This window comes from Salvelinus fontinalis, chromosome 1 (genome assembly GCF_029448725.1).
Source record: "Salvelinus fontinalis isolate EN_2023a chromosome 1, ASM2944872v1, whole genome shotgun sequence".
NCBI classification, from domain to species: Eukaryota; Metazoa; Chordata; class Actinopteri; order Salmoniformes; family Salmonidae; genus Salvelinus; species Salvelinus fontinalis.
Window position 1 is genome coordinate 25,214,783 of NC_074665.1, and position 518,130 is coordinate 25,732,912.

At 43.4% G+C, this 518,130-nt stretch overlaps 7 protein-coding genes and 1 pseudogene across 41 annotated transcripts in view; 3 read left to right on the top strand and 5 right to left on the bottom strand.

Annotated features, from left to right (window-relative positions):
* LOC129851043 (potassium voltage-gated channel subfamily KQT member 5-like) overlaps positions 1 to 3,773 on the bottom strand; it is a 163,322-nt gene extending 159,549 nt beyond the window's left edge. For both annotated transcript variants that reach the window (XM_055917225.1, XM_055917215.1), the window contains exon 1: positions 2,313 to 3,773. In XM_055917225.1, coding sequence (XP_055773200.1) covers positions 2,313 to 2,650 — 338 coding nt within the window. In that variant the 5' untranslated portion in view covers positions 2,651 to 3,773. The remainder of the gene's footprint in view (positions 1 to 2,312) is intronic.
* Positions 3,774 to 15,932: 12,159 nt separating this feature from the next.
* Positions 15,933 to 23,619, top strand: LOC129855674 (arylsulfatase I-like; annotated as a pseudogene).
* An 11,073-nt stretch (positions 23,620 to 34,692) lies between these two features.
* On the top strand, positions 34,693 to 166,774 carry LOC129851079 (calcium/calmodulin-dependent protein kinase type II subunit gamma-like). 18 transcript variants are annotated; one of them, XM_055917282.1, is made up of 23 exons: positions 34,694 to 34,913; positions 36,191 to 36,285; positions 96,653 to 96,712; positions 107,816 to 107,870; positions 111,336 to 111,401; positions 116,378 to 116,450; positions 118,817 to 118,919; positions 121,106 to 121,189; positions 121,586 to 121,680; positions 123,078 to 123,200; positions 123,386 to 123,469; positions 123,591 to 123,633; positions 124,524 to 124,583; positions 126,971 to 127,014; positions 129,912 to 129,944; positions 140,899 to 140,982; positions 142,999 to 143,043; positions 143,644 to 143,698; positions 145,812 to 145,910; positions 153,921 to 153,996; positions 157,991 to 158,085; positions 162,377 to 162,626; positions 163,686 to 166,774. In XM_055917282.1, the coding sequence occupies exons 1-22, from the start codon at positions 34,849 to 34,851 to the stop codon at positions 162,607 to 162,609; spliced, it is 1,770 nt and encodes a 589-aa protein (XP_055773257.1). In that variant the 5' UTR covers positions 34,694 to 34,848; the 3' UTR covers positions 162,610 to 162,626; positions 163,686 to 166,774. The 18 variants fall into 18 exon arrangements, with proteins under 18 accessions (XP_055773277.1, XP_055773350.1, XP_055773257.1 ...); XM_055917302.1 differs by lacking the exon at positions 142,999 to 143,043 and having other exon boundaries at positions 34,693 to 34,913; XM_055917337.1 differs by lacking the exon at positions 145,812 to 145,910.
* Positions 166,775 to 167,321: 547 nt separating this feature from the next.
* On the bottom strand, positions 167,322 to 382,553 carry LOC129851053 (bifunctional heparan sulfate N-deacetylase/N-sulfotransferase 2-like). Of its 5 annotated transcripts, none has more exons than XM_055917237.1 (17): positions 382,388 to 382,553; positions 290,466 to 290,508; positions 245,841 to 245,918; positions 199,762 to 199,813; positions 197,593 to 197,701; positions 195,962 to 197,452; positions 186,353 to 186,440; positions 186,035 to 186,189; positions 184,178 to 184,363; positions 172,572 to 172,700; positions 171,596 to 171,778; positions 171,291 to 171,387; positions 171,025 to 171,148; positions 169,495 to 169,669; positions 168,998 to 169,168; positions 168,578 to 168,790; positions 167,322 to 168,402 (listed from the first exon to the last, which is right to left on the bottom strand). In XM_055917237.1, the coding sequence occupies exons 6-17, from the start codon at positions 196,982 to 196,984 to the stop codon at positions 168,277 to 168,279; spliced, it is 2,670 nt and encodes an 889-aa protein (XP_055773212.1). In that variant the 5' UTR covers positions 196,985 to 197,452; positions 197,593 to 197,701; positions 199,762 to 199,813; positions 245,841 to 245,918; positions 290,466 to 290,508; positions 382,388 to 382,553; the 3' UTR covers positions 167,322 to 168,276. The 5 variants fall into 5 exon arrangements, with proteins under 5 accessions (XP_055773212.1, XP_055773220.1, XP_055773226.1 ...); XM_055917245.1 differs by adding an exon at positions 199,419 to 199,539 and having other exon boundaries at positions 195,962 to 197,701; XM_055917251.1 differs by lacking the exon at positions 382,388 to 382,553 and adding an exon at positions 304,800 to 304,824 and having other exon boundaries at positions 195,962 to 197,701.
* Positions 382,554 to 387,233: 4,680 nt separating this feature from the next.
* LOC129851138 (zinc finger SWIM domain-containing protein 8-like) lies at positions 387,234 to 427,021 on the bottom strand. Of its 12 annotated transcripts, none has more exons than XM_055917509.1 (23): positions 425,130 to 427,021; positions 416,097 to 416,250; positions 415,523 to 415,617; positions 412,386 to 412,558; positions 408,234 to 408,341; positions 407,607 to 407,688; positions 407,125 to 407,245; positions 406,808 to 407,009; positions 402,704 to 402,879; positions 400,358 to 402,120; positions 400,064 to 400,171; positions 399,752 to 399,876; positions 399,360 to 399,663; positions 399,029 to 399,184; positions 398,611 to 398,833; positions 398,197 to 398,486; positions 397,835 to 398,058; positions 397,150 to 397,647; positions 395,835 to 396,012; positions 395,431 to 395,634; positions 395,146 to 395,265; positions 394,487 to 394,665; positions 387,234 to 387,538 (listed from the first exon to the last, which is right to left on the bottom strand). In XM_055917509.1, the coding sequence occupies exons 1-23, from the start codon at positions 425,305 to 425,307 to the stop codon at positions 387,335 to 387,337; spliced, it is 5,865 nt and encodes a 1,954-aa protein (XP_055773484.1). In that variant the 5' UTR covers positions 425,308 to 427,021; the 3' UTR covers positions 387,234 to 387,334. The 12 variants fall into 12 exon arrangements, with proteins under 12 accessions (XP_055773484.1, XP_055773467.1, XP_055773450.1 ...); XM_055917492.1 differs by having other exon boundaries at positions 395,835 to 396,033; XM_055917475.1 differs by having other exon boundaries at positions 397,784 to 398,058.
* A 17,487-nt stretch (positions 427,022 to 444,508) lies between these two features.
* Positions 444,509 to 464,268, bottom strand: LOC129851185 (neurotrypsin-like). The gene is made up of 14 exons (XM_055917556.1): positions 463,799 to 464,268; positions 461,862 to 461,904; positions 457,914 to 458,156; positions 454,548 to 454,686; positions 454,253 to 454,431; positions 453,065 to 453,212; positions 448,719 to 448,897; positions 448,464 to 448,605; positions 448,116 to 448,330; positions 447,836 to 447,977; positions 447,349 to 447,627; positions 447,061 to 447,183; positions 446,484 to 446,764; positions 444,509 to 446,303 (listed from the first exon to the last, which is right to left on the bottom strand). Exons 1-14 carry the CDS (start codon positions 463,874 to 463,876, stop codon positions 445,984 to 445,986), a joined length of 2,511 nt encoding a protein of 836 aa, XP_055773531.1. The 5' UTR covers positions 463,877 to 464,268; the 3' UTR covers positions 444,509 to 445,983.
* A 6,108-nt stretch (positions 464,269 to 470,376) lies between these two features.
* LOC129852316 (coiled-coil-helix-coiled-coil-helix domain-containing protein 1-like) lies at positions 470,377 to 476,203 on the bottom strand. The gene is made up of 3 exons (XM_055918268.1): positions 476,067 to 476,203; positions 470,990 to 471,092; positions 470,377 to 470,469 (listed from the first exon to the last, which is right to left on the bottom strand). Exons 1-3 carry the CDS (start codon positions 476,201 to 476,203, stop codon positions 470,377 to 470,379), a joined length of 333 nt encoding a protein of 110 aa, XP_055774243.1.
* Positions 476,204 to 488,275: 12,072 nt separating this feature from the next.
* LOC129851193 (rap1 GTPase-GDP dissociation stimulator 1-like) lies at positions 488,276 to 509,135 on the top strand. 2 transcript variants are annotated; one of them, XM_055917567.1, is made up of 14 exons: positions 488,276 to 488,629; positions 490,598 to 490,702; positions 492,677 to 492,799; positions 493,893 to 494,018; positions 494,268 to 494,396; positions 494,599 to 494,724; positions 494,869 to 495,012; positions 503,270 to 503,401; positions 503,629 to 503,763; positions 504,012 to 504,137; positions 506,176 to 506,315; positions 506,438 to 506,564; positions 507,279 to 507,407; positions 507,549 to 509,135. In XM_055917567.1, exons 1-14 carry the CDS (start codon positions 488,617 to 488,619, stop codon positions 507,674 to 507,676), a joined length of 1,683 nt encoding a protein of 560 aa, XP_055773542.1. In that variant the 5' UTR covers positions 488,276 to 488,616; the 3' UTR covers positions 507,677 to 509,135. The 2 variants fall into 2 exon arrangements, with proteins under 2 accessions (XP_055773542.1, XP_055773551.1); XM_055917576.1 differs by lacking the exon at positions 492,677 to 492,799.
* Positions 509,136 to 518,130: the final 8,995 nt, after the last annotated feature.

Below are 518,130 nucleotides of genomic sequence, written 5' to 3' on the forward strand. Positions count from 1 at the left end.
TGACCTGGATTGCTGTTGAGATTACATTAAAAGTATCAATGCCGTTCGAGATTCTGCACAGATTATTACAGCAATTGTGAAGATCTCCACAGATCTGCGATGACCTATGCATGCTATCTTGAACATGCACACTTTATGTGATTACATAAAACATTTATAGTTGCAGTAACCTCAAAATGTGGCCATGGATGTGTTACTCATTCTAAGGTTGAATGTTACATTAGTTTGCGAGATAGCCTTAACTTTAGGCTATTTACTGTATTACAATAGTAATATTGAATTGTGTTTGGTTGACATTGCAACCAAATGTCAACATTTTAAGGAGATGTATCTACTGCTTCGATAGTTCCATCTGAGCCACTGGCTTAATCCCATTCTTTAACTTATATTTTTGGTTGAGTTGAAGACGTGACTCCAACATATAATTTGTGAACTTGTTCACAAGTTCATAGGCTATTTATTGTATTTCAAAAGTGATATTGAATTGTGTTTGGTTGTCAACGCAACCAAATATCAACATTTGAGGGAAATTTATCTTCTGCTTAGATAGTTGTGCCATTTAGTCTGTATTTAATTCCAGTTTGTCTACAAATCAATAATTGATACGTTGGATTCAAATCTCTATCTCAACCCCAAAAAAACTTTAAATGCACTTTAAATAAAGTTGGATATGATTTAGTCCTATTTTTGTACTTTGATTGTTGATTGAAATGGAGACGTGAATGCAACATATGGTGCTGGCACATGCGCAGATTAAATACACCACTGGAAATCTGATTAAGCCGTTTACATGTCCTAATCATTTGAAAGATTGCTCAGAAAACCAGGTGTTTCAATCGGCGTATGCTTACTTCAATTATGACTTTACGCCGATTAAGATGAGCAGAGTAAGGTGTTTACATGACTAACACCATACGTGGCCTACTACCATAATCAGTTTAATATCGAGTGATTAGTGTGCATGTAAACATACTCGTATGGCACTACTCTACAACAGCAGCATCCAACTGTTACAATGAAACAATCCAGACAAGCCACTTGGACACACACACACCAATATGATTTATATGATTCATTTGCACTGTAAAAAAAAAAAAAACACCCCGAGCGGCGCAGTGGTCTAAGGCACTGCATCTCAGTGCAAGAGGCTTCACAATAGTCCCTGGTTCGATTCCAGGCTGTATCACATCTGGCCATAATTGGGAGTCCCATAGGGCGGTCCACAATTGGCCCAGCGTCTTCTGGGGTAGGCTGTCATTGTAAATAAACTACAATTCTTAACTGACTTGCCTAGTTAAATAAAGGTTATATTTAGTTGTTTCAACTAATTATTATTAAGTAACTGGTTCCACAGCCTTTTTTTGTTTGCTAAACTTTTTGGTCCAGGTGTTAGCTGAACAAAAAAAAAATGTTTGCCTAAACTTAGCTCTGTAAATTTTAAATGATGTATTTGCTCAATTTGTCTCATACATTATGTTCATTCTACAATTAATTATTATTTGGGCATCTTAACTAAAAAAGTCTGCGCAACTGGTTACACATACAGTGCTTTTAACATAGAATTTTCCATGTATACAGGAAATTGTATTACTCACCTGGGATCTGAACTCCTTGGTTCATTCTGATCTTCCTGCTATGCCACTATGTCTGTGTCAATGATCAGATAATCTGTCTATTCCCTCATCATTGATTTGTATAGTTGTCTAATGTTTGTAGGGCATATTACTCTGTTTTAATGTTACTCCTTCATTTTCTCCTTAATTCAATTTTTCTTGAGTGTACTTTTAGCAGAGCTTAGATTTACTTTGAACTGCAAAGTGTAGCCATACAGGTGAAATCAGGTATTTACACAGTGACATAGCAGAACGATTGGAATGCTGTGAACCAATAGGTTGTGTGTTCCCAGTTGAGAACATGTTGAATAATAATTACTGTATAAATGAACATGCACAATGTAATCATGTGTGTCAAATATGTAAATTGAAAATATTCTATGTTAAAAGCACGGTATCAAACACATACTTTTAAATTGACTGAATGTTTGCCTACATTTTCTCATTTTGAAGCTAAGTTTGGCCAATTAAAAATGTTCAGTTAACACTTTGACAAAAAATTTGAATAACGATTTTTTTTTTACAGTGTGGTTCTGGTAGCCTACACTTCACCTGGACAAAACCTCTAATCATTCCCTTTCCCCTACGTAGCTTTGTGCGCTGGAAGAATTCCCAGCAACAGGTGACTGATTTAGTACCCTGCCATAAAAGTACTGTTTAAATCTGTTTAGATTACATGATAACAGCTCGTATACTCACACGAAGGCGTGGTAGATGAACGCCCATGCCCTGGGTCTCTCCAGCACATTGTAGAGGTAATTCTGCATACGCCGGTAGCGCACATTCCTGCGCCCGCTCTGCGCGCTGTAGATGAGCGGCTTCCCGAGCAAACTCATCCGGGCGCCCTTTTGCCTCTCCGCGCCGTCTGCACCTGCAGGGCCCAGTGAAAGCATCCTGTCTCCAACTCGAACCGCGTTGTTCATCATCCTCCGTCCAGACTCCACATCTTTCAACCCGTAGTCCTGAGCCCGACGCCCTGGGGAGGTTTTCATCCAGAGCCCAGTACCGGCCTCATCGCCACTGTGGTTGCGGGGCATGGCATCACCAACGCCGGTTGGGGGTGTGCAGCTAGTACCGGGGACGTGCACATAGAGTGTAGATGAGTTTGCACAAAGGTGTAGGAAAGAAAACCATACGGCTATAATCGTGAATTCATTGAAATAACTATAATTAACACTACGCTATTTTATGGTCTCATCCTCTATCTCGGTGGTCTGTCTACTGGGGTTCGGTGCGGTAAGTAGAATTCTGGGGTTTGGAGACTTCTGTGCCCACGGCGCTTTGGCCATCTGCGTGAGGCGCGAAAGAGCAGGGTTATGAAGGAGTGTCAACGACTCCCGGACAGACATTTGGCGAGGGGAGGAAATCACCCGACACTAACTCCCTCCCCCCTTCTCTTTCTCTGACTTCGATATGTAATATCCACGCGGCTCAGGATTTTCACAGACAGACAAGAAGATTTATGTTTCTTCACCAGGTGCGAGCTTGCTTTCCGAATTGTGCCACTTTGTTTGGTTCTCAATGCGCGCGTCTTCAATCATGGCACGGCGGTTGTCTAGAATGTTTAATCACTCAGAAACCAAGTATGTGGCATTAGAGAGCACCAACAAGCCCATGGCTACCAGAGAATCGATGTGAAGCTTCAGCAGAGCCGGGTGACATGCATGTGCAGTGCTGAGGAAAATCTATTCAGGATAAGTATAATAATCTGTATTCTGATTCTGTATTCTCGATATAATCACTCACTGCGACCTCACCTCTAAAATATCAACGGGCTCCTATGGAATGAGCTCCAATTAATTGGGTATAGGCTTTTGCACTTCAATTTTAAAGGCCGGTGAATAAGCGGTCATCCAAAACAAGAAACTAACTCGCGTCAAAAGCAGATATACACATCGGGTAAATCCAGTTCAACACTGTCCTCCCTCCTACTCACGATGTCCCAGGTTGTCGGACTGTAGACTCTCTTGTAGCGCTGAATATGGGCATTGACAATTACAACGAGATTCATCCGTGGCCAAAGTGTCGTCGGTCTGGTGTCCATTTTCGTTTACTTTCGTTTCAAATACGATTTTCTGTCCTCATTTTTCGTTTATGTAAATACGTTTATTTGATCTTTTTGCGCTTGTGACTCTTAGTCACACTCTTCACAGGCAACAGGGGTTCTGTCCGACCACGTGATCTCAAGTGAAACACACACACACACACACACACACATTATACATTGTAGCCTATTAGGCCTATGCAGCGGGATAAAACAAACTACCCACTGGGCAAAAACTTGTTGAATCAACGTTTTTTCCAGGTCATTTCAACAACCAAAATTCAATGTGATGACGTTGATGGAAAGTGGATTGGATTTGCAAAAAGTCATCAACCTAAGGGAATTTTGTATTTTTTCCCCACCCAACTTCTAACCTAAATCCAATGTCATGGTGGCATTTGTTGATTTCACATTGAATTGAGTGGGTATAGCCTAAACTCTCATTGAAAAACGTTTCAATTGCACATGGACTGTGTCAGGGCAGGGAAATGTTTGTGAAATAATATTCATTCTGAAAAAAAAGAAACCATAGACAGACCTAAAAAAATCTGAACGTTTCAAGGCCTATGTTATACAGTACTGCAGACAATGCAGATGCTGTATGTAAAGCAACTACAGAGCAACCCCCATTAGCTCTAAAAGGCAGTCATGTACTGAAGGCCTATATGTCATGTAGCCTATATATATAAACTATTTAACACAAATCTGTTATCTATACACAGGGTGCCTCTAGTTACATTTCTGACAGCTTGCTTATTAAGAAATTAAAACCTCACAATCAATTTATCTAATTGCTCTCTAAAAGCCTCCTTATTTTGTTAACACAGAGACTGAGAGACCTCATCTCCAATAAGATCTCGCTCTCTCTCAATTCAAAGGGATTTATTGGCATGGGAAACATTCCCAAAGCAAATGGAATAGACAATAAACAAAAGGGAAATTAACAAGGGAAACATTAGTAAACAAGCTTTAAGAGAAAATAGACATTTCAAATGTTATTTTCTTGGCTATGTACAGTGTTGTAACAATGTGCAAGTAGTTATTATTCATATTTATAAACAGATAAATATAGGTGATATTTACTATGTTTGTGCTCCACTGGTTGCCCTCTTCTCATGGCAACGGGCCACAAATCTTGCTGCTGTGACTGCACACTGTGGTATTTCGCCTAACAAATATGGGAGTTCATCAATGTTTGATTTGTTTTCAAATTCTTTATTGATCTGTGGGAAATATGTGTCTCTAATGGGGTCATACATTAGAGAGGTTAGGAAGTGTAGCTCAGTTTCCACCTAATTCTGTGGGCAGTGGGCACAGAGCATGTCATATTTCAAGAGCCAGTCTGTACATACTCACTGAGTCTGTACATAGTCAAGGATTTTCTTAATTTAGGGTCAGTCACAGTGGTCAGGTATTCTGCCACTGTGTACTATTTGTTTAGGGCCAGATAGCGTTCCAATTTACTCTGTTTTTTGGTTGATTCTATCCAGTGTGTCAAATAGTTATCTTTTTGCTTTCTCATAATTTGGTTGGGTCTAAATGTGTTACTGTCCTGGGTCTGTGGGGTCTGTTTGTGTTTGTGAACAGATCCCCAGAACCAGCTGACTGAGCGGACTCTTCTCTAGGTTCATCTCTCTGTAGGTGAGGACTTTGGGGTGGAATGTGTGGGCATCACACACACACACACACACACACACACACACACACACACACACACACACACACACACACACACACACACACACACACACACACACACACACACACACACACACACACAGACACAGACACAGACACATTATATCCAAACATTCTGTTACACCCTTACTCTTTCAAATACAGTGGAAAGAAGACAGGGAATGTGTCCCTCAAATTAATCTCTTAGACTAAGAATAGAGTTACCATTTGGCACACAGGCATCCTGATGACAGGATATCAAACACCAGATGAATAATTACAATGGATTTGAGAGGAGAATTGGCTAGAGGAGCACAGCATGTGTGTGTGTGTGTGTGTGTGTGTGTGTGTGTGTGTGTGTGTGTGTGTGTGCATGATTGTGTGTATGCATACATGCATTTGCTGTGTTTATGTTGGATGAGGGAGCTCTATGGACAGGGTGTCTACGAAGATGATGCTTTCAGGGGTTACTGATAGGCCATTACTGAGCCATATCCCCTGCCTCTCTCAGCAGGGCAGAAGTCATCCTCCTGTTCCCCAACATCAGTAAGGCCCCTATTCTGTACTTTTAGTATCTTGAATCTGCTGTATGCGTCGTAATATAAGTACCCCCTCTAGTGGTGACAGGTTGACATCACAAGCTGTCTTTTTTGGGGGGGACTCAAGTATGAAAGTCTACATTTGACTTTTGCTCTACTGTTACAATTGTCATTTAATCATGGACGCATTCAAGGGATAAGAGTGATAAAGACGTCTTTAGAAAGGTTGAATTAAGTAGGTAAATCTGCTCATTAAACTGCAATAGAGGTAATTAAACTCGCACACAATTAAAGGACTCCCTTCACAGCAGATAGTCCAAACATACAAGCATACATGAACTCAGTGGTAAGTCATAGCCTTGTGGGATCTATCAGCAACTCATCTCCTTTTATACTGCTTTAGAAAATCAATGGTTCTGCAAAAGGAATTAGCTGATCCACCATTTTGGAAAACAATGCTACTAACAGCACATATCTTTCAACCATTAGGCCTAAAACAGTATATGGGGAGTCTAACAGAGCTACAAGACTAGGCCTACACAGAGAGCGATAGAGAGGAAGAGACAGAGGGCGATGGGGGTGAAGAAAAGAGAGTGGAAAAGTGATAGAGAGCGCGAGAGAAAGAGAAAATGTGCTACAGACAGAGAGAGCGAGAACAATGAGAGGCCAGTTTGGATTATTGGATGTTTAGGCCTCTCTTCCTCCTGTGCAGTGTTTTTTTCAGAGCTGCCGGAGCATGGCACAGCTATGAGGCATAGCGTGAGGCCAGACAAACGCCCCCGTAACGCGGGCCGTAAAAATACTGAGGAGATTACATGGCTATCGGGATCAAGGCTGCGCCCCATGAGTAATGAGTCTTTAAATATAAGCAGTGGATGCTAGTGGGAGATGAGCTCCAGTCTTGACATGCTTCTTAGCATATTTGCTAGAGCCCAGGTATAAATCAGATGCCTTTTAAATAGATTGTTTTATACCACAGTGGTGGTGATTTTGATAGCGGGAATGCTGTGCCAGGCAAGGAGATTGAGCACCTTCTCACCTCCAGCTGAAATAAACTCAGGTCAAGTGAGCAACCAAATAGGGATCTCTTTCATATACTAGTTTCGATGTATGACATTGGGATTTGCTCAGAATCACTAATCGGGGAAGGACAAATCACTGTCGGAGACAGACAGGTCAAGTGGCAAATGAGGTGAGCCCCTGCCCTCATTATAAGGCGCCACTCGCCCATCCTTTGGTCATTCTCTCGTCTCTTCCTTGCGAAGAGCTCTTTTGAAGCTCTCCTCAGCACAACTTGATCCCTGTCATCCTGCTTAACTGTTCTCAGGTGAACCGCGAGGTTAATGTTGCCAAACGTAGGATTTGTCAGCTCTCGTCCAACTGACCAAAAGGAAAGATTTTGGTTATTGTAGAATTAGCATTACACGGCTAGCTACTGATACATGGCTAGCTCTCGCCGCAAGGCTTAGCTAACCTGGCTAGCTCGCCGCAAGGCCAGCTGTAGAACCAAACTAGGTTTTCTACCTGGAAATTAATAATTTACTAGCTCTCCTCTCTCGATTAGCTCAAACCATGTCCCCTTGTGCCGAGTTGACTAAACTGGCTGTCCTAGCTTCACAGCTTGTCAGTTGAGAGACACGCTTGGTTCGTCGAGAGATGAAGAAAGCATGCGCTGTTTCCGGCTAGCATTGTGCTAACTAGCGAGGTTATTTGCCCATGAGGCGAACACTAGCTAGCTTTCACTTTGCCCAAGAACTAACTGTCTCTTAGAGTCATGGAGCCGGTTGCCACTGCACAGTGAGAACCAAGCAATGCTACTTCCCAGTTTATCAAAAGTTTTGGGAAAACATGTCAATAATCAACTGACTGGCTTTCTTGATGTATATAGTATTCTCTCCGGTATACAATCTGGTTTTCGCTCAGGTTATTGACGTGTCGCTGTAACCTTAAAGGTCCTAAATTATGTCACTATTGCCCTTGATTTTAAGCAATGTTGTGCTGATATTTTTATTGACTTGGCGAAAGCTTTTGATATAGTAGACCATTCCATTCTTGTGGGTCTGCTAAGGAGTATTGACATCTCTGAGGGGTCTTTTGCCTGGTTTGCTAACTACCTTTCTCAAAGAGTGCAGTGTATAAAGCCAGAACATCTGCGGTCTCAGCCACTACCTGTCACCAAGGGAGTACCCCAAGGCTCGATCCTAAGCCCCACGCTCTTCTCAATTTACATCAACAACATAGCTCAGGCAGTAGGAAGCTCTCTCATCCATTTATATGCAGATCATACAGTTATACTCAGCTGGCCCCTGTTGTGTTATACGCTCCACAACAAAGTTTTCATGGTGTCCAACAAGCATTTTCTGCCCTTAACCTTGTTCTGAACACCTCAAAAATTAAGGTCATGGGGGCCTCCCGGGTGGCGCAGTGGTCTAGGGCACTGCATCGCAGTGCTAGCTGCGCCACCAGAGTCTCTGGGTTCGCGCCCAGGCTCTGTCGCAGCCGGCCGCGACCGGGGGGTCCGTGGGGCGACGCACAATTGGCTTAGCGTCGTCCGGGTTAGGGAGGGTTTGGCCGGTAGGGATATCCTTGTCTCATCGCGGTCCAGCGACTCCTGTGGCGGGCCGGGTGCAGTGCGGGCTAACCAAGGGGGCCAGGTGCACGGTGTTTCCTCCGACACATTGGTGCGGCTGGCTTCCGGGTTGGAGGCGCGCTGTGTTAAGAAGCAGTGCGGCTTTGTTGGGTTGTGCTTCGGAGGACGCATGGCTTTCGACCTTCGTCTCTCCCGAGCCCGTACGGGAGTTGTAGCGATGAGACAAGATAGTAATTACTAGCGATTGGATACCACGAAAATTGGGGAGAAAAGGGGATAATTTTTATTTATTTTTTTAAGAAAAAAGAAAAAAGAAAAAAGAAAGGTCATGTGGTTTGGTAAGAGCAATACCCCCCACCCCCTCCACTTGTGTGATTACTACCTCTGAGGGTTTTGAGCTTGATGTAGTCACCTCATACAAGTACTTGGGAGTTTGGCTAAACGTGACACTGTCCTTCTCTCAGCACATATCAAAGCTGCAGGCCAAAGTTAAATCTAGACTTGGTTTCCTCTATCGTAATCGCTCCTCTTTCACCCCAACTGACAAGCTAACCCTGATTCAGATGACCATCCTACCCATGCTAGATTACGAAGACATCATTTATAGATCGGCAGGTAAGGGTGCTCTCCAGCAGCTAAATGTTCTTTACCATTCGGCCATCAGATTTGCCATCAATGCTCCTTATAGGATACATCACTGCACTCTATACTTCTCTGTGAACTGGCCATCTCTGTATACCCGACGCAAGACCAACTGGTTGATGGTTATTTATAAAACCCTCTTAGGCCTCACTACACCCTATCTGAGATATCTACTGCAGCCCTCATTCTCCACAAACAACACCGGTTCTGCCAGTCACATTCTGTTGAGGGTCCCCAAAGCACACACATCACTGGGTCACTCCTCTTTTCAATTGGTTGCAGCTAGCGACTGGTACGAGCTGCAATAAACACTCAAACTGGGCCATCTCTACATTCAAAGACTCAAAGCTGAAAATGTTCCAGTTGTTCCATGGCCTGTATACTCACTAGACATGTCAACCATTGAGCATGTTTGGGATGCTCTGGATCAACGTGCACGAAAGCATGTTCCAGTTTCCGCCAATATCCAGAAACTTCGCACAGATATTGAAGAGGAGTGGGACAACATTCCACAGGCCAAAATCAACAGCCTGATCAACTCTGTGTGAAGGAGATGTGTTGCGCTGCATGAGACAAATGGTAGACACACCAGATACTGACAGATTTTTTGATCCACGCCTTTTTTTAAAGGTATCTGTATCCATAGATTCATTAATTTATTTCAATTGACTGATTTCCTTATATCTACTGTAATTTGTTACATGTTGCGTTTATATTTTTGTTTTGTATATATCAGGATAATGTGCACTTTTATGAAGAAAAATGTGGTACATTGATTGGGAATCTATTATATTGTTGTTTAATGCATGCATAGAGCATTACTATACTTTTGGAACATATACAGTATTCTATACATGGAGTATTACTATACTATTAGAAGATATACAGTATTCTATACATAGAGTATTACTATACTATTAGAACATATACAGTATTCTATATATAGAGCATTACTATAATATTTGAACATATACAGTATTATATACATAGAGTAGTACTATACTATTAGAACATATACAGTATTCTATATATAGAGTATTACTATACTATTCGAGCATATTGTATACAGTATTCTATACATAGAGTATTACTGTACTAGTATAACATATACATTATTCTATACATGGATTTGCACCCTTGATAAAGAGGAGCAAAAAAGAGAGAAAGAATTTAGAGAAAGAGACAAGTAATTTAACAAGTAAAACAAAACATCTGAAAAGGATAGGTGTCAAAATTATTGCACCCCTGTTTTCAATACTATTATTGGCATCCTCCTCCAAGGAAAACGGCTCTGAGTCTTTTTCTAAAATATTTTGTGAGATTGTAGAACACATTAGGAGGGATCTTAGACCAATCCTGCATTCAGAGTCTTTCCAGATCCTTGATATCCTACATCTACGCTTATAGATGTCCCTTCACAGTAAGGTACTTAATTGTTACCCAGAAAATATTTGTTATTGAGAAGAAAAAATAAATGCTGTATTGGGTCTTTAAGTATAGAGAATTTGAATCAATAGCTTTTATTCCTACACATAAATGTGTGACAAAATTTGAGTCATTCTCAGAATTTCTAACCCGTCGGGAGCCTCCTTATTCATACTCTGAGCTGCTTGATACATGCTTGATACATACAATGTATAATTTTTTCTTAGGGTCACCTTCCTTGAGCATGCGAGCAGGGCGCCCAGTAAGCTAGAGCAAACAAATGTAACACATATACTTCACTAACGGACAGACAGGGTAGCACACACACACACACAAACCCCCAGTAACAGACAACTTATCATGCATGACCTGCTGTGGCTCATCCAGATTTACATCTATGTCCACGACTCAACTTACTTTTTATTTAAAAGTAGGGCACGTTTTTTAATAAAAAATAAAACGAATACGAAAAAAATAGAAAGAGGAAAAATACCCTCTGCAGTACAGCAGCATCTGTCAACACATATGAAGGTGATTAATGTACAGTACATACTTGATGTATTATATGTTTAGACATGTTCAGTTTTTACAACTTCATTCTGTACTGAAACATCTGCCTGTTACTCAAGATAAAGCTCAATATAGCACCTCCACCTCTGAAGGTCTTCGTCAACCTCTGCTCAGACCTAAATATCAGGGTTACAGGGTTACAAGAACCTCCACCAGGGGGGACTGTAAGCATCCCCAAAAGGTCAACCACCTTCTCCCAATCTTGCCTTCTCATACAAAGCAATAAACATGGAATGGCCTTTCTTCCTCCCTGAAAGCTTTATGCAGCCTCCAAGCCTTCTCATCTGAGACAAAAACATGGAGCCCAATCAGGTGTGTTCACACTGATTTTAATCTAATATGCCACAATTACTTTTTAATTCAGCAGAAGACACACTAAAGCACATGTGCAATTTCAATAGGTGCAATAACTTTTCTGACTTCGGTTTTGAAATGTCTGTACTGTATGTCCTGACCTCTGTTTTTATATGTATGTTGTCTGTTCGTATATAATGTTTTCATGTTTAAATGTCCACCTGCCCGGGGACTACAGATGTGTCGCGGATCCCTCACGGAACTTTCATCACGCACACCTGTCCCCTATTCCCACTGATTAGTATTTGTATATATGTGCCCTTTGGTTTCCATGGTCTGGTCGATTATTGTTCCAATGTCCGTTGGTGCGTGTGAGTACCTGTGTTGTGTGTTTTGGACTTTCGTGCCCTTGTGGATTGCGCAGATGATTACGGGTCTCGTCCCCTGTGCTAATCATTGTGCGTTTGTGTTATGTATTTGAGGTACTCCTTGCTCTTTTGTTTGAGTTTCAACCCTGTGTTTTGTGTAGGAACAACTATGACAACATAACCAAAAAAAACGAGTCACAACTCCTGCAGTTCTGTCGCACGCTGGGTATATACAGTGCCTTTCAAAAATATTCATCCCCCTTGGCATTTTTACTATTTTGTTGCATTACATCCTGTCATTTAAATAGATTTTTGGGGGATTTCATGTAATGGACATAGACAAAATAGTGAAATCGGTGAAGTGAAATAAAAATAATTACTTGTTTCAAAAACTTAAATTAAAAAATGTGAAAAGTGGTGCGTGCATATGTTTTCACCCCCTTTGCTATGTAGCCCCTAAATAATATCTGGTGCAACCAATTAACTTCAGAAGTCAAATAATTAGTTAAATAAAGTCCACCTGTGTGCAATATAAGTGTCACATGATCTGTCACATGATCTCAGTACATAAACACCTGTTCTGACAGGCCCCAGAGTCTGCAACACCACTAAGCAAGGGGTACCACCAAGCAAGCAACACCATGAAGATCAAGGAGCTTGCTAAACCAGGTCAGGGACAAAGTTGTGAAGAAGTACAGATCAGGGTTGGGTTATAAAAAATATCTGAAATTTTGAACATCCCACGGAGCACCATTAAATCCATTATAAAAAATGGAAAGAATATGGCACTACAACAAACCTGCCAAGAGAGGGCTGCCAACCAAAACTCACAGACCAGGCAAGGAGGGCATTTATCAGAGAGGCAACAAAGAGACCAAAGATAACCCAGAAGGAGCTGCAAAGCTCCACAGCGGAGATTGGTGTATCTGTCCATAGGACCACTTTAATCCATACACTCCACAGAGCTGGGCTTTATGGAAGAGTGGCCAGAATAAAAGCCATTGCTTAAAGAAAAAAAAATAAGCAAACACGTTTGGTGTTCCCGAAAAGGCATGTGGGAGACTCCCCAAACATATGGAAGAAGGTACTCTGGTCAGATGAGACAAAAATGTTGCTTTTTGGAAAACGCTATGTCTGGCGCAAACCCAACACCTCTCGTCACCCAGAAAACACCATCCTGCCACCACCATGCTGTGGGGATGCTTTTCATCGGCAGTGACTCAGACACTGGTCAGAATTGAAGAAATGATGGATGGTGCTAAATACAGAGAAATTCTTGAGGGAAACCTGTTTCAGTCTTCCAGAGATTTGAGACTGGGACGGAGGTTCACCTTCCAGCAGGACAATGACCCTAAGCATCCTGCTAAAGCAATACTTGAGTGGTTTAAGGGGAAACATGTAAATGTCTTGGAATGGCCTAGTCAAAGCCCAGACGTCAATCCAATTGAGAATCTGTGGAATGATTTAAAGATTGCTGTACACCAGCAGAACCCATCCAACTTGAATGAGCTGGAACAGTTTTGCCTTGAATAAGAATCCCAGTGGCTAGATGTGCCAAGCTTATAGAGAAATACCCCAAGAAACTTGCAGCTATAATTGCTGCAAAAGGTGGATCTACAAAGTGTTGACTTCGAGGGGGGTGAATAGTCATGCACGCTCAAGTTTCAGTTTCTTTGTCTTATTTCTTGTTTGTTTCACAAAAAAATATGTTGCATCTTCAAAGTGGTAGACATGCTGTGTAAATCAAATGATACAAACCTCCAAAAAATAAATTTTAATTCCAGGTTGTAAGGCAACAAAATAGGAAAAATGCCAAAGGGGGTGAATACTTTCGCAAGCCACTGTATATATCAACGAATTGGTGAGGGCACTAGAACAGTCTGCAGCACCCGGCCTCACCCTACTAGAATCTGAAGTCAAATGTCTACTGTTTGCTGATGAGCTGGTGCTTCTGCACAGATTCTGCCAGACCTGGGCCCTGACAGTAAATCTCAGTAAGACAAAAATAATGGTGTCCTAAAAAAGGTCCAGTCACCAGGACCACAAATACAAATTTGCATCTAGACACCGTTACCCTAGAGCACACAAAAAACTATACATTCCTTGGCCTAAACATCAGCGCCACAGGTAACTTCCACAAAGCTGTGAACGATCTGAGACACAAGGCAAGAAGGGCATTCTATGCCTACAAAAGGAACATAATAATTCAACATACCAATTAGGATCTGGTTAAAAATACTTGAATCAGTTATAGAACCCAATGCCCTTTATGGTTGTGAGGTCTGGGGTCTGCTCACCAACCAAGAATTCACAAAATGGGGCAAATTGAGACTGCATGCAGAATTCAGCAAAAATATCCTCTGTGTACAACGTAAAACCCTAAATAATGCATGCAGAGCAGAATTAGGTCAATACCCACTAATTATCAAAATCCAGGAAAAAGCTGTTAAATTCTGCAACCACCTTAAAGGAAGCAATTCCCAAACCTTCCATAACAAAGCCATCACCTACAGAGAGATGAACCTAGAGAAGAGTCCCCTAAGCAAGCTGGCCCCGGGGCTCTGTTCACAAACACAATCAGACCCCACAAAGCCCCAGGACAGCAACACAATTAGACTCAACCAAATCATGGAACTTCTGTGAGTGTAATGTTTACTGTTCGTTAATATTGTTTATTTCACTTTTGTATATTATCTACTCCACTTGCTTTGGCAATGTTAACATAAAATCAGCAAAATAAGAAATATCCCTTTTTCAGGACCCTGTCTTTGAAAGATAATTCGCAAAAATCCATGTAACTTAATAGATCTTCATTGTAAAGGGTTTAACACTGTTTCCCATGCTTGTTCAATGAACCATAAAAAATTTATGAACATGCACCTGTGGAACGGTCATTAAGACACTAACAGCTTACAGACGGTAGGCAATTATGGTTACAGTTATGAAAACTTAGCACACTAAAGAGGCCTTTCTACTGACTCTGAAAAACACCAAAAGAAAGATTGTGAGACGCCTAAGACAGCGCTACAGGGAGACAGGACGGACAGCTGATCGTCCTCGCAGTGGTAGACCACGTGTAACAACACCTGCACAGGATCGGTACATCCGAACATCACACCTGCGGGACAGCTACAGGATGGCAACAACAACTGCCCGAGTTACACCAGGAATGCACAATCCCTCCATCAGTGCTCAAACTGTCCGCAATAGGCTGAGAGAGGCTGGACTGAGGGCTTGTAGGTGGGCACAAACCCACCGTCGCTGGACCAGACAGGACTGGCAAAAGGTGCTCTTCACTGACGAGTTGCGGTTTTGTCTCACCAGGGTGATGGTCAGATTCACGTTTATCATCGAAGGAATGAGCGTTACACCGAGGCCTGTACTCTGGAGCGGGATCGATTTGGAGGTGGAGGGTCCATCATGTTCTTGGCCGGTGTGTCACAGCATCATCGGACTGAGCTTGTTGTCATTGCAGGCAATCTCAATGCTGTGCGTTACAGGGAAGACATTCTCCTCCCTCATGTGGTACCCTTCCTGCAGGCTCATCCTGACATGACCCTCCAGCATGACAATGCCACCAGCCATACTGCTTGTTCTGTGCGTGATTTTCTGCAAGAGTGGAATGTCAGTGTTCTGCCATGGCCAGCGAAGAGCCCGGATCTCAATCCCATTGAGCACGTCTGGGACCTGTTGGATTGGAGGGTGAGGACTAGGGCCATTCCCCCCAGAAATGTCAGGGAAATTGCAGGTGCCTTGGTGGAAGAGTGGGGTAACATCTCACAGCAAGAACTGGCAAATCTGGCGCAGTCCGTGAGGAGGAGATGCACTGCAGTACTTAATGCAGCTGGTGGCCACACCAGATACTGACTGTTACTTTTGATTTTGAACCCCCCCTTTGTTCAGGAACACATTATTCAATTTCTGTTAGTTACATGTCTGTGGAACTTGTTCAGTTTATGTCTCAGTTGTTGAATCTTGTTATGTTCATACAAATATTTACACATGTTAAGTTTACTGAAAATAAACGCAGTTGACAGTGAGAGGATGTTTCTTTTTTTGCTGAGTTTATATTTCCCATGCCAATAAAGCCCCTTGAATTTAATTGAATTGAGAGCGATAGAGAGAAAAAAATGCTCTCTGTCAGGCTGAACTACTGACCTCTGCTGCATGATGGTGACTGACACTGCAGCGCTGGCCCCAAACCTCCCTGGGGTCTACCCTGGTCACTCTGCCTATCTGTGCCAGTTGCTGAGTGTCTTGGACCTGGAAGAGAGCCATGTGGCCCTCTTTGATCCATGCCTGCTGCCAACGGTGAGTCAAACACCTGTGCATGTGCACGCACACAAACACACACACCTTTCTCATGTGTCAGCTGGTTGAATGTCAGTGAAGTATACTGTAGGAATCCTCCTGTGGTTTCTCCATACATATATAGCAGGTTGAGGGAAAGCTCTTACCTTTAAGAGGAAAGACAATTTCTCAGCAGCATTGGGTTGTTTATTGGTCAAGGAACCCTTCCTCCCCCACTACCCCCTGCTACAGGAATATCCGTGCAGCAGTCTGCATGCATTTCTCTGTTAAGCTACCGGAATGAGCTGTCACCCACAGACTGACTCCAGTCCAGTGCTATAGTAGGCAGCTCTAGGGTTGTGTAAACCTCTTCATTATGGATAAGTCTAACAGAGCGCTACTCTCCTCAGGCGATAATGGGAAGGATGCAGTCACGGGCTAGCCTGTGAGGAAGGAGGAGGAGAAAGTACAGTACAACTAGTTCAGTTCTCAAAGTTTTTCATTTGATGTAATGATGGAATGGTGTTGAAAGACATTGTTTCCTTAGCTAGTTTTGGTAGTGTTGTCTTTCCTATGGAAATTGAGATTTATGGGGAAAGTATTGGGTTTCCACTGTGATAGCAAAAATTATACCCGAGTATTACTAGGACTGCATTACAAGGTCAGTGGTGGTATCATCTTCAGATATGACGCCAGGGAGACACATAAATAGTATCTCTCAATGGAGGGAGGCCTATATGTGACGTCGAGCCACCCTGTCTTCGCGTGTGTGTGTGTGTGTGTGTGTGTGTGTGTGTGTGTGTGTGTGTGTGTGTGTGTGTGTGTGTGTGTGTGTGTGTGTGTGTGTGTGTGTGTGTGTGTGTGTGTGTGTGTGTGTGTGTGTGTGTGTGTGTGTGTGTGTGTGTGTGTGTGTGTGTGTGTGTGCGTTCGTGCGTGCGTGCAGGAGTGTAAATGTGTCTGTGTGAATGATGAATTCTGTCACCAGTGGGACTGTATAGGATAAGGTGAATTCCAGAGCGGCAATTGTAAAATATCTCCTTTAGGCTGTACAGTACAGCAGGTTTTACATGATTCTCACTGACATGTCATGTTGGATGTCCTCTGTCTGTCTGTCTGTCTGTCTGTCTGTCTGTCTGTCTGTCTGTCTGTCTGTCTGTCTGTCTGTCTGTCTTTAATCTTATGTGACCTCGGCGGTTCTCACCTCCACTTAATTTCAATTGTTTCTCTCACTGATGACTGGTTACCACTATGTTTTCTCAGCCACTTGCTAACACCCACATCATTTATAACTAAGAACAAGCTAATGTCTCTGTGAGAAATCAGTGTCTTGGGAATGTATTACCACAGTTAGACATTTTTCATATTTGTTCTCTTTAGTAGGATGGGTATAAAAACCCTGCCAGTGTGGATGGATCTATTGTTCATCCCCAAACGTCTCTTTCTCTCTCCCTGAGATCCACCTGTCTGCCTGAGAGCCTGCCTACCTGAGAGCCTGACTGTCACGACTTCTACCCGAAGTCGATGCCTCTCATTGTTCGGGCGGTGCTCGGCAGTCGACGTCACCGGTCTTCTAGCCATCATTGATCCATTTTTAATTTTCCATTGGTTTTGTCTTGTCTTCCTACACACCTGGTTCCAATCCCATTCATTGCATGTTGTGTATTTAACCCTCTGTTTCCCCTCATGTCCTTGTCAGAGATTGTTTGTATGCTCGTAAATTATGGATTGGTGCGCGATGGGTTCTTGTACCCACTTTTATTTATTATGTACTTTGGTTTTTGAAGTTTTGTTAAACGCTATTAAACTACTCCATTTATTCCAAGTTTGATTCCACTGCGCCTGACTTCCCTGCCACCTACACACACGACATTACACTGCCTACCTGCCTGAGAGACTGCATGTCTACCTGCCTAAGAGCCTCAAGACGCAATGAGTCACGTAGTCTTCTCATGAATAAATCCCACCTGCCTTATATACTCTCCGCTTCTTTCTTTCCAAAACATTTCTTGGAGTTCGCTGGTGTCTCTGTCATGGAGAACACACATGCTTGCACACTAAGCAGTAGAGACAGCAGGCACCCTGATACAGTGTCAATTCACACACAGCCTAGGGTTGAATTATATACTGTGGGCTCATTTAGTCCAACCCTACTCTTTTGCCCATGGTAAGCATAAATCACCAACTGGTGTTGTCCGATATGATCCTACCACATTCAACTCTTGAAACAATATCTCCGTGAGATCTTATCACTACCGAGAGCGTGTTGTGTTTAAAAAAAATTGCAGATGTGTTTCTTCTGTTTGTTCGGTTATTTCCCATCTATGTGTGGCTCCATTTGAGGCAGAGGAATCTTATAACCTTCTCTTTCCCCCCTCCCCACCCCTTCTCCGTGGGTCAGTAAAAAAAGGTCTCGGTATAAAATAGCTGTCTGCTTTGGCCCTAATGTAGGAAATGGACTTGTTTCTTTGGCATCGATTTCCTTTCGGCCTCATGGGAAAGCAGCGTTGTGGAGGCTATCCGAAGAGCGGCAGGTCGATAGGCCTACGAAGTGGAAGGAAGCCAGGGGATGTTGTTCTCTGTACAGGCCCTAATTGAAGTGCTCTCTGTCACCTCCGGCCGCATGGCAAATGGCTCAAGACAATGCCTAAGGGTCAGTACGCTCTTCACACCTCTGAAGGGCCAAATATGTATCTCTCTCTCTATAGTATCCAGAGAACTGACTATGGAATGTGATATACGTGATACCAGACATGGATACTATAGTATTATTCTATCTGAAACTTGTTCTCTGAGTAGAACTCTGAAGCTACCTACATGGATGTATGATCTCTGTGGTCAGTTGTATCTGTACAGGGTGAACTAAATGACTCTATGCAAAGGGATTTCATTGTGTATTTACATTGGGTGATCAGGTTACTGTAAACTTGGTATCGTTTGATTGGTCAATGGTGGTTGGGTTCTGGTTTGAAAAATGTACACCTTCAGATGTTAGAAATGAAATTGAAGGTCTGTTCTCTCTCGTATCCTGTACATTGGAGGAAGGTTTTATGATATTTTCTAATTTCCCAGGCTTTTAAGCCTCTGGTCTAGTAGTCATCTCTCTGTTCATGCCTTGTCTTGTAAGTTAAGCTTAGGATATATATGCCTAGAATTATGCTTTGTTAATGTCAGTATTGCCTTGTAACTTAAGCGTTATGCCTTGTATGTGAATCCATTCACTTGACTTGAAGTTATTCAATAAAACTTGCTTTGATATTCACTTCTCATGACCATTTCTTTATCTTAGTCAGCTAAACTCATAATACTTTGATTGCACATGGTTTTACTGTAATGTTAAATGGAGTCAGATGAAGAGAAACACTTTAATAGGCTAATTACAAAATCTTATCATGGGTCGCATGTGAGGTATATATAATATACACATATCAAATACTACCCCACTACAGATGTGATGCTGCTCTACTCACTGATCACAAGATAGGGTTCACTGTGCGTTCACGTATGAATGGTTATCAGTGGTGATTTCGTTCAATTGGTATTGGGCAATGAAAGAGTAATACTTTATAGAAATATATTTTCATATTCACTTCAGATCTTGATGGTGAGTGAATGTCCTCTGAAATAGGACATAGTTGTCTGGTACTACGTTGTCTGGTACGTACTATGTTGACTTACACTAATGAAGATCTACTTGTCAAATACTTCCCTAATGTCATTCTCTGTCAGATAATGTGCTTTTAAGAATCCAGCCACAAGTGTCACATTCTGATCCAACTACAGGCTTCAGAACTGAAAAGAAATCTTCCGTCATTACTTCAATTTGAGCACTAATAAGCCTAATATCACTATTACTGTACGGAGAAAGTAATCATTGATAAAGCTTCAGTTCTGGGAATTGAATGAGAGCAAAACCGGTGCTTTCCTATGGTTACGGAAAGATAACTTAATAAATCAATATGATTCTCCATATGAGCATCAGGAGCTTAGACAGATTTATTGATGCTCTGTGTTTTCAAGGCTTATTATCTATGATTAAACTGAAACGTGAGGGACGGGAGGCATTGATTCTGCTTGTTGTTTTCCACAGCAGACCTTTCACAGGGTCTACCCTATGATCCCTCGGCACTATGTTCCCTCAGCCCTATGATCCCTCAGGACTATGTTCCCTCAGGACTATGTTCCCTCAGCCCTCGGCCCTATGTTCCCTCAGGACTATGTTCCCTCAGCCCTCGGCTCTATGTTTCCTCGGCCCTATGTTCCCTCGGCCCTATGTTCCCTCGGCCCTATGTTCCCTCGGCCCTATGTTCCCTCAGGACTATGTTTCCTCAGGACTATGTTTCCTCAGGAATATGTTCCCGCAGCCCTCGGCCCTATGTTTCCTCGGCCCTATGTTCCCTCGGCCCTATGTTTCCTCGGCCCTATGTTCCCTCGGCCCTATGTTTCCTCAGCCCTATGTTTCCTCAGGACTATGTTTCCTCAGGACTATGTTTCCTCAGCCATATGTTTCCTCAGGACTATGTTTCCTCAGCCATATGTTTCCTCAGGACTATGTTCCCTCAGCCCTCGGCCCTATGTATCCTCGGCCCTATGTTCCCTCGGCCCTATGTTCCCTCAGCCCCAGCAGCAGCGGCTGTGGCTGTAGAAGGCAATGTAGTTGTCAAAGCAGCTGGAGCTTGTAGTTGTAGGATTGTAGTTTACCTCATGGCCAGGAGGTGTCAACATTGTTTTTCACCCGATGAACTATACCTTCCACACGTGTTTTTCAATGGAGTTGCAAAACAATTGTGTGTGTATATACAGCTCTGGAAAAAATTAAGAGACCACTGCAAACTTATCAGTTTCTCCAGTTTTACTATATATAGGTACGTGTTTGGGTAAAATGAACATTTTTGTTTTATTCTATAAACTACTGACAACATTTCTCACAAATTCCAAATAAAAATATTGTCATTTAGGGCATTTATTTGCAGAAAATGACAACTGGTCAACATAACAAAAAAGATGCAGTGTTGTCAGACCTCGAATAATGCAAAGAAAATAAGTTCATATTCATTTTTAAACAACACAATACGAATGTTTTAACGTAGAATGTAACGGCAGTCTAAGTCGTCCTCCTCCTCAGACGAGGAGAGGCGAGAAGGATCTGAGGACCAATGTGCAGCGTGGTAATTTTCCATTATTTAATTAACACAAAACACTATACAAAATGACAAAACAAACTAACCGTCACAGTCCTAACTGGTGCAGACAAAACACAAAGACAGGAAACAACCACCCACAATCCCCAACACAAAACAAGCCACCTATATATGATTCTCAATCAGGGACAACGATTGACAGCTGTCTCTGATTGAGAACCATATTAGGCTGGACACAGAAACAGACTAACTAGACACACAACATAGAATTCCCACCCAGCTCACGTCCTGACCAACACTAAACAAGCAAAACACATAAGAACTCTGGTCAGGACGTTACATAGAAAGAGTTCAGAAATCAATATTTGGTGGAATAACCCAGATTTTTAATCACAGCTTTCATGCGTCTTGGCATGCTCTCCACCGTGCCTCTCCGCCTCATCTTTAATCATGGTGGATGACCAGGGCTATGGGGACGTGGACTACCATGGCTCGGAAGTCCACACTCCAGTCCTGGACCAGCTGGCTGGGGAGGTGGTGAAGCTGGAGAACTATTATGTCCAGCCAATCTGCTCGCCCTCATGCAGCCAGCTCATGACTGGACGGTGAGTAATATGTTTATTGTACTGCCTTATTATATATTATCCTGAATGGAATGATTCTTCTCAAACTCTTGTGCATTCTTATAACCTTGCTTCTAAATAAAGGAGTGATCTGTCAGAACATTGTATGTTCTTTTGAATAGGTATGTATGTGTTTAGAACAATTGTTTGAAGGTTCTAACCATGATCCCTGACAATAAATTGGTTCTGACAATCTTGCTTTAGCTCTCATCTCACCTTCCCCTCCTCTCTCCCTTTTCCCAGCATTCCATCATCCAGGCGCGCCAGTCCCTGTGCCTGCCCCCGGATGCACCCACCCTGGCTGAACGACTGCAGGAGGCAGGCTACAGCACCCAGATGGTAGGGAAGTGGCACCTGGGCTTCTGCCGGCCGGGCTACCTGCCCACGGGCCGCAGCCTCCATAGCTTCTTAGGCTCCCTGACTGGCAGCGGTGATCACTTCTCCTGTCAGAGCTGTGACCAGGCTGAGTCCTGTGGCTTTGACCTGCACGACGGGGAGAGCTGAGCAGGACCTGGAGCTGAGCAGTAACTGCTCCACAACACTCTACATAAAGAGGTGAGGCCAGCCCTTACACACATCTTTCGTGATGTTGTAATTCATGTATGAAAAGGAGCTTGTCTAGTACTAATACACCACTGTGCAAGTTGGAAATGGAATGAAGAGGTTTTTAGAGTGTTCTTGATAAAGTGATTCGCATTTGATTATAATTGGGCATTTCAAAGTCTTCGGCTATTTCAAAGATTTGGACACACCAGAGTTGATGTATTTACATAACGTCTCAGTTATATAAAGAAGTAACCCAGACCTGGCGGCCTACTCCTCTTTCCATCCAGGGTTCAGAAGATCCTGAGGGTCCATGACCCCTGGAAGCCCCTCTTCCTGTACCTGGCACTCCAGGCCATCCACACACCCTTGCAGGCACCAAACCACTTTCTGCGACGCTGCAGTAACCCGGACAACTGCCCGCGACAACACTATGCAGCTACTCTGAGCTGTGTGGACGAGAGTGTGGGGGAGCTGGTGCAGGAGCTGAGGACCAGAGGCCTCTATCAGAACTCTGTCCTGGTCTACTCCTCAGACAACGGGGGCCAGCCCTTCTCTGGGGGCTGCAACTGGACCATGCGTGGAGAGAAGGGTACCTACTGGGAAGGGGGAGTGCGAGCAGTGGGTTTCGTCCACAGCCCATTCCTGAAGCGGAAAGGGAAGGTGAGCAAAGCGCTTATCCATGTTTCTGACTGGTACCCCCTCCCCCCGTTGTCTCTGGTGTGGGGGGGCATCAGCCAGGGGCTGCCCTACCCCCGCACTGAGATCCTGTTCAATATCGACCCGGTATCTCGACGGCCCAGTGAGGCAGACTGCAGGCCCTCAACAGCTTCGGCATCTGGGACACAGCAGTGAGGGCAGCCTTACGGGCTGGGGACTGGAAGCTGCCTACTGAAAATGTGGGTGACTGTGTGCCCCCTCAGACCCTGCCCGGGGGGGCCCAGCAGTGGCAGGACATGGGGCAACGCCGGGACCCTTATGAGATGTCAAACCTGGCTGATGCACGGTCGGAGGTGGTCAAGATACTGCAGACTGGCCGAGTACAACCAGAAACCCACCTGATGACCACATGGTGGACCCCTCAGCTCCATGGGGAGGATGTGGACACCCTGGCTGGGTAAGCTGGGCAGCGAGTAGCCCGGGGGCAGCAGGGAGGGAGGGAAGTGGAATAGTAGTAAGATGAGGCACTGTAAGATGTGTAAACTGCAAGCCCTCTTTAAACATGTGGGCACCCAGATGCAGAGGTCCTCTCTGTTCTTTTAGTCCTCAGAGGGATGGTAGGAGCACGTGGACAGACAGGCAGGATGGACAGACCTACATGAGACTGGATCTTAGTCACTGGCTGTCCCCTGGCCACCAAGGAGGGTGCAACTGTAAGATTGATGTTGAGGGTGATTTTGTTGACGTCTCATCCGCCCATCAACAGGACAAAATCAGAATGACACTCAGACACCTAGAGGGATATTTTTTTTATTTTATTTGTACTTGGTGATATAATGGACCGTCCAGGCTACACGCTGCTTATGGCATACTCCTCTGTTGCCTAACCAACTCTAAACAACACCTCACTGCATCAAAATCATAAATTGGGGATTGGCCAGCATAAACTCAGTCAGAAATGCGGTGGCTGTTGTGCTCTTCAGTGTGGTTACAGTACAGTACACCCAAAACCCAAGCCACGTTCCAGACATACACTTTTAGACAAAAATATTCCAAAAGGGTTCTTCAGCTGTCCCCATAGGAGAACCCTTTTTGGTTCCAGGGAGAACCCTTTTTGGTTCCACATAGAACCCTTTTGGGTTCAATGTATTACCCTCTGTGGTAAAGGTTCTACCTGGAACCAAAAGGGTTCCACCTGGAACCAAAAGGGTTCTTCAAAGGCTTCTCCTATGGGAACAGCTGACAACCCCTTTTAGGTTCTAGATAGCTCCTTTTTATCTAAGAGTGTATGTGGCTCATACTGTAAGTGTGATATACCGGCTAGCAAATCGCGGAATGTGAAATAATGCAGATATAACTGGAGCAGACTGGATCAGGGTGGCACTTAGGGTTTGGATGTGTCACATTATAGAAGCCAGATTACATCAGATTAGATCAAATCTGAGGCTTGCATCTCCTGCCTATAAGCCATTTGTGTAGGAACTAATGTGTGATTATGCCTGTACTGTATAAACTGTAGGGAACATTCAGCAATTCTGCAGCAATCCCACACACAGAAGGGAGAAACACTGTACATTTCTTATTTCCAGCAACAAGCTGCCTACTACTTCCCTGCCTCCTCCTTTCTCCCTCCAGCCAAGTCTCACCCTTCCCTCTTGTCTGATCTCTCGCTCTTTCTCCCACTATCTCTCATTTCATCTGATTTTCTCTTGCTCTTTGCCTCTTTCCTACAGCAGTAGGAACATGTTCTTCATCCTCCTCCTCCTCCTCCCTCTTCGTCGCCTTCTTCTCATATTCTTCTTCCTCCTCACTCTTTCTCATTTCATTCGGAGATCAGGTCAGTTTTTAAGTAATAGGCAGGATGCATGTGAGTCAGAATTGAGATCTGATGTACAGAGTTACATAAACAGAAAGGAGGAGAGGAGGAGGAAGGCTTCCTAGGGGGGCAGCAAGGCCATGCTGTTTGAAGCACTCCCTGCCTTATCTGTTATCTCGCCATTTGAAAAGATGTACATATCCTAACATACCAGTAAGTGTCTATGTATAGTTTGATGCTAATGGTATACTGAAATGCATTCTGCCGTTTGCTGCTTTCCATTCATAAAGAGACTCTGACAGAATGTGTTGGTGATTTTGTCACTTGTGTTGAACATCTGTGTGTACAGTTGTGGCCAAAAGTTTTGAGAATGACACAAATATTCATTTTCACAAAGCCTGTTGCATATACTCCCAAGTGTTATGAAGAGTGATCAGATGAATTGCAATTCATTGTAAAGTCCCTCTTTGCCATGCAAATGAACTGAATCCCCAAAAAACACTTCCACTGCATTTCAGCCCTGCCACAAAAAGACCAGCTGACATCATGTCAGTGATTCTCTCGTTAACACAGGTGTGAGTGTTGACGAGGACAATGCTGGAGATCACTCTGTCATGCCGATTGAGTTCGAATAACAGACTGGAAGCTTCAAAAGGAGGGTGGTGCTTGGAATCATTGTTCTTCCTCTGTCAACCTTACCTGATAGGAAACATGTGCCGTCATCATTGTTTTGCACAAAAAAGGCATCACAGGCAAGGATATGGCTGCCAGTAAGATTGCACTGAAATCAACCATTTATCGGATCATCAAGAACTTCAAGGCGAGCACTTCAAGTGTTGTGAAGAAGGCTTCAGGGCGCCCAAGAAAGTCCAGCAAGCGCCAGGACCGTCTCCTAAAGTTGATTCAGCTGCGGGATCGGGGCATCATCAGTACAAAGCTTGCTCAGGAATGGCAGCAGGCAGGTGTGAGTGCATCTGCATGCACAGTGAGGCAAAGACTTTTGGAGGATGGCCTGGTGTAGGGCAGCAAAGAAGCCACTTCTCTACAGGAAAAACATCAGGGACAGACTGATATTCTGAAAAAGGTACAGGTATTGGACTGCTGAGGACTGGGGTAAAGTCATTTTCTCTGATGAATCCCCTTTCTGATTGTTTGGAGCATCCGTAAAAAAGCTTGTCCGGAGAAGACAAGGTGAGCGCTACCATCAGTCCTGTGTCATGCCAACAGTAAAGCATCCTGAGACCATTCATGTGTGGGGTTGCTTCTCAGCCAAGGGAGTTGGCTCACTCACAAATAATTGCCTAAGAACACAGCCATGAATAAAGAATGGTACCAACGCATCCTCCGAGAGCAACTTCTCCCAACCATCCAGGAACAGTTTGGTGACGAACAATGCCTTTTCCAGCATGATGGAGCACCTTGCCATAAGGCAAAAGTGGCTCGGGGAACAAAACATCAATATTTTGGGTCCATGGCCAGGAAACTCCCCAGACCTTAATCTCATTGGGAACTTGTGGTCAATCCCAAAGAGGAGGGTGGACAAACACAAACCCACAAATTCTGACAAAGTCCAAGCATTGATTATGCAAGAATGGGCTGCCATCAGTCAGGATGTGGCCCAGAAGTTAATTGACAGCATGCCAGGGCGGATTGCAGAGGTCTTGAAAAAGAATGGTCAACACTGCAAATATTGACTCTTTACATCAACTTCATGTAATTGTCAATAAAAGCCTTTGACACTTATGAAATGTTTGTAATTATACTTCAGTATTCCATAGTAACATCTGACAAAAATATCTAAAGACAAACTTTGTGGAAATTAATATTTGTGTCATTGTGTGTGTGTGTGTGTGTGTGTGTGTGTGTGTGTGTGTGTGTGTGTGTGTGTGTGTGTGTGTGTGTGTGTGTGTGTGTGTGTGTGTGTGTGTGTGTGTGTGTGTGTGTGTGTGTGTGTGTGCGCACATTCCATATAGATATATGCATAGTACTATCATCACAACCCAAACACTGAAACTGGAATCTGGGAATGAGATTAGTCAAGAATGCTTTGAATTAACATTGGGGCTTTCTGAAGCCAGCCACTACAGCTTTAAACTCCAATAGTCAGAGGCCCTGTAGGTCTGAGACAAAAATCATATAGAGAGCTGATTCCTGTGAAGTGACACAAGCTATAAATCACTGAGGTGACACACACAGTATGCTGTCCAGGAGGTCAGCTGGGGGGAGTGACCTTTAATGACGTCACAGCGATCCGTCACACAGCAACAACGGCAACATAAGCTGTCTGATATGTTCAGAGTCAGAAACCTCTAGCGTTTTGAGTTGAAATTAAAGAAAGGGTTGTGGCCCTGGAGTGAAGTCATGTGTAGTACACATGAACATAGCGTGGACAGTGGATACATAGTATATTATAAACACACTAAAACACAGCAGAGCTGTTAAACGGTCACCCTTTAAATCTGTGCGATGACCAAAAAATGGGCAGGTAAAGGGTTACCTATTAGCCCTTGGAATTGATCTGTCCTTTTAAATAGGTCATTAGTAGAAACCTATGGTGTTGTAATTGACAGCCTGCAGGCGTAAAACTAAACTAAAACTAAATGTATGCTTTTCAACCGATCGCTGCCTGCCCGTCCAGCATCACTACTCTGGACGGCTCTGACTTAGAATATGTGGACATCTACAAATACCTAGGTGTCTGGTTAGACTGTAAACTCTCCTTCCAGACTCACATTAAACATCCAATCCAAAATTAAATCTAGAATTGGCTTCCTATTCCGCAACAAAGCATCCTTTCACTCATGCTGCCAAACATACCCTCGAAAAGCTGACTATCCTACCGATCCTCGACTTCGGCGATGTCATTTACAAAATAGCCTCCAACACTACTCAACAAATTGGATGCAGTCTACCACAGTGCCATCCGTTTTGTCACCAAAGCCCCATATACTACCCACCACTGCGACCTGTACACTCTCGTTGGCTGGCCCTCGCTTTATACTCGTCGCCATATACACTGGCTCCAGGTCATCTACAAGTCTCTGCTAGGTAAAGCCCCGCCTTATCTCAGCTCACTGGTCACCATAGCAGCACCCACCCGTACCACGCGCTCCAGCAGATATATCTCACTGGTCACCCCCAAAGCCAATTCTTCCTTTGGCCGCCTCTCCTTCCAGTTCTCTGCTGCCAATGACTGGAACAAACTGCAAAAATCACTAAAGCTTACCTCCCTCACTAGCTTTAAGCACCAGCTGTCAGAGCAGCTCACAGATCACTGCACCTGTACATAGCTCATCTATAAACAGCCGATACAATCTACCTCATCCCCATACTGTATTTATTTATTTATCTGCTCCTTTGCACCCCAGTATCTCTACTTGCACATTCATCTCCTGCACATTCTACCATTCCAGTGTTTAATTGCTATATTGTAATTACTTCGCCACCACAGCCTGCTGTATATAGATTTTTCTACTGTATTACTGATTGTATGTTTGTTTATTCCATGTGTAACTCTGTGTTGTTGTATGTGTCGAACTGCTTTACTGTCACGATGTTCGTAGTAATGAACGGACTAAGGCACAGCGTACGTTGAGTTCCACATAATTTTAATGAAAGTGAAACTTAAGCAAATACGAAGAACTAAATAAAGAACAAACGAACCGTGATGACAATGCAGTGCTAAACAGGCAACTACACAGAAACAATATCCCATAACCCACAGGTGGAAAAAATGCTACTTAAGTATGATCCCCAATTAGAGACAACGATAGCCAGCTGCCTCTAATTGGGAATCATACCAAAAAAAAACAACATAGAAAAAAGAACCTAGAACCCCACATAGAAAATATAAACTAGACTAACCCCCCTAGTCATACCCTGACCTACTCTACCATAGAAAATAAAGGCTTTCTATGGTCAGGACGTAGCATTTGCTCTATCTTGGCCAGGTCGCAGTTGCAAATGAGAACTTGTTCTCAACTAGCCTACTTGGTTAAATAAAGGTGAAATAAATAAAATAAATAAACAGTAATGATACAGCTTTATGCAGATACCTACATGTTTTTCATTTGGGGTTTTCAACATATGATTGCCGATAATGTCTTGGCTCATCTTCCCTCTGTGCAGAAAGACATAGCGACTCAGATACCACAGGTGGCTGGTTGCACTTTAATTGGGGAGAACAGGCTCATCACAATGGATAGAAATTAATAAATAGAATGGTATCAAACACATCATTTCCATGTGGTTGATACAATTCCATTCACTCCATTGCAGCTATTATTATGAGCCGTTCTTCCCTCAGCAGCCTCCTGTTTTCAGATGCAGTATGTAGTAAACTATATGTATTCTTTTTTCCGTTTGGGTGTTTCACCGTATGATTGGGGATAACAATGTCTTGCTTATCCTTCCTCTGTGCCGATAGACAGAGAGATAACAAACAGGCATTAGGAAAGAGGTGCAGAGTTATTGAGTATAGTACTTTTTTCCTTTCCTGTGAAAGAGAGAGAGTCGATAGAGCTGGATGAGGGAGGCGATGAGGGAGGCGGTGCTCTCAGCTCTTGAATTCTTGCCCAACCTCTACTTATCAGCTGTGCTCTACACACCATGCCAAACTTCACTCCTAGTCTCTCTTCCAGTTGAAGCATGAACTTGGAAGTGAGGAAACGCTCTTGAAAGATATTTCCATCCACCAGCCAAATTGGCTTAATTCTTGTAGAGTGAGTCACTCAACCTCAATGGTACCGCTACTGTATCTCTCTCCACTGCTATGGAGTGGAGTTGTTTACTATGGAACGTGGAAGCTCTTCAGCCAGCCGTGGCTGGAGGTATCTACTATGCGTATAAATTATGCAATGTAATACAATGATGACGGAGCAAGAAAAACAGGAATAGAGGGGAGGGCTCTATTGTCTCAGTGTGTGTATGTATGTGTTTGAATTGGCTTGTGGATAATCAAGTCTTGTGTAGAATACTACCCACATGAAAAAATGCTATAGTATAATATGGTATAAATACTGTAGTATTACTATGTTTACATTCCATAGTATTCACTATAGTGTTTCTGCAGACTTTACTGTAGTATTTTTGCAGACTTTAGTACACTAGTATTTATTGTAGTGTTTTTGCAGACATGACTGTAGTACTTAATATACTGTACAGTTTTTGTTATACTATATTTTACAAATGAGTGTGGGATTTCTCTTGAGAAAACCTACTGTACAAATACTAAATGAGCAAATTTACCTTAACCTGTAGGTAGCACTGCAGTCTGAGCAGATAATTTAGAGTTTCTGCTCTTTTTTACAAACTGTAGGGAACACAATATATAGGTCTATACTTGGAATGCAGGTTTCTCACTCATGGGTGGCACACATTGGGATATGGGGGAGAGGAATAGGTGGGTATATGCAAATCAAATACTGTACACAATTCTATAGTAAGTACTACACATGATCAAGGTATAATACAGTTTGGAGTATTGTATTCTACAGCATACTATAAAATTCTATAGTAAGCACTGCACAATCGAGGAATACTACAGTGTACAGTATAGTATAGTATTCTACAGTACACATATTTAATATCTTAATTCGATCACTCTTTTGTTGCTGAGAATTTTCTTGCACGGCAGGAAATGCAAACTTCAAATCAAATCAAATTGTATTTGTCACATGCGCCGAATACAACAGGTGTAGACCTTACAGTGAAATGCTTACTTACAGCAGCGGAAAAGAGGTGTCTAGGTAGCCCTTTGATTAGCTGTTCAGGAGTCTTATGGCCTGGTGGTAGAAGCTGTTAAGAAGCATTTTGGACCTAGACTTGGCGCTCAGGTACCACTTGCCTTGTGGTAGCAGAGAGAACAGTCTATGACTAGGGTGGCTGGAGCCTTTGACAATTTTTAGGGCCTTCCTCTGACACCGTCTGGTATAGAGGTCCTGGATGGCAGGAAGCTTGGCCCCAGTGATGTACAGGGCCGTACGCACTACCCTCTGTAGTGCCATACCAGGTAGTGATGCAACCAGTCAGGATGCTCTCGATGGTGCAGCTGTAGAACCTTTTGAGGATCTGAGGACCCATGCCAAATCTTTTCAGTCTCCTGAGGTTTTTTCGTGCCCTCTTCGTGTGTTTGGACTATGATAGTTTGTTGGTTGTGTGGACACCAAGGAACTTGAAGTTCTCAACCTGCTCCACTGCAGCCCTGTCGATGAGAATGTTGGCATGCTCGGTCCTCCGGTAGTCCACAATCATCTCCTTTGTCTTGATCAAGTTGAGGGAGAGGTTGTTGTCATGGCACCACACAGCCAGGTCTCTGACCTCCTCCCGATAGGCTGTCTCATCATTGTTCGTGATCAGGCCTAGCACTGTTGTGTCGTCGTCAAACTTGTTGATGGTGTTGGAGTCGTGCTTGGACATGCAGTCATGAGTGAACAGGGAGTACAGGAGGGGACTGAGCATGCACCCCTAAGGGGCCCCCTGTGTTGAGGATCAGCGTAGCGGATGTGTTGTTAGCTTCCCTTACCACCAGGGGGCGGCCCCGTGTATTTGTAGTGTATTTGAGTTTTTAAATGGTTTCTAAAGGTTTCTAAAGTTTGTAATTTCCACTTTGAAACGTCAGACTTGATTTGCCCTAAAGAAAAATGTTTCAACCCCTACAAAAATGTCCATGAATTACAATCCAAATAATTATTTCCTGTTGCTGCAGGATTATTTTCCTGCTGTAGCAAACTGGCTCAAATTAAGATCCTACTTCTGTTTCCTGCTTCAAAATAGGTTATTATATTAATTATAAAGCAGCTGAACTAAAAAAATGACTTCTCTGGTTGAAAGCGGCCCATGTGGCATCAATATTAGTCAGAAACATTTATTCCAGTTCGAAATCTTTAAAAAAAGATAATTTTTGTCATAAAGTCAGTATTTTCCAAAACAGAGTTTTGTGAGATTTGTGTAACTGAAGTCGTCACAATTTACATGAGGGTTGGGTTTGTATTACAATCATACCCACTTGCCCACTAACACGGGATGCTAATCATGCACAGAGAAACAGGACCATTCTATGGATAATTATTTTTTTTAATCCCCCAAATCATGGTCTTTTTTTGGCCTGGCGCTTATGGAATTACTCATTTGGCCCCTAAGCCTTCATGGAGTTGCCACTTGCTGATGTGTTTAATAATGATCACTCAAGTTATCCACTGCCACTTGTCAATATTCCAAAATTCAAAAGCCATTCGTGAGCATCTTGTGTCCCGCCGCGACCTGTTTTTGTAACATGATTTGCTATGAAACACTGCCAGTCAGACGCACTCTGTGGTAATAGATAGTGAGAATGTTGTAAGAACAAAATGGCACCAAAGCACACACGTTGCCCCTCGCCAGTCACTTGATAAGCTGATTTAGCTAATGTGGTCTTCCAGCTCAAGGTGCCTGCTAGCTTCTACTATCTAGCTTCATTGACAAACACAGAGATGGAACTTAGCTAGCTAGCTAGTGATTTAGGGCACCGATAAACAGTGTGTAGCTTGTGCTTTGCAGTACACTGACTAGTTTTTCATTAAAAAAATTACTTGAGAAATACTGCACCAAACACCTTAGCTAGATGTAAAATTGCGAGACTAAGACCTTCTGGGCAAAAACAACAAAAACAAACTGTAATTCTGACTATTTTGAGGAAGTGGTAGGGGCTATATTGTTGCTACAGTGACTCAACAGGCAAAAACAACAATAACTGCCAGGGTACGATATAGTGAACATAACATACCCACATCGAACCACACCCCCAAGAGTCAAGTCTAGTTTTTTTTCTTATTGAGCAGCAGAAAAGTCCAGGCAAAATCAGTGAGTTCAGCTGTCCTTTAAATCTAGGAGACAACCACCATTGCAGCACTACACCACCAATGGAATACATCATAATCGCACGTAATATTGACAATTGGTACATTCAGGAGAGGTCAAACGGCACTGGCTTGGAAATGGATACTGTTTCCATAGGACAATGCATTCTTTCACCAATCACCCTGATACATACAGCTTTTATTTGGCAAAGAGGAAAGTGGCAACTACCTCTCCTCCTCCTCTTCCCCCTCTTCTCTTTCCTCTCTCCTCTTTCCTCTCTCCTCTTTCCTTTCTCTTCCCAGGATCTGACATCCCACTGTTACCACCCACCACTCCATCCTGCATACTGCATGCTGAAGTCTTGTCCGACATGAACATCATAGAAAATGCTGCAATTAATTTTGAGGCACCTCTGCACAGCTCTAATTAGGCTTTCATATCAGTCAGCCTACCTGTAATTTCAGCAGAAGCCCGGAGCACAGCCCCTGTGTTCACTGCAAACACTCTATAATCACTGGCACTCTCCCTCCGTAACGTTGCCTGACTGTGATGGGCTTGCCCAGTTCAGAGACAAAGTTCCGGGTCTGTGAGAGAAATACACTCAAGAACAGGCTTACGTTGACACATACTGTATCTCTCTTTCTGAATAAAAAAAACGAACACACCAACAGTCATTGTTTAAAACACACACTGACAAATACAGATATGTAATTTATCTGAACAGATATACATGAACAGAAGCACATTCTGTTTTTTACTCTCTCTATACAAACACACATGTGTGGACACAGACAGACAGACAAGGAGCGGGAGCAGTGGCAATACACTTAAACATACTGTGAACAAGTCATATTAATACTCCTCATAAAGAATTCATGAAAGCTCAGATAAACCTTTGCAGTGGCGCATGCAATTACATAAAGATGATGCTTCAACAACTTACAGTTAAATACTACTCAAAGACTAAGAAGAGACTTAACAGTAATTAGTTCAATTTTCTCAACCTATAACCCCAGAGGGACGAGACACACATTTCTCCACAGCAGCAGCTCTCTGGATTTATGAGCCCGTTATGATGGAGACATTAGTACAGATAATGAAGTAGGCAGCTCTTCCAGACTCCTGGAGAGATGGGAGTCACATCCTTCTGATGAATGTTGAAGCTGGGGGAGGCAGGGGGTTAAGAGGCAGCAGGGGGAGGTCGGGGGACAGCTGGACATGGGAAGCCTAGGGCATGATGATAGTGAAGACCATTATGTTACAAAATGGGTTCATGTCAGGCGATAGTAGAGGAGCTCCATCCAGTACAGGAGGGGCCGTCAAAGGAATATGTTGAAAGGTCATCAGTAGGAAGGAACACGTACCAAGCAGGACAGGAGGTAATCTGTGCATGGGTGTGCAGGTGACATGCAAAAGCAGCGTTGCGTTCTGAAAGGGAAGGCTGAGCCTCAGAGTGGACCGTGAATCAGAAGTGCTGAGAGACAGGTATGGATTGGCTCTGAGGGTTTGTTGCCATATGTGTTTGATCGTGATCAAATCCTATCAAATTCTATGCAGGGCAAGTCAGTGTTACACCTCATAGATCCCTTTCAACCCATATGGATATCAACCAAAATCAGTCAAGGCCTACTGGTAGACCTAGTCACTTCACACTATCATTTTTCATGAAGATTATCTTTACAGTAGGTTTATCTTTACCGTATCTTTACAGTTCAACTGTCTACACTGAGAAATTCAGAGGTGGAAATCTGCAATATTCACACTTAGATATAATTTAATGTGGTCACTTTCATTTAGGCTTGCCTATCTCTGTGCCAATGCAGCATCAGATCACGTATGCTTTCTTCTCGACTTCCCTCGTAAGCAGGATAACGCCGCCCATATAATCTGTTCTGGGGTCAGTGTTACTTTAAACAAAGATTGATAATAGGCTACCTACAGCGTTTAGGTAGAAGAGGCTGATCCTAGATCAGTGGCGCTCGATACCAGAGAGGAAATATCGCGTTACTATCCTTTTTTTCTCTACCTCAACCACCACCACTAGGGCTAAAACCACTACTATTTCTCCCCTCCGTCTCTGTCGCTCCAGTATCTCCCTTTCCCTTTGAGTTTACGAGATCTCCTCCCGAAACCTGAGCGAGGCAGTCACGGAAAAGAGAGGCGATACCCTCCTGCACAACATGGCTACAATTGTAACGTCGACCAGATTTACAGACGAATATCAGCTGTACGAAGAGCTCGGAAAGTAAGCGACATGAACATATATCAATCATCCTATTGTTCTTATACATTTTCCTGTACTGCTTTGTAGACTATTGCTGTGCGTGTCTAGTCCACTGTTGACAAGACAAGGATAGGTTGTCAAAAACAGGAAAGGCATCCCCCCCGCAACGAAGAGATGATCGCTTCTGTCCTCGTTCAGGGAGCTTTATAGTCCAGCAACATTTTATTACAATAAGGTTACATATCGAGCTAGTGTCGGAGAGCTTGAGCCTGCATGCGTGTACTGAGTTTACCATGCCTCGGTGTGCCATAGATATGGGACACCTAAACGACATCCGCTGTAGGTATAGTGTTTATTTATCTCAAGGCAACACCTTTCCCGCTATATATTTTTGAAATAATTAGTTTTACTTTTTGGGTTATTTTTCCGTATTATTTTCTAGAGAGCCACATAGGGATGAACGCTACACTGGCTACTTGTGTAACGATCTAAAATGTATCCAATGTGTTTAATTCTGTGCGTTGTAACATTGTAGCACATGAGTACTACACACTTAAACCACCAAGTAGAAAGATACTTTGTAACCCGTCTGTTTTATCTTTTGCAGTTAGCAGTAGCTAGTTATTGTGTACGTCCAACTCCACCTATAACCATACATTTTCAGTTTCAAGTATGCATGATGAAATCATAATAGACGGTAGACCTATGGTAGGCTTAATACAACACTCAGTTAGCATAGCCTACAGTAGACTTACATGTTTTGGTTTATTCTCTGGATAGTATTGTGGTGCTCAAGTTACTTCTGCACACTAGTTCCTGTGTAGGCTTAAAATGACAATTTCCTCTGAGCTGATTTCCCTCACAAGCAGCGAATGAGGAACCCAGAAGCACTGCAAGCAATTTCATCTACAGTTTTCTGGGATTCGAATCTAAAATATAAAGTTATTACATTATACATCATTTAGTTATCACATGCCAAGCGACTGGTTATTATGCACTGCTTTGTATTAACTTTTTGCACCTGTTTACCACAGTGATGGGCTATATAGCACTACCGTCGATTAGTTGTAGCTTGTTCATATTGCAACGTTTCTCATTTGACAGATGTTTGGGGAGGAGTGGGCTCAATTCTTGTAACACTATTTTTCACCTTTTTCCATTTTCTTTATTACCCAGAGATGGATTTGAACTAGACACAATACTGACTTTGGTGGGCTGTATTGTGTGTGCACTGCACTAGTGAGAGTTGTCACACGATCTCATGTTGCTGTTTTGTTTATGAATTTGTCTCATTACAGGGGTGCCTTCTCCGTTGTCCGGCGATGCGTTAAAAAGTCCAATGGCCAGGAATTTGCTGCTAAAATTATCAACACAAAAAAACTATCAGCAAGAGGTAAGACAGAGGGAAACGTTACACCACTTACTATGCCGTGTGCTTTGATGCCTGTGACATTGTTTCGACCAATCAAAATTCAATAGGAGATCGACACCGGAGAAGGTCGTCTTTTCATTGTTGGTTTATTCAATTACCCATGTGCACATGAAAGTGCTTGACCCATGTAATATCTAGTTCAAACAGCATAATACAAATACATTGTATGTTAGTGTTACATACCCGTTTCATCAACTTGTCAAAAGGTGTGCGCCAAATTGCATGGTGTAGGTAAGTGCGACATATTTGAGGAACTATGACTTCACAGAGCTCCTTGTTCAATGGGATAAACAGTAGCATTCATCTCATGATGTTCCAGTCCAGCAGGACATATTGTTACCTACCCCAGGGCCATAGCTCAGCCACTGTCTGTGTGTGTTGCATTTGTTTACTCTCTATTCCCTCAGCAACCGAGTGTGTTTGTGAATACAGATTTGCCGAAGGCCCTTTTAGAAGGATCTGGAGCGCCTTCGTGTTGTTTTGTTATAGCTGTGGTCACAATACCTCTATTTGCTGCTAGGGCTACACCAGTGTTTTGCATTTTCTCCTCTCACGCTATCTTCCCCCCTCACCTTGTGAGATCCCCTGATCAGAGACGCGGAGTCCAGACTGAAAAGCACGTCCTCTTGGCCGGAGGAGACTGTCACGCTTCAGTGTGGATATCATCTGCTCTAATTAAGCCTTGGCCAGGAGGGCTGCACGGGGATACGTGAGACATGGCCAATCTGCCACTGCTGCGGCGCCAGAGACAAAAAGGCTCCGGATCTATTTTGGGAAAGTGGACGCGGCTGATACCTGTTTGTTCAGGTATCGAGTTGGCCCGTCTCCTGTTTGCGCTTGACATCGTGATGGATATGGATATTAATGAGATTTCTTTAGGCCTCAGCACTTTCTCTCTCTGTCACTGTGTGGGCATACATTTCCATGACTGATGTCAAACGGCTACGCCATGCTTGTCACGCCGTAATTACACTGCAATTCAATGTTTGCGTCACCAATTTTTGGAAGGCATTGTTGTCGCAGCCGCTGCTTGCGTCAGTCCCGGCTGCCAATTACTCCAAGAAAAAATCTTCCGGAAGCACAATCTTAGCTGTGCTGACCGGGTATTGACCTGTTAATTCAAGCAGTCTTTTACTGCTAGTTGTAAAAAAGTACCTCTTTCCCGTGACAACACTGTTGCAGACATGGCCTCCCTGCCCGCCTTGAGAAGGCTTTAGCGATGGCCATGGAGGGGCAGTGGAGGTTGTTTGATTATTATGAGAATTACAAAGGCCAGACCTCGGTGTGAGATTGTTCCGTCCTCTGGGGATGCCAGCTGAATTACAACTTCCCCCCTCTGCCATGGTCTCAACGGAGGGGCCAGTAAACAAAGAATGTCTTTAAAAAAGCCTTAAAAAACAACAGGTAATTAGATCTGCTGTGTTTTAGCGGCGTCTGGCAGAGATCCCGTCAAGTAACCTGGCAACCGGGTTCTTGAAACTGTTCATGATGTTGGCTGGCACAGAAGGAGAGGAATGCTCCAGTCCTATTGAGCTGAGTAGAGGAGAGCCAAGCTGAGCCAGAGCCCCTTACCCCCCTCCTCATTTCCGTACTGCTCCTCATGCCCACTGCCTTTAATATGACCCGAAGGCCCTGGGCATGCCAATGTGTTTTACACAAACCGAAGCTGCAATCATCTGCCATCATGAGGCTGTATTTATGTATAAAGTTAAAGGAACTTTGGCAACTACTAAGTATTTTGTAAACCTCCCGACCTGGGCTGGATGTGTCAATGTGGTGTTCACACATGCATCATTTATGAGCAGAATTGCTGTTTTACCTCAATCAGCCACAAAATTCCTAGCTTGAAAGCAACTGTTTTTCTGGAAGCTGTGCTGCACCATTTTCCCCCACGTTGGCCAGCCCCTTAGCAATTCGTGTTATAGCCAATAAGCTTCAGCCCCTCGCCGTTTGAGTGAAAGCTAGCAAGATGTACACACAGCAGAGAGAGAGAGAGCGAGTATAGCGAGTATAGCCTGGCACGATGTGATGCGCCCCTCCTAGGGACGGCATGGGAGATTAACCATACCATCCCCCGGCACATAGACTATTCCAGCATAGATACTGGAGACTGAGACACGGGGGGTCTGGAGACACTGTGGCACTGTCCAAAGTTACACACAGACTGGGCCAACCAGGCAGGATATAACCCCACCCACTTTGCCAAAGCACAGCCCCCACACCACCAAAGGGATATCAACAGACCACTAACTTTCTACTCTGAGACACGGCTGAGTATAGCCCACGAAGGTCTCCCCCACCGCACGAGCCCGAGGGGGAGCAAGACCGGACAAGAAGATCACGTCAGTGACTCAACCCACTCAGGCCGTGGTATAGTGAATAAAGCCTGGCACGACGTGATGCACCCCTCCTAGGGACGGCATGGGAGAGCGCGAGCAAGCCAATCTCTTCAACAGGAGGAGATCTGGGGAAGACAAACAAGCCCAGTCCAAACAAGCTATTGGCAGACAGTGCTCGGCGTGTGTGTTCATTCTGTATTCCCTGTGTGATGTGTGTTTAGAGAAAGTTTTTTCTTTTTTTTTGGGGGGGGGGGGTGCGAGTCGGGAGCTTTGCAGCATTTGTGCAGATGAGCTGAGTGCATGATGTGGGTGGGATTAAATCCCAGTCTGTGTGGCTGCATGTGTGTCGTAGAGGTCAAGCCAGTTGACTGTCGGTCGGTGACTATGCCTGTGGACGGTGCGTGTGCATCAGGGCTAGCTGAGTTGCCCATGCCAGCAGGCCTGGTTGTATATTGGATGTGTTCTGTTATATTATGGCTCTTGACAGTCAGTATCAATCAATCAAATTTATTTATATAGCCCTTCTTACATCAGTCGATGTCACAAAGTGCTGTACAGAAACCCAGCCTAAAACCCCAAACAGCAAGCAATGCAGGTGTAGAAGCAGTAACATCTCCCCCCCCCCCCCCCCCCATATTACTCACCAGGTCACTCTGGACAACTTCTTCGGGGGGGCTCTGTCCAGTACTGCAGGGGTTAACCTTTTCTTGCTCCACCATGTGTGTGTGTGTCTTTGTGTGTTTGCCTGCCTGTGGGCATGTGTGCGTGCATGTGTCATTATGCCTCTCTGCATGGATGGTCTTTTTCAAATGTACCCTGTCACTCACAGAGTTTGCTGCAGGGTTAGGGTTTGCTGCTGGGGACGTGAGGGGCTGGCTGGGTAATAAGGGGGAAGGAGAGGATGCTATATGCCTGCCTGGCTGGATGGGATGGAATGTAAGCTGAGTCTGATCCTGAGCCCTACAGCCTGAGTGAGCAGCCTGAGAGGAGAGGAAAGGCAGCGAGGCCCTGGATGGTGTCGAGAGGCTGATGGAACTGTGCTGCTGAATAATTGACACTAGCACAAGGCTCTGCTGGATAGACATGGAGAAATGGAGAGAGCCTTTCTCTACCTCTTTCCATCTCTCTCTCTCTCCATCTCTCTTCTTCTCCCTCTTTCCCTAATCCCCATCATCTCTGTCTCTCTCCCTCCTCCCAATCTCTCTCTCTCCCTCCATCTCCTTGGAAGGCTTCCTCTGTGCTGCTCGTTAGAGTCCTGGTAAACGTAGCAGTACTGCCATGGTGAATCTTTAATGGAACGAATTGTGCATTTTTTATGACACCAAGCCAAGTGTGTGTATGTGTCTGTGTGTTTGAGAGAGAGCGAGGGGGTGTGTGTGTGTGTTTGTCAGAATGTGTGTGGGTGCACGTGTTTTATAGCCTACTATATCTTTGTGTGATGACAGATAATGCTATTCAAATAATGAAGTTGTCCTCCAAAATTGGAAGGGGAAAAAAATACTGATTGTTTATATAAAGATAGCTTGGAAGCTATTTTGCACAGCCAGTACTTTCCTGATTCACAGTGACCTCACAAATCAAAGGGTTTGTGTTCTGTACTGGGGACAAGGGACAACTACTAGTAGTGCTGATCGATTAGTGCTTTTTGAGGAACGTTTCGGTTCGGTTGACATTTTTTTGTAAACATTAAATGCATTATTAAATATGACGTTGAAATGATTTCAGAGCTTTTTTATTTAAATTCCAAAGCCAAATATTGAGAACATTCAATTAGGTCGTTCTACCTCAAATACACATTTCGACTCCCTCCCATCATCTCAGATTGTTCAGAAATCATTTATGAAGTTAGTAACAGTTAAGACTAGCATTCCTGAAACATTATTTTGTTGAAATATAATTTGATCTCTGAGAAATTAAGCTAATTGATTGCACCCAAATCGGCCATTTTAATAGATAAGATTCAGATAATATTCAATGAATATAGTACCCAACATCCGATTTGGACCAAACTTCTTCCTACCAATGAGTAAGGAGGACTGGCTGTATAGCAGGAACAGTCAAAACCTGTTTTTTTCTCACACTACTTTGTGGTAAATAATAATAATAACTTTTAAAGTTTCTTCAAGTGCAGTTGCAAAAACCTTCAAGCGCTATAATGAAACTGTCTCTCATGAGGACCGCCACAGGAAAGGAAGACCCGGAGTTCCCTCTGCTGCAGAGGAGAAGTTCATTAGAGTTACCAGCCTCAGATTGCAGCCCAAATAAATGCTTCACAGAGTTCAACTAACAGGCACATCTCAACATCAACTGTTTAGAGGAGACCGCGTGAATCAGGCCTTCCTGTTCGAATTGCTGCGAAGAAATCACTACTGAAGGACACCAATAATAAGAAGAGACTTTCTTGGGCCAAGAAACACGAGTAATGGACATTAGACCGGTGGAAATCTGTCCTTTGGTCTGATGAGTCCAAATCTGAGATTTTTGGTTCTTACCGCCGTGTCTTTGTGAGACACAGAGTAGGTGAACAGATGATCTCCACATTTGTTGTTCCCACCGCGAAGCATGGAGGAGGAGGTGTGATGGTGTGGGTATGCTTTGCTGGTGACACTGTCAGTGATTTCAAGGCACATTTAACCAGTATGCCTACCACAGCATTCTGCAGGAATACGTGATCCCATCTGGTTTGCGCTTAGTGGGACTATTTGTTTTCCAACAGGATAATGACCTAACACACCTCCAGGCTGTGTAAGGGCTATTTGACCATGAAGGAGAGTGATGGAGTGCTGCATCAGATGACCTGGCCTCCACAATCACCCGACCTCAACCCAATTGAGATGGATTGGGATGAGTTGGACCGCAGAGTGAAGGAAAAGCAGCCAACAAGTGCTCAAAATATGTGGGAACTCCTTCAAGACTGTTGGAAAAGCTTTCCGGGTGAACCTGGTTGAGAGAATGCCAAGAGTTTGCAAAGCTGTCATCAAGATAAAGGTTGGCTACTTTGAAGATATATAAAATATATTTTGATTTGTTTAACACTGTTTTGGTTACTACATGATTCCATATGTGTTATTTCATAGTTTTGGTGTCTTCACTATTATTCTACAAAGTAGAAAATAGTAAAAAATAAAGAAAAACCCTGGAATGAGTAGGTGTGTCCAAACTTTTGACTGGTACTGTAAGTATTCATCATTCTGGAGATGTTTGTACAACTTGATTGGAATCCACATGTGTTCAATTCAATTATTGGACATGATTTGGAAAGACACACACCTGTCTATATAAGATCCCACATTTGACAGTGCATGTCAGAGCAAGAACCACGCCATGAGTTCGAAGGAAATGTCTATAGAGCTCCGAGACAGGATTGTGTCAAGGCACAGATCTGGGCAAGGGTACCAAACATTTCTACAGCATTGAAGGTCCCCAAGAACTCTTCCTAGAGCTGACCACCCGGCCAAACGGAGTAATCGGGGGAGAAGGGCCTTGGTCAGGGAGGTGACCAAGAACCCAATGGTCACTCTGACAGAGCTCCAGAGTTCCTCTGTGGAGATGGGAGAACCTTTTTGTGACTATTATTTAATTTCTTAAAAGTCATCATCTCTTCTCTGCTCAGGCAATAGCAGCCAGACAACCATCTAACGTTATCTCTGTTCTCCCCAACGAGTCATAAAATTTTATTAGGCTAGTTAACCAGATAGTAACTGCACATGCTGCAGAGCTGTCTGACTAAATCACTATTTTAGTAGTTCTTAAGGCATACTTTCAAGACTGCTACAACTATCAATTGTGTAGATCTACCTCATGAACTGTCTGTATGCCTCTTGTCTCTGTGTTGTGTACATTCCTCTCTCATGTGGTCTGTGTGCGGAGCCGGGAAGAACAAGCGCAATGGATTCCGGTCATTGTAGTTAATTACCATGTTTTCTGCGCTGAACTAGGTTGAATATTTAATTATTGAAAACTACAATTCCCTACAGCATCCCACAGTTTGTTCTTGGTTTGATGTCTCTCGTGCGCTTGATAGAGAAACAGCACATTGAGCTCACAAAAAATATAATCATAAATGGAATTCAAGTAATTGAACCAACGTCTGTCAATTAGTTGTTTAGTAATGATAATAAAAAAACGGATATTTCAGCACTAGGGACATTAAATTACAGTTATATTACATTATACTGTATTGCATTAGACTGGGTCTGATTGATTATTTCTGTTAGAATTGTCTTTTTTGTTGTTGTTGTATTTGAGTCAAACTGTAGTCTGATTTGTGTATCCTAAACCTCAGGTTTGTATTGTGCTTCTTTCCGTTTGTCATACCTCTGCTGCTGCTGCTGCTGCTGCATATGGAATCCATCTCAGCACAGTAACGTCTGGCACGGAGTAAGAATCAAGTTGGTCTTTTCTCTCCCTTTAAAAAGTGAAATTGGGTCTCTCTCTCCACACTTCCACTTGGCTGAAACCTCCAGAAATGAAGGAACAGAGATTTGTGTGTGTGTGTGTGTGTGTGTGTGTGTGTGTGTGTGTGTGTGTGTGTGTGTGTGTGTGTGTATTTGCAATCCGAGGAGTGTCGAGTAATGACTACTCATAGATAGGGGACGTACTACCACTGTTCAGTTCAATTCACCCTGGATGTGTTGTATGATGTCACCCTGGATGTGTTGTATGATGTCACCCTGGATGTGTTGTATGATGTCACCCTGGATGTGTTGTATGATGTCACCCTGGATGTGTTGTATGATGTCACCCTGGATGTGTTGTATGATGTCACCCTGGATGTGTTGTATGATGTCACCCTGGATGTGTTGTATGATGTCACCCTGGATGTGTTGTATGATGTCACCCTGGATTAAGGCAGAATTAATAAGCACCACACACTGCAGAACTTTGTGTCCTTATCCCCGGCAGCAGTATGAAGAATGGCTGGATTTGTGTTTGCTACTTTTTGCTTCCTCTAAGACTAAGAACTCTGGCTTTGTTGTTGCCTTTGGCTTTGTTGGTCTTTTCTGGGGGGGGGGGGCGCATGTTGGAATCAAAGACAAATTGTCTTATCAGACAAAAATTGGATTCTATTGGAGCACAACCACCTCACAGAGACATATGGAGAACAAAGACAGGGAGGAAATAATGGAAGTTATCAATCTGTCAACAGGTACTGTACACAGCTCTCTGTCTTATTCTGCCCACCCACTCCATTGCATTTACTTTGAAGCAAAATGTGTGTGTGTGTGTGTGTGCACGTTTGCATGCGTGCATGCATGCGTTTGTGTGTGTGTGTGTGTGTGTGTGTATGTGTGGCAGTTTAAAGTACTGCAGTATTGTAACGTGGTTGTTAGTGACTTGAGTGTGACTCTGCCAGCTCTGTGTCAGACTACCCTGAGGAATCAAGTCCCTTCCTGAAAAGCATGCTGAATCGTTGCTCTGGGTGTGGAGGTGTGTGTGTGCGCACGTACGTGTGCACGCTCGGATCAGGGTGACAGTAATGCTCTAACCAAGCTGTCTTTATCTCTATCGCTCCCTCTCTCTCTTTCCCTCTCCCTCCCCCTGCCTCTCTCTGTGGATGGTAGTGGTTTCTATGTCAAGTGTGTGTAGTGCAGTAGTAGGTACCTGTGTTCTATAGTGAGCCCGCCAGACCAGGCAATGGCTGTGGATCTCCGAGCCTCTGAGGCATGTAACAGGATAATCCCAGCCTGATCACAGAGACATGCTGTGACACCCTCAATCAACCTGTCGTCTGGCAATGAGCAGCCCGATACAACTGCTACTGTCTCCTAGACCTAGTCTGGCCTTTATTTGATCTATCACACCAGACACTATACAGAAATCCCTAAATATATACAATCAGGTCCATAATTATTGGCCCCCTTGATAACGATGAGCAAAAGATAAATAAAACAAATACTGAGCTATATTGTATGCAATTTTTTTTTTGGGGGGGGGGTTATTTTATACTACTACAATTGCTCAGAGAAAGAGATTTTGTTTAACAAGTCATTTAAAAAAAATCGAAAAACGATAGGGGTCAAAATGATTGGCACCCCTGTTTTCAATACTCTAGCATTGCGTGTATAACAACACTGAGCCTTTTTCTAAAATGTTTTATGAGATTGGCGAACATGTTGGGAGGGTGGCCAAAGTGCTCTATTTTCTTGTCATCTGACCATAGCACTGCCTGGAGTTTGATAAACGGCCTTGGCACTTGGATTGGAACTGGTGCTACGGTCAAATGACATGAAAATAGAGCTCTTTGGCCACACACACCAGTGGCGGGTTTGTGGTGGAAAAACAGAAGCATATGCTGAAAAGTACCTCATACCTACGGTAAAATATGGTGGTGGGTGGATCTTTGATGTTATGGGGCTATTTTGCTTCCAGAACATTTTTGCCAAAAACCTGGTGGCCTCTGCCAGGAGGCTGACACTAGGCCGCAAGTGGATCTTCCAGCAAGACAATAACCCCAATCATTCATCAAAATCCACAAAGAAATTGTTAATTGACCACAAAAGCAACATTTTACAATGGCCATCTCAGTCTCTGGACTTGAACCCCATTGAAAACGTGTGGTTTGAATTGAAGAGGGAATCCATAAGCACAGACGAAGGATATCAAGGATCTGGAAAGATTCTGTATGGGTGAATGGTCTAAGATCCCTCCCAATGTGTTGTCCAATCTCATAAAACATTGTAGAAAAAGGCTCAGTGTTGTTATCCTCCTAATGGGAGGGTGCTGGAGTATTGAAAACAGAGGTGGCAATCATTTTGACCCCTTTTTTAGATTTTTTTTATTACTCGTTAAACAATTGTATTAGTATAAAATAATTAAAATATTTGAGCATACAGTATAGCTCCTGAGTGGCGCAGCGGTCTAAGGCACTGCATCTCAGTGCTTGAGGCGTCACTACAGACACCCTGGTTCGATTCCAGGCTGTATCACAACTGGCCGTGATTGGGAGTCACATAGGGCGGTGCACAATTGACCCAGTGTTGTTTGGCTGGTGTAGGCTGTCATTGTAAATAAGAATTTGTTCTTAACTGATTTGCCAAGTTAAATAAAGGTCAAACAAAAAATATATAATTTCTACAGTCTTTTTTGCTGATCTTTATCAAAAGGTGCTAATCATTTTTGGCCTGGCTGTACATGATAAACTATGACTTACTACACTACACTACACTATCTACAGTCCACACTTAGTTACCCTTGATAGTAAGTACTGTAGTATAGGCCGTGGAGAATTTTGGTGTGATTTATTTTCATTCTGGGCCCTACTTACCAAATGGTTAAATAATATGGTTTAAGTGGCTGCTGTGCTGTTTGGATGGCTCAGTTCATATGGCCATCTAACAGTGCAGAAAATTGCGTGTTTCTTGGCCTGTAGTCTGCTGTGACCTGGGCTAACCTACTTCTACTCTAAATTAGCAAGTTGTAAAATGAAAGGTCAAATACACAGCATTTAAACAGTCAGCAATAATCTAATGAATTCAATAATTATTTCATTAAAATAGCTAAACTTGCTTTTTTTTTGCAATAATCACTGATCTGGCGTTCAATCTGTCTATGAAAATGCCCTTTTTGTTACAAATGTAACTAGAACCATGCATAAGGCACATTCTCCAATAATGACTAAGTTCTTGTAGCATTAGGTTATAGAAAATGAACACAGGTCTCATCAACAATCTCTCAAGCCCACGTGCTAGTGATTAGCCAGTTAATCTTTACATTTCAACTTTAGCCATCTTGGATCTATTTGCTAGCTAACAAGGTTGAACAGTGGAATTGTTATGAACTGTCTCCAACTGTTTGAAAAGCATGTTAGCCTGGCCACTTTGTTCAGATGTTGAAATCAAGTGGCTTACCTTATTTCTGAAACCGCTTGCCAGAGAGGAAGATGCGATCTCTCAACTTTGTTGGTATGAGAGGCGGGGGGAGGGGCATGGTGTGTGTGTAAACCATTGAGTAAGAGGCGACGCGCTAATGTCTGTCCAAAAATAAGGCCAATGAGTTTCTATGGGCTTATTTTGGACCTAAGCTTGTCGCCTGCCTTCCCCCTTTGGGGCGACTCCCATTGTTAGGGTGGAGTACGTGCGTCTTGTCATTATATACAGATCTCTGGTGTAAATGGGTAGGTGCACACAGCACAGAGGAGGGAAGGAGACGAGACGAAAAATACAACATGAGAACAAGCAGAATATCGCGCAAAAACATACATTGAAATGAATTTGATATATCGCCCAGCTCTACTCTCACTGGACAGGATTACACTGGCTAGCATTGCGTGCTGCTGCTGGACAATCTGCTGGTTTATTGTAGTTTTTTCTCTCGGTTTGTCTGTGCCACCGACAAGAGCCACTAAATAGTTGAGTGAAGGACGCTCTCGTTCAGCACAATTGTTTCTCTGTGCGAGCTCATTGAGAGTTTGGGTTCGACAAAATAATACGAAGAGATAAGGCAAATGAGAAAGGGCCCTATCATATAATGTGGCGGTGCAAGGTCTCAACTCCAGTTTACATTGCTTCTCTAAATGTTTGTTTATATTCTCCTTTATAGGTCTGTTTATATCCTTGTGTGACTGTATAACACACACCCTTCACTGGAGCTCCTCTGAGTAAATGTTGATGCACCTTTAGTTGTAATTCTCTACGGGTACGCCGCGGCTCCTGTCTCTCTCACTGACAGCTGCAGTATTTCTTAAGAGGATGTCTGAGCGGCCAGCCTGCCCCTCATGTGTGCTCAAGGTAAATGTAGGCACTTTAATGTCTTGGCGAGTGACCCTAGGTACCACACATGCACAAGCACACAGAGCCTTGCCCGTGGCCCAGTGTTGGAATGGCCCTGTCCTTCCCCAAGGCTACCTCCTGTCTCTTTGCTCTGTTTATGGCAGCCGGAGAATCAACTGTGTGGTCACATACACTCAGTTAAAGTATAACATCCACAGCAAGGTCCCCTCGTCAGTGACGGACGGTTAGCCAACGCAGCTTAGTTCACCTCAGACAAAAGTCAAACATAAAACCAAACCCTTCATTTAAAAGAGGTTGATTAGATGGCGGTGAATGAGAAGTTGTTGGCTGTCAGGAACGGGTTGACCACAGGTTTGCTCTTAGCTCTGTCTGTGTGTTAGCGCTGGTGATGCTAGCCTCTCTGCTTACTGAGCATACCTACTGGGGTTTGTCCTCACATTGGCTTCTAATGTTGCTATGTGTGCAAGTGTAGTTGGAGACGATCTATTGTCAAGACTGAAAAGGCTCCTCCAGCGAGCTGTCAATCACCATCCAGCCTGACATCATACGACACATCAAACAAAGGCAGAGTAGGGTCACTCAGGGATAATGAATGGTGACGAGGTTGATCGTGACCATTATCTCAATGAGAATTAATCATGGTCTATTGGCACAAACCTGTATTGTACATATGTGTCTTGACACTACACCATAACCACGTTTGGCATGTTACCCCTAGAGGGGTTGCTACAGTACACTGTTACTGGGAACAAAATATAGGTTATTGTCAAACTATGCTGCATCTCTGTTGTGTGATAAGTCACAACCCTCTATTTCATCTGTGGGAAGAGGGTTTAATTTAGTAACCACCACGCTGGCCCTAGTCCACCTCTCCCAGTTCACCCTTGACCTCAAACTGGACTCTCCTAACTGGCTGGACGAGGCTGTGGAATACCATTCTTCTAACCCGTCACAGCAGCCTATTTACTCTGTGCTGTGTAGGATGTTTGTTTGTGTACTTACCTATCTGTGCTAGTGGCCTCATTCCGCCCCACTAATTGTGCACACCCTGTTGTGTCTCACTTGGTTGCCCGTGACGTAAGCGGTGCTGCGTACATCAAACCAGCTAGTGAGCGTAGCATAGCTGTTTCTGAAGGGAGGCTGAAAGGGAGAGGAGGTGAGGAGCGCATGCTTGACAGTGTAATCCTCCATACTAGCTTCAGCTGTCTCTCTCTCCGGTAGCAATGTTTGCCAACCATGCACACACTCACACATACAATACACACGTACGCCAACAGAGGCGCCAACACATGTACATATCTATAGTCATAATATTCAGTACATATCATATACAGGTAACTGCCAAAATAAAGGAAACACCAACATGAAGTGTCTTAATAGGGCGTTGGGCCACCACGAGCCAGAACAGCTTCAATACGCCTTGGCGTAGATTCTGCAAGTGTCTGGAACTCTGGAGTAACTATTGGAGGGATGCGAGAAATTCCGTAATTCGTTTTTCTTGTTGATGGGAGTGGAAAACGTGGCCTCAGGTGCTGCTTCAGATTCTTCCATAAGTGTTCCATTGGGTTGAGATCTGGTGACTGAGATGGCCATGGCATCGTTTTCATGCTCATCAAAGCATTCAGTGACCACTCGTGCACTGTGGATGCCCAAGCAGAAAAAAACATATTTAAATGTACATTTGAACATTTTAAAATACATTTAATGTATTTAATGTCAATTTTATTTGTATTTGATTAGTATAGTATATTAAATACATTAAAAATGATCTTAATATGTACACTTTTTTTGTACTTAATTATGATCTTAGTATATTAGATAAGGTCTATATTGGTTTTGCTCTTTAAGTACATTTTAAGTATATTTCTCATAAATAAGAAATATACCAACATTTTATTTGAATTACAATTCCTGTATTTTCTTTACAAAAAAATATTTATAGAGTGATTCAAGTATACCTTCACAAACATGCTTCTACTCATTAACCACATTAGCTATTGTAATTAGCCATGTAAAGGTCACCTTGATTGACCAAGGCATCATCTCAGCCAATGTTAACATGCTATTTACAAAGCAGTTGTGGCTAGAACAGTAATTTACAAGTAACACTTTTCAGAATTGTGCACTATTGGGATTTCACACTTCAGTTGTTTACGGTAATAAATTAACATTTCAATAAAATGTGTAATGTGTAATATGTAATCAAAAGTACAACATTATTCAGTTAAAAAATTTACATCAAAACATTTGAATAAGCTAAATATGAGGAACAATATCATATTATAAATCATAACTTCAACTGCAGAAAAGGATGCCGGGGAATATGCAAATTTTTTGCACATTCATTTTTGAAAGTATACTTTAAATATATTTTGTGGACATTTATAGTTAAATATACTTTTTTGAAAATATACTTAAGTATATTTTCTTGATATGAAAAAGTATACTCTCAGGAAGCATGTTCCTCAGCTGTGCAATAAACAATCGTTATCACTGTGAACTTCCTCTGCACTCTTCTGAAAAGGAATTCAGAAAGTACTAAACAAATTACTAGCACTAACACTACAATGCCTTGGAAACAAATTGATACCCTTTGGATTTATTCACATGTTTTTACAAAGTGGGATTAAAATGGATTTAATTATAATTTTTTGGTCAACAATCTACACAAAATACTCTAATGTCAAAGTGGAAGATAATTATTATTTCTTTTTTTTAAAGATTGATAGAAATCAAATAACTCAAATATAGTTGTTGCATAAGTATTCATCTCCCTGAGTCCATACATGCTATATACACCGTTGGCTGCGATTACAGTGGTGAATCTTCTTGGGTAAGACTCTAAGAACTTTACACACCTGGATTGTGCATGATTAGTACTTCATTCTTTTCACAATTCTTCAAGATCTTTCAAGATGTTGGTGCTCATGACTACACAGCAATTTTCAAATCTTGCCATAGATTTTCAATCAGATTGAAGTCAAAACTGCCACTCAGGAACATTTACTGTCTTCTTGGTAAGAAACTCCAGTGTTAGCAGTTGATGTTACTCTTCAATAACACAGACCCCAAGGTAAATCAGGGGGATAAAAATAGGTTTATTCAAAGAGAACAAATCATAGATGTTATGCTGAGAGGTAGAGGTTCATCTTCCCCTGTCCTCAGTGATTCTCTCCACAGAACAAAGAGACAGGATGTAGTTTTTTTACCCCCAACCCTAGCCTGTAGGTGACCAATTAGAATTCCTGGCAATAGAATTGGGCCAATGGCCAGATAACAAGTATCCCATTTCAGGCTCAACGTATAGACAATTTGGACCAATGAGAACTTGCCATGTAGCTATGAGTCCCGGAGTAAATTTGTCTCTGACCCATGAATCATTAATTCCCTATTACAGAAAAAACACTATTTCCATTGATCGTTAATTCCGTCATGACCTCTACAGTCGTGGCCAAAAGTTTTGAGAATGACACAAATATTCATTTTAAAAAGTCTGCTGCCTCAGTTTGTATGATGGCAATTTGCATATACTCCAGAATGTTATGAAGAGTGATCAGATGAACTGCAATTAATTGCAAAGTCCCTCTTTGCCATGCAAATGAACTGAATCTCACAAAATTATTTCCACTACATTTCAGCCCTGCCACAAAAGGACCAGCTGACGTCATGTCAGTGATTATCTCGTTAACACAGGTGTGAGTGTTGACGAGGACAAGGCTGGAGATCACTCTGTCACGCTGATTGAGTTCGAATAACAGACTGGAAGCTTCAAAAGGAGGGTGGTGCTTGGATTCATTGTTCTTCCTCTATCAGCCATGGTTACCTGCAAGGAAACACGTGCCGTCATCATTGCTTTGCACAAAAAGTGCTTCACAGGCAAGGATATTGCTGCCAGTAAGATTGCACTGAAATCAACCATTTATTGGATCATCAAGAACTTCAAGGAGAGCGGTTCAATTGTTGTGAAGAAGGCTTCAGAGCGCCCAAGAAAGTCCAGCAAGCGCCAGGACCGTCTCCTAAAGTTGATTCAGCTGCGGGATTGGGGCACCACCAGTACAGAGCTTGCTCAGGAATGGCAGCAGGCAGGTGTGAGTGCATCTGCACGCACAGTGAGGTGAAGACTTTTGGAGGGGGGCCTGGTGTCAAGAAGGGCAGCAAAGAAGCCACTTCTCTACAGGAAAAACATCAGGGACAGACTGATATTCTGCAAAAGGTACAGGGATTGGACTGCTGAGGACTGGGGTAAAGTCATTTTCTCTGAAGAATCCCCTTTCCGATTGTTTGGGGCATCCGGAAAAAAGCTTGTCCGGAGAAGACAAGGTGAGCGCTACCATCAGTCCTGTGTCATCCCAATAGTAAAGCATCCTGAGACCATCCAGGAACAGTTTGGTGATGAACAATGCCTTTTGCAGCATGATGGAGCACCTTGCCATAAGGCAAAAGTGATAACTAAGTGGCTCGGGGAACAAAACATCAATATTTTGGGTCCATGGCCAGGAAACTCCCCAGACCTTAATCCCATTGAGAACTTGTGGTCAATCCTAAAGATGCGGGTGGACAAACACAAACCCACAAATTCTGACAAACTCCAAGCATTGATTATGCAAGAATGGGCTGCCATCAGTCAGGATGTGGCCCAGAAGTTAATTGACAGCATGCCAGTGCGGATTGCGGAGGTCTTGAAAAAGAATGGTCAACACTGCAAATATTGACTCTTTACATCAACTTCATGTAATTGTCAATAAAAGCCTTTGACACCTATGAAATGCTTGTAATTATACATCAGTATTCCATATTAACATCTGACAAAAATATGTAAAGACACTGAAGCAGCAAACTTTGTGGGTAGTAATATTTGTGTTATTCATAAAGTGAACGTCTGCTTTTCTCAAATCTAACGTGTCTGGTAGTGACATGGGTCGACCTGTGGTGACCTCAAATGGACTCAACCCTGTGGTTTTGTTATGTTTTGCCCGTATACTAAATAATACCGTAGGCAATGCATCCTGCCATGCCATCCCTTCTTGATGCATCTTTGAAAGTCTCTCTCTCACCACGCGATTTGTGCATTCATTTTCAAAATTGCAACTTGTCCAGGTAACTGGAGAGCATTCAGTAGAGCCATCACCTCTGGCCCATTCTTCACAGGAGCTCCCAGTGATGTCATGAATCCTCTGTTTTTCCATCTTTTTCCAAAATCATGGGTAACGCCGAAAGCATACCTCGAGTCTGTGTAGATATTAGCTGTTTTTCCTTCAGCCTGTTTCCTTCAGCCACCAATTCCGCAACCTGGGCTGATGTTCCTGCAGGTAACTTGTCTGTCACTATCACATTGTCCATTGTGGTAACTGCCCAGCCTGCCTTCCTCACACCCTCCTCCACAATGCTTGAACCGTCTGTGTATAAGATAAACTCAGGGTTTTCCAACGGATGACTCTTAGTAAACCCATCAGAGAGCTGATCCAAAACCAACTCGCAACAGTCGTGTTCAAGTCATGCGGTATCTGGAGGAAGCATCGGAGTAGCGGGATTAGATGGTGTGCCACGTTGGGGGATGATGTTAGGAGCCTCCAACACAGTTGAACATTTGTTCCAACGAGCAGCTGTGACCTGTGCAGCTCGATTCATTGTCAAAAGAGTATGAACAGCATGTCGGCAGAACGTGTCTTTTTAATTATACACATGTCCCATGGATCTTTAATCACTACTTTAGTAGCGGCAATAGCTTCCTTGCTAATGGGATATTGTTTTGTTCAAGGTGGGGCAACAACTGTCAAGCACACTGGTTCCATATCCTAAGTTCCACACTCATTTTTCTTTGTAGTGCAAATAGGATGGTTCTGAACTGTAGAGCCCTGCAGTTGTCTAATTTGCCACGTCACCTTTCCTTCAGAGATGTTCAGTGTAGAGTCAAGTTGCATGATAACATCAAGGCCTAAATTAGGTTGTTCAAATGAGCCTATCCACACCCCTGCATCAATCTTCATTGGACCAATAGAGATTGATAATGGTTTGGTCTGTTTCATGTCTGTCACGCCCTGGCCTTAGTATTCTTTGTTTTCTTTATTATTTTAGTTAGGTCAGGGTGTGACATGGGGAATGTTTGTGTTTTGTTGGTTTTGGGTGTTTTTTATGGTAAAGGGGTTGTTGTATAGTATATGGGTTTGTGTGGAGTACATGTGTCTAGTGTTGTCTATGTATGTTTAGTGGTCTAGGAGAGTCTATGGTTACCTGAATGAGTTCCCAATTAGAGACAGCTGATTTCGGTTGTCTCTGATTGGGAGCCTTATTTAGGGTAGCCATAGGCTCTCATTGGTTGTGGGTAATTGTCTATGTCAGAACGTTTGTAGCCTGTGTGTGTAAGTGCACAACGTTATTTAGCTTCACGGTCGTTTGTTGTTTTGTTCGTTTTGTTAAAGTGTTTCGTGTCGTGTTTATTTTTCGTCATCTTTAAAAATAAAAGAAGATGGCTTACTTTCCAAAAGCTGCGTTTTGGTCCATCAATCCGCCACACGATCGTGACAGAATTACCCACCATCGGACCAAGCGGCATGGAAAGCGGCAACAGGACCTACCTACACAAGATTCCTGGACATGGGAGGAGATACTGGATGGTAAGGGGCCGTGGGCTCAACCGGGAGAATATCGCCTTCCTCGTGAAGAGCTGGAGGCAGCTAAAGCCGAGAGGAGGCGATATGAGGAGGCAGCACGGAGACAAGGCTGGAAACCCGTGAGTACAACCCAAAAATTTCTTGGGGGGGGCCTTAAAGGGAGTGTGGCGAAGTCAGGTAGGAAACCTGCGCCTACTCCCTGTACTTACTGTGGAGAGCGGGAGTACGGGCAGACACCGTGTTACGCAGTAGAGCGCACGGTGTCTCCTGTACGTGTGCATAGCCCGGTTCGGTACATTTCAGCTCCACGTATCGGCCGGGCTAGACTGAGCGTTGAGCCGTATGTCATGAAGCCGGCCCAACGCATCTGGTCACCAGTGCGTCTCCTCGGGCCGGCGTACATGGCACCAGCCTTACGCATGGTGTCCCCGGTTCGCCTACATAGGCCGGTGCGGGTTATTCCACCTCCCCGCACTGGTCAGGCGACGGGGAGCATACAACCAGGTAAGGTTGGGCAGGCTCGGCCTTCAAGGGAGCCAGTACGCCTGCACGGACCGGTATTTCCGGCGCCACCTCCCCGCCCCAACCCAGTACCACCAGTGCCTCCTCCACGCACTAGCTATATGGTGCGTGTCTCCAGCCCTTTACCACCAGTGTCTAAACCACGCACCAAGCCTCCTGTGTGTCCCCAGAGTCCTGTGCGTCCTGTTGCTGCTCCCCGCACTAGCCCTGAGATGCGTGTCCCCAGCCCGGTGCCACCAGTCCCGGCACCACGCACCAGGCCTACAGTGCGCCTCAGCCGGCAGGAGTCTGCCGTCTGCACAGCGATGACTGAACTGCCCGTCTGCCAAGCGCCATCTGAGCCATCCGTCTCCCCAGCGCCATCTGAGCCATCCGTCTCCCCAGCGCCATCTGAGCCATCCGTCTGCAATGAGCCTGCAAAGCCGCCCGTCTGCCATGAGCCTGCAAAGCCGCCCGTCTGCCATGAGCCCACTGAGCCGTCCGCCAGACAGGAGCCGCTAGAGCCGCCAGCCAGACAGGAGCCGCTAGAGCCGTCCGTCAGACAGGATCTGCCAGAGCCGCCAACCAGACAGGATCTGCCAGAGCCGCCAACCAGACAGGATCTGCCAGAGCCGCCAACCAGACAGGAGCAGCCAGATCAGTCAGCCAGCCATGAGCAGCCAGATCCGTCAGCCAGCCATGAGCAGCCAGATCCGTCAGCCAGCCATGAGCAGCCAGATCCGTCAGCTAGCCATGAGCAGCCAGATCCGTCAGCTAGCCATGAGCAGCCAGATCCGTCAGCTAGCCATGAGCAGCCAGATCCGTCAGCTAGCCATGAGCAGCCAGATCCGTCAGCTAGCCATGAGCAGCCAGATCCGTCAGCTAGCCATGAGCAGCCAGATCCGTCAGCTAGCCATGAGCAGCCAGATCCGTCAGCTAGCCATGAGCAGCCAGATCCGTCAGCCAGCCATGAGCAGCCAGATCCGTCAGCCAGCCATGAGCAGCCAGATCCGTCAGCCAGCCATGAGCAGCCAGATCCGTCAGCCAGCCATGAGCAGCCAGATCCGTTAGCCAGCCATGAGCAGCCAGATCTGTCAGCCAGCCATGGGCCGTCCCTCAGTCCGGAGCTGCAGTCCCTCAGTCCGGAGCTGCCATTCCTCAGTCCGGAGCTGCCCCTTACCCTGGTGCTGCCCCTTACCCTGGTGCTGCCCCTTACCCTGGTGCTGCCCCTTACCCTGGTGCTGCCCCTTACCCTGGTACTGCCCCTGACCCTGGTACTGCCCCTTACCCTGGTACTGGCCCTTAGTCCGGAGCTGTCCCTTAGTCCGGAACTGCCCCTTAATGCAATGGGGTTAATGTGGAGAGGGGTCATTTTGAAGAAGCTAAGGAGGTGGTTAGGGACTGTGGTGACGTGGGGACCACGACCAGAGCCGGAGCCGCCACCGTGGATGGAAGCCCACCCAGACCCTCCCCTAGACTGTGTAATGGTGCGCCCGGAGTTCGCACCTTAAGGGGGGGGTTATGTCACGCCCTGGCCTTAGTATTCTTTGTTTTCTTTATTATTTTAGTTAGGTCAGGGTGTGACATGGGGAATGTTTGTGTTTTGTTGGTTTTGGGTGTTTTTTATGGTAAAGGGGTTGTTGTATAGTATATGGGTTTGTGTGGAGTACATGTGTCTAGTGTTGTCTATGTATGTTTAGTGGTCTAGGAGAGTCTATGGTTACCTGAATGAGTTCCCAATTAGAGACAGCTGATTTCGGTTGTCTCTGATTGGGAGCCTTATTTAGGGTAGCCATAGGCTCTCATTGGTTGTGGGTAATTGTCTATGTCAGAACGTTTGTAGCCTGTGTGTGTAAGTGCACAACGTTATTTAGCTTCACGGTCGTTTGTTGTTTTGTTCGTTTTGTTAAAGTGTTTCGTGTCGTGTTTATTTTTCGTCATCTTTAAAAATAAAAGAAGATGGCTTACTTTCCAAAAGCTGCGTTTTGGTCCATCAATCCGCCACACGATCGTGACAATGTCTGTCTTCCCCCACACTCCTGTTGCTCTCATTTTCTTGCCCGTGTACTGAGGACATTTATGTTTTGCATAAGATATGGGCAATACAGTGACTTCAGCACCCGTATCACCTAAACAAACTACTGCAAAGTTGTAAACCATCATGTTCACATATATTCCATCTGATTTCATATGTACACCAGCTGAGATGGGACGTACGAGGGAGTCTATTAGTTTCCCTCCACAGCATCCAGCAACCTCTGCTGCTGAGCCGGAGAGAGCTTCTTACATTTCTGCATCAGAATTGTGTCGTTGGGGCTGTTGTCTTGTTTCCATTTTCTCTTAGACGGACCTTCTCCTGTTCATTCCTCATAAGGACACGTTTTCTTTTCCGACAGTCTCCTTGCCACAGTGACCAGAAATCCTGCAATAATGACACACACCAGGTTTCTCTTCTGCTGAACGAATGATGTTGTTGGTTTCACTCGGGGAAACCTGCACAACTCTGATAACAGCCGGTTTATTGTTTTGATTGATGTCTCTGTCCAGTCGTGACAGCCTGTCGATGATGTCACCGTAGTTTTGTCTCTCCCAATCAGTAGTTGTGGAAACAAACGTTTTTCACAAATCAGTGTGTATGGATTGCATCAACTGATAGGTGATGGCCCCATTTTTGGAGGAATTGAGTGTGTCTTCATCTTTCATGTCAGGTAACGCACTGTGTCGAACCACCTCCGCTCTAAACCTTTCTTCAAGTTCAACAAACGGTTATTTTGGTTTTTGAACACATTGGGTTATCTCTCCCCAAATTGGTGGTTGCATTGGTCAGGCCCTTATGGAAATGCATGTATGGCTCTCCATCCATCGGCCACATCTTGCTCTTCACCACCCACAGCTCTATAAACCTTTTCTTCGAGTACTCCATGTTCACGGTTGTTCAAAACAAAGGCTCATAACTGTAACCCACCATAAGGCTGTAGATTGTAGAGTTTCTTATAACGCATCAAATGGCCCCATGTCTTCATACCCACGTCTTGTGGATGCCCCAGAGCCTTTCACCAAGAACCCTCAAACGCTCTTTATCTCTCTGCAATGTCCTATCACGGTTATCAAGAAATAGTTTCTCCTCCCTTTTTCTGATTTCAACTAATACCGTTAAAGACCATCGTGTTTTTGTCAACGAGTTAGACATTCTCTGTATTTTTCCCCACGCTTTTTGTATATCAGACAGATTCCATATTCTACCTTTGTCAACAATGTCGGAATATTTCTTTATTATCTCTTGCCTACACTCCTCTACTTTGAAATGGTTCTTCATATCACTAGAGAGTGAATTCAAAATCTTTTTGATGTTCACATCCAGAGGAGCTGTTCTACCCTTTTCCAGAGTGGTTTTCTCGCTTAACAATGGCATCACATTAACTTCAAAAGTTGTATAATATATATCTCTATGTTTATATATTTATTTAACTCCAATATATATGCATAACCCCTTTTGAGGACTATAACCTCTATAACCTTATCTTCTAGAACACAAGTTGTTTCTGTAGGGCCGGGTTACCCATAAAACTTGTGTTCACTTCAAAACAAGAAGGTTTCACACCCTCAATCAATTATGGCTTATTTAACTGATAAGGCTTTAACAAAAAGGACTCAAAGCTTTAATAGAGGACTCGAGCCCCTATAATAGAGATTTAACAAACCTGTCACAGAACAAACAAAGGACTAAACCCTGTAACAGAACGAAGGACTCGAACCGTATACATCACAGATACGTATCACTCATTGCATGAACTAATTTTAACCTGATTTGGTTCTTTTAAATGATATCGGTCTAGACTCACCCAGCAATATGTCAGCAGTCAATCAGGAGATTAAGAGTTGACTCCCATGGGTTGCGCTCAGCCATCTCTCACTCTTTTCCCTGGATCAACACACAGTTGAGGAGTTTTTCCTTGTTGTTGTTCAAGACCAATTCATCCGGGTCACGGCACCAAGTGTTAGCAGTTGATGTTACTCTTCAATAACACAGACCCCAAGGAAAATCAGGTGGAGAAAAATAGTTTCATTAATAGAGGACAAATCATAGATGTTATGCTGAGAGGTAGATGTTCATTCCCCCCTGTCCTCAGTGATTCTCTCAATAGAACAAAGAGACAGGATGTAGTTTTTTACCCCCAACCCTAGCCTGTGGGTGACCAATTAGAATTCCTGGCAATAGAATTGGGCCAATGGCCAGATAACAAGTATCCCATTTCAGGCTCAACGTATAGACAATTTGGACCAATGAGAACATGCCATATAGCTATGAATCCCGTACTGAAATTCCTCCCGTGTCTCTGACCCATGAATCATTAATTCCCCATTACAGAAAAACACTATTTCCATTGATCGTTAATTCCCTCTTGACCTCTAGTCTGTGTTGTGTATTTATCTTCAAAATATTCTTATACCAGTGTAGATTTGGCCTTGGTTATTGTCCTGCTGAAAGGTGAATTCCTCTCCCAGTGTCTGTTGTAAAGCAGACTGAAGCAGGTTTTCCTCTAGGATTTTGCCTGTGCTTAGCTTCATCCCGTTTCTTTTTATCTGGAAAAACTCCCCAGTTAACGTAAGGCTTTGCATTTAGGCCCCTTTTTTTGCTGTATTACTTTAGTGCCTTGTTGCATACAAGATTCATGTTTTACAATATATTTATTCTGTATATTTGAATTATTATTTTCAGTCTTTCATTTAAATCATGATTGTGGAGTCACTACAATGTTGTTGATCCATCTTCAGTTTTCTCCCATCATAGACATTGAACTCACCAATGGCCTCATGGTAACATCCCTGAGCAGTTTCATTCCTGTCCTGTTCAGTTCAGAAGGCCGACTGTATCTTTGTGTCTGGGTGGTTTAATATATAATTATTAACTTGATTATTAACTTAACTTACCAATAACTGCCCTTTTATGGGGCTTTTGAAATGCTCCCTGGTCTTTGTAGTTGAATCTGTGCTTGAAATTCAATACTTGACTGAGGGACCGTACAGATATTGTATGGATGCGGAACAGGGGAATGGTTAGTCATACAAAAAGTATTATTATTTAACACATGTAACATAGTCTGTGATTTGTTAAGCCACATTTTACTTCTGACTTAATTTCAGGCTTGTCTAAACAAAGCAACTGAATACTTTTTTGAGTTCATTGTTGACAACAAATGACTATTAAATACATTTTACTCCCACTTAACATAATAAAATGTGAAGAAATCCAAGGGGTATGAATACTTTTGCAAGGCACTGTATACCCTGTTGGGGATGGGGGCGCTGTTTAGACTATTTATGCTAATTTGGCTAATTTTTTAAACGGCTTCCCACAAAATCCTTGATCGTACAATATGCATATTATTATTATTATTGGATAGAAAACAGTCTATAGTTTCTATAGGAGTTGAAATTTTGTCTCTAAGTGGAACAGAGCCCATTCTACAGCAATTTCCCTGACATGGAGTCAGATTTGAGAAATGTTGGCCACTCTTCTGAAGTCAGTTAAAAGGGCACTGTCGTTGCTATGACTATACGGACACTTCTTACGTCTTCCCCTGGATGCCTTTACGTGATGACGATTCCAACGGGGTCGATTGCGCGTTCACAGGCCCTACAAATGAAAAAACCCTGAAGCTAGTCATTCTTTGGGAGCTGCGTCATGAGCCTAGAGGACACCGGCGCGCACCTGTTCCAAGCGTTAGTTTAGCCTGTTATATTTCTCCGGTCATCTTTTCACTCGTTATAGGAGTTAAAAACATCATAAGGTAGTTAATTTAAAGCGTTTTATAGCAATTTATATCCGTTTAGTGCGATTTTGGGACATTTATTTTTGCAACGATGTGAAAAGTTGGGCACGCTTTTCAGTTCATCCCGAACGCAGTTGACATTTCCACATGGCAAGAGGACAGCTTTCCACCAAAAGACGATTTCTCCCAAGAAAGGATCCTTTGCCCAAGATACTGATGGAAGAACAGCTCAAGGTAGGACATTTTTATTATGATAAATCGTGTTTCTGTCGAAACATTTTAGTGGCTTAGGACGCCATGTTTTTTGACGTAGCTTCGCTTGGCGCAAACTGTATTGAAAAGTAAGGATAAATTAAAAAATGTAATAACGCAATTGTATTAAGAATTAAATTGTCTATCAATCCCTGTCCACCCTATATTTTTTAGTCACGTTTATGAGTATTTATGTATAAGAGTAGATCACTGTCTAAGTGGCGCAAGGACTTTTTCTTTACCAGCTTGTCTACATTTCACATTGTCTAACCATGATTTTGGTGGCTAAATATAAACATTTTCGATCAAACTGTATATGCATGTTGTAATGTGATGTTACAGGAGTGTCATCGGAAGAATTCTGAGAAGGTTAGTGAAAAAATTAATATCTTTTGGCGATGTTGACTTTTATCGCTCACTTTGGCTAGAATCAATGCTGGGCTGCTAATTGCTATGTGCTAAGCTAATATAACGATTTATTGTGTTTTCGCTGTAAGACACTTAGAAAATCTGAAATATTGTCTGTATTCACAGGATCTGTGTCTTTCGATTCGTGTATGCTGTGTATTTTTACGAAATGTTTGATGATTAGTAGTTAGGTAAACACGTTGCTCATTGTAATTATTCTAGTCCATTTGTGATGGTGGGTGCAATTGTAAACTATGCCATCTACCTGAAATATGCACTTTTTTCTAACAAAACCTATCCCATACCATAAATATGTTATCAGACTGTCATCTAATGAGTTTTTTTGTTGGTTAGGGGCTATAAATATCTTAGTTTAGCCGAATTGGTGATGGCTACTGGTGTTGGTGGACAAATAAAAGATGGTGGATTATGCTAATGTGTTTTTAGGTAATAGATGTACATCTTTACATATTGTGTCTTCCCTGTAAAACATTTTAAAAATCGGAAATGTTGACTGGATTCACAAGATCTGTGTCTTTCATTAGCTGTATTGGACTTTAATGTGTGAAAGTTAAATATTTAAAAAAAAATTTTTTTTTGAATTTCGCGGCACTGGTTTTTCAGTGGGGGGGGGGGGGGGGGGGGGGGGTGTGCCGCTAGCGCCACGCTGATCCTAGACAGGATACTTATAGTGTACTTGATCACTCACAAGCAGAGTTGCCCCCCCAAAAAATCTATGCTTAAATGTAAAAACAACTCCAAGTGTATTTTGAATTAATATAATAAATTACAATTAAAGTGTTGAAATTGAAGTACAGTTTTAATTAATGTGTTTAAGTTTAATGATAGTGAACATATAGTATACTTAAAGACTGATAAACTATTAATTTAAAGTACACTTTTAGTTAGTATATTGAAGATTGATGATAGTATATTTATAGTATACTAAAAGATTGAAAAAACAATAATTTAAAGTATACTTTTAATAAGTGTATTGAAGTGTGATGATATCATATTTATATTATACTTAAGATATACTTCAAATACGAGATGTCGTTTCAAGTATATTATTAAAAAAAATTGTATATTGAAATATTCTTAAGTATACTTGTAATATATTAGAATATGTATATATATATGTTTTGCTTGGTTGGGGGCACTGTCATCCTATGTCAGCCAAAATAATGGGAAACTGAGCCTGGCTAGCATTTTTATACATGACCCTAATCATGAAGGGATGTTAAAGGTCAACTGTCCCTTAGAACCAACTTCTCTGGTTTTAAACAGCTTATGTGGCACTGATGTGAGCCAGAAACATTAATTATATGTGTCAAAATTGGGTAAATAGGATAATTTTGGTCATAAAGTCATTCTTGTTCAAAACTGAGTTTTGTAAGTGAGTTTTTCCAGATTGAGTATGGATTGAGTATGGATTACGATCATCCCCACTTGCCTAGTTGCCACTAACATGAGAGAAGCATCTGTGCTTATTGCGCTCTATCAGCTGCACGCACTCTATCCAATCATAGCTCCCAGAACTTCTAGACAGACCTGCCCATTACACAGCGCCTCAGACTTGTTTACATAAGACAACATGTTGCCAATGTTATGTTGAACTAACCCTTGTCCCTAAGCCCCTTATGGAGTGGCCACTTGCTGATGTGTTTGGTAGTGTCACTCACTCAAGTCTGCCACTTCATTGGGCAAAATGAGAATTAAGACGATCAAAGAGCACTTGTATCCCAACTGCAACTTGTCAATATTCCAAAACCTGTTAGCAAGCATCTTGTGTCCCTCCACGACCTGTTTTGTAACATGATTCCCTATGTCGCCACTCACCAGTGACTTGGCAAGCTGATTGTGGCCTGACTTCTCAATGTGCCTGCTAGCTACTGCTAGCTTCATTGACAAACACAGAATTATAACTTAGCTAGCTAGCAAGTGATTTTGGCCACTGATAAACATCGTGTAGCTTGTGCTTTATTTACGATAGTTTGACAGCTTGCAGTTGATGAAGTTGTAGACATGTTATTGTTCTCATAAATCAGTCCTCAGCACGCAGCCAGACTTTCCCGACTTGATATACTATATGCAGTGGCCTGGCTAGTTTTTCGTGCATACAAAAAAACCTTCAGATATACTGCATATATACTTCAAACACCTTAGCTAGATGTAAAATTGCGTGACAAAGTCCTCCTCGGCAAAAACGTCTAAATTAATGACAGATTTCTTGATCAATTCTGACTATTTTAAGGAAGAAACTATTTTGAGGAAGTGGCTATGTTGTTACTACAGTGACTCAGGAGTGACAAACAGCTGTACCTGCCAGGGTACAGTATGCAAACATAACACACCCACATCAAACCACACCCCCAAGACAACTCTTGTTTGGCTTTAGTCATGGCTGCTAGCGTTTCTTAATGAGCAATCTTCAAAACGAGGCCAAATCAGAAAGCGCAGTCACCCTTCAATTGCTTAGGAATTGCTCAGGAACCACAACTGTGTGGAGGCACCTGCTTTCAACTGTGTGTGTGTGTGTGGGTGTGTGTAAAATGTATTAAATAATGTTTTCCCCTCATCAATCTACACACAGTACCCCATAATGACAAAGCTAAAACAAGTTTATAGAAATGTTTGCACATTTATTAAAAATAAAAAACAGATACCTTGCAGTACAAGTCAAAAGTTTGGACACGTACCTACTTATTTGAGATTTTTGGTTCCAACAGCGGTGTCTTTATGAAACGCAGAGTAGGGGAACGGATGATCTCCGCATGTGTGGACACGGTGACTGAGTTCATCATGAAGTGTATAGGGGATGTTGTTCCCACTGTGACTATTAAAACCTTTCCAAACCAGAAACCGTGGATAGATGGCAGCATTCTCGCTAAACTGAAAGTGTGAACCACCGCATTTAACCATGGCAAGGTGACTGGGAATATCGTTGAATACAAACAGTGTAGTTATTCCCGCCGTAAGACTTTGTTCCAAAAAAAACAATTATTTTAAAGTACACTTTTAATAAGTATATTGAAGTGGTCTGCTAAACATGTGTATGTGACCTATAAAATTGGATTTAATTTGGTTCCCACCATGAAGCATGGAGGAGGAGGTGTGATGGTGTGGGGGTGCTTTGCTGGTGACACTGTCGGTGATTTATTTATAATTCAAGGAACACTTAACCAGCATGGCTACCACAGCATTCTGCTGCGACACGCATCTGGTTTGCGCTTAATGGGACTAACATTTGTTTTTCAACAGGACAATGACCTAAAAACACACCTCCAGGCTGTGTAAGGGCTATTTTACCAAGACAGAAAGTGATGGAGCGCTGCACAAGATGACCTGGCCTCCACAATCAACCAACCTCATCCCAATTGAGATGGTTTGGGTTGAGTTGGACCGGAGAGTGAATTATAAACAGCCAACAAGTGCTCAGCATATGTGGGAACACCTTCAAGACGGTTGGAAAAGTATTCCAGGTGAAGCTGGTAGTGAGAATGCCAAAAGTGTGCAAAGCTGTCATCAAGGCATAGGGTGGCTATTTTGAAGAATCTAAAATCTAAATTTGTTAACCACTTTTTTGGTTACTACATGATTCCATATCTGCTATTTCATAGTTTTGATGTCTTCACTATTATTCTACAATGTAGAAAATAGTAAAAAATAAAGAAAAACCCTGGAATGAGTAGGTGTGCCCAAACAAGTATTCATCAACCTTGAGATGTTTCTACAACTTGATTGGAATCCACAAGTGTTCAATTCAATTAATTGGACATGATTTGGAAAGGTACACACCTGTTTATATAAGGTCCCACAGTTGACAGTGCATGTCAGAGCAAAAACCACACCATGAGGTTGAAGGAATTGTCTGTAGAGCTCTGAGACAGGATTGTATTAAGGCACAGATCTGGGCAAGGGTACCAAAACATTTCTACAGCATTGAAGGTCCCCAAAAACATAGTGGCCTCCATCATTCTTAAATGGAAGAAGTTTAGAACCACCAAGACTCTTCCTAGAGCTGGCCGCCCGTCCAAACTGAGCAATCGGGGGAGAAGGGCCTTGTCAGGGAGGTGACCAAGAACCCAAATGGTCACTCTGACAGAGCTCCAGAGTTCCTGTGTGGAGATGGGAGAACCTTCCAGAAGGACACCGATCTCTGCAGCACTCCACCAATCAAGCCTTTCTGGTAGAGTGGCCAGACGGAAGCCACCCCAAAGTAAAATGTACATGACAGCCCGCTTGGAGTTTGCCCAAAGGCACCGAAAGGACTCTCAGACCATGAGAAACAAGATTCTCTGGTCTGATAAAACCAAGATTGAACTCTTTGGCCTGAATGCCAGATGTCACGTCTGGAGGAAACCTGAGACAATCCCTATGGTGAAGCGTCATACCCAAGAAGACTTGAGACTGTAATCGCTGCCAAAGTTGCTTCAACAAGGTACAGAGTAAAGGGTCTGAATACTTATGTAAATGTGATATTTCTATTTTTATTTATGGGGTATTGTATGTAGATTGATGAGATAAGAATTTTTTTAAATTCAATTTTAGAATAAGGCTGTAACGTAACAAAATGTGGAAAAAGTCAAGGGGTCTGAATACTTTCCGAATGCACTGTATGTACTGTATATGTGTGTTTGCATGTGAGGGTAAATGAGGGTAAATGTGAGTGGAATGGAAAGGATGCATGATTCATAATTCATGCAGGTCAGGGCGAGGAGAGCAAAGGAAAGGTCTGCAGCAGGTGGTAGAGATGCAGAGAGTAGGGAGAGGGGGATCAGAGAGAGGATTTGAAAGGGATTGGGAGGGAGGGAACGAGAGAGGAGAAAGAGCGAAGAGTGCTTTCCCAGTGCCGCAGTGTGATGGCGGAGTCTGGAGGGTTGCTATGAGCTGTTGTCTTCACTACCGATGCACACTGCACTGTTGCCAGGGTGTGTGGCTGCATGCTAATGTGTGTGCGTGTGTGTTTGCCAGTGTGCGTGTGTGCCTTTGTGCAAGTGTGTGTGCTTGAGATGGGCAGAAAGAGACGAGAGATGTGACACAACAGGTTAGCGTCGTTGACAATGCATCGCAAGGCTAGGGTTGTTTACGTTGGCCTCTTTACCACCTCTGTATTATGCCATTGCAATAATGACATAACCTTGGCTAGGTAGTGAGTAACTGTTTGTGAGTAGTAAACCATATGAATTAGTATGGTGCCATGGTGGTGTACCCTGTCCGTGTAGATGTTCTCTCTGTACAAACACACATGGCACGTCTGTCAAACAACACGTCAGCCGCCCATGTGTTACAGCTCAACAGTGTGTCAGGTTGTTTCTAGTAGATTTGTGTTCTCACATGCCAGCCACACTGGACTGTGGGATTTATCTGTCTGGCTGGGCGGTGGCCGCTCTGACCTTTTCAGAGGAGTGTTTCTGTGCGCGCGCTCGTGTGTGTGCGTTCGTCCTTCCAGGCACATTTTGCACTGACTTAACTCATGAATTCAAATGATAGAACTGTAAGTGAGAGATTCACAGAGAGAGGTAGAACACGGGAAAGAGGTGGGGTGGGGGGGGGGTGAGAGGTCGAGGAAGTACGCTAGAGAGAGAGAGAGAGAGAGAGAGAGGAAATGACCTGGCAGGCAGAGAAAGGGGGGTCAGGGGAGAGGACAGAATGCCATAGTGGAGGAGGAGAGCAAGTGGCAAGGTGCGCGTAGAGGGAGGGATAGAGAGAGATGGAGGTAGAGAGAGGAGCAGGGCGCCCATCTCAGTCAGCAGTGTACGCTTTAATATAGTGTATGATCTCTCTTCTCACCCCTCCTGTGGGATCGGGTGGGGGGTTCTGGAGCTATTCCTGGGAGATGAATAGATCAGACAAACACACACACACACACACACACACACACACCACTTGATCCAGCTACCCTATAAGGGGAATGGAGAGCTGCAGGTGCCGTCATTGTAAGACATAGTGTGTCATCTGTCTTCTCTTTTCTATTCATATTTGAATCATTTACACCATAGGAGACCTCATATCAATCAAGTGATGACGTATTACGAGTATAATGGAGGCCTTTTGGGATTTCGTATCATAGACGGCTGTGTCTTCCTTCTCCCTCTGCATCCTTCCTTCCTTTCTCGTCTCCTTCTCGATCTGTCTCTCCCTCCATCTCAACGTCTGTGTCTCTCTGTGCGGGGTCCTTTGTCTCTGTAATTCAGTGTGCCCTGACAGCTGGTAAGCGGAGTGGAGGGGCTGAGGCTGAATGGATGAATAGTTGAGAGGAGCAGGCCCAGGTGGCCATGTGAGGAGAGATGGAGGTAGAGAGAGAGAGAGAGAGAGAGAGAGACCAGGGTCTGATCCAGTGGAGTGCTGGTGGTGGAACTGTCTGTCTCCTATGGAGTAAATGATTCAAATATGAATAGAAAAGAGAAGACAGATGACACACTATGTCTTACAATGACGGCACCTGCAGCTCTCCGTTCCCCTTATAGGGTAGCTGGATCAAGTGGTGTGTGTGTGTGTGTGTGTGTTTTGCCATAAAGATACTCTCCTCTTTAGGAAGTGCTTGACTTGGAGCTGTCAGGATTGCCTTACCGGTACTTCAAATGTTTTGGGAATAACGTACCAGTGCCTTTTTAAAACAAAGTTGCCTATTGCAGCCTCAGATTCACACACAAGGCCAAAAAAGTTAATCAAAGTGGAATGAAGGCCGAATTTGCATTGAATAGCAATGGAGAGTGGGCATTAATTTCCTGATTCCGCGTTGTTCAAGTTTATTTGCTGCTAGTCTGTGAATCTGTGCGTGACAGTAGGCTGTTCAAGATTGTGCAGATAGAACATTTGCCAACCTGAATGCGCATGTGGGCTTTTCCAAGTTGTCAAATAAGGGTTTGTAAGTTCATGAAAAGTCATGGGAATTAGTTATGTAATACATGAAGGCACACTTTAAAATATTATCAATCACTTAAAAATCTACATATCACCCATTACCGGAATGACCCTTCAGTGAGTGTCTGTTTGTGCTGCGTGTGAGCTAGTGCGGGTGGGCCATTGCAGGAGGAGAGAATGCGACATTCCAACATAATGACAGACATTCTAACTAGATCACCAATTCAAAACATAACTTGTAGCAGTTATCTCGATTGTTAACTATAGCTAACTAAGCATTAATGTCGTTGTCGCTAATTGACAAATTGCTTGCTGTGCATAGATCTCCCCTGAAACATTAATATTTGAGTCGTATATGTAAACATATTTAGTTCAATGTTCCCTCTAAACTGCGCATACTCACCCGGGACTGCCACACAGAATAAATATCAGCGCGCGCAGTGGAGCACGAGATTGAACTTCAACTTTCTCGAATTTTCCCCTTTAGTTAACACTATCAACGTTTCCCTTTACTGTGTGAATTGTGATCGAATCAACGCAATATTAGCCACTTTCAACTATAGAAGACTTAGTATGCAAAACCAACTACACAAGAAATGTTGTTGTAGTCAGAACGCATCGGAGTAGGATTCTATTGCATTGACAGGCGCAACTCAGGCACGTTCTCTACACAGACCGGTGCGCCATAACCAATCAGAGCAGCAGTAGGCCTATATGCCATATATGGATCTGTGCCATTCACTTTGAACTGGACTGTTTTTACAGCACCAGCGGTCCTGGGTAGATGCGTTTGTTTTGAGATCAAAGCGAGAGCTAGCAACATGTGCACATTTGTACGTGTTCATATCCTTTGCTAGTAAGTGAGTATTTAGCTCAGTTATAGATCATTTGTAGTCGGCAATAGGGGAGTGATTGATTCCTACAAGGGCACAAAACGTGTGCATTTCTAGACATCTTTGAAAAGAAAGTCAGGTAAATAGCTTTTTTTTTCTCTTAAAGAGGAAGTGCTATATTTTGAGACAGGCTTAAATAAGTGAAGGAGCCATTTTTTTTTTTTTTTGTAAAATGTAACCTTTATTTAACTAGGCAAGTCAGTTAAGAACAAATTCTTATTTACAGGGCTGGCTAACAGTGAGTAAAGGTGGATAAAACATTTGCTGTGAATTAAGTGAGGTCAGCAATGAGACAGGAGCATCTCAAGGGGAAATAAAGTTCTTCAGTCAGGCTGCCATCAAGAGAAAGGGGTAAATAATCACACTTTCATATCCCATTGCCGCCTATTACAGCATTACGCTCCAACACACATAGTATCACATAGTCAAGAAGGATCTGAACCGGGGAGGGGTGTGCGGATGCGTGCGTTAGGGCTGTGATGTCATGGACGGTAATTGGCCAGCCAAATGACCACGGTCACTGTAATACCTGTTAGAAAATAATTATTTTAAATAATCATTTCTCCTCTGCTCTGCTCCTGACCGCATGTGCAGACATAGACATATAATGAATAGAAAGGGCGTCCCCATTCAAGTCAATGATGGCATAATGGGAGGAATGGCGGCCATTGCGAGTCTACCCATATGAGCAAAGCAGGAAGTAAAATATGTGCTAAAATATATGCTGTGATTTGCTGATTCAACTCAACTGACATTACAAAATATACATTCCATTACATGAGCCAAATCAGATAACATCATTTGAATGAACATTTTACATTAACATGGTAATGATTGCATCGCAATACCAGACAGCCATAGATACTCCCAGTTGGTATTAGATAGAATGTCGCTGCCCCGCCCACCTGTGGGGAAAACAACCTGTGGTTACCTAGGTTACCCCATTGGCTCACAGCAAAAACTTGAAATTTTTCTATCGCACATTTGTTTAGTCTGCTTGCTTTAGTCAATTACAAAACTGCATTCAAGAAAAGTACATCTAAAGTACATCTAAAGATTACTTTTCAACATTGCCTGCTGTAGAGCGTTGTCACTACTTCCTTCATGCCCCTTTTCATGACAGTGCTAGCAGCCACGTGAGTGAGTGGGTGCTAGCTAGCTACCGACCGGAACATTACGCTAGCCAACACCAACACAAACAAATGGACTATACAGTCAGCTACATGCACTGAATGGAGTTACAAATGGACTATACTAAACAAGTTAAATGTCTTACCTGTGATTAAATGTCTTCCACATAGCTAGCGACGTGTAGCCTACTTGGACACCGGCTCCCCAGGGCTCTAATGACACAACAACAGCTGATGGCAGTAGCTAACTACTGTAGCTAAGTAGCCAGCTAACAAGCAACCAACACTAAAGGAATTGCAAACGACTTAGCATAACTCTAGCGAATAAAGAAAATAAAATCTAAATGTTAGCTAGCAGGCTAGCATTTATGAAGCCAGAAAACACATGTTTACATATTTCCTCCAACGTTGTAATGAAAAGGTGCCTCGGTCCCAAAATAAACGTTTTCTGGAGACTTATGGGAGGAGTGCTGATGTCGCCCACTGTATGCGCTTTCGGGTAGCCTGATTGCGTCCAGACTGTGGAGAAATCTGCACACGATGCATCCCTCACCACCAGACTGAGGTCAAACAGATCTGAACACAATCAGACCACAAAGCGACTTTTGTGCATCTGGGCCTGTCTTTTCAATGTGAGCTTCGTATTCTGATAGCAGAAGCCGCATGTCAGTGTCAAGTTTAGACAAGGGCCACAGACGCCTGCCTCATTTCAATTGGGTCGCCTGCCCAATCACTAAGCCGTGTCTTAATCACTAAGCCGTCTCTTATGGCCAGAGTGGGCTTAATCTGCCCTCCGTGCTGCCTGATACTGTAAGCAGATGATAGGTGGAAGAATCATTTCCTCTTTTCCTTCTCTTCTGTGACTTGTTTGTCCTCTGGTGATGGCCTTGGGGGCTGATATTATGCCACCCCTGGATTACCCACGATCCTCCTCTCCTCCAGGTTTGAACATGTGTGCTCTGATTTCCCACCCACGAATGTACTAAGATGAAAACAAACATGTCTTTAGCTCTCCCCCAATACTTACCTGTCTCATGATATCAGTAGATGTTTAGCTTTTGGTAATCGTTCTGAAATCCTTGACCCCAGACCCAGCGTTAGCAGTGTTTGATGGATACGGATACAGAGATTAGCTCTGAACATAGAGGAGTGAAGGACCTGATTCCAGCTGAACCTGTCTTAAACCAGAGGATAATAGAAGGGACAGGATGTCTGAGATGTTGGGAGAGCAGTCAGGGTATGTGTCTGCGTCTTCGTCTCCTCTCATGATTCTCAAAATGTCTCCTTTGATTTCAATCTGATGACTAAGCGTGAGAGCATCCAAGGGACAGCATCTAGAACAACACACAACAACAGGAAAAGTACAAAAATAGGGCTGTTTGTCGTAAATGTATTCCAAAGAGGAGTGTTTTTAGTGCGGTGGCCCCTGATGGTGCTTACATAAGGTCTGTTTGCAGTGACCCTGGGAGAGGGGACCGGGGACGACACTGCTGTCTGTGTGATGGGCCGGAAACGCACAGGATGGAGCAGCCAGAGCTGATGAGGGCAAACAAACACATCAACAAACAAACAACACACACCACCCAGAGCAGGAGCAGGGGGAAGAGCCAGCTGTTTTCTGGCCCCCTACTGCAGCTGGGATTGGTACAGGCCACCACATGCCTTGGCCCTTTCCTACTGGCATGTGGGAACAGAGTGTGAAAATTACATTACATTTACATTTAAGTCATTTAGCAGACGCTCTTATCCAGAGCGACTTACAAGTACATACATCCATACTTTTTTTTTGTACTGGCCCCCCATGGGAATCGAACCCACAACCCTGGCGTTGCAAGCGCCATGCTCTACCAACTGAGCCACACGGGGCTGTAGGGACCACATAGCAAAAGCAGGGGTCGATTGGATTGGATGGGTGTTCTAATGAATTATACTATAACGAATTATAATGCATTATTAATGGTTCAAATGTTTTTAACTGTGTCTTAGTGCATAGAGATCCGAGGTTGTTTTCGTCTCCGTCTCTCCATCCTTCTCTCTCTCCTTCTCTCCTCCTCTCTGGGTGGTGGATGTGCACCAGGCCTGTCTCTGGGGTGCCCAGCAAGCCGTGATGGTTATCTCAGGCTCGTTTGCATACTGCGGAGGTGGAAGTAGGGGGTGTGAAGCTACTGTCTCTTGCGACCAGCCAACAGAGCTCTCCCTTTTCAATGGGCTCTGCCAGGGTCTCAGGACCTCAGACTGTTCACACCATCAGGCAGTGCACACAGTCTTTGCTTATGTCACTTTACCACACTCTACCCACCCCCTCCCCACCCCCAACTCTCCCTAGCCCACCAGTATAATGAACCCCCAATCTGAGCTCTGACGATAGGGTCTCTTCTCTGTGCCTTTTAGTAACCTTGCTCTGCCCTGTTTGATTCTCTTCTTCTCTGCTCTGTCTGTATCTCTGTATCTCCCTGTGTGTCTGTTCCCTCCCCTGAGCACTAGCTGGCTGGCTGACTCACTGCCAAGCTGAGCCCTAGGATGGATCGGGGTATTTTTAGCCGTCTGGGCCACACTGACCTCTCCCTCAGCCACGCGCCTAAGTCTCCCAAAGCTCCCATCAACCGAGCTAATCTCTCCCACCACTTCTTGCTCATCTGTCACCACTGGGAGTCATTGTATACATCCCGTGAGCCGCCCCCCCACCTGGCACCCACTGGGACTCTCTGGACATTGCTCTGACCCTGACAAGGGCTCTTAAGAGTGATCGGGGACTGTCGGGGACTGTGTGAATGAATGAATGCCCTCCAGGATGCAAAGAGTGAGGGGGGGGTGTTGAGTTGGCTTCTGTCAAGGTGACCCTGTCATGTGTTTGGACAGCGCAGTATGTCGTGTTTGATATTTGAAGGCCAGTTAGGCTGCCAGTGTTGTGTGTGGGGGAGGTTGACCGTGTCACTGTATGACCGTGCTCCCATGTGTTTCTGCATGCTTCTACCCAGTTTCTGCATGCTTCTACCCAATCCTACTGCCTGAGAAGCAGAATCAGGAAGGCAACCACAACACTACTTCACCAGTGTTGTTTTGCTGTATTGCTGCTGCTGTGTCTCTCTTTGCTGGAGTCTCATAGTCTTAATGAAGGTTTGTAGCTGCACTTGATAGCTCACTTGTTTCACAGATCACAGATCCTGCTAATGAGCTCAGAGGGAATGGATTTGATCTCCTAGTCAGCAATTACTTATAGATGTTTAAGGAGCAAATAGCTCTGTCTGAGCCACAGTGTTGGAGGAAGATTAGTAAGGTGTAGTCTGGATAGGGGGTCAGCCAGGGCAGCAGGGCTAATATGATAGGGTAAACCTAGCCTTGATACGCTCCGGCTTTTGCCTCAATGGATAATATCTTTCAGAGTAGTGGAGCCACTTGGCTTGCTATATCTGAGACACTGTTTGTTTCATAATCTCTCCTAGCCAGACCGACCATGTCTGAGCACATTGAGCAGACGCCACGTTAAGGTACTATCTATAATAAATATTTGGTTTTTGGACTCCTGCCTCAGCGGTGTGGCTTATTGCAAAATAATTGTCCAGCAAGCTCACCAAATGGGGGATTTAGAAGCAAACTGGGGGGAGAGATAGTTGTGTAAAACACACCTCCAACCAGTATCCCAGCTAACCCTGACTCCATGCATACCCGCGATGTACCACTTAAACGTGGTGCTGTATGGCTCAGTTGGTAGCACATGATGCTTGCAACACAATTTCCAGGGCCAACCATACCTAAAAGGTATACATACATAACTGTCAATCGCTTTGGATTAAAGTGTCTTCTAAATGGCAGATATTATACACTGCTCAAAAAAATAAAGGGAACACTTAAACAATACAATGTAACTCCAAGTCAATCCTGCTGCTGGGTTGTTGCCCTCCTACGGCCTCCTCCACGTCTCCTGATGTACTGGCCTGTCTCCTGGTAGCGCCTCCATGCTCTGGACACTACGCTGACAGACACAGCAAACCTTTTTGCCACAGCTCGCATTGATGTGCCATCCTGGATGAACTGCACTACTTGAGCCACTTGTGTGGGTTGTAGACTCCGTCTCATGCTACCACTAGAGTGAGAGCACCGCCAGCATTCAAAAGTGACCAAAACATCAGCCAGGAAGCATAGGAACTGAGAAGTGGTCTGTGATCACCACCTGCAGAATCACTCATTTTTTGGGGGTGTCTTGCTAATTGCCTATAATTTCCACCTTCTGTCTATTCCATTTGCACAACAGCATGTGAAATTTATTGTCCATCAGTGTTGCTTCCTAAGTGGACAGTTTGATTTCACAGAAGTGTGATTGACTTGGAGTTACATTGTGTTGTTTAAGTGTTCCCTTTATTTTTTTGAGCGGTGTATAATCATATTATTATATTCAATAGGCACCCGAGAAATGATTGGTAAGATGTCCTACAGTTTGAATCCCTGTAATGGGAAGGGGACTGGAGTAAAAAGGTTTCTACTTGGCTCCCTGCTGTAGCAACACACACAAACCATGACTACTTGTTGAATTGGAGCACGGATAGATAGCTGTGTGTGTGAAGCGTACGTGCGTTCCACCGTTTGTGTTCCCGCCGCTCTGCGAGAAGCGACAGTTCTTTGATCAGAGATACAACTCGTTCTCAGGATTACAAGGTGGCAGTGAGCTCCCCATATGCCACAGATAACCCTCGCTCTACTCGCTCCTCACTACGTTCTTTTCTCCTTCTCAGACGAGTCTACTTATTAAAAGTGAAATCAACGCGTACTGTCGACATAACCACTCCTTCTTAGGGCTCGAAACGGTATGTTCTTCCTCTGTTGATGGAACATAATCACTGTAAAAAATAGCAATATATTTGTTACTTGAATCGATGGTCATAGTAGAGGGGTAATTGTGTTGTTTTTCAGCCAGAATATGATGGCAGGCAATGTCCTTGATTGCAAACCACGTTTGCCTAAACCCCCACACCCACCGTTGTCTCTTCTCCGTGACCGCTCATTGAAATATCCATCTCGTACCGACCCATTTTCCTCAAAAGAACTGATCTCAAAGCCTTTGATAGGTCAAAGTATTCTAGTGTAAATACATGTATCTCTAGGGGTGCATCTAAATAGTCTGAAGTAGCTTCCTCGCTTTGTCTCCTTCCCTTCATCTGCGTTGTTGAAGAAATGAGACGAGGAGCAGAAGCCACTGAGCAATTGAGATGCACTCTAATTATTTTACCAAGGAATGGTCATGAAACAAAGCATACGAGAAAAGTACACTATTCTGAATTATTGTCACCTGTTCTCGTCACCTTCCAAAGAGGTGACAAGAACAGCACTAAACAGTGGAGCCTATGACATCATGGCATGGATGGTCCAGTGTTAGAGAGCAGCACTTATCCCAATTGTTTTTTCAAGATGGCCGACAGTGAGGCACATTGTTTATTTATCCATCCATCTCATCTAGGAGGTCTACACAGAGAGACAGAGAGCAAGATGGATGGAGCGCCCTTCAGTCTACTCCAGTCACTAACTTATGTCTGGAAGATGAAGGGAACTGTTCTTAACTAAACTTTCTGTTAGCGGTTACGTTGGCCTCCCTCGTTACTTTAGCCTTTAGCTTAGAACTCCCACTGGTCAAGTTGAGCTGTCATAATGTATGACAGACACCTGTGAATAAAACTGACCAAGAAGTCCACGTACTGTAACATTTCCATAACTGATGTGATGTCTTTGGGGGTTTGCATGCTGCTTTCAATAGGTTATGTCGAGAAGGACTGAATGTCTCACACAGGCCAGGCTTTGTGCATACCTGTTTTCACCACCACTTTTATACTTTACACTGAAGGAACGTTTTGGGGGATTTCTTCAAGGATTGAACCAAAAGTCCCTGTATGAGAACTTGTAGAATCTGAGAGGAGAAAGAGGTTGTCCACTGCCCTTCATCCACTGATTAGCAGCAATCAAACGACCGACCTCTACTAAGCAGAACATGATGCACAATCAAGCTGCGAGTCATTGATTGCAAACTAACTGCCTTGCCGATTACTGAATTCACAAGGGCTCGCTCCACATTCAAGATCACATTTACCTAAACCCCCACACCCACCGTTGTTTTGAGAGGGTTTGAATGTGCGATGTTAGTGTGTGGGTGCGTTCGTATTAGGGCTGACCCCATTTAGTCGACTGGTCGATTGTTTGGTCCATAGGCTGTTGGTCGACCGAGATTTCTTTAGTCGAGCAGTAGCAAAAAAATACAATCATTTTATAGTACAAGACACCATCTATCCATTGTAGAGGCCGTGGGGATGGTACAGTCCATCACTAAGACATGTGCTACTGAAAATGCATATGCTTATATTACGTAAGAACACTAATAACACTAATAAAAATAACGTATTTTATAACAAATGCGCTTTCTCCCGCGTTGGATAGTGGTCGCTGTCCACGGTTCTGAAACATCAGTGCAGTGTTGAATTAGCGCGTTTTCCTAGACCATGTTGCTATGTGCAAAATAGAAAAGTTAACCAGCATATTGGTGTTGAGAACAATGCGGCGGAGTTAGGAGACGAAAAAATTTGCCTTAATTGTCTAAGAAAAATGAGGAGAGAGGTAACACCAACTTAATTAGGTCTGTAATCAATAGACTAATTGTTAAATGTACCTGGCTTTATACATCATCATATACTGTATATCTTCTGAAATAAGACAGATCCTGCTTCTTTTTGAGTGTTTGTTTAATACTGATTCCGTGAGCACCAAGCTGTCGGATGAACAGTTTCACAAATTCAGCTGTTTTTAATCTTTGCCATGATGGAATAAAGGTTTTATACTTTACTTTTCTTTTGTTAGAACAGCTTCTCTGGTATTACTTATAATTTATTCAGTGTTGTTTGCACTCTTCCAAATTGTCAGAATAATAATATTTATAATAATAATAACCCTAATTTTTCTTAATCTCCTCATTATTACTATTATTATACTAAACAAAAATATAAACGCAACATGTAAAGTGTTGGTCCCATGTTTCATGAGCTGAAATAAAAGATCCCAGAAATGTACCATACGCACACAAATCTTATTACTCAAAACTGTTGTGCACAAATTTGTTTACATCCCTGTAAATTAGCATTTCTATTTTGCAAGATAATCCATCCCCCTGACAGGTGGGGCATATCAAGAAGCTGATTAAACAGCATGATCATTACACAGGTAAAAGGCCACTCTAAAATGTGCAGTTTTGTCACACGACACAATGCCACAGATTTCTCTGACACAGTTTTGAGAGAGCGTGCAATTGACATGCTGACTGGAGAAATCTCCACCAGAGCTGTTTGCAGAGTATTGATTGTTTATTTCTCTACCATAAGCCGCCTCCAATGTCGATTTAGAGAGTTTGGCAGTACGTCCAACCGGCCTCAGAACCGCAGACCATGTGTAACCACGCCAGCCCAGGACCTCCAAATCCGGCATCTTCACCTGCGGGATTGTCTGAGACCAGCCACCCTGACAGCGGATGAAACTATGGGTTTGCACCTGTTTGGCACACAAAATATGCATGCAGCGCTTGTTCCTTAAGGTTATTTTTCTCGATCTCAAGTATTTTCCACAACTAGTCAAATTTATTCCACAATGCCTCCCGGGTAGCGCAGTGGTCTAGGGCACTGCATCGCAGCGCTAGCTGTGCCACCAGAGTCTCTGGGTTCGCGCCCAGGCTCTGTCGCAGCCGGCCGCGACCGGGAGGTCCGTGGGGCGACGCACAATTGGCCTAGCGTCGTCCGGGTTAGGGAGGGTTTGGCCGGTAGGGATATCCTTGTCTCATCGCGCTCCAGCGACTCCTGTGGCGGGCCGGGCACAGTGCGCGCTAACCAAGGGGGCCCGGTGTGCACGGTGTTTCCTCCGACACATTGGTGCGGCTGGCTTCCGGGTTGGAGACGCGCTGTGTTAAAGAAGCAGTGCGGCTTGGTTGGGTTGTGCTTCGGAGGACGCATGGCTTTCAACCTTCGTCTCTCCCGAGCCCGTACGGGAGTTGTAGCGATGAGACAAGATAGTAATTACTAGCGATTGGATACCACGAAAATTGGGGAGAAAAGGGGGGGGGGGGAAATATATTCCACACATCCGGTTTCCCCTTTACCTCCTGCACAACCAGTAAATATTCCACTGTTTCAAGTTTATTTGTCACGTCCCCTGCATCCATTTTGCTGTCACATTTGTTCAGAGTTTTTATATAACCAATTTATTGATGTGATTATGATATGCCAAAGGTAAGGCCATATTGGTTATGTGCATGCGATGCATACATGTGTCAGGTAAAGAGAGCAAGGGTTGAGGGAATAGGGAATGTTTTTCTTAAACAAATTAGGGATTTTGGTAACAACTTTTCAGTTAGAAATGCCTGTAATTTGATGGCCTCCCGAGTGGTGCAGGGGTCTAAGGCACTGCATCGCAGACCTGGGTTCAATCCCGGACTGTATCACAACCAGCAGTAATCGGGAGTCCCATAGGGCGGCGCACAATTGGCCCAACGTGGTCAGGGTTAGGGGAGAGTTTGGCCGGGGGGGCTTTACCTGGCTCGCTCTAGCAACTCCTTGTGGCCGGCTGGGCGCCTGCAGGCTGACCTTGGTCGTCAGTTGAACGGTGTTTCCTCTGACACATTGGTGCGGCTGGATTCCGGGTTTAAGCGGGTGGGTGTTAACCTGTCTAGGCTGAGGGTGCCGCTAGCGGCACTCCCCCCCCCCCCACCCCCACTGAAAAGGCAGAGCCGCGAAATTCAAAAAAAATTTTTTTTTTAAATATTTAACTTTCACACATTAAAGTCCAATACAGCTAATGAAAGACACAGATCTTGTGAATCCAGCCAACATGTCCGATTTTTAAAATGTTTTACAGGGAAGACACAATATGTAAAGATGTAAATCTATTACCTAAAAACACATTAGCATAATCCACCATCTTTTATTTGTCCACCAACACCAGTAGCTATCACCAATTCGGCTAAACTAAGATATTTATAGCCCCTAACCAAGAAAAAAACTCATCAGATGACAGTCTGATAACATATTTATGGTATGGGATAGGTTTTGTTAGAAAAATGTGCATATTTCAGGTAGATGGCATAGGTTACAATTGCACCCACCGTCACAAATGGACTAGAATAACTACATAGAGCAACGTGTTTACCTACTTACTAATCATCAAACATTTCGTAAAAATACACAGCATACACTAATCGAAAGACACAGATCCTGTGAATACAGACAATATTTCAGATTTTCTAAGTGTCTTACAGCGAAAACACAATAAATCGTTATATTAGCATAGCACATAGCACATAGCAGCCCAGCATTGATTCTAGCCAAAGTGAGCGATAACGTCAACATCGCCAAAATATATTATTTTTTTCACTAACCTTCTCAGAATTCTTCAGATGACACCCCTGTAACATCACATTACAACATACATATACAGTTTGTTCGAAAATGTGCATATTTAGCCACCAAAATCATGGTTAGACAATGTGAAATGTAGCCCAGCTGGTGAGAAAATGTCCGTGCGCCATATTAGACAGTGATCTACTCTTATACATAAATACTCATAAACGTGACTAAAAAATATAGGGTGGACATCGATTGATAGACAATTTAATTCTTAATACAATCGCGGAATTACATTTTTTAAATTATCCTTACTTTTCAATACAGTTTGCGCCAAGCGAAGCTACGTCAAAAAACATGGCGTCCTAAGCCACTAACATTTTTCGACAGAAACACGATTTATCATAATAAAAATGTCCTACTTTGAGCTGTTCTTCCATCAGTATCTTGGGCAAAGGATCCTTTCTTGGGTCTAATCGTCTTTTGGTGGAAAGCTGTCCTCTTGCCATGTGGAAATGCCAACTGCGTTCAGCATGAACTGGAAGCGTGCCCAGCGATTCACAGCGTTTCAGAAATAAATGTCCCAAAATCGCACTAAACGGATATAAATTGCTATAAAACACTTTAAATTAACTACCTTATGATGTTTTTAACTCCTATAACGAGTCTTAACATGACCGGAGAAAGATTACTCCCAACACTAATGCTTGGAACAGGTGCGGGTCGGTGTCCTCCACGCGCATAACGCAGCTCCAAAAGACTTACTAGCTACAGGGTTTTTTAATTTATAGTGCCTGTGAACGCGCAATCGACCCCATTCAAATCGTCATCACGTAAAGGCATCCAGGGGAAGACGTAAGCAGTGTCCGTATACTCATAGCAATAACTGTGGCCTTTTAACTGACTCCAGATCAGGGGCCAACATTTCTGAAATCTGACTCCATGTCAGGGAAATTGCTGTAGAATGGGTTCTGTTCCACTTAGAGACAAAATTTCAACTCCTATAGAAACTATAGACTGTTTTCTATCCAATAATAATAATAATATGCATATTGTACGATCAAGAATTTTGTGGGAAGCCGTTTCAAAAATGACACGATTAGCATAAATAGTGACAACAGCGCCCCCAGCCTCAACAGGTTAACCTCTCTGGGATCGCGGGACGCTTGCGTCCCAACAGCCTGTTAAAATGTAGAGCGCCAGATTTAAAAAAAAATCTATAAAATCAAACTTTATTAAATTACACATTTAAGATACCAAATGAAAGCTACACTCGTTGTGAATCCAGCCAACATGTCAGATTTCAAAAAGGCTTTTCGGCGAAAGCATAAGATGCTATTATCTGATGATAGTACAAAGGCTACACTCTCTTTGTTGACAATTTCAACCATGCCGGCGGTACTCAAAACGCAGAAATAAAATATAAAACATGCATTACCTTTGACGAGATTCTTTTGTTGGCACTCCAATGTGTCCCATAAACATCACAAATGGTCCTTTAGTTCGATTAATTTCGTCCATATATATCCAAATTGTCAATTTATTTGTCGCCGTTGTACCAGGAACGCCGTTGTACCACTTGCTGTCATTTAACACAGCGCAGCAAGTCTGAGCACAATCAGATCAATTGCGGTCGGACTCCAGTCATTTGTGTGTCTTAATAATTTCACCAAACAGTCTAGAGCATCAGACAAGCTCAGTGCATATAGTTGATTTGTTTAAAACACATATGACACATCTATATATGGAAAAATACATGTTTTAACATTTCGACCGGTTAACAGACCATTCTCGCTCGACGAAGATTATTTTAGTTCGTATTGTCTGAGTGTGTGTATTGGTTTATGTTCCTGTCTGGCCTCATGCATGCTGAGCAGTGTTCCTGGCACGGTGTCTGGGACAGTAACACCCACACACAAACACAGCCATGTTCTTGATTAACTGTCCTACTGGTCGTTACCTGGGCTGGCAGTGGTCGTTACCTCGGCTCGGGTGGGGGAAGGGTGTTGATATAGAGTGTCCTGTTAATGTGGTATAAAGACATCTGTGCACCGTTGTAAAGGATTCCACTGGTATGTCATAGCTTTACACACCGAATGTCACTCACATAATCCACTGTTGAATATGCGCAGTGTGTTTGCTTGCTGGGGGCTTGCTTTACATCCTGTGATAGGAATTGCACAGCGGCTCCATGTAGACTCTTTAAAGCCCTTTTTGTAAACTCAAATCAAAACATTCCTGTGAGGACGACTAAAAGTGTAGATCTCTTTCGCTTCTCATCACTCTCTAATTCAATTCAGTTTAAGGGCTTTGTTGACATGGGAAACATATGTTAACGTTGCCAAAGCAAGTGAAGTAGATTAACAAAAGTGAGGGGTAGAACGGCAGATCTTTACCTTTGCAGCGCAGGGATTCGATCTAGCAACCTTTCGGCTACTTGGCTACCTCCCGTCTCCGAATGTCATATTATGTGCAAAAAGTACAAAAGGGAAGATAAAATAAAATAAATATGGGTTGTATTTTACAATGGTGTTTGTTCTTCACTGGTTGCCCTTTTCTTGTGGCAACAGGTCACAAATATTGCTGCTGGGATTGCACACTGGGGTATTTCACCCAATAGATTTGGAGAGTTTATCAAGATTGGCCTTGTTTTCAAATTGTTTGTGGGTCTGCGTAATCTGAGGGAAATACGTGTCTCTAATATGGTTAGGAAGTGCAGCTCAGTTTCCACCTAATTTTGTGGGCAATATGCACATAGCCTGTCTTCTCTTGAGAGCCAGGTCTGCCTACGGCAGCCTTTGTCAATAGCACTGCTCACTGACTCTGTACATAGTCAAAGCTTTCCTTAAGTTTGGGTCAGTCACGGTGGTCAGGTATTCTGCCACTGTGTACTCTCTGTTTATGGCCAAATAGCATTCTAGTTTGCTCAGTTTTTTTGTTAATTATTTCCAATGTGTCAAGTAATTATCTTTTTGTTTTCTCATTATTTGGTTGCGTCTAATTGTGTTGTTGTCCTGGGGCTCTGTGGGGTATGTTTGTGTTTGTGAACAGAGCCCCAGGACCAGCTTGCTTAGGGGACTCTTCTCCAGGTATATCTTTCTCTAGGTGATGGCTTTGTTATGGAAGGTTTGGGAATCGCTTCCTTTTAGTTGGTTGTAGAATTTAACGGCTTTTTTTCGGGATTTTGATAATTAGTGGGTATCGGCCTAATTCTGCTCTGCATTTATTATTTGGGGTTTTAAGTTGTAAACAGAGGATTTTTGCATAATTCTTTATGCAGTCTCAATTTGGTGTTTGTCCCATTTTGCAAATTCTTGGTTGGTGAGCAAACCTCACAACCATAAAGGGCAATGGGTTCTATAACTGATTCAAGTATTTTTAGCCAGATCCTAATTTGGTATGTCGAATTTTACGTTCCTTTTGATGGCATAGAAGGCCCTTCTTGCCTTGTCTCTCAGATCGTTCACAGCATTGTGGAAGTTACCGCTGGCGCTGATGTTTAGGCTGAGGTATGTATAGTTTTTTGTGTGCTCTAGGGCAAAGGTGTCAAGATGGAATTTGTATTCGTGGTCCTGGCAACTGGATCTTTTTTGTGAACACTATTATTTTTGTCTTACTGATATTTATTGTCAGGGCCCAGGTCTGACTCTCTCTCAGTCTCTCTTCTCTCTCCTCTCTGTCACACACACACACACACACACACACACACACACACACACACACACACACACACACACACACACACACACACACACACAGTAGACTTAATCCTACTTGTAAACGTAGTCTGTGTGCCATGTGCTTCACACCTATAGCTCTGGTTTCGTTCTGTCTTTGATCTGTTGATTTTGAACATCCATTGGATGACTCGACATGAGTAAATAAATGAGAGAGTTCAACATTGGCCTTGTCTTTTCTTTGATCTGAAGCTAACTGTAATGGTGAATGTATTGGTAACATTTACAGTGGATGGTTCCCTATCCGTTTACCTACTTGTATTGTACCAGTATGGCATGGTCATGGCATTGTGACAGTAGGTGGTTGGGCACAGCTGGATAGGCGGCTGCTTTGATGCTGCTCCTCTCCTGAACGGTAAAGCGATAGAGAGAGAGGGGGAGAGGGAGGGAGGGGAAGCAGAAGAGAGAAAGAGGGAGTAGCAGAAGAGGGAAGAAGAGAGAAAGAGAAAAGGAGGGAAAGAGCACAGAGAGAGGGATCTGAGATGCATATTTAATGCAGTAATGAGCTGCGTTATGTCATTTCTGGAAATTAGGCCTCGGTGTCAGAAGGGATTGTACAGGAGACGTCAGATGGGGAGGGGGGAAGAGGAGTGGCAGCTGGTTGGATGCACCCACACACACACACACACTCACAAACACACAACACACACCTGTGTATACAGTATACATGTACATACATAGTACAAATATAAGCACATGTGCACCCACCCAGAGTGATGGTGATTGGCTGTAGTTCAGTGGTCCCCATGCTTGATGGGTTATGTGGATCAGGCTGGGTGTCAGGGGGTGAGGCTGGGTGTCAGGGGGTGAGGCTGGGTGTCAGGGGGTGAGGCTGGGTGTCAGGAGGTGAGGCTGGGTGTCACGGGGTGAGGCTGGGTGTCAGGGGGTGAGGCTGGGTGTCAGGGGGTGAGGCTGGGTGTCAGGGGGTGAGGCTGGGTGTCAGGAGGTGAGGCTGGGTGTCAGGGGGTGAGGCTGGGTGTCAGGGGGTGAGGCTGGGTGTCAGGGGGTGAGGCTGGGTGTCAGGAGGTGAGGCTGGGTGTCAGGGGGTGAGGCTGGGTGTCAGGGGGTGAGGCTGGGTGTCAGGGGGTGAGGCTGGGTGTCAGGGGGTGAGGCTGGGTGTCAGGAGGTGAGGCGGGGTGTCAGGAGGTGAGGCGGGGTGTCAGGGGGTGAGGCGGGGTGTCAGGGGGTGAGGCTGGGTGTCAGGAGGTGAGGCTGGGTGTCAGGGGGTGAGGCTGGGTGTCAGGAGGTGAGGCTGGGTGTCAGCTGTTGACGGTGCTGCAATTCTTTTAAAGGTCTCTCTCTCTCTCTCAAATTTAGGGGCTTTATTGGCATGAGAAACATATGTTTACATTGCCAATGCAAGTGAAATAGATAATAAACAAAAGTGAAATAAACAATAAAAAATTAACAGCAAACATCACACTCACAAAAGTTCCAAAAGAATAATGACATTTCAAATGTCATATTATGTCTATATACAGTGTTGTAATGATGTGCAAATAGTTAAAGGGAAAATAAATAAACATAAATATAGGTTGTATTTACAATGTTGTGTGTTATTCACTGGTTGCCCTTTTCTTGTGGCAACAGGTCACAAATATTGCTGCTGTGATTGCACACTGTGGTATTTCACCCAATAGATATGGGGGTTTATCAAAATTAGATTTCTTTTCAAATTCTTTGTGGGTCTGTGTAATCTGAGGGAAATATGTATCTCTATTATGGTCATACATTTGGCAGGAGGTTAGGAAGTGCAGCTCAGTTTCCACCTCATATTGTGGGCAGTGTGCACAGTGTGCTCTCTCTCTCTCTCTCTTCCTCTCTCTCGATGAGGTCTCCTACTCAGCTGAAGGAGAGGGGACTACATGAGTGAGTCATACAGGACCATCATGATAGAACTAATTTGTTAACACAGTGTTCTCCCACTGTTAGTGCTGGGCTGGAACAAAAGCATGCACGCCCAGTAGCTATCCAGCACTGAGTCTGTGTGTCTTTGTCACCCCTATCCCCTATTTCCTGTTTGTTCTCTACTCAGCATTTTCATTTGTTCTACGGTACTCATTCACACTCAGTTTCTTATGTTCACTTTCTCTAGCTCTCTGCTCTCTCCTGTCTTCCTTCTGTCTCTCCTTTCTCCTCTCCCTTCCATTCTCTCCTTTTGTTCTGGCTCTGTGACAGACCTTCCATGCTACAGTCTACCATGATCTTTTCAAGGCAACCAGCTTGTGTGTGTCCAGAGTGTGTGTGTGTGTGTGTGTGTGTGTGTTACAGGAATGTGTTTGTCAGACAGAGAGAAGGTGTGCGTGTGCACAGCATCCCCATTTGTAGAATAAAATACCTGGAGGTGTGTGTGTGTGTGTGTGTGTGTGTGTGTGTGTGTGTGTGTGTGTGTGTGTGTGTGTGTGTGTGTGTGTGTGTACGTGCATGCGTATGTTCTCGGCTGTGTAATGTACATTTGTGTGGATGTGTGTGATTTCCCAGAATGACAAGCCTTTCTGAGGCCAGGAGCTCAAGTTTCGAGAGCTGACTCCACTTCAATGACATTCTCTGAACAGGAAAGGTGTGTTTGCGTTAGTGAGCAGGGGTGTGTGCGTGCCTGTGTGTATGTGTATCGGAGTGAGGCATACCGTATGCTCTCTGCTCTCCCCTACAGCCATTCCTGTATAAACCCTTTGTTTCTACCTATCTAAAGGCTGTCACAGTCAGCCATGCTCTGTGTATGTAGCCGTGTCACATGTGACTTGGCTCCATCATTATCAGTCGCATTGACCCCGACATACATTTGGAGCTCTACGTGTATATATTATTGAAGCAAATTGGTTCCCTATTTAAAAAGAAGATGGAGGACAAGCTATGAATGAAAATACAGAAGTTTTGGTGCAGGTACAGCCAACTAGCGCAAAAATAATATTGGTAAATTTATCTTTGTCGATTCCCCCCCCCCCCCCCCCCCCCCACCCTACAACTACAAGTTTGTTGTTAGTTTTCAGCATGGCTGAAAGTGACAATGTAGAAGACATGTGTCTGTTATTTGGCATAACTGGTAGATGGCTTGCACCTCTTTTAAACAGTTTGACAAGACAATGTGCTAGCTAGCTGGTTAATTAACCCCTTGACATGTGCGAACACACGGGTGTGATCATTCTACAGTGGTCCCTGCAGCGTACGCTCAAACCGGTTTGATTAGAACACTTATTTAGAACGTCCCGTTATGATTGACGACACAATCAGCGTTTGCACAAACACAGTCTTTACAATGTTATGTCCTCAATGTTATTTGTTGGATGCAATGTTCAGACATTCACAGAAGTAGTGACAGCATAACACACTTCTCATCCAAACCAGGAGAATGTAGGCTACATTAGTCGTAGCGCTAACTGAGAGAAGAGTGACCTAAAACATGCGGTCATATTTAGCTAACTCTCGGCTGACAGGAACCATCATTTGAGTTAGCTAATAGCAATTGCTGTTTACAATTCATCACATCATGGGTAAGCTCACCAGGGATATAAATAATTAAGTAAAACACTTTCTAAAAATCGAAAGTAACCCGATGATGGGTATTTTGTGCACGCCGTCATGTTTGTTTTTTGCATCAACCAAAGATTACAAGATGTTACAAGATGTGTTGGATCTGTTTGCATTTTGCATGTTGAAGGGGGTGTGTCGTCTACCATCCTTCACTTCCATCATTCACTTCCGCAAGTTTACTTGAAAGAGGAGTTGAACCATCCCTTTCACCTCGTTTTGTTATAACATCTTAGGTCGAACAGACATTTATGTGACAACCAGAATGCATTGTATGATGTCAACAAACATGGCGCCACACATAGCTGGCAAGTAGCTTAGCATTAGCTCATCATAATCAGTACAACCTTCAAACATCCTATGTGTCCAGTACAATCTATGCTTCAAGAATCAGAATGCATTATTTGTCATCAAGACTTGAAAACGTGAAGAAAACAGTAAATACATTATGCTTCATACATACATCCGGTGTGTTACAGTACACTCTTAGAAAAAAGGGTTTTAAAAGTGTTCTTAGTCTGTCCTCATCGGAGAACCATTTTTGGGTCCATGTAGAACCCTTTGGGGTTCCATTTTTTTTCAAATTCTTTGTGGGTCTGTGTAATCTGAGGGAAATATGGATCTCTATTATGGTCATACGTTTGGCAGGAGGTTTGGAAGTGCAGCTCAGTTTCCACCTCATATTGTGGGCAGTGTGCATCCGGTGTGTTACAGTACACTCTTAGAAAAAAGGGTTTTAAAAGTGTTCTTAGTCTGTCCTCATCGGAGAACCATTTTTGGGTCCATGTAGAACCCTTTGGGGTTCCATTTAGAACCCTCTGGAACCTTTTAACTGGAACCAAAAAGGGTTGTTCAAAGTGTTCTGCTATGGGGACAGCCGAAGCACCCTTTTAGGTTCTAGATAGCACCTTTTTTTGAAGAGTGTAGAAACGATAACACGATATACAGAAACTATAATGATAACCTAATAAGGCACATACTTTGATACGAACACACACATGTCCAAAGTTATTATAAGTAAGGAAAACAACAATGAAGGCAATGCGGGCATCAGCCTGAAAATGTGCCAGGGGAAAAAGTTTATGTTCTGTTCTGACTGGAGATGCACAAATGTCTGCGTACTTGATCTGGGGAAACACTAGGGAAGTGCTTGAGCTTTTGTCGAAGAGTGAAGTTTGTCCTTCTCAGTAATGCCTCAAATGTAAATTGTCCACAACAGTGAAATGGGCTACTTCTATGTGAATTAATGATGAGGCGGAACACACCTCAATTTGAAAATAAAAAAATGAAATCGAACTTGTTAGGAAATAATTTGAAATTGACAAGTTGAAACATAGCCTATAGATAATTCTCTGTAGTGCTGTCCCCGACTAAAAAAAATCTTGGTTGCCCGAAAGTCGTCTGTTCTTTCAACCAATCGATTGGTCGAAATGTTTTACTGTGTAATTTTCCATATGTAGACACACCCTATGTGTTTTAATAACGTCAAGTATATGCATTGAGCTTCTCTGATGCTTTAAGCTTACTGTTTGATGAAACAAGACACAAATGCCGCAAGAGGGAGCCAGAGATCTATTTAACCAGAAGAACATGTAAAAAAACCTGACCTAACCATTCTCCTCCCTCTCCTGCTGGCTTTCACCGATTCTGCCATTACTCTCCTGAAGTTGCTGGTAATAGGCTACATGAGGAGTCGGTAACCTTTCTCATGTTGAATTCCAATTTATCTTACCATATCTACCGATCTGCAAGACAGACGGTTTTCATATGCACATTTTCGTGGAACAGTTTAATTTAATTTATAATAACTTCTTCATATCTCAAAATCATTGTCATGTAGTTGATCAAAACTCTATCCAAATCTAAATTAAAATGATACAAACCTAAAAAGTAACTTATTTTGCCAACTATGTAAAAATAGCCTACATAAAGCCAACAAATAGAAACATTACAGCCTGCAGGTAAAAAATATCCTGATAAGAATAAATATCCTATAAATCATATTGGCTACACATTTGTCTGCAACAAACTTGCAACATTGTATAAAATATTTTGTTCCTCAGAGTTTCCCTGGACAGTGAACTCGGAACAGACACCTGTAGGCTATTTGCGCAAGGGATAAGAAGCAGTGCTTGACTTGGGCAGTAGCTCACCAGAGCTTAGTACCAGCACCTCAAATGTTCTACTGCTTGAGCCTACTGCCTGTTCCTCTTATAGAATATTAGCTCAAAAGTATGGAGCGTCTGCACCTAAATATAAACAGTACCAGCACCCAAAACGAGTACCAGAATCTATTTCAACCCAAGTCAAGCACTGATAAGAAGTAATCAGGTAGGCCTATTTTATGACGTTTCCACTGGATTTTCCCTTTCACGCTGAGTGGTTATCGAAAAGGAGAGAGCTATAATTTTTTTTCTCCAATACATCGAAGAGCTATTGTAATTCTCAATGCATGAAAAAACAGACTTTGTTTGCTTGCTGTTTGAGGTGAAGAAAACCTTTCTTTGAGAAGCTCCACAGCGCATTAGTGGTGGTCAGATATCAGAAATACTATCAGATCCCCAAATGGGTACATTTATATGCCTACATTTGCATGCAGGCCAGGTAGCCTATAGGCCTACTTCTATGCGTGCGTGTCCTTACTCAACATTGACAGGAGCACTCCAAACAAAAGACAATGCCTAAACTGACAAAACTCGTAAATGGAAATATGATAATCACAAGTGTATTTTTGTTATTTGTTATTTTATTTGGATCCCCATTAGCTGTTGCAAAAGTAGCAACTTCTCTTCCTGGGGTCCACACAAAGCATGAAACATGACATAATACAGAACATTAATACACAAGAACAGCTCAAGAACAGAACCACTGAACTATCTGAACTATACTGAACTATAGAACTATCAATAAAAATATATTTAAAAAAAGCTCACGTAGCTACAGTTGAAGTCGGAAGTTTACATACACCTTAGCCAAATACATTTGAACTCAGTTTTTCACAATTCCTGACATTTAATCCTAGTAAATGCTTGCTTGCAATGCTTTTCTTTCATAATTAGTTTTTTTTATACATGAATACGATGGCTCACTGTTCGTTGTTGACATTTCCTGCCTACGTTTGCCCACTTTTCCAATGGAGTAATCATTAAAATAACTGGCAACATCAAATGGTTTTGAGAACCATCTGATTCGATGAAAGATGGAGTTGAATTTGTCTTTCTGCCCATCATTTCATTTAAAGTTTTTTTCCATCAATTTTTAAATGATTAATCTTGGCTTCATAATACAGTTTCTTATTATTTTTGTTGAGTTTAGTCACATAATTTCTAAATGTTCTGTAAGTCAGCCAGTCAGATGTGCAGCCAGACTTATTAGCCAATCCTTTTGACCCATCTCTTTCAACCATACAGTTTATCAATTCCTCATCAATCCATGGAGCCTTAACAGTTCTAAAAGTCAGTTTCTTAACAGGTGCATGTTTAGCAGCATACCACCCTGCATACCACTGCTGGCTTTCTTCTGAAGCTAAGCAGGGTTGGTCCTGGTCAGTCCCTGGATGGGAGACCAGATGCTGCTGGAAGTGGTGTTGGAGGGCCAGTAGGAGGCACTCTTTCCTCTGGTCTAAAAAATATCCCAATGCCCCAGGGCAGTGATTGGGGGCACTGCCCTGTGTAGGGTGCCGTCTTTCGGATGGGACGTTAAACGGGTGTCCTGACTCTCTGAGGTCATTAAAGATCCCATGCCACTTATCGTAAGAGTAGGGGTGTTAACCCCGGTGTCCTGGCTAAATTCCCAATCTGGCCCTCAAACCATCATGGTCACCTAATAATCCCCAGTTTACAATTGGCTCATTCATCCCCCTCCTCTCCCCTGTAACTATTCCCCAGGTCGTTGCTGCAAATGAGAACGTGTTCTCAGTCAACTTACCTGGTAAAATAAAATAAATAAAAAATAAAATATCAATAATTGGAAGAAACAATTTCATAAATTCATCAAGTGCAGCGTCTGGATGCTCCTCATTAATCACATCAGACCAACAAATATTTTTAACATCATCCACAGCTAAATATTTTGTATGATCTCTTTTACACTAGTTTAGACTCAGCTTTTGGAACTTTGGCTTTCCTGGATATAGTCACTATATTGTGATCACTGCATCTAATGGGTACGGATACAGCTTTAGAACAAACTTCTAGAGTATTAGTAACAATGTGATCGATACATGTGGATGATCTTGTTCCTGTTGTGTTTGTAAACACCCTGGTAGGTTGATTAATAACCTGAATCAGGTATTGGTTACAGTGAGAAGCTTCCTCTTGAGTATACAGCTTGATGAAAACCAGTCAATTATCAGGTCCCCAAGAAAGTAGACCTCTCTGTTTACATCACATACACTATCAAGCATTTCACATATATTATTTAGATACTGACTGTTAGCACTTGGTGGCCTGTAGCAACACCCCAAAAGAAAAGGCTTTTGATGTGCCAAGTGAACCTGCAACCACAACACTTCAATAACACTTGACATAAGATTTTCTCTAAGCATTAAAGGGATATATATAGCTCTGAATATATACAGCAACACCTCCACCATAAGTATTTCTGTTATATCCTTGAATTGCTACTGCTGTATCATCAAATGAATTATCTAGTTGAGTCTTAGAAATGGCTAATATAGAAATGTTATCGGATGTCAGCAATTTATTAATTTCATGAACCTTATTTCTAAGGCTACATATATTAATATGGGATATTTTCAGCCCTTTCCTGGGCAGCTTATCAGGATAGTCCTCGTTGAGGAAAATATACGTTCCTCTCAAGTTCTTGGCTCTTTCCAGAACAGCTACCTTGTCCTTGAACCTCAGGAACTAGACCACTATCGGCCTGGGCCTGTCACCTGGGCCGGTGGTGGGTTTTCCATTCCTGTGGGTGCGCTCCACCTCAATCTTTCTGTGGTCCATCTTCAATTTCTCAGAGATCATTTCCCTCACTTTGTCCTCAGACTCCGTCCAGGTCTCATGTGGAGATTCTGTAATTCCGTCCACAGCCATATTGTTCCGCCTTAGTGAACACATTGCTTGCAAAGCGTAATTCTAATAATGAGAATGGCAAGACTGGAATAATAATATTGAATGCATTAACAGAAATGACCGTAACCAAAGTAACAAACATTGTAGATTAGAAATTTTAGGAATTAACGGTTAATGTACTACTGGTGATATATGTAATGGGGAATTTATATACGCTAACAATCAAATGCAAACAATTCACACAATGAAGTTAAGAAACAATTAATGTGCACAAATTGGCAGGAGAGAGCGCATTCTGGAGAGAGAAGTGCATTGTGCATCAGGGCACATGGTCAATCCGTCACCTGCATTGGCCATGCAGCATTATGGTGATACGGCCTCAGCAGAAATAAGGGCATTCATACTTCTTGTGCTGAGCTGTTTTGAAGGAAGTTGTCAAGGAAGTGAGTTTATGTGTATACAGGATGTACCGCCCCCACCTACCACAAACCAATCATTTCAATGGGAGGCGGGATGGCGATGCGGTATGGAGCTCGATTTGGCCTCTGCATACTTCTGGAGGCTGCGCAATTGCGTCTCACCCTCCATATGGCGCCTCCGACCACGTTTTGGGATCAAGCATAAATTGTCTTTTAGTCTAGGCCTCTGCAATGGATTAGTTCACTGAGATTGGTACAAATATATATGATACATATTTGTTACTGCTCGACGAAAACAATCTTGGTCGACCAACAGCCTATCGACCAACAATCGACCAGCCAACTAATTGAGGTCAGCCCTATTTAGCAGGCAGCTTGCCTTGGTATTAGGGCAGCGTTGGTTAACTGTCCTGTTGCGTAACAATCACATTTTGGAACAGCGAGTGCATTCTGACATCACGCGCATAAACAAAACGAGCGGAAAAAATATTTGGAAATCACACTTGAAAAGGTTAATGTGTTTTAAAATGGATTTGTGGGTGTGCTTGCAAGCTAGACATATAGTTAGCTAGCTTGTCTGTTGACTGTTAGCCAGCAAATGACTCGTTTTGAGGCTTTAAATCTGAGGCTTTAAAAGTGTACTTACACCAAGATTTCAACTTTCAAATGAATTGGGTTGCCTAGAAAACATGTTATAGTGAATTCTGTTTTAATCCAAAAACAGACCGTGTCAATATATTTGACGACATTGCATTTTTATACTAATGAGCTATTGAGAGAAGCGACTGGAAATGATATGTCACATTCTATTGATGAGGTCACATTCTTTCTGTGGGCCATGTAACAAGTCAGACAGATGATTCCAGCACCTTGCAGCCTGTTGGGATGACTGGGAGGCTCCGCTTCCCAAATCCTAGACGGGGACAGGAGCGTGAGACGGGGATTAGGGAGGCTAGAGGCCTACTCCGTTCTGCATCGGCGTAGTAACAGACACATAACACACACATCTGTCCCTCTGGAGCCTAACAGCTGGTGCCAAGGTCTGGCTGAACTTGGCCCACAATCTCTCTCCTCTTCCCACTGTACCATCTCTTTATCTGTCATTCTATCCATCTATCTGTCTATCCAATCTGTCCTTGAGGGCTACAATTGAGCAGTAGATTTAAATACTGCCCACACACGAATGTTTGGATATGAACACAGACACACGAGCGTTTGCATGAGACGCACACACAGACATACACACACAGTGCCGCCTCTTACTATTAGAGTCATTAACTGGACATTGATTGTATTAGAGTCTGAGCCCAGGAGACTAATTTAACTAAGTGCAATAGGCTTGTGCTGCTGTGTGCTTCTACATCTGCATTGCTTGCTCTTTGGGGTTTTAGGCTGGGTTTCTGAATAAGCACTTTGTGACATCTGCTGATGTAAAAGGGGTTTTATAACTAAAGAATTACATTGAATTGATTGATTGTGCATTGTTATGTGTTCTAGTACACAGATGGCATATATGCAGGGAGGTGTGCCCCTTTCTGTTCAATTAGGTAATTTCAGGAAACATTTTCAGCAAGGAAAAAACATGGTCACACTTTAGAATAGGGAACACATGTTGATATTGACAGATGAGGCTGCACTGCCTGAATGACTGTATATTTATGTATATGTATCTTGTTGATGTATGCATGTATGTATGTACACTATATATAAAAAAGTATGTCAACACCCCTTAAAATTAGTGGATATAACATTGACCCCACAGCCATGCAATCTCCATAGACAAACATTGGCAGTAGAATGGCCTTACTGAAGGGCTCAGTGACTTTCAACGTGGCACCGTCATAGGATGCCACCTTTCCAACAAGTCAGTTCGTCAAATGTCTGCTCTGCTAGAGCTTCCCCGGACAACTGCAAGTGCTGTTATTGTGAAGTGGAAACGTCTAGGAGCAACAACGGCTCAGCTGCAAAGTGGAAGGCCACACAAGCTCACAGAACGGGAACACCGATTGCTGAAGCGTGTAGCCTGTAAAAATCGTCTGTCCTCGGTTGCAACACTCACTACTGAGTTTCAAACTGCCTCTGGATGCAACGTTAGCATAAGAACTGTTAGTCGGGAGCGGCATGAAATGGGTTTCCATGGCCGAGCATCCGCACACAAGCCTAAGATCACCATGCACAATGCCATGCGTCGACTGGAGTGGTGTAAAGCTTCCCACATTGGACTCTGGAGCAGTGTAAACGCGTTCTCTAGAGTGAATAATCACGCTTCACCATCTGGCTGTCTGACGGACAAATCTTTGTTTGGAGGATGCCAGGAGAACACTACCTGCCCCAATGCACAGTGCCAACTGTAAAGTTTGGTGGATGAGGAATAATGATCTGTTTTTTTTTTTCATGGTTCGGGCAAGGCCCCTTAGTTCCAGTGAAGGAAAATCTTGCACGAAGCGAAGTCCATACAGAAATGGTTTGACGAGATCGGTGTGGAAGAACTTGACTGGCCTACACCGAGCCCTGACCTCAACCCCATCAAACACCTTTGGGATGAATTTGAACGCTGACTGCGAGCCAGGCCTAAACGCCCGACCTCACTAATGCTCTTGTGGCTGGCTGGATGCAAGTCCCTGCAGCAATGTTCCAAAATCAAGTGCAAAGCATTCCCAGGAGAGTGGAGGCTGTTATAGCAGCAAAGAGGGGACCAACTCCATTTTGGAATGAGATTTTGGAAGAGATGTTGCACGAGCAGGTGTCCACATGCTTTTGGTCATGTAGTGTGTCTACCCCCAAGCCATAAGACTGCTACATAGTTAACCAAACAGCTACCCGGACTATCTGTATTGACTCTTTTGGCACTAACTCATTTTCACACTATGCACACACACTGGACCCACACATTCACACTGACACTCCAACACATACACACACATACACACACTCACACCTTCACTCACACATAACACGTCCACACTGGCACACACACACACACACACACACTTCCACACTCATCACATACGCTGCTGCTACTGTCTATTATCTACCTGTTGCCTAGTTACTTTACCCCTACCTACATGTAAATACAGTATCTACCTCAATTACCTCGTACCCCTTCACATCGACTCGGTACTGGTACCCCATGTATATAGCCAAGTTATCATTGCTCATTGTGTATTTATTCCTTGAGTTACTACTTTTTTTTTCTTCTTCTATTATTAGTAGTAGGAGTGTTTTCTAAAGTTTATTCTGTTCTGCATTGTTGGGAAGGGCCCGTAAGTAAGCATTTCGCTGTTAGTCCACACCTGTTGTTTTTTACGAACGATTGACAAATAAAATGCGATTGATTTGATGTCAGTGTTGTCATGATACCAGAATTTTGACTTCGATACCCACGAAACTCGATATCGAAACGATATTCAATACTAAAACAACACTCGATACTGAAACGATATTCAATACTAAAACAACACTCGATACTGAAACGATACCACTGCGTATTAGCTAAAGTTACAGAATAACCACTGGGCTTTATTTTTTTAAACATTGAACAATATGTTGCTAGCTGGTAGAACAACTAAAATATCAACAAGATCCTCTTCTATATTCCATTTCTTTCAAAAATAAAACAGAATATTAAGTAACAGAAGAATATCTAACATTTTCCTTATGCATAACCATATCTGAGACTCACCTAAACCGTTTTACATATCAGTGTAAAATTGTTGTTAATGTTGTTTTGCAACTAAACCTCCCTTACACTGCTTTTGTAACACCTTTTGCCTAGTCGTTTCGGTTGGTTGGCCCTCATCTGCTCTGTAAGCAAAGTATTCTGGAGCCTGTTTTGTCAGCAAGCTGCGGGCGTGGAGGAAGAAGCCATGCTGTCTGCATTTTCTCTCTCCTCTCACTTGCTTCTAAAAAGTGGCTCCCGCTGTGTCAGTCGCATGCAGTAGCTTACTACTGAGCTAGCCAGGCTGAGAAGATTCAGACAAATGACTAGACAGACTCGATCCTCATTATCCGTATATGACGCGAAAGACATTTGACAGAAGTACAGAAAGTAACAAACATTGTATTACCAAACCGTTTTTCATGTTCTAGTATCGTAAAAGTACAGAACTTTCAGTATACCGTGCAACACGTATGCATGTATATAACATACATGATGTATAGGGATGTGCCTCCCAGTCCCATTGCCCAATGGTGGTTTGTGATTTTTTTTGTATTTAATTTCTCCCCAATTCTGATCTTGTCTCATCGCTGCAACTCCGCAACGGGCTCAGGAGAGGCAAAGGTCGAGTCATGCGTCCTCCGAAACATGACCCACCAAGCCACGCTTCTTAACACCCGCTCGCTTAACCCAGAAACCAGCTGCACCAATGTGTCGGAGGAAACATCGTTCAACTGATGACTGAAGTCAGCCTGCAGGCGCCCGGCCTGCCACAAGGAATCGCTAGAATGCGACGAGCCAAGTAACGCCCCCCTGGCACAAACCCTCCCCTAACCCAGAAGACACTGGGGCAATTGTGCACCGCCCTATGGGACTCCCGGTTGGTTGTGACACAGCCTGGGATCAAACCCGGGTCCGTAGTGAAGCCTCAATCACTGTGATGCAGTGCCTTAGACCGCTGCGCCGCTCGGGAGGCCACCTTTATTACTTTTATTTAAGACCAATCCTGCAGAATATCGACTTAACAACAGAAAGGTGTGTGATTGTGTTGATGTTCTGACACGTTTCCTTTTCCTCTCCCCCTCAGATCATCAAAAACTGGAACGAGAGGCCCGCATCTGTCGCCTGCTCAAGCACCCCAACATAGGTGAGTGGCTCCTACTTAGCATAGTCGGCTAAATAAAAGTGTGCCTGTATGCTAACCCACCTGACAGGACGAAACCGAGTCGACATCGTTTTGTCTAGTTGGTGAGCTGGCTAACACGATAGCGGTTATTCATGCTCGGCTGGTTGCCTAGCAACAGGTGTCTCTTTGCTGCACATTTGACCGCTGACAAAATCTCGTTGGCTGTCCAGAGGAAAAAAATTGATTTGAGTGGTTAAATTCTGCCCAACATTTCAGCCACGTTGTTATGAAGAGCATTGAGGGTGTCTCCAGTGTCACATGGTGTCACAGAAGCACTCCATGGAAGAGAGTTAGGGTGTAGGCAAATGGAGCCAGCCAGTTAACTGATGCCCACTTGTGTGGGCTATTTGCATGGTGCGACTGGTGATGAGGAGTCAACCCACCACCGCATGCAAACTCAGGGAAATGACACAGTCTTCACCTTGCCTCACACTGCAAGCCAGCCTCTCCCTCCACTACCAGTGAATGTGTGATATGCGTGCGAGTGTGTGCAATGTGCGTGTGTGTGCGTATGTGAGATAGGTATGACAGGAATGTATATTAGTGAGATTGGTGTTAGTGGTGAGCTGTGTGGCTGAGGATGGGGGCGTGTGTGTGTGTGTGTGTGTGTGTGTGTGTGTGTGTGTGTGTGTGTGTGTGCGCACAGGTGGGTGAGAGCAGCAGCAAGCAGGCCAGGGAGATGCGTGTAATTACACTTTCAAAGCCACAGAGAGAAAGGGGTGGGTAGAGAGGGAGGGAGGAGAGAAAGGGGTGGGTAGAGAGGGAGGGAGGAGAGAAAGGGGTGGGTAGAGAGGGAGGGAGGAGAGAAGAGTACATAGCACCGCATGAATGCATCTTCTCGTACTGCCATCGATGCTCATCACCTAGTCACATCTTCAAACTAAACACACGCAGAGCACCTACTTCCCCTTTCTTTTTTCCTTCCCTCTGCATGTCCTCCTTACTTTTGCTTCTATCTTCTGCATCCACCTCTCCTCGCAATTGCTTTTCCCTTCTCTCATCCTCCTCTTACTGCTCTACCTCTCTCTGCTTCTCTCTGTTCTCCAGCGGCATCTCATTCTGGTCCACCTGCCTTCCCCATCTGTCTCTCACCTCTCCCCTTCTCTCTCTCCCTCTCTCTCTCCCTGTCCCAGATTGTTCTCTGTCCCCTGAGGCACACTCCTTCTCTCTCTCTCTCTCCCTCACCTCACCTCACCTCACCTCACCTCACCTCACCTCACCTCTCTGTCAAAGGTACAGTCAAAGGGACAGATTGTCATGTTTTCTGCTTGGACTGCAGATAAACTCCTAACAAAGGGAGTAATTGAGAGAGAAAGGAGAGAGAGGGGGAGGGAGGGAGGAATGGAGTGCACAAGGAGTGCGCTGCCGCTGGGCAGGCTAGTTCATTCCATCACACACACACACACACACACACACACACACACACACACACACACACACACACACACACACACACACACACACACACACACACACACACACACACACACACACACACACACACACACACACACACACACACACACACACACACACACACACACTCTCTCTCTTCCCCCTCACTGTAGCTCTCTTTCTGCACTCATAAACATGCAAGTGACAGACAGTGCAGGCAGTATACACACATGATTCACACACATGATTCACCTACCCTTGGCATGTACTGTTGGCCATCTTGTCACACCTCACTATACTCTCTCACACACTCTCACGCATATACAGTACAAACACACACTTACACATGCACACACATCCTGTGCCTTGAGCAATATAGATGATGTGTTGAAGCATAGGGCTCCTTAGTGGCGCAGCGGTCTACGGCACTGCATCTCAGTGCAAGAGGTGTCACTACAGTCCCTGGTTTGACTCCAGGCTGTATCACATCCGACCATGATTGGGAGTTCCATAGGGCGGCGCACAATTGGCCCAGTGTTGTCCAGGTTTTGCTGATGTAGGCCGTCATTGTAAATAAGAATTTGTTCTTAACTGACTTATCTAGTTAAATAAAGGTTAAATAAATAAAACAAATATTAATAAGTGCCTGAGCATTGGAGCAAACGGAGCAGCTGCAAAATAGGGGTGCAAATATATGTTTTTGCTCCCACGCTTTGTACCAGAAAAGTATCATACTCCATTGGGTAATTTGTCATTTTCTATGATTAGTAATGTTTTGAACTAGTCTGTATTACAATAGATATGTTTAAAACCTGTTATGGCTGCAGCCCGACACCGGTACACCTATGACAACATCCAGCTCAAAGTGCAGGGAGCGAAATTCAAAATCTATTTTTTTTTAATATTTAACTTTTTCACATTAACAAGTCCAATACAGCATATGAAAGGTACACATCTTGTGAATCAAGCCAACATGTCCGATTTTTAAAATGTTTTACAGGGAAGACAAAATATGTAAATCTATTAGCGAACCACGTTAGCAAAAGGCACCATTTTTCTTAGTCCACCATTTTTTCTCAACACCAGTAGCTATCACCAATTCGACCAAATAAAGATATTGATAGCCACTAACCAAGAAAAAACCTCATCAGATGACAGTCTGATAACATATTTATTGTATAGCATAGCTTTTTTTTTGAAAAATGTGCATATTTCAGGTATAAATTATAGTTTGCCATTGCAGCCACCATCACAAATCTCACCAAAGCGACTAGAATTACTACAGAGAGCAACGTGTATTACCAATTTACTCATCATAAAACATTTCTTAAAAATACACAGCGCATAGCAATGGAAAGACACAGATCTTGTGAATTCAGACAACATTTCAGATTTTCGAAGTGTTTTACAGCAAAAACACAATAAATCGTTATATTAGCATACCACATATGCAAACGTTACCCGAGCATTGATTCAAGCCAAAGAGAGCGATATCGTTATCATCGCCAAAATATATAAATTTTTTCACTAACCTTCTCAGAATTCTTCCGATGACACTCCTGTAACATCATATTACAACATACATATAGAGTTTGTTCGAAAATGTGCATATTTAGCCAGAAAAATCGTGGTTATACAATGAGAATAGTAGTTAAACTGGTCTGAAAATGTCGGTCGCCATCTTTGAGAGTGATCTAGTCTAATCGATAACTAATCATAAACTTGACTAAAAAATACAGGGTTGACAGGAATCGAAAGACAAATTAGTTTAATGCAATCGCTGAATTACTTTTCTAAAATTATCCTTACTGTGCAATACAGGGTTGGCCAAGTGAAGCTACAACAAAAAAAATGGCGGAATATGCGTTTAACATTTTTATACAGAACAACGATTTATCATCATAAATAGTTCTTACTATGAGCTGTTCTTCCATCAGAATCTTGGGCAATGAATCCTTTCTTGGGTCTAATCGTCTTTTGGTCGAAAGATGTCCTCTTGCCATGTGGAAATGACCACTAACGTTCGGCATGAATTGGAAACGTGCCCAGCGGTTCAAAGTGCATCAGAAAGAAATGCCTCAATCGCACTAAACGGATATAAATTGCTATAAAACGGTTTAAATTAACTACCTTATGATGTTTTTAACACCTATAACGAGTAAAAACATGACCGGAGAAATATTACTGGCTAAACAACAGCTTGGAAAGAGAGCCAGTCCGACATCCATCGTGCTTCAGGCGTAGGAAGAAAAGGAAGCTACTTCCACCTTGTGCTCTTTTATACAGGCCCTGATTGCGCAATCGACTCCATTCAAAGCGTCACCACGTAATGACATCCAGAGGAAGACGTACGGAGTGTTTGTATCCTCATAGCATTTACAGGGACTTTTAAACTCACCCCAGAACAGGGGCCAAGATTTCTGAAATCTCACACCCTGTCAGGAAAAGTGCTGTAGAAGGAGTTCTGTTTCACTCAGAGACAAAATTCCAACGGCTATAGAAACTAGAGAGTGTTTTCTATCCAATAATAATAATAATATGCATATTGTACGAGCAAGAATTGAGTACGAGGCCGTTTGAAATGGGCACGATTTAGCTGGCTACTCAGTAACGCCCCCTGCAGCCATAAGAAGTTTAAAAAAAAATCATTGTGACAGTGTTTCAAACAAAAAAAATGTAAATAGAAGGATGTGCATGAGTCTCTAACTAGAGATCATTTATTTTTCAAATACTGTATAACAATTTGGTAGAATGTACTTAGATTTTTTGTTTTATTTTGACTTGAAGACAACGTTAATTTGCTTTGACTCTAGAGTTCCAAAGACCTAAAAAGAAACCAAGCCAAACATCACTCATGCCTACAGAAATATAAAAAGTATCTAACTACAGTCCTTGCCAAATGACAACAGTTTCATCACAAATTCAAAATGGTAATAATGTGTTCCAATAACTAGTTGCAGTTTTGGAATAATTGCGTCCCGTTTATTTTCCGCTTACGCGGAACCCAAACCGGCTGCGCGCGTGCGTCATCGTGCACTATCGTGCATAAATGTATTTTGTCCCCCTACACCAAACGCGATCACGACATGCAGGTTAAAATTTCAAAACAAACTCTGAACCAATGATATTCATTTGGGGACAGGTCGAAAAGCATTAAACATGTATGGCAATTTAGCTAGTTAGCTTGCACTTGCTAGCTAATTTGTCCTATTTAGCTAGCTTGCTGTTGCTAGCTAATTTGTCCTGGGATATAAGCATTGAGTTGTTATTTTACCTGAACTGCACAAGGTCCTCTACTCCGACAAATTAATCCACACATAAAACGGCCAAACAAATCGTTTCTAGTCATCTCTCCTCCTTCCAGGCTTTTACATCGTTGAACTTATATGGTGATTGCATCTAAACTTTCATAGTATTACCACGACAACCGGCACAACAGTTTGTCTTTCAATCAGCAGGTGGGTACCTGCTTCTATAAACCAATGAGGAGATGGGAGAGTTAGGACTTTCAGCGCGATCTGCGTCAGAAATAGGAATTACTTATTTTTTAGCCCTTGGTAACGCAGACGCTCGTTGACGCAGTGCAATAATTGAATAACATGGATTTCTACATTTATTTTGTGACGCTCACGCACGCGACGTGTCCGGTCTGGTCAGCATGTTAGGCTACTTTGCGAACTGGGCTTGAAAACAGGTGGTAGGCCTATACCCTACGATCCAAAATGCAATATGGTTTGATGAGAACACTCACATTTTGCCAAAGCCGTGTGGCCGACACCAAGACACACACGGACAGCAGTGGACGCATACATTCTCTCCAAATGACAATCACCAAATGTCATTACACTTTTTGGTGATTTCTGTAACAGATGTCTCTTTCCATACGCAACTGGTTGGAGGCTGTAAATATGTTGTGGGTGGATGAATGTGCACGGGTAGCCTAGTAAAGGAGCCCTTTGAAGTGATTATTTGACAATCAGACAAAAACATCATGACTGGTTGTGTTGATGCCACAATAAAAAGGTGATCCACACATATAGCTGGATTAGGCAGCCGCCAAGAGCGACAGTTTGACGGAGAGGTCATTTTCCAAGCTAAACTGACCAAGACGTGCCTCCAACAACACATAACACCTCACATTATTCTGCTCAAAAACAATGAGAACTTCTCTCACCCAGTGGGCTGAGGGTCATTTAGGTGAGCGCTGATGCCACCCCATGATAAGCAGTGCCCACTTTGTCGAAGGCAGGGGCGCAAAATATTTAGCTCCATGCCCAGCGCGCTTCTCCAGGTTGCTGTTGGAGAGACTCGGCGCTTCGGAGCTACACCAACGCTCCATCAACTTAATTTAGCCTTACATAAAGGATGTAGCCTATGGTAGAAAGAGTAGCACCCTATGTGGATTTTCTGTAGCCCATAGACTGGAGACCATCTGTATTACAATGTCATGAGACTGACACTTTTTCAATCATTAGCTTATTAATGAGGAGAGAGAATGCAGGAGAAAGTCAACTAAAAAGGCAAGCGGGCAGACATCAGCTTTGGAGCAGCTGCGGCATAATCAAACAGAGGTGGGCAGCAAATGGTGCTGAAAGTAATTCATTTAAACAATTGTCTTCATTTTAATTTGAATTAACTAACAACGAGGGCTTTGTTGGAGCCTATTTCGTCCTATTCAAAACAAGGTGGAGGTCGGCCTACCCGTTTGACAGATGCAATTATGCTATCCATAGACTTGTCGGTTTTGTCAAATCCTCCTATACTGTCACCACGCACTCTTTAAATACCTCCGTGTCTGGGAAGGGCTTGGTGTGTTCGGTTAAAACCAGGGCTCAAACTGAGTGAGGGTATGCAGTGAGGGTATACACTTTGGTAAAGAAAATGGCAATAGGATACCTATTGGTAACTTTATAGAAAACAAAAGAATACAGATAATATATAGCGTTCTATAACAATGCATAACGCCATGATGCCTTGTGCTAGAAACAAGCTTTAAAATGCCCACAAAAGACGTGACTCTGAGGCATGTGGGGATATATTGATTTGTCTCTATGACATTCTGAAGTTGAGCTGCAGCCTTCAACATTTTTTATTTGATATTATGTCCCTATTAATTGAGCTTTTCACTTGCTGAAAAGAGAAGATGTTTAAACCCAGGCAGCCTTTAGGGAAGCAATTGGCAAACCTGTTACTGTCACTCCTAAATCCCGCTCCAGCCCTCGACGTCGCCAGGTCTACTAACCACCGGTCTGGCAACCATCATTCTCCATCACTTTGATTACTCTCCCTTTCTTTACCCCTCAGTAGCCTCAGTCATCAGTCAGTGTTGGTTTTGTCACGTTCAGTACGCTTCTCCTGTTTTGCTTATCTGCCTTTGTCTTATGATTAAACTCACCTTCTGCACCTGCTTCCTGACTCCCAGCATACAGTTGAAGTCGGAAGTTTACATACACTTATGTTGGAGTCGTTAAAACTCGTTCTTCAACCACTCCACACATTTCTTGTTAACAAACTATAGTTTTGGCAAGTCGGTTAGGACATCTACTTTGTGTATGACACAAGTCATTTTTCCAACAATTGTTTACAGACAGATTATTTCACTTATAATTCACTGTATCACAATTCCAGTGGGTCAGAAGTTTACTAAATGTCCTCTGGTCTGATAAAATAAAAATATAACTTTTTGGCCATAATGACCATCGTTATGTTTGGAGGAAAAAGGGGAGGCTTGCAAGCCGAAGAACACCATCCCAACCGTGAAGCACGGGGGTGGCAGCATCATGTTGTGGGGGTGCTTTGCTGCAGGAGGGACTGGTGCACTTTACAAAATAATAGAAATTATGTGCAATAATTGAAGCAACGTCAGTCAGGAAGTTAAAGCTTGGATGCAAATGGGTCTTCCAAATGGACAATGACCCCAAGCATTCTTCCAAAGTTGTGGCAAAATGGCTTAAGGACAACAAAGGCAAGGTATTGGACTGGCCATCGTTTTCCTGTAGAAAACGTGTGGGCAGAACTGAAAAAGCGTGTGCGAGCAAGGAGGCCTACAAACCTGACTCCGTTACACCAGCTCTGTCAGGAGGAATGGGACAAAATTCACCCAACTTATTGTGGGAAGCTTTTCGGCTACCCGAAAGGTTTGACCCAAGTTAAACAATTTAAAGGCAATGCTACCAAATACTAATTGAGTGTATGTAAACTTCTGACCCACTGGGAATGTGATGAAAGTAATAAAAGCTGAAATAAATCATTGTCTCTACTATTATTCTGACATTTCACATTCTTAAAATAAAGTGGTGATCCTAACTGACCTAAGACAGGGAATATTTACTTTGATTAGATGTCAGGAATTGTGAAAAACTGAGTTTAAATGTATTTGGCTAAGGTGTATGCAAACTTCCGACTTCAACTGTATATACGTTACATTTGCTGACACCTGCGGTACACCTGTCTAGTTTAGTGGGGATAGGAGGGGGGGGGGGGGGGATTGTTTCTTGGCTAGTGGCGGCAGAATGTCCAGGGGCGGGCCTGTCAGGTCCATAAATGTTTTTGATGCACGGGCACGCACACATAGGAGGTCCCGTACTGGGAATAAATGAAATCTATGTTCACCCCTGTAGATGATATCATGTTTTTTACTCTAAAATAGGTGTGTCTTGACTGTGATAAGGGCTCGGGAAATGTTTCTGTTCTGCTAAATTAACAAAATAAGGTTATGCCATTGCACAGCCGTAGGCTTCTACGAGCAAGTGCCACTGCTGAGGTTACTGCCTTTTTGAAGATTGTCTTCCATGATATAATATAACCAGTTGATATTACAGGTTCAATACATTCATCTTAAATGGCACTTGCTTTTTTATTGACTGGATATACAGTCGTGGCCAAAAGTTTTGAGAATGACACAAATATACATTTCCACAAAGTTTGCTGCTTCAGTGTCTTTAGATATTTTTGTCAGATGTTTCTATGGAATACTGAAGTATAATTACAAGCATTTCATAAGTGTCAAAGGCTTTCATTGACAATTACATGAAGTTGATGCAAAGAGTCAATATTTGCAGTGTTGACCCTTCTTTTTCAGTTTGTCAGAATTTGTGGGTTTTTGTTTGTCCACCCCCCTCTTGAGGATTGACCACAAGTTCTCAATGGGATTAAGGTCTGGGGAGTTTCCTGGCCATGGACCCAAAATATCGATGTTTTGTTCCCTGCGCCACTTAGTTATCACTTTTGCCTTATGGCAAGGTGCTCCATCATGCTGGAAAAGGCATTGTTCGTCACCAAACTGTTCCTGGATGGTTGGGAGAAGTTGCTCTCGGAGGATGTGTTGGTACCATTCTTTATTCATTGCTGTGTTCTTAGGCAAAATTGTGAGTGAGCCCACTCCCTTGGCTGAGAAGCAACCCCACACATAAATGGTCTCAGGATGCTGTACTGTTGGCATGACACAGGACTGATGGTAGCGCTCACTTTGTCAAGTTTTTTTCTGGATGCCCCAAACAATCGGAAAGGGGATTCATCAGAGAAAATTACTTCACCCCAGTCCTCAGCAGTCCAATCCCTGTACCTTTTGCAGAATATCAGTCTGTCCCTGATGTTTTTCCCGGAGAGAAGTGGCTTCTTTGCTGCCCTTCTTGACACCAGGCCATCCTCCAAAAGTCTTCGCCTCACTGTGCGTACAGATGCACTCACACCTGCCTGCTGCCATTCCTGAGCAAGCTCTGTACTGGTGGTGCCCCGATCCCGCAGCTGAATCAACTTTAGGAGACGGTCCTTGGGCACCCTGAAGCCTTCTTCACAACAATTGAACCGCTCTCCTTGAAGTTCTTGATGATCCGCTAAATTGTTGTTTGAGGTGCAATCTTACTGGCAGCAATATCCTTGCCTGTGAAGCCCTTTTTGTGCAAAGCAATGATGACGGTACGTGTTTCCTTGCAGGTAACCATGGTTGACAGAGGACGAACAATGATTCCAAGCACCACCCTCCTTTTGAAGCTTCCAGTCTGTTATTCGAACTCAATCAGCATGACAGAGTGACAGAGTGATCTCCAGCCTTGTCCTTGTCAACACTCACAGAGAATCACTGACATGATGTCAGCTGGTCCTTTTGTGACAGGGCTGACATGCAGTGGAAATGTTTTTTGGGGATTCAATTCATTTGCATGGCAAAGAGGGACTTTGCAATTAATTGCAATTCATTTGATCACTCTTCATAACATTCTGGAGTATATGCAAATTGCCATTATACAAACTGAGGCAGCAGACTTTGTGAAAATTAATATTTGTGTCATTCTCAAAACTTTTGGCTACGACTGTACAGTATATAGGGTAATTTTGCAATTAGGATTGGTTCTCTGTAATGGTTATGATAAATTAGGCATTATTGCGGACTGCTGGCATATAGATACCCCCCCGCCCTTCAGACAAAGTCAGGGGCCCATGTGTTGAGGGACATATCACTAAGCCCCTGTGCGTTGAGTGGAGTTAGCATTGGAAGCCTGTGTGTTCCCGGTTTAAATCCAGGTATTCCGTGGTAAGCACAGAAGCGCACTGGGAACGTCTACATTGTTGCCTAATAAACCCCCAAGCTCCCAACCAGGATGGGGGCCCTTTTGTTCCCACAGAGACAAAGCCAGGCATGGGTGTGTGTGTCGTTGGGATGGGATGTGGTGTGTGTGTTGTTGGGATGGGGTGTGTGTGTTGTTGGGATGGGGTGCGTGTGTTTTTGGGATGGGTGTGTGTGTTGTTGGGATGGGGTGTGTGTGTTGTTGGGATGGGGTGGGTGTGTTGGGATGGGGTGTGTGTGTTGTTGGGATGGGGTGTGTGTGTTGTTGGGATGGGGTGCGTGTGTTGTTGGGATGTGTGTGTGTGTGTGTTGTTGGGATGGGATGTGTGTGTGTGTGTGTGTTGTTGGGATGGGGTGCGTGTGTTGTTGGGATGTGGTGCGTATGTTGTTGGGATGGGGTGCGTGTGTTGTTGGGATGGGGTGCGTGTGTTGTTGTAATGGGGTGCGTGTGTTGTTGGGATGTGGTGCGTGTGTTGTTGGGATGGGGTGTGTGTACGATGGCCGAAGCAGCTGGATGTTCTGAGCTCATTGCTCCATACATCACTGTGAGGTGTTACACACATGAACATACTGTACACTCCCATGCAATCACACACACACACACACAGTACATTCAAACTATATCTCTTATGCCAACACATACTGTGTATTATACTGGCCACTGAAGACCGTGAACAGACATGCAACAGGACTTAAGTGGCAGTGCAATAATACTCACTAATGAATGAACCCATGGACACCTGCTGATGTCACCTGAATGAAACAGCTTAAGCTCCTACCTAGAAGGAGCTTCACTTCCACAGCCTGAGGCTACAGGTGATTGAGCAAGTGTGTGTGTGTCCACGCGAATCTCACATCTCACTTTCCACGAACTGCAGGTCACAACGTGACACAAACGAGCTCTCACTGCCCTAAGTGCGTCCCTGGGGCTCGGGGGAAGCAGAGGAGGAATTGTCGAGGCGGGAGATAAGGGGATAAGAGCTGTGTGTGTGTGTGTGTGTGTGTGTGTGTGTGTGTGTGTGTGTGTGTGTGTTGACTGTTCTTTAACTCTCGCTCTAATTCTCTGTCTGTCTGGCTGTTTGTCTGTCTGTCTGTCTGTCCCACAGTACGACTACACGAAAGTATCTCCGAGGAAGGCTTCCATTACCTCGTCTTTGACCTGTGAGTATACTGATACCTGTCAGCCAGTCCCCTGCTCTCTCTGGCCAATATACTCTCACAACTCTCATACTTAAAGGTGCTTATAACACCAGACAATAACATGTGGCTTTGATTGCTGCAGAGGCCACATGTAATGGCTATATGTAATAATTATAAGTCTGCTAAATGACCATATTATTATCATTAATACATCCAATACTCAAAACCATAAGAAATGCTTCTTTGTTTAGTTTCAGTAATAGATAACTGTGATAGTGTGTATGGTTATCAGCAGGTCAAGTGGTGTAGACTGAGAGCCCTTTTGTTACGGGTGTGTACGGGAGGCGAAGTCAGGTGCAGGAGAGCAGAGTAGAGTTAACAGGCGCACTTTTATTCCGGTCAATAAATATGCACAAAATGACATCAAAGTGCCCAAAACACGGAAGATGTACAAAGTCTAGCGCGTGAACGAACCCACATAAGAATCAACAATTACACACAAAGACATGGAGGAGAACAGAGGACTAAATACATGCAGTGTGATTAGATAATGAAAAGCAGGTGTGTATGGAAACAAGACAAAACAAATAGACATATGAAAAATGGAGCGGCGATGGCTAGAAAGCCGGTGACGTTGATCGCCGAACACCGCCCGAAAAAGGAGAGGAGCCGACTTCGGTGGAAGTCGTGACACCTTTGTAGAGCACAGTTTAGCGCAGGGGTGTCAAACAAACAGCCCGGAGGATCCAATCCTGCCTGCAAGTGGTTTACGTATAATATATATATATCTATATATAAATACAGTGCATTCAGAAACTATTCAGACCCCTTCCCATTTTGTTATGTTACATCCTTATTCTAAAATGGATTAAATACGTCTACACACAATACCCCATAATGACGAAGCGAAAACAGAAATACCTTATTTGCATAAGTATTCAGAACCATTGCTATGAGACTTGAAAATTGAGCTCAGGTGCATCCTGTTTCCATTGATCATCCTTGTGTCACTTTCGTTAGAATAACTGGACCAAAGCGCAGCGTGATCTGGGTTCCACATCTTTTTATTTCTTGGTGAAACTCAAACACAAAAACACAAAAAAACAAAAACAATACATCTCAAAACGAAACGTGAAGCTAACAATAGTGCTAACAGTCAACTATCCATAGTCAAGATCCCACAAAGTACAAAGGGGAAATGGCTGTCTAAATATGATCCCCAATCAGAGACAACGATAAACAGCTGCCTCTGATTGGGAACCATACCAGGCCAACATAGATGTATAAATCACCTAGATAACCCACCCTAGTCACACCCCGACCTAATCAACATAGAGAATAAAAAGCTCTCTATGGTCAGGGCGTGACACCTTGAGATGTTTCTACAACTTGATTGGAGTCCACCTATGGTAAATTCAATTGATTGGACATGATTTGGAAAGGCCTGTCTATATAAGGTCCCACAGTTGACAGTGCATGTCAGAGCAAAAACCAAGCCATGAGGTTGAAGGAATTTTCCGTAGAGCTCTGAGACAGCAATGTGTCAAGACACAGATCTGGGGAAGGGTACCAAAATATTTCTGAAGCATTGAAGGTCCCCAAGGTCACAGTGGCCTCCATCATTCTTAAATGGAAGAAGTTTGGAACCACCAAAACTCTTCCTCGTTCTGGCCGCCCGGCCAAACTGAGCAATCGAGGGAGAAGGACCTTGGTCAGGGAGGTGACCAAGAACCCAATGGTCACTCTGACAGAGCTCCCGAGTTCCATCTGTGGCGAAGGAAGAACCTTCCAGAAGGACAACTATCTCAGCAGCACTCCAGCAATCAGGCCTATATGGTAGAGTGGCCAGACGGAAGCCACTCCTCAGTAAAAGGCACATGACAGCCCACTTGGAGTTTGCCAAAAAGCACCGAAAGGACTCTCAGACCATGAGAAACAAGATTCTCTGATCTGATGAAACCAAGATTGAACTCTTTGGCCTGAATGATAAGCGTCACATCTGGAAGAAACCTAGCACCATCCCTACTGTGAAGCATAGTGGTGGCAGCATCATGCTGTGGGGATGTTTTTTCAGTGGCAGGGACTGGGAGACTAGTTAGAATTGAGGGAAAGATGAATGGAACAAAGTACAGAGAGATCCTTGATGAAAATCTGCTCAGGATCTCAGACTGGGGCGAACATTCACCTTCCAACAGGACAATAACCTGAGCACACAGCCAAGACAACGCAGGAGTGGCTTCGGGACAAGTCTCTGAAAGTCCTTGAGTGGCCCAACCCGAGCCTGGACTTGAACCTGATCGAATATCTCTGGAGTGACATGAAAATAGCTGTGCAGCAACTCTCCCCATCCAACCTGACAGAGCTTGAGAGGATCTGCAGAGAAGAATGGGAGAAACTCCCCAAATACAGGTGTGCCCAGCTTGTAGCGTCATACCCAAGAAGACTCGAGGCTGTAATTGCTGCCAAAGGTGCTACATCAAAGTACTGAGTAAAGGGCCTCAATACCTATGTCACGCCTGCTCCCGCTTCCCCTTTCTGGCACTCGAGGGCACCAGGCTGCCCTTCATTATGCACACCTGTCACCATCATTACGTGGATCTGTGCAATATTGGGCTCACCTGGACTGCATTACTTTGTTGATTGTCCCTCTATATCTGTCTGCTCCTCAGTTTGTTCCCCGTGTCAGCATTGATGTCATTACATTTTCCCCTGTCCAGACGCTGTCCTTGTTTGTTTCTTGTCTATTATCCATCAAATGTTCACTCCCTGTACTTGCTTCTCGTCTCCCATTTCAGTTTTACATTTTTAATACATTGGCAAAAAATGTAAAAAAAACTGTTTTTGCTTTGTCATTATGGTGTATTGTGTGTAGATTGATGAGAATAATAAGGCTGTAATGTAACAAAATGTGGGAAAAGTCAAGGGGTCTGAATATTTTCCGATGGCACTGTACAGTCAGAGAGAATAGTAAATTGAAAAAACGATGGACAGAGGATCATTTTTTTCACATTTTCATAGCGAGGAAACATATCAAATTTTCAGTGTGGCCCTCCGGACCTCGTTGAAGACCGACTGCGGCCCCCAGGGCAAAATGAGTTAGACATCCCTGGTCTAGTGGGACTGTTCTTATTGCGGAGAGGACAGGCTGACATGTCACCACTCAGACAGCACTGTGTAACTACAGGTCATTCAGGAGAGGGGACACATCTATGGTTAACACCCTAGCCCCAAGTGTAGGTAACATTCTTCCTCAACCAAAACACTTTCTTAATTGTCTTACGCTAAATTGTCTTTTGCATAAACCATGCTTTTGTGTGTGTGTTTGTGTGTTTGTTTGTGCTTGTGTGTTTTGTTTGTCCAGTGGAACATGCTCTCTCTGGGCAGTGTTCCCCGGATTCTCTGGTAGACTGGGTGTGTGCCATCATACCATCATGGTTCCAGACTGGTGTCCATGTGTTGACTAAGCTGTTGTTTCTCTCCTTCCAGTGTCACCGGTGGAGAGCTGTTTGAAGACATTGTTGCCAGAGAGTATTACAGTGAGGCTGATGCCAGGTGGAAACACACACACACACACACACACACACCCGTGCACACACACACACACACATTGATAAAACACACTCTCCCACTATACGCACACACATACAGTACAGTGCACACTGTCATTCTACATCACTATTGAGAACACACAACACTCTGTTGCCCCGCAGCCTACATTTATTTAGGCTTCACTTGGACAATTGTGTCCGTACCATGACATGTTTCTTTGGAGACCTTTAAACAATATGAACATACCAGTGGAGGCTGCTGAGGGGAGGACGGCTCATAATAATGGTTGGAACGGAGCGAATGGAATGGCGTCAAACACATAGACACCATGTATTTGATACCATTCCACTCATTCTGCACCAGCCATTACCACGAACCAGTCCTCCCCAATGAAGGTGCCACCAACCTCCTGTGGAACATAATGTTCGTTGACATTGTGTGTAACTATACAGTTCCACACTCAGGCTTTTCCTCCCTAGGCTGAGTATTGTCCTGGCATGGTGTTTGTGTGCACATGGGCTGTGTGGGAGAGAGTGTGAGACTCAGTGTGGGCCAGGGGTGAGTGTGGCTGTCAGAGGGGGAAGGAAGCTGCAGACAGTTTGTGGACAATATGGAGGCTCTGGCCCAGAGGCCTGCATGGCTCTGTTCTGGCTGGGAAGAGTTTCTCTCCAGGACAGAATCTGGGTCCGGGCTCGACCACGCCACCTGAGCTGCTCATTTAATCAAGCAAAAGGGGAAGCGAGAGAATATGATAGGGTGCAAAATGCCTCCGGGAGTATGACTTTTCACAAGTACAGGGAAAGGAGGGGGAAGAGTATGACTTTTCACAAGTACAGGGAAAGGAGGGGGGGGGGTGAAAGAGAAAGAGATGAACAGGGAGAGAGACTGGAGGGAGAGAAAAAGAGGAGAGGAGACAAGACAGGAGGATAAAGAATTTGGGGTCGAGTGAGAAAACGTGTAAGCTAGATAAGCAGCCTAATCACTAGAATTCGATTTTTGAGAAGGTCCTGAGGACGTCGATATATGCCTTCCACGGCGCTCACAAAAAAAAAAAAAGGGAAAACAATTGCCCAGAACTGGGCGCAAACCCGTTATGCTCTGTGCCGAAGCACACTGCTCAGACCACTGCGCTGCGGCTGTTCACAGAGCTCTAGCAAGCCGTGAGAATATTTGATGATTCTTGATGGTATGAGGTCGGCAGGTTTGCAGAGCCTTCCTCGAACCATAGCCCTAGCCTTAACCACTCGGAATTAATACCTAAAGTGTTAACCTTTGAGTTGTTTCTGTTTTAACGTTCATCCATAATACGTCGAATTTCGAGTGGAAACTATGAGTTCTTGTTGAGATAAGAGGGAGAGTGGAGAGTGAAGGAGAAAAATGGGTGGAAACGCGCATGTGTGTGTACACACAGGCCTCCTTGAGACAAAGAAGGAGAGAGAGAGTGAGAGAGAGAGAGAGAGAGAGAGGAAGACTTTTACTGGGAATGGCAGTGCTGGTGCCTTTGTAGAGGGATGGAATGGAATGCAGGGTACAGATTTGGCCAAATTTGGCCACAATACATGCTTTTCTCCTGATTACTCTGAACGAAAGGATATTTCATGAGTACCATGCTCCCCTAGGGCCCTGTCTCTCATAATATCATCTCTCTTCTCTCTCTCTCTCCTTCTTTTATCATTCATCCCCTTTTCTCTTGTGTTCTTCCTCCACTTTTAAATCCAGTCTGACTAGATGGAAAGGGGCTGTTGCTTTTCTTAAATGTATTTATTTATTTATTTTTATTTCAACTTTATTTAACCAGGTAGGCAAGTTGAGAACAAGTTCTCATTTACAACTGCGACCTGGCCAAGATACAGCAAAGCAGTTTGACACATATAACAGCACAGAGTTACACACGGAGTAAAACAAACATACAGTAGAAAAATAAGGCTATATACAATGTGAGCAAATGAGGTGAGATAAGGGAGGTAAAGGCAATAAATAGGCCATGGTGGCGAAGTAAATACAAATTAGCAATTAAAACACTGGAATGGTAGATTTGACAGTAGATGAGTGTGCAAAGTAGAAATACTGGGGTGCAAAGGAGCAAAATAAATAAATAAATACAGTAGGGGAAGTGGTAGTTGTTTGGGCTATTTATAGATGGGCTATGCACAGGTGCAGTGATCTGTGAGCTGCTCTGACAGCTGGTGCTTAAAGCTAGTGAGGGAAATAAGTGTTTCCAGTTTCAGAGATTTTTGTAGTTCGTTCCAGTCAATGGCAGCAGAGAACTGGAAGGAGAGGCGGCCAAAGGAGAAATTGGCTTTGGGTGTGACAAGTGAGATATATCTGCTGGAGCGCGTGCTATGGGTGGGTGCTGCTATGGTGACCAGCGAGCAGAGATAAGGTGGGACTTTACCTAGCAGGGTCTTGTAGATGACCTGGAGCCAGTGGGTTTGGCGACGAGTATGAAGCGAGGGCCAGCCAACGAGAGCGTACAGGTCGCAGTGGTGGGTAGTATATGGGGCTTTGGTGACAAAACGGATGGCACTCTGATAGACTGCATCCAATTTGTTGAGTAGAGTGTTGGAGGCTATTTTGTAAATTACATCGCCAAAGTCGAGGATCGGTAAGATGGTCAGTTTTACGAGGGTAAGTTTGGCAGCATGGGTGAAGGATGCTTTGTTGCGAAATAGGAAGCCAAGTCTAGATTTAACTTTGGATTGGAGATGTTTTATGTGAGTCTGGAAAGAGAGTTTACAGTCTAACCAGACACCTAGGTATTTGTAGTTGTTCACATATTCTAAGTCAGAGCCGTCCAGAGTAGTGATTTTAATTCCTGTTTGATGTAGCTCAGCACATAGCAGCCTCTTAGCTGTTTAAAAAAAAATAATACAATGTGTAAGAGAGTGTAAAGAGTAAAAAGAAAAGTTGAACCAACACATATGAAAAAATACTATAGTATACTATGGTATAAATACTATATTATTCACTGTACTGTTTTTGCGGACTTTACTACAGTATTTATTGTGTTGTTTTTGTGGTACAGTGAATACTGTAGTATTTGCTGTATTATACTATAGTATTCTGTAGTATTTACAGTTCACTATAGTATAAATACTGTAGTAAATAAAACTGAGTATACCAAACATTAGGAACACCTTCGTAATATTGAGTTGCAACCAGACCCCTTTTGTCCTCAGAACAGTCTCAATTCGTCGGGGCGTGGAATCTACAAGGTGTCGAAGGCATTCCACAGAGATGCTGGCCCATGTTGACTCCAATGTTTCCCACAGTTGTGTCAAGTTGGCTGGATGTCCTTTGGGTGGTGGACCAGTCTTGATCCTCACAGGAAACTGTTGAGTGTGAAAAACCCAGCGACGGTGCAGTTCTTGACACAAACCAGCGCGCCTGGCATCTACTAGAATACCCCGTTTAGAGGCATTTTCCTTGAGGAAACTAGCAAAAATAGCACATTTTCCATAATGTTTGTAGGTAGGACTCGGACTGAATGGATAGGTCAGCGCTTCTGCTTTTTTCTATAACTATATTTACTTTGTAGTATTTACTACAGTGTTTTTTTCCGATGATACTGTAGTATTCACTATTGTATTCGACAGTATACTACATTCTAAAGTAAGTACTACACATGATCGAGGGATACTACAGGGTGTAGTATAGTATTCTACAGTATACTATAGTTTACTACAGCATTCTATAGTAAGTTCTGTAGTATTCTATAGTAAACTGTAAAAAAAAAAATAATATGTGGGAAAGACTAGGAAACAGACCATGTACTATCAAACCCACGTCAACATATTCTCTTAAAACATACTGACGTCGATAATAGCTTTATTCACCATTAAGCCTAGTAGGTGTCTATTTTACCCACAGACCGTATAAAACTGCAGAGACGTTACATTGGCACTGGCAATGTGTGAAGTAGGGCCAAAAAGCACCAACTTCAGTGTGACTTAAATGTTGCCCATTTAGATGGAATATAACCATGTGTGTGTACAGCCAGATTGTTGGGAGGATATGACAGATGTGAGGTCGACAGTAGAAAATGGCGCTGAGATGACATGGTAAATAAATCTACTGTCTTGCAGGCTTTTGGTTTAATAGGAAACAGCTCCGTATGGGGAAAGGGCTGAGGCTAGCGAGGTTTCTCTGGCTCCACACAGAGTCCTCTGCACAGTTACTCTTCCCCTCTCTTTCTCTGTATCGCCCTGTCTTTCTCAGTCTCCCTATTTGCTTTCTTTCAGTCTCTCTGTGTCTCTTTTAATTGTTTTCTTTTTTTAGCCCTTTTTTGATCTTGTCTCGTCGGTGCACCTCCTCAACGGGCTCAAGAGGCGAAGGTCGAGTCATGCGTCCTCCGAAAACATGACCCGCCAAGCCGCGCTTCTTAACACCCGCCCCACCAATGTGTCGGAGGAAACACCGTTCACCTGACTTTCTAGGTCAGCCTGCAGGCGCCCGGCCTGCCACAAGGAGTCGCTAGAGCACGATGAGCCAAGTAAAGCCCCCCCGGCCAAACCCTTCCCTAACCCAGAAGATGCTGGGCCAATTGTGCACCGCCCTATGGGACTCCTGATCACGGCAGGTTGTGTGATACAGCCCGGGATCGAACCCGGGTCTGTAGTGATGCCTCTAGCACTGCGATGCAGTGCCTTAGACCGCTGCTACAGTGCCTTAGACCGCTGCTACAGTGCCTTAGACCGCTGCGCCACTCAGGAGGCCCACATTCTCAGTCTCTATCTTTCTCTGCTTCTCAGCCTGTAGTTCTAGAACACTGTTTATAATAATAACAAACAGCAATAGTCATGAATTGGACTCCTGCAAGTGCTCACAGTGCTTAAATGACAAGGGGAAACGCACCTCATCTGATCCATAAACCAGTAGTTTCCATTAGTTCCTACCCCGTACTGTGTATTGTGTGGTGGTTGTGACGTGTCTGCGCGTTGACGTGTGTGTTCTGTGTCCTGTGTCTCCTTTCTCTGCAGCCAGTGCATCAATCAGATCCTGGAGAGTGTCCACCACATGCACCAGCATGACATTGTGCACAGGGACCTCAAGGTGAGTCATCTATCACCATGGCAACGCAACACCTGGGAGGGCTGCGTCATCATGCCCCCGCCCCCAAATCCCTCCCGGTGGCAGCCCTACCGACGCATATGCACAAATGTGTGTATATGAAAGCCAATGACAAAGTACACAAAATTCCACACACACGTAAGCAAATAAAAAAAATACAATTCTTTGGACGTCAGAGAGTGGCTAATGAAAAAACAACTGACCCTTTTCCATCTAGTCAGACTGGAATTAAAAGTAGAGGCACTGAGCCAGACAGTGTGTTTCAGGTGATTATCATTCCCCAGGCTGTCTCTCTCACTCTTTTTCTCTCTCTCTCCCTCTCTCTCTCTCACCCTCTCTCTCTCTCACCCTCTCTCTCTCTCACCCTCTCTCTCTCCCCCTCGGTCTCTCCCTCTCTGACGAAAGCAGACGGAGCACCATTTGACTTCTATTTATAGCCAGGGTGACATCACGGTGAATAGACACAGTGCTGGCTGGCCTGGTGATACTTACCACCGCACTCCAGTATTAACAATAGGACACACTCCAAAGAGTTATTTTGTTTTGGTTTGAAAGGTGAAAAACAGACCCATTTAGGCATACTTAGCTTTGTCAACAGCAAACCGTTTACATGCTCTAGTCAACAAGATGTGTTGAATATCACAGTGAGCCTCTTGAACGTACAGCTCTTACAAACACGGCACTGGAAGCATTATTACCAATACTACTACAACTACATCTTGTATCACCACCGTTATTCTGTGTACGTGTACCAGTAGAACCATCCGTCATTCAGCTGGCAGGCTGGGAGGCGTTCCATAAGTCCAATGCATTGTTACTACTTTTGCCAGCAGATCCACTGCAGAGACAAGCAGTAAGTGAGGGGGAAATAATGACGTGTGTGTGTGTGTGTGTGTGTGTGTGTGTGTGTGTGTGTGTGTGTGTGTGTGTGTGTGTGTGTGTGTGTGTGTGTGTGTGTGTGTGTGTGTGTGTGTGTGTGTGTGTGTGTGTGTGTGTGTGTGTGTGTGCGTGCGCGTGCGTGCGAAGTGAGTCGGAAATAATGAAGTGTGTGTGTGTACGCATGCGTGTGTAAGACTGTTACCGTGGAGTAAGGCCTCATGCCACTCCATTATATGTTTTATGCAATGTCCTTTGGAAATGTAAAAAAGAGAGCGGGGGGGTGGTTGCAATATTCTCTAAAGAATAGAGATGAAAAGTGAGACATACAGGGAATAAGAGAGAAGCTGAGAGCTGTCCTCCCCCCATCACACAAACACAAAGACCATCACAATGGGCTGGCTGCCTGCATGGCATCTCCGGAGGCCAAATGGCTGAAGGTAAACAAGGGAAGAGCGAAGGGGACGAGAGAGATGCTGGTGGCAGCCTGGTTGCCACGGCAACCTGGGTGATGTCACGCCGGAGCGCTCCAGCGCCAGCGTAGACTGTAGGGGGACTTATTATGCCACCTCTAATTCATCACGACGGGTGTAACCTCTCTCTCTCTCTCTTTGTCTCTGTCTCTTTCTCGCTCTCCTCCATCTGTCGACACTCGCTTTCTTTGTCCTTTCTCTTTATCTCTTTTTCTCTGTTCTCCCTGTCTTTCTTGAACTCTGTCTCTCTCCCTCTTTCTCCCTCTCTCCCTCTCTCTGTCTCCCTCGCTCCTTTCCTTCTATGCTCCCTGCTCAATAGAGAGAGAGAAGAGAGACAGAGGCGCACGGAGGAGACTTAGCAAAAATGTCACGCTTCGGTCGCAGAATCAGTCAAACAAAGCCGGGGCCATGAGGGCACTCGGCACTGCACACGGCAGTCACACCACAGCCCCCCTCCACCTGTCCCTGTCCCCTCCCCTGCCCTCCTATTCTCCCCCCTCCCTCCCAACAGCCCCCCATAGGTACTGATTGAAGGTCACACCCCAGGGGTATTTACATTCACCTTCTCTGACCTTCTCTGACCCTCAGAGGCACACTACGTGTACGCCAACCCACTTCCGACACACATGACATTGAATGATTTATGCCTTTCTTCATTCTCCCCTATAGTACCAGTCAAAAGTTTGGACACACCTACTCATTCAAGGGTTTTTCTTTATTTTTACTACTTTCAACATTGTACAATAATAGTGAAGACATCAAAACTAATCATATAGTAACCAAAAAAACACTGTTAGATTCATGGATTTTCTGATCCAGATTCCTGTCATGTTTTGCAGTCAGCATTCATGGACCTCACAGTTCAGTTGAATGACTCATCTCTGTCTGTGCCTTTTATAGACTCTTGAAGGAGTTTCTTCTGCAATTAGTTTTGCCGAATTGATTGATTCTCTTTCTGTCTGTCTTGTCTCCCCTCTATGGTTTGGCTCTGGTTTGTAGCCAGAGAACCTGCTCCTGGCCAGTAAGCTGAAGGGAGCCGCGGTGAAGTTGGCTGACTTTGGGCTGGCCATCGAGGTGCAGGGAGACGAGCAGGCATGGTTTGGTAAGAGTTTGACTTTAAACATTCAAATGTACATTACATAAAAGAGTAATGCTAGCAATGACGAAGATGAAAGACGTACAATGACAGGAAGTCAGTCTTCAGACTTCCTCTCCTCTGACGTCAAAAACTACTGACCGGTATCCCATCTTTTCTTTCCAAAACACTTGAGCATGCTGTCTCTGACCAACTCTCTCGTAATTTCTCTCAGAACGATTTTCTTGTCCCTAACCAGTCTGGCTTCAAGATGGGTCACTCAACCAAAACTGCTCTCCTCTGTGTCACGGAGGCTCTCCGCACTGCCAAAGGTGTCCCTCTCTCTTCTGTTCTCATCCTCCTAGATCTATCCGCTGCCTTTGACACCGTGAACTATCAGATCCTCCTCTCCACCGTCTCAGGGCTGGGTCTCTCATGCTCTGCACACTCTTTACATCCTACCTGGCAGGCCGCTCCTACCAGGTGATGTGGAGAGGATCTGTGTCTGCACCACGTGCTCTCACTACTGGTGTTCCCCAGGGCTCAGGTCTGGGCCCTCTCCTCTTTTCTCTAAACACCAAGTAACTTGGGTCCGTCAAATCCTCCATGGTCTGTCCTATCAGTGCTATGCAGATGAAACTCAACTACTTATCTCCTTCCCCCCTTCTGATCCCCGTGCCTATCTCTGCTTGGATGTGGGGCCACCACCTCAAGCTCAACCTCGACAAGACAGAGCCGCTCTTCCTCCCTGGGAAGGCCTGCCGCGCTCCAAGACTTCTCCATCATGGTTGACAACTCTACGGTGTCCCTCTTCCAAAGTGCAAAGAACCTTTGCCTGACCCTGGACGACACCCTGAGGTTCTCTGCAAACATCAAAGCTCCTGCATGCTCTGCAACATCTGTAGAGTACGACCACAGGAAACGGCACAGGCCATAATCCAGGCACTGGTCATCTCCCGTCTGGACTACTGTAACTCACTGTAGGCTGGGCTCCCATCTTGTGCGATGCAACTAATCCAGAACACCGCAGCCTGCCTGGTGTTCAACCTTCCCAAGTTCTCCCATGTCACCCCGCTCCCCCGCACACTGTACTGGATTCCAGTCGAAGGTCGTATCCACTACAAGACCATGGTACTTACCTACTGAGCAGCAGGAGGAACTGCCCCTCCCTACCTTCAGGCTACAATCAAACCCTACACACCAACACGAGTACTCTTTTCTGGCACATCTGGTCTTTTTGCTTTTCCCTGACGTTAGCACAGTCCCTGCCCATCTTCCAAAAACATCTGAAACCCTACCTCTTTAAAGAATATATTAAATAACCTGACACTCACACTTGACTTATTTTTAAAATGTTCTTTCTTACTAGCTCTGACTTTGCTGATAGCTACTTTGTTGAGGACAAATGTACTTAGTATGACTGAGATATGTGGTTGTCTCGCCTAGCTATCTTTAAGATGCACCATCTGTAAGTCGCTAAATGTAGCATCTGCGTACCTGACTAAAATGTAAGTTAAATGTCTTCAGCGAATTAAAAAGGGTGAGCAGTACTCTTTAATGGTACCGATCTTACAACTGTAGTCCTATGGGCCAGTTCCACCACTTTACCTCCACCTCTCTCCTTCCCCGTCCCGCCATCCTCTTTCTGCATTATCATCCTGCCCTCCTCTGTACCTCTTTCATCCCACCACCCCTCTCTTCTGCTCATCCCTCCACTCCTTCCATCGCTCTGCTCTCCATCTCTTACTCACTGGCATAATGTCGCTTGGCATTTGCACATCAAGGTAGTGGGCCCAGAGGTTGTGCAGTATTGACAGTAGGGCCCCTCACCTTTAATCTGACGACTATTTGATTTGACCCCCCCCCCCTGTGTCCATCTCTCCGGACAGAGTGGTTTGAACCTGTCACTTACACCCCAGAGAGAAACAGGGGCCAGCGGGCCTTGGCTGAGTGCCCACATGCATTAATAGATGTTTATTAGATTGGTGTTGAGGAATAAGCTCCAAATTAGCAGACTTGGTCTTATCTAGCCAATGAGACAGAAGTCTGTGCACACTCTGAGTCATAGTGCTACTCATTAATATGGCTCTTCTGAATGGGGATGATAGGGGGTTTTGATGAAATGTCGTGCTGGTACACTTCTCTGACAATGTCATTACATTAGATCCTAGACTTTGGTTTTATTCTTTTTGACACGTTATTTGCTGCTGTAGGTTTTGCAGGCACTCCGGGCTACCTCTCTCCAGAGGTCTTGAGGAAGGACCCCTACGGCAAGCCAGTGGATATCTGGGCATGTGGTGAGTGACTCCTCCAATCTCTGTGTGTGTATGTGTACACATTTTACTATACTTGTGAGTACCAGAAGTCCTCATAAGAATAGTAAGCCAACTACAATTCAGAGAAGTGAGGACATTTTGCCGGTCCTCACTTGTAAGAAGGCTATTTTAGGCTGAGGGGTTAGGTTTAGGGTTAGAATTAGGGTTAGGCGTTAGTGGTTAGGGTTAGTGGTTAGGTTTAGGGGTTAAGGTTAGGGAAAGTAGGATTATTAATGGGAATCAAAAAAGTCCTCACAAGTATAGTGAGACATAGCTGTGTGTGTGTGTGTGTGTGTGTGTGTGTGTGTGTGTGTGTGTGTGTGTGTGTGTGTGTGTGTGTGTGTGTACTAACCCCCTCTGTCTGTGTTCTGTGTGCAGGTGTGGTCCTGTACATTCTCCTGGTGGGCTACCCTCCCTTCTGGGATGAGGACCAGCACAAGCTCTATCAGCAGATCAAGGCTGGGGCCTACGATGTTAGTAGTGACCATCTGCGCCTCTCTCTCTCTCTCTCTCTCTCTCTCTCTCTCTCTCTCTCTCTCTCTCTCTCTCTCTCTCTCCTCTCTCTCTCTCTCTCTCTCGTCTCTCTCTCCTCTCTCTCTCTCTCTCTCTCTCTCTCTCTCCTCTCTCTCTCTCCTCTCTCTCTCTCTCTCTCTCTCTCTCTCCTCGTCTCTCTCCTCTCTCCTCTCTCTCTCTCTCTCTCTCTCTCTCTCCTCTCTCTCTCTCTCTCTCTCTCTCTCTCTCGTCTCTCTCTCTCTCTATCTCTCTCTCTCTCTCTCTCTTCTCTCTCTCTCTCTCTCTCTCTCTCTCTCTCTCTCTCTCTCTCTCTCTCTCTCTCTCTCTCTCTCTCTCTACCATTCACCACTATGGGATGAGAACAGATTTGTGTGTGCGTGATTAACGTCAAATTCACTGAGATGCCAGTGTGTGCATTTTTGCGTTTGTGTGCCTTGTTAGTGTCCTTGACTCAGAGTAGTGAGTAATATCTTGTGTGTTTGTGTGGGTAAATCTGTCTATGTCTTTGTGTCTCTCCGTTTACTGTGTGTGTGTGTGTGTCCAACAGAGAGAGTGTGTGCCTGTCTAAGTGTTCCTCGCACGCAATCAGGAACGCACACACTCTCAGGTCCCCGCAACAACCCAAGCGACCCGGTCCAGATTTTGCTCTCCTTCATTTTGAAATTGGCTCGCGATAGAGAGCTGTGTTTCCTGCCCATTGATCATGTCAGAGCGGCCCTCTGCAGTTGTTAATCCAGGGGGAGGGGCCTAGGAGACACTACAGCAGTGTGGCGGCCAGGGCCACAGCTCAAACTAGTGCTTGAAGAATCCAAGCTAACAAGGATGCTGTGATATGTATACATGCAGCAGGACTATATTTTGTATTACGTGTGCTTTTGGTTTGGGGCAGGGGTGCCAACCCTCTCTACTGGAGAGCTACTGTACATTCTTGTAGATTTTTGCTCCAACACGAATTTAGTACACATCATTCTGCTAACTACAGATATCTGTTGACCAGATACTTACTAATTAACTTCTAATTCAGGTTCGGATGTGTTGCAACTTGGTCGGAGCAAAAGCTTGCACACCTAGTAGCTCTCCGGAAGGATTGTGAGGACCAGCCTGGGCATTAGTGTGGGGCAGCCGAACGATTGAAGCATAAAGACCCACCATGACCAGCACTACCTCCTCCTCCTCCTCCTCAGTCTCTCTACCATTGTGCTCACTATTTCAATAAATCTCCATCACAAAGAGCACCGGGCTATGGCGTGTGTTGAGTGTGTGTGTCTGTGTGTATTTGTGTCTGTCCTCGTACCGTCTTGACATAATCTGCACCTCTAACCATTTCTCGCTCCCCCCCCCTCTCTCTCCCTCCCAGTTTCCCTCCCCAGAGTGGGACACAGTGACCCCCGAAGCCAAGAACCTGATTAACCAGATGCTGACTATCAACCCTACCAAGAGGATCACTGCTGACCAGGCCCTCAAGCACCCATGGGTCTGCGTAAGTCACCCCATCACCGTCACTGACACGTCATTCACCTTGGGTTTGACTTGAGGATGGAATCGGTACTACATTCCGGTGACGTTGGCCCCATCATACCTTCGTAAACTGGTGCTGCCACGGCCTAGTCATTGATCCGTTGTTCAATCTCCGCTTTCCTGTCCTCCTCTTCTCCCCCGATCCAGCAACGCTCCACTGTGGCTTCCATGATGCATCGTCAAGAGACCGTGGAGTGCCTGCGCAAGTTCAACGCCAGGAGAAAGCTCAAGGTGTGTGCAGACACGCACGAGCGCACACACATGCACACGTATATATCCCATCTGTTGTGTTAGAGAGATTGTATACACCCCTTGTCCTTTGCACTAACCTTGTATTCTGTGTCTTCCCCAGGGAGCCATCCTCACCACCATGCTGGTGACCAGAAACTTCTCAGGTGAGGGGGGCATCTGGGGGTTCGCATTTAGAATGGCATTAGCGTCGTTCTAAGTTCTAGTAAGTCAAAATGATTCCCACGATAGACAATGATACATTCTGTTTGTTCAGAAGTGTTGAGTAATGTAAAGCGGGTTTGGTGCCCTTACCTCCGATTGAATTGCCCTTAGAGAGGAAACTTGAAGACTTAGTATAATGTCTCTGAAATCGAAATGTCCTGAGTAGATGCGTTGGAAGTTTCCCGTTGTCATACACAGACGTTAGAAATACGATCATGTCATTCGTAATAAGGAGCACTGTAAACCGCAGACGTGTAGAGTAGGTTGTTCGTCCTTGTAGGAATCCACAAGCCACCTGCGTCGCAAGAATACTGGGATACTGAGTTGTGTCCCACGGCCCAGGTTTCCTCGCAGCTCGTGAAGAGCTTGTCTCAGCCACGTCCGAAGGCCTTTCTGTAAGGACGTGGAGGACAGACATTAGTCATAGAGCTCTGTGCTCGTGAGAGAGTTAGGGTTGTGTGTACAATGTTGCTTCATAACACCGTGTAGCTGCCACTTGTCGATCTCATAGTGTTTTGTGTGGCTGTTTTTGAATAACCGGTTGTGATCGATGATGGGCCGTTGAAGGTGTTTTTGTGTTTTTGCTAACATTGAGTGTGCACACTGGGGTAAGTATCAGTATCTGGTAGGATGTACAGTTTGGAGCCCATGGATGGATGTATCCATGGACTCCAACCCCCCCCCCCCCCCCCCATGATATAAAAATGGTGGGTGAGTTGAGTGAAGCTGGGGCCAGGCACTTAAAGAAGGAAGTGACACTGTGCTCTATAGAGGCTCCCTCCGCCTATCCTCTGGTTGATCCCTCCCAACTGAATGCCTCTCTGTCCAATAGTGGGCCGACAGCACACCAGCCCCGCAGCCACCACCAGCACGGCTGCTCTGGCTTCAGAAGGTATGTCAGTCAGGGCAGGGGAGCCGCAGCAACCTGGCACTGTGCCAACACTGCCCCCTGGTCTGGTTAGCATGTGGCCCGGGGTGCCAGCCACTGACCATTGGTTGCCCCACCAGCCCGCACACTGGCACGTACTGTACTGCTCTGGAGTGGCCTTTCACACACACAACACCCACTGCCCCCCAAACCCCCTCCATCCCTCTCCACGCCCGCACTACACCCTCTGAGTGATCCATGACTATGGACCAAGGCTGGCCCTACCTAAGGCTTAGAACGCAGGACCCTAACCCGTGCTTTACAGACACCTTGTTCTATGGGCCCATGCATATGATTTTAAGACCTGTCACGGCCTTGTTATGGTGTTTTGCAGGCAGGTACCTGGTAACTGACAGTGTGACACTCAAAATGCATTATGGTTTCGTATTCATGAGCAATGGATAGATCACAATGCATTAGAACTGTGTGGTGTTCCACTGACATTAGAACTAAAGGTGATAGCCATACTTTTTATGGTCACACACAGACACACAGGCACACACACACTCTCACCAAATCAGGGAAGATGCCGGAGAGGAAATGCAGTTAGTCTGCTATATTCAGGCTGGCCTGAGGCTGTGCCTCTAACTCCTTCTGCCGTACCGCTGCTGTGTGATAGCACACAACAATCTCCTTTCCATAATATTTCCATTTGTCAGGTGCATTATCTGTTTGGCTTTACCTTATCCATGTCGTTGCCACTGACACTGGTCTTACTTTCTCTCCGTTTATTCAGACTGATTTCAGACCTCTAACATAACCTAGTTAATGCACTCTCAGTCACAACAGGACAATGTGTGAATGTGCATATGCACAATATGCGTGCCAGTCTACCTACTGACGAGTGTAAGCATGTCTCTCTTTCTTTCCACCAAATTAAGCTTTGTCAACAAACATTTGGGCTGTCTTGGCCCTAATTAATAAGGACTAAAAACAAACAATCGGTTACCCACCCTCTACCTTTGCCTCGCAAATAAGTCCAGTTAAGATCCACAGATCCTAGCCAATGCCCAGCTGATCGCCCAGTCTATCTCTGCCCATACCCCACAGCCCCACTGCATTCCTCTGCATGGCCTGGTACCTCCAGCAAGCCAGCATGTACCTGTGCCTCTGTCAGCCTGCATGGGTTACCAGATGCACCGGGGTGGTTCTGAATTCTCTCTCTCTCTTTATCTCTGGCGTCTTGCTTGCTCTGTTTGATTTCTTCCTGTCTGTACCTTCCTATGGGTGAAAGAAAGCACACTTCTGTCACTGGCCGCTTGAGTTGGCTGGTCTAAGACTTGGACCCCTGGCCCTGCCCTTTCTGTTGCTGTTTGTTTGGTGACTTGCTTCTGACCGCCTGATCACGATCGTACAACTCTCCCACAACGACGATAGATGGTATTCACTTCTTTTAATTGCAGCGGTTGAAAGAGGATATACTGCTTACGGCTTACGCCCGCAATACAGTCTTTAGATGCTTGGATTCAATCTATACCAGGCGGCAGGCAGGGTGTCTCCCTTTTTATCCCTCTGATGCACTCTTTAACTGAGCTGCACTCTGGGAGCTGTTAGTTTGCTGTGGGTAATGCATGCCGAGCTTATGATATGACCCACGAAGCACCTTAATGCATGAAGCACCTGCGAACGAGCCTGAGACCAATGTTGCCTGCAGTCGTCGTTGTCATTTTATATGAAGATCAAGATACTGAATATTGATTTTTATTTTGTGTTTTTTCCCCTTGCCCTCCTTCCTACTTGTGTCAATGGAAGCTGAGGGATTTTGAGGATCTCCGAAACCTGATTGATGATTATCATATATATGTGTGTGTGAGGGTTTTTGTCCGTCTCTGTGTGTCTCCTTCTATTTACGTGGCTCTCTCTCTCCGTCGTTTTTCTTTTTCTATGTGAGCGTTTGCTCTGTGCTGTAATGTAATGCATATACAGTGTGTGTGGCGTGGAGACAATGTACCTGTATGTGATAATATGTCTGTGGGGCATGCTAAAAAGGAAACGGTACTGTGTTGTACCACCCTGTTCTCACTGTACTCCCTACAGTATTTACTGTTCAAGTCTCGAGCATCGGATGACTCCTGAGCACTTCTTCACCTCGGTGACCACAGAGACTTGTGACATCACTGTCCTCTATTTTTCTGACCTATGTTCTCCTACAGTATTATGGTTCCAGGTTGATTGATGCGGGTCGGTAGAAACCGGGGAACATCCGGTTTTCAGGGATACAGTATCATCAACCTAGCTTCCTTTTCCCCTGGAAACCGGATGTGGGGGACCCCGCTCAGGCGTTTCCTCAACGCCTGCTACGTTAGTTTAGTCATGTCCTTACGTCTGTCCCTCTCCCTCTTCTGTTTCAGCATGCAAAAGTTTACTAAACAAAAAATCGGATGGTGGTGTGAAGGTAAGTGAGCTGTATGGAAGTTCTGTCCCTCTTCTCTTTTTCTCTGTCTTTTGAACTCTCTCTCTCTCTCTCTCTCTCTCTCTCTCTCTCTCTCTGAGAAGTGTGTTGGCGTTAGGAGACAGATTTCCTGTGTATACTGTTGGAATGGAAAGAAAAGTGTTTTGGTCTCCCCTTCCGCAAGACATCTTAAGACATCTCACAACTCAGTGTCTGTAATGTATATAAAATGACAGACAGTTGAAATAATATTATCACTTGCTAGGGGGAATGATACAAGGTTATTATAGGTAAATATTACTTCACTGTCCATCTCAGCTGTCCAGATTGTAAAGCGTATATAGTCTACACCCATAGTAAAGTTATGATTTGTGTGTATATGTGTGAGTGTGTTTGTGGATGTGTGTGACTGTGTGCAGACAGCTAGCACAGAAAGGCAAGAATGCTTTTTTTTGTCCACTAGTTCCTACCGTGGGCCCTTTTAACGGGACCAATGAGTTGTAGCTGGCAGCTGATGGACAGTTCATTTCACCTTTGAGAACGGGAGAATGGAGTTAAAAGTCGATTTTTTTCTGTGCAACTAAAGAGGAACAAAGAACCTGCGTTATGGACGGGCTTTCTAAAGAACGGACCTAGTTAAGCATGATCTCTTCCACAATTCCTGTGGTACAGCGAACCTCTCCTCTGATCCTAAGTGATCTGAGAGATCTCCATGTTCAACTATAGTTGGTTTTCAACTAGGAGTCAGTGCATGCAGTGAAGTGCCGTGATCGACAAAGGCCAAACAATACCCAGGTTTAAAGCAACACAACCCACCTTAACATGACAAAGAAAAGCCGCACCCCGTAGTAGCACCGATGCAATCACTTATTCACCAATGTTTCGACAGCTGAGCTGTCTTTATCAGGGTTTCATGTCAAACAACGCAGGTCACAAGTATTTATAAACTGGGTGGTTCGAGCCCTGAATGCTGATTGGCTGACAGCCGTGGTATATCAGACCATATATCACAGGTATGACAAAGCATTTATTTTTACTGTTCTAATTACGTTGGTAACAAGTTTATAATAGCAATAAGGCACCTCGGGGGTTTGTGGTATATGGCCAAAATACCAGTAGTAATTTTTTGGGGTATCTGTACTTTACTTTAAATATTTATATTTTTGACTACTTTTACTTTTACTTCACTACATTCCTAAAGAAAGTAATGTACTTTTTACTCCATGCAATTTCCCTTACACCCAAAAGTACTCATTCCATTTTGAAGGCTTAGCAGGACAGGAAAATGGCCCAATTCACGCACTTACCAAGAGAACATCCCTGGTCATCCCTACTGCCTCTGATCTGGTGGACTCACTAAACACACATGCTTCATTTGTAAATCATGTCTGAGTGTTGGAGTGTGCCCCTGGCTATCCGTGAATGTAAAAAAAACATTAAATGGTGCCGTCTGCTTTGCTTAATATAAGGATTTTAAAATTTCTTTATACTTTTACTTTTGATACGTAAGTATATTTAAAACCAAATACTTTTAGCTTTTTACTCAAGTAATATTTTACTGGGTGACTTTCACTTTTACTTGAGTAATTTTCTATTAAGGTATCTTTACTTTTACTCAAGTATGACAATTGGGTATTTTTTCAACCACTGCAATATCCCATGGCTAAGGGCTGTATCCAGGCACTCTGCGTTGCATCGCACATAAGAACAGCCCTTAGCCATGGTATATTGGCCATATACCACACCTATTCACTCCTTATTGGTTTAATATAGGTTTCCATTGGACACATGCAGGTGTTTGTAATCATGGCCGGCTCTGGCACGATATCGTTGGTCAATTTACAATATCAATCATATATATATATATATATATAGATAAAATAAGGCATGAATGGATATCCAACGGTCATAGATAGCATAACATCAACTAAGTACACAATTGTGACCCACCTTAAGGTTACATCACATGCACACACACACATTAAGAATTTAAGTTCCAGGAGATTTTCAAACCATTTTATTTTAGCTGGCAAAATGTGTCGAATATTAATAAGAATCTGCCCCTTTTTTCCCCAATTTTTGCTTAAAAGACATACCCAAATCTAAATGCCTGTAGGTCAGGCATTGAAGCAAGGATATGCATATTCTTGATACCATTTGAAAGGAAACACTGAAGTTTGTGAAAATGTGAAAGGAATGTAGGAGAATATAACACATTAGATCTGGTAGAAGACAATACAAAGAAAAAACCAACCGTTTTTTGTATCTTTTTTGTACCATCTTTGAAATTCAAGAGAAAGGCCATAATGTATTATTCCATCCCAGGCACAATTTAGACTTTGGCCACCAGATGGCAGCAGTGTATGTGCAACGTTTTGGAATGGAATGAACCATTGCATTACTGTTCAAAATGTTGTATCAAGACTGCCCAAATGTGCCTAATTGGTTTATTAATAACGTTTCAAGTTCATAACTGTGCACTCTCCTCAAACAATAACATGGTATCTTTCACTGCAATAGCTACTGTAAATTGAACAGTGCAGTTAGATTTACAAGAATTTAAGATTTCTGCAAATATCAGATATGTCTATGTCCTGGGAAATGTTCTTGTTCTTACAACCTCATGCTAATCGCATTAGCCTACGCTAGCTCAAACGTCCCGTGGGGGACCCACCGATCCTGAAGTTAATAGATCCATATTGCTTTACAGCTATGTAATTTTGTTTTATTGTTAGGAAGCCCTCCCTCTTATGTTTCCCATTTGTCCCTCTCAAAGCTCTTGTGGTGCTTTTTCTTTCTCTTTGGGATCTAACTGGAAGCTTTATTTGTCCTATTTTTATTGGTTCCTTTCCCCCTATGATTCCATGTTTTTCCCCTCCTCTCTGTCGCTATCTGTTCAGAAAAGGAAGTCCAGCTCCAGTGTTTGTTTAATGGTGAGATCTGCTCTGTCTTTTCACTCTCTCTCTCTTTCTCTCTCGGTTGAGGTGCTAGAGGGTCTGTGGCAGTTTGTCTTGTTGGAATTCCATTGGCTCTCTCAACTCCATCCAACATCCCCCAACATTCTCACCACCAGAACCATTTCCCTTCCGCGGAACCCATACCTACAGTACATGAGCTGAAACGCACATACACACTCTCACGTACTGTACATGTACACACACACACACACACACACACACACGCACACACACACACACACACACACACACACACACACACACACACACACACACACACACACACACACACACCATCTGCATTCCCCATCAATGCTCTCCCTAGAAACCAGCCCAAACCTACCTGCCTATGGACTAGCCCACTGTCTCCCCACAGAGTAGGTCCCCTTACCCCTCACCTCGGCTCACAGCTCCAAGGTTGCCTAGAAGGAAGCTGTACTGTAGGTCAGTGCCAAGCCAGAAACTCAAACTCCAAACCATAGCCAAGGTCTCTCTCTCACAACCCTCCAAATAGCAGGCATAGATGGAGTTCAAGTTTTTTTTTAGACGCAGGACAAAGCCTACTGGACATTCGTTCTGTATAGGAGAGAGGACATTTAAAGCAGGCTTTTCAGGATCTGTTTGAAAAGGGACACACAAGTGACTCTCTGAGGAAAAGAGTCCCAAACACATCGACACCCACCCAAACACACACACACACACACACACACACACACACACACCACACACACACACACACACACACACACACACACACTCACATCCCCTCCCTGCATCTGCATTCCCCGTCAATGCTCACCCTAGCAGCCAGACCAAGCCTACCTGCCTATGGACTAGCCTACTGTCTCCCCACAGAGTAGCACCCCTCACCCCTCACCTCGGCTCACAGCTCTAGGGTTGCCTAGAAGGAAGCTGTAGGTCAGTGCCAAGCCAGAAACTCAAACCCCAAACCATAGCCAAGGTCTCTCCCTTACAACCCTCCAAACAGCAGAAAAAATGGGCCATAAAAGAACTGCAGCGGAAAAGAAATAGGACATTTGTTCTGTATAGGAGAGAGAACATTTAAAGCAGGCTTTTCAGGATCTGTTTGAAAATGGACACACAAGTGACTCTTTCTCTCTGAGGACCCCCCCACCACACATACTTATTGCCACCACCATGGCAATGTATCCCATGGCAGCAGGCTTGGCCTAGCAACAGGGGGCATTTGTGCTGTTGTAAATATCAATATTTTTTTATTCTTTATTTCTCAGGTCTTCAAGTATTTATTGGACCCTCATGTTTTTTTTCTTCTTCAAGAGACTCTTTTTTCCAACTTTAGTTTTTTCTGTCTTGGTTGCCCGCAAAATAATCTTTAGCAGCAACAACACAGTAGAAACGAAAATGGGTGGAGACTTCACTTGTCTCCTGTGAACAATAGATATTTTGGGGACACACTGAAATGGTTATCCAATCCCAGCCTCTCTGTAGTAACCCACAGGACAGGGGTAGTCAAATCCATGGCTTGAGTGCCGCACTACCTCTGGTTTTATTTTCTTCCTGGTAGTTGATTGATTGATCAGTGTTACTGATTGACCCGAGATTCCAATCACCTGGTGTTCCAGGTCTGAATTAGTCCCTGATTAGAGGGGAAGGATAAAATCCAGCAGTGCTGCAGACCTTGAGTCCCGGAATTAGGTAAGGGTGAGGCACAGGAGATGTGGAGTGCATGCATGTGCAGTCACCTACTTACCTCACATGTCTCTGAGAATCATTAGGGTCCATCCCACAGCCGGGCCCCCCTCCTCTCTGGTCCCTCTGCACCACGCCAAACCAGCACTACCTCAAACCCCATACTTACCACCTCTGCACACTCCCCACAACACCATGCACACTCCATGAAAATATATGCAATGTAGAATAGCTGTAACTTAGGGTAGGCTATACAGTATTGGGCCAATTCCGACTCAGGAAATGTAAGCCTTTCCTATGGTCGCCTTACCGACGCACTTCTCAGTAGTTGGTATTCGGACTTACCTTATGCAGGTGCATACCGGGCTTTTCAGGCGTGGTTCAAATGCACACGCTAAATACATTTAATTCAACGATTGAAAACCCTCCCACTTGGTGGCCAACATATTTTCTTGTGGAGTTTTCATACAATGGGGTTTCAGTACATTTATCTTAAACCATCTCTTTTAATACGGTGTACCTTTAATTCAAATTTTGTCAACAGACTGACTAGAATACATGGAGAGAACGGGTTCAGAATATAGGGATCAATGAAAAGAAAGCCATCTAAATACAGTGAACTCCAAAAGTATTGGGACAGTGACTCAGTTTTTCTTGTTTTGGCTATGTACTGCCTCAGTTTGGATTTGTAACGATACAATGACTATGAGGTTAAAGTGCAGACTGTCACCTTTCATTTTAGGGTATTTACATCCATATCTGGTGAACCGTTGAACATTTTTGGGGACAAATTCACTTATATGTGTATTACAGTAGTCAAAAGTATTTGTTCCCATATTCATAGAAAGCAATGACTACATCAAGCTTGTGACGCAACACATTTGTTGGATACATTTGTTTGTTTTGGTTGTGTTTCAGATGATTTACTCTGATTTTGGAGACACGTTTTAGGGTTAGGAAAGTGTGAATGAATCATAAAAAAACAGGCTTGTAGGGTACAATAACCAGGTTTTACGCACTAAATATATTGATGAATAAAAAATAAAGTGGTTTGATTCCTCCTGAAAGTTGTCATATTTAATCCATGAAATATTGGGAGGTAGAAAATAAGGTTTGAATAATAGTCCTATAAATCCACCCTAATTCCTCACTAATCATGGAACTGTATGACAACGTTCTAGTCGTCGTGAACCATACGCCTGGCTCCAGGTTTAAACTTCTACATGTGGTCTGTGTTCCATAATGATTCAAATAGGCTAATATGATCCACAAATGATAGCGACCCTCAGGAACAACTCCACAGACGTGACAGAGGAAAGGAAGGTAAACGGAATTTATGGTATAATGCAAAATGTAAGCTACAAATTGAAGAAAACAAACACTAAAGTGACAGATATACATGTATGTGGGTATTACTGAAGGTGGCTCCCGATAGTGGCTAATATCTAACATGATAGAAATGGTCAAATAAAATTGAAAAAAGGACATACAATTAAAACATTCTAAAGCGCATACATCAACTATAAAGTTAACGTTAGCTAGCTAAACAATTAACTATAATCCCAAACCATAGAGTACTAGCAATACAAAACTGATTGTCATAGCTAGCTAAAGTTAACCAAATATAGTAGGTTCAATTTTAGCTAGACAGCCAGCCATCGAACTTCAGCTAGCTAGCTAACAGCAAGCTTTAACTTGCAATGAACAGAACTTTCTGACAAAATTAGAAATGTACAGTTGAAGTCGGAAGTTCACATACACTTAGGTTGGAGTCATTAAAACTCGTTTTTCAACCACTCCACAAATTTCTTGAAAACAAGCTATAGTTTTGGCAAGTCGGTTAGGACATCTACTTTGTGCATGACACAAGTAATTTTTCCAGCAATTGTTTACAGACAGATTATTTCACTTATAATTCACTGTATCACAATTCCTATGGGTCAGAAGTTTACATACACTAAGTTGACCGTGCCTTTTAACAGCTTGGAAAATTCCAGAAAAAGTCAATTGGAGGTGTGCCTGTGGATGTATTTCAAGGCCTACTTTCAAACTCAGTGCCTCTTTGCTTGACATCATGGGAAAATCAGCCAAGACCTCAGAATAGCCAAGACCTCAAATACTTATTTTCCACCATAATTTGCAAATAAATTCATTAAAAATCCTACAATGTGATTTTCTGGATTTTTCTTTCTCATTTTGTCTGTCATAGTTGAAGTGTATCTATGATGAAAATGACAGGCCTCTCTCATCTTTTTAAGTGGGAGAACTTGCACAATTGGTGGCTGGCTAAGTACTTTTTTGCCCCACTGTAGATATTTCTCTCTACTATTATTCTGACATTTCACATTCTTAAAATAAAGTGGTAATCCTAACCGACCTAAGACAGAGAATCTTTACTAGGATTAAATGTCAGGAATTGTGAAAAACTGAATTTAAATGTATTTAGTTAAGGTGTATGTAAACTTGTGACTTCAACTGTATAATATCTGAAACAGTAGCTAGACTCTTACCCATATGCATGGATGAAAGCTTCACGGCAGACTGCAACCCCTTTCATTAAATAAGATGTCCTGTGTCCTTTCCGTTTTGTATGTACAGCTTGCTTGGCCCATTGTTGTTTTGTCAAGTCACTCTGGTTCACACTGACCGTGTGCAATGCCATAAGAATCATCTTAAGCTTCAGCCCCCACACAAACTCTGACCATTTTACTCGCCCTAGCAGGGCTGTTTTCATGTTATCCAGGGCGTAACTGTGCTCCTGGCAACAATTTAATTACGGCCATATTCAACCGGTGTTGGAACTCATCTCTCGGCATGTCCAGCCCACTCATTATCTCAGCCAATCATGGCTAGCGGAAAGGTTGCTGCCTTTTTCTGTGGCTTAACCAACTAGGCTACTAATTTAACAATTGTATTCATATTTACAGATGGCATAAAAGTTTGTTATTAAGGCATATGACATTTCAAATATTCGAGAAGGCATTTCTGCCAAAAAACGCATTTTGATTAAAACATATTTTTTTTTACATTCAAACGGCTCTCCTGTGAAGTTGTAACTTGCGACATACGCCTAGTTTCCTGTTCAGTTTCTGGGGAATATGAGCATTGAGCACCAGTGAGCACGTCAGAGAGTGTCAAAAGGTTACACTGTCATTTAGTCACCGTTAAGTATTTCAGTACCAGCTGAAATCTGAACAGCATATTGCTGTTAACCTTTTATTGACGGAATACAGTTCTCTACACCTTTCAACACCTCTCATGAATTCCTAAAGAACCTCTCTGTTAAACGGATAGTTGCGAATTTCGTGACAGTGCCTACAGGAAGTATTAATACCCCTTGACTTATTCCACATTTTGTTGTGCTACAGACAGAATTCAAAATGGATTACATGTATTTGTTTCGCTCACCCATTTGCACACATGTACAGTACAATAACCCATAACGAAAACACAGTGAAATGTTTGCAAATGTATTGAAAATTAAATACAGAAATATCTCATTATATCAGTAAATGAGATGCCTGAAAATATGAAGAGTGGTACTCGGTTATGTGTTGTATTGGATTTGCCCCAAACAAAACACTGTATTCAGGACATAAAGTGAATTTCCTTCCCACATTTTTTGCAGTTTTACTTTAGTGCCTAAACAGGATGCATGTTTTGGAATATTTTTTATTCTGTACAGGCTTCCTTCTTTTGACTCTGTCGTTAGGTTAGTATTGTGGAGTAGCTACAATGTTGTTGATCCATCCTCAGTTTTCTCCTGTCACAGTCATTAAACTCTGTAACTGTTTTAAAGTGGCTATTGGCCTCATGGTGAAATCCCTGAGCAATTTCCTCCTCTCCGGCAACTGAGTTAGAATGGACGCCTGTATCCTTGTAGTGACTGGGTATATTGATACACCATCCAACGTGTAATTATTAACTTCACCACCCACCAAGGGACATTTAATGTCTTCTTTTTTAACCTATCTACCAATAGATGCCCTTCTTTTCGGGGCATTGAAAAGCTTCCCTGGTCTTTGTGGTTGAATCTGTGATTGTAATTCAATTGTATGTGTTTGGTACGGAGATAAGGTAGTAATTAAAAAATCATGTTAAACACTATTATTGCACACAGTGAGTCCATGCAACTTATTATGTGACTTGTTAAGCACATTTTTACTCCTGAACTTATTTAGGATCAACATAAGAAAGGAGTTGAATACTTATTGACTCAAGACAGTTCAACTTTTCATTTTTAATTCATTCGTAAAAATGTCTAAAAGCATAATTCCACTTTGACATTACGAGTTATTGTCTGTTGGCCAGTGACACAAAATATCAATTTAATCCATTTTAAATCCAGGCCTTAACACAACTAAATGTGTAAAAAGTCAAGGGGTGTGAATACTTTCCGAAGGCTTCTTTGCCTTGAAGTTATTTTCGAGTCTAGTGTTGTTTCTTTATGCAACAGTCAGGCTGTGGGGTTGTTGGCAAGAGACTTTAATCGATCCATTTCTTCTTCTCTATGCAACTTGCTCTTCATTGTCTTACTCAGGAAAACCTCCAGATCCATACATTCTCCATTTGGGAGGAACAATAACCTTCTCATCAAGGCCTTTCACTGCATGCACAGACTTGGACGCACGCCACTAGTATCTTATTCTTCATTCCTCAACCAGATTCTGTAGCTATTCGATATTGACTATCTGGTTGTCTCTTTGGAGTCCATAGACGTTAAGTGTTCATTCGGATCTGACTCCACAAGGTGGCGCAGACTATGTTCTTTGCTTTTCCTCAGGGACTGTGGTTTCTTTACCCCAGCAGGTACCGGTCAATATTGAGGTTGAAGTGCCGGATCCTGTCTGTTTCTACTCTCAAAGTCCTTAGTTATTATTACAGTGCGTGTGTTGTTATTCCTGTGTATTTAGAAATGTTAATATCCACAAAGACGGCAGACACTAATGCAGCAAGACATGACTCAAGAGGTAGACACAGACTTAAAACCACTTAAAACCACCCAGATAGAGACCTCCACACAGGCAGCCGGAATGAAAGAAAAAACGCTAACGTCATTTAGTGTCAAGAATGTTAATGTGCTCGCACGGAAGTGTCAATGTCTTCAGAGCGAGGTTTTCTAGACCTACAAATTCCTTGTGACTTTCAAGAGGCAGTCATTCGATGTATTAAAGGGAAAACACTGCTGCTGAAATTTAAAGCAGTGCGTACTGTGCAGAAGACAGTATTCAACAATTGTCCCCTGCAAAAACACCACCCAAACACACTGGTAGGCACACTGCAGGCATATATGTCAATGCAGACAACTCATATTTACAGTGGCCTGAAGAAGACATCTCTTAAATGATAGGTTATAGAAAAGATTGGAAGCGCTGAATTATCTGTTCAGACCCCAGTTCTACCTGCCAACAGGTTATGGAAAATGTGCTCTTTTTTTGTACACTACATTGCCAAAAAGTATGTGGACACATGCTTTTTGAACATCTTATTCCACAATCATGGGCATTAAGAAGGAGTTGGTCCTCCCTTTGTTGCTATAATAGATTCCACTCTTCTGGGAAGGCTTTCCACTAGATGTTGGAACATTGCTGCAGGGATTTGCTTCCATTCAGCCACAATAACATTAGTGAGGTCTGGCACTGATGTCAGGTGATTAGGCCTGGCTCGCATTTGGCTTTCCAATTCATCCCAAAGGTGTTTGATGGGGTTGAGGTCAGGGCTCTGTGCAGGCCAGTCAAGTTATTCCACATCGATCTTGGCAAACCATTTCTGTATGGACCTCGCTTTGTGCACAGGGGTGTGTCATGCTGAAACAGGAAAGGGCATTCCCCACAAAGTTGGAAGCACAGAATCATTTAAAGTGTCATTGCAGTTAAGATTTCACTGAAACTAAAGGACCTAGCCCAAACCATGAAAAACAGCCCCAGACCATTATTCCTCCTCCACCAAACTTTACAGTTGGCACTATGCATTGGGGAAGGTACTCCTGGCATCCACCAAACCCATATTCGTCCATTGGTCTGGCAGATGGTGAAGCGTGATTCATCACTCCAGAGAACGTGTTTCCACATCTCCAGAGTCCAATGGCAGCGAGCTTTACAACACTTTACAACACATTAGACGCTTCCACTTCACAATAATAGCACTTACAGTCTAGCAGGGCAGAAATTTGACAAACTGACTTGTTGGAAAGGTGGCATCCTATGACGGTGCCATGTTGAAAGTCACTGAGCTCTTCAGTAAGGCCATTCTACTGCCAATCTTTGTCTTTGGAGATTGCATGGCTGTGTGCTCATTATTATACACCTGTCAGCAACGAGTGTGGCTGAAATAGCCAAATCCACTCATTTGAAGGGATGTCCACATACTTTTCTATATAAAGTGAATTGCTCCAGTAGTTACTTCAAGGAGAAAGCTTGCACTTCTATGTCAAAGATAATAATACTAAAACACAATAGTAAATACTGCAGAATACAACAGTCTGCAAAAACACTACAGTAATTACTAAACTATACTAGAGCCCTTCAGGAGCATGAATTTTAAACCTGAGCCCTACACATGCCTGCTCTGTTCAGACCCTACCCTTCCCAGGCCCGATTACTTCTGCCAAATGTAAGGCCCGGTCCTGCCCAAAACCCCAAATAACTTTCTTCCATTAGTAAATCCATTAACTGCTCCTCTCTGTCTGTCACTCGCTCCTGCGTGCTGTTCGCTCTGCACGCCCTCTACTCATGGTGGCTCTGAGTCTGCGAGTAACCATAGCAACGGCTCCACTTGGGATGCTCTGCTCAATGACTAGACATTAGAGAGCAGTTAGCTGTTAGCTACTGTTCGTCACTCTAAACTCCGACAAAACTCAAAGAACATTATTGTTTTTGGTGAAATAATCTCTCCCTTCTTATATTTGACGAGGTTGAAGCACTTCTGACACCATGTTATGATCTTAGTCAGATACAGTTGAAGTCGGAAGTTTACATACACTTAGGTTGGAGTCATTATAACTCATGTTTCAATCACTCAAACGAATTTCTTGTTATCAAACTATAGTTTTGGCAAGTCGGTTAGGACATCTTGGGACATCTTGTGCATGACACAAGTAATTTTTCCAACAATTGTTTACAGGCAGATTATTTCACTTATAATTCACTGTATCAAAATTCCATTGGGTCAGAAGTTTACATACAGTAAGTTGACTGTGCCTTTAAACAGCTTGGAAAATTCCAGAAAAGGATGTCATGGCATTTAGAAGCTCCCGATAGGCTAATTGACATCATTTGAGTCAATTGGAGGTGTGCCTGTGGATGTATTTCAAGGCCTTCCTTCAAACTCAGTGCCTCTTTGCTTGACATCATGGGAAAATCAAAAGAAATCAGCCAAGACCTCAGAAAAATAATTGTAGTCCTCTACAAGTCTGGTTCATCTTTGGGAGCAATTTCCAAAGCCTGAAGGTACCACGTTCATCTACAAACAATAGTACGTAAGTATAAACACCATGGGACCACGCAGCCGTCATACCGCTTAGGAAGGAGATGCATTCTGTCTCCTAGAGATGAATGTACTTTGGTGCGAAAATTGCAAATCAATCCCAGAACAACAGCAAAGGACCTTATGAAGATGCTGGAGGAAACAGGTACAAAAGTATCTATATCCACAGTAAAACGAGTCCTATATTGACAAAACCTGAAAGGCCGCTCAGCAAGGAAGAAGCCACTGCTCTAAAACCGCCATAAGAAAGCCAGACTACGGTTTGCAACTGCACATGAGGACAAAGATCGTACTTTTTGTTTGAGAAATGTCCTCTGGTCTGATGAAACAAAAATAGAACTGTTTGGCCATAATGACCATCGTTATGTTTGAAGGAAAAAGGGGGCGGCTTGTAGGCCAAAGAACACCATCCCAACTGTGAAGCATGGGGGTGGCAGCATCATGTTGTGGGGGTGCTTTGCTGCAGGAGGGACTGGTGCACTTCACAAAATAGATGACATCATGAGGAGGAAAATGATGTGGATATATTGAAGCAACATCTCAAGACATCAGTCAGGAAGTTAAAGCTTGGTCGCAAATGGCTCTTCCAAATGGACAATGACCCCAAGCATTCTTCCAAGTTGTGGCAAAATGGCTTAAGGACAACATAGTCAAGGTATTGGAGTGGCCATCACAAAGCCCTGACCTCAATCCCATAGAAAATTTGTGGGCAGAACTGAAAACGTGTGTGCGAGCAAGGAGGCCTACAAACCTGACTCAGTTACTCCAGCTCTGTCAGGAGGAATGGGCCAAAATTCACCCAACTTATTGTGTGAAGCTTGTGGAAGGCTACCCGAAATGTTTGACCCAAGTTAAACAATTTAAAGGCAATGCTACCAAATACTAATTGAGTGTATGTAAACTTCTGACCCATTGGGAATGTGATGAAAGAAATTAAAGCTGAAATAAATCATTCTCTCTACTATTATTCTGACATTTCACATTCCTAAAATAAAGTGGTGATCTTAACGGACCTAAGACAGGGGATTTTTACTAGGATTAAATGTCAGAAATTGTGAAAAACTGAGTTTAAATGTATTTGGCTAAGGTGTATGCAAACTTCCTACTTCAACTGTATGTCTGTACTATGCAGCAGAGCACGAGTAAATGGCTCAGCTTAAAATTGTTAGTGATCAATTTAGTGATACCCAGGCCTTGCCCGTACCCTACTGATTGATAAAAAAACAAGCTCTACAGTGTACTACAATCCGCAAAAACCCTACATTAATTATTACTATTATAAACTGGGTGGTTTGAGCCCGGAATGCTGATTGGCTGACCGCCGTGGTATATCAGACTGTATACCACTGGTATGACAAAGCATTTCTTTTTACTGCTCTAATTACGTTGGTACCAATTTACAATAGCAATAAGGCACCTCGGGGGTTTGTGGTATATGGCCAATATACCACGGTTAAAGGCTGTATCCAGGCACTCCGTGTTGCGCCGTGGCTAAGAACAGCCGTTAGCCGTGGTATATTGGCCATATACCACACCCCCGTGGGCCTTATTGCTTAAGTATATACTACAGTTTTTTTTACCACAGTATTTATACTATAGTTAACTATAAATACTACAATATACTACAGTAAATACTACAGTGAATTCTGGAGTAAAGCCCACAAAAACACTACAGTGAATTTTATAGTATGTATACCATAGTATACTATAGTCCTTTTTTATGTGGGCACTCTGTAGAAGTCATTTTGTGTTGTTGTTTTTTTTGTTGTCCCAGCCGCAGACAAACAACAATAAAAACAGTGTAGTGAGCAGTACCAGCAGCACCAAAGACAGCAGCATATCATCTTCAGCACCAATGGTATCTCATCTATACTTGGTTTCTCTCATTGTTGCATTACTCACCCTGTTCCATTGGATTAGTCCCAACGTTTCTGTTGAGTTCTTGCTTTTTGCCATCCGTTTGTCTCATCCCCTCTTCATTGACTCTCTCTATTTTTTTCCCACCCTTTCTTCCACCCGCTCCTCTTCACCTCCATTTTGAGAAAAGTGTGATGTTAACAGTGGTTTTGATGATTTTAAACTGAACAACTGGTTTGTGCCTGTGACCCTCTCTCACTAGGCTCCTGTTTTACCCAGACTTACTCTCTTGTCTTGCACAGACATGCATGACAATGCTCAACAAGATATACACAAATAATGGTATTTTGCACATTTTAAATGTTTAAAGTAATATATTCACAATGCCACAATTGAATATTCCTAGCGGTCCCTCTTTGGCATTGGTATTTCTCCCCCCTTGATAAAGCTGATGATTTGACATACTACACAGTTACAGTAGCTGAATTGGGGGTCATATGAAAAACTATTTATGTGATACCAATTTCAAAACAATTCAAAAGCTCATTAAAACCATGGGTGAAACAGGATCCAGCAATGTCAGGAAACAGAGATAGCCCAATTGTATGGAAGATGCAGTCCCTCTATGTAAGTGTATCTCCTTGTGAAGGGCAAAAAGACAACAGGCGCCATGTCACAGAAACATATCTCATCTGAAGTAATATTGAATCTCCCTTTCCAGTGATCTCAATGGTATAGTCCTGTCAATGGTCCTTGGCCCTGTTAACAGAACGTATAGCTACAGGGGAAGCGAAGAGCTGTGGTGAGAAGCCTAGAAGCACGTATAGTGGTGTCTATCAGAAAGACTGCTGAGCTGCAGTGACCTGAGAGAGACATGAAACCTGTATGAGGGACAGAATCCTAACCTGGGTGTTTGGCAATGCAACAATGGACTGTAGCGTTGTGGAATGTCAGTCAAGAGAATCCCTTTTCTATGAAAGGCAAATCACAGGACCACCTCCATCAAACTGATGGGATCAGTTTCTTACTCTTCTCCATTAGGGCTACCTGTAAGCGACTGTGTGTGGTTGGATTACTTGGCTGTGGTCAGTGTTAAAGGATGGTTTGTCTCTCTGGGTCAGCGCACAGTTGATCTGACAGTGGTTCCAAGGCAGTGCTGCCTATCCTATATCAGTCTCCTAGCTTCTTCTAATCAGCTACAATACATCAACTTACTGAAGGGCAGAATGTCAGGCCCTGTGGTAGCATTTAAACGGATAGTGCAACATTTTGCACTTTGTTTCTCCTAACCCAGAAACGGATTAACTCATGGATACCATGTGTATGTCTCTGTGTGGCTTAATTGCCAAAATGTTGCACTATCCCTTTAAGCTAATGGCTAATGTTATCCGAAGGACTGCATCTTCATGTGTGTAGGTGGTTTTGTTGAGGTGGAGTCCGTAGACCAGTGTCCTGTGGGAGGGTCCATGTTTGTGCTACTGTTTGTAGGTGTGGGTGGGACAGTGCCTTGGGGGTGTCTGTGTCGCAGTATTTTAAGCTGCTAGGCGCTTTTGCGATGAGTGTTGCCATGGTTACCGGCTACAACAGCAGGGTCAAGGTTGGGATGAGGGAGGTGGGGGGGGGGGTTGATGGGTGGACAGCTGATCCCATCTCACAGCCAAACCCCATCATCCTCATTTCAGACACTCTGTGTGTTTTTTTTCCTCTGTTGCTTTACGTCTTAGAGGCCATCCTCTAAGTCTGATAGCTCCAATGATAAGTGACATTAGTCCATAGCTCCTTCCTCTAGTGGAATGGAGTAGCGTGGCTCTTTGTAGTGTCTTCTCATTGTCAAACCCCCATCCTGTCTCATTGCCCCCCCGTGAAAGTGCCCATCTGCTGCCTTTGTGCTGTGGCTCTTGTGCTTGGCTATGTGTGTGTGTTTACATGCATCGGGCGTGTGGACTGTGTGTATCCCACATGCTCTGGGCCTTCCCTGGTGGTCCCTGCATGTTAAACTTTCTCCTGCTTCCCCTAGGAACCACAGACCACTGTTGTGCACAACCCAGCTGACGGCACCAAGGTAAGCCGCTACTGTACCTCTTTAATCCAATAGAGTCGCTGTCGAACGCAGTTAATGCTAATGCTAATGCTAAAATACCTTACAGTGGTTAGAACTCTACTAAGGTACCTTAGAGTGGCTAGAGCTCTACTAAGATACCTTAGAGCGATGCTAACACCATGTACACTTAAACACTCCACATCTACTGACAGTCACGCTAACTTAGTCTCACTAACCCTCAAAACACTCACAAGCCACACCTGCTGCGAGAGTCCCTCACTCGCCCCAAACCACACTGGCTCAGCCACCAGAAAGCCACATACACAGTACACACAGCCTTTAACACACACCGTTTGTACCCCACATCATCAAAAGGCTGTGTTTGGTGTGGATCCTCGTGCGCTTGCCCTCCTGTCTGCCTGGCTGGTTTGTGCAGGGTTTGTGTTCCTCTGAGGGAGCGTCTGTCTGACCTTCCGTCTGTCCGTACACCTGGGGAAGGCCTCACCCAAGTCAGCTCTCACCACACAGACTAACGCTGTTTCCTGCTGCTATATCTCTTTCTCTCATTTACTCCTTCTCTCTGTCCTCCATGTTTCTGTCCATCACTCTTCTCCGCTACAGGGTTCCACAGAGAGCTGTAACACCACAGAAGAGGAGGATGTGAAAAGTAGAAAAGGTACACGTCAAACTTTCACTTACTCTGCATGTTTTCTCACTTCTTGTATCTATATATCTGTCTGCGCAGGTGTTTGTCAGAAAGACAGAGCTAGAATGCAAGATAGGACCGTTTATTAGGTACACCCATCTAGTACCGGGTCGGACTCCCCTTTGCCTCCATGACGGCCTGAATTCTCTGGGGAATGGAAACATTGCTCAATTGGTATCAAGGGACCTAACGTGTGCCAGAGAAAAATTCCCCACGCCATTAACCATCGCCACCATTCTCGGTAAACCCTAGACACTGTCGTGCGTAAAAAAGCCCAGGAGGCCGCCAGCCCGTTTCTGAGATACTGGAACCGGCACGACCGGCATCGACGATCATACCACGCTCAAAGTCTTTTAGGTCACCCGTTTTGCCCATTCTAACGTTCAGTAGAACAGCAACTGAATGCCCTGAGGCCTGTCTGCCTGCTTTATATAGCAAGCCACGGCCACGTGACTCACTGTCTGTAGGAGCGAACCATTTTTGTGAACGGGGTGGTGTACCTAAAAAAACTGCCCACTGAGTGTAGATTATACATATGTTTTAAAAAGCCATAGTTATATGAGAAATGAGGTTACAAAATGATCATTCATGTGCTCCCTTGTTGTCGATCCTTCTCCTTCATTTCTTTAGAAAGAGAATAGATCACGATCAAGGCCAGAGAAGCCTATGATGGCCTGAGTTAACTGTCAGGCTGGTGTCTGGGCCTGTGAACATCTGGGAGATGTAGACTGTAGCTGAGTATATATGTCTGGAGAGGGAATGATGAAGCACTGATATATCAGAGAACAGCTTTTGCTCTGGTCTTTATCGGCATCTACAGCTGCTGCGGAGAAGTCAAAGGAGTAGTTTAGTAGTTTGAAGGCTTGCATTCCTACGGAGTGAAAAGCAAATGTCTTGCTGAGAATGAAAAACTTGCACAGTAGTCTGTGCTTTGTAGCCTGTGAGAGACAGAGCTGAATACTGAGTGGTCTAGCTGTGGACATAGACTATGCTTTGTCTGAACAAACTAATAGACTAGCACATGAAGGCCTTATATGTCTTGGTTTTCCCCTCAAATCCCTAGTCTTTAGATAGTCTCCCCATTCTTGGTCTCACAGCTCCCCAGGGCTTAAAGAGTTGGCACTCCACCACTTAAACCTGTGTGTGTGTGTGTGTGTTTCTCGTCAAAACTACGTTGTTTAAAGTGGGGGGGGCAAGCGGAGCGCGAGCGACATGGCTACATCTGGGAAACAAGCCTGTCCACTCAGTGCAGCGCGGACGGGGCCTCACAGCGCAGCTCACCCAGGGAAAACCTGGCTTTTACCATGGCACTCTCGTGTCATGTTGTCAGGGAAACATAGCAACACTCTCTAAAATCGGCAGGCTCTCTGGCACTGACGTTACAGTGCCGACGAGCGAAAAAGGCCCCACATTCTAAGAGAGGGTGAACATTTTTCCCAATACAGAGGCCTCTGCAGGCCTTAAACACACAGATAGACGCACAAAAGCACATAGACATGGGAACCGATGGAATCGTCAACCTCATACAGTGTATTTCCAGAGACCTAGTTTATAGTATGTTGTAGTAGAGAAAAGAGAAGCATTGAAAGAAGGTTGGAGGGACAGATTGGAACCCTCGTCTCCTCCACAGTGGAGCTATATGACAGTATGGGTCTCTGTGGCAATCGGCACCGATGTAGTCTCACAAAGAGGGCTTTGACTGGGACGTGGATACTGGCCAAGTGGCTCTACAGTACGCACTCTCCTCCGTCAATTAGAGGACATCGGCATAACTGGAATGCAAAATAGGGACAAAACTAGATATTGAAAATGTAACAGTGTGTATTGTATTTTGATTGTGAGGTGTATAGTGTGGTCTCACTCCCCTGTTTCTCTGGCTAGTTGTGATGGGTTGGGATTATATTGTGTCTCGCCCCACTGTGTGTGTCTCTCTGTGTACGTTGGTGGTGGGATATATACTGTGTGGTGTTAGTGTATGGTCGGGTTGGGGGTGTAGTGTTTTGTCTTGGCAAAATAGTAGTGTGTACAGAACTGTGTCTGATCCTCCTCTCTCTCTGGCGTGTGTGTGTTGCGGTGGGGGCAGTGTCTGCGTGCGGGTCTAGCGCGGACAGCGCAATGGTCAGCCAGTGCAGTGCCAGTGAGGAACAGAGCCAGCCCCAGCCCCCTCACTGCCCACCCACCTGTAAGTCAGCAGCAGTATCACCCCTCACCTCTCCACTCTGACCTTGGTGTCCTTTCCCCCCTTTGAACTCATTTATATTGTCCCCCTAAGACTGTCCCCATGGTATTGTCGCCCTAGGGCTGTCCGTCCCCATAATACTGTACCATTTAAGATTCCCCATAATGCTGTGCAATTTAAGATGGCCCCCATAATAGTGTTCCTCCAAGACTCTTCCTGTATTACTATTCTGTATTACTGTTAGGGGCTGGATTCAATCCGTAGCGCTGAAGTTCCACGTTGTAGCCCAATTGACATTTAAAGGTGTTGGATTCTAGCTTGAAATATACTTATTCATTTTACCATACTAGAACTTATTGATTACTCACATGTATAATGATTGTATATGTTGGGGTCAATGGTCAATGGAGAATGGATAAGAACTAGGTCTATGGAAAGTTTACATTCTGTCAAAACATGCTATTGTTAAATCTCATGGCTCCTAAAGAGGGAGGCAAAGGGCAACAGTCTGGTTTCAGTCACTGATAAGGTAGGACAGTCATGGATTAGGGAGGAGCGAGGAATTTGGGCCCGAGGTCAGGTCTGATGACGTGAGAAGGAACAGTCCTATCCCACGCACATATATTTCCATGCCCACGAATGTTCTAGCAGGAGGCGGGGCCATGATTACACCAGTGAGAGGAACCAATTAAGTTCCTGACTAGCAACAGAGATGTATTGGCTATCTAGATGTGCAAGGAGTTGACTCCTCCTAGTAGGAGGGTATAAATATATGTGCTTGTGTAAACATGTCTTTGCAGCTGCAATATTCCCGCGTTAGCGGAGACGGCATTCACGGTAAACGCTGCACATGTCGGCTCAATCGGAAATGACCTTTAAATTTCACGCGTGCTAGAGAGCTAAACTTTGGCGATACAGATTTAACCCAGCCCTGTCTCGAAGGGGACTATATTGTACAACGTCCCCCTCACTATCTTCAATGGAGTTATATCAGCTGAAGAATCTTCTGTTTGTGCATATTCCTTTCACTTGTCCACATACTCAAAAAGGAACTAATTATCACAATCACTTATCATTTTGATAAAAGTATTCCAGACAAATGCATACTAAGGGGCGGCAGGTAGCCTAGTGGTTAGAGCGTTGGGCCAGTAACGAAAAGGTTGCAAGATCAAATACCCGACCTGACAAGGTGAAAATATGTCGTTCTGCCCCTGAACAAGGCAGTTAACCCGCTGTGGTTGTAAATAAGAATTTGTTCTTAACTGACTTGCCTAGTTAAATAAAGATTTAAAAAAAGACAATATAAATTTGGTACAGTCATTAGCCAATGGCCGTGTCTGAAATCTGGCTTGCCTACTATTTACTTAAACTGCATACTGTATACTAATCGTACTACATGATATTTAGGATGTACTGTTTAGTAAAAATGAATGTAGTAAGCAACAAATATCAGCATGCTAGGCTCATCCAACTGAGAATGCGTCATCTAATTCCATTTGTACATTTTGGTACAGAGCATCCCCTCAGCTTATTATCAGCTGTTATCAATCACGTCGGTCTCGAAAGACGATTCTCTTCCTCAACTGTGTGCAGCGAATTGAACTAAATAAAAATCCGAAGTGAGTATGACATTCTGTCATTTAAAGATGTCCTCCAGTGATTTTTGAACTTTTCCAGTTGCAAAGCGATATAGGAAATGTTTTGAGCTAAATAGTGTTTTTTTGAAACAACCGCAAACTTCAAGGAGTAGGAGATTCAAGGAGTTGGTCTGATGGGAAGTTGTGATGTCATCAGCCTCCATCCTTGCCTGAGGAACAATAGAGGAACATTAGAGAACAAAAGAGGAAAGGCTCACCCTCCTGTGATATGTCATGACTCACCTTGACCACCTATTGAGATGTTCCTTTTGTTAAGTAAATCAGGTGTTAAATTAAGGTGAAAGGAGGCTGGAGTGCCACTTTAAAGCATACAAAATGTTCACATACTTTAAAACGTAATTCTTTTGCATAATCAAAAAGCCTAATATTTAGAACACAGGTACGGGTATTTGGACATGACCAGTGACTTAGGGATCCAAAAAATGTAGGCGTATTTGACCATTAAAAGTGTCCAGATTGCTGCTCAGTGACAGGTGTTACTGAGTGTCGGTGAATCCCTTGCCCCTTCCAACTCGCTAGGAGGGCCCTCCATTGTCATGTGTTGCTGATGAAACTTCCGAGGGTGACTTCCAGAGAATGGTGAGGGGATCAATAAACTCTCAATACACACTCCTGACTTGAATGATGCAATTCATATTCCACTTTTAAATAAACATCAGTGACTAGATCAATAAAAAGTGGTCAGATGAAGCAGATGCTAAGCTACAGGACTGTTTGGCTAGCACAGACTGGAAAATGTTCCGGGATTCCTCCAATGGCATTGAGGAGTACACCACATCTGTCATTGGCTTCATCAATAAGTGCATCGATGATGTCATCCCCACAGTGACCATACGTACATACCCCAACCAGAAGCCATGGATTACAGGCAGCATCCGCACTGAGCTAAAGGCTAGAGCTGCCGCTTTCGAGGAGCGGGACTCTAACCCGGAAGCTTATAAGAAATCCCACTATGCCCTCCGACGAACCATCAAACAGGCAAAGTGTCAATACAGGACTAAGATCGAGTCGTACTACACCGGCTCTGATGCTCGTCGGACGTGGCAGGGCCTGCAAACCATTACAGACTACAAAGGGAAGCACAGCCGAGAGCTGCCCAGTGATACGAGCCTACCGGACGAGCTAAACTACTTCTATGGTCGCTTCGAGGCAAATAACACTGAAACATGCATGAGAGCACCAGTTGTACCGGAAGACTGTGTGATCACGCTCTCCACAGCCGATGTAAGAACTTTAGACAGGTCAACATTCACAAGGCCGCAGGGCCAGATGGATTACCAGGACGTGTACTGCGAGCATGCGCTGACCAACTAGCAAGTATCTCATTTTCAATCTCTCCCTATCCGTGTCTGTAATACCAACATGTTTTAAGCAGACCACCATAGTGCCTGTGCCCAAGAACACTAAGGTAACCTGCCTAAATGACTACCGACACAGTAGCACTCACGTCTGTAGCCATGAAGTGCTTTGAAAGGCTGGTCATGACTCACATCAACACCATCATCCCAGAAACCCTAGACCCACTCCAATTTGCATACCACCCCAACAGATCCACAGATGACGCAGTCTCTATTGCACTCTATACTGCCCTTTCCCACATGGACAAAAGGAACACCTATGTGAGAATGCTATTCATTGACTACAGCTCAGCGTTCAACACCATAGTGCCCTCAAAGCTCATCAATAAGCTAAAGACTCTGGGACTTAACACCTCACTCTGCAACTGGATCCTGGACTTCCTGATGGGCCGACACCCCCAGGTGGTAGGTAACAACACATCATCCACGCTGATCCTCAACACAGGGGCCCCTCAGGGGTGCGTGCTCAGCCCCCTCCTGTACTCCCTGTTCACTCATGACTGCACGGCCAGGCAAGACTCCAACACCATCATTCAATTTGCTGATGACAGTCTATAGGGAGGAGGTCAGAGACCTGGCCATGTGGTGCCAGGACAACAACCACTCCCTCAACGTGATCAAGACAAGGGAGATGATTGTGGACTACAGGAAAAGAGGACCGAGCACGCCCCCATTCTCATCGATGGGGCTGCAGTGGAGCAGGTTGAGAGCTTCAAGTTCCTTGGTATCCACATCACCAACAAACAAGCATAATCCAAGCACACCATGACAGTCGCGAAGCAGGCACGACAAAACCTATTCCCCTCAGGAGACTGAAAAGATTTGGCATGGGTCCTCAGATCCTCAAAAGGTTCTACAGCTGCACCAGAGAGCATCCTGACTGATTGCATCACTGCCTGGTATGGAAACTGCTCGGCCTCCGACCGCAAGGCACTACAGAGGGTAGTGCGTACGGCCCAGTACATCACTGGGGCCAAGCTTCCTTCCATCCAAGACCTCTATACCAGGCGGTGTCAGAGGAAGGCCCTAAAAATTGTCAAAGACTCCAGCCACCCTAGTCATAGACTGTTTTCTCTGCTACCACATGGCAAGCGGTACCGGAGCCCCAAGTCTAGGTCCAAGATGATTCTAAACAGCTTCTACCCCCAGCCATAAGACTCCTGAACATCTAGTCAAATGGCTACCCAGACCATTTGCATTGCCCCCCCCCCCCCACCACCACTGCCACTCTCTGTTGAAATCTATGCATAGTCAATTTAATTAACTCTACCTACATGTACGTACTACCTCAACTAACCGGTGCCCCCACACATTGACTCTGTATCGGGACCCCCCTATATATATTGTTCTTTTTTACTGCTGCTCTTTAATTACTTGTTACTTTTATCTCTTATTCTTATCCGTATTTTTTTAAACTGCACTGTTGGTTAGGGGCTTGTAAGTAAGCATTTCAATGTAAGGTCTACACCTGTTGTATTTGGCGCATGTGACTAATAAAATTTGATTTGATTTGATATAATAAAAAATCCTCCCTGTCGTTTTACAAGATTTAACCCTCAGTAACAGTTCATTTGGGAGGTATTTCATCTGTTAAGTCTTGAAATCAGACAAATGCACGTGTCGTCTAATTAGGCATGCATCTCCATTATTTTGAATGAAACTCCAAACATATCGCAGTGAATGGGATATCATTTAGCTCTGAAACCTGCAGCCTTGCTGGCTCGGTTGACGTGGTTATCTGATCGTCTAATTAGCTCCTACACCCTCCATACTTTTCACTACCTCAGCTTTGGGACACTTGTGGTGCAGGCACTCATGAATGTCATTTTAAAACGTCTCTCCTCCTTATTTCTCTGTCGGCTCATCAGACTGATGCTACTCAGCTGTCCTACACTACATATGTAAAAATATGTGGACACCCCTTCAAATGAATGGATTCGGCTATTTCAGCCACACCCGTTGCTGACAGTTGTGGGATGCCACCTTTCCAACAAGTCAGTTTGGGAAATGACAGTCCTGCTAGAGCTGCCCCGGGTCAACTGTAAGTGCTGTTATTGTGACGTGAAAATGTCTAGGAGCAAATGTCAGCTGTGAAGTGGTAGGCTGAACAAGCTCACAGAATGGGACCACCAACTGCTGAAGCACGTAGAGCATAGAAATCATCTGTCCTGTGTTGCAACACTCACTACCGAGTTCAAAACTGCCTCTGGAAGCAACATCAGCACAATAACTGTTCGTCAGGAGCTTCATGAAATGGGTTTCCATGGCTGAGCAGCCGCGCACAATCCTAAGATCACCATGCGCAATGCCAAGCGTCAGCTGGAGTGGTGTAATGCTCGCCGCCATTGGCCGAACCTGGGTTTGGCGGATGCCACGAGAACGCTACCTGCCCCAATGCATACTGGCAACTTAAAGTTTGGTGGAGGAGGAATAATGGTCTGGGGCTGTTTTTCATGGTTTGGGCTAGGCCCCTTCGTTCCAATGAAGGGAAATCTTAACGCTACAGCATACAATGATATTCTAGATGATTCTGTGCTTCCAACTTTGTGGCAACCGTTTAGGGAAGGCCCTTTCCTGTTTCAGCATGACATTGCCCCCGTGCATAAAGCGAGGTCCATACTGAAATGGTTTGTCGAGATCGGTGTGGAAGAACTTGACTGGCCTGCACAGAGCCCTGACCTCAACCCCATCGAACACCTTTGGGATGAATTGGAACGCCGGCTGCGAGCCAGACCTAATTGCCCAATATCAGTGCCCCACCTCACTAATGCTCTTGGCTGAATGGAAGCAAGTCTCCACAGCAATGTTCCAACATCTAGTGGAAGCTTTCCCAGAAGAGTGCAGGCGGTTACAGCAGCAAATTGGGGGTTAATGCCCATGATTTCGGAATGAGATGTTCGACGACCAGGTGTCCACATACTTTTGGTCATGTAGTGTATCTATCACCCAGCCTGTCCCTCTCAGACCTTGCCAAAAGCATGTCCCGTATCCGTTTTACTATGACAATAACGTTACCATGCTGTGTATAGACACTCTGTTTTGCACAGACATGTGTTCACTGTTGAAGTGCAAAACTGGACAAAATGGGACCCAGTGTCCTACATGTAGCTTCTGCCTCTCTCTCCATTCCTCTCCCTATATTTCCTCTTCCTCTCTTTCTCTTCCCGTCCACCAAGAGAACAAATTGTGCTGACCTGAGTCTCACTGCCCTTTCAATGTATTTATCCCTCCCCATGGCCCGAACACAGACACCCAGCCTGACAGCTGAGCAGACCGTAGACAGACAGCAAGCTAGGCTATACAAAGGTTGAATCTCAATAGTCCAAACAGGCTTTCTTTCCTTTCGCTCACTTGCACTATTTGATGGGACTGGACAGCTGACAGCAGCAAATCCATCATCAGGTCTCTGCCAACTTGCTTTCACCTATCCGATCTTGTCAAATCGGTGCTGAATCTGACGAAGCAGATGAGCTGAAGAGAGAAAGCCATTGTAGACTTTTGAGATCAATTGAGATTTACCCCCAAACTCTGGTCCGCTTCAGTCCCCTGCTCACTAACAGCAACCCCCTGTCCCGGAGGTGTCTCTGTCTGTCTGTACTCTCTTACTTCCCCATTCAGGCGGTATCCTCTGTGGTGGCCTGTAACTGGGTTTAGTGCTTGACTGCTACCCCCTGCTGGCTGTAAGGCCACAGTGTCTTCTCCATCTCCTGCTGTGGTGCTGTGTTCACTGGTGTCCCCTCTGTCCGTCTGTGTGACTGTCAGTTCACTGTCTGTGTCCATTGGTATATCTAAGTTGTTATTAGTGTGTGTATTTTCATCTAAGTTTGGCTTCTATGTAGCATTCCCTCTATATAACTCTGTTGCTTGTGGGCATTGTGTGCCTTTCAGAGCATTGTGAAGTTATACTGTGAAGTTATACTGTGAAGTTATACACACTATGTAACAACTGCCGTTTGAGTGGCACAGTGTTCCAGTTTGGGAAAACGGGTCTTGTGGTCCTATCAGTTGTGTTTGACATTTTGGTTTCTGATTTATTCGCTTACATGGTTGCCATTTTGTTGCTGTTGTCCTGTTGTCTTCCAGCCGCCAAACTGCATGACGATGCCAAGCACACTTTTTGCTAATTAGAACTGTTCGGGTCATAGCTCCTGTCTTAACTAAGAGCAAGCTCTGCCTGCGCCACCCTCCATGGCTCCAGGGGGCAGCAACACGCAGCTGAGTAAGTTAGACAGCCCTGAGGCAGCTACACTACGCAGACGAGTTAGTGACACGCACTGGCTTTCACTGCTAACCCTGCCTCACAGTTAGTCAGCTGACTCAGCTATCTTTATGTGAGAGTAGCATATAGGCTACGGTACAATACCAATAAAGCCACGCATGAGCTGCTTTTTGCCAGTTCATCATTCCTGTGGGAATATGAACTGAACAAACGGAGGTGTGCCTGCAGCTTGTCGTGTTGTGTGCCGCGTGGGGTTTCTCGACCTCACTGGCAGGTTGTCTGGCGTAGTGGGCTATCTGTGACTGCCACTTCCCATGTGTGTCACGCTCCCAGATGACATTTCAGTCAGCCCAGGTGGGTTGTGTGTCACTTGTCTGTGTGGTTGAGAACTGAAACTGTTCAACAACTCAAACCTTGCCAGGTGCTTTGGGTAGGGTGGACTATTGGAAGGGAAAGTGAGCTGGACTGCAGCTAAGTTGGGGCCTGTTAAGGTAGTTTTCATGGAATTGGTGGTCCCCTAAAGTCACCAGTAGTGCTGCTGTAAACTGTGTTCTTGTACAACCAAATAACAATAGGCATCGATGACATGCAATGTCTCTGCACTCAGTACCATACAGGAAAGGGCTAGTGCAACTTAAGGAAGCATGGTGAGGGAGGGGGTTTGCATGCTGGCCTTTAAGTATTTGTGACCGGAGCACTCCGAGGGTTTCTAATCGCGTCTGGCCATCTCTTTCTCTCCTGCCATTCTTTTTTCTCTCTGTCGTTCTCTGGATTTCAGCTCGCAAACAAGAGATCATCAAGATTACCGAGCAGCTGATTGAGGCCATCAACAACGGAGACTTTGAGGCTTACACGTGAGTTTATAGATTGTGTGCATACATTTAATTAGCTCCTAGTTTTTGACAAATGAATAACCCCTAGCCCTGCTGATTTCCCTCTAAATTACTAGAGTAGTATGTGGAATGTGAGAGGTTGGGAGGTGCTGATGATACAGTGCCTTCAGAAAGTATTCATACCCCTTGACTTATTCCACATGTTGTTGTGTTACAGCCTGAATTCCGAATGTATTTAATAGATTTTGTTTCTCTCACCCATCTACGCACATTTCCCCCATGATGACAGTGAAAAAAGGGTTTTAAAAACATTAGCAAATGTATCGAAAATTAAATACATTTACGTAAGTATTCACACCCCCGAGTCTATCAATACGTTAGAATCACCTTTGGCAGCGATTACAGCTGTGAGTCTTTCTGGGTAAGAGCTTTGCACACCTGGATTGTACAATATTTGCACATGATTCTTTTAAAAATTATTCAAGCTCTGCCAAGTTGGTGGTTGATCATTGCTAGACAGCCATTTTCAAGTCTTGCCATAGATTTTCAAGCCGGTTTAAGTCAAAACTGTAACTCGGCCACTCAGGAACATTCAAAGTTATCTTGGTAAGCAACTCCAGTATATATTTGGCCTTGTGTTTTAGGTTAATGTCCTGCTGAAAGGCGAATTTGTCTCCCAGTGTCTGCTGGAAAGCAGACTGACCCAGGTTTTCCTCTAGAATTTTGCCTGTGCTTAGATCTATTCCATTTATTTTTGATCCCAAAAAACTCCCCAGTCCTTGCCCATGTCAAGCATACTCATAACATGATGCAGCCACCACCATTATTGAAAATATGAAGAGTGGTACTCATTGATGTGTTGTGTTGAATTTTCCCAAAACATAACACTTTGTATTCAGGACATTAAGTTAATTTCTTTGCCACATTTTTTGCACTTTTACTTTAGTGCCTTATTGCAAACAGGATGTATGTTCACTCTGTCAGTTAGGTTAGTATTGTGGAGTAAGTACAATATTATTTATCCATCCTCAATTTCTCCTATCACAGCCATTAAACACTGTAACTGTTTTAGTCACCATTGGCATGTGTGGTTTCCTTCCTCTCCGGCAACTGAGTTAGGAAGGATGCCTGTATTTTTGTAGTGACTGGGTGTATTGATACACCATCCAAAATGTAATTAATAAACTTCAGCATGCTCAAAGGGATATTCAATGTCTGCTTTATTTAGAATTTTGAACCCATCTACCAATAGGTGCCCTTCTTTGTGAGGCATTGTAAAACCTCCCTGTTCTTTGCGGTTTAATCAGTGTTTGAAATTCACTGCTCGACTGAGGGACCTTACAGATCATTTTATGTGTGGGGTACAGAGATGAAGTAGTCATTCAAAAATCACTATTATTGCACACAGAGTGAGTCCATGCAACGTATTATGTGATTTGTGAAGCACATTTTTTATTCGTGAACTTGTTTTTCCGCTTGCCTTAACAAAGGAGTTAATTACTTATTGACTCAAGCTTTTTCTTTTTTTTTATTAATTTGTAAACATTTCTAAAAACATAATTCCACATTGACATTATGGGGTATTGTGTGTAGGCCAGTGACATAAAATCTGTAACACATCAAAATGTAACAACAAAATGTGGAAAAGTCAAGGTGTGTCAATACTGTATGAATGAATGAAAATGTTGTTTTCGTGTCAAATCGCCAGTTGGCAACCCATCCCTTATGGGGTTAATTGACACATTAACAAACATTACAATAATTCACTATGGTAATGAAATGATCATTCTTCTTCTGGCATTCTCTGCATTGAGCAAATACAATACATAATAGTCAACAAGGTTATCCAAACAATAACTACATCCCTAGAGCAGTACAATAATATAGATACATATATGCATACACACTGCATATATACAGTTGAAGTCGGAAGTTTACATACACTTAGGTTGGAGTCATTAAAACTAGTTTTTCAACCACTCCACAAATGTCTTGTCAACAAACTGTAGTTGTGAATGAAACAAGTAATTTTTCCAACAATTGTTTACAGACATTATTTCACTTATAATTCACTATCACAATTCCAGTGGGTCAGAAGTTTACATACACTAAGTTGACTGTGCCTTTTAACAGCTTGGAAAATTCCAGAAAATGATGTCATGGCTTTAGAAGCTTCTGATAGGCTAATTGACATAATTTGAGTCAATCGTAGTTGTACCTGTGGATGTATTTCAAGGCCTACCTTCAAACTCAGTGCCTCTTTGCTTGACATCATGAGAAAATCAAAAGAAATCAGCCAAGACCTCAGAAAAAAGTTGTAGACTTCCACAAGTCTGGTTCATCCTTGGGAGCAATTTCCAAATGCCTGAAAGGTACCACGTTCATCTGTACAAATAATAGTACGCAAGTATAAACACCATGGGATCACACAGCCGTCATACCGCTCAGGAAGGAGACGCATTCTGTCTCCTAGAGATGAACGTACTTTGGTGCGAAAAGTGCAAATCAATCCCAGAACAACAGCAAAGGACCTTGTGAAGATGCTGGAGGAAACAGGTACAAAAGTATCTATATCCACAGTAAAACGAGTCCTATATCGACGAGTCCTGGTCCCGTGTGGCTCAGTTGATAGAGCATGGCGCTTGCAACGCCAGGGTTGTGGGTTCATTTCCCACGAGGGGACCAGGGTTCAATTCCCACGGGGGGACCAGGATGAATATGTGTGAACTTTCCAATTTGTAAGTCGCTCTGGATAAGAGCGTCTGCTAAATGACTTAAATGTAAATGTAACCTGAAAGGCCGCTCAGCAAGGAAGAAGCCACTGCTCCAAAACTGCCATAAATAAGCCAGACTACGGTTTGCAGCTGCACATGGGGACAAAGATCGTACTTTTTGGAGAAATGTCCTCTGGTCTGATGAAACAAAAATAGAACTGTTTAACCATAATGACAATCGTTATGTTTGGAGGAAAAAGGGGGAGGCTTGCAAGCCGAAGAACACCATCCCAACCGTGAAGCACGGGGGGTGCTGTGGGGGTGCTTTGCTGCAGGAGGGCCTGGTGCACTTCACAAAATAGATGGCTTCATGAGGAAGAAAACTTATATGGATATATTGAAGCAACATCTCAAGACATCAATTAGGAAGTTAAAGCTTGATCGCAAATGGGTCTTCCAAATGGACAATGACCCCAAGCATACTTCCAAAGTTGTGGCAAAATGGCTTAAGGACAACAAAGTCAAGGTATTGGAGTGGCCATCACAAAGCTCTGACCTCAATCCTATAGAAAATGTGTGGGCAGTTCTGAAAAAGCGTGTGCGAGCAAGGAGGCCTACAAAACTGACTCAGTTACACCAGCTCTGTCAGGAGGAATGGGCCAAAATTCACCCCTTATTGTGGGAAGCTTGTGGAAGGCTACCCGAAACGTTTGACTCCAGTTAAACAATTTAAAGGCAATGCTACCAAATTCTAATTGAGTGTATGTAAACTTCTGACCCACTGGGAATGTGATGAAAGAAATTAAAGCTGAAATAAATAATTCTCTCTACTATTATTCTGACATTTCACATTCTTAAAATAAAGTGGTGATCCTAAGACAGGGAATTTTTACTAGGATTAAATGTCAGGACTTGTGAAAAACTGAGTTTAAATGTATTTGGCTAAGGTGTATGTAAACTTCCGACGTCAACTCTACACATACATACATACATACATACATACACACACACACACACACACACACACACACACACACACACACACACACACACACACACACACACACACACACATACATACATACATACATACATACATACATACATACTATAAACAGACAAATAAATACAGAAAAAAAGAAAGAAACAGAAGTCATTGAACCCAGTCTGACACAAAGAGAAGATTCATATGGTAGACAAGCCTATACACAATCTATATACACACACCATGTACCACATAGAAGATAAATATGTGTGCTATTTAATTTAATGTTTAACTGTATGTCTGATTTCCCTTCCAGGAGAATCTGTGACCCCGGGCTCACCTCGTTTGAACCCGAGGCTTTGGGAAACCTGGTGGAGGGCATGGACTTCCACAAATTCTACTTTGAGAACTGTAAGCATCTCTTATCAACAGGGAACTAAACATTGTAGTGTCATTCCACAAATAGTGCCTTTTGGGGAGTGTCCTTTGGTAAACAAAAAAAACGTTTTCATTTTAACATTGTGTCATAAAGAGCACATGTTCAACTTCATAACAAACATATATTCCCGTCTCTTACTACAAAAGTGAACATTAAATGAATAGCCCACTGGGCAAAAATGTGTTAAATCAACGTTGCTTCAACGTAAATTGGCAACATATTGTGATGTGGAATCTATGTGTAAAATACAGTGCAAAAAGTCATCACCTGTTGTTTTGAGGGTGAAATTTCAACCACAGGTTTATGTCATCATGGTAACCCATTTTCAACATAGACAAACCTTGTATAAAATATGTTGCATTTGTACCTTTTGAAACAACTTCTTCAACCTTATCTCCACTATCAGAAAATACAATAGGCTGGGCAGCACCTCCTACTGGAGAATTGATCTATCTACAGCAGGGGTATCAAACTCATTCCATTGAGGTCCTAGTGTCTGCGGGTTTTTGGTTTCAATTAAGACCTAGACAACCAGGCGAGGGGAGTTCTTTACGGATTAGTGACCTTAATTCATCAATCAAGTACATGGGAGGAGTGAAAACCCGCAGATACTCTACCCTCCGTGGAATGAGTTTGAGACGTGATCTACAGCTACCCCTTTGGTGTCCTATCCAGCGTTTTAACCAAGCCCAACCCTGCTTAGCTTTGACTATTACCAATATGCTATCGTGAGAATGACTGTTGAGAGGTCTCCACTTAAAAAAAAAATAGATTCACGATTACTGTTGAAGTTATTCCAAAGGCTAGGTTTAACAGAGCAACTAGTTCATAATATGTTGGATTCACCTCGCTATTTCAACCAAAAATTGAAGTTAAAGTATAGGACTAAATCAAATCAAACTTTATTTAAAGTGAGTTTAAAGTTTGATCTGATTTGATTTAGTCGTATTTATTTAACTTGGGGCGGCATTTATTTAACTTAGTGGTTAGAGCGTTGGACTAGTAACCGAAAGGTTGCAAGTTCATATCCCCGAGCTGACAAGGTAAAAATCTGTCATCCTGCCCCTGAACAGGCAGTTAACCCACTGTTCCTAGGCCGTCATTGAAAATAAGAATTTGTTCTTAACTGACTTGCCTAGTTAAATAAAGGTAAAAAAAATAACTTGGTTGAGATGGAGACATGAATCCAACTTACAGTATTAATTTGTAGACAAACTGAAATTAAAGCCAGACTAAGTCCGTGGCACAGATCGCACTATCCAGGGAGAAGACAATCTCCTTCAAATGTGGATATTTTGTTGCGTTGACAACCAAGCACAATTCAATATAACATTCGCAATACAGTAACTTGTCGACCAGTTAATAGATTATATGTTGGATTCATGTCTCCAACTCAACCAAAAATAAGAGTTAAAGAATAGGATTATGCCAGTGGCTCAGATGGAACTATCCAAATATCCTTTAAATGTTGATATTTGGTTGCTTTGTAAAGTTAAGACAATCTTACAAACTATTGTAACAGTAGTTATTCAACATTAAAGGGTAGGTAGCATAAACGTAACCACATGTAACATATGGATTTGCATTAGTGTGCGCATCAAAAGTCCCAATGCCAAGTTACACCTCACTCTTTTATTTTTGGAGTTATTACATAAAACCGATCAGAATCCGTGTCGGAAAATGTTTTTCCGGGGTGTGATGTAATATGGAGGACCCGGCAAGCCAGCGTATTCCACATCATGTACACTCCAAAGGAAATAACTTCAATTGTATAAATCGTTTGCACTCATGACTACTGGTTTCAATTGAATTTTCAGCAAACTTACAAGCAAATAATTTATGAATGTATTGATACAAATCAACTTGGAATGTTGCTAACCAACTACTCTGCTAACATTAGCCCTACCAGCCTGCTAACTTTAAGTTAGCACTGAATAAGTCAGCGAGTTGCTATCAACAACTAGCTTACAGCTACATTAAAGTAAAACAATGTTTTGGAAATACATAATGCCATCTAACCAGTTGTCAAAGAACGTTAGCTAAATGCAGTTATTTTAGCCAGCAAGATAGCCAGCTAGCGTTAGCTATTTAGCCAACTAGCTATTAGCCGTGACAGCCTAGCTAACCACCACAGTTATGGTCGGGAAGCTAGAGCCTAACTACTGGAGACCAGCTAGCTAGAACATAACTAACACAACACAACTAGAACATAACCTAAGATTAAAAGAAAAGAGAGAGCAGATTTACAGATTGATGGTTAGGGCCCATCCGATGGTAAAATTTATAAAATTGTTCAGCTTGAGCTAGCTACCGAGCTAGTGTAACGGATGTGAAATGGCTAGCTAGTTAGCGGGTACGCGCTAGTAGCATTTCAATCAGTTACGTCACTTGCTCTGAGACTTTAAGTAGGGTTGCCCCTTGCTCTGCAAGGGCCGCGGCTTTTGTGGAGCGATGGGTAACGACGCTTCGTGGGTTTCAGTTGTTGATGTGTGCAGAAGGTCCCTGGTTCGCGCCCGTGTCGGGGCGAGGGGACGACGTAAAGTTATACTGTTACACTAGCATATGAACTCGGTAGAACAGAGTAGATCCTCCATATGACGTTGAGAAATAGTGCATTGTGGGTAGTTTAGAAGTTATCCGGAAATAAGTTAATAAATATGTAATAACCCAAAACATAACTATGTTTGTACTTATAGGTAACCAGATCATGACTAAAACTAAGTTACTATGTCTTTGACCACACTGTGTTGTTACATTGGTGAGTAAAAACTCATGCTTCCTACCCTTTAAAATGAGTAACACATCCAGGGCAACATTTTGAGATTACTGTCTCTATAAATGTCTTCCTATGTAACAATAGAAAGCGTGCATGTTCAAGATAGCATGCAAAGGCTGCAGGTCTGTGGAGATCTTCACAATTGCTTTAATAATCTGTGCAGAATCTCGAATGACATTGATCACTTGCGCCACTATTTTTTTATGTAATCTCAACTGTAATCCAGGTCATTTGATTGTGTTATTAGATGAAGCACAGTGATAACAGATTAAGTTGTTGTATAAATAAACAAAATATCCGACATTGTATTCCTATTTGAACTTTGTTGTGCTTTTAGATGGTTGAAAGTATAGTGATAAAACACTGAGAATTCAACCAAATTTTGGCTGTATTTTTGAGTGGGTGAATATAGGTTATTATCTCATTGATCAACCCCTCAACCAAATATTACCCAATTGTCCACTTTGACATTTCGTGGTGTGCCCAGTGGGAGAGTTGACTAACAGGTTTGAATATTTAATCTTAAATCAGGCTGTACTCTCCTTGTGACACGGGGAAAGGAAGCTTGTTGTGTGCAACAGGGAGGGACAATTGAATGTAAGCTTAATAAAATATTTGAACTTGTTAAAATATTTCTAGTCTATCTCTCTATGGGTTACAGGGTTGACGTGGTATGCTCGAAATGCTCCGTTTTCCACAACAAAACACCAGAAAAAAACATCTCGCCTGCTTTTACACTAGGATATTTTTTTTATCATTTAAAAAGGGAACGTTTCACCATATTAAAACAAGAGTTCAGTTCATGTTACAGGGTTGACCTGAAACCTGACTATTGTCAATTAATCACTAATGAATAACTAGGGCTTCACAATGTTTGTGCAAACTTGGGAAAGTCTTGGGGTTAAAATCATCCTAGAAGTTGGACCTTTATCTAACTAGCCAAGTCAGTTAAGAACAAATTCTTATTTTCAATGACGTTATGGTATGAAGCCAAACCTTCATACCATAACGTGGGTTAACTGCCTTGTTCAGGGGCAGGACGACAGATTTTTACCTTGTCAGCTCGGGGATTCGATCTTGCAACCTTTCGATTACTAGTCCAACGTTCTAACCACTAGGCTACCTGCCGCCCCAAGATGATGTGAGACATGCCCCAAAAAAATGCATGAATACACACTGCTATTGGAATTTTTAACATGGTTTAGTGTAGTTAGAGCATAGATGTATGTGATCCAACTGTAAAATGTGTTTCATCAAAATGTACGCACAATGTCTGAAAGACATAAGGCACTATTCATGGCGTGACCCTATTATGTTAATTGTTGTATTTGAAGAAAAATAACATATACCAGGTAAGTCACTGAGCACACTATTTCAGGCTAAAGGCCTGGTAACCATCTTTCTCTATTGTAATCTAATCAAGGAAGAAGTGCATGAAGCCAACACATGTAAGTAGATGACTGAGTGTGTCCGTGTCTCCTATGTAGTGTTGAGTAAGAACAGTAAGCCGGTCCACACCACCATCCTGAATCCTCATGTGCACCTGATCGGGGAAGACGCGGCCTGCATCGCCTACATCCGCCTTACGCAGTACATCGACAGCCAGGGGCGGCCGCGCTCCTGCCAGTCAGAGGAGACCCGTGTGTGGCACCGCCGCGACGCCAAGTGGCTCAACGTGCATTTTCACTGTTCAGGAGCGCCTGCCGCACCTCTCCAGTGACCCTTTACCAGACACAGGTACTGACTGCAGAGAGCTTTATTCGAGGTTCTGTCTACATGTGTCCCTCAAACTCACATACATGTGCTGATACATACTGTATCTTTTTGTTTATGTAAAATAAAGTCCTCAAGCCAAACCTTCATACCATAACGGTACACAGCCTACATCTTGTCGCCATATTAACGTTATAGTCAACAAACAAGAACTAATGCGTTAGTAAACCCACAATCAAATCCATGTGTACAATCATGCAGTACAGGGTACAGCTAGCAGTTTAGCAGTTACACAGGCGGGTCCCGGTGGCAATAAATTAATAAAACCGAAACCTTGGAAGAATTGCATTTTTGGATAGCCTTAGCCAGCTAGCTAACATACATAGCATTCCTCTCTGTGTGAGTTAGGTTGTTGAGTAGGCTAAATTAGCTGCATTAGCTATAAAAAGAAATACAATGAAATACAGCTAGCTCTCTCTATCTTTGTTGCTCTCCTTAGATTTTGAAGAAATTAATTTGGTCAAAACAGTTCAACTATTGTCTTTCTCTTTGAGTCTACAACTCACCGCACTTTATGCACTGCAGTGCTAGCTAGCTGTAGCTTATGCTTTCAGTACTAGATTAATTTTATGATCCTTTGATTGGATGGACAACATGTCCGTTCGGACGTCCTCCGAAAATCGTCATAATTACTGTGTAAGTCTATGGAAGGGGGTGTGAACCATGAGCCTCCTAGGTTTTGTACAGAAGTCAATGTAGCCAGAAGAGGGGGGAAAATAGCTGTCCTTCGGCTACACCATAGTGCTACCCTAGAGAGGGCTGTTGATGCTACTGTAGACCATTGCAAAACAGTGATTTGGTGACATTTATCTAAAAAGGATAACTTTTTTAATGTTTCAATATATATATAAAAAAAAAAGAAGGAAATTTACTGAGTAGGATGGTTCTTCGCTTCCTCCTCTGAGGAGCCTCCTCTGCTGTATATAAACCTATTATAGTGTTGTAAACTCAGGAGTAGTTTGGAGAGGCTGCCCTGTGCACTCCCCACCACTCTCTCTCTCTCTCTCTCTCTCATTTCCTCAGCTTTGCCTGAATTCTGAAGCCGATTGGAACATTTCCTCTCAGTGGTTGGATTGGCGCCTGGAGCCCAGCCGGAAGAGACCGCTTGAAGTTTACAGTCCTTGGGGGGAAAAAATTAAAATAAATTATATTTAAAAGCCAACCGACAACACCACCATAACCAATCCAGTCCAACCCTAGCTAGATGTTGGGGGCCGGCTGGGGCCGAGGCCCTCCCCTCTGGACAGTGCATGCTTCTGACGCCCATAGGGGTGTGCGCGGTCTTGTTCTTTTTCAATGGATCCATATTTTTTGCCCTTTGTTTGGAAAGGTGTTTAAAGTATTAACATATGTACAAAAAATATGAAATTATTGAAAAAAATGTCACATTAATCAACAACAATGATTAAATATGAATTTTCTATATAAAAAAGGAGCACACACCCTAATATTAGTGGTGGTTGTTTTTTTGTTTTGTTTCACAATGAATCTAGTTGTTTTCTTTCTTTTTTTGGATGCAAACAAATGCTAGGAGGGAAAATGTAAGAAAAAAATAAATGATGATACTTAGTATTAGAATTAAGAACACCAAAGTGTAGACTTTAGGCATTTAAATATATTGTTTTAATGTAATGTATGTTTTTATGGGTTAGGTGGGTTTCAGAAGGGACAGTGTTTTAGTATTCATATGTGTTATTGTGGAACTCTTAATTTTTATCCCCTGAATGATGCTTTATTTGAAAGTATTTTGTGTTTGAAGATCATTTTTAAATGGGGACTTTATTTAATATAGTAATGTATACATAGATATTTATAAGGAGAAAGGGAAAATACTCTTTACTTTCAGTTTGGAGAATGGATGTGTGTGTGAGAGTGAATGTGTGTTCTCCTGTCCCTATTCAGGCTCTTGTGCAGTTTGAGATCCCCTGTGTACATACACACACTCACACAAGGCCCAAACCCCAGGCCCCTGTGCTGTGCCCCTTGGGTCTATAAACCAGCCTGCTCCTCCAGCTTCAGCCACAATCTCCTGACCAGCACAACCTGAAGTTGCAGAACACTACCATCGGTTTTCAGTGCTGAGTTTGCCATCTTCCTTTTGGCCTCTAGAGGGCACATGACACAATCAGTCAAGCCAACTGATACTATTCTGGCAGAGGCCCCCACCCACAAACTCTGAAAGCTCGGATACCTCGCCCTTGTATCGTTTCCTACTATGATTTTAGCATGTTTGATCAATTGGGGGGGGGGGGGGGGGTCTAAAATGGCCTGTACTGTTTTGCACATAAATTTGAGACTCAATGCTGTTCTGTTCACTCCCCAGGTGAACTTTTCTGCAACTTCAGGTTAAGCTCACTCACTCCTGGGGTCTCCACCTGTGTTTCTATAGCGAGCGACCCTGCTAATCAGCTGTGTAGCTTTTAGTGCCATTCAGTGTGACGATGTCACCCTTTGCCTGTCTCTTGTTTTGGTCCCCGTCCTGTTCTCTAACGTACATTGTCTTTCTTTGCTTGCCGTACCTCTCTTTAAAAGCATGTGAAAATGAGAATGCATTAAAGTGGGGTGCTGAGGTTGACCCGTGGCATGTCAGACCTCTGGCTGGGCATAAGATTGGATGGGACGGTGGAGGCTGGGTGCTTGGGAGCCACGGTGAAAGCAATCAATGGATTGGTCCCTTTGTCACGGTTTCTGTTGTAACGGTTCTAGATGTTAGTGTTCTTACTGGTGGTATTATTATGAGTGATCTGACTTTTCTTTTGAGATTGGAGCTGAAATATGGGGAGGCCGTTGAGGTGAGGGATGGGGCTCAGGCTGCTAGCAAATCACACTGTCCAACCCCCCACACACATGCAGACAATGCCACAATACACATGGAATCAACACACGCTCACACGGTGTACTCCCAATGCAAAATATATTTGAATATATATGGACAGACACAGAAAATAAACACACTCGAAACAGTCTCACTTTAAAAAACATATCTTTGTGTTGATGGTAAAACATTGGAACACTGTTTTTCACCGTGTTGTAGAAACTTGTGTGACTTTGTACCGCCAGTGGGGTGAAGCTTGCCGTTTACCCCTTCACTTCTGTGCTAAGCAGCTCCATAGTACTCGTGTTCCATTGAACCTGTCGAAGGTACCAAAAAGCTGAAAAAATAACCTACCGATGATATCAAAAATTATATCAAAACATGTTGAAGGAAACATGTTAAAACAAAACTTGTGCTCTGTTTTTATCACGAGTCACGTGTGGCCCCGCCAACCCTATTGCTTGTGCTGCTGGGTGTTGTGACATATCTGCCATGAGACTGTATTCCCCTTTACACCATGACGTGATGTATACAGTACTGAACTGTGATGTTGTTTTGGATCCGAGTAGTTTTCCTGACTTTGCGCTGTGGGCATTCACCTCTCTCCCCCACTGGGCCTGATGCTTCCATTCATTGTGTGTTCACACAGCCATGGGAATGTTCATGTGAAAGAGTATAACCATCCAGTTGATTTCAATTCTTAAAAAGAATTCAAAAGGGAAGGAGAGAAATAGTAGTTCCTGAGGGTAGGACAATTAACCTTTGATTATACTATACCTTACTGGCCAGCAGGATAGGGAGAGAGACTTGATATACAAAAAAAAAGAAAGAATAATGAAAAATAAATATTAAAAGCCAGACTTTAATAACAAAAATATATATGCAGTTTTACAAGAGGAAAAATATGCATGTCTTCTTTCTGGTAATATTTTTTACTGTCTGTGTTTACTTAAGAAATGGAAATCTATATATGTTACTTGCACCTTCAAGGTCAATGAAAATGGCTCTGTCTCAAATATTGAAATGAAGTGATGTATCACGTAAAAAAAAAAGTACAAAAAAAAGCCTTAGCTTGGTATGCTTCCCTTGATTTGTAAATGTACTGCATTGTAACCATATAGTGAGGGGATGCATATGACTATACTCTGAGTTGTCATTTGGATGCTGGATTTTTGCATGACCATACAATAAAGAAAATCATTACTTTAAAACTATCAAGTGTTTGTTTGAATGTTAGTAGATCATATCTTTGTTATTTAAACAAGAAACATTGAATAAAAATAACATTTCAACATAAGTTGTGTCCGGTTTGTGTGTGCTAGTCCATCCTTCCAGGATCTAAACGTTGCATCTTGTGTGTGTCAATAAATCACAAGAATATTACAGTTGAGGACATTACTTATTTCATTTTTCTGCTTGTTCATTATAGCCCGTCTGACTAATCCCTGGGAGTCTATCCAGCAAAGGGACATCAGAGATTGAGGTCAAGTCCCTTGTTAACACTAGACTGATTAATGAACATGATCTGCCCATTTAACAGGTTTCCACCGATTCGTCGTGCTAGTGAGAGGATGATTAGATAGGAGGTATTTCACGTGATACACAAGTCTAATAAAGGAGACTCAGTCGAATTATCCATTGAAAATATGCCTTCCCGAAAACTATGATTACTACTGTACTACAGACTATAATATGTACCTCTACTCTCCTCTCTGTTAAACTACATAGGCACTGCCGTTTCCATTCCAGTCTTCTGTAGACAGCATCAGACACAGGTAAATGACAGTGGCTCCTGCATTGACAGGCATGCAAAAGCTGTGGGTAAAAAAGAGACAAATGAACAATTCATTCCAACCTCTGAGTTTATTAGAGATGATACAGCGTTGGTCTTTGTTTTGTAGTATTGGCAAAATAAACAGAAAACAAGACAGCAGCTCCTGTTACGACAGACACTCACAAGCAGAGAGACCTAGAACCTCTCTAGCTCTAAACTGACTGGGTACCTACGTGAGAGTGAGGGAGAATGTGCATGGTTAAAGTGTGTGGGTCCTATTAGACCGTTTGTTTATCAGAATGTACTCCAAAGGCCTCAGCTTTGGGGTAGTGGAATGCAGTCTGTAGGAGCCGTGGCCTGTGATGCACTACATCCATCCTACGGCACACGTCTTTGTCCATAGCACTAGAGTTTGCTGTCTTGTTTAGTTCATGTCTATTCTGTCACATTTCCCACCCATCCCCCACCAACAATATACAACAGCTTTAAAATTTACAACATTTTACATTCATTCTTCTGAAGAAATGAGAAGTGTGTGTGTGAGCTTGTGACCACACGCATGTTGCCGGGTTTATTCATGCACTCCAGGGCCACAAGATATCAGTTCCTGTTAAAAAGGGGGTAACATGACATTAGACCCCCCCCACCCCCTCTCAGTCTGCCAGACCCTGGCGTCAGTCAGTCCAACTGGCTGCAAGCTGAGACAAGTCCTCTACTTTCTGGATGAAGATGTGTGCGACTGCGAGGGGAAAGAGGGAGGGTTGTTTCAGCAGTCCAACTCATTAACTCCCTTATCAGAGGCCATTATTCCCCTCCCGTGAGGATTGGGTTCTACAGTGGCATTTCAGGGTGGAGGAGTCCATTGTCCTGATAGGGGGCTGTCCTCCCGCCTTCTCTCCTCTTCCACTCTCTGTAGTGACTGGTGTTGGGTGTGGGTAAACAGTGCCCTCTTACCCCGGGCTAGGCCAGGCAGGGCAGTGCTCCAGTCCCAGGCTGTGGCTGTGGTTCCGTAGGGAGGTCCAGTCTCAGCTCCAGCTGGAGCTCTGCAGCTCCTCTCTCAGCCAGGCGGGCAGGGGCTGGCCCAGCCGGTTCAGCAGCCTCAGCAGCTCCATGTTGTGCTCCCGGTAATGCTCCGTCAGGAAGGCACGCGACTGTAATACACACAACAGAGAACAGTCAGCGAAGGACTGTATGAGGCACTTGTTAAGACATATCTACATGTTAGGCAGAAGTGAAAATACAACATGGCCACTCGGAGAAACAAGCTGACAAGATGGGATAATGTGCAGTGTCTGACGTTTTCCTTGAAAGATGGAGTAACTGTACCTCAGGAGTCATGTCAGAGTATTTCCTGCCTTTACTCTTGCCCAAACACTTGGGTCGTGCTCCTTCCACCCTCTGGCACCAGAACCCTTTACTTTCATCATACGTCAGAGCCTGGGTGTAGTTGAAGATGGGTGTGACCCCCAGGAACCTCTGGATGCCCTCCATGACCAGGGCAGGGTTGGATCGCAGTTGGGACCCATCCACTATGTGGACCTGGAAACAGGAATCACACCTCTCACATACTGGACTCCACACAGGTAGTACTGCCATGATCAATGATGGAAAATACTGTGAAGCCATGTTTCTGAAAGGATGCATTGGATGCATTTGAATTGTTCACGGGGGTATCTCCTGTAGTTTTCAGTATCTAGCTGTGCACGTTTAGTATGTTTGTGTGTATTTCCAGTAATGTAATGTTACCTGGTTGGGCTGGTAGTGGTGTAACCAGCGCTCCAGGTGTGTGGCGTAGGCCCCAGGTTTAAGGCAGCGCCTCTGCAGGATGAGCAGCTCTCGGGGGGAGGCAGGCCCCGCTGTCACCACCTCCTGGAACGTGTGGTTAACGGCCATCGGGTCCTGGTGAGCCCGCTGGTGCTGCAGGGTCACACACAGGGGAAAGGTTAAAGTTCAGACATCTTGAGTCAAAGGTTATCAGAAGTCAGATTCAGAAGAATCCCATATCAAGATAACTTTTGACAGACTTTGTACCTTTGGCCTCTTGACAATAAATACATGCAAATAAACAGGTGAAGCTCAAATAAAAACAGATGGCATTTATTTTCTCTGGAGTGAGGCAGCCAGGAGTATCCTTTCCATGTGGTCACTTAACGGTCTTGACAAATGGTCTGGAAACAGTTTATATTTCATGACCCTGATGGTTCATATTATGGCTGAGGAAGTTAAGAGTGTGACAGACCCACCTGGTACCAGGAGTAGGCGCGGTCCGCTGGGTTGATGAGCACAGCAAGGATCTTGGCCCGGGACAGCAGGGCGGCCGCTCTCTTAGGGGCTACCTCCGTGTCAAAGTAGTTGGCACTTTTCTCAAACATGAAGTCTGTACTGACATTCGATGGGAAGGGGAAGAAGTCCATGTACCTGAAGAGAGGACGGGGGAGAGCAGTTACGGTTAGCGAGGGGCCATAGGAGAGCTTATGTCATTTGAATGTCTTCCTGCATCATGTCCCTTTCCACCTAATGGACCATACTGTTATACATTCTCACTGATATGAAAGAAATAGATACGTGAGAGCAATAGGGAGGAAGACTACACTACAAGTAAGCTTGAAGGAACCACAGTGCCTTTGGAAAGTATTCAGACATATTGACATTTTCCACATTTTGCAACGTTATGGCCTTATTCTAAAATCAGCAATCTAAACACAATACCCCATAATGACAAAGCGAAAACAGCTTTTAGAAAATGTATAAAAAAATATTTTAAAAACAGCTTATTTACATAATTATTCAGACCCTTTGCTATGAGACTCGAAATTGAGCTCAGGTGCATCCTGTTTCCATTGATCATCCTTGAAATGTTTCTACAACTTCCTTGGAGTCCACCTGTGGTAAATTCAATTGATTGGACATGATTTGGAAAGGCACACACCTGTCTATATAAGATCCCACAGTTGACAGTACATGTCAGAGCAAAAACCAAGCCATGAGGTCGAAGGAATTGTCCATAGACGGTGGTGGCAACATTATGCTGTAGGGATGTTTTTCAGTGGCAGGGACTGGGAGACTAGTCAGGATCGAGGCAAAGATGAACGGAGCAAAGTACAGAGATATCCTTGACTAAAACCTGGCCCAGAGCGCTCAGGACCTCAGACTGGGGCGAAGGTCACCTTCCAACAGGACAACGACCCTAAGCACATAGCCAAGACAATGCATGAGTGGCTTCGGGACAAGTCTCAATGTCCTTGAGTGGCCCAGCCAGAGCCCGGACTTGAACCCGATCTAACATCTCCGGAGTGACCTGAAAATAGCTGTTCAACGACGCTCACCATTCAACCTGACAGAGCTTGGGAGGATCTGCAGAGAACAATGGGAGAAACACCGCAAATACAGGTGTACCAAGCTTATAGCGTCATACCCAAGAAGACTTGATGCTGTAATTATTGCCAAAGGCGCGTCAACAAAGTACTGAGTGAAGGGTCTGAATACATATGTAAATGTGATATCTATTTAATACATTTGCTAAAATTTCAAAAAAACTATTTTGGTTTGTCATTATCAGGTATTGGGTGTAGATTGATGAGGGGAAAAAAAGCTATTTAATACATTTTAAAATAAGGCTGTAACCTAACAAAATGTGGAAAAAGTCAAGGGGTCTGAATACTTTCCGAAGGTGCTACCATATGGATATCATATAGGCTCTTAGATCAGTTCAGACAAAATAAGGCTACAGGCTTCATTAGAGTGTTTAAATCCTCCAAGTAAAGTCGTCTTACCAGTCAATGCCATTGTTGTAGTTGGGGCCGCTAAAGAACTGGATCTCCTCAAAGGTGACAAGACTGGGGAAGCTACTGGTGATGGCAGGGTGGAGGCTCAGGAACGAGTGCAAGGCTGTGGTGCCTGAAAGAACACACATGAATATACACTTTGACTGAAACTCGCCACCACAAACGCCATCACGCAACCCATTTTGGCCAAGAGAGTATGTGGCGAGTGAGAGAGTGTAGGTGTCTTAGGAAAATGCTTGGCTGCAGGGTCTTACCTGTTTTCTGTGGGCCTATGACCAGGAACCTCGGTAATCTATCACAGGTCTTTTCTTTCGACCAGATGTCTTTATGTCTCTTGTCATGACATGGGTTCTGAGGACAGACAAAGAGGGGTTACGGTCTCCAATACATTTAGCTAGCTTATCATTAAGTCATTTCATTGCAAAATAAAATGAAATTATGGGCCAAATGTAATTACAATAATCTCAATAAACAGTACATATCTAAAATAGGAAACAGTAACTAACAACTAATGGATTATCACGTCTGTAATAATAATTGATCATTGCAGTCCCCTAACCTGCCAGAGGGGGTCTCTCTCCTCAGGGAAGATCTGGAAGTATTTGTCAGCCAGCTGCATGGGGGGGAGTGTCTGCAGCCGCAAGTTGGTCCAACACTGAACAAACTTCACCAGGGACTCAAAGGTGTACAGGCCCAGCCGGTCATTTCCATAGTTAGACAGGTGGGTCATGAAGATGCTGATCTGGAGGGAGACAGAAGAGTCAGAGGACTATACCAACAGATGAGTAGGGAAGTGAGACCTTTCACTGTTTGTCTACGCATCTTAAATGCACACTAGGCAAAATCCCACTCGTGAAACTAAAATTGTAGCACAGATTGACATCAATTAATGATTTACACAAAAGTCAAAGTTACAGGTCATTTTCCCAAGCTAAGACTTTTCCAGAATTAAGTTTCTCAGGTCACATATTTATTTTATTTATTTTATTTTACCGTTATTTTACCAGGTAAGTTGACTGAGAACACGTTCTCATTTGCAGCAACGACCTGGGGAATAGTTACAGGGGAGAGGAGGGGGATGAATGAGCCAATTGTAAACTGGGGATTATTAGGTGACCATGATGGTTTGAGGGCCAGATTGGGAATTTAGCCAGGACACCGGGGTTAACACCCCTACTCTTACGATAAGTGCCATGGGATCTTTAATGACCTCAGAGAGTCAGGACACCCGTTTAACGTCCCATCCGAAAGACGGCACCCTACACAGGGCAGTGTCCCCAATCACTGCCCTGGGGCATTGGGATATTTTTTTAGACCAGAGGAAAGAGTGTCTCCTACTGGCCCTCCAACACCACTTCCAGCAGCATCTGGTCTCCCATCCAGGGACTGACCAGGACCAACCCTGCTTAGCTTCAGAAGCAAGCCAGCAGTGGTATGCTGGGTGGTATGCTGCTGGCGACATAGAGCAGCGGCCTGAAGAAAGTAGCAGCTCCAGTAAGGAGAGGCAGAGTATCTTGAGAGCGAAATAAACTTACAGGGTTGAGGAGGACAGTGAGGAACAGCTCTCCTCCCCTGATGCTCTTGTCCAGCTCTTTGGAGCCTCCTGGGTACTCGTTATAGAAGATGGTGTGAGTAAAGAGGCCACATGTCTGTCTGGGTAACACCTGCAGAAATTGTCAAAAAAAAGTGTAGGAACAGAAATAACCAACTTTCTCTTTTTTTTAACCACTTAATTAATGAATAGGGCCTTAGTACATTTGCATAAACTCTAAGCCCTTAAGAGCTCTCACTAAGCACTGAGGGAAAATCTTTACTTCTGTTTTAAGTCCCATTTTCACTTAGTTATGCATTGATGTCAATGGGGGATCAAGTAAGAGATCAAGTGAAAATTAAACTTAAAGTTTAAGACTCACCTCTGCATGATTTACTATTTTTAGCAGCAATTAAAGGAGAAGTTTATCTCAAATCCAAAAGTTCCCAAGTGATTCAATACTCTCTCTCCCTTCAGTCTAGAACGGGCAAGCTGCAAAAACAGGTCAGGTGACTCACAATGTATCTTTGTGCACTGCTAGCTCTGCTCCGTTGTCAGTCAACTAGCGATTGAGAAATCTGCGAATTGTGGACAATTTTTTTGTTTTCTTGAAAGAATATGTCCGAATGAGCTATATAAACAAATATATATCTAAAGTGCTATTAGGTTTGAGTCAGGAAACAGACTGGTTGAAAGTGTCAGTGAAAACACTTGCCAGTTGGTCCGCACATTCGCACATTGAGAACACGTACTGGTAATCCGTCTAGCGCCACGGCTTTGTGAATTTTGACCTGTTTAAAAGGTCTTGCTCACATTGGCTACAGAGAGCGTGATCACACAGTTGTCCGGAACAGCTAGTGCTCTCATGCATGCTTCAGTGTTGCTTGCCTTGAAGCGAGCATAAAAGGCATTTAGCTCGTCTGGTAGGCTTCTGTCAATGGGCAGCTCGCGGCTGGATTTCCATTTGTAGTCCGTAATAGTTTGCAACCCCTGCCACATCCGACGAGCGTCAGAGCCGGTGTAGTAGGATTCAATCTTAGCATTGAAGCTTTGCCTGTTTGTTGGTTCGTTTTTACATAGCGGGATTTCTTATAAGCGTCTGGATTAGTGTCCGGCTCCTTGAAAATCAGCAGCTTTAGCTTGGTGCGTATGTTGCCTGTAATCTATGGCTTCTGGTTGGGATATGTGTCGTCTCTGTGGGGACGATGTCGTTGATGCAGTTATTTATGAAGCCGATGACTGAGGTGGTATAGTCCTCAATGCCATTGAATGAATCCCCGAACATATTCCAGTCTGTGTTAGCAAAACAGTCCTGTAGCGTAGCATCTGCGTCATCTGACCATTTCCGTATTGAGCGAGTCACTGGTACTTCCTGCAATAGTTTTTGCTTGTAAGCAGGAATCAGGAGGATATAATTATGGTCAGATTTGACAAATGGAGAGCGAGGGAGAGCTTTGTATGCATCTCTGTGTGTGGAGTAAAGGTGGTCTAGAGTTTTTCCCCCTCATCATTTCTACCAGCATGTGACATGCTGGCTACTAAGAGCGCTGCTTCTGGATGAGCATTTTCTTGTTTGCTTATGGCCTTATACAGCTCGTTGAGTGCGGTCTTAGTGCCAGCATCAGTTTGCGGTGGTAAATGGACGGCTACGAATAATATAGATGAAAACTCTCTTGGTAGATAGTGTGGTCTACAGCTTATCATGAGGTACTCTACCTCTGGCGAAAATATTAGACATCATCTACCCTGTGTTAGGTAATCTAATGTGTTGGAGATAACAGCTCATCTACACTGTGTTAGGTAATCTAATGTGTTGGAGATAACGGCTCATCTACACTGTGTTAGGTAATCTAATGTGTTGGAGATAACAGCTCATCTACACTGTGTTAGGTAATCTAATGTGTTGGAGATAACAGCTCATCTACACTGTGTTAGGTAATCTAATGTGTTGGAGATAACAGCTCATCATCTACACTGTGTTAGGTAATCTAATGTGTTGGAGATAACAGCTCATCATCTACACTGTGTTAGGTAATCTAATGTGTTGGAGATAACAGCTCATCTACACTGTGTTAGGTAATCTAATGTGTTGGAGATAACGGCTCATCTACACTGTGTTAGGTAATCTAATGTGTTGGAGATAACAGCTCATCTACACTGTGTTAGATATTAGACAATTAATAATTATTGACAAATAGACCCACACCCCCGCCCCTCATTTTACCAGACATTGCTGCTCTGTCCTGCCGATGCACGGAAAACCCAGCCAGCTCTATATTATCCGTGTTGTCGTTCAGCAACGACTCAGTGAAACATAAGACATTACAGTTTTGAATGTCCCGTTGGTAGAAAAGTCTTAAATCGTAGATCATCCAGTTTATGTTCCAATGTGCAGATTGGCCAATAATCTGGATGGTAGTGGTGGTTTACCAGCTCGCCTATGAACTCTCACTAGGCGCCCGTCCTCCTACCCCTTTTTCTCCATCGTTTCTTCATGCGAATGACGGGGATTTGGGCCTGGTCTCGAGAAAGCAGTATATCCTTCGCGTCGGACTCGTTAAAGACATTTTGTCAGGTTCGAGGTGAGTAATCGCTGTTCTTATGTCCAGAAGCCCGTTTCAGGCATAAGAGACGGTAGCAGCAACATTATGTGCCAAATAAGTTACAAACAATGCGAAAAAACAAACAAAATAGCACAGTTGGTTAGGAGCCCGTTAAACGGCAGCCATCCCCTCCGGTTTGAGTCAAGAACTGAAACACTGCTGAGTTGTTCATGCTCAACAGTTTCCCGTGTGTATCAAGAATAGTGCACTGCCCAAAGGACATCCATCCAACTTGACAACTGTGGGAAGTATTGAGTCAACATTGGCCAGCATCCCTGTGGAGTAGAGTCCATGCCTTGACGAATTGAGGCTGTTCAGAGGGCAAAAGGTAGGTGCAACTCAATATTAATGTTTGGTATAATGCATTCGGAAAGTAATCAGACCCCTTGACATTTTCCACATTTTGTTACGTTATTCTAAAATTGACTAAATCGTTTTCCCCCCTCATCAATCTACACACAATACCCCATAATGACAAAGCAAAAAAAACAAAACTTAACTGACATTTACATAAGTATTCAGACCCTTTACTCAGTACTTTGTTGAAGCACCTTTGGCAGCGATTACAGCTTCGTGTCTTCTTGGGTATGACGCTACAAGCTTGGCACACCTGTATTTTGGGAGTTTCTCCCGTTCTTCTCTGCAGATCCTCTCAAGCTCAGTCCGGTTGGATTGGGAGCGTTGTTGCACAGCTATTTTCAGGTCTCTCCAGAGATATTCGATCGGGTTCAAGTCAGGATTCTGGATGGACCATTTAAGGATATTCGGAGACTTATCTCGAAGTCACTCCTGCATTGTCTTGGCTGTGTGCTTAGGGTCGTCTGAGGTCCTCTGTACTTCGCTCCGTTCATCTTTCCCTCGATCCTGACTAGTCTCCCAGTCCCTGTCGCCGAAAAACATCCCCACAGCATGATTCTGCCACCACCATGCTTCACCGTAGGGATGGTGCCTCTAAGCGGGCTGTCATGTGCACTTTACTGAGGAGTGGCTTCCGTCTGGCCACTACCATAAAAGCCTGATTGGTGAAGAGCTGCAGAGATGGTTGTCCTTCTGGAAGGTTCTCCCATCACCACAGAACAACTCTGGAGCTCTGTCAGAGTGACCACCGGGTTCTTGGATCACCTCCCTTGACCAAGGCCCTTCTCCCCCGATTGCTCAGTTTGTCCCGGGCAGCCAGCTCTAGGAAGAGTCTTGGTGGTTCCAAACTTTGTCCATTTAAGAATGATGGAGGCCACTGTGTTCTTGGGGCCCTTCAATGCTGCAGACTTTTTTTGGCACACTTCCCCAGATCTGTGTCTCGATACAATCCTGTCTCTGAGCTCTACGGACAATTCCTTCGACCTCATGGCTTGGCTTTTGCTCTGAAATGCACCTTCAACTGTGGGACCTTATATAGAAAGGTTTGGTTTGTGTCTTTCCAAATCATGTCCAATCAATTGAATTTACCACAGGTGGACTCCAATCAAGTTGTAGAAACATCTCAAGGATGATCAATGGAAACAGGATGCACCTGAGCTCAATTTTGAGTCTCAAAGCAAAAGGTCTGAATACTTATGTAAATAAGGTATCTGTTTTTTATGTTTAATACATTTGATTTTTTTCCCTAAAAACCAGTTTTCGCTTTGTCATTATGGGGTATTGTGTGTAGATTGATGAGGGAAAAAAAGTCTAAAACATTTTAGAATAAGGCTGTGACATAACAAAATGTGGAAAACGGGAAGGGGTCTGAATACTTTTTGAATGCACTGTACTCAGTGTATGTATGTTTACAATTTTGATTTCTTAAAAAAAAAAAAATTGTTGGAGTTCAGGTGTTTGATGATTGATTGGTGACTAGGTGCATTCTAATTTTTGTATTTTACCCTCTTTTCTCCCCAATTTTGATCTTGTCTCATTGCTGCAAATGCTGCAAAGGTCAAGTCATGTGTCCTCCGAAACATGACACGCCAAACCACTCTTCTTAACACCCGCCCGCTTAAAATGGAAGCCAGACGCACCAATACGTCGGAGGAAACACTGTTCAACTGACGACCGCAGTCAGCCTGCAGGCGCCTGGCCCGCCACAAGGAGTCGCTAGAGCGCGATGAGCCTTGTAAAGCCCCCACGGCCAAATTGTGCACCGCCCTATGGTACTCCCGATCAAGGCCGGTTGTGATACAAACCGGGATCAACACGGGTCTGTAGTGATGCCTCTAGCACTGCGCCACTCGGGAGGCCCGCCTGTACTTCTCGTTCACCGTTTCTAATAATAACAGACAGCAATAGTCATGAATTGGATTGATTTTGCACTCCTGCAAGTGCTCAAAGTTCTTAAATGACAAGGGGGAACACACCTCATCTAATCCATTAACCAGTAGCCTCCATTAGTTCTTACCCCATACTGTGTATTGTGTTGTGGTGTGTCTGTGCATTGACGTGTATGTTCTGTGTCCTGTGCCTCCTTTCTCTGCAGCCAGTGCATCAATCAGATCCTGGAGTGTGTCCACCACATGCACCAGCATAACATTGTGTACAGAGACCTCAGGGTGAGTCATCTATCACCATGGCAACGCAACACCTGGGGAGGCTGAGTCATCATGCCCCCGCCCCCAAATCCCTCCCGCTGGAAACCCTACCGATGTGTGTATATGAAAGCCAATGAAAACGTAAACAAAATTCCACACACACGTAAGCAAATAAAAACATTTAATTCTTTGGACGTCAGAGAGTGGCTGATGAAAAAAAACAACAGACCCTTTCCATCTAGTCAGACTGGAATTAAAAGTAGAGGCACTGAGCCAGTCCGTATTAATAATTTCTAATTCCTTATATTAAGCAAACCATACAGCCTAATCATTTTATTTTTTATATTTATGGATAGCCATACTCAGACATTAACTTACAAACAAAGCATTTCTGTTTAGTGAGTCCACCAGATCAGAGGCAGTAGAGATGACCAGGGATGTTCTCTTGATAAGTGTGTGAATTTGACAATTTTCCTGTTCTGCTAAGCATTCAAAATGTAACTAGTACTTTTGGGTGTCAGGGAAAATGTATGGAGTAAAAAGTACATTATTTTCTTTAGGAATGTGGTGAAGTAAAAGTAGTCAGAAATAGAATTAGTCAAGTACAGATAGCAAAAAAACTACTTAAATAGTACTTTAAAGTATTTTTACTTAAGTCTTTTACACCACTAGTCTTGCATGATGTCTAATTTGATGCTAATTAGCATTTTCGAATCTGAGAGTAAATAGTGACGAATATATTGATCAAAGTCACCTTGTCCAAGAGAGATTTACACGGTTATCAAAACGTCACACCAGGGAAAGCCAACATGAAACAGAGACCTTTTTTTGAAGGGGTTCTAAAATCCCATATGGGAAAAATTACTGGTGAAAAAACGATTGGAAATATTTTCGTGTTTGACCGCTAGGTTTTATGGGTATTATGACGCCTACACTGTGGGGCTCTATAGGCTACATATCTTATTGTTGATGTTTGATGGCAGACTGATACCCATGGAACAGTGGCGGTCGATGCCATTTAAGATGAGGGAGAACAATGATTTATTTATGAGCATGGCTTATTTCTATTACAGTATATTGGATGACTCATTCATTTTCCATTCACCCAGTTAAATGTAACATCGATAGGTTTAGGCTACTCACTACATGACACTCAAATTTTCCCGATACCCATCATGTGATTGCTACAACCTAGCCTATGAATGAAAGTTTCCAACATAGGTGCACACCGCCCTGCACAATCTTGCCTGTTCCTGTAGGTTCATGCTCTACAACATTCGCAGAGTACGACCCTGCCTCACACAGGAAGCGGCGCAGGTCCTAATCCAGGCACTTGTCATCTCCCGTCTGGATTACTGCAACTCGCTGTTGGCTGGGCTCCCTGCCTGTGCCATTAAACCCCTACAACTCATCCAGAACGCCGCAGCCCGTCTGGTGTTCAACCTTCCCAAGTTCTCTCACGTCACCCCGCTCCTCCGCTCTCTCCACTGGCTTCCAGTTGAAGCTCGCATCCGCTACAAGACCATGGTGCTTGCCTACGGAGCTGTGAGGGGAACGGCACCTCCGTACCTTCAGGCTCTGATCAGGCCCTACACCCAAACAAGGGCACTGCGCTCATCCACCTCTGGCCTGCTCGCCTCCCTACCTCTGAGGAAGTACAGTTCCCGCTCAGCCCAGTCAAAACTGTTCGCTGCTCTGGCACCCCAATGGTGGAACAAAATCCCTCACGACGCCAGGTCAGCGGAGTCAATCACCACCTTCCGGAGACACCTGAAACCCCACCTCTTTAAGGAATACCTAGGATAGGATAAAGTAATCCTTCTAACCCCCCCCCCTTAAAAGATTTAGATGCACTATTGTAAAGTGGCTGTTCCACTGGATATAAGGTGAATGCACCAATTTGTAAGTCGCTCTGGATAAGAGCGTCTGCTAAATGACTTAAATGTGAATGTAAATGTAAATCTAGCTGATCTAAGGTGTAATCATTAGTCCAACAGTTGCAAACAGTATGATTATCCCTGTTTCGTTCCTTTTGAATCTCCATATCATAACCGCTACACACAGCCTATATTTGTCACCATATTAGCTAACGTCAAGTCAACAACATAGCCACTAGAACTAATGCGTAAGTAAACCCACTAAAATCATGCAGTACAGTGTACAGTTAGCAAGCAGTTTAGTAGTTACACTGGCGGGCCCTGGTGGCAATAAATGAATAAAACCAAAAGCTTACCTTGACTTGGAAGAGTTCCAGTGTTGGATAGCCATAGCCAGCTAGTCAACATAGCATCCCTTTCTGTTTGAACGGGGGGGTTTGTGTATTCTAAACTATCTAGCTGCATTCAGTAGCTAAGTAAAATTAATAAATATAGCTAGCTAGCTCTCCCTCTCTAGCTCTCTTACTTAATTTTAGAATAAATACATTTTGGGGAGACAGAAGTCTAGCGTTAGAGATTAGTTATATGAAGTAAACATCAACCTACAAACAAGTCTGATGACTAAACACTTGCGAGTGATGAAGAAAACTACCGCAGGGGCGCCGATGGTGTCGCCAAACCATATTTATTTGAGCCTGAGTACTATGATGAAGAAATCAGGCAAATTGAGCTTCAGATGGCTGGCCTGGTTGTAGCCACAGAGGCAGCATCAGGACCACAGCTCCAGCCCATCCCTAGGATGAACGCAGATTGGTGGTGTAGTTGTGGTAACTGTGCGCCAATGCAGACTCATGAAGAATGCTTATGCTGCAGAGAATTTGATTAAATTACCAACTTATTGATGATGAAGAGCAGCTAGTTTCCTTTCGCGACAAATGGGATTTTGCTGCTCACATCAACACGGGTGTCCTGGAATTTTTTTCCATATCCCAAAAAGAAATTGGAGACACAACCCAGTTCCAGTTGGGTCAACTGGACAGTTTTGTTTCCTGTTTTCATATTGTCAAAAAGTTTTATGTTATAAGTGCATGGCTGCTGCTCCAGATTCTCGAATCCACTTTGCCCTTCAATCTATAATTGTAATTCGATACAGTTCAGACTGGTCTCATACAAATTTGTTTCTGAGTGGGTCCTCTGCGATGAGACACTGGGTCCAGAAGTCCGGATTCCTCTCCCATGCTGTGTGGTAAATGCCATTGGAGTTAAATATCCTTGTGAATTGTCAAAGTTACAGGTATGTACTGCTCTCAGCCTGTGATGTGTGTTTTGTGCCAGGTTAGGTACTGTGAACTGCATAAATAAAGAATATCCATGCAAATGGACCAATAAAGCAAGTATTGTTGTTTTTATAATATATTTGTCACAAAAAATGTAATACCAAACATTCAAGCATGGTTTGTTCCAAATCAACCCCCCTAGCAATACTTTATATTATGCTAGACATCATTTATTCAAAAGTGTGATGTACGTGTGTGATACATTTTATAATAAAAATACATAGTCAATTGGGTTTATCCATTCATTCAAGTTATTGTGCCAGTTGTTTAGAAAGTATTCAGACCCCTTCCCTTTTTCCACATTTTGTTACATTAGTCTTATTCTAAAATTGATTAAATATGTTTTTCCCTCGTCAATGTACACACAATACCCAATAATGACAAAGCGAAAACATGTTTAGACATTTTTGCTAATAAAAAAAAAAAGTTTATTTGATTTTATTCTGACCCTTTGCTATGAGACTCGAAATTGAGCTCAAGTGCATCCTGTACCCATTGATCGTCCTTGAGATGTTTCTACAACTTGATTGGAGTCCACCTGTGGTAAACTCAAATGCTTGGACATCATTTGGAAAGGCACACACCTGTCTATATAAAGGTCCCACAGTTGACAAGTGCATGTCAGAACAAAAGCCAAGCCATGAGGTCGAAGGAATTGTCCGTAGAGCTCAGAGACAAGATTGTGTTGAGGCACAGATCTAGGGAAGGGTACCAAAAAAATGTCTGCAGCATTGAAGGTCCCCAAGAACACAGTGGCCCCCATCATTCTTAAACGGAAGAAGTTTGGAACAACCAAGACTCTTCCTAGAGCTGGCCACCTGGCCAAACTGAGCAATCGGGGGAGAAGTTCCTTGGTCAGGGAGGTGACCAAGAACCCGATGGTCACTCTGACAGAGCTCCAGAATTCCTCTGTGGAGAAGGTAGAACCTTTCCAGAAGGACAACCATCTCTGCTGCACTCCATCAATCATGTTTTTATGGTAGAGTGGCCAGAGAAGCCACTCCTCAGTAAAAGGCACATGACAGCCCGCTTGGAGATTGCCAGAAGGCACCTAAAGGATTGTCAGATCTTGAGAAACAAGATTCTCTGATCTGATTAAACTAATACTGAATTCTTTGGCCTGAATGCCATGTCATATCTGGAGGAAACTTGGCACCATCCCTACGGTGAAGCATGATGGTGGCAGCATCATGGCTGTGGGGATGTTTTTCAGCAGCAGGGACTGGGAGACCAGTCACGATCGAGGGAAAGATGAACAGAGCAAAGTACAGAAAGATCCTTGATGAAAACCTGCTCCAGAGTGCTCAGGATCTCAGACTGGGGCGAAGGTTCACCTTTCAAACACTGCACACAGCCAAGACAACGCACGAGTAGCTTCGGGACAAGTCTCTGAATGTCTGAATGTCCTTGAGTGGCCCAACCAGAGCCCAGACTTGAACCCGATCGAACATCTCTGGAGAAAACTGAAAATAGCTGTGCAGTGACGCTCACCATCTAGCCTGACAGATCTTGAGAAGATCTGCAGAGAAGAATGGGAGAAACTCCCCAAAATACAGGTGTGCCAAGCTTGTAGCGTCATCAAGAAGAAGACTCAAGGCCGTAATTGCTGCCAAAGGTGCTTCAACAAAGTACTGAGTAAAGGGTCTGAATACTTATGTTAATGTGATATTTCCATTTTTTAAATGTATTTGCAAAAATGTCTAAAAAACATTATTTTGCTTTGTCATTATGGGGTATTGTGTGTAGATTGATGAAGGATGTTTTTTGTTTGTTGCCATTTTAGAATAAGGCTGTAACGTAACAAAATGTGTAAGAAGTCAAGGGGTCTGAATACGTTCCGAATGCACTCTATGACAAATTATTATTGTTATGTGTATTGACAAAGAAAAACGTCCACACTAACACACAAGTCAAGTGATACCATGTTACCAACCTGTGTACCTTTGTTATTGTTTTGATACTCATGACCCCTATCGATTGGGGGGGTTACAAATAAGTGATAGACCTCACTATGGGTAATCCTATACCCCAGGTGGTTCCTGGAGCCAGGTATTCCACACAAGGCTATACAGTTGCCTGACATTTTGTCATGCAAATAAGCCATGGCTAGCCAACAACATCAGACATTGGGAAAATGTGTGAAAGTATCCAGTAGGCCAGCATCCCGGAGTCGCCTCTTCACTGTTGACGTTGAGACTGGCGTTTTGTGGGTACTATTTAATGAAGCTGCCAGTTGAGGACTTGTGAGGCATCTGTTTCTCAAACTAGACACTCTAATGTACTTGTCCTCTTGCTCAGTTGTGCACTGGGGCCTCCCACTCCTCTTTCTATTGTGATTAAAGCCATTTTGCGCTGTTCTGTGAAAGAGTAGTACATAGTGTGGTACGAGATCTTCAGTTTCTTGGTAATTTCACGCATGGAATAGCCTTCATTCCTCAGAACAAGAATAGACTGATGAGTTTCTGAAGAAGGTTACTTGTTTCTAGCCATTTTGAGCCTGTAATCGAACCCACGAATGCTGATGCTCCAGATACTCAAATAATCTAAAGGCCAGTTTTATTGCTTCTTTAAACAGTTTTCAGCTGTGCTAACATAATTGCAAAAGGGTTTTCTAATGATCAATTAGCCTTTTAAAATGATAAACTTGGATTAGTTAACACAACGTGCTATTGGAACACAGGAGTGATGGTTGCTGAAAATGGGCCTCTGTACGCCTATGTAGATATTCCATAAAAAAAATCTGCCATTTCCAGCTACAATACTCATTTACAACATTAACAATGTCTACACTGTATTTCTGATCAATTTTATGTTATTTTAATGGACAAAAAAAAAGGACATTTCTAAGTGACCCCAAACTTTTGAACGGTACTGTATATGTCACAGAGTTTGCCCCATGAGAGTGCACATGGGCAGTTGTTGTCCATCTCCGCTGTTGTTTCAGTCGGCCACATAAAATAATTATCTAAAATAATCTCAATCATTTTAGGTGGAAAAGTACAAATTTCCTGTCTCAAAACCAATGGTACTTTTGCTAAAAAAATAGCTAATTCGGTCATACGCTTTCAATAAAACAAAGAATTTTCTCAATGGCTTGTTGACTGACAACATAGCAGAGTTAGCAGTGCACAAAGATACACCACGAGACTCATTCCAGTTCTAGACTGCAGGGAGAGAGAGGGAGAAGGCAAACTCAACCAAACTAATTTCAAGGTATGGAATAATTTGGGAAATGTGTGATTTTTGGTAAACTTCTCCTTCAATAAACCGATTGACTGCCGTGACTGACCTGGATGCCATTGTGGATGAAGCCCCTGCGGTAGCGGGCTGGTCTGAGGTGAGGATACTCCTCTGTGCTGGTCACCTTGATGCCCCACACTGACTTCCAGGCCTCGTACAGCTGGCTGTGGACAGGGTAGACCCCCGAGTGGTGGGGGGCCACAGCATAGCCCATGTCTGTAGGAATCCCATGCTCCTGGAGGGGAAGAGGGGGGTGGGGATAGATATAAGACACAGAGAGATGGATGTCAGAAGTGTCTAGGGACAGGAGGGACACCCAGAACAAATTGCAAAAACAAACGTGATGATATTGCCATTTTAATGATCAATGAATGAGTCACCGTCTGCTTCAAAACGAACACGCAGCAGAAAAATGATGTGCAACTTCTCCACTGGAGGGCAACATAACCCTGCTTGGTCTACAAATCACTACACTGTAAAAAAGGCAACAGTAAGGAAGCTCAGCAGGAGCTTAAATCCTTTAGAGCAGGGCTCTCCAACCATGTTCCTGGAGAGCTACCGTCCTGTAGGTTTTCATTCCAACCCTAATCTAGCACACCTGATTCTAATAATTAGCTGGTTGATGAGATTAAATCAGGTTATATACAACTGGGGTTGGAGCGAAAACCTACAGGAGGGAAGCTCTCCAGGAACAAAGTTTGAGAGCCCAGCTTTATAGACTAACACACATGCATCAAACTGAATGTATAGTGTGGTACCATGGCACTGTGCCCCTCGCTAGCAGAACACAGAGTGCTGGGAATGCTTAAAGCTAGAATCCGCAGTTGCTACATACATTTGTTTGACTTATAAATGAATGATACCCATTGATTTTTGAAGAATATAACTTATAAAAGCCTCATGAGCTTAGTTCAACTGTTGTACCCCTACAGAACCCAGAATATATACTTGTCTGACACAACATTAATGTATACAAACACTGTACAATTTGGTTTGACATTCGATATCGCAATGGGACTTAAACTCAAAACAACTATAAATTGTAGAAATTCCTACACAAATATTTAAAGCATTTAATGAAACAATTAAAATATGTAAAAAACATGAAATTATTGTCCCATTTACATTGTGTAATTTATTTACGGTCCCTAACTAGCCCCACAGAGTATACAAAGTCAAACCAACTTTGCCACCGTCGCACACCGCCCAGGTGAAGTTAATTGGCGAAAAAAGTTGGCTAGCTAGCTCATTGAGGATAATTAAGCCGTGATGAAGGACCCACTACCCTCTCTCTCCCCCCTGACCACTCAGAGACACGGTCCATCACTGTCCGTTAGAAGGGCAGCTGTATGGCAGCAGGGATTACTGAGAGGGGACGCTGCTGCTGGTTAGTATTCACCTCACACACACACACCAGCTGACACCGTCTGCTCCCTGGGCCCAGGCCCCTGACTCTCAATGCCACTCACTACATCAACACGCACAGCTGCCTTGGGGGCAGCATGCTTCTCACTACATCAACAAGGCAGCCTTGGGGGCATCTTTTGCACCAATGTCGGCGCGCCATGTTACTGTACATTAAGAAAGGGCCTCATTTGACTTTTATTTGGCATATGGCCAAGTCCCCAGACTCTAACATACAATCTGAAGCACAAGGATATTGGATGGTAGATATTATATATATATATATATATATTCATTCATTGTGCATATGAAATGACAGGTAATTGCTCACAAGGAAAAATCCACAACGGCCAGCATCCAGGAATTCAATTACCACTCACCATTTGGATCAACAAGGCCATAATTACGATGCGTTGAGGATAAGCATACTATATACACGTCATCTTACCAGAGAGAGCTATAGTATGATTAGGATGCTTGGTATCCACGGACGCCCACTCACCTGGGCAAACAGCATGTTGAGCCTCATTTGCTCAGCCAACACACTGACGTTGTGGAACAGGTGGGGCTGCATGTGACTCCACATGTGGGGGAACCACCAGAACTCCTTCCTGTGTCTTAGCAGCATGTCATCTCCCCGGTCCTCTTCATCTGTGCCTGGAGGGGTAGGGATGAGAAAGGGAGCAGAGAGGGAGGGAGGAGGGGGAGGGAAGGAAATATTGTGTACAGAGTTTCTCAATGACACCATCCAACTCAGAATCTACAGTGACACTGTCTAGTACAGGGTATGTTTTGTTTTTTCACTTCGAGATGCCCTCACCTGTGTGATAGAACTTTCCAGAGAAGCCAAGGTTGAAGGTAAAATTGGGGACCAGCATTCGCAGCTTGTTTTGCGTTTTGAGCAAGGCCTGTAAACGAGGACATGACAGAGGAATAGGATTTATTTTCACAATTGCAGTTATTAGCTTTAAAAACAATCACATTGCTAACAAACTTAAAGGCCCAGAGCAGTCAAAAACATTATTTTCCTGTGTTTCATATATGTTGCCACACAATGTCGGAACAATACTTTGAAATTGTGAAAATGATAATACCTAGGGCTATTTCGGTGACCGTATTACCGCCACACCAGCGGTCACGAGTCATGAAGGCAGTCAAATTCCACATGACCGTTTAGTCAATTAGGATTCTCCAAGCTCTGATGCTGCTGATGCTAAAGCGTGGTGCTAAAGCTTAAAAGGGTGTGAACGATGCTAAATGGGTGTAGACAAAGAAGAGCTCTCCAGTAGGTGTACCAAAAATATTCAAGGGCAATTTTCTCAAAAGTGAGGTTACAAATGTATCAACTTTCAAAGCAGAATTACTTTCCCATTGTTCATCAACTGTAGTGTAAGATAAACAATTTTCTCAGAGTTTTTACTTTTATCCAATGGAAAAAACACAATTTCAATTGTTGCTACATAAGACCGAATCGAGCCGGTCGGTCACAGATTAAATCAAGAATAGCCTGATGGGTGACAATATTAGCCTATCACTTATATATCACCTGTGAATGATGCCCAGCGTAAAACAAGAAACAATGCCATTGCAACTTTTTTTAATCCTAGTCGCACACACCTCATGTAGTCTAGCCCATAGGCCTATATGTTCTGATAACTTCTTAAAATTAAGCACATTAATCCACTTTAAAAAGTGGTGTAAAGTCTAACTGGCATACATAAACAGCGGGTGAGTTTCAAGTTTGGAGAGGTAAATTTTCACCATAAAAAATCACCTTTATAATAAAAGCATTACATGCATAATCGCATTTGCGTCACCTTTGATAATGGTGTTTTCCCACTAATGGAACATTCATGGTTATAGCCTACTGCCGTGTGCACATTGCTGTGCTTATATTGTTAAGAAATAGCCTCATAGTTTATCAACATTTTAAGCTAAACGTTCAGAGCTGTTGAGTCAGCCATATTACGTAAAAAGTTTTTTTTTTATGCTAGTGGTTGTATTAATTTGAGATCTATCATATCCCACAACTGTCCCAGACTATGTTTGGAATATTTATTTATAGCACAGAATAGGTCAACTTTTGTACAATGGGGGATAGTAGATTGACATAGGCTTGTGCTTTTGCTGTTCATTAGGCTTACTCATCTTGTTGGCTGACGAAAAGTAAATGTGGACCGTTCTTCCAATATCTTCAATATGCACCTCGGAATTGGATAAGAACGCAGTTGCATCGCTGTCTGTCTTCACTTGTAGCCTCTGAGAATGACCTGATCAGGTGCTGGAGAGCCATGTGCGTGAGAGGTGCTTCGGAGTACGCAGCACTCCGGGAGAAGGGCACAATGCAGCACTCCGGGCCAAGGGCACAACGGCCACTGGTCGCAAAAAACAGGGATGCCGCCGGGAAGTTGAGACATTAGGTATGCCGCCGGGAAGTTGAGGCATTATCAAGTGCTTGTCAGATTGTGAATGAGAGACTGATGAAGTGTGTATAGCCTGCGCAAAAACAAAGCAGAGCTCATGCCTTTCAAGCAACTTTTATCAAATCATCATTAGTCGCATCACACAGCCTAACAATGTATTAAAAATCAAAACATATCGCCCAACGTTTGTAGGAACAACTAAAGTTACATTAATAACTCTAAATTAAGCAGATAGGAGTACATATTTATTTGTTAACGGCTCAACACAGAATAGCCGCAAGTGCGCAGTCCCTCAAATCATTTGGAGAAAATATCCTTTCCTTTCAATTCAGCTGTAATATAAAATAATGCCACAGAATTAGGAAATCTTGTCTGCTAAATGAACTACTGTAGACCATAGCCATTTGGCATAACGAGATCAGGACATAACATACGGTGCATTCGGAAAGTATTCAAACCCCTTGACTTTTTCCACATTGTTACATTACAGCCTTATTCTAAAATTGATTAAATAAAAAATGTCCCTCATCAATCTACATACAATATCCCATAACGATGAAGCAAAGGTTTGTATAAATGTTTGTCAATTCATAAAAAAACTAAAACAGAAATACCTTATTTACATAAGTATTCAGAACTTCTGCTGTGAGACTCGAAATTGAGCTCAGGTGCATCCTGTTTCCATTGATCATCCTTGAGATGTTTCTACAAATTGATTGAAGTCCACCTGTGGTAAATTCAATTGATTGGACATGATTTGGAAAGGCACACACCTGTCTATATAAGGCAAAACCAAGCCATGAGGTCAAAGGAATTGTCCGTAGAGCTCAGAGACAGGATTGTGTCGAGACACAGATCTGGGGAAGGGTACCAAAAAATTTCTGCAGCATTGAAGGTCCCCAAGAACACAGTGGATTCCATCATTCTTAAATGGAAGAAGTTCAGAACCACCAAGACTCCTCCTGGAGCTGGCCGCCCCACCAAACTGAGCAATCGGGGGAGAAGGGCCCGCAAAATACATAGAGATCATTGATGAAAAAGCTCCAGAGCTCTCAGGACCTCAGACTGGGGAGAAGGTTCACCTTCCAAAAGGACAACGACCCTAAGCACACAGCCAAGACAATGCAGGAGTGGCTTCGTGACAAGTCTCTGATTGTCCTTGAGTGGCCAACCCGAGTACGGACTTGAACCCGATCGAACATCTCTGGAGAGATCTGAAAAAAGTGACTCTCCCCATCCAACCTGACAGAGTTTGAGAGGATCTGCAGAGAAGAAAGGGAGAAACTTGCCAAATACAGGTGTGTCTAGCTTGTAGCGTCATACCCAAGAAAAATCGAGGCTGTTATTGCTGCCAAAGGTGCTTCAACAAAGTACTGAGTAAAGGGTCTGGATACTAATGTAAATGTGATATCATTTTTTTATACATTTGACACATTCTAAAAATCTGTTTTTGCTTTGTCATCATGGGGTATTGTGTGTGGATTGATGAGGGGGAAAAACTATTGAATCAATTTCAGAACAAGGCTGTAACGTAACAAAATGCGGAAAAAGTGACGGGGTATGAATACTTTCCAAATGCACTTTAAGGACAACTAAGAGTATGCTATTCTGTTCTTCTGAAATATATTACATTTTCTTCATATCATGTTTCTTTAAATAATGGATTTATTGTGAAGGTGTAGGCCATATTACATGGATTTATTAGACTTAAAAAATGTAGACGTTCCAAAGGTTTGCATCAGTGGCTTGTAGGCTACGTGCGGAAGCCAGGAGAAGCAAAATGTGTTTATATTAATTAAGGGTCAATTACCGTGAGACAGACAGTTATTTAAAATCAAATCAAATTTTATTTGACACATGCGTCGAACTCAACGGGTGTAGAAATGACCGTGAAATGCTTACTTAAAAGCCCTTTAAGAAAATAGAGTTAAATAAACTAAAGTTCAAAAATATTGTGACAATGAACTATCAATAACGAGGCTATATACTGGGGGTACCGGTACCGAGTCAATATGCAGGGGTACAGGTTAGTCGACTAGGCATAGATAACAAACAGCGAGCAATGTAAAAAGAAGGGGGGGGGGGGGGTTATTGTCCTGGTACCACACTGCCAGCTTGTTGACCTCCTCCCTATAGGCTGTCTCATCATTGTCGGTGATCAGGCCTACCACAGTTGTGTCATCAGCAAACTTAAGGATAGTTTTGGAGTCGTGCTTGGCCACACAGTCATGGGTGAACAGGGAGTACAGGAGGGGACTAAGTACACACCTCTGAGGGGCCCCAGTGTTGAGGATCAGCGTGGCAGATGTTGTTGCCTACCCTTACCACCTGGGGGCGGCCCGTCAGGAAGTCCAGGATCCAGTTGCAGAGGGAGGTGTTTAGTCCCAGGGTCCTTAGCTTAGTGATGAGCTTTGAGGGCACTATGGTGTTGAACGCTGAGCTGTAGTCAATGAACAGCATTCTAACATAGGTGTTCCTTTTGTCCAGGTGGGAAAGTGCAGTGTGGCGTGCGATTGGGATTGCGTCATTTGTGGATCTGTTGGGGCAGTATGTGAATTGGACTGGGTCTAGGCTAGGGTTTCCGGGACGATGGTGTTGATGTGAGCCATGACCAGCCTTTCAAAGCACTTCATGGCTACCGACGTGAGTGCTACAATGTGGTAGTCATTTTGGCAGTTTACCTTCACTTTCTTGGGCACAGGGACTATAGTGGTCTGCTTGAAACATGTAGGTATTACAGACTCGGCCAGGGAGAGGTTGAAAATGTCAGTGAAGACACTTGCCAGTTGGTCCGCGCATGCTTTGAGTACACATCCTGGTAATCTGTCTGAATGTTGACCTGTTTAAAGGTCTTGCTCACATCGGCTACAGAGAGCGTGATCACACAGTCGTCCGGAACAGCTGGTCTTCTCATGCATGCTTCAGTGTTGCTTAGCCTCGACGCGAGTATAAAAGGCATTTAGCCTGTCTGGTAGGCTCAAGTCACTGGGAAGCTCGCAGCTGAATTTCCCTTTGTAGTCCATAATAGTTTGCAAGCCCTGCCACATCTGACGAGCATCAGAGCCGGTGTAGTATTAATCAATCTTAGTCCTGTATTGACGCTTTGCCTGTTTGATGGTTCGTTTGAGGGCATAGCTGGATTTCTTATAAGCATCCAGATTAGTGTCCCTCTCCTTGAAAGCGGCAGATCTAGCCTTTAGCTCAGTGCGGATGTTGCCTGTAATCCATGGCTTCTGGTTGGGATATGTAAGTACGGTCACTGCTTGACAATCACCAGCTAACAACATTTTGTAACCGCCACAGCCCTAATAATACCCTTTTAGTGTAAGAGCTGTTTGAAAAGACTGCATGACATTGCAGCCTGTTTTGGCGGGATGATGCTTTGGCCTGCCTGGTGAGACCAAAAAGAAAGAGAGTTCCAAACCTCTCTGCCAATAACAGCTAGTTTTCAGTTTTCCCCTTCCCACTCAGACCACGCTCAGACAGTCCTTGCAAAATGCTTGCTTGAGAAATCGGTCTTTGCTAAGAAGCTATTTTTGTTTGTTTTTGACCACTTTAATTGAAAACAATCACAGTAGGGTCCTTAATTGTTACCAGGAAATTATTATACAAAAAACGTCTACATTGGGCCTTTAACCACTAGATTGAATACAACAAAATGCAGATGCATCATACAAGTCCGAGTGGAAAGACATGTAATAAATAAATAAAAATATCTACTGTACTCATAAAGGGTAAAAAAATGTGCACATGTTGGGGTATTGTAAAGATTTTAATGGGATTGCAAAGCAAACCCGCGGAGCCCTGGAGTCCTGTTCAACAAATTCCCCAAACCGTCACACTTTATCAGCTATATCAGATGACTACAGCAGCATCCTCACACAAATCACAGCATGGGGATAGAGATTGCTGCTCTGCCTCCACATATCAACCCAGAGCTGCAGAGCTATGCACTTTACCTCCACTGTTCAAACCTCTGGGAGAGAGATAGCAGCTGTACCTGATAAGACCCAATCGCTGACTTATTTAAAGAGGTACTGATGTCCTTGAGCATGTGTGCATTCACTGTTTGTTTTCCTTGCAGATTAGGATGAGTGTTTGTGGGGTCTGTGTGTGTGTTTGTGTGTGCATGGAAATATGATCCATGTCTCAGTATTGGCTGCCTAAGAGCACCTGAGGTTTGCTGACAGAGATATGTCTCCCCACAGACATATCAAGACATAATTCATGTCTGATGACAAGCGGCGATCAGTAACTGAACAGCAGCGTCTGATATCTTCTCTGTCTCCTCCAGCACCACAACAACTGCTCCTCTTCTTCAAAAGTCCTTCAGTGTTTCTGAGGAGGACATGCGGGACAGAGGCGCGAGACCAAACAGGGGGATGAGGTATGGGGCATTGTCCTGTCGGCACACAGACAGAACTTGGAAAATAAGAGTAGAGGTACGGAGAGCTGGGGTACGCAGAAGGGCAGATGGACAGAATGAAGTTGGGGTATAAGGGTTGGTCAGGGGGCCCTTGTCAGTCAGTCTCCACTGCAACTGATCTCCACCGTCTGTGTGCGCTTCTATTTCTTCTTCAGATCATTTACCTCAATATGCTTGAATTGTCTTGAGAAAAATCTAAAGACACGTTGAATTCCCCGGGCTGGCTAAAAACCTCACCCTGCAATGATAATCTGACTTAAGCCTCTGGGCATTGGCTGACCCTACCTTAGACTGTCAACAGGACTCCCACCTGGCCTGCATAACAGGAGGATGATGAAAGGGGACATGGCCAAGGACAAACATCAGCAGCTGCCATTTACCATATGGGCAGAGAAATATAAATGCCTATTTAAGATGCTAAGGTGAGAGAGTACCCATCCAACCGGAGTGAATATGGAAGCACTCCAAGTGCACTGTATGTAAATTCAACCATCTAAAGCAAATAGAGTATCGCTGACGTTACATTGAAGGAGTCAACCATATCAAATACACCATGGAAAAGTGAACAGGGGTATGCGTGTATGGGAAATCAGCTTTAGTGTTTAGGAGTCTGAGGCTGCACCCCCAGAGTGAGAATAGACAAGATTAGTGGTCCATTAATGCATAGGCATGCTTCAGTTCGGCTGGTGGCTAGCCGAACGAGTGATAGGCAAATCGAACGAGTGTGCTCGAGTGTGCAGTCGCGCAATTTTAAATCCAACTAAGATGTTTGGTGCAGTATTTCTAAATTTGCCTGAAAACAAAGACTTTACTGAAGAATTCCTATTGTTGACCAATCACTGACGAAGGGGCGTAGACTTCGGGTACCGACTTCAGCTTGCCTCAAGAAAAAAAATGTGACCAAACAATCCCCCCCAAAAAGTCCAAAACAAACAAAAACAAACAAAATGTCATCATAATATATGCACAAACTCTTTCAAAGTGTTTCGGCTGGGAAGCATGCGGACGCCTTTAGCCATGCCTTGTTTATGCCCTGCTACTCGCCTCACAACTGCTTGAGGTGATTAAAGCTGCTTTGTTGAACAGGAGGCCAGGTGGTAGTGCAGGAAGGCAACACAGCAGTAATTAAACTATAGTCTGCATGGCAAAGGCCACAACATTTTACACCATGTCAGGACAGGTGGAAGAAATCTGACCAAAATCTATGAGATTATCAACGCCCCTGCCCAGCTAGAGCTGTCCCGGTCAACTGTAAGTGCTGTTATTGTGAAGTGGAAACGTCTAGAAGCAACAACGGCTCAGCTGTGAAGTGGTAGGCTACACAAGCTCACAGAACAGGACTGCCAAGTTCTGTATCGGGTGAAATGTGTCTGTCCTCGGTTGCAATACACACTATGAGTTTCAAACTGCCTCTGGAAGCAATGTCAGCACAATAACTGCTCGTTAGGAGCTTCATGAAAGGGGTTTTCATGGCTGAGCAGCCGCACACAAGCATAAAATCACCATGTGCAATGCCAAGCGTCGGCTGGAGTGGTGTAAAGCTCGCAGCCATTGGACACTGGCGCAGTGGAAACGCGCCTGACGGACGAATCTGAGTTTGGTGGATGCCAGGAAAACGCTACCTGCCCCAATGCATAGCGGCAACTGTAAAGTGTTGTGGAGGAAGAATAATGGTCTAGGGCTGTTTTTCATGGTTTGGGCTAGGCCCATTAGTTCCAGTGAACGGAAATCTTAAAGCTACAGCATACAATTACATTTTAGACGATTCTGTGCTTCCAACTATGTGGCAACAGTTTGTGGAAGGTCCGTACAGAAATGAGGTCCGTACAGAAATGGTTTATCAAGATCGATGTGGAAGAACTTGACTGGCCTGCACAAGAGCCCTAATCTCAACCCCATCGAACACCTTTGGGATGAATTGGAAAGCCAAATGCGAGCCAGGCCTACTGTCCAACATCAGTGCCCGACCTCACTAATGCTCTTGTGACTGAATGGAAGCAATCCCAGCAGCAATGTTCCAACATCTAGTGGAAAGCCTTCCCAGAAGAGTGGAGGCTGTTATAGCAGCAAAGGGGTGACCAACTCCATATTAATGCTCATGATTTTGGAATGGGAAGTTCGACAAGCTGGTGTCCACATACTTTTGGTCATGTAGTATAACTGTCTGGATCAATATGCTGTGGTGAAAACGTAATTTGGAAAGACATCAAATACATTTCAGCATCTTTAACACATTAGAAAGTGGTAAGTGGTTCCATTGACTTGATGCTCGAGAGACCAAGTTGGCCAATTCCTTTCAGAGAGGACCACTTCTGTTCAGAAGATTGAGGTGAGCAAAATCAATGGGCCATTCTTCCGACTACACTACCTTGGCTGTTCTATTCTGTGCTCCACAATTAATCCATATATACACGTAATGTAATGTTGCTTTCTCCATTTAGAGAATGGCCTCAAAAGCATGTACCTGACTCGGCTGCCTGAGACGTCAATGGTCTATTAGTCATACAATTTCCACAGGAGCAATTAAGCAGAAATGTTTAACCGGTGGTGTGATAACTAAACACAGCGGAGGTGCCAACAGTACATTTCTCCTTCCATATGCCCTTATTTATGCAACTGCCTGGTACCAACCCTGTCAGGTTTAGTTGATGACAGGCTCATTAACTGACTGAACGACTCTTGGTTGCTCTGTACCTCCCCCTGCCCACCCCCCTACCACTCGTGGGGAAGGAGACACGCTCGGAGTGAGCAGGTCCCTTTTTGCTGAAGCGACAAGTTTGCCCCCTTGTACCGTCCCCCATTACTCTCTAAACTGCATCCCTGTTATCAGTGCTAAATCCTAATTAATACTCCTATTATTTCCCATTAATTGCATTAATTTAGTTTGATGCATTTGGCAGAGTGGCCCTCCAGGCAACGTGGCTCGCTTTTCTGCATTGCAAACTGCTGACGCGGGTTAAATGTGTTCAACAGCTATTTAGAGCGGCGAGAAAACCCATTAAAGAGAGCTGTGATGTACTGGAGACTCTCACACATCTGTTTTTGTCACTTCAAATAAGGTTTTGATTAAGACTGGAAAAGCCTTAACGTCGTCCAGTGGTGGTTTTCTCAAAGTGAAGAGAACACACGTAAATCTATTTGACACAGTAGCATGCTAACAACCAGATAAAAGACTTACGAGACTAATGGCAGATCCTAGAGACAGATCCTGTTGCGATTCATCCTAATAAACGCTAGCCTTTATTTGGCCTTGCCTTAGAAGCAAGTCACACCTTACGGAGAATGGCATTGGAAATCAATATGTTCAACCGTGTGTCCCATGGTGCAAGGAGTAGGAAAGACGCACTTTCTTAAAATCCTCAAAGGGTGCTTTAACAGAAGCATCTACACTTGTTAAGGTGACAGACTGAAATAATCGTCCTTTTTGGAATAGTCTGTGTTTCCTCGTGATTAATAATCTTTACACAATCTTAATTACCACTGACAGTGAACCTAGGCAAATGAATTGAGCCACACATAGAGGCCTACCATGAGACCAGAGAGGGAGAGTGTGAGAGAAAGAAAGACTGAGTGAACCCACCTCTACGTCGGTCACCTTCATGCGGGTGCCCTCCTTGCCCACGAAGATGTCGTCCACGTCCACCAGCAGGTGGCGCTCCAGCGAGAGGCAGAGCCGCTTGCCCGTCAGGTAGGCGATGGCGTCCACAAACACCAGCTTGTGCAGCCAGTAGGACAGGTTGTTTCCAAACAAGACCCTCTGGATGCTGTCGTGAAGCCCCAGGTCCTGGACCACGGTGGAGTGCATAGCCCTGAGTGGCCCCAGGTGGGCCAGGGCGTCAGAGGACTTGGTGCTGGCCAGGAGGACTGGCTCGTAGGTGGAGTGGTTGGACTGGAACACGGTCCAGTCGTCCCCGGGAAGGGGGCCCTGCTCCACCTCATTCGGTCTGGTGATGTAAAGCAGAGGGGCATTGGGGTTGATGCGGTAGTCCCTCAGGCCCAGGTGGGAGTGCAGAAAGAGAGGGAAGCCCTTGAGTTGGGCGCTGAGCAGCGAGTTCTCGTTGGCCTTGAAGAAGCCGATGATGCCTACACTGTACTCCACGCAGTACTTGTCCAGCAGGTCGCGGTTCCAGGCGTCCAGGTTGACGTACTTCAGCAAGTTCTCGTAGATAACGAGGGCGTATCGGCCGCGGTTGCGCTCAGTCAGCGTGGGCATGTCTCCCTTCCCCGGGGCGATCTCGGTGCGGTAGCGGAATCGGCTGGACTCCAGGATGGCCACGATCTCCTGGCCCAGCTGAGAGTAGATGCTCTCTACAAACACCAGCACCACCGGGTCCGTGCGAGAGTTGTCCATGGCTTTCACCTGGCGCAATCGACCCGAGCGAGGCAGGAAGAGGGGCTCCCGCTGCCCCCCTCCCACAGCCACCGGCACCCCCCCGCAGTCACTGAAGGGCAGCGGGGGTGCCTCCTTGATCTTGGGGCTGTTGCTGACGTAGTAGGCCAAAAAGGCCATGGAGAGGAGGCAGAAGACGATGAGCACCAGGATGAGGCGATGGAGCTCCAGTTGCCTGACGCCCCGCACCAGCTTCCACAGGCTGGCCACCATGGCCGCAGCACGACAGGGGCAGAGCAGAAGGCAGCGCCGGGGACAAACAGCAGCGTGGCACAGCAGCTGACAGGGACACAAGAAGAGGAGGAGGGGGAGGGTTGAGCTCCAGACACTGGCACCAAGCTGTGCTGAGGAATAGCCATTTACTCTAGGTCACCATGGCCCGCATAGCCCATGACTCTCCGTCTGGGGCCCTGCTCGTCTCTCCACCACTCTTGATGCAGGACGCGCTGCCTGCCTGGCTGGCTGCTCTGACTCAGTCTGCGCTGGACTTAGGGCTCCCTCTACCTCTGCACTCTCCTCCCTCTCTCTCTCTTTCTCCCAGGCTCGCCCGTCCGCCGCTCTGCTACCGAAGAGGATTGGGTTTCTCTCTCTGTGTGTTCCTCACACTCCTCCTCCTCCGCTCGCTCCCCTCCTCTTGGCGGATCTCTCTCCTCTCTCCGTCACGGAACACCACACCACTCCCTTGTACACATGTAAACACGGCCGTTATCAGGAGACACTGGTTGTATCTCGACCCTATCGTGGGTGTGTAGCTCCTGCTCTCAGGTTCTGTGTGTGTGTGTGTGTGTGTATGTGGCTGTACTGCTGTGCGTGTGCGTTACGTTCAGCAGCTTCTCGGCTGGGGGTCGGTGGGGCTGGAGCGCAGCCCTGAACACTGCCCCCTGTGGAGGCCCAGCCTGCTCATCTTGGGGGCGGCAGAGGGGAAAAAGCCTGAAGGAGGGGCAGAAAGAAAGAGAGAGAGAGAAAGAGAGAGAAGGAGTAGGGTTAGTGCACATCAGATCACACCATGTTCTCGTATCCAAAATGTGTCCTCAGGATAATGTCTTTCTCATGACAACGTAAAACAGAAATAGAAGGAAAAGTGGTGAAGCAGGGCCAACAAAGACAGCAATTCAAATAAAAGTACAAATACATGTTAACTTGACATTGATATACAAAAATTATTTGTTTGCACTTTCAAAAACTGCTCAGCTAACAGCATAATAAATCAAAGGCAGTTATAAAACCTTAAGGGTGTAACTTCCTGTCGGACTCAGTTGTTCCAAGTGGGTACACGTCGTCTGCTTGCTGACAGTGGCCCAAAACCCTACGTCTTCAGAGAACAAGTAGGAACATGAGGCAGGGTCAGTTGACTGATCATCTGATTTTATGATGTTTCCATATGGCCTAAAAATTGCAGCCTCGTGAATTTCCCACCAGGTCCCCTCCCCCAACTCAAAACCAGGCCATCTCCGAAGCCCTGTGTCATGAACACATTTTCTCATGGAGCCCAAAATAGCCACGCCAGAACCTGAACCAGAACCTCCTCCCGCACTCTCTTCCTCCACAAAGATAGCGTTACAGGTGTGAAAGGAAAACTCTGACCTTAAACGTGAATGATTATATGGCTGTGTGGGTGGGTGGCTGAGGGTGTTCACAATCTCAAATGTGGGCCAACGCTGCACAGCACAAGTTTTTGTTTACGATTGCAGCCGCTCGCACACAGGGTGCACAGTGGTAGCTCTGGAGGGGGGGGGGGGGGGGGGGGGGGGTCAGGGAACACAATGCCGCGAGAGCTGCTCACTGTCAGTGTGTTAGTAAACTGGGAAATATCTCCAGAACAACACCTGCCTTAAATGGGAGCCACCGGAGATTTAAGCCATTCCACCTGCAGTGGGCTGGGGTTGATTCCACTGAGACCAGGTTACGAAACTAGCTCCCGCAAATCCATACAGCAGCAGTGAAACAGTGTCGCAGTCCCTGTAGACTGGCTGGATAATTTATCACTGTGGGGGAACTGGAAGAAGCCAACATGGCGCTACAGTGCAAATACAAATATGTGGTTAACTGCAAAGAGCAAAACAAGTAGCCCATATCAGTTCGTTATTAACAAAAAAAACAGACATCGAGTCCCAAGCCAAGACAGACTCTCACAGCCCTGCATTATAAACAGGATGCTGCAATCTATCAAAGTTTCCCTGACATGATCAATGTCACCCACCATGCCCCTGGGCAAGCACTTAAAGGATCATTTTTCTCTCAGAAGTGCTAACTAAGCCTTGGCTTTGATAAAGGCACCTTGACCGAGAGAAACAAAGACGGAGTAAAACACAGAGGGAGATGAACACGCAGCCAGAGAGAGAGAGATCCAGAATGGACAATGAGGAGTGACAAAGAAAAAGGTAAGCAAGAACTTGAGGAAGGAGAGAGAAAGATCTTGACAGAGATCCCCCCCTGACTATGATGTAACAAGAGAAACCCTCATGGTGCTTCCGCTCTGAACCCCCTGCATCCCCCAACCCTCCGCCCCTGACACAGAACCTCTCAGAGACAAGGCGCTCTGGAGCGGACCTCCCTCAACACAGACCCAACCCATCAGCCTCAGTGTGAACGGGGGGGCATCCTGAAACAGGAACCTGCTCTATTCTTAGCCTGAGAACAGCCTCACCTCGTTGACCACTTCCCCTCCAACTGGCTGCAGGGAGACAAATCACAACAACACAGGGTCCTCCTCCTCCTCCCACAGGGGCACAGAGACTGGGTGAGGAGGCGGCACTGGGTTGGGCGGGCTAACGAAGGGAACGATGGGTCAGTGTCACCTTGTCCTCTGAAGTAATGTTTTGTTACTACTGCTCTCTGTAGAGAGGTGGTGGTCATACCTGGAAAAGTATGGAGGGGGGTTAATAACGACTAGGGTAAGGATCTGACTGAGACTGTGGGGTAAACAATGGTATATAAGAGGTGGTAGGTTTGAGGTGGTGTTATGACAGGAGGAAGCAGAGAGGTCTCACCTGAAAAAAGGCGTGTGTGTCTTATCTGACGAGGTCGGTCAGGCAGGAAAACCTGTGAGGGAGAGAGCAGAAAGAAAGAGAATATGAGAATGCAGTGCTGAGATTTCCCCATCTAAAGAGTAGGTGTTCAGTGTATCTTCTATCTACATAGTGCCCAGTCATCCTCCCAGCCACACAGACAAGCCTTCGGGTAAGAGAGAGAAAAACAGAAAGAGACAGAGCGTTTGACCCTGAACACAACCCCGAGTCCCACAGGGCTCCCAGTGAATCTGACAGATTTTACAGCTGACATTTAAGACAGAAACCGGCCCCAAGAGCAGGCCCAGGACTGTTAAGCCCAACGATGTGGGGGAGAGGAGAGGGAAATGAGCTGGTCACTGACCATTTCATACCAAGGCCAAACTGATTCATTGAGCTTCCTGCTCCGCTTCTCCTTATATAGTTTATAGAGACCGCTCCCTTCCAGCTGCCTCCTGTCAGTAGCAGTGGCCCTGGGGCTATCGCCCTGAGCAGCTTATAAAGCCTAAATGCTGAGGCTGCTGACGGCTGGAGGAGCAGGCTTGAACCGTATTAGGTCCTCCTCCTCACCCCGGGCTAGTCTGGCTCACACTGGGGAGGGAGGACTAAACCACAGAGAGAAGGAGAGACTCCGACTACTAATCCCACAGACCCCCACCCTGCTACAGACTGGATCAGCAGACACAAACAGGGCAGCAAGTGGGAGCTGGGGAGGTATGTGGGGGGGGGTTCTCTCTCAAAGGTGTGTGAAAGAGAGATAAAGTGCGCAAGAGAGTATATTGGGCATCAAAAACAAACTGAGCAAGCTCATCCTGAACGAGCACCGATCTGGAACATAAAGCCCACAGAGAGATTTTTCCTAGAAAGAAAGGTAAGCCTTTCTCTTTCAAAGCCTCTCCTTATTTTACTGCATCCTGACTACAGTCAGTATACAGTATACAGAAAGGCATGCAGATAAAGAGTGGAAATGAGGGGACTCTGACGACCTCTATCACAGGACCAGATGGGTTCCTGGGTTGGAAAGTCCCTGATAATACTTCAAATCACACAGACCATTACATACCAAGCTATCCATATGCCGGACAGATGCCCTGTAATTAATTATGGTAGTTTAAATTATTGATGTATTTTCTTTACACTTGGAAGAGTGCAGCCATGTGTTTTTAGATGAGGCGAGATAACACAGGGAAGCAGAGGGCAGAGGGAATGACAGATCAGACGATAACAGAGGTTATTTGATATAGAAAGGATTTAAGAATGCTGCCAGATTGTATGATAGCGAATAAGGCTTCAGTCTACGTAAGCACACACACACACACACACACACACACACACACACACACACACATTGCAGTCCTACACCTGGGTGTGCTCTTATGAGCGTCTCTATTAAGGACCAGCATGCATCCTGTCCACACCATTCGACTGACCCCTGACCTGAGGCTACGGTATACCAGAGGGCCCGGTGGGAGGCCGCTGTTTCTACTGGTGCCTCACATTCCACAGATCCATCCAGGCAAGATGATGAGGAGTTGACATAAGACACAGGTCTAGGATCAGATTACCCTACCCTAATAACTTTAACCATGGAGGGGGGACGGGGGACGGACGCAATACTTACATCATTGTCTTGTGGCAACATCTTCATCCTACCAAGTCAGTACATTCAATGCAGGAACCCACCGGTAGGGGGAGATAGACCCACAGTAACACAATGACTGGGCTCCTTTGAAGGCAACAGGAGAGAAGGGCAGGGGACGGTTATGTGGCCCCAGGGGTGTCTTATTTATTCACTCACAGGTGCGCTGCCTCATGGTCAGTCTAACCTATGACTTATCCATCCAACACTTACAAAGAGCCTAACTGGAAGCCCTGATAAATGGGGTCAAGAAAGCGAAGCCTCAAATTGCATTTTGTGAGGGCCAATGGCAAGACTGAGTGCAATAGACTTAAAATGATGCTCTTGGAGATCCAGGTTTAAACAATTAAATACTTTAAGTGGAGGTTACCATTAATATTTATCTCCTAAATAAGGCATAGGGTTCTTAGATTAGGGTACATGGCTGGCCTGAATTGAATCGGATAAATTGAGAGAAACTGTATATGTGTGTGTAATTCACCCAGCCGAAAGGATGTATCGAGAAGCCTGCTGCGTTGATCAGATGCATGTCCATCTACTGGAATATCAAGAGGGACGAGAACCACTGTGTTTGCTCTGTGAACCAAAAAGCAGACGGAACAAAGGGAAGAAAGGAAAACATGAAGTCCTCCCCCTCTTCAACCCTCCTCTGTTCGGACCCCGGGGTCATGCACCCAAAAGCCCAATCAGAGGAATGCTGACCATCAAATTCCGGGAGGCAATGCACTCCCTCCCTCTCTCCATCCATCCATCCCCCTAAGGGGTTCCAACAGAACAGCACGCCCGGTAGACTGTGAGCAGCGCTGACACCCAACATGAAACAAGCAGGCAGGAGGGTCGGTTGTATTTCTCTGCCCGTTTGTTCCTTGTTGTTGAGTGATCTTGGAATAAGGTTGTTCAGCAACGATGAGAGCGACAGATCTGCCGGATTTCCCCAGTGTTACATGAAAGCTGAACTCTGTGTGTGTTTGTTTAGCGGGTTATGAATTTGTATGAGGGTCAATAGAAGAGCTCTCTCCTCTCTCATACCGCAGGACTATAATGTAGTGTTCTGGACTCAGATAAGTCCCTCTTTTCATTTGTTTTCTCCTTAGTTGCCATGGAGTTTGTCTGGCTTCAAACACTGTGGATATCTTCTCTTTAGCTGGAGGCCAGGCAAGGAGTCTATGGTAATAGATAGATTAGAACATGCTCGCCTATATATTTTTTTATAATCATATAAACTTTGGGCATTAAAACTGGGCCGTTTTCCCAGATACAGATTAAAACTAGTCATGGACTTAAAGTCAATTACAATGTAGATTCTCCATTGAGAATGCTTTTTAGTTTGGGACTAGGCTTTATCCGTGTCTGGGAAACCAGCCCCAAGGGTGCTACAAAGCCCATGAAAGCAAAAAAAAGTGGTAATCTATAGTATTTTAAATAGTACCTATCACTTGAGAGTTGACCATAACCCTCAGCTAATGTTCAACTACAACACGTTCACAATTGAGTGCAGTAATAAAACAGCAAAGGTCAACATCTAAAGGAAATGATAGTTAATAGATGGAGCTCATAGAAAAACCACGAACAATGATCCAACCATTCTGATCATTATCTCTTCCTGACTAGCAACGCTCTATTGGAGTTATGAGTAGATCATAACACGGACTGCTATGTGAGCCGACTGTTATAAACTCAGCAAAAAAAGAAACATCCTCTCACTGTCAACTGCGTTTATTTTCAGTAAACTTAACATGTGTAAATATTTGTATGAACATAAGATTCAACAACTGAGACATAAACTGAACAAGTTCCACAGACATGTGACTAACAGAAATGGAATAATGCATCCCTGAACAAAGTGGGGGTCAAAATCAAAAGTAACAGTAAGTATTTGGTGTTGCCACCAGCTGCATTAAGTACTGCAGTGCATCTCCTCTTCATGGACTGCACCAGTTTTGCCAGTTCTTGCTGTGAGATGTTACCCCACTCTTCCACCAAGGCACCTGCAAGTTGCCCTCACCCTCTGATCCAACAGGTCCCAGACGTGCTCAATGGGATTGCGATCCGGACTCTTCGCTAGCCATGGCAGAACACGGACATTCCTGTCTAGCAGGAGGGTCAACCCTCCAGGATGAGCCTACAGGAAGGACCACATGAGGGAGGAGGATGTCTTCCTTGTAAGCACAGCATTGATATTGCCTGCAATGACAACAACCTCAGTCCGATGATGCTGTGACACACCGCCCCAGACCATGACGGACCCTCCACCTCGAAATCGATCCCGCTCCAGAGTACAGGCCCCGGTGTACGCTCATTCCTTCGACGATAAACGCGAATCTGACCATCTCCCCTGGTGAGACAAAACCACGACTCGTCAGTGAAGAGCACTTGTTGCCAGTCCTGTCTGGTCCAGCGACGGTGGGTTTGTGCCGATAGGCAACATTGTTGCCGGTGATATCTGGTGAGGACCTGCCTTACAACAGGCCTACAAGCCCTCAGTCCAGCCTCTCTCAGCCTATTGCGGACAGTCCGAGCACTGATGGAGGGATTGTGCGTTCCTGGTGTAACTCGTGCAGTTGTTGTTGTCATCCTGTACCTGTCCTGCAGGTGTGATGTTTGGATGTACTGATCCTGTGCAGGTGTTGTTACACGTGGTCTGCCGATCAGCTGTCCGTCCTGTCTCCCTGTAGCGCTGTCTTAGGCGTCTCACAGTACAGACATAGCAATTTATTTCCCTGGCCACATCTGCAGTCCTCATGCCTCCTTGCAGCATGCCTAAGGCACGTTCCCGCAGATGAGCAGGGACCCTGGGCATCTTTCTTTTGGTGTTTTTCAGAGTCAGTAAAAAGGCCTCTTTAGTGTCCTAAATTTTCATAACTGTGACCTTAATTGCCTACCGTCTGTAAGCTGTTAGTGTCTTAACGACCGTTCCGCAGGTGCATGTTGATTAATTATTTATGTTTCATTGAATAAGCATGGGAAACAGTGTTAAAACCCTTTACAATGATGATCTGTGAAGTTATACGGATTTTTACAAATTATATTTGAAAGACTGAAAAAGGGACATTGCTTTTTTTGCTGGGAGCTCTTCTCATAGACTGGAAACACGAGATAATTACTGTAAGCTTTTAGTTTAGGTCTTAACATTTATGGTAACTTAGTTCAACTTGATTACCTTTGACTAGCAAATGTATTCACAAAACTCTCCCCCTCCTGTCATTCAATAGCTTGACAGTTCATGGGAAGCAATGAACACACACAGCACTGGCAGGCATGGCTTTGTTAGCCAGATGGACGGCTAAAAATATCTATATTGAGTTTGAGACCATGGTCTTAGTTGAGAGGACAGAAGAGGACACACCAAGACCGCACGGTGCCGCTGAGAGAGAGGGGAAAAAAATGATTCCTCTCTTCATCATCAGCCTCCCAGAGAAAAACATTCAAATATAATCTCCCTCATTAAAGCAGACTAAATATTTAAAGATTAGAGATGGCACTTCATTAAGCAGGCCATCCGTCGCAGCGGAGTACTAGCGCAGGGAGAAAGGAGAGGAGGGAGAGAAAGATAAGAGAACGGGAGAGAGAGACAGACAGGGAGAGGGAGACAGACAGAGCGAGAGGGGGAGACAGACAGAGAGAGAGAGAGCGAAAGAGATAGACAGAGAGAGAGAGAGAGGGAGAGGGAGAGGGAGAGGGAGAGATGTCACAATATTTACACTGTTACCAGGTGCGTTACCGCTACGGCAAAACCACCGGGGCCCCGGTAATCTCTCCATGGAGTGTCATGCAAACACTAGGGCAGCCGGCTGGAGATAAGGAGGGAATGAGGCAACTGTGGAGGTGGAGAGAGAGGGGGAGAAAGAGAGCACAAGGGGGCTGAGGCCTCCATTACCATCTGTGTATCACGCCAGCAGAGCCATGACAAAACAGGGGAATCAGGCGTATATTTTACCAGGCAGGAGAGAGCGGTCCTGGAGTGATGGAGAGGAGATTGAAACAATACAAACCCCAGCTGAGAAAGCACCACTGACAAGAATCAGGCTCAGGGAATCCCAGCAGCAAAACACAGGAAGTATAAGTTGAGGGACTGTGTGTTGTCATTATTCTATGGGATTATGCTGTGTTCCTTCTACCTCCGCCGCGTTCCATTCCCATACGCAACATTGTTGGCGTTTACGTAATAAACCGCATGCATCTGCACGGCTGGTGGAGGAGCCACATAAGGCCACCCACCGTGTGTGTATGTGGGTATGTCAACATTTGAAAAGGAGTGGGGTATCATGAGGTCCACATTCACAGTCATAATTATGGTTAAACCCCACCTATTTCTTAAATATATCTTCTTAAAATCAGATTTTAAACCTAACCCTTTACCACACTGCTAACCTTATGCCTAACCATAATGCCTTGAATAAATAGGTAATTTTATATCCTCAACAAAAATAATGCAGTAGTAGCCAAAATAGGAATCAAGGAGGAAATAAGATACATTAACCTACGCAGGAGAATAGTCGTTAAGTCGTATGTATAGTCACTGGGGTTTGGTTGAACATAAGAGGTAAGGTTGATGTGAGCATTGCCATTGGCCTTGGCATAGGGGTGAGGTGGAAGGCCTGGTGGCTCTCTCTCTCTGTGTGTGTGTGTGTGTCGGTGTGTGTGTGTGTGTGTGTCGGTGTGTGTGTGTGTGTGTGTGTGTCGGTGTGTGTGTGTGTGTGTCGGTGTGTGTGTGTGTGTGTCGGTGTGTGTGTGTGTGTCGGTGTGTGTGTGTGTGTCGGTGTGTGTGTGTGTGTCGGTGTATGTGTGTCGGTGTATGTGTGTCGGTGTGTCGGTGTCGGTGTGTGTGTGTGTGTGTGTGTGTGTGTGTTTGTGTGTGTGTGTGTGTGTGTGTGTGTGTGTGTGTGTGTGTGTGTGTGTGTGTGTGTGTGTGTGTGTGTGTGTGTGTGTGTGTGTGTCGGTCTGGCAGCCAGTACTGAGGAGGCAGTGCGTTCTCAGAGAGCAGGCCAAGGCTATAATCCGGGCGGAAAAGCGGCACGGTCAACACTGTGTTAGTGTGTTTTGAAGTGCTCCTGTTGGGAGTGTGTGCATGCACATCCAGTATGAAAGAATTTTTGTATTTATGTTTACTGTTTATGTCCCAGGTGTGTTCTATATTTGTGTATTTCAGAGAGCAGCTATGTGCCTCTCGTTCCCACTCACTATACATTAATAGCCTGTGTGAATAAGACAGCTTCTTCCTGTCAATGCAATTAAATCTCTAAATGCCACCTTGTTTCAGGCTCCTAAGCAACTTAGCAGTACTATACTTTTTCAAATAAAATACAATTTTATTTGTCACATACACATGGTTAGCAGATGTTAATGCGAGTGTAGCGAAATGCTTGTGCTTCTAGTTCCGACAATGCAGTAATAACCAACGAGTAATCTAACCTAACAATTTCACAACAATTACCTTATACACACTAGTGTAAAGGGATGAAGATGTACATAAAAAAATATGAATGAGTGATGGTACAGAACGGCATAGGCAACATGCAATAGATGGTATAGAGTACAGTATATACATATGAGATGAGTAATGTAGGGTATGTAAACAATATATTAAGTGGATAATGGAAAAAAAAAAAATCAACATACATTTTTCCATTATTAAAGTGGCTGGAGTTGAGTCAGTATGTTGGCAGCAGCCACTCAATGTTAGTGGTGGCTGTTTAACAGTCTGATGGTCTTGAGATAGAAGCTGTTTTTCAGTCTCTCGGTCCCTGCTTTGATGCACCTGTACTGACCTCACCTTCTGGATGATAGCGGGGTGAACAGGCAGTGGCTCGGGTGGTTGTTGTTGACCTTGATGATCTTTATGGCCTTCCTGTGACATCGGGTGGTGTAGGTGTCCTGGAGGGCAGGTAGTTTGCCCCCGGTGATGCGTTGTGCAGACCTCACTACCCTCTGGAGATCCCTACGGTTGTGGGCGGAGCAGTTGCCGTACCAGGCGGTGATACAGCCCGACAGGATGCTCTCGATTGTGCATCTGTAGAAGTTTGTGAGTGCTTTTGGTGACAATCCGAATTTCTTCAGCCTCCTGAGGTTGAAGAGGCGCTGCTGCGCCTTCTTCACAACGCTGTCTGTGTGGATGGACCAATTCAGTTTGTCCGTGATGTGTACGCCGAGGAACTTAAAACATACTACCCTCTCCACTACCGTCCCGTCGATGTGGACAGTAGTTGCTTTGTTTTGTTGAAATTGAGTGTGAGGTTATTTTTCTGACACCACACTCCGAGGGCCATCACCTCCTCCCTGTAGCCCGTCTCGTCGTTGTTGGTAATCAAGCCTACCACTGTAGTGTCGTCTGCAAACTTGATGATTGAGTTGGAGGCGTGCACGGCCACGCAGTCATGGGTGAACAGGGAGTACAGGAGAGGGCTCAGAACGCACCCTTGTGAGGCCCCAGTGTTGAGGATCAGTGGGGTGGAGATGTTGTTACCTACTCTCACCACCTGGGGGCGGCCTGTCAGGAAGTCCAGTACCCAGGTGTACAGGGCGGGGTCGAGACCCAGGGTCTCGAGCTTGATGACGAGTTTGGTGGGTACTATGGTGTTAAATGCTGAGCTGTAGTCGATGAACAGCATTCTCACATAGGTATTCCTCTTGTCCAGATGGGTTAGGGCAGTGTGGTTGCGATTGCGTCGTCTGTGGACCTATTGGGGTGGTAAGCAAACTGGACTGGGTCTAGGGTGTCAGGTAGGGTGGAGGTGATATGGTCCTTGACTAGTCTCTCAAAGCACTTCATGATGACGGAAGTGAGTGCTACGGGGCGGTAGTCGTTTAGCTCAGTTACCTTAGCTTTCTTGGGAACAGGAACAATGGTGGCCCTCTTGAAGCATGTTGGAACAGCAGACTGGGATAAGGATTGATTGAATATGTCCGTAAACACACCAGCCAGCTGGTCTGCGCATGCTCTGAGGACGCGGCTGGGGATGCCGTCTGGGCCTGCAGCCTTACGAGGGTTAACACGTTTAAATGTTTTACTCACGTCGGCTGCAGTGAAGGAGAGTCCACAGGTTTTGGTAGCGGGCCGTGTCAGTGGCACTGTATTGTCCTCAAAGCGAGCAAAGTAGTTGTTTAGTCTGTCTGGGAGCAAGACATCCTGGTCTGCGACCGGGCTGGTTTTCTTTTTGTAATCCGTGATTGACTGTAGACCCTGCCACATACCTCTTGTGTCTGAGGCGTTGAATTGCGACTCTACTTTGTCTCTATACTGACGCTTAGCTTGTTTGATTGCCTTGCGGAGGGAATAGCTACACTGTTGGTATTTGGTCATGTTTCCGGTCACCTTGCCCTGGTTAAAAGCAGTGGTTCGCGCTTTCAGTTTCGTGCGAATGCTGCCATCAATAGTTGCTGTGGGTACGACATCGCCCACGCACTTGCTAATAAACTCGCTCACCGAATCAGCGTATTCGTCAATGTTGTTGTTTGACACAGTGCGGAACAAATCCCAATCCATATGATCAAAGCAATCTTGAAGCGTGGAATCAGATTGGTCGGACCAGCGTTGAACAGACCTGAGCGCGGGAGCTTCCTGTTTTAGTCTCTGTCTATAGGCTGGGAGCAACAAAATGGAGTCGTGGTCAGCTTTTCCAAAAGGAGGGCGGGGGAGGGCCTTATATGCGTCGTGGAAGTTAGAATAACAATGATCCAGGGTTTTACCAGCCCTGGTAGCACAATCGATATGCTGATAGAATTGAGGGAGTCTTGTTTTCAAATTAGCCTTGTTAAAATCCCCAGCTACAATGAATGCAGCCTCAGGATATGTGGTTTCCAGTTTACATAGAGTCAAATAAAGTTTGTTCAGGGCGGTCGATGTGTCTGCTTGGGGGGAATATATGCGGCTGTGATTATAATCGAAGAGAATTATCTTGGTAGATAATGTGGTCGACATTTGATTGTGAGGAATTCTAAGTCGGGTGAACAGAAGGACTTGAGTTCATGTATGTTGTTATGATCACACCACGTCTCGTTAATCAGAAGGCATACCCCCCGCCCCTCTTCTTACCAGAAAGATGCTTGTTTCTGTCGGCGCGATGCGTGAAGAAACCAGCTGGCTGTACCGACTCCGATAGCGTGTCACGAGTGAGCCATGTTTCCGTGAAGCAAAGAACGTTACAATCTCTTATGTCTCTCTGGAATGATACCCTTGCTCGGATTTCATCAACCTTGTTGTCAAGAGACTGGACATTGGCGAGTAGTATGCTCGGGAGCTGTGCGCGATGTGCCCGTCTCCGGAGCCTGACCAGAAGACCACTTCGTCTGCCCCTTTTACGGCGACGTTGTTTTGGTTCGCCGGCTGGTATCCGATCCATTGTCCTGGGTGGTGGGCAAAACAGAGGATCCACTTTGGGAAAGTCGTATTCCTGGTCGTAATGATGGTGAGTTGACGTTGCTCTTATATCCAGTAGTTCCTCCCGACTGTATGTAATAAAACCTAAGATTACCTGGGGTACAAATGTAAGAAATAACACGTAAAAAAACGAAATACTGCATAGTTTCCTAGGAATGCGAAGCGAGGCGGCCATCTCTGTCGGCGCCGGAAGTAATGCATTATTTCTCAAGTTACTAGCCCAGATTGCTCTTCACATTTTCAGCCGGAAATAACTTTTGGATATATGTTTCGTACCTTCCAAAGGGATTGAATTTATCCCAGAGGCTGCTCCAAGACGCCGCCGGCGGAGAAGAGGTATTCGGAGTGGACTTTTAGTACGACTCAGGAGGCGTGCACACCATCCACCGCTTCTGTCCAGCTGAGGACCTTCAAAAAGCAAAACTAAGGAAAACGCTACCGAAGATCTATCAACACATCACCTGCAGTACTAGCACTTCAAAAACTCTCGACCGTTGTTACTCTCCCGTTCCGGGACGGCTAAAAGGTCCTACCCCGACCTCCCTTCGGCAAATCAGATCACGACTCCATTTTGCTCCTCCCTTCCTACAGGCATAAACTCAAACAGGAAGTACCTGTGCTAATGTCTATTTAACACTGGTCTGACCAATCGAAATCCATGCTTCAAGACTGTTTTGATCCCGCGGACTGGGATATGTTCTGGGTTGCCTAACATTGATGTATACACTGACACGGTGACGGAGTTAATCAGGAAGTGTATAGGGGATGTTGTTCCCACTGTGACGATTAAAACCTATCAAAATCAAAAACGGTGGATAGATAGCAGCATTCACGCAAAACTGAAAGTGTGAACCACTGCATTTAACCAAGCCAAGGTGACTGGGAATATGAATGAATACAAACATTCCAGTTCTGCCCCCTGTAAGACAATTAAACAGGCAAAAATGTACAGAGACAAAGTGGAGTCGCAATTCATCGGCTCAGACACGAGACGTATGTGGGCAGGGACTCCAGACAATCACGGATTATTAAGGGAAAACCAGCCATGCCGCGGACACCGACGTCTTGCTCCTGGACAAGCTAAACACCTTGTTCGCCCGCTTTGAGGATAACACAGTGCCCGCCAACACAGGCCGCACCCAAGGACTGTGAGCTCTCATAACCCTCACAAGGTTGCCGGCCCAAATGGCATCCCAAACCGCGTCCTCAGACCATGCGCAGAACAGCTGGCTGGAGTGTTTACAGACATATTGAATCTCTCCCTATCCCAGTCTGCTGTCCCCACTTGCTTCAAGATGCCCACCATTGTTCGGGTACGCAAGAAAGCAAATGTAACTTAACTAAATTACTATCACCCCATAGCACTCACTTCTGTCATCATGAAGTGCCTTGAGTCTAGTTAAGGATCATATCACCTCCACCTTACGAAACACCCTAGACCCACTAAATTTGCATACCGCCCCAATAGATCCACAAATGAAGCAATCTCCATTGCACTTCACAATGCCCTATCCCATCTGGACAAGAGAAACACCTATGTAAGAATGCTGTTCATTGACTCCAGCTCAGCCTTCAACACCACAGTACCATCCAAGCTCATCATTAAACTGAACCCCGACCTGAGCAACTGGGCCATGGACTTCCTGAAACTTCTTGCCATACCTGTCAGGTGGATGGATTATCTTGGAAAGGAGAAATGCTCACTAATTCCAAAAATGTAATGGCATTGGGTCCCCATTGATTTTGTTATAACGTTTGAGTCACTCAGATAGCATAAGAACAGGGCATAAGCATGCAAAATGTGTAGAAATGCAGGAAATTAACAAAATAATTGCCTTTAACAGTACTGTAAGTGTGTGAACTGACGTGAAAACAGTATACATTTAGTGTGAACGTAGTCTGTATACACAGAATATGCAAAACATTAAGAACACTTGCTCTTTCCATTACAGACTTATCAGGTGAATCCAGGTGAAAGCTATGATCCCTTATTTATGTCACTAAATCCAATTCACTCACTGTAGATGAAGTGGAGGCGGCAGGTTAAAGAAGGATTTTTAAGCCTTGAGACAATTGAGACATTAATTGTGTATGTGTGCAATTCAGAGGGTGAATAGGCAAGATAAAACAATGTAAGTGCCTTTGAACAGGGTATGGTAGTAGGTTCCAGGCGCACCGGTTTGTGTGAAGAACTGCAACGCTGCTGGATTTTTTACACTCAACAGTTGTGTATCAAGAATGGTCCACCACCCAAAGGACATCCAGCCAACTTGACAACTGTGGGAAGCATTGGAGTCAACATGGCCCAGCATCCCTGTGGAAAGCTTTCGACACCTTGCATAGTCCATACACCGATGAATTGAGGCTGTTCTGAGGACAAAAGGGGGTTGCAACTCAATATTAGGAAGATGTTCCCCTCATCCGGTTTGGAGCGAGCGGTCGCATTTGCATTCGCTCCGCAGGTAGTATAACTTTTCATTACATTTCATTATAGTACAACGGTTTGATTTGTCTAACCTTAGCAATTTCTTCTTAGCTAGCTACATAGCCGTCTGTGTATCAAAGATAATTGCGTAATTATCGTATTTCGTCGTCTATCGTAGTCCACACTGCTATCTGCCCAGCAGCTAGCCAGCTAGCAAACGTCCACCGTCTACCGAATAGTAGTATAACTTTTCATTACATTTCATTATAGTACAACGGTTTGATTTTCATTTTCATTACAGTACAACGGTTTGATTTGTTTGATCTTAGCTAGCTACATAGCCGTCTTTGTATCAAACATAATTGTGTAGTTATTGAGGTTCGCTAGCCAGCTATTTTCGTCCTAATGTAACGCAACGTAGCCAACACTGCTAGCTAGCCAGCTAGCCACCGAATAGCAGCATTGTAGAAACGAGTGCATTACAACGGAACGACTTGATTAGTGTAGTGTTAGCTGGCTACACAGTTGTCTTTGCTATCTTTGATTTGTTTGATCTTAGCTAGCTACTTAGCTGGCTACATAGCCGTCTTTGTATCAAAGATAATTGTGTAGTTTTCGAGGTTCGCTGAGGTTCGCTAGCCAGGTATTCTCGTCCTAACGTAACGTAACGTAGTCAACCCTGCTAGCTAGCCAGCTAGCCACCGATTAGCAGCACTGTAGAAACGATTACATTACAACGGAACGACTTGATTTGTGTAGTGTTAGCTAGCTACATAGTTTTCTTTGCTATCGTTGTATCTAAGATAATTGTGTAGCTTTGAGTAATTATCGGTTAGCTAGCCAGCTATTTTCGCCTGCCGCGCTGCCGTCCTCCTACCTAGCCAACACTGCTAGCTAACACTGCTAGCTAGCCAACTTCTACCGAATAGCAGCACTGTAGAAACTTACATTACAACGGAACGACTTGATTAGCGTAGTGTTAGCTAGTTGTCTTTGCTGTCCTTGTATCCATGATAATTGTGTAGTTTAGAGAAATTTAGAGAAATTGTCGAGGTTACCTAGCCAGCTTCACTTTCAACAACGCAGCCACTGCTAGCCAGGCTACTTCACCAGCCAGCAGTACTATATCATTTTAGTCAATAAGATCTTTTATTTATTTTTTTTAAAAATTAATTTTTTTTTTGCAACGTAAGCTTAACTTTCTGAACATTCGAGACGTGTAGTCCACTTGTCATTCTAATCTCCTTTGCATTAGCGTAGCCTCTTCTGTAGCCTGTCAACTATGTGTCTGTCTATCCCTGTTCTCTCCTCTCTGCACAGACCATACAAACGCTTCACACCGCGTGGCCGCGCCCACCCTAACCTGGTGGTCCCAGCCCGCACGACCCACGTGGAGTTCCAGGTCTCCGGTAGCCTCTGGAACTGCCGATCTGCGGCCAACAAGGCAGAGCTCATCTCAGCCTATGCGTCCCTCCAGTCCCTCGACTTCTTGGCACTGACAGAAACATGGCTCACCACAGATAACACTGCTACTCCTACTGCTCTCTCTTCGTCTGCCCACGTGTTCTCGCACACCCCGAGAGCTTCTGGTCAGCGGGGTGGTGGCACCGGGATCCTCATCTCTCCCAAGTGGTCATTCTATCTTTCTCCCCTGACCCATCTGTCTATCGCCTCCTTTGAATTCCATGCTGTCACAGTTACCAGCCCTTTCAAGCTTAACATCCTTATCATTTATCGCCCTCCAGGTTCCCTTGGAGAGTTCAATGAGCTTGATGCCTTGATAAGCTCCTTTCCTGAGGACGGCTCACCTCTCACAGTTCTGGGTGACTTTAACCTCCCCATGTCTACCTTTGACTCATTCCTCTCTGCCTCCTTCTTTCCACTCCTCTCCTCTTTTGACCTCACCCTCTCACCTTCCCCCCCTACTCACAAGGCAGGCAATACGCTTGACCTCATCTTTACTAGATGCTGTTCTTCCACTAACCTCATTGCAACTCCCCTCCAAGTCTCCGACCACTACCTTGTATCCTTTTCCCTCTCGCTCTCATCCAACACTTCCCACACTGCCCCTACTCGGATGGTATCGCGCCGTCCCAACCTTCGCTCTCTCTCCCCCGCTACTCTCTCCTCTTCCATCCTATCATCTCTTCCCTCTGCCCAAACCTTCTCCAACCTATCTCCTGATTCTGCCTCCTCAACCCTCCTCTCCTCCCTTTCTGCATCCTTTGACTCTCTATGTCCCCTATCCTCCAGGCCGGCTCGGTCCTCCCCTCCCGCTCCGTGGCTCGACGACTCATTGCGAGCTCACAGAACAGGGCTCCGGGCAGCCGAGCGGAAATGGAGGAAAACTCGCCTCCCTGCGGACCTGGCATCCTTTCACTCCCTCCTCTCTACATTTTCCTCTTCTGTCTCTGCTGCTAAAGCCACTTTCTACCACTCTAAATTCCAAGCATCTGCCTCTAACCCTAGGAAGCTCTTTGCCACCTTCTCCTCCCTCCTGAATCCTCCTCCCCCTCCCCCCCACGCCTCCCTCTCTGCAGACGACTTCGTCAACCATTTCGAAAAGAAGGTCGACGACATCCGATCCTCGTTTGCTAAGTCAAACGACACCGCTGGTTCTGCTCACACTGCCCTACCCTGTGCTCTGACCTCTTTCTCCCCTCTCTCTCCAGATGAAATCTCGCGTCTTGTGACGGCCGGCCGCCCAACAACCTGCCCGCTTGACCCTATCCCCTCCTCTCTTCTCCAGACCATTTCCGGAGACTTTCTCCCTTACCTCACCTCGCTCATCAACTCATCCTTGACCGCTGGCTACGTCCCTTCCGTCTTCAAGAGAGCAAGAGTTGCACCCCTTCTGAAAAAACCTACACTCGATCCCTCCGATGTCAACAACTACAGACCAGTATCCCTTCTTTCTTTTCTCTCCAAAACTCTTGAACGTGCCGTCCTTGGCCAGCTCTCCTGCTATCTCTCTCAGAATGACCTTCTTGATCCAAATCAGTCAGGTTTCAAGACTAGTCACTCAACTGAGACTGCTCTTCTCTGTAACACGGAGGCGCTCCGCACTGCTAAAGCTAACTCTCTCTCCTCTGCTCTCATCCTTCTAGACCTATCGGCTGCCTTCGATACTGTGAACCATCAGATCCTCCTCTCCACCCTCTCCGAGTTGGGCATCTCCGGCGCGGCCCACGCTTGGATTGCGTCCTACCTGACAGGTCGCTCCTACCAGGTGGCGTGGCGAGAATCTGTCTCCTCACCACGCGCTCTCACCACTGGTGTCCCCCAGGGCTCTGTTCTAGGCCCTCTCCTATTCTCGCTATACACCAAGTCACTTGGCTCTGTCATAACCTCACATGGTCTCTCCTATCATTGCTATGCAGACGACACACAATTAATCTTCTCCTTTCCCCCTTCTGATGACCAGGTGGCGAATCGCATCTCTGCATGTCTGGCAGACATATCAGTGTGGATGACGGATCACCACCTCAAGCTGAAACTCGGCAAGACGGAGCTGCTCTTCCTCCCGGGGAAGGACTGCCCGTTCCATGATCTCGCCATCACGGTTGACAACTCCATTGTGTCCTCCTCCCAGAGCGCTAAGAACCTTGGCGTGATCCTGGACAACACCCTGTCGTTCTCAACTAACATCAAGGCGGTGGCCCGTTCCTGTAGGTTCATGCTCTACAACATCCGCAGAGTACGACCCTGCCTCACACAGGAAGCGGCGCAGGTCCTAATCCAGGCACTTGTCATCTCCCGTCTGGATTACTGCAACTCGCTGTTGGCTGGGCTCCCTGCCTGTGCCATTAAACCCCTACAACTCATCCAGAACGCCGCAGCCCGTCTGGTGTTCAACCTTCCCAAGTTCTCTCACGTCACCCCGCTCCTCCGCTCTCTCCACTGGCTTCCAGTTGAAGCTCGCATCCGCTACAAGACCATGGTGCTTGCCAACGGAGTTGTGAGGGGAACGGCACCTCAGTACCTTCAGGCTCTGATCAGGCCCTACACCCAAACAAGGGCACTGCGTTCATCCACCTCTGGCCTGCTCGCCTCCCTACCACTGAGGAAGTACAGTTCCCGCTCAGCCCAGTCAAAACTGTTCGCTGCTCTGGCACCCCAATGGTGGAACAAACTCCCTCACGACGCCAGGACAGCGGAGTCAATCACCACCTTCCGGAGACACCTGAAACCCCACCTCTTCAAGGAATACCTAGGATAGGATAAAGCAATCCTTCTGCCCCCCCCCCCCCTTAAAAGATTTAGATGCACTATTGTAAAGTGGCTGTTCCACTGGATGTCATAAGGTGAATGCACCAATTTGTAAGTCGCTCTGGATAAGAGCGTCTGCTAAATGACTTAAATGTAAATGTAATGTTCCTAATGTTTGGTATACTCCGTGCATACTGTGCTGTATATACTGTGGTATGTTTTGGTATGGGAGATGTTGCTCTCAGGCCATGGCAGAGTGTCTCAGATCTCACCCTGGGTTCTCACACTAGTCATGCACCGATGAGTCACACCAATTACACACATACACCCCTTCTGTCACAACAGCTCCAGCCCCCTCCTGGGGGCCAAAGTAGAGACACGACATCCTCACCTCTCCCTCAGCATCAGATTCAGCCTGCCCTCCTCAACTCCTTTATCTCATTAATCTGATTAGCAGTCTTAATCAATGGCTACAGGCTTAACAGCAGCCAGCATAGCTCTGTGACGGTTGGGACTGTCGCTGCTCTGCTCTCTCAATTGGCCAAACATCTCAGGCTGCTTCCCACGCAATCCCTCTCTGTTCACTTACTACTGTATCCTCCCCTCTGACCACTTCTCTTCGGCTGATTCCATTCACTCTGTCTGCCTCAATGTTTTATCCTGCTTTTAAAACACATGGAACAGGCCTTGGGGATGGAGGCTTGGAGATTGACTCCTGATCTAGTAAACGGCCGGAGAGTACAAGTGAGACAGCATATTACAGAACTGAGAACTCCATAACACAGACTCCGGGTAGACATTCCCCTTAGGCACACAGACCTATGATCAGTTTACCCCCCCCACACACAAAAGGCAAAGATGACCTTAGATCAGTGTCTAGGGGTCCATGGCTGCCTGTGGGAGTGTACCAGTTCATGACAGCTCATGGGCGCTGGATATACAAAAAGACAAACATATAGGCATACCCTGAGCACCATGAAACATCGGCCTTCTATAGCTTGCTAGCTACCGCTATACCGGATTACAGTACACTGCTGATTTGTGTGCGTAGGCCTGTACTGCTAGTGCTGCTATTATTGCTATTATTAAATCCAAACTTCTCAGACAACCCTGAGAAATGGCTTATCTGCAGAGATTAATCACACAGAGAATTCAGCTGATTGTTATTTGTGCAGTAATGACAGACTGCTAAATAAATTGGCAATTTAAACCAAAGCCACACAAAAAAAACAAGGCCAAATTCCTCAGGTGGAGGCGAACGACTGGGTATCTACAGACTCAGGGACAAAGTACAGGCTCGTATAGACAGAGATTGAAAAAACACATTAATAATGTCTTATGCAATCTCCTAACTACCGAAAGACACACATACAAATGGTAGTCAGAGAGCCGGAGTTTTTGTGTCTGTTGTTGACGGACACAAAAACTGTCTGAATTAGGCTTGGGCGTATACCAGGGTAGTTGCAAGTAGCCAACGGAGGGATTTTTAATACCATCAATACCGTTAAAAAAATTACTTTTAAGTTTTCAATAAATTATAATAGTATTAGTAGTAGTAGTTGATGCCAATCGCACCGGTTTGTGTCAAGAACTACAAGCTCCTGGGGTTTTCCACACTCAACAGTTTCCTGTGTATAAAGAATGGTCCACCATCCAACATGTGCCAGCATCCCTGTGGAACGCTTTCTTACCCATGTAGAGTCCATGCCCTGACAAATTAAGGCTGTCCTGAGGGCAAAAAGGGGGGTGCAACTCAATATTAGGAAGGTGTTAATGTTTTGTACACTCAGTGTACATTAGTGCCGCACATTCGGCAAAAAATTGCTTAATTTTCATCAGATGACAACAGAAGTGCAACGGAATTTGGCTGGCAGCCACACAAGTAAATTAGCTTACAATGAAAAAACAAGGTATTTTTTCCAAAAAAGATGCATGGCCTTTATATTTCTAATGTTTACCGTAGAACTAATGAGGCCAACTATATTTCTTAATGTTTACTTTAAAGTTAATCTTGCATTTTAATGGCAAAAGTAGGCTACAATGAGAAAAGTACCGGAGAAAACTAGCTACACATCAACCAGAGCGCTGTCTACTGATAGAATGCCCATTCATGAATTCTCAGAGTAGAGAAGTGCAACTGAAGCACAAAATTAGTCTGATGGCAAGCAGAAATTACAATAGGAATCATTTTAGATCTGCATTTACAAAATGCAGCAAGATATTTCTTATATCATTTTATATATTTACTTTTTGTGTGAAAAAAGCACAATTCTGCATTAACGTGATCCCTAAGTTTAACTTGGTTGTTATGCAAGTAAGTGGCTGAATTGATAAGGGGCATCATTTCGTGTTAGCTTTGCCCTAGCGACTCCAGACTCCACACAGACACAGCATGTACACATGCTGCTCCAGAGCCAGTACAGTTCTTCCTTCAGACAAGCATGAGTCAAAACTTTGCACAATGTCTCTCGTTCACTATCGCTTGTAAATGTCCAAACTCAAACATAACATTTGGTAATTCCTACCTACAGTGCATTCAGAAAGTATTCAGACCCCTTACATTATTCCACATTTTGTTAGGTCACAGCCTTATTCTAAAATTGATTTAAAAAAAAATCTCCCTCATCAATCTACACACAATAACTCATAACGACTTAGCAAATACAATTTTTTACAGAAGAATTCAGACCTTTTACTCAGTACTTTGTTGAAGCACCTTTTGCAGCGATTATAGCTTTGAGTATACTTGGGTATGACGCTACAGGCTTGGCACACCTGCATCTGGGGACTTTCTCCCATTCTTCTCTGCAGATCCTCTCAAGCTCTGTCAGGTTGGATGGGGAGCGTCGCTGCACAGCTACGTTCAGGTCTCCCCAGAGATGTTCGATCGGGTTCAAGTCCGGGCTCTGGCTGGGCCACTCAAGGACATTCAGAGACTTGTCCCGAAGCCACTCCTGCCATTGTCTTGGCTGTGTGCTTAGGGTCGTTGTCCTGTTGGAAGGTGAACCTTCACCCCAGTCGGAGGTCCTGAGCGCTCTGGAGCAGGTTTTCATCAAGGATCTCTGTACTTTGCGCGGTTCCTCTTTGCTTCGATCCTGACTAGTCTCCCAGTCCCTGGCGCTGAAAAACATCCCCACAGCATGATGCTGCCAGCACCATGCTTCACCGTAGGGATGGTGCCAGGTTTCCTCCAGACGTGACGCTTGGCATTCAGGCCAGAGAGTTGAATGTTGGTTTAATTAGACCAGAGAATATTATTTCTCACGGTCTGAGAGTCTCCAAGCGTAATGTCATCAAATCAAATCAAATTTATTTATATAGCCCTTCGTACATCAGCTGATATCTCAAAGTGCTGTACAGAAACCCAGCATAAAACCCCAAACAGCAAACAATGCAGGTGTAGAAGCACATGTCATGTGCATTTTACTGAGGAGTGGCTTCCGTCTGGCCACTCTACAATAAAGGCTTGATTGGTGGAATGCTGCAGAGATGGTTGTCCTTCGGGAAGGTTCTCCCATCTCCACATAGGAACTCTGGAGCTCTGTTATATTGACCATCGGGTTCTTGGCCACCTCCCTGACCAAGGCCCTTCTCCCCCGATTGCTCAGTTTGGCCGGGCGGCCAGCTCTAGGAAGTCTTCGTGGTTCCAAACTTCTTCCATTTAAGAATGATGGAAGCCACTGTGCTCTTGCGGACCTTCAATGTTGCAGAAACTGTTCCGTACCCTTCCCCAGATCTGTGCCTCAACACAATCCTGTCTCGGACCTCTACGGACAATTCTTTCAACCTTATGGCTTGGTTTTTGTACTGTCAACTGTGGGACCTTGTGAAGACAGGTGTGTGCCTTTTCAAATGATGTCCGATCAATTGAATTTACCACAGGTGGACTCCATTCAAGTTGTAGAAACATCTCAAGGATTATCAACAGAAACAGGATGCACCTGAGCTCAATTTCGAGTCTCATAGCAAAGGGTCTGAATACTTATGTAAATAAGGTATTTCTGTTCTAAAAAATATATACAGTGAGGGAAAAAAGTATTTGATCCCCTGCTGATTTTGAACGTTTGCCCACTGACAAAGAAATGATCAGTCTATCATTTTAATAGTAGGTTTATTTGAACAGTGAGAGACAGAATAACAACAACAAAATCCAGAACAAATACTTTTTTCCCTCACTGTACATTTGCTAAAAAGTCAAAAAACATGTTTTCTGCTTTGTCATTATTGGGTATTGTGTATAGATTGATAAATATGCTTGTCAGTATATTTAGCTACCAGCCTAAACGGAAATTCGCTATAACTTCTGGCAATAGAAGCCCAATGTTTTTTTCTTGCGTTTTTTGGGCGCCCCACGTGTGTATGAAGCCGGTAATAGCGTAAATCCTGGAATGAGAGAAGGACGGTATGACAATGTGAAAATCTGGATACCACCCAACTCTAGTTTGAATGCTTCTGAAAGACAGAAAGCGAGAAAAAGGAGAGTAGTAAGGGAAGAAGGCGCTACTGTAGAGGACAGTATCTAGGGGGGCTCTTGTGGGCTGAGATAGTCCTCGAAAACCTTAGATTGATCCCCTCTTGCTCCTGTCACTGCTCAGAGAGGTGGTTGGGAGATTTTTAATTGGCCGGCAGTCGCCCACTGCTTCCTAAAGCCCAGTGCTGTCAGAGGTGCACAAAGAAAATAGACCATCTACACCCTCTCTGTCCAGTCAAGTAGTGCTGAACGATAGTGATGCAGAGATTGACTCATAACTCGCAGTCCCCACGATTATATACGGGGTCATGAAAAATTGTGTGGATGAAGGGCGGGTGGCTGGCGGGCAGGTTGAATAAATAGAAAATGAATCAAAAAATCCAGAAATGTATAATTATTGTGGAACTAAGCTACAGTTGAAGTCGGAAGTTTACATACACTTAGGTTTGCAACTGCACATGGGGACAAAGATGATACTTTTTGGAGAAATGTCCTCTGGTCTGATTAAACAAAAATAGAACTGTTTGGCCATAATGACCCTCGTTATGTTAGGAGGAAAATGGGGGACGCTTGCAGCTGAACACCATCCCAACCGTGAAGCATGGGGGTGGCAGCATCATGTTGTGGGGGTGCTTTGTTGCAGGAGGGACTGGGGCACTTCACAAAATAGATGGCTTCATGAGGTAGGAAAATCATGTGGATATATTGAAGCAACATCTCAAGACATCAGTCTGGAAGTTAAAGCTTGGTCGCAAATGGGTCTTCCAAATGGACAATGACCCCAAGCATACTTCCAAAGTTGTGGCAAAATGGCTTAAGGACAGCAAAGTCAAGGTATTGGAGTGGCCATCACAAAGCCCTGACCTCAATCCTATAGAAAATGTGTGGGCAGAACTGAAAAAGCGTGTGCGAGCAGGCAATTTTACTCCACGTATTGTGGGAAGACTGTGGAAGGCTACCCGAAACGTTTGACCCAAGTTAAACAATTTCAAGGCAATGCTACCAACTACTAATTGAGTGTATGTAAACTTCTGACCCACTGGGAATGTGATGAAAGAAATAAAAGCTGAAATAGATATTTCTCTCTACTATTATTCATGATATTTAGGCTATCTGGCATTATAAGCTGTAAGGCCTGACTGTATGCGCACCAAATAGCCTACACGCCAATCGCCAAATGCTTTTGGGAACGGGCAGAAATAGTTCATGTCGATCCACTGAGGCAAAAGGGACAATTCAATAATAAAAAAGCTGTGAAATGGAGAGTTGAAAATAAAGAGAAAGGGGGACCAGAAAAATGATGTTTGGGAAAGATTTGGTTAAGTGGTAAAAAAGGATGATAGTTGTGCTAGCTATGTCATATGTGATGATTGTGAGGAGCTATACAAATTCAACAGTCACAAGACGGGAACTTCAAATAGGCCTATGTTACGTCAAGGGAACTGTAGCCTACGGTTCAGATGGGTTAAATGGAAACTGAAATCTGGACACTGACCATAGTCACAGGAAGTAGGGGTGCTGCAGCACACCCTGAAAAATGGGAATAAAAACAAAACAAACAACAAAAGATATATATATATATGTGCATTGGGCCTTTACTCGTATTAACGGACCGATATAGACGTCTCTAGCACGGGCAAAACATTTTTCTCAGCATCTCCGCTTTGCAAAAAAGGTAGTTATATAATTAAGAACAGTATCTTGCAGGATTCAATAGTTGCAATTGTAAGAGTTGTTGCCCTGTCCCTTTCTCTGTGATTGTCATTATAATGGAATCCAGAAAGATCAAAACCCTGTCCTCAAACATTTACATAAAAAGGTCATAAGTTATGGGCAAAGACACAAAACATCCATATCAAATTAAATATTGTTCTTGGAAAACAACCACTTTTTGTCCAGTATTAATTTACCATCCTTACAAACCACTTAATGTAAATGTACAGCACTGTATTGTACAAAGGCTGGCAATCTAGGTTTGTACCTGTAGAGTTTCCATCAACATGAAGGAAAACAATGACCAATAAAGTTATTGAGTACATTGCAATGGTGAAAGAAGTACCCAATTGTAATACTTGAGTAAAAGTAATGATAGCTTAATAGAAAATTGTTCCAGTAAAAGTCACCCAGTAAAACACTACTCGAGTAGAAGTCTAAAAGTATTTGTTTTTTTATTTTGATACTTAAGTATCAAAAGACCAGCACACAGCTCGGACACCCATGCATACCCCACAAGACATGCCACCACTATCTTCACAGTTTCCAAGTCCAGAACAGACTATGGGAGCCGCACAGTACTACATAGAGCCATGACTACCTGGAACTCTATTTCACATCAGGTAACTGATACAAGCAGTAGAATCAGATTTAAACTGATAAAAATACACCTTATGGAACAGTGGGGACTGTGAAGCAACACAAACATAGGCACAGACACATGCATACAACACACACGATAACATACGCATCATAAACACACGTACACATGGATTTTGTGCTGTAGATATGGGGTAGTGGAGTAAGGGCCTGAGGGCTGTGAAATCGGTTAATGAATGTACTGTAATGCTTTTAAAATTATATAACTGCCTTAATTTTGCCGGACCCCAGGAAGAGTAACTGCTGCCCTGGGGGGATCCTAATGGGGAGCAATAATACATACAAATACAAATGTAATAGTGAAAATATACTTAAGTATCAAAAGTACAAGTACAAATCCTTTCAAATTCCATTAAAAATGTAAACGAGTACTTTTGGGTGTCAAGGAAAAAGTATGGAGTAAAAGGTACATCATTTTCTTGAGGAATGTAGTGAAGTAAAAGTAGTCAAAAACATAAATAGTAAAGATAACCAAAAAAACTACTTAAGTAATACTTTCAAGTAAGTTTTACTTAAGTACTTTACACCACTGGTACATTGAGACGTCAAGTGATTTGTGATGTTGCTCAGTTTGTAGAGCACGGCGCTTGCAATGCTAGGGTTGTAGGTTTGATTCCCACAGGGGAAGAACGAAGAAGTATGAAAATGTATGCACTCACTACTGTAAGTTGCTCTGGATAAGAGCGTCTACTAAAATGGAAGGAATGAACAGACCATTTCCGTTTTCACAGACATAAGTAGCATTTGCAAAGTATTTCAAGAAACTGGAAAACATATCAAGCAAGTATTTTTATATTCCTCAAGTATTATCAGATTAACTGTTTTGTACATCTGTTTTGTAAAGATTATTAGACTTAAATTACAAATGCTGGTAAACACTCAAATACATTTAGTTTACATTTCGTCCCAAAAATAGGGCACTGGGCCTTTACAAGTCCTGTATTAGCGGACCGATATAAACATTTCCAGTGCAGGCATTTTTTTTCCTGCCGTGGATGGTGGCGGAGATCCAGAGGAAAAGTGAGAAGAACGAGTCGGGACGCGAGACGTGCCTTCCAGACCAGGGAAGTCCAGCTGGTGCTCATGCCGCCATTCATCCGATGTGTCCCTGCCAACAATGTCGCCAACTCGTCCATCTTCATCTTCGAGCATAAAGTACAGTTCATCTCAAGTTTTATCCACAACAGTAATGAAGTCGCATGTTTCGACTACCTTATCTGGATCCAGCCCGACAACCCGGAGTCGGAGATGGCATGCCTTGCCTTCAGGGCCAACAACCCCAACCCGGTTTGTTGTTATACATAGTGGCAGGAAGTAGGGTTGCTGAGGGTGCTGCAGCACCCCCTTATAAAACTAAAAGAAGAATTTTAACAAAATAATAATTCAGCACCCCCACTCCTAAACATTTTCCCACGTCCATGTAGGTATATAACCTGTGTATAACCTCTCACATAGCCTTCATTAAACTCATGCAAAATTAAGAATTTCTTGCAGTGAAATAACACACCAAATGTAGATTTTGATTTGGGAACAGGAGTGGAGAAATATGATTATTCTTTCTTTCACCATCTTGAGAGAATGTGAACATGCAGTTAGGGACGTCTGTAGAGGTGCTATCTTCATCAGCATCAGAAAAGCTGACAATATTTCAACCACAAAGAATATGCATCCAAGCCGAATGGAAATATTATCAGAAACAATTTTGGGTCATTTTCACAGCTTTCTATTTCCTTACAACCGGTCAAACTGATGTCATGCGGAAATTTTGCGCAGAAAATATTTCCTTCATTTATTTTGTAATTGCATTTTCTCCCCGGTGCCTAAACGTCTTTGATCCGCGAAAGAAGCAGAGATGACACTAGATTGAAGCATTCATCCTATCGATTTATGACATTCTGGTGAGCACAGGTTTATTTCAAATTCTAGGGCAGCATATAATGACAGAAGAGAAGCTGCATGAATCTAATTATAGACAGTTGACTAACAAATCGAGAGCTTGGGACTATAAAGGTTCTATCTGTAAAAAGATGAATCTGAGATAATTGGCTTTAGAGTTCCGAACCCTCATTGGTTTGAATTAGAGGTCCACTGATTAATTGGAATGGCCGAATAATTAGGCCCGATTTCAAGTTTCCATAACAATCGGTAATCGTCATTTTTGGACAACGATTATGGCCGATTACATTGCACTCCACGAGGAGACTGCGTGGCAGGCTGACTACCTGTTATGCGAGTGCAGCAAGGAGCCAAGGTAAGGTGCTAGCTAGCATTAAACTTATCTTATAAAAAACAATCAATCTTAACATAATCACTAGTTAACTACACATGGTTGATGATATTACTAGATCATCTAGCTTGTCCTGCGTTGCATATAATCGAAGCGGTGCCTGTTAATTTATCATTGAATCACAGCCTACTTCGCCAAACGGATGATTTAACAAGCGCATTCGCGAAAAAAGCACTGTCGTTGCACCAATGTGTACCTAACCATAAACATCAATGCCTTTCTTAAAATCAATACAAAAGTATATTTTTCTAAACCTGCATATTTAGTTAATATTGCTTGCTAACATGAATTTATTTTAACTAGGAAAAATGTGCTACTTCTCTTGTGTTCTGTGCAACAGAGTCAGGGTATATGCAGTGGTTTGGGAAGCCTGGCTCCTTGCAAACTGTGTGAAGACCATTTCTTCCTAACAAAGACAGCCAAATTCGCCAAACGGGAGATGATTTAACAAAAGCGCATTTGCGAAAAAAGCACAATCGTTGCACTAATGTACCTAACCATAAACATCAATGCCTTTCTTAAAATCAATACACGGAAGTATATTTACTTAAACCTGCATATTTAGTTAAAAGAAATTCATGTTAGCAGGCATTATTAACTAGGCAAAGTGTGTCACTTCTCTTGCGTTCATTGCACGCAGAGTCAGGGTATATGCAACAGTTTGGGCCGCCTGGCTCGTTGCGAACTAATTTGCCAGAATTTTACATAATTATGACATAACATTTAAGGTTGTGCAAAGTAAACGGCAATATTTAGACTTATGGATGCCACCCGTTAGATAAAATACGGAACGGTTCCGTATTTCACTGAAAGAATATAATTTAAAAAAAATAAGTTTAGTTTAAGGATTTGACCATATTAATGACCTAACGCTCGTTTTTCTGTGTGTTATTATAATTAAGTCTGATTTGATAGCACAGTCTGACTGAGCGGTGGTAGCCAGCAGCAGGCTCGTAAGAATTCATTCAAAAAGCACGTTCCTGCGTTTGCCAGCAGCTCTTCGCAATGCTTCAAGCATTGCGCTGTTTATGACTTCAAGCCTATCAACTCATGAGATTAGGCTGGCAATACTAAAGTACCTATTAGAACATCCAATAGTCAAAGGTATATGAAATACAAATGGTATAGAGAGAAATAGTCCTATAATAACTACAACCTAAAACTTCTTACCTGGGAATATTGAAGACTCATGTTAAATGGAACCACCAGCTTTCATATGTTCTCATGTTCTGAGCAAGGAACTTAACTTCTTATGGGCAGGTGGGACGGTAGCGTTCAGTCAATAATCCACCCATTTTCCCTCCATCAAAATGCATACAAAATGAATCCCAAACGTTACTAATAAACTTTTCCAAACAAGTCAAACAACGTTTATAATTAAACCTTAGGTACCCTAATACGTAAATAAACGATCAAATTTAAGACGGAGAATCGTTATTGTCTTTACCGGAGAAAAATACCAAAAGAACGCGCTCTCTTCCACGCGCTTGGAAACACTACAGCCAAAAGGTGGGAGCCACCTACAAAAACTAAAATTTCTGGCTCATTTTTCCAAAAACCAGCATGAAACTCTTTCTATAGACTGTTGACATCTAGTGGAAGCCCTAGGAACTGCAATCTGCGAGGATTTCGCCTTATAATAAAAAAGTGACAGCCATTGAAAACAGTGGGTAGGCTGAAATATTATTCTTTGGGATGGTTTGACCTCGGGGTTTCGCCTGCTATATCAGTTCTGTTATACTCAAAGACATAATGCATTATATGCATATCCTAGCTTCTGGGCCTGAGTAACAGGCAGTTTACTTTGGGCACGCTTTTCATCCGGACGTGAAAATACTGCCCCCTACCCAAGAGAGGTTAAACGTTGCCACATACATGCCACATCTTTTACTTTCTTCTCCAACACTTTGTTTTTGCATTATTGAAACCAAATTGAACATGTTTCATTATATATTTGAGACTAAATAGATTTTATTGATGTATCATATTAAGTAAAAATAAAAGTGTTCATTGTTCATTCAGTATTGTTGTAATTGTCATTATTACAAATATAAATATATATATATTTTTTAAATCGGCCGTTTAATCGGTACCAGCTTTTTTTGGTCCTCCAATAATCGGCATCGGCATTGAAAAATCATAATCGGTCGACCTCGTTTGAATAGTGCCAGCAATATTTATCTTGTATTCTTTTGAACTTACCAACATGAATTGGGGTATTGAGAGTACTATATAGAACAAGGCCATGTCAATTATAGATTTAGATCCTTATAGTCACAAACTCTCAAAATAGCCGACCAAACTATTAGAAATTATAAGCAGAAACATATCTAAAATAGGCCCCCAAAAAACCTGCATCTGTAAAAAAAAAAATGTAGCCTACAGCTCATGTCCTATATTTTTGGGTTAGAGTCGGGTGCAGGCGGGTGAACAAACAACTGAGCTGCGTGCACCACTACTGCACGATATTGGCAAAATGTCAACAACAAAAAATGTAACAAATATTTTACTTGTGATTATAGATCAAATATCATAGAAAGAGAATGATCATTCTAATTTTGTAGTTGGAATACAGTGGGCACTTGGAATACCGTTTTGTTTGACATGACAATGAATGAAAAAGTAAGAGAGGAGATGGTTGTGACACAGTAGGAACCAAAGTGTTGGTCAGTGTTTCCCAGGGGTCCTTAGATTTAAATAAATAGGTACATTCAGACAAAGATGTTTGAATATTCTTCACTTGCACTAACAATGCTGATATACTACATCACTGGCACCGGCCTGTATTAGAGCAAAAGTTTGCTAGCAAGATTTAGCTAGCGATTAGCGTTAGGGGCCAACACACATTTTATGGGCACATTCGCAGCTTGCTAAGACCAACTATCTAGCGTTTCGCAGAGAGAAAGTTCAACAAACAAATAGTATAACATAGAAAACGTGGATTTATATTAAGATGCAAAGTGGAAAGCAGCGTCGTTCTTGTTTGGAAAAATCTGTTGACTGCATGTGGCTGTTTGGTCAATGCATGCAGAGTGAATCTCAAGCATGAGGAACTGCCTGCTTGCGTGACAGGGGGAGGGGTGGGGCTTGATGTGTGTGATTGGTAAGCGGCTAAAATAAAAAGAACTCCGTCAACTCGAGCAATACAAATCTAAAGTGAAAAAACGGGCAATTCAGTAGACTAAGTGGTGTTTCAAAAAATATCGCTGCCTCTTGCAATATGGATATTGTGCATGTCAATACGCAATTTCGATTAATCGTGCAGCCCTACAGGCAAGTGTACAGTACAGTACACCCACTCTCCTCCTATGACTCGCACCTGTAGGTGTTTGAGGTGAGAAGTGCTACCATCCCCTGCTGAATCACACTTCACGACTCACAGCCCCCTCACCTCCTTATACCGGTCGCAATAATGGGCTGCTCTATTTACCTGGTTGGTGTGTGTTTGTGTGTTTAGTATAGGGCTGACCCCATTTAGTCGACTGGTCGATTGTTTGGTCGATAGGCTGTTGGTCGACAGTTTTCTTTAGCCGAGCAGTAGCAAAAATACATTTTAATTACATTTTAAATTAAAAAACATGACCCCCCCAAAAAAATGTGTGGTGTACAAGACACCTGTCTGTTTTGCGCTGAGTGGACTGATCCATTGGAGGCTGTGGGGTTGGCATAGTCTAAGACATGTGCTACTAAAATTGTATGGTTATATTAAATAAGAACAATGGCAAAACACAAATACAAATAATTTTATAACAAATGTGCTTTCTCCAGCATTGGAAATGCAGTTGCTATCCATGGTTCTGAAACATCAGTGCACTGTTGAATTGTCGCTTTTTCATAGACCATGTTTCCATGTGCATAATAGCAAAGTTAAACATCATATTGGTGTTGAGAACAACACCGCGGCGGCGTTGCCCTTGCCTTGATGTCTAAGAAAAGTGACGAGAGAGGAAACCCAAACTTAACTAGGTCTATAATCAATAGCCTAAGTGTTAAATGTGCCTGGCTTTATAAAACATCAATATATCTACAGAAATAAGACAGATCCTGCTTCTGTAGCCTGTTTAGTGTTTATTTAATAGCCTACTGATTCCGTACCAAGCCTCACGCAACATGTCAAGTAAACGATTTCACAAATTCAGCTGTTTTTTTAATCTTTGCTATGCTGTAATAAAGGCTTTACACTTTTTTTCATGAGAACAGGCTCTCTGGTATTATTCAAAATTAATTTTGTGTTTAAACTGTTCCAATTTATGTTTTACTCCTTATTGTTATTATAACTATTATTATTATAATAATAAGTCATGTCATTACCATTTTTTTTTTTTTTTTTTTTTTTCACCTTTATTTAACCAGGTAGGCTAGTTGAGAACAAGTTCTCATTTGCAACTGCGACCTGGCCAAGATAAAGCATAGCAGTGTGAACAGACAACAACACAGAGTTACACATGGAGTAAACAATAGACAAGTCAATAACATGGTAGAAAAAAGAGAATCTATATACAATGTGTGCAAAAGGCATGAGGTAGGCAATAAATCGAATAATTACAATTTAGCAGATTAACACTGGAGTGATAAATCATCAGATGATCATGTGCAAGAAGAGATACTGGTGTGCAAAAGAGCAGAAAAGTAAATAAATAAAAGCAGTATGGGGGTGAGGTAGGTAAATTGGGTGGGTAGTTTACAGATGGACTATGTACAGCTGCAGCGATCGGTTAGCTGCTCGGATAGCAGATTTTTAAAGTTGTTGAGGGAGATAAAAGTCTCCAACTTCAGAGATTTTTGCAATTCGTTCCAGTCGCAGGCAGCAGAGAACTGGAAGGAAAGGCGTCCAAATGAGGTTTTGGCTTTAGGGATGATCAGTGAGATACACCTGCTGGAGCGCGTGCTACGGGTGGGTGTAGCCATCGTGACCAGTGAACTGAGATAAGGCGGCACTTTACCTAGCATAGCCTTGTAGATGACCTGGAGCCAGTGGGTCTGACGACGAACATGTAGCGAGGGCCAGCCGACTAGGGCATACAGGTCGCAGTGGTTGGTCGTATAAGGTGCTTTAGTAACAAAACGGATGGCACTGTGATAAACTGCATCCAGTTTGCTGAGTAGAGTATTGGAAGCTATTTTGTAGATGACATCGCCGAAGTCGAGGATCGGTAGGATAGTCAGTTTTACTAGGGTAAGTTTGGCGGCGTGAGTGAAGGAGGCTTTGTTCCGGAATAGAAAGCCGACTCTAGATTTGATTTTGGATTGGAGATGTTTGATATGAGTCTGGAAGGAGAGTTTGAAGTCTAGCCACACACCTAGGTACTTATAGATGTCCACATATTCTAGGTCGGAACCGTCCAGGGTGGTGATGCTAGTCGGGCGTGCGGGTGCAGGCAGCGAGCGGTTGAAAAGCATGCATTTGGTTTTACTAGCGTTTAAGAGCAGTTGGAGGCCACGGAAGGAGTGTTGTATGGCATTGAAGCTCGTTTGGAGGTTAGATAGCACAGTGTCCAGGGAAGGGCCGGAAGTATACAGAATGGTGTCGTCTGCGTAGAGGTGGATCAGGGAATCGCCCGCAGCAAGAGCAACATCATTGATGTATACAGAGAAAAGAGTTGGCCCGAGAATTGAACCCTGTGGTACCCCCATAGAGACTGCCAGAGGACCGGACAACATGCCCTCCGATTTGACACACTGAACTCTGTCTGCAAAGTAGTTGGTGAACCAGGCAAGGCAGTCATTAGAAAAACCGAGGCTATTGAGTCTGCCGATAAGAATATGGTGATTGACAGAGTCGAAAGCCTTGGCCAGGTCGATGAAGACGGCTGCACAGTAATGTCTTTTATCGATGGCGGTTATGATATCGTTTAGTACCTTGAGCGTGGCTGAGGTGCACCCGTGACCGGCTCGGAAACCGGATTGCACAGCGGAGAAGGTACGGTGGGATTCGAGATGGTCAGTGATCTGTTTGTTGACTTGGCTTTCGAAGACCTTAGCTAGGCAGGGCAGGATGGATATAGGTCTGTAACAGTTTGGGTCCAGGGTGTCTCCCCCATTGAAGAGGGGGATGACAGCGGCAGCTTTCCAATCCTTGGGGATCTCAGATGATACGAAGGAGAGGTTGAACAGGCTGGTAATAGGGGGTGCGACAATGGCGGCGGACAGTTTCAGAAATAGGGGGTCCAGATTGTCAAGCCCAGCTGATTTGTATGGGTCCAGGTTTTCCAGCTCTTTCAGAACATCTGCTATCTGGATATGGGTAAGGAGAAGCTGGGGAGGCTTGGGCGAGTAGCAGCGGGGGGGGCGGGGCTGTTGGCCAAGGTTGGAGTCGCCAGGTGGAAGGCATGGCCAGCCATTGAGAAATGTTTGTTGAAGTTTTCGATTATCACGGACTTATCAGTGGTGACCGTGTTATCTAGCCTCAGTGCAGTGGGCAGCTGGGAGGAGGTGTTCTTGTTTTCCATGGACTTTACAGTATCCCAGAACTTTTTGGAGTTAGAGCTACAGGATGCAAATTTCTGCTTGAAAAAGCTGGCCTTTGCTTTCCTGACTGACTGCGTGTATTGGTTCCTGACTTCCCTGAACAGTTGCATATCACGGGGGCTCTTCGATGCTATTGCAGTTCGCCACAGGATGTTTTTGTGCTGGTCGAGGGCAGTCAGGTCTGGAGTGAACCAAGGGCTATATCTGTTCTTGGTTCTGCATTTTTTGAACGGAGCATGCTTGTCTAATATGGTGAGGAAGTAACTTTTAAAGAATGACCAGGCATCCTCAACTGACGGGATGAGGTCAATATCCTTCCAGGGTACCCGGGCCAGGTCGATTAGAAAGGCCTGCTCGCAGAAGTGTTTCAGGGAGCGTTTGACAGTGATGAGGGGTGTTCGTTTGACCGTGGACCCGTGGCGGATACAGGCAATGAGGCAGTGATCGCTGAGATCTTGATTGAAGACAGCAGAGGTGTATTTGGAGGGCAAGTTGGTCAGGATAATGTCTATTAGGGTGCCCATGTTTACGGATTTAGGGTTGTACCTGGTGGGTTCCTTGATGATTTGTGTGAGATTGAGGGCATCAAGCTTAGATTGTAGGACTGCCGGGGTGTTAAGCATATCCCAGTTTAGGTCACCTAACAGAACAAACTCTGAAGCTAGATGGGGAGCGATCAATTCACAGATGGTGTCCAGGGCACAGCTGGGAGCTGAGGGGGGTCGGTAGCAGGCGGCAACAGTGAGAGACTTATTTCTGGAGAGATTAATTTTTTAAATTAGAAGTTCGAACTGTTTGGGCATAGACTTGGAAAGTATGACAGAACTTTGCAGGCTATCTCTGCAGTAGATTGCAACTCCTCCCCCTTTGGCAGTTCTATCTTGACGGAAAGTGTTATAGTTGGGTATGGAAATCTCAGAGTTTTTGGTGGCCTTCCTAAGCCAGGATTCAGACACGGCAAGGACATCAGGGTTGGCAGAGTGTGCTAAAGCGGTGAATAAGGCAAACTTAGGGAGGAGGCTTCTGATGTTGACATGCATGAGGCCAAGGCTTTTTCGATCACAGAAGTCAACAAATGAGGGTGACTGGGGACATGCAGGGCCTGGGTTTACCTCCACATCACCCGAGGAACAGAGGAGTAGTAGGATGAGGGTGCGGCTAAAGGCTATCAAAACTGGTCGCCTAGAGCGTTGGGGACAAGGAATAAAAGGAGCAGATTTATGGGCGTGGTAGAATAGATTCTGGGCATAATGTGCAGACCAGGGTATGGTGGGGCACGGGTACAGCGGAGGCAAGCCCAGGCACTGGGTGATGATAAGAGAGGTTGTATCTCTGGACATGCTGGTCTCAATGGGTGAGGTCACCGCATGTGTGGGGGGTGGGACAAAGGAGGTATCAGAGGTACGGAGAGTGGAACTACGGGGTCCATTGCAAACCAAAACAATGATAACTAACCTGAACAACAGTATGCAAGGCATATTGATATTTGAGAGAGACATACAATAAGGCATAAAGTGATTGCAGGTCATGATTGGGAGAGCTAGCTAAAACAGCAGGTGAGATAACAGCAGCTAGTCAGCTAACACAGCAACAGAAGGTAAAAATGGCGACGACTGGGCAGAGAGGGTCGGATTAACTACACACAGATCCTGAGTTAAGGCACAGAGCCGACAGATAAAACACAAATAAACAGAATGGAGTACCGTGAATTAATTAGTAGGCCAAAGAGCACATCCTGTTTAGTCTTAATACAGTAACTTACTTAGGCCTAAATACCTAGACTCATATAGGCTACTATATCAATCAATCATTCACACATACGAGTCATTCATGATTTGAAATGCAATCAAGCATTTTAGTTTTAAAATAAGATTAAACGAGCCTTGATAATTAGCTGAAACAATAAATAAACCGTTCCATTTAGGAAAATTGCATTCACAAAGGAATTCTGCATCCATTTTGCTGTCACATGTGTTGCGGTGTTCAGAGTTTGTTAGAACCAATTTATTGATGCGATTATGATATGCTATAGGTCAGGCCCCATTGTGCCATATTCGGACGGGACTAGTTTTACTGGGGGAGGTCGGGGTAATGTCATTATGTGCATGACCACAAAACACCACATCTGTAATTTTAATCATGTCTGAATCTGCCATGTCAGTAATGTTTACATGGCAGGATAGTAATAATTCCAGACAGAATAACCTACTGCTTTTTGGAAAACGCCAAGATCCTCTGAAAATACTAGTCCCGTGCGGATCGACATCCCTGTGTTTTGAGAGAAATGTCTGAGTTGTACAGGTGTTGCTCGCGTTTTTTGCACAAGAAAACAATAACTGGTTTGATAAATTTAACTAAGTGTTGCACATAAGCTATATATCTATGAATGGCCTAAATGGAGCCTATCAACTTTCAACGTGTTTATATGTTTTGTGTGTATGAATTGAATATTGCCAAATGCATCTGTAAAAAATCTTGAGCTTATTTAATGCAACCCTTGCTGTTAATAGATCGCAAAGCAGCAGCATACAACTGACCTAAACGTTTGGAAATGATAAGTTAACTTACTCATCCATAGCCTTAAAATGCATCTCAAGTGCAATTGCACTGTTAAACTCACATCTGAAGGCGGGGGCATTAAGATCGCTAAAATATGACTATGATCACACTTCATCAATTCAAATACTATGGCGACACTATAGGAGAGATGGTTTGGTATGGTTTAGAAACTTGAGAACCAAGCTCGAGTTCTGTGGGGCCCTATCACCTGAAATACTATCTTCAAACCTCCAGGCTTCCGTCATAACTGTCAAATCATTTAAAAAAATTTTTTTTTTCAAGAATTACAGGAGGCAGTTTGGAAAAAACAAATCCCGTCCGAATAGGCTCCTGGAATAAGGTACATTCTGGAGTAATAATTACATAACCAACGTTCTCTAGTAATACTAGTACCGTGCGAATAAGTCTTTGGCCATGTGCATGCGATACATACATGTGTCACGTAAAGAGAGCAAGGGTTGAGGGAATAGGGAATGTTTTTCCTAAACAAATGAGGGATTTCGGTAACAGAAGTTTTCGGTCAGAAATGGCTGTAATTATGTTGCAGCTTCAGAAACACAGACAGCGCGATAAGTCACTCGCTGTCTGTTATTTTAAAATGTTTTTACACAGCGCAGCTAGTCTGAGCCTGGCACAATCAAATCAATTGCTGGTCGGACTCCCTCTAGTTACGTGTGTGTCTTCATTTTTCAAACAAACAGTGTGCTTAAAGCATCAGACTAGCTCAGTGAATATAGTTGATTTGATTAAAAACACACAGGATGTGTCAATATATGGTAAAATACACGTTTAAAAATGTCGACCAATCGATTGAGCAGACGACTCTGTCGACCAATATTTATTTTTTTTGTCGGGGACAGCCCTAGTGTATTAAATGTGTTTGTGTCTCTTGCCTTTTCTCTCCAATTTCTTCTCCTTGGCTTTGTTAAAGGCCCACCCACCCACCTCCCAAAACAAGACGGCTGCTTCTTCCCAATTAAAATTTATTTGGCACAAATTACAATTTTTCCCCGGCTATCTTTTCAGTTTCTCCCTCATCATCTTTCATTAGAGGGCCTCCCTTTCTCCTTTTTCATTCCCCAGCCTCTTGCCAGCATTCTCAATTCATTCTCATCAATTCCACAGTGCACACAAAAGTCCTGGAGGACCCCACACGCACAGACCCAGGGACAGAGACACAAAAAGACAAAAAGAGGAACCCACATGCACTAAAGATGCACACACACTCACACACAAACAGAGGCTGATTCACTATGGGGCCTTTCGTTGTAAGAGTGTTTTTGTTCATCGGTTGTATGTAGCTAAGGATGAGTGATGGTGTGAGGCTGTCTGGGCATGGTGTGTGTGTGTGTGTGTGTGGAGCCAGCCTCTCTCCTCTAGCTAAAAGCCAGTGAGCAGACATACAGGCCAGGAATGTGTGTGGAGGAACATGCTTATCCTGAGGGCTGAGCAGACAGGCCACAGGAAACATCCCTTAATTAGCGCACAGAGCTGGGGGGCTGCCAGGGTTCAGGGGGCAAGGCCTTCGTCTTGGCACACACACAGTGCTCATACACAGTGCTAACACTGTGGCAGACAAAAAATACTGTGTGCACACATAGAAACACACACACACACACACACACACACACACACACACACACACACACACACACACACAGCTTGCTGAGTGGGACCACACAGGAGAGCTGCTTTGTGCCGCTCAGGGGGCTGCTTCAAACAACACCGCAGAGAACTGAGCTTCAACTGGGAGAGAGACACAGGGAACTGAGCTTCAACTGGGAGAGGGACACAGAGAACTGAGCTTCAACTGGGAGAGAGACACAGAGAACTGAGCTTCAACTGGGAGAGCGACACAGGGAACTGAGCTTCAACTGGGAGAGAGACACAGGGAACTGAGCTTCAACTGGGAGAGAGACACAGGGAACTGAGCTTCAACTGGGAGAGAGACACAGGGAACTGAGCTTCAACTGGGAGAGAGACACAGGGAACTGAGCTTCAACTGGGAGAGAGACACAGGGAACTGAGCTTCAACTGGGAGAGGGACACAGGGAACTGAGCTTCAACTGGGAGAGGGACACAGGGAACTGAGCTTCAACTGGGAGAGGGATACAGGGAACTGAGCTTCAACTGGGAGAGAGACACAGGGAACTGAGCTTCAACTGGGAGAGAGACACAGGGAACTGAGCTTCAACTGGGAGAGGGACACAGGGAACTGAGCTTCAACTGGGAGAGGGACACAGGGAACTGAGCTTCAACTGGGAGAGGGACACAGGGAACTGAGCTTCAACTGGGAGAGAGACACAGAGAACTGAGCTTCAACTGTGAGAGAGACACAGGGAACTGAGCTTCAACTGAGAGAGAGAGACACAGGGAACTGAGCTTCAACTGGGAGAGAGACACAGGGAACTAGACACTGCTAAATTAAAACCAACCAAGCGCCCGCCTACACACACGCACGCGCAGCACGCCTAAACACCCAAACACACACGCGCCCGCCTACACACCCAAACGAGTCCATGTCCACCTACACACACACGCGTTCGCCCGCCTACACACACGCGTAAACACGCGGTCAACTCATTCAAAACGTATTTTTTGGGAAGCTAAAACCCTAATTTGATCAAACAGTATGCCTAGGGTTGCACATTTTGGGTAATAATCATAGGACGAAACTTTCCATTGGAAATTAACAGGAATATATGGGAATTAATGGAAATATATGCAAATTAATATTAATACCATTTAAATGTAGATGTTTTTTTGCATTTCATATATTCACCATATCATACGGAGACAGAAACAAACGGTTTACCTTATCATAAGTCGACATAATTGCAAATTATGAAATCCTTCCAATATAAATTTTTACAACTATTTAGTTAAGAATTGAACTTTAATTAAATGAGTTGACTGTTCACATGGGATGATTTCACTTAACAACAAAAGGGAATATTGAATGATCCATCGCATCTCCCAAAAACGTTTTCAACATACAGTACTGTGCAAAAGTTTTAGGCAGGTGTGAAAAAATGCCATAAAGTAAGAATGCTTTCAAAAATAAACATGATAATAGTTTATATTTATCAATTAACAAAATGCAAAGTGAGTGAACAGAAGAAAAAACTACATCAAATCAATATTTGGTGTGACCACCCTTTGCTTTCAAAACAGCAACAATTCTTCACTTGCACACAGTTTTTGAAGGAACTCGGCAGGTAGGTTGGCCCAAACATCTTGGAGAACTAACCACAGTTCTTCTGTGGATTTAGGCAGCCTCATGTGCTTCTCTCTCTGTAATCCCAGACAGACTCAATGATGTTGAGATCAGGGCTCTGTGGGGGCCATACCATCACTTCCAGGACTCCTTGATCTTCTTTACGCTGAAGATGGTTCTTAGTGACTTTCGCTGTATGTTTGAGGTCAATCAGATGCCTCCCTGATAGTATTGCATGGTGGATAAGTATCTGCCTGTACTTGTTAGCATTGAGGCGACCATTAATTATGACCAAATCCCCAATTCCATTTGCAGAAATGCAGCCCCAAACTTGCAAGGAACATCCACCATGCTTTACTGCTGCCTGCAGAGACTCATTCGTGTACCGCTCTCCAGCCCTTTGGCTAACAAACTGCCTTCTGCTACAGCCAAAAATGTCACATTTTGACTCATCAGTCCAGAGCACCTGCTGTCATTTTTCTGCATCCCAGTTCCTGTGTTTTCGTGCATAGTTGAGTCGCTTGGCCTTGTTTCCACATCGGAGGTATGGCTTTTTGGCCGCAAGTCTTCCATGAAGGCCACTTCTGAGCAGACAGACAGTAGACGGGTGTACCAGGGTCCCACTGTTTTCTGCCAATTCTGTGCCGATGGCACTGCTGGTCATCTTCCGATTGCGATGGGAAGTAAGCATGATGTGTCTTTCATCTGCTGCAGTAAGTTTCCTTGGCCGACCACTGCATCTATGGTTCTCAACGTTGCCCGTTTCTTTGTGCTTCTTCAAAAGAGCTTGGACAGCACATCTGAAAACCCCTGTCTGCCTTAATCTGCCTGGGAGAGACCTTGCTTATGCAGTATAACTACCTTATGTCTTGTTGCTGTGCTCATTCTTGCCATGGTGTATGATATTTGACAGTAAACTGTCTTCAGCAACCTCACCTTGTTAGCGGAGTTTGGCTGCTCCTCAACCAGTTTTATTCCTCCTACACAGCTGATTCTGTTTCAGTTAATGATTGTGTTTCAACCTACATATTGTAGTGATGATCATTAGTACTTGTTTGGTATAATTGTTTAATCATACACCTGACTTTGTGCAAGTGCATCTAGAAGTATTGATGCTGTTTTGAAGGCAAAGGGTGGTCACACCAAATATGGATTTGATTTAGATTTTTCTTCTGTTCACTCACTTTGCATTCACTTTGCATTTTCACATCTGCTTAAATATTTTGCACAGTTCATCTGTAAAATGCTAGTCTAGAAATTAAAGCTTTGGTTGTCTTCCTCTCAGGCTTCCATGTCTTCTCCCTGGACCTCCTCAATGTCCACCTCTTAAACATCAGACTCTGAGGCCTCATCTTTATTGTCATTTTCCAACCTTGTTGAGGATGGATCGTTGAAAGGCTCAAAAAGCCCAACATTTGCACAGTTGGCCACCAATTTTTAAACCCTTGTATTGGTCAGCCTGTCGCGTGATTTGGTGTGTGTGTTCCCAAACAAGGACCAGTTGCGCTCTGAGGTGGCTGATGTTGGTGGGATTTGGAGGATGATGGAGGCAACAGGGGAAAGAGCCTCAGATCCGCAAAGTCCCTTCCACCAGGTATGAGATATGTTGGCACGACTGCCATATTGCATCTCCATCCCAAAGCCCTTGCTTGGAAGTGTACTTCGCCAGACTGCCAAGAACCTTGCCCTCATCCAGGCCAAGGTGGCGAGACATGGTAGTGATGACACCATAGGCCTTGTTTATCTCTGCACCAGTCAGGATGCTCTTGTCAGTATACTTGGGGTCCAACGTGTATGGGCTTCAAGCAGAAATCTCCACGCCTTTTGATGTATTTCAGAACTGCTTCCTTTGCTTAGAGCAACAGTGAAGTTGGCAGGGCAGTACAGATTTCTTCTCTTACATCTGCAAGCAGTCTGTACATCAGACAAGATGGCATTGTCTCCCTCAATCCGTGCAATGGCTACTGCTATATGTTTCAGGAGTTTCAGGCTGCTTACCACTCTCTCCCAAAATACAACATCCTGGAGGATCCTCTTGAATAAAAGCCAGTGGCATGTCATTAGTAAAGATTGAAAAACGTAAGTGGCCTAGACACCTGCCCTGGAGAATTCCTGATGCCCTGTGGAGAGGCTTCCATTAAAGAACACCCTTTGTGTTCTATTAGAATGGTAACTCTTTATCCACAATATAGCAGGGGGTGTGAAGCCATAACACAGCAGACTATGGTCTAACAGCAGACTATGGTCGATAATGTCAAAAGCTGCACTGAAGTCTAACAAAACAGCCCCCCCCCCCCCCGCAATATTTTTATCAACTATTTATCTCAGCCATTCATCAGTAATTTGTGTAAGTGCTGTGCTTGTTGAATCTCCTTCAACACTGAAAGCATGTTAATTTGTTTACTGTAAAATAGCATTGTATCTGGTCAAACTATTTTTACCCAAAGTTTACTAAGGGTTGGTAACAGGCTGATTGGTCGCCTAATTGAGCCAGTAAAGGGGGCTTTACGATTCTTGGGTAGTGGAATTACTTTTGCTTCCCTACATGCCTGAGGGAACACACTTTCTAGTAGGCTTAGATTGAAGATATGGCATATAGGAGTGGCAATTTAGCCAATGTGCTTCAATCACTGGTTTACACATCAAAATGACTTGAATTATGCAATCCTGCTTGGACATGTTTGATGAAAAAACATATTTCTGTAATCATACCATCTCCGTATTCTATTTTTCTCAATAAAGCACTGTGAATTACTGTATAAGATAATTCATTTAATTAAATTAACTAATTTGTTCTATTGCGTGCCGCCGCAACAACATTGTGGTGCAACCAAATCATAGGCTGGTGCAACCAATTGAAAAAGCTAGTGGTAAAGAAAACATTAGTCTAGAGACCCACCGACCTAAAAATCGATACTTAGGGGTCAAAATATCGATATAATGCCGTCCAAAATAATAGAGCAATATGTAACTGTAACGATTATTTCATCCATCACTATATATTTGTCATCATGTTTGTTCTTGCTGACAGAAGTGATGAGGTGATGCCATTGCTCACACAAGGGATTTTTATCACATACACGATTGAGAGCATTGAGACTGATGTACTTCACACAATCACCTCCAAATCGGACGCTTATTTTAGTTGTTTGGAAGGCCGACCCCACAGTTTTCTTTCATTAAAAAACTATCGAAATACACATTTTTCAATCAAGAAACAATGTGTATCAATAAGGATAGAAGCACGCGGCTTCAGGAGACAACCCATTTTCAGAGACCCATTATACTGCTAAGGCAGACAACACAAGCCACGCACTCAAGCATCAAATCTCTTTGGGGGAGCTTGAGCAGAGGTGAGTATTCTTATGCACCTTATCCCTTTTCCAACAGACTGCTATTCACCAAGGTAAGCACCAGAATTACATGTTTATAGTCAACACTTGAAAATAGGAAAATAGGAAATGTGAAGTATTTACTTTTAAGGGCTGGTAAGAGCATTTCTAGGTCTACTTAGCCTAGGTCTATAGTTACAGACCCATGACGTATAGAGCCCACAACAACAAAACAACACAAACAAATAACAATTCCATATAATCTTAAACTCTATATCTTCACCTAGATATATTGGGTATTTTAGTCTCTCATGGCTACAGACCCGGTAAGTCCAGGCAGGCAGATGCAGTGTAATCAGGTAGGCAGGGAATGGGGATTAATAAAGATAGATCCAGCCGTTGCATGTTCTCTGGCTCTGGGTAGATAAAAGCAATTAGGGAGTCGGAGCACATCAAAGATGAAGGGACTGTTGTTTTTTTATCATGACAGAGGGCTGTTTATCTTCACCACAGTGGACAGCATGCTAATATCAGACTGCTGCCGACCTTGCTACAAAACGTCTGGACTCTCTGTCTCCCTCGGTCTCTCTCAAACACGCAGACACACGCAGACACACGCAGACACACACACACACACACGCAGACACACACACACACACGCAGACACACACACACACACACGCAGACACACACACGCAGACACGCAGACACACACACGCAGACACACACACGCAGACACACACACACACACACACACACACACACACACACACACACACACACACACACACACACACACACACACACACAGACCCCTTCCCGGCACCGCGGGAGAGGGGAGAGAGAGGACAGTCAGTCATGATAAAGTAGAAAAAAAGCCATCAAATCAAATGAGTGGTACCTCTTTGAATGCTACAACTACTGAGCATCTCCATAATTCTATAAGCCCTTAATGTATTTTCCCTCGCAACAGCAGGGCACTTTGACATCCAAATCACTACTAAAATGACCTAGAAAAAAAGCATGGGGAAAGTGACTCAACAAACTTAGTTGAACTGCACTTGTGCATATTCCACTCTATTCATCCTTGGGTGCAGAGGGCACTCTATTGTGTATCTGCTATGCAGTGAAACACAAGCCTTGACACAGAGGAAAAACACTACAAATAGATTTACCAGAACATTAATAGTACAAACAGTACACTGTGCAGATTAAAGGCACATTAATTAGGACCATTAAATTTAATGTTTCCCATCAATGAGTCCTAAAATTTTATTAAAGGCTAATTCAACAATAATAGGCCTACGCAGGGTGTTTGTTGTTAAATGGTGTACGGGTCAAGGAAGCTAACGACTATACTAAATCCATGAATACTAATAGCTAGCTTTAGTACAGATTAGCTGTGTAATAAAATAACGCCTTACGGAACATTGACCCTTCATAGACTTTGTGAAAACAGATTAAAAGACTAAAAACTATTTTAACGGGGACGCACACACACCTTAACTTTTTCCACTAGTGGCACTACTACTACCAACTTTTTCAGTTCATGGCACCAGCACGATTTGGTCGCACCAATTTTTCCCAAAAACGTCTTGACCCGTGTCCTTTATTAATGTACATTTATTCCATACAGAACCAGGCTAATAATGACCATCTTTTAAATTTGCCTGGCAAGGGCATGCAAATTTAAAAGACGGTCATTATTAGCCAACTAAAAGCTACCAGTGCCAACTAAAAGCTACTGGCCTGAATGAAAAGAATATTGATGATGCGCGTATCATTTAAATGTTTTCTTTCAATTGTGGGCCGAGCAAGTAGCCTATAATGACCTACCCTCCATTACATTTTACCTTGACAATATCATATTTACATTGATTGTTTGGATAAATAAAACCTTTGCGCAATCTCAAAAGATATGTTATTGTTAGGGTTTTTGAACGGTCACTCTACAGTTTGTAGGGCCCAATAAGACCAGCTTTATCTTTTGATTAATTCTGCTTTCAATGTAAAACAAATTCCAGGTTTCCGAGTTTCTTGTTTTTATCAGGTTTTCACTCTCAAAATCATACTGCTATAGAAAAAAATGAAGTCCACAACAATGCTTAAACCACATCAGGAGACCACTTTTAAAATCTGGGAGAATTATTATTATAATTTTTTTTTTTAAATTGGGGGGGGGGGGGGGGGGGTGTAGTTGCCCTTTAAAACCTCTCTTGGGTACGTGAGATGTTAGCGTCCCACATCTTCAACAGCCAGTGAAACTGCTGGGCGCCAAATTCAAATACAGACATACTCATTATAAAAATTCAGAAAACAAAACATATTTTACATAGGTTTAAAGATGAACTTCTTGTGAATCCAACCACGGTGTCAGATTTTAAAAATGCTTTACGGCGAAAGCATACCTTACGATTATTTGAGAATATAGCCCACTAGACAAATCATTACAAACAGTAACCAGCCAAGTAGAAGAGTTACACAAGTCAGAAATAGAGATAGAGATAAAATTAATCCCTTACCTTTGATGATCTGCATATGGTTGCACTCAGCAGACATTAATTTACTCAGTAAATGTTCCTTTTGTTCGGAAAAGTCTCTTTATATCCAAAAGCCTCTATTTTGTTTGCGCGTTTTCTTCAGTAATCAACAGGCTCAAACGCAGTCAAAACAGGCAAACAAAAAATCCAAATTGTATCCGTAAAATTCAATAAAACAGGTCAAATGATGTTTATATTCAATCCTCAGGTTGTTTTTAGCCTGAATAATCGATAATATTTCAACCGGACAATAACGTCGTCAATATAAAAGGTAAACAAGAAAGGCACTCTCTGGGTCGCACGCATGAAAAAGCTCTATGACACTTTAGGGTCCACTCATTCAGACTGCTCTTACTTCCTCATTTTTCAGAATACAAGCCTGAAACAATTTCTAAAGACTGTTGACATCTAGTGGAAGTCATAGGAACTGCAATTTGAATCCTAAGTCAATGAATACTGTAATGGCATTGAATAGAAAACTACAAAAACAAAAACAAAACTACTTTCCGAATGGATTTTTCTCAGGTTTTCACCTGCCAAATCAGTTATGTTATACTCACAGACACTGTTTTAACAGTTTTGTAAACGTTGGAGTGTTTTCTATCCAAATCTACCAGTTATATGCATATCATATCTTCTGGGCCCGAGAAGAAGGCAGTTTAATTTGGGCATGCGTTTCATCCAAAATTCAGAATGCTGCCCCCTACCCTAGAGAAGTTAATTCAAAAGTGCACCTAGCAAGATACCTTTGTTTGGCTAGCGATTGATAGAAATCATCATGATATTCTGCCAGGTAGGCCTACTTTGCAGTCAACATTGAATTGGGACGTTTTGGGGGGGAAAGCCTTAAAACGTCTTAAGGCGGAAACCCTAGACAACATCCCCTGAAATGGCAGAGCGCGAAAAAATAAATAAATCATATATTCACAAGTGCAATACACCAAATTAAAGCTGAACTTCTTGAGAATGCAACCGCTGTGTCAGATTTCAAAAAAGCTTTATGGAAAAAGCACACCATGCAATAATCTGAGTACAGCGCTAAGCAACAAAAACAAGCAATACAGATACCCGCCATGTTGAGGAGTCAGTAAAAGTCAGAAATAGCGTTATAAATATTCACTTACCTTTGATGATCTTCATCAGAATGCACTTCCAGAAATCCCAGTTCCACAATAAATGTTAGTTTTGTTCGATAAAGTTAATCTTTATGTCCAAATACCTTTTTGTTAGCGCGTTTAGTTCACCAATCGAAATTCACAACGCGCGGGCAAGTCCAGACGAAAGTCCAGACAAAGTCAAAAAAGTTCTATTACAGTTCGTAGAAACATGTCAAACGATGTATAGAATCAATCCTTAGGATGTTTTTATCATAAATCTTCAATAATGTTTCAACCGGACAACTCCTTTGTCTTTAGAAATGAAAAGGAACAGAGCTCGCTCTCACGCCTGACTTAGCTCATGGCATTCAGTCAGACCCCTTAGTCAAACAGCTCTTATTCGCTCCCCCTTCATAGTAGAAGCCTGAAACAAGGTTCTAAAGACTGTTGACATCTAGTGGAAGCCTTAGGAAGTGCAATATGACCCCATAGACACTGTATATTCGAAAGGCAATGACTTAAACTACAAACCTCAGATTTCCCACTTCCTGGTTGGATTTTTCTCAGGTTTTCGCCTGCCATAGGAGTTCTGTTATACTCACAGACATCATTCAAACTGTTTTAGAAACTTCAGAATGTTTTCTATCCAGATATACTAATAATATGCATATAATAGCTTCTGGGGCTGAGTAGCAGGCCGTTTACTCTGGGCACACTTTTCATCCGAGCGTGAAAATGCTGCCCCCTATCCCAAACAGGTTTTAAGAAATGTTCATTCAAACAGCACATGATAACTGAATTGCACATCACAAAGATTCAACCAAGACTTCAGTTATTTTTTTTTGAATAGCTGGTTGCCATTGCTATTATAAATAAATCTTGATTATAAAAAAAGCTACTTGTTAACCAAAAACTAGTGACCAGCTTACCTTTATTTCACTGGCACCCTAGCGACCAACTAAAAATTGGTGTCGCACAGTAAAGTTAAACGTTTGCAAATGCGAGTGTTTTGGTTGCAGTTTTGAACCCTGCACACACACACACACACACAAAACACAGTCTCTGACCTCTTCTTGCCTTGGAGATGTCCTCGTGTGCTGTCCGTGTGTCTGTCCCTCCTGTTGGTTGTGTCGGTTTCAGAAAGCCTTCAGAAAGGACAAAGAGAGGGAAACAGTTCAAGGCCAGGGAGATGACAGTTCTTCTAGGTAAGGAGAAACCACCATGGTAAATATTGGCTTTAGCCAGGCATGTATCTGGGCCATGGAGGGCTGCCTCTTAACAGAACTGGCATTCAATGCAAACAAACACACAAAAACACCCACATGGAAGTTTATGAAAGAGAGAGTCAGGGAGAGAGGGAGAGAGGAAGAGCATTGGGTTAGCATTTGTTTACCTCTAGCCCACCTAAGCCAGGAATATGACTGACTAGATCAAAGTACTGTGTACTAGGAGTGTGTTTTCTCAATCCTCTCCTTTATCTAGCACTGCACTTACACAACTGATTCAACTAATTGCCAAGGTCTAGAAACCAAATATCTACTGTCTGGTAGTCCTCAAGAAGGGAGGCTGCTATACTGCGTGCAGACACAAGGCCCACACACACAAACAGATCAGGTAAGTTAGGGGAATAAGTGGATCTCCCAAAAAGACCAACAAAGGGAAAGATGGTGAAGGGCTGAAGACTTTTGTTAAGCTACAGGAGGGAAGAGAGTGGTGTGTGTGATATTTCCCAGGTGATCATGTGAAACGTGCATTCTGTCTAGGGGATTCATCAGTGCTCTACCATGCGACTCCTCCCTTTTGTGTGTGTGTGTGTGAGTGAGAGAGAGAGCGCGAGAGAGATGGGGGAGAAAGAAAAAGAAAAAAGGGAGATGGAGAGAGAGAGAGAAAACAACAGTAAGGCAGAGTGACACGGTACAGAGGGTGGCTCCTTTGTTCTCCACCACCCAGAATCTCCTTTTAATGTTTCATGGAGCTCAGAGAGACAGCAGCCATCTCCTCTATGGAGGGGAGAACAGAGCAAAAGGACTGACACACACACACTTGTTCATCTAGAACCACAAAGGCCACACAAACAAATCTTACACTAGACCTCAGTTAACAGGAATTCATAGACAAACACACACGGTCACATGCTGAGTATGTGCGGTATGTCAGAGTCCCGCAGTAGAAGCTGTGCTCCTGCCTCCAGTGACTATCCTACTATTGATAGTGCAGCTCAAACAAACCCTGGCTATCAGAGCTGGCTGCTCACCAGGATCAATACAGAGGACTGTGGCTCTGGCCCATTCTAACTCACAGCCTCCAACAACCACTTAGAAGAAGAAAGAACAACCTCACTGGTTTCAGAGTCTGACCCTCCTCTTTCTTCCTCATGAGGCCCATTCTTCTTTCCTCCCCATCAGTCAATACTCCCCTCCCTTTTTGCTTCCCTCAACCCCTCTCACAACCCCCCACTCCTCCTCAGTCTCCTCCATGCCCCAGCAATGAGGCGAAGGAGTCTATTATCTATTCAGCCATAAGGCCACTAATTGATTGGCTAACGGGAGTTCCCTCTTCCTCTATCAGTGAGCTACAGTGTACACTGTCAGCAGCCTTTAGAGAAGCAGGCCAACTGGCTGGAAATCACATTCTGGGCCCTTAACTTGGCTGGATCAATCGCCCAACACCGCTAGTAACGCACAACTTCAGTATGCTCCGTCACACACACACACACACACACACACACACACACACACACACACACACACACACACACACACACACACACACACACACACACACACACACAAAAACACACAAAGAGCACATCCCTGCAGACAAACAGCAGGGTGCCTCACAAAGCCAGACTCAAAGAGCATGGGAAGAGTGTTTTCATCGACTTGCCAGGATCGCACCCACCCGCCCGCGCAACACCAGTGGCATTTCCGAGGGGGAATGGGAGTTGGCTGTATATCGATGGGGCCGCCTGCTTAGCGCTGCAGGAAGGCATGGAGGGACCACAGGATGCTGCCAAAGCTCAATGCAAAGCGGCAGCGGCAGAGATTAGAAAATTATAATATTTATTGGTCCTTGTTCAGAGAAAGAGCAATGTCCTTTAAAGCTGAAATATGTAACTTTTTGGGTGACCCTACCATATTCACATAGAAATGGGAGTCTAAGAAGTGGTGGATCTGTTCTAGGTGCGCAATTTCTATGCTTACATTCTTAAGTTTTGTTTCCATCTTTTACTTTCGGTTTTGTACACAAGCTTCATATTGTTGAAAATATAATCTTTTGGGTTATTGAAAATATATTTTAGCGGCTTAGTACAATTACTCCCCACACGTGCTTGTTTTGTCACAAACTGAATATAGGTGAACTATTCGAATTTTAGCAACCATGAAATGGCAGAACGATTTATACATATTGTACCTTTAAAGATGTAGCCGTCTCTTTGACATTTCATTAGCCTGAGCGCTGTTTCCAACTTTGTATACGGGCCTGTTGGTGCTGGCTCATAGGAGAGCAGGGGAGTCAACACAACAGAGATGTCAATCAAACACTGGCGCAGAGAGAGGGAGGCAGAGCGAGCGCGACACACACACAGAGACGTCTTAATTACCATCTACATGCACACACACACACCATCACACAGTAGGAGTATGACAGACAGGGAGGGGAGAGAAGTGACAGGGAGGGCGTGAGCAAGAGTCAGGAGGGGAAGGGGGTGAGCAAGAGAGAGGGGAGATCAATGCAAGATGGCGCCGACAGAGATGGTCCTCTCGCTTTTAGTCCTTAGGAAACAATGGAGTATTTTGTTTTTGATGTATTCATTTTTACATTGTTAGACCAGGAAATCTTGTCTCATTACATACAGCCCGGAAGAACCTTTGGATATAAGAGTGACGTCAACATACCAACATTATGACCAGGAATACGACCTTCCCGAAGCGGATCCTGTGTTTGGAGCACCACCCAGGACAATGGATCAAATCCCAGAAGCCGATCCAAAACAATGGCGCCGCAGAGGGGCCAGACGGAGCGGCCTTCTGGTCAGACTCCGTAGACGTGCATATCACACACCACTCCTGAGTATACTACTTCAACATCCAGTCTCTTGACAACAAGGTAGACAAAATGGTTGCCTTCCTAAGAGACTTCAGATTGTAACAGTCCGTTTCACGGAAACATGGCTCTATCGGGATATATATATATTTTTTACCTTTATTTAACTAGGCAAGTCAGTTAAGAACAAATTCTTATTTTCAATGACGGCCTAGGAACAGTGGGTTAACTGCCTTGTTCAGGGGCAGAACAACAGATCTTTACCTTGTCAGCTTGGGGATTCGGTCTTGCAACCTTTCGGTTACTAGTCCGACGCTCTAACCACTAGGCTACCCTGCCGCCCCATATGTTGTTGGAATCGGTTCAGCCACCGGGCTTCACCATGCATCGCGCCGAAAGAGATAAACACCTCTGGGAAGAGGAAGGGCGGGAAAGTATACGTCATTATTAAGGACCCATGGTGTAATCATAACAACATACAGGAACTCAAGTCCTTCTACTCACCTAGAATTCCTTACAATCAAACCTCCCAAGAGAATTCTCGTCAGTTATCGTCACAGCTATGTACATTCCCCCTCAAGCAGACACCAAGACGGTCCTCAAGGAACTTCACTGGCCTCTATGTAAACTGGAAACCATATATCCCGAGGCTGCATTTATTGTAGCTGGGGATTTTAACGACGCAAATTTGAGAACAAGGCTACCAAAATTCTATCAGCATATGGATTGCACTACGCACGGGGGTAATACACTCGATCACTGCTACTCTAACTTCCGCGATGCATACAAAGCCCTCCCCCGTCCTCCCTTCGGCAAATCCAACCATGACGCCATCTTGCTCCTACCGTCTTATAGACAGAAACTCAAACAGGATTACCAGTGACTAGAACCATTCAACGCTGGTTTGTTTTGATCACGCGGACTGGGATATGTTCCGGTCAGCCTCAGAGAACAACATCGTTCTATACGATGGCTCTGTGAGTGAGTTTATAAGGAAGTGCATTGGAGATGTTGTACCCACTGTGACTATTAAAACCTACTCTAACCAGAAACTGTGGCTGGATGAAGGCATTCACACAAAACTGAAAGTGCGAACCACCGCATTTAACCATGGAAAGAGGTCTGGGAAAATGGCAGAATATGAACAGTATAGTTATTCCCTCCACAAGGCAATCCAACAAGCAAAATACCAGTCCGGGGACAGGGTGGAGTTGCAATTCAATGGCTCAGACACGAGACTTATGTGGCAGGGTCTACAGGAAATCACGGACTACAAAAAGAAAACCAGCCACGTCATGGACACCGATGTCACACTAATACAGTGCCACCGTCACGGCCCACTAACAAGGACTGCGCCCCCCCAACCCCTCCCCATGGCCGACGTGATAAAACATTTAAACATGTTAACCCTCGCAAGCCTGCTGGCACAGATGGCATCCCTAGCCACATACTCAGAGCACGCGCAGGCAAGCTGGCTGGTGTGTTTACGGACATACTCAACCACTCCCTATCCCAGTCTGCTGTCCCCACATGCTTCAAGATGGCCACCATTGTTCATGTATCCAAGAAAGCGAAGATAACTGAACTAAATGACTACTGCCCTGTAAGCACTCACTTCTGTCATCAGGAAGTGCTTTGAAAGACTAGTCAAGGATCATATCACCTACACCTTACCGGCCACCCTAGACGCACTTCAGTCTGCATACCGCCCCAACAGGTCCACAGACGATACAATCGCCACCACACTGCACATTGCCCTATCCCATCTGGACAAGAGGAATACCTATGTAAGAATGCTGTTCATTGACTACAGCTCAGCATTCAACACCATAGTACCCTCCAAGCTCATCATCAAGCTGGAGGCCCTGGGTCTGAACCCCGCACTGTGCAATTGGGTCCTGGACTTCATGATGGGCCGTCCCCCAGGTGGTGAAGGTAGGAAACATCTCCACATCGCTGACCCTCAACACTGGGGCCCCACAAGGGTGCGTGCTCAGCCCTCTCCTGTACTCCCTGTTCACCCACGACCGCATAGCCATGCACGCCTCAAACTCAATCATCAAGTTTGCAGACGACACAACAGTAGTGGGCTTGATTACCAACAACGATGAGACAGCCTACAGGGAGGAGGTGAGGGCACTCGGAGTATGGTGTCAGGAAAATAACCTCTCACTCAATGTCAACAAAACAAAGGAGATGATCGTGGACTTCAGGAAACAGCAGAGGGAGCACCCCCTATCCACATCGAAGGAACAGCAGCGGAGAAGGTGGAAAGTTAAGTTCCTCGGCGTACACATCACATACAAACTGAATTGGTCCACCCACACATACAGTGTGGTGAAGAAGGCGCAACAGCGCCTCGTCAACCTCAGGAGGCTGAAGAAATTTTACAGATGCACAATCGAGAGCATCCGTTCAGGCTGTATCACAGCCTGGCACGGCAACTGCACCGACCTCAACCGCAAGGCTCTCCAGAGGGTTGTGCGGTCTGCACAACGCGTCACCGTGGCAAACTACCTGCCTTCCATGACACCTACAGCACCCAATGTCACAGGAAGGCAAACAAGATCATCAAGGACAACAATCACCTGAGCCACTGCCTGTTCACACCGCTACCATCCAGAAGGTGAGGTCAGTACAGGTGCATCAAAGTTGGGACCGAGAAATTGAAAAATAGCTTCTATCTCAAGGCCATCAGACTGCTAAACAGCAATCACTAACTCAGAGAGGCTGCTGCCTACATTGAGACCCAATCACTAGCCACTTTAATAAATGGATCACTAATCACATTAAACAATGGCACTTTAAATAATGCCACTTTAATAATGTTTACATCTTACATTATTCATATGTATATACTGTATTTTATACCATCTATTGCACCTTGCCTATGCCGCTCATCCATATATTTATACGTACATATTCTCATTCACCCCTTTAGATTTGTGTGTATTTGGTAGTAGCTGGGGAATTGCTAGATTACATGTTAGATATTACTGCACTGTCGGAACTAGAAGCACAAGCATTTCGCTACACTCGCATTAACATCTGCTAACCATGAGTATGTGACCAATAAAATGTGATTTGATAGCTAGAGATGAGGAAAGAAAAGAGGGAGAAAGCTATAGTAGGGGGGAAGGGAGTGAGAAAGAGATGCGAGACAGGAACAGCGGGAGAGAAGGAGGGGGCAAGAGAGAGTTCAATTCTATCCATTTTCTAAAGACTATGGGCCGACATGTCTACTGTCTGGTGTTGTTGGCTAAAAGCCCGGTATTAGTAGCCTGGTCTGGGAGGGAATAGGAGCAAAACATGTAGCACCAGTCCACAGCTCTGCCCTCTGATAGGAATCATCATGGGGATATGACGCGTGAGAAATCTGCTCACAGATCCCTTGAGATTGGAATGAATCAGCCTTTCAGAGGCACTTTATCACACACTACTATATAGAGGGGACTGGGAGGAGGAGAGGAGAGAGAGCGCTAGAACACGGACTCTTTTTAAGAGAAACCATGTTCTGATCTTAGGTTTGCATCCATAGCCACTAAGAAACCATTCAGTCAGTTCACAATGTACTGTAGATGTATAGCGCTGAAGGTGGAATAATTATCTGCAACTATGACCAATACAAGAGTCAAAAGTCCATTTGAAAAATGCTTATAATCGCTTCAGTAAAATATAGGAGTTCTGTATTTGTGTATCCATTCTATCAAATAGACGAGTTCCCCCTAAAGACCGTGCCACTAGTCCAGCTGCACTACAAATCTTCTGAGGGAGCGCTAAACCACACATCCCTGAGTAAGCACTCTACAGAAATAGTCTCTCTGTTACAAAACATCCTGTTCTACTAGCCAAGTCCAATAAGAAAATGAGTCATTTATGAAGGCTGGCAAACATGTTCTAACTACTAACTAGTACCTACTGTGCAATATCAACACTCTGCCTTCCCCGAATTCAGACTGATGAAATGATGAGGAACATCGGAGAATATAGGCCGACTAACTCCACATTTCAAAAGGGGAATTAGGCAAAGGTGAAATACTGGATGGCTGGAGCTGAATACGTGGAACGGTATCAAATACATCAAACACATGGTTTCCATGTGTTTGATGCCGTTCCAGCCGTTAATTTGAGCCGTCCTCCCGTCAGCAGCCTCAACTGGTCAAATGACGTCTTTAGGCATGTTCGCATTTGTTATTTATTGATGGTAGTTGTAAATAGAGCATCATAGGCTAGATGGAAAAATGGGGGGGGGGGGGCTCATTTAACTGTGGTGCAGCTTGTTTGGTGTTTTGTTCAGATGTTATGCCTTCGCTGAGACTTTTACATTTGTGTGAGCCTTTGACTCAAGACAGAATAGAAAGGAGGGCAGAGGGTAGAATGAGGGAGGTAGGCAATGATGACAAAGAGGGAGCATTACAAGAACAGGGCAGAAAAGAGAGAAACCCATCGGTCAAAAATGAGGAACAGGAAGAGAGGATGTGTGCTTGCCGAATTTAAGCATAAAGACAGACGTTGAAAAAAGAAACTACTTGAGTCACTTTCTTGCTAGGTTGCTCTGGAAGTGCCTCAGAGCGGTACGTTTACACATTACGCATAGCCACTTAAAACAGCTGGACACCAATTGAAACAATCTTGGTTTAAATGTCTCGGCGCTGGGGGGCGAAGCAAATGAATTCTCGCTTAACCTCCTACCTCCAGGTCACATAGGTAATTTAAAAAAACGTATGTGGTGTATCTGTATCAGATGTGCCGGAGGATAGAGTAGGATTGGTTTACATGCCGTTTTAGCTTCAGAGAGGATAGATGCCGTTTTAGCTTCAGAGAGGATAGATGCCGTTTTAGCTTCAGAGAGGATAGATGCCGTTTTAGCTTCAGAGAGGATAGATGCCGTTTTAGCTTCAGAGAGGATAGATGCCGTTTTAGCTTCAGAGAGGATAGGTGCCGTTTTAGCTTCAGAGAGGATAGGTGCCGTTTTAGCTTCAGAGAGGATAGATGCCGTTTTAGCTTCAGAGAGGATAGATGCCGTTTTAGCTTCAGAGAGGATAGGTGCCGTTTTAGCTTCAGAGAGGATAGGTGCCGTTTTAGCTTCAGAGAGGATAGATGCCGTTTTAGCTTCAGAGAGGATAGGTGCCGTTTTAGCTTCAGAGAGGATAGGTGCCGTTTTAGCTTCAGAGAGGATAGGTGCCGTTTTAGCTTCAGAGAGGATAGATGCCGTTTTAGCTTCAGAGAGGATAGATGCCGTTTTAGCTTCAGAGAGGATAGCTTGTGCTGCTGTACTGTCCCTGTGAGTGACTGAACTGTCTATAGCAGAGGCTACAGCATGATGAAGACGGGGGCTCAGGGCTTTAATGGCAGCCCCAACGCCTATGGAAGGAGCTGCCAGCCCTCAACATGTCTATTCAATTATAGAGGAGAGAGGGAGAGAACAAAGAAGGAAGAGAGAGAGACGACACAAAGGAGAGACCTAGATGTTCTGGCAGGCATCTGTAACCTCACTCGCCACAAGGATATAGAAACCCACTCCGACAGAGGCACAGACAAATATCCACAACTTACTGTATGCAGCACACACACACTTGTCCAGACTATTGCCACTCGGTTGTCTTAATATGCTCTCATCACTACACCCATCACTTCCACACCGTCACCAGACACCATCGAGCAGTTCTCTCAACAATGGACTGCACTCCTCTGAACTCCTGACCCCAGGGTCATCCTTTATTGACTGTCATCAGTCCATCCCCTCGCCCTATACAGCCCCAACGCTCCATTATCTCATGACCCCCACCCCTTCTATACAGCCCCCATGGTGCCTCTTCTTAAAGGCCAAACCTGACACCCATACAACATCCCCAATTACATCCCCTGTTCTCCCTCACACACCACTCTAGCCCTGGCCCAAAAACTAGCACACACACACACATTTATCTAAATTTATCTAAATTTCAAAGAAAATGTACTCCCATCCTCCTCGCAAGTATTTATAGCCAAATGTGGGCACATTCAATTAGGCCCAGCATTTGTGATTCTGAGTACACTTACTGAGAAAAAGACGAGCAAACCTTTGAGTCTGCTCATACAGAGGACGTGAGAGAGGAAAGGCCATGATAGCAGTAGTGGACCATGGGGTGGGGGGGAGAGAGAGAGAGAGAGATCGAGAGAGAGAGAGCAAGAAAAGAAAGAGAGACCACTAATGGCAGCTCCTTCACAGCCAGGCTCTATTCATTCACCCCCCCCCCCCCCCCCCCCCCCTCCCCCTAGAGAACGCAGCTCATCGATCAACAGGAAAGTTAGCTTTTCCTCTCTCATGACTACGTTCCATTAAACCAATTGGACTACTGGCTCCTACAGCTGAAGAAGCCCTTCAACGACCACTTCAACGCATGAACAGAGTCTGTTTAAGAGCATTCATAAGTGCCATTTTAAATGCATTCTCTTCAGTTGCTACCGACTAGGGATATCTTCATGCTCTTCTGTTTTGATGCACTCATCCACAGAGGTCCCAAGGCATTGACTGAAATCCCTTAAGAAGCAGCACTACTAATCAACGGAGTAGTGCTGAGGGGCAGGGTGCGTCTGTGGTATTTAGTGACTACAGAGGAAGGGCCGGTGTCCAGAGGAAGGTACCCTCGGGAGGCTTCCTGTGTCAACACTGAGGGGTCAGAGGGCACAGCCCTGGCCGAGAGCAAGAGAGCACATCAAAGACAGGGATAACAACCGCCCACACACAACTCACTTTGAACACGGTCAACACATTCAGGCCTAGTGTTATTTCCACCGTTCACTAAATTAGACCCTTTTGCTGATATTAGGGGGGAGAAACAAGTCAATTCAATCAATCAATCAATGATTAAAACAAGAACCCTTATTTCCTCAAGCACGCAGTAGCAGCAATAATTCTCAATGGTAAAGCAGAAGACACTAACAGTTCCGTCAAATCCTAACAAGCACCCTGGAGTGTTCTCCAAATTAACACTAATCCCAAAACCCCTTGAAACAACATGAGATAAAAAAAAATATTAAAATCCAAAACCACAGGGCATGAGTCTCATTTTCCCCTCTCACTCGGAGACAAAAGGTACTCTTGAAGCAATTCTAAAAACGAGGGCATCACTATTGTGGCGTGTGTAGCTGAATGACAATGACAACGCTGGAGGATAGAGTCGGTGAGGGGTGGAATGTCACCTCCCCTTTTGGAAACAGCGGTCTGTCTGAGGACCTGAGTACAGCTGTAGCAGAGAGACTAGTGATCTGATGAACGCGGACGTGACAGTCAGCCGCACACATCGCATGTGATTAAAGCACATCCGGTATCATTCAGACAACTTACTTGCAACACACGTAGCAAATGAGTACCGTGCAGGCCTATATCCGGCTTGTTATAGCATGAGCACGCACACATGGTTCATACATGCAATGATAACATGAGCTTGCAACTCACAAGTCCTCGGTTTTTCCTATCTCCCGGCAGAGGCTCAAGCACGCACATGCACAGCACACACTAAGCACACGCACAGAGCACAGTAAGTTAGCGGCTAGAGCCAGGTCCTCTGGCAGCAGAGGTCATTTAGAGGAAAGATGAGACAGGGATCGGAGGGAGGGATAAATAATGATGGAAGGCACATCTGTTTGGCGACAGCGACATGGCCACTCAGGTGGAGCATCCAGCAGCTCTTGAGAAACCTGCCACTTCACACAGCCTCTGGCCCAACACACAGTCACACACGGCTATAAATCTTTGATGAATGATCACACATACACACACCTCTAGATCCCAGAATAGATGCAGGCAGCCTTCACCTACCATAAACAGAAATGGGCGTGACAAAAACAACTAATTTGGAGGCTTTGATCATTAAAAAATGACTTAGTCCAAACAAAAACAGACGCCCTCTGAGGAAAATATGTTCTGTTGCTGTATTATGGAGGTTTCTATTCCACATGCAATACTGTGCAAATGTCCTACATACAACTCAATGAGACAAAGAAGGGCTGCTTTTATTTTTTATTTCACCTATATTTAACTAGGCAAGAACAAAATTGGGCCAACTGAGCGCCGCCCTATTGGACTCCCAATCACGGCCGGTTGTGACACAGCCTGGAATCGAACCAGGATCTGTAGTGACGCCTCTAGCACTGAGATGCAGTGCCTTAGACCGCTGCGCCACTCGGGAGCCCAAACCAATCCCACGTCTCTGCTGTGCTGACCTCAACTGGTCAACATTCCAATGAGAGGAAAAGACCGATGATGCTGACTGATGGCTTTTTACTATAAATTGAGCATTATTTGAGCCCTCACAGGGATGGGCTAGCTAGTCCCTTTGCAATTACCTTGACCTATTGAAAGCCTTACCCCCTTCTGCACAGTGTGGTTAATCTGAGTTTTAACTCTCTGGGATAATCTGTCCTTATATGCACTGCCCCTAGGTCAGCCCAAGGACACCAGCTCACTGGCTTAACACAGATCACAGAGAGGGGAAGTGGCTATTCTGGCTACCATCAGACACAGGCTGGAAGGACCATACGCTGATATCTAAAGCACTGGAATTATCAGTGATCGACCCTGTGGAGAGATCCACAATCAGAAATCCGCTTTATTCTTATGCTTTATTTTACCTGGTTAGTCTCACTGAGATTAAAAGTCAATTTTGCAAGCGAGACCTGGCCAATAAAGGAACACACAAAATTTCAAATAAGGCTGTGACAGGTCCTGGAACTTTTTATGACAGTAATCGGTCGGACAAATGGCCACGGTCCCCATTTCTTTGAATAGCAAAAAATATATAAACTCCTCTGCTACTGACTGCATGGAGGAGGGTGTTGCTTAGGACTTGTTTGCAACAATACCTTGCTTGTTTCAGCAAGGAGAAACCAAGTTTCACCAGTCGGTTACATGAGTATACAGTAATTGTGCCAGCCCTAGTTTCAAACCTGTACAACATAAGACTAAAAGCACTACAGTATAAAAATTAAAAATGTACAAAAAATTACAGGCAATTTTCCATCAGATTTTACCCTAGTTTTTAAATAATTCAAGGAGACCTCTTGATTTTCTTGTTTTTTGGATTATTATTGTGTACTTGTTTGAAATGTTTACTGCATTGTTTGGAGCTAGTAACGTAAAGCAATTCGCTGCACCTGCTATAACACCTGCAAAACTGTGTATAAAACCAATACACTTTGATTAGATTTGATTTCAAGTCCTTTGTAGCTCGTTCCAAGTAGAGGGGGGAGAGTAGTGGAACGTTTTTTTAACTAGCTCTGTACGGGCCTTAGGCACCGTCAAGGAGATACAGTCCTGTCCTGTGAGTGTGGGAGCATCGTGTGAGTGATTCTGAAGTGAGAGATTAGGAAGTCTCAAACAGCTTGATGTTAGCACGGGCCGTTCCCTATCACTGCCAATTTCAGACAGGCCTACAGGCACAGGACTGGCCCAGTTGTCTCTGTTAGTCTGGCACATCCTGTGTCTGCATGTGTAATGGGTTGCCTAGCTAGCCTGTGAGTGTGATGATAATCCAGTGGCATGCCAAGATTGAGGAGGGAATTAGCTGTATGGATGACATGCAAGAGACAGAAGACACAAGGAAGGCCTCCATCTCGCTCTAGTGAAGCCATTAAATGGGGGAGGATGGCAAGAAGGATATGGGGATGAAAAAAGGGGAGGATGAGGCTTGCTCTAAATCCTCCCCAGGGTTGCTTTCCCCCAGTCACTATATGTATTTAATAATGACCAAACAAGGCCTTCCCGCTTTACCAGGAAGATTAGTGATAATCTTGGTTAATGCTTTGACAGAAATAAAAAATAAAAAGAGAGCGAGAGAGAGAAGCGTTTCTCAGATCTTCAGCAGTAGTGTTCCCGCTGCAGTCATTTATGGTGCTGCACCACAGCAAAATCATCGCCACAACAGAAAAAAAATATGCAAATGATCACATATTTATGCCAAGGCGAACTTTGAAGACACTGGAACAGCACACATTTACTTTTCCTCTGTAAATAAAACGAGTAGGCCAAATTAATAGAAGAATCAGACAAACCCATAGTAAAATAGTTTATCCATTTACCTAGTGGGCCTGTTGTGTGTTCTTTGCGAGAGAAGTAATACCATAGGTAGAGAAATATTTCAATGATGATCAATGGAAACAGGAGGCACTTGAGCTCTTCGAGTCTCATAGGAAAGGGTCTGAATACTTAAGTAAATAAGGTATCTGTTTTTATTTTTTAATAAACTTGCAATTATTCCTAATAACTTGTTTCACTGTCATTATGGGGTATTGTGTGCAGATTGATGAGGAAAAACATTTATTGAATCAATTTTAAAATAACATGCTGACCAGACCGGACACGTTGCAAAATGCATTTAGAAATCCATGTTATTCAATTATTGCGCGCGCCAACGAGCATCTGCGATGCCAAGGGCTAAAATAGAACTCCTTTCAATTTCTGACACAGATCGCGCTGAAAGTCCTGCCTCTCCCATCTCCTCATTGGTGCAGGTACCCACGTGCCATCTCCTCATTGGTTATACCCACGTGGGTGACTGAAAGACGAACTGTTTTTTGCTGGTGGTTGTGGTAATACTATGAAAGTGTAGATGCCAATCACCATATAAGTTCAAAGATGAAAAGGGCTGGAAGGAGGAGAGATGACAAGAAACGATTCGGTTGGCCGTTTTATGTGTGGATTAATTGTCGGAGTAGAGGACCTTGTGCATATCAGGTAAAAATAACAACTCAATGCTTATATCCCAGGACAAATTAGCTAGCAACAGCAAGCTAGCTAAATAGGACAAATTAGCTAGCAAGTGCAAGCTAACTAGCTAAATTGCCATACATGTTTAATGCTTTTCGACCTGTCCCCAAATTAATGTCATTGGTTCAGAGTTTGTTTTGATATTTTAACCTGCGTGTCGTGATCGCGTTTGGTGTAGGGGGACAAAATAAATGTATGCATGATGGCGCATGCGTGCAGCCGGTTTGGGTTCCATGTAAGGCTGTAATGTAACAAAATGTGAAAAAGTCAAGGGGTCTGAATGCACTGTATGCAGTTCTACCACGTGATATGTATTTTTTTATTTTTTTTAAGCTGCGTTAGAAAGGATTACCTGCACATACTGAGCAGTTCATGTTAAAGACAGAAGCGTGCTACATGGAAGACCAATCCGAACACATTCCTGCCAAAAATCGCATTTTGATAAAAATTTAAAAAAGAAGTTTACATCCAAATGGTTCACCTGTGAAGTAGTGACCCACAACATACACCTAATTTCCTGAAACTACTCACTTTCAAGTTCCAAGTGCCATAGGGAATTCCCAGAATCGAATATAGGCTGCAAAAATAGACCACATTTATTTAGTAGGCTATGCAAACTTTTACCAGATGCACTGGTTTACACTTTATATGGCCTGAGTATGGTCTAATTAACGAAAGCCTGAATTAATGTAATAATTAACAGCATTACCAAAATAAATAAGCCTACCTTCTTTCACTATGTGCAGGCTGTGAATCCCTCAACCTGGTTGTTGTCCTTCTAAACTGGGGATTTCACTCGCGCAGCACACGTTTCCACAATGGTGTTGTAGCCTATTCATTTTCATAACCTCTCTTTTTATTTCTACGGTTAGGCCTACTTTAGGCATTTTCACGTGAGGTAGGCTATCCAGGGACTTGTAGGCTATCCAAGTAAACTTGGCAAAGTGTCATATTCTCACATGGAGAAAGGGAACATAAGCTCTGCGCATGGATCATGGGTTTTTAAAAAGTGTATTATCTCGATATAAAACGTTCCCGACCAGCAATGTAATTGTTCTGAATCGCAAGCCGACCTACGGGTTGAAAGAATGTTTCATTCCACCCGCCAGCTGACTTCTTTTGCGGCTTACCCGCGGGGAAGCGTGGGTATCCGACCAAATGCAAGACTCGATTAATGATTAGCCCAATAGGGTAAATGCAGATAGATAACCCCATGCTTCAACCTATTTATTTCTAGCCACTATGCTACATCAGTTTGGCTACAGCTGATAATACTTATTGCAAATAGCATACTTGATCAAATGGGCCATGCATAGGCTTTATGCAGTGTTCAATATGTAAAACATATTTTTACTATTAATTTTACCAATATGTTATTTGGCTCATTTATGGGAGGTGCAAATTATATTTTAGATGGTGTCAGCTTCGCGGACCGCCCTCCACAACCTTTTTCCCCCACAGCTACACATTTTTCCTGAGGGAACACTGTTCGGCAGCCAAACGCACGTATTGAAATGAATAACAAATGAATCTGTGTTGATTATGCAATAAAAGTCTTGTAAACCACAGCAATCAAATAGTTGTTAAAATAACCGCTTTAGAGAAAATGGGTCTGTGTGGAGCGAGGAGGGGGGGATGTTGGGAAATGGTAAATTAAGCTTTCCTTTGATGCGTTTAGCTCTCTGGAGGTGGTGGTACACGGCGGCCGCCTGCGGGGAGAGTGGGAGAGAAGATGTGATGCCTCGGTGTGAGATGCCTGCCTGTGTGTCTGTAAATTGTTTTAAAGGGGGATTCTCAATGAAACAGTACATTAAATAAATGCAATTGGAATCACAAAATGAAACCAGGTACCCAGCATTTCACTGAGAATCCCCCTTAAAAGAACATAATAGCAAAATGTGAATCTCTCACAAAAACACACCAGCAGCAGACAGGAAAGCCAAATGAGTCTCGTGATCTTTGTCCAGGTAGAGATGGGAGCAGTGGTGCAGCGATCCCTGAGCACCTGTGTCTGGCTGCTGCCCCCCCCCCCCCACCTCACACAGCAATAAGCAGACAGAGCTTTCCTCCAGCCAAGCGTGAGAGTCGGGTCAAACACACAACGCCAGTCTCCAAAAAGAGATGAGGCGGCGGCTCACCACCGAGACGGCGCTGAACTGGAGATAACATGTCAACTCATTGCTACATTAGGCATCGGGCAGGCGCACATACACAGTACACACACAGACACCTCTGAAATCAGTTCCTACTTTGGAAAACAGAGGATCAAATTGTTATTCTCCGGTCTTCCGTTCAAATTGACAAATGCATTCACTTAAACTGATGGCCTGTTATTCGGAGGGAAAGGAGCGGTCGGGGAGCAGCGAACCAGCCTTGTACAAACAAAAGAGCTCTATACTCAATACTCCTTATGCATGCGTGCTTCTTCTTCCTCCCCCTTAGTGCCTTGTGAAAAGGGCTATTTTAGCCCCATCGTATAGCTACAGTATGTACTCCAGACTATAGAAACGTGCTGGCTGGCCTTGTTCTGGGCCGTTCTCGCTCTGTCAGATCACATCAAAAGGAGAGGCGCTCCCCTTGAGGCAGAGCAGTACAGAGGACCCACCAGAGCACTCATCTCCCAGTACTAGTGAACGCTGGATCTCTGATAACACACTGACTTGACTGCCTGACCTGCTGCCGCATCACACAACCCCAGAAGGACTGATAGGAACTGGGAGGAAGACCGAATACAGTACGACTGAGTGTGGACATACATTCTCAACTCTAGCCAGGGTGCATATTTATTTATTTATTTATTTTTACCGTTATTTTACCAGGTAAGTTGACTGAGAACACGTTCTCATTTGCAGCAACGACCTGGGGAATAGTTACAGGGGAGAGGAGGGGGATGAATGAGCCAATTGTAAACTGGGGATTATTAGGTGACCATGATGGTTTGAGGGCCAGATTGGGAATTTAGCCAGGACACCGGGGTTAACACCCCTACTCTTACGATAAGTGCCATGGGATCTTTAATGACCTCAGAGAGTCAGGACACCCGTTTAACGTCCCATCCGAAAGACGGCACCCTACACAGGGCAGTGTCCCCAATCACTGCCCTGGGGCATTGGGATATTTTTTAGACCAGAGGAAAGAGTGCCTCCTACTGGCCCTCCAAAACCACTTCCAGCAGCATCTGGTCTCCCATCCAGGGACTGACCAGGACCAACCCTGCTTAGCTTCAGAAGCAAGCCTGCAGTGGTATGCAGGGTGGTATGCTGCTATAGACTGAGGGATGTAAAGGCTACCATTTGCTGTAAATTTTTCAGATAGCCTATGTGGTTATCGATAGGGCCGGGACGATAGCAGTATCGCAATATTTTTTTCCATGGCAAAAAATGAACACACGAAGCAGACCAAACGCTTTGGTCCTTTAAATACCTACTGTATGTGTGCTATAGCTTAAATAATACATGTGACTCTGGAGGACAGCATAATGATGTTTGTTTCCATTCCAACATTAGGGCCATTTTCCTTAAGAAGTTCCATCTGCTTCGTGTTTTGTTTCCTTGCCATGATACTAACGAGTATCGCTATACTGGTATAGTCCCGGCCCTAGTTATCAAAAAGTAAAATGCTGAGAGGTTGGATGTGTGCACAGTGAGAGAAGTTCTCCGAACACATTGGATAGCATGTCACATCATCTCAGAGAGACAGAGAACCTTGCCGAATCTCGTCACCCTGAGCCACCGAATTCATGGCTCTGAATGGAGAAACACAGAGACATACTGGGGCCTCGTCTCCCGTGTCTCATTAAAACGCCTTGCGTGTTCCCCAGCCAGCCGACGCATTAATACCACTTCTCTACCCCTCTCTACAGAACATCTCTCTCTCCACCCATCTCTCCCTTCTTTCGCTCACTCATCCTCTCCACACGTCAAACCTCACACAGACCAGGCATGATGCTGATTTCAGTCCTCTGAGCCCCAAGATCAAAGCAAGGTAGTCAGGAGAGGGGGGTCGTTTCAGAGAATAACATTCTCCCTGTATGAGATGGAGGAGTAGTGAGGGAGAAATTAGATTGCTGTTGTCAGTCTGGACAATAGTACCAGTTGAGAGTGGACCGAATCAAATGGATGGCAGTCCCCTGGGACAACAATTACAAATGGATATCCCAGGCCTGCACATGCTGAGGATCCTTTATTGCCTACTGTGGGAGGACATGAGACTTATTTTCCTGCCTTTATCAGTTCCTCTGGGGAACAAGGGATGAATCCTAATGACTCTGCAGATGGTTTAAATATGGAGTTTTAATTGCACGCACGCGCACACAAGTTAATAATATGATTTCAATTTCCTCTTTACAGCCACTTCTTTATCTTTCTGTGCCACTTGAGTACACTCTGATTGGAAAGCGAGCCTAGTGACAGATAAGAGCCAATCACACAGATGGAGACAGCTGGGCAGCAGCATACCGTACCAGTCTTTCACATTTTACATCCGTCACACCAATTTAGTCCTCATATTGAAACAGTGAGATGCTGTAGTTGTAGAAGGTATTTCCTATTGATGTCTACTCTACACCTGTGAGCAGTATTCATCTAGTCAAAAACAATTAGCATACACATGACGTTTCTCAAAAAGTGAGTTTCTCAGACATCTTCCCATTGCTACTTCACCCGAACATTAACAATACGCATGTCAATCTTTCCTGGCTCAAAGCAGAGGAGAGATTGACTTCATCACTACTTGTTTTTGTAAGAAGTACTGACATGTTGAATGCACCGACCTGTCTGTTTAAACTACTAGCACCCAGCTCGGACACCAATGCATACACCACAAGACATGCTAGCAGCGGTGTACCAGAACAGACTATGGGAGGTGCACAGTACTACATAGAGCCATGACTACATGGAACTCTATTCCACATCAGGTAACTAATGCAAGCAGTAGAATCATATTTAAAAAACAGGTCAAGTACACCTTATGGAACAGTGGGGACTGTGAAGAGACACAAACACAGGCACATGATAACACATGCACTCTTCATACATGGATTTTGTATTGTAGATATGTGGTAGTAGAGAAGTGGCCTGAGGGCAGAAACTTAATATGTTGTGAAAAAGTGTATGAAATGTAATGTTTATAATTGTATATAACTACCTTAATGTTGCTGGACCTCAGGAGTAGGAGTAGGGAGTAGGGATCCTTAACAAATACAAATATGTGTGCTCTTCCATTAAAAATGAATACTCAGTGCTGAACCTATTTATAAAACCTGTTCCCCGGAAGTTTGAAGAGTCTCTCTTAAGCCACTGGTGTGACTCAGAAGCTCACTCTGAATACAACCTCTGCATTTTTCATAGGGATGTGCACAGTTATTTGAATATTCAAACAGAAGTTCATATTCGAATACTTGTGAGTATTCAAAAATATATATATTTTAACCAGATTTTTACACAAAAGGCTGTTTCTAAATTAAAATATCACATTATTACATTCTTGCCTGGGCAACTGACATGTCTGACCTTTTTCAACAGTCTGACTGTGAACATCTGTACGAAAACCAGATTAAGGGAGACATTGAAATGATTAAAAAAACAACTGTTTATGCAATATGAAGAAAAAAAAATGTGTGGAGGAGATTAATCATATACCCAAATTGAGAACCTTTTGTTTGATTAAGGGCGAATTCGTGCATGAGAGATATATTATCTACCTAAAAGCAAGAGATCGCTATGTGCACAGGTAAGATCAGGGATATTGCCTCTGCGTATTGAAACAGGTAAGATGATCAGGTATATGCGTATTGAAACAGGTCGGTATTGTGGTGAAATGGAAGAGGAAAGACTATGTAACTATTGTGACCTCGAAGAAATAGAGAATTACACACATTTCATCCTCTATTGCCCTTTCTACCACGACATACACTTGCTCTTATTCCAGAAAGCACACCAGATATACCCTGGCATTATGTGGCTGAGCGATGAGGAGACAGACCACCAGATAAACCCTGGCATTATGTGACTGAGCCATGAGGAGACAGACCACCAGATATACTCTGGCATTATGTGGCTGAGGGATGAGGAGACAGACCACCAGATATACTCTGGCATTATGTGGCTGAGTGATGAGGAGACAGACCACCAGATATACCCTGACATTGATAAAAGCCTGGAATAAAAGAAAAAAGGCTACCTATCATTAAATTGTAAAAATATTTAGCTTCTATGTGGTAAATGGCATGTGTGTATATAGATTGTGTATAGGCTCGTCTCCCATATGAATCTTCTGTTTGTGCCAGACGGTTCAAGTGACTTCTGTTTTGTGCTGTATGTATATATACAGTGTGTATGTATGTATGTATATTTTTTTACTGCTCTAGGGATATAATTATTGTTTGGATAACCTTCTTTACTATTATATTTGGATTTTTACCTTTTTCTTTCACTCTTTATGCGATGCGCAATGCAGAGAACACTGTGATCATTTAATTACCATAGTGAATTTTTGTCATGTTTGTTTATTTGTCAATAAATCCCATAAGGCATGGGATGCCAATTGACGACACGACAACAAATAAAAAAAATAAATAAAAAAAAACATAAAATGTTGGGCCTCCCGGGTGGCGCAGTGGTCTAGGGCACTGCATCGCAGTGCTAACTGCGCCACCAGAGTCTCTGGGTTCGCCCCCAGGCTCTGTCGCAGCCGGCCGCGACCGGGAGGTCCGTGGGGCGACGCACAATTGGGCTAGCGTCGTCCGGGTTAGGGAGGGTTTGGCCGGTAGGGATTTCCTTGTCTCATCGCGCTCTAGCGACTCCTGTGGCGGGCTGGGCGCAGTGCGCGCTAACCAAGGGGGCCAGGTGCACGGTGTTTCCTCCGACACATTGGTGCGGCTGGCTTCCGGGTTGGAGGCGTGCTGTGTTAAAGAAGCACTTGGTTGGGTTGTGCCTCGGAGGACGCATGGCTTTCGACCTTCGTCTCTCCCGAGCCCGTACGGGAGTTGTAGCGATGAGACAAGATAGTAATTACTAGCGATTGGATACCACGAAAATTGGGGAGAAAAGGGGATAAAAAAATATAATAATAATAAAAAAAAAAAATGTTCATTCATACAAGGATATACCATGAAAAATAGAATTATTAATTGAATAAAAACACATTTTTTATGTAGTTTTTATAACGTGCACAGGGCGCCCCACGTGAGTAGCTTGTTGTTTATGTTGGCCAATCAAAGTGGCAAAGAGGCTCAATGTACAGCAAGTGGAGTGAGAGTTCACTATAGCAAGATGGAATAAAATTACGAAATTAAAAGTTAGCGAAATAAGGCTACAATGAGCAACCAACAGGTAGGATGTTGTTTAAACTGAATGAGGTTAACGTTTTTTAGCTAGGTTTTTTTAGCCCATAGATTTTGTTGTAATGTTTAAGTCACTCAAATATCACATGAATAAACGTAAGACGTGGCAAAATGTATAGAATTGCAAGAAAATTTGCAACATTTTCTCTGCATTTTCTAGGGGGGGGCGAGGGGGATGTTCCCCAATGCAGGAAGAGGCCTGAATGAAAACGTTTGGGAACCCCTGCTCTACGCTACTGCAGTCAAGAAGACAGGAACTGATATATGGGATGATAAATAACATTGTGGCTGCTACAAGTTAGCTAGTGTTGGCTGTAGCAGAGTTGCCTTGGCGTCTCTTTCCCTCCGTCTGCTTGCTACACACACACACTGCCCTCCATCGATAGAGAAGGGTCTGTATGCGGCAAAGTGTCCAGGGTGCAATCGAGCGCCAGCCTCTCTCCCTCAGGCAGCAGTGCTCTGGTTAAAACGTAGCTACATTTGAAAAACAAACATCTATTTTGAATTCAAATAGTGAAATTATTTCAAACACCCATCACTAATTTGACAAAGTGGAGATCTCAGTGCTACCCCTGCCGAGCTGCAACGCCTCTCTCACCCAGAATAAACCCTGACGGGGCTCTGAGAACATCTGTCTCTCAGTCTCTCTCTCCACAACAACTGGGATTTACGATGGCTGCTGCCAATTCCTGCCTGAACCTCTTCACAGAGGGAGGGAGAGAGGGAAAGAGTAAAAGAGAGAACAGTAAAGAGCATAAAAAGATACATAGCATATGGTAGAGAGACGGAGAGGTGTAGAGAGAGCGAGTGACGGACAGAGGGAGATGGAGAGTGTGAGAGAGACAGAGGTAGGGCGGGAAGAAGCAAGGCTTTAAATGCTGCTCATCAGGGGAATCACAGCTGGCAGGCTGACTGATTGAGCGAAGCCATATCGAGTTGGCATTTAGCTGCGTATTGATTACCACTAAAAACAATAACGACGTATCACTTACAATAATAACCTGGTAGAAATGACAATGAAGAGGATGGGAAAGTTTGGTTAATTTCTAAAGGTGAATAAATAAATAGCCGGCTTCAACAACACAGAACGATTTGCCCTTGGATAAATGGAACATGTGACGTTCCACAGCTTGATTACGAGTAGCAGCATTCAATCCGACGGCAAACAAAGATAACTGTTGTTGTTTCATTAACCTCAGGGCTGGAATAATGGCGAGGACACACTTGCAGTAAAGCAGGTTGGTTGAGGCATTGATGAAGAGATTGAGGCGGGATCTGACACTAAATTAACACTAATTGGATAAAAATTGATACCGCTGTGCACATATTTTTCCAGTTTCCGAGCTGCCATTAGTTTTCATGTGACAGGCACCGACTTGGTCCTCAGACAACGTCTATGGATCTCCTGACAGCTGCATCGCTCACTCCCCGGGAGACAGCAGGCACAAAAACATGGCCGTGTTCAGGCTCATTGTTACAGTCTTGCTTACATTAATGCCAATACAGAAGAGTCGGAATTACCAGCCTGATACATTCTAATGGGACTCAGTCCGACTCCCTCCCACAGACATGCAGCTAAACAAGCACAGACTCGACCCAGATAGACAGAGAAAGAGAGGGTGAGCTAGAGAGAGGAATGGGAGAGTGAATTAGACTGCTTGGATCCTGTATGAAACAAGGCCGTCTGTATCTGGTAGAGTAAGATGGAGGATGTCTGTAGTACACTGTAGGTCTGGGTGGAGCTGGTAAGTGGGGAGGATGGATGGTGGTGGGATGCACTCCGTCTCCTTCTCACGGTGTGAGGCTGGACGGGCACCTCTGCTGCCCAGGGTCCAGGATTAATGGGCATCACAACGTGGCACTCCATCTCTCCATCTGCTGCACCGTACCGGCCCTAGAACACCTTGGCATCAAACACATGGTCTGCTCTGCCCACCGCACACACAGTCTCTACCTCTCTCTTACACACACACATTGTGCACACACACTCTCATCAGAGCTCCCCTCACACCTCCAGTGTTCCTCACACCCCTACAGTCTGTCGGTCTGAATTACTTGCTGCACCTGTCCCTCTGCTGTGTCTGTAGTCTCCACAGTACACTCAGATATAGCCTTCCACATCAACACACAGCATCCCTCCCAGCACCCACTATTCACCACTAGACATGTGCAGATACACACATGCGCGCACACACACACACACAAGCAAGTATACACACGCGTATGGTTGACCATGCTGCTCCTCTCAGCTCACAAATCACCTCCTCCACTCTCTGAGCCCTTTGAGCTCTGCCTCTAAACGATGGCTCATCTTTCAAGCTCGGCGGAGGAGAATGGATGGCCACAATTCCACCTAAACAACCTTGAGATCCTCACAAGACTCTGAGCACAACCGTGAAAGGGAGAGAGAGAGAGCACAAGGGGGAGATGGAGAGGGGGGAGGGGGTGGAGAGACTGCATAGCAGAAAACTAAGGAAGAATGGAAAGATGGGGGTAATGGAGGGGAAAAGTGAGAGACCTGCCTGCAGAGAAACAAAATCTCTCTAGAATGGATGGCCCTTGGCTGTGCAGATATGAACGACTCACAACATCCCTGATGCTTCAGACATCAGGCTACAATTCCATGTTCAATATCATCCGTGTCCAACTCCACAACCATATCACTATCACCATGGCCCTACTAAGAAGCAGTACCAACCAGGGCAGAGGTCAATTTCATTTCAATTTGGACAATTCAGGATTACAAAATTCCACTTTTTTGCAGTGAACATTTTGTAATTGTTGAATTAGTATTACAATTAACTTACTGAATTGGCCCAGTTGAAATTAACTTGCCCCCAGCCCTAGCCCTAGAGAATTTCACTCAAAAACTCTCTCTTGGTATATGTTTCATTAGTCCACTGTTGATACAGTCCCAAAATGTCAGCAATCAAGTTTTCAAAATATAGACTATCCTACAAAATACAGAAAGTGTCACAGTATGATGCGTTTTGGGCCCAATGCAGCCGTTTTTATATCAACGTCAAATCATTTCTGGGTACCGATTAAGAACCTTACTGTCATAGTTTTCCATAAAAATCGTAAAAAAGAAACAAGAGCTTTAGCAAAAAAACTATTTCTGAAGCAGGAATTTTGCTAGGACTGTCTGGAAGTGGTCTGCGTGGGGAGGGAGAAACTGAAAAATAGCTATTATTGGCAGAGGTTTGGAACTCGTATTTGTCTATTACCTAATTTACCTCCTGGTGATGTCACCAGGCAAGCCAAAACTCCACACATGCAAAACTTGCTGGTTAGAAGGTTTGATTCTATTTTCAACCAGCAATTACAGGTAACTGCGAACATAATGGAAACACTTGAGTAAATGAGGGAAACAAAGTATACTGAACAAAAATATAAACGCAACATGGGAAATGTTGGTCCCATGTTTCATGAGCTGAAATAAAATATCCCAGAAATTCCCCATACTCACAAAAAGCATATTTCTCTCAAATTGTGTGCACAAATTTGTTTACACCCGTTAGTGAGCATTTCTCCTTTGCCAAGATAATCCATCCACCTGACATGTGGCGCATATCAAGAAGCTGATTAAACATCATAATCATTACACAGGTCCACCTTGTGCTGGGGACAATAAAAGGCCACTTAAAAATGTGCAGTTTGGTCACACAGCGCCACAGATGTCTCAAGTTGAAAGAGCGTGCAATTGGCATGCTGACTGCAGGAATGTCCACCAGAGCTGTTACCAGAGAACTGAATGTACCATAAGTCGCCTCCAACTTCATTTGAGAGAATTTGGCAGTCTGTCCAACCGGCCACACAACGAAGAACACGTGTAACCAGCCCAGGACCTCCACATCCGGCTTCTTCACCTGCAGGATTGTCTGAGACCAGCCATCCGGACAACTGATGAAACTGTGGGTCTGCACAAACTGGCAGAAACCGTCTCAGGGAAGCTCATCTGCGTGCTCGTCGTCCTCACCAAGAAAGGTCTTGACAATGACTGCAGTTTGCCATCAGTAGGCAAATGCTCACCTTTGATGGCCACTGGAGAAGTGTGCTCTTTCGCAGATGAATCCTGGTTTCAACTGTACCGGGCAGACGGCGGTTTGTGGATGTCAATGTTGTGAACAGAGTGCCCGATTGTCTTGCCATTCATCCGCTTCCATCGCCTCACGTTTCAGCATGATCATTTTATTTTATTTCACATTTATTTAAGCAGGTAGGCCAGTTGAGAACAAGTTCTTATTTACAACAGCAACCTGGCCAAGATGAAGCAAAGCAGTGCGACAAAAACAACAGAGTTACACATGAACAAATGTACAGTCAATAACACAAAAGAAAAGAAAAGCACGGCTTCATGTCACAAGGATCTGTACACAATTCCTGGAAGCTGAAAATGTCCCAGTTTTTCCATGGCCTGAATACTCACCAGACATGTCACCAATTAAGCACGCATGGGATGCTCTGGATCAACGTGTATGACAGCATGATCCAGTTCCCGCAAATATCCAGCAACTTCGCACAGCCATTGAAGAGGAGTGGGACAACATTCCACAGGTCACAATCAACATTCCGATTAACTCTTTGCGAAGGAGATGTGTCGCACTGAGGCAAATGCTGGTCACACCAAATACTGACTGGTTTTCTGATCCACGCCATTACTTCTTTTTTTTTTAAGGTATCTGTGACCAACAGGCACATATGTGTATTCCCAGTCATGTGAAATCCATAGATTCGGGCCTAATTAATTTATTTAAATTGACTGATTTCCTTATATGAACTGAACTGGTTGCATGTTGCGTTAAAATGTTGGTTCAGTGTATATTGAAAGCAGGTGCTTCCACACAGGTGTGGTTCCTGAGTTAATTAAGCAATTAACATCCCGTCATGTATAAAAAAGCTGGGCAGGCCATTATTTTGCCAGCCATGGCTATGCCCCCATAGGATGACAATGCCCCAATCCACAGGGCACTAGTGGTCACTGACTGGTTTGATGAGCATGAAAACAATGTACGCCATGGCCGTCTCAGTCACCAGATCTCAACCCAATTGAACACTTATGAGAGATTTTGGAACGGCGCCTGAGACAGCTTTTCTACCACCATCAACAAAACTAAATAATGGAATTTCTTGTGGAAGAACAGTGTCGCATCCCTCCAATAGAGTTCCAGACATTTGTAGAATCTATGCCAAGGTGTATAGAAGCTGTTCTGGAAAGTGGTGGCCCAACGCCCTATTAAGACACTACGTTGGTGTTTCCTTTATTTTGGCAGAAATAACACTGACATTTGTATTCACTCTTTTACAGTGTTTGTTTCATCAGCTGTTGTACACTATGATACAAAACACAGGAGAAATTGCAGTCAAATTTTGCGGGCACTGGGCTTTTAAGATATACAACTAATAGAGAAATGTCAGCGCTGCGCTGTTACTGGTATGGCCCAGGCTGCTAGGCCTCTCTCTGTGATAAGATCAGTAAAGATCTGGGATAGGAACAGTGCTGGAGCTGTCTCTACTAATCAGGTTAGCCCTGCAATAAATGAACTGGACAGAGAGGAGAATCAAATCACATCAGCATCACTTTTCCTCCTTCATTCTCTTACACACACACACACACACACACACACACACACACACACACACACACACACACACACACACACACACACACACACACACACACAAACACCTCAGTTCAGGGAACAAACACTGACTATACACCTGAAGCAACGTGTCAGCTGCCTGGGGAGGCAGAATACATGAAACAGCAGGATCGGCAGTCACACCAGGGACACACACACATACCCGGGAGGTACACGCACACACAAAACGCAGTGTAGAGACAGTATGGGGCCTGCCTGTCTGCCTGCCCAAAGCAGAGTAGATCCGCCTGCCATTCACACCTGACAGAGATGGGGTCTGCTATGGCAGGCAGGTACAAAGAGCTAGAGATGCTCAAGTGCTACTTTCGTCAAAACTCAGGGAGAGGAGAGAGTGAGAGACTGATCATGGAGATTTCATCAATACACTGAATGCTGACGAAATAGCCATGGATCCGTCTACCGCACCGTATGACTGAGTAGATGAGTGGTGAATACATTACTGTAGGCAGTAGCGGCAAACAAGTAAGTTTGAGTGTTTGTGCATGTTTGACAGGGTGTGTTAGATCGAACGTGCTTGTTTGTGTGCACGTGTGAACATATCCTATTGAAGGTAATAGATGTGAGATTTTTGGCTTTAAGTGTTTCTACAAATAGAGATAATGTGTGTGAGATGAACATGTAGAGGTTTGTTTGCGGGAAGGGGCCGGTATCAAACGTCTGTCCAGACAGCTACTTGGTGTGAGCTCCGGTGTACGGCGCCACAGACTAACAAACCCACAAATACAACACCCAGGGGGACAGTCTGCTCTCTCACTCCCTTCACTCCCTCCATATCCAACTCCCTCCCCTTCCCCTTTCTGTAATAGCTATAATTTTCCCGTCTCTCTCTCCCTCCACCCCCCCTCTGGGCATCTCTTTACTCGATTGCCTTCTCTTATTCTCCACTGTCTCCCTTCCTACTTTTCTCATCGGTTCATTACTCCTGCGTTCTTCCTGGTGGAAACAGATGCCCAGCATTCCAGCAGACAATTAACCCGCAGGCAGGCAGCTCCGTACAGACGGGCCTGGCCTCCTCACCAAGCCAAACTTACTGCCTAGAGCTATGGAGACAACACAGGACACACACACCGTCCTCCTGTCCCTTCCCGCCCTCCCTCCTCCACCCTGCATTCTACTACCCCTCCCACTACCTTGCCCCCTTCCCTCCCTCTCTCTCTCATTTCAGTGGGTTTGACAACACCCACTTCCTAAGGTTGATGAGAAAGAGAGTGAAAAATAGGAAGACAGCAAAAGGAAGAGTGTAGGCAGAGGACAAAGGGAGAATAGGAAGTTGTAACCAGGAGGAAGAAAATAGACCAGGGAGAAGACACTCTTCCCATTCCAAAGTACCGTAAACAGCACAGGCACCATTTTTTTCTTTAGGAACTACAATACAGAAAGAATTACTTCCCCAGGTCAGAACACCTGAGTGATGACTCCTTCCACTCCCTCCCTTCATAACAGACCATTTAATCAGCAAGTTGGGGCTGAGTGGGCCACTGTGGTGATGGAGTGGCTGCCTGCACTGTGTTTGGTGTTTCTCCTCCCAGACTGGAGCTCAGAGCCAATGTATGCATTGATCTTACCTGGAAACATGCCACGTCAGCTTTCAACAGCTTGCAATCAACACCTCATACAAAGCCCCGTGCTTCCCCACGTTTACCCACTTTCCCTCCCTCACCCAATCGGTATACAGTGTGTTTATCTGCTGGGGATAAGGCAAACCCATCTCTCACACACACACACACACACACACACACACACACACACACACACACACGATGCAAGCGCTCACCTGAATAAACTTGGTGGGTTTCCCTTGGTAACGATGCAAATCAGCACAGGAATGCATACACTCAACAACATACAACTAGACAGATGCAAACACACACAGATTCATAAAGTGACGTGGACAGATTGGCCTCCCTCCTCTCATTCCTCCCAGTGGCCGTAGCCTTCTCCCTGGCCTGCCTGCCCGTTTGCCCTGTCTAGTGACAGCTGAGGGAGAGAGTCTGGCCCACGGTGACGTTGACAAATGTCCACCCCCTTACACCGAAAAGGACCCCCGAGAGGGAGAGAAAGAGAGAGGAGGGGGGAGAGAATGAGGGGGAGAGAGAGAGAGCGAGAGAGAGAGAAAGAGAGAGAAAGAGATATAAAGGGAGGAAGAGAGGCTTTGTGAAGGCAGCCACCATGTCCTAGACAAGGGCATCGGCACTGCACCAGCCCTGAGGAGGGTGATTCATACGTCATACCCTACGATCACTCTCTCTCTCACCCTCACACTCACATTCACTCACTTCCCCCTCTCTTCCCTCCTTCGTTAGTCTTTATTCCCCAGCAAACCAATTAAAGGCTACCTCCTCACACACAATGACAGGAAGGGCTGGGGATGTGTGTCCTGTGGCGCCTACTTATACAGCAGGCCAAGGCCCCACGGCAGGCGGTGAAAGTGATATACAGTAAATGTGTTGTGAGGATGAGGTCCCTCCTCCAGACAGCTAGCTCCGGCTGTCCGTTAGGCCCAATCCATCACTGCACCGACCGATCGCCTAGTCCTCCTAGCTACACACACACACACGCCACTCTGGCTAATTACACACTGCCTGGCAGAGTCACTAACCTTGCCTACTCACTCACACACACAGACACAGACCTGCAGGGCTTCATTAGAAGTGGGGTAATGAGACAGAACCGGAGCAGGTTGGGTCAGCCGCTTATTATGAGCCGGGTCATACATGGAGGAGCTCGGGAAAATGGAGCGGCGAGAAGAGGACTCAGACAGGAGAGGACACTGGGCAGAACTAGGGGCAATTGGGACAGTATTTATAGGGGTTAGTGGAGCTAGCTGGGAGAGCAGGGAGAGACCGTGAAATACATAGGGAAAGGCTGCCAGAGACACGCAGACATGATTATACAGCAACACAGCTATTCACACAAGTATGTACATTGCATTCGGAAAGTACTCAGACCCCTTGACTTTTATAGCTTTATTCAGGAATAGATCATATTTTTATTATCCTCATCAATCTATACACAACACCTTATAATAACAAAGCAAAAACATGTTCAGAAATGTTTGCAAGTATATTAAAAAAAAGAAATATCACATTCATATAAGAATTCAGATGCTACAAGCTTGGCACACCTGTATTTGGGGAGTTCCTCCCATTCTTCTCTGCAGATCCTCTCATGCTGTCAGGTTGGATGGGGAGCGTCTATTTCAGGTCACTCCTGAGATATTCGATCGGGTTCAAGTCCGGTCCACTTAAGGACATTCATAGACTTGTCCCGAAGCCACTCCTGCATTGTCTTGGCTCTGTGCTTGGGGTCGTTGTCCTGTTGGAAGGTGAACCGTCGCCCAAGTAAGAGGTCCTGAGTACTCTGGAGCAGTTTTTCATCAAGGATCTCTCTGTACTTTGCTCTGTTTAACTTTCTCTCGATTCTGACTAGTCTCCCTTTCCCTGCCACTGAATATCATCCCTACAGCATGATGCTGCCACCACCATGCTTCACCGTAGGGATGGTGCCAGGTTTCCTCCAGACGTGATGCTTGGCATTCAAGACAAAGAGTTCAATCTTGGTTTCATCAGACCAGAGAATACATTTCCTCTTTGTCAGTGAGTCTTTAGGTGCCTTTTGGCAAACTCCAAGTGGCCTGTCATGTGCCTTTTACTGAGGAGTGACTTCAGCCTGGCCACTCTACCAGAAAGGCCTGATTGGTGGAGTGTTGCACAGATGGTTGTCCTTCTGGAAGGTTCTCCCATCTCCACAGAGGAACTCTGGAGCACTGTCACAGTTGCCGTCGGGTTCTTGGTCACCTCCCTGACCACGGCCCTCCTCCCCCGATTGCTTAGTTAGGACCGGAAGCCAAATCTAGTTAGAGTGGAACTTCTTCCATTTAAGAATGATGGAGAACACTGTGTTCTTGGGACCTTCAACGCTGCAAAAATGTTTTGGTTCCCTTACCCAGATCTATGTCTCGACACAATCCTGTCTCGGGGCTCTATGGACAATTCCTTTGACCCCATGGCTTGGTTTTTGCTCTGATATGCACGGTCAACTGTGAAACCTTATATAGACAGGTGTATGACTTCCCAAATCATGTCCAATCAATTGAATTTAACACAGGTGGACTCCAATCAAATTGCAGAAACATCTCAAGGATGATCAAAGGAAACAGGATGCACCTGAGCTTAATTCCGAGTCTAATTTACATAAGTATACAGACCCATTGCTGTAAGGCATATTTTTTTTTATACATAAAGTACAGGTCAAAAGTTTAGACACACCTACTCATTCAAGGGTTTTTTATAATTTTTACTATTTTCTACATTGTAGAATAATAGTGAAGACATCAAAACTATGAAAAAATACATTTGGATTCATGCAGTAAACAAAACAGTTTTAAACTTATCAAAATATATTTCATATTTGAAATTCTTCAAAGTAGCGACCCTTTGCCTTGATGACAGCTTTGCACTCTTGGCATTCTCTCAACCAGCTTCATGAGGTAGTCACCTGGAATGCATTTCAATTAACAGGTGTGCCTTGTTAAAAGTTAATTTGTGGAATTTCTTTACTTCTTAATGCGTTTGAGCCAATCAGTTGTGTTGTGACAAGGTAGGGCTGGTATACAGAAAAAGCCCTATTTGGTAAAAGACCAAGTCCATATTATGGCAAGAACAGCTCAAGTAAGCAAAGAAAAACGACAGACCATCATTACTTTAAGACATGAAGGTCAGTCAATCCGGAAAATTAAGAACTTTTAAAGTTTATTCAAGCGCAGTTGCTAAAACCATCAAGCGCTATGATGAAACTGGCTCTCATGAGGACCGCCACAGGAAAGGAAGACCCAGCGTTACCTCTGCTGCAGAGGATAAGTTCATTAGCGTTACCAGCCTCAGATTCTGCAGCCCAAATAAATGCTTCAGAGTTCAAGTAACAGACACATGTCAACATCAACTATTCAGAGGGGACTGCGTGAAGCGGGCCTTCATGGTCGAATTGCTGCAAAGTGGTTAGAGTGTTGGACTAGGTAACCGAAAGGTTGCAAGATCAAATCCCCGAGCTGACAAGGAAAAAATCTGTCGTTCTGCCCCTGAACAAGGCAGTTATTAACCCACTGTTCCTAGGCCGTCATTGAAAATAAGAATTTGTTCTTAACTGCCTTGCCTAGTTAAATTAAAAGGTTTTAAAAAACACTACTAACGGTCACCAATAAGAACAAGAGACTTGATTGGGCCAAGAAACACAAGCAATGGACATTAGACCGGTGGAAATCTGTCCTTTGGTCTGACAAGTCCAAATGTGAGATTTTTGGTTCCAACCGCAATGTCTTTGTGAGACTTAGAGTAAGAAAGTGAACTGATGATCTCTGCATGTGCGGTTTCCACTGTGAAACATGGAGGAGGTGGTGTGATGGTGCTTTGCTGGTGACACTGTCAGTGATTTATTTAGAATTCAAGGCACATTTACCCAGCATGGCTACCACAGCATTCTGCAGTGATATGGCATCCCATCTGGTTGTCCCTTAGTGGGACTATCATTTGTTTTCCAACAGGACAATGACCCAACACACCTCCAGGCTGTGTAAGGGCTATTTGACCAAGAAGGAGAGGGATTGAGTGCTGCATCAGATGACATGGCCTCCAAAATCAACCGACCTAAACCCAGTTGAGATGGCTTGGAATGAGTTGGACCAGAGTGAAGGAAAAGCAGCCAACAAGTGCTCAGCATATGTGGGAACTCCTTCAATACTGTTTGAAAAGCATTCCAGGTGAAGCTGGTTGAGAGAATGTCAAGAGTGTGCAAAGCTGTCATCAAGGCAAAGGGTGACCACTTTGAAGAATATAAAATAGTGATTAGTTTAACACATTTTGGGTTACTGCATGATTCCATGTGCGTTATTTCATAGTTGTGATGTCTTCATTATTATTCTACAATGTAGAAAATAGTAAAAATAAAGAAAAACCCTTGAATGAGCAGGTGTGTCCATACGTTTGACTGGTACTGTATGTATATGTAGATTGATGACGAAAACTATTACGTTTTGTGGAAGAAGTCAAGGGATTTCAATACATTCCAAATACACTGTGCATACACCATAATATACAGTACCAGTCAAAAGTTTGTACACACGTTCTCATTCAAGGGTTTTTATTACTTTTACTGTTTTCTACATTGTGTTATTTCATAGTTTTGATGTCTTCACTATTATTCTACAATGTAGAAAATAGTAAAATAAAGAAAAACCCTTGAATGAGTAGGTGTGTCCAAACGTTTGACTGGTCTACAGTTTAATGGCAGTCCTAGCTTTCCTCTATAAAGGACTGGGTGTGCACACTTCCGTCCAACACCAATTTGCTCAGGGCTGCTTCAACCAAGTCCCAGACACACATAAAACTCCAATCCCTAATCTGTCCAATGGGGCTCTAGCTATGACATCACATCTGCAGCTGCAGGCCCCATGAGGCCCCTGGGGGTGATGTCACCAACCCCGAGAGACTGTAACGGACTGTCACATTCAGCTAGTTTGGCTGTAAGTGACACTCTCGTTTCCTTTTCCCTTCTCTCTTTCTTTCCCTCGGTTTCTTTTGCTGGCACTTTGGACAGAAGACAGAAAATCCATTACACAGAACACACTTCCCAGTTAACTCCAATTAATCAATTAAGGAATGCCGGGAGATCAACTAGGCAAACACCTGCTCAGGAAGGGTGGAGGTAAATATGTTTTGTTGCAGGAGCGCTTTGTACTGGAGAAGAAGTAGTTACATTTGGATGCTGACCAAGTCTCCTTAAAAATCACACTTCATCAGCCAGAGTAGCTGAGAGAGGGGGTAAGTAGATCTGACAGACAGGGGGAAGCAGAGGAAGAGCTCTAAATAACTTAGAATGAGCTGAGACATAACGAGGACTCAGTGGAGTAGGGGTCTGCAGGGACACAGACAGTGTGGGTTGTGTAAGAGATGGTGAGACAACATTACGTTATCCATTAGCTAGGTATATTGATATCATAACATGATACATTACATGATATAAAACTGTAGACATAACACACACACAGTGCTAACAACTCAGCTTAATTCTCAAACACCAGACTGTACAAAACCCCTGACACATGCTTCCTCTCCCTTTACCTTATTTACAAACCGTCTCAGTCGTAAACAAATTCTCTCTTTCTTAATTTCTCTCACTCACCTCACCCTTCACCTCCCACCTCACCCTTCACCTCCCACCTCACCCTTCACCTCCCACCTCACCCTTCACCTCCCACCTCACCCTTCACCTCCCACCTCACCCTTCACCTCCCACCTCACCCTTCACCTCCCACCTCACCCTTCACCTCCCACCTCACCCTTCACCTCCCACCTCACCCTTCACCTCCCACCTCACCCTTCACCTCCCACCTCACCCTTCACCTCCCACCTCACCCTTCACCTCCCACCTCACCCTTCACCTCCCACCTCCCCCTTCCACAGATGTATCATCAGGTGGCCCATCTGTCCAGCAGCTGCAGCCTATCATCCCTCTTCATCACCCTGTGGACAGATTATTAGAAGAGGGCTATAGCATAGTAAGATGAAGCCTGGTCCAGACTTAGTGCTCCCCGGGTGTGAGAGATCAATGGGGATCAATGGGAGTGATGGGTGCTTAGGGCAGGCCTGGCCCTTGAGGTACTGTGATCAGGGTGCTGTCCAGGGAACGGCTAATCCCGTTAGCTAATTAGCAGCCTGGAACAGATGGACATGACCCGCTCCGCAGCCCGAGGACGACACCAGCTTAGCCACCAGGGTTATTAGCACCCAGCCATATGGATAAAATAGGAAGAAGATAAGGGGGAGAGGAGAGTGGAGGAAACAGAGAGAGAGTAGGAAGACAAAGCGAGATAGGAGAGAAGATATAGTATGTGTATGTGTGAAATAGAGGGAGTTATATGGGTTCATGCGAGTTCCCTAAGACACTGTGTATGTGCCAGATAGTGTAGATGTCAGAAGGTCTTTGTGTGCACAAAGAGTGCGTGCATGTGTGCATAAGTCAGTGTGTGTGTGTGTGTGTGTGTGTGTGTGTGTGTGTGTGTGTGTGTGTGTGTGTACGTACTAGGGCTGTCCGAAAAAATAAAATCTTTGTCGACCAAGAGATGTCTGTTCTTTCGACCAATCGATTGAACAACATTTTTAAACGTATATTTTTTCATATATTGACATCCTATGCGTTTCAATCAAATCAACTATATTCACTGAGCTTGTATGATGCTTTATGCACACTGTTTGATTAAATAATTAAGACACACAAATTACTAGAGGGAGTCCGACCAGAAATGTATTTGATTGTGCCGGGCTCAGACTTGCAGCGTTGTGTTAAAAAAAAAAGGGAAAAAAGACATCGAGTGACTGTGTGACTAGCATCCATTGTCCCTCTCTCCTCCCAGCTGCAGAGACCGCCACAGAACATCAAAGTGTTTATCGCGCTGTCCGTGTTGCTGAAGCTGCACATAAATTACAGACTTTTCTGACCGAAAAGTTCCGTTACCAAAATCCCTAATTTCTTTAGGAAAAAACATTCCCTATTCCCTTAATCCTTGCTCTCTTTACATGACACGTATATGCATCGCAAGCACGTGGTCAACGACCTATTCGCATGGGACAAGTATTACTTGAGAATGTTGATTATGTAATTATTACTCCAAAATGTCCGTTATTCCAGAGGATGATTCAGATGGAATTTGTTTTTATGTAATGATTTTTATTATTTTTTATGTTTTTTTGCCTCAATAAATTGACAGTTATGACAGAAGCATGGAGGTTTTTATTTTAGGTGTGAAGATGCACTATTTCAACAGTATTTCAACATGTCTTACATGATAGGGCCACACTGATAACTCAAGCTTGGTTCCCATGTTTCTAAACCATACCAAATTATCTTTGGTGTAGTGTTGCCATAACATTTCAATTGAGGAAGTGTGATCATAATCATTAGGATATTTTAGCGATCAGCAGTATGTCCTAAATGCCAACCAGCCTTCAGATGTGAGCTAAACAGTGCAATTGCACTTGAGATGCATGTTAAGGCTATGGATGAGTAAGTTAACTTATCATTTCCAAACGTTTAGGTCAGTTGTATGCTGCTGCTTTGCGATCTATTAACAGCAACGGTTGCATTAAATAGGCAGAATATTTTTTTTATTGATGCATAAACAAAAGCATTCACTGAAAGTTGATAAGATATATATATATATATGAATGGCCTACATGTAGCCTATGTGCAGCACTACATTTATCGAATCAGTTATTGTTTTCTTGCGCAGACAACACCTTTTGGTCAGTTGTATGCTGCTGCTTTGCGATCTATTAACAGCAAGGGTTGCATTAAATAAGCTCAAGATTTTTTTACAGAAGCATTTGGCAATATTCAATTCATACACACAAAACATATAAACAAAGGCATTCACGTTGAAAGTTGATAAGCTATATATCTATGAATGGCCTAAATGGAGCCTATGTGCAACACTTAGTTAAATTTATCGAACCAGTTATTGTTTTCTTGTGCAAAAACCACGAGCAACACCTGTACAACTCAGACATTTCTCTCAAAACACAGGGATGTCGATCCGCACGGGACTAGTATTTTCAGAGGATCTTGGTGTTTTCCAAAAAGCAGTAGGTTATTCTGTCTGGAATTATTACTCTCCTGCCATGTAAAGATGGAAAAAAATGGACATGGCAGATTCGGACAGGACTAAAATTACAGATGTGGCGTTTTGTTTTCATGCACATAATAATACCCGACCTCCCTCAGTAAAACTAACACCGTCTGAATAGGGCACAATAGGCCTGACCTATAGCATATCATAATCGCATCAATAAATTGGTTCTAACAAACTCTGAACACCGTAACACATGTGAAAATGGGTAGAGCTGCCGCTTTCAAGGAGCGGGACTCTAACCCGGAAGCTTATAAGAAATCCCACTATGCCCTCCAACGAACCATCAAACAGGTAAAACATCAATACAGGACTAAGATCGAATCGTACTACACCGGCTCCGACGCTCGTCGGATGTGGCAGAGCTTGCAAACCATTACAGACTACAAAGGGAAGCACAGCTGCCCAGTGACACAAGCCTACCAGACTAGCTAAATTACTTCCCAGCTCGCTTCGGGGCAAGTAACACTGAAACACGCATGAGAGCATCAGCTGTCCCAGACGACTGTGTGATCACGCTCTTCGTAGCCAATGTGAATAAGACCTTCACAAACAGGTCAACATTCACAAGGCCGCCAGGACGTGTACTCCGAGAACGCGCAGACCAACTGGCAAGTGTCTTCACTGACATTTTCAAATTCTCTCTGTCGGAGTCTGAAATAAAAACATGTTTCAAGCAGACCACAATAGTCCCTGTGCCGAAAAACACTAAGGTAAGCTGCCTAAATGACTACTAACCCGTAGCACTCACGTCCGTTGCCGTGAAGTGCTTTGAAAGGCTGGTCATGGCACACAACACCATTATCTCAGAAACCCTAGACCCTCTAAAATTTCCATACCGCCCAAACAGATCAACAGATGATGCGATCTCTATTGCACTACGCACAGCCCTTTCACACATGGACAAAATTAACACCTATGTTAGAACGCTCTTCATTAACTTCAGCTCAGCATTCAACATCGTAGTGCCCTCAACGCTCATCAGTATGCTAAGGACCCTGGGACTAAATACCTCCCTCTGCAACTGGATCCTGGACTTCCTGTGTGTGCTCAGTCCCCTCCTGTACTCCCTGCTCACTCATGACTGCACGGCCAGGCATCAACATCATTAAGTTTGCCGATGACACAACAATGGTAGGCCTAATCACCGACAACGACGAGACAGCCTATAGGGAGGTCAGAGACCTGACCGTGTGGTGCAAGGACAACAACCTCTCCCTCAACATGATCAAGACAAAGGAGATGATTGTGGAATACAGGAAAAGGAGGACCAAGCACGCCCCCATTCTCATCGACGGGGCTGTATTGGAGCAGGTTGAGAGCGTCAAGTTCCTTGGCGTCCACATCACCAACAAACTATCATGGTCCAAACACACACCTATTCCCCCTAAGGAGACTGAAAATATTTGGCATGGGTCCTCAGATCCTCAAAAGGTTCTGCAGCTGCATCAGAGAGCATCCTGACGGGTTGCATCACTGCCTGGTATGGCAACTGCTCAGCCTCCGACCGCAAAGCACCACAGAGGGTAGTGCGTATGGCCCAGTACATCACTGGGGCCAAGCTTCCTGCCATCCAGGACCTATATATTAGGCAGTGTCAGAGGAAGGCCCTTAAAATTGTCAAAGACTCCAGCCACCCTAGTCATAGACTGTTCTCAATGCAAGCGGTACCAGAGGGCCAAGTCTAGGTCCAAGAGGATTTCTAAACAGCTTCTACCCCCAAGCCATAAGACTACTGAACATCTAATCAAATGGCTACCCATACTTCTACCCCCACCCTCTTTTATGCTGCTGCTACTCCCTGTTATCATCTTTGCATAGTCACTTTAATAATACTACCTACATGTACATACTACCTCAATTACCTTGACTAACCGATACCCCATGTATATAACCTCGCAATTGTTATTTTATTGCTGCTCTTGAATTATTGTTACTTTTTTTAAATGTATTTTTTTTATATGTGTTGGTATTTTTCTGAAAACTGCATTGCTGGTTAAGGGCTTGTAAGTAAGAATTTCACTGTAAGGTCTACACCGGTTGTATTCAGCGCATGTGACAAATAAAATTAGAGGAAATTACAAATAAAACTCAAAATGGGTGAATGTTTACTGGTTGCTCAGGAGGTAAACCCAATCGGACATCTCTTAAGAGACCTGAAAATAGCAATGACGCTCCCCATCCAACCTGACAGAGCTTGAGAGGATCTGCAGAGAAGAACGAGAGAAACTCTCCAAATACAGGTGTGCCAAGCTTGTAGCGTCATACCCAAGAAGACCCGAGGCTGTAATCGCTGCCAAAGGTGCTTCAACAAAGTACTGATTAAAGGGTCTGAATACTTATGTAAATGTGATATTTCAGTTTTTAGTTTTGTTTTTATTTGCATTTCTAAAAACCTGTTTTTGCTTTGTCATTATGGGGTATTGTGTATTGAATTATGAGGGATTTTTTTTGTTTAAATCCATTTTAGAATAAGGCTGTAATGTAACAAAAAGTGGAAAAAGTCAAGGGGTCTGAATACTTTCCGCATGCACTGTAAGATTAGAAATGTAGGCGTTAGTAAGTTACAGTATTAAGACTAAACAGGATGTGCTCTTAGGCCTACAGCTCAATGGTGGTTAAACAAGGTAGCTATACTAAACCTACTAATGACAATGACATTACTTATGATCATCATAATAATAATAATAACAGTAATAATAACAATGAGAAGGAGATCAAGAAATAGAGTGTTATTATTATTATAAATAAAAAAATACGGAGAATTGTAACGGTCGTCCTCCTCCTCTTGAACCGAAAAGGAGGAGTAGTGATGGAACCAAGGCGCAGCGGGTTGTGAACACATAATTTATTTAAAGAAAACACGAAAACACGAACTCGACTATAAACTAACAAAACAACAAACGGTGTAGACAGACCTGGACGACGAACTCACATAAACACGAAGAACGCACGAACAGGGAAAAATAGACTACACAAAATGATGATGTACAAAACAGACCGAACAGTCCCGTATGGTGCGACAAACACTGACACAGGAGACAACCACCCACAACGAACACTGTGAAACAACCTACCTAAATATGACTCTCAATTAGAGGAACGCCAAACACCTGCCTCTAATTAAGAGCCATACCAGGCAACCCATAAACCAACATAGAAACAGAAAACATAGAATTCCCACCCAAACTCACGTCCTGACCAACTAACACATACAACAAACTAACAGAAATAGGTCAGGAACGTGACAAGAATTTGGAACAGCGTAAACTAAGTAAATTATGAATAATCCCAGAGAGAATGTTCCAACGAAAAAAATTAAAAAACAAAGTGTAAAGCTACTAAGTATTCAAAGAGACTAAGTATTCAAAGGGACTAAGTGTTCAAAGGGACTAGGTATTCAAAGGGACTAAGTATTCAAAGGGACTAAGTATTCAAAGGGACTATGTTGCTGTATTACAGCAAAGCAAGATTAAAAACAGCTGAATTTGTGAAATCGTTTACTTGACATGTTGTGTGAGGCTCGGTGCTCACGGAATCAGTAGGCTATTAAACAAACACTAAACGGGCAACAGAAGCAGGATCTGTCATCTGTGAATGTATTGATGATTTATAAAGCCAGGCACATTCAACACTTAAGCTATTGATTATAGACCTAATTAAGTTGGGGTTTCCTCTCTCCTCACTCTTAGACAATAAGGCAAGGGCAGCTCATTCTGCTGCTGCCTCTGCCGCATTGTTCTCAACACCAATATGCTGGGTAACTTTGCTATTATGCACATATCAACATGGCCGAGGAAAAGGCACCAATTTAAATGCGCACTGATGTGTTTCTGAACCATGGACAGCAACCACTATCCAATGCAGGGGAAAGCATATTTGCTCTAAAATAATATTTTTATTAGTGTTGCACAGTTGATCTTACAGTTGAAGTCGGAAGTTTACATACACCTTAGCCAAATACATTAAACTCAGTTTTTCACAATTCCTGACATTTAATCCTAGTAAAAATTCTCTGTCTTAGGTCAGTTAGGATCACCACTTTATTTTAATAATGTGAAATGTCATAATAATAGTAGAGAGAATGATTTATTTCAGCTTTTATTTATTTCATCACATTCCCAGTGGGGTCATTGTCCATTTGGAAGACCCATTTGCAACCAAGCTTTAACTTCCTTACTGAAGTCTTGAGATGTTGCTTAAATATATCCACATAATTTTCCTTCCTCCCTTCTGCAGCAAAGCACCCCCACAACATGATGCTGCCACCCCCGTGCTTCGCGGTTGGGATGGTGTTCTTCGGCTTGCAAGCATCCCCCTTTTTCCTCCAAACATAACGATGGTCATTATGTCCAAACAGTTCTATTTTGTTTCATCAGGACATTTCTCCAAAATGTTTCATCAGGACATTTCTCCAAAAAAGTACGATCTTTGTCCCCATGTGCAGTTGCAAACCGTAGTCTGGCTTTTTTATGCCGGTTTTAGAGCAGTGGCTTCTTCCTTGCTTAGCGGCCTTTCAGGTTATGTCGATATAGGACTCGTTTTGCTGTGGATATTGATACTTTTGTACCTGTTTTCTCCAGCATCTTCACAAGGTCCTTTGCTGTTGTTCTGGGATTGATTTGCACTTTTCGCACCAAAGTACGTTCATCTCTAGCAGACAGAGCGCGTATCCTTCCTGAGCAGTATGACGCTGCGTGGTCCCATGGTGTTTATACTTGCGTACAATTGCTTGTACATATGAACGTGGTACCTTCAGGCATTTGGAAATTGCTCCCAAGGATGAACCAGACTTGTGGGCTACAATTTGTTTTCTGAGGTCTTGGCGGATTTCTTTTGATTTTCCCATGAGGTCAAGCAAAGAGGCACTGAATTTGAAGGTAGGCCTTAAAATACACCCACAGGTACACCTCCAATTGACTCAAATGATGTCAATTAGCCTATCAGAAGCTTCTAAAGCCATGACATAATTTCCTGGAATTTCCCAAGCTGTTTAAAGGCACAGTCAACTTAGTGTATGTAAACTTCTGACCCACTGGAATTGTGATACAGTGAAATAATCTGTCTATAAACAATTGTTGGGAAAATGACTTGTCATGCACAAAGAATATGTCCTAACTGGCTTGCCAAAACTATAGTTTGTTAACAATACAATTGTGGACTGGTTGAAAAAACAGTTTTAATGACTCCAACCTAAGTGTATGTAAACTTCCAACTTCAACTTTATGTAATATAACCATATACAATTTCAGTAGCACATGTCTTAGACTGATGGACTGTGCCAACCCCACGGCCTTCACAATGGATCAGTCCACTCAGACATGCGTGAATCAGATAGTTGTCCTGTACACTATGATATATATTTTTTGCTACTGCTCGAACTAAAGAAATCTCAGTCGACCAACAGTCTATCGACTAAAAAAACAATCGACCAGTCGACTAAATGGGGTCAGCTTTAGTGTGTACCGTACATCTCTTTCACTAAGTTGTTCCAATTCATAATGTGGCAAGTTTGGAATGAAACAAGGCTCTGCAGATGATTGACACGTTGGCCTGCTCACTGTAACAGAATAAATATAATGAATCATCTGTTTTCCTGTTGTTCTCTCCTCACCCTCCCTTCATCCCACCGATTTCATTTATTTGTCATTGGAAAATCACTCACAGATGCATCACTGCGGGCGATCGGGCTGGGTGAACATGCCTTTCCCAAACTAACAATGAATTATAGAAACACATTAGTACACCAACGCCAGAAGGAAGGGGGGGAGAAGGAGAGGGAGAGAGAGAAAGCGACAGCACTGCCAGCCGTAGGGGGGTGGTTGATCTAAGAGGCCGAGCTTGTGGGTTGCCAGGGACAGAGAAAGGGGCCTCTTGGTTGGTTACTGTGATCTGAAGGTGGGAGAAGGAGAAGTGACCCAGGGCACCGGCGCTAGAGCAGCAGCAACTGAACTATTATCTGGAGGCTTTAAATTAATCATTCATCATTTGGGAGGAAGGAAGAAGGAATACAAGGAGAATATAGAAAAAGACAGCTGGTGAGAAACCAAAGGTAACACTGAGACATGAATGTGTGACCTTTGTATGTTATGCCACAACATCGAGCAAGGGTGTGCAAGGAGAGTCTTAAGCCCCTTGATCCTGGTCTTTCAGTACAACCGTTGATAAAATGAAAACATAGGGTTGGAAGCAAGGAGTCATCTGTTTAGGGACTGAAAAGAAAGACTCCACTGTACTGTAATTTCGTCAGGATCAGGCTCCGTACTAGTATTGTGATGAAACTAGGGTTGGGCGATGTCAACCTTTGTCCTATAATGATTATGTACCCCTAAAATATTGCGATATATGATGCTATCACCCCTATTGGACTGCCCCCCTCCCCAAAATAAAATACAATAAACTCAGCATAATCGACAGTTGGGCTATAGCTCGAAATCAAATGCAACTGGATGAATCATGCTGAAAGATGTTGTTCAAAGCCTGGGAAGAGGCTAAGTGAAGGCAATGGAAAATCTTCTCTAATATCCCTTTCTGGTGGAGGAGCAGAAGAGGTTTGTGTGCGTGTATCTGAGGGGTGTGCACATGATGGAGCAGTGACTGTCTGATGAGAAACGGGCTGTCTTACCCTAGAGAGCTAGGTTATAGGCCTAGAAGCAGAACTGGATAATAATGACTTTATCTGTCTCATAAAATGATATAAAAATAAATCATTGTTTATTTCACTCTCTCATAAAGCTGTGATTAAGAATAGCCTAGGCCTAGGTTTAGGCTACAGACTTTCATTCTTGCTCTTTTTGAAAGCCACAACAACTTTGTAAACTAGAAATAAGCTACTGTTCATCATTTTTTACTTGTCTTGAAGCTTTTATGATAGGGCTAGGAGGAGGATAGGTTATTGGCCGTTTGGTTTTCAACCTCACATGGAGGGATTACCCGACCCGCATGGATAATTTCTTTCAAAATAAGCTTCAACTTGATTAAACTTGTAATTACATTTTTTTTATAAGCTATTGAATGTTCCCTCATTATTAGTCCTCTGGCTACCTTACTTTTTTTAGGCTATTCAAATAACTTGGAGATGGAACTGTTACATTCATTGTTTGATCGGGAGAAAGCTATGCATAAAACGATGAAGCATAGCAATCAGTCATATTCATGGCCTATCAAAATGAAGAGAGAATGGAATATAGGCTTTTATAGTTGTTTTTTTTACAGCTAGACACAACATAGCTAAAATAAAATAAAAAAAGGTTTAAGAATTTTGCGCCACTTTGGTGGAATTCTCTGTTCTGTCTGGCCTACATTCCTCTCTTGCGTTCTGTAGGCTATATAACATATTTATTGAAATAGGCTATAGCAAATAGGAATAGGCAAATTACTCAAAATGGCACTTGTGTGCTGCCCTGCTGTGCGCTGCGAGACACAGCGTCAGTCATGTTCCAATAGGCTTAACCATCTCAACCGTCTGTTACATCACGATGTTGTCACCATCAACGATGGCTGTCAATCATCGGCAATTTACAATGCTATCGTACTATCGCCCAACCCTAGATGAAGCCAACCCAAAGAAATTAAAAGCTTCCGTCCTACTTGGGTTCAGGCCCATGTTCGACAAAGTTTAGCATTAGCAATGGCAGCGGGGGTCCTTTGAGTTCCATGCTGTCGTTTCCCTCCCCAACAAAGCCCCTTCACTAGGATCCAGTTGCCTTCGATATGGGTGGCTGCCCCCTTGCAAAGATCTGTTATCAAGCTCACTGCAGAGACAGGCTACAGATCTGTGCGTGTCTTTCTGCCAATGTATGTGTGTGTACATGCGTGCGCTGTTCGTCAGTTCACATTTCTGTTTTTGGTTATTCAGGTAGTCGGCGTGTCTAATCCCACTTCAGAATCCAGGTCAAAGTCTGTGTGAGAACTTTCTGTGAGACTGTGTTGCTGTTGATTCAGGTATAGTTGGTATGTGATTCAGCCAATATGAGCTATTGTAGGCCGGGGTCCACAAGTGAACCAATCATAGAACCAGCAAATGCAAAGCTCTTTGTGCTATGTTAAATTCTATCATCCTCTGACATCGACACATTCGCAAACTAACACATATGGGATGTGTGAACGTACACACACTGTATGAAATCGCATACACGCACACAAACACCCACACCCAAAAGAATATAAACACAGAACAGCACACCCAGTTGTCTTTGAAGAGCACCTTACCTCAGCATGAGCAGCAGTCTATGAGGCGAGACGAGACGAGAGCCTGCAGAGAAGAGGAGAGAAACGGGATTCATTAATGATCCAAAAATGAACCCCTGCTGTTCACACCTACATTAATATGAGCCGCCCACCTCAGCAAGCGAGCTTAAAATACACATAGGGCTGTGGGGGAGCATCTTCACAGCAGTCTCTTCCATTTAAAAAGAGGGAGAAAAGTGTTTCACGGTTGCCCAGTTTGAAAGGCAATATGTCCCTCAGTCCTCCTCACAGCTTGAAGCCCCAGGGTTGTCAAGGACGACAGAGCAAGAGAGATGAGAGACGAAGACAGACAAGCGGGCTCAATAGCATCACATGGTGGTAAGATGCTGGAGGAGAGCCCTCACCTTGACTTGACTAGACCCTGAGTCACCATATCCCTCTCTTTCTCCCAGGTGGTATTTGCTTTGTAGTGGGCAGAGCCAACTGATCCAAGGGCAGGCCAGAGAGCGAGAGAGGGCTCCCAGTACAGACCCACAGAAGCAGTCTCTAAATAGTACGTTTTAACTAGCTTCCATGGCAGGACATGATAAGAAATATGGATAAATCCTATCCAGTCCTGTCACCTATCTGTGATTATAAAGGAACTGATATTGGAGAGTTGTTCATGTTAGAGATACTGATGAGACACAGTCAAGGTTAGGGGGCTTTTTAGATCTACCTAGAGCAGGTAGATCTACCAGACACTACATGTATAATAATTGAGCCATGTTGTGAAGGAGCTGGTCCCAATGCATGAGGTTCTCTCTTTACCTTGTCAAGTCAGACAGGACAAATTAACAGCGGAGTTTACAAACTTTTTCATAAACAAAATATATTTTAGCTGCAAAAATTACACCAACAAAACACACAAAAAATGAAAAAAAATGAACATGCTTTGTAATGTTTCTAAAACAATACATCAGTTACTTCTTAATAGTAATACATGTGTTATATTGTTTTATCTAAAAAATTGGGACCCGAGTCTTTTAACCAAAATATCACAAGCCGAGACAAAAATGTTCACCTGCCCTTTAAGGGCGGGAGGTTACCGCGGTAGCGCTACTAGCCATGTTTTTGTGCCTGTGAGATTGAGTCTGACGAGTAGAAGCATTGTCTTCTCTTCCCTAGCAGTTGAAATTCAAACATAGAAAAATAACCTACCTTGTGAACAAAACAATGTAAATAGCCAACAAACACAAAGGCAAAGTCTCACTTGAGCAGACTTTCGTTTCGAGTAAATTAGACCAACTTGTATGCCTGTGCCCAGCGCTTCTAAAGCACAGCCCCCAGCCAGGCAGTGTTGCAGCACGAGGTGGAATAGGCTCAATAAGATTCGTAGTTCTTTGACTGTGTCCGATTAATTAACCAGCTATGAAACAAAATGGTGGAAATACTTTGAAAATTATAAATTATTTTACTATAAATGTGATCATACTTGTCTATTTTCATTCACAAATGCAAGTGAAATACTCTCACTGTGGAGCCCTGTGGCTGGTGAAATAGAAATCTTACCCGCCATTTGCATGTGGCGGGTGTTCATTTTAGGCCCTGCTGGAGACACAGTTAGGGGAAGGAAGGAGAGGGGAGCTCACAGTTGAAGGTAGGGTAGTGGTGGTGGAAGGGGTACAAAAGTGGTATGGAGGTAGAGGTTGTGCTGTAGCCTGCTACTCAACCTAGTGTGCTCCAGAAAACGCTCCTGCTGCATAAATGCATCACATGTCAAACACACATCGCCCCTGATGGAGCGGAATCTGCCTGGGCAGATAAATAATGCACTGCTATCTCCTGCTACTGCTATAAAAGATGAATAACACACCAGAACACAGCTTTACATACACTACATGACCAAAAGTATGTTGACACCTGCTCGTCCAACATCTCATTCCAAAATCATGGGCAATAATATGGAGTTGGTCCCCCCTTTGCTGCTATAACAGCCTCTACTCTTCAGGGAAGGCTTTCCACTAGATGTTGGAACATTGCTGCGGGGACTTGGTTACCTTCAGCCACAAGAGCATTAGTGAGGTCGGGCACCGATTTTGGACCATTAGGCCTGGCTCGAGGTTTGGCGTTCCAATTCATCCCATAGGTGTTCGATGGGGTTGAGGTCAGGGCCCTTGTGCAGGACAGTTATTCCACTCTGATTTTGTCAAACAATTTCTGTATGGACCTCGCTTTGTGCACAGGGACATTGTCATGCTGAAACAGGAAAGGACCGTCCCCAACCTGTTGCCACAAAGTTGGAAGCACAGATTAGTATAAAATGTCATTGTATGCTGTAGCATTGAGACTTCTCTTCACTGGAACTAAGGGTCCTAGCCCAAACCATGAAAAACAGCCCCAGACCATTGTTATCTTCCACCAAACTCTACAGTTGGCACTATGCATTCTCCTGGCATCCACCGGATTGCCAGACGATGAAGAGTTATTCATCACTCCAGAGAACGGTTTCCCGTGTGGCTCAGTTGGTAGAGCATGGCGCTTGCAACGCCAGGGTTGTGGGTTCAATTCCCACGGGGGGACCAGGGTTCAATTCCCATGGGGGGACCAGGATGAATATGTATGAACTTTCCAATTTGTAAGTCGCTCTGGATAAGAGCGTCTGCTAAATGACTTAGATGTAAATGTAAATGTCCTGTGCTCCAGAGTCCAATGGCGGCGAGCTTTATACCACTCCAGCCAACGCTTGGCTGCTTGGCCATGGAAACCCATTTCATGAAGCTCCCAACGAACAGTTCTTGTGCTGACGTTGCTTCCAGAGGCAGTTTGGAACTCGGTAGTGAGTGTTGCAAACCAGGACAGGTGATTTTTATGCGCTAGGCGCTTCAGCACTCAACGTACCCGTTTTGTGAGCTTGTGTGGCCTACCACTTCGCGGCTCTAGCAGTGCAGAAATTTGACAAACTGACTTGTTGGAAAGGTGGCATCCCATGACAGTACCACGTTGAAAGTCACTGAGCTCTTCAGTAAGGCCATTCTACTGCCAAATTAGCCAAATCCACTAATTTGAAGGGGTGTCCACATATTTCGGTATATATAGTGTATGTATGTATTACACATTACTGACGACAACTGTTCTCGCTAAACTGAGCGAGTGCGCAGTCGCGCACTTACCCACTAATATAATTCTACTCCTTTGCGCTCTGGCTCTGCCTACAACAAAATCAGACTCAATCTTGCAAAGTTAGATTCGTTTATGTTTGTTGCATTGAAAAGGGGCTGATATAATGTTGATTCGATCACAGAAAAACATTTGCTCTAAACTAATGGGGCGAACTCGGTGAAGTTCAATCTTGTGCGCCTCTGGGTGGCCTGCCATTTCTTCTGGGCAGAAGACGCAAGAGATTAAACTTCACCGAGTTTGCATCATAGGCTATATCATAGAAATCAAAAGCTATTTCCATGTGAAAACGTAATGAGATTGTCTCCATCGGATTTGTTGGTAGGCCACTCTGATAGACCTACATTATGCCACAATAGCCTATTGGCTACTGTCTAAAACTGTAAGGGAACAGCCTCAGTGTTAACTGTAAATACGCGGCGGAAGTTGCACAAAATTCTCACAACGTTCAAGTTTCTGCTCACTGCTCATTTGCTCAGAGCCCCAAAAAGATTTGAAGGAACATTGCTGACGACCCTCATTTACCCCTGGAACATATTTAGCCACACCCACGTCCAGCTCTCTAAAGCCACTTCTCATACAAGAAGGCACACAGGATGACATGTACACACAAACACATGCACCCACTCCCGGCACGCACACACAAACATGTACAGACACACAAACACCCCCTCTACAGAACTACAACAGACACCGACATCTCCCATCACCTTAATAAAGCAGATGAGGTATCATCTCACTGCTGTTGCACGTATCTTGCAGCAGCACCGGCTCAAACAGGGACTGTTGCCATTGTTTACCCACCAAAGTTGCTGCAAATCTTATTCATGGCTTTATGCTGCCCCCATGATATATACGCCAATTAACGGTGTAGCAGCACAAACACATTCCGCCCGGCTGGGGATGGTGCTGCTAATCCTATTGTCTGCGCCTTTCGCCTCTCCCTCGCACTCCCTCACTCCACTCTGCAGCCATACGCTCCATACAGAGGGTGGTAGAGGGGGAGAGAGACACGGGCAACAGGTAGTAGATTAGTACTGATTTAGGAGAGGGATTCTACCTGGAGCCCCAGGGACGAATTACACAGCAGCCTAATAATTGGACCACACCGCAGGCCAGGGGGATGGAGATTTAAGATTCAACACTCTTCCCTAATGGTCTGACAGCCCTCCACTACTTAGCTTGGATTGAATGGCAAACTGTTGACCGACATGGGAGAGTGAGATGTTAATATTAGCGCAATTAGTATAAGGCTAACAGTTATCTACACCTGTGAGCAGCATTAGCATAGTCATAAACTGGCCACAGCAGAGAGTGAGGGAGCTGTTTTCTATCTTTCTCTGCCCTTTGCATTCAATCAGAATCGAGAGGCAGAGGACGTAGAGAAGGTTTACGAGGTGACATCTCTGAGCTGACAGCCAGGCACTCATCCGCTCATGCTAATGCAGGCGCAGAAAACATTATGTACAGCTCCAATGAAAAGAGCCAACGTGAAAAGGTCAGTCCCAATGAGGGGAAATCCATTTGCAGAGTCCGTAAACACACACAGAGCACGCATATTGAGAGAGCAAGCAGAATGAGTTAGCCGTAAATAAACATTGAGCATCGCTATCGTTTTCGCCAAGGCAATTTCTAACAGTGAGATGAAGCACACTATAGATCAGAGTGAAATTGCAGAGCGAGATTGTCAAAGAGAGAAGGGACACAACAGCACCAAAGCCAGTTTAACGTGATACAAATAACAGTCATTGATCTACAAGTAATTTTGCATGCCGAACAACCCCCAGGGACTACTATTAGCCTAATCAAACTGCGCATTGTGCCCAGCTTTGTGTGCTGACCAACATGAGGTAGGAGGCCTGTTCCTGATCTTGCATTTAAGCATTTAAATTCTAAAATGGCTTGCGTGATATTAAGCTTTATTAGTTAAGTGACAACCTACGCAATTTGCTAGGTTATTCTTATCTATGCACTGTTTAAAATTGTGTTTTACCGGAGACGTCACTCATCTGGCTATAGCCTACCTGCTGAACGGGACTTTTATTTAAATAGTTAAGGTTCACCATCAGCAAAAGTTTTGGTAGTTTTGCTTTAAACAATCAGTGTACATAAAAAAATAGATTTGTTTTATTTCTGAGCTTTTTTGTCCACTTGTTCTCATATTGTCTTTTTGGTTTACTCTCCTTCGCCCCTTCTGTGTTGTGTGCACCTTCCCATTTACACACACACACACACCCACGGTTCGATACCGCAACCAAAACATTTGAGACCGTTTGCCTTGGCAGTGCGACACATTTCGAATTGGTTGCAAAGGTGCCAGTGTAAAAATGTACCAGGTCACGTTATTCAAATCGTAAATGTGCAAGTGAGCAAAAATAAACCAACTTTCTGAAGCGGTACCAACGGCACGGGAATGTGCCCGTCTGTGTGTGTCAGGGCTCGACATAAAATCGTCATGGCCAATTAATTAGGGATGATTTCAAGGTTTCATAACAATCGGTAAAAATGTTGGACGCCAATTATGGTCGATTACATTGCAATCCACGAGGAGACTACGTGGCAGGTTGGCCACCTGTTACGCGAGTGCAGCGTCAAAAGGACCTTGTGCCTTCAAGAAGCCAAGGTAAGTTGCTAGCAAGCATTAAACTTATCTTATACAAAAAACAATCAATCTTCACATAATCACTAGTTAACTACACATGGTTGATGACATTACTAGGTTAACTAGCTTGTCCTGCGTTGCATATAAAATGGTGCCGGGAAGAAATGGCAGCAGTTTTACGGGCACCCAACCAATTGTGCTATTATATGTTTTTTTCTGCGTTATTTGTAACTTATTTTGTATATAATGTTTCTGCAACCGTATCTTATGGCAAAAAATAGCTTGTCGATATCAGGACAGCAATCACACACCTTGGATTAGACAAAGATTTTTTCTACAACAAAGAGGTCGCACAGGACATTCTCCAAACACCCCACAGGGCCAACATCCCCGTTATTTGCAAGAGGAAGCGACAAAGGTACAGAGGACAACGAGCCGGATTCCTTAAGGCGAGTGAGAAAGCTGCAATTACCGTCAATAATACTCGCCAACGTGCAATCCTTGGACAATAAATTAGACGAGGTACGATCACGAATATCCTACCAACGGGACATCAAAAACTGTAATATCCTATGTTTCACGGAATCGTGGCTGAATGACGACATGGATATTCAGCTAGCGGGATATACGCTGCACCGGCAAGATAGAACAGCACACTCCGGTAAGACGGGGAGGGGGGGGGGGGGGGTCTGTGCATATTTGTAAACAACAGCTGGTGCACAAAATCTAAGGAAGTCTCTAGATTTTGCTCGCCTGAAGTAGAGTATATTGTGATAATTGCAGGCCACACTACTTGCCTAGAAAGTTTTCAGCTATACTTTTCGTGGCTGTTTACTTTCCACCACAGACAGATGCTGGCACTAAGACCGCAATCAGTCAGCTGTATAAGGAAATAAGCAAACAGGAAACCACTCACCCAGAGGCAGTGCTCCTAGTTGCGGGAGACTTTAATGCAGGGAAACTCAAATCAGTTCTACCAAATTTCTATCAACATGTTAAATGTGCAACCAGAGGGAAAACAAGTCTAGATCACCTGTAGTTCACACACAGAGATGCGTACAAAGCTCTCCCTCGCCCTCCATTTGGTAAATCCGACCAAGACTCTATCCTCCTGATTCCTGCTTACAAGCAAAAATTAAAGCAGGAAGCACCAGTGACTCAGTCTATAAAAAAGTGAGATGAAGCAGATGCTAAACTACAGGACTGTTTTGCTATCACAGACTGGAACATGTTCCGCGATTCTTCCGATGGCATTGAGGAGTACACCACATCAGTCACTGGCTTTATCAATAAGTGCATCGAGGACGTCGTCCCCACAGTGACTGTATGTACATACCCCAACCAGAAGCCATGGATTACAGGCAAAGCGTCAATACAGGGCCATAGATTGAATCATACTACACTGGCTCGAATGCTCGTCTTATGTGGCAGGGCTTGCAAACTATTACAGACTACAAAGGGAAGCACAGCCGAGAGCTAGCCTACCAGACGAGCTAAATCACTTCTATGCTCGCTTCGAGGCAAGCAACACTGAGGCATGCATGAGAGCATCAGCTGTTCCAGACAACTGTGTGATCACGCTCTCTGTAGCCGACGTGAGTAAGACCTTTAAACAGGTGAACATACACAAGGCTGCGGGGGCCAGACGGATTACCAGGACGTGTGCTCCGGGCATGTGCTGACCAACTGGCAGGTATCTTTACTGACATTTTCAACATGTCCATGATTGAGTCTGTAATACCAACATGTTTCAAGCAGACCACCATAGTCTCTGTGCCCAAGAACACAAAGACAACCTGGCTAAATGACTACAGACACGTAGCACTCACGTCCGTAGCCATGAAGTGCTCTGAAAGGATGTTAACCTCTCTGGGATATGTGGGACGGTAGCGTCCCACTTGGCCAAAAGCCAGAAAAAATGTAGCGCACCAAATTCAAATATATTACTATAAAAATCTATCTTTCATGAAGTCACACATGAAAGACATCAAATTAAAGCTACACATGTTGTGAATCCAGCCAACGTGTTTGATTTCAAAAAGGATTTACGGGGAAAGCTCACCAAACGATGTTAGCTCAGTACATAGCCAGTACACACTCATAGGTCATCATGTTACACAATACATTTATGTTTTGTTCGATAATGTGCATATTTATATCCACAAATCTCGGTTTACATTGGCGCCATGTTCAGAAATGCCTCCAAAATATCCGGAGATATTGCAGAGAGCCACGTCAAATAACAAAAATACTCATCATAAACTTTGATGAAAGATACATGTTTTACATATAATTAAAGATACACTTGTTCTTAATGCAACCGCTGTGTCAGATTTCAAAAAAACTTTACGTAAAAAGCACACCATGCAATAATCTGAGACGGCACTCAGATTTAACAACATTTCTCCGCCATGTTGGAGTCAACAGAAATACGAAATTACATCATAAATATTCCCTTACCTTTGATCCTCTTCATCAGAATGCAGTCCAAGGAATCCTAGTTCCACAATAAATTGTTATTTTGTTCGATAATGTCCATTACTTATGTCCAAGTAGCTACTTTTGCTAGCATGTGTAGTACACGTGTCCAAACACTCGCACAGATGCAGGCAAACGTCGCACGAAAACTTCAAAAAGTTATATTACAAGTCGAATAAACTGGTCAAAGTAAGTAGAGAATCAATCCTCAGGATGTTGTTATCATATAAATCCAATAACGTTCCAACCGGAGCATTCTTTCATGTCTGTAGAAGTTATGGAAGTCATGAGGAAAGCGCGTGACCAGGAACTGGCAATCTGCCAGACCACTGACTCATTCCCCTCCCATCCGGCCCCACAACACAGTATAAACTTTATTCAACGTTCTACCGACTGTTGACATCTAGTGGAAGGCGTAGGAAGTTGCAAACAGATTCATATATTACAGGGAATTGAATAGGCGATGAGTTTAACATTGAGCAGTCTCAGAATTCTCACTTCCTGTTTGGATTCCTACTCATGTTTTTGCCTGCCATATGAGTTCTGTTATACTCACAGACATCATTCAAACAGTTTTAGAGACTTCAGAGTGTTTTCTATCCAATAGTAATAATAATATGCATATATTAGCATCTGGGACAGAGTAGGAGGCAGTTCACTATGGGCACGCAATTCATCCAAAAGTGAAAATGCTGCCCCATATATCAAAGAAGTTAATGGCTCACATCAACACAATTATCCCAGAAACCCTAGACCCTATCCGATTTGCATACCACCCAAACAGATGATGCAATCTCTATTGCACTCCACACTGCCCTTTCCCACCTGGACAAAAGGAACATTTATGTGAGAATGGTATTCATTGACTACAGCTCAGCATTCAACACCATAGTACCCTCAAAGCTCATCACTAAGCTAAGGATCCTGGGACTAAACACCTCCCTCTGCATCTGGATCCTGGACTTCCTGACGGGCCACCCCCAGGTGGTGAGGGTAGGTAGCAACACATCTGCCAAGCTGATCCTCAACACTGGAGCTCCCCAGGGGTGCGTGCTCAGTCCCCTCTTATACTCCCTGTTCACCCACGACTGCATGGCCAGGCACGACTCCAACACAATCATTAAGTTTGCAGACGACACAACAGTGGTAGGCTTGATCACCGACAACGACGAGACAGCCTATAGGGAGGAGGTCAGAGACCTGGCCGGGTGGTGCCAGAATAACAACCTATCCCTCAACGTAACCAAGACTAAGGAGACTAAGGAGATGACCAGGACTACAGGAAAAGGAGGACCGAGCACGCCCCCGTTCTCATCAACAGGGCTATAGTGGAGCAGGTTGAGAGCTTCAAGTTCCTTGGTGTTCACATCAACAACAAACTAGAATGGTCCAAACACACCAAGACAGTTGTGAAGAGGGCACGACAAAGCCTATTCCCCCTCAGCCTATTCCCCCTCAAAGACCCCAGCTACCCCAGTTATAGACTGTTCTCTCTACTACCGCATGGCAAGCGGTACCGGAGTGCCAAGTCTAGGACAAAAAGGTTTCAACAGTTTTTACCCCCAAGCCATAAGACTCCTGGAATAGGTAATCAAATGGCTACCCGGACTATTTGCATTGTGTGCCCCCCCCCACCCTTCTTTTAATGCTGCTGCTACTCTGTGTTTATCATATATGCATAGTCACTTTAACTATACATTCATGTACATACTACCTCAATTGGGCCGACCAACCAGTGCTCCCGCACATTGGCTAACTGGGCTATCTGCATTGTGTCCCGCCACCTACCACCCGCCAACCTCTCTTTTACGCTACTGCTACTCTCTGTTCATCATATATGCATAGTCACTTTAACCATATCTACATGTACATACTACCTCAATCAGCATGACTAACCTGTGTCTGTATGTAGCCTCACGACTTTTATAGCCTTGCTACTGTATATAGCCTGTCTTTTTACTGTTGTTTAATTTTTTTACTTACCTATTGTTCACCTAATACCCTTTTTGCACTATTGGTTAAGAGCATTCACACATGTTGTCTACCTGAAATATCCCAGGAGAATTCCTACTGATTCCAGCTACCCTTGATCACATTCAGTGCCAAGAAATCCCCAGGTCTTTGTAAATTTACAAACACTTTGTTTGAAAGCCTGTAAGTAAGCATTTCACTCTAAGGTCTACACCTGCTGTATTCGGCGCACGTGACAAATAAACTTTGATTTGATCAATGTGGTGCCTGTTTATCATCGAATCACAGCCTACTTCAACTTCGCCAAACGGGTGATGATTTTAACAAAAGCGAATTCGTGAAAAAAAGCTGATTCGTTGCACGAATGTACCTAACCACAAACATCAATGACTTTCTTAAAATCAACACACAGAAGTATATCTTTCTTAAACCTGCACATTTTGTTAAAATAAATGCATGTTAGCAGACAATATTACCTATGGAAATTGTGTCCCTTCTCTTGCGTTCAGTGCGAGCAGAGTCAGGGAATATGCAACAGTTTGGGCAGCCTGGCTCGTTGACAACTGTGTGTCTTCCTAACAAAGACCGTAATTACATAATTATGACATAACATTGAAGGTTGTGCAATGTAACAGCAATATTTAGACTTAGGGTTGCGACCCGTTCGCCAAAATACGGAATGGTTCCGTATTTCACTGAAAGAATAAACGTTTTCTTTGTTTACAAAACCAACCAACGTGTTTACAAAACCATGTCCATACAGACTAGAACACTTTACGTCCGATGTCCACCAGATGCATATGCGTTTGTTGTGCCGGAAATCTAACCCGCATTTATTTACCGAACTTGATGCAAACGTGCTTCACTTTTCAACTTGCCTTCTTTTCTTGCCGTGGTATCGTGTTAGTATCGAGTATCGTGATGGTATTGAGTATTGTTTCGCTAAACCTGGTATCGGTAACACTACTTTGGTTCTTGAAAAGTCATGTTAGCCGATTTTGAAGTTCTACCGCTCCAATATAATTATTCAGCGATTTCATTTCTGATCAGTTTTTATGTAGCCGCCTTCATTTGTTTTCCGCCATTTCAATTGAAGGCTGTTGCGCTTGTTGCAGTCAAACCACATGCCGTTATAATGAGCTAGACAACATCTCAAATGGCGAGACTGACTAGCTACCACATGGACACACTCCGTTTGTGTCGGGAGCAGGCTGTTCATCTAGTCAGGCAATGCCCACATTATTCGGACATATTTTAGAATGCTCAGTTTGTCGCGCACGGCATTACGGTACCACTAGCAGCATGTTAGCCAAAGACTGTTGTACTAGCTGTCTAGTCTGTGTTTTATAAATGTGCAGTAAGTATTAAACACAGTTATATAAGGAACTGGCAACTCGTTCTCATTCTGAGAAATAAGGTAGGCCACTTGATTTCAACATCTGAACAAAGTGAACAGGCTTCCATGCTGTTTAAACAGTTGGAGATGAACAGAAGGGTGTGTTCATAACGATTCCACTGTTCTACCCTGTTAGCTAGCAAATAGATCCAAGTTGTCTAAACTTGAAATATAAAGATTAGCTGGCTAATCACTAGCACGTAGGCTTGAGAGATTGTTGATGAGACCGGTGTTCATTTTCTATAATTTCTGCTACAAGTTAGTCATTATTAGTGAATTTGCAATATGCATGGTTCTGCTTACATTTGTAACAAAACGGGGTATTTTAAAAGACAGACTTGAAATCCAGATCAGAGATTATTGCCAAAAAGCAAGCGAAACTATTTTGATAAAATTATGTCATTGTTAGTGGGTCTTATGGTTGTGGAACCGAAACGCACAGAATCGTTTAAAACTGAAATGTATCATTCCTGTATCATATCGGAGCCCTTGTATCTAGATACGCATTGAATCATCTTGAAAGGGAAAGATGCACATCCCTAGTTATCACAAGTAACCTCTCCTTACAACCCAGATTCCTAGCTCATTGCCTGAAGCATCTGTTCACACAGACACACAAAGCCAGTGTGAGGCAACGGCAATGAGCAGCTCTCACAAACCTGAACCACAACACATCACACTGTATAAAGGCTGGAGTGTAAACCCATTTCATTCAGACATGAATAGAGTAGACATGGAAGGGGCTGAGGGAGAGAGATAGAGGATTTAGAACAGGGGGTGTGGAGAGAGGCAAGGGGTGGAGGGGAGGTGGGGGTAGGCTGCTGGACGCTGGTGTTCTCTGGCCCACACTGCTGCGTCTGTGTGAGCTGAATGGCACCCAGCAGGCAGTCCTGGCCCCCTACTTCCATCTGCCCCAGTTCTCCACCCACTACCCCATCCTTTCCTCCACGACCAAGCAGGCAGGCAGAAAGAAGGCCACTAGGAGGGAGGAGAAGCAGGGAAACCCGGTTTTGCATTAAAAAGTACAAGAAAAAGTAGGATTAGTTTTGCAAACGAAGCTTGCCCAATATAAATGCTCGTCTTTGTTGACCATATCAAAACCTTTGCTCCTGTTTTTGAGTGTGAGTCAAGGCCCTGAACCGCGTAAGCCCACAACCCACACAAACACACTAGATATAGCCTAATGCCCCCAAGGGCAACAGTCCTATCAAGAAGAGGATTCGATAAAGTGTGTCAGATGACAAGAGAACATTTTCATTTCATGTGAAAAACAACCTTGCACTAGAAAGCAACTTCCCATTTGCTGCCACAATCAGCTCATTTTCACACAGTGTGCAAGTTGGTTCAGCTCTGAAAAGGCACATAAGATGTATTTCAAGCCATAAATCTGATAAGAGACCCAAATTGGATTTTGCAGCTTCTCAGTAATAACAGTGTGAGATCTTCGGGGGCGATTGCTGCAGCCCGCTTCGCAGTGTGGATTTGGGTGTCATGGCTGTGTAAACAATAACTCCATGGACTAAAAACATGGGAAGGAGAAGGGTGTCTAATGCAAGACCCCGTCCAGATCAGATATAACGCCTCAGAAATTAGCAGTGCAAGAAAAATGACTGGGATGCTTAGGTGACATCGACAATAAAACGTCATGCCTTTGCTGGGCCTCCGTGGTTTCAGTTCATTGCCTCTACTTTAACTATTGTTTAGATACACACGGCGAGGCGTGGCTTAACGTGACAACGCCCACAAGTAGGGTACAGTCGTAGGGTGCTCCCATTACTCCCATATAATTATCCTAACTTTGGCCTAATCCTAAACAAATTACTGACACTTTTGTCATCTCAATCAACTTTTTAATTAACATACTTGGCTATCACAACAACGAATGATTTGTATGATACTTATTCTGCCATTCTAATTTGTTACCCAACCTGCTAAAACTAACAATAAAGCTAGTAAAACTGTCGCATTATACTTACTTCACTGTTTGTTTACCCATAGCTTTTTCACCGGTTAGCTGACTGGCTAGCGAGAGAAGTTAATATCGATCGAATTCACTAGTCTTAGATATGTCGCGCAACTACTTCCAGTCTTTGCCTGGCCTTGAATGCTCTAGGTATTTAGAAAAACGTTTTCTTGTTGGCTTGCCTATATGTCTATTGTAAAGTGGCTGTTCCACTGGATGTCATAAGGTGAATGCACCAATTTGTAAGTCGCTCTGGATAAGAGCGTCTGCTAAATGACTTAAATGTAAATGTAAATGTCCATTCAACTTCCCAGAGAACAGCTGGTGAGACAACCCTACCAATGGCCCAAAGTAGCCTATGGTGATATCTACACCTACTTGGTGGAATTTCTAGGTTAGCATAAATATCCACATGCAGAGGAATATTATACAGTTGAAGTCGGAAGTTTACATACACTTAGGTTGGAGTCATTAAAACTCGTTTTTCAACCACTCCACAAATTTCTTGTTAACACACTATAGTTTTGACAAGTCAGTTAGGACATCTACTTTGTGCATGACACAAGTAAGTTTTCCAACAATTGGTTATAGACAGATTATTTCACTTATAATTCACTGTATCACAATTCCAGTGGGTCAGACGTTTACAAACACTAAGTTGACTGTGCCTTTAAACAGCTTGGAAAATTCCAGAAATGATGTTATGGCTTTAGAAGCTTCTGATAGGTTAATTGACATCATTTGAGTCAATTGGAAGTGTACCTGTGGATGTATTTCAAGGCCTACCTTCAAACGAAGTGCCTCTTTGCTTGACATCATGGGAAAAACCAAAGAAATCAGCCAAGACCTCAGAAAACAAATTGTAGACCTCCACAAATCTGGTTCATCCTTGGGAGCAATTTCCAAATGCCTTAAGGTGCCACGTTCATCTGTAGAAACAATAGTATGCAAGTTTAAACACCATGGGACCACACAGCCATCTTGGAACGCAGTCTCTTTCCTGAGCGGTGTCTCCTAGAGATGAACGTACTTTGGTGCAAAAAGTGCATTTCAAACCCAGAACAACAGCAAAGGACCTTGTGAAGATGCTGGAGGAAACGGGTACAAAAGTATCTATATCCACAGTAAAGCGAGTACTATATCGACATAACCTGAAAGGCCGCTAAGCAAGGAAGAAGCCACTGCTCCAAAACCGCCATAAAAAAGCCAGACTACGGTTTGCAACCGCACATGGGGAGAAAGATCGTTCTTTTCGGAGAAATGTTCTCTGGTCTGATGAAACAAAAATAGAACTGTTTGGCCATAATGACCATCATTATGTTTGGAGGAAAAAGGGGGAGGCTTGCAAGCAGCATCATGTTGTGGGGTTGCTTTGCTGCAGGAGGGACTGGTGCACTTCATAAAATATATGGCTGCATGAGGTAGGAAAATTATGTGGATATATTGAAGCAACATCTCAAGACATCAGTCAGGAAGTTAAAGCTTGGTCGGAAATGGGTCTTCCAAATGAACAATGACCCCAAGCATACTTCCAAAGTTGTGGCAAAATGGCTTAAGGCCTACAAAGTCAAGGTATTGGTGTGGCCAACACAAAGCCCTGACCTCAATCCTATAGAAAAGTTGTGGGCAGAACTGAAAAAACACGTGCGAGCAAGGATGCCTACAAACCTGACAAGTTACACCAGCTCTGTCAGGAGGAATGGGCCAAAAAAACTTATTGTGGGAGGCTTGTGGAAGGCTACCCAAAACGTTTGACCCAAGTTAAACAATTTAAAGACAATGCTACCAAATTCTAATTGAGTGTATGTATATTTCTGACAGACTAGGAATTTGATGAAAGAAATAAAAGCTGAAATAAATATTTCTCTCTATTATTCTGACATTTCACATTCTTAAAATAAAGTGGTGATCCTAACTGACCTAAGACAGGGAATTTATACTGGATTTATACAAATCCACTTTTTATAGGATTACATGTCAGGAATTGAAAAACTGAGTATAAATGTATTTGGCTAAGGTGTATGTAAACTTCCGACTTCAACTGTAGCTGTTATTTGAACAGACACACACTAGTCCTTCCTACAAGCTAACTTTTTGTGCAATACGCATAGCTAGTTAGATACAAACAAGTGTTAGCGATTTACTGGTGGTGAAGTACTTCGAACACACAAATGTATCAAGTAACCGGAGCTCACAGCTATGACTGTACCCTACTCGGGGGCGTGGTTAACCCATGTCTCGCTGTGTGTATCTATCGTTGCTTCCCCTTGTACAGTTTCTGCACATAATTCCTAAATTTGCATTGCTATCCAACACAAACGCTAGCTAGCAGGCAGCTGTTTAAGACTTCGCTGTGTCATATAGCCTGGCTGCCGACTCTCAAAATGTCAACCCCCCTCGGAGCCCATGTCTAGACTTGACAGTTCATGCAGCTTTAGTATTCTGATTATATACAATACCAGTTACAAATTTGGACACACTTACTCATTCAAGGGTTTTTCTTTATTTTCACTATTTTCTACATTGTAGAATAATAGTGAAGACATCAAAACTATGAAATAGCACATATGGAATCATATAGTAACCAAAAAAAGTGTTAAACAAATCCCTATTTTCTATTTGTGATTCTTCAAAGTAGCCACCCTATGTCTTGATGACAGCTTTGCACACTCTTGGCATTCTCTCAACCAGCGTCATGAGGTAGTCACCTGGAATGTATTTCAATTAACAGGTGTGCCTTGTTAACTTCTTGAGAATACAGGGGGTGCTGTTTCGCATTAGCATAATTGCCTCTACAGATTAAACTGCCTCTTATTCAATTATTGCTGTTACTATATGCATATAACCATATGCCATTGGATAGAAAACAAGCTATGGTTTCTAAAACCGTTCCAATTTTGTCTCTGAGTCAAACACAGGTCATTTCACAGCACTTTCCCTGAGCCTGAAGAAGATTGCAAGATGTGTATGCTCGCTTCAAAGCTCTGCCTATATATGGTCACGCGACCTATGACCCGAAACACACTTCCTTCTTCCTCTGGGTGTCTGGAAGACGTCAGAGGAGAAATTTTTTGTTTATCTTGTACTGACGTGAAATAAGACCTATTTCTTTAGCGTGACCGACAACTTCCGGTTTCTGAGATGCGCGTTTTCAGAGGTGCCATTGTCTTTTGTTATGCTGACGTTACGGATGAAAACTATCTCCGTGTCGAAGTTTGTTTGATACATGTGACCATATCACCGTAATGTATGTTTTTTCAATATAGTTTAATCAGATTATTAGAATTTTTTCGGGAGTTTTGCCGTGTTCCGTTCTTTGAGTTTTTTAACTTTGGACATGGACCGTGCCAGTCGACCAGTACCCAGGCTAAATGAAGAGGGGAGGTTGCCATTGTGAATGGATTGAACGACTCATCAGGACTAAGGACACCTTGATCAACATTCTGATGAAAGACCAGCAATAGTAAGACCCAATTTACGATGTTATTTCATATATCTGTCGTGCATGTGAACTGGTCAGGCGCGTCCAGCCGGTTCTGGCTGGCCTGGTTATGCTAATTTAGCGAAACATTTTGTTTTCGCTATAAAACATTTAAAAAATCTGAAATATTGTTTGGATTCACCAGATGTTGGGCTTTCAATGTCTGTACGCTGTGTATTTTTTCTGAAATGTTTTAAGACAAGTAATTAGTTATATAACGTTGGTCTCTGTAATTGTTCTAGCTGCATCAGCACTATATCAGATTGCAGCTGCAATGTAGAACTGTGATTTATACCTGAAAAATGCACATTTAAAAAAAAAAAACTATGCTATACCATAAATATGTTATCAGACTGTCATCTTATAAATTTGTTTGTTGGTTTGTGGCTATCAATATCTTAGTTTAGCCGAATTGGTGATAGCACCTGATGGAGTAAGAAACTGTTGGAGTAAGAAAATGGTGTCTTTTGCTAACGTGTTTAGCTAATAGATTTACATATTTTGTCTTCCCTGTAAAACATTTAAAAAATCTGAAATGGTGGTTTTATTCACAAGATCTGTGTCTTTCATTGGGTGTCTTGGACTTGTGATTTAATGATATTTAGATGCTACTATTTAATTGTGACGCTATGCTAGCGATGCTAATCAGTGTGTGGGGGGGGGGGGGGGGGGTGCTCCCGGATCCGGGTTAGGTACTCTGTAGAGGTTAACTTCTTATGGCTGCAGGGGCAGTATTGAGTAGCTTGGATGAAAGGTGCACAGAGGTGCCCAGAGTAAACGGCCTGCTCCTCAGTCATAGTTGCTAATATATGCATATTAGTATTGGATAGAAAAGAAAGAAAAGAAAAGATAGAAAAACACTCTGAAGTTTCTAAAACTGTTTGAATTATGTCTGTGAGTATAACAGAACTCATATGGCAGGCAAAAACCTGAGAAGTTCCACTTCCTGTTTGAATTTTTTCTGAGCTGGCAGATTTTCAACCAAGCTCTCATCAAAATTACAGCGAGATATTGATGAGTTTTCACTTTCTACGGCTTCCACTAGATGTCAACAGTCAATAGAACTTTGTCTGATGACTCTAATGTGAAGGGGGGCAGAAGGAGACAGGAATTAGTCACCACTGCTACGAGCTGACCATGCTTTGACCACGCGTGTTCATGTGAGAGGCAGCTCCATTTCATCGCTCAACTGAAGTCAATCTAATTGTCCGGTTGGAACGTTATTCAAGATGTATGTTAACAACATTTTAAAGATTGATTCAGTACATCGTTTGACATGTTTCTACTGACTGTTATGGAACTTTTGGACATTTCGTCACGTTATAGTGGACGCGCTTTGTGACTTTGGAATTGTTTACCAAACGCACTAACCAAAGTAGCTAAGTGGACATAAATAACGGACATTATCGAACAAATCAAGCCTTTATTGTGGACCTGGGATTCCTAGGACTGCATTCTGATGAAGTTCATCAAAAGAAACATTTATCATGTATTTTCTGGTTTCTGTTGACTCCAACATGGCGGCTAATTTGGCTATTGTTCTGAGCGCCGTCTCAGATTATTGCATGATTTGCTTTTCCGTAATTTTGTTTTGAAATCTGACACAGCGGTTGCATTAAGGAGAGGTATATCTATAATTCCATGTGTATAACTTGTATTATCATCTACATTTATGATGAGTATTTCTGTTGAAACGATGTGGCTATGCAAAATCACTTGATGTTATTGGAACTAGTGAATGTAACGCGCCAATGTAAACTGTTTTTTTTATATTAATATTAACTTTATCAAACAAAACATGCATGCATTGTGTAACCTGAAGTCCTATGAGTGTCATCTGATGAAGATCATCAAAGGTTAGTGATTAATTTTATCTCTATTTCTGGTTTTTGTGACTGCTATATTTCGCTGTAAAAATGGCTGTGCTTATTGTGGTTTGGTGGTGACCTAACATAATCGTTTGTAGTGCTTTCGCTGAAAAGCATATTTGAAATCAGACACTTTAGTGGGATTAACAACAAGATTACCTTTAAAATGATATAAGACACATGTATGTTTGAGGAATTTTAATTATGAGATTTCTGTTGTTTAAATTTGCGCTCTGCACTTTCACTGGCTGTTGTCATATTGATCCCGTTAGCGGGAAGCAGCCATAAGAAGTTAAAAGTTAATTTCTGGAATTTCAAATAAAATACAATTTAATTGGTCACATACACATATTTAGCAGATGTTATTGCGGGTGTAGCGAAATGCTTGTGTTCCTAGCTCCAACAGTGCAGTAATATGTAACAAATCACAACAATACACACAAATCTAAAAGTAATGGAATTAAGAAATATAGAAAATATTAGGAAGAGCAATGTCGGAGTGGCATTGACTACAATAAAGTAGAACAGAATACAGTATATACATATGAAATTAGTAAAGCAGTATGTAACATTATTAAAGTGACCAGTGATTCCATGTCTATAAGGCAGCAGCCTGTAAGGTGTAGGGTTGAGTAACCGGGTGGGAGCTGGCTAGTGATGGCTATTTAACAGTCTGATGGCCTTGAGAAAGAAGCTGTTTTTCAGTCTCTCGGTCCCAGCTTTGATGCACCTGTACTGACATCGCCTTCTGGATGACAGCAGGTCAGGTGAACAGGCCGTGGCTTAGGTTGTTGGTCCTTGATGATATTTTAGGCCTTCCTGTGACATCGGGTGCTGTAGGTGTCCTGGAGGGAAGGCATTGCGGGCAGTACAGTTGCCGTACCAGGTGGTGATACAGCCCGACAGTATGCTTTCAATTGTACATCTGTATAAGTTTGTGAGGTCTTAGGGGCCAAGCCAAATTTCTTCGGCCTTCTTCGGTGTCTAAACTGAGGAGAAATCCACACACAATGCTTCCCTGACCACCTCCTGAAGTGGTCAGCCAGACCTGAACACAATCAGACCACAAAGCGACTTCTGTGCATCTAGACCAGTCTTTTCAATGCAAACTTCATGAAAGCAGAAATCACATGTAACTGTCAAGTGTAGACAGTACCAGAGGAACACAGACACCAGCAAAGAGACGGCCCACAGTTGTCATGGGAACCGCAGCCAAATACACACACAAACTCTCCGAGCACATTCACACTGAACAACATGACCAGAAGAATAAATACAAAGTGTCACCCGGAAAAGTGCATAGACCTGCATTTTCTCTCAGGGATGGGACCGGCAAACAGTGTTACATTTATGATTTGTGTGAGATAAAGGGCTGATAATTCTATTCAAGGTAACAATAATTAATACATCTAGGCCATCTCCCAGGGGCTGCTGGGGACACAGCACATGGGCCATCTGAATGGGAGGGGACTGCTGGCCTGGGCTCTGTTGTGGTGAATTGAGCACAAGCTCTATGTCAACTGCAACTCCCACAGTTCTCATTGGCAGACTACTCTTCCACCCACTCACACAGACTACTAAGATCTGCTCTGCAGAGAACCACAGGTAAGGAGAGATGACATTCAGTTCCCAGAGAGAGAAAGATTAGAGAGAGAAAAAGGAATGTCAGTTCTCATAGTTATAGGCTTTCTGATTCTCCTTCTGCCCACGCTTTATTCTACAGACTGTAGCCTCACAAACAAACACATAAAACCTTTCAATGCTCGCTTTTACGGACTGCCGAGGTCCCAGTTGAGGTGAGGCATCTACAGACCCTGAGCAAAATAGATCCACACTCAGTAAACAATTTCTATAGCAACGGCACCAGTCATCTCCAAGTTGCAGGAGGTTATTTGGAGCACCTCACACACACAGGGGCTTTTCAACCTAATGATTACATTCCGATTAATTGCTGTAGGGCTGAAACAGAGAATTATAGAGAGAGAGAGCTTTTTCCCTCTGCTACACATGGATATCCATGGAAACCAACTGATTTAGGCTTGATTTATGCCTCTAACAGCTGGGGGGGAAGGACCAACAAGACTGGTCTCCCAAACCGTAGAAAACACATTATTGTACATGCCTGACTGACCACCACCAACACACACAGGAAAGCATACAGCGCAGCTTGACAATGCTCGATCAGTTGCACATTATAGAACCACTCCAGAAGAACAATGCGGTAAATACCAACGAGATGATGCTAACGCGTCTTTATTCTGCCTCTCCCATTTCAGAAACAAATATTAACTGTTGCTCCCTGGTCCTGGTCATGAACAAAACGAGAGTGGAGACAGAAGAGGAAGAGTGCAGAGGGGAGTGATAGAGGAGATGGATCTGCTTTTCTAAAAAGGAATCAGATGTAATTCAGTCCTTTCTATATATTTTGTTCTCAGACTATTCGCCAATGCACAGGCCTGTCTCTCTCCGTTATCGTTCGCCCCCCAGTGTACCCAGTCTCCCCGAGCCACATCCCACCCATTATACAGTCCTATCTGCCACAGGAAATTAAACTTCCATGTTTGGGCCTCACAAGAAAGCAGGCCTCTACTCTAGGGCCGGGATGATACTGTACAGTTAGTATCGTGCCAAGGAAACAATGAGCAGATTTAACTTATTTAAGAAAACAGCCCTAATGTTGGACATAAACATCATTGTTGTCATCCAGAGACAATGTTTTTCCCAAGCTAAAGCACACCATATTTTACAATCAGCAGGTTTGTAAAGGTCCAAAGACTTTGGTCTGCTGTGTGCTTTAAAATTTTGACATGAACAAAAAATACGGGTGGAATTAAAATACTTGAAATGGATGTCGGTCAATTAGTTGCTTGAAAACCGAAAAACAACAGACATTCCCCGTTAATCGCACAGCACTAATGGAAAAACACATGCTTAATCACACAAACAGAATTTCCACCTGCTGATAGACACACACAACTGAAAGGTTGAAAGGAATAGGAGAGTGACAGCGCAGGGACTGAACATCAGACACACAATCTGGGGAGAATGAAGCCATTTCCAAAGCAGATTGTACTTGAAGAGTTCTGAAGTAGAGAACTAGAAACTAAATGGGTTGGGGCTGTTCAAATACCCTAGAGGATGCAGGCTGCTATGGCTGTATACCGTAGCCAACAAAGCCTAGTCCGGCAGAGGGAGAGATAACGTCAGGCAGTGCCGCAGACTCCAGCCCGGCCCGCCACACAATGGGCCCTATCTTTCATGTCCTCATTAAGATAGCGCTCCAGCAATTAAACTCTCAACTTTCATGTGAGCGCCTGAGAAAGAGGGGAGGGAAAGAAGGGTGAGAAATGTGGGAGAAAATCATTTTGGTAAAGAATAGAAAATTGGGGTCGGACTGATCGAAAGCGGGATTGAAAGTTAGTTTTCCAAGTTTCGAGGGAGGTGAAAATGACTACATGGAGCAATAGAGGAGAGGGTACCAACTGGAGAGGATTGCGGAGGCAAAAATAAATATAAGAGAAATACATTTCCCACGAGTCGAAGTGTGTTGGTTCCAACTGGCATCTCGTTACTTTGCTCTCTGGGCGGCAGGGATTCTATTAACACAACAGTTGACTGAGACACAGACACAGGAGAGCAAGATTGGGAGAGAACAGCAGGGATAGGAGAGACACAGAGCATTCCAGGTTGAACAGGAGAGAGAGATGAATTGACAAGAAAAAAGAAGGGAGAGAGCAGGTTTGGGCGATATACCGTTTATACCGTATACCGGGGTACTTCGAAATACCAACGGTATGATTTTCAATATCCCCTTGCTGGGGCTGTGGGTTTGTGTGCTAAGCCACTGCTTATAAACTATAGGTTAAGTATAACTATAAGAAACCTAAGATGTGTCAAATTAATAATATCCAGCTCAGGGCTACAGATATGCATTTGGTTTGCTAACTTGCTAGCTGAGTGGCTAGATGTCAAGATCAAGCGTCTTGGTTACAGCAGAGACATTCAATATTCTCCTGGATGAAGATTCCTGTTGCCTAAACTGTTTTGTGCGTCAAACATTTTTGTAAATTATTATTATCATCATCATCTTTCGATAATACCGTTTACCCCGGGATGGTATAGAAACGGTATGAACTTATGAAAATTTGGATACAGCTCAACTCTAGGAGAGAGCTGTGCTGACTGAGCTTGAGTGGGGTTAAAAGTAAAAGAGAAAAAGGGGGCACCACACAAGCTAAAAAGCCGCACCCCTTTTCTTTGTTTAATATTATTAGCCTCCTCAGTAATCCTGGTCTATCGACATGCCTTGACACATCAATGGCTGATCAGATCACTCGCTGTCCCAATCTGGAGGAAATGGCAGTGAATCGTCCGACACGACTGGGTATTGGCAGAAGAGGAGCTCACATCACACAGAAAGGGACGGCTGAAATCAATCACACTCCCTAACCCAGTGTGTGTCTGTCTACAGCGTTAAGGAATTCAAACACCATCACAAATATGGATTCCTAATACACAAGATAAACCAAGCAGACAATCATGCAACTGTAGGCCCTTGCTCTCCAGTGTGGTTAATCTGTTTATTAGCTCCAGCAGATTAATCACAGCTGGCTGAGAGGCCCACAATGACATCATGATTTAACTCTTAGACAACAAACACATAGCTATGACATACAATGTGTTTCTCCAGGCACTGCATTGTATGTTCCTGCCTTTGAACTGGAGAAAAGCACGGTGGTGAGCATGTAGATATGTAGATTATATCTCTGGCCTATTTGAATTCTATTTTATTTCACACATGCATACAGACAGTGCATTCGGAAAGTATTCAGAACCCTTTGACTTTTTCCACATTTTGTTACGTTACAGCCTTATTCTAAAATGGATTAAATACATTTTCCCCTCATCAACCTACACACAATACCCCATAATGACAATGCAAAAACAGGTTTTTATAAATGTTTGCAAATGTATTCAAAATAAAAAACAAATACCTTATTTACATAAGTATTCAGACCCTTTGCTATGAGACTCGAAATTGAGCTCAGGTGCATCCTGTTCCCATTGATCATCGTTGAGATGTTTATACAACTTGGAGTCCATCTGTGGTAAATTCAATTAATTGGACATGATTTGGAAAGTCACACACCTGTCTATATAAAAGGTCCCACACTTGATAGTGCATGTCAGAGCAAAAACCAAGCCATGAGGTGGAAGGAATTGTCTGTAGAGCTCTGAGACAGGATTGTGTCGAGGCACAGATCTGGAAAAGGGTAACAAAACATTTCTGCAGCATTGAAGGTCCCCAAGAACACAGTGGCCTCCATCATTCTTAAATGGAAGAAGTTTGGAACAACCTAGAGCTGGCCACTCGGCCAAACTGAGCATTCGTGGGGGGACACCAAGAACCCGATGATCACTCTGATAGAGCTCCAGAGTTCCTCTGTGGAGATGGAAGAACCTTCCAGAAGGACAACCATCTCTGCAACACTCCACCAATCAGGCCTTCATGATCGAGTAGCCAGACAGAAGCCACTCCTGTGCCAAGCTTGTAGCGTCATACCCAAGACGACTCGAGGCTGTAAACGCTGCCAAAGGTGCTTCAACAAAGTACTGGGTAAAGCGTCTGAATACTTATGTAAATGTGATATTTACATTTTTCACAAATTTTAACAAACCTGTTTTTGCGTTGTCATTATGGGGTATTGTATATAGATTGAGGGAAAAAATAAGGCTATAACGTAACAAAATGTGGGGGGAAAAATCAAGGGGTCTGAATACTTTCCGAATGCACTGTGTACACTAGTGATGTGTGGGGGGGAAATAGATAGTTACACACACACACACACACACACACACACACACACACACACACGGTCTAACTGATGCTTGGACGTTGGGAGAGAGAGATAGTGCTTTTCCAACCTCCACAAAGACGGAGGCATTGGTGTGAAATCCACTCCATGAGATCTGAATTTTAATTTTAGTTTTCTTCCTGGGCTGTTCTCTTTAATGAGCAGTCAACAATAAAAAACTGACAATGAATTTTCCAACTGTGCACAGTAAGTAAAATAAAAGTCCTTAGGGAGGAGAAAAGCAGCAGAAAAAACACAGCTGAGCTTCTGCCAAGTACTCAAAATTATGTGATTTTCACAGCTGAGAGGGAGAGCGGGGAGAGATGGAGACTGGCATCAGCAGCACCAGGCCCATGAGATGCCAGCACAAACAAGTGACACACACCCAGGCTTCCCAATACTGATACACAGGCAGAGGGTTACCCAACTGGGCCTCGCATAGGCCTACAAACAAACCACAAAAATAAGTGAGACTGTGGCCTCAAGTACACCCCCTCAACACCAACCAAGCAAACAGGAGTCTCCAAAAAAAATAGATATATATTGTATATAATATACAGGCCTAGACAGCAACAGCTTACTTCTCCAACTTTTTAGTCCACCAGCCACTGTGGCAGGTAAATGAAAAAAATATATACCAGCCACTCACTTCTTAAAAAGGCTAAATATTTTCCCCTAATAATTAAAATTAAAAAATAGAAAATAATTACCATGCTTTATAATGTTTCTAGAACAAGAAATGTATTAGCAAGAAGTAATGTGGTATATTGCTAAATTTCATTTTTTTTTTTTTTTTTTGTGACCGGAGTCTAAACGAAAATATCAGTTGAGACAAAATTTCTGCGGACCCTTTAAGGGCAGAATGATACAGTGGTAACGTGGCCACTCGAGTCCTGTCATGTGTGTCTGTGAGAGATTTGGGATCTGACTAGTAGTAGACGGCGTCACTTCGCTATCAGTTGAAGCAGCAGACTAACATTGAAAAACAGTAAATAGCCCAGAAACACTTTGTCGACTTGAGTAAATTTACCCAACTTTTATGCCTGCATCCAGCACCTCCTAAAATTAATCTATCAGCACAAGGGGTGTGAACGTTTCAACTAAAATTGGGATTGTTAGCGTAAAAAAAAAACCCTAATCGAAAAACATTGGTTTAAATTTTATTCCCTAAAAATTAAAATCTAAGTGCAGTAATCACAAAACTACCACTAACAGTCCCTGATCATCCTCATCATCATAAAGGGAAAAATAACAATTCAACAAATACCTAACGTAACAATGCAGTAACGTTAGCAGGTGGGAAAAAAGGCCATTATCTCTCCAGGCCATTTATTAACCTGAGCTGTAAAAATGAGGGAAAGAGAAGCAGAACAGCAGTTCAAGCAGGCAGCGGGAGAGGGGCTATGCGGTGTGCGTCTGTGAGTGACGAGGGGAGCAGGGAGGGGGAGAGAAATAGCAACCAAGTCGACTCACACTGGTAGACTAACTTATTGCTAGTTATTTATCATCTCATCTGATTACATAGTACATGTCTTGACTGCATCAAACCGAAAGAAGCTAGTTAAGCTAGGTTTGTTCCACCTTAAAAAAGCACAAGAAATAGGATTGACACCCACCATCTCAGATTGTTCTGAAATCATCTCTATAGTTAGCTTTCCTGAAACATTTTGTTGAAATATAATTTGATCTCTGAGAAATTAAGCTAATTCATTGCACCCAAATTGGCCATTTTAATTTATAAGATTCAAATAATTCAATAAATATAGTACTCAACTTCCGATTTGGACCAAACTTCTTCCTTCCAATGAGTAAGACATGAGGAATCCCCCCCAAAAAAATGTAAACGCCACCCACGGAACCCCCGACGATCCCTCAAATGTTTTTCCGGAACTGAGCAAATTTCAGATCTGCTGAGCGCAAGATTCTGTGCAACTTCCGGTGAGCGTTTGCTGTGAACACTGAGGCTGTACCCTCTATGTTACAGTTATAACAGTGGCCAAGTAGGCTACTGTGGCTATTTGATGATAATGTAGGTCTACAGAGTGGCCTACCAACAAAAACAATGGAGAAAATGCATCCCATACCATTTTAACATGGAAATAGCTTTTCTATCATTCAGCCTACAGAAGCAGCCAATGTGTGGTGTTCAATGTAGGCCTACATTCTATTGGATTTAGGAGGGAAAAAACCATGCAGGGCTTGACATTAACCTGTTTATCCACTTGTCCTTCTGACCAGGAGGTGACTGAAAATGTTATGTTGTTTGATGCAAGAAACTACTTTACAAAATATAATTAATAAATTATTCCCATACCAATTTTGCTACCCTCTGCCTATTGGTTACTTAGCTTATTCAAGCCTGTCTCAAAATACAACACTGCCCCAAAATACACAGTGCATTTGGAAAGTATTCAGAATCCTTCACTTTTTCCACATTATTACGTTACAGCCTTATTCTAAAATTGAAAAAGATAAAAGAAATCCTCACACAATACCCCATAATGACAAAGCTAAAACAGGGTTGTAGAAATGTTTAAAAATTATTTATACAAAATCCCAAATACCTTATTTACAGAAGTATTCAGACCCTCAGATGCATACTGTTTCCATTGATCATCCTTGATGTTTCTACGACTTGGAGTCCACCTGTGGTAAATTCAATTGATTGAACATGATTTGGAAAGACCTGTCTATATAAGGTCCCACAGTTGACAATGCATGTCAGAGCAAAAACCATGAGGTCGAAGGAATTATCCGTAGAGCTCCGTGACAGGATTGTGTCGAGGCACAGATCTGGAGAAGGGTACAAAAAAATGTCTACAGCATTGAAGGTCCCCAAGAACACAGTGGCCTTAAATGGAAGACGTTTGGAACCACCAAGAGTCTTCCTAGAGCTGGCCAACGGCCAAACTGAGCAATGGGGGAAAAGGGGCTTAGTCATGGAGGTGACCAAGAACCCGATGGTCACTCGGACAGAGCTCCAGAGTTCCTCTGTGGAGTTGGGAGAACCTTCCAGAAGGAAAACTATCTCCGCAGCACTCCACCAATCAGTCCTGTATGGCAGAGTGGCCAGCCGGAAGCCACTCTTCAGTAAAAGCCACATGAAAGCCCGCTTGGAGTTTGGCAAAAGGCATCTAAAGACTCACAGCCCATGAGAAACAAGATTCTCTAGTTTGATGAAACCAAGATTGAAATCTCTGGCTTGAATGCCAAGCGTCGCGTCTGGAGGAAACCTAGCACCATCCTTACGGTGAAGCATGGTGGTGGCAGCATCATGCTGTGGGGAATGTTTTTCAGCTGCAGGGACTGGGAGACTATCCAGGATCGAGGGAAAGATGAACGGAGCAAAGTACAGAGAGAACCTTGATGAAAACCTGCTCCAGGGCGCTCAGGACCTCAGGCTGGTGTAAAGGTTCACCTTCTAATAGGACAACAACCCTAAGCACAAGTCTCTGAATGTCCTTGAGTGGCCCAGCCAGAGCCCAGACTTGAACCCGATTGAACATCTCTGGAGAGACCTGAAAATAGCTGTGCAGCGACACTCCCCACCCCACCTCCCCACCTTGAGAGGATCTGCAGAGGAGAATGGGAGAAACTCCCCAAATGCAGGTGTGTGAAGCTTGTAGCGTCATACCCAAGAAGACTCGAGGCTGTAATCACTGCCAAAGGTGCTTCAACAAGGTACTGAGTAAAGGGTCTAAATACTTGTGTAAATGTTTCATTTAAAAATATACATTTGCAAAAATTTCTTAAAACCTGTTTTTGCTTTGTCATTATGGGGTATTGTGTGTCGATTGATGAAGGGGAAAAAATTATTTAATCCATTTTAGAATAGGGCTGTAATGTAACAAAATGTGGAAAAAGTCAAGGGGTCGGAATACTTTCCGAATACACTATAACACAGCCTCCTGCAGAAAATAAATTATTTACCTAACTTGCTTTTCAAAGATGGCTAGAAATGTACACTTTTTGTGCTCTTGTAGGAAGCAATCACTCCCCCATTGCTGACTACAAACGATCTATAACTGGGCTAATAACTCACTTACTAGCAAAGAATATGAACAAATGTACACACCTGGCTATATGCAGCATTTACTTTGATCTCAAAACAAGCGCATCTACTCGCAACCACTCATGCTGTAAACACAGTCCAGTACAAAGTGAATAGCACAGATCCATATATGGCAATTGTCTATTTGCATATAGGGATACTGCAGCTCTGATTGGTTATTGCGCACCGTTTTGTGTAGAGTATGGGCCTGAGTCGTGCCTGTCAATGCAATAGAATTCTACTCCAATGCCCTCTGCCTACAAGAAAATCTCTTGCATAGTTAGTTTTGTTTTGGTAAGTGGCATTGAAAGTGGCTAATATTGCATTGACAATTCGCACAGTAGAGGGAATGTTGATAGTGTTAACTAAAGGGGGAAAACTAGAAAGTTGAGTCAAGTTCAATCTCGTGCTTTTCTGCTCGGGCTGATATTTCTTCTGTCTGGCGGGGGAGCTGTGTGCAGCTTAGAGGGAACATTGCCTGCACCCCATGCCCATCCCACCCCAACAACCAGTATCAGTTCTCTACGTTTGAAGCTGTGGCTTGGAGTATTTCTTTTCCATACCATGTAATGTACTTCCTGTGAATCTGGTAGTTCTTTTCCCATGTTCAGAGAAATAAGTCATTGAAGTCGCTTGCATTATTTACCATAAAGTAGTGTGAAAGTAACAGGTTTTGACCACTAGATGCCACTGCTTCTGCTAGCCCGCCACCATTTTATCCATTTTGCTGGTCTCCTGTGTTTATTTAATATATCAAAACATTTCCTTTGCAACTTTGGGTACAAAACCAATAGATTTGGCTCATGATTCAAATAAATTGTGGCCATCCTCACAATTCAAGCCAGTCCTCCATGAAAGAAAATCAGTTTGTCAAACAGAGAACTGATACTGAACACTGAGTGTACAAAACATTAACAATATTATGCCCTCAGAAAAGCCTCAATTCACCTGGGCATTGACTCTACAAGGTGTCAAAAGCATTCCACAGGGATGCTGGACCAAGTTGACTGCAATGCTTCCCACAGTTGTGCCAAGTTGGCTGGATGTCCTTTGGATGGTGGACCATTCTTGATACACACGGGAAACAGCATTGCAGTTCTTGACACAAAATGGTGCACCTGGCACCTACTACCATACCCCTTTCAAAGGCACTTAAATCTTTCGTCTTGCCCATTCCCTCAATGGCACACATACGTGTCAATTGTCTCAAGGCTTTAAAATCCTTCTTTAACCTGTCTCCTCCCCTTAATCTACACTGTGTCCTCCCCTTAATCTACACTGATTGAAGTGGATTTAACTAGTGACATCAATAAGAGATCATAGCTTTCACATGGTCAAAACATGTAATGGAAAGAGCAGGTGTTCATAATGTTTTGTACAATCAATGAAAACGGTATAAGGGTGGCAGGTTGCTTAGCAGTTAGAGTATTGGGCCAGTAACCAAAAGATTGGTGATTCGAATACCCGAGCCCACAAGGTGAAAAATCCTGTTTGATGTGCCTTTGAGCCAGGCACTTAACCCTAATTTGCTCCAGGGACGCCATGTTACTATAGCTGACCCTATAAAACAACACATTTCTCTGCATCTATCCGGTGTGTGACAATACATTTATTTATTACATATTTTTACTGGTTGTTGGGGTGGGATTGGCATGGACTGTGAGTGGTCCAGTGGAGCTTTTGAAAAAAAAATTGGGGGGGGGGGGGGGGGGGGGGGTTCCTCATGTCATTGTTAGGAAGAGATTTGGTCAAAATCGGATGTTGGGTACTATATTTATTGAACATGATCAGAATCCTATCAATTAAACTGGCCAATTTGGGTGCAATCAATTAGCTTAATTTCTCAGATAATATGTTATTTCAGCAAAATAATGTTGTTTCAGGGATGCCACACATTGAGGCTAATGTTAGCTAGGCTAATTGAGACTACATAACTTCAACTGTGGGCTTTCACCCCTTCCAAATCAAATCAAATGTATTTATATAGCCCTTCTTACATCAGCTGATATATCAAAGTGCTGTACAGAAACCCAGCCTAAAACCCCAAACAGCAAGCAATGCAGGTATAGAAGCACCATTTAGATTATTAAGTAGCACACTACCTGTTGGCTCATGGTGTTATTTAACTTTGATTTCTGTCATTTTAATCCCATTTTCCATTGATTAGATATCTAGATATCTCCTAATAACTTTATGACTGCAGCCTAGTGCTATATGACTGCTTAAATGTTCTGGGAAATGATCCATTTGTCACATCCCTAATCAGCACTTCACTCACAGTGTGCACAGCTCCCCAGACAGGCAGTGTTGTTGCACGCGGTAGGATATAGGATTCGTATTCATTTGTGAGATTAGCAACTATGAAACAAAAACGGCAGAAATACTTTGAAAACAGCTGCTGCATACTTTTTTCTGCTAAAATGCGCAACTCACACTTGTTCATAATTTACTTTTGCCTATTTTTATTCGAAAATGTGAAAGTAATGCTCACACTGTAGAGCCCTGCAAATTGACCACCCGCCAACACGGCTGAAATTTACATTCTTACCTAAATCTACCAGAGAGGGACTGAGAACACAACTTTACCAGGAAAGTTGACTGAGAACACATTCTCATTTACAGCAATGACCTGGGGAATAGTTACAGGGGAGAGGACGAGGGATGAATGAGCCTCGTTCATCACCCAAGCCACACAGCCCAAGATCCCAGCATGTTTTACTCTTCCCGTTAAGACTACCACCACACAAAACACACACTCAGAGAGAAACCCAAATATTTATCCGCATTCTTTCACATCTTTATCTGGACTGGCCGGCCGCTGGGAGTCCATTGAGCGGTAATCAGGGCTTTGGCTTACAGAATGCTCGCACAGGAAGTGCACTTCATCTGCTCTGCTGCTTCCATTTGGCCTCGGAGCCACCAGGCATCTCAACAGCAGGACGTGGGAAATCACAACAACAAACCAGAGCAGGGAAACAACTTGTGCCCACGCACATGACATGGGAGCCACTGACGACTTACAACAGTCCCCCTCTGGTATCGCATGGATGAGAATGGAGTTTGTGTGCCATGCTGCATAGAGAGGCAGCCAAATGGCTTTCATGAGAGGAGTGCTAAGTGCGTGTCGTGCGTCTCCTTTCATTCCAAGCCTCTTTGAGACAAGCCTATTGGGGGGGGGGGGGGGGGGGGGGGGGGGAATTCTACAAAGCTAACAATTGGGAATTGTTTTAAAAATGTTCATACCAAGGATTATTTTGGTATTTGATTTTGAATTTTAGGATATTAGCCCATAGAAACGCATTGAATAACAGATTCACACATGGAAAAACAGTCAAAAAATAAATCAAAAGGGTATATTTTTTAGGCTGTCGGTCCTATATCTGAGAGACTCGCGACTAACTTTTTTCCTCAATGTCCCAAAATGCAATTTAAAATGTCCTAAACTGAACTTGAACCGTATTAAAATGTAAATACTTTATGTTTTGACATGCCAACATGGGTCTAGGTCATTTGCAGTGCTTGTAAAGTAATTTGTGTATTTCTGAGACAGATTCAGACAGTCTAATTGTGACCCGATTCAGGAAACTAGGCATATGTCGTATGTTCCCGTGTGGATAGGCTTCTCCACCCAGGCTCATCCATGTCTACCCTCCTGATGCAAACAGCACATGACAAACCCGATTCAGGAAACTATGTGTCTGTCGCAAGTCATGACTTCACAGAAGAGCTGTTTGGGCAGAAATGCCTTCTCGAACATGTGAACTTTCATGTACCTTAATATCAAACTTATATGCCATCTGTAAATACAAATAGAATTGTTAAAATTACGAGCCTAGTCGGTTTAGCCACAAAAAAGAGAGTGCAATCTTCCCTCTAACCATGATTGGCTGAGATAATGAGTGGGATGGACATGTCGAGAGATGAGTTTGGATTGCACGCGTCTGTCTATTGGAGCTGGACAGTTTGTCTTGGTAATCGTGTCAAATGCAGCTTTTGAAATGTATCGCGTAGTAAAACTGCATAAACATAAATGTGAAGTTAAAGTGTACCGTTAGCTAGCTAATGTTAGATGGCTGGCTTGCTAGCTAACGTTATGTGGATGCTCTCCACTTTCTGGAAGACTGAGTTTTGAAATCAGTGGAATTCGAGTATGATAGCTAAGGAGATGGAGAAAACCCCAGTATGGATTACATCATCAAACTAAGGGCAACCATGCATGGCATCAGACAGGAGACGCGTCCAACCATGATGTATACTGGTGAGAGTCTAGCTAGCTACATTTTCAGATATTACACATTTCTAATTTTGACAGAAAGTGGTTTCATTTCAAGTGTATTGTTAGCTAGCTAACGTTAGCTGGCTGGGTTGCTAGCTTACGTTATGTGTATGATCTTCTTCTTCGTATCTCAGACACATTTGCTTGACTAGTTATAGCCATAGAACCTGGTTGTTAGCTACCTGTAGATTCATACAAGGTAGTAATGTCATGAGTTGTGATTATGGTCCATTGTTTAGCTAGCTAGCTACATGTCTTAACAAAAGACTCCATTAATTTTGACAAAGTATTTTCCTTTAAAGTTAGTGTACTGTTAGCTAGCTAACGTTAGCTGATTGGCTCGCTAACTAACATAACGTCATGCTAATTAGCTTTCCATTGTGCGCGAACATCGATTTATTGGGGGTTAACTGATTAGAAGAGTTAGTGTCGGCATGCAAATGGAGCCTAAAATCGATATGGGTTGGTGTAAATCAATGGGAGGGCACCGTGGTAACACCAGAAGACGTGTTCAGCTGGGAATTAACACACACACACAAACACACAGGCCTGTCTAGAGCAGTAAGGCCGAGTTAAACCCCTCCAGAGAAGGGCGGTTTGGAGAAGGCTCCTCAAGATTGGAGAGCACTCGACTGGAGCGCCGAGTAGCGTAGTGTGGCAGACAGCTGCTACCGCCCTGCCAAATCCCCACCAAAGCCCTGTGCACAGAGAGAGAAGGTGAGGGAGACCGACAGGGATGAGAGTTGGTGGATACAGATTAGGGAGAAAAGAGGGTAAAGAAGCTCAAAAGAAAGGAGGAGGAGAAAGGAGGCTGCCATGGAGTGAAAGTGGAGGTGCTGGGCGGGGTGAAGAGGCCAGTGCAGCGAGAAGCCATTTCTTGGCTGATCTCAACTTTTCCCCTCACTCAGTGAACAGAGTCTAAAGCCATTAGCAACACAGAGGGAGATTTGAGAGCCTTTCCCATAGACCCCCTTCAAACAGAGTGGGAGCAGGATGAGTGGGTCAAAGCTAGCTTAAGAATAGCCACAGGGGTAGGAGTAGCGCTTGAGCACCAAACAATGCATGATGGATAGCTGGGGACCAAGGGAGGGCACACAAAAGAGCAGGAAATAAAATCACAAAGAGTTGGAAACACATACACTCGGCGATGACAGGCAGAATACTGTGAAACCCTTGTTCTGCCCCTTTAGCTGATTTTATTTATGTTCTTTGATCTTGAAAACAGAAGTAGATGTTACATGGATAGAAAGGGAGACACTGACAATACGAGGGCTAGTTCTCCATTGAATGCACTCATTCAGTGTGATGGATGCATGAGGAAGCCTGAAGTCAAGCAGTCATGGTGACTGTGGTGACGGGGCTGCATATTTGAAGTCATGGTGATTGGTCGAGCGTTGAAATATCTGATGCATGATCATAAATGAAATAGAACCTTGCCCTGACTGTGGTGCGTCATTGTTGGCCAGGGGGAAGAGTGCCTCTGGGATGGAGCTGGAGAGACGCTTTAGAATTAGCAGGACAAGTCCACACCATCTGTTCTCGCCACACACTGTAGAGGTGTTCAGACTCCTCACTCCCCATGCCAAGCAGCCAAACAGCTGGCAGGGCAGGGAGCCTGCAGTCCAAGCTCCGGATGGGATCCTCCACCACCGAGCAGCAGAGATGAGCGACGGTGTGGAGCAGGGCCAGGCAGAGAGAAGAACGCACAAGTGTGTCACGGATCTCAACTGGCTGGAAGAAGACATTCTGAACAGAAACACAGACAAACTGTGATTGCAGACGCCTTGTAATAAAACGATTTGTCTGGTGGGGAGAATTTAATTTAATTTTCAAAACTCTGACAGCTTGAAATACAACTTGCCACAAAAAAAAACGACCTTTTAAACAACAACAAAAATGTAATAGGTCAGCAACAACTTACGTTCCTGACACTAAGAACACAACAAAAGGCGATCAACTTAGACTTCACCACGACCAGGCTTAGCTTGGCGAGAGATTCTTCACTGCTTAGAGTTCCCTTGCGACAGTCTCCAGGCAACCAACTGCACCCCCCCCTCCACTCACTCCTATCTCCCCCTCTCTGACAGTGTTTGCTGGTTGCCGTGCTGCTCCTGAAATGACGGCAGCGTGCTCAGACACGCCAGCAGCGGAATGCAGCGAGCCAGCCTCCACTGCTCCGTCTGTACATCCGAGCAGGAGCCTGTCACCATGGAGACAATGGGTCAGCCCCACATCGGCAGGTAAAAAAAAAAAAAACACCCAACAGCCGCCAGTTAGCTAACTGGATCACAACTTCCTTCCTGTCTGTACGGTCTCAAACATGGCTGCCTATGGGGAGGAAACCAAAACTGGGTTGAATTGTACAGAAACCAACTTGGTTGTAGTGAGCTGCTGTACTGGTAAGTCGCTGTAGTGAGTCACTGCAACGTGACTAGGCTATATAATGTGAGTGTTTCTGCTCTGTTTCCAGGCATTCCACTGGGAGATGTTGATGTGTTGAGACACCGGTCGTCTCGTTCTCCGCTGCCTGCTTCCCAACCTATCGTCTTAACAGTTCCTCCCTGTCTCAGTCTAGTCAGGTCATTAATCTACACCAAGCCTCCTCACAGAAACATAGAGATCTAAAAGAGACAGGGGACAAAATAGATTTTGATGCTCCAGTCGGCTCTATGTGGATGAGTCGTGTGTGTGTGGCTCAGCTCTCCCTACAGCCTGCCAGTGACTCATGCTGCTGGATCAGACCAGGAGAGAGAACAGTACAGTGTGTGTGTGTGCTCTCTCTCACACACAAAACAACTGTCCCAGTCATCTCCATATGGACATTTAAGCCCTGAACCATACATGCAGAGAACATACATTGAGTGTACAAAACATTAAGAACACCTACTCTTTCCATGACAGACTGACCAGGTGAATCCAGGTGAAAACTATGATCCCTTATTGATGTCACTTGTTAAATCCACTTCAATCAGTTTAGATGAAGGGGAGGAAACAGGTTAAAGAAGGATATTTAAGCATTGAGACAATTGAGACGGATTGTGTATGTGTGCCATTCAGAGGGTGAATGGGCAAGACAAAAGATTTAAGTGCCTTTGAACAGGGTATGGTAGTAGGTGCCAGGCTCACTGGTTTGTGTCAAGAACCGCAACGCTGCTGGGATGTTCACACAACAGTTTCCCGTGTGTTTCAAGAATGGTCCACCACCAAAAGGAAATCCAGACAACTTGACAACTGTGTGAAGCATTGGAGTCAACAAGGTCCAGCATCCCTGTGAAATGCTTTCGACACCTTGTAGAGTCCATGCCCAAAAAATGTAGCCTGTTCTGAAGACAAAAGGGGGGATGCACCTCAATTTAGGAAAGTGTTCATGTTTTGTACACTCAGTGTTTCTGACAGGGAGTCAGAGCACTTAAAGCTGGAGGTTGTTCCGCTGCAACAAAGCCATCTATAAGTAAAACGATGACAGCCAGAGTGTATGAATATGAACGCTCACACAGGCGAAGCCAAGCCACTGGGAACACAGAGCAGGCTCCATTACTGCATGTTTTCTTCTGCGTGACTCTCTGGTACCTGTGAGAGCTGAGAGGCTGATGGAGTGGACTGCCTGCTGAGAGCAAGCCGAGGAATCACACTTTTAAATTGGAAAGGTGCTCTCTCTGACAGGAGGGTTGGCTGCGGACAATTAGCGCAATGCAGAACTTCAATCACAGAATAAATGTTTCATAAGGCATTGGAGAGAGAGAGGGCAATGGGAGAGAGACGTGGCCTGAGATTGGAGTTATGCCTGGCTGGAACAGGTTGCCAGAGCGCATTGCAGCACTGATGGCTTAGGAAAACCTGCTCTCCATGGAATCCACCTGGACTGCAGTGTGTGTGTGGGTATCCTACCTCTCTCAACTCTTAGGCCAGTAGATAAAAGGCATTAGAACAATAGCCACACACAAAAGACAAGTTCTGTGAGCTAGTGAAAGGCTTTGTCGCAGAGTCCGTCTTGCTTTTAGCGAGAGAGCTGAGCCAAAACTACTCTCCTGAGATTTCCCCCAACTCTGGACATCATCCAGAGCAAATACGCACAGAAACATTGGATGGTGAATCGCAGCGTGTACATATTTTAACACACAAAACAAAAGACAGTACATCAGATGCCCTTTCCAAATAAGACAACAGCCCCAGTGCACTCATTGAGAACAATGTGTTTCACTGTGTTTGTGACACCCACCCGGGCAAACACTCCACTTCCCAGATTCAATCATATTTGGCTACAGCATGTAGGCCCACTGCTGCCTCAATGTCGTTTCTATGATAATTGCATACACACCCACAAGTCAATCTACTGCTTCAATGACTTCCAGAGCAATTCATTCTGTGAGGAATGCCGGCAAAAGCCAGAAGAATAAGGTGTAGGCTGAAAAGGTGGAAAAGACCATCACTGTATGTGGAGGAAAGAGAGATGTAGCCCGAATGCTCCTTCCTACAGAAGGCTTGATATACACCTAATACAGTGGCTGTGTAGGCTACATGTTATCACACATGAGATGCTTCCATCTCTACGTCAATAAAAACCTTTTTATAGATGTGTTCTAGATTGATTTCTCCCCTGCTGAGACAATTAAACGCAGCATATTACTGTTGCTTTGATGACGGAGTGAGAACAAAGCCTTGAATGGTTCACCATCATCTATTTTCCAAATTCTGTTTTTGAAAAGCTAAACCGATGACAAACTCCCGTTTTGATCCCACTCATCACTCTGTGAGAGGGACAATGTAGAATCCCTGTCCAGCATGTGGTGGACGTGTCTGGCTGGGTAGTTTTGCCATGCCTGCTATGGATGAAGCTACTGCCAACACAGAACACATCCAACCGCAGACTAATCCCTGGGTGGGGAGGGAGGGGTGACGACAGCCCGTCCTGGCCTGCACCCACTGTAATATGACACACTCTCCAGTATGGAGGGGAGAAACAGGCTTGCTTAATCTGGGGAGACTACAGGCCCTCCAGGAGCGCAATATGCTGGGGGAAACAATATGCTCCCTGCTTCAATGCAGGGTTAAGCATGTGTGTGAACCGGACAAAGTCCCATTTGTACTGGTGGGGCGCCGGGCATAGAGACGGATCTCTCAGCACTGCTGCTCAGACACAATAGTGGAAGAGAGGAGCAAATGCCACAGGAGGATGTGAAATCAGTCAGCCACAGACACAGTGAAATTCAGCAGACCTGTGTATGGACTACAGAGACAGACACCCAGGAGTATGAGTCAAATGAGGTTCTCTCTGTGACACACACATACAAATTCAGCTCGATGAAGTACAGATGTGAGCGAGCAGACGTGCACACCCGAGCGCAAAATGAAAACACACACTCACACATGGAGCGCCGGGGCTGTGTGTGCATGAAATGTGTGAGTGGCTCTCAAGGGAGCTTGAATCAGCAGTATACACACACACATCTGTATCATGAGTCCAGTTTTAATGAGCAGCTGTGCTGGGGCCTTAATGGAATACTGAGTAGAGGGCCACTATGGGACTTCACCTGCCAGATGGATTCCTTTTCCTGCCCATTTATAAACAGTAGTGCTGAGACATTAACCAACATTTCAGAGGGTTTTCGGTTATTAAACAACTGATTGACCGACATCGGTTAATTTATTTGAATTCCATTTAGTTTTTTTTTTTTGTGAGCCCAACGTGCCATTTCTCTGGAGAGAAATCAAGTCAAGAACTATGTGCAACGCTGGGCTGAAGGGAGTTTTAGTTTTCATTTAGCTAATATTCAACCTAGTTCAGCACAGAAATTGAATTTAACTACAATCACCATGTTTACTGTACATGCGCACAGGATTCTGGATAGTAGCTCATATCCCGCTTAAGGTATCCATGAATAAACAGAATATTCCTAATTTAAACTAATATGGGTTAAATGGAATAGTAACTGAAATCTGGACACTGACTGTAGGTATATAACCTCTCACATGTAGCATAATATAATATTAACTCCTGCAGAATTATGCACTTCTTTCAGTAAAATGATACAACAAATGTTAATTTTGTTTCAGGAACAGGAAGTTGAGAAATATGATTTAATTCAGCATCTCTTGAGAAAATGTGAATGCCCTTGTTTGGTGTTATGTTTGACACTTCTGCAAGCACAATATTTCAACCACATAAAATATGCACCCAAAACGAACTGAACATGTTTCATATTTTTCTCAGCTTTTCATTTCCTTAAAACCAGACAAACTGATCACATTTGGACATTTTGCAAAGGAACAAATCTTTCCACTGTTTTGGAGGTATGGCGTTTTCTCCCCAGTCCCTGAACAAAACAGTCAACTTTACCGGTGTTAACTAGATTACTAATGCATTCATTCTATCGATGTAAGACATTCTGGTGAGCACTACTTTATTTAGTCGTCTAGGGCAACAAGTTATGACAGCAACAAGTTATGACAGAAGAGAAGCTGGATGTACCTAACTATAGTTGACAAACAAATGACCTACCAAATGTTGGAAATTATAAGCAGAAATGTATCTAAATTAGGGGTGAAAGTAGCCTAAGCCAGTAGACTATACGGTCCAGTACGGAGGAGTATTAGGAAAACAAATTATTATGGTGGATAGGACTGCACAGGTAGCCTACTTTTTTAACATAAAAACATCACACAACAACCATGATATGCAAAACAGTTTTATCCTGTTTTTATGCTTCAACTCAAAAACAGTATACTTGAGTATCCCAAATAATAACAGGATATTAGTGTGCATATAAACGTGGTCAATGTACTGTTAAGGCTCCATGGATTGATGAGGAATTGAAAAACTTTATGGTCGAAAGAGATGGGGGGGGAAAAGGAGTGGCTAATAAGTGAGCCTGCACATCTGACTGGCTGACTTATTGCAAATTGAGAAATTATGTGACTAAACTCAACAAAAATAAGAAGAAACTGTATTATGAAGCCTAGATCAATGATATAAAGAATGATGGGGGAAAAAACTTTGGAGTACTTTAACTGAAATTATGGGTAGAAAGACAAATTCAACTCGATCTTTCACCGAATCAGATGGCTTATTCATCACGAAACCATTTGATGTTGGCAATTATTTTAACCTGTCTAGGATCAGCGTGGCGCTAGCGGCACACACCCCCCCCCCCACTGAAAAACCAGTGCCGCGAAATTCAAAAAAAATATTTTTTTAAAATATTTAACTTTCACACATTAAAGTCCAATACAGCTAATGAAAGACACAGATCTTGTGAATCCAGTCAACTTGTCCGATTTTTAAAATGTTTTACAGGGAAGACACAATATGTAAAGATGTACATCTATTACCTAAAAACACATTAGCATAATCCACCATCTTTTATTTGTCCACCAACACCAGTAGCCATCACCAATTGGACTAAACTAAGATATTTATAGCCCCTAACCAACAAAAAAACTCATCAGATGACAGTCTGATAACATATTTATGGTATGGGATAGGTTTTGTTAGAAAAAAGTGCATATTTCAGGTAGATGGCATAGGTTACAATTGCACCCACCGTCACAAATGGAATAGAAAAACTACTTAGAGCAACGTGTTTACCTACTTACTAATCATCAAACATTTCGTAAAAATACACAGCATACACGAATCGAAAGACACAGATCCTGTGAATACAGACAATATTTCAGATTTTCTAAGTGTCTTACAGCGAAAACACAATAAATCGTTATATTAGCTTAGCACATAGCAATTAGCAGCCCAGCATTGATTCTAGCCAAAGTGAGCGATAAAAGTCAACATCGCCAAAAGATATTAATTTTTTCACTAACCTTCTCAGAATTCTTCCGATGACACTCCTGTAACATCACATTACAACATGCATATACAGTTTGATCGAAAATGTTTATATTTAGCCACCAAAATCATGGTTAGACAATGTGAAATGTAGACAAGCTGGTAAAGAAAAAGTCCTTGCGCCACTTAGACAGTGATCTACTCTTATACATAAATACTCATAAACGTGACTAAAAAATATAGGGTGGACAGGGATTGATAGACAATTTAATTCTTAATACAATTGCGTTATTACATTTTTTAATTTATCCTTACTTTTCAATACAGTTTGCGCCAAGCGAAGCTACGTCAAAAAACATGGCGTCCTAAGCCACTAAAATGTTTCGACAGAAACACGATTTATCATAATAAAAATGTCCTACCTTGAGCTGTTCTTCCATCAGTATCTTGGGCAAAGGATCCTTTCTTGGGAGGAATCGTCTTTTGGTGGAAAGCTGTCCTCTTGCCATGTGGAAATGCCAACTGCGTTCAGGATGAACTGAAAAAAGCGTGCCCAACTATTCACATCGTTGCAAAAATAAATGTCCCAAAATCGCACTAAACGGATATAAATTGCTATAAAACGCTTTAAATTAACTACCTTATGATGTTTTTAACTCCTATAACGAGTGAAAAGATGACCGGAGAAATATAACAGGCTAAACTAACGCTTGGAACAGGAGAGGGTCGGTGTCCTCCACGCGCGTTACGCAGCAAGAAAAGACTTGCTAGCTACAGGGTTTTTTCATTTGTAGTGCCTGTGAACGCGCAATCGACCCCATTGGAATCGTCATCACGTAAAGGCATCCAGGGGAAGACGTAAGAAGTGTCCGTATAGTCATAGCAAAATCAGTGCCGTTTTAACTGACTTCAGAACAGTGGCCAACATTTCTGAAATCTGAATCCATGTCAGGGAAATTGCTGTAGAATGGGCTCTGTTCCACTTAGAGACAAAATTTCAACTCCTATAGAAACTATAGACTGTTTTCTATCCAATAATAATAATAATATGCATATTGTACGATCAAGGATTTTGTGGGAAGCCGTTTCAAAAATTAGCCAAATTAGCATAAATAGTCTAAACAGCGCCCCCATCCCCAACAGGTTTTAATAGTTATTTAATTGGTAAAGTGGGCAAACTTAGGCAGGAAACGCCAACAACGAACAGTGAGCAATTGTATTCATGCATAAAAAAACTAATAATGAAAGAAAATAATTGCAAGTTAGAATTTTGTAAAGTTAGTGTGGGAGAGGTGGAAACAATGTTGTCATTGATCAATAATGACAAACCTCCTGGCATTGACAACTTAGATGGAAAGCTACTGAGGATGGTAGCTGACTCAATAGCCACTCCTATCTGTCATATTTTTAATCTGAGCCTAGAGGAAAGTCTTTGGCTTCACTCCATGCCTGAGGACAAAGTAATTACACTACCCAAGAGAGGTAAAGTGGCTTTTACTGGTTCTAACAGCAGACCTATCAGCTTGCTGCCAGCTCTTAGCAAACTGTTAGAAAAAATAGTGGTTGACCAAATACAATGCTATTTCTCTATAAACAAATTAACAACAGACTTTCAGTATGCTTATAGAGAAGGGCACTCAAAATGTAATGCACTGACACATAACTGATGATTGGTTGAAAGAAATTGATAATACAAATATTATGGGAGCTGTACTGTTAGATTTTAGTGCAGCCTTTAATATTATTGACCATAACCTGTTGTTGAAAAAACTTGTGTTTTGGCTTTTCAACCTCTGAATCCACATTATGGCAGAGCTATCTATCTAATAGAACTCAAAGGGTTTTCTTGAATGGAAGCTTCTCTAATGTCAAACATGTAAAGTGTGGTCTACAGCAAGGGAGCTCTCTAGGCCCTCTACTCTTTTCTATTTTTACCAATGACCTGCCACAGGCATTAAACAAAGCATGTGTGTCCATGTATGCTGATGATTCAACCATATATGCATCAGCAACCACAGCTAATGAAGTCACTGAAACCCTTAACAAAGAGTTGCAGTCTGTTTTGGAATGGGTGGCCAGTAATAAACTGATCCTGAACATCTCTAAAACTAAGAGCATTGTATTTGGTACAAATCATTCCTTAAGTTCTAGACCTCAGCTGAATCTGGTAATGAATGGTGTGGCTGTTGGACAAGTTGAGGAGACTAGATTACTTGGCGTTACTTTAGATTGTAAACTGCCATGTTCAAAACATAGATTCATTGGTTGTAAAGAAGGGGAGAGGTCTGGCCGCAATAAAAAGAGATGCTCTGCTTTTTAGACACCACACTCCAGAAAGCAAGTTCTGCAGGCTCTAGTTTAGTCTAATCTTGATTATTGTCCAGTCGTGTGGTCCAGTGCTGCAAGGAAAGACCTAGTTAAGCTGCAGCTAGCACAGAACAGAGCAGCACGTTTTGCTCTTCATTGTAATCAGAGTTTAAATAAATACTATGCGTCTCTTTTGCCTAAGAGCTGAGGAGAGACTGACTCCATCACTTCTTCTTAAAATAAACATTGTGTTGTAAATCTCTAAATGTTTGCATAGTCAACTTACACACAGCTCTGACACACACACTTATCCCAGCAGACATGCCACCAGGGGTCTTTTCACAGTCTCTCAAATCCAGAACCAATTCAAGAAAGTGTACATTATTATATAAAGCCCTAATTGCATGGAACTTCCTTCCATCTCATATTGCTCAAATAAACAGCAAACCTGGTTTAAAAAACCAGATAAAGCAACACCTCGCAGCACAACGTCTGTCCCCTATTTGACCTAGATCATTTCTGTGTATGCATTGATATGTAGGCTACGTGTGCCTTTTAAAAAATGTATGTATGTAGTTCTGTCTTTGAGCTGTTCTTGTCTATTGATGTTCTGAATTATGTTTCATGTTGTGTGTGGACCCCAGGAAAAGTAGCTGCTGCTTTTGCAACAACTAGTGGGGATCCTAATAAAATACTAAATACCAAATGACCATAATCCATTGCGCCAGTTTTTGTACGACAGAAAGACGAAGAGGCAAGAGAGGTTTCACTCTCACCAAAATCTTTCCAAAATAAGCCTAATGCATTTCTAAGGGCTTATTTCTTACCTAAGCTTGTCGCCTGCCTTCCCCTCTTTGGGACAACGACTCCCATTGTTAGGGCATTGACATAAGCATCTCGTCACTGTATACAGATCTCTGGACGGGCACACTTTAATGCCTGCTACATTAGGTTGATAGACAAGGACTGCATAGACCGTATGGGAGAGAAATGTACACAACACAACCAGGAGAGACAGAGACAGTTCGTGAAAGTATACCTTATCTACTTTGACGAACTAGTCAAATTATTTCGTCAGACAGCTCTGCATCATACTTAGGCAGGCTAGCTAAATAGGATGACTGAAGACAGAACAGTATAGGGAACCCAAAAACACAAATGGCCTGACTGGCTGACTGTTACTGCCTGAGCAAAGATGATTACTTTAAGGAATGGAAAATAATAAAGTAATCCTATAAAAATTAAGTAATCTACACAACTGTAATATTTTATTATTTCATAGTAATTTCCAAATGTTTCTATTGATGTCTACCCAATGTGAAGCTGACAGAGACAATGGAAAATATTCAAAGTTTTGGCAATTGAATGTTCACTATTTTTGGCTTTGAAATTTCAACTAAAAAGCTCTAAAATCATTGTATTGTCATTACTTCATAATACATTTAATGTTTTAAAAAATTCTCAAAACTGAAACCTGTGATTATTTTTCATAATCGAACCGGAACCAAACTGACCGCAACAACCACTACATCTCTCAGCACTAATAAAAAGATTCAATGATGATCAATGTGGTTCCAGCCAGTCAGTGTAGCTGTGAAGATACCAGTATTGAGATTTTTTTTCCATGGCAAAAATGAAAGCACGAACAAGACCAAACTCTTTGATCCTTTAAAAACCTGCCGTGTGTAAATAGTGGCATATACAATGTCTTTTTAAAAAACATTTTTACCCGATTCTGTTTTTTTCCCAAAATTCCATTTTGTTTTTCCAGGTTTCTGTTTTTAATAATTTGTTTTACAACAAAACTGGATGTTCTAAGTCCACGATAATTTTTAAACCACACCAGCAGACCATTTTTGAGGTCTTTGAAAAAATGAAATAAAATTTTGATTTTTGGGTGTAGTTACCCTTTGATGCAAGTATGCCCCAGGAAGAGACCACTGTTTGGTTAAGCGGTGTTGCTGTAGCGCTCATGTGATTGCAGTTTGCAAAACAAATGGTGATAGGATTGATGCAAAAAATCATGATATCATTCTGCCAGGTAGCCATAGACTACTTCAAGGATTGGCGTTCCGTCGATGGGACAGCTGTAAATCATGCAGCACGTTATGTCAAGGTCGCAGATTTTAGAGAAACAACAAATGTCGGTACAATTAAGTGTCTTATATCGGCTGAAAGCTTAAATTCCTGTTAATATAACTTAACTGTCCAATTTACAGTAGCTTTTACTGCAAAAAAAAATGCCATGCTATTGCCAATGCCAGCTCCTAACAATAAAACACTTTTTTCACGTGACAGGTTTGATAAATTCACCTCTGAAGGTGAAATGTGTACTTACATTCTGAAATCTTGCGCTGATTTATCATCCAAAGGGTCCCAGAGATAACATGAAGTGTCGCTTGTTAGATATAATTCTTTGTCAAAACCTAAAAGAAGTCCATATAGCATGCACCATCGATTATGTATTTCCACTTGATCAATTTGCAAAGAAAGGAATCTGAAAATCTCACCCTAAAAGTTGTTTCAATGACTCAAATCACATTTGTATGTATTCCTCAGAGATCCTAGAAGGTAACAAGACTTCACTATATCATTAGGGGTGTAGTATATCCTATAGGACACCATATATGGTCAGACAGTGACGCCTTCATGGCACGCCGATGACGCGGACGGCCATCACTTGAACTACTATCTTTGTCAAATAAGCACCAAATCGGGGTCAAACAAGCTAGATAGCCAATGAGCTGGGCTTTACGGGAGTATCCGGAAACCATGTATATGTCGTAAAATGTAGCTACTAACCTTGTACGACAGCATGCCTTTTAATTTTGGACAAATATTCTAAGGATATTCAGAGTTATGAAAACTGGTTGTTTTGCAAATGTTGAACTTATAATGTGGCTACTAATACTTGGAAAGCTAAATCAAAGTCCAAGTATACAGACTTCACGATATTCTTGCAGAAAAATGTAATATGAATGTGAATGTCTCCTTCATGATTTGCCCAAATGTACCTGGGGACTTCACACTAAAAGTCTTGTAGTTCACTCATACTTCAAGTTATCCATCTGAAACTTTGCACATACAATGCTGTCATCTTGTGGACACTATCAGAATTACAACCAGAGTGATGGCTAGAACTATGACCTTTCTCTTGCATTTCAAAGACGATGGTAGAAAAAGAGAGGCTGTTTTTTTCTTTGTATTTTCTTCTATCAGATCTATTGTGTTATATTCTCCTACATTCAATTCACATTTCCACAAACTTCAAAGTGTTTCCTTTCAAATGGTACCAAGAATATGCATATCCTTGCTTCAGGGCCTGAGCTACAGGCAGTTAGATTTGGGTATGTCATTTAGGACAAACATTTTAAAAAGGGGGCTAACCCTAAGAAGTTTAACATTTTATTTAGGTTTTTGGGAAAGCCTTTCCATCTCAACCAGAAGAAGGTTATCATTGGCATTATCACTAACAGCAACACGAAATGTAGACATACGCATGCACCGCAAACATGCACACAGACAGGCATGCCTGTGCCGCTTCAGAAAATTTCATGAAAATACAAATCAGTGATGCATTTTGTTAATGTCTTAGCATTTACAAGGGCAAATTAATGCATTTTCTAATAAGTTCAATAAATTGAGATAATTCCTAATAAGTTCAACAATTTCTAGAATATTGTTGAATTCCGTTTAAATGTCGGGATTCTGTGATTCTGTCGGCGTTCTCTGCAATGCAGATATTATATGGCCCTACGTTTGGAAAATAAATATGACTCTGGATTCCAACATTAGGGCTGTTTTCCTAAAGAAGTTAAATCCGCTTTCTGTTTTGTTTCCTTGCCACAATACTATTGTGATACTGTTATTGTCTCCGTCCCTAAAATTGATTACACTATGATAACAGGTTTCCAGAGAGCAAGACAGAAGTACCAGGGGAGGGAGACGGTGTCTGACGCTCGAATATGACTAGCTAATATCTGATTAACAACAATTATTCAAAACAGGTATTTGGTTGATGGGCAATTCCATCTAGGGAGGGATGTGTGTCAATGAGACATTTAAATGTAGAACTAAACCTGTGTTTAGCAAACAAGCCAGGTCATAAAGCCGTGGTCTTACACTGAAGGGGGTCATTTATGTGATTGTTCCCACCAGAGGAGCTGGTGATTGTCCACAGTTGATTTCCATTCACTAGCCAGGTGATTTGACTTCTTATGCAAAATGCCCGATGAAGAAGTCAGTGACCGCAGGCACAACAGCACCTCCACTGGCTCTCAACACAGAGAGTCTCTTTCTCTCTGTGTGTGTATGTACAGTCCAACTCCAGTCTGCATAATAGGGGGAGCATCCCAGAACTTTTACTGTACCCCTGATAGGGTCAGAGGGAATATAATCAGCATCTAATCAGTGTGCCTCGTCGCTGCTAAATCGTTGCTGCAACTACCAACATTTATTAGAAAACAAAATGTATTCCACATATTTCTGTTCAGAGCCGCTTTAACCCCTCGCATTGATGTCAGCGGCCCCGCGAAAATCAAATTAGCATTAAAAAAATCCAACAAAATCTGTCAGTATAAGCTAGAGATATGTTTCTTTGCATTGGCTGCGTCTCATTCCACTGCATTCATCTGCGGTGAAAGGTGGCAAAGCTAGAGCGGTGTTTGTCAGACCATGAGACATCCCGAAAATCTTTTTTCTCACGAAAACGTCTGTAGCAGCCGAACGGTTTGGCCCACAAACTATTACGCTCTATGACCGCCACAAGCGTCACAGGACTCGTCTAAAGTCGGTACATACGATCTGCCAACTTCTGTCTGTATTGTCTGAACCGTTTGGGCTACCCACTAATATAAACTTCCTTTATACTTTTGGGGGGACCATCTGTTTATCCATGTATGAACCTGTTATTCAATGTTATTCTATGGGCTAATAGCATTAAAGCCAAATTCAAGTAATTGTTCAATCATTTTTTTGATACTTTAACCTTTTCACACTTTAGTTCCAAATATCTCTAACGGTCGCCCCAGCGTGAGTTTATTATGCACGTGATGTCAGAATGTACTCACAATTCCAAAATGTGATTGTTACGCAACAGAACAGTTAGCACATGCTGCCTGCTAATTATCTAAAGGCTATTTCAACCTGTCAATTTGAAATTATTTTCAAACCATTTTTATTTTTAAAAACAGTTTGAATATAGGTGTATTCCACCTCATTAATTCAGATAGACTTAGCCCATTAAACTGTTGCGGACAATTTATGTTTGAGGCTTTACTTAACCGGACAAACTTCTCTTTTCGATGAGAGCCCGAGCACCTCCCCAGTGTTACCCCAGATCAAGTATGTAGACGTTTACGCAGTCTAGCACTAACTTTTTCCCACGGCATATCTTCTGGCTGGCGCTCGCATTGCTTTCATTGTTGTTTTCCTTACAAATAATAACAACTTTGTGTGTTCCAATGTGTGTGTTCCAATCAAAGTGCCTTATTTTCTGTATTTCGCGTTGTTTCTATTGTAGTGTACCGTATGTATGTATAAAGCATAATGTATTTACTGTTTTATTCGCGTTTTCAAGTGCTGGTGACAAATCATGCATTCTGATTCTTGCATAGATTGTGTATTATACTTTGTTTTGAAGTTTGAACTGATTATGATGAGCTAATGCTAAGCTACTTGCCAACATGTGTGGCACCATGTTTGTTGACATTATACAATGCATTCTGGGTGTCACGTAACAATCTGTCAGCTCAAAGATGTTATAACAAAATTTGGTGAGGGACGGTTCACTGATCTTTTGAGTTAACTTACAGAAGTGAATGATGGTCGACGATACACACCCTTCAACATGCATAATGCAAATAGATCAAACTCAACTTGTCTCCTCTTCTTATGCGTGTACAAACTACCCATCATCACATGGCTTTTGATTTACTGTTTTACTCAATTATTTTGATCAAATGGTGAGGTCACCTGTGATTTCTGTCAGCCGAGAGTTAGCTAAATATGACCGCTTGTGTTAGGTTACTCTTTCCTTGCAGCCTGCAGGTAGAAAATATCCTGATACAAATAAATCACATTGGCTACGCCTGCCCTGACTGCAAGGAACTTGAAACATTGTATCAACTATTAACTTGCTCCAGCCCAAAGCTTGGCTAACAAACTAGTAACATTGTGTAAAATATTCTGGACCCTCAGTTTCCCATGCCAGTGAGCTCCAGATAGACACAGCTGTAGGCTATTTGCGCAAGGGATAAGGAGTAATCAAGTAAGCCTATTTTATGACGTTTCCACCAGTCAGAGCATGACTTTATACATTTCTTTATGCTTAGTGGTTATCGAAAGGGAGAGAGATGGAAAGATTTTTCAAATAGGCTACATTGAGGAACTGTTGGTAAACAAAACAGACTTTGTTTACTTGCTGTTGGTGAAGAAAACATTTATTTGAGAAGCTCCACAGCTCATTAGTGGTGGCGAGTTAAGACAATCAGAAATACTAGCAGATCCCCAAACGGGCACATTTATAAACCTACATTTGCGCGCAGGCCAGGTAGCCTAGGCCTAATTCTATGCATAATCAGGTGTGTGTCCTTACTCAACATTGACAGTAGTGCTCCAAACAAAACACAATAAAAAAATTTTTTTACTTATCACAGAAATGGAATGAAATAAACCAAAACATGTTTCTCACGTGTATCCTTGGTTGTGCACTCTGAAATTAACGTGCCCACTCCGACAATGATACTGTAGCTATAAAACACAAATAATTATAATATATTGAATGAATTAACTTCTTGACGCTAGGGGCCAGATTTTTAAAAAACTTTTTATAACGTTCCCAACGTAAAACGGACTATTTCTCAGGCCCAGATCGTAGAATATGCATATAATTTACAGATTAGGACAGAAAACACTCCAAAGTTTCCAAAACTGTCAAAATATTGTCTGTGAGTATAACAAAACTGATTCTGCAGGCGAAAACCTAAGGAAATCCAATCCGGAAGTGCTTTAAAAAAAAATCCCTGTTCTGTTGCCTGCCCCTCCTTCATTTAAAGGCGTATCAACCAGATTCCTTTTCCAATGGCTTCCTCAGGCTGTGACCAGGCTTTAGACATAGTTTCAGGCTTTGATTTTGAAAAATGAGCGAGATTTTTCAAAACTAGTCAGATGTCCTTTGATTAGTTCCTGCGCGCGAGAGAGGTAGCTCGACATTTTCTTTCTCTCTTTTATTGAGTAGGTTATCGTCCGGTTGAAATATTATCGATTATGTATGTTAAAAACTACCTGAGGATTGATTATAAAAACCGTTTGACATGTTTCTACGAACATTACGGATACTTTTTGGAATTTGTCTGCCTTTCAGGAACGGAACGAGGCTGTGGTTTTCTGAACATAACGCGCAACCCAAATGGCGTTTTTTTGTTATAAAACTAATATTTATCGAACAAAAAGAACATTTATTGTGTAACTGGGAGTCTCGTGAGTGCAAACATCTGAAGATTATCAAAGGTAAGCGATTCATTTTATTGTTTTTCTGACTTTCGTGACCAAGCTAATATACGGCTAACTGTTCTAGCATTGACTGATGCACTCACAAACGCTTGGATTGCTTTCTCTGTCAAGCATATTTTCAAAATCTGACACGACAGGTGGATTTTCTGGACTACCCATCCCGGACACGGGATAATTGTCATCAGCAACGCTGAATAGCATAGCATAGCATAGCACCACAGTCAAATAATATTACTAGAAAATATTTATATTCATGAAATCACAAGTGCAATATTGCAAAACACAGCTTAGCCTTTTGTTAATCCACCTGTCGTCTCAGATTTTGAAATTATGCTTTACAGCGAAAGCAATACAAGCGCTTGTGTAAGTTTATCGATCGCTCGACAAAACATTAAGTACACTTAGCATCAGGTAACTTGGTCACGAAAAGCAGAAAAGCAATCAAATTAATCGTTTACTTTTGATGATCTTCAGATGTTTTCACTCACGATACTCCCAGTTAGACAACAAATGTTCCTTTTGTTCCATAAAGATATTTTTTATATCCAAATACCTCCGTTCGTTTGGTGCATTATGCCCAGGAATCCACCGGAAAGAGCGGTCACAACAACGCAGACAAAAATTCCAAATTATATCCATAATGTCCACAGAAACATGTCAAACGTTTTTTATAATCAATCCTCGGGGTGTTTTTCAAATATCTATTCGATAATATATCAACCGGGACTGTTGGTCTTTCACTAGGACCGGGAGTAAATATGGCCGCCTTTCTCTGTTGCGCACAACTCACTCTGAGAGCCCCTATCTATCCACTTACGTAATGTGGTCGTTCACGCTCATTTTTCAAAATAAAAGCCTGAAACTATGCCTAAAGGCTGTTGACACCTTAGGGAAGCCATAGAAAAAGGAATCTGGTTGATATCCCTTAAAATGGGTAATAGGGATGCATAAGAACAGAGAGGTTTCAAAAACAGAGGCACTTCCTGATTGGATTTTCCTCAGGTTTTAGCCTGCAATATCAATTCTGTTTAACTCACAGACAGAATTTTGCCAGTTTTGGAAACTTTAGAGTGTTTTCTATCCTAATCTGACAATTATATGCATATTCTAGTTTCGGGGGCTGAGAAATAGGCAGTTTCAAATGGGTACGTTTTTTAGCCAAAAACGAAAATACTGCCCCCTAGCCTTCAACAACCTAAGCTGTGTTTTGGTATATTTCACTTGTGATTCCATGATTATAAATATTTTTCGGATTATTTTTTAATTTGGCGCTTAGGAAAATTATCCCGGTAACTGGATCCGTAGCGCCAAGAAGTTAACAGAAATTATGGTAACCAAATAAACACTGCAGATTAGAAATTATGGGAATCAATCAAAACATGTGCCATACACTTATTTTTTTCTGCAACTGCTCAAAAAAGAAATTATGATTGGTCGACCAACAGCCTATCGGACAAAACAATTGACCAGTCGACTAAATGGGGTCAGCCCTAATATGTTCTACTATCCCCCATAGTAGAAAAGTTGACCTAATCCATTTTTCAGCTTGTCATGAAATAAATAGTATATTCCAAACATAATCTGAGACAATTGAGGGAAATAAGATCAAAAATTCATACAACCAGTAGGTCTAGGCTACATAAAATAAATGTTAAAAAGAAATGACTGATGCAACAGATCAGACCTTTAGCTTATAATGGTGTAAGCACAGCAATGCACACAAGCTATTAGGCTACGCACGAATGTTCGTTCCATAATGCAATTAACGCGAAGAAATCGCTCGCAGATGCGGTGTTGTGAGAGATGAAAATATCCATTAGAATTTTAGAAAGAAGGGAAATCTAATATGCAACAACTAGCATAGGTTGCTAATATGACTAGAAGTGTGCCTTTGGCTACTGGACAATGAAAGTTTATATAAGATAATTGCCTCCACGGATATGGTTTGATTTTGGCTAGGATATTTTGAACCAAGGTAAGACACAGGGTTCTACAGTCTGAGTATTTCACTCGCATTTGCCCATAAAAATAGATATGTGCGAACAGGAAAAATTATTTACGAGCACAGTGTGCGAGAAAAGATTACAACTCACCCTAATCTATTGTTCCCACGCTGCAAATTGTTTAAAAACTACAAGTCCCATATTCCACAAGCGGCATGTGCCAACCACAGTAGTTTTCAGTGATGACGCAATCCAGTCAGAGTAAGAGAAAGTTGAACAACACTGGAAAAAAATATCGGTATATGCTATAAGTTACCTTCTTATGGCTGCAGGGGCAGTATTGAGTAGCTTGGATGAAAGGTGCACAGAGGTGCCCAGAGTAAACGGCCTGCTCCCCAGTCATAGTTGCTAATACATGCATATTAGTATTGGATAGAAAACACTCTGAAGTTTCTAAAACTGTTTGAATTATGTCTGTGAGTATAACAGAACTCATATGGCAGGCAAAAACCTGAAAAATTCCACTTCCTGTTTGGATTTTTTCTGAGGCTGGTAGATTTTCAAACAAGCTCCCATTGAAATTACAGCGAGATATGGATGAGTTTTCACTTCCTACGGCTTCCACTAGCTGTCAACAGTCATCAGAACTTTGTCTGATGAGTCTAATGTGAAGGGGGGCCGAAGGAGACAGGAATGATTCACCACTGCCATGAGGTGACCACGCATTGAACACGTGCACACATGAGAGGCAGCTCCATTCCATCGCTCAACTGAAGTCAATGTAATTTTCCGGTTGGAACGTTATTCAAGATGTATGTTAACAACATTCTTAAGATTAATTCAATACATCGTTTGATATGTTTCTACTGACTGGTACGGAACTTTTGGACATTGTCATGATTTTCTGGATTTTTTTTCTCATTTTGTCTGTCATAGTTGAAGTGTACATATGATGAAAATTACAGGCCTCTCATCTTTTTAAGTGGGAGAACTTGCACAATTGGTGGCTGACTAAATACTTTTTTGCCCCACTGTATCTATAATTCCATGTGTATAACTTGTATTATCATTTACATTTATGATGAGTATTTCTGTTGAAACGATGTGGCTATGCACTATCACTGAATGTTTTTGGAACTAGTGAATATAACGCGCCAATGTAAACTGTTTTTTTTATATAAATATTAACTTTATCAAACAAAACATGCATGTATTGTGTGACATGAAGTCCTATGAGTGTCATCTAATGAAGATCAAAGGTTAGTGATTAATTTTATCTCTATTTGTGCTATTTGTGGCTCCTCTCTTTGGCTGGAAAAATGGCTGAATTATTCTTTGAGTTGGTGACCTAACATAATCGTTTGTGGTGCTTTTGCTGAAAAGCCTATTTGAAATCGGACACTTTGGTGGGATTAACAACTAGATTACCTTTAAAATGGTATGTTTGAGGAATTTTAATTATGAGATTTCTGTTGTTTAAATTTAGCGCCCTGCACTTTCACTGGCTGTTGTCATATCAATCCCGTTACCGGGATTGCAGCCATATGAAGTTTTAACAGGCAGACATCGCTAAAAATGAAGCCCATTCAATTTTATTTTAAGCGAAAAAGAGACGAGGAGAAAGAGGAATCCGGCAAGGGGGATTCGCAAGGTTCAACTAATGAAGCCTCATCATAAGGTTTACCTGAGGTAGCTAACGTTCACATGGCAGCTAACGTTAGGGATGCTGAGAACAACGTTAGCGAAGCTGCTGAGAACAACGTTAGCGAAGCTACCGTGACCCCCGCTGTCACTTCAACGTCCACTGTAGCCGTCGGAAGGAGAACATATAGATTCAATGCGAGTTGGCTCAAACAACGTCATGTTCTGCAAATATTGTAGAGGGCAGAAACAGGCAGGCAACTCGTCTTTTGTGTCTGGAAACCTGCATCTGAAAAGAGATATTGTAGCGAAACATAACATCTCGCGGCGGCATATCCAGTGCAGAGATCTGTACCTGTTGAGACAGGAGAAACCATCAGGCATGGTATCAGCAGCCTTGAGGAGGCGTAGGCAAGTACTGCTGTCTGAGGAGGAGAAGAGGAGGCAGGTAAAAATAAAAAATGAACATTGCATACTTCGTTGTGAAAGAAGAACACCTTTCGTCAAATTTGGGCGGCTTATCAGACTCCACCACAAAAACGGAGTTGACATTAATCCCACATACGACAATGATGTAAAATGTGCGGAGATGATCGGTCAAATTGCTGACATAATGAGAGAGAGCCTGTCAGCAAAGCTGAAAGCCAAAGTATCTTGCCGTTCTAATCGACGGAGACACTGATATATCCAACACCAAATGCGAGATTGTCTACGAGCGCTTGTTGGAGGATGGGAAGCCAGTCAATCTCCTGGTCGGACAACAGACCCTTGAGCACTCCCATGCCATTGGTAAATTATTTCTCTTTATAGGCTATATTATTGTGTAAAGTTTAATCATTATTCATAATGGAGATAGAATTTAGTTTGTCGGAAATACTTTTGTATAATTGTTTTTTTGTGTTGTGATTCGAGGTGTTTTGGATGCCACCAAGGTCGCATTTCATGCTGTTTGCCCGAGGAGGATGGAGGGTCATGGATGAAGAAGTGCATCTCCTTCGGGGGGCAAATGGTGCCTCTGAACATTAGCCACTGTGGGGGAGTGATTGCCCACCTGCAGAGAGAGGCAGGGGGAGCATATAATCCCAATCCACTGTATGCCACATTGGTTTGTAATTTATACATTCTCTATGATAAACAATACAGTGTGTGTGTGTGTGTGTGTAAGTGCAGGAATGGTAAATATCACACCATTATTGTTTTCTGTTGACACAAGAGACGGGGGGAAGGAGACAGTGAATTGTTTAGAAGATTCCGTTCTGACTTTCACAGGCTAGAGCTGGCAATACTGACCATTCAGTTGAAAGAGCCAAAGGTGCCGGTCGTGTACGATCTTCTGAATCTGATATGGAAGATGTATCACTTCAACGTAAAATCCAAACGAGAGCTCGGTGTGGATATTTGCACATCGTCTAGCGTCAAGGGAACTTGCTGGATTCCCCCATGTCCACAGAGCCCTCAAAGTGTTCCTGCGGCAAGGACAAGACAAGGGCCGTGCCACTGACGAAGGCCAGCATTCCGTTGTTCTGCAGCACATGGAACACCTGGCCGTGGCATCAGCAACAGCAGAAGTTCAAGGGCGGGCAAAGAAGGTCAGTTTTACACAGGAAATGTAATACCACACTAGTTTTAAAAAATAGGTTCAAGACTCAAATTAACTTTCAGAATCAACTAATTGACAGGTGACAGTTTATTTACTCACTACTTAACAGATAAAGCGGGAAATGGAGAATGCACTCTTTTGTGTATTCTGCCATTTTCTCTCAGACATGTTTGAGGAGCTATCCTCACTTAGCCTCACCCTGCAAAGAAATGACCTGATTTTCCCCCAAGCCAAGTCAGAGTTGAGGAAGACAGTGACCAGATTGGAAGCACTAAAGCTTAGGGCAAAGGCAGGAGGCATGCTAGAAAGGATCCAGACCATGCTTGCTCAGCAGCACGGTGATGAGAGGAGATTCCAGGTGTTAAGATGAGAGCTTGTTAGAATGTAAGAAATTAATGATTACAATCGATGATAGACAGGTTCTCAGTGTGAGAATCAATGTATTCGTTGCCCAATAGAATGATTTGAAGATAAGGAGGGACATGCAGTGGAGAAGTAATTTTTTTAAGTATGGGAGACAGACAAATGGCCAGACATTTCATTGTGTGTTGGTGTGTGTGTGTGTTATTTCTGTTAAATGGAATAACACTGAAGGGGAATCTGAATGGCTTCACGGACCTCCCTATCCCCAGCTGAAGCTGCACATTGGGTCGGCCATCAACATCGGCGTGGATGATCTCAAAGCCAGGTTTGGTGGTTTGCTGAAGGATGAGGGAGTCCAGACCCCAGTGGATTCTTTCAGAGTGCTAAACCCTGACACATGGCCAGAAGACCAGGTCAGCCTTCTCACCTTTGACGATGATGGTGTGGCAGACCTGATGAGGCATTTCAAGGAGCCTCTAGAGATGTAAGAATTTATTTGACACTGCATTGCCATATGAGACATTGCATAGTTGCAAACTCACTTGCTCTGTTCAATCCTGCAGATCGGATTGTGCAACATGGCTGCAATCCAGGATGAGTGGCAGGGGCTGAACATCCCGGTCAGCCACAATTTCAAGGACAAGTCCTACAGTGGCCTGTGGGAGACCATGTTGACAAAGGACCCCTACAGGCACGATTACAAGGTAGGCTAACAGTCCTGAGTGATTATGTATGGTATTCTTCTATGGTTGGTTTTGATAAGTTAAATGGTAAGAGCTTAAATGAAATTGAAAGATATCATATTTTCCCTAGAACATACTGGAGTTGGTGCAGCTTATACTGGTGCTGCCCATTTCAGCCGCCCAGTGTGAGCGAGGCTTCTCTGTGCAGAACCGGATAAGGAATTCGTCAAGAAGACCTGATGGGGATCAGCCTGGAGGGGCCTTCTGTCGAGGAGTTGGATCCCACTCCTGCCGTGGACCGCTGGCTGACCTCAAAGCGTGCCAGACGGCCAACATGCAACAGCAGCTGGACAACTGATATCCTTTGCATCTAGTAGGCATGGGTCAATATGTGATTTTGGTGGTATGTGCTGTTGCACAGATGTGTGTCCCTTAGTACACGCACACACACGCAGTATAAATATGCATGTAATCAATTTTTGTTAATAAAGTTGAACATTTTTCACTGTGCTCCTAAATTCCTTTGTGTACTCCTACATTTTTTCATTTAGGAGCACATGTACTCCTTGGGAAAAAATTTAGCGTAGAGCCCTGAGACATGCATCATGAACAATTCTGTGTTTTCAAAATGCATACTGCCTCCAGCTCATTGCAAAGTGGTGTGTGACACGCTGATGAAGCCCGCCTTCCGTTGCCTATGTTTGCTGTTTGAGATGCTGTAGCAGCAGCAGCTCTCGCGCTGTCTGACCGGTTTTACATACGCTGCATGCGTGTGATAAAATACATAACGAATATACTGTTAAAAGCACAAATTTAATTCCACACAATTATGCAAATTAACCAAGAGACCAATAAGCATGCCCAGTCAAAATGTTAAATGAACAAAAATATAAAACGCATCATTGAACAATTTTAAAGTTACTGGCAATTTACTGAGTTACAGTTCATATAAGGAAATCAGTCAATCGAAATACATTCATTAGGCCCTAATCTATGGATTTCACATGACTGGTCACAGATGCCTTAAAAAAAAAAGCAGGGGCTTGGATCAGAAAACCATCAGTATCTAGTGTGCCCATTTGCCTCATACAGTGCGACATCTCCTTTGCAGAGTTGTTCAGGCTGTTGATTGTGACCTGTGGAATGTTGTCCCACTCCTCTTCAAATGCATATTTGTATCTTACACTTTAAAAGCGATGACGTTGAGATGATTGAAATGAGTAAACAGCAGATATACGTTTGGTGTTGTCGATGTTTGATGCTGTGAAACTTGGGGAATAGCTCTCAGATTAGAAAATCCTGTCATGACCATTTGGTTGGTACATGTGAGCACATCAGCAGTGGAGCAGGAGCTCAAATGATTGCTCTCTATCTCTTGTAAATAGTTGCAGTGTTTAGCTAACTATGCCCATCGAAATGCATTAATAATTATTCTAAACCTGTTTGGCTAAATTGTAGTGTCATCTTTGTAATCTTTTACTTTCAACTTCCTAAAAAAATAAATAGTTGATCATGTGATTGATTGAAAGTGCTGTATAGCGTCATGATGATACTGTGTGTGTGTGTGTGTGTGTGTGTGTGTGTGTGTGTGTGTGTGTGTGTGTGTGTGTGTGTGTGTGTGTGTGTGTGTGTGTGTGTGTGTGTGTGTGTGTGTGTGTGTGTGTGTGTGTGTGTGTGTGTGTGTGTGCGCGCGGAATGGGAGTTGTGTAACTGTATCACACAAATTATTATGGAAATCCCTAAGAGGTGATTATTAGGAAGAGTGTGTAAGGTTGAGAAAAAGAAAGAGGAGATTGCTCCTCTCCCACTCTGTTCTTCTAGGTCAGTGAAAATGAGGGAAGTGATGTGGAGAGTCAGGGCTCAGCAGCAGAAGGCAGAAAGTAAGAGGAGTTAGAGATGATTGGTTGGATAGAGATGTGGAGCGAGGAGGAAGATGAGGGAGGAGTGGAGCGAGAGGAGGGAGAGTGGAGGGAGAGGAGAGTGAACATGGAGAGGAAGCAGAGGGAGAGGAGGAAGCAGAGGGAGGGGAAGAGGGAGCGCACACCCTAGAGGGGATCCTACATTTCAATGGAGTGCGTTTGCCCCAAGTCCCACCATTCACCTTTGTACCACACAGATAGGCCTAAAGTGACAGTGGCACTGGATTTTGGAGTTGTTTTTAAAAGTGTGGGGGGGTTTTCGTCCCCACATCCACAATTTCTACATTTTGTGTCAGATCTAGTCTGTATTAAATCTTATTGAGAGACATTATCTACATTTTTATTTACTTGAATTTTAATTCAAACTTTATTTAACTAGGCAAGTCAGTTAAGAACAAATTCTTGTTTACAATGACGGCCTACCCCTGCCAAACCCTAACCCGGGCGACGCTGGGCCAAGGGACTCCCAATCACAGGCAGGTGTGATACAGCCTGGAATCGAACCAGGGTCTGTAGTGACGCCTCCAGCACTGAGATGCAGTTTCTTAGACCGCTACGCCACTCGGGAGCCAACAACAATAGTCTCTTGCATTGTTACAGAAGTAAGAATCATTGTCAATCAAAGAGCCTTCTTTGTGTGGGATTTGAAATATATTTCCCTCTGGTCACATTTTGATGATTAAAAAAAAATCTTTAGTAAAATATTAGTAGTAAAATATTAATTTGGTACATTTTGAATCTGTCATTTATTGAAATGTACTACAATTGAAATACTGTAGGGTTTTTTGTTGTGTTGAGTGTTAATCATTTTTTGATAGTGAGTGTCTTTCCACAATGGAAGACAAAATTTGGGTTATTTCTATTGACATGAATGTGGTGTCATATTAAAGAGGTTGTGCTCTTTACAAGTAAGTTAACTTGTAATTGTCATTTGTTCTTTGTTTTTGAGCTGTCTGTTTGAAATGTGTGAGAAAATGAGTTTTATCTTGAATATTCTCAGTAATCTACATCAGCATTCTAGAATTATATTGGGGACTAAAGTCCTGAGGATTAAAAATGGCTCACTTGGGAATGCAAATGTATGCAAAACCTAATCTAAAACATTATGAAAGCAAATGAAGGTATTCACAGGTGTACAAACGGTAAACACACACAGGCTCGGTAGGTACACACAACACACACATACAACATACAGCGCGCTTACATAGGCGGAGATCAAATCCCATTTGTTTACAAAGCCCTAATTAATGGAACAGCTAAAGGAGCCAATAAAGCCTCCCCTGTGAGAGATGTCAGGGGACAGAGAGCAACAAGGGAGATGACACAGGTGTGTGTAGGTTTTGCACAAGACAAGATTCATTAACACACCACTCATCCTTTCAATCTATGACCTCAGCTCTCCCAGCACAGTTTGGTAATTGCACTGCTGATATCATATGATGCTATGGAAACACCAGATGAGTCAATCTAGTATGGGTTAATGAAGCCTCTGAAAATGTCAGACCGCAGTAACTGAAGTGAGCAAACACACAAATCCACTGCAATGCTGACCAAATTAACCAGACAGAATTTCCCATTACTCAACTGTGGCAAAGGCAGAGCTACACTCCTGTTGGTCACAGTGGAAAGCCAGAGATGGAATAGCCCATCTTTAAAAGAAGCATAAGCCTCTCTGTACAAACAATCTATAGATTAGGCATGGGGTCCATTTCTCATTAGGTGATGCTGCAGCCCATTGACAACAGACCTGGAGCTGACTGACTGAGCTGCCAAGGCAACAGGGCCTGGGCTCCGCAGTAATAAAGCAGGCCATTACAACCCAATCAATTAGTCAATAGGGTTTGTGCTCATGCAGGGTAGTAAAGGCCCTGCTTGTTTCTCTGACACCTCTCACTCTCTCCCTCAAAGAATGGGAAACCATACGTACAAGATTGTATTCCTCTATGTTTTTCTATCTGCTTGTGTTTTTTAATGGGTAGAAATTACTATGCAATGAAATGTATGCAGCACAGTGGAGGGAAAGGGAGGTAAGCAGAGCAGTACACCATACTGTGCCCATTTACTGAAAAACAAAGTCAGGACAGACCACAGCCACCATGTTGAACACACAGAGAGACAGACAAGAGGGACACAAAAGTGAGAGAGAGATGCACAGAACAGAGAGAGGGATGGGTGGGTGTCTGAATGCCCCATTTCCCCACATAAAATGAATTCCCAGAGATTATGGAGAGCACCATCCATGCTTAAATTCCAATTCCAGTCACTTCTTCCACAAGAGAGCCCAGAAAGGCTACAAAGCTGTAATCAAAAGTAGAGCAGTTTTAGGGAGAAAAGTAATTATACAGTAGAGCAGTGCTTATCTTCACTGCTGGGGTTCTAGGCTAGCTGCTATTTGATAGAAGCTGTTTGGGCTCCTCTCCTATGGGAGGTTAACTAAGGCTGGAGCAAGAAAGCAAGAGAGAGGGGCTTTGGAGTACAAGAGAGAGGGTGTCTTCCAATCGAGCCATGGGGTTCCACAGGGAAGACCACCACACTATCACAGATTATCGCAAAATAGACACTAATTGCATATTCTGAATTTGTGACAGGCACACAAAATAGTATTTTTTGGGGGGTGGCTAACGTTAGCTAGGCTAGGGGTTAAGGTTAGGTATGAGGGTTAGGTGTAGGGGTTAAGGTTAGGGCCAGGACGATACCAGTATCGCAACACTCGTTAGTATTGTGGCAAGGAAACAAAACACAAAGCAGATTTAACTTCTTTAGGAAAACAGCCCTAGGGTTGGAAACAAACATTGTTGTCATCCAATCACGCATTTGTTTATTTTCCAAGCAAAAGCACACAATAGTTTACTTAAAACAGGATTTTAAAAAGGACCAAAGAGTTTGGTCTGCTTTGCGTTTTCGGCATGGGAAAAATATTCCGATACTGGTACTGTGCCAGCCCTAGTTAGGGGTAGGGTTAGGCAATATGCTAGCAAAGTAGTTAAAACGTAATAAGTAGATGCAAAGTTGCTAATTAACTAAAATGCTAAAGTTGTCCATCATATGATTCGAACACGCAACCAATGTTTGCGTTGCTAGACCTTTGCGTTATACACCCACCCATCCTCCCTGACCAACCTCCCTCCTATAATTTCTGTCTTAAGTAACCTACTGCCTTCATCTGTGATTGAAATGCACTGTAAACAAAATAGTGTGGTGGACACGGGAACATTTTCTTTTTCATGTGTCTGTCACAAATTTCGTGACAGACTGTACTCCCTGTTCACCTATGACTGCATGGCCATGCACGCCTCCAATTCGATCATCAAGTTTGCCGACGACACAACAGTAGTAGGCTTGATCACCAACAACGACAAGGCAGCCTATAGGCCTACAGCACCCGATGTCACAGGAAGGCCAAAAAGATCATCAATGACAATAACCATGTGAGCCACTGCCTGTTCGACCCCGCTACCATCCAGAAGGAGAGGTCAGTACAGGTGCATCAAAGCTGGGACCGAGAGATTGAAAAATAGCTTCTATCTCAAGGTCATCAGACTGTTAAACAGCCATCACTAACACAGAGAGGCTGCTTTCAACATACAGACTTGAAATTATTGGCTACTCTAACAAATGGATCACTAGTAACTTTATTAATGCCACTTAATGATGTTAACATATCTTGCATTACTCATCCCATATGTATATACTGTATTTTATACCATCTTGCCTATGCCACTCGGTCATTGCTCATCCATATACATATATATATATATATATACACATTTTCTTATTCCATTCCTTTACTTAGATTTGTGTGTATTAGGTAGTTGTTGTGGAATTGTTAGATACTGCTGCACTGTCGGAACTAGAAGCACAAGCACTTCGCTACACTCGCAATAACATCTGCTAACCATGTGTATGTGACCAATAAAATGTGATTTGATGTGTCTATTGCTCGATAATTGGTAATAGTGAGTTGGGAAGATGGGACCAAGCAGCTGCAAACACATCAACATCACTAACTGTAAAAAAGCAGCACTCACATGGTCGGGAGCAGTGCATCTAGAAAGCAAACACACAAAGCGACAACAGCAGAGAAAGGTGTTGCTGTGATAATGGGAAGATAATATAACACATCGATCGTCACATTAAGTCCCACTAGAACGGTTTGTCCTTGTTGCATGAAAGAACATGTGAAAACTAACTAGACAAATACAACTGAGGGTAAGGAGTGTGTTGATGGTAAAGCCAAACCGATATATCTGTTGAACAATATTACCCGCCAATATTGGCCTATTTTTGGCTTTTACCAACATATCGTATCCATCATTATTCCACCAATATTATTTACATAGGATAAATAAAACGTTTTTTGTTCAAACGTAAAAACAAATCAGCATTCAAAAGCATCTTTTCACAGCTGTTTCTCATTTGTTACAGGAGGATCAATCAACATTGCAAAACCTCTGAAAAAAACTGACTGAATAGCCTAGCTAAATGTCAACTGAAGAACATGACTCCATTTTCTTGACATGAGTACAAAAACATGACTCATTATGGTGATGACAATTAGCACCGCTTGTTCTGCACCACCAGAGACAACTAGCCTACCTGCTAAGAAAAGGAAGCCCAGTAAAACTTCTATGTGGCAAACTATTGATAAAATCTTCTCAACAATGTATGGCCAATACTTCACCAAACTGAAACCAGCAATTAACGTTTTTTTTTTAAAATCTGGTAACATTTTATTTTGTTAGCATGACTCATCTAAGTACCCTGCGTTTATATTTGGCTCCATGGCTTTATTTCCTCAATCTAAGGAAGGAAAATGGTGAGATCCTACGTCACTCTGTGGTTGATCATGTAAATTAAGGAAATTCTGAGGCTTGACAGTTAATTCATGTTGACAATGTAGTCAGAGGATGTCATTAATGCTGAGTAAACAAAATTATATAAATAAATAGGCAGCTTATCTGTGAAAACAGGTCACCAAAATGGCTCCCTTTAAGTAGCATCAGCTTTGAAGAGCTTGAGAAAAATGTTTTGCAATTGTCTGAGATCAAGCAGAAAAGACGCAAGGACTTAAAAGCTCCATGTTCCTAATGAGGGTCAATGGAGCCGACAGAACATTTCTCACAGAGCGCCAAACAAATGCAGATAGACGGGCTGTAGAGAAAGCCTCACAGTAATCCACACACACACACACTTTACAGCTCTCCCACATGTTCTGTATGCAATTAACATCCCATAATATCCAGCCATGAACAGGCAAGGAGGTGGCTTTCAAGCATTCAAGGGTCATTAAGGAGGTAAAGCCACCTGTTTTTACAGCATACTTTCCAATGACTTCAAACCAGGGATTTTGGTATTTTTCATCCAATCAACTTGCTATATAAAAACTGTTTGTGCTGGCCCTTACGGTTATTTTTTTCAGCATAATGACAAGGGAGGGACATGTCATGAAATGGCTTTTTGACTATTCTCATTTCATAAAATGAAGCTCTATGTTCCATGGTGCAGTACATGTACAGTTGAAGTCGGAAGTTTACATACACCTTAGCCAAATACATTAAACTCAGCTTTTCACAATTCCTGTCAAAATTCCCTGTGTTAGGTCAGTTAGGATCATAACTTTATTTTAACAATGTGAAATGTCAGAATAATAGTAGAGAGAATGATTTCTTTCAGCTTTATTTCTTTCATCACATTCCCAGTGGGTCAGAAGTTTACATACACTCAATTAGTATTTGGTAGCATTGCCTTTAAATTGTTTAACTTGGGTCAAACGTTTTGGGTTGCCTTCCACAAGCTTCCCACAATAAGTTGGGTGGATTTTGGCCCATTCCTACTGACAGATCTGGTGTAACTGAGTCAGGTTTGTAGGCCTTGCTCGCACACGCTTTTTCAGTTCTGCCCACAAATTTTCTATGGGATTGAGGTCAGGGCTTTGTGATGGCCACTCCAATACCTTGACTTTGTTGTCTTTAAGCCATTTTGCCACAACTTTGGAAGTATGCTTGGGGTCATTGTCCATTTGGAAGACCCATTTGCGACCAAGCTTGACATAATTTTCTGGAATTTTCCAAGCTGTTTAAAGGCACAGTCAACTTAGTGTATGTAAACTTCTGACCCACTGGAATTGTGATACAGTGAATGATAAGTGAAATAATCTGTCTATAAACAATTGTTGGGAAAATTACTAATTTGTGGAGTGGTTGAAAAACGAGTTTTAATGACTCCAACCTAAGTGTATGTAAACTTCAACTGTAGATGGACCATAGACAATTGCACGTTGACCATCTTGCCATTGCATGTTGACAAACCGGGTCAAATCCATTTCAATGCCAATCAATTAAAAAAGGTAATCAATGGAATGCCCGTCAATAAATTGAAATGCCATAAAATGTCTTCCCCAGGGAGCTATAGTGACCAAACACAGGGTGTACTTAAAAACCAATGAGAGGCATTTACAGAGGACTCTCGGTTTCGACAGAGCACTCATGCAGAGAAACAGATCAGGCTACTTGCTCATTCAACAAAGAACTGGGCTTGAAAACACCACTAATACTTTCTGGTTGAACATGATACATTACAACACGGTCAATGAAAATTTCATTAGCAAGGCTCATGTTAATTGCAATATTTTCAAGCAGCTGCTGTGATGCGTTTCAACACCTAGGATTTGTGGCTTGCTGACAGAGTCCTTTTGCACCTCCTAGCTAACCCAGGAACAGTACATCATGTTCAAGGTTGAGTAGAGAGACACAACAATAGACTTGCAATTTTGCACTGTTACGTCTGTTCCTGGGATAGCAAGAACAATTCATCTTGGTGTTTTGTAAACACAACTAGAGTTGAAAGCAAACGGATTAGAAAAGTGAGTCCATCACAGATACCGATTTCAAAAGAGCAAGTTTTTTATTTTTTTATCTGTGGATAAAAATGAGTGTTATTCCTGTCAACTAAACAAAGAAGCACTAGGCCTATCCAGTGAATAAGAAAGTTTGTCTGCCCCAGGCTTTTTGAGAAGAACTCTTCCCCCCTCTCACAGATATGCACAAAAGCACCACATCGAGCAGAGTATACTGCAAATTGATTTTCCTACAGGCTTAGCAGTTGGGTGAAAGAAGAGCGCAGGAATAGAAACTGCAGTTGATGTTAAGAGGATAAGACTTTAAGTGACTAAATTCAGACGATCAGGAGAGTAATACGAAACTATTGATTGGACCCTTGCAACTTTATCTAGAATCAAAAAGGAGCCCAATGTGGAAATAATCACTTGAAAGACATGTCGTCAGCTCCTATAAGCAGCAGCTCTGGGCGGAGGGAAACTCACTTCTTCCGATTGGGTTTCTCTGTCAGGAGGGAAGAGCAGGAGTGCATTGTTCTCATTAGTCTGTATGCATGTACAACAGTCCAGCAGTGGAAAAGTCCAGATCTGACAGCCAGTGACAGTTGGCAACTATATTTTTAAAAAATGAATGCTTTGAAAACAACTGACTGTATCATGTGTGGTTAAGCCTGGAGGACAGGCCTGGACTTGATAACTCAACCAGAACTGAATAATGTTCTGGGTGCCGGGTGGGTATTGAAAAAGATAGACTTTCATTCTCAAAGTGCCATTACACCAACAGCTAGCCTATGTTAATATTCAGACACATTAGAAAGCTTAAGGACAATGTCCCAGCCAGAAGGGGTGGTTATGATTACAGAATAGACCCACAGAGTGGTACTGACATAATTAATTTAGCATTCACATAGGAATAAGCACCCTTCAGCATCTTTTATTTTATATTTCCAATTACATAAAGCCCTTGGTAGAGAGGAGAAAGAAGTCAGCAATGAAAGACTTGAGTGCTACAAAAGACAGATGCTTTTATCAGTATTGCACTGCTCTGATGGGTGTCTGTAAAAGACGAATGCAGAGACATGAGAGCAGTCCTACTGCACATTTGGAACACCAGCAATGATCAGTGTTTTCCATTAGTGACGGCGGTCGGCTAAATCAGCCGGTTACATTTTAAATAGGCTAATTTTCATTTAAAAGTTTCAATACGATATTCAGTCGAGCCCTCTCCCGCTAGAATGAAAGATTACGCATCTTCTAGCAATCTATTGATAGGATAGGTGCCTGTCAGTCACAAAGCAAACGACGACAGGGAAATGCAGAGGCAAAACGTGAGGTTTCACTCTCCTCAAATATGTCCAAAATAATCCCAATGGGGGGTGATTATGATTACAGAATAGGCCCACAGAGTGGTAATGATATAATTAATTTAGCATTCACATAGGAATAAGCACCCTTCAGCATTTTTATTTCCAATTACATAAAGCCCTTGGTAGAGTGAAGAGAGAAATCAGCAATGAAAGACTTGAGTGCTACAAAAGACAGATGCTTTTATCAGTATTGCACTGCACTGATGGGTGTCTGTAAAAGACGAATGCAGAGACATGAGAGCAGTCCTACTGCACAATGGGCTTATTTTGGACCTAAACTTCTTTACAAGGAGGAGAGCATGCTGGTCCTGAATTTGCACTTCCCATGTAATGTGGTAACGATGAGTCAAAATCCACGAACTAATTTGGGCTGTCCCATACAAAAAAAAATGATTGGTCGACCGAGAGTCATGTTGTTTTTAAAAGTGTATGTTTCCATATATAGACAAATCCTATGTGTTTTAATCAAATATAGGCACTGAGCTTGTCTAACGCTTAAGAGCACTCTTTGATGAAATAATTAAGAAACACAAATGACTAGAACCCGACCACAAACGATTTGATTGTGCTGAGCCGGGCTCAAACTTGCTGCGCTGTGTTAAAACAGCGAGTGAATGTGTGACTACCACCCGTTGTCTCGCTCTCCCACCCTGCTGCAGCGACCACAACAGAACAGTGTTTTTCGCGCTGTCTGTGTTGCTGAAGCTGCACCATAATTACAGCCATTTGAAAAGTTTGGTTACAGAAATTCCTCATTTATTACTATTGCCTCAACCCTTGCTCTCTTTACATGACACACGTATGAATCACATGCACGTCGTCAATAGGGCCTAACCTACAGCATATCATAATCACATCAATAAATTGGTTAGAACAAACCTCCGTACACCGTAACAGAAAAATGGATGCAGAGGACGTGAAAACTCAAAAACGGGGGAATGTTTACTGGTTGTAAAGAGGAAGTCAGATGTGTGGAATAAATTTGATTAGTTGTGAGATCAAGAAAAATAAGGTAAGGATCTGCATGCATATTATGTGTGCCAAAGAGGTGCTGTATAGATTACAATATCATTTTTATGACCATTTGGAACAATGTCAACACAAAATAAATTATAAGCATACCAGAGTCAGTTGTAAAGTTTAGGTTTTTTGGAAAGCCTTTTTTTACAGCAAAGACTAAAAACAGTCAAATGAATGTGAATGCAATTTCCAAAATGGAAAGTTTTATTTATTGTTTACGTTAATTATTCAAGGGTCACTATATTATTTTAAAACTAAAATGCTTGATTGCATTTCAAATCATGACTCGTATGCTGTGTGATGACATGAATGAATGAATGATTGATAGATAGATACAGTATATAGGCTACAGTACTGTAAGGATTGAAATATAGGCCTAAGTAAGTGACGGTATTAAGACTTTACAGGGTGCGCTCTTAGGCCTACAGCTTGATGGTTGTTATACAAGGCTGCTATACTAAACCTATTAATGATAATGGCATTATTATGATAATAATAACAATACGAAGGATATCAAGAAAAATGAGTGTTATTATTATTATAAATATTATTTTTGACAGTTTGGAACAGTGTAAACTCTAAATAAATTATGAATAATAGCAGAGCCTGTTCTAACAGGAAAAAAGTGTAAAGCCTTTATTACAGCAAAGCAAGACTGCTACATTTGTGAAATGGTTTATCATCTGACATGTTGTGGTTGCATGAGGCTTGGTGCTCATGGAATCTGTAGGCTATTAAACACTAAACAGGCTATGTCTTATTTCTGAAGATATATACAGTACGGATAATTTATAAAGTCAGGCACATTTAACAGTTAGGCTTTTGATTATAGACCCAATTAAGTTGGGGATTCCTTTATTCCCCCTTGCCATTCATAAATCATGTCCATTGTATCGCATCGGGATAAGTAAACTAAAAGGTTTCCTTTACTAGGATGTTGGGGCTTGCCAGACAGTGATGCTAAAGTGAGTGACTCTCGTCAGCCCGAATCACATCGGTGAGAGAGCTGTTAAATTTGGCTCCCAAATTTGCATAAGCTACTGGTAGGCTTTTTTACAATTATCTGCAGATAAATTTAATCAAGAAGTTGATTAAACAGCATGATCCTTACACAGGTGCACCTTGTGCTGGGGACAATAAAAGGCCACTCTAAAACGTGCAGTTTTATCACACAACACAAAGCCACATTCTCAAGTTTTGAGTGAGCGTGCAATTAGCATACTGACTGCAGCACTGCCCACCAGAGCTATTGCCAGATCATTTTATGTTAATTTCTCTACCATAAGCCGCCTCCAACGTTGTTTTAAATCATTTGGCAGTACGTCCAACTGGCCTCACTACCACAGACCATGTGTAACCACACCAGCCCAGGACCTCCACATCTAGCTTCTTCACCTGCGGGATTGTCAGAGAGGAGGGGTGCTGAGGAGTATTTTGGTCTGTAATAAAGACTTTTTGTGGGGAAAAACTCATCCTGATTTGCTGGACCTGGCTCCCCAGTGGGCCATCCCTGCCCGGTGAAGTGAAATCCATAGGTTAGAGCCTAATGAATTTATTTCAATTGACAGATTTCCTTATATTAACTGTAACTCAGTAAAAAAAATTGAAATTGTTGCTTTTATATTTTTGTTTAGTATAAAAAGTGTGATTGAGAGTGAAAACCTGAAACAAATTGAAAAAAAATCATTTTTCAAGATAATGAGGGCTATGTACTTAATTTTTTGTGTTTTAATAAAATACATTATTTAAAGAACAAACATCATTATGGGAATTCATGTCTTGCAGTAAAACTGTAAGTAAGACTTAAATCTCGAGAAGACAGATTAAAATGTTTAGAAATGTTTAATGTTCTCTTACTTAGAAAATAGTCCTGCTCATACAGGCCTAGACAATATCCAAAACAACTAACAATACACTGAATTCATACATTTTCAGTAATTCAAAATTGTAAAGTCATGTCTTTCTACACAATAACACAATTTTTTTCAATCTGGGAGGTAAACTTGATAAAGTATTCAATACTTTCGCTGTGAATTAGTGATTAGTGGAGCAGGTTGAGAGCTTCAAGTTCCTTGGTGTCTACATCACCAACAAACTAACATGGTCTAAGCACACCAAGACAGTCGTGAAGAGGGAACGACAAAACATATTCCCCCTCAGGAGACTGAAAATATTTGGCATGGGTCCACAGATCGTCAAAAGGTTCTACTGCTGCACCATCGAGAGCATCCTGACTGGTTGCGTCAATGCCTAGTATGGCAACTGCTCGGCCTCCGACCGTAAGGCACTACAGAGGGTAGTGCGTACGGCCCAGTACATCACTGGGCCAAAGCTTCCTGCCATCCAGAACCTCTATACCAGGCTGTGTCAGAGGAAGGCCCTAAAGATTGTCAAAGACTCCAGCCACCCTAGTCATAGACTGTTCTCTCTGCTACTGCACGGCAAGCGGTACCGGAGCACCAAGTCTAGGTCCAAGCGGCTTCTAAACAGCTTCTACCCCCAAGCCATAAGACTCCTGAACATCTAATCAAATGGCTACCCAGACTATTTGCCCCTCCCCACTCTTTTACACCGCTGCTATTCTGTTGTTATCATCTATGCATAGTTACTTTAATAACTCTACCAACATGTACATAATACCTCAATTACCTCGACTAACCAGTGCCCCCGCCCGCACATTGACTCTGTATCGGTACCTCCTGCATATAGTCTCACTATTGTTATTTTACTGCTACTCTTTAAATTACTTGTTACTTTTATTTCTTATTCGTATTTCTTTTTTTGAACGGTATTGTTGGTAAGGGGCTAAAAAGTAGGCATTTCACTGTAAGGTCTACACCTGCTGTATTCGGCGCAAGTGACTAATAAGATTTGATTGGAATTTCCAGATGGAATCAGAGCATTAGAATGCACCAGAGGCCACCAAAATAAAGCTCATTCTGCAACAATATTCAAACCTGGCCAGGGGGCACATGGCTGGCCACTTTTTCTATTTGGCTGGCTACTTTATGTACTTGTTGAAAACACTGAATGAGGTGTTGTTGTATCTGGATTCAGTTCCTCAGACCCCTCAGTCAGGTACATTTGCTACATTTCCTTTATCTGCAGAAACTGAACATAAACCTTTTTCAGTTCTGTTTGGCTTTCAGTGGGGAATATAGGCCTAGGTTTTTTGACGCATGAGAATAAGGTTCTGACTGACTTGCAGAGAACATGAGATGCACCCTTCTTCAGTATAAGATTTATTGAAGCCAGATAGAGCACAGTGATTAAATTATTTGTTTCTCTAATCTGGTACTGCTGCTTCAAAAAAAAATAATAATAATAATAATCACTCCCTTTGATCTGTAATTTACAGCTAATTTTATAAAAATCTTCCAGTTTTTCAACCTAAAGGTAACATCATTGCCCCACTCCCCCCCTCCTCAAGCTCTCTCCAACGCTGGTACACTGATTAAAGCTGGTCTGCAGAGTGCCTTGCCTTCATTAGCATTTATTTTCAGCTTGGCTGCGTGACGCAGCTTACAAAGAGCTGAGGAGCATGTAGCTTGTAATAACTATTTACTCATCAGTAGTAGTTTAGCGGAGAGGACGTGTGGGGCAGAGGGAGTTACAACCGACAATGTCCACAAAACGGTTTTGGGCAGTTGAGCCGTTAAGTGGGAACACTGCTCATTCCATACTATTATCCCAGACAAATTTGTAAACAGCGCAGCCATTTCAGAGGCACGTCCCCTCCACTTGGCACAGACATACAAGACTGGAGTGCAACTCTCTCCCCCTTGGCTCCAGTGCACTGACTGCACGGAGTCTAAATGCTTGGGGTTTGGCAAGGCGTTCTAACCTTTGAGAGCTCTACAAGCACTTATCTACGGAGGGTTGCCATCCAGGGCTGTCACAATCGGAGCGTGACACAGCAATTTCTCATCCCACCCCTAGTCATAACTGCTGCCCATCAGCAGGGTTTTGCAAAATCCCTGCACTCAGACTTAATTTGACTGACAGGTCAATGAGGTAAGGGTAACCCCTGTCTGCTCAGAGTGCAGACCTCTCAGTTAGACGGTCCAAAGCAAACAGTTTCATCATTCAAACAAGGACCACTGTTCATCAGTTAGAACTGTGCACACATAATCAGAAGTGCTCCCACATCCTATTTGTGACTGACCGGCTTGATCCGGACCTATGTAGCAAAATTTGAAAGTGTTTTTTTTACATTGAATAAAAGTAGAGACTCAGAGCTAGAAACTGGTATATCACACACTCCAGTTGAAGAACAATGGGAAAATTATTCTGCTTTGAAAGTCGATAAACTTTTAACCCCACTTTTGAGAAAATGGCCCTTGAATATTTTGGTACACGTACTGGAGAGCTCTTCTTTGTCTACAGCCATTCAGCATAGTTGATCGCCGTTTCAGAAGACTCCACAATGTCTGGTTCATTGAAAATGTTTTGACCTAAATGAGGGATTTCCTCATTGTCTGATTCATTTTCAGAGTCAGAGAGAATCAGCATGGCACGATCGTCCTACAGAAAGTGGAGAGCATTAGCAAAACTTTTGCAGTTCTTCATGATATCTTTTTAAAAAGACGCAGTAGAAATAATTACCTACACATACTGAGCAGTTCATGTTATAGACAGAAGCATGCTACATGGTAGACCACGCCAAACTCATCTTTAGGGATGTTTAGCCCATTCATTATCTCAGCCTATCATGGCTAGCAGGAAGGTTCCTGTATTTTCCATGTCTAAACCAACTAGTCTCGTAATTGAAAAAAATATATTCGTATTTACAGATATTTACAGAAAATTATTCGTATTTACAGCATACAAGTTGTTATTAAGACACATGAAAGTTCACATGTTCCAGAAGGCATTTCTGTCCCCAAAAAACGTTTTATAGAAAAAATACATGTTCAAATGCCTCTCCTGTGAAGTAGTGACATGCGACATACGCCTAGCTTCCTGAAAATGAGACAGTTGGCAGGGGTCTTTACTTCAAGATTGTGTTTTTGATGCATTTCGAATACCTTTAAAACTTTTTCCTGGTAGATGTTTCCTAAAAATACCCCTTTTCCATCCTTTTGACCAGAAATCAAAGCCTTTGCTTATTCCAAATGTTTAGGATAGAAAATGGTAGAATGGTAAAATGGTAAATGTATATATGCCTTCATTTCTCATAATTATACTTTCCATTTTCATTTGACATGAGCTTCACATTGGTGCTCATTGGTCCTATTATATGGAAATGTCCAGTAGAAAAATTTGAGGCCATTTCCTTTATTCAGATAGCCTTCAAAGAATGTGGGTCTGCCCACGTTGTCGATCTCTCTATTCAGAATGCGAGACCCCTTCAATGGCAACACTCGATCATACATTCTTCCCCTGCCTTGACTGTGCAAAACCATGGTGATGAGCTAAATTCAAACGCACAGTTATACAACATCATGCTCAGAGGTCCGTACATTTGCGCAGATGAGACCTTTGAAGGTTTCAGCGCTGATTGTGTAGCTCAGTCTTTTCTCATTTCAGCCAAGATATATAACCTGACCTGCTCATGAATAACCTCTGATCTCCATCTCTAAAAGCACCAAGGCTATCAATATATACTGAACAAAAATATAAAAAGCAACATGCAACAATTTTAAATATTTTACTGTTACAGTTCATATAAGGAAATCTGTTACTTGAAATAAATTCATTAGGCCCTAATCTATGAATTTCACATGACTGGGAATACAGATATGCATCTGTTAGTCACAGGTCCCTTAAAAAAGGCAGGGGTATGGATCAGAAAACCAGCCAATATCTGGTGTGATCACCATTTTCCTCATGCAGCGCAAAACATCTCCTTTCCTTCGCATAGAGTTGATCAGGCTGTTGATTGTGGCCTGTGGAATGTTGTCCCACTCCTCTTCAATGGCTGGGCGAAGTTGCTGGATATTGGCAGGAACTGGAACACACTGTCGTACGTCGAACCAGAGCAAGGGACATTTTCAGCTTCCAGGAATTGTGTACAGATCCTTGCAACATGGGGCCGTGCATTATTATGCTGAAACATGAGGTGATGGCAGCGGATGAATGGCACGACAATTGGCCTCAGGATCTCGTCACGCTATCTCTGTGCATTCGAATTGCCATCGATAAAACGCAATTGTGTTCATTGTCCATAGTTTATGCCTGCCCATTCCATAACCCCACCGCCACCGACATCAGCCAACCGCTCGTCATACACAGGGTCTGCAGTTCTGAGGCAGGTTGGGCGTACTTCCAAATTCTCTAAAACAACGTTGATGGTGGCTTACAGTAGGGAGATTAACATTAGATTATCTGGCAACGGCTCTGGTGGACATTCCTGCAGTCAGCATGACAATTGCATGCTCCCTCAAAACTTGAGACATCTGTGTTGTGTGACAAAACTCCACATTTTAGGATGGTCATTCAAAACGCTGATGCAGTTGTCATGTCAACACTTCCGTCAGTTCTGCTGTAAACCACATCACAGGAGACATGCCAAACGGGAGATGTATAAAGCAATTTACTTCATTGATACAAATTCAATGTTGTTTGAGTTGCTTTGTGTATCACCCAATTTGCTTGGTTTGATTTTACTGTAACACTGCATCCAAGTTGCTTGACATAAGCGTTTCAAGGAGCTGTCAGTCAAAGCGAGCTCATGAATATGAATGAAACCCCCGTTTGAGGGACCTCTAGCTGTCTCTATGGGGGTGCCACAGGGCTCAATTCTCGGGCCGACTATTTTCTCTGTATATATCAATGATGTCGCTCTTGCTGCTGGTGATTCTCTGATCCACCTCTACGCAGACGACACCATTCTGTATACATCTGGCCCCTCTTTGGACACTGTGCTAACAAACCTTCAAACGAGCTTCAACGCCATACAACACTCCTTCCGTGGACTCCAACTGCTTTTAAATGCTAGTAAAACTAAGTGCATGCTCTTCAACCACCTCTATTCTCTCGTTGGCTGGCCCTCACTACATATCCGTCGACAAACCCACTGGCTTCAGGTTATCTATAAGTCTTTGCTAGGTAAAGTCCCACCTTATCTCAGCTCACCGGTCACCATAGCAACACCCACCCGTAGCACACGCTCCAGCAGGTATATTGCACTGGTCATCCCCAAAGCCAACACTTCCTTTGGCTGCCTTTCCTTCCAATTCTCTGCTGCCAATGACTGGAACAAATTGCAAAAATCTCTGAAGCTGGAGACTTATATCTCCCTCTCTAACTTTAAGCATAAGCTGTCAGAGCAGCTTACCGATCACTGTACCTGTACACAGCCAATCTGTAAAAAGAACACCCGACTACCTCACCCCCATATTATTACTTACCCTCCTGCTCTTTTGCACCAGTATCTCTACTTGCACATCATCAAATGCACATACCGTTGAAGTCTGAAGTTTACATACACTTAGATTGGAGTCATGAAACCTAGTTTTTCAACCACTCCCACAAATTTCTTGTTAGAAAACTATAGTTTTGGCAAATCAGTTAGGACATCAACTTTGTGCATGACACAAGTCATTTTTCCAACAATTGTTTACAGACAGATTATTTCACTGTATCACAAACCCAGTGGGTCAGAAGTTTACATACACAAAGTTGACTGTGCCTTTAAACAGCTTGAAAAATTCCTGAAAATTATGTCATGGCTTTAGAAGCTTCTGATAGGCTAATTGACATCATTTGAGTCAATCGTAGGTTTACCTGTGGATGTATTTCAAGGCCTACCTTCAAACTCAGTGCCACTTTTGCTTGACATCATTGGAAAATCAAAAGAAATCAGCCAAAACCTCAGAAAAAAAATTGTGGACCATCACAAGTCTGGTTCATCCTTGGAAGCATTTTCCAAATGCCTGAAGGTACCACGTTCATCTGTACAAAGAATACTACGCAAGTATAAACACCATGGGGCCACGCAACCTTCATACCGCTCAGGAAGGAGACGCGTTCTGCCTCCTAGAGATTAACGTATTTTGTTCTGAAAAGTGCAAATCAATCCCAGAACAACAGCAAAGGACCTTGTGAAGATGCTGGAGGAAACAGGTACAAAAGTATCTATATCCACAGTAAAACGAGTACTATATCGACATAACCTGAAAGGCTGCTCAGCAAGATCGAAGCCACTGCTCCAAAACTGCCATAAAAAAAAGCCAGACTACGGTTTGCAACTGCACATGGGGACAAAGATCGTACTTTTTGGAGAAATGTCCTCTGGTCTGATGAAACAAAAATAGAACTGTTTGGACACAATGACCACCGTTATGTTTGGAGGAAAAAGGGGGATGCTTGCAAGCCGAAGAACACCATCCCAACCGTGAAGCACGGGGGTGGCAGCATCATGTTGTGGGGGTGCTTTGCTGCAGGAGGGACTGGTGCACTTCACAAAATAGATGGCTTCATGAGGAGGAAAATTATGTGGATATATTGAAGCAACATCAAGACATGTCAGGAAGTTAAAGCTTGTTCGCAAAATGGGTCTTCCAAATGGACAATGACCCCAAGCATACTTCCAAAGTTGTGGAAAAATGGCTTAAGGACAACAAAGTCAAGGTATTGGAGTAGCCATCAATAAGCCCTGACCTCAATCCTATAGAACATTTGTGGGCAGAAGGCCTACAAACCTGACTCAGTTACACCAGATCTGTCAGGAGGAATGGGCCAAAATCCACCCAACTTATTGTGGGAAGCTTGTGGAAAGCTACCCGAAATGTTTGACCCAAGTTAAACAAATTAATGACAATGCTACCAAATACTAATTGAGTGTATGTAAACTTCTGACCCACTGGGAATGTGATGAAAGAAATTAAAGCTGAAAGAAATCATTCTCTCTACTATTATTCTGACATTTCACATTGTTAAAATAAAGTGGAGATCCTAACTGACCTAAGACAGGGATTTTTTACTGGGATTAAATGTCAGGAATTGTGAAAAACTGAGTTTAAATGTATTTGGCTAAGGTGTATGTAAATTTCCGACTTCAAATTTATATCACTCCAGTATTAATGCTATGTTGTAATTATTTTCGCCTCTATGGCCTATTTATTTCCTACCTCCCTACATTTGCACACACTGTACATATTCTTTCTATTTTTCTTTTCTTTTGTGTTATTGACTATACGTTTGTGTTACTTAGTGTTGTTGTTTTTGTCGCACTGCTATGCTTTATCTTGGCCAGTTCGCAGTTGTAAATGAGAACTTGTTCTCAACTGGCCTACCTGGTTAAATAAAGGTGAAAAAAATATAAGCTCCCCGCTCACTCTTTTCAAACTTCCTGGTAGTTATACTTTATCTCTCATGGCTATTACAATTTAATCATAATACTTAGCATCATTGTTTTAATAATCAATTTAACACTTGTATAGAAATATGAAAAATAGAACAAAGAGAGAACAGAAAAGTAAACAAAAAACGGTTTACGGGTAATATTTTAGTCACTCAAAAGGTTGTTTTACATGGGAATCAGAATTACTGTTCGAGACCTTTAAGGCACTGACAATATATATAACCATCAGTTCATATAACCTAGTAGTACTGGAGCAGAGAGACGCGTATCATGGCTCCAGCACAGGGGTGCATCACTGCACACTGAGCTACTTACTGTTAGGCTACGTACAGCTTAGTGCACTGCACACCAGTACATTTCAGGGGGGCATTGAGATGATCATGTTAAATTAAATAGAGAATTATGCTGCTCTCTAGCCCCTCTGTGTCCCTAGCGAGGAAATGCTGAGGTTTATCCCATAGATAGCATAGGGAAGTTGGGTCAGGTCTGCACAAGAATGTAATTAGTTACACCCACTCTTACCCTAAACAAGCTGCTAGGAGGAAGCTGAGAAAACAGCTGGGCCGCCATTCTTAAATGCTCATGAAGGACAAAACAGTGAGGATTCAAACGCACTCAATAGGCAGTCAAGCTGCTAATGACTTTCTGAAAGTGTATGCGAGGGAGTCGTTGCGATTGAACTGATGACGATTCAGGTAAGAACATTTTCAATGCTTTCATGGGTCTTTCCGAGCAGAAGACTTATTTTACTACTGGATGAATACAGAGGCACTTCCGAGGTAACATGTCATTAAAACAACCTGCTACTCATGTTTTAACACACACATTGACTACAGCCTAAAGGGACATCATTTCAAAATGTCCCGGTCCCTCTACTACATGCCAATGACTGAGGCAAATGGGAGACTATGGGAGGTGATATACAGTGGTTTGCGAAAGTATTCACCCCTTGGCATTTTTCCTATTTTGTTGCTTTACAACCTGGAATTTAAAAAATTCTCATTTGATTTACACAACATGCCTACCACCTTGAAGATGCTAAATATTTTTTAATGTGAAACAAACAAGAAATAAGACAAAAAGACAAAACTATTCAACCCCCCAAAGTCAATACTTTGTAGAGTCATCTTTTGCAGCAATTACAGCTGCAAGTCACTTGGGGTATGTCTCTATAAGCTTGGCACATCTAGCCACTGGGATTTTTGCCCATTCTTCAAGGCAAAACTGCTTCAGCTCCTTCAAGTTGGATGGGATCCGCTGGTGTACAGCAATCTTTAAAATCATACCACAGATTCTCAATTGGATTAAGGTCTGGGCTTTGACTAGGCCATTCCAAGACATTTAAATGTTTCCCCTTAAACCATTCAAGTGTTGCTTTAGCAGTATGCTTAAGGTCATTGTCCTGTTGGAAGGTGAACCTCCGTCCCAGTCTCAAATCTCTGGAAGACAAACAGGTTTCCCTCAAGAATTTCCCTGTATTTAGCACCATCCATCATTCCTTCAATTCTGACCAGTTTCCCAGTCCCTGCCGATGAAAAACATCCCCACAGAATGATGCTGCCACCACCATGCATCACTGTGGGGATGGTGTTCTCGGGGTGACGGGAGGTGTTGGGTTTGCGCCAGACAGAGCATTTTGGCCATCAAGGAAAACGCTATTTTAGTCTCATCTGACCAGAGTACCTTCTTCCATAAGTTTGGGGAGTCTCCGACATGCCTTTTAGCAAACACCAAACATGTTTGCTTATTTTTCTCTGGCCACTTCTGTAAAGCCCAGTTCTGTGGAGTGTACGGCTTAAAGTGGTCCTATGGACAGATACTCCAATCTCCGTTGTGGAGCTTTGCAGCTCCTTCAGGGTAATCTTTGGTCTTTTTGTTGCCTCTCTGATTAATGCCCTCCTTGTCTGGTCCGTGAATTTTGGTGGGCGGCCCTCTCTTGGCAGGTTTGTTGTGGTACCATATTCATTCCATTTTTTAATAATGAGTTTAATGGTGCTCCGTGGGATGTTCAAAGTTTTTGATATTTTTTTATACCTCAACCCTGATCTGTACTTCTCCACAACTTTGTCTCTGACCTGTTTGGAGAGCTCCTTGGTCTTCATAGTACCGCTTGCTTGGTGGTACCCATTGCTTAGTGGTGTTGCAGACTCTGGGGCCTGTCAGAACAGGTGTATATATACTGAAATCATGTGACAGATAATGACACTTAGAATGCACACAAGTGGACTTAATTTGACTAATGATGTGAGTTCTGAAGGTAATTGGTTGCACCGGATCTTATTTAGGGGTTTCATAGCAAAGGGGGTGAATACATATGCACGCAACACTTTTCCAGTTTTATTTCTTTCGAATTTTTTGAAACGTGTTATTTTTTTAATTTCACTTCACCAATTTGGACTATATTGCGTATGTCCATTACACGAAATAAAAATAAAAATCTATTTAAATTACAGGTTGTAATGCAACAAAATAGGAAAAACACCAAGTGGGTAAATACTTTTGCAAGAAACTGTAGGCATAGGCTAGCACATTATAACATTACACAATTACTTATTTGGAACTAACAGAATCTAGAAAGTAAATAAATGCTCTCAAAGCACTGCTACACAGTTCACATTATTTCCAAAACCCTGAGTCTAAATTTCAACCACAATTCATTAATTGCAAGGAAAGAGAGAAAACTGACATGTTAAACAAATTGCAGCCACTGTGTATCAGATGGAGCTAATTGAGGCCCTACAGGCCTCGAGTGGAGATAACCTCCCCCCGCCGTGCTCTGACTGCAGCCCATAGCCCTCTCGGCAGCCCAGATATTAAACCACTGCTGCATCATTACTTTAACCTATTGACCCCAGCTGCTGTGTGATCCCTGCAGCGTCTGCATCTCAGACACAGAGTATATTATTAATAACAGAAGCTGTTAAGGTAAGCACATATTGATCCTGGCTGTGAATAAGATAGAGAAGGGGTCAAGGACCATTCAATCTTGCCTTCTAATGGGATGACTTCACCCGGCTCCTCCTCCCTGCCCAATTGGGTTTCTCTGTTTGACCATGTTTGAAAGATGTGTTTGTTTCCTGACCTGATGAAAGTCACAGGGCTGACAGGAGGATGTCTGAAAAAGGACTCTGGTTTTCCCCTACACAGACCACTGTCAATCCACTTCCTTAGTGAGCTGTCAGTGAAATCAAGATGTGCAGCAATTCACTTCACAACCCTTAAAGGTAACTGTCCAGTGAAAATCTCATTTTAAAAAGCTCATTTTCTGTTTGCTCACACCAAAATTATTGTTGGCTTGTCCTTTATTTGTAGTAGTGGCCAAAGCGCACATTTGAGAAAAAACACTCAGTAAAACCTCATTTCAAACTTGTTTTTGAAACAAACTGTTTAAAAAATATATATATTTAAAAGATATTTGCTTGGATAATGACATCCTATTTGGCCCGAGACAGGCCTGTATGTAAATTCTCCAGTGGGGAGAAGGATCCTTCGACGCTCAGGGAGACATGGGCCTTTATCAATCAGATTTGCTCACCTCCTGCGCTCTCTCTCCTCTGCCGCCCTCTCTCGCCACCTGAAAAGGGTCAAAGTTAATCGAGGACAGTCGGCGAGGAGAGTGAACGTTGGATGGAAATGCGCTTGTTGGAAATGACACAGTCCTTCTCCACTAACGCATCATTAGGCAAATGACGTTTACAGCGGTGGATTAAAAAAAAACTGTAAAGTACTCAAAACAAATTAAGTAAATTGTACAATACATTTTATAGACATTATATATACACTGAAAAAAAATATAACACAACCTGCAACAATTACAGGTCATGTAAGGAAATCAGTCAACAGAAAAAAATTGTTGCAGGTCTATGGGATTCACATGACTGGGCAGGAGCACAACCATGGGTAGGCCTGGGTTGGGCATAGGCCCACCTACTGGGGAGCCAGGCCCAGACAATTTTTCCCCACAAAAGGGCTTTCTTACAGACAGAAATAATCCTCAGTTTCATCAGCTGTCTGGGTGGCTGGTCTCAGACGGTCCCGCAGATTAAAAAGACGGTTGTGGAGGTCCGGGGCTGGCATGGTTATACGTGGTCTGCTGTTGTGAGACCAGTTAGACATATTGCCAAAATCTCTATATCGATGTTGGAGGCGGCTTATGGTAGAGAAATTAACATTAAATTATCTGGCAACAGCTCTGGTGGACATTCCTGCAGTCAGCATGCCAATGCACGCTCCCTCAAAACTTGAGACATCTGTGGCAGTGTTGTGTGACAAAACTGCACGTTTTAGAGGGTCTGTTTATTGTCCCCAGCACAAGGTGCACATGTGCAATGAACATGCTGTTTAATCAGCTACTTGCTATGCCACAGCTGTCAGGTGGATGGGTTATCTTGGAAAAGGAGAAATGCTCACAAACAGGGATGTAAATCAATTTGTGCGCAAAATTTGAGAGAAATATGCTATTGTGCATATGAAAAACTTGTGGGATCTTAATTTCAGCTTATGAAACATGGGACCATCACTTTACATGTTATGTTTACATTTTTGTTTAGTAGAGATAAAACAATTAATAGCATATTGTTTTTACACGTGTGTATTAGAGGTCGACCGATTATGATTCTTCAACGCCGATACCGATTATTGGAGGACCAAAAAAAGCTGATACCAATGAATCGGACAATTTATTTTTTAATAATTACAATTACAACAGTACTGAATGAACACTTATTTTAACTTAATATAATACATCAATAAAATCAATTTAGCCTCAAATAAATAATGAAATGTGTTCAATTTGGTTTAAATAATGCAACAACAAAGTGTTGGAGAAGAAAGTAAAAGTGCAATATGTGCTATGTAAGGAAGCTAACGTTTAAGTTCCTTGCTCAAAACATGAGAACATATGAAAGCTGGTGGTTCCTTTTAACATGAGTCTTCAATATTCCCAGGTAAGAACTTTAAGGTTGTAGTTATTATAGGAATTATAGGACTATTTCTCTCTATACCATTTGTATTTCATATACCTTTGACTATTGGATGTTCTTATAGGCACTTTAGTATTGCCAATGTAACAGTATAGCTTCCGTCCCTCTCCTCGCTCCTACCTGGGCTCGAACGAGGAATACATCGACAACAGCTACCCTCGAAGCAGCGTTACCCATGCAGAGCAAGGGAACAACTACTCCAAGTCTAAGAGTGTGTGACGTTTGAAACGCTATTAGCGTGCACCCCGCTAACGAGCTAGCCATTTCACATCGGTTACACCAGCCTAATCTCGGGAGTTGATAGGCTTGAAGTCATAAACAGCAGAGCTGCTGGCAAAATGCACGAAAGTGCTGTTTGAATGAATGCTTAGGAGACTGCTGGTGCCTACCATCGCTCAATCAGACTGCTCTATCAAATCATAGACTTAATTATAACATAATAACACACAGAAATACGAGCCTTAGGTCATTAATATGATCGAATCCGGAAACTATCATCTCGAAAACAGAAGCGTTCCATATTTTATCTAACGGGTGGCATCCATAAGTCTAAATATTCCTGTTACATTGCACAACCTTCAATGTTATGTCATAATTACGTAAAATTCTGGCAAATTAGTTCGCAACGAGCCAGGCGGCCCAAACTTTGCATATACCCTGACTCTGCGTGCAATGAACGCAAGAGAAGTGACACAAATTCACCTGGTTAATATTGCCTGCTAACCTGGATTTCTTTTAACTAAATATGCAGGTTTAAAAATATATACTTCTGTGTATTGATTTTAAGAAAGGCATTGACGTTTATGGTTAGGTACAGTCGTGCAACGATTGTGCTTTTTTTTCGCAAATGCGCTTCTGTTAACCCATCCCGTTTGGCGAAGTTGGCTGTCTTTGTTAGGAAGAAATGGTCTTCACACAGTTCGCAATGAGCCAGGCGGCCCAAACTGCTGCATATACCCTGACTCTGTTGCAAGAGAAGTGACACAAAGAAATTCATGTTAGCAGGCAATATTAACCTGTTGGGGATGGGGGCGCTGTTTAGACTATTTATGCTAATTGGGTAATTTTTGAAACGGCTTCCCACAAAATCCTTGATCGTACAATATGCATATTATTATTATTATTGGATAGAAAACAGTCTATAGTTTCTATAGGAGTTGAAATTTTGTCTCTAAGTGGAACAGAGCCCATTCTACAGCAATTTCCCTGACATGGATTCAGATTTCAGAAATGTTGGCCACTGTTCTGAAGTCAGTTAAAAGGGCACTCTTATTGCTATGACTGTACGGACACTTCTTACGTCTTCCCCTGGATGCCTTTACGTGATGACGATTCCAATGGGGTCGATTGCGCGTTCACAGGCCCTATAAATCAAAAAACCCTGTAGCTAGCAAGTCTTTTCTTGGTGCGTCACGCGCGTGGAGGACACCGACCCTCTCCTGTTCCAAGCGTTAGTTTAGCCTGTTATATTTCTCCGGTCATCTTTTCACTCGTTATAGGAGTTAAAAACATCATAAGGTAGTTAATTTAAAGCGTTTTATAGCAATTTATATCCGTTTAGTGCGATTTTGGGACATTTATTTTTGCAACGATGTGAATAGTTGGGCACGCTTTTTTCAGTTCATCCTGAACGCAGTTGGCATTTCCACATGGCAAGAGGACAGCTTTCCACCAAAAGACGATTGCTCCCAAGAAAGGATCCTTTGCCCAAGATACTGATGGAAGAACAGCTCAAGGTAGGACATTTTTATTATGATAAATCGTGTTTCTGTCGAAACATTTTAGTGGCTTAGGACGCCATGTTTTTTGACGTAGCTTCGCTTGGCGCAAACTGTATTGAAAAGTAAGGATAAATTAAAAAATGTTATTCCGCAATTGTATTAAGAATTAAATTGTCTATCAATCCCTGTCCACCCTATATTTTTTTGTCATGTTTATGAGTATTTATGTATAAGAGTAGATCACTGTCTAAGTGGCGCAAGGACTTTTTCTGACCAGCTTGTCTACATTTCACATTGTCTAACCATGATTTTGGTGGCTAAATATAAACATTTGCGATCAAACTCTATATGGATTGTGTAATAGGATGTTACAGGAGTGTCATCGGAAGAATTCTGAGAAGGTTAGTGAAAAAAATAATATCTTTTGGCGATGTTGACTTTTATCGCTCACTTTGGCTAGAATCAATGCTGGGCTGCTATGTGCTATGTGCTATGCTAATATAACGATTTATTGTGTTTTCGCTGTAAGACACTTAGAAAATCTGAAATATTGTCTGTATTCACAGGATCTGTGTCTTTCGATTCGTGTATGCTGTGTATTTTTACGAAATGTTTGATGATTAGTAAGTAGGTAAACACGTTGCTCTAAGTAGTTTTTCTATTCCATTTGTGACGGTGGGTGCAATTGTAACCTATGCCATCTACCTGAAATATGCACTTTTTTCTAACAAAACCTATCCCATACCATAAATATGTTATCAGACTGTCATCTAATGAGTTTTTTTGTTGGTTAGGGGCTATAAATATCTTAGTTTAGCCGAATTGGTGATGGCTACTGGTGTTGGTGGACAAATAAAAGATGGTGGATTATGCTAATGTGTTTTTAGGTAATAGATGTACATCTTTACATATTGTGTCTTCCCTGTAAAACATTTTAAAAATCGGACATGTTGACTGGATTCACAAGATCTGTGTCTTTCATTAGCTGTATTGGACTTTAATGTGTGAAAGTTAAATATTTTAAAAAAATATTTTTTTTGAATTTCGCGGCACTGGTTTTTCAGTGGGGGGGGGGGGGTGTGCCGCTAGCGCCACGCTGATCCTAGACAGGTTAACTAAATATGCAAGTTTAAAAATATATACTTGTGTGTTGATTTTAAGAAAGGCATTGATGTTTATGGTTAGGTACCTTTTTTGCGAATGCGCACCGCATCGATTATATGCAACGCAGGACACGCTAGATAAACTTGTAATATCATCAACCATGTGTAGTTAACTAGTGATTATGATTGATTGATTAATTGTTTTTTATAAGATAAGTTTAATGCTAGCTAGCAACTTACCTTGTCTTCTTACTGCATTCGCGTAACAGGCAGGCTCCTCGTGGAGTGCAATGAGAGGCAGGTGGTTAGAGCATTGGACTAGTTTAACGTAAGGTTGCAAGATTGAATCCCCGAGCTGACAAGGTAAAAATCTGTCGTTCTGCCCCTGAACAAGTCAGTTAACCCACCGTTCCTAGGCCGTCATTGAAAATAAGAATGTGGTCTTAACTGACTTGCCTAGTTAGATAAAGGTAGAATATATATTTTTTAAATGTATCTGCTTTTTGCAATAATAACTGATCTGTCTTTGAAGTCTGAAAATGCCCTTTTGTTACAAATTTAACCTGAGCCATGCATAATGCACATTCACTTCTTGTAGCAGTCATTATAGAAATGTAACACGGGTCCATAAACAATCTCTCAAGCACCACATGCTAGTAAGTAGCCAGCTAATCTTTATTGGAGTCTTTATATTTTAAGTAAAGACAAATTTGCTAGCTAACAAGGCAGAACAGTTGAATTGTTATGAACACACCCTTCAGTCCTTGTCCAACTATTTGAACAGCGTGCAAGCCTAGAATTGTAACAAATTCTCATTTACAATGACGGCCAAACCGGACGACACTGGGCCAATTACGCGCCGCCCTATGGGACTCCCTATCACGGCCGGATGTGATACCGCCTGGATTCGAACCAGGGGCTGTAGTGACGCTTCTTGCACTGAAATGCAGTGCCTTACACCGCTGCGTCCGTGTGTGTGTGTGTGTGTGTGTGTGTGTGTGTGTGTGTTAACTATTTAACTGTACATGAATGCTTAAAAGGCCGCAAAACTTTTTTATATTGGTTATTAGTATTGTTTTTTGGGGGGCATGGAAAATATCAGGTATCGGCCAAAAATGTAATATCGGTGCATCACTAGTTTTGGCGTATACTGGTTAAAGGACCTGATTTGACAGCTTGGCCAACACTTCGATATTTAAATTAGCTCCCACATAGGGGGGCACTGGGGCAGACTGCCCGAGCTCAGCTGCACCAAGTGAACTAGCATGGATGGATTCAGGAAGCACAATGGAACTACTAGGGCACTTTACAGCAATACATGCAGACTGATTATTTCACAAGCGTGAGTCATTTCTATTCTTTGCTGTGTCACTAGATTGATGATATTTCTTTCTCTATTTTTGTCACTATATTCCTAGCTAAGTTAGCCGCCATAGGTAGCGTTAGAATGCTAGCTAATAGAAGTGACTGGCGAGATACAGGTAACTGCCAAAATAAAGAAAACACTTCAGTAAATGAGGGATACAAAAGTATATTGAAAGCAAGTGCTTCCAAGTTGGTATTTCCTGAGTTAATTAAGCAATTAATATCCCAACATGCTTAGGGTCATGTATAAAAATGCCCAGTTGACCATTATTTTGGCTACCATGGATAGAAGAATAGATTTCAGTAACTTTGAAAGAGGGGTTGCAAAGGAGCATAGGTGGTTTAAAGGGTATGTGTGTCTGTCACCTGATCTCAAACCCAATTGAACACTTCTGGGAGATTCTGGAGCAGCGTCTGAAACACCGTTTTCCACCACCATCAACAAAACATCAAATGATTAAATTTCTTATGGAAGAATGGTGACGCATCCCTCAAAAAGAGCTTCAGACACTGGTAGAATCTATGCCAAGATGCATTGAAGCTGTTCTGGAGTCTTGTGGTGGCCCAACGCCCGATTAAGACACCATGTTAGTGTTTAAGTTATTTTGGCAGTTACCTGTAGCTGTTGTGTAGGCTTGTCCTTTTTGCTAAAACCAGCTGTGGATTGCTTGGCTTGCTAGTTTGTGTGCAGTTGAGTGTGCACTACTGAGCCCATGGGGTTTTCTAATATAAGCAAAAAAAGTCCGTCCTCTCTCCTCTGATCCGGAAACCGATAAGTGGTCAACGCATGTGTCAGTTTATTGGTAGGCAAACAGAAGTGTTATCCCCTCCTCGATAGCCACCTTTCATCGAAGATACTTATGGTGTATCCTACCTCGACATTTTTTCTAAATCTGCCACAACCCCTTCGAATAAGGTATTGTTTTGTTGGAGGAGAAAACATACACACTAGAGGTCCTCCGATTAAATCGGAATGGACGATTAATTGGGGACGATTTCAAGTTATAACAATTGTTAACAATCGTTAATTTGAGAAAATCATATCACCCAGGCCTAGGCCAAGTACCACCAGGGGTCCTAGTAACCCTGGTTGGGAAGCTCTGATCTAGAACAGACAAAATGAAATATACTTTTCCAACACACACAGTGCAGATATCCTTCATTACACTGCCTGACTCTGAATTCCAAAGTCATACACAGGATGTTTGCTCAGAATAGATAGTACTGAACCATTGACTCAACAACCACCTAAACCCTATGAAAATGACCTAGTAAGGACAGTCAATTCAGGAATCAAACTGAAATTCCAATACCAGGTCCAATTTTCCTAATTTAAAAGCAACTGACCCCAACACTGGTGACTAGTTCTAATTGTTTCAAGAGATAATACATTTCTGTATATGAAGCCCAAATCTCAAACCGTTGTTAAGAGCAGCCTCAAGCAGACAAAACCATTAGCATTTCCTCCTGTGTTGCTGCGATAGCGCATAGGAATTCAACCCCTGCCAACATCATTCTCCCATTTTCCTAGGAAGGAAAAGGGTTTGAGGCAGTGTCCTGAGATCTGTACAAAATCCTGTGTCCCAGTAGGTGAAAAATAAGAAGAATTTATTGATGCTCAACTTAACCACTACTAAGCATTTCACTGTTAGTCTACACCTTACGAAGCGTGTGATAAATACATTTGATTTGAGATTGCCATACAACTGCCACCCTTCAGCTCCAAAATGTCAATGTCAATCTCAAGGCCCATTTTCCAATCCGGGGGGCATAAAATGTTATTAATGTACTTCAACTCCATCGTAACCACCACAAATATTGAAGTCAGCAGAGAACCTCTCAAAGTTGAATGAGGCAATTAAATACCAGCTCCACATTATTTCTTGTGGTTTATGCCTAGGTGTCAATTGCCGAATGATAAACAAAGTATAGCCTAAATATAACATCTCAGCAAGGACCATAAACATCAGGTGCACTTGACGTGTTGGACTAAAACTCAGGCAAAGGAAGAAATGTCCGCTCTCAAACTTAATTAGGCTGCAAATATACTGAATTTCAATGATTTTACTAAGTCACAGCTCATAAGGAAATCAGTCAATTGAAAATAATTCAGCCCTAATCTATGGATTTCATATGACGGGCAGGGGCACAGCCATGGTTGGGCCTGGGAGGGCAGAAGCCCAACCACTGGTGAGCCAAGCCCAGCAACTGGGGAGCCCAGCCAACCAGAATAAGTTTTTCCCCAAAAAAGAGCTTTATTACAAACAGAAATACTCCTCAGTTTCATCAGCTGTCCGGGTGGCTGGTTTCAGACAATCCCGCAGGAAACCGGGTGTGGAGGTCCTGGGATGGCGTGGTTACACGTGGTCTACGGTTGTGAGGCTAGATAGGGTTTGTCCAGTGACACATTAAAAAGGGAAAGTTAGTCCTGTTCCACTTTAAAATACCTAGTTAATACCCTTCCTGCGGAAACAATCATTGTGAGAGCCACCCGCAGGCCTTACTCTTAATTATAAAGTGGTTATCTCAGACATCAGTAATATGCTCAGAGGACAGAAGTCGTCTTGAGCCCACAGCTCAACACTAATTGGGCTTTCCACTCAAAAATAGAATGAAAAAAGTTGAAGCGGGATCATGAAACAAGGACTCAGCTTATTGTACCCAGTCTTTCAAAATACAGCTTTTTAAAAAGTGTTAATTTGAAGTGCAAAATGAAGCTGAGCATGATGCTGAATGTAGGCTACTTTTTACATGCATTGTATAAGTGCACTTTGGGAAAAGAATTACATACATTCACTAGCATTACATTACTCATCAGGATCGATAGATTCAAAACAAGTTTCAAGTATAGGTCGACCGATTATGATTTATTCAACGCCGATACCGATTATTGGAGGACCAAAAAAGCCGATACCGATGAATCGGCCAATTATTTTATTTTTTTGTAATAATGACAATTACAACAGTACTGAATGAACACTTATTTTAACTTAATTTAATACGTCAATAAAATCAATTTAGCCTCAAATAAATAATGAAATGTGTTACACCAGCCTAATCTCGGGAGTTGATAGGCTTGAAGCACAGCGAAGAGCTTCTGGCAAAATGCAGGAAAGTGTGAATGAATGCTTACGAGCGTGCTGCTGCCTACCACCGCTAAGTCAGACTGCTCTATCAAATCATAGACTTAGTTATAACATAATAACACACAGAAATACGAGCCTTAGGTCAATAATATGGTCAAATCTGGAAACTATCATCTCGAAAACAAGACGTTTATTCTTTCAGTGAAATACGGAAGGAAGCGTTCCGTATTTCATCTAATGGGTGGCATCCATAAGTCTAAATATTCCTGTTACATTACACAACCTTCAATGTTATGTCATAATTACGTAAAATTCTGGCAAATTAGGCGGCCCAAACGGTTGCATATACACTGAAGTGACAATTTCACCTGGTTAATATTGCCTGCTAACCTGGATTTCTTTTAGCTAAATATGCAGGTTTAAAAATATATACTTCTGTGTATTGATTTTAAGAAAGGCATTGATGTTTATGGTTAGGTACACATTGGAGCAACGATACGCACCGCATCGATTATATGCAACGCAGGACACGCTAGATAAACTAGTAATATCATCAACCATGTGTAGTTAACTAGTGATTATGATTGATTGATTAATTGTTTTTTATAAGATAAGTTTAATGCTAGCTAGCAACTTACCTTCAGTTCTACTGCCTTCGCATAACAGGCAGGCTCCTCGTGGAGTGCAATGTAATCAGGTGGTTAGAGCGTTGGACTAGTTAACTGTAAGGTTGCAAGATTGAATCCCCCGAGCTGACAAGGTAAAAATCTGTCGTTCTGCCCCAGAACGAGGCGGTTAACCCACCGTTCCTAGGCCGTCATTGAAAATAAGAATGTGTTCTTAACTGACTTGCCTAGTTAAATAAAGATTAAATAAAGGTGTAAAAAAATATATATAATAAATAAAAATAAATTTAAAAGAATTCGGCCAAATCGGTGTCCAAAAATATTGATTTCTGATTGTTATGAAAACTTTAAATCGGCCCTAATTAATCGGCCATTCCGATTAATCGGTCGACCTCTAGTTTCAAGCCTATCACGTTAAACACTGCTCATCAGAGAAAACATAACTGAACACAAGGGTTGCTGTGGTTCTTTCTCCCTTGGTGTCCACATCTCAACCAATCAATGGCAGCAACTTCAAATCTACTAACCTTCATTCAATAACCAAAAAGATAATGTGGTTCCTTGAGCAATTAATTATTTAGGATAAGCCGGCCCCAAAATGTCTGGAATACTCTGCAATTATTAGGCCAGTTGAGTGTTAACATACAGTGCCTTCAGAAAGTATTTATACCCCTTGACTTTTTCCACGTGTTACAGACAGAATTTAAAATTGATTAAATTGAGATGTGTCACTGGCCTATACATAATACCCTATAATGTCAAAGTGGAATTATATTTTTAGAAATTTTTCACAATGAAAAACTGAAATGTCTTAAGTCAATAAGTATTCAAACCCTTTGTTATGGCAAGTCTAAATATGTTCAGGAGTAAACATTTGCTTAACAAATCATGAACTGCATGGATTCACTCTGTGCAATAATAGGGTTTAACATGATTTTTGAATGACTACCTCATTTCTGTACACCACACATACAATTACCTGTAAAGTCACGCACATTGTTTGAAGTACAATATACCAACATAGCTACCGTAGTAAGTCAAAGCTATGTGCTGGAAAACCTTGGTAGAGCTTGGATGGAATAGGCATTGTGGTTCTCATGTGAATTTCCTTTACTTTTTGGCTTCAGACTAATGCCTACTTCTCACTTACAATACATGAATGTAATAAAAAAATTAACGTTTCAAATGTATTTCATACATATTTCAGAACTGTATACAAAAACACTTTACTGTAAAAAAAATAATTTAAAATCACAGTTGTAACATACCAGAATAACGATGGGGCGTTACTGGTTATGGAAAAACTTTTACATGCAACAGTCAGCCATATGATTCACCACTAGCCTCTTAATAGTAAGCAAACAACTCTAAGCATCTCGATAGAACGACTAGCTCCAACAATAAACACATGCTGCTGGAATTCACCAAATGTTTGGTGTCTTCATATTTAGCTAACGTTACTAATGACGTGAATACACATATGTCCACGTCATTCACTTAAATTGTAAAGAAAAAATAGAGAGGAAAACCATACATTGCCAACTGGAAATGAAATATAGCTAGCTATATGCTTGCGAGGTTAGCCTACCGGCTAACTTATTAGTGTTGTATACATTCAATAGGCTGCCTTCAAGTTAAAGAGGACACGAAAAATATTCAAAGTAAATATGGTGTTTTACTTACCTAGGCACGTTTTTGAAAGACAAATATCCACACGAAATGCATAACGACAGAAAATATGCAAATGTTTAAAGTCTAGTTGACAGCATCGCTCCTGAATCCGCCATCTTCATTCAGCAATCGATGCATTCTGCCGAAACTCCCGAATGAACCAAAGTGAGCAGGAGGAGGAGGGAGATTTCGTAACAGTGGACATACAAACGTTGTTTATTTGGAATAATTTCTCTGAATGGAGAGGAGTAAAATCCTCGAAATGACCCATTTTGAAACGGAATTGTGTTGGTATTTTAAGGTAAAGGCGCTAAACGAACAATACAATTGATCATGCTTGTTTTAACCCCCATAACACTGATATATTTCATGATACCCTTGTCCCGACAGAACACCCCGAGCTTCTTCCAGGCTTACTTTTAACTCACAGGTGCATAAGGGGCAAAAGTGCCGAGCTTATTCCGGTATGCTAATCCTTTTACTTGGGTCATCAAAGTGATGACAAAATATTGACAAAACGCTAACTTTGGCGTCTGAGCAGGTAGCAACTAAAACATTGGGTATTCCGATGTGAACCGCATTGTCTGAACGTCTAATTTGGGAACCCTTCCATGAAAGCTAATTGTTGGGGAAATACTCAAAAACACAATTAGTTATCACATTGTATGCCCTATTTCCACACCACATAGAACTGAAGATAATTAACTAAGTGTGAAAATAAACTCACTGTAACCAGGCTGCTGGTGAACTTGATCATAGATTGCCCTATAGCTCCCTCTCCTGGTCATACTGTAGCATGCATTTTTTTTTAATATATAATTTTTGTAAATTAACATCAATCATACAAATTCATTTTGCCAGTCAGTGGTCAGAGGATTTAGACAAAAACAGTATTTCTGATTTAGAGTAATTGTGGTTCAATAGTAGCTTCTATCAAGGCCATCAGACTGTTCAACAGTAGCCAGCCTCCACCCAATACCCTGCAACTTAGAGACTGCTGCCTTAGTCATTGAACACTGGTAACTTCAATGTTTACATACCATTTTACCCACTTCATCCTATATAACTACTACTGTACATACCTTTTCTATTCATATACCATCTTTACACACCATTATTCATCAATCTACACACATGTATGCATACAGTGGCTTGTGAAAGTATTCACCCCCAAGGCATTTTTCCTATTTTGTTGCCTTATAATCTGCAATTAAAATAGATTTTTTGGGGGGTGTGTAACATTTGATTTACACAACATGCCTTTGATGATGCAAAATATTTTTTGTGAAACAAACAAGAAATAAGACAAAAAAACTACTTGAGCATGCATAACTATTCACCCCCCAAAGTCAATAATTTGTAGAGCCACCTTTCTCTTGGGGTATGTCCCTATAAGCTTGGCACATGTAGCCACTGGGATTTTTGCCCATTCTTCAAAGGCAAAACTGCTCCAGCTCCTTCAAGTTGGATGGGTTCCGCTGATGTACAGCAATCTTTAAATCATACAACAGATTCTCAATTGGATTGAGGTCTGGGCTTTGACTAGGCCATTCCAAGACATTTAAATGTTTCCCCTTAAACCATGCAAGTGTTGCTTTAGCAGTATGCTTAAGGTCATTGTCCTGTTGGAAGGTGAACCTCCGTCCCAGTCTCAAATCTCTGGAAGACAAACAGGTTTCCCCTCAAAAATGTCCCTGTATTTAGCGCCATCTGTCATTCCTTCAATTCTGACCAGTTTCCCAGTCCCTGCCAATGAAAAGCATCCCCACAACATGATGCTGCCACCACCATGCTTCACTGTGGGGATGGTGTTCTCAGGGTGATGAGAGGTGTTGGGTTTGCGCCAGACATAGCATTTTCCTTGATGACCAAAAAGCTACATTTTAGTCTCATCTGACCAGAGTACCCTCTTCCATATGTTTGGGGAGTCTCCCACGTGCCTTTTAGCAAACGTGTTTTCTTATTTTTGTCTTTAAAGCAATGGCTTTTTCTGGCCACTCTTCCGTAAAGCCCAGCACTGTGGAGTGTATGGCTTAAAGTGGTCCTATGGCCAGATACTCCAATTTCCGCTGTGGAGCTTTGCAGCTCCTTCGGGGTTATCTTTGGTCTCTCTGTTGCCTCTCTGATTAATGCCCTCCTTGCCTGGTCTGTGAGTTTTGGTGGGCAGTCCTCTCTTGGCAGATTTGTGGTGCCATATTCTTTCCATTTTTTTATAATGGATTTAATGGTGCTTCGTGGGATGTTCAAAGTTTAGGATATTTTATTATGGATTTGTTTTTTTTCCTTCAATCTACACACAATATGCCATAATGACAAAGCAAAAACAAGTTTAGAAGTTTCCAAATGTATTTTAAAAAACCCGGAAATATCCCATCTACATAAAAGTATTCAGACCATTTACTCAGTACTTTGTTGAAGCACATTTGGCAGAAATTATAACCTTGATTCTCCTTGGGTATGATGCTACAAGCTTGGTATACCTGTATGTGGGGAGTTTCTCCCATTCTTTTCTGCAGATCCTCTCAAGCTCTGTCAGGTGTGATGGGGAGCACCGCTGCACAGCTATTTTCAGGTCTCTCCAGAGATGTTCGATCGGGCTCAAGTCAGGGACAAGGACATTCAGAGACTTGTCCCGAAGCCACACCTGCGGTGGCTGTGTGCATAGGGTCGTTATCCTGTTGGAAGGTGAACCTTCGCCCCAGTCTGAGGTCCTGAGTGCTCTGAAGCTGGTTTTCATCAAGGATCTTGCTGTACTTTAATCCGTTCAGCTTTCCCTCGAACCTGACTAGTCTCCCAGTCCCTGCCAATGAAAACATCCCAACAGCATGATTCTGCCACCACCATGCTTCACCGTAGGTATGACGCCAGATTTCCTCAAGGCGTGATGCTTGGCATTCAAGCCAAGGAGTTCGAGCTTGGTTTCATCAGACCAGAGAATCTTGTTTCTCATGGTCTGAGTCCTTTAGGTACCTTTTGGGAATCTCCAAGCTGGCTGTCATGTGCTTTTACTGAGGGGTGGCTTCCGTCTGGCCACTCTACCATAAAGGCCTGATTGGTGGAGTGCTGCAGAGATGGTTGTCCTTCTGGAAGGTTCTCCCATCTCCACAGAGGAACTCTGGAGCTTTGTCAGAGTGACCATCGGGTTCTTGGTCACCTCCCTGACCAAGGCCTTTCTCCCCCGATTGCGCAGTTTGGCCGGGCGGCCAGCTCCAGGAAGTCTTATTTAACCTTTGTTTAACTAGGCAAGTCAGTTAAAAACAAATTCTTATTTACAATGACGACCTACCCCAGCCAAACCCAGACAACGCTGGGCCAATTGTGCAATCATTTAATCCATTTCAGAATAAGGCTGTGACGTAACAAATGTGAAAAAAGTCAAGGGGTCTGTATACTTTCCAAATACACACACACGACTGACATTGCTTGTTCTGATTTTTTTTTGTGTCTCTGGATTATGTATTTTTTTTAAATTATTGCTAGGCATTACTACAGTTGGAGCTAGAAACCAACATTTTGTTGCACGTGCAATATCTACAAATCTGTGTACGCTACCAATCAATTTTGATTTGATAGTGTCCATTTTTTGTACTTTCCACCCACAAAATAAATGACAACACATTTGTGTTTTCAATAACCTTTATTAAGTAAACTCTACATTTCAGTATTGCTTTATGTCCTTTTTTCTTTTATTCTAAATTACAACCTCTTGCAATCAGCACAATTTATATATATACTTTTTTTCCCCCAACCAAGCTACACTGAGGAATACAAAAATATCACAGTACATTTTCTACTAAGTCACATCACCCGTGAGCTCCAGAGCAGGGTTGAGGGTGCAGGTTTGGAACACAGGGATCTGACAACGCCCCCTATAGAACATCAATGGACAGTGGACATGAATTCCACAGTAACAGCTGATGGATGTAACCTGGAAACCCAGTCTGCACATAAGCCTTTCTGAGCATAGCACTTTTATGATTCTAGATGTGTAGGGCATGTAAATATCATGTCCACTCATCCTTTATGTGATCCTGATATTTGATTGGATGATTGTACTTGAGATTTGCAAAAGGCCATCCACTTGCACTCGACCCACTCAAAAAGGGCTAATGAGTTTGGTCCAGCCAGACACCCGTGTTCCCAGACCCAAAACCTCAAACTGCTGAATCGGAAAAGGGAACCCACACAACACTCACATTACACTCTCTCATTCTCAATTCCTCTCTGCATACACATCATTCAAAATATCAAAAAGATAAAACACAAAAAGAATCCTCACCCGTACTCAGGTTACTATTTTCATATTACATTTCATTTTATTATTTCAACAAACTTTTTTTTGTCTACTTTTTTTTTTACTTTCTTGTTTAAACACTGTCAGAATACCCAAAATTCAGATCCGTAGTGACTGGTGGAGGCTAACTCCCCCCAGGACAGTGGAATGTTGCAGTATGAATCTGACTTACTCAGTGGTTTCAATAAAATAACCAACTAACAACAAAATAAATGACAACTTATATGCCCCAAGCAACCAAAAAGCACTCCTTCGTGACTGCTTCTGGAAGGAAAGTTGGGAGGATGAGGGGGAATATATGTTACAGGAAGTTACACAGAGACATGAACCATGATAATGGGAGATAAAATTCAGTCACGAACAGACACAGAACACTACATAAGCTGATTCCCTTTCAGCTTTCCACAAAGCTCTGCGTCTCACACAGTTATGACATCTAAAAGGGTGGGGAATGGGGGTTGATTGTGCTGCCTGTGTGCTGTGTAGGGTATGTACATCAAGATACACAAGGAGGGTTGACGTCAGGTCAGGGAGAGGCCAGGTATGGCGGATGGGGAGAGCATTCGAGGCAGAGCCAAGGGTCGATGGAGAGAGACAGAGCTCGACAGGGCTGCGGGTTTGTGGGGTGGGAGCGTCGTTCCTCTCCCACTCCACTACCCTCACAGTCATGGGGAGAAGGTGGCCATCTCCAGAGAGATGCGCTGCCACAGCTCCTTGGTCTGCTTGCCCCTCTTCAGGTTCTGAAGCACATCGTTGAACTGCATCATTCCCACAGGGGTCAAACAGAAGGCCCCGCGGGCACTGCGGATGATGTTGACAAAGTCGTCGTAGTCGGCCGGGGTCAGGTGGATCAGCCGGTGGTGGATGTACTGCAGTGGGGGATGACGGGTGGGACAGAGGAGCAGATTAACTGAGTCAAACAGGGCACCAAAGGGTAATCTACTTAACTACTTATTTCAATGTTAGTCACAGACAGGGCATCCAAATCCTAAACCAACCCCTACCTCCTACTACCCCCAATGAACTTGTAGAGCAGTAATTTCTCAACTGGTGGGTCATGGCCCAAATTTGGGTTTCGGGAGGTGTTCTTTGTTATACATTTTCATTTTAATGAAAAATACTCAAGTCTGAACTTAAATGACAAATCATAAAACCAGGTAGAAAGTGAATAAATACTTTAATCTCAGCTATTCTTCAAAGTATTTTCAATATAGAGCTATTAGAAATGCTATTTAGCAGTTTTGGTTGATTTTGTGGTCTCAAACCAAGAGCTTACGTTCTTCAAGAATATGAACATTGCGAATACCAATCCATTCAGATTTACACAAGTACATAGGGACTTGGGATCAATTTGAATTGAACAATAGTGTTTGGTGGGAATATAGATAAACATATGTGGTCCACTACCAGTGTTATACACAACATGACCAAAAGTATGTGGACACCTGCTCGTCCAACATCTCATTCCAAAATCATGGGCAATATTGGTCCCCCCTTTCCTGCTATAACAGCCTACACTCTTCTGGGAAGGTTTTACACTAGAGGTTGGAACATTGCTGCAGGGACTTGCTTCCATTCAACCACAAAAGCATTAGGTGAGGTCGGGCACTAGGTCTGGCTCGCAGTCAGCGTTCCAATTCATCCAAATGGTGTTCAATGGGGTTGAGGTCAGGGTTCTGTGCAGGCCAGTCAATTTCTTCCACACCGATCTCAACAAACCATTTCTGTATGGACCTCGCTTTGTGTATGGGTGCATTGTCGTGCTGAAACAGGAAAGGGCCTTCCACAAACTGTTGCCACAGAGTTTACATTGGGAACCAGAGTTGCCATAGAGTTGACTAGAATGTCATTGTATGCTGTAGCATTAAGATTTGCCTTCACTGGAACTAAGGGGACTAGCCCAAACCATAAAACACAGACCCAGACCATTATTCCTCCACCAAACTTTACAGTTGGCACTATGCAGTCCGGCAGGTAGCTTTCTCCAAGCATCTGCCAAACCCAGATTCGTCCGTCGGACTGCCAGATGGTGAAGCGTGATTCATCACTCCAGAGAACACGTTTCCACCGCTCCAGAGTCCAACAGCGGCAAGCTTTACACCACTCCAGCCTACACTTGGCATTGCGCATGGTGATCTTATGCTTGTGTGTGGTTGCTAGGCCATGGAAACCCATTTTATGAAGCTTCCGACGAACAGTTCTTGTACTGACGTTGCTTCCAGAGGCAGTTTGAAACTCAGTAGTGAGTGTTGCAACCGAGGACAGATGATTTTGATGCACCACAGCCCCCGGGAGTCCTGTTTTGTGAGCTTGTGTGGCCTACCACTTCGCGGCTGAGCCGTTATTGCTCCTAGACGTTTCCACTTCACAATAACGCCACTTACAGTTGACCGGGACAGCTCTAGCAGGGCAGAAATTTGACAAACTGACTTGTTGGAAAGGTGGCGTCCTACAACGGTACCCCGTTGAAAGTCAGAGCTTTTCAGTAAGGTCATTCTACTGCCAATGTTTGTCCAATGGAGACTGCATGGCTATGTGCTCAATTTTATACACCGGTCAGCAACATGTGTGGTTGAAATTGCAGAATCCACTAATTTGAAGGGGTGTCCATACTTTTGTATATTGGTAGAGCCACCTTTAACTAGGTTTACATTTGTTAATTTAATCACATCCCTTCATCTCAGGGTAAGCCTTTGAAGGCATTAATGACGTGATGAGAATTCCGCACATCTCCAGTGCAGTGCATTCTCAGTCCCAGCCTTGAGCAGGTGCTTATTTTTTTTAACCTCTCAGGACAAATTCTGTATCTTAATGAGTTTAAATTGATAAATTATTAACGGGAAACGGAGAGCGCTTCAATTTGCTCACAATGGTGCGGTTTAATGGAGTATGACTCAAAAGGGTAGACACTGCCCTATGGTACTGCTGCAATTTCAGACATTAATTTCAATATGAGATATATTGATGATATCTTGTACATTTGGACTGAAAGTCAGGATTAACATAATGAACTTCTTTTCTCAAATTATATAAACCCTGATCTCAAGTTCTCCATAGAATGTGACTAGAAATATTAACATTTTTTAGATATGTGAATAATGGTCTCTGATGGTAACCTCATCACCTACCTCTATCAAAAAGGCAGACCATAACACTTATTTTAGCTTACTGCATCCTAATGCACTTAAAACGGTTTACCTAGGAGTCAATTCTGTAGACGGACGCCTGAGTCACTCCACTGACAATTAAGTTTACAGGGCTACAGCCATGAAACAGAGTTTCTTCGACGGAGGTTCCTCTTTCCAGTACGCCAAGAGTTGCCGGGCAAAAGTGTGAAAACTAAGAGAAACTGCTATGTTACACGTATAACCACATTTAACCCTAAAGCGTATACAGTGACTCCAAAAGTATTGGGACAGTGACACTTTTTTATGATACAATGACTATGCGGTTAAAGAGCAGACTGTCAACTTTAATTTGAGGGTATTTTCATCCATATCGGGTGAACCATTTAGAAGTTACAGCACTTTTTGTACATAGTCCCCCCATTTTAGGAGACCAAAATTAGTCAAGTTCTGTATTTGGTCCCATATTCCTAGCACGCAATGGCAACATCAAGCTTGTGACTCTACAAACTTGTTGGATGCATTTGCGGTTTGTTTTGGTTGGGTTTCAGATTATTTTGTGGCCAATAGAAATGAATGGTGAATAATTTGGTGTCATTTTGGAGTCATGTTTCCAAACTCAGCAAAAAAAGAAACGTCCTCTCACTGTCAACTGCATGTATTTTCTGCAAACTTAACATGTGTAAATATTTGTATGAACATAGCAAGATTCAACAACAGAGACAAACTGAACAAGTTCCACAGACATGTAAGTAACAGAAATGCAATAATGTGTCCCTGAACAAGGGGGGGGGGGGTGGTGAGGTCAAAATCCAAAGTAACAGTCAGTATCTGGTGTTGCCACCAGCTGCATCAAGTACTGTAGTGCATCTCCTCCTCATGGACTGCACCAGATTTGCCAGTTCTTGCTGTGAGATGTTACCCCACTCTTCAACCAAGGCACCTGCAAGTTCCCAGACATTTCTGAGGGGAATGGCCCTAGCCCTCACCCACGCGCTCAATGGGATTGAGATCCGGGCTCGTCGCTGGCCATGGCAGAACACTGACATTCCTGTCTTGCAGGAAATCAGCCATACTGGTCATTCTGTGCGTGGTGGCATTGTCATGCTGGAGGATGTCTTCCCTGTAATGCACAGCGTTGAAATTGCCTGCAATGACAACAAGCTCAGTCCGATGATGCTGTGACTCACCGCCCTAGGCCATGACGGACCCTCCACCTCCAAATCGATCCCGCTCCAGAGTACAGGCCCCGGTGTAACGCTCATTCCTTCGACGATAAACGTGAATCCGACCATCACCCCTGATGAGACAAAACCGCGACTCGTCAGTGAAGAGCACTTTTTGCCAGTCCTGTCTGGTCCAGCGACCGTTGGTTTGTGCCCATAGGCTACATTGTTGCCGGTGATGTCTGGTGAGGACCTGCCTTACAACAGCCTATTGCGGACAATCTGAGCACTAATGGAGGGATTGTGCATTCCTGGTGTAACTCGGGTAGTTGTTGTTGCCATCCTGTACTTGTCCTGCAGGTGTGATGTTAGGACGTACCGATCCTGTGCAGGTGTTGTTACACGTGGTCTGCCACTGCGAGGACGATCAGCTGTCCGCCCTGTCTTCCTGTAGCGCCGTCTTATGCGTCTCACAGTACAGACATTGCAATGTATTGCCCTGGTCACATCTGCAGTCCTCATGCCTCCTTGCAGCATGCCTAAGGCACATTCACGCAGATGAGCAGGGACCCTGGGCATCTTTCTTTTGGTGTTTTTCAGAGTCAGTAGAAAGGCCTCTTTAGTGTTCTAAGTTTTCCTAACTGTGACCTTAATTGCCTACCATCTGTTAGCGTCTTACCGACCGCTCCACAGGTGCAAGTTCATTAATTGCTTATGGTTCATTGAACAAGCATGTGAAACTGTTTAAACCCTTTACAATGAAGATCTGTGAAGTTATTTGGATTTTTACAAATTATCTTTGAACAACAGGGTCCTGAAAAAGGGACATTTTCTTTTTTTGCAGAGTTTACATTAGTGTGGTTGCTACCATGATTACGGATAGTCCTGAATGAATCGTGAATAATGATGAGTGATAAAGAGGCATAAATATCATACCACCAAGACAGTTTAGAATTTTGGGGGGTATGATATTTATGTCTAACTTTCTCAATCATTATTCATGATTAATTCAGGACTATCTGTAATCATTATATTACATATAACACCACGAATGTTATTGTCATCTTATGTTGCCCATGTGGTATTTTGTATGTTGGGAAAATCTCTAGGCGCCTTAAGCAAAGACTGAGCAAGAGCACCATAAGGTGTAATGATGAAAATGACCCTTTTGCCTGCCACTAACAAATCTTCACAATTTCAGGGTATTGAAAAAGTTTAACCTTCATCCAGAGGAAAAAAGCTGTGCCAAAGGAAACTCTTTTGGATTCATATGCTTGGCACTTTACATCCATCAAGGCTTAATGATAATTTTGACATGAGTGTCATGCTTTAATATGTTTCCCCCTAACCCCCCCTGCATTATGTGGTTCCTGTCATTTATGATGGTTCTTAAACCTGACACCCTCTTACAAGTTCCCATAGACCCCCCCTTCTGTATTTTTATTTCATTTGGAGGTTTTTCCTCGTCTTAACTCCCATTTACTTTTTTAAAGCATTTATGAGTTATGGAAAGACTACATAACAAATGTTAAATTATGTAAAAAGTATATATATTTTTTTATTTATTACTGTCTCAATCAAGTCACACATTTTCTGAGATAAATGATTACTGATGTGCCTCCTGGCATTTGTGTTGTACACAGGTGTTGCTCATCATGTCTGATTGCATTGACACACATTACCTGTATGTGGCCTTTGTCATTGTGTGTTTTTGTAAGCTCTGATGAATGTCTGACGCCTAAATAAATGGAAAATGATGCATTGATCGGGAGAGTGCGGAGATTTCTTTTAAGTTCAATAGGAGAACCTTAAAAGTTACTATTTTGACCTCATTTACTGGAGCTTAATTTGAGCAGGATGTGTTCTAAGGGAGATGAGGAACCAATTCCAGAGAAAGACAGTTGGTGAACATCAGAGGAGGCTGGTGGGGGAGCTATAGGAGGACGGGCTCATTGTAAAGACTGGAACACATTTAACTATATCAAACATATGGAAACCACATTTGCCTCAATTCCCTCTATTCAATTCCAGCCATTACAATGAGCCAGTCCTGCTACAGCTCCTCCCACCAGCCTCTTCGGGTGAACATATCCATAATGACACCCAACATATGGAATTAATTCCTCTCCTGTGACTGAGGAGATGACTCACTGTCAGTCATGGTATATTTCCCGCTTGAGTACAACCCATCAGATACCTCATCTCATTAACTGCCTGATGAGAAAGAGGAGGAGAGCCTGTGTCACGCGGATACGGTCAGCTGACAACAAATGTGTCGGCGCATTTGTGAAAGTGTGTAGCAAGAACACATCATGCAGGTGGTGGAGCAAGTCAGCTGAAACTGGGGCAGATAGTCACACACAACACCTCTTCCTATGTTTACGCTCATAAAGCAGTGTGCATTTTGAGGATTTGAAGCCCACACATCGGTTTTATCTAGCCTTGTTGAAAGCAGAAAGACAGTGACTCAAACCACAGCAAGGAATTAAATGTGCATGTGAGCTAGCGCAGAATCTCCAGAGGCCAACATGCCTTTCAGCTTTGCAACAGTCACAGCCTGTTAGCCGCTTCCCCATCAGAGCAGGCTATCATCCAGTGGATGCACTCCGGAGTCTCCCTTTACAAAAGTTTGTAGCACTCAACTACAGTGCCGTGAAACCAAAACCTAATATTAGATAAAGGGAAAGTGAGTTTACAAAAAAAAATTATACTTATTTTATTTATTAACAAAGTTATGCAACACTCAATTAACCTTTGTGAAAAAATAATTGCCATCTTTAGCTGCAATGACTGCAACCAAATGCTTCCTGTAGTTGTTGATCAGTCTCACGTCGCTTTAGAGGAATTTTGGCTCACTCTTGCATGCAGAACTGCTTTAACTCGGTGACTTTTGTGAGTTTTCAAGCATGAACTGCTTGTTTCAAGTCCTGCCACAACATTTCAATAAGGATTAGTTCTGCACTTTGACTAGGAAATTCCAAAACTTAAAATGTGTTGCTTTTTAACCATTTGCATGTAGACTTGATTGTGTTTTGTATCATTGTCTTGCTACATGACCCAGCTGCGCTTCAGCTCACAGACGGATGACGCTGGGCCAATTGTGCGTCGCCTCATTGGTCTCCCGATCGTGGCCGGCTGTGACACAGCCCGGTATCAAACCAGGATCTGTAGTAAAGCAGCTAGCATTGCGATGCAGTGCCTTAGACCGCTGCACCACTTAGGCGGCCCCAGAAAAAAATATATTAAATCCATTCCAGAATAAGGCTGTAACGTAACAAAATGTGGGAAAAGTGAAGGGGTCTGAATACTTTCCAAAGCCACTATGTGTTGGAATACTTTGGAACAGATTTCCAAAACTAAAATCACTAAACTGATTTGCTGTTGTTTTTACAGTCTTATGTACAACAATATAAATTATAATTTATTTATGTTCATAAAAAAAAAACTTGGGGAGCCAAATAAAATCAGGCCGCCAGTTAGGGAACCCTGGTCTAGGGGTCGTTTGTGGCCTGGGCTCTGGTGTTACCTGTAGATAGGCCTGCTGGCAACGCTGCACAAGCTGATGGAAGGCGGGTGTGCGGAGGTGGGCATGGATGTGGGCGGGGTTGAGTCTCTGGAGAGCCTCCATGATGATCTCCTGAAGGACGAAGGGGCTGAGCACACCCTTAGCCGCACCCACACAGAACTGGTACACGTAGTTCACACCTGGAGAGGATGAGAGAATGGTGAGCATTTACGCTTTGCTGACAGTTAGCAAAAGTCTATGGCTAACAGATGCGCACACAGACACTACATGTTAATGTATTAAAATGTATGTAAATTGTAAAGTAATTTGTCTCTAAGCCCAATAAGACTAGCTGTCGCAATTGGGGTCGGCTAATGAGGATCCTAATAAAATAAAATACAATTTAAATCAAAGATACAGTATGTTATACTTTGAATTCTGGCAGAATCATTTCAGTAGAATCCTATCAACATACACAGAAAATTCAGTTCTCCGATATCGATATGTTCGTGTGTCTTACTTAGCATTCAACTCTAGTCTTCGCCTTCTTAAACCACCAGAGGGTTATGATGCTTGTGCATAAATACTTCAAATCAATATTTCCCTCTTTTCCCAAAACACCTTAATAGATGAAACTACTAGAATCCAAGATGCCCTCTTCATCCCTGCCCCTTTCTCACCTAGCCGTGCAGCCAGGCCCAGGAGCCACTTGACATCCTCTGTGTATGGGGGGCTGCGGGAGAAGTTATTGGGGTGGTCGTTGTGAGCCCTCCTTCCAAGCATCTCCAAAGCCAGCATGCCTATCAAAGAGTCAGGGTTAAATATCACAGTTAACACCAATTACTTTGAATAGAAAGCATAACAATCGCAAATGATAGAACTGATATTCACAGTGCCTATACCATCTAGTATTACATCTAGAGAATCTTATCATGGACACTTAAAAGCATAGGTATATTCCTCACCAACTCTGTAGGCTGAGTGCAGGTAGTGAAGACCCTGCTGGCTGATTGGCTGGCTATGCTGCTCGTCTTCAGACGGGAACGGGGCGCTGACCAATGAGACGGGCTGGGAAGACATACCAGGAAGAGATGACCCCTGAATGGCCTGGATTGTGGCGCCTGAGTGGACGCCACCTACTGGATAGAAAGAGGAAAAAGACGCGGCTCCTGAGAGTGCCATGGAGAGCCCATTATAAAACATCCATCAAGTAAATGTTTCCTTACTTTAAAGTTGTTCCTGTTGAATGTGATCCATCAACTACATCAGCTAACATGCTAAGTAGATTACTATTTGAAGTTTATAGACAGACTACACATCATACACATGGACGTGTGCAAACACACACCCAGCAGTGGTCTCCGCTCACCTGCTACAGTGGTGCTCAGAGGCAGGCCGGTCTCAGTGTGGTATGGGTGGACGGCGATCTGGGTCATGGACGGCACGGGAATACCAGGGAAGGTGACCGCAGTTGCTGCCATGGGCGGATGGGGGCCGGTGGTCACTGAGAACGGGTACTGGGCACCGATAAAGGCCGGGTGCATTCCCTGGGAGGGCACACATACACACTTAAAATTAGTTAGATGCTATTCTCTGTTGCGGGCCACTGTCTTACTTCAGATAGTGCATACGAATACCGCACTGAGGGACGAGTGACATGTAGGAGTGACGGAAGACAATGGTCGTGGGCTTATTACAAAAAGAGATTAGTCATTTATCATTCATATAGTGAAACAAAGGTTGTCAGATTTCCCCACTGAGCACTTGGGGGGGGGGGGGGTTTAAGGCATGGCGTGCTTGCGTCTCCATTTACTTTTTTCAGCCTATAGTTACGGAGTGGCTGTCAATCAATACTAATACATTCTCCCCTCATTTCCACTCAAATTTCCTGACATGCACTAGAGAGCGTAAAAGAAAAAAGATTTTCAAAGTCAAACACTGTAGGTACACCAGGTGCATACTGATCACTTCGCAGTGATCCAATTGTCTAGTTGAGTCTCCTTGAAACTTAGTTTCAATATTGTACTCTTTAAGTTCCCTCCCAACTCCCCCTCCCTTCTCCATCTCAATTCAAACTTCACAAACTGAACAGAAGGTCATTAAAATAACAAAATATGAGAAACGGTTACCAAAACAACGAAAAATAAATAAATGGAATTCAAAACTGTGTGTTAGTGAATCTGGAGATTCAAATGGATCTTGCGAGTTCAAGACGTGGTGGAGCAGTCTCTGCCATCAGCTATTCTCTGTTATGTTCTAGGGGAGGTGTGTTCAATTCTTACCCTACGAGGTCCGGAGCCTGCTGGCTTTCTGTTCTACCTGATAAAGAATTGCACATGCCTGTGTCCCAGGTCTAAATCAGTCCCTAATTAGAGGGGAACAATAAAAAGAGTTGAAAAAGGTCCAGGATTGAGTTTGAGGGATCTAGTGACTGAGAGAAGCCTGCATGTAGTGTAAAGCAGAGGTTGGGGTCTATAGGGAGACTTAATGTCTTCTAAGTAAGCTACTTAAGGAAGCTACTTAAGGAAAGAATAATTAGCAACACAGTATTTCACTGGAAGCCCAAGCATCTCGATTTGATCTTATCAGTTCTCCCCACCATCTCTCTCCCAGCTCTCTGGCTCCATCAGTCTTTCCCTCCTCTCTATCCTCGCTCCCATGATGCCTCCAGACAGTCCTCTTACCTGTGGGTACGCACCCCCTGACAAGGGGAACACAGTGGGCCGGGGGACGTGTTGCAGCGGGTGCCCCAGGTACTGGGGGGTGCAGACAGTGGGCAGGTGGGCCTGGATGGTAGTGTAGGGGTGCAGGCCCTGGGAGTGTGGGTGGGCCATGGCAGAGCCAGGCAGGGCATGTGATTGGTAGATGGTGGAGCCCACAGAGATGACGGGCACCACAGCCGCTGCTGTCACAGAGGCAGTCACTGTGGCAACACCAGAGGACTCCATGTTGCCACTGTTGTCCGTCACACCGTGACCCGTCTCCGGGGGTCTTCTCCCAGCTCCACCGTTGGCCCTGCAGCGTCCCGTGGCCTCACGCTGGGCCCCTGATCCCCCTCCTACTGTCTGCTCATAGAGCCAGTACCACTGGTGGGCCACCTCAAACAGAACCTCAGGGTACACACCGCCCCCCTTGGCTGCCTCCTCTACAGCCATACAGGCTTTCTCTAGCATCACATTGTCCTGCAGGGAGAGAGGAGGGGAGGGGGTGACGAGAGAGGGAGAAGAAATTATGAGATTAAGAAAAAGAAAGAAAAAATTTGAATTTTCAGGACAAAATGGATAAAAGGGTAAAAGAATAAAAAGATGCCCAGCCTACATGAGTAGTCCGATGTGTCTTCTGCAGAACTGAAGAGTACCGGACATGTACCTGTTCCTTGCACTGCACCAGGGCCCTCTGGATCTCATTGGGGTTGAGGGCGTGTGCATGGGGCAGGCAGCTCAGGGCCAGCTCGGCCGCAGCGCGAACCATGTTGGGGTCCCGCGCCCGTGATGCCCTGTCTGCCAGTGATGCCACCTCGGGAGGGGTGAGGTGCCCGTCCCAGCACTCCACCAGGATGTTGAGGGCAGCACTGCCAATCTCCATGGCTTGGCCTGGACGAGGAGAGGAGGAGACACTCATGTAAAGTGTGATGGACCAGACCAAGCTTATAGCTACCTACCTGTGTCTCATGGACTATTAAAAATAAAAAAACACTTCTGGGATGAACTAGATTTTTTTATAAACGTCACCTGTGATCCAGGAGACGTGGGAGGAGTAGGTCCTGGATAGCCAGTTGGGCGAGACAAAGTTGTGCAGGCCCAGGGCGTACAGGCCGATCTCGAAGGCACAGAGGTGCAAGTTGCGGTGGGGACCCTGGTGGCCCCCGCTGGCTGAGGGCTGGGTGAAGATGGAGGTGGAGCTGTTGCCCCCGGCCTTGATCAGCACCGTCTTGGCCAGCTCAAAGTAGAAGTGAGCCGCCGCCTCCGATGGCTGGTTGGGCACATGGGGTGCATGGCACTCGGGACGACGCCCTTTATACCTAAGAGGGTAGCGGGAGGAGGAAATTCAGTGTATTAGCATATTTTCGTCAATACCTTAGTTGAGTTCTCCAATAATTAGAAAGCATCAACACGTGTATAGAATCTGTAGGAGGAGTCACTCACCTGCTGGTGTCTGTGCTCTTTGCCCTAGCTCCGCCTCCGGCCCTGCGAGAGCCACTGGATGAGGAGGAGCCCAGCGAATCAGAGGAAGAGCTGCTGATGCTGTCACTGTCCTGGCCCCTCCCCCAGGAGGCCGCAGCCCAGCCCCCTCTGAGTGGACGTCGGCTGAGGGTGGGGGAGCTGTCTGAGGTGGTCTCAGGAGCACTGCTGTCGATGCTCGCCATGCCTGGGACAACAATATCAAAACCGTTAAACCTAAAACTTCTAGTCAGCCATATGTCAATACTACCTCTAGAAGCCATTCCAGTCACATGACATGGCCCTGGTCAAATGCAGTGCACACTTTACAGTAGTATAGGCTGTTATTAGAGACACAGCCTGTGTCTTAATCTCAGGTTGAGGGTCATGGTTAGTTGGTTACCTGTGTGTTTCTTCTTCTGGCGAACAGGAGAGCCCCAGCAGCGCCCACTGTATGCCCCCCGTCCTCCCAGCGCCAAGCGGCTTGGCACCGTGCCCTCGGGCTTGAATGGGACCGCCTCACTCGGCTGGTCACATGACGCAGGCTGGGCGCCATCTGCTGAGACAATAAGGTAAGTATTGAATACGTATTACATGCGTACAGTAGCAACAGTGAGGGTTGGATTCAAAGAATTCTATCCATTTTCAACAAATCTGTTTTGTATAGGTAGGGTAACAATATTTTCAGTGCAGGACAGGTACAGTACGACATAACCACCCTGTCTGTGTCTCACCTTGTTCTCTGGCCTCACCGACGCCCTCTCCGGGTGTGACGTTGTTCTGAACCCCGCTGCCCGCCAGCTGTCCTGGTGCACCATCAGCAGCCACCGCTTGCACAGAGGAGGACCCAGCTGCAGCCGTGGCGTTTGGGGCGTGTTTGGACACCCCTCCGGTGGCACCTCCGTGTCCGTGAGCATTGTGGGCAGCGTGCTTGGACGGGCTCCTCTGGCTGCTGGCAGCTGGCTTGCTGGAGTAGAAGGAGCTCAGGGTTTGGGGCTTGTGGGTTTGGCTCTCTCTGTCCAGCAGCTTGTCCAGGATCTAAGAGGTCACAGAGGGAGAGTCATCCCAATCCTTATTTGGTAATTAGTTAAATTCTACTAGCTACAGTGCGGAAACCAAGGGCTACCTTTTTCAGCTTGCTCTGGTCATCCTTGTATGTGATCATAAGAGCCAGAGCCAAGTCTCCTTTCTCTCTCCTGGTCCCCTCACACAGCAGAGGGTGCTCTGCCTCGCTCACTGTGGTCTTCATACCTACAGCGGGAAAAAGGGAGGTAGAAATATGAACAGACGGCAGCAAACGAGTTCAGCAGTTTCAAAGCCAAACTGGTACCTGGACGTTTTCCTATTTAAGTATAACTAACCTCAACACTGAGCCATTAAATGTGGTGCCTACCACTTCCTGAAGGTGTAAATGTAAAAATCTTGTGGTCGATCTTACCCAGTGCTGCGACAGCAGCCTCAAAGCCCAGCTCCTCGTCTCCAGGCATCTCGTTGTTCCGGTTACGGCTGGGAGGACGGGAACCTGTGGGGGAGACAACTGTACAAACAAAATAAAGGAGGGGGAGGGGTGAAATATAAATTACTGGAAGTCTCACTAGTGTGATGACGGCATGACATGTAATTCAGATCAATTAGCAAGTAAAAGTTCTACATCTGTGTGCATATATACTGTTTGTTGTATATATTGTGTGAGTTCAAACAGAGAACATTTTACATGTATAGCGAGAGTCACCTGGGGTACACAGCACATCAAATATGAAGCTGGCCAGCATGAGGGGCAGGACAGGCCTGTAGTCACAGAAGTTCCCGTCTCGGAGCTGCTCGGCCCTGTCCCGTATGGACGTCATCTCCACCAGGCCCAGAGGGATCTTCTTGAGCAGAGCCACCACCTCTGACTCCTGGTAGGCCAGCTTGACCTCCAGGGCCTTGGTGGAGGCTGGGGGCCTCTGCAGCTCCAGGGAGAACATGCCCGTGCTGAAGGCCAGGTTATGGAGCTCCAGCCTCTCGCTCAGCACCGTCAGCAGGAAGGAGGTCTTGACCAGGGTGTTGGTGGCCACCTGGGTCTGCCTGCTGGTGGACACCTTGCTCTTCTTACCCTTCGTCTGGGGCTGCTCCACCTTCAAGTCTGGAGGGTTGGCCAGCAGGTCTCCAGCCAGCTCCACTGCCAGTCTGCAGGCCTCGTTGCTGTAGCCATGGGCGTGGAGGGCCTCTGCACATGCAAACAGCACCTCCATCTGGCCCTCCTGCTCCAGTGGCTTGATCCCAGCAAAGATGTCTGGTTCCTCCTCATGGTTGTTCTCTGACACTCTCTCTGCCCCCTCCTCAGAGGCTGCATTTAGGTAGTAGGCCCGGTAGTCATCCTCTCCAACAGGGTCCCCCCCTGCCCCTGCCGCTGGGCTCTGATTGGGCAGGGCTACGGCTCCAGCGCCAGTTTCTCGGCGCCCACCACGTGGTGGCTTGGCGGCAGCAGCAGTCACGGTAACAACAGCGACCGAGGTGGAAAGCCGAGCGTCTCCAGCGGGAGCCGCCTCCTTATTTCCATTCACCTCCATCTCCGCCTCCACTTCCACCTCCTTCTCCAAGGCAACAGCCGCTTCCACGACGACAGCGGCGTTCTCCTTGAGGGGGAAGGCGGGCTGGGACTCAGTGGCAGGCAGGGTGGCAGCAAGAGTGACACGTTTGCCCTCGAAGGAGCGCTCCTTGGGCATGTTTCCGGCCCCTTTCCCTCCCCCACTGTATTTGTGTGGCTCTCTGAGTAGCGGGCTTGGTGAGGGCAGCATCTCGGGTGGCGGGGGTGTGAAGTCAAAGGTGTTACTGGCCTCAGCGCCCAGCGCCAGACTGGAGCCGTCATCCAGGCTCAGCTCGGCCATGTCAGGCTCCAGGGAGCTGTCCTCACTGCTGGTGCGCCGCTTGGCCGCTTGGTGTTTTCCCCCTACCCCTCCTGATCCCCCGGAGGACGACTTCCCCCCCTGGGACAGCTTAGCCTTGCCCCCAATGGACGAGGAAGAACCTGCGCCTTTGTACATCCCTTTACTACTGCCCTCCTCTAGAGAGAGAGAGACACTGCCCCCTAGCCGCACTAGGACCCCTCCTCCGCCCGACAACCCCTTCCTCTTGCTCACAATGGTCTCTTTGGGCCTGACAGCCACTTCTTGTTGGGGACTTCTGCCCTTGTAGTCTCCCCCACCTCCCTCAGAGCTGCCAGATCTCCCCCCTCCTCCTCCAAGTTCAGAGGTGTCTCCAGCCAGGCCAGCCTTGGCCCCTCTTTGTTGCTGCACTGCCCTGGCCCAGCAGAAGGAGGCGCTCTTCTTGTCAGCACTGCAGTAGGTGATGCCTGGCAGTGGGTAGGCCACCTCCCAGTTGAAGTAGCAGGACTCCACGGCTGGCTTGAAGCCCTGGAACAGTTTGTCCAGGGACTTGCGATGTTGCCCTCGCTTCACAATCTCAATCACTTTCAGATGCCACTGCTTGAGCTGGGAGGCCAGCTCCAAACGCCTATAGGATGGTGCAAAAATAAATATTGTTAGTCAGTCCAGGAAACAAGAGCCACAGAGCAGAGACTATAGTAACAAACAAGCACACAAAGGCACACACACAATTCGTATAATTGCCAATGTATTGCCACACACACACAATGGGTATCATTCAGAAAATCATCAATGTAACTGGAAGTGCAGACACAAAAAGGCTTTCTGCAGAGAAATCTGACAGTCATTCCAAATGTTTCTTTGTCAGTGTGTAGAGCGAGAGCACATAACACTCTGAAAGCCAAGCAGAAAATCGGCTCTGTGCCTTGAGAATCGGACATGACACAGTGAATCAGGAAGATGCCCTCATCTATAATACACTCAATATCCCAAACACTGACTGCTCTAATCAGATTAAATTCACAGAGCCTCAAAAGGAGTGACAATCAACCCAACAGACAGATTCAGGCCTGGGAACGCTTGTGAAAATGAGAAGTGAAATGAAGGTAAGAGACAGGAGGAGGGCTGTGCTGTCAGCATTAGACCCTATTCTAGTGGATGTAGGAAACCAAGGCCAAGCGTTAAACAGGCAGAAAGGGAAGTGACCTCACCTCTGAGGGCTCATGGTAGGGTCTAGCACAGCCAGCCTCCACAGAACCACCATGTCATCACACATGCTGGCGCAGGCGTGGGCTGCCACCTCCGACTGCCCGTTACTGCGCCCCGTGTGCCCGCTGGCACTGCTGTGGGACGCCGACGTACGCACGCTGTACCACCAGCCAATAATCTGAGGAGAGAGGCGAGAACAGTCACTGATGTCCTATCATGTCCTGAATTTATATTGAGTAACAGACATACAACAAAATGTACAATGTGGACCCAGACGATATCACTTCAAAGTATTAAGCTGGTTTCCAAAGTGGTCCTTAATGAACAATAACGCATAACGACTAAAAGGCAAGACCAAATTATAAACAACCATAAATACATTCATTTATTGACATCCTAAAAAGTGGCACTCTTCACTGCACTTCCCCCTAACCTTAAAAAATCAACCATTAAATCAATCTATTAATTGCACATCATACCGATCCTTCAAATAAATACACCTGACCAACAGTAGAGGGCACAAGAGGCAGTGGAGTGGTTTCTCTTAGACAACCTTGTCCAAATGAAAACCTTTGCCTGCTTTTTAAAGCTATTTTTATTTTTTTATTTGCTTGATCTCCAAGGAAAGGCTGTTCCATAGACAAATGCCTATATAGAAAAACATGCTCACCGCAGTACTGTTTACTCTTGGGATTTTACAAGACATAACACTAGCTCTGGTATTGTAACTTTGTTGGTTATAGACCATATCAATGTGGTTTTTCATATAACCTAGGGCACGATCATTTAAGCAACAAGCCCACCACCAGGAACTCCTGTATCCCTATGTGGGTCCTAGGGGGGACATTCAGCATATACATGATAACATTATTTTGCATGACCTGCATTCTCCTGCATTCTTTTTTTCAGCTTTTCTGATAGCCCACTATAACAAGCAGAGCAGGCGTAATCAACGTGACACTGAATCAAGGTTGAGACGAGCAGTTTCTTAACTTTGATGTTAAAACATCTAGTGTTACGATAAACATTTCTTTGCCTTTTTTTTTTTTGCAGCAGCAGCAGCAGCAATCAGGCCTCCAGAAAGGGATTGATCTAGGGACACACCAAGATAAGTTACTTGTTTTAGATTCAATCTCCTTGCCTGCACAGTTTACCTTTATCTTCTCAGCCCTAAGCGATCTACGTTTTGTTCCAAACAAAATCTATTCAGTTTTTCCCAAATGTAGCGACAATTTGCTGTCAGTCAACCAATCTCTAACAAAATGCAATTTCTTACTCAGTGTCTCCTCTATGTAAACTACAAGCATTTCGCTACACTCGCAATAACATCTGCTAACCATGTGTGTGACAAATAAAATTTGATTCGATTTGTATTATTTCCTTCCCTGATACCAGTATGGCTGAATCATCAGCATAAAGCAAGAGTTGCACTTTACTGTATCTGGCATATCATTAACGTATATAAGGAATAGGAGGCCCTAAAATGGACCCCTGCGGTTACCCACAGGATATTTCTTTGACCTCTGACAAAACATCACCAACATTACAAACTTGTGTTCTGTTGGTCAGATAAGACCTAAACCAATTCACTGCAACATCATTTAGACCCAATCATTGCAGTTTCATCAGGAGAATATCATGGTCCAGTGTCAAAAGCTTTCTGCAAGTCTAACATGACCATACCTGTATAGTTCCCCTTCTCACTTTCCTGCTTGATGTGGTCAAAAAGGTGGATAAGGCAGGTATCAGTGGAATGAGCAGTTCTAAAGCCAGACTGGAGTTCATAAAGAACTTTGTGCTCCGAGAAGGTATCCCTCAAGTTGATTAAAAACGAATCTCTCAACAACTTTGGATAAGGTGCTGAGGATCGACACAGGCCTGTAGTTTCCTACATGTGTTTTACTGCTCTTCTTGTGGAGTGGAACCACCTGGGCTGTTTTGAGATCCTTGGGAAATGTACCACTACTAATAGAAAGGTTTACAATATGCGTTATCGTTTTAGCAGTGACACAAGCACTATCCTTTATGAATCTTGCAGGAAGGTTATCCAGCCCAGTTGCTTTGTTTGTGCTTATTAAGCATAGTAGATTAGAAACATTGTCCTCTGTTACCATGCACAGCACAAACAAAAAAAATTGTGATACCTTTGCTATGGTAAAAGTTGTTAATGAAAGACTGGCCATAGTGTCCAGAGCAGGTAGGTAACTTCTTAACCAGAAATGAGGTTATAGTGGTAAAAAAATATACATATAATCATTTGCAACCTTTTCCTGGTCATAACATAAAACATCATCAATATCTAGGCCAATACTACAGGATTTTGCCTTATGGGGAATTTGAGCCAATGTCCTTTAACATTTCCCCTGTTTACAAGGCTGATGTAAGTTGTCATTAACAGCATCTATGTAATGTTGGAATTTGGCCTTATCCATTTTGTATCTTGCCTGGTTTCTACAGTTAATATAAACATAATAATCTGGTTGTAGATTTGTCCTTCTGAATCTGGCCAGTTAGTGATCCCTTTTCCTTATGAGGTCTAAGATGTCGGAAGTGATCCATTTCCCTGACCACTGTTTGATTCAAATTTGTTTAAATCGGAACTAGAGTCAGACAGAAACAGATCTTTAAAATGATACCAAGCTTGATCGACAACACAGTTTAGTACATGAGACCAATCCAAAATATATGTACATATTCTTATTCATTCCTTTACACTTGTGTGTATAAGGTAGATGTTGTGAAATTGTTAGATTACTTGTTAGATATTACTGCACAATCAGAACTAGAAGCACACGCATTTCGCTACACTCGCATTAACATCTGCTAACCATGTGTATGTGACCAATAAAATTTGATTTGAAATTCCAAATACTTCTACAAAACGTTCCTTTGAGTATTGTTTCATAGACAGTACCTTCATGTATTTATTACCTGGCTCTAGTAGCATTTTGGATTTCTTACGAGTACAGTAGGTTACCGTAAAACCAATAGTTAAGACTGCTGACTGACAGACATTCTCTTGGTCTGATACAATAATCAAATCTAAAGTTGATTTACTGTCAATACACACCTGGGTTGGCTCAACAATCAGTTGTTTTAGTCCAAATAACTGATTAAAGTTATACAGGACATTTACTAGTGTACTTTTCTTGGGTGATAACTGCACATTCGTATTAAAATCGACAAGCAGGATACATTCCCTATCGGCCAATACATTGTTATTCGCAGCAATTAAATTCAAGTAAATCATATAAATGATTCTGCTTAGGAGGCCGATAGCACAGACCAACAAGTATAGGACGACATTTAGGAAAAGTATATCTATCCATGCAACCTCAAGACCCTCCGTTTACAGATCTGAACGAGGGTTAAAATGCACATCATTCCTAGTAAAAACACACGCGCCGCCACCGTTTCGGTCAATTCTATGAATGCTATAACCCGGCAGCTCAACCTCATGGTCCTCAACAGACCCGTCGAGCCATGTCTCAGTCACTGACCCGTCGAGCCATGTCTCAGTCACTGACCCGTCGAGCCATGTCTCAGTCACTGACCCGTCGAGCCATGTCTCAGTCACAGACCCGTCGAGCCATGTCTCAGTCACAGACCCGTCGAGCCATGTCTCAGTCACAGCAACTACTGCAGCCCGTGAGTTAGAAGCGAGGAGTTTAAATTTCTCTAATTTCGTCAGAAAGCTCTATGCGTTCACATGGATAAAGTGAAGCCCTCTCCGATTGAAACAGTCAAACATGTAATTTTCTGTGCCAAATGCTGTATATAATTAAGCAGTAAGTCCTGAGGGGGTGTGGTATATGGCCAATATACCACGGCTAAGAGCTGTTCTAAAGCACGACGCAACACGGAGTGCCTGAACACAGCCCTTAGCCGTGGTATATTGGCCATACATCACAAACCCCAAAAGTGCCTTATTGCTATTATAAAGTGGTTACCAACATAATTAGAGCAGTAAAAAATAAATGTTTTTCCATACCCGTGGTATACGGTCTGATATACTACGGCTGTCGGCCAATCAGTACTCAGGGCTCGAACCACCCAGTTTATAAGTATGTATGTAACATGTGTCTACGTGTGTGTGTGTGTGTTACCTGTTCATAAGTGAGACACTGCTCAGTGAGGATCTCTAGTAGAGGTGCAGCGTTGCTGTCCCTCCTCTTGAACATCTCCCTGACGATAGACAGGAGGTTCCAGATCCCCTCAGGCTCCCGCCCCCTCAGAGGTCTCAGCAGACACGCCCACTCTGCCGCAGCCGGTGGCTCCGTGGATGATAGGTACATGGAGTTGACGTCACTGCACAGGGAGGGAAGACCCGCTTCAAAGATTAGCAAGTATATTTCCACACACACATACTCTTTCCTCTTCTTAAAATACCCCACTTCGATCATGCATGTCTCTGCTCTCTTACCTGAAGACCACAGGAGAGGGGCCACAGAACTTGTGCAGCGTCTTCTTGATGTTGTCACTGAGCGTGGACTCATCTAGATACCAAGTGCTCTGGTCAGAGGCCGAGGGACCAGCAGTGGGGTCTGTACACAGAAGGCAGGGAGTAAATAGAAAGCCCAAGAAATACAATACAACAAATGTAAATAACTGTTTTTAGCTGATATTTGTGAAACATCCCATCTGAACCACCCTACAGCGTGCTCTAAGCACATAAGCATGCAAACGCCTTAAGTGCAAATGGTCAGAGATGGGGTTCTATCTAGAGTTGAGGGTGTGAGAAGCAACTCCTCATATTGGTGGTGGAAGTAGTGGGTTACACCCCATACAATGAATAAAAAGTCCTTTGACTTATTATTATCTCCAACCACATTATGAACCCATGTGAGATGAGTAGAGGCTGCCCCCTGCAGGAAGCAAACAGAAGCACAGACAACCAGGGCATACCTGGAGCACCACACACTGTGTTGATGGCTGTGGACTGGGAGGACAGGAGCTCATCCAGGAGCCTCTGGGCTGTGGGCAAAATCTGAAGGAGAAAAATAACAGAAAAGTTTGAATGAGTATGATAGAATCTGCTTCATATCAGTTAAATGAGGAGTTATAAAATCAGTTTCACCATTGGTTCGGGGGGGGCTACCTGTTAAATCCTAACTTTTTAACACAAGGCTCTAATTACAGCTAAGAAATACAATTGGCCTTAGAGATGAGTAACATTACAGTGAGCAACACTTCCCTACTGACTGCAATACATAAAGAGACAACACAGCTACTGTGTGTTATTTATCTCAGTAGCACAGACAAAGGGAGTATTGAGACTGGGCCGGTTACGGGCTGAGGTCAGCTACCACTACAAACCTAGCCACCGGGAGGTAAAACATACAACACTGTTCTTACACTCAACTAAAATCTATTTTTATGACTAACTTGGTGACCTTAAGTACATAAACCACATTATCTAATAGTTTTTGGAAAGCCTAAAAAAGGGATTGAGAAATGTGTCTGGGATTCAACACAGTGTTGCTAGTGCTAATACATACAATCTAGCCAACTAGTGTGGTTCGACAGTCTTACCTGTTGGGGAAGCTCGCTGATTAGGTACTGGGCAAACTTCTGCAGCTGGTCCCTCTGCAGCCGGGACAGGGACTCCGACACGGGGGCTCGCAGGCACACTGCAGACGCCTGGCAGATAAATACAGGGGTGACAGGCATTAGCATACATTTAGGATCTCACCGTACTCCGTTTCCTGTTCACGCAGTGAGTTTAAATGCAGATCAATCAAATAGAAACAGATCTTTCAAATATAAAACTGTAGGTGTGCAACAAACTTCAAATTCACAATCATTAACTGTTCAGTAACCATACTGTACTTACACATTGTTAACAAACAAGAAACATCGAGCTGCCATCTCCCCCTCTTCACAACCAGAACTCTCACACTATAGTAGGCTGGTGGCCCCTGGCCTAGAATACTTAGCTAGCTGTGACCATGAGGCTGTGGAGTGGTCTCTGCTGTGTGATGACTTTATTAAGACTGCAGTGAGAGTGCTGCCTACTGCTTAGCTATACCTTCTGCTCCACTGTGGAGCAGGGCAGAGATCCCCCTCATTTGCAAATGGGAGAATGTGGCCCATGCATAATACATGGTGGAGAGATGGGCCAGGCCAGGCCAGGGTTTGATGATTAAGGCTTATTCTCTGGTTGGCTCTCCAGAAGGTCATTAAAGGGAATATGGAATGTGGTGGGGGGGTGTTGTATAGAATGAGACACCACCACCACAAGAAATTACAATATACCTCACATTAAAAAAGACTAGAGTGGAAAAAGAGGGGGGGGTAGTCTGCTGCTACTGTGTGGTGAATGGGATTGGAAACCCTCGGGATTCCTGGCCCAGGATGGAGACCAGAAAAAGGAACGCACACTCCTCCCTAACCCCCAAACTTTTAGAAGCAGTTACTCAACTTTTCGGTGAAGCTCTTCTATTAGAATGTTCTCTGACCAAAATATTTCATTAGATGATGCTTCTTCAGAGAGTGACGTTAGATGTAACAGTTCTTTAGGGATGTTCATGTAAGTTGCGATACAAATTGAACAGTCAAGAGTTTTGGTCTGCAGCGTGTGTGTTCAGTATTTATCGCGTTGATCTTCTGGAGTGGTTTCGTAATGTGGAACTAATTGAGTACTGTCAAGTTGCACTGTGTGCATGCCTGTGTGCGCGCGCACATGCGCTCTAGTGAGAGAAACAGGGAAGACAGACTGTGGGTTCAGTTGGTGTCTGAAAATGCCCACTTTGATCATTTCCTGTTGAAACCACAGTGCCTTTAAAAAAAGGATGTGACTATATTCTGACACACTGTGTGAACGTGCTCTCAGGAGACAGACTCATGACACTGAATTTTAACAAATATTTTTTTTTTAACTGGTCATTAATAATGGACTAGGTCAAGCCCATCTACAACCAATGGCTCCCATTTTAACATAACCCGTCAAAAGAGCAGTAGTGTGTCTGTATTTCTCATAATACCTGTAGAAGCATTCATCTCAATATTTGATATCCAATTCATGAGAGGGCAGTGGCAACTCGTGATTTACAAATGACATCTGTTGCGTTCTAAAACAGATTTTGCAATAAGTGCCCCGCTTAGTATTTAAAGTGATGATATGGGTTTGGTCACGACAAAATGGCACCTCTCATGGCTACAGAGTGAGGGGCCTGAATTCATGAAAATGGCTAAGCATAACATAAATAGCACAGCACACCTATTTGGGCCTGAAAGCTGCTCATTAATTTACAGTCAATCCACCCATTCAATACAATAATGGCTAATGAGGGTCCATGTGCACCTGATAAAAGGTCACAAGAAAGCTAGTGTGTGCGCTTGTAACAGTATAACTTTACGTCGTCCCCTCGCCCCGACACGGGCGCGAACCTGGGACCCTCTGCACACATCAACAACTGACACCCACGAAGCGTCGTTACCCATCGCTCCACAAAAGCCACGGCCCTTGCAGAGCAAGGGGAAACCCTACTTAAAGTCTCAGAGCAAGTGACGTAACTGATTGAAATGCTACTAGCGCGTACCCGCTAACTAGCTAGCCATTTCACATCCGTTACACTCACCCCCCTTTCAACCTCCTCCTTTTCCGCAGCAACCAGTGATCCGGGTCAACAGCATCAATGTAACAGTATAACTTTACGGCGTCCCCTCGCCCCGACACGGGCGCGAACCTGGGACCCTCTGCACACATCAACAACTGACACCCACGAAGCGTCGTTACCCATCGCTCCACAAAAGCCGCGGCCCTTGCAGAGCAAGGGGAAACCCTACTTAAAGTCTCAGAGCAAGTGACTTAACTGATTGAAATGCTACTAGCGCGTACCCGCTAACTAGCTAGCCATTTCACATCCGTTACACTCACCCCCCTTTCAACCTCCTCCTTTTCCGCAGCAACCAGTGATCCGGGTCAACAGCATCAATGTAACAGTATAACTTTACGGCGTCCCCTCGCCCCGACACGGGCGCGAACCAGGGAACCTCTGCACACATCAACAACTGACACCCACGAAGCGTCGTTACCCATCGCTCCACAAAAGCCACGGCCCTTGCAGAGCAAGGGGAAACCCTACTTAAAGTCTCAGAGCAAGTGATGTAACTGATTGAAATGCTACTAGCGCGTACCCGCTAACTAGCTAGCCATTTCACATCCGTTACACTCACCCCCCTTTCAACCTCCTCCTTTTCCGCAGCAACCAGTGATCCGGGTCAACAGCATCAATGTAACAGTATAACTTTACGGCGTCCCCTCGCCCCGACACGGGCGCGAACCTGGGACCCTCTGCACACATCAACAACTGACACCCACGAAGCGTCGTTACCCATCGCTCCACAAAAGCCGCGGCCCTTGCAGAGCAAGGGGAAACCCTACTTAAAGTCTCAGAGCAAGTGACGTAACTGATTGAAATGGTACTAGCGCGTACCCGCTAACTAGCTAGCCATTTCACATCCGTTACACTCACCCCCCTTTCAACCTCCTCCTTTTCCGCAGCAACCAGTGATCCGGGTCAACAGCATCAATGTAACAGTATAACTTTACGGCGTCCCCTCGCCCCGACACGGGCGCGAACCAGGGAACCTCTGCACACATCAACAACAGTCACCCACGAAGCAGCGTTACCCATCGCTCCACAAAAGCCGCGGCCCTTGCAGAGCAAGGGGCAACCCTACTTAAAGTCTCAGAGCAAGTGACGTAACTGATTGAAATGCTACTAGCGCGTACCCCGCTAACTAGCTAGCCATTTCACATCCGTTACACGCTCACACGTGTCACAGAACAGCTGACAGTATGAAGTGGGCGATAAGACGGGGATGGCTATGGGAGACGAGGCGCTCTCCTGGACTGACGGTTACCGAGCGAGATAGAGAGTTGTTTTCCAGAGGAAAATAAATATGAGAATTGAGAGTTCAAAATTCATTTTCTGATTCTGATCATGATGGCATAATCAGCAAGGCCAAGGGTTTGTATGATCTCAGTACATCTGGACAGAACTTCAAAGGCTGAACTGAGCACACACACACGTTCCTGCAAAAACACACACACCCCATCAGACCCTGCAAGACCCACCTCGACTGTGATTTCAGGAGAGTCGGGTGGGGTGTTTACCAACAAAACTGATGGGTGCGCAACTACGAGGTAAAAACAGACAGGGTTGGCTTACAGTCAAAAGATTCTTGATAACATTTCAGTTATATTTCGTCTGCAAATGTTAATTGAAAAAATAAAGACATTTTCCCAATAAGAACTTGTTTGTCTTTAAAATAAATTGTTACAGTTGTTGGTTAGCTGGCTAGCTAACCCTAGCCATATTAGCCTAGACGTGACAAGAGTCAAAACAAGACATGGTATTAAGAACAAATACAACTAGCTGAAACAAGTAATCTACAATTCACCGCACAGTAGCTTCTAGTCGCTGTTGCTAGATATCTATGACAATACAGCCTTTTAACTCAAGAGTTGCGCACAAATTATTGTTGGGACGTTGTCAACCCATCTATAGGCTATGGCTTGTCTGTGCCAGGTTTGGGTAAAAGCTCCAGAATTGAAATAGATTTGACTGTAGTCACAGTGCTACACTAACACACATATACTGTCTATACTACAGCGCAAAGGTGTACAGTATAGGTGTATTCATGCAGTAATGCCTTGTGTGTTTACTCTAAACTCACGTTGTGGATCCTGAAGAGGCAGAGGGCCACCACGTGGGCGCACCACTTGGCCCCGGCCCCGCAGGTGCAACTGCAGGAGGTAATGCGGCAGCGGTCAAACATGACAGCCACATTGTACGCCCCTTTTGATTGGCCAGCCTGGGGCGATACCACGGTGGCACTGAGGTGGAAACCTGTGAGAGAGAGTGAAAGAGAGTGAGAGAGCGCAAGAGAAAGAGGGACAGAGAGAAAGACAGAGGGAATAATATCAGCTCTGAAAGGTCAATCTGCTTGTCTGTGTCAGACAATGAGACTGGAGAAATGGAATGAGAAAGTGTTATTATGATGAAGTGGGCCAGGAAAACTTAGAGTGCTGGGGCTGACACTAATAGTGAGCCAGCCATTGGCCGACATTGTGCAGCAGTAAGGGCTGCCAGACAGGAAATGAAAGGCAGTTGTATTTCCATGCACACAGAGAGACTAGGAGATGGGAGAGAGAGGGGGGGAGGGATAGAGATTAGGAAGGTTGGCCAAAAGCTTTTACCCGCTGGACAGCGGCCAGCATTCTCCTGGTGAGGCCGAGCCGGCAAAGAGGAGGAGGAGAGGGAATGGGATTAGAGGAACAACTCAGCGTAACTATTCCAGATTCAACACAATAGGCCCCCTTCAGAGAGCGGAGCTCTGTTCCAGTCTTTCTGCTTCTCCCTGGCAGTCTAACTTCTCCTCCACCCCTAACCTACTTCCCTTCCCCTACTACTTCCACTGAGAGACATGGTTTCCATTACCTCACAATGAGCTCTAATGCTTTTCACCTAATACAGCACTGAATGACTTACTCTGGGCTCACAGGAAAACAACGAAGTACACCGAGAGCAGATAAAGAGAAAGCGCTTGCTTTCAAAGATGGTTGTTAACGTTTTAAATCAGAACCCTTGGGTCATTATGGAAGTCTTTGAAAAAGACACATGCCCCCCCGAGGTTTAATACAGTGGCAAAGGTTAGATATCGACTTTCACTTAACAAGCACTTTAACATAACTCAGTGGCAAGAAAAAGTATGTGAACCCTTTGGAATTACCTGGATTTCTGCATATATTGGTCATCAAATTTGATCTGATCTTCAGTCACAACAATAGACAAACATAGTGCTTAAACTAATGTCTATATTGAATACGCCATTTAAACATTCACAGTGTAGGTTGGAAAAAGTATGTGAACCCCTAGGCTAATGACTTCTCCAAAAGCTAATTCAAGTCAGGAGTCAGCTAACCTGGAGTCCAATCAATGAGACGAGATTGGAGATGTTGGTTAGAGCTGCCCTGCTCTAATCAAAACACTCAACATTTGAGTTTTCTATTCACAAGAAGCATTGCCTGAACCATGCCTCGAACAAAAGAGATCTCAGAAGACCTAAAATTAAGAATTGTTGACTTGCATAAAGCTGGAAAGGGTTACAAAAGTATCTCTAAAAGCCTTCATGTTCATGGTAAGACAAATTGTCTATAAAAATGGAGAAAGCTCAGCACTGTTGCTACTCTCCCTAGGAATGGCCGTCCTGCAAAGATGACTGCAAGAGCACAGCGCAGAATGCTCAATGAGGTTAAGAAGAATCCTAGAGCGTCAGCTAAAAACTTAAAGAAATCTCTGGAACACGCTAACATCTCTGTTAACGAGTCTACAATACGCAAAACACTAAACAAAAATGGTGTTCATGGGAAGACACCACGGAAGAAGCCACTGCTGTCCAAAAAATATATATAATAATAGTAATTGCTGCATGTCTGAAGTTTGCAAAAGTGCACCTGGATGTTCCACAGCGCTACTGGCAAAATATTTGGTGGAAGGAACACAACACTATGTGTGGAGAAAGAGTCCTGATCTCAACCCGATTGAGATGCTGTGGCATGACCTCAAGAGAGCAGTTCACACCAGACATTCCAAGAATATTGCTGAACTGAAACAGTTTTGTAAAGAGGAATGGTCCAAAATTCCTCCTGACGTTGTACAGGTCTGATGAGCAACTACAGAAAAACTTTGGTTGAGGTTATTGCTGCCAAAGGAGGGTGAACCAGTTATTAAATCCAAGGGTTCACATACTTTTCCCACTCTGCACTGTGAATGTTTATACAGCGTGTTCAAATAAAGACATATTTGTTTTCATATAATTGTTTTCATATAATTGTTAAATAATTAGTTTAATCAGACTGTGCTTGTCTATGGTTGTGAACTAGATGAAGATCAGATCAAATTGTATGACCAATTTATGCAGAAATCCAGGTATTTCCAAAGCATTCACATACTTTTTCTTGCGACTGTATAAGCATAAACCACTGAGCCACTGTTGAGCAGTGCATAAAAGGGCATTTCACTGTAAGACTTTTTGATCCTAGCTGGCATCTCAGTGATGTTGAGAGGACTGGATTAATAACCCAATCATTAAGTAGTATGTCCAGTGTGTTGGGGCAGGCTGCTTGGCTTGTGGTTAATCCTAGGTGACTATTGAGGTGATCCATGTAATAGCAGGTCTATATGCACTATATTTCACCCGTGGCTTCATTCATTGACCTGGGAAATGTCTTAAACGGCACAGTGCAGCAGCATTCCTACACTACACCAAGTTCTCTTTCTACTAATGAACTGGGGGTTGGCAAAGTCAATGGTGATAAATATAACCTGACAGGGAAAAAAAAACATTAGCGAGCATAGTTTTTCCTGATCAGGTCACGGGTCAGGATAAACTCTGGGCCCTAGTAATGAGCAGTGAGAGTGGCGTGCTCTATCTGAACTCTATCTGTCACAGCTGGTGAGTAAGGCTCCGTTAGGAACGTTTAGGGTCATTAAAGTTCCTGTAATCCCCACACATCCTGCCTGCCTGCCTGTCCGGCTGCTCTAATCCAGTCATCTGGGATGAGCAGAGAAATGCAGCAGTTCCACCAGGACCCCACACCACTGAGGTGGACACAACATCTGACCTGGGAATAACCCTCAACTATATAAATTCTCAACTCGTTTTTTTGAAGCCCAAAGGGTGAGTGTGTGACTGTGGCACAAGCCAAACAATGTGTGACCAGGACGACTTTATGGAGGTTTAGAGAGTTCAGCCTTCCGTGCTACTGTTTTCTTAGTGCTGAGATGGTATAAGTGAAGGCCACTGCTCACCTATCTGCAGAGGGTCTTTAACAGCCCTCATCCTGTACAGCTGCTCCCCTCGCTGGAACTCATCTGGGCTACCGTTGGCCAGACACGAGTACAGCCTGCAGAGGGAGATCCACAGAGAGAGGGGGATGAGATCAGAGAAAAATAAAGACACATTAACTTTTCCAAATACTATGTCACCTCTGATGTTGTGCCAGCCATTTGTATGAGTTGCATTTGTGAGTGGTCCTGCGTATTTGGCGTTTGTGACTCTTGGTACTTTTAATGGTCTAACTAATACCGCCTGGTGATGTCAACAGGCAAGCAAAAACTCCAACTATGCAAAAATCATGCTGATTAAAAGGTCCTGTGTAAATTCTCAACCAGTAACTACCAGAAAATATCTCATAATCTCATTTTACACTTTTACAGTGTAAGTTTCAGCTGTTGTACAATATGATACAAAACACAGTAAAAACAGAATTTTGACTGCAATGGGCCTTTAACAACATTCCCACAAAAATCTCTGAATATATTACGGAAATCCGAGACGATCTCTGATAGATCTCAGAGCGTGTGCGCGTATGTCCAGCCTTACCGGATGTCCTCCTCGTTCTCAGGGAAGCTCCAGTAGGCGATGCGTAGCTGCAGCTGCTCAGGGACAGGAGGATAGACCTTCTCCACCACCTCAAACGGGATGTGGAATGCCACCTGCTTGGCTGAAAGCTCCACCAGAGGGATGACCTGACCATCTAACAGACAGACAGACAGAGAGCAAGAGAGAATACATTTTTCAACCATCAACCATATATGGAGGAAAGAAAGCAGTCTAAATAAACTGATGGCTGTGGTTCAGCTGGTCAGAAGCCATGATAAACCTATCAAAACATTGCCTTGGTGCAAGCCTCCACACTTTCAACTCATGGCCCTGGCCTGGACTTCTACATGACTAGGGCCCAGAGTTTTTCTTGACCATGCGAACTGTCCAGGAAAAAACATCAGCCTTAGTTGGGAGGAAACACCTGGGCTCCCATGTTACAAGTCAGTACACGTGGTCAGGAAAACCTGCTGGGCCTGTTAAGGACTTCAAGCTCCCTTGGTCTCTCAGAGCACAGGACAGCTGCCAAACCTGCAGCCCCTTCAGGAGCCTGTCCTGTCAGCCCAGGAAGGGTTTGGGTTTCCTGAGGGGTTCTGAATGCACACAACCCCTTCTCCAAACACTGCACTCTTCAAAAGCTACAGAGATCCTGAAAAGAAAACTGACACTAAAAACATCCTAGACAGTTTCCTACCCAGAAACAGCCCCATCTTCAGCTGGCTTGGACTGTAGTGTTAACAACTAGGAAACCATAAGGTCAGCCACATTCCATAAAAATTGCAAATATAAATCTTCATCTGTAATAATTATTACCATTGCAGCCTTGCAATCTAATTCATCAGGGAGACTTATGCTAACGAAGAAGCATGAGGGAATGGCACTGCAATCCATCTAGTATATTCTACACTACCTGTAGACTTCCAGTCATTGCCCTAACGTCAGTTAGCATTGGCTCGCACTAGTTAACTACCTCTAACTACTGCCAGATTCTCGCAGTATACCTTTAAATAAACCTACCACTTGTGGGTCATTCTCATGAATCCATTAAAAGGCCATGGCAGTACTGATTTTAAATATAAAACATGTAATTTAGTAATATAACAAAATATCATAAGATAGTGTTCTCTACCTTGGACAAAGAGTAATTTCAACATAGGAATTCATTATTTTTGTATTTTATTGCATTTTCTGCTGAAATTCTCATTAGCGCAACGCATCCAGCTATGAATGTATGTTAAACAGAGAAAAATAAAATGAAAAATAAAATAAATGAATGTTCTACATGTTTTCAAATGACAGAAAAATAAATTACTGAATATTCATGTATAATAATAATGGGGGAAAAAATTAGAAAAATGAAGTGTCTATAACTGATGTTCTCATCCTCCGCAGCATTTTTAAAAGACTGTTTACACACACAGAATTTTGAATGAAGTTTGATTTTGAAGCAACACATCTGCCAGTACCTTCAAGATGGCTACCAGCAGATCTCTTTATATTTCTCCAGTTAAAAGTTAAACATTCTCTTACTGCATACACAACAGTATTGATTATCATTACCGATACAGGTAGTTTACACATTTAGAAAAACGTTAGATTTAACATTTTCTATGAAAATATACTTCATTAATGTCTAATTATGTACATTGAGTAAAAATGTGCTTAGTCATCATGTCTTCTCTATTGTTAGCAAAACATGCTAAGGTTCCTCATCCTTCGCAACACCATTCTCACTTACCGCTGCAATTTAAGGCCAGTTGCGGTAGAGAGAACTTCTGTTTCGGTAATGAGAATTTAATCATACAGACTATATTTTTTAAATATAATTAACTATTAATTTAAATATTATTTACTAACTGTTAATATTTTGCTTTATGTCCTGTTTAATTGCAGACAGTCAGCAAGTGACAAAAAGAAAGCTTTAGCGAAGGCTGACACAATTCAGAGAAAAAGTTTACACAAACCCAGAACTGCTGGAAGAGTACAGAAGGACAGAGAGAGGTTAGGGGTTGGAGGTTACAGCAAGCGTAATTAGCGCATATATATATTAGTCAATGCTCTCATACAGTGTCTATAGAAAGTCAATACCCTACAGTGTTAGGAAGACTACACATGCGCGCACACACACAAAATCAGTAAGCCATTTAGTTCATACTATAGGATGTCCACGCACAGTCTAAGTGTAAGCCATTCAGTCCCTACAGTAGGATACACACACATGCACACACGATGTAAGCCATGCAGTCCCTTCTATAGGATACACACACACGGTCAGTAAGCCATTCAGTCTCCACCATAGGATGACGTGTCCATAACAGTAAGATTTTTCCCATGTTTTGAGAAATGCTCATTTCATGTCATGCTTCCTTTCCATTTCCAGATATCAAAAAACAAAGCAAAACTGTAAAATCAAGAAAACTCAAGATCTGACAAAGAAGCGACATGAAGAAGAAAAAACAGTGGCGGGAAAACTCAAAAAGGTATTACAGAAGAAAGAAACAACTTAAAGCTGTTTTGGACATAACACCCTCAAGCGAGGAAGATGACACACTTCAACATGTTCAAGAAGCAAAATGAAGAAGTTATTCAAAATCTTCATGAAGACACAGCCTCCCCAAGAGAACAGCCATTCTCACCTCAGCATGTAAATGTCCCTGCCATCAACTCAACTCCTAAAAGAGAGACATCTCTACAGACACCAGGAACAATGAAGACATCTACCCCAAAGGAATCACCCAAAAAGAAGAACATAAGAAAACACTTTCAAAATTGAGGTCTAAGTTGCGCTACACAGAAGAGAAACTGCTGGAGAAAACCAAAGAGATGGGCAACCTAAAGAAAAGACTGAAAAGACTTGAGATGATGGCAAAGAGGAAGCAGGTAATTGTCAACATGGAAGGCAGAAAGGTCCAGAAGAAAACTACATTTACATTTTACATTTAAGTCATTTAGCAGACGCTCTTATCCAGAGCGACTTACAAATTGGAAAGTTCATACATATTCATCCTGGTCCCCCCGTGGGAATTGAACCCTGGTCCCCCCGTGGGGAATGAACCCACAACCCTGGCGTTGCAAGCGCCATGCTCTACCAACTGAGCCACACGGGACCACTACAAAGAGAGGTCATCAGAGAACATTAGCCAATAACAGCCAGAGAAGACTAATGCGCAAACTTGTTAGCCGCTTCCTTCATCTCCACTGTAATAAATGGGAAATACAGGGAAATTCGGTAAAAGGGCCAGATAATCCGTAAGAGAGCCTTAACAGACACTATGGCAAATCTTCTAAGAAGATTTCTGTCTGAGAATCCAAGGCACAACCTTTCCAAGGCTCAATTCTTTAAATTTAAGCCATTTTGGATTGGCCAGCGAAGAGTCAGACAGAGAAACATGTGCTTGCAAAGCACAAGAAAACTTTGGCTTGAAGATAAAGAAGCTGCACCAGCTTGGGGGTCATAGAAATATCATCCCCAAGGGACAATGTGCCAGTGTGTGTAGTGACAATGACATGTGCTGTTCTAAAGTTTTTGTATGTGTTCTTTGTTTTTAGCCTGTTTGTTATGTACTTTTGAAGCACTGCAAAATGAAATTGATTGAACTTGAATCCATGATTGTGCCAATATCTCATTTATCTTCTACATTAAATGTTTTTAACCATACCTCAGTCTTAGTATACTTATTATCATTACCGAAATCATCAACCTCATTACCAAAACATATGTATCATTACCGCAACAGGTATTCATTTTATGTTAATTTAATGAAAGGAAAAATAGAGGTTTGCTTTTAAATGCAAGCATGCCACATTTTTTTTTTTTTAAATATGTCAGGTTTCAATGAAATATCAAAAATATTAGGTTGTAGATTGCGGAAGGTGTTGCAGTACTGAGAGAAAGTCAAAATCAAATAAAAATAGAATTAACTGTGCATGACTGTTAACAATCCATTTTTTTTCAAATTCACGAGGCGCAGGCAATTAGTCCAGACGAAAAGTCAAAACAGTTCCATTACAGTTCGTAGAAACATGTCAAACAATGTATAGAATCAATCTTTATGTTTTTATCATAAATATTCAATAATATTCCAACTGGACAATTCCTTTATCTTTAGAAATGAAAAGGAACGCAGCTCGCTCTCACGGCCGCATGCATGACTTAGCTCATGGCATAACTCATGGCATTCTGCCAGACCTCTTATTCAAACAGCTCTTATTCACTCTTCCTTCACAGTAGAATCCTGAAACAAGGTTCTAAAGACTGTTGACATCTAGTGGAAGCTTTAGGAAGTGCAATCGGACCAAATTTACACAATCTTGGATAGGCAATTACTTGAAAATCTACAAACCTCAGATTTCCCACTTCCGGGTTGGATTTTTCTCTCAGGTTTTTGCCTGCCATATGAGTTCTGTTATACTCACAGACATCATTCAAACAGTTTTAGAAACTTCAGATCTACTAATAATATGCATATCTTAGCTTCTGGGCCTGAGTAGCAGACAGTTTACTCTGGGTACGCTTTTCATCCGAACGTGAAAATAGCGCCCCCAGTCATAAGAAGTTAATGGGGTATTGGGATATACACCGAAAATAAAGTCTGAGGTTAACGCAGGCTTAGGAGATCTTATAAATGTTCTACCATGAGATAATATCAGTCCGTTAAGATGGATGACCTTTATGTGCTCAAAATAAGTCTGTTGATAAGTCGCTTTCAGAAATGGAACTACATTAGTCGCAACATTTTTCACGCCACAATACCAACGACGCAAACTAGTCTATGCTGCAGTCCGCCAAAAAGCCAGTTAGCTTAGTTAGCTTTCTGCTACCGCAAGGATGGTATTTTGGTTTGCTCCAGGCTGCAACCATCTCTCTTCAGCAGGAAGATGCTATTTTTTTCAGTTGACAGACGATGTTGATAAGGTCTGTCTGATAAGGTAAACTAAGCCTGTTAGCTAGACAACAAAAGCATGCGATTTATTTTTTACATGTTAGCACATCGTTAGCGTTTTACTTGTTTTGATTACGTAAATGCTTCAAAATTCACAAAAAGTGATGTTATGTGATCAGATTAACTCATAGAACAAAACTTTTAAGATCTTCTAAGCCTGTGTTTACCACATACCTTATTTTCATCATTTATCCAAAAAGCCTAAACATAAAAAATAAAAACAATATTTCCTCATAGGCTTTGGCCAATGAGCCATGGCAGAGGTAGCCTCTGTTAGTACCCACAAAAAGACAGCATTACTATTGCTCTCTATTCCTCTCTCATGCGGTCTGTGTGTATATGCACTTCGGTCTGTGGTCAGAAAGAATAGGCACAATGGATTATGGTCATTGTAATTAAGTTCAGTGCAGAAACATGGTAATTAAGTTCAATACTTGCCTAATGAAAACTACAACTTCCAAGCAGCCCAGCGTCCCACATAGCTCTTAGCCTAATTTATCTCGTGAATGATTTGATTTCTCTCTAGAGAAACAACGCGTTGAGCTCACAAAAAAACGAAATAAATGGAATTAAAGTAATTGAACAGACATCGGTCAATTTTGTTGTTTAGTAACTTTGAGAAAATAACAACTTTTTGGTTAAATCGCTCAGCATTACTATAAACACCTGCTCCCCTGTCCCCACCTGCTCCATGTTAGCTACAAATAGGAAGGAGAGCGAGGGAGAGAGAAAAATAGGGGGAGCCCAGTAACAGCAGCGAGGGTACAGTAACAGAGTCTTTGTTGCCATCCAGTCATTGCCAGTTGCATGGTAACTAACTCCTTACTGACCAATCAGGAGAGAGCTGGGGGGTGCCACGCTCAAACAGCTGTTCCATTGTAGAGTGGTGAAGGATTGCTGCTCACACACATGCCCAGTAGGTTGTGTGTTTACTGTCTCTCTCCAGTCTGTGGTTAGAAAGAAATAGATCAACAGAGCCAACAGATGCATAGTGCCTAACCAAAACCCTAACCATACCCTACATTTTGAGCAATTGAGATAAAGGTTAAATAAATACATTTATCTCTAACTCGGCAAGTCAGTTAAGAACATTAAGAACAAATTCTTATCTACAATGACAACCTACCTCGGCCCAACCCTAACAATGCTGGCCCAATTGTGTGCCGCCATATGGGACTCCCAATCACGGCCGGTTGTGATACAGCCTGGAATAGAACCAGGGTCAGTAGATATAAGCTAGCCTTCAAGGTGTAACCTTCAGTAAAATCTCTTACTGATCTCATTTTTGGGGGATCTGACAGTGACTTTAGATTAGGATTTTGAGGTTTGGCAACTCTATCATGCAAGATCAGCAGAAATACTCAGATTGATCAAATTGGGGGTTGTATTACTGAACCACAATCCCCAGCTCTGAACTGAATGACCTGCACAAGACAAAGCCCTCTATACAGCCCACAGCTGACTCCACTCCACCCTTCCCCTACCACTCCTTAAACGTAAACAAACAGGCCTGACCACACACACACCCTCCCCCAAACTCCCCTAGCTGAGGCTTCTAATAAATATCCCCCCCCCCCCCCCCCCCCCCACCGGTTCCTTACTTGCTTGTACAACCCACACGGGTCGGCACTCTGTTTACCCCTCCCTAGCTGCCGTCCAATAAGCCAGCTTAGAGAACTCAGCTGAGACTCCAGGACCCCCACTCACACACGGACCCCAGTGTACAACTCCACCCACACAGCCAGGTCGGCCAGCATTACAAATCATTGACAGATTAAGTCACTCCACCAGCACTATCCTCAATGAAACCAAAGTTTAAAAAAATATATATATGAGAGAGAACAAAAATAAACGCAACATGCAATAATTTCAAGGATTTTACTGAGTTACAGTTCAAATAAAATCTATGCCCTAATCTATGGATTTTACATGGCGGGGCAGGGGTGCAGCCATGGGTGGGCATAGGCCCACCCACTAGGGAGCCAGGCCCAGCCAATCAAAATGTGCTTTTCCCCACAAAGGAGCTTTATTACAGACCAAAATACTCCTTAGCTTCATCAGCTGTCCGAGTGACTGGTCTCAGATGATCCCGCAGGTGAAAAATCTGGATGTGGAGGTCCTGGGCTGGCATGGATACACATGGTCTGCGGTTGTGAGGCCGGTTGGACATACTGACAAATTCTTTAAAATGACGTTGGATGTGGCTTATGGTAGAGAAATTAACATTACATTCTCTGGCAACAGCTCTGGGGGACATTCTTGCAGTCAACATGCTAATTGCATGCTCCCTCAAAACTTGGCATTGTGTTCTGACAAAACTGCACATTTTAGAGGGTCCGTTTATTGTCCCCAGAACAAGGTGCACCTGTGTAATGATTATGCTGTTTAATCAGCTTCTTGATATGCCACACCTGTCAGGTGGATGGATTATCTTGGCAAAGGAGAAATGCTCACAACCAGTGTTGTAAACAAATTTGTGCACAACATTTGAGAGAAATACGCTTTTTTGTGCATATGGAAACTTCTGGGATCTTTTATTTCAGCTCATGAAACATGGGACTAACACTTTACATGGTGCGTTTATATTTATGCGTTTGTAGTTATGCATGTCACATACACCAGATGTGTGCAGTGAAATGTGTGGTTTTACAGGATCAGCAACAGTAGTGCAGCACCCCTGGAGCAAATTTGGGTTAAGTGCCAGGGTTAAGTGCCTTGCTCAAGGGCACATCGACAGATTTTCCACGTACTTTACTCTAGGATTTGAACCAGCAACCTTTCTGTTACTGACCCAACACTCTTAACCGGTAGGCTGCCTAGCCTATACAACATTATCTACTTTGGTAGAGAAAGTAAGTAATACATTTTGGAGAACAATGTTGTAGACCTGAGGTTAGGGGGATGTAGAAAGAAATTACATTATGCAAGTATTATGGAAACTGTCCTGCAAATAAACTAATGGGTTATCATCAATGACATCACAGCCAATAGGCCTAAATTAAATGAGGAATCAGTGACATGGGCAGCCAGCACTTGCGCTCCCATTGGCAAAGTGTCCCATACTGATGAGTTCAGAGCCCTTTGAGGACTCTCCAAAGAATAAGAAGCAGAGCAACATGGGCTGTTGTTGTGCAGTCAACAAAATGGGCTTCATTCTGAGAGAACAAGCTAGCTATGCCTCAATTCTGGGAAAATGGTATCCTAAGAAGGCCATAATATGTAAAATGCACACAGCCTAAATGATCAATGGTCAAATGATGAGGACAGGACAACCAACAGGAAATTAGGACCAAATTAATTATTTTTAACTAGGCTACACTGATCAAAGCGGTTAACAATTGTAGGCCTACACCATTATTCAAATTTACAATAAAATGCACTACTTCTTCATTGGCTGAGCAGCATTTAAAGTGATACAGCCTCTGCAAAAGTCAGTGAATTCATAGTTCTTGCGCTTCGCGGAGCAGCGCAGAGCTGTTGTCAAGGAAGTGAGTTTGTATTTATATAGGACCTCCAGCCCTCACCTACCGTCAACCAATCATGTCAATGTGGAGCTATACAGATCCCTCTGTATTGTTACACATTTTGAGAGTCGCACGGTGATGCAGTACAGAGCTAAATTTGGCCTCTGCGTGCTGCCAGAGGCTCCGTAATTGCGTCACACCATCCATACAGTGCCTCCGACCACATTTTCGGATCAAGCATAAATTGGCCCTTAGTGAAGATAATGTGCAATATTACATTTTATAAATTACTTTGGAGATTGATATGTGTAGTCACATTGACGTATCTTGTTAACTTTCTATTCTGAAAGCAGGCTAATGCATGAGTGTAATGTTTGTTTGAAATTTTCACAAGAAAACACTGACATCAAAGACAAACAACAAATTCTGATTCAAGACAGGCTTTCAGATGGATCCATCATCACAGGTACTTTAAGTAATGAGAGAAAGGAGAACCCATGCTGGCCACCACACAATGTTATTTGGCAACAGGCATCAAGTGGTTTTAAGTGGTCAAAGGTCAATATGAGGACACTGAAAGTGTAACAAGAGGATGTGAGTACGAGTAATAGAATGTGTATGTTTACCTTTAATCTTAACTGTAGGAGAGTTTGGTCCACCAGACTGTTTTCTCCATCCCCTCCAGTTCTGACACAGACTCTCAGCTTCTGATATGAAGGAGCAGAGCGAGTCCTCCTCGAACCGGTCAGAATCTTCGAAGGAGAACCTTTCTCCGTCTTCCCACTCGGCAAACATTAGTTCCATTACATCCACTGTAGGCTATATAACACAGGATTCAAGTGGACTGTACAATAGCCAAGGCCTTCCGTCAAAGGATTTAAAAAAATAAAAGGGTGAGCGTGGCCCACCACTGACAGGCAGCAGAAGGAAAGAACACTTCCACAAGTCTCCAGTAAAAGTTGGGGGAGGGGTGAGCGCAACACAACCAAAACACTGCTGAGAGCTCACTGTAGTCTTGCTGGCGAGCTACACAATAAAACAATAATATCCATTCTCAACAGTAGAGGGAAAAAAATACTTTGTCACGAATTGTACCAAATTAGTATTCAGTATATCTGGAAAAGAGAGGCACAACTAGGGCACACAATGACTTTTTTTTTCATCGTTCTTACAAAGGCCTTGCCATTTAGGGTGATAACTTATCTGAGACACCGTATATCCATGTCGTCTGAGAAAGTTGATCCTAGTCCGGTAACAATTTAGTTTCTGTCCCCTACCACCACACAGTTTCGAGTTGGACTGTTTCTGCTTGACTGTCTAGTTGAGTGGACAGTACTTCGAGGGAGAAGACCCCCACTCACTTACAAGTCACCCATAGACACATATTGATAGGGTTCTTATCTAACTAATTTTAATAAAACACTTTCTACATTGGCTACGATTAACCCAACTCGTCCAAATAAATATTGACGTCAACTATTGTACTTTAAAATTAAATCTACATAAACGTAACTTGTTTTCCTCCATTTCCAACCTCCTCGATGAATCAGCTGTGCTACACACTGTCCGTCTCGAGACAACCGGACATAATGTTCCAAAAGCTTGCAAGCAAGACAACCTAGCAGGCCTATTTAATTTCCCCTGTGGATAAAACGTGAATAAAATAAGAAGTGAAATCCAGATAGAATAAGAGACGGTAGTTTCCTTTGACAGACACTCACTACTCAAGCTTGAGGAGCTGATAGCTTGCTAATTGTTAGCATTAGCCAACTAGCTAAACTGCCAACTAGCTAAACTATCTGCTAATGCTAACTAGCCAGCTAACTACAGTAGTAAGCGAACACTGGCCAACAAGAGTAGGTTGCTAAATCAGCTAGCTAACATCTTAAAAATACAAGAGTCTCGATTGTCATTATTCACAATTGTTGTCGCTAGGAGTTCTAATTTGTGGGAAACATCGTAAAAATTAGCTAATATTCTTTCAAACACTGTCTCTGGCAGGATACCCTTGGTCCTAATCCATGTCTCAAAGCCCTAGCTAGCTAGCTACAGTAGCGCCCGCTCCAACAAGGGCTTTGGTGTTTGTTTACCTTGACACCTTTAAAGACCTACACATCCGTCAAACTTGACTGACTATACTATTTTCGAGCAACGGTCTTCGGTAATGGTGCACGGTTAGTTTTATATTTGTTGGATTGCACATCTACTCTATTAGCTAATAGACTTGACTCGAATTTATTTGCCTTTGTATTTATTTATTTTTTAAAGCTTCTTCGCTCGAACCCCACTGGTTCCCGATGACTCCGAGTCCGCATACTGCAAAAAAAAAATGAAAAAATACCCTTATTTTCTACTGACACCGGTAATCCTACCGTTCCCACGTTGTGTCTTTGAGCCTTCTAACGACACCGGGGTCCCTCCAAATTGTCTCAACAGTCCCCCACTCTTCCACTCTCCCTGGTCGGGAAGATGGCTCTTCTGCTCTCGTTGGCTTCAGCAAAGCTTGGCTGTTGCCTCTATCAGCTGATTTTAACTTCAGCCTCGTTTTCGCTAGCGTCAAACTCTCAGCTGGCTGTACAAAGCTTGGCATAGGCGCCACCAAAATTGACCCTTTTCACAACCCTATCCTAACTACCACTCAGATTTCAGAGTGGTCAATAATTGTCCTTTGGACAAAACTCAATTATGATTCTCTGCATTCATGGCCTAATTAGTTTTGACAAATTTATATGCTGAAAGTATGAATGCAAAAAGTATGTTATGTTTCAGCCTTCTGTTATTTTGCTAATGCCTATGCAGGCGGTTGTTACATGCAAACCATAGATGAGCCATGTGTTCACTTGCCATGTGTATTTTGCTTGTATATTTTGTATATTTCGTATTTATATATAGATGCATTCTATTGTACTAGGTACTGATTTATCGATTTGCTGATGTATTTTCTTGCCCAATATGCATTCAGGGCTCGACCCACACAGTTTATAATAACATATACTGCCTGGTGATGGCACCTGGTGTAACCGATGTGAAATGGCTAGCTAGTTAGCGGTGGTGCGCCCTAATAGCGTTTCAATCGGTGACGTCACTCGCTTTGAGACCTTGAAGTAGTGGTTCCCCTTGCTCTGCAAGGGCCGCGGCTTACTGTGGTTGATGTGTGCAGAGGGTCCCTGGTTCGAGCCCAGGTTGGGGCGAGGAGAGGGACGGAAGCTATACTGTTACATTGGTGCCGTGACCTGGATCACTGGTTGCTGCGGAAAAGGAGGAGGTCGAAAGGGGGGTGAGTGTAAAGGATGTGAAATGGCTAGCTAGTTAGCGGTGGTGTGCGCTAATAGCCTTTCAATCGGTGATGTCACTTGCTTTGAGACCTTGAAGTAGTGGTTCCCCTTGCTCTGCAAGGGCTGCGGCTTTTGTGGAGCGATGGGTAACGATGCTTCGTGGGTGACTGTTGTTGATGTGTGCAGAGGGTCCCTGGTTCGAGCTCAGGTTGGGGCAAGGAGAGGGACGGAAGCTATACTGTTACACTGGCAAGTCAAAACTCCACCCATGCAAAACCTGCTGATAAGAAGGTCCTAGCTTGTATTTTCAACCAGCAACTATCAGGAAATCACACTTTTACAGTGTTAGTGTCATCAGCTGTTGTGCAATATGATACAACACACAGGAAAACAGAATTTTGACTGCACTGGGCCTTTAAGTATGTGAATTGAAACATGGTTTACTTAGGGTCTCTTTACACTACACTACTTTGATGACACAAAATAAGTCCAGGAGAGATACTTGTGTAGTGTAAAAATAGATCTAGATCATCTACAACACATACCAACCCCCCTCTGAGTCTTGTCTTAAACCTCTTTGTTCCCTTGGGAGCATAGGGCGTCCACCATGGATCTCCACCTCACTCTCTTCTGTGCAAGGACTTTTTCCTCTAGCCAGGAGACCCCCACTTTACTTCGTTATTGAAGAGTGGAGCATCTCCAGTTGTTTTTAGGCCTTCCCTGTGTAACAGTATAACTTTACATCCGTCCCCACTCCCCGACTGGGCGCGAACCAGGGACCCTCTGCACACATCAACAACGGTCGCCCACGAAGCATCGTTACCCATCGCTCCACAAAGGCCGCGGCCCTTGCAGAGCAAGGCGAACTACTACTTCAAGGTCTCAGAGCAAGTGACATCACCGATTGAAAGGATGCTAGCGCGCACCACCGCTACCTAGCTAGCCATTTCACATCGGTTACACCTGCATTCTTTTTTCTTCTGGGTTGTGGTCAATTTGCCTTCAAACCCAAAGTTGAATTGCATTGAATTCTACGTCGGGAAACAATATATCTAAAGGAAAGTATAATTACATATACTTTTCCAAGCGCAGGTAGTGCGTTCAGATTTCTATCACCTGAAGCATGCGCAGAATGATGTAAACACGTGCATGAGCTTGGCAAGTATGCATGCGTCTCGTGCATTTATTTTTATTTTGTGCACATGCTTCAGGTGTTAGAAATCGGAATGCACTACCAGCGCTTTGAAAAGTGTATGTATTGTCTCACATTCCTACCGCCAAAAGGACAAAATGCGCGAACAACCGGCAAAGTGCATTAAATTATAATTGTATTCAACATTCTGGTCGTGAGAGGAAACGTTCCAGATTCAAATGTGTTTTCTCCCCGACGTAGTATTTAATACAATTCAAAGTTGTGTTTCCAGGCAATAGTCCAGTGCTTGTCTTATGTTTGATGTGTCTTTACTGAGTGTACTGTATGTCCAATCCATCTCTATTTCCTTCTACTGATTACATTGCTGATAAGCCTCCTGTATAATTTTTTTCCCCTCAAGTTGGATATTTTGTTTAGCCACCATATCCTCAGAATGTAACGCAGGGAGTTGTTGGTGAAGACGGGAAGTTTATTGATTAGGAATTATGCGAATCTTGGTGTTTAAGGAGAGCTGTGATGAGAGCCATATGGGGCGGAATGTCATGAAGGCATGTCGAGCTTTGCTGATGCATATCTCAACATCATTGTCAGCTCCCCCGTCAGTGCTGATGTTGCTTACAAGATAGACAAAGTCAGGCACGTTTTCAGTAGTTTTCCCATCTATGGTGAGTTTTTCAGGGGATTTGTTTTTTATTGTCAGTATCTTGGTCTTAACCACATTTATTTTGAGGCCAAGTTGCCTGCTGTTTTCCTATAGTCAATTTGTTTTTTGTTGCATTTGCTTTTGACTTTCAGAGTCCAAAGCCAGGTTCTCCAGTTGAGTGAATGGGCTCCACTGGATCCCTGTTTTTTGGTGGGCTGTGGCTCTCTTCATGGTCCAATCAATAGCTATTAGTGAAAGCAGAGGGGATAGTAAGCAGACGTGGGATACTCCAGTTTTGATATGGAGTTTGTCATCAAAGTTTTCTGTTGGAAGTGACCTGGCAAGTGAACCCTTCATCCTTATCAGATTCACATATATATATTTTTTTTTTCACTTTTATTTAGCCAGGTAAGCTAGTTGAGAACAAGTTCTCCTTTACAACTGCGACCTGGCCAAGATAAAGCAAGGGAGTGTGACACAAACAACAACACAGAGTTACACATGGAATAAACAAGCGTACAGTCAATAACACAATAGCAAAAAAGAAAGTCTATATACCGTGTGTGCAAATGGCGTGAGGGGGTAAGTGTAAGAGTACAGCTTTAGTCCATCCCCTCGCCCCAACCTGGGCTCGAACCAGGGACCCTCTGCACAAATCAACCACAGTCACTCACGAAGCATCATTACCCATCGCTCCACAAAAGCCGCGGCCCTTGCAGAGCAAGGGGAACCACTACTTCAAGGTCTCAAAGCGAGTGACGTCACCGATTGAAACGCTATTAGCGCGCACCACCGCTAACTAGCTAGCCATTTCACATTGGTTACATAAGGCAATAAATAGGCCATAGTAGCGAAGTAATTACAATTTTGCAGATTAACACAGGAGTGATAAATGAGCAGATGATGATATGCAAGTAGAGATACTGGTGTGCAAAAGAGCAGAAAAGTAAATAAAAACAATATGGGGATGAGGTAGGTAGATTGGGTGGGCTATTTACAGATGGACTATGTACAGCTGCAGCGATCTGTTAGCTGCTCAGATAGCTGATGTTTAAAGTTAGTGAGGGAAACATAAGTCTCCAGCTTCAGAGAACTGGAACGAAAGGCCGCCAAAGGAGGTGTTGGCTTTGGGGATGACCCGTGAGATATACATGCTGGAGCGCGTGCTATGAGTGGGTGCTGCTATGGTGACCAGTGAGCTGAGATAAGGCGGGAGCTTTACCTAGCATAGACTTATAGATGACCTGGAGCCAGTGGGTCTGGCGACGAATATGTAGCGAGGGCCAGCCGACTAGAGCATACTGTATATAGACTTTCGCAGTGGTGGGTGGTATAAGGGGCTTTGGTAACAAAACAGGTGGCACTGTGATAGATTGCATCCAGTTTGCTGAGTAGAGTATTGGAAGCTATTTTGTAGATGACATCGCCGAAGTCGAGGATCGGTAGGATAGTCAGTTTTACTAGGGTAAGTTTGATGGAGTGAGTGAAGGAGGCTTTGTTGCGAAATAGGAAGCCGATTCTAGATTTGATTTAGGATTGGAGATGTTTAATATGAGTCTGGAAGGAGAGTTTACAGTCTACCCAGACACCTAGGTATTTGGTGTTGTCTACATATTCTAGGTCAGAACCGTCTAGGGTAGTGATGCTAGTCGGGTGTGCGGGTGTGTGCAGCGAACGCTTGAAAAGCATGCATTTGGTTAAACTAGCTTTTAAATTCTTTGGGACAGGGGGGCAGTATTGAGTAGCTTGGATAAAAAGGTGCCCAGAGTAAACTGCCTGCTACTCTGTCCTAAAAGCTAGAATATGCATATAATTAGTAGATTTGGATAGAAAACACTCTGAAGTTTCTAAAACTGTTTGAATGTCTGTGTGTATAACAGAACTCATATGGCAGGCAAAATCCTGAGAAAAAATCCAACCAGGAAGTGGGAAATCTGAGGTTTTCAACTCTTTGCCTATCCAAGATACAGTGGAAATGGGGTCATATTGCACTTCCTACGGCATCCACTAGATGTCAACAGTATTTAGAACCTTGTTTGATGCTTCTACTATAAAGGAGGGGGGAATGAGAGGGGATTGAGTCAGAGGTCTAGCAGAGTGCCACGAGCTGGTCACGCGCATTCACATGAGAGGTAGCTTGCGTTCCATTGCATTTCTGAAGACAAATGAATTCTCTGGTTGGAACATTATTGAAGATTTATGATGAAAACATCCTAAAGATTGATTCTATACTTAGTTTGACATGTTTCTACGAACTGTAACATGACTTTGTCTGAACTTTCGCCTGGACCTGCCAGCGTGTGTACTAAACGTGCGAACAGAAGGAGGTGTTTGGACATAAATTATGGACTTTATCGAACAGATCAAACATTTATTGTGGAACTGGGATTCCTGGGAGTGCATTCTGATGAAGATCATCAAAGGTAAGTGAATATTTATAATGCTATTTCTGACTTTGTTGACTCCACAACCTGGTGGATATCTTTTTGGCTTGTTTGGGCTCTGAGCGCTGTACTCAGATTATTGCATGGTGTGCTTTTTCGGTAAAGCTTTTTTGAAATCTGACACAGCGGTTGTATTAGGGAGAAGTTTATCTAAAGTTCCATGCATAACCCATGTATTTTCATCAACATTTATGATGAGTATTTCTGTAAATTGATGTGACTCTCTGCAAAATCACCGGATGTTTTGGAAGCAAAACATTACTGAACGTAACACGCCAATGTAAACTGAGATTTTTGGATATAAATATGAACGTTATTGAACAAAACATACATGTATTGTGTAACATGAAGTCCTATGAGTGTCATCTGATGAAGATCATCAAACGTTAGTGATTAATTTTATCTCTATTTATGCTTTTTGTGACTCCTCTCTTTGGCTGGAAAAATGTCTGTGTTTTTCTGTGGCTATGTACTGACCTAACATTATCGTTTGGTGTGCTTTTTTTTCCTTTTTGAAATCTGACACGTTGGCTGGATTCACAACAAGTGTAGCTATAATTTGGTGTATTGCATGTGTGATTTCATGAAAGTTACATTTTTATAGTAATTTATTTGAATTTGGCACTCTGCATTTTCACTGGATGTTGGCCATGCGGGACGCTAGCGTCCCACATATCCCAGACAGGTTAAGAGCAGTTGGAGGCCACGGAAGGAGTGTTGTATGGCATCGAAGCTCGTTTGGAGGTTTATTAACATAGCGTCCACAGAAGGGCCAGATGTATACAGAATGGTGTCATCTGCGTAGAGGTGGATCAGGGAATCACCCGCAGCAAGAGCGACGTCATTGATATATACAGAGAAAATAGTCGGCCCGAGAATTGAACCATGTGGTACCCCCATAGAGACTGCCAGAGGTCCGGACAACAGGCCCTCTGATTTGACACACAGGACTCTGACTGCGAAGTAGTTAATGAACCAGATGAGGCAGTCATTTGAGAAACCAAGGCTAATGAGTCTGCCGATAAGAATACGGTGATTGACAGAGTCGAAAGCCTTGGCCAGGTCGATGAAGATGGCTGCACAGTACTGTCTTTTATCGATGGCGGTTATGATATCGTTTAGTACCTTGAGCATGGCTGAGGTGCACCCGTGACCAGCTCGGAAACCGGATTGCACAGCGGAGAAGGTACGGTGGGATTCGAAATGGTCAGTGATCTGTTTATTAACTTGGCTTTCGAAGACTTTAGAGAGGCAGGGCAGGATGGATATAGGTCTATAACAGTTTGGGTCTAGAGTGTCAACCCTTTTGAAGAGGGGGATGACCGCGAAAGCTTTCCAATCTTTAGGGATCTCGGACGATACGAAAGAGAGGTTGAACAGACTGGTAATAGGGGTTGCAACAATGGCGGCGGATCATTTTAGAAAGAGAGGGTCCAGATCGTCTAGCCCAGCTGATTTGTACGGGTCCAGGTTTTGCAGCTCTTTCAGAACATCTGATATCTGGATTTGGGTGAAGGAGAAGCTGGGGAGGCTCGGGCAAGTAGCTGCGGGGGGGTGGAGCTGTTGGCCGGGGTTGGGGTAGCCAGGAGGAAAGCATGGCCAGCCGTAGAGAAATGCTTATTGAAATTTTTGATTATCATGGATTTATCGGTGGTGACCGTGTTACCTAGCCTCAGTGCAGTGGGCAGCTGGGAGGAGGTGCTCTTGTTCTCCATGGACTTTACAGTGTCCCAAAACTTTTTGGAGTTAGAGGTACAGGATGCAAATTTCTGTTTGAAAAAGCTAGCCTTTGCTTACCTGACTGACTGCTGATTTGAGGGATGCCATAGTGCCGTAGCAGTTTCCATAGACTGTTTCTGTCTAGACTATCGAAAGCTTTTTCGAAGTCTACGAAGTTTATGTGTAATGGTGTCCGCCATTTAATGCACTGTTCAACGATTATCCTGTGTTACAATGTGGTCTGTACAGGAGTAGTCCTTCCTAAAGCCTGCTTGTTCCTTTCAGAGTCTCTTATCGAGTGCGTCCTGCATCCTATCCGAGATGATCCGACAGAGGATTTTGCTGAGGATTGAGAGGAGCATGAGTCCTCACTAGATCTTGCACTCAGAGGTTTCCTTTCTTGGGGATTGTAACAATCAAACCTGTCTTCCATTCTGTTGGTACTTCTTATTTTCCCCAGATCTCATTCAGTAGGATGTGTAAGACCTTTGCAGTGGCACTAATTTATGTTTTTAGAACATCAGGTGGTATGTTGTAATTTCCTAGTGCCCTGCCTAGCTTTAGCTTTTTGGTGGTTTACTTGATCTCCGCCTTGGCTGTCCTACTACAGTTTATGTTTAGGTCTTCTGTTGTTTCGATGATGTCTGGGGTTAAGTCAGGTGGAGGCCTGTTTAGCTTTTCCTCGAGGTGAACTTTCCAGCGTTCCAGTTGTTGGGATTGTTTGGTAAGAAGGTTTCCACGTTTGTCTCTGATGGAGTGGCTTCGGCTCCTGTTCTTCCCGGGCCAGCTTTCTGGTGATCTTGTACAACTCCATGGAATTGTGTTGCTTGGCTGCCACCTCCACCTCGCTAGCAAATTGTTCAGTGTGTGCTTTCTTGTCCCTCTTGCATCTCTTTCTAACCACATTGTTTCTGTGTTGGTATTCCTGTTGCATACTTTCTCTTGGCGTCATCCATTCCCTGTTAAGTTTGGTCTCCCTCCTTGCCTCTATTTTTTTCCAGGTGTCATCTGTGATTGACTTTTCTCCTAACTTCCCTGTGGCCTAGGACTTCTTCACAAATCTTGACCACTTTAATGATTTCTCCCTCTGCCAATGCTTGAAATCTGTTTAATAGAGATATTGCCCAATTCCTGGCATATCTAGATATTTAGTAGTTTTCTCATCTCAAATCACCTCTGCACCCTACTGCCCACCTTGCTCTTTACTACCAACTTCATCTGGAATTCCCCTACCAGGAGGTGATGGTCTGAGTTGATGTCAGACCCTCTTTTGACTCTAACATCCAGGAGAATTCTCCTCCATTTCCTGGTTATTGTTATGTGCTCAATCTGGTTTTCTGTTCGGTGGTCTGGGGATATCCATGTGGCTTTGTGGGTGGGGTTGTTGTGGGAAAATACCTGCAATTGCCAGCTCATTGAGGGCACAGAAGTCTGTGAACAGAAGACCATTCCAATTCATCTGTCCGAGACCGTCTCTCCCAATTGTGCCCCTCCAGTTTTCATTGTCCTTTCTGATCTTGGCATTTATGTCCCCCAATACAATTTGGATGTCTCTTTTGGGTACTTTTTGAATAACTGCCTGAGCTGTTGATAGAAGGCACCTTTTCGAAGTCAGCTGAGCTGGTTGGAGCATAGTACTGTATGAATGTAGTGTTGCACCCTTTAGATGTAAATCTGGCTGTGATGATTCTTGCAGACATTGGCTTTCACTCAATCAGACGCTTTGCTGCATTTTTTCACAGAAGTAGTCCAACTCCATGTTTTGTTGGGTCTTCCTCATTTGTGCTTCCAGAGCAAAGGAAGGTTTCACCCTTGTGGTTTTTATTTTTACCAAAAGTGTTCCACTTGCTTTCAGACTAACAATGCTCAGGTTATATCTCCTCATCTCTCTGGCTAGTTGTGACAGCTTACTTGTCTGGTGTAATGTTCTGACATTCCAGCATCCAATTCTCACTCTACTTGAGCTGTAGTAGACTTTTCCTCCTCTAGGCTTTCAGTTGAGTTTGGCCCAGGGGATTATTTTTTTTATTTTTTTTATTATTTTTTTTTACCGTTATTTTACCAGGTAAGTTGACTGAGAACACGTTCTCATTTGCAGCAACGACCTGGGGAATAGTTACAGGGGAGAGGAGGGGGATGAATGAGCCAATTGTAAACTTCATAGATTCATAGACACCCTTGTAGGGTAGTCTGTTCGGCTCAGGTTTTTGGAGAGGTTGAGTTTACATAGTTTTGATTTCTGTAATCATGCTTTGTCTGACCCCTCGCCCTAGACCTGTCTGGTATGGTTAGACCTGCGGAGAGTTACCTCCCACCGACATATCTCTAAAGGGTCGTTGAGGTACACAAGCCCCCTCACCACGACAAGGTGACAGTCCCACTGAGTGGCACAAGTGTAAAGGCAACGGCTCTCCCTGTGAGAATGACCTTAATTAACTTAATACCAGTAGACAGCATTTTAGCTCTGTTACATTCTGACCAGACCGGACACGTCACAAAATACATTTCGAAATCCATGTTATTCAATTATTGCACCCACACTGCTTGCGCGCGCCAACGAGCGTCTGTGACACCAAGGGCTAAAATAGAAGTCATTCCTATTTCTGACACAGATCGCGCTGAAAGTCCTGCCTCTCCCATCTCCTCATTGGTTTATAGAAGCAGGTACCCACGTGCCATCTCCTCATTGGTTATACCTACGTGGGTGACTGAAAGACAAACTGCAAGGTACACACTCCAGTCCAGTTGGTGGCGGAATGCACCTTAAATTGGTTGCTAACCGCCATATCAAGTCTGGAAGTTCCGCCTCCCATCAATTGATTGGTTCTCACAACAAACATACGTCCCCTACTTCCTGTAAACAAAAGCCAACGTGGGTGCTTGAAAGATGGACGAGGAGAGATTTATCGTTGAAGTAGAGAAGTACTCACTTTTATATGACCCGTCTTCAAAATTCTACAAGGATCCAACTAAAAAAGATGCGTTATGGAGAGAGATTGCAAAGACCATGTGTAACAGTATAGCTTACGTCCCTCTCCTCGCCCCTACCTGGGCTCGAACCAAGGACCCTCTGCACACATAGACAACAGCCACCCTCGAAGCATCGTTACCCATCCCGCCACAAAAGCCACGGCCCTTGCAGAGCAAGGGGAACAACTACTTCAGGTCTCAGAGCGAGTGACGTCACCGATTGAAACGCTATTAGCGCGCACCACCGCTAACTAGCTAGCCATTTCACATCAGTTACACATGCACATTTCAGGTAACGTATAACAACCCAATGTTCATCCTCGGTATAAAACGAACTAGCTAACGTTAGCTAAATGTAAATGCCATGTGTGCTGTATGCTTTTTTTAATACAGAAATCCTCTGAAGCCAAGAGTCATGTGAGATTTTTGTGTTGTTGAAAATTACTGGTATTTCAATTTTTACCATGTTCATGTATATTTCTTGTTCGTTGTTGAAATAATGGTGGAATTGTACAATAGTTTTACAGTTGTAAAATGAATACACAAAACAAATGAAGATGTCAAAGTTGAACTTACTTACCATGTTGATAAACTCTCACACAGTGCATCTAAGTAGGCCTAGCTACAACCATTCTGTCCTGGAAGTCAATTCTGCCTTCCACAGAGGTGAAATACTTAGTAAACTTTTCCCTGACAGAAACTGCCTCCTGACCTGCTCTGTTGACCTGGATGGCTATGCCTCTCATGCCTTGCCTCATCCCTGCCCCATCCTGCTGTAGCCACATCTCCACATCACAAGGCTTTGTGAGGAAGTTGTGGAGGATGCACATTGCAACCACTAGGGTATCAACCTTGCTTGGCAATAGGTTTATTTTTTGGTAGAGGATCCTCCATCTGGCCGCAAGGATCCCGAATGCTTTCTCCACTGTCATTCTAGCTCGACAGAGACGATAGTTGAAGATTTCTTTCTCGTAGCTGATGTTATGCCCGGCATATGGCCTCATCAGGTAGGGCTTTAGTGGGAAGGCAGCATCCCCCATCATTGTGTATGGTATCTTTCCTAAATCTTCACCCCCAGGCAGAAAGGCATCTTGGGGCACCTGCAGGGTTTTTGATGCCATTGCCCTTCCAAGTATGGAGTTGGCATAGACTCCTCCGTCACCGTTTCTCCCCAAATCCCCCACTTGAATAGCTGTGAAGCGGTAATTGGCATCCACAAGGGTGAGTAGCACCACAGAGAAGGTTCCTTTATAATTAAAAAAAAACCATCTCCCTGAGTTTGGTGGTTTGGTGATCATAACATGTTTTTCATCAACCGATCCCAAACAATTGGGAAAGTCCCATTTTTCATGAAACTCTTGAGAAGTTTGTCTCCAGGTTTCCTCAGTGGGTCGTGGCAGATGGATCGCCAGCATCTTCCTCTCTATGGCATCTTCCTCTCTCTCTCTTTGATGCTCCTCACAGGTCTCCATAATGCACTGCGACACTGTCTCGAATCCAAGACGATAGGTGAACGCTAGGCTGCATATAGAGTCTCCACATGCCAAATACCTGTAATGACAAAATAAATGTTTTGTTATTGGATAACAATCAAAATTTTATTTTACTCTTCACAGAAGTTGAATTGTGCTAAACCAGATGGAAGTCCCTCAGTGACACTTTTGTAAGGCACCTACGGATGGCCCAGCCCAGTGGTTCTGGGGGAACCAATCAGAAAGAATGGAAATACATGAAAATATTATCATTCTTGATACCTTACGTCCAGCCAAGAAGGTAAGTTATAATATACATTTGAATTTATTGCACATTTTAAATCTCAACAAATTGCAGTATTGCTGGCTTTATTTTCTACCTGCTAAGTCACTACGTGATTGGTTCATGTCAGCTGGTATCCCATTACTGAATGAGTGATTTATATAGGCGTATAGATTATGAATCAGTCTCTTATTACAGAGGAATGATGAAAACCAGCCGTATTAGACACTGTAGCCTAAATTTCAGAAATATGATTAATTGAGCCTGAGCTGAGGTTTCTAAAGTTGACTTAAAACACGTTTAACTTTTCATTTATGTTGACCTTTTTTCAGCTCAAGAGGCAACCTCAGGCTTAAATGCTGATTCGCCTCAGCCACAACCTATGGAACCTGATGACGCTGAAGACGACGTGGTGTCCCTGAGCCATGACCCTGTGCTTCAGATGCCTGAACAACAGTCAAGACCAACCACTACAGGCACAGATCAAGACTGGCAGCCAAGAAAAATAAAACAGAAAGTAAACTATCAAGATGTGTATGAAGAAATGCTTGCATTTGTCAGGAAGCATAATCCCTTCTGCTGTTACCTCAGAGGATGAGGCATTTGTGCTCAGCCTTGTGCCAGAGCTGAAGAAAATAGGAAGAAACAAGGGACGTCTGAAAGTGCAATTACTGTCATTGATTGTAAAATGGGATGACTAGTATGCAACACCTCTGCTATCACCTCCACCACCACAATGGCTCTTTGATGCTCCACATGGAAGAGCTGGACTGCGACGTATGATGTACGACCAGCCCAGGCATCAATACTCCTACTCACCAGGATCTAGGTCTCCAACACATAACTGGGATGACCAGCAGGCAACACCACTGCCACCACCACGGCCCGCAAGTACTCCGCACGGAAGAGGTGGACTACAGCCAATCATGTACGATGAGCCCAGGGATCAATACTCACCAGAACCTAGGTCTCCAACATATAGCTGGGATGACAGTACATTCTCTCAAGAGAGCTAGGACAGAGACTCCCAGTCACATCAATAATCACCTCCGAAAAGGCAGAACCCAGCCCTGCGCATACTTAGGCCCATGTTCTGTTTTAGTGTTTTAAAAAGGGAAACATTTATGTATGCACCATTTGCTCTTTGTTGTTGCAGTTATATATGCATTGTACCTTGCATTTAACTTTTTGTAAAAAAAAAAATTGCTATTCAGTGGATATTGTTATTGGGAGGGATATGCCGTATTTGTTTACATGCCTTGATGTGACTGTTAATGTCACCTACAACAGGTGCACCATGCCTTGATGTGACTGTTAATGTCACCTACAACAGGTGCACCATGCCTTGATGTGACTGTTAATGTCACCTACAATAGGTGCACCGTGCCATGTTGTGACTGTTAATGTCACCTACAACAGGTGCACCATGCCTTGATGTGACTGTTAATGTCACCTACAATAGGTGCACCGTGCCATGTTGTGACTGTTAATGTCACCTACAATAGGTGCACCGTGCCATGTTGTGACTGTTAATGTCACCTACAACAGGTGCACCATGCCTTGATGTGACTGTTAATGTCACCTACAATAGGTGCACCGTGCCATGTTGTGACTGTTAATGTCACCTACAACAGGTGCACCATGCCATGTTGTGACTGTTAATGTCACCTACAACAGGTGCACCATGCCATGTTGTGACTGTTAATGTCACCTACAATAGGTGCACCGTGCCATGTTGTGACTGTTAATGTCACCTACAATAGGTGCACCATGCCTTGATGTGACTGTTAATGTCACCTACAATAGGTGCACCATGCCTTGATGTGACTGTTAATGTCACCTACAATAGGTGCACCATGCCATGTTGTGACTGTTAATGTCACCTACAACAGGTGCACCATGCCATGTTGTGACTGTTAATGTCACCTACAATAGGTGCACCGTGCCTTGATGTGACTGTTAATGTCACCTACAATAGGTGCACCGTGCCATGTTGTGACTGTTAATGTCACCTACAACAGGTGCACCATGCCTTGATGTGACTGTTAATGTCACCTACAACATGTTCACCATGCCTTGATGTGACTGTTAATGTCACCTACAACAGGTGCACCATGCCTTGATGTGACTGTTAATGTCACCTACAACAGGTGCACCATGCCTTGATGTGACTGTTAATGTCACCTACAATAGGTGCACCGTGCCATGTTGTGACTGTTAATGTCACCTACAACAGGTGCACCATGCCTTGATGTGACTGTTAATGTCACCTACAACAGGTGCACCATGCCTTGATGTGACTGTTAATGTCACCTACAATAGGTGCACCATGCCTTGATGTGACTGTTAATGTCACCTACAACAGGTGCACCATGCCTTGATGTGACTGTTAATGTCACCTACAACAGGTGCACCATGCCTTGATGTGACTGTTAATGTCACCTACAATAGGTGCACCGTGCCATGTTGTGACTGTTAATGTCACCTACAATAGGTGCACCATGCCTTGATGTGACTGTTAATGTCACCTACAATAGGTGCACCGTGCCTTGTTGTGACTGTTAATGTCACCTACAATAGGTGCACCGTGCCATGTTGTGACTGTTAATGTCACCTACAACAGGTGCACCATGCCATGTTGTGACTGTTAATGTCACCTACAACAGGTGCACCATGCCATGTTGTGACTGTTAATGTCACCTACAATAGGTGCACCGTGCCTTGATGTGACTGTTAATGTCACCTACAATAGGTGCACCGTGCCATGTTGTGACTGTTAATGTCACCTACAACAGGTGCACCATGCCTTGATGTGACTGTTAATGTCACCTACAACATGTTCACCATGCCTTGATGTGACTGTTAATGTCACCTACAACAGGTGCACCATGCCTTGATGTGACTGTTAATGTCACCTACAACAGGTGCACCATGCCTTGATGTGACTGTTAATGTCACCTACAATAGGTGCACCGTGCCATGTTGTGACTGTTAATGTCACCTACAACAGGTGCACCATGCCTTGATGTGACTGTTAATGTCACCTACAACAGGTGCACCATGCCTTGATGTGACTGTTAATGTCACCTACAATAGGTGCACCATGCCTTGATGTGACTGTTAATGTCACCTACAACAGGTGCACCATGCCTTGATGTGACTGTTAATGTCACCTACAACAGGTGCACCATGCCTTGATGTGACTGTTAATGTCACCTACAATAGGTGCACCGTGCCATGTTGTGACTGTTAATGTCACCTACAATAGGTGCACCATGCCTTGATGTGACTGTTAATGTCACCTACAATAGGTGCACCATGCCTTGATGTGACTGTTAATGTCACCTACAATAGGTGCACCGTGCCTTGTTGTGACTGTTAATGTCACCTACAACATGTTCACCATGCCTTGATGTGACTGTTAATGTCACCTACAATAGGTGCACCGTGCCATGTTGTGACTGTTAATGTCACCTACAACAGGTGCACCATGCCTTGATGTGACTGTTAATGTCACCTACAACATGTGCACTATGCCATGTTGTGACTGTTTATGTCACCTTGAATAATAATAAAAAAAGACTAAACAAAGAACAGTGTGTCTTACTTACCTTGAGTATAATGAAGACACTATAACTGGTAATCTGCTTCCTAGATGTAATGGAACACAGGCCTACATCTGTGGAGCATCATGATCACAAGTTTGCTGGAGTTTCTTTACATCCATGCACCTGCTTACACAATACAACCTTCTCCAATAACTAACCTTAGTGACAGCTAGTCTTTGCTTCGGCTCTATTGGGGTCCTGTAGTTGGTTGTCTGCTTGGTGAGGTCTGGGCCAACAAAAGACAGAAGAGTCTCCATTTCTTCTGCACTTATCCGGAAGTATCGGTGATGTCGGGCAGGGTCCAAGAGCAGCGCCTGGACAAGGTGGTAGTATTGCCCATGCTCCCTTCTGAGCACATTTATGGGATGCACCCATAACCTTCTCCTCCCTCCCTGTCTGAGTCTCAATAATACAAGGGCGACCAACTTCTGTTTTAGCAGGTGGTGTCTGTCTGTTAATCCATGCTGTTTAGAGAAGCATACATAAAGTATTGTTTATTTTTATTTGTATAATATTAACAGTTTCTTATTTCATGGGCTTTTATTCAGTAAATGCATTGTTTATATCTCCTCCCAGAGTGGTTTGGTTGTAAGGTGAAACAGACTGGCTAATTATAGTAATCAGCCTGCCATCATGTATATTATTGGCATAATGGAGTCTTTGAGAGGAAAGTGCCTAAATGTGTAAAACAATTTGCATTTATTAAATGTATTAACTCCTGTCCTGGCATCACTATTGTACAATATGCAATCATGTACTTACCCATGTTATCACTCCTCAATCGCGGTGAAATCAGAAGAATCAAAATACATTTCAACAGGATCACTGGAAAATGCAGGCAAGAAAAGGCGCTAAAAACATCGTCCCGCCCCCAAATAATATAATTGGTTCAGAGTTTGTTTTGATATTTTAACCTGCGTTTCGTGATCGCGTGTGGTGTGGGGGGACAAAATCAATTTGCGCACGCACGCGCGCGGCCGGTTTGGGTTCCGTGTTAGGCTTTTAAAATATCTATATGAATCATTGAACTAATTAAGTGTGTAACACTATGCACAATATGGTTTGGATGAGAAGCTCCTGTATAGTTTGAATTGCTATCCTTATATTGTTTGTCTATATACTACGGTATGCTAATAGCTGCACTCACACATGAAGCAGGAATGTGGCTTTGTTTAAACCACATCCAAGACTAGTGTAAACAGAAAACTTGCAAATCTGATGTTGAAGAGAGAGACTTCATTGGGAGTATGGAGGTGTATGGCAAAACAAGCAGTTTTGCAAGCGGCGTGGTTTGTGATGCTCGCTCCCGTAAAAAAAAAAGATGAAAGGTGAAATTATGTCTTGAGTGGCCGCCGTGCATGATTAACCAATGAGCGTAGTTCATCTTGTCAACCAACCAATGACAACATTCAAGCTGGCAACAACCGGGACCACTGGTCTCTACACACGGTTGTCAGATCTTCTCGTGGTTCAATTGCCATTTACCGCGGCCCATCTGTAGGCACCTTAATAGAGTTGTGATAAGGACCATGACCTCTATTTGATCAGTTGGCCACTGCACAGTTGATGTCTCTTAAGCAATTCAGAAAGAAATATAGGCGGTTTGATGTCAGTTTGTTTCCATTTCATTCTGTCAATGTAGCCTATCAGTGTTTTCCATGGCATCTGCCATGGTATTCACAAGCTGCCTAATGCAAAACAAAGAGCTAATCCAAGACCTCAGAACTTGCCAGCAGTCTATATATACACATAAGAATGGGAGAATCGTTTCTAACATTCACAGAGTGAGCCTAGAAGGAGTTTAGGAAACCCAGCCTGGATTCCTTTTCTGTCATCTGTCTTTGTTCTTCAAAAATGTTAGATTCGGGACAGTGACACATTTTAGGCACAAAGCAAGAAACTTCAGATCGCTCAATGGGCCTGCTCCTTGCCAGGTTTGCCTCATGGGATAAGAACCAGAGTGCCAGCTTAATTTTGGAGAGTTTACTTCTGTCAACATCAATGATTACTCTTGTGCAGGTAGTATTGCAATTGTGCACCAAATGTGAACGTATAGCAATTAAGCACCACCAATCTAGGGCAGAATCCCATTCAGCTATTATTACAGTTTGATCTGCAAACACAGCACTGACATATTGTTCCTAAAAAAAAATTTTTTATTTTTTCTGATCTTGAAACACTATAAGAGTTAAGTACATGAGGGGGTTCAGGTTGCAATTCAATTGGTCAGCATAATCCTAAAAGTATGACACCATTTTCCATGTGCTGAAACCTCTGCAATCTGCCAATACCCAAGATGCCTTCAAGAGAAGGTAGCCTATAAGAAAATGTCATGATGAATAAGACAAGCACATGGAAAATTGTCATTAGAGCTGTAATTCTGCTGTGCTGAGCCGGATGAGTAATATTGGAGCAACATAATAGTAATGAAACACAAGAGTGACTCAGATATTTAATGGCACCACTCAAAAACACATGATATATATTCACCTTAACATTCATGTTATTTTATACAGAGTACTTACAGGATATGTATGAAGAGAGGTGTGACCTATAGCATTCTGGCTGGAGTTGAATACAAATCCTTCACTGAAAAAGCGACAGTGGCAGGAGCGAGCGTCTGAAGATTGTTTTAAAGAAAATATCACAGAATAAATAGTTGTCCTGTTCAGTGACAATCGTAAACATGCAGTCATGTGACTTAAAGCCCGATATAACAAAAGAGGGTTTGAACGTTCAGTGGAAACTGTAAACAAACATTCCAACAAGTGTACAGGCGGTATTAGGGAGTAGTTAGTTTGTTTCCTATTGGGATTGAAGTACTAAAACCAGATAGTTGGAATTTTGCGTTAGTAATAACCACATGAAGCTTAGACATCTATTCAGTATGAGAGTTTCAAAATCAGAGTGGAATGTGACCATGTTACGTCAGCACTGTATAGGCTTGGTAAGTATGTAAGATGTGTTCATGTTTGTCAAACTATAAAAATGATGAGAATATTGCATGGATCATTTGGGAATTGCATATCTTTGAGACAAACTCAAAGATATGGTATAGAATTGAGATGTATGAAAAATAAATTGACAGTGCACACATACATGTAAACACACACACACACACGCTCTCACACACGCACATGCTTGCACACACACACTCACCCCGCCCCCTCTGGCTTCACATAATGCTGATAGGAAAGTGCAGCTTTTAAGAGAAATTGGTAGACAGATGGATACTGTATGTGGGCAGGCAAACAGGCAGACATCATTTAAGCCTTTGTGAGAAGCCATGTCATCATTGCCACATTTACAGAGCCTCCTAAAGGCCCACTCATGCCTCTCCTATGATCTAAACCAGCGATCTGTAAGCTGACCAATTTGGCCAATTGTTTCAATCAAGAGTGGAGCACGTTAGTATAGGCATAAGTTAAAATGCATGCACAATCGGAATGTTCATGAAACAATTATTCATTTAGAAGCCATATGTACTGTAAATGTACAATATTGTACCTTAATGATACTCCACCTAATGCTTCTGACTAGACTTAGTCCCATTGGCACCATTCATTGGCTTTTCACGGGTGTCGCAGTATGATACTATGGCATGCAATCTAGTGCAATGTCATTCCCCTATGCAGTCTGGCTCTCATAATTGAACCATTGATGCATTAAATGCTCTCATCAAAGTGGTATTTCCACACAACCAAGAATGCACAATGCCATACAGGCTTCTCCAAGTGTATGCAAAACAAAAAGTGACTTAAACGCGCTCTGCTGGATGTGCAACTTTATGAGTGAGACCATGAGCAGATACCCGGATGTGGTAACCCTCTCTAACCGGTCACTGCGCCTTTAATCCCCCCACCTCCCCAAAGTCATATGATAACGTGAGCTGTCCAATGGCACAGTGGCAGCATCAGATCCTTGGAGGGTTGTTGGTGACCTGGTCAATCCAGCGCAGGAACCTGCTGACCCGCGTGTACACCCCAGGGAAGGAGGGGTCACCACAGCCATGACCCCAGGAGATGACCCCCGTCAGCACCCAGCGGCCCCCCTCTCCCTGACACACCAGGGGACCACCGCTGTCACCCTGGCAACTGTCCACGCGCCGACGGTCCGACAGGCTGCCCGCACACAGCATGCGGCTGGTGTAGCGCTCGCCGTATCGCTTCTTACACTTCCAGGAGGGCAGCAGGGGAACCCAGGCCTGAAGCAGAGTACGGGAGTATTCTGAGTCTGAGAAAGAGAGAGCGAGAATGAGAAAGTGAGGGATGAACAGAGAGATAAGAGAGAGGGAGCCAATATCCATGGAAATGTTCTGTCACATAAAATATCAAGCAATGAACAGATCAAATGGCTGATTCCAATATAAACACAAAGGGAACTGTCTGTAACAGAGAGGCTCATGTTCAGCACCTGTGATGCCCCACCCTGTGATGACACAGGCGGCTGGCCTCTTGCCCCACTTGCTGCCAGGCGCAGGGAGGCAGGCTGAGTTGGTATGAGGGTTAAAGGCCACACAGTTGCCTTCAGTGCCCTTCAGCCTAAGCAGGGCAATGTCATACTCCCAGCCCTGGCTGTGGTACTTCCTGTGAATGATGATGCGCTCCGGGGACAGGCTGCGCTCAAAGTCATCCCTCTCCTCCGTGTGGTAGTCACCCAGTCGCAGCATGTAGCGCGATGGGTCCCTTCCAAACCTAAGAGAGGGAGAGAGAGGACGAAAAGATGAGGACAGGAAATCAAGGTCTGAGGAAGTTGAAGCCAAGCTTAAAAGAAGCCAGACTGAAAAGAAGCCAAGCTGAAAAGATCAAGACAGTGACTCAAGAAAGTTTCACTTATCAGTGGCGTGTCAATCTCTTACTAAGAATACTTTATACAATTATTGACATAGACAAGCTCCTTGATAGATAATTTATTGTATGCGTGACACATGTCATTTTTAGAACAGTCACTGCAATTCCATCATTGGACACCAGACGTCTCTGTGTCCCACCTCTTGAAGCAGTGTGCAGCAGTCAGGACCCAGCAGGAGTTGATGAGCGTGGCTCCACACAGTGGATGGTTCCCTTTGGACTGGGACTTGAGCCACAGAGACACCTGCCATGGCCAGTCCCCCCTACCACAGCACAGCCAGGGGAGGAGAGAGAGCATATGTAGCAATAGATCATGGTTGACTTGATGATGTGATCATTTGACTTGTGCAATGTGTTTGCATATACAGTATCTATGCAGTGATACAAAGTAATATAAGGCTTTGTACGTGTGTGTGCTTACAGTGTACCTGATTGACTTGTCCCCTCCAATTATCCTCCTCCTGCGGCGCTGTGTGTTTGGCCTCATGCCGCAGGTCTGCGTTATTATGGCGCCGTCTCCCACCGGCTCGGGGACGTAGTCACAGATGACCCCTGCGTCTTCGCTGTGCTTGCAGTCATGGGCGTCCTCTCCCTCGGCCGGGCACTCCCCCAGGGACACCTCAGCCCCCATGCACCTCACATTGTCCAGGTGGATGGGGCCCTTGCCTGCTCCAAAATATGCCATGGAGCGAGCCTTTGACACCCCACTGAGGAAGAGACAAGGGGAAAGTACAAAATTCCTAAATGTCCCCATCTCCTGAATGGCAGTTAAAGTAAGAGTTGATCACTCAGAGACAGGGAAACCCCAAGTGTCTAACCACATACTTGACTTTGAGGTATGAGGTATACCGCAGATGAGGGAAAGGATATGATACATTAACAGGGAGAAATATGAGCGAGAAAATCCATATTTACACAAATCCCAGCTGCCTGCAGACCACTGCAGCATTGACGTCATTCCAGCCGTCATCACACACGCTCCCCCATTGGCCGTTCAGAAACACCTCCACACGCCCCTCCTTCCGGCTCTCTCCAGCAACCAGTCGCACCAGAGGGCCTGGGACCAGAACAGAGAACCACCATAAACCACAATGTATGAATTAGAATTTTCTTTGCAATATTCACCAGAGGAGAATGCGATCTCTTATCTCTTAATTTCTTATGCGATCTCAGTGGGTACAGTTAGTTGGCCTACCTGCGATGCGTGGCAACCCTGGCACCTCATTGGTCTCTCCCCCCCTCTCACAGCGCACCCCTACGTCCTCGCTGTGGGAGCAGTCATGGCGACCCCACTCGGCGTGCCCGCAGGCAAGCAGGGTGCCCTCTGAGCCTTCACACTGCACCTCATCCAGCAGGATCAGCCCTGTGCCCTCTCCGTACAGCCCGTCTGATGTCACCTCTGCACGCCCTCTGCTGGACAAAACACGCCATTACTACAGTATCACTACACTATTACGACAATATCACGACACTATTAATACAGATACACCTAATTCCCATTTTCAGATTGTATATGTACATATAAGGACTCCTGTAGACCCACCTGAAGCCCAGCTGTCTACACACCACTTGTGCGTGGTGCTCAGTCCAGTTGTCGTCACACACCGTACCCCAGTCCCCAGAGTGGTACACCTCCAGACGACCTTCCCAGGGACTGTCAGACCCCACTAGCCGTACTACACCATCTGCAACACGGTGTGTGTTTGAGACAGAGGTGTATGTGTTTTGCATACAAATATGTGTAATGTTCTGGGTGTTTACATACACATAGCGTTCCTGCCCTGTCCTGACTCCTGACCTGTATATGGGTTACAGGACACGCCAGCATCCTCCATGTGGTCACAGTTGTGTTGTTGCCAGTTGTTGTGGGGACACTCCTCCAGGGAGAGCTCATTGCCTGTACACTGCACCCCGTCCAGGAGGATGGGCCCAGAGCCCTGGCCAAAGTGAGCCCACGTCCACGCCTTGGGTACACCCCTGAGTGGACACACACACAGCCATACGCAATGACCATATGACTAACTCACACAATAAATACAAACACCATATATGGACAAGATGTAAACAATATATGGCAACCACTCAAGGGTCATTCTAATGTACACATATAAATGTATTCCCACCAAGTTAACAGGCCTTACTGGTACTGTACAGAGCACAAAAACATGCACTTACAAAGCAGAGAACCACATTTACACGGCACAAAAACCCCAGTCCCTGTTTGAACACTCATGCACACCAAATATAGTCAGTATAGTTGAGAAATAAATTATTAATGACCAGTGGAATATCTGAAAAGTGTCCTGAGACCGATCCACTTTGTTTTTTTGTTGATCCACTCTTTGTACACACGCACTGTTGGGGCGAGTGACTCTGAACTTACAGTGGCTAGCCTCAAGTCGTTATATATTCGATTTTTTTCTTGTACATTTTGCTATTTGCCTCATGATTCCTGCATGCTTTGTTGACTACGAACTTTCTTTACCCAACTGGGGGACAGACTGTTTGTTCCCACACTCGGGACTCTGACTCTCTATAGGTTACACAGACTTTTGGCCTAACATCCTATTCTAACCACCTCTCGCTGGCTTTGTATTCATGTTTCCTGATGAAATTGCTGTACAATATGATCTTGTTGCCATCTGATGCACATTCAGATGTCATAAATCAGCAGTGCAGAGCTCTCCCTGTCCTGTGCCGTGCCTTGATTGTATTACTGTTGATGATATCTGGAAATGTGCATGTACACCCTGGCCCATCTACAGTTGCTAGCCCCAATTCTGACACTGATATCTGCTTGACTGATTTCTTCTCTCATAAAAGCCTGGGGTTTCTGCATGTTAACACTAGAAGCTTATTACCTAAAATGGATCAATTGAAAGTGTGGGTTCACAGCTTCAATCCAGATGTGTTGCTCATTACTGAGACGTGGTTAAAGAAGAGTGTTTTGAATGCTGATGGTAACCTTTCTGGTTATAACCTTTTTCGGCAAGACAGATCTTCCCAAAGGTGGTGGAGTGGCAATCTTTACCAAGGATCACCGTCAGTGCTCAGTTGTCTCCACCAAGTCTGTCCCCAAACAATTTGATTTGCTGGTTTTACACATTAAACTTTCAAATAACTCTTTGTTGACTGTTGCTGGGTGCTATCGTCCTCCATCAGCACCGGCCTGTACCCTACCTGCCCTAAGCTCTCTTCTGGCCCCTTACACTAAGTCTGAATTTGTCCTGCTAGGTGACCTAAACTGGGACATGCTTAAACCACCTGACCAAGTCCTAAAGCAATGGGACTCCCTAAATCTTTCTCAGATTATTACCAATCCCACAAGGTATGACTCCAAACACCCAGAAAAGGCTACTCTCCTCGATGTTATCCTCACAAATAATCCTGATAGGTATCAGTCTGGTGTTTTCTGTAATGATCTTAGTGATCACTGTTTTACAGCCTGCGTTCGTAATGGCTGCTCAGTGAAACGACCTGTCCTGATTTGTTATAGCCGCTTGCTAAAAAAATGAACAAGCAAGCATTCGTTCATTCATGAACTGGCCTATGTAAAATGGCATAGAATCAGCTTGATCGCCTCTGTCGACGCTTTCTTTTTTGATATTTTCAGTGGTATTGTTAACAAACACGCCCCCATAAAGACAATGAAAATTAAAAACAGGTTGAGCCCCTGGTTCGACCGTGATCTTGCAGAGTTACTCCACCTCAAGAATTGCATTTGGCGAAAGGCTCGGCACACGCATACTCAGGCGGACTGGCTCTCGTTCAGGCAAATGAGAAATAAGTGCACTCAGGCGATCCGGAAGGCCAAAGTTAGTTACTTTAAGGAGCAGTTCTGTCTCTCTGGGTCTAACCCCAAGATGTTCTGGAAAACGGTTAAAGACCTGAAGAATAACCCCCTCCTCACAGCTGCCCATGTCCCTTAATGTTGATGATGTGGTTGTTACTGACAAGAAGCACATGGCTGAGCTCTTTAAATCACCACTTCATTAAGTCAGGATTCCTATCTTGCCCTGTTTATCAAAAGTGTTGGAAAAACTTGTCTTTCTTGATGTCTATCGTATTATCTCGGGTATGCAATCTGGTTTCCGCTCAGTTATGGATGTGTCACTGCAACCTTAAAGGTCCTCAATGATGTCACCATTGCCCTTTATTCTAAGCAATGTTGTGCTGATATTTTTATTGACTTGGCCAAAGCTTTTGATACGGTAGACCATTCCATTCTTGTGGGCCGGCTAAGGAGTATTGGTGTCTGAGGGGTCTTTGGCCTAGTTTGCTAACTGCCTCTCTCAAAGAGTGCAGTGTTTAAAGTCAGAATATCTGCTGTCTCAGCCACTGCCTGTCACCAAGGGAGTACACCAAGGCTCGATCCTAGGCCCCACGTTCTTCTCAATTTACATCAACAACATAGCTGAGGCAGTAGTAAGCTCTCTCATCCATTTATATGCAGATGATACAGTCTTATATTCAGCTGGCCCCTTCCCAAATTTTGTGTTAAATGCTCTACAAAGTTTTCTTAGTGTCCAACAAGCATTCTCTACCCTTAACCTGGTTCTGAACACCTCCAAAACAAAGGTAATGTGGTCCGGTAAGAAGAATGCCCCTCTCCCCACAGGTGTGATTACAACCTCTGAGGGTTTAGAGCTTGGGAGTATGGCTAGGCGGTACACTGCCCTTCTCTCAGCACATATCAAAGCTGCAGGCTAAAGTTAAATCTAGACTTGGTTTCCTCTACCGTAATCGCTCCTCTTTCACCCCAGCTGCCAAACTAACACTGATTCAGATGACCATCATACCCATGCTAGATTACGAAGACATAATTTATAGATCTGATGTTCTTTACGATTTGGCCATCAGATTTGCCACTAATGCTCCTTATAGGACACATCACTGCACTCTATACTCCTCTGTAAACTGGTCATCTCTGTATACCCGTTGCAAGACCCACTGGTTGATGCTTATTTATAAAACCCTCTTAGCCTCACTCCCCCCTATCTGAGATATCTACTGCAGCCCTCATCCTCCACCCGTTCTGCCAGTCACATTCTGTTAAAAGTTGCCAAAGCACACACATCCCTAGGTCGCTCCTCTTTACAGTCCGCTGCAGCTAGTGACTGGAACGAACTGCAACAAACACTCAAACTGGACAGTTTTATCTCAATCTCTTCATTCAAAGACTCAATCATGGACACTCTTACTGACGGTTGTGGCTGCTTTACATTCAAGTCATTTAGCAGACGCTCTTATCCAGAGCGACTTACAAATTGGAAAGTTCATACATATTCATCCTGGTCCCCCCGTGGGAATTGAACCCTGGTCCCCCCGTGGGAATTGAACCCACAACTCTGGCATTGCAAGCGCCATGCTCTACCAACTGAGCCACACGGGACCACACAGGCTTTGCGTGATGTATTGTTGTCTCTACCTACTGGTCCTTTGTGCTGTTGTCTGTGCCCAATAATGTTTGTACCATGTTTTGTGCTGCTACCAAGTTGTGTTGCTACCATGCTGTGTTGTCATGTGTTGCTGCCTTGCTATGTTGTTGTCTTAGGTCTCTTGTCATGATGTGTGTTTTGTCCTATATTTATATTTTATATATTTTTTATTTGTAATCCCAGCCCCCGTCCCCGCAGGAGGCCTTTTGCAAGGCCATCATTGTAAATAAGAATTTGTTCTCAACTGACTTGCCTAGTTAAATAATGGTTCAATAAAATAAAGAAAACCTACTGTAAGCCACTCATTTTGTGTGCGTGGCTACGTGTGGGTGATCTGCTAAGAGCAACGATGACATCTGAATCATCGGGATCTCCAGCAGAGCAACAACCCAAAACACTGTCGGTCATCAAAAATGCATGCCTTCCGTTCATCTATATTAATATAGTTCACTCAGTGGGAATGTAGCAGTGTAAATAAGGCTATCCTAGCAGGAGTGCATCCAGCTTTGTGGAGTGCAGAGAGCCTTGGTTGGTGGGCAACTTCATGCCTGGGAACCCTTGCTACCACTGATAGGGCTTCACCTCTAGTTTTTACCTACATAGGAACTGAGTCACATTTAGTGGAGGGAATCACATTAATAACCCATATGCTGCCTGCAAGTCAAGCACCATGCTCCTGAGCCATCAGACCCCCAGTGCTGCTCACCCCAGTCCCAGCTGCCGACAGACCACCTCAGCATCGATGTCATCCCACTGGTCATCACAGATCGTGCCCCACCTCCCATCATGGTACACCTCCACACGACCCTCGAAGTCCTCCAGGCCACCTACCAACCTCAAGGGGGCGCCATTGCCTGAAAAAGACAGCAGAAAGTAGTTACCTGGCAGAACATGTTGGCATCATGTTACAATAGAAACCACCGTTCTTCTAAGTTATCTACTTGTCCACTTATGGTCTCCTTGATGAATGCAAATGTAAATAACCTCGTGCCCAGTGCCATGATAAATAAAGTGATCTGAACCACAGAACTGTTGGAATGCTGTGACCCCTAACCCTGGCTCAGTTTGGTTCAAAGCTCCGTCATGTCATTTGAAACTACAGCAAGTATAAGTATGTGCGGGATGCAGGGAGCAGGAAAGGGGGGTGGATCAGTTATGCAATCGGAGTATGTGAGCAGCCCTGGCAGAGAAGTTGAGGAGGTGGGGTGGGGTTGTTTGGGGTAGGGGGGGTTGACAGGGGCTCAGGGCTCTCAGATAGCAGGGCCTCAGGGCTCTCAGATAACTCTCTCCCTCATAATGTTCCAGACTGAATAATTCACTGCACCACGCTAAATATATCGCCAGGGCCTGCTCCTCTGGGCACCCCTCTCTACCCTCCTCACACACACGCAGAGGCACACACACGCAGAGGCACACAAACATACACACACACACACACACACCACTGTTGTAGTTCATTATGCCCCTTTGGGACGCTATGACACGAGTGCTGTAGAAGCCGCGAGAGCTGGCAGCCTCAGAGAGCTCTAAAAGCTATGTGAATGACTAGGCAGGCAACATCAGCTCCCTCTTGGCCGTGCTGCTCAGAAGAGACTGTTCTTGTTCTAGCCTTGCAGTGTTTGTGTTATGGAGATGAATCTTAGCCACGAATCTCAAACTGGCCCAGCAGCTCTGACTGAGGTGGGATAAGGACATTGAAACTCTAAGAGAGAGGGTACTCGATCACTGTCTTACTCAAAAAGGGGAAGTGGCTCTTCACAACTTTAGATAACTCTACTGGTAGGCCTAGTACACATGTAAAGTAAAATGTACTACATTTATACTGTATGTGTAGCACTTGTGAGAGATCTATGCTTTATCCCCATGGATGTTTTGAAATCTCCAACAGCCTCACCTTCAGGTGCAGCACACACCACCCCCGCTTCGTTGCCATGGTTACAGTCGCTGGTGACAAACTTCCGACTCCTGCAATCCAGCAGAGTGTTTTCGTTGCCACGGCATCCAAGGCGTTCATAGTGGAAGAGTCCAGAGCCGGGCCCGAAGTAGGAGTGCTGGAGGGCCGTGCCGATCTCACTGCAGACAGAAAGACAGGATGGACGGAGAGAGAAAGACAAGTGGACAGTCAGGAGTGGAGGGTAGGATTTGACACACACACAAAGCAGTTATACAAGTATGGCAGTAGCTCTCACCTCAGTCCAAGCTGTTTGCAGATCACACTGGCATCGCGGTCGGTCCAGTGTGTGTCACATACCGCCCCCCACTGGCCATTTAGATATACCTCCAGACGCCCGCTCTGAGGGGAGGACCCACCTACCAACCTGGCAGCTCCTGGAGAGGAGAGAAGGCATTAAGATATGGAACAGCACCAGAGATTGTGAAATCATTTGAAATGACAGGTGGGACATCTCTCTCTCACACCCATCAGAAACAGGCAGACCGACAAAGTGCTACCAAGTAAACCATGAATCCAACAGGTGTGATTATCTCAGGATAATTGTATAGATTATCCTTGGTTTGTGGTTCTTGCACACTTACCTATTCCAATCTGACAAACACACACGCATTCACACACATATACCCTAAGTCAAATCGCCTACAAACCCTGAGAAAGGTTAACCATTTCAAAGAGAAAGCTTGGGAGAGTTAAAAAGAGACAGACAGATAATGACAGCAAACACAGATATTTCAACATGGGCATATCTACATACAAGCAAGGTGCTGACAGGCCAGTACAAAGACAGACGGTTGGCTAATGGACACGCAGGGTAAAGGCTGACATGCTTCCCAGTCGAAACAGTTTGAGCATATATTATGAAACGATTTTTGACGTTTTGGTGTTCGGCAGGGTTTTTCTTCAGGCTATTCGTGCACACAACTTTTTTTTTTCTTGAGGCAAGTCGAAGTTCGGTAGCCGAAGTCTACGCCCCTTCATCTGTGATTGGTCAACAGTAGGGGTGGGAACTATGGACGGGATTCTTCAATGAAGTGTTTGCTGTCATTCAACGAGAGAGAGCACAGCAGCAGCAAGGCCCTACTGTCTGCAGTGCACTACTAGTTTTCATGCACATTTTTTCACTTGAGAAGTACTGCACCAAACATCTTAGCTAGATGTAAAATTGCAAGACTAAGCAAAAAAAGTCCAAACTAATTACAGATTTCTTGATTTTATTTCAAGCGTTTTTCTTGTTTTTCAAGCAAAGGTCTTTAGGGAGTATGTGAACACAGACATTCACTTGACTGAGTTCTGCTAGGAGCAAACCGAACCTATGGACAGTATGTGGATGCCTTTACACTCATAAAGAGGGGTGGGAGTCAGAGAGAACAATATGGGAGGAGCCAACTGACAGACATACAGAAAAATAATGGGGCGCAGACAGATTGAGAGACACAAGCAGACAAGGACATACAATGCATTCGGGAAGAATTCAGACCCCTTCACTTTTTCCGCATTTTGTAACGTTACAGCCTTATTCTAAAATCGATTAAATTGTTTTTTCCCCTCATCAATCTACTCTGAAAACACCATAATGACAAAGCAAAAACAGGTTAAGAAATTGTTTTATAACTGAAAAATCACATTTACTTATTCATTAAGTATTCAGACCCTTTACTCAGTACTTTGTTGAAGGACCTTTGGCACCGATTACAGCATTGCTGCACAGCTATTTTCAGGTCTCTCCAGAGATGTTCGATAAGATTTAAGTCCGAGATCTGGCTAGGTCACTCAAGGACATTCAGAGACTTGTCCCGAAGCCATTCCTGCATTGTCTTGGCTGTGTGCTTAGGGTCGTTGTCCTGTTGGAAGGTGAACCTTTACAGTCCTGAGCACTCTGGAGCAGGTTTTCATCAAGGATCTCTCTGTACTTTGCTCCGTTTATCATTCCCTTGATCCTGACAGGTCTCCCATTCCCTGCTGTTGAAAAACATTGTCACAGCATAAGGCCACCACCATGCTTCATCGTAGGGATGGTATTGGCCAGGTGATGAGCGGTGCATGGTTTCCTCCAGACGTGACGCCTGTCATTTAGGCCAAAGAGTTCAATCTTGTTTTTTTCAGAGGAGAGAATCTTGTTTTTCATGGTCTGAGAGTCCTTTAGGTGCATTTTGGCAAACTCCAAGCGGGCCATCATGTGCCTTTTTACTGAGGAGTGGCTTCCGTCTGGCCACTGTACCATAAAGGCCCGATTGGTGGAGTGCTGTAGAGATGGTTTCCATCTCCACAGAGGAACTCTGGAGCTCTGTCAGAGTGACCATCGGTTTCTTGGTCACCTCCCTGACCAAGGCCCTTCTCCCCCCGATTGCTCAGTTTGGCCCAGGTGGCCAGCTCTAGGAAGAGTCTTGGTGGTTCCAAAACTTCTTCCATTTAAGAATGATGGAGGCCACTGTGTTTTTGGAGACTTTCAATCCTGCACAAATGTTTTTCTACCCTTCCCCAGATCTGAGCCTCTCGGAGCTCTACGGACAATTCCTTCGACATTATGGCTTGGTTTTTGCTCTGACATGCACTGTCAACTGTGGGACCTTATAGACAGGTGTGCTTTTCCAAATCATGTCCAATTAATTGAATTTACCAACGGTGGACTCCAATCAAGTTGTAGAAACATCTCAAGGATGATCAATGGAAACAGGATGTACCTGAGTTCAATTTCAAGTCTCATAGCAAAGGGTCTGAATACTTATGCAAAAAAGGTATTTCTGTTTTTACTTTTAATACATTTGCAAACATTTCTAAAACCTGTTTTCTCTTTGTCATTATGTGTAGATGTAACGGTCCTGACCAGTTTTATGTTGTTTTTGTATGTGTAATTGGTCAGGGCGTTAGTTTTGGGTGGGTTATCTGTTTCTATGTTGGTTTTGGTTGCCTGGTATGGCTCTTAATTAGAGGCAGGTGTTTTGCGTTCTCCTCTAATTAAGAGTCATATTTAGGTAGGGTGTTCTCACTGTTTGTTTGTGGGTGATTGTCTCCTGTGTCTGTGTCGATGTTACACCATACGGGATTGTTTCGGTTTGTTTCGTGCGTTTATGTAGTCTGTTCCTGTGTCAGCGTGCTTCGTGTATATGTAAGTTCGTTTGTTCAGGTCTGTCTACATCGTTTTGTTATTTTGTTAGTTATATCAAGTATAGTTCGTTTTCGTCTTTGTCTATTTTGTTTATTTAATAAATCATTATGTATTCACAACCTGCTGCGCCTTGGTTCGATCACTACTCCACCTCTTCTTATGAAGAGAGAGAGGAACGCCGTTACAGTAGATTGATAAGGAAATGTTTTTACTTAATCCATTTCAGAATAAGGCTGTAACGTAACAAAAATGTGGGAAAAGTGAAGGGGTCCAAATACTTTCTAAATGCACTGTAGCTTCCCTAGATAGTCAGAGGCATAGATATCCTGCCAGAGCAACATGATCACCCCAAAACCACAGCAAAGATACAAAGATACCTCACAATTATTTTTTGGTGACTTTGGAATTCATACACCACTATAAATCATCTGGTTCCAGGTAGTTACCCAGCAGTATTGATTCCCTTGAAGTAAGTATCAGTCGGTAAATCCTCACCCTGGTGGCAGTCGCAGTAGGCCCAGCCGATGGCTCCAGAGCTCTGGCGGAAGAAGCACCAGGGGTTGGACTCGCGGTCAGGGTTACGGCAGTAGCTGTGGTCGCCCAGCCCCCGGCCTGGGTACTGCAGGACGTAGTCTGGGAACTCTGTCCACTTCAGGCAGGGCGAGCCAGAGTCAGTCTGTGACACAGAGCCGTTGTAGTAGCCCAGCTCAGTGAAGCCTTCTGAACAGGACAGAGGAGCTAGGGAGAGACACATTCAGATACAAGGGGTTAATCAAACGATGAGCTTCTGTTGAAGCTTAGTTAATACAGTATAGCGATACACATGTTTGTGAGACGAAGTGATTGGGAGGGATTAAAGCAGAGGTTTATAATTAAGTCACAATAAGCCAGGCAGGCATTCAAACAATTTCCTCTCCTTTGTCTCTCTCTTTTGGTTCCACCTCCCCCTCTCTCTCCATCCTCAGAGGTAAAGGAGTGAGCCACCTGGCTGGTCAGACTGACAGCATGTTGCTGCAGTGCAGGGGCCAGAGTATTTGTGTAGGTCTGCTTTGCTGAGTCACAGAGCGTGGCGGGCTACCTTCTCAGACAACCTGAAAACCTGTTCCCTTACTGCAGCCGTGTGTGTGTGTGTGTGTGTGTGTGTGTGTGTGTGTGTGTGTGTGTGTGTGTGTGTGTGTGTGTGTGTGTGTGTGTGTGTGTGTGTGTGTGTGTGTGTGTGTGTGTGTGTGTGTGTGTGTGTGTGTGTGTGTGTGTGTGTGTGTGTCCGTGCGTGCGTGCATATATATCTCTGTATTTTTTTTTGTCCTTAAAATGCACCCCAGGCATACAGGTCTTAAAATTATACAAAAAATTAAAATCCTCACAATTATTTTCTCAATGCTGTCGAAAGCGTAGTTTGATGATAGATATACAACTTTGGGATACAACTATTCCTCAAGAGGGGTGGATGCTCGTGTCCAGAATCCATTGCGTAAGCCATGAGTTCCTACAGGGCGTACTGATAAACTGAAACTCACTGCAATGCAATTCTCGGAGTAATCCAGGGCTTTTTAATTACAGATGCATTTAACTGGGTCTGCGAGTGCTGCATCTCTGTTCTCTAATAGGCTTTGAGAAAGCGTGAGCTGGGATCGTTACGGAAAAACCTGGGCTCAGCCTTACGATCTAATCTATGCAGGTTAAAGAACCACTGGGACCACTTGTAAAGATGACCCATCACATTGAATAGGAGTGGGCCATTAAACACAAACATACATCTGGTCCACAGATTGAGTTTTAAACAGGGGGAAGGGTCTGTGGTTTAATGCAGAGGCAGACATTTAATGGCAACCAGAGCCAGAGGCAGCCCTGAACTTGATCCATAAATAACCCATGTATTTCCAAGGGATCAATGTCTGGTAATACATCACGCAAAGAATGGAGACAGTTGCTTGAGAATGTCAGTTAAACGCAAATCCAGAACCAACTTATCACGCCCTGACCGTAGAGATCCTTTTTATGTCTCTAATTTGATTGGTCAGGGCGTGAGTTTGTGGGAATTCTATGTCTGGTGTTCTATGTTGTCCTTGTTTTGTATTTCTGTGTGTTTGGCCTGGTATAGTTCTCAATCAGAGGCAGCTGTCTATCGTTGTCTCTGATTGAGAATCATACTTAGGTAGCCTGTTCCCACCTGTGTTTGTGGGTGGTTGTTTCTTGTTTAGTGTTTGTTTCACCTTTAAGGACTGTTCGTTTGTCGTGTTTGTTGTTTTGTCAAGTGTTGCGTATTTTATTAAATAGTATGAACCCTTACCACGCTGCACCTTGGTCCTCTTCTCCTTCTCACGACGACGTGCGTTACACAACTATAACTAACTGAATTATCAGTCCCTTTTCAATGGGCTATGTATGCGCTTATCTGCCTAGCAGTCAGTTTAGTAAAAGTAGAATAATCTTTACCTTTAGGCCCATGCTTCTTGTGATGTGTAACTGATATGGCAGTACCTCAGCCCATGGTGTGTGCGTACTGTATAGGATATGTAGGAGAGACGTGCTAACATCCCTCTGGAGCCAGGTGTTAAACCCTGAGGAGATTGGAGGGAAGTGGAAATGGGCACTGGGGTCCAGCCAGGAAAGGAAGATATCCTCTTTACGCACCTAAACTCCTCGTCCTGAGCGCTCTAAACCAGTGGATTAAGGACCGCAAGTCCTTTGAGGTGTCGCTGGGCAAACATTCACACCTGTGAGCGATCGCTCGCAAATCTACACCCGCCCAGTGAGTGGCCTAACCCCTGTCTGTGTTTGTTTGAGGGACTGCTAGTCCACATTCGCACAGGCTTAGTGACTTAAGGCTGGAGAGGGTGTCTGATTGATGCCTGAGAGAAAAGACATCTCGAAGGAGCAGTACTCTGCTCAATTCCAGATTGACACCTTGTCCCAAACCGTGGTCACTTCATGTAGATCTTAAAAGGATTGGATAGGTATGAGCAATATGGTAATAGCTCCACCTTGCTCTATGATAGATTAGGTGGATTTGTTTAGAATTTTTCTTACACCTATCTAATCCTTTCAGATCTCATACTCAGAGGAGATACATATTTGATAGAGTTCACACAGTAAGAAGGTGTGCCAGAGACAGACATTTTATGGATAGCGTTATTACGAAAGGTTACCGGAACACACAAACTCACGCGCCACAGACATGCACACAAGTTCACATACAGATTCAAACACACACGTGAACAAACTTACGCTGCACACACCCAAACACAAACACCTAAAACCCCAAAACATCACCAGCACATGGAAGCAGATGTGCTGTATCAAATGTGTATATGCATGGATAATCTGTTTCCATGCAGAGGATGAGCTAGGGAGTGAGTATATAAATGCATGTATTGAGAGCAAGAAACTCAGTATGCACGTTGGTGTCATAAAGCTGTCTCACTGTCCATCCCAGTTTAACTAAGCTCTAAAGTCTCTTAACATAGCTTGCATTCTATCCCCGATGGGTGTCTATAGTTGAGCCACAAACGGAAACCACCATCTTTAAGACCCAGACTTTCTGAGACCCCATAACATAACAGTAACTTCACCGAAGACAAGGACCAGACATGCAGCATCTGGTTGTTGGAGAGTGAGAGTCGATCAGAGATGATGTCAGGGCTCTTAAATCAGGTACACTCTCATTTCCATAAATGAAAGCCTAAACATGAGACAATCTTGGGGGTGGGAGCGGGGGGGGGGGCTGGTTATGTGTCTTTTGGCTGTGGATAAAGAGAACGACACTCCCAGCAGACCTCCTCCTCTGTTAAACAGAAAGAGAGAGAGAGACAGAAAGAGAGAGAGAGAGCGAGAGAGAGCGAGAGAGAGAAATAACAAAAGAGAGACTGATGAGGGAGTTGAGCATTGCCTGAATATCAACCCATCCTTCAGAGGCTCAATTAGAATCACCATCTGATTATCAGCAGCGCTGGTGACATCAAATGACTTGCTAATAGCGTATTTAGCAGAGGAGGGAGGCTTTTTTGATAGAGGGCTTTTTCAAGCTTTTGTTCTGAAATTGTGAAATTCTGCTGAAACAACACCTTGCCATCTCACATCTACACCCCACATCATCCCACTAGGTTGTTCATTTAGGCCAGGGATGAACAACCCCAGTCTTCTGTGGCCGGACTGGTGTCACTTTTTCTCCATCCCTAGCAAACACAGCTGATTAAATGAATTGCATTCTAAGCTGAAGAGCATGATTAGTTGATTATTGGAGTCCGCTATGTTAGCTGGAGCAAAAGTGTGACAGCAGTCTGGCCCCCGTGGACTGGAGTTGCCCATCCCTGATTTAGGCTATTCAATTAGTGCTGCTGAGTCATTCATCCATGTCCTTGGATGACTTGGCAGAATCACAATGATGGATGGATGAAATCAAGACCTATTAGTAATAAGAGGAAGAGGAAAAGAGGTGTCTACCTGCACTCTGCATAGTATTTAGGTAGCCATCTTGAGAGATGACCTGCAACAACAAAAAAGACAACAGAATATGAACCTGCAGGCTTATTTAATTTAGACCAAGTTTTCCACATTAGGTTTTGGAAGCCTGTTCATAAGTAGTCCCTTATATCCCATAAGTAGCCCGTCGGATTGTTTGCAGCCTTCATACAGAACAACCGTTTCTCTCTCTAGTATTATATTGTAGCCTACTTGTAGAAATATGGTTTTACTCAACCTATCTGTGCTATACTGTAGATCCGTGAAAAGCATTGTTACACTGTGTTAATCATGTTCATCCCTCTTCTCTTCTGCTATCTGTTTTCAATTACTTTCTATTTTCCCACTGAGGCCGGGAGCAGGTGGCATCGCTTAGAATGTCTATGCAGAAAGCAATTAAATTATTGAAGGGTTAAGTTAAAAGGGTTCTACTTTGTGGCACCACTATCCCCACCCAGGCCACTAAAATCAATACTGTCACGCATGGGAAACAGCTGCACCGTAATCAGTTGAACTCTAATAATTGCATCTGTCAATCTAATGGAGACAGGGGCAGCTGGAGTTCTCCATAGAAGGATTCTTTGGGGAAAAGGACAGGAGTAGTAGCCTATTTAAAAATGAATTCACTGTTGTCAATGGGTAACACTTTATAATAACATGAATGAGAATGAATAAACTATTTATAAATAGTAGCTTATACACATTATTCATAAATGAGTATTTCATTATTTGTAAACATGCATAAGCATTTCATAAACATTACAGTTCATAAGCATTTATAGCGTTTAACATTGAAAGTTATAAAGTGCAAGCAAGTAACCTACAACCGTTGCCTTTTGTCATTTTCTTTGTGCTTTTGTTGTCACTTTAAAATGATGTAGCCTACAGCCTCGAACCATGTTTTACAAAAATGTTGCTCTCAAGGAATATCATTGGCTATATGAATCAATTGCTATTTGCAAGCAAGTTTGAACATATCATTGAATGCATTTGCCCCAGTGTTTACATTTTTATTGGTTGTTCACTATTGCACACAGTGTGCGTGGCTTTAACTACTGTAAAACGCATGATGAGATAACTCTGACGCACGACCTGCGCAAGGGATGGCGCGGTTTGACAAAACTATTTCTCGCCATCTAATGAATTCGCTGGCGGAGAATAAAAATAATTGGTTCCTATTCAACCGAATTTATACTAGACTATAGTTGTATTTACCAACTGATGGGCGCGCTTACTGTGCAGGCTTTAGGACACAGTCAGCCTTCAGAAATGCACTTAGGAAAGCTCAGCATTTATTTATCTGAAATGTTTTATCTGAAGTGATACTGAAGTGATACTGTATTTACAGTATTTTAGGATGACCTTATGACAACAGCAAGCCAAGTTTGATTGCTGAGGATAGGGTGATAGTCTGTCCCAATTATTTCCTTCACCGGCAATAAAACAAACTGATAAGGGTAGGCTATAGGCTATTGCGCGTTCTTAAGTTCTCTTGGGAGCAAAGTCCTTAGTGAAATAAAAAATGTAGCCTACATAGGGCACTATAAAATAATTGTTAGAAAAATAAAAGCGAAAGCTCAGTAATGATGCACTGCAGCAGTAGAGCAGGCCTAATATGACACATTCAAGTGAATATTCAGGTGAATATGTGTGGCCCAATTTGGATGGTTTAACCTCAGAATTCGGGTTTACTGGCACATGAGAAGGTGCCACGCACAGCATACCTTTTGCAATTACACATAGGTTTATGTTACATAGCCAACAGGCTACGCGAAGTCTATAGCCTACCTACATATTCCCAATGAATGTAAATCGAAAAGAATTTGGTTATCTATGGTCACCTGTTTACCTTTCTGTTGTCAATTCATATCCCATCGCAAACAGAAAACGCACAGTGACGATGAAAGTTAGACACATACCTCTCCAGAAACTGAAACCAGAAAACACCATGCAAATGACAGAGTGAAGATTCCTTTCAAAGCGTCCTTGTCCATCATCCTGTTAAATGTGTCATTGCCCGCACCTTGAGCAGATTTCACCCATATCCAAAACAAGCAGTGTGCAAGCGACACTGACTAGAGAGAGCCCGCTACTGAGCGTCCAAAGTTAGGCGGGGGACAATGAGACGATGTGCTTGTTTTTTCTGTGTCAGGAAAAATATTCTTTAAATAATCGAAACTCCTATGTGACATTACACACCCTGGGGTACCAGCTGTGCTCCAAGCTTCGACTATAAATGACGAACCCCCTAGTGAGGAAGTGTCACTGAAAGGAGACATCGGTGAGAAAAACACGCTGTCGCCTCTCTCGCCTTCTGCGCGGCCCACATATGCCGATATGTCGACAATAAACAACACAGCAAGCTCAACGCGGTTTAGTTGTAGGCCTCTTGCACTTGCGTAAAGGGGCGTTGCTGCGCTCAGAGGATAGGAAGGTGAGTGAGGGTTTCATGTTATATTAATGAATATTTGATTGAGCTGAGTAGGCCCCTAACTTAATATTGCTGTTGGATATTAAATCAAGAATATGCCTGAATTTAATGACACATGTTCCACCTGGATTTTATGTAGACGGTCATTTCAACCAGTCACCAAAACGCAAAAAAACATAAAATTACTAATCTCCAAATGATGCTTTCATAGCATGGAAAGTTAAATAAACTCGAAGATCAATGAAATGTATATTGCCTTGCAGTAACGAGACCTAAACACATTCTATAACATAGATCATGACACTGTGGCACTCTCATTTAGGCAAGGGTATTGTGCCATACTTGGCTAATGGAGATATCCAGATATGTAATTGGCAATAGGCTAGTACTAGTCATTCTCCCACTAAATTCGTTCCAGAAGTAGACTAAGCTAGGCTACTGCTCACAACCCGAGGCAACAGTGGAAACATTTTATGAGACTTTGAAGCCATATGAACACATGTTGGCAGCAACAGTATAGCCTAATGCACAGAGCTTACTTAAAAGCCAGGTTGTCTGATATGTTGGACCCATATATATGCCTGCTTGTCAACTACAGATTATTTTGAATTTGCTAGCTCTGGACTAATTTTAGAGTTTGAAATAGACTACGCCTTTTGGCTATGTTTTATCAGTAACTGTTAAAGGTGTGTCCCGAATTTGATAAAGTATGATATTTTTTTTCCTTCTGTGTGGTAGTGTGACCTACACCTACAGCAGTGGAGACTCCTCAGATGAGGACATTTCATAAAATGTAAATGGTAAAACGTTTAAAAAGTTATAATTTTTAGATAAAATTATACTAAATATAATAACGTCACTAAATCATTGATTAAAACACTATTTTGCAAAGGTCTACAGTAGCCTCAGCAGCATTCTGGAGGGTAGCACCATGGTGTAGCCGGAGGACAGCTAGCTTCCGTCCTCCTCTAGGTACAGTGACTTCAACACAAAACTTAAGAGGCTCATGGTTCTCACCCCCTTCTATAGATTTACACAGTAATTATGACAACTTTGGGAGAACGTCCTCCAGCCTACCAGAGCTCTTGCAGCATGAACTGACATGTTGTCCGACCAATCAAAGGTTTAGAGAATGAATCTAGTAATGAAAGCATAAGCTACAGCTAGCTAGCACTGCAGTCTATAACATGTGGTGAGTGGTTGACTCAAAAAGAAAAAAGACAATAGTTCACCAGTTTGAACAAATACATTTATTCCAAAATGAAGAAGCAAGAGAGAAATTATCATTTTTTTTCAATTTCAGTTTCACTTACTTAGCTAGCAAATGCAGCTAGTTAGTACAGTCTACTGAAACATTCTGCTCAAACAGAGGGATGCTATGTTAGCTAGCTGGCTATGACTTTCCAACACGACACTGGAACTCTTCCAAGTCAAGGTAAGCTTTTGGTATTACACATTTTTTGCCACGGGACCCGCCGGTGTAACTGCTAACTGACTGTACACTGTAACGTTACTGCATGATTGTAGAGGACGTACTAACGTGTTAGCTCTATTACCTATGCTGACTATGACGTTATTTTAGCTAATATGGGGACAACGATGTAGGCTGTGTGTAACGGTTTGGCGGGTCACATAGAGCTGAAGTGTTGTGCATTGAAGTACACATGCGAAGGGAAGAGGTGAGAGGAGAGCGCATAGATGTGAGAAGGAATACAACGTGGCTGCTATGAAAGTGAACTGTTTACTCGTCATCAGGGGTGTACTCATTCTGCCAATTCTGTTGAAAAACGTTTCTTAAATGGAAGCAAACGGAACAAAATGGGGATAAACATACCTGAATTTGTCCAATAGAAACTCTCGTTTGCAACTGTTGGAATAATGATTACACCCTATATCAGCTAGATACAGGCAAGAGTGTTGCTAGGCGGTATTGAATGTCACTGTCTGTCACCTCAAATGTGTCTCTCGATCTGTGTGCACCTACCTTGTAAACTTTAATTCATAGGCTAGGTTGTATGGGTGAATGGAATACGAATGAGTCATCCAATATACTGTAATAGAAATAAGGCCATGCTCCTGAAAAACAAATTGTCCTCCCTCATCTTAAACGGCACTGACTGCCATTGACCTACAGCATACTTAATAGAAACATGTTTTTAATACAGATCTTAAAAAACCAACCATAACTGACCTTCTCACCATTAGTAAGAAAATTATCGTTATTATAACAAATATGAGATCATGAGATGTACATCTAGTATAGGCCTATAGGCTATTTTCAAACATGGCTTTAAAGGATTTAGAATTTGTTTCTCACTGACCAAGGCGTGATTAGCCCTACTTAAGGGGCACCACTGTTTTCTCTGGCATTCCAACAAATATTCAGACGGGTACACAAAATGAGGATGATAAAATCAACATCTCCTCAAAGGATTTTTTAAATATTTCTGTGCAACTTGGGAGTCTGTGATGCTCTGCTGGCAACCTTTTAAGAGATGTCAAAGATAGCCCATTTTCTTCTTATATCCTATTGAAACAGCTGATTATTTTCTGAAGTTCTATTCTGGTCTTAACAAGGAATCAAAGCGGGCCAAACAAAAGGGGAAAGGCCTTTTAGATTCTGATATGATCTTCAAAGGACTTATTGAGTTGCCTCTAGTCTTGGACTGTTCATTATTTTCGGGGTGTCAGTCTAAAGTAAATATAGTCACATTTTTATGAATATAGATTTGGATACCAGGCAACACACAGTCTAAGAACAGGAGAAAGGTCAACTTTTGTAACTGGTCTACAATATTCTCGTAATGTCTAAGCCAAGGTCAGCATGTTGTGATAGGTGGCCTTGATCCTTTTCCATGCTTCAATACTATAACTTAAAATGACTGCCAGTCTAAGTACAGAAATATAGAAATAAAGGAAAGCAATCCAGTCCTGTACTGTTTCATAGTTATAACATAAATACACTGAACAAAAATATAAACGCAACATGTTAGGTGTTGGTCCCATGTTTTATAAGCTGAAAAAATAAATCCCAGAAATGTACCCTAAGCACAATAAGCTTATTTCTCTCAAAATGTTGTTCACAAATGTGTTTACATCCCTGTTAGTGAGCATTTCTCCTTTGCCAAGATAATCCATCCACCTGATGGGTGTGGCATATCAATAAGCTGATTAAACAGCATTATAATTACACAGGTGCACCTTGTGCTGGCGACAATAAAAGGCAACTAAAATGTGCAGTTGTCACACAACACAATGCCACAGATGTCTCAAGTTGAGGGAGCGTGCAATTGGCATGCTGACTGCAGGAATGTTGTTGAGAGTTGTTGCAAGTGAATTTAATGTCACTTTCTCTACCATAAGCCGCCTCCAACGTTTTAGCGAATTTAGCAGAACATCGGTGTCATGTGAGCGAGCGGTTTGCTGATGTCAATGTTGTGAACAGAGTGCCCCATGGTGGCGGTGGGATTATGGTATGGGCAGGAATAAGCAACGGACAACGAACCCAATTGCATTTTATCGACGGCAATTTGAATGCACAGAGATACCATGACGAGATCCTAAGGCCCATTGTAGGGCCATTTTTTTTAAGGTATCTGTGACCAACATATGCATATCTGTGTTCCCAGTCATGTGAAATCCATAGATTAGGGCCTAATCAATTTATTTCAATTGACTGATTTCCTTATATGAACTGTAACTCAGTAAAATCTTATAAATTGTTGCATTTATATTTTTGTTCACTGTATATATAGTGAATTGCTATTTTGTGGTAGTGTGATCAAACCCATCTGCACTGCTAATGGCGAAGGACAGCACTTCTTTTTCAGTCTAGGCGTTTAGCAGGAAACTACAAGGAGGGTGAGGAAATGGTGGGGCAGGATGGCAATGGTTCTCTTCATAATGAGGGGCAGCCTAATATGGAAATACCCAAATCTGACATCGGATTTAGCCGTTTCCTGGACGGCAGACAAAGCATAAGTGCATCCAACATCCTAATGCTGACTTCAAACATCATTAGCGTAATATAGAAAAAAAGTGCCTGAATCAAAAGGACTAAGGGAGGGTTTTAAGATTAGAAAACGGAAACAATGTATGAATTATAAGGTAATGCAGCTGGAGCTGAAACTACAGTAGACGTTAGTCAGCCAATGAGATATTTTCTTGGCACCTCAGTCATCTTAATGCAATTTTCAATACCTGTGTGACTATGACCAGCAATGGGCTTTACTTCCCGGCATGTAATCCTATCTGGCAAATTGGCCAATAATGCAGAATAGTTAGAATGTTCAACTATATCAGGAGTGTTTCAAAATACATTTGAGTGATGCATTGGAAACTCAAAGTAGGTAGGAAACTCAAAGTACGCCAGAGAAGATGAGCAACAAAAGAACAATAATTCAATACTGCACAGGTCACTAATAATACCTTCATATCATTAGCAACCACTGTGCAGTATGGAATTATTGCGATCATTTTTATGGGAGTCAACTCAAGATACTGGGTTAACAGTCAGTCACAGTATTTCATCCAGGTCACGCCCAATATCATGTCAAGTAAGTTACGAAAACAAATGTCCTTGATTGTTATGAGAAATGTGAATTAGTAGCGCATCAAAAAGTAAAGTAGTAATACATGTAATAATATAGCAATAACTGAAGGCCTAATGAAAATGATTTTCAAAATATTACAGACAGTGAGTGAAGTTATATTCGTAGGAACCTTCTTTTGTGACTGAAGCCATTTTAAAATGGTACTGTTTTAGATGATCTATAACAGCATACTCAATTAAACATAGCAATCACAAGAAGTGTATCTGCAGCCCAGTTTGTTGATTAATCACGTCTGGCATCGGTGGAACTTGATGTTTCTGTGTGGGGGGGTCAAAAGTTTTAGAAGACCTACTCATTCAAGGGTTTTTCTTTATTTTTACTATTTTCCACATTGTAGAACAATAGTGAAGACATCAAAAATATGAAATTAAGCATATGGAATCATGTAGTAACAAAAAAAGTGTTAAACAAATCAAAAAATATTTTATATTTGAGATTCTTCAAATAGGCACCCTTTGCCTTGATGACAGCTTTACACAATCTTGGCATTCTCCCAACCAGCTTCATGAGGTAGTCACCTGGAATGCATTTCAATTAACAGGTGTGCCTTAAAAGTTAATTTCTGGAATTTCTTGCCAATCAGTTGTGTTGTGACAAGGTAGGGGGGGTATACAGAAGATAGCCGTATTTGGTAAAATACCAAGTCCATATTATGGCAAGAACAGCTCAAATAAGCAATGAGAAACGACAGTCCATCATTACTTTAAGACATGAAGGTCAGTCAATACGGAAATACGATGAAAAAAAGTGCAGTTGCAAAAACCATCCAGCACTATGATGAAACTAGCTCTCATGAGGACCGCCACAGGAATGAAAGCACCAGCCTACAACAGCATTATGCGGCGATACGCCATCCCATCTGGTTTGGGGTTTGTGTGACTATCATTTGTTTTTCAATCGGACAATGACCCAACACACCTCCAGGCTGTGTGTAAGGGCTATTTTATCAAGGTGAGTGATGGAGTGCTGCATCAGATGACCTGGCCTCCACAATCACCCGACCTCAACCAAATTGGGATGAGTCGGACCACAGAGTAAAGGAAAAGCAGCCAACAAGTGCTCAGCATATGTGGGAACTCCTTCAAGACAGTTGGAAAAGCATTCCAGGTGAAGCTGGTTGAGAGAATGCATAGAGTGTGCCAAGCTGTCATCAAGGCAAAGGGTGGCTATTTGAAGAATCTCAAATGTAAAATATATTTTGATTTGTTTAACACTTTTTTGGTTACTACTTATGTGTTATTTCATAGTTTCGATGTCTTCACTATTATTCTACAATGTAGAAAATAGTAAAAAATAAAGAAAAACCCTTGAATGAGTAGGTCTTCTAAAACTTTTGACCGGTAGTGTATGACATATATATATAAATAGTCTTTGGCCAACAACCTGAGTCAATGAACACATCTTAGTAGTAGGGCTGGTGGTAGTACTAGATTTATTTGTGTAATTTGAGGTGTCACTTCAGCAGGGTAGTGGCTTGTTTTGGTTGAAGGCATCCCCCTTGGCCAATGATGTGTTGCTCTGATATGGCTTTCACTGCAATCTGCGAGGAAATACATTTTGACAAAAACTGTTAAAGAAAATGCATTGCCTCATTCAATACTAATTAAATTGAAAGCATAACGGCTTTGAGCTATTTATTCACATTTGTAAATAATGTTGTACTTCCTTGTTGACACTAAACTGAAAGCGTAATTTAGCCAAAGACATGACATCCATCCATGCAGTGCTATAGTAGCATGCGGTAGCTGGGCACCTCAGCTGAGGAAGGGAAATTGTGGAAGAATGGAAAACAAAAGCAAAACAGGAGGGAAGACCTTCAAGGAAACAGGCCTGGGGTAGATTTTTTGTTATGACTCCTCCCAAGCCAGGAAACGCCATAGAAAACCATATTAACCATGCTGCCTGATTACCTTGTCTCCTAATAAAATGTTTAATATAACAATGCTGACCTAGATTAAAACAGGGGGTCGGGAGAGTGTGTGTGTGGGGGGGGGGGGGGGGGGGGGGGGTAATAAGCCTGGAGCAAGGATTTCCGGTACACTGTGAGAAGCAGCACCGTATCTGGGCTTCTCAACACACTTGTAGAAGGATTGGAACAGGGCATCGGCAAAGTTGTTCTGCTTCCAGCATGCCATCATCATGGACATCTCAGTGATACACATGGCCTCTGTGGGGAAACAGTGTAATCACTTTCCAGTGTTGTTGTCATTGTCACCAAAAAGATGAATGTGTTGAATAAAACACTGAATTATAAAGGTACTACTAACTCAGCATGCTGATCTACATTGATTTCAAAAGAGAGTTTATAATTTATGCACACTGCAGTAAAAAGAGATGTAACAGGCAACATGGCTGACCAATCATATCATAGAGTGCTGAGGGCGTTTTAGTAGACAGAACATGGTGCAACGTTTAATTCAACTGAAACGGTAGCCTACTGTACTGAACGACCAGTTGAAGAACATTGTGATTATGGTGGCCCAGAGGGCCCAATAAAGGGAAAGTAACTGAATGACTACAGCACTCACATCAGTCATCATGAAGTGCTGCGAGAGGCTAGTCAAAGACTTCAGTACATCACCTCCTCCCTCCCAGACACACTCAATCCTCTACAGGGATGAGGTTGGCACTCTGACGGTGTGGTGCCAGGTTTAAAACCTCTCCCTCAACCTGTCCCTCGTCTGTATGAGTATCTATATACAGTGCCTTCGGAAAGTATTCCGACCCATTGACTTTTCCACATTTAGTTATTATTTTTATTTAATTAGGCAAGTCAGTTAAGAATAAATTCTTATTTACAATGATGGCCTACACCGGCCAAACCCGGACGACGCTTGGCCAATTGTGCGCCGCCCTATGGGACTCCCAATCACGGCCGGTTGTGATACAGCCTGGATTTGAAACAGGGTGTCTGTAGTGACGCCTCTAGCACTGAGACGCAGTTCCTTAGACCGCTGCACAACTCGGGAGTCTTGAGCAGGGGGTGGGAGTAGTGGTGGCTATTCAGCATGATATTAATGTCCAGTGGGGTGGGGGCAGGGTAGATGTCTGTTGTAGCAGTCCAAAGGGAAGCAGTGTAGGGGGAGGCGAGAACGTTAAGGGAGATTATTTTATTTTTTAGGGGGTAGATCATCTTTAATATTGCAGATAGATTGTAGCTTCCATCAATGTAATTCTCTGCATCATTTCCAATCCCCCATATAATTGTGTGTAAAAAAATATATATATTTACAGTTGAAGTCGGAAGTTTACATACACTTAGGTTGGAGTCATTAAAACTAATTTTTCAACCACTCCACAAATTTCTTGTTAACAAACTATAGTTTTAGCAAGTCGGTTAGGACATCTACTTTGTGCATGACACAAGTAATTTTTCTAACAATTGTTTACAAACTGTTTATTTCACTGTATCACAATTCCAGTGAGTCAGAAGTTTACATACACTAAGTTGACGGTGCTTTTAAACAGCTTGGAAAATTCCAGAAAATGATGTCAAGGCTTTAGAGGCTTCTGATAGGCTAATTGACATCATTTGAGTCAATTGCAGGTGTACCTGTGGATGTATTTCAAGGCCTAGCTTCAAACACAGTGCTTCTTTTCTTGACATCATGGGACAATCAAAAGAAATCAGCCAAGACCTCAAGTCTGGTTCATCCTTGGGAGCAATTTACAAATGCCTGAAGGTACCACGTTCATCTGTACAAACAATAGTACGCAAGTATAAACACCATGGGACCACGCAGTCATCATACCGCTCAGGAAGGAGACGCGTTCTGTCTCCTAGAGATGAACGTACTTTGGTGCAAAAAGTGCAAATCAATCCCAGAATAACAGCAAATGACCTTGTGAAGATGCTGGAGGAAACAGGTACAAAAGTATCTATATCCACAGTAAAACGAGTCCTATATCGACATAACCTGAAAGGCCGCTCAGCAAGGAAGAAGCCACTGCTCCAAAACTGCCATAAATAAGCCAGACTACGATTTGCAACTGCACATGGGGACAAAGATCGTACTCTTTGGAGAAATGCCCTCTGGTCTGATGAAACAAAAATAGAACTGTTTGGACATAATGACCATCATTATGTTGGGAGTAAAAAAGGGGAAGCTTGCAAGCCGAAGAACCCCATCCCAACCGTGAAGCACAGCGGTGGCAGCATCATGTTGTGGGGGTGCTTTGCTGCAGGAGGGACTGGTGCACTTCACAAAATAGATGGCATCATAAGGTATGAAAATTATGTGTCTATATTGAAGCAACATCTCAAGACATCAGTCAGGAAGTTAAAGCTTGGTCGCAAATGGGTCTTCCAAATGAACAATGACCCCAAGCATACTTCCAAAGTTGTGGCAAAATGGCTTAAGGACAACAAAGTCAAGGTATTGGAGTGGCCATCACAAAGCCCTGAACTCAATTCAATAGAAAAGTTGTGGGCAGAACTGAAAAAGCGTGTGCGAGCAAGGAGGCCTACAAACCTGACTCAGTTACACCAGCTCTGTCAGGAGGAATGGGAAAAAATTCACCCAACTTATTGTGGGAAGTTGTGGAAGGCTACCCAAAACGTTTGACCCAAGTTAAACAATTTAAAGGCAATGCTACCAAATACTAATTGAGTGTATGTAAACTTCTGACCCACTGGGAATGTGATGAAAGAAATAAAAGCTGAAATAAATCATTCTCTCTACTATTATTCTGACATTTCACATTCTTAAAATGAAGTGGTGATCCTAACTGACCTTAAACAGGGAATGTTTACAAGGATTTAATGTCAGGAATTGTGAAAAACTGAGGTAAAATGTATTTCGCTAAGGTGTATGTAAACTTCCAACTTCAACTGTATGTGGCAGGGTCTACAGACAATCATGGATTAGAAAAAAAAATCAGCCCTGTCGCGGACATCGATGTCTTGGTTCCAGAATGTCTTCTTTGAGCGCTTTGAGGACAATACAGTTCCACCGACGCTGCCGCTACCAACAACTCTAGGCTCTCCTTCTGCTTGAATGAGGTGAGTAAAACTGTCACGGCTGTTAAAAGGAGAGGACCAAGGTGCAGCGTCGTGAGCGTACATTTTCTTTATTAAATGAAAAGACGCCGAACGAAAACAAGAAACACTACAAAAACAAACTGTGAAGCTCAAAGGCTATGTGCCCTAAACAAAGTCAACTTCCCACAAAGAACGGTGGGAAAAAAAGCTACCTAAGTATGGTTCCCAATCAGAGACAACGATAGACAGCTGTCCCTGATTGAGAACCACACCCAGCCAAAACAAAGAAATACAAAACATAGAAAAATGAACATAGACTGCCCACCTAAATCACACCCTGACCAAACCAAAATAGAGACATAAAAAGCTCTCTAAGGTCAGGGTGTGACAAAAACATTTAAACGTGTTAACCCTCGCAAGGCTGCTGGCCCAGACACCATCCCTGGCCGCGTCCTCAGAGCATGCGCAGACCAGCTGGCTGGTGTGTTTACGGACATATTCAATCAATCCCTATCCCAGTCTGCTGTCCCCACATGCTTCAAGATGGCCACCATTGTTCCTTTTCCCAAGAAAGCTAAGGTAACTGAACTAAATGAGTATCGCCCCGTAGCACTCACTTCTGTCATCATGAAGTGCTTTGAGAGACTAGTCAAGGATCATATCACCTCCACCTTACCTGTCACCCTAGACCCACTCCAATTTGCTTACCGCCTCAATAGGTCTACAGACGATGCAATCGCCATCACACTATCCTATCTGAACAAGAGGAATACCGATGTAAGAATGCTGTTCATTGACTGCAGCTCAGCATTCAACACCATAGTACCCTCCAAACTCATCATTAAGCTTGAGACCCTGGGTCAAGACCCCGCCCTCTACAACTGGGTCCTAGACTTCCTGACGGACCGCCCCCAGGTGGTGAACGTAGGAAACAACATCTCCACTTCACTGATCCTCAACACTGGGGCCCCACAAGGGTGCGTTCTCAGCCCCCTCCTGTACTCCCTGTTCACCCACGACTGCGTGGCCATGCACGCCTCCAACTCAATCATCAAGTTTGCAGACAACACAACAGTGGTGGGCCTGATTATCAACAATGACGAGACAGCCTACAGGGAGGAGGTGAGGGCCCTCGGAGTGTGGTCTCAGGAAAATAACCTCTCACTCAATGTCAGCATAACAAAATAGATGATCGTGGACTTCAGGAAACAGCAAAGGGAGGACCCCCCTATCCACATCGACGGGACAGCAGTGGAGAAGGTGGAAAGTTCCTTGGGCGTACATATCACCAACAAACTGAAATGGTCCACACACAGAGACAGTGTGGTGAAGAAGGCGCAACAGCGCCTCTTCAACCTCAGGAGGCTGAAAATATTAGGGTTGTCACCGAAAACCCTCACTAACTTTTACAGGTGCACAATTGAGAGCATCCTCTTAGCCTGTATCACCGCCTGGTACGGCAACTGCACCGCCCACAACCGCATGGCTCTCCAGAGGGTGGTGCGGTCTGCACAACGCATCACCGGGGGCAACCTACCTGGCCTCCAGGACATCTACAACACCCGATGTGACAGGCAGGCAAAATAAGATCGTCATGGACAATAACCACCCCAGCCACTGCCTGTTCACCCCGCTTCCATCTAGAAGGCGAGGCCAGTACAGGTGCATCAAAGCTGGGACAGAGATTTAAAAACAGCTTCTATCTCAAGGCCATCAGATTGTTAAACAGCCACCACTAGCACAGGGAGGCGGCTACCTACCTACAGACTTGATATCGTTGGCCACTTTAATAAATGGAACACTAGTCACATCTCGCATTAGTCATCTCATATGTATATACTGTATCCTCACTATCTATTCTTTACTATCTATTGCAGCTTAGGCTCTCTGTCACTGCTCATCCATATGTTTTATACTTATATATTCTCATCCCATTCCTTTACTAGATTGTGTGTATTAGGTTTAGTTGTGGAATTTGTTAGATATTACCTGTTAGATACTGCTGCACTGTCGGATCTAGAAGCAAAAGCATTTCGCTACACTCGCAATAACATCTGCTAACCATGTGTATGTGACCAATAAAATTGTATTTTATTTGATTAAGTTATCTATACTTTAACTCAAATATGACAATTGGGTACTTTTTCCACCACTGCCTAGCCCCTTTCTTAATTTTCCTGTTGGCAACCTCATCTTTCAGAGACAGCGGCTTGTTGGGTTTCAGAGCTAGCTTTTTCTGCTTTCTGCTCAACATCCGAATGACCTCCTCCTGAAGTGCAGTCCCACCTTGCATCGCCATTGCGGCGTGCACAATACAATTATAACATGTAGCTAAATAGCGAAAATAAGAACGTAATATGTTGCTTTCGCAAATAAATTATGGCAAACATAACAGGCTATACGTATATTCGTGATATTTTCTCTAACAACTTTTCCACTCGAGACAAACGTGGAGCGCAATCTTTGATCGTATTTTGCTGTTACTGTGGTAATGACTAAGTTACGACCATGCGTTACAAAATATTAACGTACACCATTTGTAGTTCTGTCGAATAATGAGCTGACCCAAATAATTAGGAATTAGAATACTTTAATATGATATCTTCGGCTGCACCTCTGAAATGTATTTAAAGCGGCAATCTGCGATTGGTACTTCCAATTTTTAAAAACTTTAAATTAATGATATTTGATCATTGATTCTTGAAGAATTTAACTTAGTTCAACTGTCATACCCCATCAGAACCCCAAATATTAGCTTGTTTTACGCCATTTGTAAACAATGTAATTATAGCCCCACAACATGGTTAAAACTATCATTTTGATATCATGGATGGTCAGTCATGCATCCATAGCGCTGTCTATGAATTTGAGAGTGGTTACATTTCTCCATACCCATCCTTCAGCTCTTTACCAAAACAGTGACCATTTTGTTATTGTTTGAACTGAAGTTTCCCCCTTCAATAACACCATTATTTTTGTCAATTCATATTGTATCAAAGGCGTTACATAACTTGCGTGTCCCATTTCTAGATGACCAATTTTAAGAGCCTCTCTTGAGTTTATGCGTTCTTGCCCATGGGCTGCAATAATTCACTGGCATTGGCACATTCTAAATGAGACACATTCTGTCTCAAGGATACCTGGAGTTTCCAGTGGAAAGGTAAGCATGCAAAGAGAAATATGTTGACTCTCCAATACGGCAGTGTGACATTTTTGTTATAATATAGGGCAAGTCAAAACATTGGCCCACCTCTTGGGGCACGTTGTGTGGGGGCTGCAAACTCAGCAGATATTAGTGTTGATAGTTCTGTCAGGTGAGTTCACCGCCCAACTCCCAATACACAAAAGGGGATCTTCAAGAGATGACGCACAAATCTAAGGGACGTTAATGGCAGTATAATAGTATAACATTTTTATAAATAGGTGAATCACTTGAAATAAATCGATAGTTATAAAATAAACAGATTGTTTGGGGTAGTGGACTTGCTAAATCGATAAAAGAGTAATACACTATTTACATTGCCTATAGGAAATTGTCTAATCCATTCTTTCGTGTTTTTAATGGGTGCCATTTCCACTGAAATGTGGCAGTGACTAGGCCATGCACCATGGAGACGGCCATAAACAACTGCACAACATTTCATCCAGCATCCTTCTAAGACCATTAAAGTCGGACCACATGACTGCTGCACTTAACTGCAAACCCAGATAGAGTTACAGTGTAGTAGGTGGGCAAAGTCATGTTCTCCTACTTTTTTTATCACGTGGCGTGGATAAAACCAGCATGATGAACGTTTTCCTGTGTGTGTGTGTGTGTGTGTGTGTGTGTGTGTGTGTGTGTGTGTGTGTGTTTGTTGCAGTGATTCAGTTTGCTATCGTGTTTCCTGACATCGAAGCTGCTCAGAGGTATGCTGGATCCTCAGGGAACAACACAAGGCTAGTTAGGGCTCTTAGTAGAATAATATTTATCACTTAATATGTTTACTGATTATGTTTGCTTTCCTTCCTAGTCAGGTTTCCGTAGGTGTAATATTTCAGCAGATGGGCTCCAGGATATTCACACTGGCACATTCCATTGATTCACCGCCTCCTGGACCCAACGTTTCTGGTATTCACTCTGTCTCTGCACGCTTATACCTGGAGGAAACTTGCATAAGAGCACTTGATAAAATATTTGATGTGCAGCCAGCATCAGTTGCTCCTCAGGAGCCTAATCTCACCGCAGTCAATTAGGTATAGCTTGGACATCCAAAGGTTTGGGCTCAATAATACATATAGTTGGAAGGAGACAATCACCCTATAGTATCATCAGATCAGGGAATGTAGTCTATTCAACAAAGCTATACCAAAGCTATACCTATAAGGGAAATGCAAATGCGATATTGATGATGAATGTGCAGGCAGAAACTCTTGGGATGGACAATGCTATGGAGACATTAAGTGGCCCCTGCTGAACTTTAAACCCTGAACCTTCCAGACACTCGCTTGACTGAGCAGCACTACAAATACACACTTAATCACTCGCTCACTCATTCTCACTCTCTGTCTCTGTCTATATCACGCTCTCTCTCACACACACACACTCACAAAGAAAGTACTCTCAGAAAGGTTTGTGAAGTTCCTCCTTTTGTGAGGATTTTAATCGTAAATCAATCTGACACTTTCTATTTGAGCATTCTTTACTGATTTGTTGGCTAAGCAATTTACCCTTCTTCCCCCGCCTCTCTTTACAAACACAAGTTATCACATAATTTTTTGCATATCTGCATGTCAAAATTCCAAAGGCACTCGCACGTACATCTAAGCTATCTTTGTTGCAGGTGCATAGTAACAATTTAATAACATGAGAAAAAAGAAGAAACCAGCACACTGCTCTTGCTAATATCACTGCTCTTTATTAAGCTTTACGTATTGGCCTTAAGGCCTTCGTCAGAGCCAAAAAGCCCTGACAAAGGCCCTGCGGCGGATACGTAAAGCTTAATAAAGAGCAGTGATATTAGCAAGAGCAGTGTGCTGGTTTCTTCTTTTTTTCTCACACATATCTGCATGTCACCATATGGGAGGTTATTATCAGTATCACCCGTGCCGGTGATAAGTCAAGCTGTAACAGAACCCCAACATTTTAGTGTAATTGCTGTATGACAATGAGATCATTTAGATAAGCTAAATCGGCACAGGGAACACTTGTCATGTGGTACAATATATGGCTGTCATGAAAAAAATGCCTTGCTTAAGCATAACAGGCATAGGGCCTTTGACAGCTTGATGTAGATGATGCCTTCGTGAACCACAGCATTTGGCAAATATATGACATTGTGTACTAATGGTGACAACCAATATCCTGTGTGTTTCATCACCCTCAATATGAGCATGGTGTGGTCAACCAATGGAACAACAAAGAGTACAATGGATTAAGATGAAATGAAAATGTTGATGAACAATGGAATGTTTATTGCTTGAGGCTTCCAGGTATTGCTGTCAAACTCAGTGTCAAGAGCCTGTCCTCCACAATGTTGTCAATGTTCACCAACCACAACCTCCTGCCTACCAAATGGCGCAGAACTGGGCTGGCCTGTCAATTACAGGACTGTTGGTATGGAAACAGCTCTCAGAAAGTCAACCCTTAACTGGTAAATTGGTCAACCGGAGCCCCCATGGAGTTGTTGCCCCATTCTCCTGTCACAGCCCCAGTAATGATGCAGTGATGTTTTAGGCGCTAACCATTTACAGATGTACTAACAGTGGGAAATGTTAGTTTACATAATGTTTCTGTATACTGTCTGTTAATTGAAGGAAAGTGTGTGTTTGTCAGGAGGATGGTGCTGCCTCTACAGCTTTGACCTGTCCTGTCTTGTTCAGCTTTGCGCCCAGGGACTTCTGAATCACTCTGAAGCGCTCTGTGAATCTGCATATTTACTAGTGACCTTGTGGGGAGGGGGTAGCTGGCTGGTGCTAAGGTCTAATCTGCTTTCTCAGCCTCTCACCTCTCTAGTGCGCCTGAGAGACGGGTTCACTGGCTACAGACAAAGGAATAACAAAACATGCACGGTCTGTATGTCTACCTTACTTCCCCATCATTAGGCTATACAAACCCTGTTTATAAACTGGAGACCTTGAAGTCCTCTTCCTTCGCACTTTCTGATACAGTATATAGGCTAGCCTCTAGTTGATGATCACTGGTATGAATATAGCCTCTTTTATTCGATTTTTATGTTGGACTTGTGTCTAATTACACATATAGGTCAAAACGAAGATCAACATTTCCATTTTAAATATATTTGTCAAAAGGTTCAACTAACTTTCACCTAGTCCGAGTAAAACTTCTATCCTCAACACAAAAACTGTCGCACTGGCATTTTTTACGTCAGGTTCTGCAGTTTACCTGGCTAACATTAGCTGGCTTCCGCTGAGGTGGGAGGAGTGGCAATATGAGGGGTTTCCTTAAAAACAAGCGCAAAAAAGTGTCAATTTCATGCAGCGCTAATGGGAAGTTTAGACCCACAAAAAGCATGTGTTAAAGGTAACGCAATTGATAATGGCATGGATTTTGAGAGTGGAAGCGCAGCCTATCCAGTCATGACGCACAGTGGCCATGGAACGACTTACTGTGCATTCGGAAAGAATTCAGACCCATTGACTTTTTCCACATTTTGTTTCAGCCTTACTCTAAAATATATTAAATACATTTTTTCCTCATCAATCTACACACAATACCCCATAATGACAAAGCATAAACAGATTATTTTGAACATTTTTGAAATGTATTACGAATAAAAGCAGAAATATCTTATGTACATAAGTATTCAGACCCTTTGCTATGAGACTCACGTGTATCTTGTTTCCAATAAACATCCTTGTGTCACGATCGTCGTAATGAGGCAGAAGAGTGGACCAAGGCGCAGCGTGAGAGAAATCCATCTTCTTTTATTTTCAGAAGACGAAACAGAAAACGAACACTTTTACAAAACAAAACAACAAACGACCGTGAAGCTACAAACGTTAGTGGTGTGCCAAGTCCATATTATGGCAAGAACAGCTCAAACAATCAAAGAGAACGACAGTCCATCATTACTTTAAGACATGAAGGTCAGTCAATCTGGAAAATTTCAAGAACTTTAAAAGTTTCTTCAAGTGCAGTTGCAAAAATCATGATGAAACTGGCTCTCATGAGGACCACCACAGGAAAGGAAGACCAAGAGTTACCTCTGCTGCAGAGGATAGGTTCATTAGATTTAACTGCACCTCAGATTGCATCCCAAATAAATGCTTCACAGAGTTCAAGTAACAGACCTCTCAACATCAACTGTTCAGAGGAGACCGCGTGAATCAGGCATTCATGGTTGAATTACTACTAAAGGACACCAATAATAAGAAGAGACTTTCTTGGATCAAGAAACACCAGCAATGGACATTAGAGCGGTAGAAATCTGTCCTTTGGTCTGATGAGTCCAAATTTGGGATTTTTGGTTCCAACCGCCGTGTCTTTGTGAGACGCAGAGTACTGTAGGTGAACGGATGATCTCTGCATGTGTGGTTCCCACCGTGATGCATGGAGGAGGTGTGATGGTGTGGGGGTGCTTTGCTGGCGACACAGTCAGTGATTTATTTATAAGTCAAGGCACACTTAACCAGTATGGCTTCCACAGCATTCTGCAACGATACGCAATCCCATCTGGTTTGCTCTTAGTGGGACTATCATTTGTTTTTCAACAGGACAATGACCCAACATCCCTCCAGGCTGTGTAAGGGATATTTGACCAAGAAGGAGAGTGATGGAGTGCTGCGTCAGATGACCTGGCCTCTACAAACACCTGACCTCAACCCAATTGAGATGATTTGGGATGAGTTGGACTGCAGAGTGAAGGAAAAGCAGCCAACAAGTGCTCAGCATATGTGGAAACTCCTTCAAGGCTGTTGGAAAAGCATTCCAGATGACTACATTTTGATGTTTTCACTATTATTCTACAATTTGAAAATAGTAAAAATTAAGAAAAACCCTTGATTGAGTAGGTGTGTCCAAACTTTTGACTGGTACTGTATGTTAGCAAAAACCTTCCAGAGAACATTTTTAGCATGTTTTGTTGTTAAAGTTCGAGAACATTCCTTTTAATGTCAAGCAGAACGTATCTAGAACATGGTTACAATATTCATAGAATATATAACATTAATGTACTATGGGACATTGCAAGAACGTTGCAAGAACTTAATGTGTCCAGTTTTGTAAGCATTAGGAGAATATTCCATCAATGTTCCACCAAACCTACACAGAACATGGTTACCATGTTCTCAGAATATACAATATTAATGTTCGAGACATGCTCTTCCTTGCTAAATATTCAGGAACGCTTACCATGCGCTCTGCCTCCTGCGCTCTGTCTCCTCTCCCCAAATAGAAGCTAACACTTTAAAGAGATACTTCACCCAAATTACAACATGACACATTAGTTTCCTTACCCTGTAAGTAGTCTATGTACAAGGTATGACAGAAATCCATGCTTTGGGTTAGTTTCCCTGGCAATGGCTGTCACTGTTTTCAAATGCTAACATTTTAGCATTTGTAGGACAAATCCTATTCAAGTCATGGGACCGATATGAGCATTTTCCGCCCATATTTTAAAAATAATTTTAAGTGGTGAGCTTTACAGTCAATTTCAGAATCTTTTTGGATGATTTGGACATGATGGACGAAAAATACTAATATCGGTCTGTGACTTGAATGGGATTTGTGCCACAAATGCTAGAACATTAGTATTTGGAAACAGTGCCAAGGGAAACTAAACCAGCATGGATTGCTGTCATACCTTGTTCATAGACTGGTGACAGGGTAAAGAAACTTGAATAAATATTAGAAATTTTGACAGCCCATCTGCCTAGGGAGCCTAGGCCATGCTACTCTTCATAATGATGATCAAAATATTGGGTATTAGAGTAAGCATATAACCAAGCCAACTATAATGGGTATAAGGTAGGGAGGGATGTAATTGATGTTGGTCAAGATTGACACTAGCCTAATCTATTTGAATGTTGAAAATGCAAACCATAATGTTGATTCGATCAAAGTCGGTAGGCTAATCAGTATGTAGAAGTTATACTTTGCTTACAGGAAATGCATTTGAAAACAAAATAAAATATATTTTTCAAGAGGAGGGCCACTAAAATGTTTTGCCTGTGAGATGGGGCCCCGAACAAAAATGTGCTTAGGTGTCACTGAAAATGCATCATAGTCTAATCCACAGTTTCACCTGTTATCTTCTCTACGCAAGCGTATTCAATAGCTGTTGTCAACACTAGCCATATGGCCAAGTAACGTTAATGAGCTACACAATCAGTTTCAGACACTTTGAAATGATTTGGGCATGAAAGATGCCACGACTTTCTTTGCCATACTGTCCTTCGGAGTGACTGAAAGTAAAGAAAGAAAGAAAGAAGAGAGACCAAGTGAGATACAAAATATAAATATATATATATAAATAAATAGAACATTTATATATATATATATTTTTTAATAGAAATACTAAATATAAAAGCAAAAATATTGATAATAATAACAGATCATAGTAACAACTGTAACGTCTTTCGTCGGTGGAAGGATCGGAGGACCAAAGCGCAGCGTGGTATGTATCCATATTTATTAGAATTCTTTTTCAATTACGAACAAAAACAATAAACAGAACGAAAACCAACGAAGCTACAGTCCTGAACTAGTGAAACACAGAGAAACCAGGAACACACGAACAGGAACAATCACCCACAAACCAACAGTGAAAACAGGCTACCTTAATATGGTTCCCAATCAGAGACAACGTAAAACACCTGCCTCTGATTGAGAACCATATCAGGCCAATAAGACAAACCTAAACAAAGAAACACATAACATAGACTACACCCACCCAGCTCACGTCCTGACCAACTAGACAAAGACTAACCAAAGGAAATAAGGTCAGGAACGTGACAACAACACTCTGAATACTTATGGAAATAAGGTATTTCTGTTTTTATTTTAACACATTTGCAAACATTTCTAAAAACCTGTTTTCACTTTGTCATTATGGGTTGTTGTGTGTAGATGGATGAGGAAAATTTTCATTTAATCCATTTTAGAATAACGCTGTAATGTAACAAAATGTGGGAAAAGTCAAGGGGTATGAATACTTTCCGAATGCATCTCTAGCTTAAACTGACAGATTGTTTTATTATGTTAATTCGATTGACGCACGGGATTTTAATGAATGCAGAGTGTTATGATCTAATTGACAATGTTCCAGCGCCAATGATACAGATGATTTAATGCAAGTCTGGCTCAGCTAACTGTCTGATTAATATACGGTACATGCTAAATATTGAACCATGAGTCCCTCTACCTTCCTCTGCTGTTCTTTCTCCTTCAGGATGTTCGCATACTTATAATGAGAGATGTTCTACACATGTAGACGAAAGAAACCCCCTATTCATTTAAATTGTTACAGTGCTGTACAGTTAATGAGAATTTATGCCTCAAGAGATTGCCCTCACCTCCTTTGCTTGTGTCAGAGTGGGCGGTTTTTACACTCAAAATAGTGCGGAGTTATGGAATATTGGATGTAAGTGGAGAGGTGGGGGAGAGTGAAGAAGCGGGAAACAAGCATGAAACTGAATTATCATGAAGGAGAGAGGAGTGAATGAATGGATTCTCCTTCGGTAGGATTCATGACGCTTAAGGATTTGAGGATCAGAGTTTAAGCAGGCCTAGAGGAAGGGGGCAGTGCACTGTCAGAGATTTTAAAGTCATTTGCAAGGGGCAATGATGGGTCACAGAAAATCCACAGTAAAATAACCTTTCCAAAATTACATCTATTTTTGTTCAAAGTCTATTTTTGCACCTATACAAGTTCTGTCTTGGTTTTACAGTTTAATACTTACTGTAACACTGTACAGGGTAGATGTTTAGCACATGGGACCATACCAGGCAAAGAGATTAACAGAACTACTGAAATTGATGTTTTTCCACATTGTAGCAAGCTTTATTTTTTAAAGGAAACTCAAAACAGGATCATGTGTGTTATTATAGGCCATATGAGAGCTTTGGGATTTGAGTCTGAGTGTAGATAGCTCAGGCTTTGAGAGTTTTGGCATAATGGTCCAGGATGGCTTTGAGGAATTCATCAGTATATGTCAAATCTCTCTGATTGATCAGTTTACAGCTTCATCTGGCAAAACAACACACAGTGGCGGCATCTATAAAAGCGAGCTTGAAGTAGTTATCTAAGAGCCTCTGGCACTGTAAAATCTCTACACTCCACATGAGAGCAAATGAAGAAAAGTGAGAGATCACATGTGTGTTTAGATGTGCGTGGTGTATCTTCACTCTGGATCCTTCATTTTGTATTTTTGCCCCAGGTCAAGGGGTGCGCGTCTCCCTCCATATAGTCTTTAAATATGCAGTTGTGAGTGTACTGTAGGGTCGTCATTATGCATCAAATGATTTGCGAGACGTGGGTACTCTCCAGGGGATGGAGGGGATCCCTGTGTGTTCGTGCTGTTCAATATTTGATGAGGGCGTAAGGTCTGGGAGCTGTCTCAGCTGGCACAGGGGGTAACACCCCTGACACCCCCCATAGAGCCTTGGTCCACCGCCCCAGCTGTCAGAGAGAGAGAGAGAGAGAGAGAGAAGAACACCCCCACCCACTGATAAACTGCCAAACATTTTTCTTGAATGGCCCTCTAATGTCCTATACGACTCCACAGATAATAGTTTTTATTTGAATAAATCTTATCATTTAGTTGGTAGTTATTTCGAGGAGACTGTAGTAAAATCACACTGCGTCATGACAGGCCCCCTGGGCAGTTGAACAGGGAAATGCATGAGCACGTACCGTATCTCCAATGTCACTGCTGAGGGTAAAAGACAGACAGAAATAAAACAGGGTTTCTGAGTGGGTGGGAGGGATGGAATGAGGAGGAAACAGAGAAACAGGGAGGGAAGGAGGGAAGGAAGGAGGGTGGGAGAGAGTGAAAAAAAAAAGAGCACATAATGTGACTCTGCGTACTGTCTAGGTTGGAAGATGGATGTCTGGGAGACTGAATTGATTAGTTGTGGACAAGGCCATTAGCTAATGAAGGCTGTCTGGGGAAGACAACAGCACCTCTCCCAGAAATTACCTTCCTTCCCTCACAACTGGATTCCTGTGACCAGTGGAGGGAGGGAGGGAGGGAGCGAGCGAGTGAGTGAGCGAGTGAGTGAGCGAGTGAGTGAGTGAGGGAGGGCATTGCTGACAGCACTACAGCATCCACTATCATTGTCACATACCACACGTAAAGGCTGTGAAATAGATTCATTCAGTCTGGACCAGATGTGGTTTTCTGACGCAAGAACCACAACATGAACTACAGCCCTACTTCACAGACATTTACATAAGGGGATTTAGAGTATGCCTGATGCACTGATTTTGACATCATCCGGAAAGGCACAATGAATCACAAAGCTGCCCTTATGCTCTTGTGCATTAGTGTGAATAATGTCTCTGTTATAAGGCATGACATGAGGAAGGAACCTGTGTGAATACGAATCCGTGCTTCTCTGCCGTGAGAGCTGATGCGCTTCAGAAGTGCTCCTGGAGTCTTCTCTTAAAATACCCCAGAGGCTGATCTTAACTTGCTCTGTCTATTAAACAGTTCTCTGAACTGTAACTCCAATCAGATTGTCTGGTAGGTCGTTCGGTTACGTGTTGCCTCTGTGGCAGGAGCACTCAAAGAAAACATGCTCATGCTGTGAATAAAAGTTCATGGTTTTGTTGCGTCAGTCTAACTAAATATGATTCCCTGTGTATGTATGGCGCATTTAACATACAACGATGCACTTATCCATGTAATTCACTTTATCTGGGTCTGGGATGGACGTATCACTGAGTAAGATCTATCTCTCTAATAACGCTGAAGCCTTACCCTAGGCCGGACTCTATGTGGCTAATTAGTCCCTCAGTGGCCAGTAACCCAGCTAACATGACCTTCTGGGCCCTATTCAGACCCTCTAATACGTTAGGCTGACTTGTCTGGGGGGGAAATCCCTGTTAAATTGTGTCAGAGCAGCCATCTTTGAGGCCAAGCTGGTCAGCGAGACCTGGGTTTCCCCACATTCTCCATGGTTATCCTATGATTGTCTTGTGCTAACATGTCTTGTCGGGTCATGATGGATTTCGTTCATGGGGTTAGAAGCAGATAGCCATTTTGAAAGCCAATAAGAGGGCGACTATTTACCGACTTTCTTACTTAGTCCTCTTCATCCTGAGTGGGACATGACTCATATGCAAAGAATAGGCCTTGATATTTTGTCCACGTTATTAGTATTGAGTGGAGGGATCAAACACGACACTAAAGCTTTGTACAATGGCATTTTTGCATGACAGTTTTTCAGTAGATAACGTAACTGTCACGAATAGTGATAAAAGGGATGAATTAATTGCGTTCCATTGTCTGACCGGTATCTGCATTTCCAGATGGTGATGGATTGGCAGCACAAGGATGTCAAGTTGGAGAAACAAAATTGAATCGCCAACCTTGGGGGAAGAAACTCTAGTTTAATGAGCTTTCTTAAACTGCCACCTGCTGTTCAAACCCAAGGCAGCAGAAATGGAACTATCCATGTGGCTCTAAGCTGGACTTCTCTTTAACGTCCTCTGTTGGTGACTTCTATACACAACCATGGACATGGTAATGAAATTATTCTTGGTATCAATTTGTTGTTAACACTGCCCACATAGAGGTTTGTGATCTACCAGTATTGATCAACTCGCTCACAGAGCCTCTTAATCTGCCCCAGAATTTCCTGGCACCACTACAGTAATGGGTTCTATCTGGATTTGTAATACTTTACATTATGTGTCGCCGGTGTGGCCTCATTTTGCTACTTCTTATGAAATGAAGGTCTCATGCTCTGTTGGCCCAGTAAGTCTTATTGATAGGAATGAAATATGATTTAATAAGAGGTAATAAGATGATGTCATATACTAGTGATAGTCCTATCACAGTAGCCTCTCTGTTGTACTTTATACTGCATCATGACCTTTATTTAGCAATCAAACCATTACTTTTTTATTTGTTGTTATTGTTCCTTTTTAAAGTAATCTTTAAAGGTTTACAGGGAGGCTGGACCAGTAAAGGGAATCCGTTTTTGCGTCATTGTTATGGCTTCTTGTATTTCAGTCTCAGTGTCTCCTAGGAGCTAATAGTCGACTGATGAGCTTTGGAGAGATTTGGGATTTAGAGCGTATTAGAAAGGGAGCGAGAAGGAGGGCTGGAGGGAGATAGAGAGAGCATGGAAGGGAGTGAGAGAAAGAGAGCGAGAGAGAGAGCGAAAGAGAGAGAAAGAGAGGCAGAAGGGCGGGGTGGGGGAGGGATTGTGTGAGACAGAACTAGAAGGAGAAAGACAAGAGAGAATTAAAAAACAGAGGCAGGGAGTGAGTGGTACAGAGAAGAGAGACAGTGTCTACTGTGTGTGAGACAGAGGGAAATAAAGACAGAGAGGGAGAGAGGGAGAGAGAACGCAAGCGCAGTGACTGAAGACAGGGCACGCCTGGCCTGAAGCAGGGCTGCTGCTCTCTCATTACTTAGTCAAACACACACACTCACACACACACACACACATACATACACATACAGTATCGGCAGAGGAAGGAAGCCAGAGAGCCGGGATAAAATCCCAGGGAGACAGTAGTGAGCGCCTGCCGACCTGCAGCCATGGCCGACGTGGGTGAGTAGAAAAACCCTTTCTGAAAACCTCCGTTACAGTGTGTGCATGCCAATGAGTGAGTGTAGCAGTGGAGGCATTGCCAATATTTGGAGCAGGGGATGTACAGTACAGTGGGAATCAACAAGGATGTAGCTCAGATTCCAAGAGACAATCAGCCTGTCTGTTTTAGTTCCCTGTCTTGTGTTTAAAGGTCATAGTAATATGGGCTGACATTACAGGCCCAGGTAAACATTGTGGGACAGAGACAGGGCACAACGGGATGTCTCTGAAGCAACCCTGGAAGACAGGGATAGGAGGGGAGAAAGAGAGAGAGATTGGAGGGCTGGAGATACTTAAAGGAAGCACCTCGTTTGTGGTATGTCAGTGGTAATAATGACCATGGGGGGGTCCCTATATCTATCTCAGGGGAACAGATTAACTCTGCTGTACGCAGCATTTCCCTAGACGCTCTCACACATATGCACACACGCACTCATGCACACACACACTGAATGACAAGCGGAAACTGTGAAATTGGGATCTGTGTGGTACTTGACTCTGTGTATTTACTAGGTATCGCTGTAACGATACCAGTATAGTCATGTTTTTTTCCATGGCAAAAATAGAAACACGAAGCAGACCAAAGTCTTTGGTAATTTAAAAACCTGCTGTATGTAAAATAGTGTGTGCTCTAGCTTGGAAATGAAATAAATGGGACTCTGGATGATTGTTTCCAACATTAGGTCTGTTTTACGAAATAAGTTTAGTTTCCTTGCCACGATAATGACGAGTATTGCGATTCTGGTATCGTCCCGGGCCTATATATAACCCTGATAGCCCCCTACTGTAGGTTCTATTTTCCCACTGCTTACCAGGGATTAGCCAAGGTGATTACTCTCTGTCTGTGGCTCTGCTTAGAAAGTATGTGTTGACGACACAGCACAGAGGACAGCTAACTGTCACACCCACACATTGACTAAGCTCTGCTTTACTCTCTCTTTCTCTCTGCACTCAAGTCAACGGTTCTCTGCTCTTTTTTTGTTCATATCGCTTTATTTTCAGATAGGTTCAATGAAGTTGTAAAGTAATTTAAGGCCAAGATTATAGTGATCAATAAGATTCTTGGCTCCTTACACAATCAAATATTTTATTATACATAAGTAATGTATATACTGTATGATAACTCTTTCATTTGTCTATATGGAGGGAGACCAATGGAGAGCCTGAACGGGGAGACCGCCCCCCAAACACGCATGCACTCACACACACACACAGTGTCCCCTGTCACAACAACATCATCAAGCAGGAAAGTGTGGGATGTGACAAGACAGCGTCACGCACCAAGCAGTCCGATATTTGCTAGCTGGAGGGGACAGAGGCATGTTACGGAAATGATGTACGCACACACATTCACCACCTCTCTCCCTTCTACTCCTAGCCTCTGGCATGGGGGATACCATTGCCAGCCACCCCTTTGCTCTCTCTGATGTATAATCCATGATGCAACTTGACCTCTTTGCCTGTGTATTCATATATTCATATCACTCTGGTCCTATACTCTATGTGCCAATGTATTTGGCTTGGATTAATTGCACCAACATTAACAAGTGCATCACATTTGACATGTATGTGCATTGGCAAGCCACTATGAGATTGGAAGATCCTGAAGGTTCATGAGGAGTTGCAGTGTGGATGTTTATACAGCATCAGGATGTACGGTTACCAGCATGTATTATTTTTACATTAATATTTTGTTGTATATGTGAGCAAGGTAGTTGTTCTACGGGAGGATATGACTAATACATGATGTGTCTCTAATCCTGTGTGTGTGTGTGTGTGTGTGTGTGTGTGTGTGTGTGTGTGTGTGTGTGTGTGTGTGTGTGTGTGTGTGTGTGTGTGTGTGTGTGTGTGTGTGTGTGTGTGTGTGTGTGTGTGTGTGTGTGTGTGTGTGTGTGTGTGTGTGTGCGTGTGTGTATGTGTATGTTGCAGACTCCCTGACTGAGGCACTGAATGCCATCAGTGTGAGCACCGAGTTGGTAGAGCAGGAGCTGAAGCCTCATCTGGACACCCTGCTGACTGTACTACTGGAGAAGAGTGAGTCTACACACACATCTACAGTAGGCTTAGGGTTAACCCTAACCCTAACCCTGACCCTAACCCTAACCCTAACCCTGACCCTAACCCTAATCCTGCTGGCTGTGCTACTGGAGAAGAGTGAGTCTACACATACATTTGCAGTAGACACTGACCTCTGATTCATCAATCTCACTCCTGCCCGTTCCCATCAGTCAGCTTTTATGGCATTGTTTTGGCCATGGCAAGCAAGGCCATAGCTTCTAGAAACTATAGTAGCAATGCGGATCTATCGTCTCAGCTTAAATTATCTCAACGTTATTCATCAGGTTGTTTTGGAATCTGTCCTTCCCCCCTTTTTTGAGTTGCTGGGTTGAGGCGCAAAGTTTCTCTTTTTTTGAGATTTTGGATGCCTGTCGTGGTCTTAGCCCAAATCTTCAGCTTTTAAAAGACTGCTTCAATGTGAGAGTGTTGCAGGAGTGTTCAGAACACCTCTGCTGTTTCTCCTCTGTATCCAACCTGGACTCAGGGGTAGACTTATCATAGTAAACATAAATCCAGGACACTTCATTTCGTATGATATGTTACGTTTTGTATGTTACGTTTCGTATGGTATGTATTAATTTGTGGATATCCATCATCAATTTCCTGTGATGTATTATAAATTACAATTCGTATGATATGTTACAAATTGCAATTCGTACAATATGTAATGAATAAAAATGTGTACACTATGTTAAGAATTTGCTAAATGTATATGTTATGAATTCCAATTTGTTGTAACTAACGTTAGCTAGGTGGCTAGGTGACTAACACTAACGTTAGCTAGATGGCAAACGTTAGCTAGGGGTTGACGTTAAATTAAAGTGGAAGGTTAGGATTAGTGGAAGGGTTAGTTAACATGCTAATTAGTTGCAAAGTAGCTAAAAAGTAGCAAGTAGATGCAAAGTTGATAATTAGCTAAAATGCTAAAGTTGTCCGTGATGAGATTCGAACATGCAACCTTTGGGTTGATAGACGTTTGCATTATAGTTGCAAAGTAGCTAAAAAGTAGCAAGTAGATGCAAAGTTGATAATTAGCTAAAATGCTAAAGTTGTCCGTGATGAGATTCGAACATGCAACCTTTGGGTTGATAGACGTTTGCATTATACGCCTACCCATCCACCCCGACCAACCACCCTACTTTCTTTTTTGCCTTAAGGAACCTTTGGTCTTATGTAACCATACCAAACATAACATATCATACTAACTTGAGTGTCCCGTATGTACTTTTACTATGTTACGTCTAGTCTATGAGACCAGGCTAAAATATCACAGTGCTGTGGGGGGGGGGGGGGGGGGGGGGGTTCAGGTTATTCTCCAGCTCTCTCTCTCTCTGCTCCAGCAAATATCCAGTTTATCTGAGGTTGCACTGTGCACGGGCAGCTAAATTTGGTTCCCCTCAAAAACGGGCAAGGGGACGTTACCATAGCAGCGCAGCGTAGCCTGACAACCTGACCTGCCTCCTTGGCTGTTGTGTCATTCTTTGAAATGGGAAATGCTAATATCAGGTCTTCCTCTGTCTATTGCACGTTGCTGCTTTAATGACAATGAATCTGCCTCCCAAGCTCAACAGAGGAGGATTCTATTTTAGTTTCTCTCTCTGGTCTCCTGACATTACAGAGGGGTTAGAGTCACTGTTAATCGGAAACAGGAGTAGAAAGAGGAATGCCTAAGACAACCTCTGCACCCAGTGATCCTGATCAATCTCAACACAGAGAAGATTGACAGGAAATTGAATTATATCTACTGCTGGGACACTTACAGTACATTAGCAAGAGTTTTGTGTCAGAACTCATTTCTGGTTAACAATTAGCAAGTTGTCTATAGGTCAATAAAGATATTTATGTTACTATGGAGCCAATGGTAATTTTCCATCCTCAGTTATATTCCATTCTATTCTGTATCCATGCCCATGGGTAGTTGCCATATAAGTATGTGTTATCTGTCCCCAGAGAAGGGTGCCGCAGTGGAGATTGCCTCCAGTGGTATCGTTCCCATCCTGGCCCAGTCCCTCAGGAAGAAGAGTCTCCTCACCAACCAGGTGGCACTGGTGGTGGCAGAAATGGCCAGGGAAGGTGAGATTAGATGCCCCCTTACTACTGTAGACAAAGGGACAGGGGGTATGGGGCATGAATACCAATCTGCAACCTGGACTCAGGGGTAAACGTAACATAGTAAACGGAAATCCAGAAAACTCGAATTAGTATGATACTGTATGTTAGGTTTGGTATGGTATGCATTAATTTGTCGATGTCCATCATCCATTTCGTATGATATGTTACGTATTACAAATCATATGATATGATACAAACTGCAATTTGTACAATAGTTACGAATTTGCAATACGTATGATATGTTACAAATTCCAATTTGATGTGGCTAACATTAGCTAGGTGGCTAGGTGGCTAACGCTAACGTTAGGGGTTAGGGTTAAGGTTAGGGTTAAGGTTAGAGTTGGGAGTTAGGTTAAAGGGTTAAGGTTAGGCTTAGTTAACATGCTAAGTAGCTAAAATGCTAAAGTTGTCCGTGATGAGATTAGAAGACGCAACCTTCGGGTTGCTAGACGTTTGCGTTATACACCCACCCCGACCAACAACGCTACTTTAGTTTTTGCCTTAAGTAACCTTCTGTTTTATGTAACCATACCAAACGTAACATATCATACTAATTTTAGTGTCACAGATTTTCATTTACTATGTTACGTCTAGTCTGAGACCAGCCTGCAATCTGAGTTTAATGTAGAGAACCAAGGCCTTAATCACTACTACTCTGACTCATACTGTGTTAGAAAGACTCGCTGATTAAAATAAAATAAGTTGATTTTGCTATGCATGTTGACACATTTGATGTTGACACATTCTAACTTTATGTAGATGATACTGGATCGATGCATAATATCTGTTACTGATGTGCCCTGTCCTTCATCACTATACATTGTTATTTATTCTATGCATTATTCTGTGCTATGCTTAAAGCACCTCTGCCACTCAGTTATTTGCATTCAGTACTAACCACCCCCTAAACCAAAAACGAGGGGGTGGTTTTGGTTATCACTCATTGACAGCGCTTAGAGTCATTTCCATTTACATCTGCCAAAATCCAGTCCAATGCCATAGGCTCACTGTGGGTAGAATCAGAGATTGATGAAATTCTGTCCCTGTGTTAAAGCGGCCGTGAGGGACACGTGCATTGAGGCGGGGCTAGTGAAGGTTCTGGTGCCCCTGCTGAACAGTGCAGATGAGGAACTGTTGCTCCACACTGGAAGAGCCATCGGACGCATCTGTTTCGACAACAGTGAGTGGGACTGACTCTAGCAGGCCGGGGCCTTCCCACAGGGAATCAGGCTCTACCTGCAGTGACAGGATGAATTTTACCCTATTAAATTAATCTGTAATCTTAGCACGCAATGCTTGTCCTGGTGAATTTCGTGTGTGTGGATGTGTGTGCCTCCACCTCTCTATTTCTATTTATCTCAGTCTTAATCCATTAGACTTTCCCTCCTTCTTTCCCTTCCTGTATTCTCTCTCCTCCTCCCTCTCTCAGCGGCCCAGCAGGATCAGCTGGTGCAGAGTGGGGTGATCCCCAGGCTGGTGGCCATCATGAGGGAGTATCCAGAGAATGACCCACTGGTCAACGTATGTCTGCTGGCCCTCTGTAACCTGGCCGACATGGGTGAGGACCACCAGAGGAACTTTAGAGGGTCACAGAGACGAGGAATGACTCATTTGTTTTGGAGACTGTACACTGTATACTGACTTGAACCAGTTGATATTGTGTTCCTCACATCTTATCTGTGAATGAGAATTGTTTCATAACAGAAAGACCTGGTTAGATAAAGATTTAGACAAAAACGTTTGGCCTCTGATCCGTGCAGACACGGCGCGGGAGGCGCTGGTAGAGGTGGGCGTGGCAGAGGTGCTGACAGCCCAGCTGAAACGGGCTCCTGACGCAGAGAGAAGACACATCATACTGGAGGTTCTGGGATCACTGGGAGAGAGTGGTGAGTCTGGACAAGGGCCTGAAATATAATTTATACAGAGACACGTGAGATGAAATAGGCTGTATGGGGTTTATGCTTTTCACATGAAGGGTTGAAAGAATGTGTGCTCAGACTAACACACCCCTCCTGTGCTGCTGTTGTCAGACGTGCTAAAGCTGCAGTTTGTGGAGTCGGGGGTGCCTAAGGCTCTGTCTGAGATGATTCGAGGTCTACAGGGTGGCTCTGACCCCCATGATCTCTGCAGCATCAAGATCGGCTCCAACCTCATCGTGTCTCTCCTGCTGGGAGGTAAGGAACTCAACCTGACCTGAAGGCACCAGAACCCCTTTACTATCCTCCCCTTCAACCTAACCCTCTGTGTCCATGCCTCACTCACACACCCACACCATTTCACTGTCTATCAGCTCACATCTCTCACGACTCAGAATATGACCCAGATGCAGACACAGGAGGTGGATGGTTCAGTTCTCAAAATATTTATTATGACAAAGGGGCAGGCAAAAGGGCAGGCAGAGGTTCGTAGTCCAAAGCAGAGTCAAAAAGGGACAGAGCGGCAGGCAGGCTCGGGGTCGGGGCAGGCAGAAAGGTCAGAACCGGGAAGACTATAAAACAAGAACAAGAGAGAAGGTAACACACGGAAAACATGCTGGGACATTTGAAGAGACAAGACGAGACAAGTTCGAACTGGAAACAGGAGACAAAGGGCTGTGAGACAAAGGTTTAATCTTAGACCCATGGAAAGTGGGATGTATACAGAGGGTAAGGGGCAACAGAAGACAAACAGCAGAGGGAAAAGTTTTCCAGACTCCACCCGTAGGGGCAATCACGGGAGGACAGCCATACCCTCTGTCTGGGCCGATAGCGGTGAGCCGGGGTCCGGTGGCGATCCTCCTGTCGCCGATACCTAGAGGTGGTCTTAAGAAGAGTGGACCAGGCTCTCTTCCAGGTACGTGGACAGCTGACCTCTTCCTCTTTCTCAGGGAAGAGCACGAGCTGGTAGCCCAAGGAATGCTCGAAGGGCGAGAGTCCAGTGGCCGAGCAGGGAAGGGAGTTGCGGGTGTACTCCAGGTGGTGGGGTTGGCAGAGACGAGGCAGCTGAGAGTAGTCTCCAGGTCCTGATTGGCTCACTCCGATTGGCCGTTACACTGAGGATAAAACCCGGAGGACAGGCTGGCCGATGACCCAATGAGGGTGCAGAATGCCTTCCAGAACCTGGACGAGAACTTAAGACCCCGATCGGAGACAATGTCGACCGAAAGTCTATGGATCCGGGAAGACATGCTGCACCATAAGCTTGGCCGTCTCCTTGGCTGAGGGTAACTTGGGAAGGGGAATCAAATGTGCAGTTTTGGAAAACTTATCTACCACAGTGGGGTTGCCATCTGACGGAGGGAGACCGGTGACAAAGTCCAGTGAAATATGGGACCAGGGGCAATGAGGAACAGGGAGTGGTTGAAGGAGGCCAGCCAGAGCTTGCTGCGGAGTCTTGTTCTGTGCGCACACAGTGCAGGCGGCGAGGAATACAGAGATGTCCGGAACCATGGTGAGCCACCAAAAACGTTGGCGGATGCCAGGGTCCGATTTGAGCCGGGATGACAGGTGAGTTTAGAGGAATGGGCCTGTCATGCCAAATAATGTCCCCCGGCCAAAAAGTGTCCCCCTGTGCGTCACAATGGGATTCAATAAACTATTAGCGTCTGTTGCTATATCAACATTGTGATGACGTAATGACAGACGATGGTCCCAAGGTCATTTGGAGAGGTAAATTGAAGAGGTACATTTTGATAAGCTCAGCATAATTACCATTTCTTGCTTTCGCAAATGTCAACCAAAGCTTAACATACTTTGTCTATTGGGCTTCACCGAAGTGTAGGGCATCAGTGCTTTCAGTGGTCGACTGTCCAACCGGAAAAGATTATTGGCTTCCACCAAGATATCCCTAGGAAGACAAAGAGAAAAAGATCAGCGTTAGGGAAACTAAAACTAGCTTTGGGTTATTTTGTGTGCAAAAGCAAATAGTTATTATCTGTAATTTTTTATATTCACCTTAACAGATGGTGTGACCAGCTAGGACCGAAAAAGCAGCGAGGTTTCCTAGGTCTCGCCTTCCTTTCGTACCTTCTTCCAAACCAAGTAATTCGCCTGGTTGTCGTAGCACTTGGTCCCCTTCTCGATTCTGCTCCTGTAGCACTCCTTCTGTTTATCCTGCGCCATGTTGATGTTAACAGGAATAAATGCAATTATATTTCATATTACAAATACATTTCTTACATATCTCTTGGAGGGACAGAAAATAAATCAACAACGGACAATCGTTTTTACCCGGTCAAGAACCTCCACATCCTTCTCAGTCCGTGCCTGAAGGTGGTCCTCGAAGGCGTTTTGATCTGGTTCGACAACTTCCAGGTGGGGTTTCAGTGATCTTAAAGTACGTAATACAAAAATAGCAATAGACAAACACAAATTTGAAAGAATACAGTATATGCAATAATTGTATATACAATTGCATTGTTTACCTCAGTCAACAGCTACAGCTCCCGTCCGTACTCAGTGGAGGCCTGTGTGCTGCTGTTGTGTGCAAAGAGAATTACCTTCAGGTTGTTCTCCCACGTTTCCTGGTACCAATTAAGGGACTTGCCCATGACAGTCTTAATTAAGGGTCTGGTTGGTCCATTCACCAAACCTGGAGGAGGGGGTAGGAAAGCGATATCTCTTGACAATGTAAGCTATTAAAATATGTTTGAGTATGTACCATGGAAAAACAAAAACAAATTGTAAAAAAATAAATCAAATAAACCATTAGTGGCAGAATATAACCAATAACATCCGTACCTTGTTCCAGTGTTCATGACCTCGGTCACTCAAGATGACCTCAGGAGAAACGTGGGTGTTGAAGATGTCCTTCATCGCCTTGGAGGTGGCCTCGCCAGTCTCGTTCTTGATGGGTATCATACAAAACTACAATCCATTTTTGGTTACAAACACCTTTTTTAATGGGTTACAGAAGGGAATTTAGAGTTAAGCATGCACTCTTCCTTTACTGACCTTAATGGGTATTGCCTCCACCCACTTGTTAAAGTGATCATTCGCCGTCAGACACCAGCTGTTGCCCTTTTCCTGGATTTCGTGAAGGGTCCGATGAGGTCCACCCCAAGCATTTAAAGTGTTAGAGAGAAGATTACTTTATGCTTACCCGTATCTGTGTCATACAGTATGCAGATTTTCATATTTGTAAGGGTACTGAGAATCACATACACACATTCTATAATAATGAACTCTGCTGTGGTCAAATAAAGAAACCAACACAAAACAACTTATCAGAACATGATTTGAATTGGGACACTTACCGATCAAGTGCCATGATGAAACAACTTTGATGGGCTTCAACTCCGGCGCCACAGTCTTCACCCTCTCAAACTTCTGTCAGGCTAGACAGGGTACTAACCTTTAAGCATAAAGTGACAATTTGAAACATTGCGTGCTCTCTGATGACATTAATTGAAGTCATAATAATTTCAGATAATTTCAGAGAATGTGATTGATAAACAAAAGGTTATTTCACTTGCCCAGCTGTCCACCTCCTTGGCAATTCCCCGTCAGAAAAAACATATGTTGATTTAGGCAATCAAATAAAATAACATTTTATTGGTTACATACACATGGTTAGCAGATGTTAATACACACAAATCTAAAGGGGTAAATGAGAGTATGTACATAAGAGTATGTACATAAGTATATGGATGAGCGATGGCCCGAGTGACATAAGCAAGGTGCAATAGATGGTATAAAATACAGTATGTACTGTACATGTGTAATGCCCGGGGTGTAGTGGAGGAAGAAGTCAGACGCAGGAGACAGAGAGTTCAGAGTAGCGCTACTTCTTTATTCACCACACAGGTGAAAACGACGCCACTCAAAACAACACAGGGGAACTAAAGAGTCCCGAAAATAACTCACGTACACGAACAACCGTGACTTACAGGCGTGTACACGAGTACACATAAAACAATCCCGCACACCCAGCAGGCGGGCCGGCTGGATAATAAAGCCCAACTAATTAACCTAACTAAAAACAGGTGTAACTAATAAACAGACAAGGGGGAGGAAAAGATCAGTGGCAGCTAGTAAGCCGGTGACGACGACCGCCGAGCGCCACCCGAACAGGAAGGGGAGCCACCTTCGGTAGGAGTCGTGACAACATGTGATATGAGTAATGTAAGATATGTAAACATTATTAAAGTGGCATTATTTAAAGTGACATTGTTTAAAGTGACAAGTGATCAATTTATTAAAGTGGCCAGTGATTTGGTCTCAATGTAGGCAGCAGCCTCTCTGAGTTAGTGATTGCTGTTTAGCAGTATGATGGCCTTGAGATAGAAGCTGTTTTTGTCTGTGATGTGTACTCATAAGAACTTAAAACTTTCCACCTTCTCCACTGCTGTCCCATCGATGTGGACAGGGGGGTGCTCCCTCTGCTGTTTCCTGATGTCCACAATCATCTCCTTTGTTTTGTTGTCGTTGAGTGAGATGTTGTTTTCCTGACGTCACACTCCGAGTGCCCTCACCTCCTCCCTGTAGGCTGTCTCATCGTTGTTGGTAATCAAGCCCACCACTGTTGTGTCGTCTGCAAACTTGATGATTGAGTTGGAGGCGTGCATGGCCATGCGGTCGTGGGTGAACAGGGAGTACAGGAGAGGGCTGAGCATGCACCCTTGTGGGGCCCCAGTGTTAAGGGTCAGCAAAGTGGTGATGTTGTTTCCTACCTTCACCACCTGGGGGCGGCCCGTCAGAAAGTCCAGGACCCAATTGCACAGGGCGGGGTTGAGACCCAGGGCCTCCAGCTTGATGATGAGCTTGGAGGGTAGTATGGTGTTGAATGCTGAGCTGTAGTCAATGAACAGTGTTCTTACATAGGTATTATTTTTGTCCAGATGGGATAGAGCAGTGTGCAGTGTGATGGCGATTGCGTCGTCTGTGGACCTGTTGGGGCGGTATGCAAACTGAAGTGGGTCTAGGGTGGCCGGTAAGGTGTAGGTGATATGATCCTTGACTAGCCTCTCAAAGCACTTCATGATGACAGAAGTGAGTGCTACGGGGCGGTAGTCATTTAGTTCTGTTACCCTTTCCCTTTTTGGGTACATGAACAATGGTAGCCATCTTGAAGCATGTGGGGACAACAGACTGGGATAGGGGGTGATTGAATATGTCCGTAAACACACCAGCCATCTGGTCTGTGCATGCTCTGAGGACGCGGCTAGGGATGCTGACTGGGCCAGCAGCCTTTCGAGGGTTAACACATTTAAATGTTTTACTCATGTCGGCCACGGAGAAGGAGGGGGGTGGGGCGCAGTCCGTGTTAGCGAGCCGCGACGGTGGCACTGTATTATCCTCAAAGCTGGCAAAGAAGGTGTTTAGTTTGTCTGGAAGCGTGACGTCAGTGTCCGTGACGTGGCTGGTTTTCTTTTTGTAGTCTGAGATTTCCTGTAGACCCTGCCGCATACGTCTCGTGTCTGAGCCATTGAATTGCGACTCCACCTTGTCCGTGTACCGGCATTTTGCTTGTTTGATTGCCTTGCGGAGGGAATAACTACACTGTTGATATTCAGCCATATTTCCAGACCTCTTTCCATGGTTCTCGCTTTCAGTTTTGCGCGAATGCCACCATCCATCCACGGTTTCTGGTTAAGGTAGGTTTTAATAGTCACAGTGGGTACAACATCTCCAATGCACTTCTTTATAAACTCACTCACCGAGTCAGAGTATAGGTCGATGTTGCACTTCACTCCGAAATGGCCAACATCAATATCGGTTAGCATGGCCTCTTTCTCCACTTTAGTAAAAAATCACCCTCTTGTGTGGCTGGCCATCCTTCCCCCGTAGGTACATTTGATTGCCTAACAAGTTGGAGGAGAAGAGTTGCTGAAATACTGAACTGAAGTTTAAGTACATTGCACTGCTGTCTTTCGCTCTCTGTTTCTCTCTTTCCATCTCTCTCTCTGTCCGTCTTCCACTCTCTTCCCACCTCTCTCTCCCTTTCATCCTTTCTTTCTAACTTTCTTCCTTTCTCTTTTGCGCCTCTTGTGACATCACTGGTGCCTTCATTGTACTTCGCTTGGTTGGAAAGATAACATAACAACTCTTTGAGGGATGCCATTGAACATACAATTTTTTTTATTTTTTTTATTTAAACTTTATTTAACTAGGCAAGTCCGTTAAGAACAAATTGTTATTTACAATATTGGCCTACCAAAAGGAAAAAGGCATCCTGCAGGGACGGGGGCTGGGATTAAAAATGAAAAAGTTACAAAATATAAATATAGGACAAAACACACATCCCAACAAGAGAGACAACACTATACAAAGAGAGACCTAAAACAACAACATAGCAAGGCAGCAACACATAACACAGCATGGTAGCAACACAACATGACAACAACATGGTAGCAACAAACAGAAAGCTACAATAACAGTTACAGTAGCTAGCTAGCTAGCTGTATACATTTCTTTACTTTAACTATTTTCTACATTGTAGAATAATAGTGTTAAACAAATCAAAATATATTTTATATTTGAGATTCTTCAAAGTAGCCACTGTTTGCCTTGACAGCTTTGCACACTCTTGGCATTTCTCAACCAGCTTCATGAGTTAGTCACCTGGAATGCGTTTCAATTAACAGGTGTGCCTTGTTAAAAGTTAATTAATGCATCTGAGCATCAGTTGTGCATCAGCATCAGCATCTGCATCAGTTGTGTTGTGACAAGATAGGGGTGGTATAAAGAAGATAGCCCTATTTGGTAAAAGACCAAGTCCATATTATGGCAAGAACAGCTCAAACAAGCAAAGAGAAACGACAGTCCATCATTGATTTAAGACATGAAGGTCTTAAAGCAATGTCCATCAAGTGCTATGATGAAACTGGCTCTCATGAGGACCTCTGCTGCAGAGGATAAGTTTATTAGAGTTATCAGCCTCCGAGATTGCAGCCCAAATAAAAGCTTCACAGAGTTCAAGTAACAGACACATCTCAACATCAACTGTTCAGAGGAGACTGCGTGGATCAGGCATTCATGGTTGAATTGCTCCAAATAAATCCCTACTAAAGGACTCCAATAATAAGAAGAGATTTTCTTGGGCCAAGAAACACAAGCAATGTACATTTGACCGGTTGAAATCTGTCCTTTGTTCTGATGTGTCCAAATTTGAGATTTTTGTTTCCAACCGCCGTGTCTTTGTGAGACGCAGAGTAGGTGAACGGATGATCTCTGTGTGTGTGGTTCCCACTGTGAAGCATGGAGGAGGAGGTGTGATGGTGTGGGGGTGCTTAACTTAGAATTCAAGGCACACTTAACCAGCATGGCTGCCACAGCATTCTACAGCGATACGCCATCCCATCTGGTTTGCGCTTAGTGAGACTATCATTGGTTTTACCAACAGGACAATGACCCAACACACCTCCAGGCTGTGTAAGGGCAATTTGACCAAGAAGGAGAATGATGAAGTGCTGCATCAGATGACCTGGCCTCCACAATCACCTGACCTCAGCCTAGTTGAGATGGTTTGGAATGAGTTGGACCGCAGAGTGAAGGAAAAGCAGCCAACAAGTGCTCAGCATACGTGGGAACTCCTTCAAGACTGTTGGAAAAGCATTCCAGGTGAAGCTGGTTGAGAGAATGCCAAGAGTATGCAAAGCTGTCATCAAGGCAAAGGGTGGCTACTTTGAAGAATCACAAATATAAAAAATATTTTGATTTGGTTACTACATTATTCCATGTGTGTTTTTTCATAGTTTTGATGTCTTCAGTATTATTCTACAATGTAGAAAATAGTAAAAAATAAAGAAAAACTCTTGAATGTGTAGGTGTGTCCAAACTTTTGACTGGTACTGTACACACATATAAAGAAACACATATCATCATAATCAACACATCGCATGAGCTGATTTTTATGAGTAAAAATGTGATGATTTCTATCTGTTTCTATTTATTTGATAAATAGACTCATATCTCCCTCACTAACTTTAAGCGCCGCTGTCAGAGCAGCTCACAGGACACTGCACCTGTACATAGCTCATCCGTAAATAGCCCATCCAACTACCTCATCCCCATACTGTTATTTTTTTTTTTTGCTCCTTTGCACCCCAGTATCTCTACTTGCACGTTCATCTTCTGCACATCTTTCACTCCAGTGTTTAAATTGCTAAATTGTAATTATTTTGCCACCATGGCCTATTTATTGCCTTACCTCCCTTATCTTACTTCATTTGCACACACTGTACATAGACTTTTTTCTATTGTGTTATTGACTGTATGTTTGTTTATTCCATGTGTAACTGTGTTGTTGTTTGTGTTGCACTGCTTTGCTTTATCTTGGCCAGGTCGCAGTTGTAAATGAGAACTTGTTCTCAACTAGCCTACCTGGTTAAATAAAGGTGAAATAAATAAAATTAAAATTAAAAATGAAATATTGATCACAAAAAAATTATGGTTGGTGGTTGACTAGTCTGATGTGCTGCCTTTCCCTGTGTGCTGTGTTTTGGTGCATTAGATGAGTCCATGCAGAAGTGTTTCGGCGAGGGCACAGGGGTGGTGTACCAGGACGTGCTCTCCTGGCTGCAGTCCTCCAACACTCAGCTGCAGCTGTCTGGAGCCCTGGCCATCGCCAATTTTGCCAGGAACGGTAAGATGGCAAAATGCCTTCAGATTGATACATCTGCATTGCCTACTTTGGTTTTGACATGAGAATGGATTCTCCCCAGTCTCTGATGTTCTAAGCCCCTGTCTATCTTCCTATTTGATTACCTTATCGCCTCTTTCTCTCTCTGTATCTTTTCTCGGTCTCTTCTCATCAATTACTGTCTTTTCTCTACCCTGTCTCTATCGCCCTTCCTCTCTCAACCTTCTCAGACAGTAACTGTGTGAAGATGTTGGAGCTGGGGGTGGTTCCACATATCCTGACCCTGCTAGAACAGCATGTGGACGAAGGCGACGTGTCCGTCCAGCATGCCGGACTGAGCGCTCTCAGAAACCTGGCCATCCCAGGTGCATAGTAGGATGAATAACCACATACACACATGCATGCGTGCACACACACACAAACACACACACACACACTGTTTTATCTAGTGGAAATTGCACTCATTTCACACTGACCCCACCGACCCGACTGACCCCACCACTGAATTACAAACTGACACCGTGAAATGAATCACTAATGGTATTCTCTTGTAAGCTGTTCTCAGGACTGTCAGCTCTGACCTTTCTGATCCCTCTTCTCCCTGGTGTTTCAGCCACTAATAAGGTGAGGATGCTGAAGGACGGGGTGACAGAGAGAATCAGGACCTTGCTGCGCTCTGACATGCCCCCAGTGCAGTTCAAACTGTTGGGCACCCTGCGCATGATGGTGGATGGCCAAGGTGAGTGGGAAAGGTGTATGGTGGAGGAGGGGTGTGTGCTCAGTGTAGATGTGTGGGTTATACTGTATCTGATTAAGCTAAAATCATAAAGGCAAAATGCATTTAGTTGGGACAGAGGTAATTGTACAGTAGCAGCCAAACATATTGGGACCCTTGCACTTTTCTTTTAAAAAATCCCTATTTCTTTTAAAATATATAGAAATTTGAGGAAAAATACTTTTGGTCTCCACACATTGTTATTATATTTTCAACATCGCACAACCGATTTATTTTCGGTAAACTTAAAGGTGCTACACAATGGATTTGCACAAATCTTAGCATTTTAATTTCAGAAAATGTTGATAATATCTGCCACTAACAGTGGAATGATAATGTTTCAGAGTATTATTTACCTGCCAGTGTTGTGATTGGCTGTGATATTTGCCAATTGATTTTTCCCGCCCTTGTGGCATCTGTTGATAAACTGGGAAAACTGTTCTGACTTTCTGGCTTTTTTATCTAGTGGAAATTGCACTCATTTCTTGGCTGTAAAATTCTTCAGTTTATGTGAGAAAACAATAGTGTAGGGAGTCATTGTACCGTCTAAGTCGCTGTGAAATATATTTTCAATAACAAAAAATATCGTTTTCACAGCTGTTTGAAGCTGTAAAAACACTACTTTTTGTTATTTAAAATATATTTCACAGTGATTTAGATGGTACAATGATATGTTATGGACATTTTCTGAAATTACAATGCTACAATTCTACAAAAAAATCCTATGTGTAGCACCGTTACTTTTACAATTTTAATTCCGAAAATAAAAGCAAATGGCATTGACAAATTGATTGGCACCCAGAGCTAGTACTTGATTGCACAGCCTTTGGCCAAAATAACTGCAGACAAATGCTTCTTGTAGCCATCAATGAGCTTGCTGCACCTTTCTACTGGCAATTTGCCCCACTCTTCAACTGCAAATTGCTCCAATTCTTTAAAGTTTGAGGTGTGCCTTCCACCAACTGTTTTCAGATCTCTCCATAGGTTTTCGATGGGATTCAGATCTGGATTCATCGTTGGCCACTCCAGAACTGTGCAACGTTTCTTCTTGAACAATATCTGGGTGATTTTTTAAACGTGTGTTTTGGGATTCTTCTCCTGCTGGAAAACCCACAACCCTCAAGAGACACTGTTTTTGGACACTGGGTTGAACGCTGCACTCCAAGACACCTTGTAATATGCAGATTTCACAATGTCTTGCACACATTCAAGGCCCGTAGTGCCAGAGGCAGCAAAGCAAGCACACAGCGTTATCAAACCTCAAGGCCAGACCTTTTTCAATTTCAAAGTATTTTTTGAAGTAGGGAATTGTGTAAGAAACGTGCAAGCGTGCAAATACACTTGGCTGCAACTGTATGTGGTGGGAGTCATTTTATTTGTGATAAATGTGCGAAACAGGGCTGTTGTTCCCACACCAACCACCTGTAATTGATAGTTAATTCAGCTCCATTAGATGTTGTAATGCTATACTATGTCCAACAGCACTGTTGGAATCACAGCCTATTTACACTGTCTGTGGGAGTTCTCAGCCCCAAACAATAGAGTAAATACCAAGCCGCCACAGGCACTGCTATGACCTGTCACGGTAAATTGCAGGGTACTGTGGCTCCCCTTGATTACTGGAGTCTACTGAGGTAATACACTAGTCTAAAGGGAATCACCACTCTTGAGTCTGCTTTCTCACTCCTGTTCTCTTTGCTCACCACCCCACCTCAATCTTGACTCTGTTTCTTTGCCCGTCTCTGTGGTTCTCTTTCTAACTTCTTCAATCCCCTGTTCCTTGACACTTCTAATGTCCTCACCCTCTCTGATCCTTTCTGTTGTTAATTTTCCTCCCTTCTCCTTTTGTCTCTCTCCTCTATATCCCTCTCTTTCAATCATCCCTTTCTACCCAACATATTTCTCTCATCTCTACTCTCTCCCTTCACTCAATCTCTCACACCCTCTCTCTCTCTTCCTCCGACTCTCTCTTCCTCCGTTCCTTCCTTTCGACCTCTGTCAGAGGAGGCAGCTACAGTGCTGGGCAAAGATGAGGTTCTGTTGGCGAGGGTCATGGAGTGGTGTGAGGCAAGGGACCATGCAGGGGTCAGGGGAGAGGCAAACCGCCTCCTGGCTGCCCTTATTAGACACAGTCGTGCTCCGGTGAGACACACACACATGCGCGTGCACACACACACAGACCCACGCACGCACACACACCATGCATACAGTACGTAATCCCCATCGCTTCTAGAGGCTGATTCTCTCCCTCCTGACTTTGACAGGAAGTCATCAACGCTGTAACCAAAGCAGATGGGGTGCGTCACCTCATCTCCATGGCAACCAGTGAACACGTCATCATGCAGAATGAAGCCCTGGTTGCCCTGACAATTGCATCTGCCATTGACATTGGTGAGGGATTCTACTATCCTTTGAGAGCATTCAGAGGGGAAGACCAATACATCTAAAGCTACCATTTGGACTAGCATAATATAACTAGATACAGGTTTACTGACAGTAACCAGAACTAATACACATGAAGGGGAGGAGACAGGTTAAAGAAGGATTTTTAAGCCTTTAGACAATTGAGACATGGATTGTGTATGTGTGCCATTCAGAGGGTGAATGGGCAAGACAGATGATTTAAGTGCCTTTGAACGGGGTATGGTAGTAAGTGCCAGGCGCACCGGTTTATGTCAAGAACTGCAATGCTGCTGGGTTTTTCACGCTCAACAGTTTCCTGTGTGTATCAAGAATGGTCCCCCACCAAAAATACATTCAGCCAACTTGACACAACCTTGTCGAGTCCATGCCCCGACGAATTGAGGCTGTTCTGAGGGCGAAAGGGGGGTGTTCTGAGGGCAATATTAGGAAGGTGTTCCTAAAGTTTGGTATACTAAGTGTATATTTGTAATAATGTCAGTATATATTATATCAGTATGTAATAATATGCTGCTAATGTAATAATATCAGCTCATATTTTACAATGGTGAATTACTGTAAGCTTATTTTAGTTTATACTAATGCCCCCGCATACCAATGTACATATACCGTAATGTACTTACTGTAAATGAGAGACTAACACACACTCTTTGCGTGTTTTGCGTGTGTCCTGCTGTTCTACAGACTCCATGCAGGAATCATTCCAGGAGGCAGAGCTCTTGCCTACACTGCAGAAGATGCTGGAAGACCCAGTGGGGGCAGTGGAGGTCAAGTTCAGCGCCCTAGGCCTCATCTGTAGCCTGGCCAACACCAGTAGGTACCACACACACACACGCACGCACGCACGCACGCACACACACACACACACACACACACACACACACACACACACACACACACACACACACACACACACACACATGTCCTCTCTCTACTTCTTTCTCACTCTCTCAGGCATGATGAAGGAAGAAATGGAATCTCTAAACCTGAAGGAGACGCTCACCAAGCTCTCTGGTCACTCCAGCACCAAACTAGCCACACAGGCCGACACAGTGCTGGCCATGCTCTCTGAAACCAGCTAGACTGTCCTGACCGGACCACTGCCCTGGTCAGTGTGATCATAGACTCTCCGCACCACGTGCCACCACAATCACCCCTACTACCGTGACCACACCATCCTACCCATCAACCGCACTTCACCAGAGAACAACCCATCCCTCGCTCTGAAAGGGGAAAAGAGGTGGAGGGTTTGAAAAGACGCACATATTGACAGTCTTCCAAAGCTGGGTTTTCATTCACCTGGCCTATGGAGAACACAGTTGGACAGAGATATGCTAGGACTGACCAACCCAATCTGACAGAGAGGTAACAAGGTGATAGCCGATGTTCGAAGCACAAGCTGAATGAGCCAACCCATGTAAAACGCACACGAAGCACAACATCCCCGGTTCACTCATCATGACCATCTGTAGAAAGAGTGTTTACTGTATGTGTGAAATAGCTATTCTAATCAGTACACCAATCAGTTGAATGTACACTATGTAGATTTCCTGTAGGGACCAGTGTATATTGTCAAAGGAAAATGTTTGTGTATGTATGCGCCATAGAGTTAATGATGGCTACTATTTCATAGCATCTAATGTGTTTCCTCAATGGAAAACATAAAACTAACATCTGACACTGTTTATTAATGTGATGTTCTATCTATGCTCTATATTGACCAATGTATATGGATGTAAATGTTCCAAGAATATGACCATGCCTGTCTCTTCTCTGTGGATCCCGTTTAGTGAGATCCTCTTGGCAATATCTACAGTGTACAGGACAAGAAAAGCATTCAAAGTCAATATCTCAATCAGGATCTTTTACCAAAGTACATTCTAATTGTTAAAACTGTGCGTAAGGAAGTAAGAAATCTAATCTGATTAACAATTGTTTGGAGTTTATTCCAAAGTATTCTTTGATTGTCATCCAGGTTACCAGGAAGATAACAGTAACTGTAGACCTAAGAGGTTTTTATCCCATGTTGTCAGAGGGAATATCTCCAGACATGTATCCCAAAAATAACATCTAGCTCAGTCCTAGTTATCTAAGAGCCCAGGTGGGTGGGCACTGGGCAGGGTAATCATTACAGAGCTGTGAGAGTGTCAGGCAGCTTTCCCACTGGGTGCCAGCTCCAACATTCTGATTAAAAGAGATCAATATGTTGTGAGAATGCTGGGGCAGCAAAGGGCTCGTGATGAAGGGAGCTTTAATGTTGCACTCAGAGCCCCACTGATTCATCCAACTCCTTTTAAGACCAATTTGTTAAGGTGTCTAGAGCCCGACGGAGACTGGATGGCTATTTCAAAAGCATTTATATCGTGAATATCAACTGAAAACAGCACTCCGTCCTTCTGTCTGTCCTTAATAGTACCTAATAGGCTACTCAATGGGAGCTGAGTTGTTGTTATTGAATTTATCTTTGAAATATAACTATTTTGGTGTTTTAAAAAGGGTGGCTTACAGAAACAACTGGAAATAAAAAAATATATAAATGGCCATGGCCTGTGACTCTTTTCTGTTCATTGGAGTATATATGAATGACTGTGGGTGTGTTTCAGTTCTCTAAAAGACTTCCTGTCCTTGTCTCCTTTCCTTCATCTGCACTGATCTGAAAACATAGGACAGGTGAAAAAAACTGAAGGAGACAAGGAGGGCTGCTGGTCTTTTTTTTCCTACAATTCAATACTGGGTCTGCTGTCTACTTGTCATTTTCCGAACATGATGGCTGCTCTTCTCACTCTGCTAACGTACTCGAAACACTGATTAACACATTGTTTCACACAGACTCCTTTAGGCTCTTTCCCTATGAGGAGAATGAGTTGTGGTGAAGCCTCAGTGGTTACAGGAGAGGTAATGTTTTAGTTGGGTTTTAAAGGCCCGTACTGTGCTTTACACCATGCATACTGTGTAAAAAGCCCTTGTATGTCCCGCCTGTAGAAGGACAGGGAAACAACAACGTAGCACATTAGAAAGGAAGACAACCACTCTAACCACTAGGTGGCAACATGGTTTTAGGGTACAGTAGATGCTTCTCCAGGGCTCCTTATTGAAATGAGTCTCAGTATGTACACACTTACAGTACTCTGTCTGTCTGTCTGTCTGTCTGTCTGTCTGTCTGTCTGTCTGTCTGTCTGTCTGTCTGTCTGTCTGTCTGTCTGTCTGTCTGTCTGTCTGTCTGTCTGTCTGTGTGTGTGTGTGTGTGTGTGTGTGTGTGTGATCTATGTGTGTGAGTACATGCTTGTACGTGTATCATTGGGTAGCGACAGATTTTCACAGATTGCACAGTGGCCAACATATGGGTGATCTCCGCAGGAGAGTGGGATACTGGGCCACGGGCCCAGACAGTATTCTTGTATGAATGTGTGTGTGTGCACGTGTGTGTGTGCACGTGTGTGTGTGTATTTGCGTGTGTCTCACACCAGGCAGAGCACAGCTGAGTCCTGAGTGTGTCATTAACACTGCTGCCAACCTGCCCCCAGTTCTGCACCCTGAGCAAATCAGATAACCACCTCTATAATCATCATGGTTGTATACCAGGTTGTCTTTATTGGAGTCGCACTGCACATCTGACAACATTGGAATTAGAACCTGGAACGTGACCGTCATGTCAGTGGCTTCCATTTCTATTGCAGTATGTACCAAGTCATCTGTGTGGGATAAACATTTAGGACCACATACCACTAGAAATAGATGTCTGTAAGAGCCATCCATGTTTGATCTGTGTATCACAGTATACCAAGTTATCTATGGAAGCGTACAAGTCGTATGACATTTGAATGTCATTCGTATGTCACGGACTCTTACATCTTCTTTGTTCTCTAGCAGAGCTTTCCCCAGAGACTCTGAGCACTAGACAGACAGGAAGCACACATGAAAAACTACTACAGTTTACTATAGAACACTACAGTACTTACTACAGAACTCCGTAGTATACTGTAGAATATTATACTACACACTGTAGTATGGTGTGTAGTACTTTACTATAGAATGTTGTAGAATACTGTAGATTATTATAGTGAATACTACATACTACTATATTCACACAAAACACTGTACTAAATACTAAAGTAATGTCTGCAATAAAAACACAGTTCTATAAAACACTACACTTTTTAAACTATTATAAACTCTACCGTATTTAATTTGCATATACCCTGCCCATTCCCCTCCCCGAAATCCCAATTTGTGAAACCCATAAGTGTGAAACTTACATGCCATGTATAGACCAGATACAGCATTCCCCACAGCTTCTAAAAAAGAGCAGAAGTTTTGAACTATGTGTTCAGACCCCAGTCTGACCTGCCTACAGGTTATGGAAAATTTGCCGTTAGTCCGCAAAAACACTACAGTGAATACTATAACTATGCTAAACAGAACTTTCTCGCCAATTACATTTTTTTACCGTTGTTTAACTAGTCAAGTGAGTTAAGAACAAATTCTTATTTACAATGACAGCCGACACCAGCGAAACCCAGATATCGCTGGGCCAATTGTGCAATAATAATAATAATGCTCTATTGGACTCACAATCACAGCTGGATGCGATGAAGCCTGGATTTGAACCAGGTACTGCAGTGAGATGCAGTGTCTTAAACCGCTGCGCCACTCACACACAATAACTCAAGCTGACAACGTGAAAACATGTTTTTAGACCTTTTTGCAAATGTATTGAAAATTAAATACAGAAATATCTCATTTACATACTGTAAGTATTCACAACCCTAAGTCAACACATGTTAGAATCACCTTTTGGCAGTAATTACAGCTGTGAGTCTTTCTGGGTAAGTCTCTAAGAGCTTTCTACACCTGGATTGTGCAACATTTTCCCATTATTATTTTCAAAATTCTTCAAGCTCTGTCAAATTGGTTGTTGATCACTGCTAGACAACCATTTTCAGGTCTTTCCAAGTCAAAACTGTAACTCTGCCATTCCCGAAAATTCACTGTCTTCTTGGTAAGCAACTTCAGTGCAGATTTGTGTTTTAGGTTATTGACCTGCTGAAAGGTCTCCCAGTGTCTGGTGGAAAGCAGACTTAACCAAGTTTTCCTCTAGGATTTTGCCTCTGCTTAGCTCCATTCTGTAATTTTTTTATCCTGAAAAACTCCCCAGTCCTTAACGATTACAAGCATACCCATAACATGATACATAAACCACTATGCCTGAAAATAGGGAGAGTGGTTCTCAGTAATGTTTTGTATTGGATTTGCCCCAAACATAACACTTTGTATTCAGGACAAAAAGTTTGTTCTGCCACATTATTTGCAGTATTACTTTAGTGCCATGCTGCCAACAGGATACACATTTTGTTATATTTCTATTCTATACAGGCTTCCTTCTTTTCACTCTGTCAATTAGGTTAGTATTGAATTTGGGGTGGCAGGTAGCCTAGTGGTTAGAGCATTGGGGCAGTAACTGAAAAGGTTACAAGATCAAATCCCTGAGCTGACAAGGGAAAAATCTGTTATTCTGCTCCAGAACAAACAAGGCAGTTAACCCGCTGTCATTGTAAATAAGAATTTGTTCTTAACTGACTTGCCTAGTTAAATTTAAATGATTGTGGAGTAACTACAATTTTTATTTATTTATTTTAATTTCACCTTTATCTAACCAGGTAGGCAAATTGAGAACACGTTCTCATTTACAATTGCGACCTGGCCAAGATAAAGCAAAGCAGTTCGACACATACAACAACACATAGTTACACATGGAGTAAAACAAACATACAGTCAATAATACAGTGAAAAATAAGTCTATATACAATGTGAGCAAGTGAGGTGAGATAAGGGAGGTGAAGGCAAATAAAATATATATATAAATAAAAATATAAAAAAGGCCATGGTGGCGAAGTAAATACAATATAGCAAGTAAAAAAACATTGGAATGGTTGGTTTGCAGTGGAAGAAGGTGCAAAGTAGAGATAGAAATAATGGGGTGCAAAGGAGCAAAATAAATAAATACAGTAGGTAAAGAGGTAGTTGTTTGAGCTAAATTATAGATGGGCTATGTACAGGTGCAGTAATCTATGAGCTGCTCTGACAGCTGGTGCTTAAAGCTAGTGAGGGAGATAAGTGTTTCCAGTTTCAGAGATTTTTGTAGTTCGTTCCAGTCATTGGCAGCAGAGAACTGGAAGGAGAGGCGGCCAAAGGAAGAATTGGTTTTGGGGGTGACCAGAGAGATATACCTGCTGGAGCGCGTGCTACAGGTAGGTGCTGCTATTGTGACCAGCGAGCTGAGATAAGGGGGGACTTTACCTAGCAGGGTTTTGTAGATGACCTGGAGCCAGTGGGTTTGGCGACGAGTATGAAGCGAGGGCCAGCCAACGAGAGCGTACAGGTCGCAGTGGTGGGTAGTATATGGGGCTTTGGTGACAAAACGGATGGCACTGTGATAGACTGCATCCAATTTATTGAGTAGGGTTTTGGAGGCTATTTTGTAAATGACATCACCGAAGTCGAGGATTGGTAGGATGGTCAGTTTTACAAGGGTATGTTTGGCAGCATGAGTGAAGGATGCTTTGTTGCGGAATAGGAAGCCAATTCTAGATTTAACTTTGAATTGGAGATGTTTGATGTGAGTCTGGAAGGAGAGTCACCCCGCTCCTCCGCTCTCTCCACTGGCTTCCAGTTGAAGCTCGCATCCGCTACAAGACCATGGTGCTTGCCTACGGAGCTGTGAGGGGAACGGCACCTCCGTACCTTCAGGCTCTGATCAGGCCCTACACCCAAACAAGGGCACTGCGTTCATCCACCTCTGGCCTGCTCGCCTCCCTACCTCTGAGGAAGTACAGTTCCCGCTCAGCCCAGTCAAAACTGTTCGCTGCTCTGGCACCCCAATGGTGGAACAAACTCCCTCACGACGCCAGGTCAGCGGAGTCAATCACCACCTTCCGGAGACACCTGAAACCCCACCTCTTTAAGGAATACCTAGGATAGGATAAAGTAATCCTTCTAACCCCCCCCCCCCCTAAAAGATTTAGATGCACTATTGTAAAGTGGTTGTTCCACTGGATATCATAAGATGAATGCACCAATTTGTAAGTCGCTCTGGATAAGAGCGTCTGCTAAATGACTTAAATGTAAATGTAAATGTAATGAGAGTCTACAGTCTAACCAGACACCTAGGTATTTGTAGTTGTCCACATATTCTAAGTCAGAGCCGTCCAGAGTAGTGATGTTGGACAGGCGGGCAGGTGCAGGCAGCGATCGGTTGAAGAGCATGCATTTAGTTTTACTTGTATTTAAGAGCAATTGGAGGCCACGGAAGGAGAGTTGTATGGCATTGAAGCTCGCCTGGAGGGTTGTTAACACAGTGTCAAAAGAAGGGCCAGAATCATACAGAATAGTGTCGTCTGCGTAGAGGTGGATCAGAGACTCACCAGCAGCAAGAGCGACATCATTGATGTATACAGAGAAGAGAGTCGGTCCAAGAATTGAACCCTGTGGCACCCCCATAGAGACTGCCAGAGGTCCGGACAACAGACCCTCCGATTTGACACACTGAACTCGATCAGAGAAGTAGTTGGTGAACCAGGCGAGGCAATCATTAGAGAAACTGTTACGCACGCCTCTGAGAAGAGGGAACGCAACTCCCTGCTACAACTCAAATCTCTGAAGTGCAAGAGGTATGGACTGTAGGTGCGAGTAAGGATGACACAAAAACAGACTTTACCATTTACTAGAATTTATTTTCTTACACGGTAATATGGGAAAAAGGGGCTGGACGGAACCAAAGCAAAGAAAGTAAATATCAAAGTTCCCCCTCTCCTATCTAACCTGCCTACCCACTTAACTTACCTAACTTAACACCGACTGGTGCCCTAACCAAAATACAGGGGGTGGTCCGCCCAGGTCTTACCTAGTGTGCCTAGACAGTAAATATACTACGGGTATATGTATTCCCTCGGGCCTCTTGCCTAAGCACTCCCAAAGTGCCTTCTCCTTCCCCCCCTGGGAACAAACGAAACAGAGTAATTATTAACGATTTCACAAACACTCACAAACACAGGACATAGCAAAACTGCTACCAACAACAACAGTACATACCACACTTTCTGATACACAACCAACACTATATCACAATCTAATTTTTCTCTCTCAATCTCCAAATCTCTACTCCAAATCTCTCCTCTCTCAATCTTCTCTCTCTTGGGCAGAACACTGGCTTTTATCTTCAGGTGGCAATGGTGATTAGAGTCAGCTGCTTCTTGACGAGGGGGCGGGGTCAGCTCCAATCACCAATTAGCCTGGGGTTGACCAATCAGCTGGTTGGGGAGTACTTCAGGAAGCCATCTCCTGAAACACACACTCAAATACAAACCAGAACACAGAAACTGGGGAACGTAACAGAAACCAAGGCTGTCGAGTCTGCCAATGAGGATGTGGTGATTGACAGAGTCAAAAGTCTTGGCCAGGTCAATGAATATGGCTGCACAGTACTGTTTCCTATCGATAGCGGTTAAGATATCGTTTATGACCTTGAGCGTGGCTGAGGTGCACCCATGACCAGCTCTGAAACCAGATTGCATAGCGGAGAAGGTATGGTGGGATTCGAAATGGTTGGTAATCTGTTTGTTGACTTGGCTTTCGAAGACCTTAGAAAGGCAGGGTAGGATAGATATAGGTCTGTAGCTTTTTGGGTCAAGAGTGTCCCCCCCTTTGAAGAGGGGGATAACCGCAGCTGCTTTCCAATCTTTGGGAATCTCAGACGACACGAAAGAGAGGTTGAAAAGGCTGGTAATAGGGGTGGCAACAATTTCAGCAGATAGTTTTAGAAAGAAAGGGTCCAGATTATCTAGCCCGGCTGATTTGTAAGGGTCCAGATTTTGCAGCTCTTTCAGAACATCAGCTGACTGTATTTGGGAGAAAGAGAAATGGGGAAGGCGTGGGCGAGTAGCAGAGGGGAGGGCAGTGCTGTTGACCGGGGTAGGGGTAGCCAGGTGGAAAGCATGGCCAGCCGTAGAAAAATGCTTATTGAAATTCATAATTATAGTGGATTTGTCGGTGGTGACAGTGTTTCCTATCTTCAGTGCAGTTGGAAGCTGGATGGAGATGTTCTTATTCTCCATGGACTTTACAGTGTCCCAGAACTTTTTTGAGTTTGTGTTGCAGGAAGCAAATTTCTGCTTGAAAAAGCTAGCCTTGGCTTTTCTAACTGCCTGTGTATATTGGTTTCTAGCTTCCCTGAAAAGTTGCATATCACGGGGGCTGTTCGATGCTAATGCAGAACGCCATAGGATGTTTTTCTGTTGGGGCAGTCAGGTCAGGAGAGAACCAAGGGCTATATCTGTTCCTGGTTCTAGATTTCTTGAATGGGGCATGCTTATTCAAAATGGTGAGGAAGGCATTTAAAAAAAATATTCAGGCATCCTCTACTGACGGGATGAGATCAATATCCTTCCAGGATACCTCGGCCAGGTCGATTAGAAAGGCCTGCTCGCTGAAGTGTTTCAGGGAGCGTTTGACAGTGATGAGTGGAGGTCGTTTGACCGCTGACCCATTACGGATGCAGGCAATGAGGCAGTGATCGCTGAGCTCTTGGTTGAAAACAGCAGAGGTGTATTTGGAGGGCAAGTTGGTTAGGATGATATCTATGAGGGTACCCGTGTTTACGGAATTGGGGTGGTACCTGGTAGGTTCATTGATAATTTGTGTGAAATTGAGGGCATCAAGCTTAGATTGTAGGATGGCCGGGGTGTTAAGCATGTTCCAATTTAGGCCGCCTAGCAGCACGAGCTCTGAAGATAGATGGGGGGAATAATAACAACAACAATGTTGTTGATCCATCATCAGTTTTCTCCTATCACAGCCATTAAACGCTGTAACTGTTTTAAAGTCACCATTGACCTCATGGGGAAATCCCTGAGTGGTTTTCTTTCTCTCCGGCAACTGAGTTAGGAAGAACGCCTGTATCTTTATAGTTACCAGGTGTATTACTACACCATCCAAAGTGTAGTTAACAACTTTAACATGCTCAAAGGGATATTCAATATCTGCTTAGACATTTTTCACCCATCTACCAATAGGTGCCCTTCTTTGCGAGGCATTGGAAAACCTCCTTGGTCTTTTTGGTTGAATCTATGTTTGAAATTCACTGGTCGACTGAGGGACCTTACAAATAATTGTATGCGTACGGTACAGAGACAAGATAGTCATTAAAAACACTATTATTGCACACAGAATGAGTCCATTCAAATTATTATATGACTTTTTAAGCAAATTCTTTCTCCTGAACTTATTTAGGCTTGCTATAACAAATGGGTTGACTACTTATTGACTCAAGACATTTCAGCTTTCCATTTTTAACAAATGTTGAAAAACATAATTCCACTTTGACATTGTGTGTAGGCCAGTGACAAAAAAATCGACGTTTAATCAATTTTTAATTCAGGCTGTAACACAACAAAATGTGGAAAAAGTCAAGCTGTGTGAATACTTTCTGAAGGCACTGTACAACAGGCAGACAGTATACAGAAGTGGGATCTTAATTTGATTACTCTGTTGTCGCTGAGAATGTTCCCTCCGCCACAGGATTTAGACAAATTCACTGAAAACCCGCACTAACACATGGTTAAATTAACAGTATTGCACTTTCATGTAGCCATCTGCAGAAAAGAGTGAATGGACTAAATGTTCAAATTCTGTTGCTGCGGGATTATTTTGCTGCGACAATACTTGTCAAAGTACGATCCTACACGTGTACGTGGCGGACAAAGACGATAACCCAGCATTTGTATACACCACAGGAGGTGAGGGATCACATACAAGTATCTTTTGTTTGACCTTTGACCTGTAGATTTCCGCTTGCTAAGCCCCCTATAAGAGCCACCATCAGGCCACTCAGCATTCCTGTGGGAAGCAGGTCTTGCAGATCTTGATGCATAGATAGGAATCCCTTAGTTCCACTCTCCTCTAGTTTCCAAGGTGACACAGGTCTCAAGTGACAGGGTTTGTCCTTGGTCTCTGTTAAGTGGGCCTCACGGTTACACAATACACCCCACAGTGCTTTTGTACAGAGAAGAGGATTTGAGGATGTTGTTGGGTAAGGGATAAGACAGGAAATCATGCTGCGAAGGACACCCCCCTGTTGACTCAAAGAGTTGTTTTATCTGTAGGTTTGATCAGTATGTGAACAGCCTTGAGGGCCACAAACGTAGTTTCTTTCCAAGTACTTCAGTCTTCAAGGTGCATTTCCCATTAACCTTATCTGTCAAGTTGCCCACATCAATCCAGTCATAGTACCTTAGAATAGAAAATGTCCATGTCCACATTTTCCAAATGTTAACTGATGCTGCTGAGAGACAGTGCAATGACCTGAAGAGAGCTTTCTGTGCACATCACTGGGCATCACTCAAACTCATAAATAAAAAAAATACTGTAAATTAAATCAAATGTTATTTGTCACATGTGCCAAATACAACAGGTTTAGACCTTACCTTGAAATGCTTACTTCCAAGCCCTTAATCCATTCACAACAAAATGTGAAATAAGTCAA

What these genes read in the sequence shown, in the direction of transcription:
- LOC129851185 (XM_055917556.1), bottom strand. Translation starts at nt 463,876, where the DNA reads ATGATGGACAAGGACGCTTTGAAAGGAATCTTCACTCTGTCATTTGCA. An exon ending in TGTAGACAGCTGGGCTTCAG is followed by an intron (nt 448,331 to 448,463) that starts GTGGGTCTACAG and finishes TTTGTCCAGCAG; the next exon opens with AGGGCGTGCAGAGGTGACAT. An exon ending in AGGGTTGCCACGCATCGCAG is followed by an intron (nt 447,978 to 448,115) that starts GTAGGCCAACTA and finishes TTCTGGTCCCAG; the next exon opens with GCCCTCTGGTGCGACTGGTT.
- LOC129851138 (XM_055917452.1), bottom strand. Translation starts at nt 425,307, where the DNA reads ATGGAACTAATGTTTGCCGAGTGGGAAGACGGAGAAAGGTTCTCCTTC. An exon ending in TAAAGACCCTCTGCAGATAG is followed by an intron (nt 412,559 to 415,522) that starts GTGAGCAGTGGC and finishes TCTCTCTCACAG; the next exon opens with GTTTCCACCTCAGTGCCACC. An exon ending in AGTGTCTCACTTATGAACAG is followed by an intron (nt 402,880 to 406,807) that starts GTAACACACACA and finishes CTCTCTCCTCAG; the next exon opens with ATTATTGGCTGGTGGTACAG.
- LOC129852316 (XM_055918268.1), bottom strand. Translation starts at nt 476,203, where the DNA reads ATGGCGATGCAAGGTGGGACTGCACTTCAGGAGGAGGTCATTCGGATG. An exon ending in AACAGGAAAATTAAGAAAGG is followed by an intron (nt 471,093 to 476,066) that starts GGCTAGGCAGTG and finishes CTGTTTCCCCAC; the next exon opens with AGAGGCCATGTGTATCACTG. An exon ending in TCTACAAGTGTGTTGAGAAG is followed by an intron (nt 470,470 to 470,989) that starts CCCAGATACGGT and finishes AAATGTATTTCC; the next exon opens with TCGCAGATTGCAGTGAAAGC.
- LOC129851053 (XM_055917237.1), bottom strand. Translation starts at nt 196,984, where the DNA reads ATGGTGGCCAGCCTGTGGAAGCTGGTGCGGGGCGTCAGGCAACTGGAG. An exon ending in TGAAGGTGACCGACGTAGAG is followed by an intron (nt 186,441 to 195,961) that starts GTGGGTTCACTC and finishes CCTCGTTTACAG; the next exon opens with GCCTTGCTCAAAACGCAAAA. An exon ending in CATAGGCCCACAGAAAACAG is followed by an intron (nt 171,149 to 171,290) that starts GTAAGACCCTGC and finishes GTGTTCTTTCAG; the next exon opens with GCACCACAGCCTTGCACTCG.
- LOC129851193 (XM_055917567.1), top strand. An exon ending in GGGATCACTGGGAGAGAGTG is followed by an intron (nt 494,725 to 494,868) that starts GTGAGTCTGGAC and finishes TGCTGTTGTCAG; the next exon opens with ACGTGCTAAAGCTGCAGTTT. An exon ending in CATGATGGTGGATGGCCAAG is followed by an intron (nt 504,138 to 506,175) that starts GTGAGTGGGAAA and finishes GACCTCTGTCAG; the next exon opens with AGGAGGCAGCTACAGTGCTG.
- LOC129851079 (XM_055917282.1), top strand. Translation starts at nt 34,849, where the DNA reads ATGGCTACAATTGTAACGTCGACCAGATTTACAGACGAATATCAGCTG. An exon ending in CATTACCTCGTCTTTGACCT is followed by an intron (nt 107,871 to 111,335) that starts GTGAGTATACTG and finishes CTCTCCTTCCAG; the next exon opens with TGTCACCGGTGGAGAGCTGT. An exon ending in ACCCAGCTGACGGCACCAAG is followed by an intron (nt 143,044 to 143,643) that starts GTAAGCCGCTAC and finishes TCTCCGCTACAG; the next exon opens with GGTTCCACAGAGAGCTGTAA.